Consider the following 558704-nt stretch of genomic DNA (forward strand, 5'->3'; position numbering starts at 1 on the left):
GAACACAGCGTCCACTTCCCAACAGCCCGGTGGCACCAGGAAAAGGCATGAGGTAGCAAGCAGCTGGAATAAATGCTCGGTGGCCCATGGGCATTTCTCTCCTGTTTGTCACAAAAAACAACCAAGAATCCTCCTTTCAGTGAGCTGCATGTCACTGCCTGCTTTTCTAAGCAATTCCCATTACCTCAGATATGCCAGATTAACCCAGTACCAAAGAAACCCTCCGTCAGTACTGCGGGGTCGCTGCCCACTGTCTGAAGCTATGAGCGGGCTAAAGAAAAACAACACTGGTCTTTAAAGAAGCCACTGCATAATCCTTTCCTGTCTCTGGAGAATTTTCAAGAATTTGGCAGATCTCCCAGTTTGAATGAGCTGAATAAATGAGATGACCTCACCTTTTTTTTCTTTTTTTTTTCAAAGGGCAGCACAAAAAAATGTTTGGAACTAAATCAGATTATTTCATACCGATCGTTTGAGTCAGCCCCAAAATAAATTAATTAATGAAATGATTTATTTATTTATTTATGTGAAGTTATCAAAAGGGGATATTTACCAAAAAACAAAAAACACACAAAAAAAAACCTGCCACAGTTTTCAAAGTGAAGCATTTATCATCATTTTTTGTCTCAGTGCATCAATTGTCATTTGATTTTAAAAAAAATAGGTTGACAGAAAAATTCTGTTGCATTTACAAGCCAGATCTTTTCATCCTTGCTCTCCCCCAGAGGTAGGAAATCTCTCTTGCACCTCCAGAATCAAAAGCAGATCCTTCCCTAAGCAGGAAATGTTGCCACTTCGTCAGAAAACTGCCCATGGCAATAGTGCCAATGGGGAACACCATAACAGTGGCTGTGCCAATCTCTGCTCTACTCAAAGGACTGGGGTCATTTACCTCTTCTGGATCTTATAGCACATTCTGTTTGATGAGCACTGGCAGCTGTCAGTCTGAGTAGGGCACAAGCCTGGGAACCAGCACCACTGTGGAAGGAATCACTGGTTCGTGTCTCTGTTTCCAGGTGCTGCCCATTCAGACTACCAGCTGTTGACAGTTTTGAGCTCTTCTTTCCGATCTCATCAGAAAAAGTCTGGAGTTTCTTTTCGGTAAATTAAAATTGAGAATCTGGTAGAACAATGCCAGCAAGATCTGGAGCCTTTGGCTTGCCCTTCCATCATGTGTGCTTCTATCAGTCAGCTCACACCGAGATTATAAAAAACCTGACCTTGGAGTTTACAGTCTGGAGCCCAAACTGAACAGACCAGTCAGCAGATAATGTATCCCACTGAACAATGAGGTCTTCAGTCCCTTTTTGAGCCACTGTTCTTTACATGAATTATATTTGTCCCATATTGCTGAGAATTACACAAAACCATTATTTTTTAAACAAGCAGACAACAATGTTACCAATAATGCATGTTGTTAGTAAAGCTTGCTTATTAATGACAGCATGAGAAGCATTTCAGTGTGCCTTTTGCATGTTCAATCCCACACCCATGTGCACAAAGCATTTCAGAAAATGTTCACTTTAATTAGTATATGATTTCCTTTGGAAAGGAAAATTCCATACATTTTTCACCCATGATGTGTAGAGCCCCTACTGAAAGGAGTTTCATATATAGTGTGAATAGAAAAGATGTCCAAAATAGAATTAAATTACAGCGCTGGCATTTCTACCATATCCTGTCTTCCCCTTCATAGTCTATGCCATGCTAAACAGCAACAGTAGAACTTTCTTCCTAATAAAGCTTTAGATCTACTTCCATGACTTTTCACCCGTGCTACAGAAATACTATCCGGATGACCAAAGATTTTGTAATCAAACAAGCTGCAACAAACATCCAGCTGAAACAGCAATTCATCAGGCACAGGACAAAAACAAACTATTTTCGTGGCATATAAAATTATGAAGAGCCTTTCCCAATATATACTGTGACTAATAATCATCAGCCCACAGAGCAATGACATTTTAGCCAGTCCTCCTATGGTCACCTTTCATTTGCAACACCATGTCTGCCCAAAAGAGAATGAGAAATAGCAGTTTTAGAGTGAGATATTATCAGCTTTCCCAGACAGAGCCGGGTTGGAAAAGATCAGAAAGAAAAAGAATTCCTCTCATAGTTTAAGGAATAAATGAGCAAGTAATAAACATTCTAATTGAATAAGTACATGCATCCTGCTACAAATTTTTTTTCTGAGTAATAAAACTGAAAGGTTGTTGTGGTGTCTTGTTTTTGTTTGTCTGTTTGTTTCTTTTCCAAAGAGTAAATCCCACAATTAACTTAGAACAGCAAAAATAAATAAATGAATGAGCAATATCCTCCCAAAGAGTTTGAGATGGGAATCACAACACAGATGAGAGGCCCTTCTTCCTGACTGCTCTCCTGAGCCATGACCACGACCATGACCCATGGGATGACTGCCTCTGCCCTGTGAGGTCTCAGAAAGAAAGCCAGGCTCGGGAGGTGCCACAGAACTCCATACAATTCCACGGAGTAGCTGGTTTATAAGTTTCAGCCTGATGTTTGCCACAGGACCACGGTCCATCAAAGCTTCCACCATCCTGCTGTTCTGGTTCTTCACTAGCCCCTAATTCCACCTAGCTGACACTTCTTATAGGTTTTGTGTTATCTCTGTTCTAGAAAAGGTTCCTGAGAGATCCAAATGACAAAAACTAGCCAGTTCTGAAGGTCTGGGAGACCATTACAGCACTTCTCACCGTGTTAGCAGATGTAGCATCCTCTAACTGTGGAGTCTTGGGCAAATTTCATCAGAATAGGAAACTTAATGTAAACAAATTGCTTCTTCTGGGTTCTTCCAGCCCAGCAGGCCAGAACAAGTAAATATCTACTACCTCAGCATTCCAGCAACTATTAGAAATACCCACAGAGGTTTCAATCATGCTTACTAATTAAAAATAGGGAAGGGAGTTTCAAGTATTTTGCTAATCAAGAGGTGGTAAAAGAATATGACCTTCCTCAGAGGCAAAGTCTGGCATGATAACCAACGTTTTCCATGACACACGCTAGAAAGCACACAAACTCAATCAGCAAAATGATTTCCTTGCTTTAAGATTCAATACTTCAACAAATAATGACTCACTGATATGTGCTTCAGATATTCCTACACTAAAACTCAAGTATAAGTCATATCTATAAAATTGTTGCCCCATAAGCTGTCCATGATAGCTTTTTCCCAAAACTGGAGAATGTCTGGTATGTTTGAACTGATGTAAGAAGTCTGGATTCTATATCCACAGTTCAGATTTGGTAGATAAACGTTATGTGAATGTGCTTGTCTCAGTGTTGATTGCAATAATTAAGGACGACTCAGTAATGAAAAGAACTTTGCTGGTTAATTAGCTGAAGAAGCCAAACCTCCATCTTGCTTCCATCACTTTAGTAAAGAGAATGGATGGTTTTGTCAGACAACATCTGAATACAATGATAACAAGTTTGTGTCAGAAATCATTATATATAAAAGAAAAGTCATTAGTATGTACAAGGAGAGAGCCGTATTGGGTGCTCTAATGCCTAAGACAAGGGTATGGAAGTCAGAAAACGGCTTGTAATTGCAGGTTTGGACACAGACTTTCCTTATGGCCTCGGGCTACCTGACATATATTGCCCAAGTTCTCTGGCTATGAAAGGGAGATAGGAATATTCAAAGTCCCTTATACTTTGGTTGGCACTCGTGGATTGTTACACAGAGACATAGACCAAGAGACAGATTTCTTTGACCATGAAGGAAGGAAAGGATATGGTAGGAGAACCCATTCAAAGATGAATGTGACCTGGTACAAGAAGCAAGCAAAACATGGGTTTCATAGAATCATATCACAGAATCATAGATAGGGTTGGAAGGGACTTTACAGGTCACCCAGTTTCAACCTGTCTGCCATGGGCAGGGACACCTCCCACCAGATCAGGCTGCCCAAACCCCTCCCAGCTTGTTCTTGGCCATCTCCAGGGATGGGGCATCCACAGCTTCTCTGGACATCCTGTTTCAGTGCTCCACCACCCTCACACTGAAGATATTCCCTATATCTAATCTAAGTCTACTCCCCTTTAGTTTAAAGCCTTAACATTTTATCTTATCACTACACTTGCTAACAGAATCCCTCTCCAGCTTTTCCTGCAGACGCCCGTTAGGCACTGGAAGGTCACAATGATGTCCCCCCAGAGCCATCTCTTCTCCAGTCTGAACAGCCCCAGTTCTCTCAGCCTGTCTTCCCAGTAGAGGTGCTCCAGTCCTCTGACTTGCTCCAATAGGTCCACGGAGGCCCCAGAGCTGAGCACAGTACTGCAGGTGAAGTCTGTCAAGGGCAGAACCCTGTCACTGCCCTCACTCTGCTGGTCACATTACTTTTCATGCAGCCCAGAACACTGCTGGCTTTCTGGGCTGCAAGCACACACTGCCAGCTCATGTTGAGCTTCTCATCATCAACACCTCCAAGACCTTCTTGTCAGGACTGCTCTCAATCCATTCTCCACCCATCCTGTATTTACCCTTGGGATTGCTGTGCCGAGGTGCAGGACCTTGCACTTGGCCTTGCTGAACTTGATGAGGTTCACATGGTCACACTCACAAGCCTGTCAAAGCCCCTCCGGATGGCAGCCCTTTCCCTTCCCTGCAGCATCATGCAGCTTGGTGTCATTGGCAATCTTCCTTACAGTGCACTCAATCCCCCCAATAAGCTTGGGAACTGAAGGAAGGGCTTCAGCCAGGCAGATGGGGTGGTGGTGAGCAGGGGGGACAGGGATATAAGCTCTGTTTGTGCTGTAAGGGTTTGCAAAAAGATACACTGGCAAAACCACTAAGGACATCACCAAAGCCAAAGTTGTTTTTTCTCACCTCAAATCAGCACTACATCGATTTGCACCCATGAAACAGCTGGCTCAGAAACCAAAATAGCTCATTAGTCAAGAGCATATCCCAAGGCTTGAATCATTTTTAGTAAAGGAAAGGGGCTCAGTGTCAGTGAGTTTGACAGGGGACACAGGAAAGGCTAACTGACCTTTACAGAGAATGCCAGCACAGGGAACCAAGGCTTAATCCTCAAAAAGCTCTGAGCTATCGCTCATGTCAGTGCCAGGAAACTTGTGTCCCTCTCAACAGGCAGACACTTACCAACAAAGCATGCAGGTTCAGATGCTCTGTGTGCCTTGGTTATTGCATAATGTTATCAAATAGGATTTTGCATTTTGCATTTTTTTACATGCCCTGGGGGAAAAAAAAAAAAAAGAAAAAAAAGCTTATATTTTTCTTAGGACAGCTCATTCCTTTGATGTAAATATTAACAAATGAACTAATGTTCAATCTGCTATCCCCCTGTATCACCTCTTTCTTGAAGAAAATAAAATGGCAGCTGGGTGCAGCTACTCTCCCTTTTGCCAAACTAGAACACCACCACTGGAGCACAAATTGGGTAAGCTGAGGAATTGCTAAGCATGGGCTACCTCAGGAAGTAACAATATAAAGCACAGCACTAACCTTTACCTTGTAAGGATGAGGAGCTCCTGACATTCACAAATCTCCAGGTTTCCTCTAAACCAACTTGATTCCTTGTAAACAATTTTAATTGTCTTGGCAAAACCACTAAGCCTTTATTGGAATGCCTTTGCCTCTTGGCCTATCAGTTCTGTTTCCCTCTTTCCTTTTCTTTTCCAAGAGTTCTTGGCTGCTCTGACACACTGCCAGCATCGCTGGACAGCCGGCCACTGAGGGGGAGCAGCTTCTGCTTTCTGCTCACTGCTACAAATGCCATTGCATTAAGAATTATGGCCATTACAGAGGGTACTATGGTTGTGTGAGTATAAATAGGCACAGCGCTGGTAAAAGACGCTCAAGGATAAATTTGCTGGATTTTGAAAGACCAAAATAACTCCATGCTGTGCACTGAGACTACTTTCTGCTGCTGTGTACCTGTTGTCACAGCCTTGCCTTCCCCTGAATGGCAAAAAAAACGAACAACTTCAAAGCCATGGAGCTCCTTTCTGTCCCTGTGAGGCTGACAAGGTGGGACCTGACAGTAAGTACACTGTGGGTAACAGGATACCAGCACCTGTATCGGTTCCTCTTCTCCATTCCCTGCAGCCACAGAGGCTCAGCACCTCTCACCCTCAGGAGTTTCAGCTGGGTGCTGTGCTCCAGAGGAGATACGAGCTTCAGAGGAAGTTCAGGTTGGATATTTGGAAAAATTTCTTCTCAGAAAGAGTGGCAAAGCATCAGAACTAGGGAGGAGGTGGAGACCCCGTCCCTGGAGGTGTTGAAAAACCATGGAGATGTGGCACTGAGGGACGTGGTAAGTGGGCACGGTGGGATGGGTTGATAGTTGGAGAAGATGATTTTAGAAGTCTTTTCCAATCTTAATGACTCTATGATGTTATGGTTGGTGCAAATGAACTAAAACCTACAAAAGGGTGATCTGACTGAGTAGCAGGAGCATAGCAGAAAGATACAGGCTGAAGCGAGTCGGGTATTTTGCCTGAATGTACCTCAGTGAAGTCCATGGTGCCTGGGAAGCGAGGGGACAGAAGGATGAGACAGGTCCAAAACACCCACGTTTTGTTGCAGCAAGTGCACCCAGAGCCAGGAGTTTGTTCTGCAGACTAGGCCAGTTAAATGCCAATTTAATCCTGGACTAATGGGTACTAAAGAGTCACAATCCTGCCATGTGACTCCATTGATATTAATTCATCAGGGACAGGGTTGGCTTGGATGATACCTTGGACCAGAATGTGTGATCACAGAAGAATATTCTATCAAAACGTAATATTCACATGTTTCTGGTCTTCAGTGAAACTGATGCAGGCTCCCATCTAGAATTCATTTCAAAGATAAAGCAATGTTTTTGTATTAATAATGGAGTTTGTAAATGCCCTTAACACTTGAATGTTCTTATACACTACAAAGTTACTATTTCCCTGCTTTGTTGTTTTCTTTGCTTGTTCTGTTTTAAATTAGAATATCATGTAGAAATCTAAAATTCAGAACAAATCTGGCTGTTTGTTCTCATGCAGTACCTCTTACTCTCCTGAGTACAATGTTGTTTACTTCGAAAGGAATATGTCAGTGATCTTTGCTAAATATATATATATCTATATCAAGAGACAATTCTTATCCTGTGATAAGAGGTAATATTTAAGATCATTTAAGCAATAGGAGATTCTTGATATTTACACTGAGTTCCTGGATGTTTTACCCAGCTTCCCTGCTTTGCTAGCAAACTTCTGCATGGTGCTGTGTATCAGTTGTCCTATCCCTAAAAAAACCATCTCCTCTGGAGTGGTACTTGAGTCGCAGCAGTTCTGACCATGGAGAGAAGGACTACAATTGAAAAAAGAGTCACAGAATCATTAAGGTTGAAGAAGACCACTAAGATCATCCAGTCCAACCAAATACAGTCCCAGTCACAGCAAGCACAAATTAACACAGGAATCAAACCCTGTTGGGAAATCAACTCTCAGAATTGCACCAAAGCCTATTACTTTAACACAGATATGCTCTCAGCAAGTTTTCTCAGATTTCCATGGTCACACAACTGCTGCTGAAAGACTGAAGTTGGGACTTCCTTCAGCCAATAATTCAGATGCAACATCAAGGACTGTTGAAAGAAATGACAGAAAATGTCAATTTAATTACTAATAAGCACAAACAACTCACCCTGTTTAAAGCATAGTTCTTACTGCAGAGTTAAGCTTTGTTCTTTTAGGACTTTACTCCCCAAGATTTCACCATCCACGGAGAGAGGCTCCAGGACATTGTGGCTCCTCCTGGCCAGGCACCAATGGTCGGCGTGTCTCACTTGTAGAGATGCAGGCCAGGAAAAACTGCTTCCAACCAGTAGTCTGCAGAGGATTCAGTGGCCCAAAAGGCAGCCCTTCTGAAATAGTGTCAAAATAAAGAATGACAAAAGGTCCAAAACACTGATTAAACCTAAATTACTCTAAATTAAACCTGAACTACTTACAGTAGCTTTCCTGCGGGAGTGAACTTGCTGAACCAGCAGCTGTGTAACACCACCTGAAGCAGGAGCTGCTCGGGGACAAAGCAAAAGCATTGCAAGAAACTGAGGCCTTCGTAGGGTTTCAGAGTGCACTGGAGGTGTGCCCAGAGCTCCCAGGTCTGGTAGCAAGAGCTGTGAAGATGCAGCAGTGTGTGTGCCAGCCCACCCCAGCAACAGAGTGTTTGCCCAGGGAGCTTATAGACAGCATGTCTGCTGGTGACTAACCCCCTGGCAAGAGCTTCCCTGCACTCTGTGCTGCTATTGTAAGTGCTGCCAGCTGGGTAACACAAGAACACATCGGCTCCCAGCTGCCACAGTTGCTCAAACGGACGTCAGCACTAAGTCAGAGCTCAGGCTACCCAGGGCTCTTGGACAGAGAGCTGTTAGGGGCTCGTGAGGACTTCAAAGAGTGTGACACCAGTATCTTGAGCACTGGGAGGATCTGGACCACCTATTGCAATACATACAGCACACCTACAGGGTGACAGATCAGAATGGAGCAGCAGAGAGCACTGTTTAAGTGCTACTAATCCTCCTGGCCCATGGTCAGAGACCTTCCCATTGGCTGCATTCCCCGTGCCACCACTATTACCTTCTACTCTATACTTCCATGGCCTATGGGCCCATTCAAAGGCTGGCTGGCATTTAGGCCATGCTACATTCAGTGTTGCACATTTTAAGGCATATGCATCTTATTTCCAGGGGACTTTTCAGATTATATTCAGACATCTACTAAGAATCACAGAAAAAAAATAGGTTGGAAATGACTTCTGCTAGGCTCTCATGCAATCTCCTGCTCAACGAATAAGCAGGTTTCTCAAGGCCCGATTTAGCTGAGTTTTGAGTTCATCTAAGGGTAGAAATTGAACACATTTTCTAGGCAACTTGCTCCACTGCTTGAGAACCCTCACTACAAAGAATTTTCTTCCTTATGTCAATCTGAACTGCCTCCCATTCGGTCCCATGGATCTGTATATGTCCATTTTATGTAAGACACCCCAGCATGACCATCTGCAGGTAGTATCTTTATCTTCCAAGCTCTGCCTCCTGACACAGGTAGCCAGGAACAGACTATAACAGTAAATACTGAGGCAAACAAAATGCTGAGAACCTCTGAATTTTCCATGTTGTTCATCCAGCTCACCTGCCTTGTTCAGCAGTGGATCCACATCTTGGTTTCCCTATCACTGCTAACACACCCGTAGAAACTCTTCCTGTTGTTTTTCATATCGTTACCAGCAGCACCATGTCAAGACATTGTCCTGACCCACTCAGGAAATGTGAATTGCTTATGCCCTACTGTTTCCTGCCCAGCAGATGTCATGTTGGTTAATATCTCCTGTAAAAGTCAAGACTTGAAACACTGACACTTATTTCATGTTTCTGGAGGCTTCATCTGTTTTGTCTTTTTGACCAGGTGATCTGCAGCAAATGCCTACCACAATGTGTTTGGCTTTCCTCTGATCCTGTCCCATAAGCTTCTGACCAGCCCATCACACAGTGCACAGAACTCCATGCATCAGAGCTGCTCCTCTTTGTACAGAGCACAACCACCTCTTACATCTCGCCCTCCTCTTTCCTAAAATGCATAAATCACAGCACTTCAGGGATGAGAGCTCTTACAGCTTCTGAGTACAAAGGACAAAGGGTAGGTCAATCCCTTGCCTATCCAGGTCTGCAACACCACGTCTCCAAGTCCAATCAATATAGAGATCTGGGCACTGTCTTAAGACGACCTGCTACAAACACCTAAATTAGATGTTGCACCTCCTTCTCTTGATGATTACATTGAAAAAATGCTAATGGCAGCCTTTGGGCAAGTCTTAATCCACAATACCTATACAGCACAGTAAAAACATGTCATGCATACTATGCCAGGTTCAGTAGAAGGAATAACTATCCTTTATAACATAGTAAAGACAGATGAACAATGGAAGCCCTCTCCAGAGATCTAGTTTCCACAGCAGGACTGCAAATTCAGGAACTGCTGTACTTGCCGAGACACCATCATAGCTGCAGTGCTTGTGTTGGCTTGGTACAGAGGGGGAAAAGTAAGGAGCATCACAGAGGGAACTCTTTGGAAGTCAGACCTTGTTGGGACCAGCAGTCTCAGGAATGTGTGTACAGAAACAATTTGTGATTGTTTCTACTTTATTCAAAGAAAAGGAAAAAAGACTATTTATTGTTTTGTAAATAATGACACCAAGAAATACACTGCATTAATATTATTATATCTCTTCCAAATGGAAGGGCTGTAACAGATGACAGGATAATTACAGCCTGTTCTTTCAAGCTTTCTCACATGAAGATGAGCCAGAGTAAGAATATCTCCACATTCTGTGAATTGCAGTTTGTTTTATTTTTGTTGCAAACTGTAAAAATCTCACCACAAACATTCTGATATAGCCTGAGCCACAAGAACCATAACCGGTGCATGATAATTCCAGTGTGGTTTGCTTGCAAGGTGAAGGTTTTAGTCCCATCCAGTTCAGGAACACATGCCACCACCATTTGGAAGCTTTGCTTAAGAAAATCCAGACTGACAGCTTCCTCTCATAGTGCAAATCATTGCCTGGTCTCCAGTCTCACCGCCGCTCTCTTTCCCCCAGCATACCTGGAGGTAAAAAGGCATCACAAGCATCACGCCCATCCCCTGGTGAGGAGCAGCCAAGGTGATGGTGTCAGCAACCTGTACAAAGGAGCTGCTATTTCTCCTGGGCTGGCTGGTTGGTTGGTAGGTGCAGCTTGGCTTTCAGAGGGAGATGAGCAGCAGAACAAACAGGAGCGATGAGAAGCATCTTCAGAGCTCTGTCAAGGATTCCTGAATCTTTTGTTTAACTGAGAGGGCAAAGGAGATGGAGTAAAATGGTGGACCCCAGGCAGAGGAGGGACACTGGCAGGATCATGAAACAAGATGGTGCCTTTCACCACTGCAGCATCTGTTAGGTCCCTACTTGGCTGGAAGCAACAAAAAGCCATATTACCAAAGGCATATGGAAGCGTTATTCTCCTATGCAGCAAATGTAACTGCATGAATACATGTCTGAATCCACATAAAAATGGACAAAACCTGTTATTAGCTGATAAAGTGCTGCTTTTGACCTATCTTTCTTGCAGAGGAAAACGAGAAGGCTCAGACTGCTTTTCCCTGTATATCAGACACCAGCCTCTAACAGAACAAGATGAACCAACAGGACCACAAAGAACTTGCAAGAGCCCCAGGCCCTGCCATGTGGGCTCAGATTGCTAAGCCCTGCAGCACTGCTGCTGTGAGTGCTGCCTTCATGGGTTACTGCCCTGAACCCCTCCAGAATACAGATAGAATGGATGAAGTCTATACTGCTTCTTTCCATACCACAACTACACACAGTGGTCATTCCACGTCTCGGTGGATCTCCCTGCTGCAATGCCACCTCTCTCCCAAGTGCAAAGCCTGAAACCTCTCCGGGCAGGGTTTCCTTCATTAATCATCAGGCAGACGTTTCTTTTTTTTTTTCCTCTGTTTCTTTTTCCATCTCCGAGCTGCAAAGTTTCCTGCCAACTTTCTTCTTGGTGTGAATTTCTACAACAGAGCAAAATAACTTCTGAAAATAGACACGTACACTCGAAAGCCTGACACACCCTATATGGAGCCTGTGAGTGGCACAACCATAATCCAAGACATTATCAAGACACAAGGGTATGCTAGCAGCATTTGATTAAAGTTCTGAGCAAGTCAGCCCTAAGAGAAGAAAGTAAATGGGAACTCAGTAAATGCTGCTGCACAGAACCCCTGGCTCTTTTCATCACTCGGAGGCATTTGAATTTGTATTGCTTATGGCAACCCTAGGTTGGGCAGGTTGTTCTGATGCAGCTGGCATGCTCTGAGTCCCTGTGAAAAAAGAAATGCATGGAAATGGCCAATCTGCCGTGACTTCCTGATAATGACACTGCATGCAAAGCCTATGGGAATAAAAGCCAGTAGTCTCATGATACACTTCTGAGCTCTGCCTGTCATTAACAAGGGTGGGTTTTTCAGAGTGATATTCTCCCGGGCCAAATAACAGGAGACCGATAAATAAAGCTTGTCAACTGCCCTTTCTGACTCACTCTCTCCTGCTGGAAGGATGACTCACTGTCATGTGTGCAAGGCTGCCAGGTCTTGCTTACATGCTTAAACAGGTATGGGGTGTCTGTGTTAGACATCCATTGCCTCAGAAAAAGCAGAGCTCAGCCCTGAGAAGGTAACCCTGGAAAGGACTCTGCTGACTAAAGGACCTGAACTTCAAAGTATTTCTCAATCCTTTCTAGAAAGTTCAAGGCTGTTGTTAGATGGCCCAAAGCCATCACTGAGGACTTGGCTTACTATCACAGTGTCTTAAAAACAGAACTCGCTAGGACCATCGGGTTTTACTCAGAGTGTGCCATACAGCATGATGCAGATGCAGACAAAGATAACTGAGACCAAGCCAAGGCCTCCTAAAGCAGAAACTGAAAGACTTCTCCCAACACCATGAGAAGGAAGCTATGAAGTAGACTCCCTTAGCTCCAGGTATTGGCCAACATCTTGCTGCATCATTCAGTAGAGAAACCATGTTGCTGCAGGGCAGTGATAGCACAATTGCCTCTTGCATGTCCAGCCAGCTATGCACCGTCCAGGAGTAGTTCGTGCCGCTGGGAGAGAGAGTTGCACATGCTGTTGCCCAACCAGACTCCCAGGAAACCTGCAACCAAAGCACCATTTGAAGGTCTTGCCACCAATTTTATGATCATAAGAGCACTAACCTGTCTGCCCAATGTGAACGCAAATGTAAAACTTGGAAAGTTAATTCTGAGTAAACTTCACATGAAGATTCCTCTTTGCTAACTATTTTCACAGTGAGTCATAAATTAGGCTACAAAATATTAGAACTAAATGAGAGGTGATGGAAATTAAAAAAGGAGTAAACAATATATCAAAGATTCAAGAGTAAGTTCCTTTAAAAGGACAGTTTAAGGAACTTCAGGCCATAGTAAGTCATGTCTCCTGGTTACTTTGCTAATCCTTTAAAAAAATGAAGTCTGTCATTAAAATCAATGATCATATTCATCTGCAGGTGTCAAAGCCCTTCCCCAAATAAGTCAGTAAAATAACTTCTCAGAAACGGAGAGAAGGCGGCATTCAGATGAAAGAGGAATAGTGACAGACCAGGAATTACAGTCCAGGTCTTCAGTCTCCCATGCAGATGCTTGTGTATTCAACTACCCCACCTCTGATAAATGATTTTGGCTTTTTAAGATGCAATTTCAAAATTATTTACTTAGCAACGTGAAACCATGCCACTCAACTTCAGCTAGTTGTTCTGGTTACGATCACCTTCTGCTGTTTGCTCTTGAGAATACAGCACTCTCTCTACTAAGCCTTTCTGAGGGCTTCACAGAGCTGATAAACTCAGATCTTTTGTCAGGACAAAGGAATGAGTCCTCGGTTTTTCTTGTTCTTCTCTTTGTTCTCGGTCTTGTTCTTGTTCTTCCTCTTCCATTGTCCCATCAGACTGGAGCAAAAAGGAATTTAACTCACTACAGTGAGCTCCAATGATGCCCACCCTGTTAGAAAACATGGTGTTAATAAGTTTGACATGACAAAGCAGAGGAAAACAGGAGAAAGGGAGAACAACTTGCAGTGTTTCCCAATAAAAACCAGCAAAGAAAGTTGCCTCATTTAGCTGGCCTGTGAATAACACAGTCTGCAGAGATTATCTTCTCTGCTCCAGGGACAAAGAACCACATACACACACAGCACCTCACACATTATGTCACGTTTCTGCCTGGAGTGTGCATGCACACAATACAAAATGTGTATGTCCAAGCGAAACTGAGCACTGCCTCAGAAGGTTGGCCCTATTGCACATCAGTTACTGTGCAGAAGTTATAAAAACTCAGCAGGCACCCAGTTTTGAAAGTGCTCACAAAACAATTACACGTGCATCTGTAGCAAGCTTCATTTTTTGGGAAATATTGGATTCACCAGCCTTATGTTGTAGATAGGTCTGAAGATTTTGTGTGTATGGTGCATTTTCTAGGTTGCCAGAAGTCTGAAAGATCCCGAAAATGAAGGCAACAAATGGATGGAGGGAAAAGTAGCATTCCTCCTATATGGCACAATCAGGCTTGAAATTTTTTGTTTTTATCCTAATCATTGGAAAAGGTTCTATTTCTATTGGCTTTCCCAGTAGCACTTCCCAGTTAACAAAGCAGTAGGATGGACAGTAGTTGCCTGTTCCCATAGGCAAATTCCCAGTCACAGAATCACAGAGTTGTCCAACGGTCCCTCTCTCAACGAGGAAGACTTAGCTGTCTGGCAGACTCTCTAATAGCACTGCCAAATCTATTTATGCCAAGAAATATCGCTTACTTATCGCTTACTTGGTAGTGAGCAACTGTGAGAAGTCTGGTAGGATGTCACACGAGCAGGGCTGTGGGTCTCTGCCCCGACAGTAGTGGCTCTGGGAGCGGTACTGAGCGCTCTCCTTTGGTAAGGGCAGCAGTGTGCTGAGCACAGGTGAGTGCTGGTAAACCATGCTGTTTATGGATGGATGCTTGGCACTGACTTGTCTTGAAAGAAAACAGAGATGTTATCTTAGTGTATTCGGACTGGACAGGTTACCTAAGGGCTCATCAGTATGTCAAATGTGTACCTCTGACGTGGTAATCTCACTGCATTTGCATCAGCAGTCTGCAAAGAAACATGGTTCCTGTCTCTTAAGGCAAGATTGAACATGTCAGAGCAAAGGAGCCTGCCGATTTCTTCCCGAATCACTTGGAAGTGCTTCCGCCTGAACACAAGCCAAGTCACGTAGCTGCAGAAGTTGTAGAAGCCCTAAATTGAAAACATGGATCCCATTTTCACTGGGAAAAGTTTCAGAACCCCACCGTGTCCTACAGAGCAGGTTGGCATGACTACAGTAAAAGCCAGCAACAAGTCTGACATCAAACCTCACCAGTGAAGATCTGAAAGCACCATTTTCTTTAAAGGTGCAGAGAGAGATGAGGCTAGAAACACAGCTCAGAGGGATCTCACCTTGCGGAATCTGGTCAATTGAGTTTAGCTTCACTGCTAGGAACTATGAAATGAACTGAGGATCACCACCCAGTTTCCTTCTATAATCAATGGAAAGAGACTGGTGTGATGAGTCATTCTGCAGAGGTTCTTATCACACTCATTTGTCCCAATAGGCAACAGTTCATCCCTGGCCGAGCTTCTCCTTGTCTGCATGACTGTCAGAGTGGCCTGAGGGCTTAGGATGATGGGACAGCTATTGTTTGGGCAACTGGAGTTAGACAAGATGATTCCCACCCTAAATGACAGCATTTTGATCACAGAAAATATTACTAACAAATACGAACTCATTGCATCTTACCTTCATGTATCTGCTTGCTGATTAAATAGGATTGTCTAGGTTATCACACCATGTTAACACTCATGATTCCTGGCACCAGCTGAATCAACACCCAGAAAATCAAACCTCTACTGAGGTTCCTGAAAAGATGGTATCACTGGAACTACGGTGTACCCTTGAAATTCAATCCACAGTCCTCCTGTTTGAAGGAAAGTCTGTACATTTTGAGTAGTATAAAATATGATTTTGGCCCTAGTGTTTTATATTAATTTATCAAAGCCCTGCTACACAGAAAGGCTCAAATTCCTCATTGGGCTGGATGTAGCAGGCCAGAAGAGCTTACTGCCATCTAAAAATGTTGCCAAGTACAATGGAAATGAAAGAAGGCTGTGAAAGAAAAAATCATGAGGTCATTGGCAAGAAACCAACAGACCAGGCCTCCCAGGGGGATCTCAGTCTGTGATAGGAACTGCCTTGGCTCTGAGAGTCACAGTAGGAGTGAAAACCTGCTCTGCAGGGCACAGGGGTGATATTTAGGCACTGCAATCTAAGCCCAAGAAGTTAAATTTTACTGAAGGTGCTCTGCCGTGCAAGCAAACCACTGGGAAGACCAGAAGGAAAGCAGAAGGCTGTCTGCACCATTTGAACGTGCAAGGGAGAGACATGGTCTGGGCTGACACTCAGTCAAAATCTCCATTTTTCTCTCTATCTTTCTTACCTCAAAGAAGTTCCGATCTTTCTGCAAAGACGTTTTTCTCCTAAAGCAGTGAAAAAGAGCACAAAATTAATAGCAGCCACCATCCTTTCAGTCCTCCTAACACAGCACTGAACACGATTCACGAGGCTACTGCCAAGCTGGCATTTCACCACAGCAGTAAGTTGCTGCTGGTGAATCCTCATTACGAGTGTGCAGAGACCCACTGTCTAAGAGAACAACAGGACTTCTGCATTGCGTCAGAAGTAGAAAATGCAAAATACTGTATGGCTCATTTAATTAAATCCAACAAACAAAGCTGGATGTGAACAGCAGGCGAGGCTCCCCACTATGCTATGTAAACTGAACCCTCTGCTTGGGCCTCTCAAAAATGGCCAGGACTGATCTAACCCAGTTCCCATTGAAGCAAACAGAAAACTCTTCCTGACATCGCTGGTAGCAGAGCTACCAAGAGTACAAAGCCAGGCCAACATTGAGACAATATACTTCGAAAAACAGAAGGGAAAACCCTGATGCATTTCCAAGAGGAAATGTATAACATGTACAAAAATGACAAAGTGCACTTTGTTAAAGTGCAGTTTGCCCAGTGGAAGCCTAAGAGATATTCACACCACCCACTTGTGCCTGGGGATTCTCATGGAAAGACAAATGACTGTCCATCATGGAAACAGCCATCAAAGCGGGGGGTGATGCACACATCCCAAAAGCCACTCCATTCTCCTGAAGCTAGCACAGCTCATCCCTGTGTAAGGGAAAGCAAGTTTGCCAGCTTTCAGATCTCCACAGATCTGGCTCCACTCCGCCAGATACAAGTGAAATCCTGCCTCTGTGCCAACTCACCAACTCCTGAAATGTCCCTTACCTTCCTGATGGCATCAACTGTTCCACACCCCTAGAGCACACCCAGCTGCCATCACCCCAGAAACACTGCAGACCATGAAGGTAACACCTTTCAGTCCAGTATCTCTATTTACAATTTCCTAACTTTCACTGATAGGTATATTGAGCAGGAGGACCATGCATCTCCCTGCCTAGCTCTCACCAGTCATACCTCTCCTGATGCTTCAGGTGACAACCCAAACTCCCTTGTTGCGCAAGGGAAAAGAAACCTGAATCTTCAAGCATGGCATGGCCATTGGTTCAAGCAGATCTCCCAGATAACTTCAGTGCTTTTGATTCCTTATGAATTCTGGAAAAGCACAATATTTTGTCTTCAGAATACCCGAGCAGAGGAACACCATGCAACCCCAGCTTCTTAAACCTTAATGTAAAACTCTGCTTTGCCTTTCAGCATTAGATAGCTCATGCGGTGTCTTAGAATCACTTCCCAGTTTAGCAGAGGAACCTATACAGAGGCCAGAAACAGAAACTAACACCAATAATTAAAATCAAATAGGGGGTCTCCACCCTTCTTTCCCCCAATGCTTTATTCCCTCAGACAAGGTATTAGGCTAAGAGACCTGCTTGAAATAAAGCTTCCTAAGATAAGCATTGAACTAGAAGGTATCTCCCATTTCTAGGGCACAGTTGCTAATTACCTAGGGAAATACAGAAAGGGTTAGGAAAACATCAAACTTGCATTGAGATTCAGGACAGGATTTGCAAGAAACACGTGAAGGAGTGAGCAAAGAACATCATGACTTCTAGAAATACAGGAACAGTGCTTTTCTTGGAGCTACCAGGGTGACAGAAGGAGCTCATGCATGGAAGACGACATTAGCACAGCTGAGGTGAGCATGGGGTTTGGATCTAAGAAGATAATGGCTTCAGATATCTACAGGAACTACTGTTCTGTGCTCATGGGGTAACGCTTCGTGTGCTTTAGCAGCTCCCTCAACTACAGCTGTGACTCTAGGTTCACGGATCAAGTCAGCTTCAGGGTTTGTAAGGGCTGACTCTGTTTGTGCCATTGATGCCTGCTGCTTTGGGAACGCTTTGTATTTTTCCCATTATGACAAATGCCCATAAGGAAGCTGGCACCACAAAAAGGTTGCGCAACCCCCATCAACTTAAAAGGAGAAAGCCAGACACACCTATTCCTTCCTCAGCGTTGGAGGCACAAAAGAACTAATGCTAACACACAAATAACAGGTCTGGAGGGACTCCCTCAAATTCCAGTCTGGGAGGATATCAAACTAAGGTTCTAATGCTGCAGTTTACAATTCATACAGATGGTTACAATGAGGATGTCCTCCATCTAATCTTCTTTTTTTAAATATTCAGAGAAAGACTTCACATGGAAGATCAATAATTGCATATGAATACATGGACATTTGGCATATCTGGAAGGGAAAACAGTTTCCCAACATAGCATAACATTTCTGTAATATGTTGCTATGGTGAATTACCAGAAGAAGCAAAAGCTTCAACACCATGGATGGGTTATAACAAAATATCATGAAACTAGGAGTTATAAATTACCAATAGTTTCTCAGCTTTTAAATCAAACATTTTTCAAGTTAAAAAAAAAAATTATCAAAAGTAACCCTTGCCACAGTTTCCATTTTGACAAAGGACATTTTCTATCCCAAAGTATGTGCACTGAGAAAATTCCTAATCTGCTTTTACAATTGAGAGTCTTAATCAGTTCTGTCCCTTAGCTCCTGTTTTTGGCAGTTCATGTAATGATGATCTGGGAGGCTCCAGATAACATTTAAGGCTAAACTGAGTCAGCTTGGAAGGGTTTATATTTATGTAATTGCTGCATGGTATGAGAAGTGCTGTGTGTTGTGACATGCTCAGCATTAGCCTAACTCTGAAGTCCGCTGGAGTCAGCTACCACCACCCTGCTATGAGTAACTCTGGTCTCTCTTCATGCAACACCTTACATTGCAAATGTGTTAAGACACAGCCCTTTTCTGGCTCTCTGTGTTTTTACAGCCCAGACATCAGCGTCCCAAGCCACTGCCAGTTTCTAACCCCGACTGTGATGGAAATACTAAAGAAGACAGTTTCCTATTTCAGCTCTCTGCTCTCATTCCCATGCCATTGGGTTTGGTTCTCTCTCTTTGTGTGTGTTTGCCACTAGACCTCTTTTCTCAATCCTGCATATTGCTGTCCACCAGACAATACAATGAGTAAACAGGCAGCAGAGCTAACCAGCTGGGTATGCAGCACAGGCTGCTCTATCCAGCTGCATCCAGTCCTTGGATTCAAGCTGCTTTTCTGCACTCATACTGGGTCTCATAAGTGCAGGCATTAGGGCCACCCAATAGAAACAGTGAATGCTGTCGTGATGTTCCCTGTCCAGCCAACAGGAAGGTTAATGGGATGCTCTACTCAGCAGAAATCTAGAAGCAGGAATTTGGTACACAACACCACTGCCAGGAATACCCTGTGAAATACCAATGTGCCAGGATACAGAAAGAATGTGCTGTACAATTTCAGGATCCACTGATTTGTGACATGGGAGCACACTAAAATGAAAGCCCTACTGGAACAGCAGTCTCCAGTTCCCCTTTACTTCCACCCTGTACCTTCCCCTCTTGACTAGGAGGAAATCCAGGTTCCTCCAATTGCAGACAACAGTAAGGCTGCCAGAAGCCATGCTGCAGAAAGGCAGGAGAAGGATTGTGACTCCTATGGAGGACTGGCAGCAGTTTCACAGCAACTGATATTGGAAAAACGTGCCTGAAACTGCTCTGAGAAGATCTCAACCAGTCTAATCTCAAGAAGATCTCTACCAGTCTAATCTATCTTCCCTGCTTCCCTACTCTTCTAACAGCCATAGTTCCCAAGCACAACCTTTTCTTGTCTCTAGTCCCTTCATTTGCCACTCTTCAGGAGCACGTTCTCCTGCACTCACTAACAGTCTTAGGCTCTCTGACTTGGTATAAACAGAAACTTACGCAGGTATCAATGGCAACCAGCAAGCACACAACTATTTTCTTTCAAGGTTTAGTCAAAATGGCAGGGGTGAGATGTGTGGTTGGCCTTGCTTTTTGCCCTGCTGACTTTCACGCTGAACCCAACAAAGTTTCCTGCTCTGTATATCTAGCAAGGCTTCCACATACCAGGGCTAGAATTTCACCATCTGGTATCCAGAACGCTGCCTACAACTTGTTGTGTCAAATCAGTTGGCAACAGCTCATCAGAAACTCTTCTGGAGCTAGTTACTGGCTAGAACCGCAGGGAGATCAGCGCACATCTGTATCTCATAGAATCATAAAGGTTGGAAAGACTACTGAGATCATCCAGTCCAACCATCAGCCCATGCCTGTGACCACTCCAGGCCAAGTCACTCAGTGCAACATTTATCCTTTCCTTGAAAACTTTGAGGAACAGCAACTCCCTTCCTTCCCAGGCAGCCTGTTCCAATACCTCACCAGACCTCATCGTCCTCTTGTAACCCTTAGACTGACAAGAAGCACGGCCTTGAGCCTTCACTGGTATCACTCAAAAGAGGCCTTGGGCTGCTGCGGCCCTTGACTTGTCAAGGAAAATCATTTCTTGGCTTACTTTCCACGAGATGTGCGACTCTTCTCTGCTGTGCCTCTCTCAAGAACAAAGTTACTGTAAACTTTGGCAAGGTAAATCTTGGCCACCGCTAACTTTGCCAACACATCATCCATTGCTTTATTTTCCAGAAAAATCACAGACCTGTTTAAAAGAAAAACAAAAAAGAAAAACAAAAATAAAATTAGGGAAGGGATGCTAGAAAGAATGACAGTTCCTGAGAAGTAATCATGTCTTTCGGGAACACAAGCCAACACACCACATGACAACACCTTCATGTTGCATCAAGGCCAAGCTCAGGAGCTCCCAGCACAGCTCCACAGTGCTGCAGGGACCGCCAGGCCTGGTGCTTGGACTCAGACAGCCTCTTTTGCCCTACAGAACTTGCAGGCTCCACGCCTGCAGCTTTTTAGGTTGCTGTCTTTGATCTCACATAGCTTATGAACCCTTTTCACAGCCTACATGAAAGCCCTAGAGGTGCACAGGGATGTCTCCAGGCACAGACTCTGCAATTGAGCAGCCTGGAGCAGAGGGGTTGGCTCATTCAGAGACACCACTTACTCCTCTTCAGAAAGGCACACAAAGCACTTTTGGGATGGCCTCTAAATAGGAACGGCTGACCCCACAAGCCTGTATTTTAAACCACTTCAGATCAAACGCTAAGGAAATGCCAAGCCAAAGAGCTTTCTATTTCCCCTGTAATCCACCCAGCTGTCTCCCAGTCCTGGGAGCGCTGCAGGCCTAAAAGTTGCCAGCCTCCTTCCACTCTGGGGAAAGCTGTTTTATCTGTCCCTGATGGCCTCCAGCTGTAAAGCTTCCCACACAACCCACCTTTAATAATTAGGACAATTACTCCAGGCTTCTCAAGGATAATTGCTGATAAAATTCAGCAGATTCTCCTTAAAAGACATGAAAGAAAGTAAGGGGGAAAAAAATGCAGGACAGATATAATAGTCTGTGTTCCATTCATGTTTCATTCACCACTGTTTAGCTTTTGTTCTTAGTTGCATATTTCAGAGGTGAATACTCTTAGGCTGTCTCCAGCAGGGCAATGCTTCACGCCTGCTGCTTTGGAAAACTGGTTGGTTGCTTTTGAAGTTGGTTACAAGATCTTCCTGAACCTAAAATAAGCCAGGCAAACCTCAAGCTTAGATTTACGAAGAATCGGCGTAGCATCAAGAGAAGATAAGGTCACAAGGAGTTTCAGACATCCAGATTCATACTGGTTTACTCCTACAGGAACTCCTTCTGACGTAAGAAAATACAATGTGCAAAAGCAATGCCTTCTTAAGGATGGTCTTAGATAAGGATGGTCTTAGACAAGGATGGTCTTCTGCTTCAGGAGGTTAGCACACACAAGGTCTGTAAGAGCAGCTCAAGAACTACACAGACATTGGATGTGTCTGCTGTGTGGGAACATCAGGCTGCTAAAGGAGTAGGCAGGTCATCAAGCCCAGTCTTCAAGTAACCTGTCTGTCAGTTTAACTCTGAGCAAATTATAGGTGTCACAAACCAGACGCATGGAGGGGTACCAGCATGTCCTGCCTCCAGTCTGTCTCTGCCTGTGGCATATAGCCAGTACTACACAGGAAAGCAAAAAGGCTCTGAAATTAAATTACATCAAGAAGGAAGGGGAGGGGTTTTTCTTCATGAACAGACAAATTGGAACAGCCCTGAGCATGGGATTTATGTGGGATGGGTACAGGAAAGCAAATGGCTGTGCAGTTTTCCTTCACATCCTCTCAAGTACATAAGCATATCACATACCAAAGGATTCTTATCAGAAGTGTAATTTTCTGTTATTATGATTCTATTATATGGTTATAAAACCCCTTTCATGAGCTCACAGAGATCCATCTTCAGAAAAAAAAGTAGTTTTCTCCCTTGTCCCCACTACTTCCTACTAGAAGACTACTCCAGAACTTTACTGCACAGAAGGAAGAAGGCAGTGCTTCTTACTTTTGATTTGAAATACAGCATATACTAAGTTCAGAATTAGACCAGGTAGATAAGGGAGGAAATAGGAAGTCTTGGACACAGCGAAGCTGCAGTGTCAGAAAGTTCTTCATGCCTGCTCCTCCATGTCAGCTTAGGTGCAAGAACAATTAAGGATAAACTTCAACATTAAGTAAGATCTAAATATGCCTTTTGTAATTTTATTTTTCTTCTTTGTATTTATGCTTTGATAGATCAATATCCTGACTTTTGCATGGTAAATGTCTCTTCTTTGACCTTCTCTGATGTTACACTACATGCAAGCAATCCTGGCAAGGAAGCCACTTCCCTTCAGGGGAGGAAATGAATCTCAACATAGCAGTATTGCAAATATCCCTTTGGGAAGCTCAGAGCTCCTACATGCTTCCCACAGAAAGACAGCAGTCACTCTGGGAGCACTGCACGCCACAACACAGCAACAAGTGTCTTCTGGCAGAGATTACCCAGTGCTTATAGCTGGTAGCTACTAGTCACAGTCCCCCTGACCCAAGAAATAGAAACCCATGCTCCAATAGGTCCAAACTCCTCTTTGTTTGAGTCTGCTTCTGTATTTTCCATACCAGCTGATGACATGAGCCATGCTGAGATGTCATGGCCAAGGCAGGGTCTTCTTCATCCTCATGGACCTAAGACTTTTGTGTATGAAATTATGTTGATGATTTTCTTTATGTATGAATTATTCTTTGCACAATGAGAGAAACACCTGGCAATCTATGGAAATGGAATGAATTGCTCAAGACCAGCAATCCTCCAACCATCTCCAGATAAATCAGCCCCTCTTTATATAAGCCTTCATTACTTGTGAAGTAAACAATTTTGAGTGTTTTAATGAATTAATCAATTCTCCAAGATTATCAAAGAGTCCAGCAAATCATTAAAGTTTATTATAATTATGGTTTGTAGCTCTGTAACACTCCCACCCAAGGCACATAACCCTATAACATAGCAGCTCCTCAACTGTTCCTCTGGCATCCCCACTTCCAACTTTGCAAGGCAGCAAGTGTGGTCACACACCCTTACTTGGGAACTGCTTGCCTAGCAGATATTTCTCATGTTGTAACATGTTTGTAGCACTGAAGAGGCATCTGAACCTGGTTTGCATAGTTAGAAATGAATTCAATGTGACCCACGGCACAAATTAACACCCAGCAAACTCAGCTGTGCTTTGTGGGTGCTTCTGCAAGCAGAAAGGACTGGATGCTAATGCTGCTACTGGGAAATGTGATTTGGGGGATGGTGATTCGATCCAGGGCACACAAAGGTTTGGGTCATAGTAATGACTAGTTCAGATGTCCTGGGAAAGCACAGAAGCCAAAGGCGTAAGAGGTGTAACTGAGAGGTTTTTCTCCTTATATTTCCATATAGCAACCAGGCCAACATGCAGCTTGTGCTCAAGCAATAGTCCTTGCTCACATGCAGAATCCCACTGAGCCCACTGTAAAAACTTTCCTACGAGTTTGGATTTATTAGGGCAAATTCTGGGTACTTACACCCCTGACGTCCTATACTCACAAAATCAAGGATTGGGTTTTCTTTTCCAAGGCAATTTTTTCCAGGTAAAAAGACATGTAGAAAAGCAGGGCCATGAGGAACTCATCCAGTTTCTTATTCCTAAATAAAAGGTAGAAATGTCACTGGTAAGTCTGCAGCACCAGATTATTACAAAAAACAGCAAAGTCTCTGCTCAAGGGCCTGCACTATATTGAGCAACCCCCATGAGGTTGAGAGCCATTCAGAGCGAGCACTCCATCCCACAGTAAGACTTCGGAGGCCAAGAAGCACACTGAGCCACGGACTGAATTAGATATTACCACATTTGCATCCTCTAAGTATGTTTTGTGCACGAAGCATGCTGAAAGAGCAGCATTCTCCTTCAAAGAAAACAGGGGTTACTAAGATTCCCCTTCCCAAAGGACAGTATGGCTGAGACTCAAAATATACAGGTACATTCTTCAAACAAAGGCAGTGCAGGCACTGCCTAGCCCTGGTGATCTCAGGGGTACACCCTTAAGACGGTGCTCTGCCAACTGCCTCCTTGCTTTTAGCATACAGGGAAGTAATGCTGATAAATACAGCAGCAACCAATGAGCTCTGCATTCTGGCTGGAACAGCAGCAGCACAAGCAGGCAGCCTGGATGCCCTGTTGTGTGAGGCCCTCCTGGTGCAGGCAGCGTGACGGATGCTTTGCCAAACACTGAATTTAACTTAGGCTAAGATGAATAACGGTGTTCGGATTTTTAGGCCCAAGGCCTTGGCTTCCTTTAGCTAATGGAGTAGAATGCTTTCAAGCAAATGGTAGGATTATTTTTCTGCACATCAAGGAGAAAATGTATTTGCTTCCCATTAACCACCAGAGAAGCGATTTGAAACTTCTCACAGGATAGTGCCTCTGTTTCCTGATACACACACGATTCTCAAAACAGATTCTAAATGACATACCCCATAACTGCTGCAAATGGTAGCATGCGATGTGACTCATTTTCTTCTCTCAAAAGGAAAGCAAGATCTGAAAACAGAGCAAAAAAAAAATAATAGCTTCTCCAAGAATTGCTCAACAGCAGTAGAAATACTTCTATGGGCAATGCCTTGCTGATGCAGCAGACCAACAATTACTCACATTTGACATCATCCAGTGTGACATATTCATGTTTTATCCACTTTGACAGCTTATGAATTTTTTCCTCGTTGTCAGCAAGCCTTTTTTCAGGGACTGTAGCACTGCATTCATCTTGGAAAATGCTAGCAGTTGACCAATATGTAGTATTTAAAGACATTGTTAATTCCAGTCACAGAACAGTCACGTTATCTACCTGGTATGTACAGCCCTTATTGCATGCAGTTTCACAAAGCTGGGCAGTTAAGTGTGTTTGGCAGATACCCCAAAATAACTTTCAACTATTATAACCACAAAGCAGGCCGGGAATGTTGGGAGAAATAGGACATGTCACCTCCAAGGTTGCTTCTGAGTTTGCCCTTTTAGTTGCTAATATAATAAATTGCGACTATATTATTTAGATCAAAGATGTTTTAAGTAATGGATGAAAGTCAGCCACACCACGTTGTGAATTTATAAAATTAATAATAATACTTTAATCTTTGAAGTGCCTCACAAAGGTGAATTAATTACCTCACAATACTCTTTAGAGTAGATGAGAATTCTTACCTCATTCTGAGAGACCTGAACGCCTTTACCAAACTCACAGCAGGCTACTGCCTGAGCTGGCATTCAGCACGGGGCATGTCTGGCCCTGCTTCTCTGCTCAGACCACTTATCCGCCCTGCTGAAATGACAGGTGGCTCCTGCTTCACCTGTTGTGTTCAGACACGATCCTCCTACAAGTGATGAAATATTCCCACCCTAATAATCGCGTTCCTTCTTGAGCTAGCTCAGTGGAGTTGAAATACCTCTTTAATGTCTTGACACATATTTCCTGAAAGTGAGCGTTTTCTCCTTCGTTAAGGCTTTCCTCAGCTGCTGGACTGGAGCTGGAGTGTGAGAATGCAGTAGTATGAATTTACACTTCTAACAGCAGTGCAAAGAGGTCAACTCGCCACGATACAAAAACACATGTATTTCATCTTCTAATTGACACAAAGAAAATAACTGGGTTGTAGTGAGGGCCACATGAGACACTGATTTCAAGAACGCAGAAGCACAGAACAAGCAAAGGTTCTTCTGCTGTCTCCTGCATCACAGAAACCCTTCAAATCATCTGTATCTCAAGTGGCTTTGCCATCTTGATCCTAACAACATCAATGAATAGGAACCTTCTTTTAATTTCCATCTTAACCATATTATGTTAATGTACATATATGCACCTGACCTTCAGGTCCACTAATACTTTGTGTAGGAAAATAGAAGAGGGTTTTGTCTCTGGAATGATGTATTTTAAATGCAAAATGTAAAGATTTTCTTTGGGACTACAAATGGCAGAGGCAGCAAACATGGCTGGGGAATTTATTCCTGCCCCAGAGAGCACCACACAGAGCCAGCTGCATTCTGAAAACCATGAGACAAGTTGGCTGGAGCTGCTGAGACTCAGACCATGAAAGGCACCTGCATCAGCCTGTGGTCAAGGAACAAGTGAGTAGCCCAGCTTTACTATGACCAAGGCATGGGAGCTGCCAGTATGGCAGCAGGAACCACCCTGCCTGCCCTGAGCTTGGGAAGGGAAGAGGGGAGGATGTAGCTTTTCCCCAGTCGTTAAATGTATGGAAATATTTCAGCCAGGTAAAGTCTTGTTCTTCAGCTGCCACAGAAATGCAAAGCGCAGGTACATGCAATTTCTCTCCTGCAGAACTCTGGTTTCCCAAAAGGTTTGCAGTCCTGCAGTGCTCACTGCCATGCATCAGCCTGTGGACCTCCATCCCTTGATGCCAGGGAAGCAACTTGGCCCTTGCTGTCAGCACTGCTGCTCCAGCACATGGTTTCAGGCACACGGCAGGACTTGCACACACTTTCAGCAATTGAAGTAGATTCATCTTGAGAGCAGTACAGAGTAAATGCCTATTTCTGTTTTTCTCCATTAATGGGATAAATGTAATAGAATCATAGAATCGTAGAGGTTGGCAAAGACCACTAAAATCGTCTCATCCAACCATCAACCCATCACCACCATGCCCACTACACCATGTCCTTCTGCTGCATCTCCCCTCTTCTTGAAAACCTCCAGGGATGGTGACTCAGTGTCACAGAGTAACAATTACAAGCTCCAGTCTCAAAGAAAAACATCTACAGAATCATAGGATCACCAGGATTGGAAAAGACCTCTAAGATCATTCAGTCAAACCATAATATATACATGTTTAAACATATAGATTTGTCCTGCAGTTCAGGCAAAACATTACATTCTGATTTTACCTTACATGGAGCTGCTGAACCTTAAGCCTGTGTAATTTGAAACTGAACATCATTCTTTTACCTTGCAAATTCAAGTGTGTTAGTGTCATCTTTCCAGTACCACACGCCTGAAGTTAGTTTTATCGTCTGCAAGAAAACAGCATGCAGGTTACGTGTCATGAGCATTGTGCCCTTTTTCTCAGCCCCAGCTCAGCAAAATATTTATAAGACAAGCACTGTGCATATTGTCCATTGTATATCTTTCTTAAGTCTGCTTTTTACTCAGATGTTGACTGTGAATTAGCTAAACAGAAGATCTCTCAGATTAAAGGTTGCCAGCAAAAGACAGAAAAAACAGGCATCTGTCTTCTTTTATGTCTTTCAGATTGTGAATAAATCACCGAAAGTTGGCTAAAGAACATCAGTTCTTTGGTTGCTAGTGAATTAATAAAGGCTGAGAGATCAAATGTAGTTATGGATTAAACAAAGCATCAGTTTTATTTGTTTTTGATATTATTTATGTAATTGCAATGACTAAGCAGCAGCAGAAAGGAAGCCTTTGTTTAAAAATGGGATGGGCTGTGCACTTTGCTGATCTTCTGAGAACTTTAAATAAACACCAGAGAGAATCTTCAGGGAACGCTGAAGCAAACTGCCAGAGACAGGATTTTACAGTATCCATACCAAACCAACCCCCCCCATGGATTAGTCCCCTTCTTAATTAACAAGAAAGGCTTGCAAATCCTTAGCTGGTACTCGCAGGTCGCCTTTCAAGTAAAATGCATCCTGTTGCTGAAGTCCTTCTGCCTACAGAAGGGTGAATCAGGTGAAACACGAAGGCTTTCAGTGACTTTTTGCCTGGTGCCATTCCGACAGCCACAAGAGTCCCCGATTCTTGCTCAATTTAATTTGGTAGTAGAACACCAAGGTAAGTTCATGTCAGCAGCCAACAGTGCAGTGGTTAGACTGTGGAGATGAATATTAGGAAACAGTGGCTCTAATCCTTTGACAAAGAGCAGTTACTTAAACTTGTTGGTCCTAGTCTTCAGCTCCAGCTTTCTAATACTGGCTTACAATTTTCAGATGAAAATGACCATGCAAATGCAATACCTTTGTGTTACACACAAGGGAATATGAACTCGTGGAGGAAAAATGGAAAGCAGGGTGGCTTGGCAGAGCAACACCTACCACAGCCACACAGGCAGGAGGGAACACCAGGCCTGTATCTTTACAACACAGCCCAGTGCTCACTGATTTGGCTGAAGGATGGTGCCATGGCTGCCCCACAACCCATGGAGTTCACTGCAGCTCCCAGACCTGCTACAGAGCCAGACACAGGCAGCAGCAACGTGGAGCCAGCAAAGGGACTCACCGAGGTCATGGAGCCTGTCTGCAGCATGGCTGGGCACTCAGGTGGCCCTGTTTACAGCAGTGTCCTGGAAACAGCCAGCTGTCCCCTAGGAGCTGCGGAACCCAGCACGCAAAGTCTCCTCCAGCTTGGGGACTTGTGGCCCATGCACTCTGCTCCTTCCCACCTCTGCCCAACAGCCTCCCTGGGAATCTTCTTTGCTGAAACAAGGAAAATAAGTGTTTTCTGCGCAGTAAATAACTCAGTGTCACTCATTTGGGCCTTGCTCTCATTTCCCTCTGAGGGTAGGGAGCTGCAGAGGTGCTCCTAGTCACTGACACAAGATGAGAAGCAGTTCACCCCCCATACGGACACTGTTGTCTGTACAACACTCTCTGTGTTAAACACATTTTAGCTTGAGATTTTTGAGATATCAGAGTATATCTACAAAGTCACAAGTCTCCTGTGACATGTCCCAAATCTCTGTGCAAACAGTCAGCTCATGGTTTGTGAGTTCCCCTGGAGATAATTCCCATAGGCTCAGGCAGGTGGGTTTGAGGAAGGATTTATGATGTTTGGGATGCTTCGAAGCATTGCTGTGTAAGCAGAAAATCTCTCATATAGGCAATTCACAGTGGAACAGCATTACTGTGTACACCTGGTACTGCTTGGATTGCACCCCAAACCAGTACAGCTTTTGTTGAACAAAAGCACTCCCTGCCAGTAGAAGTCAAGTCAAGAGAAGGATGAGATTTGGTGTTACATCTAAGCCAGCCTAATAGCTAATTGTTGATGGAAGAGGCATTCTTCCTCTCATCCAGCTTTTACCACCATTTCTCTCTGTTGATTCTTTATCTTCTCCGTCCCCATAGCAAGGCAGTTCCTTAAACTGTCAAAACAGCAACCCAGCAAAAATAAATGCGATGCCTTCTGCTGAGTTAGCGCTCCATATCAGTTCAGTGGTGGGTCAGAGAGGGGCCAAAAGCAATACAGATAAAGATGAAGCAATGGGGAGAGGATCACACGTTTCAGCAGATCCCTTCAGCTAAAAGGTGAAGAACAGCCACAGTTTAGAAAAATGCACTTTGAAGCTATGAAAATACCTCATCTAAGACTTTTAGACAAGTCAGCTCAGAAAGGCAGAAAGAATATTGCCTGCTTTCAGCTCTTATAGATGTCCTCATTCATTTTTGCAGTATATCCTAATGATGGAAAATACTCCTGAAAGCAGCACTGCAATGTTTATGAGCACACGGAAGAGTACAGGGACAATCCAATGTAGGGAAATAAAATGTCCATGAAACAATCTGCTTGCTGTCCTTAACTTCCCCCCTATTTCCATAGCTGTCCAGATAATGCATCTGTTCTCCAGTAGGTATTCTTTAAAGGTTTATCCATGTTAATGAACTTAATCCAAGATAAACAAGAACCTCATATCACCCTGAAAATTCAGCTTTGACTTTGCTCTCTGCAGCTTCCTGCTATTGGTTGTTTTTTTTTTAACACACAATTGTGTATGTTTTGTTTCCAGTTGCTATTGCAGGCTGCCAAGTACATACCTACGACTTGGCAGCCAAGTTATACATCTAAGAGGATGAGAGAAGCAGGTCTGAGAGTGACCTCAGATCTCACCCCTGGCAGCCAGGCAGCACTACAGGAAGAGGGGACAGTGGGAGGTATAGAACTAATGGCTCACCAGTTGCCTGCTTGGTAGAGCAGGGCTGTCATCAGCCTCAGGAGACCATCAGCCCATCCTGGAGCCAGTAGGAGCCATGCCAAAAGAGATGCCACAAGTAAAGGACATGCTGGAGATTCCTGGGGTCTCCCGTGTTAGCATTCAAAGTGCAGGGGGGACAAACCTTCAGCTGTGCTGGGGGCGGAAGCAAATCAACACAAAAACCTCGGAGGAAAGATGGGAAAAACTACCTACAGGGAGAACAAGTGGGCCTGATTCAGGCACCAGGCTGTACTCTCCTTAATGAGCACTTGCTGGAGATCAGTTTGCCATGGCTATATAATGAGCTAAGGATGCAGAGCTGAGCACCAAACATCCCACCCAGGCTGACCATCCAACTGGATATCAGTCTGAGAGAAAAAGAAGAAGCCTGGCTTTGAGTTACAACGGAGTGCCTGCTGGATTCCTGCTCCTACTGCTGTAGAACTTGGGAGCTACAAAATGAGCGAGCCAGAAGATTACAGGAAGAGAAATTATGGTGTGATGGTTGAAGCCATTGAAGTTGATATAGGAAACTCATTTCCATATGGGCTTCAGTCACAAAATTCCAGGCAAATCACTTCAGCCCGCATTTAAGCCTAATGACCATTATTTGCATGATCTTTCCTTTCAGAACGAAGGGCCTTGGCTTCATGGAAGTATGAAATGCAGGACTAAGTACATACAGCTGTGGTCAAAGTCAATGGGAACTATACCTGAATGCATAATACCAAGCAGTCTGATAAAACAGTTGCTTGGCATTAACAGTGGAAGACCTCATAACAGGCAGATGGTGTTTGGCTTTTGCTGTTTTATCACCTGTGTCACATCTCAGAGGTGAAAGCTAAATGGGTGATGTTGGGAAACATTCACATGTGGTGGTGATGAGCTGCACAGGGTGCTCCTTCAGAGCTGGAGCAGGACTGCACATAGTAAAAAAGGCAAGGCAAGCATTGGATTGGCACATATTACTCTCTTAGAGAGCACATCCTACGCACTGACCAAGCCTGGTGCCCTATAGGAAAAAATAAATAAATCTGTTACCATGTAATTAAAAACTAGGTTACGATGCATAAGCACAAAGAAAGCAAGAAATAGGATTGCTCACTCGGTCATAATTTCAGCACTTGCTACTTTCCAGTCTGACTTTGCAGCCTCAATGGGCTTTTTTAATATTGTTTCTTGTGATGTTTGTGTCCTTGTGTCTCAGTAGCTGAGAACATTCACATATATATCCAGCCCTTGGGTCTGTCTAATGTTTAATTCAGATATCACACCTAGAAAATAAACACATGCATAAACTCAGCAAAAGATCACTGACTCACTAGTCAGTCATTCACTTTTCTGCCTCCTTTTTCTTCTTGCTGTGCCAAGCCTGTCTTCCATAGCTCCTGTACTGATTTCCCCCTCTATTCCCAGGGCAGGTTAATGTCAGCCCTGGTTTCCTGGTAATGTTAGACTCTGCCGTGTGTGCTTTAGACACAAAAATACAGAATTCAATTCCACAGTAGGTAATACTTATTCCATGACTATGCCATTTACCTGCCAACTACTTTTACCTGCTCATTAAAAGCATGATTCTGTGTATGAATGGAACGATGTCCTCAGGCATAACAGCATTAGCACTGGTGTGATTTTTCACGTCAGATTTGTGCAAAATTGAAGCTCCTGGTTTTTTTGTTTTCAGCAATTTGCATTGCTTTCCTCTATCAACCCTGCAGCCTTCACTCTCATTCGTCAGATATCCAAAGCAAAACATGGTGAGAGTGCTTGTGTCTGCCACATGTCCTACAACACCAACACCAGTCTTATCCCAGGCTCAGAGCCCTGTGGCCCAGCTGCCTGCCATGTCCAGCGACATCCATGGACACAACCCTGCCAAAGGAGCTTGAGAGTCGAAGGCAGAACCAGCTGCCAAAGCCAGCATGAAGTTCGAAGGGAAATCAGAGCACGATGACTGCCCAGCACAGCCTATGGGAATACAGTCTGCACTTGGAATGCCAGAAAAACCAGCTGCACATTCCTCTAATGAAATCCTCATGCAATTACTCCCTCCACACAGTTTATCAGATGAGATTACTGAACATTAGCACTTGTCAGCTGTTTTCACGCAACTAGACGTTTGCCTCGTGCTCCTAACAATCTACCTTTTGTTATTAACACGCCTCTTACAGAAAGGAAGAAGTCTATAAATGTGCCTCATATTCAAAAGGCATTTCCAAAAATTTCATTTTGACTCAGTATTCTGAGGTGCTCAGAAATCTATAAGAGTTTAACAAAGATGTCAGCAGCCCAGGTTCTACTTCTTATTCAGGGACTAATAACCATCTTCCTGTTACAGAATGAGGAAAACAGAATAGTGAAAATAATCAATATTCTATTCAATATTGCGAGCTTTGAAAATAATTATCATGGAGAACTTGATTTTCAGTTTTAGTTTATTGCTGAGAATTTTTATCTCATTTAGGATTTTTTAGCTTATCTACTATCTGTAGTGCCAGAGACAGGACTAAGGACTCACTAGCATCAGTTATCTTGAAACATGCTGTCTTAGAACATTTGCAAACATGTTGTGAATGGGGTCTGAAGGAAAACAAGAAGTCTGCCAAATGAGGAATAAACATGGTTTTGTAAGAAATGTATTTATGCCTTTAGATACAAAGATAGCAAAAAAAAAAAGTGACTTTCAGCTATGATTGCTAGACTGCCAGTTCTACTGTGCAACACTGCTTACAAGAATTGATATTTCATGATGGAAGGCAATCAAGACCACTAAATCCATGTGTATTTTTTTTTTAATAGATTCTAGCCTGTGATACATAGCATTAGCACTTCTGGAAGTGGCTTTGTTCCCTTAATTCTATTTAAAACAGATGTTTAACTACTGGCCTGCAATCATTTGGAGCAGTGGCATTTAGACCTGTTCCAACAAATATGGTACAGAGACAGTACTGCTGACTGCTGCCTTAGCACGAGCAAGAATGACTTCATGCCTTTTTGCCCAAGATGCCACAGAGATTTGTCAGCTTTTGTACAGGCCAGCACACAGAAAGTAATTCCTGAATGATGGGAGCAATATAAGAGGAACAAAAAAATTCTATACTGCTTCTGAATTTACTCAAGAAAAAAAAAAAGACAAGCAAAGAAACAGCAACAACAACAACAAAAGAAGACTTCAAAAGTGGACTGGCTGCCATCTCTAAAATGCCAGACTGGTGCTGTTATTGGGATGACAGGAGGAACCAGCCTTTCCATGTCTCCACCCTACTGATGCAGGAGAGAGTAAAGACAAATGGGTCATGCAAGGGCGGATCAGGAGTTTTAAATACTGCTGTTTCATATGTGGAAGTGAAGTATGTTGTTGCATCTGGAAATGCTGGCCTGCCCAACTATATAATCATTACTCTGCTGCAAGTAAAATTTACACCAGAGGCGGGCTGCATAAGTATGTGGATGAGAGTGGTGGAGAGATGTGATACCTGACCCACATACGTGTGCTGGAGAAGCTTTACGAGCATAACTTGTTTTACTGTGGAGTAGGGAGGGGTGGTAACTTTCCTGTGATGAGTAACTACAGAACATAATTTTGCTGCTGCAAGATCATCCACGTGGTTTACTGGTTTAATATCAGAGGTTTCCCTCGCACCAAAGTACAGTGTCCCAAATGGGGGCAGAGAACACACCACCATGTGTTTTAGGGGAAGCTCAAGCCAGGCACAGGGCTGGGTAAAGAAGAAGAAATTTGAAATACCTTGTAAATAATTAGAGCCTGAAATGCTATTACATTGCAATGCAAGACATAAAAAGACACTTTATAAATGAGTATGCAGACAGGGGTTGAGTGCGGGCCTTTTATGTAATGCTTCACACATACACTGAAAAAAAAAAGCTGGGACTGGAAATGTGAATTCCCTGGGCACATCTGCCTTCACCCCTCCCTCCTATGCATCCATGGCAGTGGCTGGCAATGAGGAGAACGAGATTCACAGTGCAACCCTGTGCTGCCACATCTCAGAGCTGTCATCCCTTGGGTGCAACCCACACCGCCACAGAGCTTGGAGGAGAGCCTCCTGAAGTGCCCCAGAGCTTCCAGGAGAGCCTCTCAAATAAAGAACAGGCATTTCCAGGAGACAAGCTGCCCGGCCCGCAGGGCTCTCTGCAGTGTCTCCCCAGAGATAAAAGCAGGCTGCTGGGGTTATACTGGTTCCTGCCTTTGAGATGGTATCACAAGGACGAGCAGGGCCGTGGCCTGTCTGCTAGGCCTCGCTGCAGGACTTCAAACAGACGCTGTGGAGGCAGCTGACTCACCAGGCCGGCTGGCCGCAGCCAGCTCCAGCACGTCCCAACTTCCCTGCTCCCCTCTCTCAGAAGCATTTTAGTAATTTGTTCATTAATTTTTTTTTTTTGCTTTGGCTTTTGGGGCTCTTTTTTCTCCACTACAAAGGTGGTGGTGAGCATGGGGAGCGCAGGACTCGCTGGCATTGCACTGCTACATGCCTGCTGCACAGGGAGCAAGGCGCTAAGGTGCTGACAGGGTTTAATCATTTATTTGGGTGATTAAATTCTCTGGGATTAATGCTAGGGGTGTTCCTCTATATAAAATAATGCTACTTATATAAACCTCAACGGCAAATACAAGAAGCCATCAAAAGTTAACTCCAAAGTGACACGAGTGCTGTAAGTTAAAGCCACTTTATAACCTTATGGGCTTGGCCGTTCGCACAGCCCCATCTGAGGATAAGCAACTTTTGGAAACGCAAGTCTGTGGCTCTGGCAAAAGGAGGTGACTTTCCCTGCGAGTCAGGGCAGCACAAAGGATGAGGCATGCTGAGTGTGGAAGCAATGAAACTGCAGATTTTAGACTAGATTGTTTTCCCGGCATTGCCAAATTCGTTTCAGACGTGCAACTACTGCACAGAGCTGTAAGCACACACCAAATGCTCTTACTTGCAAATGAGGAGCAGCATTTTCCCCTCTGACATCTACTTTAGTTATTTAAGAAACAAAGGGGAAAAACTTACAGACACTGGAGTGGGGAAGTCGCCACTAACTCCAGCAGGATCCCTTTCACACGGCAGTAAGCTCAGTGCACTGAAAACAACTCAGAGTTATTCTTTGTTTTATAAACTAAGGAGACCAACGCTAGGAACCCAGCTCTGAGCTCTTCGTTCTTTCTGCCTCTTGCATTTTGGGGGAGGGTGTTCACATATTTGAAAGGCTCCTTTGTGCCTTGAGGCTTCAAGTCTTTTTCCAGTCGTGCAAGAAGGCAGACGTTTCTCATCCTTTACACGTTGCACATAGTCTAGGTGTGTCCAGACTAAAAACTTTTTCAGTTAAATCACTTTTTCAAGGCAAAATATAAAAATAATCATAATAAAACAACAACCCGCAGTGACTCCAGCATTAGCCTGTTCACAACCTCAACCCCTGTGGTTCTTTAACCTCAGCATCTGTACAGAGCTTCATTCCTGGGGGCTCTGCCCCACTGCTGAAGTGCAGGCACAGACCGAGGTGAGGGAAAGGACAGGTGACAGAGCCCGCGTAGGACAAGCAGCCTGCTGCCTGCATTTAGCTAAATTAGTCCTGCAATGCATTTAAATAGACGCTTGGGAAAAACAGCAAGAAATTGTATTTAATAACTGGGAAGCGACACTGAAGAATGCACACCAAGACCTGAAGAGTAAAGGAAACTATGTGGCAAGGGCAATTGCAAGTCAGTCAATAGAAAAAGTCGTTAAGTCTAATTTACAACGACTACGGGGACTGCCCAGTCCTTACCGACGCCCCAAAGCAGTGGGGCTTTAGCCTAGGAAGAACACATCTGCTGCAGTATCACCGTTTGCAGCAACAACTGGTCAGTTACAGATGATGTATTGCTATCATTATTTATCCAGTAGCCCCTAGGAAAAAATAATCAAACAGCCACGGCGTCTCCTACATTCTCGGGGTCCCATATATGCTACTGTCTGGAAACCAAGAGGTGGATTGCCAGCAAAACGCCGCGTATATAAACGTCAAAAACACACGGGCTGATTATAACCTTTTGAGACTTCACTTAAGTACTCAGCAGGTGCTTAAGTTGCGGTAATTGACTGCTGGAGTGGTACTGTGATTGTCCTGCCATTTACATATGAACCGTTCAATAAACTTTAAGTGGTTTCGAGTAATTTGAGACAACAGCTGATCAAACAAGCTTTTAACAAGCTTCGCGTTCCAGTAGCGACTGCAACCCCTCACCGTAGCCACGCGAAACAGAAAGCCGCAGCCAGCGCTTGGCAAACCCACCCCATCAACCGGACTTTTACATCCAATAAACGCTGCACAAGCTTATTTTAGCCTGGCTCTTATAACAAAACGATCTATAGGGCTGCTTCCTGTATCACCAGCGTACCTCAGGGATCGAAGCACCCTGGCAAGCTCTCCCCTAACCAAGAGTCACCGGACCAAAACACACTCGTTTCCTGCAGCTGCTCCGCTCGCTCCTCCGAGCTGTTTTTTTTTTCCCTTAAAGGACAAGGCAGCTCAAAAAGTGCGTATCAGCGGGCTCTTCCAGCACAGCTCGTTAGTTCCAGGCTCCTCTGCCTTCAAACACTGCGGTTTTCCTTTCCATAACGCATCAAGAGCTCTGGAGACAGTTTGTAGGAAAACTAGACAGGCTGAACTACCGCTAAATTTGCCTATGCTACCGACATCGTCATCCGAGCTCGCTCCCTATTCAGCGTTAACAGCACAAGAAATCCTTGGCAGCTTTAGTTTCGATCATCTTCAGCAAGGGAAAAACGCTCAGGAGAGTAACAACAGCTCCGCTTGCGCGCGAGCAACCCGAAAATAACTCGGTAACGCACTGGACACGGCTGCACCGAGCCCCGCTGCCAGCGAGCAGGGATCCTTTCGCTGCCCTTGCTTTTGGAGGCACACACATCGCGAGCCGCCCTGGGCCCCACGTTGGCCTCCCTGCCAGCCCGGCTCTGAGGCAGCACAGGGAAACCTCCCCGCCAGCCCTTCCCGGAGCCTCCTATCCCCCCCCCCCCCCCATAACAAAACCCCACTGCCTCAACCCCGCTCGGGATCTCCCTCACCACCACCCCAACCCCAGCCCCGTTAGAGAAAGGAGAAAGATAGGTTTCTGCTTTAAATAGGTTTTATTTATTACCAAAATCTCCAGAAGCTGCACTTGGCATTTCTCATCTTTCATAAAGTTTTTTTTTTCCATGCATAACTTGAAACTTGTCAACTGCAACAGTCGAGTGGTTACTTTAGAAGAGACATTTAAAACAGAGACAAACATCCAGAATACAAATCAGCTGTATCTGAATTAACAAAACTTCTCTATTACTAACCTTATAAAGCAGGACGTGCCTTCCCTTTTATCAAAACCAAGCTGATAGATCTGCCTTTATACACACCCAACAGAATAAACTCTGTTATTGGCAATGACGTTTTTCTTAAACGTTAGAAAAAAAAAAATATAAAGCAAAGAATGCAGTGACTGTCCATAAACCAGTCTCTAGTGGAGTCCTTTTAATCTACTTCTTCAATGGTTGGGCCACCAGAGCCACCTGCCCCAGCTCCTCCAGCTCCCTGGTACAGTTTTGTGACAATCGGGTTGCAGAGTTTCTCCAGCTCTTTCTGCTTGTGCTCATACTCTTCTTTCTCTGCCATCTGGTTTCGGTCAAGCCAACTGATCACCTCCCGGCACTTGTCGAGCACTTTCTGCTTGTCCTGGTCGCTGATCTTTCCCTTCAGTTTATCATCCTCCACCGTCTGCTTCATGTTGTAAGTATACGACTCGAGGGAGTTCTTGGCTCCCACCCTATCTCTGTTGGCTTCATCCTCTGCTTTGTATTTCTCTGCCTCTTGCACCATACGGTCAATATCATCTTTGCTAAGGCGACCCTTGTCATTGGTGATGGTTATCTTGTTCTCTTTCCCTGTACTCTTGTCCACAGCACTGACATTCAGGATACCATTAGCATCTATGTCGAAAGTTACCTCGATCTGAGGGACTCCACGGGGTGCTGGGGGGATGCCCGTTAGGTCAAACTTGCCCAGCAAGTTGTTGTCCTTTGTCATAGCCCTCTCACCTTCATACACCTGGACTAAGACACTGCTCTGGTTGTCTGAGTAGGTGGTGAAGGTCTGCGTTTGTTTGGTGGGAATGGTGGTGTTACGCTTGATGAGAGCAGTCATCACTCCGCCAGCTGTCTCGATGCCCAGGGACAGGGGGGTGACATCCAACAGGAGCAGATCTTGCACATTTTCAGACTTGTCTCCCATGAGGATAGCTGCTTGCACAGCCGCACCATAAGCAACAGCTTCATCTGGATTGATGCTCTTGTTGAGCTCTTTGCCATTGAAGAAGTCCTGCAGCAACTTCTGGATCTTAGGAATACGAGTGGAGCCCCCCACGAGCACAATCTCCTGGATCTGGCCTTTATCAAGCTTGGCATCACGCAGGGCCTTCTCCACCGGCTCCAGGGTACCACGGAAAAGATCAGCATTGAGCTCCTCGAAGCGGGCACGAGTGATGGAGGTGTAGAAGTCAATGCCCTCGAAGAGGGAGTCAATCTCAATGCTGGCTTGCGTGGAAGAGCTCAGAGTACGCTTTGCCCTCTCACAAGCTGTACGCAGCCGCCTCACTGCTCGCTTATTGCCAGCGATGTCACGTTTGTGCTTACGCTTGAACTCTTCTACAAAATGGTTCACCATACGGTTGTCAAAGTCCTCCCCACCCAGATGGGTGTCCCCAGCTGTGGACTTCACCTCAAAGATGCCATCCTCAATGGTAAGGATGGACACATCGAAAGTGCCCCCTCCCAAGTCAAAGATGAGCACATTCTTCTCTCCAGCCCGGGTACCTTTCTTGTCCAAGCCGTAGGCAATAGCAGCTGCTGTGGGCTCGTTGATAATACGCATCACGTTGAGGCCAGTGATGGTGCCAGCATCTTTGGTGGCCTGGCGCTGGGAGTCATTGAAGTAAGCGGGCACTGTGATAACAGCATTCTGTACCTTTTTCCCCAGATAAGCCTCAGCAATCTCCTTCATCTTGGTGAGCACCATGGAGCTGATCTCCTCTGGGAAGAAGGTCTTCATCTCGCCCTTGTACTCCACTTGCACCTTGGGCTTGCCGCTCTCGTTCACCACACGGAAGGGCCAGTGCTTCATATCTGACTGCACCGTGGGGTCATCGTACTTGCGGCCGATGAGACGCTTGGCATCGAAGATGGTGTTGGTGGGGTTCATTGCCACTTGGTTCTTGGCAGCATCCCCGATGAGGCGCTCTGTATCGGTGAAGGCCACATAGCTGGGTGTGGTGCGGTTCCCCTGGTCGTTGGCGATGATCTCCACTTTGCCATGCTGGAAGACACCCACGCAGGAATATGTGGTGCCCAGATCGATGCCGATGGCCGGCCCTTTGCCAGACATGATGACGGATTCCTCTGGGATGTCACTTGCTCGCTCACTCGCAGTCACGTCTCCGCCCCCCGCTCCCGCTGCTGTCTGCGGCGCGATGTGCCGTGGTGGCGCCGCTCGCGCCCTCTTTATAGCCCGCTCAGCCTTCTTCTGGAACCTGCCAGAATGCTGAGGACCAATCCAGACTCCCGACTGCCGCAGTTGACCAATCACCTCCGGGACTAGCCGAAGAGCGCCCACCCCCTGCCTCTTGTCCAATCAGAAGCGTGGCGCCCACTCGCCAGCCCAACCCTCTCCCGCATATTGCAGCCAGATCGGACTTCTTCCTGTTTTTTCTCGATCCGTCTCTCTTTCTAGCGTGCGCCACTCCCCTCGGCCAATCACAACGCGCGCTCCTCATTCGCCCCGCCCCCGCCCCGTAATTCTGCTAGAAAGTTCTAGTGGACGTTAGACGTAATGCGAATGATTGACATGAGCGTTATCCAATGGAGGCCGGGCGACGCTGTGAGGGCTGTGGCGGGTGGGCTCTGCCTTTCGGGGGCTCGGCCCGGCCCGGCCCGCACTCGCTGCTCGTAGTGTTTGTAATTCCTGAAAGTTCACTCAAACGTGTCACGTCCCAGCCAGCCGCCAGCTGGTGGGGAATTTACCCATATTTGGTCGCGACTCACACAACTTCTCCCCCCTCCCGTCCGCGGACCGCGCTCTGCTGCTCGCCTGCCCCTTTCCTTCAGGGTGCGGGGTCGCGAGTCACCCCACCCCCCCGCCTTCCCCCGCGGCGACCCTTGTGAGGAAGCAAGAAGCTTCTGCTCCCTCTGGCAGAGGGCAGTGGGGTGACACTGCCGCAGCGGGTGGGGCTGAAGCGATGTTTAGCCTTATGTCGGCTTGACTTGGCAGGCTGACAGCTGCAGCCCCCACCGGCCCCTCAGCCCGTCGCCCTCGGCACCCCCCGAGTTTCCGTTCGTGGGCTCCCAGGTGGGAGAGAGGAAGGCACCTCGCTTTCCCCTCTGGAAGAAGCGGAGCCGTTGGGAGCCCTACTGCTGCCTGTGGCTGCGTGGTGACCATTCTTGAAATGTCTCCAAATTTTTGTCTGTTGTGCTAATGTAAGATGTCGTCACGCCTACATTTAGCAAAAGCGATGAGGATATTAACTTGGAGCTAGGCAAGGGCTTTGAAGAAAAACGTGAAAATCTGCCGTGGTTCCTCCATGTTATTCCTCCTAACTTGGAGACTAACACTTCAAAACGTTCCAGTTACAGCAAACAGCAAGACAGCATGCTGAGATCCCTCTTCCCCTCGTGGATAGCCACGTTAAAAGTGCAGCTACAAGTCTGCTAGCCACAGACTTTTTGTGTTATGTGAAAGGATTAAATGCACCATTCAAGTCATCTTTGGTTAATTTTGTCCCCGGCCTTTAGCATTTTGTTGTAGCAGCCCTCATAGAAAATGTCACAGTTCTTACCAGGATGATTTATGCCCTTGTAGTTATTACATACTTTCAAAAAGAGCCTTGCTTCAATTAGTGTGTTTTCCAAAGCTTTTTTATCTGACGTGAAGTTTCCACTTCTTTTACGTAGCATGTGTGTGTGTAGTTTGGGGACAGAAAGGCTTCAATTTCTGAAGCTAAATAATGAACGTACTTAGATAACTATTATTCTTCCATGGGTCCCAGTCCTTTTTAGTACAGAGGTTTTGACCTTGGAGAAATCCAGAAGAAATCGATGGAAAATGGAAGCTGTCAGTCTCCATACCTCCAGCAGGAGCTTCTCTGTACATCCCATATGCATATTTCTTGGATGGGAAGGGTGTCGATTTCTCTTGTAGTCAAACCAGTGACTGATTCATCACTAAAATATCTCTTCCTGTAATTCCCTACTACTTCATTCAGTTGATTGTATCTTAGGGAGCAGAGAAAAGTGCTGGAGCAATACAAAGAGAGTTGGCTGATCAACTCAGATTCAGGTGAAAAATAGATGTCATTTTTTATTGGTATCCTTCTGAGGGTTATCCTCAGGAGCATTGGTGATGCATGAGAATCCTGTTTTGGTAAATGCAGTACAACTCAGACACTCTAATTTCAGAGCAAAAAGAGGATTCTTGCCTCAAAAACGTATGTATAAAAAGAAATGGAGAGAACAAATGAACCAGGAAATAACGCAAAAATATTGATTCGCATAATTAGCAGGCTTTGTATTAAAATTAATTTGATATCTCATTTAAATATATTTGTAATCAAACAGATTCAGAAATGAGATTTCTCGAATTTGACCAAAAGCTTTTAATCATATTTTATCAGCCCAGGCACAACAGCTCCAGACAAAACCTGTTTGGGGTAATGGTTCCCTTTGTCCAATTACTAATATGTCCCAGGTGTAGTTGTGCAGATACCCAGATGCGCTGATAACCCACTGAAAAGCTGTTCATAGTCATTGAATTGCTGCTTACCTTATTATCACCTATGTATTTTAAGATTGTAATTGGAGTTTCACTGTAGTAAATGTCAGGGAAATGTCTTGGAGGAGTGCATTTTAATGTTAATAGTGCAAATCATGGGCAATCATGGACAATATCAGGAAAAATCAAAAGATCTGTGGACTCAGGCTACCAAATACTTAATTTAGCCCCCTGCAGAAGCATTTCTTTTTCAGCTGAGCACACGGCTGCTGTTTTCTTCTTGTGTAACAACACCTACAGGTCTAAGCTGCCTTTTAAACTTTTGTTTCCAACCAAAAATTGATGTGATTTTGTCATCATTGCTCATCTCTTACAGATGTCCTTAGAGAAAGTCCAGTCTTAACTAGAGAGAACAGCCTCCAGAACCTCATTAGACTTATTCTCTCTTCTCAGCAGAGCTATTACAAGCCTGCTTTTTGTCAGCACTTCTCTTAAGACTTGCAGCACAATTTGTGCACCAGCTCATCTCTACAGTCATCTTCTCATATGGGAAGAGCCAGAGGATTTTCTTTTATGTTGCTTCATATGCAGTCATGTTACAGGTGAGCCAAACAGACTGGTTCAGAAATTAGAGAGTGAGTTTTATGCTGAGGACACAAGTCTGATTTTCCTTTTAAAGAAACTTCTGCTGGATTCCCTGTCCTGAATCTGTAAGCTGCATTTCCCAGAACATCCAGACAGTACTCTGGAAGTATGCAGGCCCCTTTCTGATGCACTTATTTGTGTTCAGGATTGACCATACGCCTGTGTCTCCTGCTTGGCAGTTATGCAATATGCTGTAGGCTATTCTCCATTGCATCACCCAGACGGAGCTGGAGATGATATTTAGGCTTCTGTGAAGCAAGAGCTCAGTATCTGGAACGGAACTGAGCACTCAGCCCATATCCTTATCTTGATAACAGGAAGATTTTTTTCCCATATATTTCATAAGGCAATATAGTACAAAAATAGGATTGAACACAAGTTACTGTTTAATCAGACATCAGCTTCTTGGTCCATAAAGATAATAAAGTTAAAATTTGATGGCCTGCCATATACAGGAGCTAAGGTCTGATGATCAGAACATCTTAGAACTTAAATTCTGGAGGTTATTACCATTTGCAAAACTGTTCAGAAAATAGCATAAATCAGATTGTACTGGCGAGCAGAAGTGAAGTATTTTACAATATATCACCCAGCACAGAAAAATCTAAGCAACAACTGTTTTTTTCCAAGAACAAGTAATACTTGATCACACTGCCCTTTCATCACTGCAACTTTTTCATCTTGTTTCTATTTTTGAATCTACGGAGGTAATTGGAATGCAGACAAGAACCACCAGTGTTTGAAATGACAACAGATTTTTCTGATGAGGTGCTATTGTGTTAAAAACAGTACTCTATGTGGGGGGAGCCATGTAACTTTGTGAGTTATTTTGCATTTGGATACTTTCACTTTTTGCATGTAGATGCTCTTTTCTTTGAAAGACAACATTTCATTTTTCTCTTAAAAACATTTTTTTCCCATGAAAAATAAAATCTGCAAGTCGGTATAACATGTTTTCTGCAAATTATACAAATGTGGGAGCAGTCATTTGGAAATATTTAGAACAGCAGTATATAGGGCACAGTAATGCAGTACTGCCAAACCAGAAGTTCCAAAATCCCAAGTCCAAAGTTAGAAATCAGGTTTAAAATTATGAGCTTAAAAAACACGTGACTTTATTCACCTTTGGGCTTTTTAATCTTTGGCACGTTTTCAGATGCCACTTCTAGGATTGTCCGTGTAACTTTTAGAGGTTTGCTTTTTTTCTTTTTTCCCCCAATTTAAGAACTAAAGAAGCTGATCGCACCATGTCACAGCTGGAACAGGGCTGATCAGATGGATGAGACTCAACAAAACCAAGAAAGTTTGTAACACTGATTAAACCAGCCCTTGGTGTTTCAAGGAATAATTATTTTATAATTAAGTGGTTTCAAGGCACTCCCACATTTCCTTCTGAAAGTTTGCTGAGGAATGATGACAAGCTGAGGGTGGTATCACTAATGCTAACTACATCAACTGGTGCGTTGTGCAATTTAGGCATTCCGTTCCATGCTACTTTTTATATGCAGCCACCTTTTCTAACAGACAGCGCTCCCTAACTGGCAATAATAAAGGACTGTAAAGCAGCTAGCGTGCGAGTAATCGTAGGATCAGATCAGAAAAGGACTCAACAGGTTACTGAGTCAGCCTTTCTGTGTCTGAAGTCTCTTTTCTCGCAATTTAAACCAATCATTTCTATTCCTATTGATTGTGGATATGAGAGAGAACACTATTTTTTCTTTGCCCACTGCTTTTACAGATATGAAAATTATTTTGCTTCCCCTTCAACATCTCTTCTGTAAGATGGCCTAAAATCGTTCAACCTACCCTCAAAGGCACTGTTTTCTTGACATTCCCATTGCTTTCTCCTGGGTTCCCTGCATGCAACTTGTATCTTCATTTTCAAGGGCCGTAATCAAAAGAGGAGACATCACTCACTCATGCCTTAGCAGTTCTGCAGGAGCACATTGTACTCCTGTTTTGACATCATAATTTGCATCTTTATTTGTAACAGTACGATCTTGCAGTTGTTTTCAGAACTTGATCCAAAATAAGACATATATTCTTTCCAGTGGAAATCAAGCAGCTGTTCCTTTACTTACTGGTAGTTCCAAATTCCACTTGCTCCTACTAAATAGCATCATATGTTTTCACACGTATTTGCACCTTGCTAAGCTTATTCCAATTTCTAATATCTTCTAGTATACTTAAAGACCAACTCCACTTTGTCTTGTTTGAATATATAAAAAGGACATGGGTATGGTATGGTGCTTGGTGAATGAAAACAAAGAATTTTGGCTGGAAGAGCTGTGAAAGGCATTTATCAGACTGTAACTATTGGCAGTAGCTGTAAAGCTGGGAAATGATGTGAAGTCTTATGCAAGGAAACCGGCATAACGAAAGCACAGTAGTTCACACTCACAGGTCGACATAATTTGATACATCTTTCTGATTCAGTTAGAAGCTTAGTGTGAAGATTTTTGAAGATAACTGATACAGCAGTGCTGTGAATTTCTCTTGTGTTATGTGATTTTTACTCATCTCAGTTTTCGACACTGTCATTCTTATTAGCTGAATGGGAAAAATGCAGGAGCACATAAGCTGATGGTAACTGGAACTTCACCCTGTTGCTGGAACTGTTATTAATTCAGCTGTAAGATGGAATTAAATAAAAATAATAAGCAGACTCATAATAACATTTTATTAAAGATACTGTATCGAGGCATAGGTTAAGCTTTAAAGATGATGAAAATTAACCTGGCATGTCTTCACTAATACTCTACACAGACTACAAATAATTGCTAAGTTACAGAACGGTCAGGGCCTGTTCTAGACGTCCTCTGCTTAAAAAGTAAAAAGAAGTTAAATAGTTCAAGGCCTATCTTTAGGTGATACTAGAAACGTATTTCCCTTCTCTGCTTTGCAGTAGTCCTACTGTGAGGGTGCTTCCTGGTCTCTGTGGAAAGGACATCACATTTTCTATTACATTTCCCACCTATAACGAGCCTTCTCCCTCAGGATTCCCCAGTGGTATCTTGCATTTTCTGGACATTCTCTGTGCTCCCCATTGCTCTAGCACTGCCACTGGGGCAGCAGAGTCAGCATTCCACTCCTGTACTGTAGACTTTTCAAATCCTGTATTTATTTTTGAGATGTTTTGTGTTAATACCGCTGACTCCTTAAATACCTGAAGGCTGAAAGGTCTCGGGCTCTGCAATCAGATTAAGGAACAACATTCAAAGATACCTGAACATCTTTTCTTCCATTTGTATAGCAACTTTATAGACTCAAAAAGAGTAAAGCAAGCACAGACACATGTCCTGTTCAAGCTGCGATACAGACAATGTTTTACATACTTCGTAACAACAGTAATGATAATAATGCCAATTATAAATAAAAATGCAGACAGATTCTTACTGAGATAACAGTTATACTAAACAATAAAACATCCTCTTATAGTCATAAGTAGAATTAGTAAGATGCATAACTACAGCAGAATATAGATCAGCATGTTTAGTCTGCTTACATGAATCAATCTGCTCCAGTTGTCTGGAGAAGCAAAAGAAATCACTATTTTTTAAGCCATGTTGGCCCTATTTTTGAACATTTACTGCATCGTTTTGTTTTGTTTGCTTGTTTGCTTCCCATGAATTTAGGTGGAAAATTTTGGGTTGCTAAATTACTCAAATCTGAACATGAACACCTGATTCTCTTCTTCAAACCACCTTTTCAAGGTACCGATCCAGAACATGGTGCACACTGTGCCCTGTGAAGATTATTGCATGTTTACTCATCTCCTTGGTGGTCACAATTTTTCACATCCACAGCACCATTTCTTTACTCTCCACACATAAGCACTGAGCTCCAGGGAAGGTCCTCTTCAGCTTGCATATGATGATCATGGCAGCAAAGGGAGTCAGGTCAGCTGGATCTTTCTCACCATCCTTTCCTTCCTCAGAGACCCTTTGGGCTCAGTTTTAAAGGTTTTTTTTTTCACTTTGTACTCCAGACTAAAACATTTTTCCCCTCTTCTAACGCTCATTAGCTTAGCATTGTAACTGTCTGAAAGAAGCGTGAATTTTAGTTCATAAGTACATACTTTTTACGTTAAAGCTAAAAAGTCTAAACAGTTTTTGACAGAAACTCTAATAAGCCTCGTTTCATAAAAGCAGCACGGCAGCATATGAACAGCAGATCCTGCAAGCTCATTTCAGCGCAGCCCTTAACGCCTGGCATCTGCCTCTTTTGGCTGTCTGCTCCATGAAAGAGACTTCAAATTTGTTTTTGACAGGTGTAAATAATAGTCACAAGGAAGTAAGTTTTGTAACACAGAGAAGAGTCCAAAACAATTACTGAGTGTTCTAATATGACTGCTTTGGTGTCTTTTGCGACTGCTGCAGTATGTCAAAAAAGCAAAGGTGGTGCCAATTCAGATCTGGCACACGTGGTTCTGAGTTTTTATGAAATCTTTTGCCGACAGTTCTTCCTCATGTCTTCTTCAAACCTGGTTCTCTCAGTTGTTCAGAAGCTTAGAAGTCCCTATTTCACTACTGCCATGCAGAAAAGAAATGCAAGAAAAATATTAAAAGTCAGAAGCCCACACTCTAGTACTATATTTGCTAGCATGATGTGGTCCCTCCCACCTCACCGTGGTGTGGTTTCGCTCTAAATGCTATCCCCTCCAGTTATATTGAGAACACCCACCACAGAAGAGAACTGTTTAAAAGCTCTATGGTTCCTGTCCTTCAACCCAGCAAAACACAACCTTAAACAATGTTCTGGTCTTGTTTCAGAAACTTTTCATTTGTTTCTTCCTCCTTTACCTTTCATTTTCAAAGCAGCTAAACTCTTGTTGAAGAAAACCTTCAGTTCTGTAGCCTCCGAGGTTATTTTTGCTACTGTATGTGTAACTTTCCAGCAGTGGTTTACGGCTTGGCTTAGCGGATGTTCAAGAATTACCTAAGTATTATTTCCCTTCAGCCCGAACTTCTCCTAGCTTGGAACACCCACCACTCTGGAATACTTCTCACTGCTTCGTATTTGCCCCTTCACTCGTTTCTGTTGATTTTACTTGCCAAATTCAGAGGTGATTATTATATATTTACTCTACCTCCCCCAGAATTATTGTTTTGGGTATAATGCAGCTAAATGATATAAACGTTTACGATTCACGTCTCTTTGGACCACACTAACATGACAAATATGAGCAGCTTTGTATCCGTTAGGAACAGTTAAGACATTGGAAACACATGGATGCAACTTCTAAAGACAATCCTCTGAGACTTTTTTTCATGGTACACTGCCTTCTTTCTCTGGCTGTGGAAATCACATTGCACAAATATACGACTGCCCCACTTTCACATAACTGCTGGCTAATTTACACTTGATATTTCTACATGCACTGTAGCAGCATTGGACCAAATGGTTGCATCTGCACTGCAGAGCAGGAAGGGCTTTCAGGCTGCAAGTGAAGCCAGGTTTATCAGCCCCATACACGTGCTGGAGCATCCTGAAGGCCAGCGCAGGGCTGAACTTCCTAGCACACCTTTGGGCAAACTGCTAGCGTCAAAGAACTGTCAGTGCAGTCACCTAATACACTCTCTGAATCCTGGAGGGGAATATAGTGGACTGATGCTGTTACCTCAAAGTAGCTCTTACCTGACTAGCTCTAAGGTCACAAAACGCATCTTTTTGGTTATAAATTAATAAAGGATTTTCCCCCAGGCAATATCAATCTTTAATTAATATCAATGTTTAATATCAGTATTTATTTAGATGCTACCCTGCATTTTACAGTCACATATTTCTGCTACTTGTAGATCATACACAGCTCACGTGGCACGACTGAGATTCTTCACACTGCTTCCCTCAAATGCAGCAACTATGCTGTGTGGTACCACCTCTAAGCATGGAAAGGTAAGCTGCCCATGAATATTAAGTCACATTTTTTTGTGATGGAAACTGCAAAAATACAGTAAATTAGTGCCAACTGTGGTCGTGTGGTTTACATACAGAGCTGTGAATACCAAAGTGCTGTTGGCACTGGTAACAGCTTGCAGCCCACAGCGAGCTAGATTAGAGGTAAAATGGTGTGCCCTCCTTCCAGACTCTAAAAAATTCTGGCTACCCTAAAATTAGAAGCAGTTTTAGGAATGCACAGACGATCTGCTTCTATGCTCTTCACACAATAAACTCAGCTGAACTGCAGAAATGATCCATCTTCAATAGAAATGTGCATGTTTTAAGTTAGCCGCAAGATGGAGCTCATCCCTCCCATCCACGAACATCTGCAAAGCTGAAACACTTCATAGATGTTACAAAGGAGGCCGTTTCTTCCACTTCATAAAAGTCAGAGGAAGTCTGTGATTAGCTAGATGTTTACAAATAAAGGGGAATCTGGAGACACATCAAAGGTAACTCTCCAGATTTGGCACGATACCAAGTTCCTGTACTGCTCGCATCTGCATGGGTTTGACTGTCAGATTAAGTGGTTGGACTTGGCCTATCTCATCATGAACTAGCAGTGCTTCTTTGATGCTTAGCATACATATTAGAAATCTGAAGATTCAGCCAGCTAAGGACATGGAAGAAAAAAAAACAAGAAAAGAGAAGCATTCACAGCATTCTTCCTCACCCTACTTTCTCGAATCTAGAAGGAAAGTCAAGCTTTACTGTAAAATCCAAAGCATGCAGCACTGTAGGTTTAGTAAATAGGAGCAGTAGCTCTCAAAGTCTGTTCTCTAATAGTCTAAGCTGGATGGTCCATTTGTACCATATTTGCTTTTTGCTGAGTAGTCTGTAATTCATCCAGGATCTCAGGGATTTTGGCACAGCTCTAACAGCTAGGGAGAAAAGCAGATCTGAGATAAAAGCTTGTGGTGTATGAAAGACACTGAGTTAATGTGTATGTGTTTTAAGGGACATCTTTGTTTTGACTCTGTGTAACAAACCAACATAGTTTGTGAGGTCTAGAAGGCCACAGACTATTTCTACTTTTATAGTAGTGCTCTGTTTGAAATTAGTATTTTTATTTGGAGTCTAAGCCACACTGAACTCAATCAAATAAACATTCTCCAAAGAAAACTGCCTTTGAACTATTTAACTATTCGTTTGCACGGCAAAAGAAAGCAGAAAGAACAGTAATGATTACTGAGATATTTATTATGTCTTAATTGACATCTTTTTCAGTTTTTAAGTTACAGTTCACCAGGAGCTCTGTCTCTGTAGCAAAATTGACCATGTTTAAGTGAAACACAACCCTGCCTGAAAGCAGGTTAGGCGGGGCTTATCCTCATACTGCCAGGCACTCAGACTGCGGCTGCTGCTTGTGCTTCACAACAGCATAGATACATGTACAAAAATGAGGTTTAATCTGCCTGGTAGCAGTGCATCTCAGAGATCTGAGCTCCCTCCTGGGCTGTGGGAGGATACTAAGACAACTTCTTCATCAGTTCCCAGGGATCCTATCCTGTATTCCCTCCTACAGTGCCACTGTATCTTTCCTTCTCCCAGAGGAGAGATCTTCTAGATTTCATCTCTAAATGCTTCTACTTTGTATAAACAGAAAATCCAAAAGGATGACTTTTTAAAATAGCAACCCTGTGATGGGGGGAAAAGGGGACAGCAATGAAGAAAGACTGATTCTAGCATTTTTCATGTTGGCAATAGTTCTGCTGCCTCACAGACAGGCTAGGAAAACACAGATTTGCACAGCCCTGGATTCCCCAGTATAGTTCCTACTGTCCACACAACTTGCAGGACTTTGAGGCCTTTGAGGCCTTCTCATTCCCTGTCAGGATTCTTGGGATGTCAGGAGATCCACAAGGCATACTTATCCTTGGGTGTCTCATTTCCAAAAAATATACACCTCCCCAAAATCTCACTGATACAAATCACAGAATGAGTGAACATGATACCAGCATCAGCAGTTAGTCGTTGAGAGGAAAATTCTTGAACAGCTCTAGAAGGGCTAAATATTTTCTCCCACAGGAAATGCTAGAAGCAGCATTGTTTCTGTGGTTATAGCTGAGGAAAATTTACAACAGTTTTAGCAGGCCAGAAGGCGCAGGAAAAGATTAAATCTGTTTGTTTTCTCTGAATGGTGGAAGTTAAACTTGTATCCATCGTGAGACAGATACATATTTTAGAACAAGATCATTAACATGGGGCACTGCACAACAGAGCTGTCTTCTGACTTGCAAGAGAATCAAAGACACTGAGCCCTTCTGAAATTCGAGGTTCTGGAAATGAGGGGCAGCATGCCAGCTACACAAAACAGGAAGAAAAAAGAGCAGTCAAAACCTGGCCTCTGACTGTTTGCTCATCATAGAATTTCAGTATGTTCCTCTGCCTACATTAAGAAACTTCAAGTATACATACTCAACTATGTATAGGGAAAGCAACTAGAAACAGTGTCTATAAAACTATGAAGCACAATATTGTTTTCCAATGACATGAATTTAAAAAAAAAAAAAGATATTTGAGGGCAAAAATGGCCCAAGAATGATCTGACAGCATCTCTCCTGTAAAGCTAGCAGTGGTCATTTTAGTGTACAAAAAGGAACATGGGCTCTGTTTGTCTCGAGGCTGAACATTTATAGTCATGGCAAGCTGACTCCTGAGTCATGTGCTCTGCTGCCCTGTTGTTACAAATTAGGATTTGTCTTCATGAAAAAATAAAATGACAATGAATTCCAGAATCCTAGAAGCAACTCTGTAAAATAGTGGTAGAAAGCACAATTAAGATGTCCTGTTTTTTTGGCATCTTGCCCTTCAAAACCTCAACCTACAAACATTTCTTAAGAACGCAAAGCAAGAATAGTTCAGGAGTTTTTTCCAAATTGGACAAAAATGCAGAAAACTGGTTTATAGCTACTGAGAACTACACAAATGTCCACTTTTAAAAACATGTCCCCAACTTCTAGCTTTCAGGAGACTTCTATAAAGTCACATCAGTCATGCTTCACTAGGTCTGTGACAAGCTTCAAACCAATAGAGAATTAGGGAGGTCAGAATACTCAATTTTTAACACTTTCAAATTAGGAAGAATCTGTAACTCAGACTGCCACTATCCCCTCAACTTTACTTTGCTCCTGAGCTTTCAGCGTTACCACAAAATACAAGAGTGCACAGTGGGAGAAGGGAGAGCAAGAGGGCAGTGTGAGCTGTGCCCAGCTGCGGGCAGCACATCTGGAACTGCAGGGCACAGGGACACAGGGAGGTGGGAGCAGGTCCCGGCGCTCGGCCGGCCGAGGGGCCCAGCTCATTGCTGGCCTTGGGCCAACCGCAGGAACCCAGCACAGAGCACTGCGGCGTCTATTTCAAGAGAGACCAAGAAAGCTCCAGAGCATATTTGCGGGGTGAGTTGAACGCAGGAAGGTTTCCAATTCTCATAAAGAGGGCAGATAGCATAGATGTGTCTCATCTGTATGCGAGAGGCTGGGTTGCCTTTTTTCCTTATCGGGAAATAGGGGAGGAATTGGGAATACAGCTTTCACAAAGATGCTGGAGGGAGACAGAGACTTAGTTAAGCAGCTCAGAATCAGAGAATGACTTGGAAGAGACCTCAAGGACCATCAAGCTGCAGGCCATGCTTTGAGTTCGGACATAGCTCATGTAGGCAAATGAGCTCCCCCCCTCTCCCCCCCCCAGACACTCATTTCCCCCCTCGTGCCACCAGTTCTATTGAGATAGAGAGGGAACTGCAATGGGGAACCGATCCAGACAAAAAAACAACCCCCCAGGGAAACAAAAAGTTTGTCGTTTGACCCTGTACATTGTTAACCCACTCGTGCCTTTTGACAAGGGAGAAGGCACACACAAAGAGCTGCAACAACGTGGCAGGGAGAAAGGAACCCACAGAGCTCAAGGTGACACCATCAGGAACAAACTTACATCCCCAGCAATAGCTGAGATACACCTGATGTTTTGGTACTAGTGTGTTCAAATACAGTAGTATAGGCAAAGTAGTCACTTTTATAATCATATCTTTTTAATATATTCTCCAGGACAGTAGACTTTCAATCTTCAGGCTTTCAATTAAAAAATATATGCTGAATTCTATTTTCTCCATGAACTGAATATATTAAATAGCATAGTCCCCCAGTAAAAGTACAAATTCATAGAATTCTGTGATATTCTATTCAAATCAAGATTCCTTCATGGACCTGGTAGCAACAAATACACAAATGTAAATATTCTTTGAATTAGCAAGTTGCCAATAAGTATTTACAAGTATACACACACACACTTAAACACTTGGATATCTCTTTGAGTATCTTTGATACTGAAGAAGCTTGACAGCTTTTGTTATATCTTAAAGCTCATTTCAGGTCTTTGTGAAGTCTCTCTTTTCAAATTGCAATAATCCTGAAAGCTAATATCTAGGTTAGCTACTAACAACTCTCAGGGCTGCCACTGACACCACTGCCACAATGAGGAAAAAAGCAGAACAGAGAGAGATCCTCTAAAAATAAAAATAGCAAAACACTTCTAAAATAGTGTCACTGTTTCTTTCTGGCTATGCTTTGTCCAATGCAATGCATATGCACATCCAACCATAAAGATCCTTAAGTTTTTCAAGGGTCTTATATGCTAAATCTCCAAACAGTGCAGGAAAGGAATAGAAAGGAACTACGTTAACATGACCAAGAAGTACAAATTTCTTAAAGGAAACAGAATTCTGACTTAAGTGTTTTTGCTTCCCCTTCGTTATCTTTCAAGTAACAGTAAGACTTCTAGGATATCATAACTGCAATTGTTTTTTTGTCAGATGTGCTTTTGTTCTGTTTCCACAGAGAACACTTTTTCTCACAGTAGGAGGGCTGAACCACCACCACTTCACATCCCCACTGACACTGTCCTGTTCTGTCCTCAAGAGCTTGGCACCCACCCCTTCTTCTCTGCATACTTTCACATTACCATAAACATTCTCTACTGCATCTATTTGCAAGCAAGGCATCTTGTTTTTGCTTTTGTAACTTCGATTTGTTCTCCTGCACTCCTCAATCACCTGTTGGGCTATTTAAGTCATTCTGTTTTTCTCTGATTAAATACAAGTAGATCCACTCTAAGCTTTCCTGCAGTGCAGTCCATGCACTTTCTGAGCCTTATTCTAGATATGCAAACCTGCGAACAACAAGGCACTGCTTTTGTTCTGTAAGAATGGGAAAAAGAATTCATTTAAGTTCAGTAGGAACAACAAGCTTTCCTTGAACGGATACTACAATACAGCCTATAATTGAAAAACAAAGGGATTACAGAGTGTTTGTAAAGTTAGATAGTTCACATAAATACCACCATTCACAGTTCCTAAATTTAACTTTTGTAGTTGACAGGTCTACTCATGCTAGGAAGTTATTTTGGTTGTTCTTTTGATGAATCACTTTTGGGTCAAGTTCACACCAAGACACCTTAGAGAATGGCTCTTGACCAGAAGCATTTCTAAATTACTGTTAGACTTTCCCCGTATTCCAGAATGCTCTTTTACTTTGCACAAGTCACCTCCTCCTTTTCAACAAGATCTTTAACTATTCAATGCTGTGCCATGCTCTCCTAGTGCAAGAACACCATCTGCACTATTAACTTGTGGCACTGTGAGCTAATCACATGGGTTGAGAGCTCTCCCAGCCAAGCTAAGTCACTCTGGTCTCACAGGCATCTACAGGACTTGATCCACTCCAGGCTTCCCCTCTGTGCTACCTTTAGGATGTTTTCCCCTCTGCTTCCCTTTGCACAGCTCTGATTCTGTCTCTCCACCAGACCCTTCCAGCCTTTGCCCTCCCCCCTCTGCCACCAAGCCTTTCCACTCCTCCAGCTCACCCTGTACCATCAGGCTCTTCAGTCAACTCCCCAGCACCCTCTAGCTCTCCCTCACTTCTCTTGGCTGCTTTTCCCAGTTCAGTCATAGCTGATATCTTAAGTGAGAACCTGAAAGTCAGAGAAATTGTGTGCAGTGTATTAGCCCCCAGTCCTTCTACCACAGCAAGTGCTTAACTACTTCACTGCTGCAGGTGGTCAAATACTTTATGGATCCTTCTAATCCCCTTCTACCACTGAATCCAGCACTGAGAGTGCTACAGAAGCCATCCTGGTTATTCTTTGAACTCTTACACAGTGAGCTTCAGTCCAGCTTGGGATAGGAAGTATGTAACAAAATTCTAGTAATAGAGAAGCTTGGAATAAACTCAAGAGCTGGAGTGCATCAACATCAGCAGTACTTTTAATTCCAGTGCTGTTAGGGACCCAGCTGACTTCAGCACCTTCAAGAAAACTTAAGACTGAGCAGTTCCAGCAAAATGCTGCAGGCCCACGCTGCAACTGAAGCAGCATCTGAGAGCCAGCAGCGAGCTCAGGCCTGCAGCCCTGTGGCTGGGGCCTTCCCCACTCCCTTGTCTTAGAGGAAATGCATGCTGAACTGACAAGAGAAATTCTGATTCACATTTAAAACTGAATCAAAACAAGACTACTGGTACTCAGTTTGATATAGATAGATATAAAGGAGATTCTGAACTGTTTTAATTTATCTAAACAGTCTTTTGAAGATCAACACTCTGTTAATTCCTGAGAAACAAGGGATCAGCTCCTGGCTCCTGCTCTCAGCCCCACCACTGACACACAAGCTGGTTGAAATCACTTCCTTCTCCATGGCTCGGTAGAAGGCCGCATCACTACCGTGGTTGGTAAAGTGAGATCTGCTGGGAGAAAGTACAACTAGCCTTTATTTTGTAATAGTTCCTCCTACCATTTCATATTAGGATCCTACTGCCCCCCATTAAAAACCATACACTTAACATTTAGACAGCTGGTGCCTATGAGTCAAAGCCAGTTGTTGTCTCCAAGGCCAAACTGCCCCACTGAATTGATGTCAGGTGGTACTTAGCAGTATTTTTAAATAGAGTTAAATTAAGAGACAAGCTACACAGATTAGGGCTATACTAGAATCAGAAAGAAATCGTTAAAGGCATTAAATGTCTTTACATTTATTAAACAAACTCTGCAGTCTTTTCTTGTTATATTCTTGTTGAAAAACAGAACATTCAGAAAGTATCATGAAAACAAGAAACAAAAAATCTAAGGTTGACATGAGCCACACTCCCCTTCCCCTCCCACCCAAGCAATGGGACTATCTACACACCCATCCCACTTTTGACTTCCCAACAAAAGCAACAAGGCACCCATTTACAGCTAAGCTGAGAAATGAAGTCTTCAACGCACACTGTCATTCTGCGCCCCTAGCAGTCCACCACAGCACGTCCTTCCTTGTGTATTACGATAAGCAGGTTATACAGACCCACGTGGATAAGGACTGCCAGCAAAAGGCCAATGTCAGTCACAGGGCAGAAGCACCCATTACAGTTCTGCTAAAATTTCAAGTCTGGACAACGACCGCTCTGCTGGAAACTCCCCAGTCACCACGACAGTCAGTAACTCCCTTTCCCTTTGTGCACACCAGTCCAATTCTGCAAGGTTTCACTGAGCCTATGTGCTCTGACCACTGGGATGCGAATTTCAACACAGCCAAGAAGCTGAGCATCGGGACAGCCGGTTCTGCCCTTACAGCAGTCAGACAGCAAAGGATTATTTCTTGGCATTGTTTTTTTTCCTTTTGAAAATTAATTTTGGGATTATGAACAATTATGCTCTTGCGTATTAATTGCTGTGATCTAAAATTTTCACATGAAGAAACAACACGTGGAAATATTAAAGCACTCATCTTACGGACGTGGATCCGAGAACTGTTTAATAGCAGTCAGTGAAGGGGTAACATTGTGCTTTTAATCTACAGTTTAAAAATAATGATTTGTATATCTACTTAGTAAAACAATAAAATTAAGAACAGAAACTGATATTAGGAAACAGTGAAAATGTAATAATTAAACACATGAAGCTTTTCAAAGCTATATACTTAATGAGCCTAGACACCTATGATTAAGAGGGTCTTAAAAAAAAATAATAAAAAAGACTTGTTTTCAATTTTTTTTTTTTTTTAATTTTTGTCTACTATACTGTATGCCTTGCTTTGGTGTTCTCTCTGCTGCCAACTTAATGCTTTAACAGTATGATTATGCTTATGTTCTTTTCAAATGCTTGGCATTATAGTGAGATCTCATATCTTTTCTCAAATTAAATTTTGCTCCACATACTCCACATGTATACAGATGAACATCCATGTGCTGCTCCAGTTGCTCATTATTTGGGAATATCTGAAAGCAGACCTGGCATATAGTCTCTCCAGCTGATAAGTGAGATATCATATGCCGTACATGGTCATGTTTTCTGAAGTTTCCTTGATCACAAATGGAACAGACATACCTGGCCATTCCTTTGTGCATATCATTGTGGAGCCGCAACTGGCGCTCTCTTAAGAACTGCTTCCCACATGTCTGACAAACAAACTGTTTTTCCTTGGTATGAACAGTATAGTGTTCCCTCAAGTGACAACGCTGATAAAATCCTTTCCCACAAAGATTGCAGAAATGCTTACGTCTGTGATCTCTTTCATTCTCTTCCATCATGGAATTCTTGAACAGATCTTGCTCCAGGCAGTTGGACATATGTTCAACCACTAGGTTTTCAGTTTCAAAACGCTGCCCGCAATTAGGACATCGGAAAGGACAGGCAGAATGCTTATATAACTGCTTTTTTTGAAGGCTGTTCATTTGGAAATGACTGTCCCTGAAGTCTTCCAGCATGTCTGCAAACATCATGTCCCTTATTTCCGACTGCTCCTCGGGGTTTTCTTCCAAGTCCATTTTTTCCTCGGAATTTCTGATACCATTCATGGTCAGGTCCTGGGGTTCTCCACAGGTCTGTGCATGATCCTGTAACTGCTTGCCCTTGACCAGTATTTGACCACACTTGCCACAGGCACATATATTTTCTATGTGTTTGGATAAATAATGAGAGGACAAATCCTCCTCGGTGATTGTTAGCCCACAAAGTTCACAGGGAGCGTTCTCCACATCTTCCTGGACGGAGGGAGCTTTCCTGTTAAGGTGCCGCGGACTCTTTAAACACCTCCTTTCATCCTCATCCATGGATAAACGGGGTTTTAAAGTCTTCCGAGCATTTCTCTTCTCTCTCATCTCTTCCTCAACGTAGTACCTGTAAAGTGGCTCTTCCTGCTCGTCATCTAGGTCATCGTTATCAGAAGACTCGTTGCAGTCCTTATCTGTCACCTTGATAATATTATAATCTTTCAGCTCGTCTGCAGGACTGTCCTCCGGTTCCATCTTGATGACAATCCTCTTCCTCTCAGAGGCTCGACTTCCTTCTTCACCTGATGTTTCGGATGCCACCGTGCTGCTTTTCCTGCTTGTAATGTTGGACACGGGAGAGGACGACTCATCGACAACTTGGCTGGAATCCCCTTTGTATTTTTCTGTTTGCGTAGAGATTATTTTAGAAGCAGAGTCCTTTTCATTAAAGTCTATTTTTTCGGCACCGTAGTATCTGGCACTTTGGTACGAATGCCTGTTGGTGCACGATAACACGTGCTCATCCAGTAACTTTTCACAGCTAAAACTGAACCCGCAGCTGTCGCAGGTGAAGCTTCTTCCGAAGCGGCGTGAGTGAGACACACGCTCTTTTGTGTGAGAGTATTTGGACGTGGTGCTTTTTTTGCAGACATCAAACAGTTGTTCGGGGAAACTGCTGAGCTGCAAAGCTTCTTCATCGGGCTCTTTGTTATGGGATGTATTGACTGTCGAACTTGGCGGCTCCATGCCCCACCTGTTTGTTTCGCTGCCATTTCGAGCAAGCGTGTCTTCGTACATTCGCACACCAAATATCATTTTACTGTTCTGGGTGCTGGAAGCAGAAGAAGAGCATTTTAAACTAGATGAGTCTGTATCCTGTATATCTTCCAGACACTCAGGTACGTTATAGAGCTGTAAATAGTTCATGGCCACTTTAAATTGCTCAAAATTGGCAGGGGCGGTCATAATTTTTCCTAAATACATGAACTGTAAAATAAGATCAAAGCATTCAGCGCTAATCTTCATGTTGCTTAGATTCAGCTGGGCTGTAGTGTGTTGATGGTTCATAAAAAACATTCTAAAATAGGAGCTGCATGCAGCAAGGACTGCTTTATGTGCTTGGAAATAAATATCATCGATAGCAATGCAGCAGTCACACAAAAAGCCCCACTCTCTTTGGTTGTTTAGCTGCTGAAGGACGTAGTTGCTGTGGCTGGTTCTTGCCATCTTGTACTTCAATTACAGCCCTGCAAAAAGCAGATGACATCTGTTAGAACTGTAAGCACAGAAAGTGGAATACATTTAAGTGTAGAGAGGAACCGCCGTCTTTTTCCTCTCTAGATCTCTTCCTATTCTCACACTGTTTGTGGTACGATTTCCCGTCTGGACATCTTTGCTGGCAACTACTGTTGATGCCAGTGAAAACATCCATAATCCCATGTTCTCACCACTAGACTTACAAGACCAGTAAACTAATAAACATAGCAACCACAACATCAGTTACAGCAACACTGCTCGAATATAAATTAGCAAATATATCTCAAAGTCCTACAGCCAAGATTTTTCAGATAGGAATTCTGGATGCAGAACTTCAAAAGCTTCACAGGGCAAACTTCTGCAAGACAGCCCCGGGACAGCAGCTCTACAAGGTGAGCTGACTGTAAGAAACCACCACTGAGTTTCAGCTTGCCTTTTTCACCTGCCAGACCAAAGGACCTATGATGCAACAAATTACTGGCAACAAGGCTGGGCTCAAACTGGTCTTTCCCTCCCCACTAAAGGAAATTCAGAAGAGACATCGGTGAAGTATCCACACAGGCTACATCTACACGCTGTTTGCTCTTTATGGCACCTGGGGAATCTTCTCAAGCTTATCTGCAAGACACCTGGCAAACCAGGAGCTGTGGAACTCAGGTGCATTCTCAGAAGCACGGGGCACAGCGTGTCCCACACAAGCCTGCTGCAGATGGTCACCAAGCTCGCTATGCAACACGGGCAGCACAGAAGCAGGAAGTGTTGCACACCATGCCTCCAGCTCCTCTTAAAACCACTCTTTCATTTAATAAAAGCAAAACACTTAGATTGGAGACTGGACCAAAAAAGAAAAACTAATGAAGAACTAAAGGCCAGCACGTCAAAGATGGCAGCATTGACAGAAGAAGCCTCAGTGAGGAACTGCAAACACCTGAAGCAAAGTGCTGGAAGGTGTTACACATGAAAGGACTAACTTGTGCTGAACAGGAAGGAGGAAGAAAATGTGCTACTTTATGTTAAGAAAAACATCCAGAAAAAATACACTGTATACAGGAGGCGTCCATTCAATTTACAGAAGATAAATTGCAACCAAGTAAAGCTATTCTGCTCGCTTTGGAAAACCTTTATTGACACACAATGTGTGCTAAATAAACAGGAAGCAGGACAGAGTGGTTTGAGAAAACAAACAACAAAAAAAAAGGGTAAAGAATGCCCAAACTGAAAAGAAAGACCTAAAGCAGTAAGGAGCATTCTTCACACTTTGAAAGGTTACTGCAAGCAATAGGAACAACAGTAAGAGATTTGTACACATAAGATACAGGCTAGCAAACAGCACGTATAAACTGCATTTTATGTCTCCAGGAAATGCACAGGTTGATTTGTCACTTTCTTTCAACTGGCCAAAATTTAAACAAAATATACACAAAAATGCTTCACCTCCCTGCCAGCTCACACCTAGCTCCTAGAGACTGGAAAATGAGAAATCGTATTCCACAATAAGCACTGAATTCACAAATCAGAGGTGTTGTCTGGGCTGTTAAGTCGCAGACCTAACATTAGTCACTGTTCTCCTTCATTCCACAAATGACTGTCATGGAAAAACATGCATTCAAGCCCTTTAGATGAGGAAATGCTCATCATCGCCCAGCAGTATTCCCTACTGCCAACACTACAGCCATTCATAAGGACCACTATCAACAGAAGACCTTATGTGGCAGTGTGGATCTTGAGATTTGGATTTATATTGATGGTTACCACCTGGGTGACAGCTGTACAGCTGTTCCTCTCCACCCAACTTTTTTCTACAGCCCCAGAACTCCAGGTAAGCACATCACAATTCTCTGTCCAGTTTTGCTCAGGGATGTCCATTGCAGAAATGCAGCTTGTTACATAAAATCTACTCAATGGCTTTCTGATTAACTTACAAAAGGGTGACTACAAAAACAGAAGAATCTCTGAAACAGCTTTGTGTGTTTTCTACAGAAATTTGACAACTATCTTAATTTCTGGGTAACTTCAGATGTTTCTTAGAAAAATAACAAGCTTTTCAACATCAAGTAATACCTAAAGGGCACTTCATATTCTTCCAAGTGCTAAGGTGCTTTGTATTTCAGGTAATTAATCAGATACTTGAATGCAATTCAGTATAGTTCATCAAGAATTAAGACCAGCAACTGCATAATTACAAAAAACTGATTTCAACCTCCACACTCAAAGACTGAAAATCAACAAGAAACTGGAGAAGACTCAGTCTAAGATGCCATTGGCTTCTCAGTGTGAACTTCCATCAGGACAAGAAAAGTCTTAGGACTGCTAGAGGAAGAAATCAGGACAGCTTATGTTAACCTTCTTGTCCTCACAAAGCAACAAGCTTACACTTTCATTTTTATTTTCTGCATACTGAAAGTATTCTATCATGCCTTCCAATGCAAAACAGCAATGCAAGGTCACAAATATCTGCACACACCTGCAAAGGGGCATTCCAAAATTGTGGGAAAGATCTGGCAGTCACTGCAGTGAGGTGCACAAACACACTTTCTCCAAGTTTCCTTCTTCTTTGAAAGAAGTGAAACTTATTTCCTCTTATGACAGAAAAACTCTTTCAGCACTTGAGCCCTGATATGCAAAAATAACCCACCTTTCTCCTACTGCTCTTTGTAAAGAACCAGCCCGAGCATGAGTGAGCTTGGTCAGGCCAGCAAGGTGTTCAGATGTGTACACAGCCTCCATCACAGTAGTACTACAAGCAGGTATTAAAATAGAGAGCGTTTGAAGTTATCTATGTTAATGAAAGTTCTGGCAGCCTTCCTCTGTATGCTGTATTAACCTGCCATGTGTAACCATATATTTACAGCTGCCAACACTTCCCACTACAAGCGCCTGCGTTGGTCTATTTAAAACACTGACAAACTTCAACCAGCAAAGGCAAAAGTTTCCTTGTGAATTACGTGCTTCAGACTTGCTTTTTTTTTTCCAGAAAAAAAGATCAGTTAAAGCAGTTTCAAAAATGAGGTCAAGAAAAAGCTTTTGTACATCTAAATTACTGTTCTTTCTTTAAAATTCAAAGAACTTTCTCTTGCAAAATCTTTGGAGAGACACATCACAGAATCACAGGGATTGGAAGAAAGCTCAAGAGATCAATGAGTCCAACCCTGCTGCTAAAGCAGGTACCCTACAATAAGTCACACAGGTAGGTGTCCAGCCACATCTTGAATATCTCCATAGGAGACTCCACAACCTCTCTGGGCAACCTATTCCAGTACTCTGTCACCCTTACTGTAAAGCTCTCCCACACATTAGAACAGAACTTTCTACATTCAAGTTTGGGGAAATTACTCCTTGCCCTGCCCTCGCACCACCAAGAAGAGCCTGGCCTCACCCACTTGCCTCCCACCTCCCTTGATGTATAAACATTAATCAGATATAAATGTTAATCAGACTTCATATGGGAGAAAGAGGCATGTGTTAGAGATGTTCTTGGTCACCACACAAAAAGCTGCCTGAATTTGACCAAGCTTAAACAGAAGGAGGGGAAGAAGGTAGAAATTATAGATGTGTTTACACTTCAGACTGCTGTGTGTTACTAAAGTCTCAGATCATAGCCTTGCTGAGAATAAATTCACCCTCATGCGGCTCCTTTGTGTACAGGGGCCTGTCCAAGCCATCCCATCCAGCATGAAAACCCTTCTGGCTGCTGCGTGCCATCTCCACTCACAGACAGGGCTCACTGCAACAGGATGTGCTGCTGCGTTCCAGCATCCCTGGCGGCCAGAAAGGAGCAACACTTGGCTCTGACTGACTCCCAGCAAGGAGTGGGCTTAGTGAAACTGAGTGCAGATTAGAAAGCGTAAGAGGGAGGTGAGAGAAGAGTTCAGGGAGTGCAAGGAGGGACAGGGTGAGCTGAGAGGAAGGGTCTGGGATCAGGAACAGCTGTGGGCAGACAAGATGGTGCAGTTAGGATCTACATGGGGGAGGGAAACCACCTGAGCAAGGGACTGGGAAGAACCAAAGTGCTAGGGCAGAAGGGAAGAATATTTTATACACACACACGAATAAGCATAGATACACACATATGCTTTTGCTGAGCAACAGGTAGAACACTATCACAGCATGCACCCACTCAGAGCTGGAACTGAACTTTGAATTCTGCTGTTCTTTGCTATTAGCAAATATCACAGATTTGTTGAAAAATGTCCTCCCATCAGGAGCAAGCTCTCAGAAAATGTTCCTTTACCATTATTTTGTTATTTTTAATTGCTAAAATGTCAGAGATTTACATTTGTCACCCATGTGGGTGGTTCAACATTGCAAACTATTTTTGAGATCTTCTTTGGAAAGAAAACAGTCATTAGAACAAAAATGCCCTTTTTAAAAGAAACCAAAGGTTTCAAAGTTAAGCACATACACAAGACATTAATTAAGCTAAATTCCAGTGCAGCAGTCATTCAACAGCTTTTCATGTACACACTGTAACCTTCCAGCCCTCCTCTTACCAAAGGCTCCTTTCTTTACTGGGCTCACCTTGTGGATCTGTCCAGGGGATGGATCCACGCAGCAGTGCTCTTCATGCACAACGTGAGATCTCTGCTCATTTGGCACAGGGTTTGGAGGAGGTGAGGTGGATAAGGCAAGGAGAAGAGGAGGAAAATCTCACAAGAAAGAGCACTGCTTGGAAAACAGCACCCCACCACTGTCAGTACTAGGACAAGTCATGTTAACCTTTGGGTTTTTTGGCTTGTACTTTTTCACATGTCCAGCATCTTCATGCAGGGAAGCCATCAGCAGTACCTCATACAAACGGGTGCTACTCACTGTGTGTATTAAGCATTGGTCTTCTTGGAAAATTCAAGCTCTACACATGAATTTGTCCACCCAAATGTGTATTTGATTCTCTCTAACTCAGCTTCCTATTTCAGAAAGAGAAGAAATGTGACCACTTGCCTGACTAGCACACTGCATTTATGAAGCACGCAGTCATCACAAGGAGGTCCACCAGGCACCTACATCACCCCGTCCTCAGCAGCAATCAATTAGTGCAGTGAGCACAGCAATGGGCCATGCTGTGAACAGCACTGAATGATGCAGAGGTGGTCTGAAAAAGAAAGCACTAGAAAAGCATCTGATACGAAACTGAGGAGCGTAGATGCTTTAGTCAGGTAATTTCAGTCTGTTCCTCAAACTCTAAGCAGCACAGAATGTACGTGGAGGCTACGTGTTTATTTTTACGTGGCAAAGCTTGGATTCAAGCTGCCTACACGCCACTGTGTTTTTCTTTTGAATCAGCACTCAGGTACAATTACTACTCAGATATTATCACCAAGCTAAGCTACGCTACTACACAAACCAAGCGTGTTGTTTAGAAGCCAAGGACCAGAAAGAAAAGGCTCTTACTATAACTCAATACTTTTCTTTTTTCCCTTCAGATTTCCAGTTTTCAAACATTTCAGAAAATTTTAGAAGTCTTCAAGCTTTCCCCTGTTAAACCTTTAAGAGACTGCTGAAATTCTTTTACTAACTTCTCTGTCTTTAAAAAAGAAGTACCACAAGGTTCAAGATTCAGGAGCCTCTCGGCTCCTAAAATTAGTAGGTGGTTTTCAAAACCCAGCATTTCCACTGCTGAGCAGGCAAAAACACACTGCTTACATGCTTAGTTGCTGGCTGCTTTTCTTCAGAAACCAAGAGCAAGCTGGACAAAAGTATTATAAATGAGTGGAGAATTTGGTGTTAATAGAAAATGAGACGGAAAAACCTCAAGGAACCAACGCCCAGTTATCCAAAGAAATGGGCTGCTTGGGCAGCAGAAAGCAAATTCCCCATCCTATTCTCACACCACATCTCAGGCTGATGCAGGCTCCCAAGAGCTCTCCTCCCTAAAGAATTACTTCGCCTTCATAGGGCCAGATTCTACACCAGATAATCTGGATTCCTAAATGACAGCATAAAGATGCTCATGAAAAAAATCCCACATCACACATCCAAGCTCTGCATGCTGCCTGAGAAATCTGGGCGTTCAGCTGGTATGCTGACTACAGAGCTGCTGACAGGCAACAAGTTTTATCTAGACATTAACAGGAAGAAGCCACTGAGATTGCCATAGTACTGCACAGTCCAAGAAGGCACTCAATTTACACAAACTTTGCAAAAAAAGGCAAAGAAATGAGGACAGGTGACCACCATTCATTGCAACAGCAGGTATGGGTAAGATGCAGCTTGCATTGCAAGTGCAAGATCCACAATCGTGAATTAAAAGTGAGGAGAATTCCATGTACTGCCAGGGAAAGTCTAATTAGGCTCCATTACTTGGATGAGGAAGGACCGGCTATAATTTATCCTCCTCCCAGAGTCCTTCCATTAGCTGCCTTCAGGCACACGAGCTGTGAATCTGCCTGCCATGATGCAGATATTCATCAGCATACACATTCTGATAGCTGAATCAACTGATGTTAAATGCCTTCTTGCCAATGTACGAAAACAAGCTTCAGCTGCTACCTGGGCTAGGTCTGAACCAGGGAAAGGCAAGGAGCAATTCACTCCCACATCAGTTCACAGAGCTCCCCACGGACACAGCACCTGAGTTCACAAATAAGAAACAGCCTTCACACTTCAACAGGTTTCCACTGTCAGACACTGATAATTAGTTAAAAGGCATCACACAGTCTTAGTAAGCACTCACCTCAAAAGATGAGTAAGAAGACAGGAAAGCATGAGCAGCTAAGTTAGGAAAATAGTTTGAACTGAAGCCCTAGAAGTTATCATCTCAACCAACTTCACCTACTCCATAGGTAATGCCCATGGAGTACCAAGTATTGCAGAGAGCTGTATGCAGTGTTTTAAGTAACTTGCTATCCACCAGGGACTGCTCTATAAAGTCACAGACACTGTTTATCTGACACTTTACAGCTGTAAAAGGTGGTGAAACAACACGGTAATGATGATACGTCTGAAAGACTGGTAGAAGAACATTCTGACACCAGATTTAAGCCTCACAGCTGGCTGATGAGCCTTCACCTGGACTCTGACTTGCCCAGTTAGCTTCAGGAGGCATCTTGGTGTTCGCCCTCTCCCAAGACCCTCAGATAACCATAAGTGCCTTCCAGACAAGCACTCCTGGCTGATTCAGGCTGCGTGCCGGCACAACCAGGCATTGGAGGCACACGAATGAAATGCCTTGTGACACACGGGTCAGACTACATGTTGACACTTTCTGGTCCCAAAGGCTTTGAAATTCACTTGTGGCACATAAAAAAGCCCAAACTGCTAAGGTCTTCTTCAAATGAAGTGGGTTTCATATAGAAAATGCAACTGCTGGTTAACTCTACAGAGCTTTGCTATGACCCAAGGCAAACAAAAACAGAATTACCAGACCAGTTTGAAGCTATAAATGGTCTTCATGCAAATCGTGTCAGCCGTGTCTGCAGCAGAACTCGGTGCGTGGTGCTCACTGTGCCCAGACAGCAGCAGGGCAGAGAAAGCAACTGTGGGGCAACCACAGGGCAAAGTTTCTTGAGAAACACGCAGCGGGTTCTGCAGTGAAGGTCTGGGAGAGGTGCAGAGAGGGCCACCTGCAGCCTCTGCAGGAATGGGGCACTATGGTTTCTACCAGGAAACTTTCATCATCTCAGATTCGAGCAGCTTTTTTCCCCACGCAGCAGATAAGTACCTTCAAAGGATCCTGGACTTTCAGTGCTTCTGCTAGCAATGGACATATGCGAATAAAGCACTTAACCTCATGCACTCAAGTAAGAAAGCGCCTAAAAGCCCAGAGGAAGCTGTGGAGAGTATGCCATGCTATGCATGCGCTATGAGTACGCTATGCATACTCTCATCTAATTACTGCCAACTCCTGTGCCCATGACAAAACTGAGCACGTGTGCCAGCAGAGCTAAAACATCTGCTCAGCTCACAGTCCTGCCCCACACAGCCCAATCCTGGGAAAAGGGGCTTTCCAGCACCCTGCCAAGCTTCCCATGCAGCACCAAACCACAGCTCCACTCCCCAACCCCTGCTGCAGCCCCATCCATACAAACACCAAGCAAGTCACCAGCAGTGTGCAACCAAGGCGACGTGCTGCTCAGGCCCCACGTGTGCCACGGCCACAGCTCACTGCTCTGCACCCATACGGCCTTGGCTTTGCTCTGGGAGAGCTTCGGTTTCTAATTTGGAGAAATCAGCCCAGCTCGCGAGGGCCGTGCGGGTTTTTCCAAGAGCTGCAGTGAGGAATGTTAAACAAACACCTTTAATTAAAGGAATGTTTGTTTAATGTAATTAAATGCCTACGGAACACGGCGCTGCTCCAGCCCCGGGTGGCTCTGCAGTCTGCGCCGTGCCGCGCGATGCCGTAGCGCGGGGAAATCACGCAGCGGCAGAAGCCGGCATTCAGCCCAGGGCCGTGCCGCCACCGCCGACGTGTCGAGGATCGGAGTTACACCAACTCCCACAGCACAGCGGCACAGGAACGCGGCCCCAACCCCGCAGCACCGCTTCCTCTCCTCTGTTCGCCTCCTCTCCGTGCGGGGCGCGCTGAGGAAGGAGCCCTTCGGCACCGCTGCCTTTCGCGCTCTGCCGACCCCCGAACGCATCGCGGGCCGCTACCGGCGAGGTGGGATGGGGTGGGATGGGGCGGCGCGTTCCCAGCGGACTGCGGCTCCGCTCTGCGTGAAACTGCCGCAACTCAACTTTTCACTTAAAAAAAAAAAAAAAGAAAAAAAAAGGAACAAAAAAATCCCAGCAGAACACGGAGCGCCGGAGAGAGCTGCGAGCACGGCGCTTTAACGTAACGCCAAGCGCAGAAGTACGGCCGCCGTGCCCTTCTCGCCCCCGCACCCCCCGCCCCGCGCAGCATCCGCCGCCCTGCGCCGCTTCCGCAGGGCCCCTCCGCGCTGCGCCGCGCTGCCCCACAGGTGGAGCACGGCGCCTCGCGGCTCGGCTCGGCCCGATTCGGCTTGGCTCGGCTCGCCTCGCCTCGGCCCGTCCCCTCCTGCCGGGCGCAAGGTCACGGCGGCGGCCGAGGGCCGGCCGGGAGCCCCTACCTGGCAGCGCCACTATGGCGGGCCGGGCCGGGTCGGGCCACGCCGCGGCCGGAGCCGCTCGGCACTTCCCACCTCCCGCCGGCGGCGGAGCTGCCGCCCGCTCCCCCCGCGCCGCGCCGGACCCCTCCGACGGAGGGCCGCACGGCCCCACTTACCGCGGAGCGAGGCGAGGCGAGGGGGAGAGCTGCCCGCGCCGCTCCCGCCGCTGCGCCGCTGCCGCTGCAACAAAGGACTTCCGCCCCGCCGCGCCTGCTGCTGCCGCAGCGCCGGCTCCGCCGCGACCGCACGGAGCCGGACCCCTCCCCTCGGCGGCCGGCGGCTCCCGGCCCCGCCGCTGCCAGCGCTGCTGCGCCGCGCCAATGCCGGGCCCGGCGGGCGGCTCCCTGCCGCGCTCCCCTCTCCTCCCATCGCGCCGCGGAGGCGGCGGCGCCGGGGCAGGGGCGGCCCGCGCCCCCTCCCTACGCGCCTCGGGCCCGGCCCTCCGTCCCCCCCCTCGCTCCCTCGGGAAACCCCCGGCGCGGAGCGGAGCCTCCTGCGGAGGTGGGGGCTGCAGCCGGGGCTGCCCGTGCGCGGCTTCGCGGCCCCCCGCTGTGACGGCTGCCTTGCGCGCCGCGAGGGACCGTAAATAACGAACCCCCTGCCGCGTCGCGTGATACGCTATTTCTTTTTAGTCGAAATTCCACTCGCTGACGCCTTTCCTCCTTGCAGCTTCACGCTGATGCAGGGAACATCGCGCGTCCACCACCACTTTTAATCACAAAGCATAGAACACTTACGAACACTAATTGTAGAACACTAACGCTTAGGGTTTGGTTTTGTTTTCGTGGGTTTTTTTTCCCTCTCAGAGTTTTCCCAGGCCCTTTCCCCACCCTCCCCGAGCCTCTCCAAGTCCTCTTGAGCTGAGCAATGGCATTTCCTGGAGCTTCTGCTACCTGCAGGGCTACTGGACACATTCACAGGGCTCTGCATTTGGCTTTTCCACCCAAAGGGCCATCTGCCGCTCTTGCGGGAGCCTCAACCCACAGAGTGCCATCAATTGGAGGCCATTTCCAAAGGTGCCATCACTTCTGTGTTCACCCAAGGAATCATCAAATCATTACAGTTGGAACAAACCATGAAGATCATCTTGTCCAAGGAGCTCAGCTCCGGATGGGCAACGGCAGCAAAAGACTTGATTACAGATTTGAAAATGCCACAAGCTACAAATGTAGCAATCAAATGTACGTATGCATATAAATAACCCTCCCTAACATCCACTTTATTGACATTCACCCCTGTTCTGATAGCCATGATGATGCCATCATAACAGTTATGACATCACAATAGCCATGGTGACATCACAATAGCCATGGTGACATCACAATAGCCATGATGACATCACAATAGCCATGGTGACATCACAATAGCTGCAATGACATCACAATAGCCATGATGACATACAATAGCTATGATGACATCCTGGTGTGGGCCATGGCACTTTGTACCCCTGGAGCCCCATTGACTGTTTTTATAGTAAAATCTCATTCCTCATCATTGCGCCCATGGTTTTGGCTCTGGTTTCTCTGGAGCTCCTCAAAGCCATCTTTGGGCCAGGGTCAACCTAGATAACATGTAAATAATTAATCATTTAAATAAATAACCTGCTGTCTGCAAACAGCCCCTCACTCGGTACACAGGTTAATAAATATGTCACATAACACAGGAGCGGAGCACAGAACCTTGAGCTCCCACTGCTAATCTGAGGGAAGAAAAGCAGCGAGTGGTACTGACAGGGGCAGTGGGATTGGAGCACCATTAAACTGCAGTCTGGCTACAGATGTGGGAAGATGGCCCCGAGCCCAGTGAGCTTTGTGTGTAAATAAGAGAAATAAGGCATGGAATGCTGGAAAAAGGAATATTTGTGGGCACAGTTGGACAAGCAGAGAGCACTGCATGGAGCACTCGCCATCCCACAGGCACCTCTGGAAGCAATCCTGTATCTGCTGCTACTGGGGCAGTATTTGCCCTAAAGGCTTCAGATTTGGCCCAATTAAAAATCACCATTCCAACGAGCAGCAAAATATCAAGGGGAAACCAGATATGATCTCAAAAACGTGACACCACGGAGGGAAGTGCAACAAATGTGTGAAGCTGCACAAAACCCCCACGAAGAAAGCACAGCAGCGGTGATTCCCACTGCCATTTTCAGTAATAAATATATGAAGCCCAATCCCTCAGGCACCAAATCAACCCGGGGCAGCGGCCCCTCCATCACATGCGACGAGGGGGAGAAGCTTTGCGCGGTATTTGCGCCATCGCCGCGTGGACGGAGGCTCAGCGCCGCGCCGCACCGCGACCGCGCAACCTCCGCGCAGCCGCCTCCCTCAGTTTTTCCACGCGTGGGCTGCCCGGCACGGCTCGGCACGGCACGGCTCGGCCCAGCCCAGCGGCAGGAAGCGCGGGGGGAGCTGCGCCCACCCCATCCGCCGCGCAGGGAGCGGGCGGAGCCGCGCAGGGTCGGGGCAGCGCTTCCGCGGGGGTAAGCGGTGCGGAGCGGCTGCGCGGGGGGTGCGGCGAGCGGCTCCTCCCGGCCCTCGTGCCCGACTGCGATATTCGGGGGGGGGGGGGGGAACAATAGCGCGTATCGGCGTGTATTTGCAGAAGGGGCCGGCGGGCGCGGGGCGGCTGGGCGCAGCACAGTGAGGGCTTTGTGGGGCGGCACAGGCTGCCCTCTGTGCGCTTCCCCGCGCCGGGTGCGGTCTGCGCTGAGCGACGGCGCTTTGACGCGTTGTTAAAGTTGGCACCTGCGCGGCTCTCGGTGCTGTGGTCTTCGCTGTGCGTAAGAGAGGGAGGGGGTGGTGGGGAAATTACTGAAGCTGGGCGCAGCGGGAGGAGGCTCTGGGGCTGTGCTGTGCGCTTGACGGGACTTGGTGCTGGGACAAACCTCCTGCCCTCCTCACAGACGCGCCATGGACATGGCCGGCCACAGTCTGCTCCTGCTCCAGCAGCTGAACATGCAGCGGGAGTTCGGCTTCCTGTGCGACTGCACAGTTGCCATTGGAGATGTTTATTTCAAAGCCCACAGAGCGGTGCTCGCTGCTTTCTCAAACTATTTTAAGATGATATTTATCCATCAGACAAGGTAAGGATGCGCAGATCTCTTCCTATCTCCTTACTGCTCCCCTCGGCTTTCTGCTTTTTCCTCTTTCTAAAGGAGTTGCAATCTAAAAGAGCGCAAGTGGGGATGTTATGTGGCCTGAGATTGTTTCCTAACCTGGCCCGCATCTCAGTTCCTGCACAGCCTTCCCAGCATCAGCGCTGCCATGGCCTCAGGAATTGCCCCAGCCAAGGAGAAAGCTGATCCTGTGGGGCTCAGGCAGTTTTCTGGCTCAGCTGGATTCCTCCTGACAGGATCTGTGGGCTCAAGGCAGTCAAGGAGCCATGGCCTTATCTCTTTGCTGCACTTCAGAAGTCAGCAGATAAGGGCCAGCACTGTGAGCATCCACTTATTCCAATCTCCTGTCTGGATGTTTCACTCGACTGAGCCCAGGGCGGTTCTGCAGGTATAGGGATGTTGGCTCTGAGCCCTAACCTCTGAACTGCAGCGATGGATTAATCCTCTCTCTGTTCTCCCTTCTGCCCATGGCAGTGAGCTCCTAGCCTCCAGCACCTGCCCAGGAAAATCATCAGAGAATCACCGGGGTTGGAAGGGATCTCTGGATATCCCCCAGCCCAGCCCCCTGCTAAAGCAGTTCCTGATTGTAGGTTGCACAAGAAAGCATCCAGGTGGTTTTGAATACCTGCAGAGAAGGTGACTGCACCACCTCCCTGGGCAGCCTGTTCCAGCGCTCTGCCACCCTCACAGTAAATAAATTTTTCCTCATGTTCAAATGGAACTTCCAGTTCGTGCCCATTGCCCTTGTCCTGTCACTGGGCACCACCAAAAAAAGCCTGGCCCCATCCACTTGACTCCTGCCCTTTAGGTATTTATAAGCCTTGATAAGATCCCCTCTCAGTCTCCTCTCCTGCAGGCTGAACAGCCCCAGGGCTCTCAGCTTTTCCCATAGGGGCAATGCTGCAGGCCCTGATCCTTGGCCATCCACACACAGTCATTGCTTGGAAGTGGGACGACAAGCGAACTTCTGTAGCAATAGGTGTTGTTTGCTGACACTTAGGTGCAAAGCTCGTAAAGATTACATGGCAGTGGCGGCTGGATTTATTACCTGAGCACACAAACACTCTGTGCCTCCTTAGGGTGGCACACATGGCTAGGAGCCGTCGTAGGTGGGGCAGACAGAGGCCAGCTGTGCTCACAGTTCTTCACCGCGGCTCTGTGTGCTGTCGTTGCAATCACCCAGATACACAGAATCATAGAATCCTTTGAGTTGAAAGAGACCCTTAAAAGCCAGCTGGTCCAACTCCCCTGCAACAAACAGGACACCTACAGCACCATCAGGTGCTCAGAGCCCCGTCCGTACACAAACACGTGTGAGCACTGCTGTGCATAGAAGGCAGCCACGCTCCTTCAGGCCTTGTTGGCAAGGAGCACTGGCCGTCATGGACCTGCAGCCAGGCAGCAGCGCTGGCATTCTGCAAGCCAATGACGGTGCAGATGAATGGGCAGATAATGGGTCAGGGCTGTAATTTGGAGTCAACGATGTGCTTAATCACCTGTCTTGTTTCAGTGAGTGCATAAAGATTCAGCCTGCAGACATCCAGCCAGACATTTTCAGCTACCTCCTGCACATCATGTACACCGGGAAGGGGCCAAAGCAGGCGGTCAGCCAGAGCCGGCTGGAGGAGGGCATCCGCTTCCTGCACGCCGACCACCTTTCCCACCTCGCTGTCGAGATGAACCAGGCCTTCCCCTCAGAGGCCGTGCAGTCCTCAAACCTCTACGGAATCCAGATCTCCACTGCACACAAAGCAGCAAAGGAGCGGCCAGGCGCCAAGGAGACGCTGGGCAGCGTGGGGGGCCGGCCTTCTGCCCCAGCTGAGCACCCGCAGCTGCAGCTCTCCCTCGCCATCGGCCTGGACGACAGCAGCCGTGAGCAGCCAGGCCCGCATCCCACAGCCCAGCCCGCAGCGCTGGCCAGGCCAGCAGAGGAGGTGCCCAAGCTTTCTGTCTCCATCAAGCAGGAGAAATGTGAGACTGAGCCCGTGGTGTCCCAGAGCTGCAGCCCTCCTTCCCCGGACAGAGCAAACCCCATCCTTGCCAAGGCCAGCCTCAGGGTGCACCTGTGTCACTACTGCGGGGAGCGCTTTGACTCGCGGGCCGGGCTGCGGGAGCACCTGCACACCCATGTTTCAGGCTCGCTGCCGTTCGGTGTGCCAGCCTCCATCCTGGAGAGCGGTGGGCTCGGCGAGGTGCAGCCCCTGATGGAGGGCAGGGAGAGCGGGCAGCGCCTCGGAGCCTTCCTCCTCAGGGAGGATGAGAACCCGCTGGAACATGCGGGCTGTGGTGAGCTTGAGCCCCTGCAGATCGGGCAGCTCTCCCTCATCTCCAAGGACCACGAGCCGGTGGAGCTGAACTGTAACTTTTCCTTCTCAAGAAAGAGAAAATTGGGCTGCACTGTCTGCGGCCGCACGTTTTTCCGCAAGAGCCAGCTGCTGGAGCACATGTACGCACACCGGGGGAAGCAGCTCAAGCACGGCCGCAGCCCACGGCTGGAGAGTCCCCTCACCCCAAGGTTCCGGCCCTACAGTGACAGTGATGGCGTGGGGAAGAGTTCCAGCTTGTCCCAAGATCACTTGGATGAGTGTTTACTGGAGTCTGATCTCATCCAGGAAAGCGTGGATACGATCCTGGTAGAGTAGTTCTCCCTGTGCAGCCTTTGGACACTGATTAGGGGCATTTTCTGTGCACTGAGCTGCCAGATCTGACTGTTGTCCTCAGCCAGAGTTGCCCTCTCACTGAGCTAGCTGTGAAGAATGGTGTGTTTGGTTTGTGTGTTTACTTTTTTACCTCTCTAACTTTTAAACTCAAGCTAATTCAACTCTTAAGTCCTTGAAGCCTCCATGTGACTCGGTTACATTTTCATAGATGTGAACTTGTTCTTGCCCTGCTTTACTGGAGTTCGTGTCGTGTCGCTGGGTGTGAGGTTTACACATCCCCTAATACACGGAGTGGCGTCAAGGGCTGTTTGTGGCCCATAAAGTTGTTCTTCTGGTTCTAGATTGAGGGGAATGTAGAGGGAAATATATACATTGTTCTTCCCCAATAGTTTGGTTTTAATTAAAATAAATGAGGAGATAGGTCCCAAAGTTTGTGTTTATAACTGCAGTTAATAAATCTCTGCATAAATGCACGTGGGAGCCATAAGGCTCATCTTTTCAAGGGAATTGGTGGCAACCTTGACTTCAACAGGCCCTAGAGTCCTCATCAAATGAATTGCTAACATTTATTTGCATATTGCTTGCATAACTAGGAGTTGGACTTGACGATCCTTTTGGGTCCCTTCTGACTTGGGATATTCTATGATTCTACTCTGAGATGTGCTTAAGGGCTTCACATGGGTTTTTTCCTGTTCCTCCCTCCTCAGCTGCTGCTGCATGAACAAGACATGCATTGATGCCTCTTTGTGGTCAGCTCCCATTACTGGGCCTTCTGAGCTCTGAGGGATGGGAGCTGTGAGGGAACGTCCACTCACGGAGCTTCTGAGTAACACGTCCTGACCAAAGTCTTTACAGGCCTAACCAGCTCACAAGGCTTTGCTAGGAGATAGTCATAGAATCATTCAGGTTGGAAAAGACCACTAAAATCATCTAGTCCAACCATCAACCCGTATCAACCCACCCATACCATGCCCATGAACCACATCCCTCAGTGCTACATGTCTATGGTCCTTAAACAAATACATACCATGCTATTCTCTGCTTGTGGAGCCCTTACCTAATTCCTTACCTAAGATGGTAAGATGTAGACTTTGCCTTTCATTACTCAATTTCTGAAGCCCAAGAGGGGGTTTAAAATTGTACACATTCCTCTGGTGTTTTATCCCTCTGTAGTTTTCCACCAGAGGTACCCGTGCTTCCCACCAGCTGGGCTCCAATCCATCCCATCTCAACATTGCTGTACTTATGGCACTGAGATTCCTCCTGCAGCGAGAAGCTGGGGCCTGGTGAGCTGCTCCAGTAACCCCAAACCCCATTACTCATTACACATCCCCCAGCCCCTGCGGAATTGAGTCATTGTATAGGAAAGGAGGTTTTGAACAATGGTGAGAACTGTTTGCTGTCAACGTGCCCGGTCCACATCTCTTTGTAGCCAGGACCCTCGAGCTGTCATCTCATTCTGGAGTAGGATCTGGAATGAAACCACTGCTGCATTTAGAGCCCGTGGAGGCCGTTGTGAGGGTGGCTGCTGGGCAGGGGAGCTGAGCTCTGCAGGGGATGGAGCGGCCGCCAAGTGGTGTTTTAAGACAAAGGAGGAAAACAAGCAGGCCCTGAGCTTGCGTGGATGCTGAGTTGCTCTGCCCACTGTGTGCCTGTCGGGTGTTCGTCTTGCTCTGGTGGGGCTGCAGCTGGGCTGGGTGGAAAAAGAGGTTTTGTTGAGCAAACAACGAAACCCTCCCAACAGGCAGACTCTCAGGGCCAGCTGCTTGCATACTGTGTCCCTGAAGTTCAGTGGGATGGCTAAAAAATGGAGTGCTGTGACAATTCCCTATTCAGGTTCATGTGTTTGCTTCCAGGAGCACAAAGGGGAATCTGCTGGGTAGAGAGAGAGCTGTGGGAGGGAAGTTGAAGCTGCAGAAGTGAGCTGAAAGTGACAGTTTATAGACAGTTGAGCAGTCCATGGGCACTTGGTGACCTCAACGAGATCTCTAACTCATCTGAACTCATCTGTGTTGAGAGTCAGTGGCCCTTGATGTATTTGCAAGTCCTGCCGAGATCAGCAGGACAGATAAACCCATGGTGGGGATGCTTTGAACACAGTGTAGTCAACAAAGGGCTCAGTATTGGGGACAACAGGAAATGTTGGTTTGGTTTTGGCCATTAAAGGCAGCTTCAATGAAGGTGGTGAGCTGGGCCAGAAGCGATGTCCATCCGTGCGTCAGCTGTGGTTTGTGCACACCTATTGCAGGAGCACCTCTGTGTAACACTACAGCTCCATCTCAGACAGCACTGTGCTCAGCACATCTCTGATACTCCTTACCATTCCTCCCCCTTTTAGAGTGTGCTTTGGTTCATCTTTGTGGCACTGAACATCTGTGACATCAAACGTTGGTGAAAGGCATTTTCTCATCATTTGCAATAGAAGAAGAAATGTATTTTCAGCATTTTTCTTCTGAGTGTTAAAGCGCTGTTACAATTAAAGCAGCAGAAGAAGCTGGAGAGACAGAACTGCACGCTGCAACCTCCCCTTGCAGGCATCGCTTGCTCTCAGCCTTAGAAAATCATAGAAAATCATTTTGGAAGGCAGCTCCATCTTGTAAGCAAGAACAGTAGCTGCTCCTGGGCACATAGGAAGAGGTTTTACCCTTGTATGTAGAACACACTTGGGCTATTGTATACTCAACTCTGAGGCAGAGCATGCTGGAAAAATCTGCCTGATATGTACAGCCAGGAGAAATGAAAGCTTTGTCCCTGTGTGCAGGATAATGATCCTGGTAATTCCTTTCAGTTGCCTGTGATTGATCGATCAGTGCACATGGGCTTAGGTGAACAAAGGCTGAACATGTTCCCAGAGAAGTGGTGGGTGCTCTGTCCCTGCAGACACCCAAGGTCAGGCTGGATGGGGCTCTGAGCACCTAATGGAGCTGTGGAGCTCTGTTCTTTGCAGGGGAGGTTGGACCAGATGGCCTTTAAGAGCTCCTTCCAACTTGAACGGTTATATCATTCTGTGACTCTAAAGACCTGGAGTGATGCTTGGAGGCTTGTAAAAGCTCTGTGGATGCCAAAGATTTGATGAAGCAGGAGCATGAGAGGTCCTCAGCTATGGCCAATGAAAGGGCATTGTCTATGGCCTCATGCACTGCAGGTGAGTGCTCAGCCCAGTCCCAAAGCATTAGTGCAGAGTGCTCCTCCAGTGCCCATTAGCCCTGGGGATGCCATCAAGTGCTGCAGCGAGACATCATTTCCGTAGGTAATTGAATGCTGTTGACCAGCGTGTGCTGCACAACTTCCACATCATGGAATCATTTGAGTTGGAAGGGACCCTTAGAGGTCATCTGGTCTGACCCCCCTTCAATGAACACCTAGAGTCGGGGGGGGATGCTGGCTGCCAGGAGGTGACACAGGCTCTCTCTGCTCCTTTATTCCAGGCAGAACAACAACAATAACCTCCAGCCTTCAGCTCGGTGGGCTGCCCACACAGTGCCTTGCAGCAGGGCCACAGGGCACTGGGACACAGCCCCCACACTGACAGCAGGAAGCACATTGTAAACTCGGAGCACTGAACGTGAGAATGGAAATAAACCGTGAAACGCCGCTCTCATGAGCTTGCTGGAAAGAGCATTAATGCTGGTAATGAATAGTTCTTAAATATGATGGAGGTGGAAGGCGTAAACTGAGTGCAGGCAAAGCTTTCAGAACTGTAGTGAAAACCATCAGCACATGCAATTCAATCTTATTTCCCATTTCATTTCCATGTTCCATAAGCAGGCGCAAGCTTCGGGCCATTGGCTCCCAGTGGCCCAGGAGGAGGTTCATCCTCAGCTCATCACATCCCTCCCACAGGCAGCAGCCAGCAGCACGATATGACACACCACCGAGCTCAGCTCCAGCTTTGCTGCTGGGTAAGGAGCTGACAGGCTTCTCTTCTCTGCTCCTGCCAAAAAGAAGCTCTCTGTGTGGGCGTCCTGGCGGTCCAGCACTAGGAGAAGCTATTCTGAGCAAAGAAAACTGGGGAGGAAAAGACGAATGAAGCCCTAAATGGCACGCCAGTTAGGTATTTACAGTTGGAGCAATGTCAGGACTGAATTCCTTGAAATGCAATCACAGCACATGTGGGATTTGCATGTTTCATTAAGAAACAGTAATGACGCAGCTTCAAAGGCAGCCTAATAGCGGAAACTCTTCCATGAAATATTCTGACCCAGACACCTCCGCCCTCAAAACAAAGGTACAGCACAGCACAGCACCTCGGTGCCTCAGTTCCAGCCGAGCTAAATCGTCCTGGTGAAGCCATGCAGCTGCTGCCGAGGTCAAACTTATGGGGTGATGGGGGCTGTACCCAGCTCTAGTGGGGGATGGCGCCTTCATCTCACTCATTTGAGTTACAAAAGGGTTTTTCTTGGTGTCTCTCCCTTTTGTATCCAGCGTGTTTGTCAATTTGTATGTTATAACAGCAGTTTGTAAATGGTGGTTGGGGGGTGTTTTTCACTGAGATCCACTTCCAAGCTGAATGGACTTTGAGTTTGTTGCAGAACAGCCACACTGTTAGCAAAGAACTGTGTTTTCCACAGCGAGCTGCAAAAAGAAATGTGACAATGGTGCCTCCCAAAAATGCTGATCTATACTGTTCCTTAAATAACCATACAAGCAATAACATCCTCTGATTAGTTAAACAAAAACACATTTAATGTAAAGATTTTATCTGGCTGCAAATTAAATACTTCATTATTGTAATACCACCCAACAAGAGCTAACAAGAACCGTTTCTCTGGGAAACGAAACTGCAGATGTAAAAGAACATTAAAGAAATTATTTAAATCAATCTGTTCCCTTGGAGCGTTTCATTATTTTGAGTTACAGATGTGGAAGTCCTCTATGTGGAGGATGAGCGATAGGAGGGCTTTGCTGGTCCACCAGCAGGGTCCCACTTCCACCCATCACTTCCAAGCACAGAATTCCCATGTACTACACGAGCTTGCCCAGTTTATTTTGGGCACCTATGACAAAACTCTTGAATTTTCCTGTGATGTAAGCACACGTATGAAAACATCCATCATTTGTGCAGGGAAAGCATCAATTCCAGTGCTGGGTGCCCACTTGCTGTAGTCCCTCCAGCAGCAGATTGGGCCTCACTGCACACTGCAGTGCCCCCTGGGCAAAGCAGAGGCAGGGGACTTGTTGAACAGCAAGCTGAGCAATAGCTGCCAAAAGGAGTGCAGGAAACAGCTGGGAAAGAAAGCAGCAGTGCAGACTGTGGGGTGAGCAGGAGAGCAAATTAATTAACTGCGATGCAGCTACAAAGCAACACTTCCATATCCGAGCGGGGCAGCAGAGCGACCAGGAGGCAGATGGCCCAGAGGCAATCCCAACCAGCCAGAGCAGGCCCAGACTATGCACTGTGCCCATTTCTTACAGTCGTGAGGAGGAAACAGTCCTGAACCCTCTCTGGTGCTCTTGTGCAGCCAAGCAGCCTCGTGCTTCTCAGAATGGTTCTGCTCCAAAAGTGTACGGGGTCCTGTGATTCATTAACGTCCAATTCTCTCATTGTAATGGGGGAGCAGAGAAACTTAATGAAATCATTAACAGGCATTAGAAGTCTGTGTTTTGTTCTGCAAACCTGAAAGAATATCAGTATTAATGCTATTTAAAATGTACTTTTTTTTCAACTTTTTAATATGCTGTAAAGTGCCTCAAGTCTTTAGGAGCCTCATACACTGGGAGCTTGGGCTCTGCAGTCTGTTCCACTGGCAAAGCAGCTCATCCAATGGGGGGATTCAATTGCTGGGCTGCTCTTCTGAGCCAGATGAGATCTGCAGTCCTTCACAAATACCTGCTGGAGTCTGTGGGCTTTCAGGAATCTGTGAGTGGAAAAGACAGGGCAGCAACCAGAAGGAAACCTTATTTAAGAGAAAAACACGCAGGAAGAATGAGTCTTAAAACATTTCAGGTCTATTAACGTGAAGGCTTCTACTCACCAGATGGCCATCTGGAAATGCTGCACATTACTGGATGGCACAGTGGGTTATCAGCTCAGGTACAAAATCTCTATGCCCAGTTAATCACAAGTCAAGAAAACAAGAGGTACACTCAACTTTAATGAACTAATTGCAAGTTACATGTATGAGTGGAACAGAGGGAAAACAGCTATGAAAAGGATGCAAACACAGCCCTGGGTACAGAGCAGCTGTCAGTCCTGCAGGCTCTGGGCTGGACCCACACAATGCTGCTCTTCTCTCCCCATTGCAAGGAGTGCCTCCTCCTGCAATGTACTGTTTTGTTTTGATGTAGCATTAAATCCTCCCCAAACTGCTCAGCACATGGAGACAAGAGCCTGGCCATGCCCGGGGGTTTTGGCATCTCCTGCTGAGAACCCAGAGGTACCCCTGCAGCCAAGGCATGGAGATGCTGCAGCCATTCCATCGGCACCAACCCATCCCAGTGCCCACACAGCCCAGGGCACAGCTCCAGCACAAGCACAGCTCTTCCCAGGTGCTGCAGCAGCTCCAAAGCCATACACGGTCCTGAAAAAGCCCCTTTCAAAATGATGGCAAAATGCCTGAAAGGAACAATAGGAAGTGCAGAGCCACTAATATACACGCTGAATTATTGATCACGTTAAATAAATTCACAGGAAAAAAAAAATGTCCGTCTGATTTTTTCCAAATTTAACGTGCACAGAAAGACACCATGGCACTCACTGCTGGTGCTTCTCTCGCAGCAGCACAGATCCTTTCTCAAAGTTCAAAACACGGCTGTGCACTGGGTTCTTGGAGTACTGTCAGCCCCGGTGTTCTTACAGCGCCGAGCAGAAAACCTCTGTGTCGCCACTGTGGTCACTGAGCAGTTGCCAGGGGAGGCGGCTATTTCTGTACAGGCTGAGAATGGGGCAGGAGAACTTTCTCAGCAGAAAAGGCAGACTTTCACGCAGCAGTGTGTAAATCCCAACCGCGCAGCTGCAATCCTAAATTATCAAAAGGCCCCTTTCTTCCAGAGGGCTGGCAGTGAGAGGCGATGTGGACCCGCATGCACCACGTGTGCACACGCTGCATGCACACCTCCTTAACAGAGCAGTTTGTATTTTTCTGACAGCAGTTGGCCTGTCTGGGTGTTTTGTGGCAGTGTCCCCAGCCCTCATGTCTGGGTTTTCCCTGAGGACTTTGGTGAGATGGCTCCGGTGTTCAGGGTGCATTTTGGACTGGCCACCACGGAGCCAGCTGGGATTTCTGCAGGGGGTCTCTGCGAAGTGAAGGGATGGATGGACACATGGACACACCCAGCGCCCAAATCCCCTCCCTACATGGAGCAATTCCATGGCCTGCAGCACATCCTTGCTACCACGCTATTTCAACACCGAGGCAAGAGTTGACTGCATGCAGCACACTGCTATTTATATGACATGCCATACATTAATAACAAAAGAAAACAAAAACATCATATCCAAGGGAAGTTTCACTGTGGCAGACAAAAGAAGGCAAGGCCAGGGGCTCCCTGTGGCCAGCATGCTCCAGCCTGGCCCTCATCACTACACCAGGGGGAGGCCTGTGCTTAGCAGTGCAATGGGCCCCAGCAGACAAAGCGAGGGCATGCTCTTGGTGTTTGTGCAGCCTGAAGTCAGCAAGGAGAGCTGATGCTGCAGTGCAGTGGGATGGATGATACACAGGCTGCTTCTGACAAGGGAATAGGCTGGAGGAGTAAGCTGGGGCCTTAGGCTGGCCAAACTGTGCTGCTCACTGCATTCACTCAGTTCTACCTAATGGGACTTCAGACCACGGTTTCCTATACCTCCGAATGCAGTGCTAACTACTTGGCATCGATGCCACTGACTGCACATCTCAGCCCCTTCTCCCTCCCTTGTACCCACTGAGCAAACCTCCAGCTGTGCTCAACGCTCACTGAACCGAACCCAGTGGCAGGAGGTTTCTCACTGCCTGTGGAGCCTCTTCCTAAAAGCACATTAACGTTTAAACCACTAACAGCAGGGAAGTCTGGAACGGAAGACAGCAGAAACACGGCCTCAACATAAAGATGCTAGTAAATGAAAACACCACAACACTTGCACTTTCCTGCAGCCAGGCCTAGTGCACTCGCTGTGCTCAGCACGGCCCGTCCCATGCCCCAGCACCAGCTTCATACACGTGAACACACACACAACTTCACAGGCATGCAGAGTTAACTAAGCAGTGGCCTCCAGAGTCCTCTTGCTTCCCTCCTCAGGCCAAAATAGCTTGGAATCACCCTAATCTGGGGGCATCATCACCCTCACAGAAAACTGTTGTGTTTATTCTGTTCCAAAGCCATCTCGTTGACAAGCTGCTCTATGGATGACTGGATGGCCGCCTTCACAAGGGAAGACGCCGTTTCTATGAGGAGCAACTCATACTGATCTGAAGTCCTGTGCTCCTGCTCGCCCAGACCTTTCTCTTCCACCACAGCATCACTGCCAGCCCCAGGGCCTTCTTTTTGACCAAAATCAAAGCTCCCACTGGATTTTTTATTCCCTTTTTGCTTCTTGTGGTGTAAAACCGGGGATGGCTCATAGGCCTGGTCAGAATCGGTGTCGTCAGAGTCCACGGCTTCAGTGATGGTGATGACGATACCAACGCCGGTGCCCATGTTGACTTCAGGTTTCTCCTGATGGCTGGAGCTGCTCTGCACACTCATTGCATCATCCTTAGACACCGATGGACTGAAATCCATCGTGGTCTCCTCAGATTTGCACTCTTTGGGGAGATCAGTGTTCCTCTCCGACTCATCCCTTTCAGGAAGCTCCTTGCAGATCGTGGCTATTTCCTGCACCTCGGTGATTTCAGGGGTGCCATTGGGTTGATCTGTGGAAACCGGTGCTTCAGGAGTGACTTCCCTCTCTTCCACTTGGGCTGCAGATTGACTCCCCTCAGGCAGCTTTTCTTGCACAGGTTCATTGACAGGCTCCAAACTGGTTATTTCTGACTGAGTGATGCACTCTGCGTGTTCATCCACTTCTGGTCTGGCCTCTCCCGAGGACTCACTCCTCCCATTGGCATTGGCACCTTCTGCTGATATGCCCTGGTCCTCTGCAGGCAGCGGGCTTAGGGCTTCAGCCTTGTCACAGGGCTCTGCTGCGGCCATGTCCTCTGCAGGCTGCAGGCTTAGGGCTACAGCACTGCCACAGGGCTCTGCTGGGGCCACATCTTCTGCAGAGAGTGGGCTGAGGGACTCAGCCTTGTCACAGGGCTCTGCTGTGGCCGAGTTTTGTGCAGGGAGCAGGCTAAGGGATTTGGCCTTGTCACAGGGCTCTGCTGGGGCCATGTCCTCTGCAGAGAGTGGGCTGAGGGACTCAGCCTTGTCACAGGGCTCTGATGGGGCCGAATTTTGTGCAGGGAGCAGGCTATGGGATTTGGCCTTGTCACAGGGCTCTGCTGGGGCCATGTCCTCTGCAGGGAGTGGACTGAAGGACTCAGCCTTGTCGCAGGGCTCTGCTGGGGCCATGTCCTCTGCAGGGAGGGGGATGAGGGACTCAGCCTTGTCGCAGGGCTCTGCTGGGGCCATGTCCTCCAGCTCTTCAATGGCTTTATTCAAAATGCCCATCACTTCGTTTGCTTGAATGCTGTCCTCTGACTCCTCCACCACTTCTGAGGGGCTGGGCTTTTTCTTGCCTCTCAAGAAGCGCACACAGGGCATCTTCACCCCTGTGCTGGCCTTTTTCCTTGGAAGACCTTGTGCACAGCTGTCCTCCACATCCATCTCTAGCTGCACCTGGGAATCGGAAGACGCCTTCTTCCGTGAAGAGGATTTCTGCCCTCTCCGAGGTTTTGTGAGACTTCTGAGAGCTGCCCAGGCTCCTCTGGAGGGTTGCAATCGAGCAGAAGCTTTTGCCTCCCCTGGGTCTGTGCTGATGCATTGATTTTTCTCCTCCGAGGCTCCAGAAGCTCCCTCACATGCATCCTTAGCTGTCAGCCCCTTCTTACAGGACTTCTTCCGCTTCTTAAAACAGAGCATGGAGGGTTTTTCTGCCTGTTCTTCCAATGGGGGACATGGTGTCCCCACGCTAGGAGTCTCCAGCTCGCTCGGGTTCTCCATTTGTATCTCCTTAGCAGCCTTTGCCATATTTGCACCTCTCCTTCGTCTGTGTATTGACTTTCTTGATTAATGCATAAAAGCTGCAGAAACGCTCAAATGGCTTTTTCCCCAAATTGTCCTCAAAACAACAGTAGTTGCTTCTTAACAAGCAGGCATGGCAATGTGCAGAGCTGTTCCAATGAAGCTATTGCATTCACTTTATAATTCCCATTGCATCTTCTTACTCTCCTTATTGCCTCTCCAAGGAGTCCTAGGCAGACTTGAAGAACCAGTCACTCTCACCTCTGAGATACCCCACTTCAGGTCGTGCTCCTCTAACAGTACACCATTGAATGGACAGTCTGACCTCAGTTTTACTCCCCCAAAGGATGACAAGTCAAGCCAAGAGTTAACAACTTTTATTCAGCCCATGGACAGTTCGACGGGAGCAAGGAACTTGCTTGAAGCAACGTGGAGGCAGTGAGTGGAGGTGTTCTGCCCCCCAGTGCCAATCAGCTGCTGCTGTGCCTTGGATTCTGATCAGCTCCTGACACGGGTTGAGTGAAGTTTGCCTCTGATCGTGCTTGATTCTCCCAGCTCTGACCTGCAACACAGTGAACAAGTGGTAAGAAGCGCAGAGCAAAAATCAAAGGATTGAGAAGTAATTCTGAGCAGAGTATTTCAGCCTGGGATGCAGACAAGGGACAGAAAAGCAATTCTACCTCCGGATACCAATATCCAAAGGCAAAATACAGCCACTATTATGCCAACTTAGTGCTGTTCCAACACAGAAAACACTACTTTGCATGGCAGAAGTGGCTGTATTTTTTTCTAATTGCTCATATTATGACAAATCTATATTACTCACACAAGCATATATTTCCTGCTCCTACACTTGGCTCCATCTTCCCCCACCACTTTCTTCTCACACTTTGCAGCCCGGGAAATCACACCCCGAGACCGCCGATATTTTTATTTTTTAATGCACCAGCTGACAATATGCAAAACGCCGAATACAAGAGGAGGAATACAAAAGCGAAATCACACGGCAAGAAAGAAGCACATCTACGCTACATGCACGCCTCCCATGGCAACCTCAATTAACAGCACACGCGTCCATCAGCGCTGTCACCCTTGCAAAAATCAAAGGCACAAAGGGAAGGTTTGGGAAAGGAAGGAGCGCGCTGCAGCCCAACTTCTCGCGGCCGTCCGGCGCTTCCCGGAGCTCTCCGGGCGAAGCAGAGCCGCGTGGCGGCGCCGTCCGGCTCGGGGCTGCAGCTGCCGCTCCCGGGGGCGCTGGAGGCTCCGAGGCTCCGCGCTACCGGAGGGGCTGCAGCCCGCAGCGCACGTTGCGTTCCGTTCGCTGCTTCCGAAGCGGAAAATGCGCTCGGCAGCCACGTGGGAAAGACGAAGCCCGGCGCCCCGAGCGCACCCCAGCTCTGGAGCCCGCGTCCCGACGAGTCTGGGGGCGCTTCGTGGGCATCGGCACGGAGACCGCGAGCCGCCGAGCGCCGCCGCTTCTCCCGCCCGCAGCCCCCCAGAAGAGACGCGCGGGCTCCCGAACTCGGGGTGCCGCCCCCTTCCAACCCTCCCCTCTTCTGTGTCCCCGCTCCCCATCCCCGCGGGTCCCCTCGGCACCTCACCTGCGGCGCGGCCCGAACGCGGCTCTGCGCGGCCCCTGCGCGGCTGCGCTGCCGCCGCCTCCCGCCGCAGCCGCGCCCCCCGGGCCGGCGGGGAGGGCGCTGCCGGCAGCCCCCCGCCTCCCGCCCCCCGGCCGCGCAGCCCCTCCGCTCACGCAGCATCCCCGCGGCGGAGCGGCGGCCCTCCCCACCCCGGCTCGGCATCCTGCCCCGTTCGCGGAGCACCGTCCCTCGCCACCATCCTTCCCCGCGCAGGGCGCGCGGCAGCAGCAGCAGATGCACAGCGGGCGAAGTCAAGAGGATCCTCCCGAAGGCTGAGCCGCGGTTCGCGGCTTGAATGCCGGCTGCGAGCGGAAACGCAGCCGGGAGGAAGAGACGGCGGGGATCCGCGGATCAGGTACAGCGTGCGATGGGAGTTCTGCTCCTGGCAGCGGTTTTTCTGCCGCCTGAAACCTGTCACTGTAGGTCACTGCAGGAGCCGCAGCTTTACTGCGGGGTTAAGGGCAGCCGGGGCCTGGATTTAAGCATAACCTCAGCCGAAACACCTGACAAGGTGCCTCAGTCATAGGGGTCTTTCTTTCCTTCACATTTGTCAAAATCTGTCTTTAAAACTGCATCCATAGCTGTTATGATTGATGGGAGAGCCTCCAGGAAATGATTACAGGTGCTGCTGAAGAACCACATGAAGCCATGGTTGGAGCTGCCTCGACGTCCCCATTCATACCAACGGGGAGCTCAGCGATGCCCACTCATGTCGTAAGGATATTAATTGCTTCGCAGCGTGTTGGCACATTGCAATGCAGGCCATGGAGCATACGTCGAGCCTGCAAGTGGCTTCCAGTGGAGGCCATCCTTAAAAAGAATACACGCGGCCTCCTCCCTCCCTAAAAAGGGGAGAAATTGTGTTCTTTTGGCTGAAATCTCAGCCTAGAGACAGAAGCACACATCAGGCAACCACAAGGAACCGTCATGTTAGAAGCTCCCTAACGAGACGTGTTCGCTGCCATTCATTCGTTACAGTAACTTGCATTTGGAAACTGCTCCTCTCTGGAGGGTAGGCAGTGGGTTCTAATTAGGGTACAGTTCTCCATGAGAGCTAAGCACAGGCCATCAGCACGAGGCCATTTCCCCTCATTTCAGGTGGAGAGGGGATGCAGGCAGCAGTAACGTGTGCTACCTCCAGCATCAGCTCCAATCCGTCCCTCTGAAATCACCTTGCACAGAACTCAATTATTCCGTTGCTCCATGGGAGGACAGTAACAGCAAGGAGTATGGCACACAGGAGATAGATAACGGGGCAGAAGGTGGATAAGATTGAAAAAACCTGTATTGTTTCCTAGCAATGTGATGTGTGGATCTCATTACGGCACAGCTCAGGGAATGGCCATCGCAGCAGCCAAGGATCTGGGCTCACATGTCACCCACAGAGAACGTACCTGCACTTAATTGATTTTTTGCTCCAGGCAACAGGAAGGGAAGACAACCTTCCAGTTGTCATCTAGAAGAGATTAAGCATTCTTTGTGTCCTAGGTGATGGGTCAAGTACGGGAGTGCCAAATGAGCTAAGAAACCAACAACCCACCAAACCTATTGATGAATCAGCGCTGCAAGTAGGGACAGTGGGAATACACTTCCCACAACACTTGAAGCACATTGTAGAAAAGCATTTGCCACTCATCTCTGAGGATGCTTGGGGCTATTTTTTCACTATTTGCTGCCGGCCCTTAGGCTCTGCTGTCAGCAGCCCCCCACTGTTCAGCAAATTCACATCTGGTTTCTGTGGCTGTGCCATGGTGTTGCCTCACTGCATGCTGTGGACTAGTGACCTCCTGAACCATCTTCTCTCAACCGCATGTCTACAATCTCATGCTTAACTAAAAGGAGGCTAATCTTAGCATAAATTAACACTTATCCCATCTTTCATAAGCATAAAATGAAGATGGAACACAGAGCGCTTGCAGGAAAGCAGCGCAACAGGGAAGCCTCTGCAAGATGAGAGAATGAGGATTAAATGTAGGAACCGACAGCAGCCTTGGCAGCATCAGCTGTAGCAATCTGCTGCAAGGAAAGGCTCCACCAAGGTGCTGCAGGTGGACTTCGAGCCAGGCCTTCATGGTGGTGCAGCAACAGGGGACGCTCTTCCTGACCCCATGCAGGTGGCCTTTTTGTGCTCTGTGAAAGCTGTCTCCAGCAACTTCTCAGCCAAATACCATCGAGAAGAAAATCTGAGGAGGCTGTGAGCATATCTCAAGTGTGCTTACGACAATTTAAATTATTCTGTCTTTGCTTCTGTGACAACTAGGTAATTTTTATGTAATTATTCTCCCCTACTGAATAACTTGCTCTCTCTATACTTAGTATCTGTATACTACAGATGCATCCTTACATTGGTGCACACCTACACCACAACTCTCCCAGTTCTCACCAAAATCAGAATGTTTTCAGATTCAGTTTGGATGCAAGCAGATGGGCCTTGCAAGCCTATGAAGAAAGGAGAAGCCAAAAATATTCAGCTGTGAGCAGGGCAGTCAAACTTAATAAAGCTAGCATCTTAATTCAGATCTTCTGCAGTCAACTGCAAGTAAACTCAATCCACTGAATAATTCAGGCAGTTTATTTCCTATAGATGACACACGCCATCCAGGAAAGGAAACAAGACAGAACACACACACGGTGGTGCATTGCAGGCAACTTATTCCTGCAATGATCACTTATAGTTGTCAATACTGGGACTGCTGCCTTACTCAGTTAATCACAGAAATAAGTTCTACTTCATTAATCTCAGCACGTGCATTAAAACCCAAAAAGCATTTGAAGTTTTTACTCTTTATTTGTATTAGTTAAAAATCTGGCAGGAACTCTATTTCTGTTACAAAATGATTTCTGGCCTGTTGACAAAGCCTACTACAAATGACTCAATCACTGCTCACGTGGCTTCTGTTCACCCAAAAGGTACCATAGAAAACAAGGCTTCTCAATGGCCTAACTGTACTTATTGCTGAGCAAAACATGGTTCAAAGGACACTTTTGGCAGAAGCCATGGCTGCAGCCCAGAGAGGTCTCAACAGACCCGACACTCAGAAGTTCTGTTTCCAGTGGTAAGAATTACAGCAGTCACAGCTGGGCTTTCTAAAAGAGAAATCTGGCATGGCTCAGGTGTCTGCAGAGGTAATTCACAGCAGAAGCCAGGGTGAGCACTCCTGCTAAGAAATGACAAAAGGATTCTTCCTTGTTCCCTCTTTTAAAAGAAACTGGTGTGATTTCAAAGCACAGCAAATCCTCCCATAGTGTGAGAAATGGGATACAGAATTCAGGATGACAAGTAGGAATATTATAATAGCGTGTGAGACCTCCCAAGATAATCTATGCCTACTGTTAAGACAGCCAGGTCGCAAGACTGCTTCAAACAGCTCCAGCTTTAGGGTTTTTAATTACTAAAATCTCACCGAATCAAGGTGAGATCGTATAAAGGTATCTTTCCTCCTTTGTGTGCTCACTGTCTTAGTTAAAGTTTGTCCTTTAGCTGGCTGGACTTGATGATCCTGAAAGTCTTTTCCAACTGAAATGATTCTGTGGTTCTAAGAGATCACTAAACCCAAGCTTCTGTATTTTGCTCGAGCTACAGTTATGAAGCAGGAAGGTTGTACAGGAAATATACTTTATATACTTAGTTTCAACTAGCTTGGAAAACAGTACTTTAAGAATTATTACTGATTAAAAATAAGTCTTCTATCCTTTAGCACTCTTCTTTTCACTTCTTGCACTGTATTCTCAGTCATATCTTGTTTTGACTTCAGAAAAGATCAGTGAATAGTTTCATTTACATGACTCATCAGGTGTTCTTCTGGGAGCTAAAAAGAAAAATAAATTTAATTACTATTAAACAGCACTGAAGGCAACTTTCAGGCTGAAATATATAATCATGTTATTTGGAAACACATGGCATAATATGAAATTGGCTTAGTTCCATTATCTCAAATTGAGAAATCAAGCCCAAATATTGAAAGCATTCTAACCTGAAGGTGACACCTAGCTTTGGTCACAAATTCTTTTCAGAAGAGCCCATTCACTTCTCCTGTCACTGTGTCCAAGTCGATATCATAAAAGCTGGGTCTTGTAGGAAGTCCTGGCATAGTGCTCATCTGGGTAACAAAAAAGATAAACCATTAGGATGGAAGCAGCATAAGTGAACAGAAGATATAACACTTATTCTGTGCTGGGAACCGTGTTAGCAACAGCCCATGCAGCACCTCAGTTATGAACACACTAGCTGGGTGGTGGTCAGACACCATTCTGAAGTGTATCACAAGAACCAGGAACTCCTAATTTAGCAGACTGTCCAGTTCTGCCCAAGCTGTAACGAGCACTCAAGCACCAAGCTGATGGATCAACTGTTACATGAGAGCTGCTGCAGGGAGACACAAACTGCTTGTGGCAGCTTCCTGGCTCCCGAAACGAGGACGCACGTTTAAATACAGCTTTGCTGATTGCAAAGTCCCAGCTGATTAAAACTCTCTAAAATTTTTGAACTGTTATAATTAGCAATAATTATTGTTGACATGAGAGGTTTTAAAACAAACAGACAACCCCTCCCCCCCCAAAAAAAACCCTATTATGTATGAATATTTTGCTTTCATGAGCAGTATAGAAACAGAAATGGTGAGGCCTGTTTTCCTGACTGGGCCATTCTGTGGCACACAAGTCAGAATGGCTGTGCAGCAGGAGGACTGAAGGTAGCAGAACAGCTGCCTACTCTGCACCCGCCTCAGGCCAGGCCTTTCAAGTCATCCCCACTGCTGAAACCCACTTTCAGAGCTGCAAAAAGCAAAGCCAACAGGGACTACACTTGGCCTGATTTACTAATGCAGATGACAACTTGGTTCCATAACTCAGTGTTTAGCCCAGCAGCACACGTAGATTAGCATGGATGCTTTATGAAGGTGGACAACTTGTGACCAGGCTTGACAGCTTGTGTCAGTGGTCATTTACCCCATAAACAAAAATTCAGCGTTTCACTTCACATCTACATCACCCAGCCTTGTCTTTCACAACCAGTAATTCTTATGCCTGTCTCCACTAGATTAAAGACCTCCTTAGAAACCTGGTATTTTCTCCCTGCATACGTATTTTGCACACTAATCAAATCTGGGTAATAAGCTCAGCAGCAAGGTTAAGCATTTGCTGCAGTTCTCAAAACTGTTCTGGGAGCTTTTGGAATCCCACCTCATTTTCTTAAGCTATTACAAGTGCTAACTGCAGTCCCACATGTACCATACCACTGCAAGAAGTACGTGCTTTGTAAGAGGTAAAAGTCACTTCAATCATACCCTTTGTAATGACTGCTACGTCTGCACCAGCTTTTTGTCATAGCTGCTGCTTTCCAGGACAGGGAAGAGCGGACCTCAGATATGGCTCTCATTCCTTTTGTCTTTATGTATGAATATTTTTTGCTTTCATGAGCAAAGTATTACAAGATCTGAAGCATCTGGAAGCGTTTTTCAGTTCTCACCACAGTCCCTGCCGCTGTTGTGCAGCACAAGAAAGCACCTCTTTATGTATGTATCTCTGGAGAATTGCAGAGCTTTGTGGGTCTCCACCTACATGTCCAGAGGGCCACAGCAAGAGCTGAGAGCAACAGTCACTACAACAGGAGTTGCTGTGCTGATGAATACAGGCCTGATGCAACCCTTCTTGCCATTGGTGTTTTGAAAGGATTGGTCAGTTTTCCTGCTCTCCTTCCCATAGGGCAGCCCACAGAGGCTACTCTGTTATCTATTACCAAAAAGCAAATTATGTGCTGAATTTTTATGTGCTACAGGGTTGATTTCCTTTCAGGCTATGAATTTTCTGCACAAATGTCCATGATGCTTAATGCACTCGATTATTTTCAGAGCTAGGGAAATGAAGCTCCTTCTCCTCTCTTTCATTCACATGCTGGAAAAGAATGCAGGGCAATTCTCACTGTTTGCATGAAAAAATTAGACCACTCAGATTATCTGTTCCCCTACGAAGTTTAAATAAAACCAATACCAACTAGAACATATTATTTATAGCATTTGCACAACTTCCAGAAGAAATGCCATGTAAGACATCGAAAAGAGATGAATCAATAATTTGTTTTCAGTTCTCCAGTGGCACAATATAAGAAGGAAATCCAACCAGTTTGAGTTCAAACTGTCTGCTTCATTTTCATTACCATTTCATGCTCAAAGTTAAATCTAGACGATCCTTGTATTTCCTTTTATATCTCAAAGTATTTCATTCAAGTACAACAGCTTCAACTCCGAGCCAAAAGGAAGAAACCCAAAACTCAGAGGCTGAGAAAACTGAAGTGTGACATACCTTCTCAATTAACTTCAGATAACAAGATGAACACACTGGTGATTAGTTTCACCTCAAATGTCACACAACTTTTGCAGAGAGCTCCATGTTTGCTGTGTTTTCAGCTCACAGTTCAATGGCTGCCCAAAAATTACTCTGAGGCTAGCACATACCCTGTTGAATGGGTTGAAAATGATGGTCTGATTCAAAATGAGCTGCTTCTTAAAAGGACATCCCTTTCCTGGCCTAGTAGGCACCACAGAAGAGAGATCATGTCCCCACTTGGAGGGCTTACTGTTAATTCCAGCAAGGTTAACATCATGATTAACTGCATGCCCAAGTCAACGTTACAGATCTGTGAAAGGAGCAGGAAGGAAACTCCAGCTTCATAGAAAGTGAAGACATTAAAAAAGGAGAGAAAACTTCAGCTTTAATGTCTGTAATCATCTTTTGTCTGTCTCATTACTTCTGTGTACTCTTTCCTTCTGCAGTACTTAAAAAAATATATATATTAAAAATGATCACTGTTTGGATTAAATCTTAGCTTGCAAAAAAAGTCACTACCAGGAACAAGCACGCTGTCTTTCACTGCATCCCAGAACACACAGCACTCTTTGAAAAGAAGGATGCGCCAGACTTCAATCAGGATGCGGTTATTTTATTTTTGTTGGGGTAATCTGGAAACCCTTACCTGGCTCTCTGAGGGCTGGCGTTTGAAGGAGGAAAGGAAACAACTCTAAATCAACAAATTTCAGCATCTCAACCATATGACACTAACAGTTTTGAAAGACAGATTATTAAGACAAACATTGCCATGAAGGCTTCAGTAATTTTTTAGGTGGAGACCCAAAAATAGTGAGAAAGACAGAACTGCTTGCTCCAACTGCTCCATCTCCTGCAATAACCTAAGAAGTTACTTAACATTTTCCCAGAATAGATTCCTCAGATAAGATTTCCAGTGGAGCCTTTCATCCTAACATTCTTTCTTTAGAGACAAAGCTGAACATTAGTTCATTTTGCAGGTAGCTCCTCTTTCTGCCAGCCCATTCATATCAAAGCTATGCCAGAATCCTGCTTCCACTGTAGCTACTCTGTTAGTTCTCAGCTGACGTGACAATCATCTCAACAGAAAATAACAACTCAAGGGCACAGTGAAATAAACTGCTGGAATTGATGCAGTCCAAACAGCAAACAGATGATCAGCAAAACAATGAGAAAATAATGGAAGGGGAGACTGACAAACAATAAACAGTACAGATCAGCTTTGCTTTGGAGCTGTCTCATCAAAAGTTATTTGCTTTGAAAGCTGTGGAAAAGTTTAGTTCTACGCTATCTGCTGGTGCGCAGAGATTTCAGCTGCAATACTGCAAAGTGCATCAGGAATTCCAAGTCCCAGGGGCATCAGGCAGGCCCCTCTGTCAGCCTGCTGTTCCCACAATTCATTATGTGCAGAGTTCCCCCTTTTCCTGCATTCCAAGAAGACTGAGATGTGGCACATGGAGAGGGGGCTTGCTAAATGTTCAAATGCTCACATGGTTTATTTTAGCTCCCCTCTTCCACCTGAAAAAAAACTTACAAAGGGCATCTGGACAACTAAAACGTCATTTACAGATGATAAGAGCTCTTCTCATTGGAGACACCTTTCATAACTGGCTGTACATGGAGTGTTATTCTCACCCCACAGCTGAGGGTTTCACTCACTCACTCACTCACCGTTCCAACCAGTGGGTACAGGAACCCAGCACCAACACTGGCCCGAATGTCTCGGATTGGCAGAATAAAGCCTGTAGGTGCTCCTTTCTGTTCAGGGTCGTGAGACAATGATAAGTGAGTTTTAGCCATGCAGATTGGCAGGTTTCCAAAGCCCTGGGTATGACAATGAAAAAGAAAAGAGGACAGAAGTAAGTGAAAAAACAGTAACCATTCCTGTATGCAAAAATTATTGCTCTATTTTACCTCAATGCATTATCCTCAGTGTTACCAGGTAATTTTAATGCAATTTCTTCGCCCTATCTGATCCATTGACCGTTCTGCATCCTCGTTCTTTCTCTCTTCCTACTATTACAGGAAGAATAACTATGGATCCCAGCACGTCCAACTGAGGAAAAGGTTAATGGTATGGAAGCATTATGGAAGTGCTGGATATCTAGATAGCTAGCTTACTTTCTACTCTCTTCCCAAAATGTTAATTCAAACAGCTCAGAACTAAGGTGCTCATAGAGCTGAAGTGGGTTAATGAGAAGTATTTGATCAATATAATTGCATGTTGTGAGGAAGAAGCAATTACACAGCTATGGTATTTTAATAGAACTGTAAAGGAATTTACAAGAAATACAAAAAACAAGAAATGACATATGCCAGCAGTACATGAAATCCAGAAGTAAAACTGTTCAAGCACACTAAACAAAGTATGGACAATTCTCACCTTGCTTTCCTCTACACAACCCATTACAAACCTTCATTAATGCAGAAGGTATCTGAAAAGCAGGTAAATTTACAAGAATGTCATGTTCAAGAAGAAAAAAATGTGGCTGTGACTGCCCAAAATCTATATGGGTTTAAAAACTGATTGGACAACTCAGTGGGACATGACAAAAAATAAACCAAACAGCAATAACAATTACTGAGTATTACTGAGACAGATCAGTTCTGTTGTCTGCATTAAAAGCCAGGGCCACTTTCTCCTTTCCCACAATACCTTCTCATCCTCCTCTGCCATGGCAGCATCCAGTGAGCCCTGGACACACGTTGGGTGATGATCCCCTATTATATGCAGTTTGAACATCACTTCAATATGATTATTTTAAAATGAAAACACCACTGGGTGTCAGGTGACAGGGAAGAACTAACCTGCTTAGTGTACACGGCAACTTTCTCCTGTGCTTCTGGAAGTAGCTCAATGTCACTTGCCCCATAGATCTGCTGTGCAATAATTCTGATTTTATCTATAACAGGGAGCTAGAAAAAAAGACAGGCAGGTGAGCACAGCCTAGGCATTTTCAGGCCACAACGTGGTAACTAACAGTGACTTTGTTACCTCTGAGTCACCATCAAATTTGTCTAAATACAAAGTCACTAGAAATACACACACACACTCTTCCACCTGACCTGTACTGTAAAACTGTAAGACTTATTTCCAGAGAAAGAAACGTTAGAAATGGACATTTCATTTGCTGTTCCACAGCCTATTATATTCTGATAGGGAGCACCATGCACACCCAGAAATCCTTGAGTAAGGTAACAAGTTTGATGACAGCTGTACCAGTCTTGTCATTCTGACAAGAATGCACGTCACAGGCCAAAGAATAAACTTCTCCCTGCCCTGGAACATGTCTGTCTGTCACAGCAGTAACCTGTTTGCCATTTCATGTTGTGTCAGAGCAGCATCTTCCACTATCGAAAGTAAACTATATTTCATTTAGTAGTCAAAACAACAGGAAGTAACAAACTACATATTTGAGACCCGTGGAGTAAACGTTATATTCTAGAAGCCATTTCTTCTCAGGTTCTCTGAGCAGACTTTTAGGCAACTTTCAGTCAACTAAGCCATGCCAACTGATCTCCAACTTATTTAAAAAAAAAAAAAGTACCTCTGTAATCATGCAAGCTCTTACCTCTACATTATAGAGGAACCTGAAGTTGCTGGGTGCCTGTGATGCTCTCTGAACAGCCTGAGCCAATGCAACAGCTCCTTTACCACCCTCTGCCCAGTGAGTGCACTCCACAGCATCAAATGCTCCTGCTTCTTTTGCCAGTTGTACTAGAAGAGCCAGTTCAGCCTTTGTATCTGTTCTGTAAAGAAAAAGTTTGTGTATTTGTATCAGAACGTACGCACAGTAAATGAATGGCTTGTTCTACCCTTCTCTCATTCTTGTCAACAGAAGTTAAATGCTGGAATCACAGGATCCAGCCATCAGGAAGCCATATCTATTGAGGAGTTATCTGCCACAAGGCTGCTCCACCTTGGTGAAGGATGCCACACAAAGACAAACAGCGAGCAAGATCTTGGCCTGGAACTGTATGCACAAACCCAAGACTGCCAGCAACAGTTCTCCAGACTTTGTGCTTGTATCAACAACACAACTCTTGTTTTCAGATGAGAACTCAAAAAGGCATTAGTACTTGCTGATTTGATGCTAAGATGTTCTATATCATATGCACACTATGCTAAAAACCATACTTTCTCTAAAACAGCTAATACACATTCACTTCAGATGAACAACCCTCAGCTGGCTACTCTGCTTCAACTGGCATCAGCTTTAACACAGCAGTTCAAAGCCCTTCAGCCTGTATAAAGAAAGACCACACACAGAATCTGTTTCCTCTGTAGTACAACATGCAGAGCCTTAAATGCTTCTTGGTTTGGCATGATTCCATACTGCAGACCACTGAAAGCGATGTGGTCTCCAGCACAGGCACCTCACCATCTGTTATGAGCTTAGATTCCATATTGTCACAGGCACCTTTTGTCTACAGAACTTAGCCAGTTAGGCTGTAAGCAGTGGCACATCAGTCATCGATCACAAGATCCTAAGCTAAACTAAACTAGAGGATGCATTTGAAATGACTGAGCAGAGCTCCACTATTTATTCAGTATCTTCAAGCACTGCAGAATGCTGCTTTCTGCACACAACACATTGACAGTGCTGAAAACAAGACAGCGTGTTAAATGTAGCATTAAAAGTGCCACCATTTTATTCTCATGCATCAGTTCCACAGCCCAGCTCACTTACTTGAAAGCATTGACAGCCACTACTACTGGGACACCGAACAGCCGAGCGTTCTGGATTTGTTTGTTCAGGTTACTGCAACCTTTTGCCAACAGCTGAAGATTCTGTAAAAAAAAAAAAAAAAAAAAAAAAAGAGCATAGATTTTATGAGAGACAGTGAAACCTTTGCTCCAAATCCACTGCATCCATAGCTCATTATTTAAGTGCCAAAACAGGAACGGAAACCACAAAGGCAAAATTGCAGAGCTGCTTTCTGAACACTTAGGACCAGTGCATGGTCTTGCATGGAAAACAGGAAAAGGAATGAATGTTTCTAATAACTTTGTAGCTGAAGATGAAAATCAAGGTAGGAGAAACCACGATCATTTTTTGTTATTAAGTCAATACTATGCTCATTATCTCCTCACAGTAAAACCTCACTTTCCTCTATGACACATCCGTCTTCATGTATTGAATATCATTAGCAGTGAATTTCGTGACATTTGTTTGAAGTTTGTGATAACAGCTTTCACTTTATATATATTTACATTTTACAGCATCAGAGATTATTCATGGAAGACATTTCATCCCTTCTTGTCAAAAGAGTAATCCATAGAGAAGCGTTAGAAGTGAAAAAGCTGAACCAGATCAATTACCCAAGTGTACATAACTATTTGAGGCAGAAGGGCAGAAGGAGATTTAGTTCACTTTCCTCCCTGCTTGCAAAAAGAAGGGCAGGGGGAAAACAAAACTGCCGCTGCTAAGAAGGGAGTAATTAGACAGGCACTCCAAATATTTTCAGACACAATATTTCAGCAGGGCAATCACTCTATACTGAGAGGGTCAAGGGACACTGAGCAGACATCACTATGAAAAATTGAGCGCAGAGACAATTATGCAAGCTCAGGAGAAAAGGAAGGCTCTGAGTGCTGGCTAGGTCAAGTACAATAAATGCTTGAAAGAGCAGAGCCAAAGTAACAGCATTAGAACAAAACAGAAAAAAGAACATTAAAGCTTGTACAAGGAAGCATTTCCCTGCTAGCTACAGAAATGACACACACTAGCTATCCACACGTGCACTGAACGATAATGTCGTGTAACGACTACAGTTAATTGGTCAACTGACACAATAGCTAATGAAGATAAGATTACCTCTTCCGTGTACTCTTTTGGCAAGGGCATCCCAGCAGTGACCTGGAGAGTGAATTTAAAAAATAATAATAAAATAAATGGGGGAGGGGGGGTACCCGCCAAGATTTTTATTCTGACAATTTGCACTTGATTCTTATTAAACTGCATCAAGATACACTGTTCTACTCCAGCCTGATCCTTTTTTTTTTTCTAAGAGAAAAAAAAAAGACTGCCAAGATGTTCTCACAGTACAACAAACTAAGATTATGATGACAGCAAATACAAATGTGCCCCAGCATACTTCTTTGGGAACATAAGATGAGCCAGTATGTATATGTAACATACTACAGCGAAGCAGCTTGTAAGGGACATATGGATTACTGTAAATCTCAAGACAATTATAAGCAAATCAAACCCTACAGAGCTTTAGGTGGCTGGACTGGAACAAAAGCCCCTCAGCCCTAAATAAAACCTTGTTTACTACTTACTGCAGGCCCTCCTCCATGCATTTTCAGAGCTCGGACAGTTGCAACCAACACCACCACATTAGGCCGGAGATGAGAATAACGACACTTAATGTTAAAGAATTTCTCCATGCCTATGTCTGCACCAAATCCTGCTTCTGTAACTGGAATAGGAAAAAAAACCAACAACATAGAAGTTTGTGAGAGGATGTTGGGCAGAGAAATCAGTGCTCTGATTACGGAAATCAGAGGTTTCTTCTGGGACAGAAAAAAAAACAAAAAACAGCAAAGGTAGTCATGATTAAAAAAAAAAGAGGAAATTTTTTCCTGAAAAACAAACAAATATCACACACTTACCAACAAAACCCTCTCTACCCACAAGCTTCAGTGCTATTTTGTCTGCCAACACTGAAGAATTCCCATGTGCAATATTGGCAAAAGGTCCTGCATGAACAAACACAGGGGTTCCCTAGGAAATGGAGGAGGGTGAGGGAGGCAAAGAGAAATAAAGAAAATCAGAGGGTAACATTTTGCACATCTGCATCATTTCAGGAGCTAAGCACTACAGTACCTGAAGCTTAAAAAAAGAAGTTCTTAGAAAACAGATCTTAAAGCCTTCTGATTAAATATTCGTTATCAGTACTAAGGGCTGCATCACCAACTGGATTATCATAATCTGCAGAAGTGGAGATCTTAACCCACTTAGGAAATGGATGGCTAAATCTTAGCAACTCTGCCAATCTCTTGCACCCATACCATCGAGATTTTCAAAACATTTCCTGACATTGCTCAACAAAACAGGCACAGCAAGGTACTGCTCTTCCCCAGGGCCATCCACATGCTGATGGCAGACCTGAATCTTAGGTAGGAAACCACAATAAGCTTCTAAGTCTAAACAGAGTAAGTCCACACTGACTGTGATGAATGAGCTTGACCAGATGCTCCTTGCTTCTGAGAACACAGAGTGAAATCATCCGTGCTCACCTCTAGCGTCTGCATGAGGTTTGGCTTAACAGCATCTTTCATCAAGACAGCCAGAGCACCAGTCACTCCCTAAAAGAAAAAGCAAAGACAGCTATCAGTTTCCAGATGTGCTGAGACAGTTTCTATGCTGTGTCGAGACCTTCTGGTGAGCTTGCAGGAACACAACCAGCAGTTGCTGCACAATATGCAGCAATTGCTGATTTCTGCTGAATGCAGCCTCTTCCATTATGACCTTGCTTAGCAGTAAAGACAAACTGCTCTTTCAGTGCTATAATGAGGTGAGAAAGGAAGAGCAGTGAGAAAGTAACCCTTAGGTACACATGCTTTCCTGCACCCCATTCAATAGCAAAAAGCAGGGAAAGTTTTTCAAGACAATTTCTTTTTCCCCTTTTAATGTCAATTGAATTGCAGCACTCAATTATATATCTATATTTTTTTAAAGACATTCACTGCTATGTTTCATTAGTCTCAATCTTGCTACATGAAAGCTTAGTTAACATTTAATGGATAAGCTTTAAACTTCAGTCATCTCTAGAATAATGAAAGATACAGAGCAAGATTTCCATGATGACATTTCAGGCCTGTCAATCAATAGCACCTCAATACACCTTCTTCTCTGAAAACCCAGAGTCAGTTTTTGATTCCTCATTTCTCCCCAGATCCTTTGAGCCTCCTGGTAGTGCCCTTGTGATACTGGTTATATCACAGCAGAAGGATCTGGGTATCTGATTGTGTCAGTCTGGTCTCTACAATCACCATGTTCCGGACAGTATGAGAGGTATGAAACACAGTCCTAACCAAGCAAGCCAATGCCCACCACCTGCAAAAATGTGCAAAACCTGAGGACCTGTTGGACAGCCCTGCTATCATCCTCCACTCCACAGTTACAGCACACAAAAATTTAAAAAAAGAGGAAAAAAAGCCTTGAAAACTACAAGCCTTAGATCCCATGTGAAACTCATAAAGCAACTCCCTACACAAGTTCCCATCGTTGATGGGCAGCAGGAGTGACTTCTGTTTTCCAGAATGGGGAGTTAACTCTGGTACTTAAGGTTAAAGCATGACAGCACATTAGCATCAGGAATTAAAATCTCAAAGCTACCTACAGAACTTTGGTTCGTGCTCCTTCTCACGCCCAACAAATGTCTCACATCAAGACACTTTACAGATAAGTGCTTCCCAGCCTAGTTCTTTTGCTGAAGGTCCACAGTCAGGCCATACTGCCCATCAACTGCTTCTCAGTTACTGTGGGATGAACATAAAACAAAAACATACAACAGAAGACCAGTAGTGCTCCTCTGTTGACTAGTGGAACAGTCCTGAGCCCGTGTTCTGCCTTGAAGCCAAGTGACAGGGCACAGTTCACATATAGAGCTCAGTTTCCTTCACCTTCTCCACAAAGGGTTGTTTTCTACAGAATATTGGAAAAAGCACGTGGAGCACAAGCTACCCCCTGAACAATGCTGAGGCACTGCATGGGAGAGTTCTAACTGACCTGACACACTCCACAGATGTTTCAAGAACTGCACGTGGACAGTTGCAAGACAGTACTGCAGCTGGCACTGTTGCTTATAACTACATACTGGTAACAGACATCACTAGTTCTGTTAAATTAAACATTTCATTCAGTGCAAATAGATTTGTGCCTCTCACAAAGGCTGCCTTATGGAAACCTTCCACAAGTTTGACTTTTATAGTATTCACAGTCTCTCAGCATAAGATGCCTCATCATCTGTAATTAAATTTGCACCAGGCTTTGTCCCTGCTTTATGTTTTCCTTTCTCCAGGAAGCTTAAAAAAAAAAAAAATCAGGTGGCCAGCAGGATGCATTCTGAATTCTTCTCATTTGTAAATAGGCTTTTTTTTTTATTTAAAAGCCACCATGTACTCCTCCTTAGTTCCTACAGTGCTAGTTTTGATTTGATACATTGCACAGAACCCTTTGTCCCTGCCCAAAACACATGTATGCACAGTCTCTGTGTAAGGTGCTAGCCATGCTGAAGAAGAAATCCTTTATTAACTCCAGAGACTAACATTTAATCTCTAATATTCTATGTAGTAACCATACAGAACCATCTCAATATTTTTCAATCCTAGGACTTTCAGAAGTAATAGAAGAAAGTTAGCATTCAAGAATGGAATAGCTCTCTTACAAGGTCATCTGTTGTAACCGGTTCTCCTCTCTTGCTGGAAGCTACTACCATTCTGCCCAGCCGCTTTTTCATGTCATCCAGGCCGTCAGAGAGTGCTAAAACTGACATGATTTCACTGCTCACTGTGATGTCAAACTGAGCCTTCAAGAGACGAATAAAGATGTGAATTCATCAAGATTCCTCAGCAGAAATCTTTACCTTACTCAAATTCTTGGGGTGGAGAAAAGAAGCCAGTTATCACCATTATAATAAGAAATAAATACAGACATACATCCATGAGAACAAATCTAAAATGTTACTCTCAAAATATACGCAATTTAAGTTCAAAGTTTCAAATCAGATTATTTTCTGCAAATTAAAGTAAGATACACTCACTTCATTGCTGTTACATGACTCCATCCTGGCACAAAACTGGTGATTCATGTAAGAACATTAACACCAACAATACGTTTTTGAAGACTGAGCTTACTAACTCACATTTAACCATTGCTAAACGGTACAGTATAAGCCAAAGGAAAAAAAAAAAAAACAACATGAAAACCAGCAACTGGTTCTATAGCAAATGAAGGGTAGAATGCATCTGATATAACACAATGCCTCCATTGAAGTTAGGCACCCTAGAGACCTTTCCTGATGAATAAAAAGAGGCTTCTGTGGGCACAACTCATCTGAACTACTAATTTGACAGTTACTTAAAGGATGAAAGAAATCATGGTCCTGATTGCCTATCTTTCTACATATGCAATGTATCTAGATAACAAGCTCAGATATGGATTAGGGCCAGATGCATCCCACCCAAAGCATGTGCACTGCATAAGATTAGCAATTGCCAGGCACCATATTTGTAGAGAGCATTCATATGTCACTGTTACTACACCATAGCCATCCCAATTCAGGAATCCAACAATCAAGAAAGGTATGAAAAGAACAGATATTAAAACTATACACTGCACTGATAGCAAGTTTAACTGCTTGGTCAAAGAGACTTTCTGCTGTCTCTTTTACAAGGTACCAGTAAGACAAACATCTGGAATTGAAGAAGTTTACTTCAGGATCATGCTTTTCAAAGTGCTTTTTTAAAAGATGCAAGAAAGAATAATTACCGTTCGTGAAAAGCCTTTTTCTGTTGGAGACTGTCCAATAGTGATTCCCCTAAGGAACCTGTCATTTGTATCCAGTACTGTGAGGATGAAGAAAGAAAGATGTAAGAAGTCACACTGCATGACCTAAATCACATCTATACACCACCACAAACTCTTGGCTAGATAGGCCATGAACAGAGGATGGCAGCGTGGGACACCGTGCTCTCCAGCTGAACTGCAACGATGTTAAAATGCTCACAGTCAGTGCAGACTGCACTGCACCCAGAAGTCTACCTCCCTGTGTGCTCAATAACCACAAATCCAAAACCTCTCTGAGAAAAGGAGCTGCTGGTTTCCAATTTCTTTTTCACCATTATTAGTCAAAATGAAATCAGGAAATTACTATGGAAAAAAGAAATGAAATTATCATTTTGTAAATGAAAGGATAAAACGGTCAGATTCTACTATTTAATGATGTTCCCTATAACTCCAAATTACCCTTGAATTTATATTTAATATAACTTCAAATTACCCTTGAAGCCACAAATGATCATGGCTTAAATTTGCTGGGTTTTTTTTGTTTTGTTTTATTTTTTTGTAATGAGCTTCTCGAAAAATTCTAAATACTTCCCATGAGGCAGACTAATTTAGCTCCATTATAAGTTATGAAGCAAGTTTTGGAGAGTAATTTCAGATTGTATTTTCATAAAAAGAAGGAAAAGCAATACTCTCGGGGTCTAAATCACCTTTGCCCCCCCCCCCATCTGAAATTCCTTTCATGAGTGAAATATTAATTCAGTAAGACCAGAGATTGATCTTACTTCAGGTATTTTTAAACATGTTTTAAAAAAACACTGAGCCTTTTTCTGCTGTCAGTCCCCAAGAGAACCATTGGGCAGACTGAAACTCAGTTTAATTCCAGAGCAGTAGCCTCTCCTTGCTCACAGCGCCTTCTCAAGTGTGCAGGCAGAAAGACTGTTTGCTACAGTTGCCAAACTGAAAACTCTCTCAGTGACCATCAAAACCACAAGCAGAAACTTGCACCAATTAGTGAGGCCCAGTCTGAACTCTCAAAGATTAAGGTTCAAGTCCTGGTGTCAAACCCTTTAGAAACAGGATCCCATCTGCAGGCACCCATCCCACCAAACACATAGACCAGAACTGCTTTGCTTCCCTTTATCCCAGAAAACTTTGTTCTTTCTGTACTTGCAACTTCATTTGAAAAGTTCTGGTGCTGTTTTTTTTTTTAGCAATACTGTAATTCAATGGTTCTTGTACCTCTTTGCCACGTTATGGTGGCTGGATCGATGTCCAATCTCACAAATAAGTTTACTTCCTCCCCTGTCAAGGCTGCAGGATCAGTTTTGCTAATGCCCAATTTCTGTGGGAGGAAAGAATAATAATAATAATTATAAAGTATCATGAAAAGATTTAGAGAAATGAACCTTTCACTACAACAATTGGCCTTTGGCAGCAGCACCTGAATATTCAGAAATAAGGAGGAAATGCCCTACCAGCGTCCTTTCAAGCCCACAACAACATAAATTGATCCATATCAGTGTAAATCTGGAAGCAGAGCTTGCTGCTTGCCAACTAGCAAATGGCAGTGCAGATAACAGAGCTTGTCAGGGCAGTCTGTCACCTAATTTTGTGCAAGGCATCTACAGAAAACATAAGAAAGAAAGAAAGCTCTGCAGTTTCTTACATGCCTTGTTCTAATCATTAGTTTCACATGCTTACATCCATTTCTCATTAGTTTGCCTAGGGTCACTGCACACAGCCATACATATTTGAAGACACGGCTCTCAGCACGCTGGTTAAGCAGCACAAAGGAGGAATTAAACAATTCGATCACAAGGCTGTCAGCATCCCAGAAAGCTGATCCTGAACATACTGAGAGGATGGGCAGTTTGCCAAGTTGCTTAATTGAGAGAAGAATTATCTCAAGACTGATACAAGTGCAAGCTTAGAAATGAGGAAAACGATTGAGTTGATTTATGAATGAACAAGCCTTTTTTAATTAACTAGACAGCTAAGCCCTACTTTCTCCAGAAGAACAGCAGGGAAGAAAGAGGTCTGTTCTCTTCCTCTTCAAGTACATCATTAAAAACAAACAAACAAATCCCCACCATACCATGAAAAAGATCCTCTTTCTCGAGTATTAGCATCCTTGCAGTCTACCAAGCCACGTGACAGAGCTACTTTGCTCAGCAGTGAAGCAAGCCATGTATTTTCTAATGGTAGAAAAATTATAGCTAATTAATAAATCAGAGTTTTATCTTCCTAAGTATTCTACTGGTCCTGGCCTCCAAGAGGGCAACTGACAGAGCACGAATACCGTTCAAACAGGCTTGTTCCTGGAATAAGCTTAGCAGGTCCTATTTTCTCATTCTAGCCAGAAGGTTAAGCCCAATGCAAAACTATTCTTGTTCCTCATTTTTTAAGAGGTCAGGGACACACAGGTTCACATTCATTACTGAGAACTGAGGAACTGTGACCTGCTCAGGGTCCAACGTTCAATGGTAGGTGTACTCATTTAACTGAGATTCTCTTTCCTGAGCCAAGAAGTAAGGGATGTAGGGGACACACATTTTTTCTTCTGTTTCCTGCTTGCTCAATCTGGATAAGACAAGAAAATCTTTACCTTCTCTTTTTGCTGAATTTTGTAAACTGTCTTTTTGGTGCTGCATTATCTATAAGGCTGTCACATGAACAAGAATTATTCATCTTTATCTGTAGCTGACTGTAACGGACAAAGACTAATGCTGGTCTTCTCTAAAACTACATTAAGAACACTAAATTGTCACTATTACAAAGGGCACTAATCCCTCTGCTTCTTCCCACTGTGTTACTCACACAGCATATAACAAGTCAAATCAACGATTCTTCCCCTTGAAGCTTCATCTCATTGTTACCCGTGCTGTAACATGGGCTACCAGACTTTTGCACGCTTGATGCAGAAAATAAATGCTATCGGAATGACAATCCAGTTGTTGGTTGGTCTAGTGAGTTTCTTACGTCAGATGATAAGTGATAGGGTGCATGGAAACAGTCTCAAACCGAGCTAGGGGAGGTTTAAAATGGCTTTTAGGAAGAATTTCTTTGTGGAAAGGGTGGTTAGGCACTGGAACAGGCTGCCTAGGGAAATGGTGGAATATGCATCCCTGGAGGTATTTAAGAGGTATGCAGACATGGCACTAAGGGACATAGTTTAGTGACAGGGCTACTCCATAAGTCAGGCTATGATCCTGAAGGTCTTTTTCAGCCTAGGTGATTCTGTGACCTACAGAGCAACACAAATGTTTTTGTAACCAAACTCAGAATAAATAAAGGCAGAGTAAGTGGAACTGAATCAGAAACCAGTGTGAAACTAGAGAACTTACTTGTAGTCTTCGGATTTGAATCTCTGAGAACTTCCTGACTCCGTTGACAGAAGGCACCAAACGGTTATAGAGGGCCTGGCAGAACAAAATATACAGTTAGTACTGCTGGCACACCCCAAACATCTTGACCAGAATGAGATGGGTTGAAATAGACAAGAAAGGATCCTACCTGGTCGCTCTGAGTTAGCTCATGGAATATACGTGTGTCCACAGCAGCAGCAACCAGGTTGTTCGCTGCAGTGATAGCATGGATGTCACCAGTGAGGTGAAGGTTAAACTGAAGGACATAGAACACATCACTTATCTCATCTTGCTGCAATTTTCATATATTTCAATACATCGTAGACAGGTGGAGAGAGACATATTAATAGCAACACTAAAGCGAGTGAGGGTGGAGGGGGAAGAGATTGCTCAGTGCAGCGTGTGGAAGTGAGGAAAGAATTTCTGTAAAACAGAAAAATGCCTCCCCCACATTTATGTCATTTTACAAACTTCCAGAACAGAGCTTCCAAATACGATTTTTTTTTTACACAAGAACCATTCCTTAATATCTGAGAACAACATGGCACGGCATATCTGCATTGCTCCTCCTTCCCCCTCCTTCTGACCCACTCACATCACTTGCACAACAGGCTTCACACATACCTTAGCTAAAGCTCCTGCTGCTCCCACAAACACATCTGAGCTAAATTCAAGCCAGCAACCTTGGGTGGTGCTAGCAATAAAACTGTGGTTGCAAAGAGCTCTGCATAAGCTAACCACTCACACACAGTACTGTAGGCAGGCCTTGCAGACCACATACTACACAGTGACAACGCTAGTAATTTTCTAGGTTCTATCTCGTTAAAAAACGGTTTGAGTGGGTTTGTCTACGTGAGTTTTCTTCCTGCACTGTAGCTATACTGAAAAAAGATTTTGGATATAGAGTTTATTTGACAAACCTGTATTAGGGCAGAGAAGGAAAGGTTGCTGTTAAGATGATTCTTTTTATCTGTAGCAGTGCAGCACAGGAGGAAGATGAAAAATTGACAATAATAAAGTGGTATGACAGAAGACTATGATACCACTGTGTCAGAGCTCTGCTACTGTGGTCTTATAAACCAAACAGCAAAAAAAAAACAAAACAGAGTGGAACTAGTCACACAGAAATTATAAATCCTAACCAGGAAACACCAGTTTTTCTTATTCTACATATATACAATAAGAAGCAATTATTACTACCTCAGCTCTACAGTCATCACTGAAAAATGTCTCACTTGCTAATAGTTTTCTGGGATGAAAGCTGCATGCAGAAACATCTGATATCAAGGTCATTATTGCATCTACCCTATCATAAAACGTTAGTACTTGGAGTCATGCACAATTAAAATACTCCCACAAGACCACAACGTATTTTTCTACCATATGGTAGAAAGGACTTCTACTTGAAGTCCTTCCTGTGTATCACAGAATCACAGAATGGCCTGGGTTGAAAAGGACCACAATGATCATTTAGTTTCAACCCCCTGCTATGTGCAGGGTCACCAACCACCAGACCAGGCTGCCCAGAGCCACATCCAGCCTGGCCTTGAATGCCTCCAGGGATGGGGCATCCACAACCTCTTTGGGCAGCTTTCAGCCAGTTTATTTCAAGTGTGGGTCTGTCTCCCACTGCTGCACATGCCTCAGTCTTATATCTTGTCTTACTAACACTCTCAAACAGGAGGAGATTATTGTTACTGTCACATTTATCATTCACACATGCTTTTGGCACATGACTAAATCAATCATCTGCCTCCTTAACATTTTTTCATTTCCCCCATCCCCCATCAAATCTTCTCTGGACTTGCTGCACCAATAGGAACAAACAGCCCTTTTGATCATTTTTGCTTTTCCTCCAAAAACTGTCCTCTGTCAACCAATGGTGCACAAGACAAAGGTAAGATTCTACAGGTAATTACAAGAGAGTTGGGGGATGCACAAGAGCAGGAGCTACATGTGCCTGTCAGTTCCCTGCCCCCAGAGAGGATTTCACTTGTTGCCAAGTCACATGAAAAAAAAGCACTGCAGTGCCAGTCACCCACAGGCTCAGGTCTTGGCATTATTGATTTGCATTTTCCCTTTTCCCGTTCCACGTCAGTAATCTAAAACACAAGCAGACCAAAATAGCTCACAGAAGGAGTCAACGACCACTCTTGCTGACAGAACTATTTAATATGCTTCCAAAACATATTAAGTCATTATAATCTTAATTTCAGCGCTGGGAAAAAGAGGTACAGGATGTACTCTGCTCAAGGGTATGCAGTAATTTGGGGCAGAAGAGGGGAGGGAACAGAGGGACAGGGAATTCTCAGTTCTGTTAAATTCCCTGACCATGCAGACACTTTTCTGAAACAAGGAAGTGCATTTTCTAAAAAAGCTTTGCTGAAATCAAGCAATCATTCTTGCAATGCTACTCCAGGAAGTATAAAAAAATATTAAGTTATCTGACTGCAATATTTCTTCAAGGTCTGCAAACTAACTGTGCAATGAGACTTTGTATAAACAATTACCTCTTCCATGGGAACAACTTGAGAATAGCCACCTCCAGCAGCTCCTCCTATGGAAAGACAACAGTCAAATCATGCAAATAAAGGTCTCTCTAGCTCAGGGTGGTAATATATGTATTCCATTATGACTTTAAGAAGGCAGCTTAGTTAATGTCCCAGCATAGCACTTGAGAAAACACTGAAGAACTTACCAAGGTTCTTCTTTCTTAAAGAAATGCCATCCTAACTGGGAATTATGTAAAACTACAGTGCAGCATTCAAAGATTTTCATCCTGCTATCTTCCCTTCATTTAGTCAGCTCATACCTTTTATACCAAAAGTTGGCCCCTGAGATGGCTGCCGAACACAAGCAAAGACATTCTGGTGCAGGTGTGCTCCTAAGGCTTGAACAAGACCTATGGTGGTGGTGCTTTTCCCCTCTCCCAGAGGTGTGGGAGTAATCCTGCAGTGAGAAAGTACACCAGATACAATGAAGCTCCTATAGTAGGTAAGCCTCAAAACAGTTACAGGCATAATACAAGTACCTACTGACTGCAATTAATGCCAGTACTTCATACAGTCTGCTTACCACAAGACAAGCAACACTATCAAAATTTCTCTTCATCCTGACACCATGTAAGCGATGTCTCCTTAGTTAACATAGTACCTACCCAGTAACAACGACATATTTGCCATCAGGCTGGTTCTTCAGACGTTTCAGAGCTGACAGATGAACCTTGGCTTTAGTTTGGCCATACAGCTCTACCTCGTCAGGGAGAAGGCCAATTTCTTTTGCAACTTGATTAATGGGCTTGGGTATGCATGACTGTGATATTTTGATATCACTGAAAGAAAGAGAGCAAGGGCAATTAGTAAATATTACTGACTTCTCACAAACGTCCCGCTTTTGGCATCATGAGTCAAAAGCACTTGATCTATGTTCTGAAAGGGAAGCTTCACCCTTTCCTAATAACAAAAAAGTCAATTCCACCAATATTGGCTACAGCAGAATACAAGTAACTTCAGAGGACAACAACAACAAAATTAAACAAGCAAAATTATACAAAAGAATGACTTTCTGTAGATACCACCTAAGGCTCTGCTATCATATTCTCCATATTTTCAAATCCTTGTGGATTCTACCAACTCCCACTTTAAGGCGCCAGGCTTTTGCCATGTCAGATAGAAAAGTTGCTACATGCTGAGTCAGCAAGTCTCTAGCTCATACAAAACATCTGTGGAAAACCATATTTATAGCTGAATGTTCTAAGGATTCCCCAAGCCTATGTTCAGCATGTGCCACAGTACCACTGATGGTTAGCTCTGCTCTCCTGGGAGACCTCAACCAGCTTTCTCTCTACGTCTCTCCAAACTTCAACCCCAGTTACACTCTACATACTTGTTTGCCTTATATTATACAAAACTTGCCAACAGAAGTGAGCATTACAACGCATGAATATCGTCAGTAGCTTCACTGAAAGCATTACCTTGGAACAGGCACCTTTAGGGTAAGTTGGTTGTATTGGATGTTCCATTTTCCAGGCTGGAATTTCTCCAGAAAACGCTGCGCGCTCTCCACTGTACTCTAAATCAAGCATGAAAAGGCATTACAGCAACAACTGCTGTAGGAACCTTGTTGGTTAACAGAGCTTTATATGAGTCTTCCCCTCCTCGTTATCTCAGTTTGGACTAATATAAAGTGCTTTAATTTAGAACTATTGCTAACAATGCAGAATGAGGTTTTGCTTTGAATTTCCTTGAGAGGAATACAGACAGATTTGCATAGATCTGTAGAGATACTGATAGATAAAAATCCAGTCCTGCAAAATATTTTATTTATATATAAATATTAATACATATATGTAGCAACTTTCACTGTGCTTTTTTTTTAGTGCTGTTTGTCAGTACCATCTCTTAAGCAAAATAAACAGAGGAAGCAGCTTTCCTCTGCTAACCTCTGCCTCCTTATCCCCATTACCTTATGGAGAGTTTTAGAATTACATCCAGAGCTTTGTCAAACAAACCAGTTCTCACAGTTTTGAGAATGTACAGTTTAAAAAGAAAAAACAAATAACACACATGCACACACAAAAATCCACAAGGCAGCTGTTCTTCCTAACATTTTCTTCATGTTCACCTTCTTCATTGGTCTGCAAACACTAACTAGGCTTCTAGGCAAGAGCAAGGAGGAAGCATCAACTTCTCTTCCTAGTGTGCTGACGACCAGCAGCAATATACCCCAAAAGCAAACATAGAGGAGAAGACTTGTGATGGCTCACATTCTGTTCACATACCTGCATTAACATGGCCACAGTCATTGGTCCAACACCACCAGGAACTGGAGTAATGTAAGAAGCTTTCTCTTTTGCTGTTGCGTATGCCACATCTCCTACAACTCTTTTTCCACTGGCCTTTGTGCTATCTGGGGATTGAAGGAAAGAATAAGTTACACAGAGAGAACAGCAGTGACTGAAGCTGAAGTCCTTTCCTCTGTTGGAATAACCAAATCAGCAGCTAAGTATACAGGAAGCTGCAAAACAAAACGACACCCTAAGATGAAGCTGTTATCACCATGCTTCACCCACAACGTCAGGGTTCATACACTACATCTTCCCATTAAGTGCCATTTATTATCAGCCAGACATCAGAGGGTCTCCCTTTTCACCAGATCAAATATTTTCTCAAAGGAATTGAGATTGCCACAAGGCAATCTGAAGACTCCAAAACAGCTGGGGGAAGCAAAGCATACACCAGATCTTACATCTGTGCATACAGAGCACACAAAAAGGACATACAGAGATGTCACATTAGCCACCCTCTCACAAATCTTGCAGTACTGCTCTGAAGACAAAAGTAAACTTTCAGTATTAAGGAGATATGAATCAGTGATCTAGAAGACACTAAAGGAACGTAGCTGTTCCAAAAACCAAGATTTACAGTTACTCTGTTCCGTTTTGGAGGAAATCTAGAACTTACTATTGAATAAAATTATCTACCTTTACAGAAACTGAAGACAGAAAGTCTTACTTACTGCCATTTTAATGATGGACTGGTAAATACTACAGTCACAGAGAACAGTCTCATCAAAACCAACCTCACAGGTGACTTAAAAGCGCTCCAGCAGAACAATCTCCTTGCTGGCAGAAACAAATTCTACCACCTGCTGTACTACATGAAATTTAAGGTCACCCATAGGAGACAAAAAGACAAAATGCACTTGTAAACTATGAGAATCATCTAAGGAACTCACCAGTTATGGACACAGTATAACAAAAAAAGCAAGTAAGTTTCTCCTGGAGTAGCAGATCCTTATTTTAGGTATCAAGCCTTGAGAAAATGTTAAGCAGTGTGAAAAAACGCATGACAGATTTTAATACTGTTTAATTGAAATTATCTTGCATACCACAAATGTATGCTCAAGTTATTGATTATGTTCTATTCATGCATACATTTGATGAGGAGGAAGAATGTAAGAGAAAGCAAACTCATTAACAGCTTACTGTGGTAAAATGCAAGAGGGAACAAAAGCAGCTCCTATCCACAGGGATGTTCAGCTGCACTGTTACTGACAATCAGTTGTTTGGGTGTTCTACTGAAGGTGTGTTTTAAGCAACGCTTACTTTCCCTGAAGTTCAAGCTTTGAACTAAGTCACAGCTGTTAACATTGTTTCTACAGCAACTGTCAAGTTTTACTTCCCAAACTGCAGACCAGCCTGGCCTTCCGGCTCAGACAGCAGGATTAATTAAGTTTGCAAAAGGCAAACAGTATGATTATATTTTCTTCCTTGGATTCCAAGCAAGCTTACCAACCACCCCAGTCAGAAAGGCTCCAGACCTCAAAATGAAGAAATCAAGTGATGAAACACATGACTTCAAATACAAACAGCCTGATCTGCTACACAAGACAGACACCGTGATGAGCGCAAGCCAAATAAACCCCAAGTCCGTGCCCCTGCATTCCCACTTTATGCCAAGTGCTGCTGAGAACAACTTAGAGGTTATCCAGTGACTTTTAAAAAATCTTTTTGAAGGAAAACTCACATGCAATGCTTTCTGCTTCATCCCATTAATTTTATCTTCTTAATATTCATCATTCTGGCCTTAAATTACAGAGTTACAGAAAGCATCGGTGACACTGATAACTGTTCCCTGTGCCTGTGCCTTCTTTGGTACAGTAGGTTACCCAGCTAGCTAGAACATATGACTGTTGTCCAAGGACTTTGAGATCTGAGAAATGAAGGACACACGTACACGTATGTAACAAACAGCCACAATGACCTCTGTCTCTGGGGTGCTGCAGGTCCAATTGCAGAACTAATTTACAGTCCTACTTTGGTAAGATCAGAGCTGGGAATATTCACACTGTAAACTTGTACATTATACCAATGTACATGGTATGTGGATAGGATGTCTGACAGCAGATTCAATACAATCTGGTTTTATTGGCGTGTGGTGCCAACTCAGTTCCCAGAACTCTGAAACATCATGAGGTCAAGATTCCTCCAGCATCTTTCTGGCTCCTCTTGTGTTTGAAGAGCATGGCACAGAAATGAAAAGAAGCAGGTCCTCTTCCCCTGCTCTCACATTCTGCTGTTTAAAGTTCTTTATTGGCTAGGGCTGCAAAATCCCATATCAGAGGAATCCTCTGAATAGGAACACTTTCTCCAACAGGAGTCACAGAGGGACACTTCAAACACCGTGCCGTCTCTGGGAAACTTCTCTGCCTGCAATGCTCTTCATTCCAGTGGCAAAGCAACTCCTACAGGCCTGGAATAAGGCATTCAGAACACCTGCTGAACTAGCAATCACCTGCATCAGTAAGGAGAGAAATACAAATACGATGATGTTTAGAAAAGACACACTTCTCTGTAAAGGTTTCAGGAAGTCTTCTCTCACTCTCTCTCTACCGAGAGACCTGGAAGAAATTCTGTTCAACTGTAACACGTAAAATGCAAGGCCCGATGCATCCCACAGCTGCACATCCAGAGATTTCCCTTTTCTTCAGCTGCAATCACACGTACACCCAGCAGGCACCTAGCTGGGTGCACTTAAAGCTATGGTAAGACATATGTCAACTGTGCTATTTATCTCCCCATTGTTCAAAGCATCATCATGGCTAGCACTGATAACTCTATGCTGTCAAGCCTTGACCAGTGAGCTTCACACAGTGTCATAAACAAACTGGCATATAACACTGAGTAGGCTGGCAGTATAAGAAACCCAGGCCTCAGTGCAGTGCCAAAGCAAACTGCAAGGAAACAGGGATGTGACCACAGAGATACAGTTCAGATCAAGCCTGAAAAAAAAGTCATCATGTCAGAAATGCGAAGGTACACATGAGCAGGGTAGTGCCCAGATGTCGCTGCTTCACCAATAACAACAGTGACTCTGCTTCTTGGCAAACTGCCTAACTTTGGGAAGCTTGGCACGAAATATTTCAACAAACAAATAGCAACAGCCGATAGTTGGTTTTTTTTTAAGCTTTAATTACACAGAGGATTAATGGCTTTTAACGCAAATCAACGTCATCTTTGAGGAATAAGACTGTTGAGCAGAAATTTCTTTACATTCCATTAAATGGCAACAAGATGAGTGATTAATTATGAAAACTACCTTCTAAAAACCCTGTGGGTGTAGCAGAGAGATAGCTGGATGGTGACTAATTTTCCATATCATTGAATATCTGCAATTTGGATTTAAAATGAGGTGAAAACAGAAATTGCCAGACTGCCTGTTCCTCAGCTAAATGAAACCCTACCCCCAATCCATTATGTTCAAGCACTTTGTTCTGTGCCAGAGCCACTGTCACCAATTTTCTTGCAGCACCTGCTTTGTTTCAAGACAACAGTCATTCAAACCTAAGAAGTTAATGTTATGATTCAACAAATGCACAGCTACTTTAAGAGGCTGCTTGCCATTTACGTGTTTCAAACAGAACAGCTTAATGAGATCTAACTGTGCAAATTAACGACAGCAAAGCTGCACGCTCACAAGTGACAACAGCAGCAGGATTTAGCTATATGGATGTGGCAAATTACATACATACTATGTTGTAATACTACATAGGCCTCCTCTTTTCTCTACAGATAATCAGTCTCATTGATGGCAGAAACAAAACTATCACTGATCTGCTTCACAACAGTACTTCAAAACCATCTTTGTTTTATTCTTGAATCTTCAGAGGGGTTGCCATCATTACTTAAGACAGACTTAGATGAGAAATAAATCCATATGGACTAGAAATACCAAGGAAACTGTATCCATGTACTTACATAGCAACTGCATTTATACACAAATAAATCCCCACTCTTTATACATTACCCACGCACCTGGCACATGGTTAATTCCGCAGTCTATTACAATTGCACCAGGTTTGATCCATTCACCTTTCACCATTTCAGCTTTGCCAGCTGCAACCACCAGGATATCAGCTTTAGCAACCTAAAAATAAAAACATATATCCATACAAACAACTCTATATCACAAACAATAGAAAAAGGCAGAGCTGCTTCAAGAGCAATTTAAATCAGTTTCAGTTGTAGTGAAATTGTGTGCTCACCCACTTCATCTAGAGGACTGGAAGGGCATCATCAGCAATGAAAAGTAGCTAACAGTTCTTGGCAAGGACAAATTCCCACAGCCAGAAATTGCAGCCTATTTTCAGGCTCCTACCCTGAACTGTTGCTAGTCTACACTTCACAACCTCCTTTGAACTCTTCCACGATTCCCAAATGCATGATACACAGTACTTTTAGATGAAAGCCTTCTGCATACTCTGATCTTCTTTCCTTCCAATATCCCTGCATATTAAGCTGCATATTATCTACTTCTCACTACTGGAAATACACCCAGAACTCATCAGACAGCTGACAAGAACAACCCCTACACAGAACAGGAAGCTGCGCTTCATTTGTGGCAGCATTGTTGTGGTTTTCATATCCAGGACTGTGTAACATGCAAGACCTGGGGAAGCTGATTGTAATTCAGCACCAGTTTTTGTTCAGACGGTAATCAGCAAATATGACAGATCTGGTCACAAAGTTCCTACCACAACCTCGGACAAAAGCCCCTTGCTACTTCCCCTGCTGCTTCATTTGTATCAATAGGAAGCTGCTATCCCCTGGATTTTTTTATTTGTATCTTAGACAGTGTTTCTGATCTTGCATTTGAGTTATAGTCAAGTACACCTACCCCCTTTCCAGCTTTGATACTTGCCTACAAAGCCTGGCAGTGTTGATTGCTCAACAAAATTCAAGTAGGTGGCAGCACAGCAACACACTATTTCTGTCACTCTTACTGCTAAAGAAGAAAATGGTACAAACTCCCAGTCATAGAAAACAGAGTAGAAAAAAAAACATGGAGAAGGAATTTGGTCTAGCATTTCCTAGCCATGAAAGTAGAAGATCACTTGGATTTTTTAGGGAAAAAACAAACAAACAAAAACATACACTGTCTTGCAGGCCACTACTTGGAGATTAGGAAGGAATGACTGAATTCCCAGTGCTTGCCCAAATTAAAAAAAAAAAAATAGTAATTTTACTGTTATAGTTGCAACCCCCTAAGGAAGGGCCTTCAACAGCAGTAGATTCATGCAACCATTCAATGAACAACACTGGAAAATTATTTCAGATGAAAAACAATCCAGACCCACTGACTTAGACAACATCAGGCAAAAACATGCAGCTGGCAGCATTGGCTTGCAGTACATAACTACAGCCTTATAAGTCCATCCCTTCCCTTACCTCCTCAGCCAGAGTTGAGGTCTTTGAATGGCAAGTGGTTACTGTTGCATGATTCCAGAGCAGCAGGTCATGCATAGGAGCACCAACGATCTTACTGCGACCAACCACTACAGCTCTTTTCCCTGTAACCTGGATGCCTGGACCACACGAAGGTAGGAAAAAATAAAATGTCATTATGCATTCCATTCCATTCCAGTAGCTCTAGAATATATTGGTAAGTATGTGTCTCAATCTTTCAGGATGCTACTTATCTTTTGGGTTTTGCATTGCTTTAAACTAGCTGTTTTCCTATTTGAAAAGGCAGAGATGAAACATGGCAATTCAACAAAAGTTTCTGCATGAGAGACAGCCTTGCAGCATAATTTCTCCTCTCATCGAAGACTATTGCATTCATGAATAATGAAAAAATCCTTACCTGTCTGTCTGATAAGTTCCATGCATCCTTTTGGAGTACAGGGAATAAAGCAGTCTCCAAGGTCTCCTCTAGACAGTTTCCCAGCATTGATGCTACTTAAGCTGTATTTTGAAAGAATAAAAAGGCCAAGTAAGTTCCCAGTCTCATCTCAAAATTACCTGTTAATAGGGAAGGGAAGAAAAAAAAGGAAAAAAAAAGGTCTAATTCTGGAGTAGCTGTGATGTTCTCTAGGGCTGATGTCAGCTTACCCATCTACATCCTTCTCAGGTGCAACAGCATTGGTTATTTTTTCAGTATTGATAGGTTTATCAGAGTCAAGGGGCAGCTGCACTATAAAGCCATGAACAGCAGGGTCTCCATTCAAAGACGAGATGCACTTGAGGACCTACAAGCAAAGTCCAAAAACCTAGTGGCTGATAAACTGAAGCAAGATTAATAGAAGGTAAAAACAACACAACACAACCCTATGTGGATTAAAAGACACAGAACACGCTTTTTTTTTCCCACCCGAAACATATGAATGACTCACATTTTTTATTCTGAAAAACACATCTGCTAAAGTTTCTAAATTTTATGTAGTTGTGCTTTAGCTTTCTTAAAAAAAAAAAAAAAAACCACAAAAAACAACAAAACAAATAACCATCAGTTCCTGTTCTTCTTTCATGAGTCAGTATCTGCAGACAAGCAGTCTTTCCCTCCCTTTTTACAAAAAAAAGATAACTTTACCCCCTTAGCTTGAAATTGAAATTACATGATTTTTCTTTATCAACTGCATTACTTACCTCAGCTTCTGTTGCTGTGTTTGGCAGTTTTATGTGATTGGCACTGATCCCAATCTGCAAATGAGAATACCCAGAAATTACCCCATTTCTGAAATGATACCAGAGACTGATCTGCCTTTTCTTTCAGTCAAGCTCACCCTCATCTACATTTTGTCACATTTTCTAGTTCTCTCCCCTATTTCTGTTTCTACAGTCCTTTTATTTGGAAACGCCATCAGTGAAGACAATGAAAGATTAGTAGTTTGCCTACTTATATTGGCCCATCTTTCAACTGTCCCATTCACCTTTTGGCATGAACAACTGCATCTTGGCTTGACAGCATATTGCTCTAAGATGCCAGCACAGATGCCAGCTGTCACCTAGGACAACAGGGATTCGTTAGACTCCCACCCCTGCTGTAGCATGCAATGGACCTCTTGGTGACAGATGTAAGGCAACTGCAGCTATGTATCAACAAGAAACAGAGAAAGTCAGCACATGGCCACAGGTCAGTAAAGACAGAACATCAGCACTTTGGACACATGTCATTTAGGTACCTTTGTGTAATCAGCTCCAACCCACAGAGTATCCCACTCCACATCAGATTACACATTTGTATTATTCCTTCATAACAAGGAATTCAGGCTAGCACTGGTTTCTCCAATACACACAAAGCTTAAACAAAGCTATCTGATTCACATCTGTAATTTCATGTTCTGATTGGACCTATTTTAGGGAGGTAAAAAAAATTATCAGTTTGGGCATTACCTCAGCAGCAGCCTTCAGCTTCATATTAATGTAGAGGTTCGAATCATCCCGATTTCCAACCTAAGGTTGAAAAGACAGTTGAGTCCCCCTGCAGAGTAGAGACCCAACCACAGCCTGAGAATGTCTTAACCCTCAGCTTCCTCAAAGCTACACCAAGGAGAAAAAGGTATTCTTGAATAACCATACCACACTGACACAGACTAAAGGCATCTGGAGCAAACAAGAATGCGTTCTTTCAAGTAAGAGGCAGCTAAAGAGAGGTTGTCTGATCTCCTGCATAAATACCATTAACATCTGTTAGAAAACCCTTAAAAACACAGTGAAGCAGAAAAGCAGAAAATATTGCTTGCCATCTCATCTGAAAAAGTTAATTAACATGATCAGTAGGTGCCGATAACATCCAATTATCTGAATGAGGCTTTTAAAAACTTGTTCCCCTTTGATACCCAGGAATCTCAATTTTATACACATTTGCCTTTATGGAGAAGCTTCTGCTATGCTGCTTTGTACCTTGAGAATCTTCTCATCAAACAAGTAAAACCAAGAATGTAAAATAGTGCAATGCACAAAGAGAAAACAGCAAATAGCAGAAGTAAGTGTCTGTAGCTTTGGCAGAATTGGGTGATTACAGTACGAGTGTTTGCATCATCCAGTATGTTTTGGCTAAAGGTAGTTCCCTTGTAACTGTTAGAAAACAAAGGGCAAGCAGGAAAAACATATTAAGAAAACTCCTGAAATCTAGTTCTCTGATACTAGGGAGCCATCCCTATTTCTCACACAGATCACAAGCTGCAAGGATGACTGTATTAGCCAGTCAACCAGCATGCACTTCTTCCCCAGGCTTATACAAAGAGGCATCCTCCCTTGTAGAGTCTGCTGAGGTAGGAAAAATGATGCATCATATAGGCAGAAGAGACATGTTAACAAAAAGATGATATGCAGTGTGTAAAGGAGGATATTCTTGACTACAGAACAAAAATAAAAGACAACTGACTCATTCTTCCAGCTTGGAGGACACCAGAAACCTCCCAAGAATAGAGCTGGTGAGGTGTTGTATATCAGAAATATCTGATTGTCCCAACATAACTGAAAAATGGACAGTTGAGAACATCTGTATTTGAGCTTCTCCTACCTGAGGCGGTTTGATAGCTTACAAGTGTTGGAGAGCAAACAGACTGTAAAGGATTTATGACCGAGACAACAGATCAACCAAGAAAAGATTGCAGTAACACTACTGTCCCTTCCTGAATTTTAAATCAAGGAACTTCCCTCTTCCTACTGAATACCTGAAGACAAGTCTTCTGTAGAGCTGATCTTAAAGCTAATGAAAAATAACAACAACAAAAAAAAAACCCACACAGATTTGTTCCTAGCATTGAAGAGGAGCATGTTCTTCATGTATTAAAGTGGTCTTAGTGACTGAAACCAGAGATTGCTGTGCAGGTGCCCTAAACAAAAAAATAAAGATAGAAGCCCATGCGCTGGACAGTCATTTTCAATCTCTTTGTGGCCATGCAGTTCCATCCATACGTGACAGCTGTTACTACTACTCACCTTCAGATCTAAGCATACCAAAAAGTTTCCATTTTTTATAGCTATAATGGAAAAAAAAAAACCACCCCACCACTTAATTCTGCCAAATACAGGCCCCAAACCTGAACTGATAAGAGCATTTTTTCCATTCACAAGCATTTACACATAGATTCTAGCACCTACTCAAGCTTCTGACAAACATCAATTTCAGCAATGAGATTTTACTCAATCCTCTGCACTCCAGGTCTTCTTGGCTGAGGCGATTTGCTCACTTCTCTCTCTCCGTGCTCTCATATAACAGCTGATCAAATTCCTCATTAACCTCAGCAATACCTGGTGCAATCACATCTGTTAGAGCTGATGGACTTTAGGACTCATAAAAATGTAAAGGAGAAACATCACAGAACAGCATCAACACCCCACATGGTGCTCTGCACTCCAGTTCCTTACAAAATGCTACTATTTTGCAAAGCAGTTTTGCAGAAGCTCATCAGTTGCCCACTTAACACAGCAAAGCAACAAAGATTTTCTGTAGCTGTCATTAAAGAAAACAATACCTGCAAAATCGCAAGTCCTGGTGTGAAACCTGGAAACTTCTCCTTCATCTCAGCAACTTGCTTCTTTAATCTCTCTCTCACTTGCCTGAGTGTAAAAAAAACCAACAAATAATACAGAAGTTAACCACAGGTTTGAATTCTCATACAATGGTAAGACAAGAGATTGAAAAGCTGACAGGTGGCATGATCAGTGTGGGAATCAAGTGTTGTTTCTGCATTAGAATTGTATAATATTATTTTTATTTTATGATCTCCGCTATCATAGTTCCCAGGAACACACTGTATATATGTGTATATATGTACATTTTGTCATACACACTGCAAGAATATCCTGCACGAGAGCAAACCAGAGGACAAGCCATGGCATGCTGGAGGAAGCGCCTGACATTGGGAAGGCCTGACATCATCCCCCAGTGCTCTTTGTTTAACGATGATGACTTTAAAGAAAATCACCATATCAATAGGACCAGGAGAGCACCGAGACATCTTGGAGACAACAGGATGACTACTGACTGGCACCAGATAACAAGTAAATAACAAATGTAAACCTTCTGATAAGATTGTGAACCTGGAGTACCCAGCCATTGGGGAAACAGGGGAGGGGGAAGGCAAGGGGGAGAAAACAGGGTATAAAGGCTGTCATGTTGTGTCCATAGGCGCGCTCCTACTTGTGGGACGCCCGCCATTGCAATCGCGAATAAAACCTGCTTTTATCAGAGATACCGTCCTGACAAAATTACTTGGTTTATTTCCAACAATTTGGGGGCTCGTCCGGGATTATTATCGCCTCTTTGAGAGTTTCCCTACTGCCCTGCACAGGATAGGTGCACCCCGCTGATTTCAGCGGTCCTGTCTGGGTGGTGAGGTGACTCCTTGGTACGGCCGATAAAAAACCGAGACTGTTTCATAAAGGACGGACTCTGTAAAAGCCAAGGGGCAGGTAGGCACGGGTGTTGGCCATTGCGACCCGGTAACTTCGTGCACGGACCAAGGTAAGGGGATTTAACTCTTTCCTTGGGGGTCGGTTGAGACTCTTTGAGTGTGTGTGACTGAGACGCGCTGTCAGTGCGAAGCGAGTGCTGAGTCCCGACCTGCGGTTCCGCTGTCCCGCGAGGGGCACGGCCAGGGACGGACGAAGCGGCTGTGTTGGTGAAAGGAAGAGTCTCGGGAGGGAACTGTTGGTGTGCGGTACCCTGTGCACTTGACGAAGTGCCAGCAGTACACCCCTATTAATCCGAGATAGGAGTATAGTACTCCTGAGGGATTGGGCCCAAAATCCGAGAATCAGAGTGTGGTAACCTGTGAGCTGGGGAGTTCACAGTAGCATTCTGGAGGGATGGGTAATAGGAGTTCCCGAGAGCAGGGGAAAAAGGTCCCCGGAATGGTGCCTAGAGAGAGCCAGCCCCTTGGGAGAAGTGTTTCAAAATTGGAAAATAATCCCAAAACTAGGAAAAGAACAGGGAAAAGATGTTTAAATACTGTACAGTAGAGAACCACTACAGGGAAAATCATTTTTTTTTGACCAAAATAGGAGTCTGACGAAAATTGGGCCTATCAGACTTTGTATTTATATGTCAACAGTAAGACTCCTTTTTCTGAAACAGAATTGGCTTAGGTCGCTTAATGAGTGCAAGGAGTAAAGAAATGTTCCTCGCGAGGAGTCCAAGTTCAAAGGAAATGGGAAAGAGAAGCAGAAAGATCATAAATGGGATCCCTTAGGTAACTTCCCCCCCCTTTAATTTCTAAAGCAGTGCAATTTTTAAAGCAGCGGTGACCTCTCCAGAGGAGGAGAGTGGGTGCTGCTGATCTGTGCAGGGTCCTGGAGAGAGGATGCGCTCTCAATTACTGAGGGAGTTGGAGTAATGCGAATGGGACCTGGATAGTTTTCCTTTCTCTAACACTAACCTTACTAATACTTCACTTTGTCCTCTTAAGGCAGTCTTAGGTCAAAGGGAAAAAAGGTGCGGTAATGCCTGCTGTTTTTACTAGAAGAGAAGTTAGGAGTTGCAAGAAAAATTCCTTAACTGAGGATCCTATAAGTGTAGCAGAACAATTAGATCAATTTCTAGGGCCTAATTTGTACTCATGGATGGAAATGATGTTTATCATTGATATGTTGTTTATTGGAGAAGGAGGTTGGCAGCTACGCAAGTGTGAGAAATGAATACAGAGGGAAGGTTGAGCTCTGGAGGAAGGCAGAGAGAGAGGAAGGATCCTGAGGATAAATTGTACTGATTATTGTCACTGTCTTTATGATTGTTAAATGTTTATGTCCTGAAGGTGTTGTGTTATGTTATGTTGTGTACGAGGCTGTTATGGAACAAGGGGTGTCTAAAGTGATATGAGAAGACCCCCTGGGTTGTATTTTGGCTCACTGGAGAAACATTGTTGGTGAGCCAGGGGGAATATTGAATAAGAAACCAGGAACGTAAATGGAGTAATGGGACCAGTTGTATAATTGAGTGCCCGAATCATGAGACCAAGTGCTGGGTGTTTGTGGAAGTTGAGGAATTGTGTTGTTTGATTTGTGGATTTTGAAGGCACTGGGAGAAACTGTCTTAATGGTATGTGGAAATGCAATTGTTAATGGTATGTGGAATTGCAGTTTCAATGGTATGTGGAAATTATGTGGAAATGCAGTTTTTAATGGTATGCGGAAATGCAACTTTTAATAGCATGTGGAAATTGTGTGGAAATGCAGTTTTTAACGGGATGTGGAAATTATGTGGAAATGCAATTTTAATGGTATGTAGAAATGCAGTTGTTAACGGTATATGGAAATTATGTGGAAATGCAGCTTTTAGTGGTATGTGAAAATGCAGTTTTAATGGTATATGAAAATGCAGAAATGCAGTTTTTAATGGGATGTGGAAATTGTGTGGAAATGCAACTTTTAATGGTATGTGGAAATTGTGTGGAAACGCAACTTTTAATGGTATGTGGAAATTATGTGGAAATGCAGTTTTAATGGTATGTGGAAACGCAGTTTTAATGGTATATGGAAATGCAGAAATGCAACTTTTAATGGTATGAGGAAATTATGTGGAAATGCAGTTTTTAATGGTATGCGGAATTGCAATTGTTAATGGTATGTGGAATTGCAGTTGAGGGTACAAATAGTGGAATTGTGGAAAAACAAACAAACAAACAAAGAATGGCAAAAAGGTTAAGGAAAACAGTGAGTTTGGGATATTAGAGTTGGGCCGGCACGAGAACACATCCCCGCACACCCCCCCCCTGCGGCTTGTAAGAACAACTTGGAGTGGGAGAAAGAGCTGGGGGCCGGAGCCTCCCGCTGTGATGTGAAGGGTGCAGTGCTTGTGAATGGGGATGGGACGGGACATTGGAAGTGAGAATAGCCGGCATCTGCAGAGCTGGGGAAACCCAGTATCAGTGTGAGCACTGGAAGCCTGGGGAGAGAAGGGAGTGAAACTGAAATACAATGTTAGTAATGGCTGTGATGATGAGAGTTTGGGAAGTGAAAAGGGCTTGGGAAAACAAACTGAGGAATGCAAAGTTGAGCAAGGTTAACAGGGATGTCCTTACCTAGAGGAAGAGGTAAGGGGAGCCTGGAAGGACTCAGGGAGAGTTCCACCCTGCCAGGACTGAAAGTAGCAGGGGAAGCAGGCTGAAGAGGTTTATTTTCTGGTACCTCTGGGTGCGTCTTACTGTTACCCGTAGATTATTTTTGTAATAGTTGTAGCAGCTACTGGCAAGAGAAGTTTACTTTTTTTTTGGACCAATTAAATACAGGCTAGGAGAACAAGTAGGAATATATAAATTCTTGTACATGCCAGGTTCTCCAAAACGATTATTTGGGCATGACATGTTAGAATAGTTGAATGTAGAGATTAAATTCAGTAGAGACGATTGGACCTACTTGTCAAGCAAGAGCAATGGACTGAAAATTTTAAGTCTGGCTTTAACACAAACTGGGAAAAGCAATGTTGTACTGCCAGAAGTTACGTAAATCCTACATTGGGTATACACAGGATTGCGGGCATCAGGGATGCCTGGCAGAGCCAAAAATGCAGCCCAATGAAAGTTAAGTTAAAGATGGGAGCCAGCCCAACCAGGGTAAAGCAATGCCCTCTGAGGATACAAGATTGTAGGAGGATAAAAGAAATAAAAATAACTTTTTGGATTTTGGATTACTAATTGGATAGAAATCCAAATACAACACCCAATCTTGCAAATGAAAAATTGGATGGCAAGAGCCATAGTTTGGTACAAGGTTTGAGGGCAATTAATAGAAAAGTTGAATATATACAACTCATGGTGTATATCTTTATTAACCAAGCTAAGGAATAAGCAGGTGGGGTTTACCGTTCTGGACTTGAAGTACACCTTTTTCTGCCTGGTTTTGCCAAACAAAGTCTAAAATTATTTGCCTTTGAATAGGAAAACTCAAATATGGAGAAAAAAAAAAAAAATAAATTAAAAGTAATAATAATAATAATTCAGTTAACCTGCACAGTGATACCCAGGGTTGTGAGAACAGCCCAGTGATTTTTGAGAACTGGTCAACTCGTGAGCCTGAGATTTGGGTTCACCATCTCACAGTGGAACTTTACTGCAGTTCGTGGATGCTACAGTAACAAAGGACTGTGTGCAATAGACTGTGAGCTTGCTGAATTTCTTGATTTAAATGGCTATCAAGTTTCTCAACAGAAAGAACAACTGATCAAAGAGAAGGAAGCAACTTGCTGAACACCCAGAACACCAACGCAGAGCTGCCTCCAAGCCAGCAGTGTGTGACTGCATGGAGACTGTCTGTGCAAGTTGGTCAGAGCTACAGGAGGAACCGTTGGACGATGCTGAGGAGTCCTGGATTCATCGACGGAAGCAGTTTTGTGAAGACAAGGAAACCGTAAGGCAGGACATGCAGTAACTGCTACTGACAAGGTAATTGAAGCAAAATCATTACCTGTGGGGACTTCCACTCAGAAGGCTGAAATAATTGCCTTGACAAGAACCTTAAATATATGGATGGATGCTAAATATGCTTTTGGGGTGGTACCCACTCGTGGTACCATCTGGAAAGAGCAAGGATTGTTTACACACAAGGAAAACAAATTCAGCATGATGTAAATCTACCAAAGAACATCATGGCTGTTATACATTGTAAAGGACATCAGAAGAGTGACACTGTACAGGAAACTGGAAATATGATGATGGATCAGGTGGCAAAACAGGCAGCTGAAGGAAAAGAAATTGGTGAACGGCTTTAATTCCAGACGGTAAACTTGAAATATCTGAACCTTAGTCAGAACCTATAAGGTACTCTAGAAAGGATAGGAATCTAATTAATGAACGGAAGAGAGCAAGCTGACAGATGGGTGCATACCCAGATGGACACACTGTTGTGCCCGTTAGTATTGTATAGAATTTGGTTCTAAGGGAACATAATAAAACATGGGGGGTACAGACACCAGAAAGTAACTGTACAATCCTAGTACCAGGAACAGGGTACAAGTGGGGCATGTTGGAAAGGGAACCTTCCAGGACAACAATTGGAAATTGATTTTTTTTTAACTGCCAGGAAAAATGAGGGTTTTGATATATGCTAGTTCTAACCAATACCCTTTCAGGGTGACCAGAAGCATTCCCTTGCAGGACCAATAGAGCCAAGAAAGTAACCAAGGTACTTTTGCAGGAGATTATTCCAAGGTTTGGGTGTCCTGCAACAATACCCTTCAACCAGGGAACTCATTTTATTGCAGAGATTGTCCAAGAGGTCAGCAAGCATTGGGAATAAATTGGCAATTGCACACAGCACACAGACCACAGGCGAGTGGTCAGGGGGAAAAGATGAACTGTCTAATTAAATCACAGGTTGTAAAACTGGGACAGGAAGCTGGACTATCCTGATCACAGTTGTTGCCTCTGGCTCTCCTTAGTACCAGAACAAAACCTAGAGCCAAAGAGGGGTTAAGTCCTTTCAAAATACTGTACAGAAGGCCTTATGTTGTACAAAAGGGAATTTCTACCCAAGTAGGGAGCGAAATACTAACTGAGCATGTGATAAGTCTGCAGGAATAGCTTTGAGAAAAGGAGAAACTGGTTCTAGGAACTAGAGCCCAAGGCCTTGATGTGGCTCGATAATATGTATGTAACAAATCTCTTTTAAGATTCGCCCCTGGAACCAAGGTGGGTAGGTCTGTTCCAGGCGCTGCTAACATCCCACACAACAGTGAAAGCATTGTGGATACATCATACTAGAGTTAAGAAGGTCCCTCGAACACAATGAGAACTGAAATCAGCTGGACCCTTAAAATTGTGAATCTAAGGACAGAAATGTGGGCTCTTGTAACTGTTAGAAATGTTGATTTGATGAGTGCAGCATTTGATGTAAATACTTATGTATCTCTTGTGGCAAACACTATTACATATCAATATTGTTTGGTATGTGGGTAAGCTAAGGATTTAAACTTTTTTTCTTCTTGTTGTTCCTGATGATTTTAAGGCAAGAAATCAAACTGTTGCAGGGTTTGAGTCACTGTCCTGGTGGGTGATGATCAACAAAAATGTAGATTGGGTTAACTACATCTGTTATAATCAATGGAGATTTACAAATTATACAAGGAGTGCAATAAAGAGAATTGCAGGACAGTTATATGCCACAAGTAGGGTGGCCTGAGAAAATAGGATCTCCTAAGATATGATAAAGGAATGTATATGTAACACTGGGTACCCGTTGTTGCACCTTCATCCCAATAACACAGCTCTGGATGACATAATAATGAAGGCATTGCAAGGGCTTGGTGCCACCCTTGGCAATGAAGTGGTAGAAAAAAAATCAGGAATAGATACTTCTGTCACTGGATGGTTGGAGTTCTGGTTTGGTAAATGGAAAGGGGTGACTGTATCCACATTTACTTCGTTGATAGTAGCAGCAGGAGCCTTGATGGCCACTGGTCGCTGTGTTATCCCCTTTGTGAGGGGACTAGTAGAGTGATTGATAGAGAGAGCACTACTGAAGCAAGCACTAATGGAGCTATTACATTTGGATAAAATTATGGTATTAGAGGAGATGGGAGATAAAGAAAGTGAAGACGAGGGCGATGTCTATAAAAGTGAACCTTAAAAAAGAATTGCAGAAATCAACAATGTATAAAAAAGAAAAAGGGGGGAATTGTGGGAATCAAGTGTTGTTTCTGCATTAGAATTGTATAATATTATTTTTATTTTATGATCTCCGCTATCATAGTTCCCAGGAACACACTGTATATATGTGTATATATGTACATTTTGTCATACACACTGCAAGAATATCCTGCACGAGAGCAAACCAGAGGACAAGCCATGGCATGCTGGAGGAAGCGCCTGACATTGGGAAGGCCTGACATCATCCCCCAGTGCTCTTTGTTTAACGATGATGACTTTAAAGAAAATCACCATATCAATAGGACCAGGAGAGCACCGAGACATCTTGGAGACAACAGGATGACTACTGACTGGCACCAGATAACAAGTAAATAACAAATGTAAACCTTCTGATAAGATTGTGAACCTGGAGTACCCAGCCATTGGGGAAACAGGGGAGGGGGAAGGCAAGGGGGAGAAAACAGGGTATAAAGGCTGTCATGTTGTGTCCATAGGCGCGCTCCTACTTGTGGGACGCCCGCCATTGCAATCGCGAATAAAACCTGCTTTTATCAGAGATACCGTCCTGACAAAATTACTTGGTTTATTTCCAACATCAGCAAACACATACCCACACCTTAAGTACACAAGTCCAAGCAATCTCCAAATAAAACCCATAAGATGCCCATAAGTCACTAAGACACTTTAGAAGTTTCATTCAAACTTTTTCCCCCCAAAATTTTCAAGTCCACTGTGTATTTCTTCACTCTCCTCTTTACACAGCAGTCCCATAGGATACAGGGCAATAATAGACAATGAGACATGGAAACTCCATTTTAAACTCCCTGCTAAAAAGCAAACCTCCTTTCCACATACAGTCTTCCACAGATGCTTGGCAAAGGATGACAAATTTACAGTGGTAAAACTCTGTATAAGAGCTGAATAGGTTGTCCCCAAACCTATAGCTCTGCTACAGTGGCCAAAACTCTTTGTTTCTCCTTCCTGTCTGCTTGGCTTAACCCAGGGCTGGATAACTCACAGTCCTACACTCACCTTCCCACTTCCCAACATGGATGCAGAAAATTACTCCAGTCTGAGCATCCAAAGTAAAAAATCTTCCAAGTGAGCAGGAAGAAGAATGAGAAAGAGAAATGAAGCAGCAAGGAAAACTAAACCCTGGTACACAGCTCAGGTTAACTCTACAGCAAAAGACAAGCTGAAGGATACAATTATTAAAACACAACTTTGAGATGAGTAGATGAAAGGATTTACTGATTGCATCAATCTAGCAGCTTCGCATGCAAGTCCCAGGTGTGTGCTCCTTCACCAGTGAAGACTTGATAGTGGGGAAGAAGTCCTGGTGCTAGGCTCAATGTGCTCTGTCAGCTGGGATTTTGGCAAAAAGGGCCTGACTGCAGCTCTGTCTCCTCACTGGAGGCTGCTTGGACTCAGCGAGAACAGACCAGCAGTGCCTACCTTGGGTACATCTACCCTTAAATCAGTGCCCCAAAAGGTTTGATACTTTCTAAGCGGAACCAGACCTCTCAGACTGGAAGAGCAGCTGTTGGTGCCAGTTTGTTAAATAATGCAAACAGCAAAAGTGCTGGGACAGATTAAGTACCCAGAGGCTGCAACTCTTGCCATACAGCTGCAAAACTCCAGGATGACTGATAGCAAGTGAAACCAACTCTATCTTACAATGATATAAGCTCCAGATCAGAAATGCCAGAGGCAAGAAGAAAGAGAAATGGAAGCAGATGCAACTCAACAGCACTGTTCCCAGGGGATGGCCGCAGCTGGCCCAGCCAGAAGCAGCCCCGGGGCTGATGAGCCCCATCTCAGGGGAATCACACAGCCTCCTGCCAATCCTAAATCAAGCCTCTCTCCCGCCACATTGCAAACCACGTGGCCAGAGCTCTACTGCTACCAAGAAGCAGGTTCAAGGTATTTATAAGCAATTGCATCTGGCCAATCTATTCCAAGTCTCTTAATAAGCTTTGGTAAAAAAGGTTGTTTTCAATCTTATCTCAGAAATAGAGCTTTCTAGGCACGATTTAGCTACTGTCTCCAGTTGACATTGACTTGCCTCTGACACTCTTTTGAGCTCACAGCCTCATCCTAGAAATTCTTCATGCTGAAGCAACAAAAATGCATCTGCTGGGTGGCAGCACCTCACCTGTGCTGCACATCCTGTAGGGAAGGCAGTACCACTACAGCTACTAACACAGTCAGGCCTGAACTCATGAGAAGTCCATAAAAGCAGTGCAGGGCAAGGAGTGTCAGAAACCCAATGCTAGAGTGGGTGCTGTGGGGCACCTGTCTGAGGGAGCTACTTCTGAGATGAGGCTCTGAAATAGTCTAGATGAAGCTGAGTCAGTAAGAAAGATGCAGCAGTGGTTTATGGCCTACAAACAAGAGGAAATGCAAACAAATGTGAAATGTATTGTAGTTTACAACGCAGTACAGTTCTCATAAGGGACAGTCAGCTGAAAGGGTCTCAGATCTGGCATTTATTTTTAATCCAGCCTTCTCAGTGCAGGAGAAGCAATCCCATCAGGATCTATTTCTCTCTATCCACTTCGAAGCAGGGCTATGGCATGCTTTTACACCAAGCAGCCACAACTGCTCACACATTATATTGCTGCCATTTTCTGTAATTAGGCACTAGCTCATTTCCCCTTCAGCTACACATGAAAGGTAACATGCACGAACACACAAGTGGTGTTGCCAGTGCTGAATTGTCTTGTCAAGAAACCACTTGCTAGACAGCCACCTAGTGTTCACTATCGCTGAATGACAGTTAAGAAGAAAGCCAGAGATGCGAAGGTCAGAGAGAAAATTAAGTAAAAAAAAAACAAATAAAAAGCAGTCTCTGTATTTTGGCAGATACATTACAGAATAATTCGGGTCTTCATGAAGATAAAAAAAAAAAACAATCATATTGACAAATTAACAACTTTTTTGTTAGTAGCATGAACATTTATTCAAGCTTTCAAACATAAATTGGCAATTGGATGTGGCTGCTCCTCAAAGAGCCTTTCCTCCCAAGACCCCTCCCGTGCTGCTGGCTCTTACACAAACAAACTCCCACTGCAAACACAAGTCCAGGGTCCACACAGGTTAAGGACAGCATGTGACTTTAAGCATACAATGAAAAAGCCAGTTCCAAAGATTAAAGAAGCGGTGAGCCTTTCTTTCACGAGACTGCAGAACTGAGCCGAATTTAAATTTATGCAGTGAATTTCCCAGAATAGCAAAGACAGACCACCTTCCTCCAGTTCTGCTCGAAGCACAGAGAGAGAAGCAGAGCTCTCATGCCAGGATCTCCCCAGGCAGACTCCACCACACCTGCTGCATTCTTTACATGTCACAGCTTGGGTGGCTGCGGTGTGAGCATATGTGGCACCAAATTTAGGATAAAAAAATCAGGCTGTACTTCCATTCCTTCTGTGGACTGTAGGTGATACTGCTGAACACATGACCAAGCCAATACCTCCCTCAGAGACAATGATGAGACAAGAGAAGCCTGACACCAAGAGAGAAAGGTTTGGCTTCACTGCCCAGATTATAGATTCCCCAAAGGTTTCAGAAGTGTGAATCACAAGTGCTCTTGCTGCAGCCCTCCAGAATTGGCTGCAGAAGGCTAACAAGCCTCCCCAGATCCTAAGCCACTTTGGCCAGAGCTATAGCCATTTTTCATTGCAGCCTACAGTGCTGCCACTGCTCAACTTTGCCCCCATGATAAAACAAATGGCTTTGTTTGAGGGAAGATGCAATTTAGACAACAGAGCTGCACTCAATTCACACATCTCCTGCCCTCACCTCACACTCAAGTTCAGTGTAATACATCCAATATCCTCCACAGACTGTCCAAATAGAAGAGTTTGTTTCTACTGGAAGAAGCTGCCTTACACAAAGTATTAACTTGAGCACCAAAGTCCTACACAAATCACAATGCCTGCTGTTCTGTATGCTCTTCCTTCTGTGCATGATAAAAATCACACCTGCTATCATCACATATATTGACTAATTTCCTTTGTGTCTCTTCTGAACCTTCCAACACTTTCTAGACATTAACTAGCTTGATCTCCTACGTAAGTTATCTTTAATCACAGGGATAAGGAAGCTCCATCTCTGTTTTTTTCCCCTCTTCAACTGATTCACAAAAATAAGAGTGTCACTATTTACCTGTTTGCTTTTTTTTTTTTTTGCTTTTGTTATTATTTTTGTTTAAATAAATGACATAACTCTGAATTAGTTATTTTCTTCACCTTTCTTTGGGGAAGAGGTGGCTGATAGCAGGAGAAGAAAGTTCATAGTACTTAGGAGTTTCTGACTTAAAACACATACATAAACTCAGAATTAACTAGCTGGAACACTGCTTCATTGATTCACCTTATTTGTTAATATTTGACTGAATTACAAGCAAAGTTTTCTCAATTAAAGCCCAGAATAATAGAAAAACCCTACAGGATTGTAACTGAAAAGACTTTGCAGATGACGTACTGAGAAACATACCCTTACTATGGCAGACAAATTCAGTTGGATATTCCTAGAAAGAGCACACGCCTATCACTTGCTTATTTCTTTTACTGATAGATTCATGGCCTGACAGTGGGCTCTGGATGTTGAGAATCCTTTGGCTCAGCACTTCTCCAGAGGGCCTGGAAAAAGAGACATAACTGCAGGTGGACAGTCCATTTCCTCACATCTTCATCAAACACTCCACTAGAGAAAAAACAAAATACGTGAGACCTGCAGACTATGCTATGGTCTAGCTATGTTGGGCATAAATAGAGGAGATGTAAAGGAAATGAAGAACACTGGTACAGATGCAATAATTTTTTTTCCTATTTTGTGCTGTTTTCAGGTCAAGAGTCAATGCATGCTGAAAGCCAGGCTTCAACCATGAACCTCAGAGCTGTACTGGAAACAAAAGTAATCCTTTCTCCCATATGTATCTACTAAAATCTTGCTCTCTTTTAGGCATTTGAACATCATTCATTTATTAAAACAACTGCTAACGTAATACTGAAAGCAAACAGAAATAAAAGAGTCACCACTATAAATAAAAAATAAAAAATAATTTTTAAAAAAGCAAGAAAATTAGAACCAAGAATATTAGAAGATGAAAGCTCAGAATACCACCTTTTCCTCAAACTATCACCTTTCCAGAATTCCATTCAGTCTAAATTTTCATTAATGTGTAGCTTGAAGGAACCTATGTCAGCTTCCATGCCAGATAAAGGAAGTCTGAAGCGGGCAGATAACTAGGTACTATGAGCACCACACACAGGGCATGCAGAGCACAATGCTCTAAAGACTGACAAAAGTGTAAGTCTAACAACGTGCACAGGACTGACAGACTGAAAGCCCCAAGTAATCATCCTGACAAGTGGCCCAAAAATTACTGGGTAAAACATATTCCAGCAGGCTTTCGTTGTGGACGTTTAGATTCAAGACACGTGAAGACACATACTTTTGAGAAGTGCAGCACTACCAGCTGGAAGTAGATGTTCCATACACAGCAACACCTAAGATGAGCCCCAGCAAGTTCCCAGAGATTACTTTAGATCATTTCAGATTTACATTTTCTGTCCAAATACTGGACAAATACTGGAACAGGTCACCCACTAGAACAGGCTGCCCAAAGAGGTTGTGGATGCCCCATTCCTGGAAGCATTCAAGGCAGGCTCTGGGCAGCCTGGTCTGGTGGTTGGAAACTGCCGACAGCAATGGGGTTGAAACAAGATGATCTTCAAGGTTCTTTTCAACGCAGGCCATTCTATGATTCCATGAAATTCCCTGGTTACGGAGAGGTTCGTAGAATCATTAAGGTTGGAAAAGACCTCTCAGATCATCTAGCCCAACCCCAAACCATCCCCATTTACCATGTTCTCTCATCTCCGTAGTTCTTGAACACCTCCAGAGACAGCAACTCCATCTCCCTGGCAGCTTGTTCCAGTGCATCACCACTCTGTGTGAACAAATTTTTCCTAAAATCCAAGCTGTGCACACCAAACCTACCTCACCACACACCACTAGCACTGAGTATCGCACAAGTGTCACCCGAAGCCAAACACTGCATTTTTCTTCTGTACATACAGCAGTGCACTCACACATATAGAGTGTGTACGTATAGCAGTGTACTGCAGAGTAGCAACTGGAAAAGTAAGCAAGGCTACACAGCACAAGGCTCAGTTGAGTGAAAGCTGAAAGCAGAAGGAAGTCTGACAAATCTTTCCAACAGTTTTGACAAGATACACGCCAACACTCATCCCCATGTTATCCGATGCATAGATTAACTTCAATAGCTTTAAAAAGAAGCAATCGATCTCTCAAAACGGAGACCACCCCTAAGCTGCCAACTCGGGCCCAGAAACCATTCTGAGAGCACAGACAAGAGGCAGCGGTTCCACCTTATCGCATCAGCCTGGGCGCTTAGCACAGAGATGCCGAACAACCACGAGCAGTGTTCCAGGGCTGATGCTGGACGGGGCCAACAAGAAGCAGACCCCCAGGCTGAGCTCTTGCGACAACGCTTTCAGTTTTTCTGAAAGGTAAACCTCCCCATCCCCCCGCCGGCAGCGAGGAGGGTACATACGCGGAGACGACTTTGCCGCTAAGGACCTCTGCGGGGGCCATGGCGAGGGCGGGAGCAGGCAGCCAAACGCGGCGGTTCTCCGGGGCGCTCTGCAGGACACGCCGTCCCCTCCACAACCCAATCCTACAGCCCACGTGGGCCCTAAACTTTCAGTAGCAGCCACCACCGCGCAAGCGCTGCCCCACCCCGGCGGGCTGCTGCGCTGTGCGTGTCCCTCCCCTGCGTTTTTCGGCGCCCTAAGGCTGAGGGGAGCGGGTTGAGGCGTTGTGAGATGGCCGCCCTTACTGCAGCGCGTTCCCTGGCTCTGCACACAGGGGGTCTGGGCGTAGGGAAGGGAAAGCCGCCGCTGTGGCGGGCTTTGTGCGCTGCTGGGGGAGCACGCAGATTGCTAGTCACGTATTTAATAGAATTGCAAGTCAGCATACGGATAACTTCAGTATGTTATGGCCTGGGGTTGCAGGTAGCTACTATGGGACTCTTCAGGCTTTGCTAAGAGTAGAGGGTTTTTACTCAGCAGTCTTTATCTCTCGGAGAGATATCCTTTAAGCAAGCAACGGTGCTGAGGCTGAGGAAGGCATTTCCTTGTGCACTGATCTGCGCAGTTCTCCATTTTATATAACCAGTGTTTTTTGTTAATCCACGGGTGAATGTAAGCTGAGAGAATCAGCTTTCAGTGCTCTTCTCATGGGGACAGGAAGATCAGTTGGATGCCATACCGTGAGACTGCCTTGCTTGTAATGCCAGGGCCCTGAGGAGCTGCACAAGGTTTGTCCTATTGGCGTGTAGCACATGGGACATGATTCAAGAAAATGGAGCTCCATCAAAAGAGGGGTGGCCAGCAGGGACAGGGAGGTGATTGTCCCCCTCTACTCTGCTCTTGTGAGACCCCATCTGGAGTACTGTGTCCAAGTGTGGAGCCCCCAGCACCAAAAAGACAGGGAGCTGTTGGAGAGGGTCCAGAGGAGAGCCACAAAGGTGGTCAGGGGACTGGAGCACCTCCCCTATGAAGACAGGCTGAAGGGTGACCTCACTGCAGCATTTCAATACCTAAAGGGAGTCTACAGAGGGGAGGGGAATCAACTCTTTGAAAGGGTAGATAACTGCAGGACAAGGGGAAATGGTTTCAAGTTGAGGGAGGGAAGATTCAGGTAGGATGATGTCAGGGGGAAGTTCTTTATAGAGAGAGTAGTGAGGTGCTGGAGCAGCTGCCCAGAGAGGTTGTGGATGCCCTGTCCCTGGAGGTGTTCAAGGCCAGGTTGGATGGGGCCCTGGGCAGCCTGGTCTGGTATTAAATGGGGAGGTTGGTGGCCCTGCATGTGGCAGGGGGTTGGAGATTCATGATCATTGAGGTCCCTTCCAACCCTGGCCATTCTGTGAAAACAGCAATCAGGGCCAGGGAACTGACAAATCATAGTTGGTGATGGGATGGAGCAGTAGTATGTTCCCATCCTACTGTAAGGCTTTATTCCTGTTACTGTTTTGGGACACATCTGCCACATGTGGTGCCAGTGCAGCAAAGAAACGGCATGGCCACTGCAGGTTCACAGAGTGTGGAAAACAGGGATTTGATGCTAGTGCAGCAACAGTCCCAGTGAGAATTTAGGACTAAAAAAACCTGTTTGAAGTGCATTTTTGAAAATAAAGCTGCTGTTCTAAGGGGTTTGCTGAGAAAGCATTCAGTCCTGCTACACCATTGCATCATGCTTCTCAATGCTATAATCAGATCAAGAATGGATTTGGGGACCTGTCTGATTTTGAGAAAAGTGGAATACAGACGTGGCAGCTTCTGTCTAGCACACCAAACTATGAGGATGGAAGGATGGAATATACAGATCCTTTTGCTTTAGAAGCTTCAGAACCTCCCGGTTTGCTTCTCTGGAGTTCTGGGATGGTAATATATACCATATATTGCTAAAACTTCTCTGAGGATAAGTCTTTCGCATGTGTTTTCTTTTGTAGAGTATGGTGGGGTAATGACTTCTGCTTTTTTTTTTCTGCTTATTTATTTATTTATTATTGAGGGGAAAGCTGGTTACTTCAAGGGGTGAAACCAGCTGAAGTTAAAAACTTTTCAGTTGTAGGAATAGAGGTCAGAAATTCCTCTTTAAAACTGACTTGGAAAAAAGGGAAAACTGTATTTGGGGGTTTTTATTATGCTAAATAATAAAAAAAAACCAACTAGAAATAACTTTTGTTGTTGTTGTTGTCTTTCTGTAGCTATTCCTTGTATTTCCTGGAATGTTCCAATAGACAGTTGCAGTATTATATGATCAAAACTGAGATAATACAATTAACTGAAGGAAGGGATTTTTCTCAGCTGCTTAAAATTCTGTGCCCTGTTTGTTTCTTCTGTTGCTTTTATCTGAAGCCTGAATGAACTCTTGGGGAAGAAAAAAAAACTGTTCAGAAAAATGTGCAAAAGACTCTTTCAGTTAAGGATAGCACAGGCTCGTAAAAACAGCTTTTGCTAAAAAAGATCTGACACTGAAGATGATAGTGTATAAATATCAGCAGGAAAAGAAAGCCCACTGATGTAAAAATATTCCAGTGACCTTGTTTGCAGAGTGAGCAAAAAAGCTCGTGCCGTCAGAAGCTGTAGATTCCAGCCCAGAATTGCAAACTTGCATGGTTTGCATGTGTCTTTACTTCCTCTACTTTTCCTAATGGCCCTGCTCCTGAAAAAAGACGTCTCACAATGACACGTAAAACTTTGAAAATGACCTGGAGAGTAAAAGTAATACCAAACAAACAACTCTTTATCGTCTCATTTTGTTTGAGCCAGATTCTGTTTTCATGGGAAGGAACAGACTCGTGAATTTTAAGTATTTATGACAGAAAATCAGACTAGCTAATCTCCTTTTATCATAGCAGAAAAATCTTTTTTATTTCTAACTTGTTCCATGCAGCAGTCAAGTACCAAAACTGAGATTGTCACTCAGAAGCTGTGTGTCATACATTTATGTAAGAACTTGTTCTTTAACATTTAATCTTAATTGTCATCTTGAAGTTGAAATACTGAAAATGGGATGGGAAAGGAACAGAAAAGGGGTTATATGATGAGAAATGGCTAAACAAACCTTTTCAGTTCTTGTTAGAGCTATATCCAGCCCTGAAATGAAGGAGAAAATGTAGAGCTGCTGTTGTAAAGGAAATCTTGGAGAAATACAGTGGCAAAGGAGACAAATGTGAAAATAGGTAGAGTTGAGAGCAACAATCAGTGTTTTATGCTTTCAATACAATTATTTTGACCATGCTTATGCAAAGCAATAAGGAAAAAAAATTAATGCTGTGATAAGGACAGCTCTGAGAATGATAAGCACAGTCTTTTAGCGAAGAAGGCTTATTTTCTGTTACTGTTTGGATGAAGGTAAAAACAGTTACTTGAAGCCACAGAGAGATCTCTGCTCTTGAATGCAACTCCAGAGGAGTTGTTCTTCCTCACTCACTTCCTTGCCAAATGTTCCTGAGTTTGATTTGGTAATTGGCACATTTGGACTGTTTACTCTTGTATCCACCCCCTCTTACCTAACATGTCAAAAGTCATAGAGGTTGCTCTTTAAAAAAAGCCACGAAGGCTGCAAAATGTGTGCCAGAAAGACTTTCAGTGTTACTGGTGGGTTAAGAGCATGCTTCTGCTTGCTTCTGCTTGCACAGGGACCCAGAAGTTGGAATTTGTTAGCGAAACTGACCCTACATCAGCAAACTAAGGAATAATGTTAGTCATTGCTTCACCCACTGGTTAAGATAGGATATCACCTTCAGAAAAGGGAGAAATGAAGGCATAGATGAACTTAACGCATTTTCCTTTCCTGAGCAAAGCAGGGTTGGACAAATAATTGATGTTCCTGTAGAATGTAACTTCTTTCCTGTGATGGAAAACACAATTTAGTAATGGGGGAGTGGTGGCATTTAAATATATGCTATTAGTCAACTCTACCTTTGATCAGATGACAGAACTTTGACATAGGAGGCTTCTGATTGACCTCAGCATACGTGAGGTCCCTCATAGCTAAGCTGTGTTAATGTAATGCTAGAAATAATGATCTACTATTTGTTTCATCATGAAGTGTTTCCTAAGCGTAGTTAGCCCCTTATCTATTTAGCTATCTCATGTGCTCCATCCATCTTAGGTACATCACAGAAATTGCAGCTTGGTGAAGCAGCCAGCTGTTGAACTGTCACTGCAGAAATGTCTGCCCTGGGTTGAAATGTTATTTGCTGTCTGGTGTTCAGGGTTTCTTGTTCAGTGCCTGAACTAGCACAACACAGTTTAGAGCCCTCCTCGTCAGCTTCAGTACGAAGGTAGCCAAGTTAATTAAATTGCTTCCAAGGGTAATTTTAGCAACAATTAACTGATTTTTTATTAAGCAGTCAAAGGGTTCTTTCACTGTTGATTTTTTTCTGGTAGGTTGGTCAAGCTGGTTGAGTTTAACAGAGTGGTAATGACAAACAGATCTCTGCTGTGCTCTTCTAACCCATCTCAAGCTTGCCAGCTACTTGCCTCCCATGCAGGAGTTTTGTATCAGCCAAAACTAGTTTGTCACTCTAAAGACAGCAACAACCAGGTCAAACTACCTCTAAACTTCCACTTGCATTCCTGTGCCACTGACTCATGTACACGACTGATACACAGTTGAGTGCATTTGTCACAGGCTCCTTTCTGTTGGCTTCTTCTCTTGTTGCTCCTTTAGCTGATTTTCTTTAGATGCGTCACTTTACCTTCAAACAGAAATCTTCCAACACTTCCAGTTGACCTCTTAGGAATCCTGCAGAAGAAAAATGCTTCATTAGCAGCTTGAAGAATTTTGTGTCATATCTGATTCCACTGAGAACAATGTTGGAGTGCTTGATAACGTGGGCCCTGGGTTGGCCTGACTGATGTTAAGAGACAATTCAGAGCAAAGAAACCATTTCCTAAGTAGTCCTCTCACATAATAACCATTCCTAATACTTCTGCAGCAATGCAATAAACAGCAACCTAATTCACTATCCCAGCCTGTTTGTGAATAATGCAATATCACATTTTCCAGACAAGACAGATGAGAAAGAAGGATTGTCTAAAGCAAAATATGAACACAAGCAGTGGAGCTGTGATTAACTAGATTGAAATTTCTAACTCTACCTTATTGTCTTTGGCTAATAATTTATAGTTAATGGCTTGTGGCAACATGGGATCTTCCCTCCTTTATGTCAACTCTTAAATTTCACTAGGCACCTCTAAAAATATACTTGCATTATTTTCTATGGAAATTATTGCTATACTGGCTCTGCCTTTCTGATGGTGTAAGGATTTGTGGCTGCCACAATGATACTTGTAGAGGTAGGCAGGGGGTGAGAGGTAATTTTCAGGACTGCAAGTGGGGGGACATCCAAAAGACAATCTTTCCATTGCAGTTTAATCCACACAGTGTCCCAGATAATTCTTCCAGCCCAAGCAAGGGCATCCCTGGTAGAGCAAGGCAGCATAGCTAGTTTTATGTCATCTCTTCATGAACCGTCACAGGGTGCTCTCTCAACCAAGCGATTTCTCCTTTTGCAGTGTCCTACAGAGACAGGAGGGGGCTGAATGTATCCTGAAAGATCTATAGCAGAGGAAGTCCCAAGGTGGCATGAAACCAGATTTCCCATAGATCATAGTTTCAATAGACGGGGTATTCAGAGGTAAACACAGAGAAATTAAGAATGCTTTGAACTTGAGTAACACAGTCATTGTGTGTTTCTGAATAATCACTTTGAAAAATTGAACTGTATTTGATGTTGATGTATGCCCATACCTCATAATATGATAAACAGGCACAAGAAGTTGTACTTTCAATATGCTGATTTTACTACAAGCCCTTCTTTCTATGGAATTGCCTCTAGACTGCAAGACTATACTAGGTCAGACAAAAGGTTGTCCTGGCTTGGGGTCTGATGGTGGACAAGTGCAAATTTGTAATGAAGATTATAGGAACAGGGCAAACAGATGATATTCATGGTCTCCAGCCATTTACAGCTGAAAGAATTTCTGAGACAAGCAGGGTAATGGAAATAGGGGAGAAATAGGGTGAAGTTAGAGACAAACAGTGGTTTGACCAATGCCTTCAATTCTGAGAAGTTCATGACAGGCATAAATAATTTCCTTATATACAATATATAGAAAGTCTCAATTTTTTCCTCTTAACACAAAGATCTTTGTGTGCTACCTCTTTTGCATAAGTACCTCTCAGCCTGGTGAGTCTTGGTTAGATTTTATGGAAACGGGATAGATAAGGTACTTGTCTACACGCGCTGTGTTTGGTAATATTTCTTGTACCTCTGGCACAGTGATGTATTTATGCACTGTGCTGTTTGTTATCTCCCTGTTGGGGTTGTTCGTAACTAAACTTTATTTCTTAGCATCAAATTAAAAGTATTTGATTTCTCTCCCACTGCCCGTGTTTAATTGTGCTACTGAAATTGGAAAGAGCAGAAAATTGAAGAGGGAGTGAGTCTAACAACTGCTCTGGGACAGCAGGCTATAGATACTGTTAGTATGATTACAGGCACACGTCAATGAAGCAAAAAGATTTTCCTTTACATAATGGTCACCTAAGATGTGTATTTGGGTATGAACTTTAACTTCTTGTGAACAGAACCTGAAAGAAGTTAAAAGGTGATGAGTGCACAGAATATTCAAGTATCTCATTCTTTTCCACTTTGAAATGTATCAAAGTAGGAGAGCTCACTATTAGCTTGTTCCATGCTCATTTACAATATTAAGAGCAGTAGAAAAACCCTCTTCTGGAATTGTCTCAACATAAGCCTGTATATATATGTGAGCATGTATCTCCCAGTTTATTTGCCTTATACTTCAAACCTTTATATAGAAAAACTTTGACAGCTTCCCGTGGGATTGATCCCATTTTTGCCCTTTGATTTGCCTATGAGCTGTGTGATTTGTATTTTAAAAGAAGAATTGCTCAGTTTATAAACAAGGCAGATCCTGGCAGAGGTTTGAGAGACACATCGCTTATATTTGCCCTGAAGCTATGGAGTCTGTCCATTCTTGCATGCTCAAGTCTATTGCTCTGTACTTTCTCTGAGCTTTCCAATTTACAAACCAGCTTGAAATCTCGTTAGAAAGTCTGTGCTATGAAATGAGCCTTCCTTTCCTGCTATATCTAAGAGCCTGAAATAATCCAGCAGGACAGTCCAGTGCTATGTCCTGTGGCCTGTGTCAGCTGTAACAGGCAAAAAGCACATTAAGGACTCGTCTAGTCCCCTTCAGCCACTGTCTTGGAGCTAACCATTTTGACATCTCTAGCCTGTGCACCCCACTGCAGCTGCTGAGGTTGCACATGGAATAGTTTTGCTTTGGAGCCCTGCTGCTTTTCAGAGCTAACCATGAGCCTGTGGCTAGACTCTGGGCCTAGGACAGAGTCAGTGGCTGATGCTTGCATGGGCTATGGGAAAATTGATGGCATGTAGACTTGGTGTAGAGCAAGAATATGATGAGCTCAATAGGGGAAAGCCTGCTGTGATACCTCCTTATGGCCTTCATGCCTGAAGAAGAAAATTAATTATACTTCTAAGAGGAAACGTGTTGAGCTGTAATGTTACTGGTATCTTTTATGCCTACTGTGGAAGTGTAGGACCAGCAAGTGTATTCTGAAGGAGACTGTTCACATTAGTTGTACAGGATCAGCGAAGAAAATATTACAACAGTGACTCAGTAAGACAGTCAACAGATTTGGCCTCAAGGCCATTTCTATATTGCAACGTTGACACTAGTATAGGCATTGACTTTGTGGGCCTACGTGGTGAGGTGTCAGCACAGTTAAGCAGTTTGGTCTGAGCAGCTGCCTCAGTAATACCGTTGAGGAATGGGTCTTAGTGCCCTTTTCCTTTAAGGATTCAGTGGCGTTCTTGGAGCTTTGTGAAAAGATTTGATGATGACAACAAAGCATTTTTCCCTTTGTGAACAATTTTTGATTTCCAGTTCCTCATATTTCCTATGATTTTCATAAGTTATAGGGTGATGGAACTTCTATGACACAGGAAGTCTATGTGTCTTCCAGAGGAATGCTGAGGAGCTGCTTTCCTGTCTGTCCTGGGATCTGTAGAGGGGTGCCTTGACATTTTAAATAGGAACATTTTCACACAGAACTGCCTAGCAATTTGAATTTTCTTTGAAACGTCTGATTTTGAGACAGCACATGTGGTGTCCTTCACTCAGGAAGGTGCCCTCCACTCAGGCACAGCTATCATGAGTGCTCATGACAGAGAAGCATTACGGCTTCACATGAAAGATGATTTCTAAAGCCTGAAGAGTTGTCTTAAATTGTGCTCACTAGCAGGGAAATAGAGCTGACAGACAGACAAATAACTGAATTTCTTTTTCAAAAAGACTATGATAGTTCTGTAGAATTCATATAGTCCATATTCAAGTGTCAGCTATTCCAAAGAGGAGAGGGATTCAGATATTACTAGCTTGGCAGAGAGGAGGAACAATTGTTTGTGTAGGTTCACTGCCTCACTTTATGCTTTAAATTTGGATGCTGGCTGCAGCTGTTATCTAGTGTTGGTGATCAAAAGCCTCAGCTCTGTACACCACACATAGATGACAATGACAGCATGAATGCATGCAGACTTCCTCCAGGAACTGGGAGAATACTGAAGGAAACAGTCTATGAAAACTCAGCAAGTGGCAATTCTTGGTATACTTTCAGGTGACAGTGACACTGTGCCTTCCTAAGCAGATACAAAACTAAACTCTTGATGATATATAAAAATGAACCTGTCCCCAAATATGCTCCTTATCATGTTTTTCTTTAAATGAGAGGACATTTCATGTTTGAAATACTCAGATTAATGACAGGTTTACAGCAATTTGATTTGAAATGTGCTTTCTAGGTAATGTCAGGTATAGTGGAGATGCACAAAGCATGCTGAAATTTAGGACTCTAAAGAGAAGAGAATTGCATTAGCACAGCCTTATTCTAAGGGAAAAAGCTACCGTACCAGAGAGCTATATTCAGACTCAATTGACAATGACTAGATAGCCCTAAAATGACTTTGAATTCAAAGGCTCAGACCTTGAGGATGGAGAGTTGCTCCACCCATTGCTCTGCCTGTGTCCTCAGGGCAGTTCTTTTCCCCATCTCAACCAGCTTCCCAGTTGTCACTGCAGTATTGTCCAGTGTGCTACTTTCTGTGGAGGTATACAGGTCTGCAGAAGGAGGAAGAGTATCCCAAAATGAGTCAGATGGGATGGAGATAGTTATGGTTTTGTTTGTGTAGGAATACATTTTTTGGTTTGGAAAAGTACATTTTAGTATATTTTTGGCTAAGCAATACTTGGCTGGATCCAAATGCTCTTGAAATCAGTGAGTTTTATTCTGTTGGTCCAGGAACATTTATTAGAAAATGTGGGTGTAATTCAGGTGTCCATGCCTACTTGATACTTTCTAAGAAACACAGGGTGTCCTTAACACTATGTATGAAGGGATGGCTGTTATTAGGAATTTGATTGCACTGTAGTTCCTTCAGAAAAAAATCTATTTCCTGAAGCTTCAGTTGAGAACATCTGAAACATTTATGTCATAATGTAACAATGTTTCCTGATCTTATTTTAGCAGGCTTTGCTAATACCTTCTTCTGAGCCCTGGACTCTGGGTCGAGTTGTTCTCTATGCTGATGTGACAATAGTTGAGACTGAAAGGGACTTCTTGAGAATCAGAGCAGTAGAATAATTTAGGTTGGAAAAGACATGAACTGTACAGCAAGGAGGGAGGGTAACACCAACCCCACCTGATTACTTTTTGGTTTAGAATTTACTGAAGACTTTGTATACATGCTAAGTAGCCAGTGAGAGCTAACATTTACAATGGAAGGAAGAAATATTTTCCTGAACATACAAGCAAAAATACCCCTCATTACAGGGCTGAAGTCACAAAATTAGTAGATTTCAAATGTTTCTTTACAGCAGAATTAAGAATCATAGAATCATAGAGTCACCAAGGTTGGAAAAGACCTAAAAGATCATCCAGTCCAACCGTTCATCTATTCCCAATAGCTCCCACTAAACCATGTCCCTCAACGCAACATCCAGTCTTTCCTTGAACACCCCCAGGCTCGGTGACTCCACCACCTCCCTGGGCAGTCCATTCCAGTGCCTGACCACCCTTTCTGAAAAGTAATACTTCCTCATGTCCAGCCTGAATCTCCCCTGCCGTAGCTTGAAACCATTCCCCCTGGTCCTATCACTAATGACACGAGAGAAGAGGCCGACCCCCAGCTCACTACAACCTCCCTTCAGGAAGTTATAGAGAGCAATGAGGTCTCCCCTGAGCCTCCTTTACTCCAGGCTTAACATTCCCAGCTCCTTCAGCCTCTCCTCATATGGCCTGTGTTCCAGACCCCTCACCAGCTTTGTTGCCCTCCTCTGAACACGTTCCAGGGCCTCAATATCTTTCTTGCAGTGAGGGGCCCAGCGGCCTCACTAGTGCTGAATATAGGGGAACAATCACCTCTCTGCTCCTGCTTGCAACACTGTTTCTGATGCAAGCCAGGATGCCATTGGCCTTCTTGGCCACCTGGGCACACTGTCGGCTCATGTTCAGCCGAGCATCAATCAATACCCCCAGGTCCATTTCCTCTACGCAGTCCTCCAGCCACACCACCCCAAGCCTGTAGAGTCGCCTGGGGTTGTTGTAGCTGAAGTGAAGAACACAGCAAACAGAAGGTTGCATGATACCAAGGGTCCATACTGAAACCCATACTGCCATTCAGACTGGATCTGAACAAGATAATGTTTTTTTCTTTTGGTGTCACAGTGCAAGTGGCATCCCACATAGAGTCCTGGTGTAGAGCTGATCCTGCTGTGGTACTGCGATGGCATGCACTGTGAAATCTCAGCCCACCAAAGACAGTGGGATTCTTGCCATTTGTTCTACAACTGCGTCAATGACTTCTGTTATCACAGGTGATGCAATACCTCTGCCACAGTGATACAAACGTCACAATGTAGGTGCTTGACCCTGTGACATAAAAGCAAACAAACAGTAACAGAAGAAGCCAGCCAAGGCAAATAAAGAGCTATAGAAAAATAAATTACTGAGGGTTTTTTTGAGAGAAGAGAATGTCAGTTCTTCTTAATTAGCTTTGAAGAAGTATTTTAAACTTTTCTTAAGTAGTGAGAAGTATTTTGACTATAGCAGAAGTCCAAAAGAAATGCTTCTCAACCTTCAAGGGTAGAGATCAGTGCTTCTTTCCCCAGTGGTGTAGAAATATGAATTATACAAAGAACTGTTAAAACATTATTCTGAAGTATAGATTGGGTTATCAGTCAGCTATGTCCACAGGCATGCTGTTCCTTATGAGCTGAGCCCACTGAAAGGCCAGTCAAAATCAATCATTTCTGACCTGTTTTTAGACTTAATGAATGTGTCCCACTCTGTAGACCAGATACAGTAGACAATCCATCCAGTAATGGTGAAGAAGAGAGCAAGATGAAAATCTGCACAGAATAGAAGGGATGTTTTAAGCTGCATGTAATGCATGTCATAAGCTCATTCTCTCAGTGTTTTTCTACGAAGTCCTCACCCTCTCATGACAAACAGCAGCAAAAGCACGCACTGAACCTGCTCACATAGTAGCAGAGTTCCCAGTGAAGCACGTGCTTCTCTGAACTTCAGGCACAGAGCTACCTAAGCCAGACAGCATTTTGCCTGAGGCCTTCACAGCAGCACAAATCTTCTCATGCTCCCTGTTCTAGATGGAAGGAGTCCATCTAGAAAAGGAAAGCAGTGTGAATTCTCCTGTATCATCTTCTTCCCTGACTTTTCAAGATTTTATTGACAGTGTCATGCCCTGCAAGGGGCAGTTTAGGAAAAAAGTCTATCTTGTAAAAATCTAGATATCCCGTGGATTTGTTGGACAGTCCTCTGTACCAGCCAAAGAAAAGGGGAAACTTATTAGGTGTAAATCAATGGGCCTATAAGTTAAATACAGACACAACCCTCAAGTTTGTTTTATTAGTATTTATGGTTTCATTAACCATCTGTGTATTCTGCTATTTGTACTAGTATCAAAAGCATTCCTGGAATAAATCTAGTAAAATCCTATATTATAAGGCAAAGCTGCTTCTTGCACCTGGTGCAAGATGAGAAGACTCAGAAGAGTGATTTTCTGGCTCTGTGACCTGCCTTTGGTTTTGGAACAGAGTACATGCATTTCCATCTGTATATCTGAGCGATGCATTTTCACTACAGCATGTAGTAAATATACTCCTGTATACTCTGTATGCTTTTAGCTCGTGCGTCCCGCATCTGAAACACAGAATACAAACCGTGCAGTTAAAGCTGTTGCCTTCACATTTGACGCTAAGGGGAGCTCTTGTAACAGAAGATAATGACCTGTGTCTTCTCCGGCTGCTGCACAATGTAAAGCAGGTATTAACATGAGGCTCTCCTTCTGGCCTTATTTTGCAAAAGCTAAGTGTGTTTGTCTCATTTAGTAAAAAGAAAACCTTTTCTAGGCAGGCAGCTAAAGTACACACAGCTAGTGAAATAATTGAATGTAAGTGCATGCTATTGAGTTCCTGCTTATCCACTGAAGACAAAAGCTTCATTTTTGTCTTTCTAATCTTTAGGTTTCAGCCTACAAATTAGTCTAGTCCCTTTTACCCTTTGCTTTGTACAAAGTCTAAAATGCAGAGTGTATACTTCATCTGAAAGTAAGAATCTCTGTTATAAAACAAACAGTATCTTACGTATTCCCAGTTATTTTTAACAAAAGAAACAAGATGCTAATATTTTATTCATTCTCTTCTATTTTCTTACAAGAAAGGATAAAGAAAAAAGGAAAGTTAAGACTAGCATAGATATTTTTTGGTTACATAGTTGTGGCCAGCATGCAGCAAAGTCTTTTTTGCTCCCTAAAGGAGGGTGAGCCAGGAGCCAAGGGTGACCACAGTCAGGGCAGTGCCTTCACTGATAGGTGACCATGTCCCATCCCATCTGATTATAGTGAGCAGAGCTGGATGCTGTTACACATTCTGTTGTTACCACATGCTGTTACCACAGTCCCAGACCATGCAAGTGATGAACAAGATCCACAGCTCAAATAGGGATTCCAGCCAGGAGTAAGTGGAGACAGGGCCATAGACTACATCAGTCCAAAATACATTTAGGGGACAGGCAGATACAGTTGGGAGGCAAATCTACAATTTACATTCATGAGGTAATGCAGGAAACCTGTGGCATAGCTCCAAGATCCATCCAAGAGGCAGAGCTGGAGATAGAACTGGTGATAGATTTGCATATAACATAGCCCGGGCAATATCCTTGCTCAAGATTGTTCTGGTCAGGACCTAGTGCTCTGACAGCCTCCCTGCCCAGCAAGTGTATCCTCACACCTCACAAACAGGGGCTCAGAAGGGATTTACTGCAAAGTGAGCTAATTGCTGGGGTTTTCATAGGGCTGTTTCAGTGGCCACAGATCCAGGACATGGAGAGGGAACTGCAGAAGGGACATGGCATGGGTGACTTGCAGATTGGTCAGGTTTGAGACAGGGACATGGCACAGCCTACTTGGAAATTCACCTTGAGTATGGTGTTCAGTTTTGGGCCCCTCACCGCAAGAAAGACATTGAGGCCCTGGAGCACGTTCAAAGATGACCAACAAAGCTGGTGAGGGGTTTGGAGCACAGGCCTTATGAGAAGCGGCTGAAGGAGCTGGGATTGTTCAATCTGGGGAAGAGGAGGCTCAGGTGAGATCTTATTGCTCTCTAGAACTACCTGAAGGGAGGTTGTAGTGAACTGGGGTTGGCCTCTTTTCTTGTGTACAGTGATAGGACTGCAGGGAATGGTTTCAAGCTACGGCAGGGGAGATTTAGGCTGGACGTTAGGAAATACTACTTCCTAAAAGAGTGGTCAGGCACTGGAATGGACTGCCCAAGGAGGTGGTGGAGTCACTGATCCTGGGGGTGTTCAAAGAGCGTTTGGATGTTGTATTAAGGGATATGGTTTAGTGAGTACTATTGGTAATGGGTGGATGATTGGACTGGATGATGCTGTAGGTCTTTTCCAACCTTGGTGATTCTGTGATTCTGTCATTCTGTGATTCTGTGAAATGGGAGATGGGTGCTAAAGGCCACCCCTGATGAGACCACACAGGGCTGAGGGAACAGATACAGGCTGTTCTTGAGGTGCTTTGGAGGCCACACAGGCTTGGGGAGCATTTACTCAGCTATGCTGGGAGCTCAGAGTCCAGGACCAAACCTGAACCTCAGGGGATGGAGGCCTGCATTCACTATAGAAAACCCACCAATAAGGTACGCAATTCATGAGAAATAAATGTGTGTGATTACTGAAAGAGAGGCACTTAGTTCTTTTACTGAGGGCAGTTCATTGTAATTATGATACCTTTGCACCTTTCTTTAAATTTGACTGCAAATTTTCATGGACTCTATTATCTTTTATACTGTAGTAAACCAATTAGCCCAGTAATACTTTTCTCCTCTGACCATTCAGGTTGTTTTGGAAAGTGCTGGTCAGTGTAAGTAAGGGTATTACCATCTGGGACAGATACTTATATTTGTGAAAGACAGGTCTAGAGCCTGCAATTAACAAGATGTAATGGTTCCTTGTTTAGTCAGTACTGCCATCATCATACCTATGTCTCTGCCATTTTCACGCGGGTCTTACACTTCTTATATCTTGTCAGGCACAATTGTGTGATCTGACAGGTTTTGTGGGAAAAGATAGGTGGATAATGGTGTCTGCGTGCAATCCTGGTTTGTTCTTTTGGCAGAGGAGAATACCACCTTCAAGAGAAGTTGATTATGTCCTCCCCTGCAGATTTAGTTTTGAAACAGAGAGCTTTGAGCTTTTCTAAACTGAGAGACCTGTATGGCTTTTCAGACCAAAAACACACTGATCAACTTTATCTGAGAAAGCAGACAGGAAATAACTGGGAGTAAATGATTGAATTTTGAATTTTTGCATGGGCTAAAATAGATTGAAACTTCAAAATAATTACAGTAGCGTTAGCAGATTCCTACTTATCAGTTATAAAACAGCTATGATAAGAATTGACACTTTGTTACCTGGAAACTACCAAGCATGCAAACAAGCGCACAGATTGGAACTTGTTAGCATTCACTCTTGTGATTGCTCCAACAGAATAGCAAATAATTGATGGCAGTGAAAACATCTACTGAAGATCATATGAGAAAAAAAAAGAGGGAGCTCATGCCTATACCTAATCATGAAACCATGGACACTTTAAATGAAGCTGTGATTAGTTTTAAGTACCTACTTCTGACACCTGTTTCCATGAGAACAGGAGCAGCAGCTAGAAATGACGTAACCAGAGATCTTGTTCATTGTACAGACACAGAAACTGCAGATATCACACATAAAAGCATTAGGACCAGTCAGCAGAGTGTTTTCAGGAGAAGAAAAAGGTTTATCGATGTTTCAAAGATCCTTAGAACACTTCCAGCAGAACTCCTTAGAACTAACTTCACTGTTACTTCTTAACAAAAACAACAACAAAGGTTTTTAAATGCAATTTTTGATTTAAAGGTAAAATGATTAGCAAGGAGTAATTTCGTTTTGGAAACCTGCACCTCTCAAGCAGCTAACACCATGAGGACTGAAAGAGAAACTGAGTGTAACCACAATAATGTATTACTCTACTCCTGCAAAACTGCCTGATAAGCATTCATTTGCCTTATATTACATCCTTTTCCTAGTGATATTGCATTGCACATAGTTTTGATTTGATAATAAAACATTATGTGTTGCTGAATCCTATTTACTGTGAGCAATTTAAAAAGAACAATCTTAGTTTTATAGTCTAAGTATTTTCTTTGACCAGAAGTGTTTTGGAACAAAAAATCAGGCATATTTTCTAATTAATTGGGCAGTATTGTAAAATATCTTTTCATGAAATACGATGCTATGGCTTTCTCTTGATCAACATGAATGATGAAGGAAAAGGAGCAGAAGTCAGTGGTGTTCTCCCAAGGAACATACCTTTTATACATGACTGAGTATTACACTTTAGGGTAAGCTGTCTTTCAGATGTCTTTAGAAGTATGGCTGTTTGTGCAGTCTATCAAACAGTAACTTTTTTTTTTTCCCCTTAAAGGAAAAACCTGTGATAAAACAATGAACTCAGCCTGGAGGCTGCAGGTAACTTGTGTGCTTGTTACTTTTGCGGAGAGAGATTGGAAAGATTGTAATTGATGCAATTTCTCGCAATAACAAAATGTTCCTGACCTTTTGTTGATCACAAAGCAAATGTACTTTTAGTATATCAAGTAAAATCAAATTTTGCTCCTTTTTCCCTCCTGCTAGCTCTCAAGGATGATGTTATACACCAGGTTGCTTAATAAAAATGTCAACTAAGTAGAATAGGACAGAATGTTGTAGTTGAAGACCCTTCTAGCCACCAAACAGCTACCTCAATTTTCCTATTTCAGCATTTTCCATATTTAAAAAAATGTGTGTATGTGTGTGAGAGCAAGGAAGCTGTCAGCATGACACTGAAGAGCATAACATTTTAACGCAGGGAGATTTTTCAATGTAAGGATATAGGAAATGGTTCATAGACAATTACTTATTTTAACTGCCAGGCAGATTCTGCAGGAAACACAAAAAGCCCTGTCAAGAAGTGTTACTGCAGGAATAAAGTAGTTATTCTGCTTGTTGATATACAGGGGTTCTACTTCAGCAAGCTTTGTATGATATAAACCCAGGGACAAAATCCTCAGTTTCAGTAAAAGAGGACTGGAGTGCAAAGCAAAAAGAACACAGTACTTTCTAATCATTTCTAATCTGTCCTCCCTTCCCACCTGGGAGATCAACGCAATCAAGTTTTATCAGCTGTTCCTGCTTTTCTGCTTCATCTCTAATGTGACTTCTCACACCAAAAGACAAGATAGCTGTGAGCAGGCTTAAAAAGTTTATTCCAAACATTAATTCTTTACATTGACATAGAACTTGGGTAATGATTATGCAGAGAACTTAACAACTAATTAGGTTACATTTAAGTGTGGTCTAAAAATTTGCTACTTATGTTTGGAAATTTGAGGAGTACTGGACTTCAATAGTACTGTAATATTGAAGGGGGAATTTTGTAGCTGCCACCTATAATTGGGGTGTGATTTTGCTGCAGATATGGTGCCAAATTGACCATAAAATGGTAGGGTGCTACATCCTAAGAGAAGGAACACCTCCACTCTTTGGAAGAGGAGATTTTAGCCCGTTGCAGGAATCTGCTTGGCAGACTTTCATAGGATAAAGCCTTGGCTATAGGAATGGCTCAGGAGAGCTGTCTGAGTTTCAAAGATCATGAAAAATAGTCCATCCACTTGTGCAGGAAATCAAGCAAAGGCGGCAGGAGGCCAGCACGTATGAACAAGGATCTCCTGAGGAAAAACAAAAATAGAAAGGGAGCATGAGGAGGTAGAAGCGTGGTCCAGCCTCAACTATTTTGTGATTCTATCTCTGGCAGGTGCTTCTCCTTTTCTATCATTTTGTTTCTGTTGCCTGGCTTCTCCAAAACCAGCTGGTTAACCAAAGAAATGCCTTAACAAGGAACAAAGTCAGAGTTAGGAACAGACCATAAAAAGATCACTGTTGACAGTCCTCTCACATGCAGTCCTCGAAAGCTCATGTCAAGTAGCTGAAATAAATTGCTGCCTCTGTAACCACTGTTGAGTCACAGTCAAATATCAGTATTTATACGCTCAGTAGGGAGAACTAAGGGAAAGAGTCAGAATTGAAAAACTGTCTGAAGTAGAATTGCACGTTTTTTCCATAAGTGTCAGTTCTACAGCTGTTACGGTTGTTAGCAGTTTGACTGCAACTGAATAACACACAATGCTCTAAATGAAAGGGAACCATGATAACCTGTCTGGATCCAGCACACCCATTAAGTATCTCAGGCTGGATTTAGGAGAGAGTTAATGCATCATTCAGCATATATTATGGAAGTGCACAGAGCAGCTAAGGGATGTGCAAGTGTACAGGAACTGCTGAATCAAGGCCTGAACCTCATTGACCACCTGAGGCAAGCAATGAATCATGGGAAGCACAGGTGAAGGTAATTCACCTGTGCTACTGGAAGGGGTGGAGCCTGGCTGCACCTCTCTTGGACCCCATTTAAGTGCTGACTGCCACTCACTTCTTGTGGAGATTGTTGTGAGCCTATAAAGTCTCTTTAAGTGGGAGTCTGAAGTTCTTCCTAGAGACTTTATTCTGGGCAGGAGGTTAACCAGTGGTAGGACTGGCGGCACTTGAGGCATTATCCTTATGGTACAGAACTCTACCCGATCACAGCCTGTCTTGCCACCTTCCCCTCATTGGGAGTGATGTATAATCAGAATTAATAATGATATCTCTGACTAGGAGGACAGTTGAAAAGACAGTATGACTGGGCAGTAATGAATAGAGTCCAGCTAAGTCATGGAAGGCAGCATGGGTGATATACAAGCATGCTCTCTCATACACCATTGGAGTATGGCTACTTCAAAATTTTTTATATTGATTGCTATCACGTGTGTTTAAGTAGTATGATCTATCAAATAGCAGTGGATTGCCTCTCATTAGTAGTAATGGTTGTGGAAGCAGTATTTGAACCATGTAACTGGCTATTTCCTCTGAGGAGGACGAATTTTAACAACATTGAAATCTTGATGCTACGTTGAAGCTGTGTCTTAATGACCATTTTCAATTATTTCAATGAAAAAATAACTATTATGGACTGTCATATGTAGTCTTGTGTCTAATATATAGGACTTTTTATTGTCCTTGTTAAAATCTATCTGAAAAGATATTTGCACTCCCAGTCACAAGTAGAATATGTTGGAGCTTCTTAAAAAGAGAAGTAACTACTCCTTGAAAAGTTTTCCTAAGTTAAACCAGCTTTTCTTCCTCTCAGAAGTCAAGAAATGTCCAAGAGATGCGTGCAATTGTAACCTTCTTGATATTTGCTTATCCCTAGATTCCACTTGCAGCCAGTCTTGCTCTGAAGAGTTCTTACTTATGTTTTATTCTGGATGACTCAATGGAGAAGGAGAAAGAAAAGTGGAAACAGCCTAGAGAAGAAGCTGAGAAGATAGAGACAGGTTATCCTCCTATGCGATTTTAATGGTAAGAGGCTAGGATTTCAGCTAAGAAAGGTAAGAGTATTCAACTCCCTCTTTATTTGCAGAGAGGGAAATCATCACAGTGACTTCCATTGCTGTATTTTTCATTGCTGCATTCCTCTGCGCTGCCAAGGGAAATAACCTTTTGTCCCCTCTTTCTTGGGGGACACTTGTTTTTATTGTTGTCTCTGGTCAAATCCACCAGCACTGATTTAATAGGAGATGAAGGAGCTTTTGTGCCCTTCTCAGCAGTTTCAGCATGTGTGGAGCATGTTTCTGGGTCATTGGATGCAATTGGCGTTCAGATGAAATAATACTCCTTAGGAGTGGTAAAGACACTGTGTGCAACTTACCTGCTGTGTGGTTATGAACTCTAGTGACTTAGCAAATAATGAGGTAAGTGGTGATACTCAGTTGTAAGTTATGTTCAGGTAAAATAATGGATAAACTTAAAATCTTCTGCTTCAGCTTTGTACTTATGCAGAATAAACATATCCATAGCGGTATGGAAATGTAAAAGGTGTTAATAATTATTGAGAGATGATTATGAACAACTCCTACCTGAGGCTGGTTTTTAGAGTGCATGAGTGGGCTCAGCTATGGGCTACCATGGCAGGTCTTTTTGTCCATGTAACAGATAGCCAAACACGCTGACTCTGAGACTGAAATCTTAGTGGATGTGATTAGAATCAACAGCTCCTCTCAGAAAAACCAGTAGGATCTCCTTTATAAATCTGAAGCAATATTTCTCTCCCCACTGCTGCCAGAGAAGGTAAACTCTAGCTAAAATAGTGATAGAGCAGTGCTGGCAGAGCAACCATGGTTGTTATTGTTTGTTTATATATTTGTTGGAAAAAAGAGGTTCTAGGGAGACATAATACTCTCTTTGAAGCATTGTGCACCTGGGCTCCTACTGTAACTAGTATGTTCTTGTGCAGCAATTTCCAGCTGGTGAAATGTCTGTCCTTAGAGGAAACATCCTCCCCAGCTACTCCAGGTCAGTGTAATCAATGGCTTCTCAGAAGGAAAATAACTCCTTTGTTGACTTGCTGTTCACTTAGTATATCCACAAGTACACTAAAGGTTTGTGTAAATAACAAAAGGTGTTTGCTGTTGAATAAGACTAGAATTCCCTTATTGCACTATATATACTTCAATATTTCTTTCATTCCCCAACTTGAGCCATAAGTAGGAGAGCAAACTGTAGCACTATCATCAGGTACCTATCTTTTTTAACTACATGATTCGCAACATTGGTTGGAGAAGATAGGCATAGTACTCTTGAAAAAGCAGGATGGGAAATTTAAAATTAGTAGGTGAGATAAAGTGACTTTACCTAAAGAAATATGATAAAGGGAAGATTTAGCAGCAACTGGCTTCATCAAACAACCGGTAACTCCAAGTAAAGGTAGAGAATTCTTCTTATTTGCTTCTTCTGACAACTATCGTTTGGCTAGCGTCACTGTAAAGACCTATGTTATTTAGCAGGGAAGGAAAGCAAGATGTTCTCTTTACGCTGATGTAAGAAAAATAGCATTAATTTATGATACCTCAAACTGCTACTGTGCTAAGGGACAGTACTTGCTGTTCTCAAGTTCAGCAGCAGGTTACTTTCTCTTGTTGCTGAGCTTTAGCACCCAGGTATTTTCTGACTACTAAGTTATGGGAATATTGGATGATGCTGGAGGGACCTGAAGCTAATTCTGCCATAAAGAACACAAAGTACAGATGCTCTCCTTGCCTCAGGCATGAGTTAAAACATTCTTTTTTTCTTACCTTGTGAAACAAAAAGTTGAAAGGTAAAGAAATATAAAAGGATTTTTATATTAGAAAATAAAAATAATCTACACAGTGTAATAAGCAGGAAAAGTGATTGCAGTTTTTTTTAAAGTGAACTTGGTATTACTCTATGGTTACCATTTTCACAGCCCAAGAAATAATGCCTTGATGTGATTTTAGTACTGTTGAGAGAGATGAAGCTATACTGACCATGCAGAATACTGAAAATAACAATAATATTTTCCTAGAGACATGCAAAATATTTCCCAAGGTCTAATTCTACAAACTTCCTCAAAAGAAGGGGGGGAAAAAAGCATGGAACTCAAACTCCATTTCCTCCAAGGACAAGACTGAAGCTAGTCAAGCCTGCTTTGGTTGGCTGCACTCCTGAGCAACAGCTGCATGACTGACTGATACAACACCAGCCAAAAAAATGACGCAGTAAATCTGTGCAATGAAGATTCCAGAAATGTGCAAGCATAGGATCATAGAATAGTTTGGCATGGATCTCTCTAATTTAAACTGCCATTTCCTTTAAGACTTATAGGGAGTCTTCAAATGTAGAATGTTTCATCTTCCGTTTTAACACTGGATGCAGTGCTTTTCATTTAATTCTGCAGTATAAATTTCATCCAACAAGAGGATTTCAAGTGCTTCAGTGAAATATGGTGTACAGATCTGTATGTGTTTTTCAGATGTCTGTTTCTGATATCTATTTCATGTTAGCATTTGGGCAGATTTGAACTGTCCCTTTGCCCTGTGCTGTTGAGAGAAACAAAAGGGGAAAGTTGTGTAGAATATGTGAATCTTTAGTGAAGCTTCCTTCAGAGAAGATTCCCAAGTATTTTTGGAAGGCTTGTAGAGGTCTAAAGAAGTAGTATCTGGAAAGGTGGCCAGTTCAAGAACAGAACAAATACCTGCAGACTATGAAATAGAGAAGGACAATGTCTGTTGGAAGCAGTGACTAATGAGCTGCACACAGCTAAAAGAACACTTGAAGAAATAGCAAGACAAGGTTTAAAAAAAAAAAAAAAAGAGCCAGGTACTTTTTGTCTGCCTATTGCCACTAAAGTAAATCATTAAGGTCTCTTAAGAGACTTAAAAGGCTTATTAAACCGTTTTTGGAAGCTCTAGCTCATAGAAGTTGACTCTTTGCTCATATAAAGAGCTTAAGGAGTTTCTGAGAGGCTTCAGCAATCTGAAAGAATGATATTTTTGGCACAAAGATGGATACACAATACATTTCAGAAGAAAATTACTGTTTGTTAGAGAGGAATCACGGTAAGTATATTGTTCCTTTAAAAGGAACAATTAGGAGTTGGTTTATCCAGAGTTTTAAAAAGTGGACAAAGAACATTTTTGAGGTTTAACTGAAAACAATCTTGAGTTGGGTATGATTTAATTCTAAAAATCGGTCTGGTTACTTCACACCAATTCTGCTATGAGCACGTTGCTGAGAATATATCTACATTCACTGGTCCACTGCAGCTTGTAGGCCTCACAGAATGTTATGAATATATTAGTACATCAACTCAATGATTGCACCAGCTATAAAAATTGAAATTACTTAAAGAATGGATTAGAATGTCCATGTAGCATTCAAAGCCTCTTTTTTTTTCCTTCTGAATGTCAGAGCTTTCCTAAATGTCTTGCTAAAACAAGAAGTGGAACGGTATGGCCACTACTTTCAAGCTGGGTTCTGTATCTGGCTTTGTTCTTAATTGCAATAAAAGAGTAGCTCTCTTTCCTATGTTTAATTTCTTTAGATCAAATTTGCAGGTGTTTAAAATATCATGGCAATTGTAATGTAAAGACATGTTCATTTCCTGAGGAGCCTACACACACACAGACTGACCAACTGTTGAAGAAATATGTAAGTAGGATTATTAAAATGTCTCTTTTTCTCATTGTTCTGCCCGTGTTCAATGTTAGGGTTTTTCTGTAGTAATACTAAGTTATTTGTTGTATGCCATCTTTCTAGCCTTACCCTTTTTGCTGCATATAGGAGTGTTAGAGAAAGATCCTAAGAATAACCAAGAAAGTAAATCTGGAGAAAAAACATAGTAGGAATATGTGTAGTTGTGAATCATATCTGAGGAAATGTTTAAGGGAACTCAGAACCCAGTAAATCAGGAAGTTGTGCCACCTTTTTTTTTTTTTTCCTAAACTTTTCCTTATGTCTGCCTGCCCAGATCTATTATTTAAAAGATTTCTCAAACTGCAGGTAATCACCTGTAATGATGTTACTGTCCACATCAGTCTGTCCTGAAACTCTGTGAGCTTTCTCTAGGATTGTTAGATAGTCAATGAGATTGAGTCCTCGAGATGTTGAATCTGAGCACCTCACAGTGGAAGAAAAAAAACTATTCCGAAAGAGGAGTAGGTAAGCTGGAAAAAGAATCTCTTAAAATCACTCATGGAAGCTAACTTTACCTCTCAGGTTCTCACTGTTTATAGCTGGTGAGGAATGAGTAAGCAATGAAGAGAGGGATTTATCTCAGGAACTTGAAATTCTAATTGCATTCCATTAACTTGCTGGCACTGTCCATCATTTAGCAGTTTCTTGCAAAAATTCCCCAATTCTTCCCCTCTGTCATCTTAAAGACGTATTTTTAAGTAGACTCCAGGCTACCTTCTGTTATGTGATCTCTGTTTCAAACATTTGGACCAAATCGGCCATTTCCTATGCCTCAAATATCTGCAATGCTGGATAATAAAAGTCACAGTAGAGGAAGTATTTGTTAGTTCTCCTTGTGTAACATGATTTGATTATTTTGATCCAGGGCTGTACAGTCAGTACTAATCATAGTGAGAGCTACATATGCTTGTAGGCTTTCTGAAACTGGTGAAGAACTACTTCTATTTTTTCATGTTTTTGACTTACAAATGTATAGCCTTCAGACTCTTACTTGGTAGGCTTTACTCCAGTAACCTAGCTTAATGTAATGCATTCATTAATAATTGTGTTCTTTCCATGTATGACAAATTTTAAAGTATTGAATTGAAAGCGTATTATGAACATGGAATATTTCCTTTAATCCACTTAAAGTACAAAGTGTGAAAAGGTTGTTTGAGGAATTGTTAATACAATGCTAATCTCGTAGCTGTGTAGATTCATAGATTTATTTGGAAGTACGCTCTTTTTACTCCCTTGCTTATTGCATAGAGTCCTGAAACTGGGTTCATCTGGTGCTGTAATCTTTCATTTTGGAGGCTGGGTGATAAAAGGCAAACAGTATTTGGAAAATAACACACCTCCCTTTCCTGCCTGTTTATCTGCACAATTTCAAGACTCCCACTCCATTATATTTGGACAATAGTAGAAGATGAAATGATGACAAGAGACCAGTTGCCATCCAAAAAAAAGCTTTGGCGAACGTCTAGGTGAATGTTTTTTCCATTGTCCTTCTTTCTCATCTATCTCATCTCTCTGCAGGTTAATGATGAATGCAGGAGATGAAAAGTTGTTCCCAAGAGTTTGGGAGCAAAATTTTATTTCTCATAATAAGAAATAAAATGTTTAGTATTTCTGTATTGCTGTTCTTCATAATACTTCTGAGCACATGGCATGTTGGATGAAAAATAGTAGTTGAAATGTACCAAAGAACTTCAAGTTTATTACTAGGAGAAGAAATAAAAGCCAGGAAGTGCTAGACTTTGTGCAAGTTCTCACTTATTATTCGTGACTATTATCATCTTCTCCATTGGAATTTTATTACAGAATATGCCTTAGGCTTTGCTTCAGAGAAATCTAGGGGCTACAAACTATAAGGAATAATTTATGATCACTTATAGGCAGCAAGCAAACTCTCATGGTTTAGAAAGTCATTAAAAAAAAACAACACATATTTGTGCAGATTAATCGTCTCATTCTAGAACAAGGAAAGTATTTACATTGTGTTGTAAATACTTTCCAGTTATGAGAGTCTAAATAGTCCTAGTAGCCTAAACTGGTACAAAAATTGAAGGAACAAAATCAAAAGAAATACAAGTAGCAGTCAGGAGAGAATTCAGTCTGTTAGCCGAGTATACGTCTTTTTTCCTCCCCAAAAATATAACTTGGGAAATAATAGGCAATTCCAGAATTACTGCACACTGTGTCTTGGTAAAAGAGTTTGTTTCCCCAAATCTAGGAATTGTGACTTCTGTGAGGAAATGCCTTGTTTAAGCTGACGTGTTTCTATGTAGGTTGCTCCAGAAGTAATGCCTCCTACCTATTTCAATGGAAACTACTGCAGACACAATGCAATAACACTATTGAATAGAGTCAATCCTCAGCTAGAAAATGCTCTTTTTCAGCATAGCCATTACCATTAGCTGTGTGTTTTTGCCAGCAATGAACAAAAGGCTGCAGTAATAACAATCTGCCCCAGTGGAGATGATCCACTGTCTCTGTCACCACTGCTGAAACACATTGCCCACTGCCTCGCTGTATTCACATTCACTGTTTAGTCTCCATAAACAATCAGCAAGTGTCAATGAATTTCAGTGGATGGAATGTTTTCTGTGTGGAGGAATTCAGTGATGCACCTTTGCTTCATATCCCCTTCCATATCAGGTGCTATTTTGTTAGAATGGCCCTCTGTTGCCTTCTGTTACACAGCAACAAAATGTGATGGAATATTGGTAAGAAGGTTCGATCTCTACTGCCATACAATCAACATCCACCCCTGATGTCACTGGTTGACATAATAAAATAGGGGGCATTACTTTTGGAGCAGCCCTGGTAAACGTCAGTAGTCTATTCCACATTTAATCAAGGTTGTTTTACTAATGAGAGTGGAGTTTGGCACTGTGCTGCTCCACACCTGAGATCCTCCCCATGTGACATGAGTGGACCTTGGCAAGTGGGTGCAGCTAAGACAAAGGTAGTTGGCAATGCTGAGACTTCTCCTAGCACACCTTTAGCAGTGCAGAGGTTATTTTAGTTTCCATGAGGTACAGAATTTGTCAGCAAGAAGCCTTCAAACTTAAACTTCTTATGGTGATATAAAACCTTAGCGAGCTCTGCTAACAAGCTTCAGGACATTTAGATGACTGTATCCTGGCTGTGCTCTTTGTATTCACTCTGCTTTGGTTATTTTTGACACTCACCACAAGCAAAGTCTCATCAATGAAGCCTTGTGATGATTCTTGGTGTCAAATAATAATCTTCCTGTAGTTAATCCTATACAGCAGAAGAGTCACTGGCCCCGTTGAATTTAATGGCAGGACATTCAGCAAGGGCAGAACTTCTCACTGAGACCAAGTCCTTCTATCCTGATACAGCTACGAATTTGGAGACAGGGCATAAAAAAATCTAGAAAAGAGGTTCCTTTCCCAGAAAAAAAAACCAACAAAAAACAGATAAATAATTTTGAAAATGGTTTTCTAATACTAATAAGGAAAATGTAATAGACCATTTTATGCTCCTGTCCTTAGGCTGTACCTTGTACCATGATCAGTATAAAAGAAAATGATATTTCCTTGATTACTCATTCAAGAAGAAAATGAGTTCTGTTACCTGAAAATTTGGAAGTTTCCTGAGTAATTGGATAGCCTTTGTACACCTTCAATTTTTGATGTTATTGGGTAGTTTATGGTATTTACTAAGATGTTTCAGCGTAATCATTTTCTTGACAGGATAAAATATCACTATTACAGTGAGAACATTCTCCTGACAGCAGAAACCATTTAATAAATTAGATTCTGAATGCAATTTGCTGGTCAGTGAGGCAGAATATATAGTGCATGTGCAAGAAAGAGTTTAAATATCAACCAGAAACTAACAGTGTAAATTACACAAAAGCATCCTTCATTGTGCTGGCCTTTTCTTTCTTCTAAGACTGCAAAAGGCATTGGCAGGAATAATTTGAATGTCACAAATATGTCGTATAGAAATCTACCTGCTTCAAAATTACAGGCACTTATTTCAGTGCTGAACACACTAAAAAAACCTAGTTTAACATTTGGAGGAGAGTGGATTAACCAGCAGTATTCAGTTAATTCCTACTATAGTCATCAGCCTTGAGGTGTGGATACCAAGATAGGTTCAAATCTTCCAAAGCATTCAGTGGGAAGGGCTGCTGCCTCAGCCTGCTAGAGTCTCCGAGAAGCATGGTAGCTCTGGTGTGGACTCTTGTATGGATTGATGACTGGTATATTATCCAGTAACAATTGCATTTCAGCAAGTGCCTAATAACAGACTCCTCCTTGTACCTGCTGAAGTTTTGGAAGTGAACATAGAGATGAAGCAGAGGTGGAATAAGGTGATCCTGTATTTGCATCTCTGAGACTGGCTAAATGCTATGATCTCCTGACAAATACTTGTTTTCTTCAAGTAGGAATCAGAATTGTACAGCAGGACTCATCCCACTTTCATATCTAGATTTTATTTGAACTCGAAGGAAATGGGTGACTTCCACTCATCCAGATAGCTGCAGCTGCTCTTCTGTTCTGTAACATGAAATGTAGTCCCCTTCCAGCTTCTCCCTTCTCTACAAGTCTTCTTCAGTTGTCCTAAATGCTGTCACTGCTAGAACTTCACAGCTCCTAGTAACTGTTTTTAGCCATTTTGAGCCTAGGCACTTCTAATAGTTCCAGGAATAATGCACTCAAGTTTAAATTCTAAATATCAATCTTACTACAGCTTTTTTCAATGGTGTCCCTTTAGTGTCATCCTTTCAGAGATATGGTGAAAAACTGAGATACAAGATCATGAAATGCAGATCCCTGTTTGCCTTTGCTCCCTGCAAGGAAGTTTTTTTCCTTTGGTTTCATCTCACATGAACAACCCATGTGAGGAAGGGAAGGGAAGAGGCACCCAATTAATTATTGCCTTTTATCCTTGTATTTTTCCCCTTAACCAGTTCCTGACGTTTTTCTTTCTCTTGCAGGTCTTCCTGAAAAGTTTTGTTAGCCTTAGTTTGTATGTATTTATATATATATCTATCTATAGCTATGTGTATATACTTGTATATATGTGTATAAATTTAATTGTCTTTCTGTAGACACGCTACTGACGTTTTTCTATAAATCTCTGAAAAGAGATAAGCCAACCAGATGCCTTTATTCTGCATGCTGCAAAGTTTTTGTCTGCATGGAATACTTGAATAGAATAATTATTTTATGTTAAATTTGTTCAGGAATGGACCTCTGTTCTTTCCCTTCTTAATTCCTACCATCACTATCATTACTTTTCCTCATAATGCTACCCAGGCAGAAACTGACAAAATTGAAAATTAATTTGTGAAATGTCTCCAATGTGTATGATGAAATAGCTCTGGGAGAGAAGTAGCAATGCTGTTTGTACTCAGCTAGAGCCAATGTTGCTGTTCTCCAACATTCTTTTTATTGCTTTCAGATCCAGTGCATCAGAAGTAAATGCTGTCTCTGCTGTTCCCAGCATTCACAGTCGTGTGGATTTTGTGAGCGTCCTTTCTTATCTTTCTTTCTGCCTCCTTGTTTCATGTAAGGATCTCTCAGAGCTCCATCCTTTATCTTCTAGATGAGGAAACTGACAGAATAAGATTAAGGTTAAAATGTCAAAACTTTCTCTCAATTTTGGGTGCTGATTTTACACGTCCAGGCCCTGATCCTTTCAAGTGCACTCTGCGTTATTGGACTTTTAGATGGAAGTTGCCCTTTGAAAACTTACCATTGTTGGTTATTGCTTTTCACATCCTTAAAGACTAGGTAAAAATCTCCTTGAGACTGATTGGTATGCCAGTTGCTTTTCATTCTGGTTGAAAGTGGGAACAGTAATATGCCCTTTTGTTTAACGATAATTGAAACATGGGAAGATACTTCTGAGACCACTTGGAGTGCAAGTACGAACTGGCAGGTTTTGATCTGCTTGTGGTTGGGTGTGTTTTAAAGTAAGGAAGGAAAGAGGCAAATGAAAAGAGAAGTGCCTCTAGCATGAGCTTGAGAGAAAAAACAAAAATTGCTTGGAGCTTTTTGTGGAGAATCTTTCAGGAGGAGTGAAAAAGAACTGTTTTGATTAATTGCTACTCTGATCAGAGTTTTATGTGTATCCTGTAAGTCAGCAGTATGTTTCTGTTAAAGAGAAAGGACTGCAGACCCCAGATAGTATAAAAGCATGGGCTTAGAGCAGAGATTGACCTTAAATTCGTAGAACAAATTTGTTTAATGAGCACTTAAAAACATCAAGTGTGGGATAGTTAGAAATTCCTTGAACTGAGCTTGCCAGTACAGAATTCACTTAGGTGCTGCTCATATTCTGTATTTAACTTCCTAATGCTGTACTGAGCCGCATAGTCCTCTTTTTGAACTGTGATTGGGAATGAATGAAGGAGTATTGAAAGAGGTACTTGGGCTGACTGTCTGGCCTTATCAAGTTAACATGCTAAGCAGCAGAGGAAACAGACGTCTTCTGGAAAAAAGGATAATAAAGTTAAGACAAATGATTTCAAAGACTGGATTTTATTCTTCTAGTGTATTATGTGGCACTAGGCGAAGTTTTTAAGATGGAATGGTCTAGTGGATTCTTTGCTGCTATTCTTTTTCCCCATTGTTATTGCCCATTCAGTAGGAAATCTAAGTTCAATCCATTCAGCCTTGAGCAACCAGGCAACAGATAGGCCACAGCTTAGTAGAGTAAGCGTGAATCTGCAGCCAGTCATCCAGATGACTATCCTTTCTGATTCCCTTAACTGAATAGCCAGACCTTCTTTGAGATTATGGCTTTTTTTCTTTTTTTTTTTTCCTTGAAGGTTTGTTTTTTCAACACTTCAAACAAATCAGGCTCCACTCCTCTCCTTTCCCATATTACCTTTTGTTTACACAGAATCACAGAATGGCCAGGGTTGGAAGGGACCTCAAGGATCATGAATCTCCAAACCCCTGCCACATGCAGGGCCACCAACCTCCCCATTTAATACCAGCCCAGGCTGCCCAGGGCCCCATCCAACCTGGCCTTGAGCACCTGCAGGGATGGGGCATCCACAACCTCTCTGGGCAGCTGTTCCAGCAACTCACCATTCTCTGTAAAGAACTTATTTAGCAAGGTAACAAGTGAAAAGAACATCTGTGCCAATATATTTTTGCAGAGGATTTTCCCTAAACCAATGTACTCAAAGCCTACTTGTATTTAAGATGGTGCCTAAATTCTTAGTGATTTTGGATTACAGAGCAAACCTGTTTTGTCTGCATTAGCTCCACCATCCTTCAGGTGTGATCCTTGTTGAAAATCTTGAGCTCCTTTCTTGAGAAAATACAGAAGTCTTGCAGTCACTGTCAGAATTTAATGCCTTCCAAAATGTTCTCTTTATGTACTACAGCACACCAGTACTAAAGCTTCACTGTCAGACTGCAATGTGCATTTCATTCAGACTTTCTTCCTACTCTTGTTCAAAGGCTTAAGTTGTTGTTATTGTTTTTTTTTTAGGAAAATTACTTGTGAAACACATTATTTTGCAAACTTCAACCTGCACAACTAAAATTTAGCAAACTTCATTAGCAAACCTTGATGTCAGTTGCTCTTTGGAGTGTCAGGGAAAGTCTAGCAGAAGGTATCAATACTAGCACTGCTGGTGCTATCTCTGAATCTTTTTCTTAATAGTTTTGCACTAATACAATTGAAAGAAAAAATTAATCTATAGCTTTTGCTCATATTTGTTTAAGAGCAGATATGAGCAAGATATTTTTTCAAGGAATCTTGAGGATTTACAAGAATTAGTTTCATTCTCAGTTGTACTTGGAAGAATGCATTGCTACCTGTAGGATTTACTTAGTCTTGTAGAGCAATTCTTGAATTATAAATAGAAAGTGAAGAGAAAGTCTACGTCTGTAAAAATTCTGATAAACTAGACTTGGATCATTTTTCCTTCTTGTGCTTGATTCTGTTTTGTAAACCTTGCCAAACTCTGCTAGGTTGGGTAGGTTTTCTGAGAAATACAGATTGATAAATTTTACATGTCAAAAAATGGATTTTTGATCTCAGAGGTTGCAGGTTATTGGGCTGAGGTGAGCCTGAGCCGTAGGCTCTCAGTCATTAGTGCAGTAGGCCAGGTCGAGGATGTGTTCAGCACTACTAAGTACAGAACAAATCGGCTCTAGCATCTCTTAGCAGCACCCTCCTGTCTTTCCCAAGGGCTTGACATTGAATCTATTGCACTGCAAGTCATATAAGGATATGTCCTACTGCTATGTCTCTGCATGTCACTGATGCTGCTCTGTAACCTTTCTTTCTCTTTGCGTGTCCTTCATGAAACAAGGAAGAAAGGAGTATTGTTTTAGTTTTTATTTCTGTTGTTAAAAGAGTTCTGAGCCTACAGCTTTCTCAGTCTTAAAAGAAATTAGAAAGAACTCCAACCTGGGAGGTGAAGAGAACTTGCAAGACAGACTTTTGCAATAATTTTAGTTCAGCCTATTCAATTACTATCTCTATAGTGATCATTAGCAGCATCATAGCTAGGCTGTAGCACAACCTACTTCTCACATGGGTTGGTTCTATTTCAGGTAGCTCCATTCTGTTGCTTGCAGTGTGATTTGGTTTACAAGACCCTGCTGGAGGAAAAAGCATTTGTGGCTCACAGCTAGTCATAAACTCATCAAAAGGCAGCCTTGCATAAGATGCTGTTGTTTCACTACTCTGCTGAATACATTTTCACATTTTATTATTGCATTTATTGTTTAGAAGTATGTGAGTTTAGAAATTTTCTATTCTTAGGTTTCTTTGAGAAAGTGGTAACTTTTTCAGTTTGTTTGTTTGTTTCGATTTTTTTCTGATCATCTGACTTTAACCTGTATTCCTAATCTGTGATATGGGGCAATAGTAAGAGAAGGAGAAGGGTGTTTCCTTTAGGAGGGTGAATGTAGGAAGGTGGGAAAAGGATGTGGTTTGAGAAGTCACAATCATAGAATGATAGAATATCCTGAATTGGTAGTGTTCTACAAGGATAACTGTTCCAACTCCTGGCTCCACATAGGACCATCCAAAAATCAAACCATGTTTCTGAGAGCATTCTCTAAATGCATTTTGAGCTCCAGCAGGCTTGATGTCAGGAAGTGGAAGAAGGCGAGTGTCAAGTGAAACGTCACTGCAGTAGGAGTGCAATGTGGGAGAAAAACATGTTAGCACAAAGTAACAAAAGGGTCTTCCAAGCTTTAGAACATACCCTGATGTTTTTCTGACACCTCATGCTGATTTCTGTTTCCTATTGTGCTGCTCTCTTGCTAGATTGGATGTGGCAAGGAAGAGTTTGCTTGGAGACCTAGGGAAATAGGGACACATGATGGTTCTTAATGTGTTTGGGCTGCTTGGCAGCTTGGGATGATGGGGCTCATATAGGAACTGTGGCTTGGCTTGAATCTAATTTTATCCAGCTGGTGCTAGAGCTGTAGCTAGAAGTTCTTGTAGAAAGAAAGGAATGGATCTAGTTGAGCAATTTGTAGTCATCCAAAGGAGCAGTCTTTCCTCCTCCACTCTTGCTTGTGCTGGTTAACTATTCTATTGCTTTCCCTGACCTCTCCGGAGCAGATTTATATTACTAGCCTAGCAGTAAGACTGAAAAAAAGAGAAACTCTCCCTCCCTTTGTTCCTCTCCTTTTGCTGGGATAGGTTTCTGTGAAGTTCCCAAGCTCAAGTAACTTTTGTTGGGTTGGATGAGCTTCAGCATAAGGAACAGGGAGGAATTAGGAGGTTCTGAGAAGGCAAGGAAGAAAGACTGCTTCTGGTGATGGCAGCAAACTGACAGACAAGTGGAGATGAGCCAATCTGACCTCTGTCAGTAGCTGCTGCTCTTGAAGACTGATTAATTCTAAAGGGGAAGTTGAGCTAAAACTTGCTGCAAAATGAAGTCTGATACTGGAAACAATGAATAAAAAGATTATGTGGGAAGAGTCACTACCTTTTGTATCTGCTTCTTTGTGGTAACGTACTGAAAGCTCTTGTTTTTCTTTGCAAACTGTGGTGTTATTGTGTTTTTATTTCTTTTTAAGCAGACTCCTTAAAGGGCAAGTTGTTTTTAAGTGTCTGTATTGATCAAAGAATAAAGCTCAGTTGCTTCAATTGCTGTAAATACTTTGGGAATCTTCCAGCCACTTCAGCTGGCTTTGTAACTCTCTCTCTTCTCTTGTTCTCCCACTGGCAGAATCTTCTGCATCTTGAACTTTGCTTTTCTAGTTAGATTCAGGTTATCTACTGAGAAGAGAAAGTGTATTTCTGTTTGCTTGAGTATATTAGTTGCATTGTAAAAAAGACATTGAATTAAGGACATCTGTTCTTGATGTTTGTTGAAAAACTATGGAAGGCTATTAGCTGCAACCAGTTACTTTTTACCTCCGTATTGAAGCAACTTCATTAGTTACTGGTTTGAGCTAGCAGGCCTTTTCTATCTTGCCCAACTATTCTTTACCTCCCTATTGCCTGTTTTCTCAACAAAAAAGGAGGAAATAATCATTAATAATACTGAGTAGATAAATAATTGTATGACATCAGTCACATCCTTCAAGGAAATTATAATTTTCTGTAATTGCATGGTTCACATTCATCATAGAATCGCTTGAGTTGGAGGGGACCCTTAAAAGTCATCTGACCCCCCTGCAAAGATCAGGGACATCCACAACGCCATCAGGTGCTCAGAGTCCCATCCAGCCTTACCTTGTGTGTCTCCAGGGACGGGGCATCCACCACTTTTCTGGCCAACCTGTACCAATCTTACCATCTTAGCCTTAACATCCTTATTGTAAAAAACTTCTTCCTTATATCCTACCTAAATCTCCCCTCCCTTAGTTTGAAACTGTTTCCGCTTGGCCTATCACAACAGATTCTGCTAAAGAGTCTGTCCCTTCTTTCTTACAGCCCTCCTTCAGATACTGAAAGGCCACTCTCAGGTCTCCCCAGAACTTTCTCTTCTCCATGCTGAACAGCATCAGCTCTCTCAGCCTGTCCTTGTAGAAGAGGTGTTCCATCCCTTGAAGCATTTTTTGTGGCATTTCAACAGGTCTGTATCTCTACTGTACTAGAGACTCTACATCTGTACATAGTACTCCAGGTGAGGTCCCACCAGCACAGAGGGGCAGGATAACCTTCCTCATCCTGCTGACCGTGCTGGTTTGGATGCAGCCCAGGATACAGTTGGCTTTCTGGGCTGTGAAGGCACATTCTGCTGGCTCGTATCTAGCTGCCTTCCACCAGTGCTCCTAAGTTTTTTTCAGTAATGCTGTGCTCTGTCCTTACACTCCCCATCTTGTATTGATATCAAGGATTGCTACAACCCAGGTGCAAGATCTTGCACTTGGATATATTGAACCTCATGAGGTTCACCTGGGACCACTGCTCAAGCCTGGCTGGGTCTCTCTGAATGGCATCACATCTAATTTCATCTATTTATTACATGTAAGTAACTAACTCTTTTTGCTAGTTCTTTGTGGCTTTATAGAAACAAACCTCCAAGTGCTTTTACATTATAAGACTATATATGTTGTTTTTTTTCTTGAACTTATCCAGGAGACTCTATGTAGTTAGGTTAAATGAATAAACATCTCTATTAATAAAGGGTGAAAAGGAAAAGCGAGAAATGAATGTTTGTCTCCATGACATCAAGAAGCAAATACCTTATACATGTCATCTCCGTTGTTGTGTACAGACAAGAAAGCACTCATGCCATAGGAAGGATTTTGTATCTGGCATCTCTTAAAACAGCTCTGGTTAGGGAAAATATGTCCTTGGTCTTTATGGAGCATGGTTGCCTTTTCCACATCTTCTGCAAGGAAGCTGAGATTTCAGAAGAAAATTAGTGTTCATTTAGAATAACTTAATTCCTGCTTTAGGAGATATGAGTCCTAACAGACATGTTTTACTATAACAGAATAGTCAAGGCCAAATCTTTAAGGGAAGGTACAGTAGAATGATATAAGACCTTAAGCTGTGACTGGGCACTGTATGTGGAAAGACTTAAATGAAGGCAGAAAGTAGATTGAGTTGCAGTAGGAGAGAGCCTTTGAACCCTGCCTCTTGGTATCTAGGTATGTCCCCATTCAGCTGGAAACTGGTTGCCTCATGGAGAACGTCTGACACTGTGACTAAAAGCTTCATTGGCTTCTAAAGGTAGTGAGAGTGTTATTCTTCAGGGCAGGTTTTTTTGTGTGTGTGGAGTGGAAATAAACCTTCCCATGTAAAAGTGATTTTCCCTTTTATACAGGAATTGTTATGAAATTAAGTGTATGGTACTGGGGTGAAAGCCATGGTAACAGAGTATAAGGTATTGACCCACAAGATACTCACAGGTGATGAGAAATATAGCCTTTTGCCTTTTTGATGTTTCCTTCAAGTTCTTCTAGGTATAATTATGACAATTATTTCTGCAGATCTTAATGCTGCGTCCTTCTTGCTACAGCAATTTAGTAATAGGCATGGAAGAAAATGTAATTGTTAATGAACGTTGCTCAAAAAAAGATTCTTTCTGCAGTCCTGTTCTGGCCATTTTTCTTCACTCCTCCTTCAGTGTTATCCTTTTATTGTAACAGCTTCAAAACTTGTGGGAGGTGGTGAAAAGGTTCTTTGTTAGGTGAATCCTGAAGTCAAACCACTCTTTAAATTGCTCATATCGTGTGAATTTGCTGGAAAGCCAAGTTGTGGCTGGAGTGCTAAATACAGTAGGAACGCTAAGAAGAAAACTCAGTAGTTACTTGGGAAGTTCACAGACAAGAGGCAGGTTGCATTCTTGTAAAATCCCCAATGGTCCCAGAATTGCTCACCATGAATAAGTTAATAATGGTGTAATAAAGGTGTCCCTCCTTGCAGCTGGGACAATACAGAATTTATGCACTCATCAGTAATGGGTCTGGCTGTTAATCAGTAAGCTTACCCGTTTTATTCATGAGAACATCTTTCTTTAAGGGAACTGTATTTGAATTTATTGGTGTTAGTGTATTCTCCTTGCGCACTTGTAAACAAAGGGGAGCTACCATCTCGAGCTCTTATCTGGATTAGTTTTGTGTCTATGTCTCAAGGCTCCTTATAGTTCCACATGTCTGGTAGATGGGTGCTCCAGTTACAAACTGCTGTAACTCGGTGTCTGATCATCTCTTTCAATGCAGAGAAACTCCTGTCCTGACACCGTCTCTCTTATCATCTCTCTGCCTCCAAACCAACCAGGAATTTGTAATAGTTAAAGACCTTCTCCTTTTATATTGTTTTAGGAAATATTAGTGTACTTCATATGTATATGAAAGAGAGAAAGAAGCTTGACTTTTTTTCTTTGCCTGCTGCCTAATGCCACCCCATTCCTGATTGTTTATCTAGTGAATCTTTATTCCATCTGGCTATTTAACACACAGATTTCTTAATAAAATCTTAATTTGCTTTGATCGAAGGTTTTTGCTTTTATTATCCATAATAGATGTGGCTCCCAACTGACAGAAGATCTGAATGGAGAATAGAAATACAATTTGTAGGTAACTACTTAAAGCTGTTTCTAATGCTTTGTATATGTAGTCCTTGTTCCCCTTCTGGGGCTGCATTTTATGGACACTGCTACAGACCCTGTAATATTTTAATCTTTGTCAGGACTCTCTGCCAAGCAGAACCTGTATATTCTATTGTAAATATTCCTGTGGTAACACATCTTGGAGTCACTGATGGCAGTCCAAATACAGAACAATTATCTTCTGCAGAATCCTGCTGTGCTGTGAGGTGCCTGACAATAGGGACTGTTGTAGTTTCTGGCAGGTTTGCCCAAAGAAAGTCAGTTTTAGTTTACCTGTTTTAGTAGTCGAATTCCTGGGCAAAAGGTGCCCATATGGATCTCTTGACTGTACTGATGTCCTTTAGAGTCTAACTTCAGTCTAATGGCTGCCTGAAACCCTCAGGTGCAATGAGTTATTGTCCTCCTTGTGCTCTCATATTTTTTAAGTTTTTGCTATTTGTTTGTAAGAGAGAAAGGGGCTTTTCACAGTCTCTGTTGCTGTCCTGTGAAAGAGGCAAAAAGGTATTTGCTTAAAAATAGATAAATAAAAGGAGGAGGGGAGCTTTAGCAAGGACCAGTATTTAGGAGCTTGCAGGACCAGGGAGCTGTGCTGGGGCCTGAAGGAGAAAGCCTTTTTAGGAACAAATAATTAAATTGCCATTCTGTAGAATGTATCCATAAACCTTTACATTCCTACACATTTGTATTTAGATGGTCAGGAGCATGACTTTACCCTTAAACAGAGTTTAAGAGCTACCACAGGCACAAATAGGATTGGATAGACAGGTCAGAGGCTGTAAAAAGAACTCAGTGATCAAGAAGTGCTGGATTTGAATCCCCCATAGCTTGCAAAAGTCTTCATCTGTTACAGCCAAAGCAAATCTCAGATTAAAAATATCAGTGTTTGGACCTGCAAATACATGGAGATGGGAAGCTCAAGGAAAAAAAATGTAGAAACAAGGTAAAAATGCAGATCTAATGCTAATTTCTCTAATGAGAAAAACGGCATTAGTGTGAAGTAATTATGGGAACAGCAGACTGAGTGGACAGTAATACTGCTTTGACTTGGTGTTGGCTGTCCTTGCAGGGAAGCTGTTGATAGCAAAGGTGGCAGGGCTATTGCAGCTACATGGGTGGCAACAGTCAAACCTCCAAATTCAGATGAAATATTTGGAAGGTTATGTAGACTTGAAGGTATGTTTGCATCTAAAATGCAAGGATGAATAACATGATGCTTTATCCAAACGAATTTATGAGCATGTCAGCTTCCCTAGAGTAAATGAGGTTAATGTGCTGTGCAACTAATCAAACACTTTGAAAGCAATCCCAGTGTATAACTGAGAGTTGGACCTTGATGCATGTCTTCAGTTTTCTTTAAATAAATGTTAACTTGGTAAAATAGAGATAACACCTTAAACAGCTTCTCATTAATTTGGTTTGCTTGAAAAAGAATGTAATTACATTACAAGCAAAAAACAAAAATAAAAAAAAAAAAAAAAAAAGAAAAGAAAAACCCCATTAAAAACAGCTCTCTCTTTTCCCTTGGTATTATTGTAGTGGGTGTTAAAAAACATTGTCAAAGTTGTTTATTAAGAATGTCTGAAATATCTAAGATGATTAAGTTGCTGGTTCAGAGTGAATGTTGTTATATTTCAGGTTTTCCTGTGACAAAGATTGAAATAATAATAATTAAAAAAAAGTTTGACCTGGCTTTTTTAAATGTCAGTGTTTTCTTCCAGAATTGCTGGTTAGTTAATCATTCACATTCCTGTGCTAAATATGAGAGTGACTGGCTTATGAAATGGTTCAGTAATGTAAGAGCTTTAACTGCAGTGAACGACAAATTCAGAAGCTTGTTATGTCAGAAAGGAGGAGGAGGAACTTCTGTTTAGGTCTTGCCTTCACAGGGAAAGGAAACACTGATAGTATCTGTGTAATCTTGCACTGATGAGCTGGCATCACATTGCTTTGAAAAGATTCATATTTGAGATCTGATGACTAAGTGTTGGTGAGCACAGCTGCTTTAGAATCTGAGATAAAGGAAAGAAGGAAAACAAATCCAGAATTGCTATGTGAAAACCTTGCTGACATGTAATGCTGTCAGAACATTCATAAAGAACAGAAACCCCATTCAATGTCAATCAGGTACGTGCTATATTGAATGCAATATTTATTATTTTCAATGTTGCCAAAGCTCTGCAATTGATAGGTGCTGGATTTATGAACAGTAAACTCTGTAAGTGAAATGGGGTAGTTAAAATATTGAGAGAGTTTGTTTTAGTTCCAGTGCACATTTGTTCTTAAAGTCAAACAGTTTATGCAGATTTTCAACAGGTTTGTGCTTTTAAAATTCTTTGAGGGTTCAAGGAAAATTGTAGAAGTTTGCTGTATCTTAGTACTTTGACTTAAAAAGCTGATTGGAATGTGATTGCTGCACTAAAAGCAGAAGGAATGCTTTTGATGAACGCAGATAAGTAATTTTTATTATTATTATTATTATTGCCAATGTGCAAAAATGAATATGCTAATAGAAGGTTAAAGCCACTTAGCATCATAATATTTGTAGGGCCTGATCCAAAGCAAATTGGAGTTATTAGAAGTTTCCCTATTGATTTATCTGAACTTTTGAATCAGATTCTTCAGATTGCAGGTATCACATTGCTTAATATCTCAGTTTTGTTTTTACAGCTGTTGTGTCTGTCCTGTTAGTTTTCTCATATTCAAGTCAGTGATGTAGGTTTCCACTCTTGTACAAGTAAATTGAGTTTTGAAAAGCATCTTTTGAAGTAAACAGGCAGTTACAAACCTGCTTCGTCAGTTTGCTTTTGGAAATGCTAGAGGGTATATTTAACAATAATGAAAGGTGGGTGCACATGCACACCTGTTTACCAAATCCTTTGGAATTACTGCCTGAATGCTAATAAAGGTTTTTGCCTAGCAAAGACAGGAATTATCTCATCATTTTATCTCGGGTGTTTTAAAAGTGGAGTTCTATTGGAGAAAACAAACTCCAGTCTGAAGGGAAAAATGGGATAAAGAGCAGATTATGTAATCCAGAACAAATGGCTAGTGAATGTGCAATGTCTTTTTGGGAAATGTTTCTATCTTGTCATATGGAGAAGCACCGTACCTTATATGCAGTGAAAGTCTCGATATGTTTGAGTAGCATGAGAAGCCCCTACTGAACATAGTCATTTAGCACTTGATTTTGATATGCTGAGTTTTAGCAGCTCATTGTTTCCTCAGCCATATCCTTGAAATTCCTTGTTCATCTTTTCTCCCCCTAAGAAGGGAACAGATCGAAGACTGAAGTACAGTGCCTTCACTGAAGCAGCATTTCTGACTTGTAATGTAAATCTTTAGAACTTCTATTTGCAGTTTCAGAACTTCAGCAAAATTCCTTTACAAGTCCGTGAACATAATTTAAACAGAATCATCCCCCTGTTCTTTTTCCTCCTTTTTTTTGCTTTCCTTTTGTAATTTTCCTATGTCTTTTTAAATAAGACGCGATGTGCTTTGCAGGCACAGTGGTAGTGACCCAGTGTCAGTGTAAGACAGTGGTAGATCCTCTGTTCTCAAACTTGTAACCATGTGTGTAAGTGAACAGTTCAGCTTCCTTGGACTTTTAAAGAAGAAATAACCATAAAAATCTTAGACTAAATCTGATACTTCTTTACAGCTGATCTCTGAAATGCTGTAACTCACGAGAACCAGTTAATTTATTTGACCTCCAAGTATTTGCTGGAGAAAGTGAAATTAGAAAGATTATTTTTCATCCCAGTGAACATGTTTGTTGGCAACCTGATAACCTGGAATGTCACAGGAAAAACACTCCGTAGTTATAGAGACTGTCTGAAAATGCTACAATTGCAGAACTGCCTTCAGTGAGAGTCAGACAGTGAGTTTCTGTGATAACATTCTGGTAAAGAATGGATTGAAGTGTATTAATTAAAACCCTTTTGAAGCCATGTTTACTATGTGCTCTTTTCAAATACTCTGTGCTCTGGTTCTAGAATATTGACTTGAAGGGGCAAGTAGAAAAAAATGTGCGGTGGAAAGGGGTGGGGAGATCCAGGAGCTCAATAGGATGTATAACCACTCTGTTATCCTGCTTTTCTTCAGTTTTCTGCAGCACACTTTTGCTAGCTGCAGGAAATATTCACGTGGAAGTGCTTGCTGGTCCATTCCTCTAGGGACAGGAAATAGGAAGCTCAGAGAGCAGAAATCCCAGGATGAATTTTTTTTAGCTTTATTGAGATGGAATTAAGAGAACATTCAAGTTTTGTCTTGATTAATATATTGGACAGGTTCCCCTCCTGTGTTAATAAACAACAGGATTCTGACTAACTCAGCTGAGTCAGGCTTTTACCCGCAGATCAGTAAAAGGCAGTTTCTCATGTCCAGTTTAATAAGAAAAGTCTGGAACAGGTTTTTTGTCTTTAACAGACTAAGACATGCCCGAAGCCTTTTGTCACCTGTGGATGACATTAAAGATATCTGATTTGGGACTCCATGCTGCATTAGAACAGTGTGTCATAGCTTGCAAAGTCAAGAATATTCAATACCTTGATTTCTGTGTTATTTCTTTGAGTTTGTGAAGAAAGGTTACAGCATAATTACTGATTTCTCAGACAGTTTTAGGTCTTTTAAATCAGTAAAATTGGATATTAGGTAACTAAATAGTAATAAGATTTTAAAAAGAGAAATTAGAGTGAAATTGCAGGGACAAAAGTGTTTTAAAAGTGTTCTATTTTCCTCCAGTGGGAAGGTGTGTAGCAGACTGAATACAAGTGAACCAGTGTTATACATAAATTCTAACAAGGAAATCAGAAAAACAGCTGAAACTGTATTGTATTTCATACGTGCCCATACATAGATTTGTTTTCCATCCAGTTATAGCAATAGTCATTTATTCATGTTTATGTCTACAGAAAAAAGACTGTTTGGTGCAGTAAAGTCTAAAGCAACTGAACGCTTATTTATAAATGGTGTTTGCATGCTGAGCAGAGCAAACTGCAAATTGGGCACTCCTGGAGCACTTGCAGAACTGAAGCAAGTCACAAAGCTTGGAGCTTTTGTGGCTGCCTGAATGGAAAAAGAGCACTGTATGTGGCATGTTCTTCTTGGAAGGACAGTTGTGAAACAGACTCTTCTATTAAGGCAATTAGATTTACAGCTTAAATAATTTGTGTAGTAATGAGACTGTGTGGAAAAATCAGAGTAAGAAATGCTTTTATTTAGAGGAGGAGAGCGTAGAGTAAGGGCTGTTCACCATTGGTGTGAGAGGGAAAAACTCTGCTGCTTTTTTCCTTCTTCAGGTCACCCAGCTCTGACAAATGGCTCCCCAGCAGCAGGTTAACAAACAGGGTTTTCTGCAGCCTCAGACAGCTTGCAAAGGAAAGGTTATTTGAGGAGCCTGAGGCATGGCATGCTCAAGGGAACAGTCGGTGCATCGAGTCCACTTAGCCAGGAGAAATTAAATCCTGCATTTACTGCCTTACATGCCAAGCAGAAACCCCCATCCCATGTTTTCTAGCTATGGGAAGTGAGATCCTCAGGTGGCACAGTGTGCTCTGCTGAACTAAACTAGTTCATGTTGTCTGGGGAGATGAATAAGTCATATTCCCAAATAGCTGATTTTGTTGCCTGTAGATTGCTGGGGGCCTGGGCTTTGGGTGCAGCTATGACCTTACTCTTTCTGTTTGCTGGCCAGGAGGCTCTTAGTCTCATCAGTGGTTTTTATGCCTGGTTTTGGACAGCTGCTGCCAGGGAATCTCTTGTATATACTTTCCTCAGAAGGTGAGATGGACAGTCTTGCTGCCTGAGAGAATAGGAAGTGCCAATTCCTGCTGTATTCCTACTGCCTGATTTTCTGTTTTCTTTCTTTTTGTTGTTGTTGTTTTGTCTTTTCCAAATATTGACTTTTCTCCTTTTCCTCTCCTAAATTTCTGTCTGACATGAGTGCGTTGCTGCTGGCATTGTTCTCTATCTGCCTTCTGTATCTCCTTGCAGACTTGCACGGGGGAACTGCTGTGGGAAAAGGGAATAAACAGCAGTGTTTTTTGTTTCTGATTTATTTATTTATTTGAGCATCAGGAGAGACTGATGCTGGGAGATGTGGAATTGTTGTAAGAGTAAACAAAAAGAACTTGAGTCAAGTCAGAGCCCCTGCACCAGCTCATGTCTCTGCCATGCCAATAACTAAGGCACAGTTAGTCAGTAACCCACTGAATTGTGTAAAAGCCCTACTGGGCAAAATGTGGCTTTTTCTCCATATGTAGCCTCCCTTTCTGATGGCAGATGATTGAGCTCGACTCTCTGCTTCTCAGCAGTCATACAAATTAAAGATGTCCCTCAAAACAAGATTTTGTAATGACTGGAAAGCCATGATAGTTATATGGCATTCTCATTAAGGGAGACATGGTGGTTGAAGGAAGTGATCTTCCTGGACACAAGGAACTGGTATGTTCCCTGCTGTTGGCACAGAGCTACAATCTGATAATCAAACCAAGAATTAACTGCTCAGAATTAACCCTGTAAGAATAAACTAAATTAATTATTTTGTGCTGAGATCCCCCACCAAAGTGTGCTTCAGGGTTACTGGATGCAGACACACATCCTTGTTCAATGAAAGCACAAGTCCCAGCTATAGGCCAGCCTGTCCTGCTCTCTCCTGCCCTTCCTTGCATCAGAAGATGCTTTCTTTAAGTAATAATGTTTTTGTCAGACAAGCGTGATGTTCTTTGTACTAGCTTTTGCCATGACACTGCTGTAGGTTGAAGTGTGATTTCAAAATCCTTGGGCTGATGATTATAATTGCTACTTGTTTAATAGCTCTAATGGATTCTTCTTTTGTAAGGTAGCATGTTAGAATTTTCCCACTGAAATCCAAATATTCTTTTTGATGGAACACGTACTTGAGTGCCTGCTTTGAAGTAAAGGCATGTGAAGTAGAGGAGCTGAGATCTCTGAGATCTCAGTATTCATTTATATTCTTGAACAGGACAGTGGCTTTTAATTTCTGGTCTATAGGTCTCTAAGTTTAAGAAATATACTTAAGAAATGCAAGTCATAGAAATCTTAAGTCTGTTCTGAGGTCTGATAGCATTGTAAGGGTTTATAAATTGAAAGGCTAAAAACTGCTGTCGTGAATATTAACCCGGGTTTGAATCAAGCATACCTGCTAGTGATCTAATCCCACTGCTGTAAATCTTACGGCTCTCTTCATGTATCATAAAGTGTCATCTTTGCACAGGACCCACAATTCTTCACTTGAACGAAGTTGATGAGGTGGCCAGTGTCCTGGGTAATTATCGTTTGTCATTCTTCTCTTTTTCCAGCACAAGTAAAATGGAACTTCCTCAGCTACGAATGCCTCCAGTAGGGAAAGAACATAGTCGTAAAAAAATTTAGGTGAGAAGGAATATCTGGAGAGCAATGAATCCAATATCTTGCTTCAAGTGAGGTCAGGGTGCTCAGGGTCATTTTCAGCCTCTTTTCAGTCTTCCTTTTTTTTTTCTTCTTTTTTTAATGTTCCCGAAAATGAAGATTTCACAGCCTTCCTGAATATCCTGTTCCTTTACTTAATTGTTTTCATTGTGGAGAACATTTTCATATGTCCAACCAGATTTTCTCTTGCTCGGACTTGTGACTAATCTCTTGTTCTCATTTGTGCACTGTTTAATGATCTTGCTTAGTCTTTGTAACTCCACTTCAGGTAGTAGAAGACTGTAATTCAGCCCTCCTTCAGTTTTGTGTTTCTCTCAGGACCAAACCTGGTTCCTTTGGTCCCTGTCTGTGTCATGCACCAGATCCCTGAAATATTTATGAATGTTTAGTATAACCTGAAAGTTGTCAGTGTTCTCAGTAACACAAAGGCTAAAACAGGGCAAAGGGTGCTGAGTTCTTTTAATGTTTCAAAGCATTCCTGCCCCTATGGTTTTGATCTTCAGTATTTTCTTGATCTCTTTGGAAACAGGCTGCTGTTTTGCAGGCGTGGATCTGAAAAGAGCTTTATTTTGTTTTTGCTTTCCTTTCTACCCCCTACTTGTTGCTTATAGTGTAACTCAGGTAATAAATAATAAACCTGTTTGCTCACATGCCTTCTGTTGGCAGTATCTTGCACTGCTGTGTTTAATGAGTAATAAGTTATCCACAAAACTCGAAGCATAAGAGCTATTTTATGCATCAGCAGTGACTTTGCTTTAATGATCCGTTCTTGCGAAGATGCTTTGGTTTGTTTTTGCAATGAGATGCACAAAGTTTAACTTAGCAGAATATTAATACAAAGCTTTCCAAGAAGATGAGAGGCTCATGCTGTGGGGCAGTGGAATGCATGTTTGCTGAATCACATGTACTCAAATGGAAGGAAGAACGATTATGCCTTAACTGAAACCTAGCAGAGAAAGAAATCATCTTTGTGACAAGAAAAAAAATTGCTCAAAATATGTGTCTTGCCTGGAAAATTCTAAGCACATTGTTATTTATTATGATGAAATAGTGCCTGAGAATATCCAAGTTTATTTGCAGACTGTTGTGTTTTTCTAGGAAAAGCTATTGTATTTTTTCCAATCAAGCTCTAAAGCATGGCAGCCTCCTCTCTCTTCCCTTTATTTACCCCTTTCTAATGCTATTTTGTGGAAGGCTTTCAAAAAGGTATTTGGTGTATATAATGTGCAGTTACCAACATTTGGATGTAGATACCCCTTCGAGATTGTTCCAGTAGGTCAGATGGCTTAATTATTTACCCGTGTGTCTGTTTGACTATGACATCCAAACCAGCATTCTTGTGCTTGATCTGGTGTTCACTGCATGGTGACTGTCAAGATACACTGAATTCAATATGTAGAGCTATTTCAAGAGCAGAAGCCTCACTTTTTTGTGGATGACATTGACAACATCACATTTTTGCTCCTGCATACTCATGGAAAATGGTCCGTTTGCATACTGGAGCCCATGGAGCTTTGTCTTACGTCAGATTTGGATGCTGCTCTTTATGTACTATATTAGTGAATGGTAAGTGCTGCTGGAGGAACCAGACTGGTTATTTTCTTTGTGGCATTTCAGTTGTTTCATACCTTTCTAAGCTAAACTGACTTGATTGAAACACTTGCTGTCAAGTAGGCTGTACTCTATAAATAATGGATACCTGTTTTGTTTCTAGGCCTGGTACAGATCTAGCGCAGTGCTGACAGATTAGATCTAAATAATGTACTTAGGGTTGAATTTTGATTTTTTTTTTTTAAAACCTTTCTTCAGAGAAGGAAGAGAAGTTGGGACAGGAGTTTGGTTCATAGAGTAGTTAATTTTAGTTTAATGAATAGTGTTTAAGATAAGAAAGCATCATACTGAAATGGGACAAAGTTATCCTGTTGCGACTTCTTATTGTGATCCTCAGCTTAAATGTGTTAGTGATTCCTTCTGAGGTACTGATGTTAGTGGAGTTTGTTTTCTGTAGACTTGAATCTTAAGCTCTGGTTACCTGAATCTGCAGTTCCTTCTCAAGAAGTACAGCTCTGCAGTCCAGCAGTTATTTTGGGCAGTTTTCTGTGCAGTTCTGAATGGTTTCTGCAACTTTGCTTTATTTGTGAGGCTCTGGGCTTCCTGTTCTGAATCTTCTGAGTATAAGGGTGTATGAACAATATGATCTCATGTACATCCATGGCTAAACAATTTCTGCTAATCAAGTTAATTATCTTAAGCCATTACTGTAGTTTATTTGTTATATTGAAGTCTGATGAAGACTATTTTCTTTAGCCTTCTGGAACCCAAAGTCCCTTCTCTGGTAAAATAAAGAAAAAAAAGTCACAAGCTGTGTGTTTTGGAGGAAGGCTGTATGAACTCCTCATGTTTGCATTGTCTCCTTCCTCTGAAACTTGACTTGTGCTGCTTCTAAGTCCTCTGTATATTTCTAAGTACTGCCTGCTGTTCTTTGGAGAGAATAAAGCCTCCTGCTAAGTAGGCAGCTATCCTCCCTGTCACTGTAGTGGATTGCCTCTGATTTGGATTCGTGGCATTATTTAGTACCAACTCTATGTTCCCTCTGCTTATACATACGTGCATGCATTTTCTACATTCCTGAGGGAAACTGTACAGCCAGTTCCTGCTGCCAAAGCTATTGCAGTATCTTAGCAGAACATCTTTAGGTGATCGTAACAGAGATGTCATTGTAATGCCTCCCAGGTCCTTCTCTCAGAAGGATTTGGGGTAACGCTGAAGGATGCTCCTGTGGAGTATCACTAAGATCCCAGGTGGTACTCTGCTTTACCTACATGGAAGCTTTAAATACATTTTGAATTCTATGCACTCACTGGACAAATTCGTAGTATTCACTATGGAAATAACCACTGCTGAAAATAATCTGATTTTTCAGTTCCATCATTTTCTGCTCAAAAATTATTTAGGCTGTCCATAAAATGCAAGCAAAAGAACATGTGAGATTTTCAGTGCTTTTTGAGCTCTTAAGGGAAACAGGAGTGTCTGGCAAGGGCACATAAGGCATGTAGATTGTATGAAAAATGGGGTCACATTCTCCTGCTTTGGCTGCATCGGAGTTCCAGTGCAACAAAGGCTGGATATGAACCACTGCTGAGATAATTCATTTTCCTGTTTCCCACAAAGGAATAAACAGCAGCTGGGTCTGAAGTGCCTAAGATGATTCGAATGAGTTCCTCGTTACTTTGCTGTGTATCTTCAGTTTCATCAATGGAATGTGAAGTGAGAAGAGCCCTAAACTGTCAGTTTTATTCAGGAAGACTTTCTCATGTTTTTTGGTGATGCTTCTACCATCAGTCCTGTCTCTAGGTGAGGAAATATATCAGTACACCAAGATGGCATACTAGAAATGCCATTTAATAGAGAATTTCTGGGACAGCGAGGTAGCTGCTGCTTCAGGAAACATATGTTTGAATCTTTATCCTTTTATTTTATGGTTGTGTGAGATGAAAAAAGGTAAGAATATTTAGCAGCCATACTTCGGTCACTTCTGGAATAGCAAAAGTGTGGGTGGCTTCTTATTTACTCCAGGATTTCTCATGTTAATCTCTTATTGCCATCTGTAAAAGTGTGCTGGAGTATCACTTCTGGGAACTGGAACTTGAATGAATTGCACATGAAGCCCACAACAAAGAATGAAATTTAAATATTCTTAAATGCTGCTGTTAAACTGATGGTTCCAGGATGGGGTTTATATCTGAGAAGGTGTTTTGGTGGCTTATTTCTTTTTTCCATTTTTTTCCTTCTTTTTTTTTTTTTTTCATTTACCTTAAATAATTTGGGTATACCTAAATATGGCAGATAGTGTTTCTGCGGGTGTATTAGGGTCCCTTGGTTGCCGGTTCAGATGGAAGGAAGAATGAAGAGTGGCAGTAAAGGCATAGAATCATAGAATCATAGAATCACCAAGGTTGGAAAAGACCTAAAAGATCATCCAGTCCAACCGTTCACCTATTTCCAAGGCAGTGCAGGATGCCAGGAAACTATAAAACTTCCTGGCCTGATGGATTTGCTTGAATTCCTCTTTGTCAGCTCAGAAATTCCTGCACTTTGTGACATCTGCATTTCATGACAGCTGCTTTTATAATGGCTCTGTTCAGTGGTGCTGTATCCAAGTACCTTTCAGTGACAGAGTTGCTTATTGATGTCCATCCCATCTTTCTCCCTCTCTGGAGAGGGATGTGCAGCAAAGTTATGATTTTGAAAGGTAAAGTCTGTCTATCCGTGTTCCAAAACACCTCTTACACACTCGTGTTGCTACAGGAAGGCTGATACTTCAGTAGTGCACTTGCGGTGGGAGAAGAGGGAGGTGGTGAATTTCTTTGAAGGTAATTGGTTTCTTAGGACACTTATTCCACAATTACTCACCACGGGGTAATTCTGCCACTGACATGGAGCAGCTTTACCCTGGTTGCAGTGAATTGCTTTGCTTAGGATCCCAGCTGTCACATGCATTTTTGTTTCAGGCTTCAATTTATACATTTTTGTGTTATTACTTTTAAATGATGTTTGAACTCAACAAGTGTTGTCGCCTCTATTTTAAGGAAGTTCTAGAAAACTTTCTGCTTCATAAAGGTAGCAAACTTGAACGTTCTCTGTTTAAGTACATTTGGTATGTAATCTGTTTTTGCAGAATGTTTTCAGTGCTTTCTGTTTTGTGAATTCCTCTTTATCTTCTACAGAGAAGACTTAAGACAGAGCTTTCTTAGTTTTTAATTCACGGTTGTTGTTTTTTCCACCTTAACCTCTTAGGATGAATATTTAAACAACCTTTGGTCTCGAATCAAAATGTCCCTCTGTGCGTCTTCTCACAAGGACTTTTCTCAGTTGCTGCCACTTCAGGATGTTGGATGCAATAAGACAGAAATTAAAAACTCACCTGCTGGTATTGGCTCTCCAGTTCCCTACAGCTGTAATCAGTCTGCATTGACAACAGAACACAGTCCAATCTACATCCCTTCGTCTTATGTGGAAAACAGGCATGAATATTCTGCAGTGGCGTTCTGCAGTCCTGCTGTGATGAATTACAACATAGCCAGCAATTTTGGTGATTCTGAGAGTGCATCTGTGAGGCAAACATCGAGCCCAAACATGTTATGGTCTGCTCCTGGCCACCTCTCCCCTCTGACACTGCACTGTCAGTCATCACTTCTGTACGCAGAGCAGCCTAAGAGCCCGTGGTGCGAAGTGAGACCTCTTGAACAAGTGCTGCCCGTCACCAGGTGAGTGCCACTCACTTCTTCAGAACTTTCCTAACAGTTAATTACAGCTTCTTTAGTACCTTTATGTCTTTTTGTTATTACTTTTAAAAGCGTTGTATTTCTGTGTATCTGGAAAACAAAGAAAAAACCCCACCAAGCACCAATTTGCTCCGGTGACTTTGCCATTGCTTTTTTAATATAACTTAGAATTTATTTTGAAGTCCTTTCAGGTGAAAGTAGTAAAGGCTCTTATTACTTTTTTCTTCCTACAGTGTTGTTTGAATTCCTGTGGGTTTGTTTTTTTTCTGCATCAGATAGTTATAAAGACTTTTAGAAAAGCAAAAGGGAAGTTTACCTTTTTAAATTTGTTTTGAGAATTAACAGCCACACAGCAACACGCCTCGTGGTTAGAAAAAGTCTGACACTTCTTGTTGCTGTTCCGAACTGGCTTTTCATTAAGGCAGTGTGAGCAGCAGATTCACAGGCTGAATTTCTCAGAACTGAATTTGCAAAAACGTTGCTTCATGCTGCGCAGACCCCGATGTTACATGCCGTGAGAAGTGCGTGCATCATCAGCTGACAAAATAATTCCATTCATGTTCACAACAGCTTTTTATGCATAAAAGCAGAGGGTGTTGCAGGGGCAATTCCTGTTTTACTCACTGTGTGTTTGTTCATAGGGCTCCTTATTTAACTTCAGTCATTGACGATATGAAAAATAGCATGTCCTGGCTGTAGTTCAATTGTCAGTAATTCTGTTACTACCCACATCCCTTCTACAATGGATGGATTTTATATTGTTTGCCCAGCAGTAAGGTGTAAAATGTAAGCCTAATTCAGACTTGTGGACTGCAGGAATCTTCAGGATGGCCACTTGAATAGTCTGCCTTTGGAGTAGAAGAGTAAGAGGCAGTTCTGGAGTGCATATCTGCTTCAGGTGTTAGGTGTGTGAGTTGGGACAGGCTATTTTAAATAGCACCAGCATACAAAGGGATTCCTTGAGCAGGTGAGTGAGGTTATCATCCAAACTCTTCCCACTTTGGTTAACGTTTCAAAACAGGTCTGAGAAAGTGGGAAAACAGATCCAGGTTAGTGTTCTGGACTGTCCAGATAGTGGACCAAGCCAAGTGGAAGAACCCAATGGCAAGAGCAGACCTTCTGACGCTCTGCATTGTGGCTTCCTATTTAAAAGTAAACCTGTACCTCTGGTGTTCAAGTCTTCTGCTGTTTGTTTGGGTTCCTATGAACTGTTGTGCCTGTATTTATGACTGTATTAAAGCAGAGAAATCAATGTAATTGGATATCAGAATTTGTGGATGATTTTTCTCTCTCAGGAGCAAGCAATCATTTGGTAGCTGGACCTTTCCAATGGTTCATTTGTCCTAGTATGATGCATTGTAACCCCTCCTTTGTCTTTAGAAATTGTAAAAAATGATGTATAATTCAACATGCAAACACATAAAGGAGGAATTGGAATTCCCTGTTGTGGCTACATGGCCTGAGATAAAATGTACTTTTCCTCATCTTTTGGCGAGATCTTCAATGTTGTGAACATCTTATTTATTGCCATGGGAACAATGACTGTGACACTACATCTTTGTAGATTATACCTTGAAGGAAGAATTCTTGGGATTGAAACAGGAATAGCTCTGGGGGAAGGGAGAGACTAACATTGCAAGGTATAAATAATTTTAAACATTGTAGTTGAAGAAAAGAGAGTTGGTTGAATGATGAGTAAGAAAAAACATCAGTATAAACAGGAGGGGGAATAACTGTTTACAAGGATGGATAATGATAGGACAAGGGGGAATGGTTTTAAACTGAAACAGGGGAGGTTTAGGTGAGATATTAGGAGGAAGTTTTTCACACAGAGGGTGGTGAGGCACTGGCACAGGTTGCCCAAGGAGGCTGTGGATGCCCCATCCCTGGAGGCATTCAAGGCCAGGCTGGATGTGGCTCTGGGCAGCCTGGTCTGCTGGTTGGTGACCCTGCATATAACAGGGGGTCGAAACTAGATGATCACTGTGGTCCTTTTCAACCCAGGCCATCCTATGATCAGTGCATAATTAGGGCTATTATACAGTTCATTTTAATCTTTAGGAATAAAGAGAGTCTCAGTATGAGGGGGCTTTATTTTCCCTGGGTGTAAACTTCAGTTAATATTTGCTGTACTAATGAGGGCTGCTTTGCTGTGACTGATCTTGTGTAATTTGGAACTTGTAGATCAGCTTAAAATAAGAAACCTGAATTCTACACATTTCCCATCCTTGCAAATAAGTTCTTTATATGAAGAAATTTATTTAACCTGCACTGCGTAACGTTTTGATTTAGCAGTGTTAATCTGTAGCAGTAGCTCAACAAAAATTTTTTTTTGCAGTATTCCAAGGAAAAATAAACAGCTTTTTCTAGAGCCTTTGTAGAGCTGATATATATATATATGTATATATATATGTATATGTATATATGTTGTTTTATTTTTTGCATAAAATGGTAATAATTTGGTGATGCAAGCTCCAGACCTTGCTATGTGTATCTGTATTATATGTCCTGCAGGTAGTGAAAATAACAAAAACAGCCTCATTGTTGGTCCAGTGTTTCCATACAATCCATCTATAGTAAAATGACATGAAGAGAAAAGAAATGTGAGAATGTAATTATATAACATTTAAGAATAATCTGGCATGGCATCTGAAATTGATTTCTGCCTTCATCTCCTAAATTGTTTTTAATTAAAGAAACAAAAGGTTTATTTTTAAAATGGATAGATATGTCCTTTTCACAAGTACTGGAAAACATTAAGAAGGTTGCCAGAGATGTTTCTGGAATTTAATTTCCTCCTTTTAACATCTTCTGTTCCATTGTTTTCCTTCTGCTTCTGATCGTACATCAATGGTTTGTGCAGGCCAGCAATGCTTGCTTGAGTTATATACAAATAAGTCAGTTTCTTGCCCACTGTGCCCCAATACTGTATTCATACATTGTCCAAGCTCTGCTCTGAAGCCGTAATTATTTCTGTTATCCTCCTATGCTGTTTCTTTTAATTATTTTAAATCATGCCCATCTGTAGGGCACTTGGAAATATCTTGAGGTTCCTTTGAGGTGATGGGCTGGCATTTCAATTTTATGATGCAGTTACAAGTTTAGAGCATAAATGTCCCTTAATACCTGTGGCATCATTTTTGGTATGTTAATCAGTGTTGGGGACCTGTGCTTTGGAGATAGAAATATTCACAGTTATGTGGTATCAGTGCTTCCAGAAGTTGTGGTGGAGATTGTCCCTAGAAGCTGAGGAAAGTAAAAGTTGAAAATGACTCTTCAGCTGACTTTTGCACAGCATTTTGCTCATGGTCAGGGGAGAAAGGAAGAGATTCAAATAATGACTGCCTTTTGCTCCAATTGCTAACACTCTTCTTAGACTTATGGTGCACTAACCAGAGCAAGAGCTTGAGCACAGGAAGTGATGAACCCTCAGCCTTTGTCACTGTACGGTTTACATTCGTGTAAGATTGAATCATCTTCTGGGAATGAAGGAGCCAGTGGCTTGTGGGAGGGAATCCTATTAAGAAGTGATAAAATCTGGACTGTTAATTTTTTGCTTCATCATTTTTTTGCTTTTTTGTTTTCTTAGTTTTATTTTTGTTCTCTCTTTAAAGCACAATAGTTTAGGTTTAAAAAACAAACAAACAAACACCAACAAACAAAGAACAAAAAAATCATGGTTCATAATGACTGCCAGGAGCAAATCTTGCTAACTGACAGGCCAGATCTTTGCCACTGTTATTCATTTTTAATAAAAAGTTGAATCCCGGCTCAGGTTTTCCAAGTGTGACATCTGCATCAAACACTTCCAACTTGGGATATTCTATGAAATCTACAACAAGTTAAGAGAGATGATAGATATTGAATAGCCTGAATAGTCTTGCTGATTCCTTCTCCTTCAGGTTAATCATCTTGTCACCATTGATCATAGAACCATAGAATGGCTTGGGTTGGAAGGGACTTCAAAAAGTCATTTAGTTCCACCTCCCTGTCATAGGCAACCACTACATCAGGCACCAGGCCAAGTTGCCCAGGGCCCCATCCTGCCTGGCCTGAACATCTACAGGGGTGGGGCAAATGAGGATCATTAGAAAATCATGGAGTTGTGACATTAAAAAAAAAAAATAAAATCTTAATTCTCTTTATGGAAAAATACTGTATTTCTCTCTCTGACCCTGAAGACTTTCAATTAGATATTGAATAAGGCCTTGGGCAACCTGATCGAGCTGTCGTGTTCCTGTTCACTCGACTAGATGGCCTTCAGACTTCCCTTCCAACTCAAATGATCCTATGATTCTATATGGATCAAAAATAGAGAGGACCTCCTGCAGATATAAAGCAATAAACCTCCATCCAAGCAGCTCCTCAATTGCAGCCGGGGTACATACCCCTTTTTCCTGCATGGTTTGGTGCAGGAGCACTGTGGCCACACAGCCACCTACCAGTTTTTCTGGAGGACCTGGCAGATCACTTTTCTGTTGAGTGTGCTTGAGTACATCAGTCCTGTGTACATTGGGAAGTGACCTCTAACCGTGCATGAGGCTGTTTGTCTGGGTAAGCTGCCTGATTGCTGTGTCCTTGGGGAAATGTGCATATATGTCATAAGTTAAAACTCTCTATTTCCTAGCTCTCTTGTCCATAAAGACACCAGTAACAAAATAATTGCTTTCGAACCTCCCGCTGTGCTGCCACAGCTATTGCTGATGAGCAGATTTGATGCCCGATGAGCCTGTGGGAGGGATGCATTCCAGATTGTTGCTCTTCCTGCAAGCTGTTCACTGCAGTAGGCAGAAGTCACGTAGTTTGCATGTGTGCAGAGTGGCTGCAGCTAAACTTTTAAGCAGATAAAGAAGCACTTGTGATGACTGGCAGGTAAAAAGCAGCACTCTTTTGTGTGATGTTGCAGTTTGTACTGTTTCTTTATTGTCATCTGGAGCAGCTTTGTGTCTTAACGAGGGCAATAAACATAGTTTGCTAAGGATTATCAGTCAGTCACTGAGATGCTCTCTAACTGATCTGGATTCTCTTCTGATTCTAACAACTGGATCTTGATTCTTAAGTAGAGCAACCTCTGATACTGATGTGAAAGCCAAACTGCTTTTCTCCCAAACACAGGGAACTAGAAAAGAGTAGCGATGTATTTTCCTTCTTGCTTTAGCAACTTGTTAGGGATGTGTGCATGATACAGTACCTTTATTCTAAAGGAGCTTTTCCCCACATTGATCATCCCAGTGTAGCAGAGGGGGAAATTTGTCAGTGATTCAGAAATCCTTTAGCTTATGTGTGTCATCGACCAGACTCATTGAATATCTAAACACCTTTATTCCCTGTAACAGCTGGATAAATGAACTTTTAAAAAAATCTTGCTGTAACTTCATTCCATGATAAGTACTGTAACTTTTCTCTTTTGGAATTTGCTCAGAGAGGCACTTTTTTTCTTTTTTTTCCCCCAAATCATTTATTAGAAAACTGGAGAACATTGTCCTCAAATTCTTGTGACCTGGGAGTTTTTTCATTGGCATGTAGGTGTTTTTGTCCTTACCTCCCGTCACGAACCCAGCACAAAGTCTACTTTTAATGTGTTGATTAAAGTCTCTATTACAGCAATTTCAACGTATTTCCACCATTCTGTTTAAATTTGCTCTTGTTGGTGAGCAGATTTCTACTCTGGAGGTGTACCCTTGCTCTTCACAAGTCTCACAAACTGTGCAACCTGCTGTCTCATTCCAGCTGATGTTTCTTCTCTTTAATACTGCTGGAAGGGAGCATGAGGGGAACTCTGCATGAGAAGCCTCTGTGTTTAAATATATACCTTTAAGTTCACTGCACAGCTTTCCTTTTGTCAAGCTGATAATGAGAGTATGCATGTGACAATATTTTTTCTCTAGCTCAAGTACTGTACTGACATGAAGGTAACATATGCTAAAACTACCAAGAAAATGGTGTCCAGAGAAGTATACAATGGATGTCCTTCCTATGCCTAAAACTTGCTTTACTGATGATCCGAGTTCCTTTTCTCTTTCTGTTTGTTTACTGGATCTTAGTGTCAAAAGTTGGTTGTCCTTCCATGTTTTTATTCTGTTCTAATGTTAATTGAATTCCGAAGAATAATTCCAATAAGTTGGAACAACTTGGTGCACTTCAGAAATGCATCTTATTAATTTATGCAGAGCAATACGTATTTTTCTGATATATGAAAGCATTTAATTGATGATGTTTCTCCATTATCCTTGTATTCTTACCTCCTTTTATTCCTCATTTCCACTGTTATGGGAATCAGCACTAGTGGTCACCTTGAACAGACATCTAACGTTTTGAGCTGCTCATTTACATTGCATGTGAAAAATAATAAAATCCTTTGCTAGATTTACATAGCTATAATGGGATTGGATTCATTTTTTCCTTTTATAACATCTTTCTTCTCTATCAGAGAGACATTAAAAAGAAGAACTAATGGTGATGACTGTACAAGCCCAATTGCAAGTAATCCTGGCTCAAAAAGAGACGCCCACTTCTGCGCAGTCTGCAGTGACTATGCTTCAGGATATCACTATGGAGTCTGGTCATGTGAAGGCTGTAAAGCATTCTTTAAAAGAAGTATTCAAGGTAGGAAAATCAGCTTTTGATGATTTAACTTAAGTAAGTTTTTCATGTGATCAGAGACTGCAGCACTTGCTCTGGTAGTGTGTTGATCTAAAATTCTGGTGTGCAGTGCTGCATGTGTAAGTAGAACAATTTATGATTTGATTGCTTTGTCTTTTGGTTCTTCTGTCATAGACATCTGGAAACATTACAAAGCAAGCAATTCATTTCTTTAGCACGTAGGGGGACTCATGGGAGAGTCCTGCAGCAATAGCCTCAATGGCATGGCACTGCACACCTATGAATCTGATTTCATTTTGTGTTGCAAAGTAGATGCAGTAATTGTGAATTTGTTATAGCAGTTGCAGAGGAGGTACTTCTCACAAGCAATGTTTTTGGACGAGTTATTCCTAACAAGAGTATATTGTTTGGAACTGTTGAGTCATAGCATATAATATCTACATCCATGGTTGCTATCACAGGCTACAGGCAGTGACTTATGCACTGTATTCCAGCTTAGTATCACATCTGCTTCTTATCCTTGGCTCTGGTCATCATGTCCGGAGGCCTCGTGGAACTTAATGCAATTGACATTGAATGCTAACTACAGATACCAACACAGAAACTTCTATTGTTCTTTGTTCTGTAATGTTCTCTTTGCTGCATGAGGCCTTCAGCAGTCTTGAGGTATTTTCTTTTGGCTCAATGTGGCAGAGTTGGTGTCACCATTAGAATCAAACTTAAAGCTAGTTTGCCCTTCCGATTTATTGTGCAAATTCGGTGCAGGTGAATAACAATTTCTACAAATTGGTGAAAGTTCTTTTGACTTTTTAAAATAATTGAAGATAACTTTGTCTCCAGTTATCACAAATGGAGACTGAATTTAGTCTCAAAGTGTTTTCTGTCAGGAAAATTATTTGCCTGCTCTGTGCTGATCACACGTGCTGTGGTCATGAACAAGCTGCCTACTGTGTTCTTTTGTACACCTTAATGTACCCTGTCAGGTAATATTTGTTTGTGATTCAAATAAGTGAAAGTTCTTGGCATAAAACGCTATTGAGTGTTCAGTTGCAACCACTGTTATGAAGGATGCTGCTTATAAAAATCAAAAACTTATGGGCCACCTGGAGCCAAGCATTTAGCTTTTGGCCTATGGGAGGCCCAGAATTGAAATTAAACGTTATGACTGGGCAATGTGTGTGGCCTCCTGCTTGTCTACGTTGGTCGTATATCAGTTCCATATCTGTGAACATCTGCCTGCAAAATAAACGATCTCAAGGACATGGGAGTTTTAAATCACTTTATGCTCCTTTGGGCTTAGCTTATAGAGCAGCAGAGAGCTGCTTCTTCCTTTCCCCCTGTGTTGTGTGAAGAGTGATAAACAGTAATTTGTTTTTCAGTTGTATCCCAGAAGGAAATGGGACAAACTGTAACCTGATCTCTTCTTTCTAAAACTCTGTTGGTTCAAAAATTCAAGGTTAAAATTATTTTAATTTTGCAAGGAAATGGTCACAATGGTTCAGTTAAATAATTACTCTTGGGGACATGAGCTCTTGGACTTGCTCATGAATCAAGGCAGAAGACAAAACCAAACAAACAGCCACCCTACTTGTAGTCTGCTTTATCTTTGTCTGATCCATTCTTACTGTTTAAAAAAAATAACTTAGAGAAACAACCTGAGAGAAAGGAAATTAAGAAATGTAAATTATTAAATATTTTTGTATTCTTTGGTGATGACTGTAAGAGAGATCTACAGTTTTTGGCAACAGGTAGTTTGGTTGCATTTAGATCAACTTGATAGTCAGGTCTAGCTGATAGGAATAAACTTTTGAACCAGTTTGTTGGTTAATTAGATACAATAGCGTAAAGAGATTCTGAGGAGAAGTGGGGTGAGACCTGAAGTAGATAAGACAGCTAGTGCAAATCAAATAAAAACTTGTTGATAATATATGAAAGTTATACCTTGTGCTTCTGATTTTCTTTGTTTTGTACACTATGCATTAATTCATGCCAGTCTTCTTTCTCAGGCTTTTAATTTCAAAATAACAACCATAACAATAACTTCAATCAGGGTCAGTTCTCCAAAGGCTTCTTCGTTCCTGGGAGTCACCAAGCCAGAGATTTCAGTAAATAGTGGTGTAGTTTACTTAAATCTTTGCAGACTGAGGTTGTGTGCACTGCTGTTTCCAAATGTGCTGAGGAAAAATTCTGCTCTCTGCCACCTGTAGAAACCAAATATAGAGTAAGATGTTTTAGACTGGGAGCAAATTTCCACAAGAGTGTATGTCTCGTTTTCAACAATGTGTTGGTATTATAAGATGCTTGGTTGTCTAACAGTCAACAGTAAAAGCTGACCTTTCTAGTTGCATTTTAAAGCCATAGATCGATGTTTTCAGTACAGGACAAATATGTGATTTTGCATTGTTTAAATTAATGGAGCTTAGATAAGAAATAGATGAGATGCTTAAAATCCCTGCTTTGGGAAATAGCCAAGAGAGATTGGTGGGATGTTAAATTTTTCTCCTTTACTGTGCTGCAGGACATAATGATTACATCTGCCCAGCTACCAATCAATGCACGATAGACAAAAACAGGCGCAAAAGCTGCCAGGCGTGCCGGCTACGGAAATGCTATGAAGTGGGAATGATGAAATGTGGTGAGTTCTCTGTGCCAGTGTTGCTTACTTGGAATTTGTTACCTTCAGTCAGTTCTGTACAGCTTCCCCCCTAACTGATCCCCAGAATTCTAAAAAGCCACGACAAGGCAAGGTTTAAGCAAGTTTTGTACGTAGGAATGCACCAATTCTTAAAGCAGGAAGAGAGTGAATTTTTCTGAATTTAACCTGTGGGAAGGAGCAGGGAGTAAATTAAATGCAGGAAAACCATTGTTCCTCTGCTGAGCTCTGTAAATGAAGCTTATTTGCATGCTGTATTCTGCAGAATGGGAAGCAAGAATGCTTCTGCCTGAGCCTCAAGTGAAACTGAAATCCTTTCTAATGTGGGGATAAATGAGCCTGTACTATGCCCTGTGGCTGAATGCAATGCAACAGCAGCAATGCTGTATCTGAGCAGTAGTAAATTAGCCTGGTATCCTGCTTCCAGTGATGACAAAGAATGAAGTGGGAGAAATAGGAGCGAGACTAATATCTATATGAAGCTACTGCAGAAAACTCTGAGCTTCCAAAACCTGTCAGTTTGGGAGTTAGTGATCTAGAAGTTTTTTTATTAGGTCTCAGTGGGTTAATCAAATGATGACTTGAGAAGTGTCCCCATTTTTAATGCTGTAAAGTCTTGGCGTCTAGTACACCCCATAGCAAGAAATTCTTCAGCTTGACTGCATGTCTTGTAAAGAACAAGTCATCAATTTTCCAGGCTCTTTCTGTGGGCTTTATCTGCTTAAAGAGAGTTAGGGGGTACTTCTCTTTTTTTTTTGTTTTGTTGCTTCTCATGGGCTTCTTTCATATGATAGCTTTCTGTTCTTTCATCAAAAGAAGCAGTGAACTATCCCTGTTTATCATTGCACTATCCAGCCTTTTGTTTTACTCCCCTCTACTTACTTCTGTTTCTTCACTATTAGAGTTTTAAAGGTTACTTTTAAGAAGAAAATCCCTTAAAAGTTGTTTCAATATCTAAAGTACTTTCATAGTCGAGGTTTATTGTTCTTATAGTTTTCCCAGTGTTCATGATAGAAGTAGGCTGGAAAAACATTACTTACGAGCACTAGCATGGAAGGGAGAAGGTCATTGCACCTGGTCCTTGGTGATCAGCAGGCATGCATGTCATTTCATCTCATTTAATGCAGATACCTATTTCTATTTCAAAGCTTGCCTCTGTTTTTACCCTCCCACCGCTTTGATCTGAAGGCTCTTTGCAGAATATGATTCCTTTCATTAAGAACATTCTTCTGAATTCCATCCAGCATTTACTGCCGAATATTTAATGCCCGTTCATTCTTGTGGCAGCACTGTCTTGTGGCTTAGAGGCTCTTTTCTTTATTGTGAACGCTCTGGTTGTGTTTATGGACTACAGTCATATCCCCTCACAGCTTTTGTTTTATTAGACTATATAAACCAAGCAATCTCCTTGTAAAACAGTCTACTGAAAGATTTGGGAAATTAGGGTAGCTTGTCCCATAATAATCTGCAGGATGGAGTAATGCATTTTGCACTTTGATGACAAGAATTGTAGAAGGTATTCCTGTGAGCTCTCTTCACTGTAGTAGCATTAAAACGTGGCTTTGTCTGCAGGAGGTATTCTCTGCATGCAGCCCAGGATGCTGTTCGCCTTTTCCATGGCTGTATCACACTCACACTTTGTAATCTTTCAGTGAGCTGTTATGATTGTAGCCTCCTTGTTCAATTCTAGCTGATAACTCCCACCTTAGAGCCACCATTTCAACTGTTCCTTGTGTTGTGTTTGTACTCCTGAGGTACATATAATGTCTATTACTCAAGGCAGCTAGTTCTTTCGTATTTTCTTCTGCGCTGATGTACCTCACCTTTATTGGTGTTTTTTGTTCATGTGGTCTTAGCTACTTGTGCTGACTGGTATCCAGAAAGGAAAACCTTGGTGCGAAAAGGGTACTTTTTGAAACTTTGCTTTCTGAATAGCCCTGCTGTCTCCTATTCAACTGTATGACTGAGAATTTTACTGTGTCTCTCTGAGAGTGTTTGCTATCAAGCTTCAGCTTTGGAGGGCTTCTGAAAAAGTTGATTCTACTGTGGCATAAGGTGAAACTCCACAATACGTCCTTCAAATGAATCCTTTTATCCTAATTGTCCAGGAAGTCCTGACTTGTGATTAGACCTCGCAGACACTAAGGTGTTACAAGTAACATAATGGATGTTTGTGCAACATTAATGACACTTCAAAACTCATTTGTGTACAGATAAATTAGACATATCTATTATATCTGATATGTTAAATATAATATGTAATGGGAGTCATATTTTTAAAATAATTGGTTTTTTAAATTAGTTTCAGTAGCATTGAAACTTGAGAATTTTTAGAATTTAATTTGAGAACCTTAAGAGGTTAATTAAAAAAGAAAAAAAAATCTAAAAATTGCATGCCCAATAATTGAAGCTGAATTGTCTGAGTTCCCTGATGAGTTAAGAGACACCTATGTGTAAAGCTGATGCACAGGGACATGGTCCCATTATTTGACAGATGTTTAAACCAGACAGATTTAAAAAGTGTATTTCTTGCATGAAATACAAATGACATTTCCTGCAGATCAGAGTGATTATCTTTCTTTTTTTATTCTTCTTAAAGCAATGCTTTATTACCACTTTTATGCCATAGAAAGCCATAAAAGTGTATGCTTTCTTTTTAATGAAGACTTTTCCCCAGTCTCTGTGCTTTTCCCAGGTCACTTAGTGAATGCATTGGTTCACTTCTGCTAAAACATTGGGTAGGGTGGAATGGTTTGTCAGTGCATATTTGCTTGGGGAGACTTGTTATCCAGCAGAAGTGGCAGAAGAGCCTCAATTACCTCCTTGCTGGTTCATGAAAGCTCATCATAAACTCTACACTGTTTGCATCAAACATTTCAATCCTAATTTTGTGTAGTATAAATAGCCACCTTGAGGAAAATGTGTTTGTGTGCATATTATATATGTTCCTGTGCGTAAATGTACTTGGATAGTATATGTCATTTCCAATACAGTAGGAGAAAGTAGGAAAGTTTTCCTTTGGAATTTCCTGGCTTGAAGACTCTTGAATGTCATTGCATTTGTAAATGTAGAGAAGTCAACCTGACAATCCACAGGCATTTCAGTGGAGCCTGGCTTGGAGGTACTAAGGTGATAATGGATTTTCTAACAGAATATTTATCATATTGCTGGATGCACAGAGTCTTAGACACTGTGTCTGTAAATTTCTCTGTAGGAAGCCTGTGTTGCCTACTGTTCTAATCAAGTCAACTACCGCTAAATTTTGGCATTAGGAGTGATAGTAGAAAACTAATTGCAAAGAAAGCACTGTCATCAGGAACAAGGAAAACAATTATTACAAATATATTAAAAGTAGATTCTGCCCTGAAGACTTGAATAAAATAGATCATGATAAAAGAGATCTGCTCTTAGAACTTTCTGATGTTTACCTAGGGATCCTGAAATGGTCTGAGCTGTTTGTCCAAGGTAAAGAAAGAAGCGGGGAGTTGCTTTATCATTTCCTTATAGCTACCTTCTGTGCAAATATGCTTGTGCTTCTTCTTTTTTTGCTTCCCGAGGCTAAAATAAACATTCTTTGGTAAGAAGTCTTCAGTATCCTGTTGTTCCTGTTAGAATAGACTTAATTCTTCCAAAGACAGAGCTCTGTTTTGCCCCTGCCTGACGAAATGAGAACACTGATGATTCATATTAAAAGGTAATGGCTAGATACTGCCTCTGAGGACTGGTACTACTCCTTCAGTTTGCAGAAAGAAGATTTCTGTGTGATATGAATTTTGAAGTTCAGAACTTAGCTCTCTTTTTCTCCTCTATTTGCCTGCTGCTTGAAGATTCTGGATAGCTCTACATAGCACAGATATTGTGAACTATTTTTCGCATAGAAAGTACACAGAGAAAAATGTTTCATGGCATTCTCTGGACATGAAATGTACTAATTGTAGTTCAGCTGTTTTGGAAATTACAGTAATTTTATCCCTTGTTCTCGTATGTTCTTGGTTGATTGCAGCATCTTTGTCAGGCCTGCTCTATGAACACAGACATACTCACCAGAACGTTTGCATTTGCTTTCAAAGGTTACTTGAGTGGTAATGATTTACTAATAAAAACTTGCTCTCAAACATTACTGAACTGACTAGTTACATAAGCAGTTGTCAAGGACCAAAATCGACGTTAAGAGCAACGTGCAGTCATATACTGCCAGTAATTCCTGTTTGCAGTTTGCCCATAGGTGAGTGAAAAAATTCTAAGGATTTAACATAGAATATCCCAAGTCAGAGGGGATCTATAAGGATCATGAAGTTCAACCTCTGACTGCACACAGGACCACTCAAAATTCAAACCCTACGTCTGAGAGCATTGTACAAACTCTCCTTGAGCTCCTGCAGCTTGGGGCCTCCCTCTGCCCTAGAGAGCCAATGCTGTGACCACTGCTCTCTGGTGAAGAACCTTTTTCCATTATCCAGCCTGACCCTCCACTACCTATGAGGAGCTGTAGGCCACCGTGAGATCTCCCCTTGGCTACCTCTGCTCTGAGCTGAGCAAAACCAGTGACTTCTTTCAGTGTGTTTTATTTTTTACATTCTTGCAATCATTCACCCATGTGGCTTATAGTGCTGTAACTCGAGGTCTTGCCCTTAGTCTAGTGTTCTCAGCTGAATACAGCTATTTTCTTGTGCAAATAATTGCTCTAAATAAGAGGAGTGCAGTAGGAAGAATGAGAGATTTGATCATCTTATGCACTTTTCCAATTTCTTGAATTACCTTTGTTTGAATGAATATTGGCTATTAAGTGTATTTAGGGAATTTGTGGCAATTTCAGTAATAGTCTCTAATCTTGGAAACTGTAAGTGTTTTAATGCTGTGCCTTTACACGGGTTGATTCATATCTCTATATACTGAAGCTAAACATTAAGGTTGTCTATAATTATTTCTTACCTACAGATTTATCAGCACACATGCCTTTTGGATGCTAATGAATGTACAGGCAAAACTTTTCAGTCCTGTCTAAGCCTCACATTTAAATAGGAAGCGCAGAAATTCCTTTAGATTGCTTAAATGTTGGATTAATAGGAAAATCTGCTGCTACTTAATGTGTCCTTTGACTGGCAAGCTTAAATGTTGCTTTCTTAGCTGTGTAATCTTACAGCTCTCTTTTTTTTCCCACATATCAGCTGAGTAAATTTAAATGTGGACATAAATAATTTTTCCTTTAGTTATGGATGAGTTGTGTTTTATGCACACTACTCAGCAAATCAGACTTGGTCTGCTTTGAAAATATGCGGCCATTAAAATTACACACCAAAAATTAAGTATTCTGTTCCCCTCTCATTTTGTCTTCTACTTCACACATCCCATTTATTTATCTATTTTCTTAATTTCCCTTTTCAAAAGATCTGAGGACAGCTGATCAGAGCATATTGAGTCCCATAGCACTGGGTTCACTTCAGTACCAGGAACTGAACTAGATCGATCAGTAGGTTGCAAGTTCTTGCCTGAGCTCATGTTGCTTGTGGCAGGTGTCCAATTTGCTGGAATTTCTTGCTCATTGTATCACCAGACGTCTCCTTATCTCACTGACTCCCCCTTCAGCCAGTAGCTTTTCTGGTCCCTTCAGCCAACTGCACTACTCTTCCATACTCTTCCATACATTTAATTCAAAGGCTGCTCTTCTTCATGCATTTTCTATTTGGAGGATTCACATTTCCAGCAAGTATTGAAGGATGCATGTCATGGAGCAGCTGTTATTTTCTAATAGCCCAAGAAAATGCATTCTCCACAGTGTGTCTCCCTATGGCTTTTAGTCTGCTCTGTTTTTCTTGTTCTGTCCTTCAAGGTGCCCATTTTCAAAACACTTCAGCAAGGCACTGCTTCCTGCTTTTGTTCAGCTCTCTCCTGGTGATTAAGCTCTCTACCATGCACATTTGTATGGAAGTCAGAGCCACGGATTTCTCTAAACAGAGCACTCCAATACTTTAGTGCTTCTCTGTTCTGCCTCCAGTTGTACTTTTGTTTCAGTTTTCAACACTGCTGACCTTTCCTCTTTGTCCTTTCTGAAGGAAAATATTCACATACTTTCTGTGCATGGTGTGACTTCAGAACAGTCTGCAGGCCTGTGCTATTGGATTGTTTTTCTGCAGCTGATGAAGTGCATTCAGACTTTCCTCTTGACTTTTGTGTCAGCCCAAAAATGAGGCCTAGCAAAGCTCACTTCATCTTCCATGCACGTGTGTAGAAATTAGTCTCTACCTTGCTGTCCTTTGACTTTCTCGGGAAAAAAAGATTTTTGTCCAGAAAGATGAAGAAACTGATTGTGACTTCTGTGGTTTTACAGGCAAAACTTCTTTTTTTTCGAGTGTCATAATCAAGGTTGATTTTGTAAATGTACCATGAGAGAATGCCTTCAGCTCTCTCTGCTGGTATGTTGTCCTTCCCTGCTCAGCTTCTCGGGCAGCGTCTAACTAGATTTCATTCAGCTGAACTAGGACTGTGTAGTTCTGCAAATCCCTGATTATTTTCCATCAATACAGTGGTTGTGTAAATGTCCTGCCAGTACTCAAGCCATTTCATCCCATTCCTTCTCAGGATACAAAACCATCCTTTCCTACAGTGAATTTAGAATTCAGACCAGTACTTCCAACTGGTTCCAAACACTGCTCCAAATGCTTCATTCCACTTGGATTCCTCCATGCCAGAGAACTGTTCAATGAACCTGCTTTCCCTGTTCCTCTTCTCCAACCTCATCTGCTTCCAGGCAGTGGGCATTCTCTAATATTCAGACCTTCTTTACAATTCCTTTTTACATCTGATGCGGTTTACTGAATAGGCAGCAAGTGAGGATTGTGACAATGTGTAGTTGAAAGAGTTGAAAGTTCCGCACCTGTAAAGTCAAGGCAGAGTTGTTAGTCCTTAGCCAGTCCTTTTGATGCCTTCAGGTTATACCTGACTGGCTTCTACATCTCGTCCTTCTCACAGGTTGACTCAAATGGTGCTTGACAGCTGCTGAAGACAAGACAGGATTGTGATCTGACAAGCTACATCATCTGGGAACATCCACCACTGAGAGTCTGCATTCACCCAACAGCTAATTTAGCAATAGCATCTGAGATTGGGTTTTTGCGTGTGTGTGCCTTTACCTCTTTTTGTTTTTAATTTGGCTAATGTATGAACTCTTACTTTGCTAAATGAAACTCAGAGCCAGAATTGCATTGCCTCATTAGAATTCAGACAACTCACGTTCTATGTAACTGATAGATGTGGATGAGGAATAATAAGAATTGCTGAGTCCAGTAGCTTGATAGGAGGGAAACTGCAACATAATTGCATCTGCTAACAGCAAACATGAGCAGCTGTTGCCATTAACAAAAACTCAATACCTATATCCACAGCCAGCCGTGCTAATTGGCAGACACCACATCTAGCACTTATGCAAATACAAGTAGTGGCACATGTATGGTTTTATACAATATGTATCCCTCCAGTATCTGGGTTTAAACACTCTGTCAGGCAGCTGGCCCCTACTTCCCTCGGCCACAGGAACCGGAGTCTGGTACTCAGACCTTCTCTCATCCATTAGTGTTATCAGAACCTGACCTTTGGTTTCTGTGTTCTTCTTTCACAAATTCTCTTGCTGATATGCATGCGTGCAAATGGGTCTCTGGCAACTGGTCCAAACCCATGGCCCTACTGGTAGGTGACAAACAGATCCTCTGGTATGGCTAGAGGTTGGGTTGGAACTTCTGGTTACTACAAGGGAACTGAAAAGCTTTTCCTGTTAACTTATCTGGTGGGTGTCATTTCCAGACCACAGGCTGGTCATTGTTCTTTGATAGCCATGATAGTCAGGGTGCTGGTTGGAACTTTTGGGGTTTTTCCACCTTCGTTATTCATCTACTCCTTTTTCTTTGTGTACTTTATGAAGTATATCAAGAATAATAAAGAAGAACCACGTTTGTGGCTATGATGTTGCTTTGGACAGCACACCAAAAAGACTTAATTAGCTGTAGTATTGTCAAGATAGCAGCGCTACATGAAAGGATGCTTTTGTGTATTTTATGGGACTGAAACAAAATGAGGCAACCTATTACTGTGCTTTTAGACTCCACGGTTTCTGCTAATAGAATAATAAATGTTGGTCTGATATAGATTTATGCTACCACTGGCATCTATGTATATATGAAAATTCAGTGTTTGAATATCGTGTCAGTAAAAGCGTTGGCTAGCACAAAAAAAATTGCCTTTTGAAAGATTTAGAGGAAAATTTCTCACTGACGTTGAAAATATTGACTGCTGGAGGATTCAAGCCTATGAATCTGTTTAGTAATTTAATATTTTTAAATAACTTGTGTTTTTTTTTTTTAATGTGATGAAAACCTGCATGTTAGTTACTGCCAAAGTTTATTTACATATTATTATTATTATATATTTATTTATAATTTTATTTGTAAATAAATAAAAAAGATGTGAGGGAAACAGACATCATGGCTGAGCACTGCATCAAATGCCCACTGTTTTTAAACCCCTTAGCCTCCTTCCATGGCTGCTCTTCGAGAATAGGTTACAGTGATCCCATCAATAATACTGATAGGCAGAGAATGTTTGATGTTGTCTTAGCGAACAGTAACAAATCATTCTGATAATTTAAGGCCTTTGTAAGAGGACTGTTCTGTGAAAGAGAAATAGTAATCTGCACGTGTAACTCCAAAGTGAGGGCTTGCTCTGTCTAGTTGTGGATACCCTAATTCATTTGGGGAAACTCCTGCTGGCTTAAGTGGACGTATGGAGAAGACAGGGTACCTTTCAGTAGGTCCCTAGCTGAGCACCCAGCTGGCAGTGAGCCCCAGCTGTGCTTCTGGCTGAGATATTTATTCATGGCTCATACTTTAGAATATTTTTCCCAATTAACATTTAAAAGCAAATTTATTAGCAGAATTAAACAGCTTTCATTACTTGCATTTAAAGACTTATCTCTTTTTGATGTCAATGGAATTTTCCCAGGGACTTGTAAAGTAGACTCAAAAGTAAACATAGTTTTCAGTTATTTTTTCTTCAGGAGGCTCCTCTGAAGCAAAGTTGGGTCAATGCCGAAGCTCTAGAAAGTCTGAAACTTGATGTTTAATGTTAGAACATCCACTATTGAGGGGCTTTTCCCCTCCTCCCCAAACGTGGTTTTGTGCAATGCAACAGCGAGAGCAACGTATTTCAATGCAATTGTGTACCTCTTGTGTCAGGCTCAAGAAGAGAACGCTGTGGGTATCGAATCCTGCGCCGCCATCGTAATTCGGAGGATTGCATGGGCAAAACCAGGAAGTACAATGAGGCTGCAACCCGTGTAAAAGAGATCCTCCTCAGCACAGTCAGTCCAGAACAGTTTGTTCTAACTCTGCTTGAAGCTGAGCCTCCCAATGTGTTGGTGAGTCGTCCCAGCAAGCCATTCACTGAGGCCTCCATGATGATGTCCCTGACAAAACTGGCAGACAAAGAGCTGGTTCACATGATTGGCTGGGCCAAAAAAATTCCTGGTAAGAATTTCAACCTCTTTTTTATCTATTTCATTTGATGCCTTAGTGGCATAGCGCTGTAAATGTGTAGTGTCTTGTAGAAAGTCCTGTAGCAGTAATGGACAAATTGTTGGTCTCAGAACGTCACTTGGGAGCATTTTGAATCAGAAGACAACCTTGCCCATAATTTGATATCTGTTCTTAGCCAAGTACTTGTTCAGGTTGCTAAAAAGCATAGTTGATATTACGTGTTATTTTTATCTCACCAGCTTTAAATGCCAGGTTAATCTGATTAAGTTCATTAAAATGTGTAGACTGCTATTGGAAAAAACAAAACAAAACAAAACAAAACAACACAAATGGTTTCCTTGAAATCTAATAAATGCTTTGTATTGAAGTTGATGAAAATTGCTTTGTAGCCAAGAACTGAGTCTCCACAACTGCTTCAGCTGACATAATTGGTACATGAGAGAATCAGATTAAGAGGTACATTGTATTGATCTCAGAATTATTGTGTTTCCCTTCAAACCAAAAATTAACATGGTTTGGGCTGTTGGTCATGCAAAGAGCATTCACTGACTTACAATTACATGTGTTGCCTTGAATGTAACTGCATCCACGGATGTGGATTATTCTCTAACTTGATATACGATGCTCTGCTGGAAGTGAGCCCTGCAGCTGCATGTACCTTGCACACCTGATGTGTTCTGCATTGCACCTAGCAGTCCTAAGCCTTGTCCATTGACACTGGTTACTTTTAGCTTGTCTTCAATGCATGTCAGTAGTAAAACCTTTTTCTTGGCAGTAAGAGAATTGTATGAAGAAAGCCTGTTGATCAAAGTCCTTCAGAACAGCTCCTGGGAATGTTTACACTTTATCACGTGTGTTTGTTTTTTGTGATCACCCATGTTACACAGAGCAGAAATAAATGCTATTTTAGAAAATTGCCCAAAATAGATGTGAAATGCAGTATGTTCCCAGTTACAAATAACATCACAGTATAACGTGGCTTTTACAACATCTTCTTGAATGTGGATTTATTTCTTCCTTTAAAGTAAATAAGGTGATAAAGCTCAGCCCATAGGATTTCAGTTGGCAAATTCTTCCCTGAAGAATCCATGCAAAAAAAAAAAAAAAAGTTCTTGACTAATGGTCCAATGAGCACTAACTTTACAATACTTTTAATATGTTTCTCTTCTAAATTAGTAGATGGATGTTACTTTGATGGCCATCTTTAAGTAAAAGTAAATCTTTTTATTCTTTTCTTCATATCTTAGTGCTAAATGTGCTATATTCTGATAGAGGTTTGTCTGAAGAGGAAATCTAAATCTGTTTTTTTCCTTTACTTAATTTTTAATTTTTAATGACCTTCTTTTATTACGAGTCTCACTCTGTGAGTATATTTTTGGTATAGAGTCAGCTTGTTGGATTGAATCTTTTGGTTGCTCATAAAAGTAGAAGACAACACCTGGATTGTTATTTTCTTTTCTCATGACTTCCAATGATTTTAATTCAATGTTATCAGTGGGTATAACATAGCTTCTATAATTGCCTTTGACTCGGTTGTCCTAGTTTAACAGAGCTGAAGGGAGCTCGTGGCTGTACTCACATGGCTGAAAGATGGAACGTTGTCATGATATTGAAGTTTGGATTCATTATGCGACATAGTTGCTGGCCAGAGTGATATCTTTGGGTAGCTATTGCATACCCAGAAGAAGATGAGGGCAGTATATCCTAGTAATTTATATTGAAGGATGAGCTATAGAGCACAGAATTTAAAGGACAGTTTCTACAGCCACAGAAAAATGAGCAATTTAATGTACTCTGCAGCAAATGAGAAGGGACTTCAGATTCTGCAATAGAAGCTGTCATGCTAATGTGCCATCCTCAACCTTTAAACACGATTGCTAGAAAGAGGAAAGAAATAGTCCTTACAGCAGCGCTCGATGTTCATAAATCATACTGTTGGTAATGCGTATTTAGCAGGTGCCATCTGGGATACATCTGAATCTCTAATTACCTTTGCACTGAAAACTGTGGCTTGGTCTGACAGCTCTACTGGGGTTTGTTTTTCAACCCCATAACTTGTTGTTTATGGTGTAGAAATCAGTGCATGCCTCTGTAACTGTTGATTTAAATAAACCCCTGAAATGTCTTTGAGCTGTTGTTTCCCAGGAAACCATCCCTGTTGGTTGATCCTATTCACACTTCCATGGGTATTTTTCTAAAAGCACTTTTTAAATTATGAGGGTTTGGGTCTGGCAGATAATCTGCCATTGGCTGTGAGTTCTGTAGTAAATTCTTTGACATTGAAATCCATGAGGGAAAGCACAGCTCATGGGCTCCTGTTTGCTCCTCTTGGAGTAAAGGAGTAAGGCCCTCAGTGTGAAGGCAGCACTTTCAGTGATGCAACGAGGGAGTTTGCATTACCCAGCTTATGTTAACCTGGGGATGTCACCGACTGTCTTTCAGGGCAGCACTTTAATGAGCTGAAAATGTATGAAGCGTTTATATAAATTACTGGGAGCAGATTTAATGACAGCGCAAATGTGTGGCACACATTTGAGATGTCAGAGAACTGTCCAAAAAGATCTGCAGGAAACCCATCTCCCATGGCCGAGCCCTGTGATGATTTTTTCACCATTTGGAGCAACAGTTACCAGCACATCTAAAGCTTCAGCATCTTTGTTAGCGGTCTTATCTGAAGTGTCTCTGCTTTGAAAACTTTGACCTGATCTTGATTTAGAACAGAGGTGCAGACTGAGTGCAGAACTGATAGTCATTGTCTCTGCTTTTCTTGGGCTTGCCTTTTGGTGGTGGACACTTCTCCATTTTCTGTGTGGTTGTTGTTGTTAATTCTCTATTTTCCTTATGTGTGCATTTCTTATTTTTCTTTGTTTATAGAACCTTGAGTATCCCAAGTTGGAAGGGACCCCTGAGAACCATGGAGTTCAACACCTTCTCTAAGGCTTTGTATGTTATTGCAGAGGAAGGGGCAAGCAACAACAACTTCTTTCTTCTGGCTGTGTTGCCATATTATCTGGCGCTTGCTGGAAGTTCTAGAGATAACTAAATGCCAGAAAAGGGCTTATGCCCTATTGCATCAATTCTGTTCTTGCTTCTGGGGTGCCACGTATGAAGGCAATGCAGACATCACTACCATCATCAACTACCCTTGTCTTCCTTTTTTATTTTTTTTTATTGATCAATACATGGTATTTACCAATAAGGTGATAACACAGAGCAACTGAGATGTAGCTTCTTTCATAGGTACCAAACAAACCCACAAACGTGGCTGCCTCCTGAGGTCCAAACAAAACACCAAGAGACCTGCAAACAGCAACCTTATATGTTATGGGAAAAGAATGGTCTGTTTTTGTAGGCATCCTCCACAGTATAATGCAATACATCTTTAATAGATGTGAGTTTCCATAGTGGGTCCTTGGTACCTTCAAGAAGTCTCTGAGGCTGTCATCTAAGGAGGTGCCCGCATGTAAGGCAGGTCTACGTTCACCTACGTGCCAATTGTGCTTCAGCACTGCTCTGATTTATTCATTTTCCCTGAAGACTTTCTAAGCAAGACTGGATAAGGCCCTGGGCAACCTGATTGAGCTGTCGTGTCACTGTTTGTCGCAGGAGGGTTGGACTATATGGCCCTCAGAGGTCCCTTCCAACTCTAAGGATTCTATGGTTCTATCATTTTAAATGTTTTCTGGAAGATGTGTCAAAGATAATCACAACTATTTATGTTCCCATTTGAGATGGCAGCAGTACATTTCTGATACACCTCTTTTTCTGTCTTTCTTCACAACCCATGTTTCTTCTTTTTTCTTTTTCTTTTTTTTTTTTTTTTTTTTTTTTTTTTTTTTTTTTTTGTATATTAAAGATATTTTTTTGTGAACAAGTTGATTTATTTGATGCTGTTTTCATCATTTTAGGCTTTATTGATCTCAGCCTCTATGACCAAGTCAGGCTCTTGGAGAGCTGCTGGATGGAAGTTTTAATGATTGGTTTAATGTGGAGATCAATCGACCATCCTGGGAAATTAATTTTTGCTCCGGACCTTGTACTAGACAGGTAAGAGAAATCAACTTCTTGAGAGCCCTTCAGTTAGTGTGTTTGGAGGGAGATGAATGGAGAAAGGAAGTGGGTGAAATATTGGAGAGGATGTGAACATTTAATTTAACAATGCCATTCACTTGTATTTTAACAATTATATCTTGAGAGTTCACCTGTTGAGTGTTCAGGGCTCCAAATGTTAAATTGTAGACATCAACACGATGTGCTCCTTTATCAAACAGCTTCCATCGGCCAATAGATTTTCTCCCCATTTATTTTAAGTAGTTTATCTCAGATTTTTTTTCCTGTTCCTAGTGCAGATTTCATAGCTACATTGATGGGCTTTGTAGCACTAGCCAGAAGGGATTTTAAAAAGTAACTTGCTGTTTAATATTGAAAGTTTCCTTCAAGCTTAAGTGGAGTGTTGCAAGCTTAAAACTTACTTATCCATAGCTATGTACCAGCGGGGAAGAATATGGATTAGTAGGGATGTTTTTCCATGTTAGCATGTTAGAACAATTTGATTTGGGCTTCACATTGGTAAAAAGAGAGAATCTGCTTTCTTGGCAAGGAGTAAAATCTCTCTTAACCTTTTCAACCTAGGGAAATTCATATCTGCACCAATTTGGGCTCGAGCTAAATAATCATCGCCATCATAGATTCAGAAAGGAAAATGGGTTACTAAGAGAAATAAATTTGAATTACAGAAGATTTGAAGTAAATTGTGGTTTTCTCATATAAAATTCAATGCAAGGACACACTGAATTGTTCATTGCAATGATAAGAAATTGCTGAAAATGTACTATATGTTCAGTTCCTCGAGAGCTAATATGAGCCAAAAAGAGCTGGCTTCCTTCATCTCCACAGGACTTAATGGAGTGGGAGCTAGCAAGCGTCTGGGCATCCTGTATTACTTTCAAGATATACTCATGTGAACTTTAGCTACATTACCCACACAATCTACCCTTTGTAGATGTACATCTCTGATGCTCATGCCTTTGTCTTGACGCTGGCAGCTGCCAGTCCTCCTCCAAAGCTTGAATTTCTCCTTTGCCAAGAGGCACGTGAGAAGCCAGGCAGTATTGAGGCAACTGCCTTTCTGCAGGCTGTATTTCAGCTCCTGGGTAGTGTTACCTGCCTCAGCCTGGGCACTCAGCACCTCCCTTTGGGAGCCAGGAGTGATCCTGCACCACTGTCCTTAAGTGTGCCTCATGTTAACAGCACTGCAGGCAAAACTCGTGGCTTACAGGTGGTGCAGGGGCATCCCTTTGAATAGAGCATCATAGAGCTTTACTGCTTTATAATTCCAGTACGTTTAAAAAAAAATCTGAAGCACTAATTTAAGTGGTTTCAAATTACTTCTGATTCATTTTAAGCCAATTGAAATGGCTTAAGGTATATGTATTTTTTCAGTTCATCCTCAGAACTGGAAACAGTACTGTTTTTAATATCCAAACTGGAGGTTACAGTCACCGTTCACTTGCAACCATAAACAAACAAATGAAACCAGCCAGACAAAATCAAAAGCTATTCAAACGTGAACACCTTCAACAAGCAAAAGATGGTTTGGAGGGTCGTAGGAGTTCTTTTACTGCTCCAAGAAACTTACTTTAGTGGGGCTTAATTATTAATTCTTTAGATGTTTGTCAGGTACAAACAGGGATGTCATAGGTTGTGGCATCAATTCCTCGTGAACCAAATCTGGAAAATGACTCAAGGTGATGGTGAGCTCTGCCCTGTAGTACGTAGTTTAAAGCTGATTATCACAAATTTTGTTGGTTGTGAAGTTAAAGCCTCTTTACAGAAATGTGGTTGCACTTACCTGTGGTCAACGCTGTAAGCACTTTAAGCACCTTACAGAGAAAATTAGTTTCTTAGAGGTGGTGACCTTTTATGCCATTGTAATTTTCCATTCATATTTCTTGATAGAACCTTCTGAATGCTCCCACAAACGAGACAGATAGGCTTCTTGCAGCATTCTTTGCACTGTGGCTTTTATCTGGCTGAGTCAGAGTTCCTTAACTCTACTTTTTTGGTAACATTTTAAATGTTTCCATAGGGACGAGGGGAAATGCGTAGAGGGAATTTTGGAAATCTTTGATATGCTCCTGGCCATGACCTCGAGGTTCCGAGAGCTGAAACTGCAGCACAAGGAGTATCTGTGTGTCAAGGCAATGATCCTCCTCAATTCCAGTGAGTACACAACTGCCTCTGCCTCACCAAATTATACTTATTTCGACTGCAGCTGGGAAATTAGTGTCTAAAAAGGACAGAAATATCAAATGAGATGAAGCGTAATTCAAAGGGAGCGCTGGAAAGGGACCTCATCAAATCATAAGGGTTTTTGCTCGAGAAACTTCTAAGCCATGTTGTTTGCTGGGTTTAGGGTCTCTATCCTGCTCCAGATAGCTGAATGAGCTTAGAGCTCCATGGATCCTGGTCACGGGTTATACTTCTTTATGCCTATACAAGCCTGTTCTTCGTACTAGTAAAATTATTTACTCAACTGAGTGGTGATCAACTGTGCTGAAATATTTCTATTTAATGATAATTAGTACAAATGTTAGAAAGAGTTCAACAGTTCTGCAAGATGAATGTGAGGACAGAAAGTTTGCTTTGCAGCCTTCTACAGCCTGCGGTAAAATCCTCTTATTCCCCAGAACATTTTGTAAGGTCAAAAGGAAAACAACAACAGCAACAAAGAAACCAACTGAAAGCCATCTGTATATAGAATGATGATACTATCTACATCTTCTGTTTTCAGCATGAAGCTTTTGTGTAACTCTCAGCACTGTTTCCGAAGGGGAATAGTCCAGCTGTTTTCTGACTTGTTTGTAGAACAGATTCCATTACTTCAACTGACAACAGAGATCTTCCATTTATTTTTATTTAGCCAAAGGGAGAAAAAAGTGCTCATTAGCCGTGGCTTTTTTTTAAAAGCTTCACCTCTCAAAAAAAAAACCCACTTCCCTCTTGGCTCTCCTTCCTTAGCAAGGTTAATCTGTTACTTCTGGTGTTCAGAGTGTTCAGGAGCTCTCTCCATCCGTAGGCATCTTTGGGATTCTCTATCAAGAAATACCAGTGAGTGTTTCCAGACTTTCCTCGTGGCAATTTATTCTTTCTCCACCCCACTCCCCTTTCTTCTGCTTTTGCTGACTTCTGAGGTGTCTCACGGTAGGCAGGCGCTGTCCTGTGGCACCATGGTGAGCTGCTGGGAGCCTACAGCAGTCAGTAAGAACAGCCACTCTCCTCCTCTCTTGGATTTACTTGGAGAAGAAAGGTGTTTTTTTTGTTTTTCCGGCATGATAGAAGCTAAACGGCGTGGTGCAATGTGATTCAAAGGAAAAAACCGTGGAGAATGGAAAGCACGTCTGCTTCCCCACAGACTGAGAGCTCAGTCTGACTGAAGAGCCTGTGTTCATTGTGTTGTCTTGGGAGGATTTGGGAGAGTTAATCACTATGCAATCGATGTAGAAATCCCATTTGGATGAAGAAATACAAGCTGAAGCTTGGCATATTACATGCAGCACTGTTTGTATTGTGTTGGGGTGTGTGAATGTGTGTCAGGAAATACATCTTTTCTTATCCTGTGAATTATTGCATTGGAAGACAATCCAAAGTCATAGTTTTTTGTGCCTCACAAGCAGGATTTCTTTGTCTCCTCTGGTAGGCATGTTTCCCTTGTCAGCAGAAGAACCCGAAAGCAACAGGAAACTGCACCACTTGCTCAATGTGGTCACAGATGCTCTGGTGTGGGTTATTGCAAAGAGCGGAATCCCCTCCCAGCAGCAGACAACTCGCCTGGCCAATCTGCTGATGCTGCTCTCCCACGTCAGACATGCAAGGTAAATCTTACAAAATGTGAGGGATATGCCAGCTGTTGTGTTTGCTTCTTACAGTGACAGTCAGTCTAGAACTCCACAGTGTCCCTGAAGGACCCTCTTCATCTCTCTTTTTGTAAGACTGTCCTTCCTAGCATGGCTAACTAGGCAATGTGATCAGGTATTGACTGGCACTCAACATGTTGTGTTAATATTAAAATGCTCTCTGAACTGTACTGCATTAAAGCATTCCTACATACTCTCCTGAAACGTTTAGCAACAATAACACAAATTCAGCCCTTTGACAAAATAAAAATAAATAGTAATAATAAAAGAAACATGACACCCAGCCATCAAAACTCTTCTGTTCAGAAGTCCCTTTCAGAGCTGATCTGCAGCGTGGATTTTGGAGGAATGAGGTATGGTTTGAACTCTGTGCTTGTCAGGCCAAATATTTTGTGCATCCTGGGAGCCACAACTGGTCCTTTTACTCAGAACCCTAGCATTTTGCCATGCACTGCAATGATGGCTTTCCTCATGTGAAGCAGCTCTTCTGCTCCCTGCCAGCTCCCAGACCACCTTAGGTTTCTCATCTCTGCTTGCAGTACAGTGGTCTCAAATGCAAGGTGCTGCAAATAGATGCTTTAATTTTCGGTCTCTGTCATCTTGAATTATTACCCAGAGATCAACTGTTCACCTGTCTTGCATGGTTATGCAAGACCTTCAAGTGCTGAAGGAGGACAGGAGGGGTAGGAGGGGGTCTTTTCTTTGCTCTTGGCCTTTGTTAGGCTTTTAGCTCTTGAGCTGCAGCAGAACATCATTTTTTGGGATGCACTGCCTCCTTCCCAGACCAATCCAGTAGTTCAGCTGTGTGCTGGCTGGTTGCGGCTGTTTCCACTGTGATTAATTTGGTGTTGAGAAAGTGCACTTGGTTTTCAGCCCTAAAACTCTCTGAGTGTACCTCGATGCGTGTTTGTGTGTGTGTGTGTGTGTGTGTGTGTGTGTGTGTACAACTGCTGTACTTCAGCAATAGCCTTCCCTGTCAATCCAAATAGCGATACAGCTGCAGAGATTTCAACTCAGCAAAATGTCACCGTACCTTGCTGTGTGACCAAAAAAGGAGGATTCTTAAAGCCAAGATCTAACATTGGACAAGCAGAGAGGAAGCAAACTGCTTGAAGTTGGCCAATATCATATGGTATTTCTGCTCAGCCAGCTGGGAGAAGTAGGTGGTTCGTAGAGCTGCATGATGTGAATTCCCCTTTTGTTTACAGCTGCAGCACATGGGTCTCCCACGTTTATGGCACCAAAGAAGCTTTCTCTTTCATCTCAATGGGAATGATACATCTGAATCATTTTCTGAAGACAGTTTGTGTTGGAAAGCACGAATCTTTGTTCTCTAGATGGTGGATTGTAGCCTTAGAGCATTAGGATGTTGTTGTTGCTGCTAGCAGTATGTGATCCCACAGTCTGCAGCAGTTACATCTCTTAACTCATAAAAAAGGAACTCTTGAAGCCGTGATTGTGTTTTCCTTCTCTGTGCTGGTCATATGTATCACTGACTTTGTCGTCTGTTTTTCTTCACAGTAACAAGGGCATGGAGCATCTGCTGAGCATGAAGTGCAAAAATGTGGTCCCAGTGTATGACTTGCTGCTGGAGATGTTGAACGCTCACACACTCCGAGGGCAAAGGAAGTCCCCAGTCACACATCCTGAGTTTGAATAAGTTTCACATTTCCAGGTCTGAACAGAAGTACGGGGCTGCCCCAATATGCAGGCAAATATACTGCAAATATGCAGGCTGTCCCTAGCCTCGGTTTGCTGAAAGTTATGGGAGAAAACTAAGCTGCTGTGATGGGACTGCTGGAGCGTGACCTAGTGCCAGTCCTCATCTCTTGTCGATTCACAATGGGATATCTTGGGAAAAGATTGCGAGGCGCACACCTCTGTCTGTTTCTGACATTATAATGGCTGCACTTTTATAGTGCCTTCTGTGAGACTCTTAAAAGCACCTTACGAAATTAAGCCTCAGAACAGTCCTGCGAGACGGGGAATTATTGCCTCTCCTTTTTAAAAGCAACTGAGACAAAAAGATGACCGGGTTGAGATGACAGAGGTCTGTGTGGGGGCCAGGGGTCAGGGCCTCACTCTCTGTGTCCCAGCCCAATCCTTTTAAGCACTAACTGATCTTTTTCGGTGTGAGGTGGTATGAAATATACAGTAGCAGTATTTGGCACAAATCTACTTACCTGTGTGTGCTGGGCACTGGGCAACGCTGCTTTGCAGGTGATGTGCACAGTGGAAAGGAGTTTCCTTTGTTCTTAAATATGCAATGGCTGCATGGGCCCTCATTTGAGGGCCATTCTGAATAACATCTTGGGCTAGTTCGGAGCCTCTTCAGAAATGTGAAACCAAGCTTACATTTGCATTCTGTGAGCAAGTTCTTAACACCCGTGTTATTACCTGTGTACAATTCTTCAGCGCTTTAATGCAGCACAAAACTGCCCCCTTCTTTCAGTCAGTGCTGACTTTTGAAATGTGTTCTGTCTGTGACATGACGATGTTGTTTTATATATTTATTAACGATGTTAAATCTATTATAACATTTAGGTACAAAAGGTTGATATGTGAACATTGTGTGCGTTCATATGTGCTCTGCCAACCGGGGCTTGTGAGATCAGTGGGGAAACGCCTGCATTCCCTCCCCTTTTTTGGCCGCCTGTGCATCTGAGTTCTGCCGGCCCCAACCGTAGGGGTGGGGAATGGGAGGCTGAGCTGGGCTGCTGCCCTCAGGTTTGCTGCTTGCTGGTTCTCCAAGCGCGTGAGACCTGAAGCTGTTCCATATTTTGTGCAGGATCCTTCAGAAGTTTGTTTGACAGGTGCGATGGCTTGTTTGAATTGAATGTCACTTGGGATGCAGGCTGAGGCCTCCCTGTGTGCTGCCTTCTGCATGTGTTTAAGACCTGCTAAGGAAAATAAAGAAGGGAAATAGCTCATCTGACCACCTCAGCAAAGAGCAGAATGGCACCATTCATTCCAGTCACTGCCAGTATTGCATTTTGATGTGAGCTACGATTGCAGTTGCTATCAGTGGAAGTGTTTTACTATAATACATGCATGGTTTTAGCATTGCGGGTGTGGTGACATTAAACTGGGACTACCCCAAAAGTCCATTTGGAGCCTAAGTCTTTTGGATGAGGGACTTTGCGCCGTTCCCCCTTTGCATGCTTTGAGTATCTTGCAGACCCTTGATCCTGGTGTTTTTTGAAGCCCGGGACAGTATTTTTTATAGGAGGGGCATCAAGCATTGTCAGTGAGTTGCACAGATCTCTTGTCCTGTTTTTGATCTTGTACTATACCAGATGCTGCTGCTGTCTCAATTTTTACTGGCTACCTTTCTATTGTTTATAAGAAATGTAATATAGCAGTGCTCTGCTAAAATATTTAATGTTTACTACAAAAAAAAAAAAAGGAAAAAAGAAAAAAATGTGAGTACAGTCTTGAATTCGTTGGCTCCTTGTTCATTTTGAGGGAAGTTTTGCTGTGAGAAGATATCTTTGGCTGCCATCACCTCCCAGCCTTCCCGCTTTGTAGTGTTCTTTCTCTGATTTTCCTTTTCCTGTATATTTGTTTTGTTTAATACAATTTTTCAAAGAAACATTGAAGTGCTATTTTTTGTTTCGCTATAAAAGCGCCGAGTTTATGTGCACTCCTGAAGCAAATGTCTGGGAAACTGGGAAAGAGTGGGTATCAGTCATACAACAAATGTCTAAATGCCAATTTACTCTGGATTGATGCAGAAGGGTGGTGCTGCAGATTTGTGCCACGCTGTGATTCACACGTTTCTACTCACAGTCTAAAAGGGAACAGGATGTGATTTCAACAGATTTTGTTTCGTTAAGCATTGTTTTATTAAAAGCTACTACCAGTGTTTTAAAATGGGCAAAACCTGATAGCTGTCACATCTGTGGATTGATGTTCATGTGTGTGTGGGTAAAGAGGGAGGTGCACGGCACAGCTGATAAACAAGGACCTTGTGATAAGGCAATGAATGCTGACTCCTGAGTAAGATGCTGTGTTAACCGTGGGCCTGTATCCCACAGATCTTCTCATGTACTGCAGCCCAGGTGAGGAGAACATCCGTGTCCAACCCAGGCCTGAGCAGAGCTGTTGGTGCATTTCAGCTCCTGTACAGGGAGCATCTCCATGTCCAGCAGGAAAGAACAGAGCTGAGGAGCTACAGAGGCCCATCAGGAGGTGAGAATGCGGCTGCTCTGCAGCATCCCTTCCATGCTGCACATCAGCATCTGCCACAGAGCGGGACTGGGCCAGAGGTGGTTGTTTCTGCCTGAATTGTGCTGCAGTTCTGGGAGCTGCGATGAGGGTGTCATGTATGATTCATCTCCAGGAATGCTACACCTTTTCCAGAGCTCTGTTTTTGCAAATTACATTTGGTGCTGCCAGAGGGGAGAAGATGAGTGGGAAAATCCTCCCCTGAGACAGTGCCTGATAGAGTGGGTGCTCCTATGAAACATACAGGAAAGCAAGACAGATAGCACATACTGTCTGTATGAATATGGCTAGGGCCATAATATCTAGGGAACCTGCTTGAGCTGGGGGTTGGACGAGATGCTCCAGAGGTCCCTTCCAACCCCTACAGTTCTGTGATTTTTTCAGTTAACTCCTTACTGATTGAATGCTATACAGGGAACACTGTGATGAGCAGAGAGCATCCTTCTAACTGCCGGAAGTTTTTGCTTTCCCCTTGATGGCATGTTGAGAATCAAAGACATTTACTGTGTTTCCATCATTAGAGTGGTTTAAAGAGCTCCTAGAAATGCAGTGAGTCTTTGGAAAGTTGCCTCTTTATCCTTTTGAACTGATACCAGTGGTCAGCTTTATTCAAGGTAAGAATTATTGTTTTGTTTAGACATCACTGGAGAATATATAGTTTAGATTTGCTGACAGAGGATGCCAAATATATGTGTACAAATAGGCACAAAAGATTCAGAGGGCAGCTCAGCCTGAATACACTGATACTGCTGAAGGCCCATGGGTGTGATGGGGTTCTTTAGAGGCACAGCACTGCTCTGCTGCAGGATATTCCTGGCACCTTTGGATTCCAACTACACAGAAAGCAAGCCTGAGCTTTTCACTTCGGGCTAGACACAAATGGCTTCTAAAAGCAGGGCCAGAGCCTGCTTTTGTGTCCAAGGTTGTTCTTTCTTGTCTGACTGATAGAAAATAGCTGTGCACTGATGAAATAGTGTTCTTTCTTAGGCTGTGCTTTATCCCTCATATATTAAAAATGTGGTTGTTATTAAGGAGCCTATTTTAATCTTAGCACTGAGAAATCGTGGCAGAAAAAGAGGCAACTCTCTCCCCTCCCTGTCCTTTCCCACGAAGATAAAAAAACTGCCCATGGCAAACACGTTGCTTGTACCTTGACAGCTGATGATTAAAGCAAGGTATGGATGTGCACGGCTTCATTTGAGATGCCTTAAACTGAGTACAGTCTGATGTCCTGTCACAGGAATTACTGGTTTTTAAGGTTGAATTTTGATCTTCTGGCCAGTTCTCTGGATGGCAGAATAGCTGAGCTTGGCTGCTGTAAGCCAGCACAGCCAGGGACAGGAGTCATGGACATGCCTTGGCTGTTGTCACCATTCTTCTAAGAAGAAAGTGTTGGACATTATTATGTCCTGCAAGATTATAACTTGGCAAAGTTAAGGATGCAGTCGTATATTGTGCTGACCCAGTGCCTAAACTAACACTAAGGATAGCTTTGTAAATGGGAGTATGGAAAGCAAGTGGATTGCTAAAATGTATTGTAAATCATTATTGTTGGCGTTTTACTACTGAACTGAAATGGTGAGTTAAAAGGCCTAGTATGTTTCATAGCCAAAGCTTCATTTTATTGATGATATGGATATTTTATAACTATTGTTCCCTTCTTTTAGCACAGAGGTCACCTACACTAACGCTTTGTTGAGTGTCAGTGATTTCTATGTAAGTGCATTAAAAGCAGACTGCAGTGGTATAAAATGCCAGCTTCTGCTGCTGCTGCCTGAACAGATCTTTCTTTACTCGTCACAGTGCTGTGTAGTGAAGAGATACCGTATCCATGAACAGTTGTTTCTGCACATTTCTTATGTCTACTGCCGTAGAATTTTCTGAGTCCTGCTTCCTACATGGTATCAGTTTCAGTAGTTTGTCCTCACTACAAGTCTGGAGTGGAAACAGTGTTAGGAGTGAAGTTGGCACCTTTTGTTTTATGTCTGTAATATGGATGGGAAAAACAAACAAATCAGCCTTTGTCCTGTCTCTCAGCTATTTAGTTCTGTGAATTTAAGGTATTTTGCCAGTGATGCACGCATTGTTAAGTTGTGGACTGTTGTGGCTGAATAAACCGGTATCACGAAACCTAAATATGTGGGGTTTTGCTCATTTCTTTCTTGTAGCTGATCTCAGTCTGCTTTCTGGAGCCTATGATGTGTGGAATCAGTGTCTGTGTAAGTGTCTCATCCTGACCTTCACACTTCTTTGTATGCTGTAGGTGGATTTGTCAGGTATGGGACTTCTTAGGAAGTTTCACAGCTCCAAGTGGCTCCGTAGGTTTCAGGCATTTAAATTTGAATTTAACTGTAAGGGTGCCAATTTGTAACAGTTCTGAAAGCAGAAAGTGGAGGACTGTTTGTTCACTGACTACTTATGGGGAGTTGGGCTAGATACCTCAGGGTCCCTTCCAACTCAGACGATTCTGTGATTTAAGAAGGAGGTACAGCTGAGATCAGATGGATCTCATCTCCCTCACAAAGATGACTTCAACCCAAAGCCAGGTGGAGGCGTTTCACTCCTTTGTACAATGCCTGTGCACGTGTGCACTTGCTCTCCCTATTGCTCCTGCCCTCTTTCTTTTTTTTCCCCTCTTCATTGAGCAACTCCAGCCTGAGTGCCTGAGTGAGGATGACAGTAGGAGCTGAGTGGATATATATATATATATAATGACTTGTGTGAAGCAGACATTAGAGTCAGCCTAGATATGGCAGTTATAATCAACCGAGGTAAAACTATTGAAAATAGGACTGGGGGAAAAACATTTAATTTCCCAGAATTTATTTTTTTGCTACATTTTGAGATAATTTCATAAAAGCTCCTCATATTATACATTACCTCAGCTTGACAATTTGATGTAACTGTATATAATAAGGAAATTGCAGGCTATGAAATTCTCCTTTGACCTTTTAGCATTGTTCCAATTTTTATCCCTGCTTAAGTTGCTTAATGGCAGCAGAACTGAATATCATGTCAGCAAGTGACTATTAGTCCTCGGCAGAAAGGTTTGCATGGGCATTTGTGACAACCCGGCAATGAAATAATGGCTAGAGTTGGCTGACTTCTGCAGAGCCAGAAACTGAAATGAGCTCCATCTGAAAGTAATTGCTTTCAAAACATAAAATGATGAGAGTGGAGGAAGTGAAGGAAGGAGAGGTGGGGGGAAGAGGGCCCATTCCTACCTCCTGGTACTATAGAGCTGTGAAACTCAAATAGATTCCAGTTTGGAGTTTTTCTTCTCTTGCCCTGACGAGCAAGAGAGCGGTAACGCAGCTTTTGACACAGCTGCATGAGCATGCAAATATGTGGACTATTAGGGTGTGGAAGGGTCAGCACTGCTGGAACACACCGCTGCTTGCCCCGCGCCACACACACCGCTACTCCCTGCAGACAGTGGCACAATTTTAATGAGTACTCAAACTGTACAACCGAGAAGCAATGGTGAAGCTGACTGTACACAATGTTTCTCAAGCCATTGCCTACACTGTCAATTTCACGTTTAAGGTGGAGAATCTTACAGCGAGTTTATATATAAAAAGAAAATGCACAATTCTCTCCCCAGATCCTGTACACTATTCAGCAGGTTAAAATCTGAAAAAAAACAAACTTTCATTAAAAAAGTCATTACAGTATTTGCATACATCAGGGATAGTCTACATAATTGTGTTCATCTAGAAAATCTGTGCATTTATAAAGCATTTCCATGCACTGTAACAATTCTGTATTTCAAAAGTGGTACAAAAAGACAACACAGCAGTCCTAACCACTAGAAAATTACATGTAAAACAAAACAAATGTGCATCCTTTTATTGAATGTGTCAGATGAATAAAACACAGTAACAAAGATTCGGAAAGATGCAGATTTCTATTTCCACCCAGTGATCACAGTACCAAAAGATACAGTCATGTGAAGTGTGTGCAGTAATCGGTTTAGGCAAAGTGCCTCTTCAACTGCTTGTTCATCGCGCCAACCCGAGACCAACTGCTGCGTTTGAGATTACTGTGAAGTAGTTTCTGCATCTAATAACTCAGTATTCGATCACCTTGCAAGCTTAAGTGCACTGCAGCTACAAAATAGTGTTCTATTGCATCGAAGTATAAAGTGTGTTGCTTAAGGTTTAAAAATCTATAGAAAAAGTTCATTTTCCATACAAAAATGCTGAAACTTTCTCAAGATATACACTTTGAGATGTGAAATTTAACACATTCCCATCCACCGGAGAATGCTAAAATGTGAGGCTTTATTGAGCTGCAGCACAGGCTTGGGCAGCGGCGTGTAGGATGGGAGGGGGCTGTAGTGGCCTGTTTAGGGAACTAACACAGCATACAGGTTTCTGTATTTAACTACGTGATATCACCGTTTCACTGATGCCAGCAGCATAAAAATAAGCACCGCAAAGAGTGTGTTTTGGTATAATGGAGATCCCTGGGCTTCTTCCTATGTCGGTGGAGGCCCGTTGGTGTATCGCAGCATTGGATAGAAAGAACGGGCAAAGTTGTTTGCCTGGGTGCAGCTGTAGTCCTCCTCAGAAGATGGAATCATGCATGCCAGGAGAAGAAGCAGTAGAAAGAACAACTGGAGGGGTAAAGCTGCTCGTAACACACGGTAAAAGAAGGAGGGGGACCGAGGGACCACGTGAGTCGGTTGTGCGTGGCTTTCAGCTCTGAAAAGAAGATGCACACACACACAGAAACAGCACTTCAGAGTTTGAATTAAGAAGTTATTTTAACTGCCTCTCGGGGGCTCATACCCTGTACCTTCCAGGGTACAGGGCTGCGCTGCACAAGAATGCTTTAAGTGTAACTTCAAAGCATGCAAGACTGCTCTGGAGGAAGCCAGCCACTAGATTAGCCTTATATTTCTTTTTTATACTTCTGGAAAAGAAATGTTTATTTTAAATAGCTCAGATCAGTGGGTTTTAAATGTATTTTTTGGGTTGCAAATGCATGTTTTCCCTGCAGTCAAACAAGCCACTCCAAGTACTTGGAAATGGACCATGGAAAGTCACTGCTCCAGCCTGAGAAGACTCTATTTTGCCTGTGTCACCACAATCAATCTTTTTTAACAGACCCTACCACAATGGAGGTGATATTTCTTCCTTCATGGTCTGTTTTCACTAAATGCCTCTAAGGTGCAAGTTGCTTTGTACAAGGTTGTTGGTGACTTACTTAAAAAGCAAATATTCCCCCATTTGGCTTAAAAAGATCTTCTCAAGAGGGAAGACAGGCTCAGATTGCACAGCAGTGCAGAAGCTGAGAAGCTCCATCTTCTTCTGTGTTAGCTTACTTAAGAGGAACAGCTGCCTTACCACTCGGGTTAATACAAATTCATACCTTGTGTTGCTGTTTTTTCTGCCATCTGAAGTTCTCCTTATTGTGATCTGTTGAGAGAAGTAGTATCTATTAACCAGAATTCATAAACTATAGCAAGGAATTTCTTTCTTAAAAGAAGGCAGTTGTAGGCTTTCTGTCCTGCTGTAAGTTCTGTGATAAGGTATACACTTCTAAAAGGTAAAATGGCTTCATCTGAGGAACCTTCAAGCTAATCACACACACACATATGCTGACAGTGAAGTATTTTAAATAAACAAATACATAAAAAAATACTAGCCTTCTTCACAGGAGGGCTGGATTTCACTGCAACTGGATGATAGACTTCGGAGTCCAAGTCATCTGGAACTGGCAGGAATACTCTGCTATCCTAAAAGGTAACCACATGGCCCTCTTTAAAATGCATCATCAAAATTCAAAACAGAGGAAGTTCAGAATCATCTTCCATTGTTTCTCTACAGTTGTGCAGCTTCTTTAGCACAACCAGCAGTAAAGAGATGCTCTGGTTCTCTAGCATAACAAAATGTTACCTGCTATGCTCAACCAGAAAGCACTGCTAAGGAACAAACACATGCAGGTATTAACTTGAAAACTTCTCTATCTGATAGTTCTCACTGATAAGCAGCATATTTCTGCTGAGTACTAACTTCTGTGAGTTCATTACACACTCCTAGTCTGATACTTGGTGAAGCTCAGGATAAATTAGGTTAGAAGGGACCTCAGGAAGTTTATCTAGTTGAATCTCTTGTTCAGAGCAGGGTCAGCCATGAGGTCAGGCTGGGTTATTAAAGGCTTTCTCCTGTTTGCTTTGAAACCCATCAGGGATAGAAACTGCACAACCTCACAGGGCCATCTATTTCAATAACCAACTAGTCTTGTGCTAAAATTTTTACTTACATCAAGACTGCTCTTAGCTTCTGAAGGTAGAATTACTGAAAAGTATTTATAAAAAACTGAATTGAAACGAACGTTATCATTCATAAATAAAAAAGACTGCTGAACAAGTATTTAAACTGACTCACCAGACATCCTTGTACTGATTTCAAGTCATGTGAAACTTGCTCAAGAAGCTGTTTCAGTTTCTTTCCAATCACATGGACCTTCTCATCAGCTTCAATGTAATCTTCGCCATCAGATTTAAGCAGCAGGTAAGCAGAGAGTTCTTGCAGACAGTTTACTTTAAGCTGCTGTTCCAGCAGCTCTTTCTCCAGTTGCTTAGAAGAAACAAACAAAAAACAGTGCAACAAGCTGTTACTTTCATCTTGATGGATGCTCCCATAAGCGGATGAGCTTTAGGAAGCTTTGAAGAACAACTCAACCTGCCTGTCCAAGCGCAGTACACAGGAACTGCTGTTACAGCTGCTTATGAAATGAGCATAATGCTACTCCTTTTGTGGTGAGTGCTACTGACTCACTGGAAGAAGTGCTATAGTCTCTACTTACCAATAACTCTTTCTGGCTTTCCAGTACTGTATGCGGGTCAGCATTTGGATCTGTGATTTGTGCCTCATTCCTTCGGCCTTCGGCACTTGCTAACCACAGGATTAGTTTTTGGCTCTGATCATGGAAGTCCTAGAGGAAGAAGTGAGAAAAGAAGAAGAAAGAAGAGAAAAAAAATATATTTTTGCAGCATTTTCAAAACAGGAGACCCAGCCCAGATGAGAAAGAGCTGACAAGTAATTAATAATCAAGGAGGCTTTAGTTAAATGAGTACATTCATAGGGTAAGGAAAGTATTTTCCAGTTCAAAGATATTTTTGCGAAACCCTTCAAACCCAACCAAGTCAAGTTTATCATGGAAAGAAATAGGTGTTCCACTGTGAGCAGCCATTCTGCAAACACATAGAAGTTTGTCCCTGTGTTCTCTCCCCATATCTATCCCACAGTAACATCCTCCAGAAGACTTCCCCACATAAGCTGTATGTTGTATGCACCTGGCAGTGCAGCAGGGCTTGCCGTAAACCTTTCCTCCAGTTGTCCAATGAGTGAGTGGCTTTCTCCCAACGCAAGTTCACCTTCCGAAGCCTGTTCTGAAGCTCTTTGAACTCTGTGCTATCCGCTTTCTGGAACTGTTTGCTGCTCAGGTTAATTGAAAGCACCACTGCCTTGTAGTTATCAAACGCTTTCAGTGTGTCCTGGTAGGAAAAGAGGATTAGGAGCTTCTAAGAACAATGGAAAACTTGTTTGTTATTTGCCATAACATAGCCTCACCAGAAAAAAAGAGAGACAGGTATTGGGGAAAGCTGTTTAACATGTTCCTTAACAGTGTCTGAAACGGTACCAGATTCAAAGTAGGTGCTCTTTTTTATTTTCTTCACTTCAAAGAAAACAAAGGTGTTTGGGCCTGTTCCATCAGTCACAAGCATTATGTCCTAATCCCCTTCTGCCCTTCCTTCCTCAGTGCTTAGCATTTCTGTCTCTTGTTGACATTTGTACAAATATTCTCATAGGTCATCGTGTGATATTTCTTTTGATTTACAGAGGTTTAGCTACCCTCAGAATCCTTAAAATAATGCTGAAAAGGACAGTAGGGCAACATCAATCTCAGAGCGTGCTGCTCAGGGCCTCATCCACTCCAATTCCGAGTATCTCACAGGATGGAGAATTTGAATGTGGGTCCCTGGTCCTACATCAGTACATCTCTGTTGTGAAGAGTTCTCTCTTTTCTCTAGTCAGAGTCTAGTTTCTCTAGTCAGCCCCTTTCTGACTTGTCAAGGTCTTGCTGAATGGCCACCCTACCTGACTTCTTCCTCTCCCTTAAAATTGTAGGGGGAAATAAAGGCAGATGTTTGATACAACCACGACTTGGCAAATTCCACATAATGTTAATGTAGATTTCACTTTTTTTTTTTCTTTAAGAGTGACAAACAATGTCTTGGTTCCTCAAAAAGTTTACAGTGTGCCTCAAGGGCAATCAGTCTTTTTGAAGTTGTGGGCTCTTGCAGTATAAAAGTAAGAGCTGCAGGATGAGTTCTGCACTCAACACAGCTCTGACTGAGAATCTGTTACAAAGACCAGTCAGAAAAGCAATCTATATATTCTCAAGATCTGTAGCCCAGTTGTTGAAAACCACTGTCAGCCACATTTTGCCCAAAGAAGAATCCTGTATCCCTCCAAGCAGCAACGTTTTGATATCAGACAATGCAAATGGTCCCACAGAGAAATCTAAATACCAGTAAGCAGTCAGACTGGTTTTATCCTTATCCAGGGCAACTGGGATGTCCTGATACCTCATAAACTTCACAGTCTTATACCTATGCATGCTGGCTCTTCTAGGGACTCAAGAGAGACCCAAGCTGTCTACGAAGGGGATTTACAACCATCTGGACTCCTCTTCAGCAAATGCACAGGAGAAAAGCAGAACTTAAACTGTGCACCCAACTCCAGCCTGATGAGAGGCACCTGCTGCCACAAGCAAGGCATCACTTAAACCTTCCCTTGCACTTGGTGCCTGAGCCAGGCTGGCACAGAGAAGCAGGGCTCAACCTGAGGCATTTTGTTACCTAAGTCTGCTGAGCCTCACACTCAAATGCACCCTGCCAGTTCAACCTGCAGACCTTATTTAGTCCTACTTAATTTATGGAAGCTGAGAGTCACAGCAGGCAACACAACAAGACTTCAGAGGTTGACAAACATTCACAGTAATGTGTCTTTAACTGTTCTATTAATTACTCAGCTAAAAATTAGCAGAGACTGACTAATGAGCTTACCTTGTTTCTTGGTTTTAACTAATACATACTATTCAAATGAGAAATCTACATTTGCTGACTGAAAAATACAACCACACATTTTGAAATTTTGTATCTTTCAACCCGATTCTTGCTAAGGCAAAAATGCTATTTAAGAGCTAAGATTTTCTGCAAATACCATGCTGCTAAAAAAGAGAGCTCTAGGGCAGATCTTGCACAGTCTGTTGGAGCTACAAAGAAACAAAACAAGACCGAAACATGAGCTATGGCTACCGGCTACAAACTCTTGGCTGATTTTTTTTTTAAATTTAATTAATTTATAATCCCTTTCTGGTTTGCACAGAGGGGACAGGCACAGAACAGAGAACTGTGCCAGTACCACACTTCAGAATACCCAACCACCGCAGGACAGGGCCAGACGCTTGCCAGCTGGAGAGTCTAAACCTTCAGTTTTTAGGCTTTCTCTGTATTTTTTTTCTAACAGGAAAAGGCCTAAAGAGAGATGTTTGGGGTTGAATGTTCTTGTTCAGAGAGAATAAATTGTCTTGGTAAGAAAACAGAAAAGGAGAAGCTTTTTTTTTAAGCCTGCCTGCCTGCAAATCTCTACAGATGAAGGCGGCACCTTGCTTAAGTAGCCTCATCAGTCCTAGCCAACACAGCTTAGCTCCTCTGTGCCATATACACACAGCTATTGGTGCTGCTAACATACCCTAGGAGCACAAGAGGTAACAATAAAGTGCATCAGCATTTCAAAATCCCACTTCTCAGCGTGCCATAACTTACTTTCAATTTCTTCACCCTTTGTTCCATCGCCTGCATGCTAGTTGGAGGTTTTGCTTTTTGCAGTTCTTCCAGCTCCTCCTCAGTTTTATCAAGCCAAGCAGAGACATCGCTGAGATCAGAGTTCACCTGCTGCCATTGCTGCAAGTGCTGCTTTATCCTAAGTTTATTTCTGAGGTCTTGAGCTTGGATGAGCTCCCACCTATCAATAATGCCTACAAGTGACAGAACAACAAACGCTTACATGAACATTCCATAAAACAGATGCAAGGGTTTTCAAAGACAAATTACTCTCCAATCTACGTAGGGCCAAATAAGTGCTGCCATTTACTACTTCATTTTTTATTTCTTGAGATAAAACAGTGTAACTTTGCATGCTACCAGGCAAGTTACCCATAGTAATGCCATAGAATTGTTATCACATTACTTCAGGACTGTTTTGATTCAGCTGGAAGCTTAGGACGAGTACAAGAAGATGGAATTCAGTGAAGCCCGTTGTAATCTGATAGATATGACAATGGGACAAAGTATGATGCAGCAGTTTGGACTTGGGTTTATGTTTCACCAGTTCATGGCTAAAGGAGATGCAGACAGCACTTGTGCAGTCACTAGCACTGCTTCTGCGAGCCTTTGTCAGAGGGTCTCCTATTCACCCCACCTATGGAACGCGGTCCATTTCTGATATCAGAAGTGTAAGTTCAGCAAGCTGCAGCATATAGCTGCATTCTTCTTTTTGCCCTTAACTTGCTTTTACAATTGCAGTACAGACATGATCTTATTACAGTCTCAAGAACCTGAAACCAGGAACAGGGTCCAGAAAGGTCAAGAGAACCATCTTGTTGGCCTATTTTGAATTAAGGACCGCAGCGAATACAGTGAACAAAGTACATTCCCAACTTTGACAAAACATTTCTGTGTATGGGAGCTGTAGTGTCTTGCTGTACAGACTTCCAATAGCTAAGAGAATGAAGTCTGGCAACCTTGTTTTAGACAAAGAAACAGACTTCTTCTGAAATCTGAATAAAAGTCTCTGAGGTACTCAGTATCCACACAAAAGTGAAATTCTTTCACTTCACTCCAACCAGTCAAGAGACACGAGTAAGAAAAATCTCAATTCTGGCAGAAAATGTAAAAGCTTTGAACAGAAAACTCAGGCTGGAAATATGAAGTGAAAACGCAGCCCAATGATTCTTAGCAAAATGCATTCATTTGGACTAGAGCAATTTAATTGTATTTTACTCCCAAGGCAAATGTGCTGCCTTTGGCCCAATTCTGCTTTGTATCCCCAAGAGCCTCAGGGCAAAAACTACAACACACTGCCTGAATGCTCTGTACCTGACTGATTCTCTGCAGCTGCCATAGTCACAAGCTCTTGGTCATCCTGGGGTTCCTCATCACTCATGTTAGTAGATGTGCTGTTCTCCTTGTTGACACTGCTGCTGCTTGCAGAGCTGAGCTGCTTCACCTGGAATGACATTTTGATGGGTGAGCCCAGGGTGTTAACAAGTCATCAAAGTCAAGCTTCATTTGTGTTTGGATTGCTGCTGAGCTCTCACGAGTCAGATTTAGCACTGGGCTTCTGTTTCTTGGGCTGGCTCTCTATGTTTCTTGGGAAACAAACACCATGTTGACACTATTACAAGAGTGGACATGCAAGTGGCCCTACATGTACCAGGCAGCTTACATCTGCTGATGCTCCTTGTTAGATTCCAGTTCTCAGTAATATGTAACACCATTAATGGTGACAAAAGCAGCCATGTAGCAGAACCACCTTGTGTATGAAAGAGGGCTGACAGTTGATCCAGATCCACTGAGCCTGGGAGCTGCTGGTGAAGCCCCATCTGGAAACCAGCCACCAGCAGACAACAAGGCCTTCCCTCACTGCTAATCCCACTGAGTCATTTTTTTTTTTATTGCCCTGAAGCAGATTAGATAGTGGGTTGCAAGCTAGAAAAGGACTCTCCAAATTAGTCTGCTTAGTAAAGGGAGATATTTTAAGGGAGATATTTTAATTAAACACCAAGGGAAGATGTTCACACACCCTCTTTGGGAAGGTAAGCTCTCCCAGAGTTATACTATGACCAGAGGATGGTCCTCTGTCATGGTTTTATGATTTTTTTGACTGATTGATTCTGATCAGGATCCTAACACATTGTTCTGAATTGCTTTGGAGAAACTTCTCTAGTGAGTGCATAGATGGAGACCCTCAACGGTTCCCTGAGTCACCAGAAAGAATGTCTGTTTCCATACAGCAAACATCCCTGCCACCAACTAATCTTTTCCCTGATGCTGGAGAAGGGAAGAAGATGGAGCTACACATAGCATAGGTTCAGTGCCCAAAGAACCTCCAACTCACATAGCCTGGCTTATAGGGGGTGCTCGTCTCTGGACCAGACAGCACATCACCAACAATCTCTGCCTGGTTGTATCGGTGTTTCCTGCAGACAGGGCTCTCTGGAGAATGCCAGGGATGAGCTTCTGAAACAGCCTTTCCTGAAACAAATAAAATGAAGGCCAAATGCCATGAGTGCAAATTCCCTCCTCCGTTAGGAAACCGTTGCTTTGTATTAAGTTAGAAAGCGCTCTAAATAAAATGGCATCGTTATGGCATAAAAACGACAGTTTTGCAGCTTTCCTTGCAAAGCATGCACATTTGCAAAACATCAACAGTGTTTCAAAGGTAATGAGATGACAGCCATGCAGTTATGGGACATTCTGTTCTCTTCTGGAAAATGCTTGAATACAGGGATGAGTTCAAAATAAATAAATACACAAAAATGAAAAAGGCTGCACTGCGGATTTGGAAAGCTTGCATCCTAACGATACTAGCACATATCTGCAACACATTTCAGCAGAGATGAGTCTAGATAAATCCTAACCACTTGTTCTGCATCTAACAGACAGGACACGCACGGTTCTGTCACACACGATGCAAAACGCAAAAAAATACTTTCAGAATTGGAACTACTACTCTCAGTAATTACAGAATTAAAATTGGAGACAACCAAAAAAGTGACACTACCCAGAGCACACCACCAAGAAAGTACCAGAAGACTTTGGATCGATACAATGAAATGCACGTTAACCACCTTGGCAAAATCTAAATGGCATGTTTTCGACCGCTTTGTAATGCACATGTGAATACTGCAGCGTAAGAACACCATGGCAGGATGAGGCATGGTGTCCACACAAGGCAGGAGGTCAGACATTACGTATGAGAGAGGTTGAGGAATATAGCGTGCAGCACAGGGAGATCGCCATGTTCAGACACATGCATTAGCAGGTGCCTACCAGAAGATGCTTTCAAAGTTTTTGTGGTCATTTTAAGATATGCCTCAGGATTTTCAGTGATTTCTACATCTGAAAAAAGAATAATGTCATTTTCCTCACTATGCAGTATTTTCCAGCTATGAAAAACAACTGAAACAATAAGGGACAACAAAGGCAATAAAATAAAAAGTTATCGGCACTATTTCCATCAGACATTTTTAAAAACTAAGGGTTCTTAAAACCTTGTTTCTTACAATTAAACTAGGGCTGGACAGCAGGATTCCCTCCATGAAAACACTTAAGAGATGAGACTGCTCACATCTATTAACAGTACCTGAAAACCAACCAACAGTGTAGAAACAAGACCTCAATCCCCCTCCCTTCCCACACACAGGGACATCCTGCAACTGTCTCCAAAGAAGCAGGCAGCAACAGGTTCTCACCTGACAAAGCACTGTAGTACGTCGCTTCTTCTTCATCCTCGTGAGACGAAGAGCCCCCCACATCACCTGTGTGATCCCACTCAAGTGGGATGGAGTCAACACTGACAGGAGTCTCACAGCCTGATCTTTCATGACCTTGAGTAGGTGGCATAAGGTGGCAAAGGGACTGTGGGGAAGAGGGCCCCTCACTGATGGCCTTCTTATGCCAGGGATCATTCTGGATTTCCCTGGAGTCTTCTGGATCCGTTTCATTTTCAGAGGTCTCTTTTTCATCATCTAATCCCTAAAAAGGTAAAATATTGTTGTATATTAGCTATTACTAACAAGCAATAGTTGTCAAAGATCTGCACTGCTAACTCAGTGACACAATACCACTGGGGACAGTTTGTGGTGACTTGCAGTAACCCAAGACACATGTCCAAAGAGAAGCATCATTTCTGCACCCTTCCTCTTTTGCCAAAACAATCCTTACATCAGCAGCTACTTCTCTTCCAAGACACTCAACTGCTACCACAGCATCTCCCTCCAGTTTGCAGAGAGGGGTCTCCAGTTCCAAACAGTTTGCATGGGTCAGCAATGAAGCGATGCTCTGGTACAGGTGAAAAGCTACTCTTAGATGTTCATGTTACCAATCCCACTTGCCTTTCAAATAAATGTTCTTTCTTTTTGAGCCAAAGCAAACCAGGTGTCAACTAAAAGTTCCCAGCAGAAAGTAAAGAGCCTGCTGCTCCCCCAGCTCAGAGTTGCCCTAAGAAAGGGGACTGATGGACATCCCAAACAAATCCATAACGAGGTACTGTAAGCACGTTATTGGAATTAAAGAAAACAAAGTGATATGAAAAACAAGATAAAGCTTTTGAAGCTCTCAAATCATTGCTATGCCAATATTAACTATGTGAGTTACTTCCATGCCATCATCCACTCTGTGCATATGGACACCCAACAGGAGGGAAGTAAGGAGACAGCAAAAATTTAGCAAACTTGGTACAGCTGCTGAGGGATTTCCTGCTCCTGTGAGCTCAGTATGCTTGGTCAAGCTGCTGGGGATAAGCACTAAGCACTGCCTTTCAAACACCAGAATCTTGCCAAAGTATCAAAACAACTGTTGCTTCTTACAGGATGTCTTGAAGTCAGCCTTTGATGGAAGCGGGCAACTCGCCCAAACACCTCCTGGCAGTATCTGTGAAGTTCTTCCAATTCATCTTCGATCAGGATAGCATCCAAAGGCTCGCTCTTCTGAATTAACTGTTCCCCAAAAACGATTAGCTGATCAATCTTATTGGTGTGCAGTGTTATTTCTTGCTGAAAACCCTGTTTGAAACATACAAAACAATTAGATCGCATCCGTAGCTTCCCTTCATAGCCTAAACTTTGTCCATTTCTTACTACAGTAAAGGGAAAAGCAGCAATTGGCATTGCTGGCTAATTTCATTTGGCAAATATCTTTTAACTGAAGAGGTGCAGAGGTTTATTTTACTAGCAGGATTATAGTTCCAAATGAAGTGGCATTTTCCACGTGTGTACATCAGTATGACTGCTCTGTCCCGAGCCTGCAGGGGATTGCAACGTGAGAGTTCAGATCATCAGTTTATTTTTCCATTGGGTACACAAAATCTTTTTCTCAGTAGTAGAGAAGTTTGTCTGGTTAAGCTTACAGCCTACAAAACTGCAAATCTGCATCCCAACGCAATTAATAGTGTAGGAGAAAAGGGGAAAAACAGCATATAAGAAGGTATCAAAGAGCCAATGTGTATTTTAGGCCTTACAAAAACCTGTTGCTTGTTGTGAAGCTCCAGAAAAACAGATGATTCTGTCAAGAGAGGGCAGCCCTATAAGATGAGCTTGGTTCTACTAAACAGCTTTCTAAGGATACGTACGTTTAACTGGCGCATTTTGTCATCAAAGTTACTTTTTGAGAAGTGCTCCACATTTGTCAGCTGGAGGTCCATTTCTGTGAGCCAAACAAGGATGTTTTCCCTCGTTGCCTCAAACTCATCTCTGCGATTGGTGAAGTGCTGAACAGAAAGAAAGAAGCCACCATTACAAGAATTTACTAACTGAAAAAAAACATCACGGGAGCTCCCTGAAACAAGTTTTTTCACTACTGCTGTTCACCTTAATGGCCTTCAGGACAAAAATGGCAGTATGTCATGTATACCAACTATACCCTTCCCGTAGTGATGCTGGCATGAAGTGTTGTATGCCATCACACTGTTTGTATGGGAGAGGGAATAAAACTTCAGCAGGGCAAGGTGCTTTTATAAAAATAATTCTTGCTTCCACGTAGCGTAACAAAAATACCTTCTCCCACAACAGTGCAAGTCATTTGGACTAAGGGTCAATCATTTCATTTGTTCTAAATTTAGAGGAAAATTAGACAAAGGAAGCCATTCTCATCTCTAATTAAACTCAAGTAATTAAAACTATGGTAATTAAAAATCAGTAAAACAATGGAGAGGCAAGATTGTGGATGTTGATGCAGATGCAGTGCGTGCACCACTAGCCATGGAAGGCAGGAGGAGCCCTCTGCCACTATCTCCCACGGAAGCTGCTTACGGCCTTGCAGCTTGCAGTGCCCCAGTTCTCAGTGGATTTTCTTCTCAGAAAGGGAATTATGTAACTTCCCAAACATGACACCTCCTAACTGCACTGATCAAATCCCTCCAGATATCTCACAGCCTCATCCATTGGCCATTGGGAATGAATAGCTATCCCTGTCAATTGCTTGCAGTGTTGCTGTATTTAAAAATCAGGCAGTGACAAGATTTCTGAGGGAACATCAGGGAAAATCTGCCCAGAAATCAGTTTAACTTGACTTCAGAAAAATCATCCTCAACTACAGGGCGGTTTTTTTTGTTTAAAAGTCACACGTACACTTCAACATTCTTCCGTTAAGCAGAGAGCATAACATGAGGCAGTGACAGCACATACCCCTCCACCACACCTCCATGCTTCAAGCCCACTGGGTGAATCATAACTTGGAAGGAAGCAGAGCTGCATTGTGAACTCCAGAATGTTTGTATACTGGGACCTTCTGTCTCTCTGCCTTTTATTTTTGGAAAGATGCAAGTGTATGAATGGATCTAGCCACGACAGAGATGACTCAAAGGAGAGCATGATAGGAGTGCTAAGGCCCACAGCACATTTTCCCAAATTTGGGCCAATTCCTCACCTACGCTTCTTCACTTATCAAGAACCCATCTGCCAAGGACACGTTTGCACCATGTACTTGGTGACCTTTCCAGAGGTGCTCTCCCACACTGGTAACTCTAGACACAACTCAACACAACACAGCTGCTCTTGAATACGTGTTTTGCCCTTCTGCATCTCCTACAGGAAACTGAAAGTGCTCCTTAACTCCCTCACCTCACCACTCACTTACCTTGAGCCTCCTCAGAATGGCAGCCACTCTTTTCTGCAGGTTGTCCCAGCGCTGGTTGCCTTCATGTACCATCTGCTTCAGCTTGCTGGCGGAGTCAGTGCGGTTCTCACGGGCAAGGCGCCTGTACTGCTTATTGATCAGCTCCAACTGAGTGAGCCGCTCATGGATTTGCCGTTGGAATGCCTGCAGAGCAAATGGAGAAACTCAGCCCCCTTGCTGACAAGAGAAAGAACTGGGATAACACTATCCATCGAGAGAGATGAAGATGCCTCCTCTCCTTAGAAGAAAAAAACAACAAAAACAACGGTCTTTCCAACTACAAAATTAAGCCCAGAGAAGGACCCATATTTAAAATCATCTGCTTAGCTTTAGTTCATTAGGAAGGAAAAAACAACAATAAAAAATAAAAATAAATCTTTAACTTGTAAGGGGGATTGTGTTGGATCAGAGTCTTACATTCTCCCCATAAAAAAAATAAATGAGACAAACAGACCAGCCAGATATGTGGTAGCCATAATACTGCTATATAATGTATGGTTGCTGTATGTTAACTTCAAATTACAGAACGTATTTTTCAGCAATCTGAGCATTTTGTAGAGGCAGTAAGCATTCAGCAGTCTGACTGCCCAGCCAGATACAAACATGTTAAAAATTCACCTCAAACTTCTTCAGCTCCTCTTTTGCATGTGTATACAAAACCTCTGAAGAGTTGGGGCTAGCTGCTGTCCTTTCAGCTGATTTTAGCCAATCTTCAAAGCGAGAATAGTCATCCAAAAACCTCTGCCATAGGCGCCAGGTTTCTTCAATTCTGACAGGGAGAAGCAAAAACGGAAGAGTTTTATCACAAGCTTATCATTCTTTATTTCTTTTCAAAATTCAATTTGTGGCACAAGCATTTCTTCAGAATGCTGACCCAAACTGCTTTAGGAGCTGTTGGGCACAGACTTACTTCATTCGCCTCTCCATCGACATGGCACAAATGTTTCTCCACCGTCTGTCCAAGCTCCTGCTAGTCTGCTGGATGGAGTCGCACTCTGTCTCATTAGCACACGCATCAGAATCGTGCAGCAGGACTTCACAAATATTAAAGACAGACTCCACTCCAGCTGTGTGCTGTTCTATGTCCCGCTGCAGATCCTGCATCGACAAAAGAAGGGTTTTAGTGGAAGGCAATACATGTGGCTAGATGTCAGAGATCCGTTTTCAAAATGCTGCAGAAGATGGGGAAAGAGCAGTTTGTATGTCAGTAAAAGGTTACTTGGCTTTAGCACGAAGGCTTACGGGATGGGCCGCATAGGAGACAGACAGATCAGGACAGACCTACCATAGAAAAAAAGGAATTGTCCAGACGGATTTCTCAGTGAAAGCATAGACTTTTCATGAACAGCACGGACAATTTTAACATGCATTCAAAATCCAAACCTTACACACACTGTAAATGCACACTTATTAATTTTGACTGCACCAGATGACAGTATGTCCTGTCAGCTTACCACAGTGTGAGACTTGATAGAGAACTCACTGTACACTTCCTGTACTTCAGTAACTGCATGTTCACAGACTGATATCACAAACTGCAGAAGCGCAGCAAAAGAGCAGCCAGTGTCACACTGCTTTTCTTACTGCCCTTATTATCACAGATTCTATGATTCCATTTTTTTGCCCTTCCAGAGCTCCTGTTTCAACAGATTATTTTAAAGGATCTGGCAAAGACCCTTTGCCTTACCTACACTACATGTTTCTTTTCACTTCTCCATCCTATTCTGGTGGCTCCTTCTGTACACGCAACTATTCAGAAAGTCAAAGTAAGTGAAGAACACAAAAAGAAAGCCCTACCAAAGTATTTCATCTTGAAAAAGTAACTCTGCACAACATTACCAAGTGTGAATATTACTGAAATGACAATGCCCACTCTCTTTCAATTTTTCAACCCATTCCTGGCTTTCCTGAAGAAGTGAATGGAGCCTCTAACCGAAATAGAACAGAGAGCAACAGCAAACACTAACAAATATTTTTCTGACAGCAGCAAGAACTCTTGTTAAAAGGTTGATTGCAGAGAACAGATGAAGCAGACCTGGTTTAGCTATTGACTGAAATCAAATCAACACAACACCAAAAAAGCCCACCCAGACATTGCTTGTAGGGGATACAAGAAGAATTGAAGGAAGGTCTTCCCTGAAACTAACAAGGAGCTGAGTATCACCTTGTGGAAGACTTCACTGTTATATGAGTACTTGAAAGAAGGGCTAAGCCAGAAATGGCAATAATTTGGCTTGTGGGATTTGTGATAACATACCAAAATCTTTAAACAGAAAGAGACTGCCAGAAGAAAACCCTGCATCAATTTTGATAATTTACTAACGATTCAAAGCTGTTCTCTGAGCACAAGGCAGAAGTGTTCTTGTAGTACAGTTTCTACTTCTCAAGGCAGCTCTACCCCACTGCTATTACAAAGAGAGATTCTTCTGTATCTGTTAAAATACTCTGGATTTACAACCATATTTCTAAAAATGAGAATCTGGAACACAGATTACAAAACCATCTTACTTACATTACGACATGGTGCTGAGACAGTTTCATTACTTTTGCTCATGCTTGGGTTCATATGCAATAACCCCAGGCAGAATCCTTGCTGTTTTCACAGCTGTTATTCCAAATGACCTGACTGCATTACGGTGAGACAAACACAACCAAACCATGAGGCCAAGAACGTATCTTGAGCCCAAAAAGGTACTTTTCCATCAGCTTAAGCAGTCTACATCCTGCTAGACTTCTGCACTGGTGAAATCAACTTGAAATCTAAAAACGAGTATTATTCATGTTTCAAACTTCATCTTTCTGAACAAACACGCCCTAAAACATCTTTCTGGATGCACAATGCTATTAAATGTCATTAGTCAAGACTGAACAAGTAAAGCTTTTCCAGCTGAGGATGTCAAACAAAGCCTGCAGGGCATATTTCTCACCAACACTTTGCACTTGCTGAAATATTCCTTCAGACAAAACCAGGAGGGATCTCTTTACTTGTTGCATTTAGATAAAGGTTTTGCTAGTATGTTTTTCCTACAGTCTTTTTAGTCAGCACAAGCTTCTCATGCACAACCTGCTAAAAGTTTACAGTAGGAGCAGTCTGGAGGTGCCCACAGGTCTGCACTGACAGAAACCAAACAATAAGGCAGTAGATAGCTCTGAGCAGCAAATGATGGCTCTTGCCGCAATGGCTTTAGTTTGGAAAAGAATTCCTATGCATCCATCTTTCTTCTCTGCATGGCAATTTATCACAGCCTTTGAGAAATGCAAAAGGTTTGGATGGGGAATACTATATATATATAGTATTCTATATATATATATAGAATACTATACATACTATTCCCAGTGCAGATGGAGCCATGAGACCACAGAACCAAAGGTTCTGGTGTTTGACCAGCTGCTGGCATTGGTGGGAGCCATCCCTACTGCTGTCACAGAGGCACAGGCCCTTCCCATGATCTCTGGGACATGAGGCAACTGAGAGCAGCCAGCAGAGCACACAGCCCTCAGGTCTGGGTCAGTAAGGGATCTTTTACTAGAAAAATAAGCAGCAGCCAGAGAGACAGAAGTTGGAAAGGATGGGAAGAACACTCTTAGAAGGCAGATGCCATAAAGTTCCATGTTTCACAGCTTTATTCTTGATCTTCAGTTTCAGGGCTAATACTCCTGTTAGAGTCAGAAGACAGACGTGATTCCCAGCCTTCCTAAGGAGGCACTGAGAACCTGGGCAGACTTATAGCACAGAGGAAAGGTTGACACAGCTTATGCTGCTCTACCAGCAAGTCTGTGCTTTGGAGAAGCTCTTTTTCCTTCCCCAGCTGCTAGAGAAAGAAGTTTTACTACAGGACATCTCAACCAACTTCCTTTTCGCTGGAAAAGCTTGCACATTCAGTTGTAACCAGTCCTTGCCATCTTCAGCACTTAAAAACTAGCACAGATCTTTAAAAGCTCCTTGATAAGTCACTGTCTTGGAGAAAAGCCTACATGCACTACACCAATGGCCAGTACTGCTAGGCTGGTTCATACTTATGCCTCAGCAGGATTCATGCACCTTCCCACAGTATCCTGTGGCAATACTGTCTGCAAGTAGGGAAGGAAGGGGAGAGAGCTAGAGAGTGCAATATCTCATATCACAGCACTTACATGTGTCACAGCCAGCTTGCTTCTGTGATTCAGGCTTTGCAATGCTGAGCCTAGGTCATCTATCTTCCTGGCTGAGGGAGCTGGGCTTGTTCAGCCCAGTGAAGAGAAGGCTGTGGGGAGATCTCACTGTGGCTTTTCACTCCTTTAAAGGAGCTTATTATCAGGAGAGAGGACAACTTTTTACATGGTCCGATAGGAACAGGACAAAGGGGAATGGTTTTAAACAAAAAGCGCCTTGTCCAGCCCTTATAAGGTTGAACTTAACTGGGCAAAAACTCTGATGTGAAAAAGCTGTTCCTTGTACTTTGTGGGTATTTTTCAATGGAGGGGAGAAGAGGGAGCAGACCAACACTTACAATACTGAAATAACAACAAGCAAATAAAAATCCTCATAATGCATCTTGGCAGGAACATGCAGTGAAAGTTAGAAGGCCTGGCTAAAGAAAAGAGAAACGTGATTTTAAACTAGGACCAATTGTCAGCAAATTTTCAGCTCGTTCGCTTTGGCTGCTCCTATTTCCCACCTGCTGTTCCGCCAGTCTCTTCTGGATTTCTTGGTCATCACAGATGTCATAAACAACAGGCTTAGAAAGTTCTGACTCAATCCGGGCCAACCAGGTGCGAAGGTTACTCATGTTTTTGTCCAAAAGTTGTATAAAAGCAAATGTTTCCTTCAGTTTCTTCACCCTAAGCAAATCAGGAAGAACATTTTGTTACAAAGATCTGTGATCAGTGGAAGTTATGTTAGCAGAAGGTGACAACAGGCACGGCTTTCAGAAGGATGTACTATCACACCAACCTGTTGTCTTAAACCAGAGCCATATTTTAGTTAAAAGCTACCTAAATTGGCTCAGTAAGCCTCTGCTCTACAAATGCAGGGAGGTCTTGTATGAATTACTTACTGAAGCTAAACGAGAAGTGTCAAATTTGTAGCCTCACTCATCTGTTGCTCAGGTCTTCAGCTCATTCTTGGGCATTAGTCTATACTGTAAGATGCCTCAGTTAAACTGAAATGGATATCTATGCCCCAATGTACCTGCTGTGAATGATGTTCAAGGCTTTCTTCATCAACCACCAGGCCTACCCTAAGCAGAAGGACTGCCAGCAAGGTATTGCTTGCCAGTGGAAACAGAATTGTGCCCACACCAAATGTCCAACATCCTGAGTAAACGAATGCTGACTCCTGAGAAGGCCTGAGCTATAACAGCTTCAGACCTCACAGTGCTATGCTGAAAGTTCTTCTAAGCAACAAACTGAAATGTGTGGAGTGATGCCAGACTCTCCTAGTGGGTGAAAATGAAAAAAAAAAACAAAACAACAAACACTGAAAAAGGGAAATATCCAACAGTTGGAGAGTCATACACCACACAAGCAAATAAACTGTATATAGCAGTTAGTTTTCTTACAGCTGTTCATAGCACAGCTCTCAAAGCACAGACAAACGTTTTACAGCCTTTACAAAATATTCCCATGTCAAAATCCTTTACAAACCTCTCAAACTGCCCAAGTAGCCCGGTTACAGATTTTTGTATATTTATCTTCATGTATTGGAGGAGTATCTGCTAAACCACCTCACCACTCTCACGTGTCTTCTTATAATTCTCATTTATTGCCATTCCCAATAACAATTACTAAAAAGCCCAATACTGGATGAAATACTTCTCTTCTGACTTCAGTTTGGTATCAGAGCTTGCCAACCACATTTTGATAGTTAATCTAAGAAGAAAAAATAATAAATTCTACATCCTGATTTTAATCAGACCTGTTTTAAACATCTAGATTATAAGACAGGATGAACTGTACCAAAAAGCACTTACTTCTCTCCATGAACATCACTGGTTTATAATGCAGTACTATAAACACCAACTGGAGTCAGGTGAAATGATTTCTCCCCTGCCCTAGAGAGAGCCCACAACCAGCTGGCATCATTTCCCTACACTATCCCTCCTGGCCTCTTTCATCCCTCTGTTGTCTCATTCTGACCCTACACCTGGGGATGGATTTTTGGACCTCATATGAGATTTTAAAAACACCAATTTCTGCATTAAGCTTTAAGTGACTGCCTAGTCTAAATCAAGTTCAGTGCTAAAAGTTTGGTACGAAGTGTGAAAAGGTCAAAACATTTCCCATTTATCAGCTACTGTGACCTACTTGTCAAATGTTGGAGCAGGGAACTGTCACCAGCTAAACAATACAAGCAGCTGGGACATCCAAGATGAACCCTAACTCACTTGTTTGCACAGCAGCATTGTGCAAAGCTAGGAATGGGGCTGGGAGGGAGACAGACAGTAATCTCACCTAGTGAGAGGCAGGGATGGATTACATGAAGGCAGAAGTGCCTTCACAGCGTTCCCGGCTGCAGGCTTCATGCAAAGGACCTGCCCCTCCTTGCAGGAAAAAAATGAGTTTTCTTGCCCACTGTCCTGCCTGGCTGCCAAGTTGTTCTAGCCAGTGTTAGAGAAGTCCAAACTGCCTGAAATTGAGTGGGTTTTGCACTTGCCCATTGTAGCATATGATACAACAAGAGATATGCAGGATAGCTAATCCACGATGAATATATCACTCTGCGAGCAACGACTGATCTTATTAGCAATCTTAAGGCAACCAAACAGGACACAGACGTCAGCTGGACACTTGATTTAAGGTTAAATACTTAGGGAGATGTGGGAATGATTGTACTGGATTTGTTCAGTTCTGCTGAGTGTTGCCACGGTATCAAGTAAGGCAAGCAAATTTGGGGTCTCATAGGGACTATCAGCGTAGGAAGCAGTTTCCCCTACCTCTTGTTTCTAAAGGGTCAGGCAGAATTTTCAGGAGAATTTTCAGGCAGTTTTACAATGTGGCCAAGAAGAGAATAATCCTACAAGTAGGACTCCTGGAGACAGTATTTAGCAATTGTGCACTCTCCAGAACGTAAAATTAGTCTAGTCTGGTTGATTCAACCCTGTAAGCCAACCTGAAGGATCTGGCCCAAGTCCGTGGTTCACCTGCAAAGCCACTGATACTGGTGAAAAGCACAAAGCAGTCTGCTTGTTGGTGTAAACCAACAGTGTTTTCCACTGCTGCAGCTGTCAGAAGAAGCCAGGGGGTGACAGAAGCATTCAGCAGCTCTTGCTTTCATTAACAAGCTCTTTTCAGAATTCTGCTCTCAAGTTCAGCCCTTTATGCAGAAGGCATCTGGTTTCTAACCAAACAGCTGCTACATAAATCTTCCCATTACTGGTCCTGCTCCCATTAAGTGGTTTTCAATGAAGATGTCACACTCCAGTAACCATACAGCTTTTTCTTGTGCTGTCACAGGCTGGCAATAAATTGCCCAAGAAGACCTAATTCTCCCTCCACTCTCTTCCCTGCTCCTGTCCCACCAGCCAATCTTGATCCACTTGATTATAACACTCAGCAGGCCTGTGGCTCACCAAAGGCAGGTGACTGACCTGGCAGCCCTTCTTACTGGAAAGATGGGACAGTATGGGCTCTGTGTTGAATACAGAAAGAAGGAACCAACAGAAGAGCTGCAAAAAGTTCAAGCCAAACATCTGCACAATTGCAACTGCTAATTCTGCAGGACTTCGTGACTAATGAAACAAGGCTTAACTGCTGCCCTAAATGGCAGATGAAGCAAAGAGCATCATTCAAAACAGAGAACTCTAAATATGTCAGTACACTGGCATAAATGTGGTTGTTATAAGACTTTTGACCAACAACTACTGTCATTCTGCAAAGGTAACTGCTGCTCTCCTGTACAGAGGCTTTCTGTTTTGAGAATGTCTTGCAAGAGATGCACGTGTTGGAATCATCTGATGCCACTGCCTATGTGCTGAGTCCATAGTTCAGGACACAGTATTGTTCCTCTGCTTCTTTTACTCCATTCTCAATCTGTATCCACCTATTTTCTGTCTTAAAGTTGCATTACAGAAAAATTCATAGGTTATAAGCCATGGGTTACTTTATTTAACCTGCACACTGGGTAACAGGTAGGTGGATATGGACAAGGTGGTCCAAAGCTAAAGTAAGGCATATTCAATTATAATTAAACATTTATGCCTTGATGATTGACTGCATATCCAACAAATAAGACAAACAACAGCTTCAAGGAGAGTGGTAGCATGAACTTGTATTTATTTTCTAGCAGTTGCCTTCACAGATGCACTGCTGTAAATATCTAATTTAATTTGTTGCATATTCTGGGCAGAATATGGCATTTGTCAGTCATTGAACCACCATTAATGACCTAAGTCATCAATCTCAAACTTCATCCAAGCAGCCAGAAGAGAACAAAAACCCTAACAGAAGCTCACATTAGTGCATTTTGTAAACAGGAAGGCAGTCCTCTCCAGATGTTCACGTTGGCCAATCTGTTCTTGTTACAACCCACAGACACTGAGCCCAAGGCAAAGGGTAGGGCCCTACACTGAAAGCAACAGGTAAAATGATGAGAAAGCAGAGCATCCTCATCAAACCTACACAGAAGTCAGAGAACTGCCATTTCCCTGGCTAGAGATCAAAAAAAGAGCATAAAAAATACCTACTTAGATCCATAAAAGCCCTACACCTTTGCAACAATCACACTCATCTGCACTGTAAATTACTTGCTATTTGCATGCAAGAAATCTCACAGACTCTTGAGATGCATCCAGAGAGAACAAATGGTGCAGAAAGATGGGCCTGGGCGCTGGGGGGGGGAGATGTGCAGCCCCCAAACCTGGGGCAAAAGCTCCCCCTTGTCCAGGTGACAATCACTCAACACACAGTGGAACTTCAAGTGCTCCTGCTTGTCACCTAAAGCATGCCACCATTACTGTTAATGGAACTGCTGAAGGATAAATTCTCAAGTTATTCAAACAGGAAAAACTTACTGTTTCCCAGATGAAGGCCTGGCGATACACAGTTTGCTTCCTAACGGGAATTAAGTTGCTACCTTTCACCACTTCAGCATACTCCCAGAAACAAAGTAAAATAATACTGAATAATATCACAATCTCAAAAAACAAACAAACAAACAAAAAACCAACGACAACCACCACCAACAAAAAAAACCCAACTCAAATATCTCGTTCTTTGCCAAGGGCTCAACTCTAAAGGCATCCTGATTCAAAAAAGTACTTAGAAAAACACATTAGATGCATGGGATAAGTCAAACAAAGCCTCATTGCTACTCGTCTTCATCTTTCCACCAAAATACTGGTGGCAGAAAAAGAACAAAAGCAGGAGATTATAACAAAAAGCTGGCTGCAAAAGTGAGCAGAAGGACTAACTGACCTGACTCGATATTGGATTTGGCCCTTAACAGCCCAGTGAAGCTGCCAGCATTGGGTTGCGGGAGAACTGGATTAGGGACTCTTCAGTTTGGGACTGAATTGCTGCACAGCCCCACAAAGCAGCAGAATATTTTGTAGTAACTACTCAGGAATTATCTACCACTATGAGGCACTTCCAGGTTGAGTGAAGTGTGTTCACACAACACAAAAGATGACAAAATGCCTGCCAGCTGCGTTCCATTAGCTGTCAAAGTGCAGCAGGGAAAGGCACTTTCCCTGAGCTGAAAGGGTAACAAATAACGTTTGCATTTAGGGTCTAATGAGATGAAAAACATCCTGATGTATATTCCAAGCCGTCATTCTACAACACAAACGTCATGCAAGCCAGGCAGAAAAAGACACCGCCTCCATTTATTTCTAACAGCGGAGGGGCTGCCATGGCCCTGCCAGCTGCCAGGATTGTTTACTGCGGTAAATGAGATGCACGAGACCCGGAACCTTTGTTCAGCGAGGTGCAGGGCGTGTGAAGGACAAAAGACCCGATTCTGAGTGGTGATGCCAATGGTGAATTTCAGGTCTTTGTGTACAGGGTGAGGACATTTCAGCAGTGCTGCTAACATGACAGGAAGCCCTGTGTGCGTGGGCTGTGAGCTCAGCACACATGGGCACGCAGGAGGACGGCTCGTCTCACATCCCCCTGCAGCCAGCCAAAGGCTGCTGCTCTCCATCTCCTCAGCCTTGGCTGCAAAATGCCAAAACGTCTGATTTGAAGGCGGAGGCCCTGAGGGCCGTTTCTCCTCCTAAGCCCCGCACACAGCCCGCTGGCTCGGCCACTTGTCCAAGGGGAACTGCGCTGAGGCGCCGGTGCACCCATGCTGCAGAGCCATCGCCCCCAGCCCCACGACCCACCACCACCGAGCCCGAATCAGCACTTACGGTTTGCAAGAAGCAACCATTCCTCAGCCTGCAAATCCCAAGCTGCCAGGGGACCGAGCGAGCGCCTGTGCGACCACAGCACACACGGATGAGGAAACCCCTCCTCCACAGATGCCCTATTTATTCGCTGCTTTAGCATCCCGCGCTGGGGGGGGCTTGCCCGTCCTCCTCCCCGACCCCTGAGCAGGGGAGCCCGCGGCAGCAATGAGTCCCACTGCATTTCGGCATTTTACCTGGCAAACGGCCGCATCCCTCCTCAAAGCAAACCCACGAGAGCTCTATTCTGACACAACAGAAGGAACACACGAAGGAACGCAGGCAGCACAGCCGCGCACGGCCGGCGACAGCACGGTGGCAGGCTGGAGGCTTCGGCACTGACAGAGCAGCTCTCAGCACTCATTTCGTCTCTCTGTGCAGAGCCTCACACACAGGCGATGTGCAGCAGAGTCAAATTGAAGCAAACCCAAAATCAAGCGAAGGTCCATCCGCACACAGACCACGCACACGGTGTATCCTTACTTCCTCTGCGCTCTTCTTCTTCACCTGTACCATTCTATCCCAGGTCTTTAAGTACTAATTAAATCTCCCACACACTGCCCTGTCCTCTCTGTAACCTCCCAGTGCAGGCGGAAGGCCTCTTGAGCAAGGAGCCTGGAGGACAAAACAGCCCCATGTCTTTTACGGTATCACTCATCTGTGGAAAAACACAGTCATAATTTATGTGTTATGACTACCAGCGATCGTGGGGCAGGGAAATAAGGCGGAAGTCATGGAACCTTGGGTTAAAAGTCATTCCCCACCCAGCAAACATCAGACAAAAAATAAAAGTTGTAGTAATCCCCCCAGAAATGCAAGGAATGGGCTGGAAATCAAAGGCTGCTCAGCATTCAGGTAATCTGCAGACCTGCGTGAGCTTGTCAATCGCTCACATTCAACACACGGCAGAAGAGAAAGCACCAGGCAGACACCTCTCCCTGCACAGATAAATCACACTCAGGCTCCATTCCACCTGACTATGGCTCAGGGACGGTCAGGTGCATTCAGCACGACTGGTCTGGACAACAAATTGTAAGAACCCTCCCTGAAGGACCAGCAGGGAGACATGGCCATGCCCAGCCCAGCCAGCTCCCCCCGCTCCCAGCACACCTCGGCATGCATTGCATAACCCAATAAGCCCAACCATCCTGCCTGAGACGATAATGAATCCTGTCACAGCTCCAAACAGAACCGTAATCCCTGAAGGACGGGGAACCTGGAGAGCAAGGAAAGAAAGCAGGCGCTTTGCAAATGATATTTCAGCTACAAAGATCATCATTATTATTATTTTTTGCACCAAAATGATTACAAAGAATGAGATTTTACAGTGGTGCTGCCACAAACCAGTAAAATTCTTCTGAACATGGCTGTACGGTGTAACCACGGCAGCACGCTTTGCTTCACTTGCTGTGCAGGGCTCATCTGCAGCAGTTAGGAAGACCTTTGAGCTCAGAGCACAGCTGCACTGCAGTGGGGTGGGACGGTACACTGCCACGTGGTGCTCACTGTGCCACCCTGCCAAAGGGCAAGCAACGTGGCTGAAAATGCACCCAGAGAGCAGCTGAGGGCGGTGTGAACCTGAAAGGTGATTGCAGCAGAGCGGGGCTGGTCTCTCCTCACTGGTGAACAGGTGAACAGGATGAGGGGAAATGGCCTCAAGTTGCAGCACGGGAGGTTTAGGTTGGATATCACGAAACACTTCTTTGCAGAAAGGGCTGTGAAGCACTGCCATGGGCTGCCCAGGGAGGTGGTTGAGTCACCATCCCTGGATGTGCTTAAAAGCCGTTTGGATGTGGTGCTCAGGGCCGTGATGTAGGGGTGGGCTGTTAGAGTTGGGGTAGGATGGTTGGGCTGGGGTTGGACTCGATGATCCTTAAGGTCTTTTCCAACCTGAGCAATTCTGTGATTCTGTGAACTCATCCGATCCCTGCATCTACAAGGTGCGGCCTGCTGCCATCCGGGCAGTTATCCGGGCAGACCCACTGCAGTGCAAGGATCAAGAGAAAGCACAGAGTGGAGCAGAATTTCGCTGGAGCTCCCCAGTAAATCCAGCAGCATTCCCACGTTGCAAGCACAAGGCATTGATGATGGAGAGCTTCAGCTAACTCCTCTTTTACTGCAACCTGAGCTGCTTCTGACTGTTTGGGAATTTATCAGGGAATCGTAGAATGGTTTTGGTTGAAAGAGACCTTACAGACCAACTAGTCCAACTCAGCCGGTGAGGCACCATCCAGCCTGACCTTGAGCACCTCCAGGGGTGGGGTATCCACAGCTTCTTTGTGCTAGGGACATATCACCCTCTGAGTAAAGAACTTTATATAATTTCTTTCTGGTATACAGTGAAAACAACCCTGTATCTCCTCAGCTCGATGCGAGAAGCAAGGGGCTGACCAGTCATTGCAGTTTAGGATTCTTGGACCCTATGATGAGGGCTGTTGGCTGTTACAAAGAAAAGCTCTAACTGCCAAGGATTTATTAAAATGGTAAAGAGGCACACGTGGCATTGCTACTTTCCCCACATTTTCATGCTTGCATTAAGTCAGTCATTTTAACCCATTCCTGCTACAGACCCAACCAATGTGCCTTCCTCCATGAAACATCAAGAAACACACCACAGTGTGCTCACAGCCAGAGCAGCTTAGAAATGGCATCCATCTTTCACAGCTTCATGAAAGTGCCAAGAGCTGCAGGATGCTGGGAGGTACAGAAAACACATAACTATAGAATGACTTGGATTGGAAGGAATCATCTAGTTCCAATCCCCCCCCAAATGCATATTTCTTACTGTCCAGACAGCCCAAACCACCAGAAGCAGCCGCAGAGGAAGGTGGAGATTTTCCTGAAGGCTCAAGATGCCCACCCGCAACCAATGGGTGCTGCTCCTGTCTGACTGCAAGCTCTGTGCACACAGCAGCACGGGCAGCAAACCCTTCCCTCTGAACTAGGAAGCAAAGCCTAGAGTTTGTGTTGGTGGCAAACAGGCCAGGGAAGGACAATAAGGGATACACCTCTGACTGTGTACACAGTGCAGGTTCCTGCCAATGCTCTCTGGTTAAAGCAGGCACAGCTTGGGAGTGCCACTCCAGAGTACATCAGGGATATAAATGCCATTCCGTGGGTTTTTGGCTGTCTGCCCACATGCATGCAGCCAGTGCACTGCTTCTTCTGTTGTTTTCGCCTTTGCTTGGGTGGGAGTGCAAGCATGCTATGTTTTTTCTCACAGAGTGCTGCCACAAGGTCAGTGACCAAAGAAAAGCGAGATATTTGATGCCCATCTTCATGGTCAGCACAAGGCTGTCTTTCTGCCTCTTGGTACACTCACATTCCCCCTTTATCAGCAGAGACTTCAGCACAATAACCTGTACTGTTAAGAGTATCTTCTGAGCTGCACAGAATTCATTTGTTCTCTTTCCCAAGCACTTCTCTGCCTTCATGCATTTTACCCCATGAAAATGAACATTTTGAGACCATTCCAAGTTTGCACCATGCCACTCTCCAGCTGCAACGTATGCGGCACAGCTCTGTCATTACACAAACTGAGCACAGGCATACAATGCAAGTGCTAAGTCCTGCAAACGTTGCCATATGGCAAATCTGAGCTTGTCACCATGAACTAAGAGAATCACTTCAAAGACTAAATGGGGAGCTCACCTAATTTGCCCATCTGTCCCAGGATGTTTATTGGTTTTAAGAGGTGAAATAAGCTACCAGGTGGAACATTCTGTATTGACAGATTGGCTTGAGACTGTTTGCTTTCATTTCAGTATCATAAAGACATACATATACACTGCAATATAGGGAAGGTAGATGTTACCCAAGTTGCTGGGTCAGCCATGGAGACATTAAAGACCACAGAACTCATATCACCTACAAATCTCAACTAGACTCCCTTGTGGATATGGGTTATTTTACACCCTCTAGCCACAGGGTCATCAGTGCTTCTCTACTAGAAAGATTCAGCGTCCAGGATAAAGAGCTACCCTTTAACACACAGATCTTCAACAGATACTTTCTCCTCCAATTCATAGCACAGCTCTGTACATTACTGACTGCCCGCACTTAGGCCTGTTACAAGAACAGCATGAGATTCAGTGCTGTCATGCTGGCAGCTACGCAGCACTGTGGTCCCTTCTCCATTATGCAGCAGTGAATAAACAATCCCTGTACCGTGCCTCCAACCATCACAGAATCATAGAATGGCCAGGGTTGGAAGGGACCTCAAGGATCATGAATCTCCAAACCCCTGCCACAGGCAGGGCCACCAACCTCCCCACTTAATACCAGACCAGGCTGCCCAGGGCCCCATCCAATCTGGCCTTGAATGCCCCCAGGGATGGGGCATCCACAACCTCTCTGGCAGCCTGTTTCAGCACCTCACACTGTCATAGTAAAGAACTTCTCTTTGATATTCAATCTAAATTTTCCCTCCTTCAATTTAAAACCCCTTATTTGTAACCTTCCTCCTGACAACTCATTCTACGCATTGGATGGAATCAGCAATGGTTGATGGCTGAGATCCTGTAAAGACATGTGGATTGCAGTGTCTTCATGCAACAAGGCTGATGCAGGTTTTGCCACCACACTGTTTCCATACGCTCCTTTAGCACAACTTAATTTTTTTGTTGTTTATTTTTAAAGGATTTTGCAAAAGAAAACTGACAAGGAAGGTGATGGTGCGTGGAGCATCACAGCCCACACTCACAGGTCATCCCACCTCCAAGGTTACTCGCTCTGCTCTGCTCCCTCAAAGGGCCCAGCCTTTGTCACACCTGGGAGGAGTAGAACTACCGTCTCATCCATATCACCTGAGCTTAGAATCATAGAATTGTTCAAGCTGGGGAAGACCACGAAGATCATCTGGTTTAACCGTCAACCCATCGCCACCATGCCCTTCAGTGCCACATCTACCCTCTTCTTGAAAATCTCCAAGGGATGGTGATCTCCCCACCTCCTTGGGAAGCCTGTTCCAGTGCCTGAACTCTTTTTGAGGATAAATTTTTCCTAATATCCAACCTGAACTTAAGTTCATTACCTTTCATGCTACTAGGAGATGCTACCCAGAAGTGCCTCCTCCTTAGTGTCCTATAATACACCACGATATTGAAAGTAGAGCAAAATAAACTCTCCTAGAGTCTGGAGGATATTTATAACTGAGCAACTAACAACAGCCCAAATGCCAGCCCTGCCCCACACAGCAAGGTGAGGGAGGAGATGTGCTGCATTCACGCTGCAGAATTGCTCCAAGCTCTGAACCACCTTCATTAGGCATTAAATCCACGAGGATCAGCAAAGCCCACTGGGCTGCCTGATAACCTTGGACTTGCTGCTTAAAGTAACCTTTCCTCATCTCCTTACAGTTCATTATCCTGGTCCTGAATGCAAAATTGATAGATATCACAGGTAGCAGCTGGTACACTCCAGACATTTAAAGGTGAGAAAATAGGAACTGTCAGAAGTCATCACACCAGCCACTCAATAGCTGAAATATCCTCTTGAATATTCAATACTGGGAGCCACATTGATGCTTTAGGCAAATGCACACAAAGGTACCTCAAAGTACTACCATACATTTGCTTGAAGGTACAGCTTGAAGACATCCCATGTAAAAAGACAAATGCTCTGTTGGCAGAGACTTCCTGAATAACAGTACCAGATCTCCCTCCATCCCAAAAGTTCTTCAGCATACTTTCCTAAATATTAGTAGAAACGTGCCATATTTACTTCAGTTTAAAAAAAAACACGTATTTTGATCTGCATTTAAAAAATGCTATGATGCAAAACTAACACAAGACATAAAAGATCATAAAGGTGTTTGAAAAGTGACATGTTACCATAAGATGAGAACAGAAAAAGTTCTGTTATAAGAGCAAAATGTTCTTTCCTACATAGTATCAGATAGAAGTGTATCTGGAGACAGATGAGCTGTTGCAAGACTTTATCTGCAACCTGTTACATCTTAAGAAGGCAGCTTCTGCTTAATCATTCATGGCTCATGTGTCACCATTAATTCAGATCGCATTCCTGATTATGATCCAGCACACTTAAGCACAATGCTCTCAACACAGCCACCCACTTCACCAGACTCGAGGCCCAGGGAAGCAGGCTACAGGCAAAACAAAAGCTTAGGAGATAAATTGAGGCCAATGCTAATTTTTGTGTTAGCCTTATTATTTCTGCATTACTAATAAACTCAGGCAGGAAGTGAGACCAGCTCAGTGACCTCCTCCTGATCTGTGGTGGAACCTCATAGGTGCTAGTTAATGTGATGGATCTGAAGAGCCCAGATGGACTCCTATCATTATGCATTTGACAGATGTGATATCACCCAGACTCTTTATATAGAGCCCACGATTAAAATTGCGTTTTATATGACTTCTCACATCCTGTCCTTTAGCATTAGATGAACTGTTTGGTGTCATAATACAGGAATAAGTCATAGAAATAAAAAAATAAGAGGTTAATTACAGTTTAACTTGACTCTTAACAGTCAACTTTAACAGAATTGAAAAGTCTCTGATGGTTGAGCTACTGACTTTTGTTTCACATAAAGCTTGAAAGCACATCTTCTTACCGTGCTCCAATGACATCAAAGAGATGCTGCCAGCGATCATTGATTTTGTTGAGTTTATCATCTATTTCTGCAACTCGGTTCTTGTTGCTGGCCTTGATTAGTTGGTCACCCATTTGTTTCAAGTGAAGCTTATTTTCACTGAACAGGTTTATTTCTTCCATGCAATCCTGAGAAATATAAACAAACATTGCTTAATTTCCGGGCAAAGCAAAACGAAACTCTCTTTCCCCATGTCTGAGGACTGGTTTGGCTTGGGATTGCAAGGTTTTTATATTAGTATATAAAATCGGTTCACTTAAAAACAAAACAAAACAAAGAGAAAAACAAAAAAAATTCAATGGAAAAGTATTCTCACAATGAAGCCACTATGAAAAAATAAGCAGCTAAAGACTTGCAAATGCCAGGAGTTAATTCTAAAAACAGCACTTCAAGTGTTCTAAACTTGCCTCTGCTTTCCTGATTTAGCTTTTTGCTTTTTTTTTTAAAATCAAACTAACCCTAATTCAAGTCTGGGGTGGCTTTATTTTGCCAGTATTCATACCTACAGGAGATCTGAGATTAGACATTGAGAGCTTTAAGCCATGGGGAAGAACAGCAGTCAGAAATAATAATTAAACAACAAAAATGTCCTGTTTAAAATCAAACCAATATGGAAGGATTAGACATCACTAACTGCACTGAGTACTGAGAAGGGGAAGTATTAGATTTCATTTTTGGTTGTGATAATCTCTCATTTGCCTCCTATAACACCTCCCATCATTCAGTGTTTTCTTCGTCCTCTCCCTGCCAGCTGTGTAACAGTGAGAGGGGAGGAAGTGGTGAGGTGCTCCCAGAACATCAGTGATCCCTAGCAAGGAAGCTCTGGGCCGTGCTACGCATGCCTCAGTCCAGCCCCTCACCAGCACAACTCACATCATGCCCAAATGCAGTTAGGTGGCATTTCTGTCTTGCGTTTTGTCTCAGGTCTGAACGCCAAGAAGATAAGAGCTTTGGACAGAGTAGCTCATCTTCTAACAAAGGCCTGTACATGCTGCTTTTATAGCATCTGTTGCTTCTGGGAGGCAAGGAAGAGATGAAGAATGGCTGCTCTACAACCAACTATCAGGCTGCAATTGTAGAAAAGCAGCAATGCTACTTACCTTCTGCAATTTGTCTATCATGTCCTCAATGCTAACGTCTGCCGTCTGCAGCACTTTGCTTTCCATCTGTACCAACCAGGAGCAGAGCTCCTTGTTCTTCTCATTGAACACAGTCCAGGCATTGAGTCTGTCCTCAATCTCCTGCTTACGGAGCGACACCTATGGATAAGCACACAAGTGAAATGCTGGCAACGTCTCTCTCAGGAAGGAAAACAGTTGATTATGAACCCTCTAATTTCCACTCTGCATTCCATTATGTTTCATTTTGCAGGAGCACTTATTAAGTATCTCTAGCTTTCTACTCAAAGCCATCAAGCAGATCGTCATTACAAGCTATTTTGGATAGCAAGGCCAAAAGTTGACTAGCAAACACCAGATTCTCTCCTTCAGAAGAACTGCATTGACTGACAGCATTATAAATAATGACACTGTGTAACAGTTTAAATATTGCTCAGCGGAAATCTGAAGATGCCAAACAAGGTAATACAAAATATATAATTACCACATAGTACTTATTAGGACCCCAACTACAGCAAGAAAAAAGAAACATGCAGGTAAGACAAATTTTGAGACTACAGCTACAGGTTTGGTGATGTTTTTTCTTAATTTCTAGAAATACCTGTTTTCTTCCCATTTGCTCATCAGCTTTTGGAGAAATTGTAAAAAAACTTCATTGAGAATCTAAACTTTTATTGAAAACTGTGTTTTTTTCCTCAAAGTTACACATGTCAGAATGGATGAACAAATTGTTTAGATGGAAAAATTAAGGTGTGATGCTACCTGAAGCAGCAAATTCAGTGTCACTGCTCCAGCATCGCAGAATGGAGCAGGCTCACTCTTCTACTAGCTAACAGCACATATTTCTTGTCTTGGGGATTTAAATACATACTTGTATTCATTTATCTACTCCGTTAGATTCCTGTACTAAGATATTATGAGAAACAAAAAGTGAAAAGCAGTGTAAGTTCTACTGAAAGAAAACTAACAGGAAATCCCTTGTTCACAACCATAACTTCGTGCAAAGAAGATGGAACATAACCCTGCTTGCCTCAGTTGCAAATAGCCACTCCAAAAACCACACCATGGCAAGGAAAGTATTTCCTCCTCACACCCAATGTGCGCCTTAAGCACCAGCTGATATTCTCTCACTATATTGCTTTTGTCTTTTATTGATTTATTTATTTACTTTAAAGAAGGGAATAGGGAGATGAAATGCACGTCTAAATCTTTCTTGCTAATCTCAGTTAGGAGATCATAGAATGACAAAATCATTAAGGTTGGAAGAGACCAGTGAGATCACCAAGTCTACCAGTCAACCCATTCCCCACCATGCCCACTCAGCCATGTCCCTCAGTGCCGTATCTCCACATCTCTTCAGCACCTCTAGGGACAGCCACTCCACCATCTCGCTGGGCAGACTGTTCCAATATCTCACCACTCTTTCTGAGAAATGTTTCCTAGCATCCAACCTGAACCTCCCTTGGTACAACCTAAGGCCTTACCCTCTGAAATAAGGAGCATCCTAGATGAGGCCTGTGCTATTTTGGGACACAGGGAAACCATCTTCAAATTTCACCTTGGGAGTAAGTCTCCTAGAAACTCCAGGGAGCTAGGAAAGTCTCCCTACATCCTAAGAGTGACTCTGTTTCTGGGATGCTCCCTTACACTCTGAGAGGTATGAAGGGAAATCTCTTGTCCCTCCTCCATCACTTCTTCCTGTGAAGGGGACACTCCTCCACAGCATCTCTTTTGTTAGGAGGTGGGATGACTTGATTACAGAAGATGCTATGCACGTTGGCAATACTGTTATTACATCTTGAGATGATCTTGACTCCATTTTTATCTTCTAAGCATGGGGCAACACAGCATTTAGGAGGAACTTTTTAGTCAACTAACCAATACAGATCAGGAGTAAAGCAGGAAGGAGGCAAAAGATCCCAGAGAAGCTTCTAAGAACGCAAGCCCTTTGAGTCATGCTTTGCTTTGAGCACTTTCTTCCCAAACCAGCTGCCCCCAGTACCAGTTCCAGCTTTGTACCCGTCTAATGCAGAAGTCTCTGGCCTCACAGCAGGCTGCAGGTGTACCAAGCATCCCTCTTGAACACTAGCATTTGGTAGGACAGGACTCACTGATAGAAACAGTTAAATCTTTAACCTACACAGACCTCACAAGGGCAGCTATGTAAACACTAATCCCTTGAGTGCATCTGCTCACTAACTGTGTTTGTGTCCCTGCCCAGTGCAGCACAGACATCTGGCTGTTCTGCTCCTGTGGCCGTGACAGCTGCAGTCATGCCTCACATGTAAAGGCTTTCCCATCTCACCATTTACACTGCAGTAAAAAATACTGATGTATTTTTACATAATACGTCTTGATTTCTTTAATTTGATAGCCAAAACAAAGCAGTTGTGCTAGCAGCAGAACCAGTGAAGTCTCTGTCCGGCTCTGAGCATCCATGCAGGCTCTCTGGGAGCTCATTAGGGCCGTGCAAACATTTCAGCACATCCCTCTGCTGCAGCATGGAATCGATTTCCTCCCACTAAGGATTTTTCTTAGTCTAAAACTTCTGTAATATTTATTTCACACCATATCTCCAAGGTAGACAGGACAAAATACTGCTCCTTCCAGAAATCCAAGTGGGAATCTTGAATCTGAACTGAAATTATTGTACAACCTGGATAGGCTGTAGTTGGGTAGATACATAACACAGATCAGTTTTCAGAGCTGTTCACCAAAGTTCATCAGCAGTTCACAAAAAAAGAAAGAAAAAAAAAGAAAAAACCATCAAACTACTCTCTTTATAGGTTTAACTGCAGATTTCCATTAGGTAAATGGCTCAGGCATTCTAATTTACATCTAATGGCCTTGGGAGAGGGGAGGGTGTCTGGCATTATCTTCAGGGCTCAGAAACAGTAGCAGACAACACTGGTTGTAGATTAACTGTCGAAGATACTAAATCCTTTTTTGCTGCAAGGCCAAAAAGAAACCCAAATAACTATTTCATCACATCAGAGTTTGTGGAATAAACAGAGCTGTTCATTCCTTGCTCTGGCAGTGTTCCCACAGACATTGCTTCACCTTGGCCTAAGTAAGGGTTGGATGTGAGGCAATAACTTCCTTCAGGACTTCTTTTTTTGCAAACTGTGGAATAAAAGCTTGTGAGTAAAGAGAGGCAACAGTTTGGCTGCTGACATGTAGAGTCATCCCAACAACTTAAAACCTGAAGTATTTTGCTTCTTCCAATCCTGTTGACAGGGCAAAGTAAACACCCATTCAAAGTGCATAATAACCCGATGAATCAAGATCATATGACTTTGCTGGTAATTTTTCCCTGGTCATTTTACAGGCAGAACTAAATTAAGCGTAATAACAACAAGGCACAAAGTACGCAAACGTTTTGCAGCATGTTGCTGCAACAGGACAACCCAGTTCAGAATGTGTTTAAAAGCCAGTGTCTGCACTTAAACACATTTAAGTTTTCTTTTTCAACCCGCCTGGCATTCTTTGACACCAGATCGCTAGGGCATCCCCCTTTCTTTCCCAGTTTCAACCCCTCAGGCAGTTCCTGTGTTTATCTCCTCTCCCTCTCCCTCCCCCTCTCCCTTTGGCGGCCCAGAACAAAGCCACCTATGGCAGCACACAGCTGCATTTGGGCTCCGTGCAATGCAGGCACTTACTACTTTCAAAGGGTTTGCAATAAAATAAATAAATAAATAAATCACAGCACAGTCACCAGGAAACAAAGAAAACTCAGAAAATTCAGCCCTACTCAGCTGCCCCAGGAAAAGCCCCATTCCCTCCCAGTGCTGTGAAAATAACCCAACCCCAAAAGAAACCCCATCTGCTGGCTGCTTCCCCTTGCCCTATGAACACCTCGCTATAAAAAAAGGCTATGCAGAAAACTTACTCGCAAGCAGAGCTCTTCCCACTGCCTGTGCAAATGTTCCACTTGCTCCTGGAGCACCATCATGTCCTCGGTGAGGATGCAGTGTGCCAGCTCCGCCTTCATGGCCTGCAGCTCCTTCATGTTGTGGGCCCAGTCTGCCAGCGACTGCTCCAGCTCCTGCATGGAAACACCCAGCACAAGCCTTGGCACTAAGCTCCTCTGCTTTCCAAACCTGCTCTCTAATCCTCTGCCTGGCCTGTGGGGGAGGAGAATGTGCAGTGCTTGTGCAGCACTCTGCAGCCAGACTGGATGGGGACCCCATGGGTTTGGCTCAGGGCTTGACCCAGAGCCCAGGGCAGCACTGCTGCTCATTCACTGGTGCAGCAGCAGCCTCTGCTGTGGCCAAACTTGTCCAAACGCTGCTGGAGCCCAGCAGTTCCCCATGCTTCAGGACAGAATTTTGCAGCCAGGAAGATGTGACCACTTTTTTGGATTTTCAATTTTTTCTTTTGGCCAATTTGTTCCTGCCTGCACTTGTTCCAATTTCAGGTAGGTTACTTACATGCTTAGGAAATAAACCTGGTTCCCTTTGCTAATGCATGGCTTCACAGCCATTTCATTAGATTTCTCAGAAATCTGGAGCTTTAAACTGCTCGCTCACATAAACATTTCTTCTTTGGCTTCCCTCCTCCCACTCCCCTTCCCTTTGCAACATGGTTATGCACTTTCCTGATCGGTGTTAAAGAAGCACTGCATGCAACTTGGAAAACAGGAGACTCTAAACATTAGGTCCTCTTTTGCCAGGTGGTCACTGGCTCCTCTGATATAAAAAAACTCTTACACAGAAGTCAGTTGGTCTCATCTTACAGGAAAAAACAATAGCAAGTGTCAGGAGATGCGTGCTGGGTCTGAGCCCCGTGAGTATTTTCACAGGTCTTCAGATCCAGTCCTTTATCTAAATCCTAAAAGCAATTTCTGGTCTGCTTCAACATGGGAGGAAAAAAATAAAATAAAATAAAATAAAATAAAATAAAATAAAATAAAATAAAATAAAATAAAATAAAATAAAAAAGTGAGGCTGAAACATTTACTCAAGTTAAAAAAAAATTGCTGCTTATAGATGCACAGACATGCATTTGTTTATCTTGATAAAGGCTGAATCCCTGCAATAATGAAGTCAATTTCTTATCATTACACTCCTGGCATTTTATTCTGCTGTGATATCCCAGAGCAGCAGCTGCAGAGGTCCTGTCTAACTCTGGTATCTCTGTAGCCAAATTTCTCTGCTTGGAGTTAGAGGCAGGAGCAGTCTGTTGCCATTTCACAAACAGTTCAGCACTGCAGCCAGCACTGCTGCTGTGGCAAAGGCAGCCAGTGCTCACAAAGAAGATTTCAGACAGCTGATAATGAGTACAAAGCCTTGGCTCATTAAAACACTTATTTATTCCCACCACAAAGGTCAACAATTCACTTCATAAAAGAATGATGAAAGACTGACCAGTCCAGAAATAACGTCTCCCATCCCTTGAAAATGCTTTGCCATTTAATTTTCATTAAGTACTTTGGGCTGCAAGGGCTTACACCACTCCCTTAGTCTAATTTTCTTTCTCTTTAATTATTTGTGGATCCCACAGGTGAGAACAGTGCTTTGCGTGCTTGCAAGGTCTCTTGCCTGAGAAGCTCTCCATCCCAAACAGATTGGAAAACAAAAAAAAATACACAGGCATTAGGATGGCAGCCAACCTGAGCTGAGAGCAGGGAGTTTTAACATCTTGTTCAAGAACCACCTTAGTTTATAAGTTCAGATGGTGGGAAGTGAGAAGGAGGAAAAAAATATTACAACAGTAACTTTTTTGCAGGAAGAATCTCTCTCCTGCATGCAGATTGGTCAGCTGCACTTTGCAGATTGGCAGCAATCGGGATGGTATAAAGGAGAAAAATTCAGGGGCACAGAAAGATGTGAAACTGACTTAAAAGGGATTGAGTGATGTGCAAAGACTACATCCATACAAACACAATATGCTCGTTCAGTACCTTAATGTGTTCCTTGGATTTGTAGAGTTCTTCATGCTCGACTGGAAGCGGATCTTTGACTTCATCCTTCAGCTCTCGCAGCCTGCTCTCTAACTCCTTGGTATGCTTTTCACAGCTATCCCAGCTCTGCTCAAGGAGACCCAAGAAGTTATAAAAGGTTAAGATACAGCACACGCTGGACACAGATGTGACATAATGCACTATATGGATAGGTTCCAAAACAGCATCTTCAACCCACTGAAGTAAATAATCATAGGCTCTAGTGTTTGGATTTTCTTTTTCATACACAGTGATACACCCACAGGAATTTGGCACATGGTTTTACAGACAATATTGCACCCTCTGTTGTCATGAAAGGTATGTTTAAGGAGCATTTCTGCTTATCTTGTTATGTGTTCTGAGAGGCTTTTAGCATAAATTTGGGGATAGGGATCATATCACTGATGAATTCAATTATAAGGTATACCTATGTGCGGTCTGGCCATGCAAGCAGATCTGTTGTTCCAAGGAAATAAATATGATCTGCCCTTCTGTTTACAGGTGCAGCATCAGGTGGAGCAGTAATGTTAAATCTCACTACGTTAAATTTTAGCTCGGGCTTCATACCTCAAAGCAGAGCTTGGGGCCATGGATGCATGAGAACAATGAGAGTGGGAACGTACATTATGGTAACAAATGGACATGAACCTCATTTTCCTTTGGAGAGCTAAAGGACTATGCTTTTAGCTTCCCACAAGCCCTGATGGCAAATGCTGCTCCTCATTTGGAGTGCACTGTCTACCTGCAGGATGCTGCTGAGCTGTGTCTTCATCTTCTCCAGCTGGACCTGAGTGTCTCCCCAGCTTTGCTGCAGCTGGCTGAGCTCCTCCTGCAGAACAGCGCTGGTCTCAGGATCAGAGTCAGTGCGCAACTTCTCACCAACGTCAATGATTGAGGAGTACATTCCTTGCCACCTCTGAAGAATCACTGCCTTACTCTTTAAAAGAAAAACAGTTTCTAAGCTGTTAATCATGACATACTCCAAGTAAGCCATCAATAATTAATTTGCTTTTGACTCAAATTAGTCAGTAACACAAGCAATAGGATCAGCATTTCTTTCCTTAAAGCAACAGCAGGAAAGAAGGGCAATCTGGAGTGGGAGGGAAAAGATATTCTAGCTTTTCTCACTAATGAAAAGCATGAGCATTAACTTGTAAAATCTTCTTTAAACAGTAGGTAAAAATAAAGATGAAATGAAACAAGGCTAGCACCAAATGGAATACTGGTAATGTGTTAATTCAACATTAGGTGCGTGGGAACATGATAAACTCTGGAAGCACAAATAAAGGACTTGAATACATTTTGAAATGTTTTAGATTTCTTTAAGCAACCACCAAGTTCACTGATTCTTCTTGCTTTCCTGTAAAACAAGGAGGTTAATTCAGTGAAAAGCCAAGACAGCCAGCATGAACAAAAGGAAATGTGATTTCCATTGCATGTAAAATGCAGAATGCGCTGCTCTGAAAAAGTGCTGCCTGGTTTCAATGCATTCTAGAGTGGTAGCCCCAGGGACAGATGCCCTTGCAAGTTCTCTGCCTTCTGCTCCTGGCACCTCCTGTCCACTCCTGCACACACACGACACACATCATCACACATTCAGGTTATTTTAAAGCTCTTTCTTCTTACTGGAGAGAAGTTTCAATCTGAGGGAAATCACAGGTTTTAGATTCACCAGAAAGAGATACAATACCTTGAAATCATGAATTAGATTTCTAAGGTGGTACAGGCTGTAGCAGTCCTGGCTCTTGACGGCTGTGAGGAAGCTGTTTGTATCAGCAAGGAATCTGCTGAGGCTCTGCAGAGAACCCCTGAAGAGCTGCCACTGGCTCACGAGTCCATCGATATCTTTCTTCCGCTGCTGAACCAACCAGATAACATTCTGCCACTGCTCCTTCAGCAACGTGAGCTTGGGAATAAACTCTGTCCTGCAGACAACAGGTGTTGAGCGGTAAAATATTTTGACTCAAGGCTGTATTTTCCAATAATTATGTTGGGTTTACATTTGGAATATTGTAAAATTCCTATTACAGTGCCCAACTAAGCAAAAAACTCTATACATCCACAAGCTTAGCTCTGCTCTACATATTCCATTTCCAGAGCAAAATAACTTTTACACGATACAAAAATAGATAATGCAAGTCATTCTTGCTATTGAGTTATAGCAACATATGAAGTACAGCAATCACAGAAACAATATGCACTAAATATTTGTCTGAAGAACACGGAAGATAACGCAGGTGACACAAGATGTCTCATTGTGCAGCAAAATTGACTTGTGCCTTTACCAGCCTATAATGGCAAGTTCAACCATCACTGAATCCTATAGCATGTAGGATGTAACTACAAAGTGAAAAGGGTCAGTGTTGCTATTGACCCACCTGAACAGTTTCACTTCTCTTGCAACGTGTTTAGATGATCCATCACATCTAGATGGAATGATTAAATAGAGCCCCTGGCTATTCCTTTTGTTTCTCTGCAGGAGATCACGATGCCCACATTAGCTGTTATACAGATGTGTTTGTGGGGTTAGCTTCAACAAAAAATCTAGTAGCTTCACTTAATTGAGCCCTATTTTCCCTGGCATCTTTAAGCCAAGCTATGGACTTTCCACTGAAGTTTTGTCCTGCCAACTCTGTGGAAGCAAGCTCTAGCAGAGAGGAGTGCTATCTTCACAGCAGAAATGCCTGAGGCAGTTGAATCTTTGCTCACAAACATTTTGTGCCTCTTCTTCCTCTACACCGATTAAGAGAAAAGCATAACATCATAATAAAAAACAGGTTTAGCTGTTGTGTTCTGGATCGTGTGGGGTCAATGACTTAATGCACCATCATTTGAGCTTGGGGCAGTGTAAACATTCTCACAGCTCTGTACTTTAATTTGAAGTGAGGAGGTCTGGGAAGAGAGAAAGGGACCTTTACATGCAGCATTCTCATTACCTTCTGCAAGAAGTAGGCCTCTCAACTACACTGTTCAAACAACTGCAGGAAAGCAGCAGCAGACAAGGAAGCTTCATGTATAGGACCAATTAACTAATCTTATTTGGCAGAACATCCAGTTACTATCAAAAGTGGAGCCTGAGCACATGTGTTTCTGTTTGCAGCTCCTTCACACTTTTGCAAAACGCGCCAGGAGATTATTTAAAGAGAAAATCTGGTCAGCAATTTGACTTTGTGTCCAATCCTGAATGCAAAGAGGAACCTATTTGTTGAATTAGCAAGATCTTCAGGAGAAAAACAAATGCATTACCTTTTTTCTGCTTCTCCAGATTCCAGGAACAGTAGAACTTTTGCTATGATAGAATTAAATGTCTGCTGATTTATGGAAATCTCAGTTTGCAGCATCTGAAAATACCATAAGAACAACAGTTTTAACTATTCGTTGCACAATCCTTGCTGTGAAAGCTGGTTCTGCTCCTCTGCATTGACAGCACATAAAATTTTAAATTTTAAAATACTTTCAAAAGTATTTTCCAGTGCTATCATCGTATGCACCCTAAAAGATTCCACACTTTCATAATACCAGGAAGAATTTGCACCTATGTGGTAACACAAAAGGAGCTGATGTTTGCTGGATTCACTCATGAGAAATGCAATCTAGACTGAAAACCGTAAGAAAGGTATGAAAAAAAGACACAAGGCTGAATCCACCCTTTGCTGTACTTGTTTTATTACGTTTTATTGCAACAAGTGATTTGGAGAAGCATAAGAGGGAGCAAAGAATTCCTACTTGATCCCAGTGAATATCATTAACACGCAGAGACTTTATACCACATGGAATTAACATCAGTTCCCTGGGATACTGTGAAGCTCTTGCCCACTGCAGTAGCACAAAGCTCACTGTAGGAGTTTCTGACACTAAACTTTTACCACATGACTTTCTACCAGTATTTTGTTTATTTCTCCATTTTCCCATACAGGTATTCAGGGAATCCCTCTCTCTAACAACAGCAAATGTTTGAAAACAGATTTCTACCAAAACCTTCAAGCTGGTCAGAAAAGAAAACTGCCACGAAGATATTTGCTTTAAAATGCAGTTCTCCCAGGACCTGGTGAGGTTCCTGCCAAACCCTCAGCAAACTGCCTAGCAAGTTGCCATGAACCATGGGCTCCAGGACTGTGGGACAGGCAGAGAGGCAACCAAGCTCAGGGCTGGCAAAAGCTAGGGCTTCTGCAATGCACCACAGGGATACACTCTTAAAGCTTTGACCCGTGCAGAAAGCAATCCATTCATTTTAAAATTTTCACATTTCAGAGCTTTTCTCAGGATAAGTACAAAGTCACATTTCAAAAGAATGAAATGCTCTGTAAAACTACACAGATGTAAATTTGAAAGGAACATTATTTTCCAAGGATGTCCTATCACCTTCATCATTCAAGATATTTTGATTTTCAGAGTTAGCTTTACCTCATAGACTCTCTGTTGCTCTTGCAGTTCTTCAAATCGTCCTGGAACATTTGTCTTCAGGGCCTCTTTCATTTTTTCTAGGAATTTCATCCAGTTTTCACATTTCTGAAGGAATTTCTTTTCATCAGTTTGAGTTCCCTCAAGCACACTGTAAAACAAAAGAAATCTTCAAGAACTATTTTGCGGGTGGTTAGTTTCCTGCATATGTTTGCATATGCATTAACGTGGCTGTTACTAATGCTAACACAGTAGGGTTTTGCTTGGCACTTTTCTACCTTTCTTCACTTAAAGCCCTTTACGCTTTTGCTTCAAGTGACTTGGAACAGAACTAGCCACTATGTCACAGAACTGTAAAACCACAGAAATACTCTGGAGTAAGTTAGAAGGGTAGAAATGCAATGTAGAAACTCCCTGAGAAAGCTGTGAACAGCTAGAAATATTTCCCATGCTTTCATTTCATTTTCCTCAAAGAAAAGAAAACAGTAATGACATTTTTTGTTTGCCTTTCACACCTGCAATGTTCCAAAGCAGTTGCTGTCTTCTGACTCCATTGCCGAGTCAGGCTCTGCATCTTCTTCAGGATGAAGTCACTGAGGGGCAGCTTAATGCTTGCTTCATTCAAACTCTCTATGCTTGGAGAAAGGGCAGCAAGCTCTAGAGTGTGATTCTGGAAGTAAAAGGGAATTTGATTGCAATCAAAATGCTAACCCAAGAAACCACATTTTTATGTTAACCTTAGAGTTTATAGGAAACAAACAGGTCAGTTTCCTTACAGGAGGCCCACTTTCTTGATAGTACTGAGCAGATACACATGTGCTGGCACTTGCAGATTAACTCTGTACCCTGTGTGTATGGTACAAAGACTAGGTCACTGCAGAATTAAGCTGGGAAAAAGGATCTCCCATCAACTCCAAATCCATGTGAATTTCCTTCTCACAATCCATTTTTCTTGTGACACAGAGCTAATTTTTATGTATTTTAACAATTTTTTGGGAAGAGATCACAGTTACTCTGTTGGAAGTGACAAAGCTATGATAGTTAGAACATATAATTCCTTAATTTGGGCTCTTAAATCCTGATTCTTCATCTTTTTGTACTCGGGAAATCAAACATACCATGAGCAATTCTGAGTTGTCTGTTTCTCCGTCTAGATGGAGACTATCAAAGGCATCTGTGCAATTCTTCACATGACCCTCCAGAGTTTCAAGACAGTTCTTAAAATCCTCCAGTTGTAAAAGATTGAACTAGAATGAACATTGCAGATTTACATTAATTATGAGCTGGTTTAATAATATATATTTGCTATACAAAAAGAGGCAATGAGCAATACTATCAGGAAGACAAACAGATGTTCAATCCAACTTGCAATGTATTTATAACTCACTGAGGGAAATTCACTGTTTGCACTGGGTAAGTGCAAAATTTAAGCCAAAGCAAATGTCAAGAAACAGAATCTCTAATTCTTGAGAGATTCTTAAATATCTGGAAGAAATGTGGGCATCTGGAATACGTTCTTGTAGATCTGGATTGGTTTTAGGTACACTGTTTTCATTCTTTTTGAGGCAAACTGGAGCCCTTGCAATTGTTCCAAGCAGAGCTGAGAATGTTTACAGCTTAGTTTAAAGTTCATAATAAAAAGAGTTTGCTGACTTGTAATCATCTGAGAGTCTACTTACAAAGGCTTGTTATAGCAACGCAAGCAGACAAGAGGCTGAAACCCTTCTTTCATCTGTCCTTTTGGCTTCAAGTGTTATTTCCTTCCCTAGTTGACCATACCACCGAGTTTTATTTTTATAAAAAACCTGAGTTTTAATTTATTATTTTAGTTTCATTTTCATTCACGGAATACAGGACTCCAGTGAAGAAGTTAACACACTCTGACAACTGATTTTCTCTTCATAGAAGTACCTCCAATTCATCTAACTTCCTCTGCAACATCTTTTCCAAATAGGATGCTCTCTGGAACGGTTGCAGCTTCTCCAACAGAACGGCGTGTGCAGCTGTCCCAGCCTGCTGTTTTATCTGCTCAGCCAACTCAGAAATTTGGGAACGGCATCCCACTATGTTCTGAAGACCATTCTGTAAATTCTGATGAGAGAAGAGGAAATTAAAAAAGAAAAGGTCAGCAAACAAATCAGATCTTCATTCATGTGCCATTTTCATTCAGTATCTTTTGTTGCTGTAACTAAGCTCTTTTGGTTGATCTCCTCTGTGAGCCAAATTCAGACTTTCACTCAGAGGATAACAGGAGTTGCACCCCCTGTCTCTAGTGCTGGGAAAGGCTCAGGTCAAAGTTCAATGGAAGATCAGTGCAGGCAGTGGGCTTTGCTGTTTTTACAGAACAGATCAGGGAGAGAGATTAGCACATCCATCTCTACAGACCAGATTTACACTAGCAGATGGAGAAACTGGCTCATACTGAAATTGAGAAATATCACTGTTACAAACTTGACAGCTGGACAAGGAATAGCAAGAAGTCATTGTGAAACACCACTGACTGTAAGCGTCATTTACTTTTAACCATGTCTCTCCCTGGAATTTGCCACTGTATCTTGTCTTTAATGTATCAAACAAAGGCTTTTGATTGATGGTAAAGAACAGACATGCTTCCCATAAAAGGAAAATGGCTCTTAGATCCTTACCTCTGTCTTTGGAATGGATCACATTGTAAGCTACTGCTTTAGCAAGTCAATGATTTGAAATTATAGAACCATTTAGGTCAGAAAAGACCCACATGATCATCAAGTCCATCTACTGCTTAACACTACCATGTCCACCATTAAAATGTCTGTAAGTGCTATAGCCACACACCTTTTAAATACCTCCAGGCATGGCAACTCCATCATTTCCCTATTCCAATGACCAACCTCCTTTTCCACAAATAAATTCTTCCTGACATCATTCCTGTACCCCTACTGTGCAACTTGAGGTCATTTCCTTGTGTCCTATCCCTTGTCACACGAGAAAAACCGTTCTGATTTCTTACACTGTGTACTGGACTTTATCTGTATTTATTGTGGTAATATCTACTACAGGATAAAATTAGATAGATTAAAATACAACTTAAAATGCACATGTAATTTCACATACATGTAACACGATGTCACTGTTCCCCACTCTTCCAATTCATCATTCATTTTGCAAAATACAATAAATTATATATACCCTACTCATGCAAACTAGAACAGGACCTACAGATTTACTGGCATGCTACTGGTTATGCCATGCTTAGTAGGTGCAAAAATCTTTCCAAAAATTTCCAGAAAACGTGATGCCTCTTTGCTAACTTGTTTACATCTCACAGCTATTAACAGACCAGAAAGAAGTTAAAATGCTTTGTCCTAAGTTTTGCCACTCTTAGTTATTTCTGACATGGTAAGAAACACATGAGCTCTCTTTCCCTTAACAGAAAATTTCTCAGTTGGCTACATGCAAAATAGGAGACTTTGAACTTCTTCCAGTATGTGGATAAAGTTGCATAAGGTGTGACAAATCTCTGCTCTGTTCTGAAATAAGGATTACTGTATTTCTTTATTGCATTTTAAAGAAACCAAAAATGTCAGAGCCTAATGACAGTTTGCCTCCTGAAAGAGTCAAATGTACTCTGTGGTCTCAGTATGAAATCCAATTTATCTAAAGTCAGCAGTGTCTGGAATAATATAATGAGCTCAGAAATCTGTGAACTTATCAGACCAGGCCAAAAAAAGGACCAAAATCAAATAAAACCAAGTTAAAGACAACCATAAGAGACCTCAAGGTGGTCCTGTATTCTGGAAAACTGGTCTTTTTTTTTTGACAGCTACTGATCTAGTAGATATTATCTCTCCTCCCAAGCTGTGCTGCTTAAAGTAAATCATCTTTGGTTTAATGATCCTTTCCAGCATAGGCATGACTTTTTGTATAGAGCAGAAAGGGACAGAGACTAAATATTATTGCTCTTCTTTGGTCCCTATGCTAACTGTAGTTTGATTTGGCCTCAGGACCTGGTCAAAGTATTTGAAGGAAAGAAAAGTTTCTGTTAATAGGAAAAAACAGATTTCATGTTTTCCACTGACTGGATTATTTTTTTGGTGCAAGGGTGGAGGGGAAAAAGAAGGCGTTCATTAGATTTGATGGTTTGTTGGGCTTTTTTTGTAAATAAACCCTGGTTTGTATAAGGCAGCAGAAACTTATTCATGTACCTTTACATCCTGTATCCTCTGTTTCAGGGTTTCTATCATATTATCTTCAGGCATGCGGGCATCCAAAAGCTGAGTGCACTGCTCTTCATGCTGCTGTAGCTTGGCTGCTGCCTCAGTACATAAACTATCACAGGGCTCCCAGAGCTGAAGCGTTGCTTGTGCTGTCCGCAGCTGATCAGTGATGTCTTCATTTACTGAGCTCCACCTGCCAACATATCAAATTATGATAAGAGCATTTTGCTTGGAGATGCACTTCATGAATCAGAATATGATTTGGTGTAGGAGTCCTAAGGGAGTTTCTTTGCATTCACAGTCGGGTTCCTGAAAGCCACTTGACACAGCACCGTTTTGTGCTGTGTGATCCATCACAAAACAGGTAGCATCAGCCACTCTTCACAAGGGTACCCCAAGACAGCTAAGCATTGCTAACAGATTTAAAAACATGACATACATTGAAATCCTACCTCAGCAATTTTATTTAATACTAACAAATGTGGCTCTTTTTTGTAAGCATACCTGGTATGTGCCTCTGTGCACTTCTGGTCGATAATCTCTGCAAAGGAGGGGGAGCAGTTCTTCTTCAGATTATTGGCAGCTGCCTGGAGCTTGGCCCAACTTTCTTCACTGTTCTCCAACTCATCCTGAAGAGACTGCAAAACGGATTATTTAAATGAATTGTGAAGATCAGTGACACATGCATAGCTTCCACCATAGATCAGAAGGGATACAGTAGCACTAATGCTACACACCTGCAGCACAGATCAGAAAGTTTGCAAAGAATGTAATGTGTGATCCTAAAAATTAAGAAATTAAAAGAGAAGGGGTCAAAGTGAAAAAATTCTTCAGTCAGCTTATTTTAAACTGAAGTGAAAACCCACTGCTTTGAAGTTACAAAATTAATGCACTAGGAATCAGAATGTCTTGTTTTTGGCTGCTGTTCCATGGAAATTTCTATTAGTGGTAAAGTTGGCTCAGTAACTCATGTCTCCATCTCCACTGTATTCCTCTCCTCCTGACACAGGAGATTGCAGAACCCTGCCATGGATCACATTAGGAAATAGTCCAGATTAAAAATGAATAAGGTGATGTAAGGAATGAGGTAAGAAGGTCCCCAGTTCCTCTTATTTATTATTTGTTCCTAGGTGAGAGTGGAAATGTTTAAGCAAACTTTATTGCTGAGATGTGCCCACGATTTACCATCTCGGTCTGACCTGTACCACTGCTGATGTAACTTGAAGATGAGCCAAAAGAGGTACTCTGACACAAGTGTAAAGACAGGTAAGAAGATTTTAGCCATATCTTTTTAAAGCAGTCAGACCCAAGGCCAGTCAGAATGCCCACTGTAAGAACTCAGCCTCTATAACAGCAGCAGGACAACCCACAAATCTAGAGACATGGTTCCTTGCCCAACTTTCTCTCACACCCCTGGTGCACTGTATCTCCTCTAGCTGAAGCCTGGAAGCAGGTCATCTCCCTAGGAAATGCAAGTGAAAGGGTAAATTCCATTTCAGCCAATGAGCCAAGAGCCAACATCTTTCATTTCCTTAGTGAATGCAAAGTTTAAAGTGAGAAATCTAGAAACAAGAATCAGTGTCTCTGGTGAGAAAAGAATAAATGAGTAAAAAAAAAAATCCAGTGACTTCTGAGGCACTACAGTAAAAAGGAAGCTGCTTGAGAGAAAAATGTGTGGTTCTTTCTCAGTGAAGTTTGTTTGAAGGCACAGAAGTAAGCACAGAATTAAGGCAACTTCAGCAGATTTACCTGGAGAGTTTTGACCTGTTTTTTCAAAGCTTCCAGTGATGGCACAGAGGGCTTGCACTGGTCTATGCAGTACAAATATCTTGTCATCAGCAGGCTGACTTCTGCATAAATGTCATCATATACTTTCCATTGCTCCAGTATTGACTGCATTGAGGTTTTCAGCTGTGCAACCTACAAACAAACCACTTGTGTTACAATCTCTTAACAATACAGCCTGCCAAAACAACTGTCTAGGAACTATGGGATTCTCTTGCACAGTCAAATGAGGGATTTCCTTCTCATTTTCTCTTTGCTTCTTTCATTATTGCAATCTTGTTGCCCTGGGGCAAGTAAGTTTCCACACTCCTTCAGTGTGACTTACCATTTTTATCCTTCAGTATCAGGTAAGAACACAGTGTATGTCCTGGGTTAGATGAAACATTAATCTAGTTCAGTATCTGCTTTCACTCATGCCAGTATCAGATGCTTTGGCAAACTGGGCAAGGCAAAAAGCATGTTTCCATGGAACCTGTTCAGGTGACAGATTTCAGTTCCAGCTATGCATCCACTTAATGGAAGATGAAAGCTTTTCCAAACCACAGTGAGTACTAAATAGACTGCGTGAATCACCACAGCACAGTATCACAGTTCCAGGCGCACAGGAGTAAATGGATTAATCAACATTATTCTCATTTGAATCATGGTGTAGGTGGGAAGAATCTCTAATTGCTTTTTGTAGCCTGCAGCAAATCACCACCCACACGAAGACAGAAAGACATTATACTCATGAAATGTCTCTGGGCCACAGATTCACAGTCTCAAGATCAAACTATGGATAGTACAAGCAAGGCACTACATCTCCTTAGCCATGTATTTGAAGTCACAGCCAGGCTCCTGCTGAGGCCAGTCGTACACAGGAAGAAGACTGTGCTTTGAGTTTCATTGCTCGTGCAAACAACTAGGATGTAACAAGCTGCAGTTTCTAAGTTCCACACTTAAGTCATAAAATACTAAAATTAACATGACCTACAGATTCTAATTAGAATCACTAATCACTATGCTGCTAATCCTGCCAAATTCAAACCTCAGCTCCACACCAAAATGAAGAACTTTCCTTTTTCATCATGCACATACCCACAAATCTGTTTTCTAGATGAGAAACAACCACATAACCTCAGTTGAGACATTAAGCAAGAAGGTGCAACCTCATCCTGGACTGAAATCTCATATGGAAGAGTTCAAGTAAAAGGATTCAAGTTTCACAAAGTTTTGAGGAATGAGATCAGAGCATTTGTAATAAAAAGTATAAAGGAATCTTATCTATAAACAGAATTGCTGGATCACACATAATCCTCAGCAATATATGGCTACTTATTATCAGAAATTAAAACCCTTAGCTGTAGCCATTATTAGATCTTTTGTATCTATCAATTACACCTAGGTAAGAAAGATCAGTTTCAAGTCTAAAGCTAATATAACTACGTATGCAGATTGTGCTGGAGTCAGTTTGTATGGAAAACCAATCTGCCTGTTTTTCCTTGAAGCAACTGAGGACTGTGTAGGGTTTGAAGACAATGGAAGCCACCCAGTCATGAAGAGGAAAGGGCAGCTGGGAGGCGAAAAAGCTCCAGTGCAAATGGAGCATATTCCAGACAAAGAAGACCAGAGTACAAACTAGAGAAGCAGATCAATTAAGAAAGCATAAGATAACAGAAAAATATCCATGCCATTTCTTTATTTTCTTAAACTGCAGATGGGTCTCTGTACCTCCTCCCCCTGTATTCAAACTGTTTTGACATCAGACTTTTTTTCTTTCTTCATTTTGGAAACAGGTTAATTTCTGGTATGGGACAGATTGAAATGGAAGTTCTTAAAAGGTTAAGATTAAAAACACTCTGTGGGTTTTTTGGTTTTGTTGTTTTTTGTACCAGCTCCTGATACTTGATAAAGAAAATTAATAACAACAGTGGAAAGTATATGTGCTGGAGGAATTCTGAAATGCAATCAAATCATTTACCTGGCCGACAACACTGTCCTTCATTTCACACAGGTCAGCTATTTTGAAAGACAACACCTCTGGGGTTTGTTCTGTACTACCATTCAAAGACATACTCTGCTTCAGCTCATCAAGCATTTTGGACTTAATTGCAAGCTGATTTTCTAGGTCCTAAGTGAGAAACGAGAGAGAGAGAAGGAAGTAAAAGCTGTAACAATAATGATAAATAAGATCTATTAATGACAACATAGAAAAATATTTCTGTGTAAAGAGCTTAGATAAACTCTACTTTTTAAAACCAGTCTTCTTCGGCCATGCAGCACCACCACCATTTTAGCCCCAATACTGAACAGTTGTTTGTAGGAATTCAAAATGACAGCAGTTGCTTAGGCAGTCTTCTGCAGGTAGAACCAGAACCCTTAGTGTCAGTATGGACATCATGTCTGGGAAGAGATCATCAAGAGCTAACTCCTCAGCCACCATGTGGGCCTCTTTGTAGCTCTCCAGATGCAGAAAGACTTCATCTTAATACAATGTTCATTACACAACAATTATAAATATTTACACACACAGAGGGCCACAACAATTCCCTATAAAGCTACACTTAAAGTCATGACCTTTCTTTCCCCAGCCTTCTGTCCCTAAAACTTTATCAAATTTTGATCTCGTTTTTATTGAGCAAATAATTTAAATGAAACATTTTAGCCACCTGCACCCAAGCACTGTATCTTGCTGTGAATAGGGCAATATTTTAGCCAAAGGTACCCTGTCTTTCTCTCATTCTGACCCTCCAATATATTTTATATTTTAAGTGAAGTGTTACGTACATTTTGTACAATAATATCCCACTTACACAATATTTTACCTTGCAATCATCTAATGTGTTCTGCGCAGAGATTAGACTTGCTGGGGTTTGTAAAGACCTCATTCGATCGCTCTGTGCTTCCAGCCAGTTGCATAAAGTCTGTGCTTTGTTCTCGTTTTCGGTAGCATCTTCCAGAAGGTGTTCTAGGTCTTGTATCTGAAAGTTACAGAACATTCTAATTTACACAAACCTAGGGGTGGGCAGAAACAGGGCTGCCCCTCCATGACAAAATTTGAGACTACAGTATTTTATTTTTTTTCTAAATTGAACTTTGAATGTAAATATAAAAATCTGCGTTCAGAAGTGTTTTTGGAGAAAAAGTGTTTGCAAAATACAGAGCACTGGTATTGCTAAGATCAGAGTTGTGAGACAGAAAGCAATTAAATGCAATCAAACCTTTCTGTTCAGGGATGCCTGCAGCCTGTGCCACCGCAAGTTCACCTCGCCAAGACACTCAGCAAATTCTGTCCTTTCATACCGCTTGCTTTCCACGTCACAAGTGCTCATTTGCAAGAGCGACTGGTTCACAAAATCTACCATCCACTGCTTAAAGTTCATCTCCATCACATATTCCTGGAGGAATTAAAACAAACAACCAAAAAGGAACAAAAGCATAAAACAATTAGCTCAGCAGTTTTAATCTGATCAGTTCCAGTGACATAGTGGGCAGTATCAAAGCACCTGAGAACAGCAGCCACCAGAGGCTAGGAAACATTGTCCTGCCTGAGCCCAGAGCACCCCTTGGTAGCCCTGCAAGGCCAGAGAAAAAATAGATCTATGTAGGGATTTGTGCCTTGAGGTTGGGCTCCCTGGTGTCTGCAGACGTACAAGAATGGTGTGAACCCTTCCTGAGACTGGAGCAATAAACCTCTGTTATTGGAGCTTTAGCATCTAAACAGTCATTAGTCTGCTGCAGCCTCTCCGCAGGGTCATAGACCTGCTCCTTCTTTCTTAGCAGGTCCTCTCTCTTGATAAAATATTATATTCAAAATCCAATTTCTCCAGTTAAATGGGTTCTTGCAACAGTGCTCCAAAATTACGAGGTACTCCTTGGTGAAAAGGTGGACTAAAGCACAGCACAAACAGAGAGACAAGCTCTGTAAGGAAGCAAAGCTTTCCTGCTTAACACATCCTGTAATGTAAATGCCAGAGAAAGAGAATGAGTGAGACAGACTGGACTGCATAAGAAGAAGGAGATTACAGGACAGCTGGCTGCAGCTGTATGCAGGGCAGGCAGTGTTTTGTATGGCAGAGAAGCAAAAAGGTTTCATAACAGAAGGCACCTTTGAGGCTGTTTGGGGAACCCTCCTGAGAGCAAGGGTGAGGATATAACAGTGTCTTTAGGCTGTTTCCATGCTTATGACAGCAAAACAGTCACAGGCTAAGCCTGGACTTTCAGTTTTCCATTTACCTTGTACTTCTGAAGGAGACTTCTGACTTGAGCTACACTACTTTGTGCACTTATTGGTTCTTCATGTCCTTGCTGTTGTTCCACATGGTCCAGCCAAGTCATTAGTTCAGCAATAGCTTCCCGCGAAGAAAGTTTCTCCATTTGAAGCTGGGGGTAAAAAATATAATTAATCCTCCACACTCCACATGTGGAAATATCAAGGAAGATGACATCTTGCATTTTTAGAAGGGCTCAGACATTATAATTGCAATTATGGGGCTATGAATTTTACAGTGAGCTCTGAGATTCAGAGAAGATATGACTTAAATTGAAAAAAAACACGCTAGAGAACTCAGAAATTTGAAATAAAATTATTTCTAATTGTAACCGACTGTCATATAAAAGCACAAAGATGATGATATGTGCAAAACACTGTAATAATTAAACAGCAGTATAATGTTGGAGATATTCTGAAAGCAAGACAGACAGCTAATTAAGAGAGAGTTGCTTTGCAGGCCTTATACCGCAGCCAGCTGAATCCCAGTAGCATTTAAAAATAATTATTTAGTTCGAACTGAGAGATAGCAGGAGAGTTTCTCCTTACCTGGTGCAACTTTTCTTGGATAGCTGGGAGCTGTGTAATCAGTTCTCCCCATTTTTGCTCAAACTTTGCCAAAGATGACCTAAGTCCTGCAGTATCAGCCTGCTTCACATGAAAGAGCTGGTTGGCAGTGCTCACCACAGAAGACTTCAGGGAAGATTTGTCATCAACTTCCTTAGAGAATGTCTGAGGTGCATGACAGAATTTTAAAATAAGGTAATTATATGTTTAATTAGATAAAGAGGACAAACCAGGTTTTCAGTTACTGGATGAACTGTCTTAAATGGATTCTAGCAAGTCTGTAAAGTTCAGAAAATCTAAATTCAATACGTTCTGGCAATATGTAAGGCCTTCTTGTGCCCATCCTGGTATAATGCTGGATACTACCTCTTGCTCCATGGGGATTAGAAATATCCCCATCTCCAAATCACACAGAGGTCAAGGGAGCAACCCTAGCTCTCAAATCTCTGTCCAGCTCACACCTACCTATCCAACCTCCACAATGCAATGCTCTGTCAGATTTCACATCAAGGCAGAAAATCCTGGCTGGTTGTACAGCACCAGGGAGCATGCAAGGACATGAAATTTAGAATATGCTTTTCTACAGGTTTTCTCTTTCCTGATTTTGGCTGACCAACCCCACAGTCTCAGTGATTTCATTCCTGCTCCATGAGTTCTCTTCAGTTGGTAAGAGGCCTATCAGCTGAGCTAAACTGCTGTGTCTGGCATTTGGCATCAGGAGCAAGACAGAAGCCATGCTTTTATTATTCTATAAATGCATAACAGATCTTGGCTGGATTGTGATAGATTGTAACTGGGAGCTATCTATGAGAGGATCCCATTCTGATTTTACACAGGCAGGCCTAGCAATCTAAAGGAAGTTTCTCTGTGGCCTCCCAGCCTCAATGTTCTCCATTCAGGTAATGGAGTAGCTCTGGGGCATGCTGTCATTCAGTATCATATTTTGCTGGCAGCTTCTGGGTTATGGTAAATACAAAAAACACTCAAAAGGATCACTTGCATTAGAAGTCATAATGTATCACCTCAATCTGGTAGGAGATCAGACTTACAAACAAGCTGTCGATGTTATTCCTGATGGTGGGAAGATCTTGTGACACGTTGAGAGACTGCTCCTTCCAAAATTTCATTCTCTGCTCAGCAGAATCCAGCCATTTCCTTAACTCCTCTGAGTCTCTGTTGTAGCTAAAAGAAGGAAACAAAACACAGACATATGTCTCCTATCTAAATCTAGGATGTATTTCTCACCTTCCAAATTGCCCATACTGTAAGGAGGCATGTGCTATTCTGACACCTCTCACACACACTGACACTTGGTTAGAGCCATGTGAAAGCACAGAGCATGCTTGAGTCTTTCCCCTTCAGAGGTTCGAAATCCAGCTTGAGGCAGCATTTCAACCAGGTCTTGAGTGTCTGTAAGGGGGATCATTTACATGTGGAGTTGTGCACTATGCCTTTGGGAATAAAGGCTAGCTTGCATTCATGTGAGTCAAAGTACTTTAGTCACCATGATTGCAGCACCTGTTAGCACTTCAAATATATGATCAGCAGCACAATGCAACTTTCACCTTTGTACTCTGACTTAACAATGACAGCAATCAAAACCGTTCCCACAAAAGTAAATGGGAAACAAAGCAAGTGCAAGAAGATCTGCTATGTAATAAAGGGTCAGTTTTCTGATTACCACTGCTTTATTTTTTTCTGGTTTGAAGTACAAGGCACTACATCATTTCATAATTGCCTATCAGTTATTTCAAGCTGGTATCTCCAATTGCCTTCTGAGTTATAACCCACCTGACCAAGAGTTTGAGTAATGTTTGAAGTTTGTGTAGTTCATTGCCAACTTTTTTGGTTAAGGACAACCATTGCTCTTCCAGCTTCCTGATCTGACTTGTTATTTCTGGACAGCTCACAGCAGTCAGCAATTTCTTCCCTTCTTTCACCATCTGGTACAGCCTGGCATGCTTCTCATCAACAGTGCTCTTGATTTGCTATTAGAATATGGCAAGTTTGTAAAACAATTAACATTTTAAAACTCAAAAACATGACTATTAAAACATGTATCATTTGTTCTAACATCTTAATCTTACATTCAATCTGTCATGTATTTTGTTTTCCATTCTGAAACAATCTGTACTTCACTGTGTGTAAACTTCAGGCTATGAATTGAAGCTGTAAGACCTGACTGCCTCATCTGAACATATGACCATCGCCAGCAGAAAATTACTGCCTTCCTGTTTTTAGTAGGGCCTCTATGTCTATCTTATTAGAAAAATGTTACTGGACATTTGAATGAAGCTGTTGGGATAAGTACTGAGTGATGGTGGCCAGGAGGAATGAGAGTGAACAGAAGATAATAAATCAAAGACACAGGATCAGTTGGGCTTGCCTAGACAGCTGAATAAAAACAAAGCATGACTGTGCCATAATGACACTTCATTGGAAGGTCAAAGTGATTAAAGGGAAAAGAAGAAATTCCGGGAAGGAGATTGGTCCTGGTGAGAAGGCAGAAAAGAGCAATTATATGATATATAAGTTTCTCACTTCTCTCCAGACAGACTATTTAATATTAATAGGGATATTTGTCTAACAGGAATTATGTTCCAGAGAATTTTATTTTGCTTTGTCCTTGAAACTGTGAAGCTCCAGTGCTTGAACCTCTCCTAGAAACATCTTACAAAATTTTATTACTTCGTTTCTGATGTCATTAAAGAAAATGAAGATTTAAGTTTTTAACTAGCCCTTCACTCTTAAGAAATAAATGAAACCAAACAACTTCACAATGACTGGCTATGCAAATATATCGCATCTCCGATATCACTGTGATGGGCATCAAAAGCACCAGAGGGCCACTGTGATTGTCAGTATCTACTGTGGATTTATCTCAAAAGATAGCTCAGAATTTTCAGAGAACATCCCATTGTCTCTTTTATACAATCAGGTACACTGAATCACAGTAACTCTTTTCTGACTTTATAGTCTATGGGTCTAAATATAAAATTGAACTCTCTACAGACCCAACTCCCAAACTTCTAATAGAGTAGGTCCTCTGAAGACGTAGGAAGGTCAAGCCTGTGAGGAATGCAGATCTCTCTCGGAGGACATATCACTGAGCTTATGGAACTCTACTTGTCATTTTTATAAAGCAACCACAAAGGCTGCTTTTATATCCTTATATTTGTATGTTTCAAACAGTTTAGATGTTTTAAGCTGGACTTGATGTTCTAAATAAAGGTGTAGCTCTGCCATCAGGCATGCAGTTGGGAACAAGCCAGCAGACTACTTGCCATTTTCTACAAAAGGAATTTTATTTTCATTGGTCAGACAGGAATCAGGATGGGAGATAAAAGGTAACACAGAAGTTTCCAGTGTACATAACCACACAGACTAAAACAACAACAAATAGTGCCCTGCAAACTGGCTTCTCCTCATACTCTAATTTTTTTTTTCTTTTGACAGCCTTACAGATTCAAGAACAAAACTAGTTAGAGAGACATCAATACCTGGAGAAGTGCAATCCTTTCCATTAATCTTTCTTCTGTTTCTTCAACCAAATTCACAGATGGCAACATAGAAGTAAGTGCCTCTAACTCCTTATTGAATGCTAGACATTCATCATCAAATTCAGTCCATTCCTAAAAAACAAATTACATCATTAATATAACACACATGGGCATTTTCACTACATCAGACTTAATGCTTAATCTAGCATAAGCAGCCCTTGTGTTAATGAAACAGAACACACAAGCAGTTAAGCAAAATGAAAATACTAAAGCGAGACATGATTGTAACACAGATAAAATAACTCAATGAATATCTTCAAGATATTTAGTTTGAAAGAGGTATGCTTCAGTTTTTACTTCCTTAGGGGGGTTTTAAGAGCAACCTTTGTATTTAATTTTAAAATAGTACCAGTATTTTATGACTACAATGGCTCTACTGTCAGTCCAGGCATTACAAAATTACTGCAACGAAGTCATGCAGTCCCACCCACATCACAATAACAGACTGAAATGCCCACTTCCAAAGGTGCTTCAAGGAAAAAAAACAGCTTACTGCCACACAGAGAACAAGTTGCTATTCAACAGAGATATGAAAGGACAACTACTAGAGAAAAAATCACTGTTGTGGTATAGTTGCTTCTAGAGGAACCCTTTCCTTCTCCCTTCAGCTTTTACCGTGGGTTTCTCTTGGCTCATTACCTTTAACAACTTCTCTAAGTGTATACCGTACTGGCTGGCCTTCTGCTCCAGCAATCTGACTTCATTCACCAGCCCTCTCCAGAATTTCTCTCTCTTTTGCAGGACAGAGGGATTCACTTTCTTGGAAAATGCTTGCATGAAAGCCATGTGAGTCATGAGGTTGTGGAAAAAGTCCTGAGAAAAAACAAATTAAATCTTGCCATGTAAGAGAAACCATGCACCTGGGGCAAGAGTATGCAGAAGAGAGAGAAGGCTCACTGAGAAAAGCAGCAGACGATTTCAGAGTCTATCAAAGCTAGATCAGCAGCCTTCTACCCAAATGCTGCATCAGCCCAAGATGGGTTACTGATAATTCTGCAGTCAGACTAGGAACCAGTGATGAGTTGCATATACTGTTTTCATTTATGCATTTATAAAGAAAAATCATCTACATTTACACCTTCAGTTCATATGAAATACAAAGATACTGGAGGACAAAAATGGAAGAGTTTTAACAATACTTGAGTTCAGTGTGAGGGGAGGATCTGGCTGTCACCAGACAGCCATTACTCAGTTTCTCTAACCTCGATGGGAGATAACTCCAATCATCAGGCACGATCAGATCTAAGGGCTAAGAAGTGGGAAGGACACAAAGAGCTTGATTTAGTTACAGCTCAGCCAAGCCCTTGGGAAACAGCTGAATCTCAACAAAATACTTTCCGCCGTGAAAATGTTTTAAGGACTTAACATCATACTTCCATCAAGATCTTCTTCACTAAGAACTAATCTTAGTGCAAGGATTTCACTTTAGGACTGTATCCTAGACTGTGTGAGCATTCTGATAAGTCTCGATAGCCAGGGCAGGAACAATTAGTTTTGCAGTTCCTTCTTCTTTTGTAAATCAACGTGTGTAAGTTTGGAACGTAACTCTATTCTATATTTGTTTTCCTTTGTAAATACATTCCAAACATTTTACTTTGCTAAGTGTAATTTGTGAGTAAGTGACAAACATCATTCTTACGGCTCTAAAGTAGTGATCTGCAGTGCTTGGCATCCTGAAGCAATTCTATAGGGAGGTTTGAGCTATGTGGAGCAGTTAAATCAAGGCATTAACATGGCAGAGATATTTTGCAGTGACTAGCGTTGGTCATGGCTTCTTATCAAGCAGCAGGACAATCAATGGGGATGCACGTGTATTCTCAGGATCTTCCATCAGACACACTGCACTGGGAACAGGGAACGGTGGACTGACAAGAGGAGGATCTAAAGTACCCTCCCTTCAGAAAAAAAGCTGTTGACTAAGTTTCCTCCATCGGATCACGAGGACATAGAATGCTGGAAGCAAAGCCTCAGCTCTCAATTGTTAGACAGCAACTTCAGGAATCTACTTATAAAAAATTAGGACATGTTTTCTTCACACATCATTATGTTCTGAGGTAAGTCACAGCACATTATATACTGGCAAAAATGAAATCCTGATCTTAATATACAACCAAAACTGCAGTTGTAATAACATCTCTTTCTTGTTGTAGTGAGTCCTATTTTGGATTTATTAAAAGCTTTGCATTATTTTCTGCATGAACTTTAGTCCCTCTTGTATGCTATCAGATAATTTCTCTATGATACTCAAAGAAAACTCGTTAAACAGTGTTCTGGCTGTGCTCATCTGACCAGAGCTGGGCTGTGAAGAGAATCCCATACCTTGTGATTTTCCAGGTGAGATTGAAGAGCTGCTCTGCTTTTTGTCAGCTGCTTTGCATCTTGTGCAATCTTCTCTTGTCCAATAGCAACTAGCTCTGCAAACCCACAAAGTAAGTCCTCATATTGGCTCTCACTGATGGAAGGAGAATTCAGCTCCACATATTTTGCTTTCAGAATCCCCCACATGTCATCCAACACATCCTGCAGTGTGAACAAAGTTTAGTGATTCATGAAATACATAAACGAATCCTACAAATCCAAGTGCACATTCCCAGGCTGCAAAATAACTATCAGCCTTTTGATGCTTAAAAAACATTGCAGAGAAAAATCAAACCTTGCTGTATAAGTAGAAACTGTACTGTGTTCTCACCTCTAATTTATAAGCTTCCTGGATTAAGGTGGCAGGTAACTGGAATCTTTCCCCATAGCCTCTCAGTTTTGCCACTTGGTTTTCAAAGTTTTGCAGTTCCAAAGCACAGGCATCAGTTTTCTGAAATTAAAGACAAAATATAAGTTTATGAGATGAACAGACAAGACTGTTCATGCACACCTTACTGGATTTGCGTGGCACAGCCAGGAAGGAAATACAGGCTTGTGTCTCAGTATGACATTCAACATGTTTCAGTTTACTAACTCAACAGCCATTATTAGAAGGAATCTGGCCTGAGAAAATACCATTTTCTCATGAATTGGAAAGGCTCAAGCAGGGATGGATTGAGAGAAGTTCTTTCTGAACAAAGGGAAGTTATGTACTGCTGATGTTCTTTTTCTAAGAGTGATTGCTTCACAGAATATGTTCAAGGCAGCAGCCCCTGCTTGGGATCTGAAATGGCTTTCAGCCTGGCAGAAAATGAGTCTGTAAACAAGGCTATGAGCCCGTAACAAAAATGTCTGTGGAACCCCTTTTTGCTCCAGCAGCAAGTAGATGAGCATTCTGGGGAGGATATGCAGTCTGTCCATTTCTAATTCTCTGCTAATCCCTACAGAGGTTGAAGAAAACTTTAACGGGTCAAATGCCACACTATGATGAAGTGCTTATACCTCCTGAATGAGCAGATACAAATACTGCAGTCCTATTTCCATGAAGAAAAAGCGGAGCTTTGAATATCAGGAAGGCATAATGTGCGGAGTGCTGCACTTTGTGTAGCTTTTTCTCTTCTCTGCCATAGTTTGGGGTGTATTTGTTCTAAGAGGTTGTGGGGAGACTGGTTCCTCCCCATCAGTTAGTAAAAGGACTGGAATTAAGTCCAACTATGGGCTGGGATGAGTAGGTAAAAAGGGGTGATAAATACTGAACTCTCTCCTCTCATTCTTAAAACGTGAGACTCAAACTCCTGAAAATATAAAACAGTAAATCACAGAAAACTGGCTACACTAGCTTTTCTTTTCCCACAAATGAAATTACCTGAAGCTGCTCAGAAACATTATGTCCACGAATTGAGTTCAAACATTGTTGCAAAGTAGCTTTTTTCTCAGTTAATTGATCATAAAGCAGCCTGGTTTCATTCTGAAAAAGTAACAATCGTCAGAAGTATATAACATACAAGAGTATAGTAACAAGCAGACAAAAATACAGTAAACAAGACAACTCTCTCTTACAGAAAAAGCACTTTTTCACTTCAACACACAAAAAAGCATACACATTCTGGGCTCAAAGGAATAATTTAGAGAGGGAAATTCCCTGTCAGTGTATAAAAAAAAATGAGATTTCTCTGTCACAATGATCTTCTGTGACTGTAAAGATCTGTGAAACTTACAGAGAAACAAATTCTCCTCTTCTGAAAATGACAAAATAAGTCTATTACTGACAACTGATGGAGCTCAATGGATTCTGCAGGAGTAAACATAGCAGTATCAGCCCTGTTATTGTTTGCTGAACACATCACTGTGTTCTTCAAAGGAACCATTTTATTATTCAGCAGCACAGAGGTAAGCTGACTTGATGATGAGCCACTGCAGCTCTGCTGAACATCAGAAAACGCATTTTAAAGACCAAGTTCTTCTTTCTTTCAGAAAGGAAAACATAACTTTGCAAGACTGCGGCACACTTTCTGTTACTGTGGCACAAAATCTCAAGGAACAGTAAATACCAAGGGCTAAACCAATCTCCAACCAACCAATCTCTCCAGACAGCTGTAGAGCAGATGCTGCACCCAAAAAGCAGCGTCTCATAACATATATTCTGAGAACAACAGAGCTTTTGGCACTGCACTAACTTTGATCACTCCTGAACACACGAGGCGGAGGAAAGGATGCACAAAGCCTTCCCTGGCCTAATCCTTCCCCACAGACACTTGGTTTAGCCTGTAGATCAGCATACATGGGATTCCGAGTTACTTCTATACTTTGCATGCAAATTTTCTACTGTGATCAAGGCTTCTAAGGCAGTCAGCTCTGTAAACAGCGCTGCAAAAGCAAAATAAATTTGCTTCTTGAGAGACCAAGACAAGTTTGTTCAGTACCAAAAAAAAGACCATTATAGATGCCTCATTTGTAACCTGAATGCATTAACACTGAGAAGTCTAACAGATGCTGTGAAAAAAGATGTGCATTTGGCAGTGCAGTACCTGATAACTGGTATTATGATCCAGCCCAGCTTTCATTGAATTGCTCCTTGAAGCAGTGGCAGCTTGAGTCTGTTCCAACCATGCCTGTAAGTTGTTAAAGCACTCACAGAACACATCTGTGCTCCTACCAGCACAGGTAATAGACTTTAAAAGATCATCCTTTTTATCACTCAGATCAGCGTGAAGTTTTTGCAGCTCAACAGAAAGAGTCTAAAGAGTTGGAAAAAAGATAACATGAGTGAAAATGGTCTCTGTCAAAGGAGACCTGCCTGTAAAACGCAGTGGCACATGAGCTGGTAGTTTGTTAATGGGCAAAAGGCCCAGATCTGTGCGCCACCAAATAACTTGATTGTGCTACTCCCATCTAATACTAGCAAAAATGAGAGGAAATGTCAGGCCATATACATTTTTGTTGCAAAAGAAATCCACCATGGTTCCTCCTTCCCCTGGATGTTCTAGGAAAGTTACCTCATAAAGAACCTGCTGCACGGCTGCCTCTTCGGTGGAGAGGACTGAGGTGTTTAACATCTCCTCCATATTATCCAAGCACCGGCTGATTGCCAGAAGTAGCTCAAACAGTTTTTTGTCCAAATTGGAAGAAACTTCCTCTGCCACATTCTCCTGTGTAAAGGCAAGTCAAAATTTTTCAGTACTTTAACCCAAGGCACACCTAAGATTTGTTTGCTTGCATAAAGTTAGAAGTTTAGTCAGCTAATAATAATAAAATGCAGTTCATGAAATACTGAAGGACAGTCTTGGATGGGACAGCTATATACATGCAATACTCAGAGCTGTCCAGGCCAAAATTGAGAGTGACCTTCAGTGTATTAGGAGCAGATGTAGTTTCACAGGTTTCTAAATTCAGAAACAGGCACAACAGAACTTGCTTCGTCAGCTCATATATTGCATATTTACTAAAGTCATTTACAGGGTCCTCATTTAACAGAGCCTGAGGAACAATCTGGAACAATCTTTATCCATACTAGCATGTCTTTGGATTCAGGTAGCAGAAGTGTCATGGTTGAAACTTGCAATCTTTCTCCTCAAAATCCTAAGCTGAATGTACATTATACCCCCCAGCTGTTGCAGAAGGTACACTACAATGAGCCCCGTTTGCAATAATGAAATTATTGTCTATGTTTCTCAATGCCCAAACAGTGCATTGTGTCTTGATTTCCTGGTGTTTTTGGCAATGCTAAAACATGCCATTTTTACCTGTGCATGCACCACGTTTGCTTCTTGGCTTAGGTCTCCCAGCTGCACAGTGTATGTTTTCAGCTCTTCCACGGTTGAGGCTCCTGCATTTGGGAACGCGCCCCGGGGCAGCATGTTCAGTTTTGTTGTAATCTGACGTTGAGAAAGAGAATACTGCAGTTATGTGAACAGCTCAAATGATGTTTGGGCTATGGGTAACTACATAACATCCCTTTTAAAAAACATTAAAATAGAAGTGTCAACTTATTCATATAAAACACTAGGATAGCAGGGTTCCCTTTTTGCTGTCAAGAATAAATTGGTTAGGCTGTGGCCTGATCAGAGCATGACTGAAAAAAAAGAGCCTCTGATTCCCTCTTTTAGGGGCTACAGGCTGTAGCCTGTATTAAAGCAGGCTTGCTGCCCACTGCAGTACGTGAGTATGAGCAGTCATTCATCCTTTTACTTGACCGATTTTCTTCCATTTAATGCAGTACTCTTCTTCTTTCAGAGAACAAATCTAGTCATTCTAATTGAATGTGAACAAACCTGCTAGCAAAAGAAAACACTTTTTTCAAGCAGTAAAATTCTGCAGTCTGCTCTGAATAAATGCATAGCACTTTCTTATGGCAGTGTAAAACCACTTTTGATACGTCAGAGAGAATGCAAGAACGCTATGGTGAATCATAGAAGAAAATTCAAGCTAGAGTTTCTTCTGACCAAAATGTTCTCACTTGCAAGAACTGAGACTTAATCCACATCCATAAAAATCAGCTGGGAGCTGGCTGGATAACTCACCTAATTTCCTTAAAAGAATTAAGCAGATAACATCAGCTCTGAATGCTAACTGCCAGAATTCACCTACGTGTTCCCACACTACTTCATAGTCATAGCTCCAGAGTCATCTACCTCAAAGTAAAATTAAAAGACAATCATAAAAGCAGTATGCAGTAACAATTTCTTCTAGAGAGCACTTGCAAAGATTTCAGTTATCTGATGAAGAAGAGACATGATATAATGACTCAGAAGGTACCCTAATAGTTATCTTCACCCAAACCAACAGGCTGCACAAAGAGTGCTTTACTGAATTGAAACGGACCTGAGGTTCCACAAGCTGGCAGAGAGGAGACTTCATCTTTGAGGAAAGCTCTTGTTGTAAATATTGCCATTTATTACCCGTTTGGTCCTTTGGAGCTAAGGTGGGATCAGCCTGCTTGCTTTTTGGATCAGATTCCCCATTGCTGTATTAAGAAAAAATTATTAGAATGTCAAATACTAAAGTAGAATAAACAAAACTAGATTTGTAAAACTGCTGGTGTAAGACTATTTTCTATTATACCTGTCCCCAAAACAGAGTGCAACCAAATGCATGGCTGGGAACTGATACCCAATTGCCCTCTGCTTTCCTGCTTCAGCTTATGGAAGGCATCAGTCCTGCCTGACATCAAGACTGACTGTGGGCATTCCAGTCAGCCCAGTATCATGGAAGCTGTCACATAAGCAACACTCAATTTCCCCAGACTGCTGATAGTAGAAATCCCCCAGCTCCTGCAATTTTTCTTCTACAAGCACACATCACTCCAAACAGTGCTCCTGCAAAGTTTCTGTGGGTTTGGGAAGTTGTACATAACTGAATGTGGGGAGTGATTTTATTGCTTTGTACCTGGGTTCTGATTTCACACCATCCTCAAACTGTGGCTGCATTTTTTCCACACATGACTCAATGAAGTCAATGAGGTTCTTCTGCTCTGCTGCTTTTACTTTCAGATCCTGTGAACAGAGAACAGAATGAACAATAAAAATCAATTGTGTTTGCAGTATTGCTCTGAAATTATTATTGTGCTTTTCCAATCGCATTTCACACGAATCCATTTAGCAAGCAAAATTAAGAATACCTCTATCAGGAAAAAAAGCAAGTAATGTCTAAATATGATGTTACCAAACAATTTTCTATAAATATGTATTTTTACAGAATATCCAGTTAGCAAAACAGAAGTAGTTTACAGAGCACAGAGTTTCATAGAATATCTTACAATGTTAACAATGACCTTGGAGTCATTCCGAGTTGGTTCATGGGAGAATGTTCACAAAGCCTTTGAGTCAAAACCATCTTCAAAAGAATCACAGAATGGCCAGGGTTGGGAGGGACCTCAAGGATCCTGAATTTCCAAACCCCCTGCCACAGGGCCACCAACCTCCCCATTTAATGCTAGACCAGGCTGCCCAGGGCCCCATCCAACCTGGCCTTGAACATCTCTAGGGATGGGGCATCCACAGCCTCTCTGAGCAGCTGTTCCAGCACCTCACCACTCTCTCTATAAAGAACTTCCCCCTGACATCCAACCTACACCTTCCCTCCCTCAACTTAAAACCATCTCCCCTTGTCCTGCAGTTGTCTACCCTTTCAAAGAGTTGATTCCTCTCCTGTTTGTAGGCTCCTTTTAGGTACTGAAAGGCTGCAATGAGGTCACCCCGCAGCCTTCTTTTCTCCGGGCTGAACAAGCCCACCTCCCTCAGCCTGTCTTCGTAGGGGAGGTGCTTCAGTTCCCTGATCATCTTTGTGGCTCTCCTCTGGACCCTCTCCAACAGCTCCCTGTCTTTCTTGTACTGGGGGCTCCAGACCTGGACTCTGTACTCCAGATGGGGCCTCACAAGAGCAGAGCAGAGAAGGACACCACCTCCCTGTTCCTGCTGGCCACCCCTCTTCTGATGGAGCCAGGATACCATTTGAATTTTGAGCTGCAAGAGCACACTGCTGGCTCATGTTAAGCTTTTCATCCATCAAGACCCCCCAGGTCCTTCTCCACAGGGTTGCTCTCAAGGACTCTCCTTCCAGTCTGTATGGATGACTGGTATTCCTCTGGCCCAAATGCAAAACTGCAAAAGCAGTTTCAGATTTAAAAATACATCAGCACTTTAAACACAGGAAATTGGGTGGGTGACGCCATCTGAATCATTGTGATAAAAGACAAGGGTACCATCCAATTTTGTAAGGATCATAAGCCTTTCGGACAAAAAAGAGTTTCCAGGGCTTGGAGGCCTTTCTCCATCCTCTCTAACTCCACAAATCCTCTAGGAGAGGCGTATAAGGTACCTGCCCTTGGCAGACTTGATCCCACAGTGAAAACTGCAGCAGCTAATATACACAGCAGCCCCCTACATGTGCTGTGAATATAGAACAGGCAGAAGAATTACCTGTGGGTGCTGGAAACCATTTTGCTGGAGGAAGGGCTGTTCAGTGAGGCCAAGCTGGGGCATGCTGGAGCCATTGGAGTGCAACATCTTGAGGGACTCTGGGTCACTCCTCTCCCTGCTGGGAATCTGTAAAGAGAGACCCATTGTGGGAAGGCTTCCAGACTTGACAAGAGGCCAGAATCTCCATGTGCAGTTTGGGGAAATAGCAAAAGCAAAGCTGTTTTGGAACACTCGTAAACAAAATCAGCAGTGCAAAAGCAGCTGGTACTCATGCAAACACTTCTGTCCAGTTTCTGTCCAGGTCTAGCTGGGGGGCTGTGGTACTGGAAAGCTGAGTCACTGCTCATGCCACTTAGGTGTTCTTTGAAGAAAGTTACTGCTTTAAGGCCTGTCTGCTGTGATACTATCACAAACATGATGGTATTTTGAAAGAAAGCAAACAAAAAACATCACCAAACTTTTTTATACTTTTCCTGCATTCCTCACAAAATTTCAGCTACTGCCACTGAGCACTTCAAGCTGAAAAGATGTAGCTCAAAGACTCATTGGAAGTCCCACTACTTACTGCAAATGAAAAATAATCATACTGCAGTGCAAACTGGAAAAATAACAAGTTTGACATTTCTGATTGACTCTTCTCCTTTCCTTGTTTCACATGGTAAGCTCTAACTGTTCTTGTGCTACTACAGAACTCTGACTTTTCCTCAGCACAGAATTCATATGCTTTACCTGCTCTTCACTGTATTTATCCTGAAGCATCATCTGGACTTTTTCCAAATTACACTTCGCTTCCTTCAGCTTCAAGGAAAGCTCCTCTGCCTCCTGTTGGTGGCCTGCACTGTTTCCACCATCTTCCAGTAAACTAAGAACCTTTTGTTCAATCTCTGATAACATCACCTAGAAGTGACAGGAGTCAATTATTCATTCTTAGAAGTACAATATTCCTTTCCTGATAACATTCTTAAGACAGTGCTTACACTTAACCCTATCTAAAATGAACAGAAAGAAGAAAAATTAGCAATAGCTTCACGCTCCCTGGATTTTCTCTATAATAGCCTCTTTTTGCTATGAACAATAAAGTGCATTTAATACAGTGCTAAAGACAAAACTGTTTCAGAACACGTTCTGTGTGGGAAGTTGTATAACTCAGACATTAAGTAACGAGAAAGAGAAGCAGAAATTACCAATAGACTTCATTTGGAATAACTAAGAAGACAACACACCACATCAGAGAAGAAGGCAGAGCACAGACTGACTATATCACTCTTGGGAAGGGTCAAGTTCCATGGATGTATGAGCTAAACAGACCTCACCGTGAGGCCGAGGCACTACTAAAACTGCAAAACTGTGATTAGTGAGGAAGAAATCCTTGACCTGATGCTCACTGTAAGGCCAGTTTTCACTCCTTCTAATCTCATCAACCAGAAGCATGGCAGAATTTCTGCTCATGTTACAATACAATGTCACCAGTGTATGGAGGGCAGCCTTTAAAAGGAGGTCATCAGTTCTAAAATCAGTTTTGGGCACCAAATAGAGACAGATCATTGGTGTTGACTGGTAAACCTCACACAAATCTTGCTGTGATGAGTTAAGGAGTTATATCTAACTCTCCACCCACTGCAAGGAGCTACTGGCTTCACAACAGAATCAGCAAAAGGTGAAGCCTGTCTCAGCCGAATAAATTTACAACCTTATAGCTTAGTTTAAGGTGACAACTACCTCTGAAACTATTTTATCTGAAATGCCCCTGGGCTTTCAATAGTGATAAAGTAGAGGGACATGTGTATCCTAAGGCCAAGTGGAGCTGAGGACAGCAGTCCACCTCCCTGAGCAGCCCCTCCCATCTGCAAAGAATCCTTCCCAACATACAATCATCCAACCTAAATTACCAAAACACAGTACTGGTACCACGCGTTAGCCAGGCCACTGGAAACTGTTGGGATTTGGTTGCTGATTCACATTGTTCTGAATCGAATTACATCTCTGCATTACTTCTAACTCATGTTTATAAAGTTAAATGTGGAGACAGAAACTACAGCTCAACTGCAATAAATTAATTGTTCTACATCATATCTATCTATCCAGAGACCACTCCTGTTTTGTGCTTTGGATATTTTTTCTGCATAGATCTTGATTAGGATAGAAAAATATTTTTCTGCTCCTCTGTCCTGTCAAGTTCATGTATTAACATTGAGCCAGACTGCTAAAAGCTGGCAGGAACTCAACAGGGCCGAGCGTTGCCTGAAGTCTGCTTGATTTTATTGCTTGTGACTGCCCTATCAAAGCCGACACTGACACAAAGCCTGAATGGGATTGAGATACAGCCAGCTACATAAATGTATTCAGGATCTTAATTCCCAGAGTTCAGCAGTCAAGCAGATGAGGATATCGGCCTGGCACCGTGGGGAACTCCAAAGCTGCATGCCTGCACATTTTCTTTTAATCTGTGTGCCAGAGAAAGGAAGCTGTGCCAGGACTACCACCCAGCCCAGTACTTTACGTCAGCTCTGTTGTCTTCCATCCATTTCCAAATGGAAGATCCTAGACCTACAGCAGTACAACCAAATACAGGCTACTCAAGTGGATGAATATCTGTCTTTCCCCCTTCACTGGCAGCTGTGGGGTCCTGAAGTGCAAAAGAGCTTACAGCTTAGGAGCAAATTTTACACTGGTCTTTTAAGTCACTCTAAAAAAAAAAAGTGAAAATATCCAAACAAAACAAAAAAATTCTTTATTCTTGCTGAATTATCATGACGGAGACCAACAGAAAGCTGCCCTTAAAGAGAGGATGCCCTTAAAGAGAGGTTTATTTTCAAAAATAAACTAAAGAAAAAAAAAAAGCTGTAGAAACATTCAGACCTCAAACTAAATCCTCCACCTGTATAACAGCCCCACTGTGTACCACCCTAAAAACAGCTATTAACTGAGCCCTAGGAAAGCTGCACCTGAAACCGAAGCCGAGCTACCGGCTGTCTGCCAGGGCAATGAAGCTGAATAAGCAGGGAGAGGAGAAGCAGTAACTGTAGCTTTCCTGTGTTCACAAACCCCCGGGAAGGGTCGCTCATGGATGGCCAGCAGCACACAGGCTGCTCCCTCTTACCTGGAAATCACCAAGCTGCAGTTCCACCATCTGCTGCATTTTGGGGGTGTGGGGGTCTGAGCCCAGGGACACCTTAGTTTTGTCTAGCCATTGTTCCAGCTCAGCAACCTGGGCCTTGCACGCCTGGAGGATTGTTTCCGGCTCGGGCCTACCACCATCCACTGCTTCCTCTGCGTCTCCCTCTTTCCCTCGAGAGCCCTGGGTGGCGTTGGGGACAGGAGGCGGCGTGACACTCTGAAGCAAAGCACATGAAAAAAAAACCCCACAGTTATCTTCCTATTGCTTTCTTTTTCCTTTCTTTCTCTCTTCTCCTTTCTTTCCCCACTCCTTACCAGTGAGAAATGTTTAACTTTCACATTCACAGGGCTCCAAAACAACTCTGTCACCGACTTCAGAGTTTTTAAAAAATATATAATAATTAAAGATAAAAGAAAAAGGAAGGGAAATTCTGCAGGCAGGCGATCTAGGATCTGGTGCAACAGGTTTCCAGACACAATTTGCATCTGCACAGGTATACCTGAGCCACAGGAAGCACGATGACTCACCATTAACCAGTTCTCCCCTGAGGAGAGATGTTTTGCTGTGGGAGTTGGATGGAAGAGCCATGCAGTTTAAAACTGTAAAGCAAGCTGTTGTGCATCATTTAGAAGCTCCTTCTAAGCATTTGGTTCCAACAGCCAAATGAGTTTTATTCAGGCTCTACATCACACAGAAGAATAATGTGTATTTTTAAGTCTATCTTGTGTAATTCTTTTCTCTCGTTTGCTTTGCTTTAAGAAGCAGTACTGCATACTTCCGTAATAAGGAGAAGTCTAAAGTGCTTGGAGATACCAGCAGTTGCTTAGAAGCCTGCACAGCTCTGTGTATATCCACGCACATGCAAATAAAGGAAGTTAATAAGTAAATGAAGCACAACGCCTCTGCTGAAAACCACCTGTACTGCTCCCATGGCTCCAGAGCATTCACACACACTGAGATGGCCAGTCACAGTGCATTAGCCTTGTGCTAAAATGAGGGTGCCAAAATGCATTGGTTCAGGTATCAGCGTCTTACTTTGATCATTACTCTTCTGATTTCCCTCTCAGATACCTTGCAGCAGTGTCATTAAACATAGGAAATAGTCTGAATGTACATATTCTGAAACAGGAAAGTATGCTGATGTACATGCAATTGAAGATATGAAAGTACCAGTTTACTTCAACTTCCACTTGAAATTTTTGGCTTTAGTTCTCAGCCAGTTTGTCCTTGTTCATCATTTAATTATATTTTGCCAGTTTGAGAAAAAAAAATACATATTTACATATATATATATATATATATTATTTTTTTTTTAATCCAATGGGACTGCAAAACATTTTGGTTCACTAAAGTAAACGTATTTTGACAATGCCAAAAAAATAACCAAGTATTAAACAGAACACACGCATACAGAAGCATTTATCTATGGCATGCTCTGCCCTTCCCCAGGTAAATAACACTGCTTCAGGAAACTTCATTCCCTTTCTTTACAGAAACAGAAATTCAGATATGCAGCCAAATCAGTTGAATAAAACAAACCAGTTTTGTGTGCAGGTGTAACATCGTTCAGCTCCATACACACATCATGAGTGTGTTCTAAGAGTTCGTGTTCTAAGACTGAGATCATAAAGGACATGGAGTGGACAGTTACCAAAGCTTACCTGACAAGTAATAGTTCAAACAAGTTTTTGAATTCTGTGTTACATTGTAGGCTGCTAGAACTGAGTTTGGAAGGAAAATATGCCAGGAGCAATGAGATTGTATCATTTAACAACTACCAAGATAGTGGGAATAAATTAATGTTAGTGTATACGTAAGTTCTGAATGGAGAACATGAATATAATCAGTGCCACAGATCTCTAGACTTCAACACACCTCTGAGGGAAAAAATGAATATAGCATTTTTAAAAATAAATGCCTTCCTGTCTCCAAATAGCAACTGATCTTTCAAGTAAATCACCTAGCAGAAGAAAAAAGTTCCTAATAGGAGTTATATAGCACGTGGAAATGGACAGAGCAGTAAAATTCTGAAATGGAAAAGATTTTGCAATATTGCAGGCTTTTTTGGTGTCTGGCATGAATTGAGGAAGGACAGCCTTCTCTGCACGAGCAGAGGAGGACTGTGGCTTATAGCCTTACCACATTCTGTGCAAACAACACAGAGCAGCTGTGTCCACCTCTGAACACTGCTCTGCTGAGCTTTTCTGTAACTGGGTTCAACAGGTTGTGGGTGCCCCTGAGGACAGGAGGCTGACAAACACAGTGGTGGCACACAGAAGTACCAGTATATGTTATCTTGTTAGGTGCCTGACCTGGAGATGAAGTCTCTCTTATACAAGGGTCTAAATGTCAATTACTCTCAACTGAGATTTACTCAGTGCAGCAAGTATCTCAGCTCAGTACAACACAGAGAATCAGTGAGAGCTCAGCTGAACAACTTTCTGTGCTTGGGGACTGGAGTGACTTCATCTCCTTTGCTTGCAAAAGGAGCTCACAAACATCCTGTACGAGCAGAAGCCAACAGTGTTGCAGAGTAGCAAAGAAAAAGGACACAGAGATCACGCGTACAGACAGGCCATATATGATACACTCACTCATACAAGGCAGAATGCTATTGTTTATAATATTAGTATGCAATTAAAAGCTGCTGGCTATGTTCTAACATTTAGCTATGTATTATTTTCCTGCACAGGAATAAGAAACTAAAAAAGGGCACATCAAATTCTCCCGACGCTTTTTTTTTCATTATTGAACTATATATACTGAAAGTCATGCATGATATAAGGAGTCAAGGAGCACTGAGAGACAAAGTGACTTGAGAGTGTGCTCCTGCCTCAGGCAATGATGGATTCTAGCTTCTTCCATGCTGCTAGAATTTAAGAGCTAGAGCTGAGGCTGCTCTGCTACCAGTCTTTTGCTCCTGGCCTTGGTGGACTGTTCAAGACTATTCCATACACTCTTCTGCATGTAACCTATAGGCTGCTGCCCATTCCTCTATAAGCTAGCACACGTTTTCCACAAAGCAGCAAAATATGGGAGGGTTATTCTTATTCATTTCTCCTTTAACTGCCACTTCAAAATCCAATAACTGATGCAGATTTTATCACCTTAATCCTCCCATTCACACCTTTATGAATGCCAGCATCTCTTTTCCTGACAATACTCCATCTTGTTTCCTAGAAAACTTAATTTTCAAGGAGATCAGAACATAACCTTTTTCACTCAAAGGAGTAATCTGAAGAAGCCCATTAAGGGTTGTAGGTATCCTACCATATCATTAATCTTTCCACAAGCTCCAGTACCATTATCATTACCAGTAGCTGGGTTATACAGAAGGTCACCTCGTTCAGCCTACTTCAGATTTGCAAACTCACCACGGTCTGACTTTCATGACCTGTGCCAGGGCTTTCTGTCCTCTGTGGAGTTTGCAAAGATGATTCCTCATTGTCTTTACTGCATGATTGTACTATCTCAGCAGCATCCTGTAGAGAACGAGAAAACAGTGGAAATATTTAGATCATTATTGCCTTGCTGTACTTGAGAGACCTCAAAAGTAGCAGCTCTCCAATGCACAGCAGTCCTGGACCAAGCACATTCATGGAGATAAGTTCTCTTATGCTTTTAACATAGATACATGGAAGCAGCAACTGTAGCTAACACATCAGATAATGTCAAGACACTGTGAAGAACATAGCAAAACACCACCAAAACTGTAGCTGGTCAGGAATATCAGATGTTGATCTTCTTGTTGACAAAGTGAATCTCTTCCACAGATAATCTCCTAACAAACTGTACATTTTATTGCCTCCCCAGGAGTTAATGAAATGAATCACTCCAAACAAATGCACCTTTCTGTCTTCGGGCTTGTAGAACAGGAAACACTTAAAATGAAAAAATTCAGAGTGATGTGGAAGACAGAGCAACTTAATAATGCTACTGCCCTGCATTTCTACAGTTCTCTTACTTCAAAGCCTTCAGCATTACCTACGACTTCTGCAAACACTTTCCACAGACAGATGAGTTCCTGCCCTGTTGAAATAAATCTGAGTTCATTACCTGTGCACCACCATCTGACAAGGTTCCAGAAGACCAAGAGGTTGCACTGTCTTCCTTACACTTTTCCTTGTATTTTAATGAGGGCCAGAAGCTCACATCTATCTCCGTGACTGTACTTCCCTTTGAAAGTAATAGCAACTCAGCATTAGCTTGTGAACACGAAGCTCAAGCATCCCTTCAGGCAATGTAAATTACTGCAAACCTTTACTAACACTTAGCTCTTTCTGCCTTGTTTATCTACCTCATGTTTCCCAAATCTCACCTCCTCCCTTGCTTAATGGCTCTGCCAGATGAACAATAGCTGGATGACACTCCAGAGACCTCAAGAGTATCCTTTGCTTTTTCATGCTATCCCCGAACAAATAAACAACAAAAAACCACAAAACTTACACCAAATCACTCTCTCTCTTTTCCTGTCCCCTAAAAACAAAATAACCCCCAACTCCAGTATGTAAAGAAAACTGCACCAAAAAAGAGTGGGTAGCCAGGCTACCATCTAACCTGCATTTCTCCAGAGGCTGTCTGATTTTGTCTGAAAGAAAATCCACTTTTAAACCTTGTTTTTTAGGCTCATGTTTGCTACTAACACATGCATAAAGGTGTTACTGTATAAGTAATTCCATCAAAAGCAGGATCACACATCACAGAATGTTACTGTGTAATACTGACATTGATTCAAGCTCAGTTTCTTCGTACTTTTTCTTGGTGTAACAAACTTGGCTTCATTTTACTCTAAATTATTTCATATCTACACTTTTTTGTAATCTGTAACAAACCAGTTTATCTCACATACATATCTGTATATGTAAGACATATACTGAACTTACCTTGCTGTGAAAAGCATCTTCTGACTCTTCATCTAAACAGGGCAGAAGGGACATCAGTCCTCTCTTCTTCAGCTACAAAATACACAAAAGAGACAGTTCAATTACTCACGTTAAACAGTAAAAGCCTCTGCCCTCTTGTCTGTACACTAAAAGAAAATTACCACGTGGGGACCACTTTTGGACAAGCACCAAGCATTTGACACCAGACATTAAAGTAATTTATAAGCAATTAAGTAAAGCAATAAGTTATTAATTAATAACAGCTACAGCTCCAAAACACCTCTAAAAACTGGGAGTTTTCAATATTTTGTAGTGTTTCAACATCACAGATGTAATTGGGACAAATTTTATTTTGCTGAATTTACTGAAAAATCCTCAACGACTGATCATTATCAGTAAATACGTGCATTTAACATTTTGCTGCTGATCACTTAGTGTAAACTCCATGTTAAAACAGCTCATGCAAAAAAATAACCTGAGGCACACCTCCTTCCTGCCTTCTCCTAGCCAGGTATCATACCCAGTCTTCCTCGGACCATTTAAAAGGAGAGAAGTAACTTTGCTTCACAGCTGCAGGGATGCTCCTCTCTCAAAAGCCACTCCTTCTGGATAAAGAAGGGCTTTACACTTTCCTTCTTCACCTCCTGGGCAAGTGATCACAAAACGGTGCTCCACTCACCTGCACATCGGAAACATCAGTCCCTATGGAGTCAGTTTGTGCAAATACAGAGGCTGTGGGCTCATCTCCTGGTTCAGGCACTTCTTCCTGTAAGCGCTGGTGAAGCTCAGACATTGAATTCTTCATCCCGGTAAGGATGTCTTCCTTTCTTTGGCACAGCTTGATGATTTCTTCTTTTATAGCTTCCATTTCTCCCTAAGGAGCAACAACATCTGTAAGTATGCGTTTTTCTTAGTTAAACAAGAGGTAAAGTAACAAATGACACCTTGCATCTTACTGAGAATGGGTCTATTTGCCCTCTTCCCTTTTTCATAGCTTTGGGACAGTTCCCCATTGTCAGTGCAGGAAATGTCCTGAAACATGCAAAACAATAGCAGCAGACTCTGTTCAGGACGGCGCTTGCCACCTGTACGGCTGCAGTTGGTAGTCTGGAAGGAAATGTGGAAGGCTGGATAAATGAATCAAACTAGGTCTTGCATAGCCAGGGGAATATGAGTTTCCCTCAGGACAGAGGGAATGTAGCTGAGTTACATTACTCTGTGAGTCAAAGCAGATGATATTACTTTCAACCACCTTTTCTGGAAACCTGACACAGAACAACTGGGGTAGCCTAGATGAAGGCAAATACAGCTAGGGGTAATTCAGGGCTGAGTCTTCCTTGCATAAATTGAGTTAACAGAAGCAAACAAAAAAAATAAAAATACAAAATGGAGGGTTTCAGTAACACAACTAGGGACAAGAATTATCCCACGTCTTAGAATATGACACTGGGAGATATGGTCCTTCAGACCGTACAAGGAACATGTTTAATGTTCTTTGGGTCTAAACCAGATAACCCTGCGTTAACAAAAGGGAAACAAATCTGTCTGGCTTTCCTCCTTGTTCATAACTGTTACTCTAGTCAGCATTCTGCCTTCAAAGCCCTTTTCTAGGGGTCTTTCCTCACCACTTGTTTTCCAGGTGAGCAAAGAGAGCAGAAGCAGTAACAGACCAAGATGGGTAAGCAATAAAATACCTCACTCCCTTCATTACTGGTAGTGCTAAAGCTCTTTGAAGTACTATGGCTTGATTAGAAAACTAAAAATCAGCTAAATACCCCACTGCAGAATGGGATTTGTCCATCAGAGGAAGCTTTGATGCTAGGCTTAAAATAATAAAGACACTGATTCCAGAGGCTGCTCTATCATGGTCTGAATAACGCTATGCAAGTAATAATCTGTGATAGAGAAAAGCAGTAAGACTGCTGGTTTTTGTCTCAACTACAGCTTCCTCCATAAACAATGCTACTGTGGCCGCATGAATAGGAGGGTGAAGGCAGGAAAAGAAGAATTTGCCAATTTCCCATATATTTATAAATGTTTGCTAGGAATAATATTCGTGTTTGTTTTACAGCAGGAGCAGACTTTATAGCACAAATGTCAGCTACTGCTTTGCCAACTTAACTAGGCAAGAAACCAAATCTTTACTGACACAACTTCCTCATTTGAAGCCCATCAATAAGATGGGCAATTCCAGTGCCACATCTATCAATGAAATGTTACAACTGTGAAACATATCTTCTAAAACAAGAAATATTAAACAGAAAGTCTTATGCTCAAAGACAAAAACAAGAGCCAGGAAACGAGTCATGCTTAGTACTAGCATCCAACATCCAATCACCTGAAAGCAGAGCAACTATGTATTTAGGAAACAACTGAGAGATTATAGTTATTAAGTATGATGTATGTTTATTAACTGTATTGCTGCTGACTGCAAAAAGCTGAGCTTCTTAGAGGCACTTTATAAAAATACTCATTAAACTTAATTAGTCATTTCCCGACTTCTGCAGTGCTGTCTTTAAAACACTTCTTACTTTTGCATCAAATAAGCAATTCATCCATTACAGAGAGGACCCAACTGCTGGCAAAAAACAGCACCTGTCACCAGCTGATGAACACACAGCATGTCAGCAAGGACGAGGAAAGGGACCTAGAAGATCAAACCCTAACCAGAATCACCAAAAGTAACATTGCAATGATCAGAAAGGGACACAGTGCTCTCTATGCACTATCCCAAGGTGCTACCCCAGTTAACATTTAGCAGGATGATGAGCGCAGGCAAGCAATCAGTGCTGCATACTGTTTCACCACAACAGCTGAAAACAGCACTTAATTTTCACTGGAAGTTGATTCAGGTACAAATAGCACATCAAAACCAGTGACATTAAACATATGCCCAACTTGAAACTAGTACTGATTATAATATCTCTTGGTATACAGCAACTTATGTACCTACAGTCACACCACAGCGTTCAATTGCCTGCTTGACTGGAGCAGGGAGCAAAAGCACACTACTATTCATCAGTGCTACATGTTATCATAAATTTAGGGCATGACATGAAACCCACCTCTGGACAAGAAGCTTTCTGAGTGCGTGGCTGATATTCATCTGATTTTTCAGCCAAGTGATTCTTTAGGAATTGTTTCAGCTTTTCAATCTCTTGCTCACATTCTTCTGTTTTCTTCACAGCTTCCTGTGAAACAGTAACTCTTGAAATAATTTTGTATTAACTAGGACATAAACAAACTGGTCAGTAATGCAAACTGCACCAAAGAGTGCTCAAACCTCTTTTCCTTCTTTAGTTAGATGTAAAAGAAACTGTGCTTGCTCTGCTAACCCTGCAGAACTCCATCTTCACCACGTTCAGAGATCTGCCTGGAAGCATATCATTGCCTACTCTAGAGAAGGACTATGAATTTTAAAATGCAAAGTGGAACATATTTAACCACATTTACCACAATTTATGAGAAGCTGAAAATAAAGAGAAATTACAGGGTTGGCTGGTTTCATATCAAGTTAGAAAGCCTACCTGTTTTAATTAGTGTTCAGGTTGTTATTGCCAGCTAGCTCTGCACCGGCCAGAAATGAACTGTGCTGTCCAGGCAGAAACTGCAGCTCAGAAGATAAGCCAACCACAGTTTCTAACAATTTGAATAGTTTCTATCAGATAAATATTTCCACCTTGTGTGAGCTTCCTCTTCTTGCATGACTTATGGAGAAAGCCTATTATATGTCATCAACAGCCAAATTCACTTTTATTCATTTGATAGTAACAGCAAAATCTCATCAATCAGCACTCCATGCAGAAGTCTGCAGTCGCCCCACATTCATTGCTAATGTTGCCTGCCACAGCTTATCACAATGTCTCAGGTAACTAAGAAACTGTTACATATACAAATAATAATATCTTGCGAAAACATTTACTTTGCAAAACATTTTGTAGCTTTGTTCCTCAGCATGTGGGCTGAGAATCAGAGAGTATCAATAGACTCTTCCTCAGGCGGCTGCAAAAGATAGCGAAGAAAATGCAACTCTGTAGACAGCAGGTTACTTTGTTCATTCACTTCTTTGCAATAGCAATCACTCCCACATGTTAGTAAAGTTTTGCATTATGAGTTTTTAACTTACAACTTTCAAAAGGCAGAAAGTGTTTTTCCCACTGAAAAAAAAAAAAAAAGCCAATTTGGAAAGAAAGATATCTAACTGCAGTCTGTAATCTTAATGACATACATTAAGACAAGGGGAAGAAAAGTAGTTATTCTGCTGCTCAGCTTAAATAAGAAACTAAAAGTACTTCTAAAAGAGAGAGTCTTTATACCTACACTCTCAAATTCTCATAACTGTTCAGTAGTATCTCAATTTTACTTGACTAACTAAAGAATACTCTGTATTTAGACTCCAATTTCCACTCTCAGACCAATACATGAATGCAGTCACTTTCCTGCAGATCACTCATCCATCTCCCATCAAGGAGCAGAAAATCTTATTTTATCCTTTTCTCAAAAGAACACACATTACGTCCTATTTGTGGTACTGAATCTGTACCAAGAAGTAATGCTTCTCTACTTCATTCTTAAATTTTGCTTTTCTTAGCAACTAGAAGACCTATTTGTGGAATAGGCCCTGCTGCCAGGAGTGTGAAGGCAGATACTAAAAAAATGTCAACAGTACATCATCAAATATGCAAACACTGCCACTCCTTTGCACAGAGAGCTGGTAAAACACTGTGGCTTCCAGCTCCTCTTCCTGATGACACTGTTTAGGTAGCGATAGGTGTGGCTCTTAACGGGCTATAAGAGAAGCACAAAGGGCAACACACATTAAGTCTCCTAAAACCCTACCCTGAAGCATCTGCAGTATCTACTAAGGTTTTGTTTCTGTCAGACTTTTTCAGGTGTTAAACTGAAACTTAATTATACAGAAGTTCCTAGTATTACAGTATAGATAGCAAATATGTGCAACCACATCCAAGCACTAAAATGTCAAACTAATTCACAAAGCAGGGAAAAAAATAAAGCATGTATCCGCAAAGGCAGCCTGTCTCCAGTGTGGCCTTCTGTCTATTAGAATACCTTCTATTCTTCTATGCAGCACTGAAAAATGCCATCCTTTAATAGCTGTATCCTTTGTAATCTCTTAGGTGGCGACAGAATTATACTTTCAACCCACTCAATAGAATGGGAAAGCCTTTTTTGCACAGCTGGATATCACTGCAGCAAAGAACTCATTTTTCCAACCTGTTTTCTCACAAAGAAATTTTACTCAGCTACAAATTTTTGGAAGTCCATAAAATAAAGGCAAATGCTGAGCAAAAAAAAAGATTACAGCTGCTTCAAAAAGGTAAAAAATCTAAACTTTGACCTATAGACCAATGTTCTTCATAAAGGAGTTAGAAGTTTCATGGTAACACTCAGTAATGGCAATGCACCAGGATTCCAAGGGATAAAAGTATTCTAAAAATTACTGAATACTTAATCTGGTAACTTTTTATCTGAAATATGTGTGCTTTACCGTAACAATTATTCAGACCTAAGAAGGTAGAAAGACTAAAACCCCAAGACATTAGGGATCATACAGATCTCTGTCTCTTTTCAACTCCAGGCATGCACATCTGTAGCATGCTTGGGTTTGTCCCTTGGTGCTTTTAAAACTGAAAAGAACAGGAGGAAGGGGCCTACTGAGACAATATAGTCCAACTGGCTGGCCACTCTGCAGTCAAACAAAAGTTAAAGCGTACTATCAAGAACATTATCCAAATATCTCTAACACTGACAGGAATGGAGCATCAATCGCCTTTCAAAGAAGCCCGTTCCAATGTTGGACCACTCTTGTGATAAAGGTACTTCTCCCAGCATCCCCTGGCACAGCTTTGTGGCACTTCCACTCGTCCTGTCACTGGAGACCAGGGAGTAGAGCACAGCATCTCATTTTGCACTTCCCCTCTTCAGGAAGCAGCAGAGAACAATGAGGTCTTCACTTGGCACCCTCACAGCCCCTGGTTGGATGTGCCTTTCAAAACTTCTACCAGCTTTGTTGCCCTCCTCCGGATACCTTCAAATGTCTTAACATTGCTTTTATACTGGAGACCCAGAACTACAAGCAATATTGAGGGTGAGGCCACACCAATGCAAAGTATAATGGGAGAATCACCTCTTTTACTATGCTGTTGCAAAACGTTCAATGCTCCAAACTATCCAGATTGCTTTGCAAATCCTCTTAAATCTCCATGAAGTCAACAGCACCTCCCTATTTACTATCATCAAACCTGCTAAGGATGCATTCAACTCCTCCACCCAGATCACTGATAAAAACGTTAAAGATGACTGGTCCTAGGATTAAGCCCTGGGGAAGACCACTAATGACTGGCCACCAGAAGCCCCAGTCACAACAATTATTTGAGCTCTGCAGTTCTGCCAGTTTGTCACCCAGTGTAGCATGAACCTGTTACCTCACAACTGGACAATTTGTCCAGATGGATTCTGTGAGGAATAGTAACAAAGGCCTTACTAAAACCTGGAAAGATTACATCCGCTGCCTTTCCTTTGTCCACTAAGTGGTTGACCTTATTGTAAATGCAGATCAAATTACTGAGATGGGACTTTCCCTTCAAGAATCTGTGCTGATTCAGCCTGACAAAAGTGATGTTCTTTGCATGCCTTAATTTCTCAATCTGAAAACAAAAGGTAGAGATTCACATTTTAGCTGTTCTGTGTACATCTGGGCTCTGAAATGTTTAGTAGAAACTACGTGGTCTAAATCACTCTGCTTTACTACAGTAGGCTTGGGAAACCAAATAGGCAAAGATAATGCACCAACTGAAACTCATTTCAGTTTTCTATCTACAATGTCATGTTGTAATGTGCAATTACACACACACAAAAAGTTAGAACATCCCCCAAAACATTACACAGAGAACATGGTAGGTGCACTACATGCCTGTAAAATAAAGGTATTTGAGGTGGTATCTTATGAAATTAAATAACATCAATGAATGCAAATCAATTACCTCCAGCAGTTCATTTTGTTCCTTAGTAATTTTTTCTATTTTTTTCAATTCTCTCAAAAGTTGTCTTGCTCTTAGGAAGACTGAGACAGGTTGTTTTTTCACGCCTGGCAGCTGAAGGTCTTCTTCATAGGACTGTATGTGAACAATGGTCTTCTGCATAGGACCAATATGGTCAAGTATAACCTGTTAGGACACAGGATAGATGATGAATGATTTAGTGAATTGTGAAAAAAAATCAAATTTACACCCATGATGTGCAAGAGTAGGTTTTTTTGAGTTTTCTATTTAATGCAGGCAGTGGGTGAATATCATTTTCTAGAAGAAATATCACTTTAGGCTTTCTGCATAATGTAGCCATTACAGAACTGTTTCCTGGATAACAAAGCTGTGAGCGGTATGACAACATTTTTATGCCTCCCCCAAAACAAAACCCACAATTTTTGCATGTCAGTCAGCTGACAATGTGGACTGCAGTTGATAGAAAAGATACCATAAAGCTTTGTTTTATTTCAGGTTTTATAGAAAAGAAAGCTGTCTGGCCAAGAGACCTCATCTCAGCAAGAATTCTCTGCATGCATGAAACAGGTGTGCGATGAGTCCCTTCAGCCTGTATTTCTAAAAGTATCTGTTGTATTTTTCCTCTATTTCTGGGAAAATAGGGCCTGATTTGCAGACTCTCATATTAGTTACTGTTTGATGATAAGTGGAATAATATTTATTGAATGTACCAGGTCCTAACACTCCCAAAAATGGAAGAGTCAAATATAGCAGGAATACTTTTATACTATAGTTACACACTTGGCTGTCTACTGGTATGCTGTTATCAACTGTGCTTTAGTTTCAAATGTTCTAGGTTAGCCCAGGACTGTGCTTCTTGAAGGGATATCCCAACAGCCTCATTTTAGAGTTCATTTTGCACACTTGTCTAGGTATATGTAAATTCTATTCCCTTCAGATGAAACTAAAGCTGAAGACTTTCCAGAAGAATATCTAAAGACCTTTGACAACTAATAGATGTCCAGCATCCTGGACAAGCACGAGTCTGGTCCTGAGTTATCTCCTAAAAGACACATACAGCACAGACCTCAGGTCCCCTGAAGTATTCTGCCCAACCAATGTGCTCCTTTTGGATTTCACTACTTGTAACTGTAAATGTGTAGCTGAAATAATGTTTGTAGTAACTATCATTGACCTGAGAGTTGGAGTATGTGTAATACTGACATTTCAAAGTCATACACTAAAAATTTATTCATTGCAGTATGTATCCACTAAACAGGCTTTTGCTGGAAAAAGCGTACATAGGAGCTTTCACAGACCTGTCCATGTTTAAGTTGGTCTTTAGGAGAAAGTTCCAACAGATCTTCTGATGATAAGATTGTCTTCATTTTCATAATATCCTTCTCAAACATTTTTACATGAGATTCAATGGCATCCAATTCCTAGATTTTGGGAACAAAGAATGTTTGTAGATAGTATAGTTTTGAAACTCCCTTCAAAAAACAAAATCAATATGAATTTCTGCATTCACTCAAAACTTAAAAAGAAACACTGAAAAACAAATGCAGCATATGCAGAATGTGTTAACAGGACGTGTTAACAGCTGCTGCTGACCAAAAGGCTAGCTACCACAAACTATGCGTTGTCATAACATCTAAAAGAAGTAATAATCTACGGTCACCTAGTCTATTTTAAACCCCAAGTATGGAACTGAAATACCCTTGAAAAATCACATTATAAATCACTACTGGTGACAATGAAATTTTCATTGTTGATATTTACCATTAAGAAAGAGGTCTAATTATGCATTCAAAATGAAGACTTATTTCAGATGGAAAATGGGTCTGCATTACAGTACGGCTTCCAGACAACTCTCATGAAGACAGAGTCAAAGAACAAACTGTGTGGGAAGGGATCTTAGAAGGTCTCCATGGACTGTTTGGGACCTGATCCTGCTGAGATGTGGGAGCCTCCTGCCATGGGGATCTCACCCTTACTCTGAGTCCCTGAGGCAGTGTTTGACCAACCTCCCTAAGGAGTATGGCGCTATCTTGTTTATAGTCATCAGTTATATAGCAGCAGGCAACAGTAGCCTCTCCCCTTCTCTGGTCTGAACTGACCCAGCACTCTCAGCCTTTATTCCCATGTACTGTGCTAAAGATCCTGACCACTCTTCCTGAACTGCTCTTCCTGAACTTGCTGCAGAATGTCTATATCTCTCTTGCACCGAGAAAGCCAAAAATGGGCACATCACCCAGATGTGACCTCACAGAGCCTTGGCTCTATAAAACACTGCTTAGCAGGAGCTATATGTATCAGTGTGTTATCAACATAGTCTTTTTCCTAGAACCAAAGTATCACACAGACATTCCGAAGAAACCAATTCTGTTCCAGCTGAAACTAAGACACATGCAGACAATGTAAGCTGTATTTAATAACATTTGGTGATGCTCCGATAAAAAGAACTTACAGATCAACCAAACTTACATCGGCCACATGCTGGATCTGTGGAAGAATCTCTGCTATCTCTTGCTGTAACGTTGCTACTTCCTCCTCTGCTTCATTCAGCTGCTGCATTATACTGTCTGTTTCGAAGACAGGCGTTAGCTCCTCTAGCTCCAAGTAAACACTGTGCAGGAGATTTTGCTTTTGTTCTGAGTCTTCCAAAGCCATCTACAGACAAAATAAGAAATTAGTTTGCCTCCATCACTGGTGACATCAAAGCTCTGAGGCGATTTGGATCAGAATGAATCAGTTTAATTTCCTGTACATCACTGACCAGTGTATGTACTTTCAAAAGCTTAGTTCAGATTAAAACACTTCGTGCTTAATGAAACCAAACTGTTGCATCCTGCAGGCAGAAATCTGAGGGGCTTCTGCTGTGACTACTAGGGAATCAATTAGGTAAAATAAATCTACATGATCATGGGTCATGTAGAGGAAGGTTTTAAACTCTGAGATCTCACCCCCAAAACAGAAAAGAATGAGATGCCAAAGAAGGTTCCTCCCAGATTTCTTTGCAGTCATCAGGCTGACCCCAAGTACATACATGTCAGCCAGAGACATGAAAAGGGTTTCCTGCACACCAGTTAGCAAATAAACTGAAGCTCTGCAGAAAATATCTGGCCAGTTGTGCATGATGTGAACATTCTTCCAATCTTCCGCAGGTATCTGCATGATTTTTTTTATTAATTACAGCAAATGTCTTCATACAGAATAGTGAAGGGGTTGTAAGCAATATCTGTGATTCACTCAGCTTTCTGCCACCTGAAGAAAAGGACTGAACATATCTCTGAACTTTATTATAAGCCTCCGGCACGTTTCTAAACCCACAAGCTTTCCAGCCTAGACCACATAAAAAACATAAATGCAAAAGAAAATAAGCTTTTGTTGGGAAAACTACACAAATTTTGTTAACTGCCATCTCCTCGTTGTTACTGTGTGACCTGCAACACGTTGATCCAGAAATGTCAATCTCTTCTTGTAATACAGGAAAGAAATTCTGGTTAGTTTTAATAGATCAATCCATGTTCAGATCACCAACTTTTTCTTCTGGTGTAAGCCAAAGAGTGGACATACAGAAAACTTCTATTTTAAATATGATACTGTTAGAAATCATCTTGGCATTTGCCTGGCCCTGTAACATTACAAACATGTGATTCTTGAAGTCAGAATTACCTTCAAGACACACTGAGAACTGCCTTGCACATCGATTCACTTCGAAGTTTCTGGTAAGCACACAGACCTCAAAATACCACTCTATTTGGGATCATGTGCACAACACAGAACAGGTACAAAACTGTACCTATTCGAAAAGTAATAACTGATTTTAGCCATGCAGCACACTGTCGTATATTTTTGGTAGATGCATGCTCTCCATTTCAGCACACAAGATAATTAAGTCCAACACCGAAAAGTACCTATCTTTATTTCATGCCCTTAAACTGTAACCATTTTTCACTTAAAGTACTTCTGGAAAATTATTTATATCAGTAAGGCTGAAGAATGCAAAACTGTGTCTTTATACAGCAACTAGTTATAATGAGAACAGACATCTGCACTAACACTTACCTGAAGGCCATCAGTGTACTTGTGTAGTCTTTTTGCGGAGTCATTCTGAACACCTGCTCTTAGCAAGCTGTTGGTGTTTTCTATCCAAACTTTCATGTCCTTCAAGAGTTCATCATATTCTTCCATCTTGTTGGCAGCCTAGTAAATGGGAAGTTTTTATAAAAGGGCACAAATACATTTCTATTCACTGCCTAGGATAAACACACTTATGGGCAAGACTTGAAGCAAACTGGATGCATTTTATCATGGACAGATTAGCATGGTAAAATAGAGAAGTACAATTGAAATTTTTCTGGAACAGTTTCATCTTCTAAACAAGAGTAATTTTGGTGTCCATGGGCATACATTTCATGGGGACATTGTTATGATTTATGTGGCAATGTTATTTAAATAGGTAACACGTTGGTATCATAAATCATAACACTGCTGATCCAGGGGCAGGGATTGCCCATGCTAACGCATACCAACCACAATGCAGAGTTGGTCCTTTGGATTGGAAGCTGGAGGCAATGTTTGTCACTCCAGAAATTCTTAGCTATGTTAAGTCAACGTATCTACTCTGGGCTTTTCATCTGTTTGAGAACCTTTGATGATATTTTGTGTGAAGCCTTTGTTCGTTTATTTGTTTTGTTTGTTTGTTGTAAAGCTATTGCTTTGGCTTCTTTGTTAAAACAACACAAAGTTTTCAAATTTGAGAAAATCTGAAGTTCACATTTGCCTCTACCTTGTTTAAAATGGCTGTTCTGCGCTCGGCAAGTTGGGAGACTTGTTGGTAATGCTGAAGGGGGGTCATTAAGATATCCATCAACTCCTGTGCGTGGCAGGAATCCTGCTCTACTATGTCATGCACTTCTGCATCCAGCTCATTGAGTTTGTAATGCCAAAGATCCAGCATATCCCAGATTTGCTGCATGTACAGAAAGGAAAAATGAAATATATGGTTGGGCAGAAAGAGTTATTTTTTCTTCATGTTGAGCATGTGGAATTGCAAAGCTTTTTCAACTGATACAACAAGAACAGAACACTGCATCTGCCAGCATGATTCACAGCTATAAAAGCATTTTCCTGTGAGAAAGAGAAGGTAAATGTTCAACACATAAATGCTTGCTTGTACCTCTTCTATTAAAGACACAGAATGAATGGAGACAGCTTTATACTCCTGATAAACCGGGTTCTGTAAAAGCAACCAAAAATCTTTCAATGCCCACCAAAAAAAAAAAAAAAAAAAAAAGGCAAAATTACCTTCTGAACTTCTTTGGCTTTTGCAACACTTTCAGTCTTCTGTTCCAGCATCTTTTCAATAGCTTGAAGGCCATTGTTAATAGTTTCTGCTTTTCCTTTCAGCACATACTGAGGAGAACTCTGCAAGTTTTCAAAGCTAATCTGTCACAGTAAAGAGAAAATGATAGTGGAGATTACAAAGATCCACTTGTTTCTGTGTACCTCCTCACTAAAAATACTGGAAGTCTTTTTATGTTCCTTTTGATGAGTCACTTAAAAACATCAGAATGGAATTACATTTCCTGGGAGAAGCATCAACGTGACCAGACTGAATGTTCCCATCTTGTTCAACATTTTCTCCTTCCTTAAAATGACTGGCAATCATGAACCAAAAACTAGTAAGGTGCTGCAACTCCCTGAATTCAGCTGACTCCTTTCTCATCTGCAGCAGTGCCTCAATTATTTCTTCCATTTAAGAAATAAGGATGCTGAGAAGTATCAATGTGTAAGGAATTTCTGAACAAAAAAAAACCCTGGATTTTTTGTTCAAATCAAAACACCAAAGGGCCTAATTTCCAATTGAAAGAGAGAAGTCCTCGGGTATGCTGAAGTTGAGTCAGTGCTGAAGCAGAGAACTGAGAGACACAAGGAGGTACCAGGTTACCATGAACTAGAAGAACTGCAGGGGGTGAGAAAGTCCTTGCTTGCCCAAGGTGATGTCTCTTCTCACTAAAACCTGCTAGCTGTTAGGGTCAGCTATCAGTACTGTTAAATCATGGTAAATTCCCTGTGCTGCAGGCCTGGGATTTATGGAGCTCAACAGCACGTCACATTGCACAGCTTTATGCCGCGTGGTTACATGAGATTTCTAGTTTACCACTTAGTGACAGGTTTGTCACTACTTATTCTGAAATACTTATCCTTCTGTGGGAAGAGAAATAAGGAACGTTACTCATTTAGTAAATTATTTGCTTTTATTTCTTTCTACTTGTTAGTTCATTAAGATTCTGACAGGTATTGTCAGAACAATATAATACCCATACTAAGGTACTGTGTTGATAAAACTACAGTAATCAAAATAAATGTATAGGAAAAAAGACCTACAGTCCTTCTCTTGGGTACTCGTGCTTATACAAAACAAATTATGAAGTCTAGTCCATACTTCGTGCCTACAACTCTGTGGAAAAAGGAACTCAGACTGTAATCACCAAACATTTCATCATTATTACTACCCTGAAGTATATTCAGCATGAAAAATTACTGATGTGTGCAGTGGTAATTTCTTTCTACAAAACAAAGCAAAAACATGGAACAGAATCACATATGAGCAATGTGACACAGCTGGAAATACGAAAGTAGGCTGTTCACAGACTTCTGTCATTCCTCAGACAATTTGCTGTATCTGTCAATGTTCTGCTCATCCAGGATTTTTTTTCAGTAGCTCTTAGTGGTCTGAATCTATAGTACTTGTCACATAAAATGCATGGCATTTATAACAGAAATACATTTTATGTTCATTCTTACGTTAGCTTACTTAGAAGAAAGTAGAATGCCATTAAAACAAGACAAGTTAATTCATTGTAGCACAGACTGGTACCTCCTGCTATGTGCCTACACTGATCTCCAGTTCCCATAGAATTCATCTGGCTTCCTTCAGGCATTTAAAAAAATTCCAATGCATTCTGTACTGTTTTCCTCTACTCAAAACCGAAATGTTTCCAGGGCAATTCTTGCACTTCAACATGTAACATATGCACTGGGATAATCTTTCATCTCAGAAATTGAAACAGCAAACCAAAACCAAAAATCAACCCAAAGCATAAACACTGTTTAATTCCTCCTTCTCCTTCTCTCTCCTATCTAGTTGTCAGTTCTGAAAAGACTTGTTCCAAATTGAAATGAAAGCTGTAAAAATAAACCTAATTAAAGCTAAGAAACTGTAACGAATAGGTCTCTAAATATTCAATACAACATAAAACAAATGAATAATCTGACAGACAAAAAGAGTCATTGGATTTAAATATTGTTTCATTAAACTTTCAGGTTCTATCAAATTAACTACAATTTAGTCTTCAAAATTGGCATAATTATTTCTGCAAGAAGTTAACTGAGCTTTTTTTTTTTTCATTTTTAGAAGAAATGAATAAAAACAATAACTATAGCACAAGAGAATTTCATCCCAAACTTTGAATATTACATTACTTTCCTTTAATTTTGCTTTCAGTTAACTGCTTACATTCCCTTTATACAGAAAACATTGCAAAAAAAGCATCTCATTGTAATTTAGTTACCCAAATACTCTGCCTGCTTTTAAAGGAATGCTGTCATGTCCCAAGAAGTGGTACAAAGAGCCACGCTGTGATCCTTTACCATACATGCAAGTTTATTTTTTTTTAAAGTGGTTTCAAAGGAGTCTTTTGACTCAACTGTAAAAACTCTTCTCAGTTAAGTTTAACTAATATTCCAACCAACTCTGACTACTAGCTCAGTGTGAGAACCAGACTGGACAGAAAATCACATCCATATCCAAGACCTTGCTGCTAGCGGTTCTATCATGCTCTCTTTCAATACCACCAGCATTTTATATTCAGCTGCTTACTGGAAGTTTATTCTAAAAGAAGACAGTTAACATTAGGAATTTTTTCTTCCGCACACCCTTTCATCTGAAGTAAAAAGGTGAATTAAAAAATAATCAATGCTTTAATTTTGAATTTGAAGTTACAAAATTCATCCAATCTTGCTGGATGAATACAAAGAAGTATGTATGAAAATCACATAAGCAATTACCTTGTCTTCCAAGTCTTGTAAAGTTTTCTTGCAGTCCTCCAGCTGTGCTTCAGTTTCTGCAGGAACTATTGTGTACATTTCAGAATATCTGATCCGGAGTTTCTCCATGATATCCTTAAGATTTTGACTTTCTTTATCAATCACACTCTGAACTTCCTATGAAATAGAGATTTTTTTACCCATTTTTTTCTTGAGCACACGTGCATGTGTGTAGACATATACAGATATCTTGTGGTTTAGATTTCTTGCCACGAGTGTGAGTCAGAAGAGCTGTTTTTGAGACACAAATCCTATTCTGACTACCTCTGCAAGCAGATTAACCTCAAGAAATACTCCCTCATTTAATCAAATGATGCTTTTCAATCTATAAGAATTAATTAAACTTGATACTATTCCATGTCGGGCAACTGATGTATTGGTATTTATTGACAGGCATACCAATGTAATCATAGAAAGTGCACCAACCATTAAATGCTAACCTTTGTGCCGCCCCTTCTGCCAAAAGTGTATTTTCTCTTTTAAAGATGTTTAATAGCCAGTGTTCATTCCCTCATTATTATTAACAACACAAAAGCCACAAAAAGCAACAGATTTCAAGCTGAAGTGTCTGCTTTCAGGCAATTATGCAGAGCAGCACAGCGGGCTCCTTTCAAAGCAGTAGTTTCCAGTCCAGCACGAAGAATGCTGGTTTTATGAGATAAAAGAAACTTGAACAACTGTCTAGAGCCTGTGGCCTAGAAATAAAATCTGACCCAAGTCCTCTTGCAGAAGGAATGAAGAAACTCATTTGTTTTGAAGGTTTTCTAGAGTTTCAAGTTGGAAAGTTCTGTTTTATGGTTCCTTTTCCCAGTATTCAGCTATTTGAGAAACTCAAACGTTAACGATGCTGATGGGCAAAAAGCTCCCACCGGGCATTAAAATTAAACATCTTTTTTTCCATTAACTCCCAGTTTTTGCATGGGAATCTTTTCTCTCATACAAATACAGTTCACATAAGATATACGTGAGAGTCTGAAATTGATTTATTTCCTGTCATCTCAAGACAACTGGCTCTGATAGAAATAAATAAATAAATGAAATGAAACCATGAAACATCTGTGTGCCTAATTCTACAGCAAAGTAAGCCCTTGTACCAATTAACACTATGCCAGTATTTACAGGACTTCACAGATTCCCCGACTTGAATTTGCAAGAATCAGTTACAATACCAGCTACAACACCAGTGTCCAATGGAAAACGTCCAAAGCAGGTCTCTGCAAACTGGTTTCTGTATACAAATGCACGCCCACATTTTACAGGTTGGTTAGTTGGAAAGCATTTGGCTGTTAAAACTGTCACCTTTTTTTTCCAGGGGGTTAGTCTGACAGAGCTCAAATTCTCTACAGATCTTAGTCGGCTAGAATAAATGCTATTAGGAATAGCACTTTGTAAAGTCCAGTATTCAAAGAAGGCTAACAAAAATATACTGAAATGACAGAAATGTATTTTAAAATGTACTGGAATTGTGCAGAGTTAAAGCTGGTGGGATCAGTGGTCCTGATCACAATTTGAAAGCAGTTACCAGATTAATTGACTTATGTGGAATCAGATCCAGAGCATTCAAAGCTGCCCTAGTTAGGTATGCAGAGGAGGAAAATGCACAAGGTATACACTGAGCAGTCCTTCCTAAAAGGCACGCTGGTTGTGAATCTCTTAGCAATCTATGAAGGCTTCTGCTAACTGAGCTAGTAGAGGAAGAAGAGTGCAAATCAATTCCAGGGCAGGCCAATCGTTTCCCGTTGAGCCAGACTCATTCTCTTTAACTCAGTGTGCATATGGATATACATACTTTGCAACTAATTTTATTTGGAGCAATTTCAAGCCCCAACATAAAAGAGAATATATTCCAAAGATTCCCACAGAGTCACAGGGCAACTGCTAACCTTTAGCTGTGCTGCCTTTCCAACAGCATCTTGGGAGAGCACAGATAGAGCATTCTGTAATGCATTTTTCACAGCATTTATTTCTTCAGTGATCTTGTTCCTCTCTTGAATCTCAGACTGTATCAAATTCTTATGGTCTTGAGTCTTTTCATGCAACCTATGACAGATTTCCAGCAAGAATACACTGTGTTAGATTCTATGGAGTAGAAGTTATCAGACCACACCTAATGTAGAATTTTTTGTAAATATCCAGAACATTTGCTTGTATTTTCATATCATTTTATGTAACTAAATCTCTGAGTGTCTGCCATTTCTGCTTCAATTTCTTAGAAAGTGAGTCTTCAGATATTGCTAAACAGACAGCATGGCTATTTAACCAGGAATGATGCTCCAGAAAACAGCTCATAATCTCAGAGTCTGAAAGCCATGGCAGAGAAAAAAGACATTAACAAAGATTTCCATGTAAAAAATAAAGCATGCAAAAGGGTGACTGTAGTCTCAGATTTGCAAAAAACATTTGAGGTAAATCTTAAACAGTCATTAAGGCACTAATTAAGGTAAAAATAGTGTAAAACGTGCAAGGTCTGACTTTCAGAAGAGTAGAAGACTTGTACATCTCATTCAAGTTCACTAGAGCCTGGAGCTTCCAAAATCAATCATGAACACTAATATTTTCCTGTACATTTGAACAGCAGCCCCACATGACATGATCAGGCTTGAGTCTTCCCCCAACAACTAGCGTCTCTCGTTGCCCATTCTGAAGACAGCAGATGGGTTAGATGGAGCACTAGTGTGACTCAGCACACTATCTTCTTTAAGTCAATACATCTTTCATATATTCTTCAATATCTAATAAAATGCTGCTCTTACAAGTAATCCCATGTTATAACTCCCACCAACCTTTTGCACCACTTACTTTTTACAGCGGTCTTGCATTGCCTTTATCTCACATAAGGCAGGAAGGGCAGTCTCTGCCTCCATGTTTTCAGATGTGTTCAGGATGTTCCTTATTCGGTGAAGAATTAAGAGCAAGAGGAGCTGCTGCCTGCTGATGTTCTCCTCAAATGCATACACAGAATCCAGTAATTCTACCAGTTCCTCTCTGGTGGCTTTTTCCTTTTCTTTAAGACTTTCTGGCTGCTCTTCCTGGAGCTTATCAAGAATTATTGCTTCTCGTTCCAGCTAAGTAAACAGCATGCCAAAGAATGAGCTCAAGTGCTTTTTTAATTCATCAGCATAAGTTATATTATTTATTTACTCATATGCATAACTAAATAGTAGGAACTGCATATCCAGAAAGCTTGAATCTCTGATGGGAGGCAAAACATTTGAGTTTGTTTTAACAAAGAACAATGCCACACACAGAGTCATGCCGGGTTCAGACAACGTATGCTGTAAACATCCCCATCATTTCTGACTCCAGGTTCAAGAAAGTCTGGAGGTAATTGGCTGATTGATCTCAGTCCTGCACAGGTAGATTTACTATCTAAGGGTCTCAGCTCAATCACATTCCTCAAAACTTACTGTTTGTTAGGCAACTCACCTCCTCGTTGATGAACTTCCATTCTTGTTTTAGTTCTTCACAGTTGATTTCCAGCTCTTTTGCTGCCTCGAGCAAACCCAGCCAATTTTCCCACAGTGCTGTTACAATCCTGCCCAGGGCCCTGTCACTTCCCTTGCATAATCTCATCAGCTCTCCTGAGACCTGCCTTAGCTTCACAAGATCATCTTCAGCCGAGTCAATGTTGGAGACTAAAATCTTATGCAAAAACAAACAAGCAAATAAATAAATACAGCCTATCAGAAGTGTTAATGAAGCAGTAAGTAACACAATTAGAATCCTCTATTAAAATAGCAATCACTTCACTGAACTGGCTAAATACAGTTTCACTGAGGGAATTCTGTATTGGCTGAGACTATGGAGAAAAGGGAAATAAAACAAGCAAAACCATCAGAAGAACAGCACGCACAAGAAATTAGGTTGCTTTTACTTTATGGTTATTTGGAAGGGAAATGAATGAGCTCTAGTTACAGACACACAAAATGAAGAGTCTGCAATACGGTGAGTACTACAAGACAGCAGAAAGGTGCATTGTAGCAGAGGTATGGTGAGGAGAAAGCAAGAGAGTCCTGGATGGGGAAGTAGAAGTACTCTGACTTTCCCATCTAGGCAAATAACAGCGATTTGAGAAATCTGATCAGTCCAGGTCCTGCAAAGCAGCAATGAGGAATTCGAACAGAAATGCAACACCGACTAAAGCACAGGTAATGTTTGATTTTTCCAGAATAATATGTACTTTTACATGGCACATTGTAATCCAGTCCACTTACAGATACCTAAATACATGTTGTGGTTTAGTATATACATAAATACAAGATAACTGCACTGCTTACTACTCTGATATCATATGCCCTGCATAACTACATCACAGTTTTGCATGAGTCTTTCAAGTTCTTCAGATCCTCTCTTACCTTGCATTCCTGTAAGTTCTCCAAAGCTTCCTTATAAGACACTGGCGTTTGGGATAAAGACTTCCCAAGCATCTTTCCCAGATTGTTGAGATCATCACACACTTTATCTTTGCATTTGGAATAGCTTTTGTATTTTTCCAAATATCTGTAGGAAACAATTACAAGACCAATTATAATTTGTTATGTTTGATTGTTTCTCCAAACATAACACCCACTAGAACAGTAAGTAAAAATAACTTCTAAACTAGCATTACTTACTAATTAATTGGCAAATTGTCTTCAATTAGTGTTTTTTTATATACTTCAGCTCCAGCATCTGAGATACTAAAGAGATACAGGTACAAATATCTCAGAGATAAAGAAATGTAGGTAAGAATATGAAACATATCAGCCAGAGCTGCTTGAAAGAATTGTCTGTCTTCCCTTAAGTCTCCATTCTTTTCAAACATTTTTTTAGAAATACAATTATTATCTGTTAATTTTCCTTCCATTAAAGTCACACCTAGGCACAACAAATAACAGTTCTTTCTGCTGAATTACAGAACTCCATTTTTTGTCATAGGTAGGAATACGATCTAGGAACATGAACCTACCTCTGTTTGTCGGCCTCGTTTCTCTGAATCTTCTCTTTTAATGCCAAACTTTTATTGACTAGTTCTCTTAAAGTATTTTCCAGACATATTTTGTCTTCTGGTTTCACCAGGTTTTTCAGCTTGGAGTACAACTGCTCTATGTCAGCCTTTGCAGAGTCGAACTCTTCTTGTTTCCACTGTGGGGTTTGATAGGCGTCCTCTGAACTGCTAAGCTCTGCTGCAGCAGAACGAACTTCAGCTTCACAGTCCTCAAGGAACTTGGCAGCCCTCTCAACAGCCTTGGTGTAAAGCTCACCAGCCTTACATGCCTCCTCCAGAGCAGACTGAAAGTGTTTGAAAGACAAAGGAACAATCAAGAAAGATTGCTGTGCTCCTCTGGATGGCCAAATGGCCTTCTCAGAATTTCACGTGGTTGTCTTCAAGACCCAAACTCATACAGCAAATGCCCTCTATTACCCGTGTAGCCATAGAGAGGTGCTGATTGCCTTCAAACATAGGGACAGGGGGTATAAAGGAGCTACCAATACTGGAAAATTCCAAAGCAAAGGATGGCAGGACATAAGAATCATAAGTTTCATTACAGACATGGACATAGACTTTCATTAAATATACTTACAACACGGGCAGCAATGTCTGTCTTCAGTTGTATTTCATGATCTGCCAGCGCTCTTAATTTTGTTTCTACATCAGCAGCAAGAGATTTTTCTTCTTGACTTTCCCTCTCTTTTTCCATTATACATTTAAAAGCAGAAAACTCTGCTGACATCATATTCTGAATTGATTCCCATCGCATCTTTTCATACTGCATCATTTTCAAGTCTACTACTATTGGCTGCTGGAGCTCTAACTGAACATGCCTTATGGCATGGGATAGATGCTCTGCCACATTCTGGATATCTTCCTTGTTTACATACTGGAGACTAGAGACCAAGTTTTGAAGAAACAGACTCAATTCCTCAACATCTGTCTCCAGGCTCTTTATTTCTTGCCTCTTTGATTCTTTGAATAGCGTGTGTAAAACCTCATTTTTGTTTATTTGATTTTCTACCTCCTGGATTAAGCACAAAATCTGTTGAATTGTCTGAAGCAGAATCTGTGCAGATATAAGATTCTCAGCAGGAGAAGAATTAGATCTATCATTTAATATATTTGCTTCTTTTCTTGCAGCAGATGTCATAGTCTGGATTTCATTTAGCAGTGCATGAAACTTCTCACATTCCCTAATAACATTACCAAAATGTGTTATCTTCCCTTTAATTTTATTTCTAATTTTAAAAAATTGAGTTTGCAATTCATGCAATTCATCCAGCTGTAATGAATCCCAATTTAGACCTATGCATTCAAAAATTTCTTTGAACTTCATTATTTGTGACAAATTAGACTGTAAGGATAATACTTTTTCTTCAAGCGCTTTGCATTTATTCTTTACTTCTTGCGTGGCCCCTGTCAGTTCTTCTTCCAGTTTCAATTCACTACACTGCAGATCACTAAGCTCTTGTTTCAATGAAGTTATTCCTTCTGCAAACTCTCTGTAGACTGCTATCTTTTTTCCCACTTCATGACATTTACTCTGAATTTGCCTCTGTGTCTTCCTTGCTCTATTTTTCAGACTTCTTAATTGGTCAATCAAAAATAATTGTTCGGATAGACTCAGTTCCCCAGCTGTGACCTGACTCTCTTCACAGTGGGATGAGATAAGCCCTTCAATTTCTTGTATGTCCTTTAAAATCTCCTTTAAAATGTCCTGTTGACTGATTAATTCTGAGCAAGTGCTGGTTTGGTTCATATCAGGCTTGCCAAGTGTCTCTGCATTTCGAAGCTGACAGTGAACTTTCTCTACTTCTGCAATAAGTCTTTGCCTCTCTTCCAGCTGAAGCTCCAGGTGCTGTAATCTTTCAACAGATTTTAAAACAAGAGCCTTGTATGAATTCTGTAATGCTTGTAGGAGGAAAGTCATATCAGAGATCTCCTCTGGCTTCAAGTTGGGAAGGATGTGCTGGAGCTCATTACCCAGTGTTTCAATCACAGGCTCTCTATCTAGAACTTCATTCCTCATAAGCTCACAATTTCTGATCTGGGATTTAACATCGCAGGGGAAAAGTGCTGCTTTCTGATCAAGAGAGGACAGTGAATCTTTGACCCATGAAATATTTTCTTTCAGCTTCTTCATTATGTCTTGTTTCTTCACAACAGGACCAGTGATCCGAACATCATCTTGAGGAGTGTGTTGCTCTGATAAAGCTTCCAGTTTGCTCTGTAAATCCTGTATACAGCTCTCCAGAGCTATCTTTTCTTCATCACTCCAAATTCTTTGCATCTGCAGTTCTATCTTCCTTTTTAACAGGGAAAGACCATGTTTAATATTCTGTAACTCTGCAGTCCAAATTATGGGGCATTTGGCTTTTTCTCCAGCTGAGGAACACAACTCTGTTTGTAAATACTGTTCTTGTATCAATCTCTGAATATCCTGTGCTTTATCCATAAGCGTGTTAAACTCATTGATTTCTGCCAACACCTGATCATGCTTCTTCTGCACTGCCTGTTCCATGTGCTGCCACCACTGCTCCAGTTGCCTCATTTGGCTTGCAGTTAACACTTTGTCCATGCACGTTAAATGCTGAGACAAAAGTTGTTGTTGAGTTTTCAGCTGGTTTAAAACATCTCTTTCTTTGTGTAATGACTGCACACACGCCTTAATTTTCTCCAGTAGAACTGCGTTATTCATAGGACCCCTGTCAAAAATATGAACAGGTTTATAAAGAAAAAAAAACATGAACTACACATATTCTAAGAGAGCTTCATCACACAGATGATTCATTCACTTCCATTCACATATATATCTTTCTTAATGCTCTCTCACAAGTGTCCTAACAACCATAACAGTAGGACTTTCTTGCTTATCCACACAGTGTTAGCTATTTCTTGGTATCTCTGCAGTTAAAGATACATTCCAACATGCATTCTTTAAAACAGCAGCATATACTAATACAACAGAATGTGCCACTTTGTAAAATAAAAGCTGTCTCTCTTTTTAAAAATAAACAATACTGTTAAGTTATGTCTAAGTGAATTAACAACAATTTATATTGCTATTCAATTAAAACTTGGCTAAAAGAAAAACTTCCAAAATTCTCACTCCTTCAGAATTAATCTGGGGGAAGGCATCTGCTTGTCTTTTATTTCCAACAGCATTTTGAAATTCACTTCTAAAATACATCCAGCAGATACAATTTCATTCAGTTCTTTCCAATCTGCAAATCAACAATTTTATAAATTGTTTTAAGTTTTCTAATTCATGTGTTACCTTACTGTGACTGATGGACAAGTTCCATGTTTTGAAGGTTAACTCATAAAAAGTACTAAATGTTTTGCATGCATTGGTTACCTTTGGATTGGTACTACAGTTATTTATTGTTGTGTCCTTTCTATCAATTAAGTTAATTTTTCAGAGTTATGAGTTACTAAATTTGGCAAAAGAATTAGAATTAACGAGTCCTTGAAAAAGAAATATTGCTCCAATTTCCTAGCTAATTCATTTTAAAGAAAAAACAATATTTCATATCTGACATATTTTGCAAAAATATTTTAATATGGCATCCATACAGATATTTAGCAAAGCAACCAATTTCTTTGTTTTGCCTAAAAACAAAAGTGAGTAGATGTTGCTAAAAGGTTACAGTAGAGAATCACCAGTAATAATTCAGTTTAAAGACTCCAGGTACAGTTGCAACATCACTTTACAAACCTGTGAGAGCTCTCTTTCTGTCGAACATTAATGAGATGTATAAAACATGAGTCTCAGCATTATTGAAGATTGGCATGAAATTCAGCCCACATCAGTTGTATCAGAAGCATTAAGGACCATATTTGTTTGCAATCTATTAACAGAAACCCACAATTATACTTACATTTTTATGTTATCTTTTTCTGTTGCCAAATTTTTCATTGAGGACTGAGCAGCAGAAAGATTTTTCTGGTACTCATTAACCAAACAGGACTGTTGTTGCTTTACTGCCTTAACAGCATCCAGTTCTTGAAGCAGCCTGTCCCAGCAAGGCACCACAGGCTCTGGGGTTTGCAGCTCTGCTCCGTTTGATCGTGTTGCATCAGGAAACGTTTCCTGACTCAGACACAAAGATTTTGCTTTCCACGTTTCCAGCTCAGTTTGTAAATTCTACAATCAAGCCCACCACAGGGAGGATTAGAAGAAGATCTTAACTACTTTCAGCTTCAGCACTGAATACTGATACATTCATATACATACACTTCCTTGGTTACATGTAATGAGCACACATCACAGAAGCACACATGCAATCACAGGTGTACCCACTGGCACACTTCAGAAGATCAGTACAAAAGATGGCATTCATGTGGACATATTTGCAATTAAGGCACAGTGTTTGTAGATTACCTGTTATGCAACTGTCTAAACCACAGAGTCAAACCTCAGTCAAGATAATATGCAACAATTTTGTTCTGCCCAACTGAATCATACTTCTGTAAGTGTATTGCTACATTAACAGTGAGGAATGGGCTTTGCAATTTCCATACCTCCAGCTCTTTCAGTTGCTCATTTATAAGCACAATATCCAGCTCAGCCACTTCATTTTTCAGCTCATTGACCTTTTGTTCCTCCTCAAAATACTCAGTGTTTACTTGCACTCCAGGAAATAGTTCCTTCTCATCAACCCCTGCTGCACCTTCCTTCTGCAATGCAAAACAGTACATTTATTTCTGAAGAACTCCTAAAATGGTAAGTTTTCTGCTTGCAATGCTTGGCTTCATATGTTTAAGCCATGACTAAATCCTGCTCTTGCTTCCTCCTAGGAAGCCCTCCCATCACTACCACCCACCTCTGCAGTCATTCTGGCCTGTAAGCACTGTTCAATTAGCTAAGAAATCTCCATGAAAGTTTGAAACTCTGACATCTCCTCCCTCAAGTAACATCTTCCTTGCACCCTCTTCAGCCTACTGATAACTCAAATTCATAGGTCTATCTACCCTGTCTTCCCCTTCCCTGCTGTACACACACATGGGTCTTTTTAGCCTCTCACACTCATCTGGACATACAGATACACAGATGGTGTCAGTCTCCCTGCACATTGCTTTTAATGTTTTCCATAGTTTTTCAGCTCATCAGGTGGTGAGAGACAGAGGAAAAATTGAGAATGCAGAGGAATGAAGGTTGCTACATGGGCTATTCTTCAGGAATAAACTCAGGGCTCTGCTACTCACTGTTCACAGTGCAGGCCTGTGGGAAACTGTCAATAATGGGGATACATGCCAAATATGATTCTGGCTTCTGTCCACGGTGTAGTCCAAAATCTATATCCTGTTTTCTTATCCGGACATGCAGATTTCTTCAGGAAGCCAGCATAACCTACTGCCCTTTCCCTATGCAAAGTCCCAAATACGACTTGCCAATGGAAAGGCAGACTTGCCTATAGATTTAACAACAAAGACTGGAACTGGTTTCATCTTGAACTTTAAGGACAGGGTGAACAAGAAACAATAATCTCAGGGAATTCTCAGTAAGGCTATTTGTGCTGAAACACCATTATTCTTAAACAAGAATACACTTAGTGATGCCATTTATTAAAGTACCTTATTATTCATTCAACTTCTTAATTAATTCTTCTTTCTCTATTTTCTTTTGGATTTCAGCTTTCTGATCTCCCTTCCTTATGATGGCAAAGACTATCACAGCTGACTACAGTAACACAGAACCTTGTAGCAAACATCAACTTAAAGAGAAGGCCTATGTATAAAATACTGATTGTGATGGTTAGGAAAACCAACACTGCTCTTTTGAACAGATCCACTGGAAAAAAAAATAAAAGAAGTGTTGCTAGTATTTCAGATAAAGTTCAAAATACTGTGGACATGAAGTTGAATTACACACAATGAGCTTGATTTCTCTGTGACAGTAATTACTTCTTTAGTTATAACACAACTTCAGCTGGAGCCCTCTGTAACAAAAATCCAATAACTCTGACAAGTGCAACTTGAAATACCAGAATCTGTTTTACCTCATGGGTAGAGACTGGGGGGTCAGATTCCAGACCATTTGTCTCAGCTGTTACAGGTGTCAGGACTCGACTCTTCAAGCACACGCTCTGTTGAACCTGCTCCTCATCTTCTGTGTAGGATGGATTCTTGACATCAGCAGGTTTCTCCTTTTGCTGTAAAAATGGTACTAATAAAGAAGCAAGTAACAAAAAAGCCCTAATCAAATGTACTGAGTAGTAATTACAATACTTGAGAAGCATATTTATGAAGCCCACACTTATAGGTGAATTAGAAAAGCCACAATTACATCTCTTAAATTTTTGTGTACAAGGTTATGGCAAAGAAAACCACTTAGAAGAAGCAGTGCTGAATTTTTATTATAACTTTTGGGAAAAATTATAGATTGCAAGTGGTCTACCTGTGATCTACGCTGTTCATGTTTCTAAGCAAGACCTTAAACTGTGTACCCCTGGATGCTGTCTCAAATGCATTTTTTAAAGGCTTAGGCTTTTCCAATCTTGCACTGCACTGTAGACAGTCTGTGGTTAGGCACATAACCAGCTACCAGGCAGGATATTCACAGCCACGTATACACAAAATAAGGAATGGAAAATACTTACAGCACATCACGATGGAGAGCACATAATTGGCAATTTATTTGTGCTGCAGGGATACCTAGGCTATTGGCTACAGGTCAGATAGGATATGTACTGAAAGCAGTCCATCCACAACCCAGAACGAGCTAATTTATCCCAATTCTCAGCAAGTTCATGAATGCACACTGTGCTCCATTTTGTCATGGCTACACTGCCTTGAGCATCTCGTGCTGTTTGCTAAAACAAAAAGCCTGAAAAACACCTTGCTCCATCAGCTATATAACAACTCTTCAGGGAGGTAATGATGGCAACAAGACCCCTGGATTAGCTCTTTATCTCCAACGAGAACACAGTTCTTCCCACACATCATAGCTCCAGCTCTATTTTGTCAAAATTCCTCCTTTATCGTGGTGCACAAAAGAGAACACAGCATTTCAAATGCAACCTCATACATGCAAAGTAAAGAAGAAATCTAAATAAATGAAAGAGGCTCAAGCAAAATAACAGTATTCAAACAAAATGGTTTAAAGGCATCACAATACAGACAAGTGATTTGGAATATCATGTCTTCAGAAAGCCACTTTGTGGCAGCTCACAGTAACAAAACAATCCCTCCATGCAAATTTTAATCTTACAAGAAAGGATTCTGAAATTTAATGCATATTTAATCTGCGTATTCCATACATCAGGTAAGAATATCAGGTTTTTACTATTTATTAGTAGTATCATCCCCTTTGCAACGAGACTGTATACATACACCCTCAAATTCAATCACCTTCTTTAATTTCATGTCTGATTACCTTCACTGGACTTGTTTCCCTTCTTATTTCATCACTTCCAATACCAGTGTCATCCTGATGCCTTTCCAGATCTGCTCTGTCCAGAAGGTTCTCTTGGACTCCATCACATCTATCCATAGCTGGGCTCTCTTTATCAGCTTCCTCCTGGTTTGAAAAACACAACATGTTTACAACCAGTAGAAGTTGCAGTCCAAAATTCAAGCTTACCAAAGAACACTGCGCTCCATAATCTTCCTACCTGCTCTTCAGTTTAGCTTAATGAATGGAGGTAACCTGAACACAGTTTCTTGGGGAAACTTGCTCAGATCAGTCTGCCAGGATCTTATGAAACAGTTTCTATTTCTACTGCTCCAGAAATTTCTCTATGGGCAGTTATTTCAATGGTCACCTCTCTGCCTGCAGCTGCTACTGATGGATGGTCAGAGCAATGAGGGAGTTCGCCAGACTCCTCCTTCAGCTTTCCACAGATGAAGTTATTTATGGTGTAATTATTCTGAGGTGATCTAGAGACCAGCAGTTCCAGATTAGTGACCTCTCACAATATACTTTGTGCCTGTATCCTTCATATCTCTGTATGACCATAAATTTTAAGGAATTAAGGCACTGCCACTGAACAGACACACATATATTCACACTGACATCTATTAAAACATATTAGACAGGTACCTGAGCAGTTTGGCTGTATCTGTCCTTTCCTTCATGGATAGTTTGTAATGGGCTGTCTGACAACACCCTGCTTTCTTCCAAAAGAGAACCATTTTGCTTCTCCTTCTCCAATACACTCCCAACTACAACTTGACCCTGAGAGAAACAATATAACACAAAAGCTGTTTTACTGCAAATATACTTTAATATTTAAAAAGTGAATCTATTTTTAAAATGTAAACAAACAGGAAAAAATATTGTATTGCAGCTGTTAGCAATTCTTAACTGTATATGAGAAACTCTTTAAGTTCTGAAATTACTGCAAAAGAAAGGACTAAGATTTTTTGGCAGAGGCACATCTGTAATTTTCCTGTCTACACACTTTTCCCCCACAAAGGAAGCTTTATCTAATTGCACGCAGATTGTGCTTGAATTGAAAGTTGCAGTTTTGAATAGATAGTAGGATGCAATGGGGGGATAGAACGTAGGATGCAATATACAAAAGGCAAATACAAATATAATAAGTATACAAATATAACCAAGATACAAAAGGCAACATACAAAAGGCATTTGAGACCCATGCCTCTTTTGAACCAGTTCTCCACTGCCATTATTGTCAGGAAAAATACTCACAGTAGGCATTTCCAAACACTCCCTTAACTCTGCTGTTGTGGTGCCCTCTTCTGCAGCAATAGGAGTATCTGAAATGATCTGCATCTCCCTCTTCAGCTTATTCTCCATCTGTACTCCATCCGTGAGATCATCTTTTAACTCAAGGGCTTCACTGAAAATATTTTCTTTCTTTTGCTTGACATTTTCAAGTTTTTCTTCAAGACTCCTATGTTCACTCTGAAGTGCTTCAATTTCATCCTCAATAAACTTCTGTCCTGGTGAAGAAGTGTTTTGTTTAACAGTTTCTGCTAAAATCAAAATCTTCTTCAACGTGTCTTCAAATTGACAAAGAGGTGCTTGTTGTTCCTTTGAACAGGAAGAAAACATGCTGTTGAAACATATATTCACTCAATACACTTAACGCTAAGATCAAAAGTCAGTCACAAAAATCATAAATATTTACTGTGAACAACAAACTAAGCTGAGAAGTACAGGAAGTCCTACTTGCTGCAGAAAATCAAATACTAAAATTTAGTAAGCCATATCTTTTTACAAGCAGTGATCATCTGAAGCAATATGCATTAAGACAACGATAAAACAATCAGGCAGAATTCCGTGAGGTGCACAGTGACCCAGTCAAGTTTTAAGAACATAATTCCTACCTCTCTTACTGCTCAATTTTGAATTTGTTAGAGGTATGGCAATTTCTGGAGGTAGAGGAATAGCAGTGATCAATATCTGAGCTACAGTTTCAGCTTTTTGTACCTATGCTCACAGCTACAAGACTGTTTTCAGGCCCACCAAACTGCAGGAGAATGTCTACCTGCCTGTGAAAGATGCTTCTTACAACTGAACTTAGCTCACTGACACTCACATAAACCTTCTCTTGCTAATTTGAAGACACATACTAACACCAAATTTGACAATCTCTTTCTTCATCATGCCCCCATAAATCTACAACCAACCAAATTAAGTCTACGTGCTTGACATGAGGACAATTCTACCTTCTGTTTAATTGACAGTAAAAGCCCATTAAGAGTGGACCTTCATTAAGGGCAATTTCAGGTCTATATTTACCTTGATGAAAGGAATACAACACCTACTTAATGGTTTCAAAGTGTTTCTTGGTTCTTCAGTTTGATCCTCTCTTATCTTTTATAAATCAGAAGATCTCTACAAACACCCAGGGGATGGACTTACTTTCTCCATGATGCAAAACCTGTAACATACCTGTGATTTCAATTCTTTTTGCTCAGTGGATGGTTGTTCCACTGTTGGACTCACACCATCAGCAAGCTTTTCGGAAACAGTTTTTAGCTCTGTGTTCAAGCCTGTCACCATATCCTGAAACTGCTGGTGCTCTTGAACGTGTCTTTCCAAGGTCTCCACTGCAGCCTAAAAATCAAGGAGTTTCTAGGATTAGACCAACATTAACTGACACACGAGGACCCAAACTGGGTGAAAACAGTAACAAACAGCATCCAGAAAGTCATTTGTTCTTCTAAAAGGAGAAAACAATTTTGCGACCTTGAGACTTCTAGGAATGGATACTTCATATCAAAGCTATCAGAATCTGCTGGCAAAGCTATAAACTATTATCTTCACACTTGTCTTGCTCTCATTTGATTAAATGTTTTTTCTTCTGCAAATGGAAGTGAAAACTATGAACTCGTGCTCTTTTTCCAATGGTAAGAGAGAGAAAGGAGTCCCCTGCCCCTTTACAAAGCAATTTTCACCACATCTAGTCTTACTCATCAAATTGTCAGTTGAATGAGACCTATAGGCAAACAGTAAGATAGACTTCTTACACCAACATTCTCATAAGAACACAGAGTAGGGTTCCAACCTGTAGCTGGCTGAGCAGATTTTCATGCTGGTGTTTTAATTCCAACCACGATTCCTCTGTGAAGCAGGGATTCTCAGCAAAGCTCTGTACGTGATCGTGGCTTTCTAACTCATTAAACTGAGAAGTTAGATCTTCTGCTTTCTGCAAGAGTTTGGTGTAACTTGCCAACTGAGCTTGCTTCTCCAGCAAACCAGGCTGAAGGGCAAAATCCATCTCCTGTTCCTGTTTCTTCAGTTCAATTAGAGCCAGTCTCAGATCTTCTTTGCTTTGCTCATACTGTTCCCTGTTGAACAGAAGTTGCTCTTGAGGGCTAAGAAAAATATACTGGTTTTAATATTAAAATATTTTGCATTTATTACTTAAAAAATGAAAAATTACAGTCAAGTCAATCATTAGAATGAACACCAGCATACCGAATACTTTTCTTCAGATTTTAAATTAATGATCAACTTTAGGCTGGAATTTTCAAAGGTATGAAAATGAAAGACACTGAAGTTAGTGCAGTTGAAGTGGACCTAAATAGAAGACAAGTGACTAACCCTCTTACATGTGCCTTAAATTGTAACCCACAAACCCATAGTTTCTACTGTCTGAGGTAAGATGCTCATGCTCTGTATTTTCAGCTCTTTATTCCACCACAAGTCCTGTTTCAAAACTACAGTAAGACTATACATATTTTTCCTTTAAAAACATCTTCAGACAGCCTCCTGAAAGGGAATGTTCTGTAGAAGTGAAACATTGCTTTGGTCAAGGTGGAGGTGGTGGGGGAGAGTTTCAGATCTACAGACCATAAGAACAGCATACACAGTAAGGACTGTGCTGTCACAATCCAGTCACCTTGACATTAGATTTTGATTTGTTTGCTCTCCAAATACCCACTATGATCAACCAAAGGTGAACGGGTTATACTTGTCCACAGAAAATACTCAACTAAAATCAGTGGGGCAAAAGGCCATTAATCAACAGTTATACTCTCACATTTAGTGATGAAGCTACAATATTTTCCAGATGGAACTTAAATGCCAACATTTGAAAATATGATCCCACACAAAAAAAAAATCCAAACAAATAAAATCTGGTTACTATTCTACAAAGTACAGCAGGGAAAATGACAATAAAAGTAAAGCTTCAGTGCTTGGGTTTTTTTTTTGTCTCAAGATTCATAGTTTTGGGTCAATCAGAAATAGAGCATAGCCTCCCAGACATCACTGTCTTAAATTCGGTGTTCCCATTTCATGCTGCTGGATGTATCACATCTGCTATCCACAGGCCTAATCCTGCAAGGTCCTGAACATCTCTTCAGATCTGCTGAGCACCTCAACTCCAGTCTTTAATGCACTGTGAAGAGGGTGTCTGCATTTTGTTAAGTTGGATCTAATACAGCCACTGATCTTTCTGAATGCCACTTGTACTGCTTGTACTGAGTGTTTAATAACAGAAGGCAACTGAATACTCTGAAGAGTACTTGTTTCTAATAGTTCATTCCCTGGTAATTTTTAAAAGTATACAGTAGGCCTGCACTAGCTCCGTTTATCTCAACAGCAAATTTCCCAGTGATTTTACTGAACTGCTCTAACATTCAAGGACGTTACAGCAGACAAACACCTTGAAATTGCCTTCAACTGCAAAATCACAACTTCAGTTTGTTTTCACCACGCACTTGGAACCATGTGACATGTTTAAAGGATCTATTTGGTTATCAGGCACACTCAGCTCCCTTTGCTGACTTCCTATGAACAGACTTTGGCAGAAAATAACTTGCAGCAAGAACAGCTGCCACAGCCAAGAAAGTGTCTCAGCCAACCAGAATAATCCAGACTTTAAAACTCTACTTTAAAAATTCCAGCCTGCTGGATCTACATCAAACTCTGCCTTTGAATCAGGTATGCACAAAAGTAGATCACAGCTCTGCTGAGGAGGATGCCTGGGGCACTAAGCCAAGCTCACAACATAGGGAAGGGCCACCACAGGTCTAAATCAGTGCACCCTCCTCACTATAAGAACAAGATCCATATTACACTTGGCAAATTACCTTCTGTATGCAGTGGCTAACTGACAGATCCTTTCCCACTGGTTCTGGAGGTCAGAAAGAGTCTGCTGAATCTCTGGCTCCTTAATTTTGTCATTTCTCATTAACATTTCTCCTACAGGTACTATGTTCTGTATTTTGGCATCTCCGGCATCTTTGAGAGCCATGATTTCCTGTATTAAACAAGAAGCAGTACAAATACAACAATCTTGGGTTACAGAATAAAAGGTATTACCAACAAAGTCTTTTACTCTTGATTTCAAGAAAAAAGAATTCGCCTTCTAATATATCACATAACAAATACATTAACAGACAGATGATCTAATTTAGAAAGTTTGGGATATGATAGCTCAGATTTATTAGTTATTCTCTACATGACAAAATTTAACCACTACTGGTCTGACACAGTAAAAGAACCCAAATCTCAGGGAGATACATTTATCACAATACTATCCCTTCCACAGTAAGAAAAATGTAAATACAAACAGCCTCTTTTCTGGCTATTCTGTTAGGAGCCTCTTAGGTTCTCAGAAAGAAGACAACAGAGAGGACACGGGGGCCTAAGAGAATCACTCAGTGAAAAAACAGAGCAGCCCAATCCAACAACACTGTAGCACACCCAAGAATCTACACATTTTGCAGAGGCTCTCTGGATGCCTCAGCCACATTACTGACCTCCCTCTCCATCTCTGGAGTAGTTTATGATGGAAAGGTGGATGGCCACCAGCACACCTCCCTAGCTATGAATTCAGTCTTACTCCATCTAGAGGTGTAGCAGCAAATCTCCTCTAACGTGCTTTATGAACTATTCAAAAAAAAAACTGAAAAAGGGCAAAACAAGAAGAAAACACTCCCACAAACTCACACACCAAGCAAGTCACAAAACACAAGCAATCAGCAGTGGTAGCATATTTTATAATGTATTGACTCATCAAGCATTTGCTTTATAGTAAGTGCAAGCTGTGTAGTGCAATGGGAATAACACGATACCTTTATCTGATTAATCCTTCTGTCTGGTGGCAACTCACTTTCCTGTGAGCTCAGATTATTAATAGCCTTCTCAAGTTTTTTGATCCAACTAGACATATCCTGGGCAAGTTCTTTGAAATGTTCATCCACTGCAAGTCCCTGAGTATTTCCTGCCATCTCACTTACATTTGTCGTTAGTGCTTGATATCTACTAACGAGATCACTGGTTTCTGAAATGATTTCATCTTCTGTCAGCCCAGTCTCCCTCAAGGAATTTGCTAGCTGAGCCAAGGAATCAAATGGTTCTCTGAAAGTACAAGAAATGAATAAACATCTATTTCTCATAACAACACAGGGCAATCTTCTTTAGGTAGAGCTCAAAGACAACAATACCTCTGCATTAATAATGTCTTATACAGGTTTTCAAGTTTCGTCTCATCTTTTTTGATCTCATGCAGTTTTTCTTCTTGAGTGGTGAGCCATTTTTCTAAGACAGTGCTGCTTTCTTGAAGGCTAAAGAGAGAAGAAATATGAGTGCAGGTCAAAATAAGAGGCGTTACACAAGTAAAACCTGCTGACAATGCTGTCTTCCTGAGAAGCACAAACACCAAGCACCTGATCAAGCTTAAATCTTAGCTTATGGATAGTTTTAAGTACCCTGGTTCATGTCACTGAAACATGCAAGCACGTGCTCCCATGAAATACATCACTGTATGCTCCTATGTGACACTGATTCTACTATGCAGAGAAACATCACAAGAGGAATATAACAAAGCACTCAGTAAAATTTCATTAAATCGTCACTCACTATGGCTGTTTAATAATTAATCCTTTTCTATCACTTGCGATTACAATGTCAGAATTGACACTAATTCCATACCTATTGAGCTGCTGGAGAGAAGTACCAAGTTCCTTTTCCCGTTTCTGACACTTGGATATCAGCCTTTGTAGCTCTGCTTCTTGATCTCTCACACGGCTGCTAAGTTGGTTAATGCTTGCTTTGGGCAAATAATGCTTCACTTTATTCAGCAGAGTCTTAACCTCTTGGATATCTCCATCTTTCCCTTCAGAAGTGAAGTGCTGAATGAAAGCACAAACGTGTTGGTGAAAGTTGCTATTGCACAACAGCTCTCACAGTCAGGATGGCCGAGCGGTCTAAGGCGCTGCGTTCAGGTCGCAGTCTCCCCTGGAGGCGTGGGTTCGAATCCCACTTCTGACAAGTTGCTACTTTTTTTTTCATGATGGTGAGGTGAGGCACTGTTACGGGTTACCCAGATAAGTTGTTGATGCCCCATCCCACCCCAAGGTGCTCAAAACACAGGTTGGACAGGGCTCCAGGCAACCTGACCTAGTGAAAGATACCCCTGCCCATGGTGGGAGCCTTGACCTGACCTAGATGGTCTTCAACAGTGCCTTTCTGACCCAAACCATTCAGTGGTTCTAGGATATTTAAGCTTCAAGAGTACTTTGACCCCAGTTATCACCAACATGTCCTACATTCCTCTTTCTGACAATGACTCTCTGTTATTCATACAGTTTTCTGATTATTTTACTTTCAATTGGAGGAAATAAAGCCAACAACTTGGATTTCATTCACTGTGGCAAAACAAGTCAGAAATAGGCAAAAGTAACATTCAAATCTAGCACTGACATCACTACGTCTTCTTTTGTTAAGCTGTGATTGCTTCTTGCCCATGGTGCATTTTTGTCTCTTTTCTATTGTTACTGTCTGATCCAGAGTAAAAATTCATAACAAAGTGAATTCAAGTTTCCCACATTATAACCCAGTATAGGTCAGAATTTCATTTTAACCTCTACAGAATCATAGCTTCATCAAGGTTGGAAAAGACCTCTAAGATCATCTAGTTGAACTGTCAGCCAATCCCTGACCATGCCCACTAAGCCATTCCCTGTCATATCCCATGACACATTTGACTTTCTGCATCTTTGCACACTGAACTGTGCACTTAGGGTCCACTGACTTACATTAAGTAATGTCCTGTCTCTTACATGACCAACTCTGAGTTGAATTTGAACTATATTATTCAATTTTAACTCAGATTTACTTTCCACTTATTGTCCCAATATTTCATGTTGCATTAAATGCTCTTCGGGCCTGAAGTTACAAATCACATTATGTGAATTCACTTCCCAGAATAATCTCCTGTGTAAGAAAGTAAAAGTTCAAGGTGAACCAGCAATAGAAATTAAGAGTATTTTAATACTTTACCTTTAGTTTCTGCAGTTTTTCTTCCAGCATCTGTTTTGTTTCTGAGGGGTCAAAGCAGTCCTTCAAAGACAGCTGAGTGCTGCTGAACCAATCATTAAAATTCTTGCACTGACCTGAAAAAGACATTCCAATTTCCTTCATTAATTGTACTCTGAAAAAAAAACAATCCAAATCCCTATTTAACATGAACATTTCAAGACAATTAATAATAGCGTTTATCAGTGCTGCTGTCAGAGGCTGTTTTTCACTACACACAATGTGAAAGAAAATGCTTTAATTAATACTTCTTTTTACTCAACATTTATTGACAATAAACATAGCTATATAATGGGGAAAGGATGGTCCACCAGTCACAGCAGTTTCAGTAAATAAGACCTGGAATAGCACATTATGAATTGTTCTCCTTTCCACACAAACAAATATTACTCATCTGACAATGAGATTACTTTTGTATCTAAATTAAAAATAATTGGAAAAAGTGAATATGTTTTATTTTTTTAATACATTTTAAATGAAATGTTTTGACATTCGTTCCTGAATTTTGTTGGAAACAGAAGCCATTTTTGTCCAAATCCTTATCTTGGTACTTTGGCAATAAATTTGTTTTTGACAATGAACCAAACTCAAATAATTTTGCAACAAAACTGATCCAGTGGATACCTACAAACTGAGAAAGCTACCTAAATGTGAAACGTGTTCACTTACGATTCAAAACACCAATAAAGTGGTCCTGAAACACGTGTTTTTTCTTGTTAAACAAATCGGTGACACATTTAAGCTGCTTATTCAATTCATCCACATCGGGACAATCCGTCTCTTCTTGGAGTAACGTCACATGATGTTTTTGTTGCAGAATTTTCTGATGTATCTCCTAATGTTAAAAAAGAGCAGATGTTTGCTGTACAGCTGCCTTATTACCAATCACAGATTTTTACAACATGGTTTGTTCCTGCTTGTACGTCAAAATAGTTTCTTAATGTGCACTGACAGTAAGAAAGCATTCAGTAGGTAGAAATAAGCACTGAACTCTACTTGAGTCGTGTGTTTACATCTCTATGCATAGATAATCACACTGCTGTGTGTATTTTTCATCACACAGACATGTGAGAGGCATCATAAGACAGTATGTTCCAGAGCACATAATACCTAGAACCAATAATGCCTTAGCTGCCATATGCACTATTCCATTCCTAAACGTTTTAGGCTGCCTGTAAAGTCCCTGCGGACAGAAAGATGACTTCAGGATAACCAGGAGATGAACTATTGGAATAAAGAATTAAATAATTAATTTCCTTATTCCAATAGCTGTGAAGACACAACCCAGTACCACCACATCTGCTTCAACATACCTTTGCAATACACTGCTGGAATTTTTACCACTAACCATTTTCAGTAGCTGCAAGGGTTAACTAACTACATCTGATAACATCCAGTGAAAATGGGTTTTTATGTCATGTTTCCATCATCTTTAGGAAGTATTCCAGTGAAGTTCTTCTCTTGAGTTACTTTACCAACTTACCACAGGTACATAGAAACAATTAACAAAATTGTAGAAGATGTGTAAAAGATTAATTGGTGGCACACTACCTCCAATTTAGTAAAGATCTCTAAGGTGTCAGAAGGAGATAAAGCTTTTAAAAGCGATTCAGTCATTCCAATCTGTGTCTTGGCCAGATCAAGATCTCCTTTCAGCTCTGCTGTATTCACACTGAGTTCACTGGTACGCCGCTTCGTTGTCAAAAGGTCTTTTATTAACTCCATTTTTTGCACAATAGATGATCTGATAACCTTCACATTAGAAATAAAAAAAAATAATGTCAGAAGTTAGAGTAGACTGATTTCCTATCATGCTGCAGAACTGCACAATAGACATAGAAAGCAATTACATGAGCTGCAGTCCAGACACTTTAACCACAGTTTGTTCCCTCCCACCCCACAAATGGAACAATAATACAGTAAGGAGGAATGATCTCTGTTTATCTTCATTAGTGATGCATGTACTGATTTGCCACCAAATTTATTTGTTGGTGTACTCCAGCGTTGACCCTCAGCTGAATAAAAGCCTTACATGCCTTTCAGCTGCCAGGGTAAAGAGAACCCCAGATCCCTTGTGCGACTCGTCTTCCTGCAGAAATCCCAGTGGGGATTTCCCACGCTGACTCTAAAAACAGGCAAGGAGAGCAGAGGTGGGGAAGTCTGGCCCAAGGCTAACAACTAAGGGGAACAACCCTTCCCTTAAAGCTTCTGCAGATTGGCATGAGACACCAACTGAATGGAATCACAGCTACATCATAGCCCCCATCCCAGGGGGCTGAGCATGTCTGGTGCTCTTGAGGAATATACTGCATGCAGTTGCTACTCCAGTCCTAAGCATTTCTGATCACTTTACTCAATGAAACTCCTCTGACTTCACTGTCTGTTGAGGATAAATGCACAAATAGCCAAACTAAGTCAAGCTCAACACACATCTGACAGGGAGCAGAAGCCTAAGGAATCTTGGTCTCAAACAGTGGAGAAGGACTTATTCTTTGATGCGTGATGTTAACACAAAAAGACAAATGTTTCCTTGTGAAATCCCAAAGGAAAAAATAACATAACAAACACCCTTAGTAAAAACCTACACACACACATAAAGGTACAGTTTAAAATAGACCAGCAACATGCTGTGTTGATGGGATCCACAGAGGGATAACAAAGTCCCTCTGTGCCATGCTCTTTGCCAATAGGAAAAAACGACATGCTGGCATTTTTAGGCAGGACTGCAGAACAGTTGGAGCAGGTCTGAGCCCATAAAAGGCACACGACAGAAGCTTTTGTGTTTACAATGGCAGGTTTGGTTCTGACAGCTTGAGAAAGACAACAAATGAAGTGCTAGTGCTAACAGTCAACAAAACATCCACAGTTTTCTTTGGGCAAGTCAAACTGAGAAATCACTGCAGCAAAAGTGATGCTAGAAGCAGGTCTTGTAATCATGAATACCAGCACATCAGCTGTAAAACCATTTTCCTACCTGGAGCTCCAGTGGAGGTTCATTACTATTTAGAAGTTCTTCTATCTCAGCCACTGTGTTGTCAAATTTCTGGAGTTTCTGCTCCTGGACACATAAGCATGCCTAATGGTGGAAAAAACACTTCTATAACTCCCTTTCATTCAAATTTAGTTTTCACGTTTCTGTTAGAATAATATACTTCTCATTTTCTGATTCCTTGTTTTGGCATATACAGCTCCACTGGTCCAACAGCTGCTTACTCAGAGATTTTCATTTTAGAAATTTAGGTTGACACTTTTTGGTTCTGGGGTCAGAGATATTCCGGGTTTCTCAGACAAAAGTAGCTGTCAGTGCAAATCTAGCATAAATTTAACAATCTTAACTATTTTACTTCTATTTTAACCAAGCAGAGTTGTGGGAAAATAATTTTTGTGGGTTTGTTTTGTATGTTTGTTCTAAGCATTTCTTAATGCTTTTCTTAATGCTTACCAAAAGGGTAATACATCTTGAAATCTTCTCATAGACTTAAGTCAAGAACTGATCCCCTGATTATGCATTTTGGTAGGGATGAGATAAAATAAAACATATCCTGCATACGCTTTTTTATTATAAATCTCCATGTATACAAAAAGATCTCTGCTTGTTAGAATGGATTCTGGAACCATCCAATAATGTGGAAGTAAAATATCAGCTTCAAATTATGAAACATTACATGTCAAAAGTAGTCACACTGCGCCTGATTCCAGGATCCCAAATTCCCTCAAGACAAAATTTTCTATTGCAATTTCTATACAAGGAAACCTCAAGACCCATCCAGTCCCTGCAGCCCTTAGAAGCACTTCCATTTCCATCATGCCTACAGGGGAAAGGACTTCTCTGACATTACACATACTGAAACTATTTTTAAATAGTCCAAAAATTCATTACTCAGTACTTTTGGATAGGTTTCAGGAAAGCACATACACCTGTGCTCTGCTGAGTGGTCACAAAGGACCCTGGGTTTCAATCCTGTGTAACACTGCAGCATTGGGCTTCTAATTCCAATTAATATGTTTCAAAATGTATATACATACATATATATAAATAAATAAACGAACCTGGCTCCTTTTGGAAACTTTAGAATTCACAAAACTACAAATGCACGGAATTTGCCTTTCTCTCCTGCTATTCCACTCGTACAGCAGTTCATGGGGAAAGAGTTTCTCTCTCCCCTCCCCTTTCCCTCCTTTTCTTTTGAGAACTATCTTCTTGTGCAGGAGCAGTGGAGGAACCTCAGCCACCTCCAGTACAGCCAGCCCTTCCTGTGCACCAGCAGAAAGGCACGCCGGAGGCACGGTCACATCACTGTGGGCTTCAACAGTTTCCAGGTAACAAAATAGCCTTTAAGATGCAGTTACCAGATGGTGTATTTTTAGTGTAGCCCTTAGGGACCTGAACTGCCCCAGGTTAACTCTAACAACATGGTGGAAAAACAATAACAGAACATCCACCTGTGCACAGCAAGCACACTACTGTTTCACTGGGAAGATGCACATAACAAGAACACCTTGGCTTTTTATTGCTCTGCAAGTTAAAACAAATGAGCAGCACTAAGAATGATAGCAACAGTTCTGCAGTAAGCACAATGAAAAACAGGGCATTTGTAGCATATAAACACCGAGAATCAGCTGCCTGCATATTTTCAAACTAGCAAATATGGGACTTAGTTATGTTTCAAGCCCACTCAAGCAGGAAGTTACTCCTGTATAGTAGAGAATGGCTGTAGCTACAAAAGAGCAGCACAGTTGGTCAATTATGACTGTAAGGTCAGAAGTTAAAAAACTCATCCCCCATATATGAGGCTCTTCAATGACACAGAGCTGGCACATGTGTTTCTAAATCCAACTGCACCCCTATTCCTAGAGGTAATGCTGGAACCTGTGTGAAAGGGGCAAGAGCAGGCCTTGCCCAGGCTCTACTGATGAATGCCTGCCCATGGAGATTCTTAGTAACCACACACACTCTTTTCTCTCTTCTCTAGGTGCAAGGAAGTTTGTGCACCATTGTACTTAGTCCATAAAATTCCAGACTTCACTGTTATGTTCACACAGTACAAAGGGATGAGGGGACTTCTGTAGTATAATAAAGCATTTATAGTGCTGCATTAATTCTAATGATTTAACATATCCACTAAGCTTGTACAGACATCTACACATACATATTAGTTTCCAAGACCTGCATCTCCTATATATTATGCACTGTCTTCGATGAAAGTGTACAGGGAGATAAAACTGCAAATATCAGGACTTCCACTACTTTTGCAGAGCTCATACCTCTTTGAGATCTGCATTTTTATAGTCAGAAGTCCACATCACTACAACATGAATTCAAAGAATTTCATTCAAATTACCTTCAGCTGTGTAAGGTCCTCATCGGTCAGACAGCGGCCTTCCGTGTTCTTAAGTTCTGCATTTGCCCATGCATCGATTGTGCCAGATAAACCAAGAAGTTTGTCCCACAAAGCCTGAGCTCTTCCCAAATTATCACAATAGTTTTCAGTTTTTTCATTGATCTACCAGGAGATTTATACACAAAAAACACACACAGATACACAAAACATTGAGTTATAATCCAAAAACAAAGGCAGCGTAATAAAATCTGAGCAAAATAATCTGAGCACCTACATAAACAATATGTGCAGCAAGGGAAAAAAATCTCATGTGTCTTCACAGCAAACCAGTCATGGAGAAGATATTTAAATCCCTGCTACACATGTCGCTAAACACACCAATCAAAACGGCAGCTTGCCAGTTTTAAGGCAGGTTTAGGAAGGAGCCTTGCTCATTAATGTTTATCTACTCTCAGTAAATGCCATCTAATCTCAGTATTGATGCACTGCTTAGACCGACTGTGGCAAACATTTCTCCCCAACAGCACCAGCTTTGTAATTCTCCCGACTGACTCCAAAGTCTAAATGCACTGAAGTTGTTATGGAAGCTTACAGATTCGTGCTGAAAGCACAAATGTTGCCTTCCTGCACTTCCCACAACCATTTGCTGTTAAGACTGCCATGATATAAACTATCAAAATCATTACACCAATGGACACTCTGTAAACTTTGCTCTGGATTTCCCTCTTAAGAATCTTTGCCATATTGCACTTAATTTATTCCAAATATTACACATGAGTCAGAATCAATTACTGTAATGCACAGCGGATAAGACCACCCCGATAATTTACTTTTTACATACATCCAGCCATCTGTCCACAATGATGTTAGCCTCATTCTCAAACGGAGGCTCCTCAAAGCTTCTCATTTTATTGAGCTGGAATTGAAGGTTTTTGCAGATCTGATTTATTTTGTCTACATCTTCAGCGCGATCATTAAATTCCTCTTTTGCCTCTTCAATCTGTGAAAGAGACCAAGAGCATATTTGCAAGCAATGTTTGCTTAAAACAGTTTATTCAGCAAAACATTTTAAGTGATGTGCTGATACTTTCAGGTTAGAGAAATAACAGCATTACATGAAATAACCTATTTTACAGAATATAATGAGACTAGCAATGTATTCTCTGCCACTGCATCCCTGCCACGCTGATAAGAACATTTTCCTCTTCATTCTGCCACTGCTGGCAGAACAGCTGAGTGAGAACTATGGATAGTATACTTCTTACTGTGAGACCTAAAAGCACAGCTTGATTTAAAAGTAACAGTCACAAGATCCAAGCAGACTGTATATCCAAATACAGCATCTCCGTTACAAAAACAAGCAAGTACAATGTAATAATTATCTTACATCCTCATAACCTGGCACTGGGATCCCCAGGTTCTGAACTATTTTTATAAAAGCTTAGATTCCACTTCAGAATGGTCAAATATACCACTGCCAGAAATAAAATCGTCCATTTTTTCTATTTTCTACTTAAACACGAGACAGCTTCTTTGTGCTTGATTGTAACGTCGGTGTTTACAAACAACATGGAAACCTATTGGAAAAGAAACACTGACCTCTAGCGTTAGGCTACTGCAAACTGTAATTCGCAGAGATGAGAAGCATCTCATCAGACAGAGCCTGCCAACCAGAGACCAGGGGAGGGATGGCAGAGCAGCACAACTCTCAGCAAGGCAGATGATCTCCTCTGTTACCGTTATACTTAATTACAAATAAACGATGAATACTCAAGGACATGTCAGTACTATGCAGCAGCTCTTGCAAACTTGCATTCTGAGAGTGGCAGCTGCAAAACAGGCAGAGGAGTATGAGCTGTAATCTAAGCAAAGGGGCTCCAGAAGATTAGGGGCTGGGGCATGCAAGCAAGCTCCCCTGCAGTGGAAGCTCAAGCAACATGAGGTGCCAGAGGTCCTGCTGGTGAAATCAGAAAAGATCCTGCTCGAGCTGAAGGGCAGATGATGCACACAAGCACCCACCATGAGGGAAGAAAATGTTTGTGTTCCTTCTTAAATTTAATCATCCCAGGCACTGGCTGAGAGCAAATGTTCCTGAACTATGGTTGGTGTCTCAACACAAAGCCAAAAATGGCATCTAAACAGCTTGTCATGTAACCCAGCCAGGAAAGGTGAAACCTGTTCACCAAAATGGTCACAATGGAAATGCTGCTTGCTGTTCCACAATCCATTAGCTATGGATGCCTATATCCAGTACTTGCATTCATTTACACAAAAATAATGTAGCTAGAAGTCAAGCTTTTATCTGAACCACAACACAGTTTGGTCAGCAAAGTCAGTATGACATCAGAGATTAATGTTGAAAACACAGCTCAATAAAATACTGAATTGTCAGGCCAGCCAAAACTGGTCTGGTTCCCAGAAGTCGGAATCCCAGTGCAGTTTCATGTTGGCAACCCCAAGCAGGCTCTGTGCAAGTTGATAATGATTACAGCAAGGCACACGAGTACCAGTCTTGGAAGCAGAATAAATCTGTCATGGTCCAGTCCTTCAGTGGTTGTGTCACACTGACACAGCCTTACAGCTCCTGTTCTTCAGCTTCTTTCTCAGGGTTAGCTGAAAATCTCCATATAGCACTGTGCAGTGCAGACAAACCCTGCAGCCCTGTCTATGACCTGAGCAGGGAGAGGATGCAGATCCTCATTCTTGGTTATACGTTACTACAGCAGATAAACAAGCAGCCCACAAGGAGTTACATTAGATATTATTTTTGCTTGAGGCGTTTACAATGCTTTAAACCATCTCTTCAGCAGTGAATAGATTTTGTTGCTTCTGTATATTTGCAAACTACCTACTAGAAGGTTTTTAACTTGATAGAAAATATAGAAATGTTCTGAAGAGTACAGGTGAAATAAGTCTTGCTGCTTTCGAGATGTGGGTTTTGTTGTTTTTTTTTTTTTGGCAGAACAAGATTTCATCTTGTTTTGGTGTTGGATCAAAACTGTTCTTTCCATTTTAGATCAAAATCCCCTTTAACAAGAACATGACTTACTAAGTAAAGCCGGTCATCAATTTAAATCAGAGTACAGTCCTTAAAAGTACTTTGGAAGCCAAAGTGAAAGCAAGGACTTAACACTTACCCTGAAGTCCAGGTATACAACCCTATACAATGGAATGCTCCCACACTCCCAGGAAAGTTTATTTATGTGACTTTTCATTAAGTTCCTTTCACTCACCTTTGCTATCAGTCTGTTCAAATTGTCCTTCCCCATGTACGAATTTTGCTGTGAAAGCACAATCTCCTGTTTATGGATGATGCTGGTTAGACTGCTTTTGCAGCTTTGATACTGCTTCAGGAGCTCCAGAGCCCTCGCACACTGCTCCTGGCTATTGAAAAAAGAGATCAACTGTTTACTGACTATACATAAAAGGAGCAGCCTAAGCCTCCTACCTGCTTCTTTCTCCTACATAGTATGTATAGGGAGTCCAGACTCTCCTCTGCTTATCAAACAAATTTCCTTAGTTCCTTAGTTTTTTTCTGACTCTAAGACAGGTGTTCTCTTGATTTGGTTCAGACTGACTTCTTTTTGAATGCACTGGCATGAAAACCACATAGAAGACACCAACAGGCAGACTTTTCTTTTCGATACCTATGAAGTTCAACATATCACTACATAACGCTTACATGACAGGATTGTGATTCCTTAAAAATAAATAATATTAATGAGCTTTGGCTGCAAATTTATATGTATCATTCTTGGCATTACGACATTCTACAGCATTGTAGTAGTAACATTTCCTACTGCATCAGAATTTCACTTACTTTGAAGCATGTTTTTAAGACTTTTTTGCTGATGCATTCCATAAGCAAACTTCTCACTTGTAAAACACTATTTAAAACACAACTTTTTTCCTTACCATTCAGCAAGCAAGAGTTTTGTATCCTCCCACGATCTCTCTGTAACTCTACATTGCTCATTTGATTCTTCTGCTTTTTCCTCTTTCATCTGCAGGAGCTTATTAGCAATTTCTCGCATAGATTTCATTTCAACAGCAGAACAATCTAATTCCTTTTCCAATTCCACTAATGACTTTATCCTTTATTAGGGAAAAAAAAATAATGAAATACAGGCTTATATGAAAGCAAGTCTTGATTTTTTTTCCATAAATGTAATTACCAAAGCCCTCTAGAATTTCATCCTGAGCTGAGCACAGTTACTATATTAAATGACATCATAAAAAGTGTGATTTCATTTTCAGATCATGAAATTCGACAGTCTGCCAGAGGAGTTATACTGATCTAGGAGCCGTTTGAGAAAGCAACCCCAAATTTTTTAGGGCCAGTGAGTTTTGTATGAACACAGTCAATTATTTTGTATGAAATGTGAAGTGCACTCCGGCTGCCTTTAAATAAGGTCTAAGAAAGGAAGTTATGGCATAGTGTGGGATTTCACAACCATAAACTCCCCTCCCTATTTCCCCACACTAAGACTGTAGTGAACTATTTACTCATCATTTGGAAGGCTGCAGAGAACTCCTCTGAAACACCATCTGAGATGCAGGAAACGTGACTTACTCAAGGCATGGTAAAATAACACTATTACTCAGAGGTTTAGATCACATGTTGGTGCTCAGGGAGAAGAGCTATCTCCCTGTTTGAGTTATGTTATTGAAAACCATGACTGTAACAATCAGCCTCCTCCTAATTTCCTCTTCATCAATAGTACTTCAAAGAAGCACATACATGGTGTTTAAAACAAAATAAATGGAAAAAGCTTCCCTTTTTTAGATTCTAAATCAGAGAATAAACCACAATTCACGATCTTTCAGTGCTATGAAGAGGCTTTAAGACACAGTCAGATTTCAGTGTTCTACTGCAAGGAGTCCATAGAACCCCTGAGTCCATTGAAATTACTTAATTACAAGAGCTTCGAAAAACAATTCACCTCTGTTGAATAGCTGGAACTGTTGGATCTTTCAAACCTATTTTGTTAATTCTATCACGTAGATCCTGAATGTTTTTAAGGAGCTCCTCATTTCTGGTGGAAAAAACCTTGTATAAATCATTTCCCTCCATAGGCATCTGTTCACTTGAGTGATCACCAGTCACATTTAGCTCTTCAGATAAAGTTTGAACAAGCTTTTCACAGCTAGTATTTCTCCCACACTCAGCATCTTCCAAGCAGATATCAACTGTTTTCAAGCGTTCATCCAAACACTGAGCCTCTTTTGCCATATGAGAAAGTTCTTGTGCAGCCTCTCTCCATGTTTTTCCTTGTGTTTCAGGTTGGCCTAAGGGATCTATGAGATGTTTGACAGAAGACTTAATTTTCCTCAACGAGGCCATAAAAGCTTCCAGATCTTTAAGGACTGTCTCTCGGATTTGCATTTTACGGCTCATTTCCTCAAGCTGGTTTTGATAATAAAACATAATTTTACTTGCAGCTTGCAGATCTATTGGATTAAATTCATCTCTTGCTGAGCTATCTAGGTGTTCCAATTGTTTGCACACTTCAATCTGATTTAATATGGATCTCTGTAGCTCCTGCAGTAGAGAAAGACATCAACAGTGTTAGTAAGTGAAAGAAAGTCTGTATCCTGTATTCAAGCTGAACCAGTGAAAAACAAATTCTACTGATCCAAATATAATATATGTAATAAATATTGTTAAAAGTGTGAAGGAGAACAGCTTTTGGATTTTGGTGTTTGGAATTTCCATTACAATTTATTACTGTGGAAGATCTAGCTACAGAAATAATATCAAATTTGACTGATTTGATAAATCTGTATCACTGTGCCTGTATGTTCAGTTCACCGTTTGCTAAGAGATAACATCATGTTAGAAATATAAACCTAAGTCTGTATAAAGCAATCTGAAGTCATTAATGCAGAAAGACTTTGTCACAGCAACACAGTAGATATGCTAAATAAAGTGGTTAAGAAAGAAAAGTTGTTACTCTGGATTTTGGTGAAGGATGGGTTAAAAGAGAAAAATCAAATAAAATGGTATTCCACAGACAGAATTTGTTCAGCATTATGAGAAAAGCCCAATCACCTTGCCAGCAACCAGATGAATAAGACAGAAAGCTGATGAGAATCCTGGGACTTCGGAGTACAGGCGAGCACACAGATGACTGCTATTGCTGCCACCTTTTATGCTTGCTTTTTCTGTGTTTTCAGAGGAGATTCACATACATCTAAAATCTCCTTGTGAAGCCTGCTCATTACCTAGTTAAAGGATTATGCAGCCCTCAGATGAACAGCAGTACAGCAGTGTTGTGAAACCCCAAAAGCGCAAAGCTAGGAAAAAATGCAGGATCCTTCCAACCAGGAGTCATCTCAGACAAAGAGTGCACATGAACTCTGTCCTAGAACCTGAGAGACTGAAACTATACTCAGCTTGAGAGCCAAGGGCAGACAAACGCAAACTTTCAGTACTGCGTAGCAGCCTATGTGTTCAGAAGGAACAACATATCATGAACAAAACAACATCCAGCTCACCTAGCAGACAGAGCAGAGTCTAGGAACAAGATACTGAAAGCAGCTAAAAAGCCCAACCCTGCAGCACACTCAGATCCCTCAGCAGATGTGATCGAGGCAGCTTACTTTAGCATTAATTAACACCACATTACTTACATCACTCCACAAAGTGACATACAGCCAAGTGGGGATAGCGTAAAACTGTAGCAAAGGGAAGTCCTGACCAAGCATTAAATATTCATTTAATGCTATGCCTTTTACAGCAGAGTCTATCAAGGGTGCCTGTCTGGCTCTCCAGGAGCAATAGCATTTGAAGTAAATGAATTAAAATGTGTTCAGACACAAACCAGATCAAAAGTTTTGGGAAGTATTATGAATGGTGCAAAAGTTCTAAGTGAGAAACCCTATGCAGTCCTCTAGTTCCTAGAGATATTAAGAATTGTCCTGGTTGGGATGCTGTCTCTGCATATCAGCCTTTTCCCTTACCTTTAGTTCTCTGTAAGCAAGATCACTGTTCACCAAATTAAACTGCTGGATTCCCTTTTTGTTCAGCCGTTGATCTAACTCACATAGAAGAATGGACTCATTTTCTATTGGTAAAACAATTTCCAAGGCAGTCCTTAAAGAATTAGTTCTGTAAGAAAGGTAAAAAAAACACAAATTGGGAAAGTAGCAAGACAAGACACCTGACGTTTTACAGCATAAAAAGCGACAGAGATATTGTGATTGACTGCATGACTGATCCAATTCTCTTTTTCTTCCTGAGGTCAAACAAGTTTTTCCATTGATAAATATGAGAAGCAGAGTGAACCACAGCTCATTTAACCTGAAGGTAGCAGGAAATAAAAATGAGGTCAAGGATACTGCAGAACTGTTACAGTCTGAGCTTCCTGAAGAGATTCACGCTATCTACCATGCATAACTAAGAAAAAGATACGTGTAATGCAGTTAAAACAAAAGGCAGTTAACACTGTTCAATACACAAACACTTCCTATAACACACAGCTATTCACTTTGAAACACACATTTTACTTACAGTGAACAATTCCTTTGCTAATATCATGAAACATTATTTTATACCTGGTACTTATAATATCCTGAAGTTCTTTCCATTCTCCTTCTAGTTTGCCTCTTGTCTCAGAAATAGCAGCTTGCTTCACTTCGTCCACAAGGTTTTCTAAGCTAGATGAGATGTTTCCCAATTGTGCCCAACCAGAATTGATATCATTCTCTACCATCTACAAGACATGCAGGGTTAATTGATTTAATATCATTCTGTGCAACAGAGTGGCCAGTTCATTAAATGACAGTCACAAGAGTTCCTATGGAAAAAGCTGAAAACATCATCTTTAAGGGTTTTTTTTTTTTTCAAAAACTCAATTTTCAGCTGCATGTGAATCTCTGTCAGCTTTTTAGAATGAAATTTTCTGTGTCAGATACATGCCTGCACTACGTTTTAGAAATGTTTGATAAGTCTGGTTCAACCATTTGTAACAAGAATGAATAGAAAATATCTCATTTTAACTGTTATTGAAAGAACAAAATTCAAACTTCGAACTGAACCAAGTTCTAACACACTAGAAAGCTTCTGTGTTCATTCCAATGGAAGAGCTGAAAAATTACAATAATAAAATCTCTAACACCAATAATGTGCCCTGTAACACCACCTTAAGTTTCTCACAAACATACTGAAGTTCTAAGTCCTGGAAGAGCTTCATTCTTCATGTCTACCACTGACATTTGATGGTTTACCTTTGAAGACTCCTCCAGCCTGGCCATGCTCCATCACTTACCATTCCTGCTATCTATCTAGCTATCTGTTTTTTGCAGTTGTTCTTTCCATTAGATCTTGCAAATTACAAACTGATAGCCACCAATTTCTTCTTTTAGCAATACTGGCAAAATTCCACTGCTAAATAGGAATTTGGCTGTGCTAAATGTTAAACCCTCCATTTCTCTCTGTTTTCAATAAACCTGCTTGTAAGGATGCTCTGTATCCCTTGACAGCACCTATAATGCATAGAAGGTAAGGGCTCTACATGTATGGCATCAAGTATGTTTTTAAAAGATGAAGTCTGTCTTACCTGTAATTCAAGCAATTTATTTTGAAGGCATGAAGTGCCTTTTATTTCATCAGTAAAGCCAGATGCTACTTTATCTCTGCTCACTTGTAAAAGTTCCTCCAGGTTCCTTCTTTGTGTGTTATAGCTAAAGAAAGATACAATCACTTTCAGTGTGAGTATTACTTCTAGCTTAATGGAACACAGCAGAAGTTGGATGTTGTCAACCAAGACTGCCATATAAAATAAACAGTTTGTTGCAAATGCACATTTTTACCTAAGTTGCAAATGAATGGGCATAAATGAACAATATGTACAGTGGCTGGGACATTGTTTGCATGGATAATTTTCATGTGCACATGCCTTCTGGCATTCTTTGAATTCAGTTTTATAAACGTAACAATGTGAAGTATTTTAAAAACTTGTCTCTTTTCCTTAATGTTGTTGTATTTGGTGTTACTGGTAAGGTGGATGCAGATTTCTCTGTTCCAAGGAAAGAGCAGAAGAAAAATTGTAATAGCTTTAAGTGTTCTTCCTATAATATGCTGATATTTGTGTCACTTAGATACTACAGCACTTCCTTATCCAATGCAAGGAAATGTTAAGTAAGCAGAAGTAGAGCAAGAACAGAGTTCTTCATATCAAAAGTGCATCCAATGTTTCATAAAGTCTATTAACTTATGAATATCTAGCACTGTATCATCTCTTAATATACATGCATTTTAACTTATAAATATTACCTCTCTAATAAAGCTGGTGTGGGCGAATCACTGCCTTCCTCAAACATCTTCTCACAGCTTTCTCCATTGTGATGCTTCATATCTGTTTCCAAAGCTGTATTTTCAGAGGGTCTTGATGTCTAAGTCAAAAACAAAAAAGATAACAATGACTTCTGCATCATACTGTGCCAAAACAGAGAGAGGATCAGCAGATGTCTGTAATCTCCTGAAAGAAGCAATGCTTCATGTGTGCCAAAAGAGATGAGAGATACCATTCATGAACACAAGGTGTGCTTCATCTCAACAATGAGCCAAAAAAGCAGATTTTAGCAGACTTGCAGCCAGATCATACATTCCTTCCACACTAATGCTGACCCTCTGCATGTGCAACCGCCCCAACATAACTCTGGCAATCACCATTTGTGTGAATTTTTGCTGCAGAAACCAAAAGGCACTGCCTTCTGCACCTTTTTTTTAGGCTGCTTATACCACATCACTGTGCACATCTCTTGATCTTTATTCCAGAATATGCTCTCCTGAGTTTAATGTCAGCTGACACCTGTTACACACTTCATACTTCAAATATCCACGATGGAGCAGAATTCATCGTTGTTATCAGGAACAATATAAATAGTTTTGCAAGAGATCTTCCTTGATAACAGACACTTCCTCTGCATCTGCCAACTTAATGTAAATGCAATGGAACCCTTCCAACAGTCTGGATGCTGTCTGATGAGCTATCTACAGCCTCACTGCCATGAATGCTTATCCTAAATGAGACATCTTCTGTGATGTCCGCATCATAAACAGTAATATCTTCTCTCTGAATTTTTTTTTCTAAGAAATTACATGGATTCTGTTTTTCCCCCTATTTTTCTAAAGAAAATGCCTCCAACTCTTCACTAATTTTCCTCTCTGTGTCCTTAGAAATTTGTTCAAATTACTGGGCCACTGTGTGGGATTTACGCTTCAACACAGCTTCACATATGGCTCCTTCAGCTGAAAAGCACTCTTTAGCAAAATATAACACAAGATTGAAGGTTCACAAATTTTCAGGATGCTTAGGGCTGTTCCCTGTATGTTCCTTTTGAACATGTACTCTTCCTAGGTTCCCAAGTAAAACGGGTTTTTATTCTGCCACAAGAGTCCTGAAATCTGCCACAATAAGAATAGCAACAGAAGCAGTCAGTTTTTCTTTTTGTCAGTGATCTCCTCTAGACTGAGCACTGTATCTTAACAGTATGTATTGACTTCTTACCTCCTGTACTGAAAGGAAATCAATTTGTTGGGTAGAACTGGGCTTTTCTCCATTCTCAGAAGCAACAATGGAGCTCCTATGGTTTAAAAGAAATTTCAGCTTAAGAACAAAATATGAAATACAGAGGTGAAAAAAGAAATCCAGGCTCATGATTAAAACCTAACAGTGCAGCTGTGTGGAAAGGTAATCAAATGCTGCTAGACTATGAAATTCAGTATTAAATGTTTAAAAAGTGAAGCTGCCCTTAGTAATGTACTTGGGAGTACATTCACAATATCACAACATCTGCCCACATGTCTGATTTTTACAAGGCCACAACACATCATGCATTCAGTCACCCACTCTTTTTTGGATGGCTGTCTTCTTCCAGCATGAGACAGCAAGGCTGTGTAAGTATCTGCCACGGTTTGTTGAAGCTTTTCTAGCTTTTGTTCAGAGTCTGCAGCAAATGTTTGTAGGTCTGGGACAGTTTCTTCTGCTAGTTTTCCCAATATTTTAAGATCCTCTAGTGACTTGCTAAGTTCTTTCAGGCTGCCTTCATGTGAAAAAAAGGCCTAAACAATGGAAAATAATACATTAATCTCCTATTAAATCATAAGGATAGGCAACTCTAATTATTCTTACACATTTTTCTGTTTCCATTGTCTTCTCGGATGAATGGATTTAAAGTATAAGCTGTCAAACCACGAGAGAAACATTTATCTTCCTTGATATTTTTCTCAAATAAAGCCAGGAAAGAAACTGGGATTTCTGAGAATGTGTTCCCCAGCTGCATTTCCAAGTCCGTACTCACACTTGATTTTGAAATTACTTCTGTAACTACAACTTTAGCTACTTTTGATCCCAAGTCATCTGCACACTGACATTTCAAATACTGACTACAGAAAAAAAAAAGAATTGGAAAACGTATTTTAAATACTCCCAATCAATGACTTTACTTTTGATGCTGAAATTAAGATACATTAAAATCTAACAAAAATATGAGCAGAAGGAATGCACCTAAGAATGTATCTTTCTCTTTTCAATTGGGTATTTACTATTGGGTCAGAATAAACTCATTAAAAGCAAACACAAAAACTGTGCTTACTTCAGCAAAGGCCAGAATTTCAACACAGAGCATTTTATTACCTTTCTAAGTGGTAAACTGGCCATATCAAAGCATATCAAAGAGGATGAACAAAAATGCTAGCAGCAATGAAGCGTAACAGCCATTGCCTACGGAGTATGCAAGATTCACGATGCCCCAGCAAATGAAAAATTAAAGCCTTACATCTAACTCTGATTAATTTATATGCTCCACAAAGTGGGTCTACTGCACTGTGAGAAAATACTCTCAGTTGAAGAAGCATCAATCTTATTCAACAAAACAACTGTAACAAATCACAAACACAAAATCACTTCTTATTTTCACACTTCGCTCAAATAAATTTGTTTTATGCCTCAAGACTGTCCTAAAAAAAAAAAAAAGAATAAAAGAAAAAAAAAAAGATAGCATCTATGCAAAAAGGAGGCAAATAAAGAGGCTATTGTCTGCAGTCAGAAAGTCAATGAAATAATTTGACATAATTTTGGAGGCCTCTGTTCTCTGTTTACATAACACAAGGGCTCTATTTCACAAACACAAGCTACTACATCCACAAAAGGAAGCAGGAGCAGGAAGGACAATGCATTCAGAAAGAGAAATAACTGAGCAGAAAAGGAAAGGGTCACGTACCTCATGTTCCTTGATGAGCCCTTTGGTTTTATTCATATTCAGGAGTTTCTTTTCTTTCCCTAATTGCTTATTGATTTTTTTAAAAGTTGTGTTAAATTTCTTTTTTTCCCTTTCTAATAGGAGCTGGATGCAGGATATAATTTCATTATGAACGGCCTGCAAAATTCAGAACACGTTATCTCTGTGAGATGGAGACACAGCATTACAAAGCAAATTAAAGTCTCAGAAAACAATGTGACAAAAAAAATGGTTTCCAAGATGCCAAGCATAATGACAACAGACAGTGGAGTCTCCTTCGAATATTATCTCACCTCCCATCTTTTACGAATATCTTCACTCTTTTCTTCTACTTCCAGCTTTTCCTGATCGGATGAAATATTTTTCAGTTGTTCAACTGCTTTAAAAAAATTGTCAAGAACTTTATTGTCCAGAGCATTAAAAGCTTCCTGCAAAACAAAGCAGCATTACAAAAGATAAACAGAACTGAATGTAGCTTATCAACCTAATAAAATGTCATCAGTAGCCTATAAAGGATACATATAAAATACACATACATGGCGAGTACGGGCTGGGATGGCCCTTGCATGACTGAAAACAAGGGCATTATCCACTCTTGCATATTTGCAGAAAAGCTGCAAATGCTGTCAAAATATGTTTTATAGACAAAAGCAAATATTGTTCCTTTAATACCCATTCTAGGGGAAAATGTGGTACCAAAGAGAAAAAAAGACTAAAGTTCCTCAACTCTGTTTATTACTAGAGAACACACACAGCCATGTCCCACATCTCCCAGAAAGCATGTGAAAGGTCTGCACTGATGCAAGGGGACCCCGTGAGCTCTGTGCAGCTCCCAGCATAGGGCAGCTCAGAACTCACTGTGCAACATGAGGCAACACAGATATTGGGTGTGTTTCCATGTTTCATACCTCACTAAGGACCCCTTTCACAGATCTGAATTTTGACATCTGACACTTTCTATACCATTTAGCCACTGGAAAAAGAAGTGGAGATTCTGCATTTATAATCATACTTTAATAACTTGTCCAAGAGCTCGGGCATACGTTTCAAGGTGGAAATCTTAATTATTAATCAGGAAAAAAATTGTGATAGCTCAGAACAGGGATTTGAGAATGATGGAATAATTTAAGACAGGGCACTAAATAAACTGGTATTCAGATTCGTATTTCCTCATTCAAATTGTCTGCCTGTCAACATATACTAACAAAACTAAACTAAAAATTTAGTTTATAGTCAGCAGGAAAAAAAAAAGATTAAAGGCTACTCCAAAAATTCTCATATTTTTCTCAGCTTTTTAGACATTAAATGACACTAAGAAATAATCCACCCAGCTGGCTCAGAAAACGAACCTACCTCATATCTTGAAATATGCACTTCAGGACTTAATTTTTGACTAACAAGTTCCACAGCTTTTGAAATGGAAACCTCAATATCCTTCTGAGATTCTTCAAAATTAAGTAAAGCTTCCTTTTGTGAGGGTTTCTTCTCAGATTTGGGCAGGATGTTGTTCATGTCACTCATGACAGCCTTGAAAGAAAGAGACCTTTCAGAACATGTGCAAGTTGCATTAATTATGTAATGTGATTGCTTCATAACATCACTCAAGTTTTTCAAGTTGAGATACTGATCTTAGAAATGTTCTAATTTCTGTCCTTGGCAAGAGTCTAGGACATAGATTCCAACAGTATAACCTTTTTTTGCTTTACATGAATGAAAAGGAATCTTCCTAATCACATAATGCTAAAAATTGTGGGTATAAAGTATAATAACAATAAAAAAGGAGTACCTCTATTCTGTCTCTGGCTTCTTTAATTCGTGCTGGCAACCCAGCGGTGTGACAATGTTGTTGGGACACCTCACTTGAAGCATTCTTCATCAGAGATTGCAGTATCTCTTCTACTGCCATAACTTGCTCTTGGCACGAAATTCCCCTTGCAGCCAAGCTCTGGTTGAATGAAAAGCATTAGAAGTCTTCACAGTATTTACGCCTTTTTGTTTAAAGAAACTGAATGAAAAAGCCAGCATTAATCATGCATGGCCAATATTTGCTCAAGAACAAAATCATACATCCCAACAATAGCCAGTGTATTTTGCTACAAAGTCTCTGTAGAGAGAGTCTGCTGCCATCCACAGGGGATTCTGTTTGCTGACACATTCTTTCAAGTCAATGTGGTATCATCAGTACTTTGCCTCAGACTCAATCAGAAGTAATTTTTTAAACACAGTCTCTCATCTGAACAGCCTACCAAAAGCACAAACCACACATTTGGATATGCATAACCTGATCGTGAAGTCATCCAAAAGTAAGCACATAATCAAGACTCAGACTTTCTTGTGGTAATGAGTGCCAGAAGGCAGGAAGCAGTTGGCTATTTTGCATGCAAAAAGTAGTGTGCCATATTTGAATATTTATCATGAAATGTTCATATCAGAATTGTTTTGATCTATGAATATTCAACACATTTTCCTTTTTGAAGTTGTCAATTAGCATTCTTTTAATGATAATCAGTGCTTTACTGGGTTCCTGACCTACTGTGCTGAGGGCAATTAGTGACCAGATCTCTCCTTCTCATAGACATAAAGGCACAATACCATTCGTGTTTTTGGAAGCTGTCAGGTTGCCTTTACTTAATTCATCATTTTTAACAAACTGGTGCCATACTGCAAAATGAGGATTAGTTTATAAATATATGCCCAAAAAGATGAATATATTCATTTCATAGCCTCACACTTCCTAATTCCATAAACTAACAAGAAGGCACAAACTCAAAGTAAACTACAGCAGTTACTGTACATGGATTTAATTACTGAAGAACATCTGTATTTAATCTTAGCACTTGGACAGAAGAAATTCAATGAACCCTGTGGCCACCTTCCTACCGCTAGACTATACACAATTCTGTGTTGCAGAAAAAGGGAAAAAGGAATAAATGACAGTGCTTCAGCTTCTCTAGTGCAAAGCCCAGTGTCTTTGTTCAGTCTCATCTTCACTGGCAGAACAAGAAAGTAAATAAGACATTGCAGTGAAGCTGCAGAGTTGGATATACATATTTCCAACCTACCCTTTGCTAGGGAGAAACAGTAATCTCTGGCTGAGAAACAGTGGATGCAACAGACACAAATGGAAGTAACAAAAAATTCAGCAGTGCTCACTGTGGATGTTTAGAACAACTGCCTGTAAACTGAGATACACAGATTACCCAAGATGCTGCTGCAAATACCTCAGGTATTCCAGTTTTTGACAGGAATGCATTGAATACAGCCAAACTGTCCCAAGCAAGGATGCATGATAGAAACCACTGTAAATTCAAATCTCAGCACCTTCCAAAGTTTTGATCTGCTGCAAATGCTGTGCTGCACATGACTAATTAATATCACTAGAGAGCAAGCTACCAATCAGTAGCAACAACAGCACTTCCTTGTCAATTATCACCTGAACACGCGTATACCAGAAGACTCATTTGTAGCTAGCTCATCTAGGACTGATTCTGGGAAATAATACCAAAATACTACCATTGGTTGACTTTCTACCACCTCGTGTGACAGCATAAAATCTGCATTTTTTCTCCATTGATGAAGGTGCTTTTTACCCAAGTCATAAATCCACTCTGAAAGATGAAAATCTGATGAACAAGTATTTTAAGCTGTATGTACGTATGAATGTATTCCCATTTTCACCTGCAAATATTCCTCCATCTGAGGTTCCACAGGTGTCTTGTGACCAATCTCACTGAGCAGGCATTCAGTCTCTGTGGCCCAGCTCTCTACACCTCCAAGGAGCTCTTCAATTTTTTCCATGCCTCCTGGAAGCTCCTTGGCCTTTTCAGCAGCATCTGTGTTCTCTTCACCAAGCTATGAACAAAGAGTAGGGTAAGACATTCACACTCATCATCAGTCCACAGGGATCTATCCACTACTCCCCTGTAACATACAGTCATCAAATTTACTTTCCTCCTTTTGCACTCAACAAGCAATGAAGGACAAATAAACACCAAACTTACACTGGTAAATAAATCACCCAAGGCTTGTTTTTTCAACCCTGGGAGCAGGTAGGGCAACACAACCTGTGCCCACATGGATTTCCCCTACCCTATAAGAAAGCAGCCCCAACCACATTACAATGGAGAAGAACTCCTGTGATACAGCATTTCCCAAGTTATGCCAAGGAATTATCAAAGGGAATGACAGCTGGTGTTGGCCAAATGGTGGCAATGGTTGAATGGTACTGATAGGCCACATTTCAAGCATTTGCCCGTGTACTATGTTGACCTACACATGTTTACATAATGTCCAGTGCAATACCAGAAAAATAATCCCTTCTGTTCTTAAGCACTTACAAGACTGTCTATTTCTGCTTCCTGAATTACTTCCTAAAAACATCTCTTGAAATGTTAATAATGGCTTTTACATGCAACTCCAGATTTCCTCACTCTTGCAAATATGCCTCTTATTAACATTCTCATTAAGCTCATCTCCCACAGAAATACTGTATTTCTTTGCCATCATTTAACATCAGAGTATTTTAATAAATGTCATTGAAAGGCTCAACTTAGAAAATTAAGAGCTCTAACAGTCCCAGATGGAGTGATAATGCTGCTACTGTGAAATTATTCTAGAAAAAGTAATATACATAACATCAAGCAGACTGTATAGGAATTTACTGCCACCTAAAAACCTGTCAAGTGAGCTGGTATAAAGTTGAATAACCTAGAAATATCCATGCAGCTATAATTACCTTTTTCTAGATGAAGAAGGGATTACACAATTTAGCAAAGGTTCACAAGCTCTTAATAAATGAAATACCTCTATCTCTATAACTAAACGAAAAGCTTTAACCTGCAATAAGTTATCCCCTTTAAAGTGGTTTTAAAATTTTGATTTTAAAAATTGGTATTATCTGGATTGTTACAAAGAGCATTTAACTGTGTTGCAAAGACTTATGAATGGGACACCTCTGTGTATTCTCTGTTCCTCTTGTTTTAAAACTGGAAATACTCAGCTGACTGAAAAATTTATTAGGCTCTTACTAACAAGCTGATAAGTTTAGAAAAGATGATTTTGAAGGCTGCTTGTCAAAAGGGAATTATGAAACTGTTATCTTACAAAGCGTGTCTTCTTGATGAATTTAGCCCATTTCCTATTCAGTTTTTTCAGCTCTTTGGCAATATTCGACCCAACTTGCTCTTTGCTGACTTCAATGAGATAGTTTCCAGCTTCATTTAATGAACCATGCACTGAATTCCAGTTTGCCAGCACTTCCACAGGGACCTAGAGAGAAGCATTGAAATAATTTCAAGCAGAGCCCTGCCACAAGTTGATTTCCAAAATGAGGAACAGAAAAGCAAGTACAACCACTGTCATGTAAAATGTTTTCCTTCCAGGAGTCTCTGTCCATCGTGAGTAAAACAAATCCAACAACATACCTCTACTGGATACTCATTTTGTTTTTCTTCCAGCCACGTCTTTAGTAAGCAGAGGTTTTCTGTGTAACTACTCCAGGAAGACAGGACTTTCTGTAGTGTAGTATTTACATTGGAAATATAGTCTTTGCACATAGAAATCTTTGACTCCACTGTCTTAAAAAGTTTGCTAATTTCTTGAGGATCTCCAGCTAGGATATCAAAAAGAAAGTAATGTTACACATTTGGAAACAGAGAGATTTATTCAATAGAATTAGTACTTAACAGAAAAACCTAAGTGGGGATTAAAACTAGAGACAGCATATCAGTTCAAAACAGAGGTTTTCATTATGAGTTTATGTACAGGAACTTACCTAAGTCAAGGTTGCTTAAGTTTTTGTTTTTCAAGTCTTCACAGATGTCAGCAGCAGTTTCCAGCTGTGTGTTAAGTCTCTTTTCTTCAATGAAATTCTACCCAAAGTGAAAAAGAATTGGCACAGGTAAAAGTAACCCACATAAAACTTAACGTTAGCAAATACAGGTTGGGACACATTTTTTTTCAATGAGGCTGCAACCTCGGAGTCGAATGTAAATTAAACAAAGCCTATCCAGCAACTCATCTAAACTCTTTAGCCTGAATTTGACCTTTTTTGTTTTCTGCTCACGCAGAGAGTAGCTTAATGGGAAATATAAACTCTGGAATGCCACTGACTGAGTCACAGCCACGTATGAGTCAGAACTACTTACTTCAAAAAGATTCAATATGATATAAACTGAGGATGAATAGGGAAGAAATGGGAGTAGAGAAAGAGACTTATGGTTTGAATATTTACTTAGGGAATGAGTGGGTTGGTCCTCAGGCTCTTAGGTACTCTAAGGTGCACCTTACTCCATGAACCACAACCACAGAAAAAACGTAGTAATAAGTATTTATGAAATCAACTACATCAAGAAACTCAGCACAGATTAATGCTGTATTCCCACCTCATTTATGGGTAATGTTAGTATTGGAAAGAAAAAACTTAAATAAAAAAAAAAAAAAAAGAGAGGAACATTTTGTATAACTTCTTGTTGCCTTCTACTAGGGTTCTGATGAAATTTACACTAATTTAAGTAGGGATTTTCCAGCATGAAAAGTTTCAGAGAAACTCTTCAGAAACTTCACATTTTGAAAGGATAATAAGATACTTGTTATTCAGCACCCAGAAAAGCCAACAAAGCTGGCACATGGGCTGAAAAGCATACTCTATGAGGAGAGGCTGAGTACATTTGGGTATTTGGGTTGTCTAGATTAAAGAAGAGGCTAAGGGGTGACCACATTGCTATCTGTGGTTTCCTGAGGAGTGAAAGAGGAAAGGGAAGTGCCTCTCTCTTTTCACTGATGAGGAAGAACTCAATTTTGAATCAACGAGAGTGGAGAGAAGAGGAATTATTGTTACAGTGTGATTATGAAAAACAATTATTTTAAACTTACATTCCAATTTTCTAGCAGTGATTCCACAGATTCTTTTGTCCCATATTTCACATCCCAAATATTTAGCTTCAGTGTCACCTCATTGGCAAATGCTGAGCACAGTCCATAGTGGTATTCAAGAAGGGAGTTGGAGTTCGTGAAACGAATATCATTGAATCTGCAAACAGTGAAATGTTCCAAAAGTTGACTCAAATCATTGGATGCAGAAGGCATTAATGTATAGAGATTTTAGCCTAAAAATCCTGAATAAGATATATGTCCCACGTCACATTCTCTAAGTTGGAAAGATATAGAAGGGTGGACTATTCAGCAGATAAGATCTTATGAATGGGAGGGAGTCTAACTTTTTACATAGTCTAATAGTGATAGGACAACTGGGAATAAATGGCTTTAAACAAAAAGAGAGGATATTAAGGTTGGATGGGGCCTGAGACAGCCCAATCTAGTGGTTGGGACCCTTGTCCATGGGAGGGGCTTGGAACTAGATGAATTTTAAGGCCTCTTTCAACCTAAGCCATTCTACTATTCCACATGTAAAGATCTTTGTGGTACAAAATTTTAAGATAACAGGGTTTTTTTTCTTCTTTTTAAAATAGTAGCTCAATTTATGGATAGCCTTAAATAGTTAGAGAACAACACCTGTTATCTGTATGTCAAAAAAGCTCATGCTACGTGAATAGATTCACTGGTCATTTTTTAAAATATCCTTCAAAAGCTATATAGGGTTGCACAGTCTGTAAATTTCAAATTCCAAAAAGGTAAAAAAAAAAATTGGACGCAGAATCCCCACATCCAGAAAAATCTTTATTTTCAAGGAATTTGCTTTCTATCCCAAGTGGGTACTTCCTATCCACACTAGCCCAGAGCATTTGAAAAGCTCCTGTTAATGTGCTTCATTTTGTACAAATAATTAGACTTTCATGGACCTACAAATTAACTGTGTGCTCAACATACCAGTCAACATGTGCTTCTCATGTAACTGGTGACAGAACTAGAGGGAATGGCTTCAAGCTGCACCACAGGAGATGTAGGCTGGATGTTAGGAAATACTACTTGTCTGAAAGAGTGGTCAGGCACTGGAATGGGCTGCCCAGGGAGGTGTTGAAGTCAGCGACCCTGGAGGTGTTCAAGGAGCGCATGGGTGTTGTGTTGAGGGATATGGTTTAGTGAGAACTATTGGTGATGGGTGGATGGTTGGACTGCATGATCTTGTAGGTCTTTCCAACCTTTGTGTTCTTGTGATTCTGTGCTTAAATGGAAAATGTTCTTCTTCTGCAAGGCATGGACAACTTATGTGCAAGTCAACAGAAGAACTAGAATACAACACAATCATAGTAGAAGGAATTTGAGTATCACAACCTTCTTTTCATTTCCTCTAGCTTTTCAGGCACTACTAGTGGCATATTCTTCTCATCTTTATTCTCAAATGATTGAAGAGTGTCCAAGTGAGAATCAAAACAATTCATCAAGCCCTGGGAAAAAAAGGAAACAGTAAGCTATTCATATCAATACTAGAATCAACTAGTATTAAACCACGCTAGAATCTGCAAGTCATCTGCTACTACAGTGAGAGTAAACAAGACAGACAAGACAGTCTTTCAGTGTCTTTACTGATTAACATGTAATGAAAGTCTTCATAATGGGTTCGGGATATTAAGTTTTTCCTCGTTATATGTTAGCAAAACCTAAAAGCAAAGCCTGCTGAATAAATTTATTGTATCATACTTGCCTAATGCTTTATTTGAATGCTCAACTAATTCATGCTGATAGCATATGACATTAACCAGTTGTGAGCACCGTTGAGTAATTTCCCAGTTCTTGAGAGAAAGCAGAATTTCTATCAAGAGGCACCACTTTGGCAACAAGATCTCTATTTGAACCATACTAAAACGATTGGATTAAAGGAGGAAGAAAAAGAAATTTCAGCAGAATGCCTTCCTATCCCACCAAAGCAGCTTATTTTTCTTAAGAAACTTAATGATGGTATCCACATGTCAACAGAAAAAAAATATGAAAGCCTTCAATCAACCATGTCTCCCTCTGTCTCATTCTTAAAAACGTTACTAACACTTATCCTGAGCAGCCAAAATCATAGAAGAAATGGCCAATGTTTGGTAAAGCCATTATTAGTGAAAAAAAGCCATTTCTCCTAACAGGAATTGACTAGCAACAGTTCAAAGAAGTGGTGGTATCAAGCCACTCACAACAACCTCCTGTTCCTATTCTTTCAAACCAACAGCAAAGATACTTACAAAAATATTCAACTTCACCTTGTTCACAAAAAAAACCCACAAGTAAAGTACCACGATGATCCAACCAAGCTCCAATACACTTATGCTTTTTAAAGTTTTCTAACTCAAAGTATTAAAATGTTATCAGTGTAAAGACCTCAAGATCACAGTAAATAACTTGCATGATACTGAGGTATCAGAATACTTTCCATTGCTTTGAAGGGAGTAACAGAGTGATTCAGCAAATACTTAAGTTTAAACACATAGCTGCTTGAACATAATGGAATGTAACCCCAAGTGCAAGTGCTTTTCTGAACAGGTATGTATCAAGCCTAGATTTAAAGATAAGGATGCAATTACTCTGCATTATTACTTAACAAGCAAGTTGCAGGAGCCACATAAAATAGCATAATTTTCTCATTCACTTCACATTTAAATTTAATCTCACTCCAATGAAGTCAGAAACCTTCCTCACAGACCTGTGCAGTTACTTGAATAAACCCACAAAAATCAAGGGTATCTTCCGGAGGGCTTCTCATCTTCAGAAGATAAACATATCCATACTACTTTCCAAAACAGTAAACAGCAATTCCATGATAAGTACTTTACTAGGTGAGACTAAAGGAGAACATTCCTCTGTGATCAGCTTACCTTAAACACTGAAATGATTTCACTGAAGAGAGACATGGCTTTAAATGGGTCCTGCAAATCAGGCAAATCTTCTGCCTGCAGATGTTCTACCTTCTGAAGCCAGGCCTCAATGCCATCCAGAGGTGGGGGCAACATCTGGTCCAGCTCTGCTTTCCATTCATTAATCTTAAAAATAAAAACAAGCAATTAAATTTGTCACCATTATTCCTTTCTCCATCCCTAAGATACAGTTGTATGTTCTGTAAGCTGATGCTCCACACACCCCAGAAAAAAAAAGTAGGGAACAAGGGATGCTCTGGACTAGCTGTTTGTTATAAGAAGTGCCCCGTCCCTGAAGGTGTTCAAAGCCAGGCTGGATGGGGCCCTGGGCACCTGGTCTAGTATTAAATGTGGAGGTTGGTGGCCCTGCATGTAGCAGGGGGGTTGGAGATTCATGATCCTTGAGGTCCCTTCCAACCCTGGCCATTTTGTGATTCTGTGATTCTGTGATTCTGTGAAGTGACAAGTGGACATTTCTTCTATAAAGAGCAATTATCAACAAATGCAACAGAGGGAGACAACACAGCCAAACTCACTGTAAAGCACTGATCAATCTGATCTAACTGCATCACAATTTGTACCGTAGGAAAAAAAATATGATCATATTTCTCCTAGCTGCAAAGTTATGAGCCATAACTTTGTCTTCAAATAACCTTGTAAGCATTAATAAACCAAAACCTTTGATCTGAAGGCTGCTCAAAAATAATCAGATGCAAAGGCAGGAATGTAATTCACAGCCCCTTTCAGACTCCTCTTGGGCACTGTACACCAGCTTGTCTGAACTTCAGGTTCAGGATCAATACTGCTTTCATTGATGCAGAAAGGTATCACCCCCCCTGCTTTTCCATGTGCATATTCTTGGGCTAAGTTCAGGCTTTCACATCAATCACAATCACACATGCAACAAGGTAAGTCAGAATTGCCTCTGACCTGAGAGACGAGTTTACTCCATTCTTCCCTCATCTGCTGCTGGCCTTCGCTCAGCTCAGCTCCACTTCTTTTTGATGATAACAGGGGCAGAAATGCTTTTTTTTCTTGGTTAAATGCTTCCATAAATGACATCATTTCCTATTGATAAGAAGGAAGAGTAATTCATAGAAGATAACTTGGATGGAACCCGTGCAACTGAATACTGCCTTTGAACATATTGGTAGGAACTCCATTAAATTCAGAGGATGTGATGCACGGAAAGGCAAGGGATTACATCTGAAAGTGCCATTCTCTTACTAAAATCTGTACTTAGCATATTGTCAGTGCTGTCAGGACATGGTTCTTCTAACCAAGAGGGAGGGAAAACTCATTTCTCTATGGCCATACAGGCCATTTTATTACCAACTCTGACTACAATACAAATCAAAGGAAATTTTACTTCAGACACAATCTATAGTCAACATTTCAAGTATTCCTCTATGTCATTAGCTGAATCTAACATAATTATTATCACAGAAATTGAGAAGCTGACCTTATGAAGGGCCTATGGAATCTTGTCCACATTCTCAATTATGTCAATTAATTAAAAGACATCACATTGCTCTCTCCAAAAAGCCTTGCTCTGCTCAGAAATGAAACAACATATATCTGTTTTCAAAGAGAAATAATTTTACCCTATTCTTCCCTCAATCATTTGAGAGCATTTACTGAATTCAAGGTTTCCATCTCCTGTTTCATTTAGCATTTTGGCCTAGGCAATGAAGATGAAAGTCTCTTTCTCAGAACATTCTTAATATTTACTTTTGAAAAAGCAGTTAAATACAAAACACAACTTACTTTGTACTTCTGGTAATAAGTTTCATTCTCTGTGTCCATCAGCAAATTTGCTAACTTTTTTCTCTGCACAGCCAACCAGCTCAAGGTCTCTGTTACTTTATCCTAGTAATTAGAGCAGAAAATTTCATGTTTCTGTTTTGAAAGCCTTGTTTCTAATTCACATTGTGCCACAAAGCAACATATACTGAGCATATGATAACCCCATTCAAAGCCAGTGAAAAACAAACAATGTTTCCTGGGGACTTTAATGAGCTTTGGGCCAGCTGCTACTATAAAGCAAGGCCAAAGTTTTAAACTTGTCTCCTGGATATACAAAGCCATCTTAAAAGAAGAGCTTGATTGCAGCCCTAGTGGAAGGACATTATCGATATGGAGATATGTGAATTAATGCAATTAATTGAGGCAATTAATGTATAAACTCTAATAGGAATCATAGAATGGTTTGGGTTGGAAGGGATCTTTAAGATTATCTAGTTCCAACCCCCTTGCTACTGGAGAATATAGATTACAGACAACTTGGTTTTCCAAACACCATAGTATAGGAGAATATAGACAACAGACAACTTGGTTTTCTAACCAGCGTAGCAAACAACAACTGCTGCTCACTCTACATGCAAGCTATTAAAATTAAAGCTAATTGTTCTGCATGTTGGCAAATTTATCTGTATTCACACACAGACTTGAGAGTGCACATGAAAACAATCAAGCTTAAAAACATCCTCGGTAAAAAAACAAAAAAACAAAAAAAAAAAACCCCAAGAACTAAAAACAAGACCACCTGCAGAGTAATTTCAACAGTACCATCAAAATCTATCACACTGAGTCTTGGCTAACCAGAAGGTTCAAGCCAATTCAATGCTGTCAGCGGCTGAATCAGAGGATCAAACTACGGAGGATAACTGTTAGTGCATCATGCTATAAGCTGGGAAAAGGAAGTACTGAGAATCTTGGCAGTGACAATGCACGTTTGTTACAGAATGTCTGTGATAAACCAGATTACATACCTGCATGTCTTCAGTCTCGGGCATATTCCTGGAGTATTGTAAAAACTGAGCCACATAAGTCATGATTGATTTTTCATCTGGATTCATAACATCAACATCTACAAGAGCCAATACACCAATTATTCAGCCCTCTAGACTTGATCCCATGATTACACACTGTAGTGCAGTTATTAAAACACATTTCCATAAATATGTTTATTTTGCAGTAGCTCACATAATATACCACTGACAGAAATGAGTATGTAATGAAATTCTTTCCCTGGGAACACCTTGATATAACATGAGAAACTAATGAACAAGTTTCTCCCATGAAAGGAAAAGTTTCATTCTCTGCCATCTTCATATTGTTCCTGCACATGCTGCAAATTCAAAAATCCTAAAAATCCCAAGTATCCTCTGAGTTACACAAAAAAGAACTGCAGATTAGAGCATCACAGTAAAGATCAATGTTTCATTTCAAACTTCAACACAGCCTTACTTTTTGCCTGTATTACAAATCAACACGTGTAGGATTATATTAATCTCGCTCATTACAGGAAAGCAGATTGCTTACCTTCTGGTTCAAGAAGCCGTGGAATATTGAGCTCCAATTCTGCAATTCTGAAAGCCTCATCTAGGTTTTCCTTATTGCTTCTAGCCTTTGCCTTCTCCAAATCAATTAGACCTGGTCTTAAGGCATTGATGATAGCTAAAAAAGGCAGTCCACTTCTCCAGCTTGACTTGAAATCATTCACACTGATAGAACCATATCTATCCCAAAAATGATTAGAAACAAAACACAACAGCACATTTACTCAAATGTCATGAGTGAGAATTCAGAAATACAATATAAATTTGGCAACATGATATATAAAATAAATCAAAGTAGTTACAGAGAACTTTGTCACTACATTTCTGAAAAAGTTGGGTCAGAAAACCATAGAGACAATAAAGCTCATCACTGCAATGACATTTTTTAAACTTGGTTTTGCAAAATGCTACAGTGTTTTCTTCTTATATTGCATTCTGAAGCTAAGTATAACTGATTCAGTATTCCTTCTGAACGCAATGTTCACTCTCACAGTCAATACGTTCTACGGGTTGGAGAAATAACAAGCAACGCACTGAAGTTGTTGCAATAAAATAAAGGTATTTGTCCATCAGACCACCAAGATTTGAAATCCTTTTTACAGCATTACAGTCATTACAGAAAATCCAGACCTTAAAACTATCAGCACAGAAGGGATATTCTTCTCTCACTTGGTGTCTTTCAAACATCTTCCATTAAGTAGTGCCTGGACAATGCTGTGCAAGACCAGAAAGCTCTGAGCCACAGTGCAATCTGGGACTACTTTCCAGAAGCAGTTCATATATTACGAGTATGCTACTGTGTGGAAAATATGTAGGGCTTCAGGTGTTAAAACTTAGCTACAAAACAATGGGCCAGGATTTTAAAAAGACTTGTTCCATTAACAAAGACTATAGGATTAACTGATACAAAGTTATTAAATGTGATCACCATTCAGAAAGGATGCTACAGAACAGAGAGCAATATTGCTGAAAACAGTAATACTGCTGAAAATAAAAAACAATCAAAAAAGGATGATTAAATGGACAGAGGGCTCTCTTTTACATGCTGGTCAATCTTGCTTTGATAAAACACAATGAAAATGTAAAATACAGTGACTAAAAATTTCACTCAGAAAGTAAACTGTGCTGATGAAGGCCTTTTTCTGCCACTAATCAACTTCAAATACTAGTAGAATGTTATTAGAACATAAAGCTATCAAAAAGCTGGGGGAAAATGGTTGACATTATTCTAAGAGATATTTGAAATGTCTTTGAGTGTTGCAGTAGCCCTTGAAGAAAATGTAAAACGTGTATCTTGTCCCTTGCAACAAATATATGTTTAATTTTGGCTGTGTGCTGTGAATGCTCCCACTGAAGTCAACAAAGCTATGTGAACATTGGGAATAAAAACACATACAAAGACTTTAGGGACTGAGACCTATTCCGTTTTCTAGGATCCTCCTTGGGGATCATGCAGCGTTTTGAGAGAATACTTGTCATTCTGTCTGTCTCAAGTCCCACGAGTGATGTTTGAATCCTAGAAACCCCAAATTTTCCTTTTAAAAAATAAGTAACTGCTGCAACTTTGTTAACCGGTGCCAACCACGAGGATTAAAACTAGCAAATCATGTAAGCATTCCACTAGACTTATCACACAGGAAACTGTAAGCTCCTAAAAGAGAAAAGCCAAACAAACTAATTTACGTTGTGGTGTTTTATTAGTAGGATTAGCCTCACTTCATTATATTTAAAGGGCTCATTTCATAATGCTTAGGGCTTGATTGCTTGATGCTAAAAGTGCTGATAACATCATTTGAATTCTGAAGCATTTTCTGCTAAGCCATCACTAAGGCTAAAGGAAAAATATCACATTTAGGGAAAAGCTGTAAATACAAAATGTAAAATACTATTTATATGTATTGGATGAAACTTACAGTGAACACTGTTCTTTTGCCCAAAACAGAAGAGCCTTTGTAGCAGATATCTTCCACCGCTCCTTAATTTTAGCACTCTTTTTAGCTGATCGCCTTGCCTTTGGGGAGGAGTCAACAGTACTTGGACAATCAAGAGAAGGCTGATTGTAAGTGCAAGCAAGTGTCCTGGCAAGTTCTTCAATCTGTCAGAGATGATGGGAAAATTTAACCAGCTTACAGTGGAAACTTCCAAGACTTTAACGGCAAAAAGCACAGAGAATTAGAAAGGACTCAATTAAGCTGTAAAAGCAGTCCTCTGCCCCCAAAGTTTGGATAAAGTTTATCAACCATTACCAAACGTTATCTGTTCAACATGAACAGTCGATATTTTTGGCAGGAAATATTCACCCAAGGCATTTATGTGATACTATGGGTACCAGCAATGTCATGAAGGGATTTTCTCACTCAGTGTTCTTTCCTATTCTTTGTACCAGAGAAGGAAGCCAATAGCAGCTGTGTTTTGTGCTGTCTTGTGTTCTATCAGGCACGTTCATAGTTCGCTTGCTTGCTTGCTCAGGGTGCAGGAAAACCTACTCAATTGGCCTCAGAAATCTACACTTGGTTAGAGAGGCTTGGTTTAGGTAAAAGATAATGCACACCCCTAGGCACAGCACAAATACTCCAGCACCAAAATACCCTTACCAAGAAAAAATATGGGCTACAACTAATAGTTACAGAACATTACTTATAGATTCCTTCCTGAGCCCCTATCACCAGTAGATCCCAAAAGCAAAAGGGCTCTTGCTAGACAACTGTTTGGTTCCACCATTCTCTGCAGTCAACAGGATTCTAGCAATGCAATGTGCTTTCAGACTTCTCTTTCTCCCCATAATGTCCTGTCACACAGGATGCGCACACAGTACCTTGTGTAGGAAACATCACAACATCCTGCATGTCATTTCTGACACTTGGTTTTAGAAAAACAAAGAGTAGCAATTACACAAAGACTCACAAAACAACTTCAGCACAGCCAAGACTGAAGAGGGGTCTGCCCCTGGGGGAGATGGATGTGAGCCACTCTACGCTAATTGCTCCACTTGGTGCTCCATTAAGAACTTAATCATCACGGGCCTTAGCAAGACTAAGTTTAGCTGATTTTTAACTAGTTATTTTTAAAAATCTCATATCTGCACTTCCTACCATTTTCAGTTAAATGATGTCCAAGTTTTAATGCTACCATCACATTGGAGAAGCAGCTCAGAGACAGGCAGGATGCACTGGTGCATCTCTTTTCTGACTCATCACTTTAAGATGTCAGAAAACAATCTTCTGCTTTGTACTAATTTGTTTCTTTGTGCAGCCATGTAAGCCAACATATTTTTGTGCTTTTTCTCCTTTGCTGAAAGACTCCTTTGCATTACTGAAATACTTACATGAAAATGAAATATAATTGTCCAAATTAGGCCAAGCACAATGGAAGGTTTTCCTTCAATAATGTCAGCAACATGAATATTTATAAGCTTGAGCTAGGAAGGGAAAAAAGGATCATTGTTAACAAAGAAAACGCTCCACCAGCTAAACTGGCTTTACTTGTGAATTTTGAAGCTAATACTCACTGATTTGCTCCTTAAAAATGTCAAAGCATTTTCTATGTTGCTTCTGCACTGAAAGGTATTAAATCCTTTTTCCCGTGGCTGCAAAGCAAAAAGAACATGTTACATTCTTAGTTGTAAAAATTAATTTTATTTCCATTTTGATAAGGAGAGTCTTGCAAAGACTCATGAATGACTTTGGATCAAATTATTTCAGTATGATTCAGTGTCAGTGATACAAGCTTAAGTTACTTGCAAATAGCTCTGTGACTTCAGGGGGATTGTTAATGTCCTTACAATCAAGAATATCCTGCAATTTCTTCTGGATTTGACAAAGCATTGAGGTAATATTTGTATTGTTCTGTCTTACCAGATGTTGACCTGAAAGAACTTCCAACAGATCCAAAAGCATATGTCCTTGCTGAATGTCTGTATATAGGTCTGAGATAACAGAAGGAGGTGTATGCTGCAAAATAAATTTCAGTGTTATGTGACACCATCTTCAGTTACTTTAAATTCAACACGTTATAGAACATGAAAGATCATTACACTTCATTGTTAAGGAACTGTTCAGTATCTTCTATTTTTCAATAAGTTGAAATATAAATCCTGCATCTAATCAGCCATATCCAGCTCCTTCCAACACATTATTGTATTTGTTTCTTATTCCCACTCTCCTCATCTCAGAGTTTTATTTATAAGAGTTACTTTAGGACACATTTTCAAGCATTTATGATATTTTTCAAGGAGACATGTAGCAAAAAGAAGTAACTTTGAACAAAAGGAAAGTTAATATTAGCAGTTAATTCATATTTTTACTTCCTTTTCACAGAATCACAGAATCACAGAATTGTAGGGGTTGGAAGGGACCTCCAGAGATCATCGAGTCCAACCCCCCTGACAAAGCAGGTTCCCTACAGCAGGTCGTACAGGTAGGCAACCAGGCAGGTCTTGAACATCTCCAGAGAAGGAGACTCCACCACCTCCCTGGGCAGCCTGTTCCAGTGCTCCTCACCTCACTGTAAAGAAGTTCTTGCGCATGTTTGTGCAGAACTTCCTATGCTGCAGTTTCCAGCCGTTTCCCCTTGTCCTGTTCAACATATACGGAATACAAATACGACTACAGAGCTGAATAACTAAGCTGTCACTCTTTCACTCATACATGGACAACACAAATCTATCATCAGCTCAATGGCTTCTCCTCAAGAAGAAGCCAAAACTGGATTTTTATCTGAGCAATTCAGAGCCACAGCACACGCTGTATAAACTGCTCTGTGATCATCTCATTAAATTCATGTTTGTGGTTTGCATAAGTGAGTAATACTTCCGTAAATACAGTAATAATAATCAGAAATTTAGAAACTCTTAAAACCCTGATATTCATGCCACAACTCAGCAAAAAGTTTGTTTTACAAAATCAGCAAGAAAGATACTGTCAATTTCTTACAAAGCACCTCTTGCAAGTCTCCTTGGACTATCACCAATACAGTGTTGTTACATGCAATAAACAAATGCTTTCTATGGGCTACTTTACCCAGACAGTGCTTAAAATCTTGTATTCATTTTGTTTATTTAAAAAAAAAAAATCTCCTAAGAACACAACCAAACCAAAAAAGGCAAAAAGCATTCTTCTCCTAAAGAATACCCTTCTTACCTTTGCCAATATTGAATTTATCCAGGTTGTAAATGTTTTCTTCTGAGTACACTCTCGCTGCACTGGGGAAAAAAAAGAAAAGCAAAATGGGTAATGAAAAAATATAATCATCTGGTTTTACTTTTCTTTCTCAAAAAGCTAAGGTCTGCTCTTCCAGATATGAGAGTAGATACAGGTTAATATTAGTTTTCTCAATTCTTAGTGGTTTTTTTTTTGTTTGTTTGTTTTTTTTAACTTGCACAGATGATAATGTAAGGAGCTCTGCAATTATCAACCATACTTCTCTACTGGATACAGCAAAGAGCAACCAAGGCTTTCTTGAAGGCTCAGGAAATGCAAGCAGCAGTGTGCACACAACATCCTAGACAACAATCCATGTAGAATAACTCCATCCATCACCCAGAGACTCAGCCAGGTCCTGTAGGCTGTCACTAAGTGAAAAACCACCAGCAGCTGCAAGGGGACTATTTAAACTATTTTAGGCCCTGCATTAAAAAACAGAATATTTAAGCAATTTCTCACATCAGCCTAAATTTCGAAAGTAGAGAAAGCCTTTCTCTGTGACAGAAAAGAAGAAAAGGGAATCATTCTATAGTTCTTTCAGAAAGTAAAGAATATCTGGGAGCAGAGAGCAAGGTATGCACCTTGTCAAAATAAATACCAAGGCTCTGCACTTGGCATGAGGCAGTCCATACAGAAGCAACTATTCAATTGAACAGCAGAGGATCAGGGCCTAATTTTACTTTACTACAGACATTAAATTGCTCTTCCCTTTCCTCAGTGTGTGAAAGCTGAGCAACGCAGGCAGATCAGTCTAGCTCTCCTGTCCCCTCCAGGATAGATGCCAAGACAGGGCTGTGAAAAGCATACATCCCTGCTGTGTGCCTGAGATAACAGCAGGTGTTGGCTGCTGAGATGACAGCCTTTCCATCTCGCTGCTAACCCAGATGCTGCACAGGCACTGCCACACACAAAACCCACAGCCCACCTCTGCCTGCCATCCCAGAACCTCCTGGGAGCACACATGAACACAACCTCCTTTTTCTCTCCCTTTCCACATCAGCTTTGACTGGAAGCAGACAGGCTGGCTTCTCAAAGAACAAGCCAAAAAGCAGTGCCTGCCTCTGGGACCTGCCTGGAGCTGCGGAAGGGTGGTTGCCTCCTCTTCTTCCCTTCCTCCCTTTGAATCAATACCCATAGGGCTGCACTGGTTGCACACAGACACTACAAACACATCATGTGGACTGTTGAGGGAACGTAAGCTTACACTGATGAGCAGATGTTCCAGTCACTTAAACCACCACCTTTAGCCTGTGCCAGCCTCACAGCCTATTCAGCCACCCCCTGCCAGAGGCTGAGGCAGACCATTCTGTACATACCTAGCGCAGCTCCTCAGGCAAAGCTCAGCCCCTCCTGTCTGCCTGCCTCCAGCCTTCCCCTCAGGCACCAGGGAGGTGAGGCGAGATGGGTAGAAGAGATGCAAAGCAGAGAAAAAGCACAAGGCCTCCTCCTGCTGCGATGGTGGCCAGGAGCAGAGGCTATGGAAGCCGCGGTCAAGGTAATAAGTGACCTCCTGGGTCACGGGGTGGGTGAACAGCTAGAAAAATATTCATGCATTGCATGCACTGAGGGCCGTTGTGCATCCTGGAGCTGACTGGTCTTCCATCAGTTCTTTAGTTGGGTTAGATATTTCGAAACAAAACAAAACAAAACCTCAGAAGGAACAGTGAGGTATTGGCATGCTGCCCTGGGGGGTGTGGGAGTCACCACCCCTGGAGGTGTCCAAGAGCTGTGGAAATGTGGCACCGAGGGACAGTCAGTGAGCATGGTGAGGGTTGATGGTTGGACTAGATGATCTTAGTGGTCTTTCCAACCTTAACGATTCTGTGATCAATCTGTAATACTACAATCCTGACAGAGCAGTTCATTTCTTCTGCTCGATCAACTGTTTTGTGCTTTTCTTTAAATAACACAGAGGTGGTGATGAACAATAAAGATGAAGGCATTCTTAAAGACGTGGACAAAAATGTTTGGAAAACAGAAAGTAAGCACACATGTGCTACACACCAATCATATTCACTACACACACTCGGAGGACATAAACAGCATGGAGTTATTGGCTTCATGTTAGCACAGGACCCAACCACACCCTTTGGTTTAATACCTGTATGGGTGCTATTCCAATTACCTAATGAGTGATTACCGAGTAGTTGCACTCTTTTATCAGGCTGGAATTTCTGGCACTTGAAAAGAAGCAGAAAGCAAATATTAAATGCTTTGCCAGTCTGCAACTCTTCCAGGTGTAGCTCTTGTCAAAGGCTGCTACCAATTTAGAGGACTTGCTTTCAGAGTTGGTAACTGAAAGACCATTAGGATGAAGACACTTGGTCTTGTTCTGGTTTAATCTCTCCTTATTGACGTATAGAAGCATTACACAACACGGGCCAGGTACTACAAGTGTTGATTCACATGGGCGGCTCACAGGCAAACATCTCACAAGCAAATGGAGAAAGTAGTAACTTTGCTGCACGTGTGTAAGAACAAGTTCTGTTCCCACAACCTACAACCATAGCCTAATGCAACTCACCAGCCTGCCTTTCAGGTAGCTGCAGCCTCATCTACAGTCTGGCTTATTTTCCAATTGAAATAAATAAAAAAAAAACTTCACGAATCAATAAGAAAACTCAATGGCTACCAGTACAACACAGCTTGTTACAGATGTGCTGCTGGCACGCTGGCAGGCAGTCATATTTCAATTTTCAGGCTGAATGCGTTTCCCCTGACTCCACTGCTTGGAGGCTCTAACGATTTAATCAAGGTCTCAAATTCTTATCTCTGCCACGTGGTTAATTAATACGGATTTTTATTTTTATGAGGATGAATGGATTCTTTGTCAGGCCTTTTTATCGGAGTCTAAGTGACCTTGGTTTTATCTTGTCCTAGTTTTCAAAGTGCCATTGACCCAGAATAAAAACAGCTATCAAAAAATTCTGATCATTTCTTTCACTTTGGGATGCAACTAACCAAGGCAGAAGGTAAATCTGAGAGAACAAAATGAGAACCTGCTAATCTGAAAACATCCAAAATCTATCACATTTCACCTTCCATTTTAAAGCTAATCTTCAGAACAACTCTTTAGAAAGGAATAGCACAGAAGAAGCGTGCCACATAGACTTGCTGTAAATCAATATACACTGGACAGGACAATAGCTGTTTTATCCAGCAATGAGCTATCAGCAAGTGCTATAAAATAGGCCAATCATTAAGGGCTGGAGCACAGGACATGATAGATTGCAGCAGGGGCCATGGCAGCGCTGAGCTCTCCTGGGAGGAAGAAGAGAGAAGGGCAGGAATGTCAGCCTTCCTCTGATGGTGACACAGAAAAGCCAGAGTTAAAACTCATCTCCTCTCCGCGGCTGCCCTTTGTTCCTTCTTTCCTGAGGTGGGAGATGGCTCCAAGGAAATAACTCCCTCCCTTGTCAGGGAGCGGGGGAAGCAACCCCCAGCTCAGCACTGCAGATGCAGCCTGCTCCACTCTGCCTGCAAAAAAGAAGTCACCAAACACCCAAGAGATTTTATTCTACTGCGAGGACTGGTGCCTCACTGTCAGTGAATCCTTTACAACCACGTGGCATTTTTTTTTTGTTTTAAACTCAAGCAATTCTTTGAAATTAATGAACACAACTCTATCATCTTCCCACCTATGATTTGACTGACATAATTACCATTTGTGTGTGTGCTATTTCTGCATCTTCCTTCCACCACACAGGTCACCTGAGGATAGATCTACAAGAGGAAGTCGTGCAGGAACAGATCAGGAGCTCGATGAGCTGAGGTCGGAAGTCAGTGTACCCACCACATGTGTCAGGGGAAAAAAGCACGTACCCAAGAAGCTCTAGATTGAATGGCTACAATCACTGGGGTATCTTTTTGGAACACATATTCCAGTTGCGTCCAAAATATGCACTTCCATACTCTACGACAGCATGGCCAGCATGGTTAACTTGGAGAGCTCCTTCAAAAGAGCATTCCTGCACAAACTAAAGCACCAAGCAGGTAAATAAGTAAACGGCAGGAACTACCAGAAAGATTGTTATGCCTTTGTCTGCTCAGGGAGTGGTGAGGAATTCTCCCCCCTGCCCATTACGTCGTCCCTTCCCTTCCACACAGTAACACGGCCTCACTTACAGCAGACAGGAAAGCAGGGGAACAGAGTTATTTCCAGCATTTATGTTCAGTAACATGGTGTTAAGCAATTAAAAACAAACAATATTTTCTGTCAAGATTAAGTTTTTCCAGAGGCCAACGAACATGATGAAAATATTTCTACAGAAATGGGTCTTTTCAAATCCAAACAGCATTCAAGTATTAACTAATTAACTACTGCCACGTTCTTGCAGCAAGTGGGAACTTTCAATACTATCTCCTCTCAGTCTCCTTTTCCTTTTGAAATCAAATGATCCAGTTTACCCAAAGCGTTGCTAACTCAGGAAGCCTGTTCAAACTGAGTTTGCACTCCTGGCCTTCTTAAATACTTTCACTGGTCTCATTGCCAGGATCCTGGAGCAGCTCTGAGTCATCACAGTATTTACTAACAGAACAGCCCTTGGAGTGAGGCATTGCAGTATTTGGAGGCACAGACAGAGGTTGCAGGTTAAATTCTTTAAGGTACTAAATCACATCATTTAGAAATCAACGTACCTTTAATGATAAGGGCTTACGTGGCTTTTCTAACATTTTTTTTTGCAAACCCAGACTGGAGCAGGGACTTAAACATAAGCAGATCTCTGTGCCACTGGCTCAGAAGCAACCCACTCCCCTCAGTCACTGTAATGCCAGTTTTTAACAAGTTCTGGCTCAACAATGCCTTCAGCAAACTGAAATTTATCTAGCAAGGAACACATTTACACAACTACACAGTCTATTTTTTTTCATTGGGCACTATAAACAGGCCAAAATATCCAGGAGGGATTTTTTTCAAGCCAATCTCATGTGTCTCCCAATTCAGTCAGCCCCATCACATGGCATGAAGCCATTCAGATCCAGAAGCTGCAGACCAGCTCCTCACCCAGGCAGTGTAAACAGGGCGTAAATTTCAGTGCAGCTCCTCTGGGAGCTTTTCCATTTGCAAAAGTCACCCTTGAAAAATCATTAGCATTTAATGGACTTTTTTGGATCACTTTGTTTTAAAAAAAATAATCAACAAATGAACGTGTAGCTGTAATAACATGCCAGCCTCAACAGATGAAGCATAAAGCTGGAGCAAAATAAACGTTGGGTAAGAATTATAAGTCTCCCTGACCTCTGGAAGATTAAGCATGTGTCAGAGCAATATCCTCCTTTAAGTCAATTACTCAGATATGAGTGCAATCTACTACAAGTTGCACAATAAAATCCATCCATACATATCAAAGCATTTAATTTTGGTCAGAGAGAAATAGGTTTTTGATTATTCATAAAGGATCAGGTTTAACTGCATGAAAATAACATAATTCACTTATCTCATTAAGCACTCTTCTGAAACAGTTGTAGTACCCATGTTCTTATGTTATCCCCCTAGTTACAGCAATAAACAGCAGCATGAACATAGGTCAATGAGAACAGCCAAAAATTAAGACCCGTACAGTTAATTAAATTGTGAAGTAAATACATGCTTCAAACTCTGTGAGCTAAAACACACTCTCTTGTGTCTGAACTAGCACAGAAAGTGTGGAGAAAAAATGGAAAGCAATGCTCTGTAGAGACTTGGTGGGAAAAGCCACACTTACACTATGTTTGCTGACCTGGGCTGGAAAGGGAAAGTATTTGCTCCTGGGAGGAAGATGGAAGTTGCACCCTCCTATAGGATTTCAAGATTTACATCCTGAAAGCTCCAAAGAGTAACAAAACTGGTCAGTGTCTGCTGGAGCCACCCACACCCTGGTGGCTGCAGTCCCACACTCAGCCTTGTCACCACAGAGCAGACAGATCTCCAGCAGCTCTCCAGACACCAGAAGACCTTCTCTTACCAAAGGAGAGGAGCCTCATGACTTTGTGACTAGCATCATCAACTGAAAATGTCTGGACTTTGCGTTAGAGACCACACAGTTTCATTTTACCTATTTTATTCATGTTTTTAAAGCTTCAGTGTACCTCTTTAGAATACTGAGCTGCTCAGAAAGATGCAAACAAGATGATTTTTACCCATATCTCAGCAACTTTCTTTACTGCATTTTTTTTAGACTGATCTCTACAAAGAAAAGTGAATGTTCATCCTTGAACGTTCTTTTACCTGAGAACACACTTACAGAAAGTCCACTAAAGCTGACTTGTACAGTATTAAGTCCCTGGCATTAATTTAATAGGCTTTGTATAATGATAATGGCTGCTAATAAGTAACCTCTTTATTACTTATTTTAAGGTTCTTCTTGTGAGGGGACAGGTTGAACTCAATGATCCTCATGGGTCCCTTCCAACTCTATGGTTGTCCCCCCTTCCTTTCCTTTTCTTCCAGAAGGTATGCAGGCGTCCTACAGAAGATTTTGACTTAAATCACAATCAAATCTTACCTAAACAAAGTGCCTGGTTCTATATGCAGTTAAAAAAAAAACTAACAATTTTATTACATATTTAGGCATATAACTTCACAATGACCAAACTGACTGGTTAATTAGGACAAGACCCACTAAATGTGTCAGACAAGTGCTGTAACATCACTGCCATTCAGAAATAACAGAAGACTGAATCACAAAAAATTAAATGTAGAACAAAGTAGAAGCAATCCAGACAAAACCTCATGCCTACTTTTCTTTTCCTATGCCATCTGGTTACACCTAACTCCTGTTACATTGTGCTTTTTACAGTACTGGACATATTCTCAATTTATAATCTAAAAATTTGGGAAGCAGATCACAATCAGCACTACAACCACCTTCAGCCACACAAAAATTAAGCTGTTTTTCTAAAAGTTAAGAGCAGTCACTTCTTAAATCTGACATTTCTCCAGTATTTCTCCAGGTGAATCTGCAGATTTAAAGTAACCAAAGCCTCTGGCTGCTTTAAAAATCCCACCTCAAGATCCCCTATAATTAAAACAGCCCCTTTTCCTTGAGTGACCCTAACATTCTTATCTGATCCTTTCCACTACAGATCTGTAGTAGATTTATTAATAGTTTCTGTATGTCACATTACAGGATGTGTTTCTAGTGATTCACTGCAGCTGTATCACCTTTTGTCTATTTGACCCAGATCAGATGCTGCAGCATCAGTGCTCAATACATTAGACATGTCTACAAAATTTGTTGCATCTTCAGACATTACAAAAATTGCTTCCATCACTTTCTAAGGACCTCTCAAAGTGTTTAGAAAAGCACACACAGCTTGGCTCCAATTTGCACCACATCCAGGAGCTCAAATTACTACAGCACAGAAAAATTATTTAGTTATTTCATTTTTAATAAGCAAGATTCTTTCATTTAGATACTGATCAAACACCACCACTCTCACTGGACATATTTCACTTTCCAGAAAGTAGTGGTATTATTTCAAAATAAAACCCTGGTCTAAAATCCCACATATCTCACTTCCATGCCTTAAAGCTAGACAGTGTTGCCCAAACCTATTTCATGTACAGTCAATTCAGTCTCTGTACTAATGGCTGAGTGTGACAGGCACAGCAAATGTGTGTCTCACTAACTGTGCTTGGTGCTACAGCCAGGCTAGCACTCATCTGCTATGGCTTTTTGCTCTCTGTCCTGAAAACTTCATACTGAAACAAAACAGAAGAAAGTTCACCATTAAAGACATTTGGTTTCAGACCACTGTTAACACTCACTCATCAAAACATGTGGCTTCAATGGCAACATTAGTGCAAAGATGGACTGTAAAAGTAATTTGGCAGGATAGTCTCTCACACCATCTGTTTTTAACATATTTACTCTCAACTAAACTAAAAGCAAATAGGTCTGTGGAAACATGACTTAACTTCATCTGTTCTAGAATACTCAAGCATTAAACACACTGAAGATCAGCCTTCCTGCCATGCTCATCTTGCTGCTTGACTCCCTGACCAATGAATGTTTTCACGAATACGCTTGGAGCAAAATCAGTCTTTCCAGGAAATCCTTAAAGGAAAATCCATAAAGCCTACATGATAGGCCATCTCTGATGTGCTGATGACCATTTAAATGTCACTTAATTTTTCTACTTGTTCTGTCCATGAGCTTTCTTTATACACGTGCTTGGGATAAAGCAATAAGGACTGAAAAGTAAATAAAAGAAAAAGAAAGGAAATGAAATAGCACTGCAGTTAACTCATTAAGACAGCTCGGTGCAACCAACTAATTGTCAGCCAATTGAAAACAAGGAAACTAATGAAATACCACAACTGCTTTCACATTGGCAATCCCCTTGAAAACAGTTTACTGTAACATGTATTCTGAGTAACAAAAAGTGTAAGAACCCACAATGACACATGCACCAAAAAAGGCAAGGGCTCTGAAAATAACCATGAGAAAGTACTATCAGAGCTGTAACCTTTCAGTTCATTGCAAAAAAATTAGTTAGAAAAATTAGCGAAGGAACACAGGCATGAACAGACTACACTGTAACATCAGGTTTACATTCTAACAGGTATCTCTGAATTCCCTTCAACTTGCCCAGGGTCACAAATTCACCATAAATCCACATCAAGAAAGCAAAGAAAACTATAGCAACCCACCTTGCAGTGATAGAAAAAGGTCATCTATTTCGGAGGAAGCCTGCTCCTCTGTTGAGGGAGATGACTGATTTGATGCCATGTTAAATCCAATGGAGAGTCTTTAATCAATTTCCAAACTGAAATTACAAAGAGAAAAGATAATCAGTAGAGCTTTGTGTTAACAAATTGTGATTGTGAAGGAATGCACAGGTTAGGTGTCACTTGGGGGTTTCTTTACTTCGTTTCTGGAGCTCACACGGAATGAAGTGAATGTTCCTATTGCATGAATCAATTCTTTTTGCTGCTTAGCTCTGCTCACTTGATGTCTGACAGAGGCCAGCAGTGCTCCACAGCACAACCATGGATGCAAGTATGTCTTGCCATGAAAACAAAAGCTATGATTAGGGAAAGACAAACACAGACGCTTCCTTTTAGGAAGCCAGGTTGGCAAAGGCTCACAGAGCCTTCTGCAGATCTGCTGCTGCCAAACCTCCCAGGCTTTCTTTACATCTTTGTATTTTCCTTCATGCACAGATGATTGTCGCAGAATGGAAACAATTAATGCAGAATCTGCAAAGATTAAGGTGAAATGCAAAAGCAGCAGTTAACACAAATGGATAATCACAGCTGCTGGTTCTACTTAACAGTGTTGTTACTTCTTAATCCCCATGATGAAGTACATTTTTTCTCCAGCTCCTCCATTCTCCTGTCCCTGGATACCTCCCCTTATCTCTAATTCAGTTTCAGGGAGTTATATGCTATGCCTTTCATAGAAGTATAACAATGTTTCTGTTACTGCTGTAGCAATATTGTTCAATTTGACCCTGCAGGAAGCTCATTTTTATCAAGAACTTAAACAAGTTCAAAAATAAAGCTGAAGATGAAATAAAGGCTCGCTTTAGGCAGGCTTTGTTTCTTAAAAGAAATATGCCCTTTTCATAAGAAGTGCTAGGATTTACACACATTAGCAACCCATCCACCAGGTATATGTCAAAATGACAGGTCAAAACTGATGAGTAAGGGAATACAACATTAAAAGAAGCCAGTGACACTTTCATTCTGCTCCTTGTGCACATGAATGATGATGAAGTCTGTTCACTCCACCACAAACAGATTTCCCTCACTCCCTGCACACATCGAAGGAGCTTTCAATACTTGGTCTTCCTCACACCCTGAGCAACGCGTCCTTGTGCTTTATTCAAGAGCTGCTCTGCTGACAGGATTATTAAGCTCCTCACAACATCTTCCACAGCACTCATCACTGCTATTTGAACACTTCATAGATACCACTCAATTCCCATTTGCAGCACCTCCTGAATCTGGCCTGTGTTCTACCAATGGCAAGCAAAGGTGCAGAAAGCACAAAGGTGAAAAAGATTGCTAAGTTGACTCTGTTTTCACAGTGCAATAGATTGCATGTCCAAAGCACTGATTCCAGCTGGCAGGGAGCACACAATCTTTCTGCAGGTGATCAATAATACAGGAGTAAAATTTAAGGCACCGGATACCAGAAAAGGTATTTCCAGCTGGGACACAAGCTATCTGGATTATCTGAGAAAAGGTAGCAATATTTTGTAAGGGCTTAGTTTGCTTAGCTTACCCAGAAGTGAAGGAAAAGACTACTTAATCTCTGACAGGCACACAAACAAGACAATATGAATAAACTCTGCCTTCAAGTTAGAATGAAAATCAGATTACTAAATATTGGGTTTTAACAAAGCCTCTCAACACATCCAGCTGCCACAAAGGCCTTCTATCATTTTAAGACTGGAACTGTTCAGAAATGGACAACAGAAAGAGATTGTGCCTTTACTGAAGGACACTGGAGCTTGCAGCCATGGAAATCTCTGCTGGGTCCTCTGCCACAGAGTTCATGGCTGTTGATCCAGCCATGGGGCCCTCTGCTCCCAAGCTCTGAATCTCAAGCCAGACAACCAGAAAATAAGCACACAATTAGCTATCACTGATAAAAAAAATTAGAGATAAGTGCCAGGGCAAGTGTCTTGCAGGAAATCTGAGTAGGTGTTAAACTAGAATCCAGTTCTCCCAGCAGCACTGCCTCTGCCCAAGGCTATACAATCTTTCCTGGGAAACTCTTTCCTTCTCCTCTCAAAATCAAGCAACACAACCAAATCCTAAAAACGTAACATGTCAGGAAACCTTAACATCTTGTGGTTATTACTGTTATATATATATGTATATATATTACTGTATAATGTTAGATATGTGTTATTATATAACATTGTTATGATTATGTGATTGCTACTCAGAAAGCAGCAAGAACCAAACAGGGGGTACAAACCACACCATCAGATCTCCAGCTTTATGCTCACAGGATACAGGCAGAGTTTGCTGCACTCCCTGCACCTTCACTTTTCCAGTTGCCAAGCGTAGGCCTTCAGAGCTGTTTAAGTGCTGTGGCTCAACGCTCTGGGCAGCTCAGCACTCTTGCCCATCCAGTGGGATGGAAGACAGGACTGGAAAAAAGGTAGAATGGAAGGGTAAAAAAATGAAATGAGAAAACAAAACAAAAAACAAAGTGATGTGCAATACCACTGCTCACTGCCTGCTGACTGCCCAGCCAGTCTCTAAGCAGGGGCAGCCCCAACCAATCTCCCCAGTGTTGTAGTGCTCAGCGTGTTGTCATGGTATGGAGTATCTCTTCGGGCAGTTTGGGTCAGCGGTCCTGGCTGGTCCCCCTTCCCAGCTCCCTGCACCTTGCTGGTAGGGCAGTAGGAGAAGCTAAGACCTTGACTTAGTATAAGCACAGCTCAGCAACATCAGTGTGTTATCATTCTCATGATAACATCGTTCTTATTCTCATCATATTATTCTCATCCTAAATCCACAACATAAAAGCATACCAGCTACTATGAAGAAAACTAACCCTACCTGGCTAAAACTAGGACACGAAGAAATAGAAAATACTGGCAACAGTGAATCCACAGGTGAAAGCAATAAGACTGCCTCAATTTCCTAATGTTATAGCCATGTGAAAAAAGAGGGATAGGAGAAGAAGCACGCAAGCAAGACCCCCACCACTGCCACATGAGTATTAACCACAAGCAAGAGGTCTCAAAACCACATATCTTCCCCTGCAGCTCTGGGACACACTCAACTTCAGTAGAAATGCATGCTTTTACCCTTTATCACAGGTTTATTCCTAGTTTTAACCTTATTTTCAACTAAACAGGCACATGATGCAGCACCAAATCACCAGCAGTGAAAACACACATATCTGTCTGACTTCTTCACATCCAACTTTGATATGGTGACACAGATAGAGCTAAGTCACGTCCACCTGGCTTGCATAATGCTGAAATCATTGGAGCATATAGTCTAGAGAAAGAGAACAGGATCTGGCATTAAAATACCTCTGTGATAATAGGATAAGAGATGCAAGAGCTATGAAACAAAGCCCAGTGCAATTTTAACCTTTCTGCGAGCGTTTCTCCTCTGTCCACATCCCTTCTCAACTACAGCAACAACACAGCAGGCAGTGCCTCCTTCTATGTGCCTGTATCTGTTTCACAAGGTGGGAATCAGCTCAGATCTCTGGGCATGCAATTGATAAAATGTAATAAAGCTTACAGGTTGTAAAGCAGCAAAATTTAAAGCATTAATGCTTTGAGCAAGGAGCGTAGGATGAGACAACTTCCAGAGATCCCTCCCAACAAAATTATGGCACATGATCACAGAACATATATAAATGAAAAAAAGCATATGCTTCTATTTTCTATTAAGGACAATCTAAGGCCTCTTTATCCAGAGGATGAATTTTCTTTTTTCTTCTTTTTTTAATTTTTTTTTTCAAACAAAAAGCCACTCCATAAATCCTCAGCATAGGTTATAAAACTGCAGAGCTAATACATGAGAAGTTTATGCCAAAGCTTCCACGGCCCTGAAGCCTTCCTCTCACCATCTAACACAGCACATGCATTTTTCCATGCTTCTGGTTCCCGTCCTGCCCCAGCAGAAGACCCCACATATGCTTTTAAGAGAGACACACACACTCCTGGAGGACATATCTGCAAGGATTAGTATTCTTTAGAAGGTTCAAGGTACAGATTGTCTGAGACAAGATTACCCAGGGACAAGAGGCTCATCCTTTTGCCCTTACTCCCAGAATTTCATTCAAATATAGCATGTTAAGGGTAACTGCACTGCGTCAACCTTTGAAGGGTATAAATCTGTGGAGGTGTTGGTAAAATTGCTTAGCAATGCATTTCATAGGCTTTAGGAACTATATCATCTTTTCAACTCTGCATTTGATTATTTCATTTTAAGACAACTCAAAGCACCCACAGAGCTAAACCAAATCCTTCAGTTCCACAAAAGGCTGAATAACTGTGAAATAGACATCCAGGGCATTGAAAACAAACTGCAAAGAAAAGCATGCCTTTGCAGTGGAGATAAACCAAAGGTGAGAAGAATGCTTTGTGTTTCCACCCTTCTGTAGTCTGGTATTAATGCAACTCAAATGGTTCAACGCCAACCAAAGTTTTCCCCATGACAATGACACTTCTAAATCCCAAACCCAGGCTATCTGCTAGTGGGTATTAGTACAGAACTCCCTCCCTTACCTCTCCTGCAGTTCTCACAATGGTGGGAATTACATCAGTACGCTCATAATACATAATTTCAACCCAACTTTCTTGAAATCTCTCTCACAAATTGAGCTGAAACATCAGTTGGTTAAAAGAATATTTACAGAGAAACAAGGGCACACTGAGAGACCAAGAAATCTAAGAGCAAGTAACACACTGGAAATCTCAGAAACTAACCTAAAAATACACCCCAGCTTTAAATTCTGGAGAGATCATCATGAGAACAGACAACACTGACTTAAATTCCACATCTCCAGTGAGACTTAAGTCCCAGTGGGACTTTAAGAGACACTTTTCTTCACCTGTGTCTTTATAAAAACATGCTTGTCTCAAAGAAAAGGGGGAAAAGTTTGGCATGGATGTTGGCAGATTCACTAGCAAGTATTTTGTAGCCTTAACAGAACAAGTTGGATCATTATAGATTGCAGATTTCATCCTTCAATTAGTCCAAATATAGAGAGCAGTAGGGTTTCACTGTGTGAACAAAACAGCAATCATGCAGCATGTTCCTCTGTGGCAGAAGTGCTGCTGTTCTCAAAGAACGTGTGCAACTACAATTAAAATACAAAATGCACATCTCATTAACGATGAAAATTACTACAAGAAATAATGATAATGCACGCTTTTAAGACAGCAAGGTAAACTAGCTGGCATGACTTCCATGCTGCCTCACAATCCCAGTGAGTACCAGCCAACTCCTGGGCGTCCCTGCACTGTGCTGCAGCCTGCTGGGCAGATGTGCCCTCAGAGCCCTCTTTGGGAGCTAATCCCAAAAAAATCACATGGCATGAAATTAGCTCACAAATGCACTCCTTCCAGTTAAAACAGAGATCTTGCAAACAAGCCTGTCTAGAGGTTTATATGGTGAATGTTATAATCTGCAGTCAGTAAGTCTCCGCTTCATTGTTTCTGTATTTACAGACACATGCCTCATATTTTCCCAATTATGTTGGCTACATGCTTTCAGTTGGTGTTGCAATAGGTATTACAGACATCTTTGTTTGACATCTCCAACCACTCGGTTTTACTTTTCCTTCTTTGAAGTGCTGCTGATTGTTTACGGCTCACCCGGGGACTTAGACCTTCCCTCCATGGAGGCCTCTGCCTGTAAACTGAAGGCTGTTCCTAGCAACAGATTATTATTACTCATGCGTTAGCTGAGCTGATGTCATGACAAGAAACGGCTGATTTTTATCTCTGGCAAATTTGTCTGAAGGAAGTAGAACTTCACAATGCAGGCGGACTGAAGATCCTTTGCCTTCTTAACAGAGTGCTGCTGAACCTTCATTTGGCAAGCAGTTCTTCTGTAAGTCTGACGTAGTCTCCTTAGAGGCAAATTGCTGGGATTCAAATCACAATAACATGTCTTGAAGAACTACCAAAGAGAAACCCTTCTGATCAAGTTGGGATTTGAGGTTTTGGTTTTGTTTGGTTGATTTTCACCCAGCGGGTGGTGAGGCACTGGAACAGGTTGCCCAAGGAGGTTGTGGATGCCCCATCCCTGGAGGCATTCAAGGCCAGGCTGGACACTGATGGTTGGCGATCCTGCACATAGCAGGGGGTTGAAACTGGATGATCATTGTGGTCCTTTTCAACCCAGGCCATTCTGTGATTCTATGTATGGGTTGCCTGTTTTGTTTTAACAATGTTTGCTCTTTTCCACTCACTTCAAGTGTGCTCACACTCCTCTTAAGTCACTTCCCATAGCACTAAAGTTTGATGTCATCCTTCCTCCTCAACTATTTCACCACTTTTAAATGCCAGTTTCGGGGCTTTCCGTGCCTGCATTTTCCAATACCTTTCCATTAAGGCACCCTTTCTGCTGGAAGTCCTACTCCAAAGTGATACTCATTCTTCTCACATTTAGAATGCCAGACAATTTTGCTCTTTGAGGTGGCCTCATACAGTATACAATTTCACAGCTGGAATGAGATCACAAAGCAGATGTACAGATCCCCTTCTTTTCAAAGCCAGAACCTCAGGTAACAAAACTCAGAAGAACACCATTGACAGATCTGCCCTGATTTCCACTGCTTGATGAACTGACTACTTTCTCACAGAAAAAAAAAAAAAAGTATTTGCCACCATCCAGTAAGTGAAATGGCACATTCTTCTTGCTTTTAGGAAGAAATAAAAGTCTCCCATTACGTTTCCATCACTTTGAAGGTGATGGGGAAAAGAGAGTAGAGCCTTCTGATCCCAGGCTGGATGTGGCTCTGGGAAGCCTGGTCTACTGGATGACGACCCTGCCCATGGCAGGGGGGTCGAAATGAGATGATCATTGTGGTCCTTTTCAACCCAGGCCAATCTATGATTCTACGATGATTCTACATAAAAACCCACTGCTTTTAGATGGGTACCTGCCCTGTAAGAAACTCCATTAGAGACACAGGTCTGGCCTTGGGTCTTGTTAAGATCTAAGCAGCAGGAGGTGAAGGAATTCAAAACGCAAAAGCTTGGAAAAGGCCAAACAACTGCTCAGAAAGAACCAATCCCAGAGAATGTTGAATCTGCAAGAAATAAAGATGGACACAAAACTACACCTCATTGCCACAGAAATAGTCTTCACTCACGTGAACTGACACACTGAAATTAAACGCACAAGCAAGGACTCCTCCAAAGAATAAGAGCTGCAAGACCAAGACACGTCATGTTAGTTTATTTATGACAACCAGCAACAGGACATTTTTCTCATCCAGGGACTTCCCACTAATCTATTTATAATCTTGAAAACATGCCAGGACAAGCGTCTGAGTATACAAAAGCTACGCCACTTTTTAAGGCCAGCAAATGTTGCTGGTTTGTCTTTGATTTACACATCAGTAATACTTCCTGTTACAGAGGTACAATGGATCTTCCCACTGCATTAATTAATTTGAAAACATGGTTAGAAAAATGTCTTTCCTGACCTTTTCTTTCTTTGGGGGGTGGTAATATATCAGCCATCCTGGTACAAGTACACAGTTTGAAAACAGCATTAATTCCATGCTGTTGTTAACACACAGAAATGCTTTTATTAACATGAGCTAAGCCTCATTCAAGATTTGACCCACGGAGATGCATGATGCATTTGCTTGCTCTGTGCACTCAGAACAAGAGCCTATCCAACATTTATCTGTTCCCAAGAGGAATTGCACTGCTGAAGCATAATTAAGCTGGAGAAAACATGATTTTCCAACTGGTTTCCACGTTTTCCTTCATCGTTAATAAAAACAAGCGTTCAAAACCCGTAGTCACAACTGTTAGTGTAAAAAGGCAGAGCAATGGGTGCCTGGAGGCTCAGAAGGCCAACGCCGCATCCAGCACACCGCTACACACAAAGCCAAAAACACTGTGGTGGTTTGGCCATGGGCCAGAACGACAATTCAATCTCCACATCACAACCAATAAGTACAACGTGCCAAAATCTCCAGCTAGGTGCCACGACAGGTATATGGTGCTCTGCTGCCACAAGGCCAGATGGGAACAGCTTCCACAAAGTGGGCTACAGGCACGCGCTTCCCTGTGACTCCACAAGCCACGCCATAGCCACATTGACAGGGGCTGCGGGGAAGGGTTTTTTAAACACAACGCAAGAAACTCAACTATCCCAGGATCTAGGCCATTCCCAGGTGACCAAGACCCAACTGTGTGGGCACAGGCAGGCCTCAGCCTGCTGCTCCCATCCTGCAGCACTGCGCAAACAGCTCATTGCAGCCCTTCCTCTGTGCTTCCTGAACTGGGTCTCTCCTTACAATTGGAAGGGAAGAGGCAGGGCATGGGCTGCAGGCAGAGCCACTTCAGCTGTCACACAGGGGACTCTGGTTGGAATGGGTTGGAAAACACTAATTTTTTTCTTTTGTTTCTTTTACTCATCTTTATTTCCCCTCAAAAAAATAAAACCTTTGCTTAATGTTTTCTGAGAGACTCACCGTAGCCTGCCACCAATACTGAAATCACTTTATACACTGTAAAAAGTATTTAAAATAGTGCTAAGTAATAATTATACCCATTTGGTATGAATGACATTACACTAACAAGAATCAGGCTGCTAGTGACACTCTGCCTTTGAAGGAATAAAATTGCTTCCTTCCCACTGCCTTACTAATTCCCTTTTTCCCTGAATAAAGGAAACAGTCAGATGGTTAACAAGCAGATTATTCTGCTGAGTGAACCTCGCTTAAGCAATGATGGCTTGGAGTTTCCCAATTAAATCATAAGGCCATTCTCAGATCTTTCTGAAAAGGGGTAATCTGCTTTTTCAGGAAATTTAGAGAAGGGAAAGGTAGGGATAACAGAGATATAAATGCAGGGGTCTTTGCTGGACTGAGGACTTCCTCTTACAGATCAAAACAACTGGAGACAGCAGCACACAACATCTGCACACAGACCTCAGGAGGCAGAGCCCTCGGGAACGTCAAGAGAGGGGAGGGAAGCTAAATGCAATATGTATTTGGGAGCCAAGAGAGAAAGGGCACGTCTCATGCAACTCCTATCTGCTTTGGCAGTATTCCTGTAAAGATCACGGGCTTGTTTTGATCACTAAATATAGCAGAGAAGAGGAATCCTGCTGCAAGTAGCGCTCCACCAGCGCTTGCTGCTTCAGAGGCAGAAGGAGAACACAAAAGAGAGATTTGTCCAACAAACAGTAACAAAAGCTTGCCAAAATTTGAAGGGCAAATTATAATTTAAATGATAGAACCCAGACTGGCAGCTGTGAATTCATCAGTTTCTCTCTCCAGCAATGCTAACTGCTACTTGTCCTGCTCTGACCTGGAGGGGCTGCCCCTCCAAACAGCGAGCCTCTCATTTCCCAGTTAAGTTTTCAGCTAAAATCTCCCCAAAAAATTGCTACTTAGGATCTCCTTTGGACACCTGCCTGTGAAAACCTGAACACTGACATGCCTGTGTGGGTTTTGCACATGCAGAAAGAGCCCTTGGACCATGATAACCCCTGTTATGCCTGTGTGGGACCCTCTGCAGTGATAGAAAACTGGTGCTCCACTCCACAAACTCAGCAGTTTCCAAGGAGCTCTCTCCTTCTCTCTCTGAGAGTCTTCTACTCTCAACAAAGTGTCTTTTGCTTTGCTTTCAAAGAATTACTTGCTTTATGAAATACAAAAATCCCCATGCAAGTGTAAATCTCTAATTTATAGCATAGTTTCAAGCCTGAAGAATAACTTTTTGTGTGCTGCAAAAACCAGGCCAACATTCTGATTCCTACCAGTACTGCTGTCAGAGAGGAACAAACTGCCAAGCTGATCATAGAAAGCCCAAGAAAAAAACTTGTTGGTATATGCTAACCTGCTACAACAAATCACTCCTGCTATACAAATATATATATATATATATATATTTATATATATATATATGAATATAACTGAATAACTATATATATATATATATATATATATATATATATATATATAACTGAATATATATATATATTCAGTTGCAATTTCAAAACCATTGACTCCAAATAGAATCACAGAATCACCAAGGTTGGAAAAGACCTACAAGATCATGCAGTCCAGTCATCCACCCATCACCAATAGTTCTCAATAAACCATATCCCTCAACACAACACCCATGCGCTCCTTGAACACCTCCAGGGTCAGTGACTTCAACACCTCCCTGGGCAGCCCATTCCAGTGCCTGACCACTCTTTCAGACAAGTAGTATTTCCTAACGTCTAGCCTACATCTCCTGTGGTGCAGCTTGAAGCCATTCCCTCTAGTTCTATCACCAGTTACACGAGAGAAGAGGCCGACCGCCAGCTCACTGCAACCTCCTTTCAGGTAGTTCTAGAGAGCAATAAGGTCTGCCCTGAGCCTCCTCTTCTCCAGACTGAACAATCCCAGCTCCTTCAGCTGCTCCTCATAAGGCCTGTGCTCCTGACCCCTCACCAGTTTTGTTGCCCTTCTATGAACCCACTCCAGGGCCTCAATGTCTTTCTTGCAGTGATTTCCTATTTTTCTTAAATAGGAAATAGCTCAGAAAGTAGGATGCCTAACTTATCTCATGCTTTCCCCACCTGAGGATGCTAAGTCCTCTTGCTAGTGCCCAAACCACAGACCAGCCCAGGTTGTTGTTCTCCTTCAGAATCTGGATTTCTTACCATGGAGACAAAGCAGGACAAATGCCCACAAGCCCTGAGCATTTCCCTCACTGAAAGGCAGCAGAATTACTAACATCCAGTTACTTATGGACAAGTCCAATCAAGCAACAGTAAATGTGCATTGCGTAAGCACCACCACTGCACCATGCTCTCCCCAGCCAGCCAGGCAGCCTTGGCAGCATCACAGCCAACAGGAGCCTGGCATTCTGGCCAACTGCACACGCCAATGTGTGCTTCTGCATCACTTTCTCTTGGAGCTGCTGCCCTTGGTGAAACTCCAGCAAGGAGCTGGCGTGCAGGATACAAGGAACAGGATATGCTTTGGTTTCCTTACAATCCATGCACCTGCTTTGAGTACAGTAAAACATAGGACCAGCTCTTCTGAGATCCTCTGCAAGAAGAGACACGGTAAGAGTTGCTTCCAAGCTTTCCAAACAGGAAGCATTCACTTGTAGAAGGTAAAGCCTGCCCGCACCAGAAAGGCACTGCCACTCTGCAGGAACACCTTCATTGCACAACTTTGTTTCCTTCTTTTTGGGAACCCCAGGCACATAATTAGGAAGAAAATTCAAATTTTTCTCTATCCCCAAATGAAGCCAGCTCTGCTCTTACTCTCCTCTTGCAATAACAAGTTCTGCCTTCTCCATCCCAGGAGGATTTCGTCACCAACATCCCACCCAAATCTGCGTAAGAAACAACTTTGCAAACAATCTATCAGACAGGGTTTCTTTCTTTTTTTTTTTTTAATAAAAAGTATTGTTTTGGATTGTTGTTGTTGACGCTTTTATACAAAAGCAACTGTAAAGCTGTCAGCCTGCTAACTTCACAACCACTTGTTGCAGTCAAAGTGGTTGATGAAGCAGAATGACAATACCAGGAAGTACCTGGAATTGATCTTCAATGTTTATTTTTGGAGGCTGGCTTTCCTCCCAGCTCTTATTTAATAGTTTGCTCTTTCCTCCTCCTCTCATTTCTCCTCCCTGGGATCAAATTGCAATTTGTTTCACCTCACACAGCTCAACCACAGATCCCGAGAGCACAACTTCAGGAATCAAAGCCAGCCTCACATAACAAGTTCTTTCTCTTTCACTGTTAACATGTTCTTCTCTCCCTTACCAAAAAAAAGACAGGAGAATGCTCCAGTGTTTGTCTGAAACTGGAGGTGCAGGAGGTCCATCCAGTGCTCAGTATGCACCTGTACTTTGTATCTGTTAGTCAAGCAAATTCCTTCAGCAAACTCTCCCCTTAGATACTCAGTTCATTTGGAAAAGGAAGTTCTGTTGCTGCAAACTAGTTTTCTACACAGGAGAAATTTTAGGGAAATTTTATCTTCCATGGTTTACCTGCACAGGTAAGTCAGGCTTTTCCCAGAAAACCCATGCTTTCTCTTCCATGCTGCTAAGTAAGACTGCAGCAGTAGCCACGCTTCAGGGCAGACCAGGTCAGAGCTGCCCATGCGACTGCAATGGCTTGGCTCACTGCAAGTTTCAGGTGAGCTTAAAAAATTTCCATGCATCATTAATTAACCATACACGCTGTCTTCAACTACTGTAAGCCTAAAGTGCAGCACATTTATTCCTTCAAGGTTTAACCATTTCTGAGCATGCATGCAATTATCCCCACTAGCCCAACGGCTACGCAGTAATTCAGTGATGTGCCTGAAGCATGGGTTTTACAGAAATGTAATAATATACCTAACATTTTGCATTAAGTTTTCATGAAAAGGTGATGATTACCTACCAGGTGCCGTCCATCACCACTCACTGTGTCACTCTGGGAGCACGGATGCTTGCAAGGCTGCAGCAGGGAGCACAGAGAAGGAGCACACCCCTGGGAGTCTGCTGTCATCGTCACTGCCACTAACCTGAGGGGTGACCTTGAAAAAGCCACTCTCCAAATCCCCTTTGGCCTCTTATTTATAGCAGAAGATTGTCTGGCGCTGCAGGTGCAGCTTGAAGCCTTCCCAAATCCAGAGAATGACTAGGGGAGGAGGAAGGCTTTGAACAGGACATTGCTGTCTGCCCTCTGCTTCCAGGTCAGGCCTTCAAGGCTCCACTGCCTCATGCAGCACAACCTATATGACAGAAACAAGGACACGCACAGCCCTCCTAGAACCTGTGCTGTGCTATTAGACATTTTGGCTGAGGCTCAGCTCTCCTGACATTAAACATCTCCAACAGAGATGCCTCCATGTGCCTCCATTGTTTGGACACTGTAGAAACAATGGAGAGGAACAGGCACTTTTAGGGCAGTTCATCCAGGGTATTTTTAGATGTCAGTGTGGATGAATCATGGCCCAGAAGCACTTGCTCCTCTCTGGTGACTATGAAAGGAGTCTAGACAACTGTCTCGCATGCAGACAGCTTTGCTGTAGTTTGGCAAGATGAATCTCACAATTTAAGTTGAGAGAAAGGACATAAACAAAGAAGTACCTCTGTGTTTCCAGTTAGGTGAGAAGGTTTGCCTCCCCAAAGGCACCAGGTGCAAGTGCCCTGCACATCCCTTCCTCCCCAACATCCTGCAGTTGGATGACACACAGCTACCTTCACTGAGAGGGCTTAGTTCTGCTAGAAGAGTTTCATTTCCCTGGAACAGGATCCCCAGGGCAGTGGGTACAGCTCCGAGGTTACTGGAATTCAAGAAGCATCTGGACAGTGCTCTCATACATATGGACTGATTTTTGGGTGGTCCTGTATGGAAAAGGACTTGGATTCAGTGTTCGTTATGGGTCCCTTGTAACTTGAGATTTTCTATGACTCTATGGTTTAATCACTGAACTTCAAGCTTTCGTGAAATATACCTGCAACCAAAGCTTGCTTCATGAGAGTTCCCAATAAGTAAGACATGCTGCTTGTGGGGCAGCTGTCATTTTCCTCCCTGCATCACCCAGGTGGATGTTAACAACCCAAACCAACCCAACACAAAGCAGAGTTCTCTCTGATGCCAACAAACACACAAAAAAATTCCTAAAGCTGTCCACTTCCAACATTTTTACAAGCACACTGTGGCCAGCTGTACACCATCCCTTAGCCACAGACACACAGGGCACAGGCAGCAGTGTGTTCCCCTCTCCACCCTCAACTCTTCATTTCATTTCAACTTCTTGTGATTCTCCTGGCAATCAATAAGTCAAAAGACCCAAAAAGTAAAACCTCTTCCTGTAAAATCCACATTTCTGCCTCCTCCCCACACTACCATGAAAGTAATTGTAAGTGCTTTGTTTTCCATCTTAATTGTCATTTCCTTTGATAGAACTTGCAGCCTGAATCTTAAAGCTCAAATACCTAATATTATTCTCTTCCCCTTCCCCCTATCCCTTGCTGCAAAGAGTACCTCTTGTATCAGGGTCAGCAAAATGTCTCAAGCTTGTTTGCTTGGCTGCATTGTGTGGGGAGTTATCAGCAGGCTGCAGGATGGTGAGAAAGCAAACATGCCTCTTTGAGACAGACCAGGGGCTGTGGTTTAGACCAGAGTCAAAGTTCTGCCCCATTTCCCCTCCTGTGGGCAGATAACAGCCCTTTCCCCAGCACAGCTTTTTTCTTCTCCCTCTCCATGCGCTCAGCTAAGTGAAATGCAAGATTTTTCTCCACTCCCTCTATGCTGGCCCTTAGCACTTCCAGAGAAGCAGCTTTTTTTACCTGCTGTTATGAAAACTGTGATCTAGGTGATGTACAGAGACTGCTTTCTTCATATGCTCACTAGTACCAGGATTCATGTCCTGTGATCCATGAAGATCATGCAAAGTTGGCCAGTATTAGCAGAACCTCTTCAGTCTTCCCATTTCCACTCTACAATCCCTTCACAAACAAATGCAGTGGTCTTCACGCTCTCAGCATTGTCCCAAGCCAAAATAAGTTCACCCTTCACAGCAGCTACTTGCTGCCAACACCCTTCATGCTTCATGGGACACAAGTCAGGAAGGGCAACCAGTAAAATCTATGTCCTATGACGTAACATACACTACCAGGTTTTGATCTACGGTCCTGGACAAGCTTTTGGTACTCCCATAACACATTTGTGGTCCAGATCAATTCAGCTTCAGCTGAATAATCTGCCCCAAACCTCTTCAGAGCAAAGTTGACAGAACTCAGATAAACTTGATGTCCTGGTGGCTGCATGGCCACCTGTATCTCGATTACAGCAGTATTCCTTCTACCCACACCAGTCACAGATGAAACTCAGGCAAAGGAAGATTAGGTGAGAGGTGTACGAAATGTCACCTTCCCCTTAATCACAGCTTATGGATCCAGTCCCAAAGTGTTACTCATACAGCACTCCGCACTTGTAATCCCACCAACTAATCCAGCTGCATGTTCCAACAGGCAGGTCGCTAGGAGTGTTCTCTCGCAATCACTGCCTCTGTTTCAAATGCTTCTCCGACTCTGCAAGAAGAGACTACATCCTCTCCCACATCTAAAAGCCCTGTGACAGCTCAAAACAAACTGAGGGGAAGCTGGGGAAAGTGTGGTACAAGCGGCTCACCTCCTTCAACATGAGCAACTGCACAGCCAGCTGGCTGGTCCTCCACCGCTGCCAGGTAATGCTGGGGAAACACTTCAGTTGTGGTAAGCAACAGATAAGCATCTCTTTGCACACATACACATATAAGCATCCCAGCTGCTAGAATTTAAAACCAGTATTCACTGTGCTCCAGGGAAGAAAACAAATGGGTTGAACTGGCTCAAAGGCACAGCTTCAGTAGTGAGAGTCTGGATCGTCTCTTCACATCTCCCTGTACAAACCCGGCCATTGAGAATCCAGATCTAACAGAGCCGCAGTTGCTAAGAAAACAGAGCTGCAAACAGATGTTAGGAGATGATTCATGGGGTAAGGGCATATCCCTGTACTACAGATAAACTCAGATGAATGGGCCTCTTTATACCTGATCTATCAAGCTGTGCTTCTTCTTGCACTCTTTGGGATTTCTTCTTTCATTCATTTCTATACTCAGATGGTGAGGAAAACAAACGGAACTGATCTCGCTGTTTATGGAATTAATTACCGGTAAAGGGATGTTACAGTGCTTACAATGAACTCAGTAAAAGGGCTAAACTATGGTCCATTTTCCCCTCAAATGCAGACTTGTCAACACAAGAAACAGCTTTACCCAAAACCTACCAAAAGTAGCAACATAAAATCGAGAGTAAAAAACTGCTTTAACTACTTTCATTGATGACGTAAAACTAGCAGCCTGGGAGATAAAGCATTTTAAGCCTATTAGATCATTAAGGCACGCCACTTCTTGAATTACTTCATTGTGTCTGTGCTTATAATCTGTCTGACAGATAACTAAAACACAGCACACTCCAGGACTAGACAAGCGCTGCTCACACCAACACAGTTCCCACTTACTTCAGTGAATTTTTGATCAGTTTTACTTGGAGAAAAAGTTTTTTTGCCCCTCTTAAGCTGCATAGTTCTCAGTTGACATCCACGGTACCTAAGATATATTTGCTTCCTGAAGTTATCTGTAAGTATCTGTTTAAATAAAGGAACTCTGATGTACATTGCTATAGATAGCTGTAGTAAAAAGGCAGCTATCATTCATTATCCTTCACTCTGACGATGAGAACAACCACCTGCACTTCTGAATACATATTTGTACAGCATCTAGCACAAAGGGAACCACACACTACTGCAATATCAATCACTGCAGCACTGGCTGCAATTACCACCAGTGTTTTCATCACCCCTGCAATCACCCCTTTGCCAGCGCCCCTCACTCCCAGCACTTTGTAGCTCATCCCCATCCTTCCCAGCAGGTTCCAGGTAATCTGCTCCCACCCCACACAGCCCTTCCCATCCCACCTGCTCCATCCTGGAAATCAGTTCTTTGGGCTGCCCCGGTTGTGAGGTGAGGTAGCTGTAAGCGTGGCATGGTGGGGACCATCACTGTGGGCAGCACTAATAGCTGCCCCTGCTCTGCCGAACAGCCGCAGGGGTGGTGAAAGGCCATGACAGCTCACCAGGTGCCAGAGGTTTGCACACATTTTCAAATATCACGTTTCAAACAGAGGTGTGAGTGGAGGTTTTGTCACTTCAGTCAAGCCACAAATGAGCCAAGATTCTGCACGGGGCACTTCTGAGTTCCATGATGGGAGAGCACCCTGAGAGCTGTGATGGACAAAAACGATTGGAAAAAGGGGGGAGAGGACAGGTGGGACATATTGCATCCTGAAAGGTGCACCAGTCCAAGAAAGGATCAAGAGGCTGTGAGAGCTCTCAAACAAACCCACTGACGGTTTTTGCCTGAGCACTTGGACGGACTCGAGGAATGTGCACCTGCTCTACCGCTCAATTCATGCAGCAGCTCATGTGCAAAAAGGGAAGAAAGACTTAACTTTGAAGGTAACAGAGCACTGGAATAGGCCGCCCGTGGAGGTGCTGAAGTCTCCTTCTCTGGAGGTATTCAAGACCTTCCCCAGTCAACTTTCCCATGCAACCTACTGAACAGAACCTGTGCTAGCAGGGGGTTGGGCTTCAGCGGTCCCTCCGAATCTGTACGATTCTGTGATTCTCATCATTTAGGTGGGACCGAGGAATCCTTCCCTCCAAGCCCTGCACCTGACCCACGCTCCTTGCCAAGCAACAGCCCGAGGTCCCCACGTGCCGCAGAGCACGCCGGCACCGCTCAGCACCAACCGCTGCAGGAGCCAACGGCTCCCGGGGCAGGAAAAGAGAAAGAAGCGGGAAGCGCGGGGAGCCCTCAGCTGTTAGCAGGGCGGGAACGGCTCCGTAACTGCTAACGGAAAAGTCACTGCTGCTTTTCGCTCCGACGGGAACTTCTCCCGAACAAGTAACCACGCTGAGTTCTGAACGCGACACCGAAGAGATGAGGACTTCACAACGCTCCGTGCCCCCCACGCGAAGCGGAGCTGCGGGGGAACAAGCGCTGCCCGCCCGCCCGCCGACCGCGCTCCGTTCCCTCTCCCTGAGCCCCGCCGCCTCCCGCCGAGCGCAGGGTTCAGGCCCGGAGCTGCCCCAGGCGGAGATCCCACGCCCGGTTCCGGCCGCGTCCCGCAGCGAACTCCGCCGGGCGGCCCGCTCGGCCCCAGGGCTTCTCGTCCGTTCCTCCCGGCTACAAGGCGGCGGAAGGTGGGAAGGGAGCGGGGTAGGGGTGAAAGCAGGCGGCGCCGAAGGTGCAGCCGGCACCGAGGGAACAAAGGCGGCGGGAACAAAGAGCGGCAGGTAGCGCGGCGGAGCGCGGCGGGGCAGGGGGCCGCTCCGCGCACAAAGGCGAGGCCGGGCCGCGCCGAACTTCTGGCCGGGCGGGATCCGGCGGGGCGCACTCACCGCGGGAGCGGTCCGGACATCGGCGGCGGCGCGGTAACGAGCGCGGGCGGCGGCGGTACTGAGCGCGGGCGGGAGGAGGGACCGGCGCCGGCCGCTCCCCGCCCCGGCCGCTGCGAGCGCGCCCCCCCGCCCGCGGGCGGTGAGGCGGAGCGGCCGCAGCCCTCACGGCACGGCACGGCCCGGCCCGCGCCCCGCCTCCTCCGCCTCCCGCCGCGGGGCTGCCCACGGCGCCGCCTGGGAGCCGCTCCCGGCCGGAGCACCGCGGTTTTCCTTTCGGCGCCGCTCACACATCCGCGCACGGCCACCTTTGCTCCGCGGGTCCCAAGCAATGGCGGCAGCAGCTGGCATTGCCTAGGCTGCGTGCAGGGGGTGAATGGGGACCGACTGTGTTGGCACAGCAACTTAAAGGGTTTTCAGAACTTCGGAGGAGGGTGGGCTTCTTTTTGCTTCTTTTTTTCTCTCTTTCTCTCCTTTTTTTGTAAGGATAGGAAGAAATACCTTCTATTTGTTTCATTTGGTACTGGGTAGCTTTTGGCTGTGGACTTCACAAAGTTAGAGGGTACAGGTAATAAGAGTGAGATTTCAGAGTTCAGCGAGCTACCCGTAGGAAAAGGTAGCTTCCCAAAAACTACTTATTTCTTCTCAGGAGGAGTGGTGATGCGGTGGCACAGCTGCACAGGGACTGGGGGGTCACCGTACCTGGAGGTGTTCAAGAACTGTGGAGATGTGCCACTGGGGGACGTGGGCAGTGGGCATGGTGGAGTTGGACTTGGGGATATTAGTGGTCTTTTCCAGCCTTAATGGTTCCGTGGTTTGATGAATCTGTGCTGATAAAACGTCAGCCAACCTAAGTGGAAACAAATAAGGTCATAGAATTACAGAGTCACAGAATGGTTTGGGTTGGAAGGGACCTTCAAGGTCATCCAGTTCCAACCCTTTGCTATAGATAGGGACACCTCCCTCTAGAGCAGGTTGCTCAAAGCCCCATCCAGGCTGGCCTTGAATGCATCCACAGAGGGGGCATCCATAACCTTTGTGCAACCTGTCCCAGTGTCTTACCACCTTCACAGTGAAGAATTTCTTCCTAATATCCAGTCAAAATCCACTCTCTTCCAGTTTAAAGCTACTGAGGCTAGAAAACCAAATGTTTCACTCTTTCATGACTACTTAGGCAAGTGTTTTATGCCCATAGATATGTCTAAAGCTCTGCCAAATTTGGGCACTTGATTTTCTGTAAAGACTTTTTTTTTCTTTTCCAGTCAATAGTGAGCCCTGTACCTTCCTGCCTGCTTTGTAGCTGGAGTCAAGAATGCAGTTTGTTGCAGAAGTGCCAGCCAAAGCTGGTTATAACCTGACTGCTCTGCCTTGGCAAACACCTGCTCTGATTCATGCTGCTGTTGTGCTAAATCAACTAGGGAGTTGTGCTAAACGAGCACTGGGGTTCCCATCGAGTTTGTACAGTGACAGTGTTGTCTGATACTCCACAGACACAGAAGAAGGCAGAGGGCTGCATTGGATGTGGCAGTGGGTGCCCCATCTCTGGAATCATTCAAGGCCAGGCTGGATGTGGCTCTGGTCAGCCTGGTCTGCTGGTTGGCTGTGGTCCTTTTCAACCCTGGCCATTCTATGATCCAATGATTCAGGCCCTCTGCTGTAGTTTCCTAACTTCTGTGTTATGCTTACCACTGTGCATATGCTTGAAGTGAAACAAGCATCCTCAACTTGTTTACTAGCTTTGACTGATGTATTTCAATCTTGAGTTTAAGTACGGGACAGAAAAAGTTGTAACATCAAATATAAGCTTTGTTACTTCAATAATTATTCCAAAGCTCTTGCCCTCTGGGACTGCAGAAAAAGTCTCATGGAGCCTTTTGTGCAGTGGAGCATTACCACTCCATGCTTTTCCCTCTGACATAAACTGTAGAGCTCCTCGTTCAGCTTACACAGTGCTGCAGCTCTCTGACATGCTTTGTCAAATACAAACACACAGTGTCTATTTACACTTGAATTATTCATTTCATAATTAGCTTATAAAGTACTTTGAAGGCACAACAGAAAGTATTACATTAAGTGATGCTATTGGGCAGACATAATGCAGACAATTAAATAGTAACACCATTAAAAAGACATTGTGAGACTCAGAGGTAAAATTGAGTCATAAGCACCTACTTTATATCCAAATGTTATATCTGTTGATTACACAGTACAACCTAAAACTCTGAAAATAAGCTTTAATCTCTTTTCAGGCACAGTCCTCCAGCTAGGAGCTGCTGCAGACCTGACAGGTGTATGGGAGGCCAGCAAGCAGCTGCTGTGGGTCAGTCTTCATGGAAGATTACAGCTGGAAGCTGGGCAACCAAAGCTCGACCAGCAGTAGTGAAGGTGAACACAGTGGGAATGAGAAGTTTTTGTAAGAGTTGTGGGTGTGTCCTGCCTTTCCCACACCACTCCATCCAGCAAACGCAGAGCTGGGTGCTGCAAGGTGTGTCCCATACAAGGCATCCAGGTATCTCAAGCTGTCAGGTCCCACATGAGATAAGGACATGAATTCCATGGTAGGACATCCCTCCTACAATGGAGAATTTGCACAACTGGAATCCAGCATTGGAGAGAGAGCAAATTCCTCACATCTGCTGGATAAAATGTTGACTCTGAAGGATAGTGATGTCTGTGTAAACTGTGTTTGTTTGGATACTCCAAGCCACGTTTACACTCTGGTGTGCCAGAATGAACCTTTGGCCTACTGACCTTCCTCTTTCTCCTGCATGCAACCCTTTGTGTTGTGCCAGCACACTGTATGCTGGAGCTGGGAGTTAGATGACAACTAGCTCAGAGGAACAGTATTTTGTTTTCAGATGGATTGCTTTCAGGATTTGGTGGCAGCAAGGATACACAAACAGGTACAGTTGAGGGGCAGCAGAATCCAGCAGAGAAATGGACACAAACAGTATGAGCTGGACCTGGTATCAGGATGGTACAGCAAGAGAATAAGGGACCAGCACCATACCAGAAACTTCCATGACCACACCTGGCTGCACTCCTCTCACCCCAACCCATGCAGGATAGAGAAGCAGGAAAGGGGAAAGGTGAGAGCAGAAACTCATTTTTGGATTCTCCTTCCCTCCTCCCTGCTGCCACAGCAACACAGAGGAAGCAAGGTGGTTCTGCATGCATCACTTTGGTTGCCTTACATGCCGTCCATTATGCTGGTGCAGCTCTTTGTGCAGTTGTGTAGTCAATCAGATCCAGAAATGGCTTAAAAAAAAAACAGCACCTTCCTCATCCCCATTATTTTCACTCTGGCTCAGTGCCCAGGTATGATTTTACCCCATCTCTGCAGAGGTGCAGCTGGAGCAAGAGCATTGGAGGGGGAAAGAAGCAAGGGGCATGGGGATCTGCTTAAATACACAGTGCCCCCTCCCCCACATGGCCCATGGTACAGTCCCTGGAGGAGAGATTCTTGCTCAACAACCACAGGCAATGTATTTGTCAGAATTAGGGAGATCAAGAAAGAGGAAATAAAGGTTGAATCCATGCAGGCACGTGCAGTATTTGCATACTGTTTTCCTCTGCAAAACATAAAAGGAAGCCTGAATGTAATCATGTTAGGAATGCTCCCTTTCCCCTCCCATTTAATCTAAGCATTATGTATGACATTCTCCTCAGAGTATAAGACAGCAACCCTGCAGACCGCTTAGGCAGGGACGTTGCCTTTAACACCTAACTGTTTCTGCTGAGGTCAGTGGTAGCACTTGCATGTTTAAAGTTACACATGCTTAAATACTTTGTTAGGTCACCAGCTAATTTAAGAACAGAGAAGCACAGCTTCAGAAGAGAAAAATAGGTTAATAATGCTAAAGTTGCAGCAAATTGTAGGAAAACTGGAATAGGTTCATCATTAGTGAATCTATGCTATTCAAAGTAAATTTTTCACCTTTTCGGGTCCTGCTCACTGCCTTGCATTCCTGATGATCTGTGTGGGTGCAGCAGTTTTAGAAGCTTGTTAGATTGATCATCAGACCTTGACCTGATCTTATCAGTGAACTCAGGCAAGGTTTTAGACTTGAATTCCCTTTATCTTAAACCCTGAAGTTTTATTCACTTTTTCATGAAGTTAGTCTAATGAAAAAAACCTGTATCTTTTATCTTTAGCCTGTCACAGCTGCAGCACAGTGTATTTGTAAGAGGGCTATAAGCAGCCTGCCATCAAGGCTATGCTGATCCTGTCAGCTTTACGCTCACGCCCCAGGGCTGGCTGGTGTCTTGGAGCACCTTGCACCCCAGCAACAGCATGGTATCTCAGTTTTTGCAGAGAAGTTGGGTAAGAGAAACTTGCCAAGAAACCCTCTATTCAGCTGACCAAATCAGAAGCTGCAATACTACAGTGCAACACTTGGATACTAGGTTTGAATTCAGGGACATAGAAGAAATGGGTAAGCACTTTCTTTGCAAAATAGCTCCAACAGGAGGTCTGCAAGCCCCAGGGGCTTGTAAAGCAGAGCTGGACAGCAGAAGGCACCCAAGGACCAACACATTTTTTTGTTTGATGGCCTCCTGTCATTCCTGAAACCCTTTCTCTGGGACTCAGGGAAGACATGCAATAGTTTTGCTTTGGCCAACAACTATATTACAATGTTCAGGGCACCTACCTTCCTAATGGAGGGAATTAGATGCTAGTATCTCAGTGATTGTAGCATGGCCCTGTTCAGCAACTCCCGGGTAGTTGCTTTCCAATATGATTCAATGGAGAACAAAAAACCCTCAGTAGAAAGATGTGGGGTTAAGACTTCTCTGGCAACAAAACTGAGTAATCTCAATCACTACCTTCAAAAATGTGTGCCCTTGGGCCCTGGCCAGCCATCCACTCTGTCAACATCTTTACTGCCAACTTTACTCACAGGGGCACCAATGTAAATCTAGTGTGAGAAAAGGATTAAGCCCATTCTGATTTTTATGGCCTATGAAATGTGTGCTGCTTTGCTGTTGCTACACAGTGGTAAACAATACAGAAAAAGGGGATTCAGGCTGGTATTGCATTTTTAAAATTTCTAAGGAAAAACATGTAATTCTAGATACTACCAACCAGTGCAGTGTATACAAGGTTTCTTCTAAGTCAGAAGCTAAAAGCCTGTACCTTGCCAGATGCTGGTTGAGGTATGCTCCTTTTCTCCTGCAAAATAAGATTAGCAACACCAATTTTCCATACATTCAAGTTTGGAATTTTCTCTGCAAGGAGATTAAAGCCCAGGCAAACACAAATCTGCCTGGATGCTGCCCTGCTCTGTGTGTAGCTCTCACTTGGGATGAGTCCTGTGCTGTTTAGGAATCCCACTAAAATGAGTATTTCTTCACTGATGATTCAGTTGGCTGAGATTTGCAAGAAGAATGGAGGGAATTAGACGCTATCTTCTTAAATTTCAGTAGGAAATGTGTTCCTGACTCCTTTAGGTTGATGTTTTCATACGTATACAAAGACTAAAGAAGGTGCTTTTACTATGGTATCTATGATTGGATTTGAGGCAATATCTTTTGATTCCAGGTTTCATAGCAGAACCTCAATGCAAACACTAGTAAGCAATGGTCAGGACTATTACTAGTGTAACTCCACAGAGTTGTCAGCAGAAAAGCATCTGAGCTAAGTACTTGTTCAATTAAAGGTGCAGAACAATGAGTATATATGCACATGTCTGAAAAGCAGACAATATTTATAATGAATCCCGGGGCAGAAGATATAAATAACTTATTACTTTTAATTCATTACCCTTATTATTTTCTGATTTATACTGTTTTCTAGATGAAAAGTCTAATTGAGTAGCACAGGTAGTGTGAAGTTCCCGTTGTGTATAGTGTAACATTTTCTGTACAACTGTGTCTTTTTCTGAGTCCTCTCAGCTCCAATTTTGTGCGGAGCAGACTGAAAATCAGCACGTGGAGCAGTGATCCCCTGTTTTGGTACTTAGTGCTGTTTGTGTTGGCATCCTGGATATATTTAGTGAACTGTCATCTGTTATAGATGATATGGGACAGCTCTGATGTTTTGATAAGCGTTGACTGGGAGCATCGCACGGAGTCTTTGAATTGTTCCTTCATTTACACACCCATCTATTTTGAAAGCTGCTTTATAGGCTGTGTCCTCTCCCTTAAGCCCATTGCGAGGTTCCCAAGCTACTGAACCTTCTGCAGCAGTGCAGGAAGCCTCCAGCTCCTGAGTAAATGGCTTTGTATTGACTGGCAAATAGTTTTCCTGAAACCAAATGAAATGTGTGCTAAATAAGAGGCTATTGCATTTTCTGACTGTGTCAGGCTCTCCCTGCAGCATGGCCCAGTCCACCTGGCAGTGTCATCCTCCCCATGACAAACCCAGCTATTTTTGTCTGCTGAGGCCCTATTACCAGGCACGGGGGAATTACTGCACCACCAAAGCTCTGCTTCACAGAGGGCACTGGTCAGTGCTGTGCCAACACTCACCACGTGCCTGTTTTTTCCATCTATTTTTCCATACAGCTTTGGGATCCTTGTGAAGGACCACACAGCCCTGCTCCCCACAGTTCTCCTCCCACCCCCCAGGTGCAGATCATGTCCCAGCTTTGGTCACCATCTCCCCAGTCTCTGTCCCTTGTTCTGCAGAAATAAGTATTTTTTCTGGATTTCAATTTCTGCAGAATATCTACTGACATACAGGCCAGCACAGTGCTTTGTTATTTATCACATGTACTGCTGCTGTTGGAAAAAGCAATCTCAAAAAAGCACACCTTGCAGGCACTATGATCAACTATGATGATCATAGTTCTGGAATGCATTATTATGAGGGTTTGTAATGTTGAGTGTGTCATTTGAGGTGCCTGTGCCCATTGCTGCTGGAGGTGGGCAGAGGTGAGACAAGCCCCAGCTTCTGATGGTTGAAGCCATGCCTGAGCTTTGCTGGGGTTTGGTGGCTGGGGTCAAAATGGTCCCAATGGATGGCCAGAGCAAGAGGGCAGAGGAGCTCCCAGCAGAGAAGAAGCTCATACAGATGAGAAGGAGCAGATGAAACATAGGCATGAAGAACAAAGAAATCCTGGCAGAGGATGTGGCGCTGGTAGAGAGGATGGTTAACACAAGACCTCGCTGCTGCTTCTTCCCTACCATCTCCAGCCAGCTGGTCTTCACCTCTTCACCACTGGACTGGCACTTCTGGAATTCATATATCTCAGCCTAAATGAGCCAATGCATCTGAAAAATGGCCCTGAGGAAGGCATGTGGGTGGTTTTCTGTTGAGTGACCAGATTCAATGCATGGGACCATGGCTGACAGCTCAGAAAAGGAGGAGCAGGGCTGCAGCTCATGGCAGCTCTACCCATGCAAGTAAGTGTGAGCCACCTCTGTATCTAACCCAGGCAGCCACAGAGATGGGATCCCATGCTGAACCATCACAGCTGTGCCACATAGGGTCATACAATAGCTCGGGTTGGAAAAGACCTTAAAGGTCATCAAATCCAACCCTCCTACATCAGATGATGGGAGGCCCCAAAATGGGTCATGTCAACCAGCAGACACAACAGGAAACTGCTGTCTGTGGAGGTACTTTTTGGGATGCTTTCTGATTAACCTGATCTGCTTTAATGAACAAATTAATCACATGGTCATGTCATCACAAGGTGTAATATGCATTGTTTTATACTATGTCTAAGAATGTCTGCTTGCTTGCAGCTCCCTTTTTCCTCCCCATGGCATGTGTGGCTGTGCAGAACTCATTGACCACATTCAGGTAGATAAAGCAACCAACAGAGAATAACATCAGCATCTGGCTTGGCTGGTTTAGCTCCCTGACTCAAAGTGGAAATCTTAACTGGATTCACCAGTTCAATGAGCTGAGCTGTACCCTAAAGCCATCCCTCCAGTGTGGCCAGGCTCAGGTGGAAGAGAGTGGGACCACAGCAAGACCTGCAATGCCAGCCAGTGGGAGGATACCAAAGATGATGACAAGATGTGCAATGAACTGCATGTGTCGCCTGCCTGGGATGAGAAGCCAGGTCAAGGTTTCACCGGTAATACAAGAAAGGCTGCAGGCAGACATGCATAAGCACATTGTATTTCTATAAATATTACTTGATATAAGGAGACATCTCATTATGAGGCTTGACTCTTGCTTGTCTAAGCAAAGGAATGCTGGATGTGGGACAGCATGTGCTCGTTGAAGCAATGAGATTGCTCATCTGTCCCTGAGAAAGCCCTGGGTCACACAGAGATTCTTTTATTCCTCTGCTACCACGGACCAAAACAAATGTAAATATCTCTCCAGTTCAAAGTATTACTTCATGCTGTTTTAATAACAAAGTTCACTGCATAATTTGGCTCTGTGCTCCTTATTCACTATCAGTGAGTCCAAAAGGGAAGTGGGAAAGGGGTGAAAAGCTAGAAGTGCAAAGAGAGGTTGCTTACAGCTGATGTTTATTTCATGTCATTAAACCTTCATTTTCAGTGCCACTAATCCTTCATTTTGATGACAACTTCAAAGTTCGCTTGTAATTATATTTCAATGAAAAAGCTGAATCCAGAGACGTAGATGCAAAAGGGCAATTGCCTACTGTGCACTGTGTTTAGAAGGGACAATTAACTGTACATTCCAGGGATGGATTGAAAGGATGAATTTTAATGGTGACAGAGTTTAACAATCAGAAAAACCTTGGTTAAAAAAAACAAAACTGGCTGCTATTTTAATTTCCATTTTACAGTGGGTCCTTACAGTTATTTCAGTTGTTAAAGGATTGATCTCAGTGACAGCCGGAATTAATGAGGTGTGACTAACCAGGAGGGCACCTGTCACCTTTACTTGTTCAGAGGAGTCTGTATCTAACATGCATTTATTCAGACTCCTAATTATCTCCTTAATAAAACTATTAGAAGTGATGAATGATTTTTTTTCTTAATGTATAAAAAAGGGATTATTTTTCATCTAGGTCAGACTAGATGGAGGTTGGCTTACAATTAAAAATGAGTGATCATTTGCTTTAAAATGTGCTTTTACTGTATCTTAAATGTCCTGAATACATATCGGGAAAGAGCTTATGCTTTTAAAATATTAAAACTAACTGATTTTTTAAATAAAAGAACATTTTCTGCGATTGGATTTTTACCTTTTATGGGTTCCAAGATTTCAGAAATGAAAGCTCTTAACTTCATCTTCTTCCTTCCTTCATTAGGTAAGAGGAAGAAAATGGATTTTTTTTTCTTTTTCAATTTCCAATCAGTTTCTTGTGCTGTCCTTGGCCAGGCATTGAACAAACACTGACTGATGGAAATATTCTTTCCATTCCTGCCCAGCACTCTCCTACGGAAGGCAAGATCCCCATCCTCCAGGATGCTCCCGGAGCTTCAAACGCTGCCAGGACACAGGCACTGAAGACATCAGGAATATTACGGCTGTGTTAAAGGTGGGGCTGCCGTGGCTCGTATAGAAACGAGTGCCTCATTTCCAAAAAAGCAAATGCAATTGAACAAGCATAAGAATCCTGGTGTCTGCCGCAGCTCCTGCGGTTTGCAGAAGCAACACTGACATCTAGTGGGGCAAGCTGAAATGCTCATCAGAATGGTTGGGTTGGAAGGGACCTTGCAGGACATCCAGCCCCACTCCCTACTGTGGGCTGATTGCCTCCCACCAGCTCAGGCTGCCCAGGGCCCATCCATGGCCTTGGGCACCTGCAGGGATGGGGCACCCACAGCTCTGTGCAGCAGTGCCAGGGCCTCACCACTCTGAGTAAAAAAATTCTTTCTAACATCTAATCTGAATTTCCCCTCTTATTTTGAAGCCCTTCCACTTTTATCCTATCACTATTAGGCTGTGTGAATCACAGTGATCACTCTAGGCCAGCAAGTGATGAGCATTCAGGAGCAATTTATTGAAGCAGGAATTGCTACCACTTGAACTAGCTGTTGGAAATGCCTCTACAAAATGTTTTGAAGGTGTATCCCAATATTTGTAAATGGCATGTGACCCCAAGTTTCTCCATTCAGGAAGGGAGGACAGACTGAAGACCAGCCTTGCTGTGTTTGAAACATCATGGAATCAAAGTTTCTTGCTCTAGCCTTAAAGCTGACAGGTGAAAGCAACAGAAGAAAGTGATTTTTGGCTGGTTTGATCCATTGCATGCTTGCCTAAGTGCAGAATAACAGCATGCAGTATGCACCATCCCCATGCAATCATGAAAACATGAGAGACAGGGATTTTTATCTATGCTGCCTTATGTGCTTTAAAAGAATGATTTGACGTGAAGCTGGAGCAAATGAGAAGTTACAGGGAGGGGTGTTTCCCTGGAAATCTTAAAAAGCAGTAGCTAGTTTTATAGTCCTGATAAGAACCATGTGGAAGTGAATGATGAGCTTAGAAACATGTGTGAGACTATGCTGGGAAAGTCCACTGTGATGGCACCAGGAGAGCTCACTTGGCTCATGCCATCACGTGTGTAGCCTTTCAGCTACATTAACTCCCTACTGGTTTAATTTGTCTCCAAGATCTGAATTCCCTACCAGAAAAATGGAGAGAGAAGAAGCTTCCAGGGGCAGCACCAGAGGTTTCCCAAGGAAAGGTGACCATGGGGCAGCAATGATGGGGATGCCAGTCTCCCACAGGCTGTGCAAAGAACACGGCCCAGCAATACATGAAAACTCTGCCTTGTTTTTGCTTTGAATTTGGTGATATGCAGAAAAGAATGCCTAGTTTTCATTTATTTCAGGAAATTTTTTAAAGATTTCTATGGCTGCAAAGAATATTTATAAAATATGAAGATTTTGAACAAAAAATACTTCCTATATTCAATCAAGACCTTCAGTAATGACTTCTGTTACACAATAAGCTAAAGCATTCTGCAGTTCAACTTTGCTCATTAAAACCCAACACAAATAGAAGACACAGATTGATCAGGATTACTTTGGTGTCCAGGTTAAATCTCAAGGTAAATACTGGACTCATTTTTTCTACTCAGGGAGTGTATTAGATAGGCAATAAAACCTCGTGTCCTCTTCCATTACTGCAGCAAGATCTCAGACCGTATAAGGTCCCATGAGGGGGCAGAGGGGCGGGATGTCAGTGCAAGGAAGGATGCTGCACCCTCCTCATCATACACCTTCTTTTGTTTGCCTTTGCAGTTGGATGCTTTGTTAAGGCTTTATAGGGATACTGAAACTCAGCATCATCTCTAAGGGCAGACTGATATTTCACACTTAACCATATATGCTTTTGTATGCATTTTCTGTGGTCAGAAACCCAGCAGACATGCACACACTGGCACCATTCTCTGCCCAGCACAAACGTGAAAGCTGGAAGCCCTTCTGCCCTCCTGTGTGTGCCAGCTTGTGCCTTGCAGGTCACAGCAGCCTGCAGGCAGCCTTGAGTGTTCAGTCCCACCCCTTTTTTCCACTAATGCTATTGTTCAGCTCACAAATACAGGGCTCCTGATCCTTCCACGCAGAACAAAGTGCCTGTGCCAATAACTGAGTTCCCTGTCAAGAGTCAGGAGATCTCTCCTCTTCCCTGCTTGAGGTGACCAAGCAGCAGTGCTCTTTTTTGTTTATTTACCATCAATGCCTTATTTTCAACCCCACCATGTGCCCATAGAACACAGTAAGTAGGGAATCCTCACGTCAGTCAGGAGTTTTGAGGATGAGAACAACACTTAGCGTGACACTTGTGGGCTATCTACATCCTAGGTGCTGTCCTTCATGACTCTGGTGCCCCATGTGGGTGAAACTTGCTTGTAAATGCCACATTTTGGGGAAGGACATGAAGCTGTTGTGCATCCAGTGCCTGAAGTGTTGTGACAGGCACAGGAAAACATGAGGGCTTTGCCCTACGCTCCTTCCTGCGCTGACATTTTGCAGGTGGGTGGTGGCAAGGTTTGCTGAATCCCCACAGCTGGATGCACATCATACAGCTGGCCTTCAGGGAGGTGTATTTGCTTGCATGAGTTCATGATTTAGCAGATGTCCAACCCAGTTTGCAGCTCAGCATGGTGTTCCCCTTCTCCCTGTTTCCAGGCTGGATGTGGCTCTGGGCAGCCTGGTCTGGTGGTTGGTGACCCCGCTCATAGCAGGGGGGTTGAAACTGGGTGATCATTGTGGTCCTTTTCAACCCAGGCCATTCTGTGATTCAATGATTCTATGATTCTGTGATTCTATGATTCTATGATTCTATGATTCTGTGATTCTATGATTCTATGATTCTACCTCTGCCCCACTGAATTCAAACTCTTTGATCTGTGTGTTCACCCACAATTTATAAGTAAATGTAAATGAGTAAATGCAAATGAGAACACAATACAATTTGTGCACATGGCTACAAAGACCTTGACATTGTGAAAAGCAAGCCTCTGGCATATGGGTTATAACTTCACATTGCAAAGATTACGTGCCATTTAGATAAGAACATGCCACCTATTCTATTACTCTGTATAATGGCTTGAGTTTAATCACTGATATGCTGAGAGGAGCTATGCCTTCACTCCAGCCCTTGAAGTAAACCTGCTGCTTGCAAAGATGTGAATGGTCCCAAAGAAGTGGAACCATGTGCTGTCCCCTCTCAGCCTTTCTAAAGACACAGACTTTCTTACATTTTTATGACCTGCCTCACTCCACTGCCATTGGCTTGTTTCCCCAGTCCAATGGATTTCCTCATTGTTTTTAGAAGATGCAGAAGTTATCCTCAAAAAAGTGACTGATGATATCCAGAGCTGGGTTACAGCTTTGAGCCAGCACTCTTCCTGAGCTCTGCCAAGGCACTGATTTATTGTGCTTCAGAGCCATGGCGTGATGAGGATTAAAATCAATCGTACAGATGACGCATGGGCTTTGCTCCCCAGGCTCTGGACAGCTGGGTCTACAGTAACTTCTGCATTTATTTAAACAGGTGGCAAGCAAAGTAAGACAAACTCATTCCATGCTCTTTTAATTCTCTGAAATAGATCTAAACAATTTTACTGTTTACACAGCATATATATAGCAGTCAGTGAAGGAAAACAAAATTTTGTTCTTCGGACAAATTATTTAACAAGTTTGTAAGTTTCCTATTTGTAGGAAATAGTATGCATTCCTAAGTCCTGTAAATAATAGCGAATGGCCCTTATTGCAATCTACAACACAGTTGCCCTGTGTGAGACCCAACTGGGGCCTGCAGCTCAGATGCACACCCTCCTGCTTGGCACCACATTCCCATGTCATCAGATTGGGATTTCCTGCCTGGGATTGTACATCACCTTCTTTAAAGTCACTGCATGCATACTGTATCTACTCTCATGTGTGAGCAGCAAAGTGCAGGAAAGTAGAGAAGGAAACTGAGACATCATTCAGCGCATGGACTCTTCAAGTCTCCATTGCCATTTCAATTGTCTTACTGTGCTGTAGACACATTTTTAACTACAGAATTTGACTCATGTACAAACACTGAAAATATCTGGCCACTGAGAGAACCTTTTTCAGCTGTATCTTTTTCCACTCAATGTCTTTTCTAAAAGAAAAGCGTGGAGGAGCTCATTGGTGAGGGTAAATGAGTTCATAACAATACTGGGGGAAGGTTAAGATCACAAATACATACTTGTATGAAAAAGACAAAGCAAAAAAAAAAAGATCCATATATTTTCTGTAAGTTTGCTCATGTCAAATAGTAAGTATTTTAATGACAGCACAACACAGATGAGTTATCCAGAGAGAGAGACTGAGAGACATCAAAATCTGGGGGGATGAATTCAGCATTTGCATTGTTCTTTCACTTCAGTCATCTCTTTCCTTTCACATCTTGGACTCAATTTTTGTTATGAGAATGGCCTTGTATTCACAGAAGAGAAACATGGATCTCTCTCCTGACAAGTACATTTCAGTGGCATGAAAACCTGCATCAATAACTCTGTGGGACAAAACACAGCAACACATCAGATTCACATGCAGACTTCTGCTAAGCCTGCACCCAGTTTTACACACACCAGGTACAGCTTCAAAGAGGAAAGACAGCTAGAAAGGCTGCAACACTTCTGCTTTAGAAAGTGGCAAAGAGCAGAGCTTGGACCTGATTACTTATCTGCTAGATGGTTCTCAACTCCAGAGAATCAGCAGAGATCATCTCAGCCTAGTATGAGACCAAGGAAATCAATCTCAGACCTTTCTCTGCCTGGCAGCACTGCTTGCTCTGAGTTGCCACATACTCATTTGCATCGCTTGGATCCAAGGCTCTGCCCTGAGCCATCTTTTTACACCATATGGTTTTAGATATGCAGAGGCCCTGGACCAGCAGCAGATTTCTCAGGGAAGAAGAGGGTAAAGGAAAATTAAACACAAAATATAAGTTAAGCATAAACATAAGCATAAACATCACAAAAAAAACCCCAAGCATAAACAACAACAACAACAACAACACACCTAACCAGAAGACCTCAGCAGTTCTAATTCACTGTTTTTGGGTACTTTCTCCACCCATGTGTCCTTTCTCTGCTCCCTGTAACTACAGCACTTGCCCAGAGTGGAGGTAAAGCCTGCCTGCGTTGTGCTGGCAGCATTGGCTCTGGAGGGAGCTGCACTGTGTGCCTTCATGGGTGAGAGGTACAGGCTGGTTGGTGAGACTTACGGCAACCTCTGATCTCTTGGCTGTTCCTCAATTTGTATTATCTCTGCAAACATGCCCTTCCCTTAATCTCTGTATAATCTTTTTCCAGACAGAGTAATTAAAAAGCCGTTCCATATCTTTTCACTGGCTTCTTTTAGATAACATTTTGCAGCTGCCCACCCTTTAGCCCTCAGTCTGCAAATTCTGTCCTGTGGTTTTTGTTTCTTAAAGCAAACTTCGCACTCCTCTGCCAGCCAGGTTCTTTATACCAACCTTTTCTCAGGTGAAATACCATGGAGCTCTATTCAGATGTTTGAAGCCTCCTTTGGAAGCAAGCTGTGATCCAGCCCTGCTTGTTCCTTAAACAGTTTCCTTCATGAATTTCTGCCATCTTTACTGGGCTGGTCATACGCACAACTCAGAACTGACAGCACAGGGAAGCAAGAATTGAAGTCTCCACACCAGGTCCTGCTCCTGCCCTGCAGCAAGCCTGGGTGTGCAGAGGGGTTGGTACAAGGACAGCTCTCTCTCACAAGGACACCTCTTCCACATGGGTACCTGTCCCATATGGACACCTCTCCCAGCCCAGCCAGGGCCACCTCCTAACCCCAGGGCTGCCCTAGGAGGTGACAACTACAGATGCTGGCCATGTGGCCCTTGGCCATGTGAAGTTTGGATTTGCTATCAGTGGGTCAGTATCTGTTAGCACGGATTTCTCCTGAAACCTTCCCTGCTGTCTTCACGATGATCCTCTGCTTTGTTTTTGTACTTCTTTGAAGCAGTCAGATGCCAAATACACGATGCACGCACACTCTGGTGCAGTGGCTTTTACTGTTTTGGCATAGCTAGAAGACATGAATATGAGTTTGACATCAGTTTTCCAGCACAATGGGAGGAGATGTTGTAATAATCTTGTGCTTCCTACACTTTTCTTTTGAGCACTGTTTAGTTATATGAGGAAGAGCTTGAGAACAGCTCTTACAAAGCATCAGTTTTATTTTATCAAGTTAATACTTTAGATTTTAATTGTCAGCAAGGATACATCAATGGTTTCAACAAAATGTTTTTGTAGAGGGGTGAGAAACTTTCTGGGTCTGAAATGCAACATGAAAATTATTCAGAAGTGCACCTGAGGTGTTGATGGAACATAGCTCTTCTGGCACTTCTCATCAGTTGATCTACAAAGGATCAACTTCTATGTGTTATTCATATAGAAGCTCAGAGAGAACAAATACCTTTATAAGGTTTTCACCTCCTGGTAACAGCATAATGCCTTTCAGAGGTGTTGAGAGGTGTTCAGAGCTCCTCTGAGCTTTATTTGGAACTAGGAGAGCCCTGGAGGCCCATTAAGCAATTCTAAACCTGGACCTAAATAATTTCTCTTACATCTCAATCTGTTTATTGTTCTTACCTTCACCATCTCTGCAGAAAGTATTTCAACGCTAAGAAATCAAGTGTTCATTCTTTTTTTCCCAAGGGCCACCCACACACAAGCTTCCTCCATCTCTGCATGAAAAGAGCATTTATATTAGTAACTGTCTGTGGCCAAAAATGCAGCTGAAACCAGAAGGCAATAAGTAATTATTTGTACAAGCATTTTAAATTTATGCTTTTAAACCATTTAAGTCAAAAGCTGTGTCATATCAGATTTGTTGAAGACATGGCCCAGGTTCAGGGATACAACTAATAAAACTTGGCCAGGCTTACAGAGAACATGATCTGAGGTTTGGATTTGAGATTTATTTCAATTTCCCGTGTTTCTGCAAGTGTTTGGAATGCTCTGACAAAAATAACTGCATTTTAGTTCAGGGACTGATCTACTTGTGTTCTTGGAGTGCTGTGGACTGCACCTCAGCAGACACTGAGCTCATGGTAAGAGAGTCTGACATCCTGCAGTGTGGTTTTTCCAAGCACTGTTAAAAAATTGAAGTAGCTTGTTAAGTAATAGAAAAAATACAGCATTTTCATTAAAAATCTCTCAGGGCAGTTGTTACTTAGCTAAACACTACTGTCAGCCACTTGAGCAAAGCACAGTGTGCCAAGATTTTGCTTTACATGGTGTGCAACAGCAGCATGATGAACAGCCCCTTGCACCATTCACAGTCCATTTCTTTCTCAAAATAAAAGTCCTGGTTCTGCTCTACTGAGTGTTTTGAGGAAGGGCAGAGATCTTGCTGAGCTAAGAAGGTGTTCTTATTAAATCTGCACTTGAAAGAGGGCTGTTAGCTTTACTTTGAGTTTGTCTTGCTCTCTCTGTTTTTCTTTGGATACGACACAGAGCAAGCTGGCATTACCATGGAACTCAAAGCCTGTGGACTCAGAGACTGCAAAGTTCTCTAGGACAGAAGGGTCAGCTCTATTTTCATATGAATAATGTGCAGAAATCTGTGATTCTATCTACAGACTTAATCATTTTAGCTAGGATTTGTTTATGATTTGATTGTGTAAATGACATTGGATAATTATTCTCATGCTCATCCAAAGACATAGGGTATGTTCACAGGCAGCTGGGTCAGTGTGCATCTCCAGTGTCTTAACAAAGTCCAGGTTTACCAGAAAAAATCAGAGTTCTGTCCTAGGTGAGACCTAGGTAGGTTCCCAGCAAACAAAAGCAGGTGAGAAAGCAGAAAGAGCTAATGGTAAGAAAGCATACTAAAAGAGGTGTGCATGCATACACATGCATCTATACATAGATAGACGTGGACAGCAGGACAGCCACATATGGCAAAGCTACATTACATATAGTAAGCACTCAATCTACAAAACATAAGGAGGAAAACATGAGATTAGGCAGAAAAAAAGCAAAATTTAAGATGGGGGAGCATGACAACTTCAATCCTTTCATGAACACTGTTTAGCCTTCCTTAGACCAGCCTGGCTAAGCTGGTTTTAAAAGCTCCTTCATCAGCAGGATGTAGTTTCTAACACAATAAAGGGGCAAAACAAAACAATCCTGAGAACATGGCTTCTCAGCAGTTGAACCTACATTGCAAGTTCCTCCAGCCAAGTTTGGTTAATGACTTTTTTCTTTCCAGAAACACGGTGATCAAACACATAAGCAGTCTCCCATTCCCTCCATAATGAATGCTTCTCTTTCTGTACATCCCATTTCATTGCTTGCTGTGCAGCAACCATAGCAGATCACGAGGGTGGTATTAGGAGGTGTGCAGGCAAATTAACGCAGAACTCCTGCTTCTTCTCTGTGCTTTAAGCACAGCTGCACCACAGCTCTGTGAATCAGCAATCTCGCGTCCTTGGCCGGCTCCAACCACTTACACACCCTGAGTCTAAACCTTCAGCTGCTTAACTTTCATTCCATCCAAAGGCAGGATTCAGGGGGCTCCAACGCAAGAACTGGAACTCCCAATACCTCTCAATTCAGATCACCTAGCACAGCTATAACTGAATTTAGATTTCTCACCCCCTAGGTGAATATTTGAATATTTCTGTTAACAGAGACAAACTTGGTGCCATGAGGCACTGAGCATACCTAGCCAAATGAGCTCCCAAAGGTTTCAGGTGGAATGAGGTCGTGTGTTTGCTGTGTGTCTGAACCACAGGAGGATTCAGCTGAGATCCTGGCCTTACCTGTCACTGCTGCCTGGGCATCCTTCAGCATTTCTGCTCAGTGCCCTGTGCCACTGCCAGGACAAACGAGAAGGTGGCAGGAATTTTCAGACAACCATGGGGTCAGGCAGTTGCCACAGTAGGAGATTTACCGTTAGTTTCCTTGAATGGAGCCCAGTGGATCCCTCTGAGTCCCATTTCTGTCAAGCCAAGTAAATATTCTAGAACTGATCCATCGTGACAATGCACTTGACTTAAGGACTCGGATGTCTGAGGGCAAGACACTAAATCCTCCTACATATTTTAAATCATCCGCCACTAAAATTTTAATTGCTCACTTCACGATGATATTTTTAAAGCTTAATTTACATTTGAGGGAATATCGCATACACCCACATAATCCTGAGCACTTTCTTCACAATTAAGAAAAACAGCAGTGATCACACAACCCTCAGAGCGAGAGTCTGCAGTACTGCTTCCATTCAAAATACTGGTTATACTGGTTCTGATTTGCCCTGGGATACATGGGCTGCATTATCTGCAAAATGGTGCAGTTGGTAATGCAAGCTGTTGTGAGAATCACTGAGAGCACCTGGCCTTTTCCTGAGACCCAGCCCCAAGACACAGAGCACATAGCATCCCAAAGATGGAAGACTGAAGGACATGTCTCACTGGTACTTTCAGCAGAATGAAAGGAGAAGGTTCTCTGTGATACTGTGGATGTTCTCCACTTACCTGCAGTGAAGAGAACTATAATGACAGTGAATTAATACCAGTGATCATATTTTAAAAAAGGCTTAGAAAGTCCCTTTCCAGGCAGGAGCTCTATGTGGTAGACAGTTACAATGACAGTGGGCAGATGCCCTGTAAAAAGGTGAACTCTTCCCAATTATTTGTAATCCCAACTATCATTGGGATTTCGGCTAGATTCTGTATGGCACATAACTCAAAGTACATCATTTGTAGCCCTGCCTGAAGTGTGGGATGGGTTTTCAGAGTCATTCTCATACTTGATTTGCTATTAGCTAACTCCCAACAGCTCCCTCAACATCCTGTAAATGTCCTGGACTCTGTCAAAGCTTCTGCCTTTCCCATTGCATTGCAGAGGAAGCCTATGGATTTAATTTTGGCCTCTGGGCGATGACTTCATTTGTAGTAGTTACCAACAGCTCTTCTGAAACTGAAGAGAATTCATAATTAATATAAACTATGAACATTTGTGGCTTGTGGCTTCTTCTCCACCTCTGAACAGAAAATGAAAATATGTTGTCAGAAAGGATCCTTAGGCAGATTTCAGTGCTCCTACTCCAATGATGAGTAACTCGACGCACCCTTGAACATGAATCGGCTCCATTTCATGATCTTGACAATTTTGGATTTTCCATGAAAAAATGTCTGGAACTGATTAAAACATGTAAGTGCACATGCTAAGGCAAATTCCCATCTCTTTTGTATCTTATGCTCCACATACCGTTTCCCATAACATATCAAATCTCTGCCTTGCCTTTCTCCCCCTGCTTCAACTGAGGGCAGGAAGTGAACAACCTCCATCTCTCCTCCTGTTCATGTTCCTGGATTGTAAACTCTCCTGCACTTCCTTTGCAGATTGATCCCCAATATTTCCTTTCCATTTGTGAAGTGTGGGACATGACCCTTTGATGAGCCTGAGGAATCAGAACACATCTAGCCTCTTTTTGCGATGTGCTTACTTTTGGTGTAGCTCCTAGGATCAGAGAGATGTTCTCATGGGCTGTATGTTCTCATGGGCTGTGCCAGTGGGGATCCTGGAGCTGGGATCCCTGCTTCTCCCTGCATGCTCCAACAAGAATCTGCTTCCTGCTGTCCCAGGCGCCCAGCCCTCATTTCACCTGCAGCACAGCTGGTTTGCAGGTACTGATGTAACTCCTGCTCTTGCACCCAAAAATCCACTCAATATGCAATAACTCCAGTTGATGCAAATATGTATGAAAGGACTCATTCCTGCCTTAATGAGGACAAATATCTTTAAGGGATCTGCAGATATCGTGGTGATAAAAAGGCTGCAGGTGTTGTATAAGCAGAAACGCTCAGATGATATGTGGAAGAAGCCTTCTAATTCAGGGCCCTGAGTTCATTAAGAGCTGTGCACGAGTGTATTTTTCATTCCATCCCTTCTCTGATGCCTTGTTAGTAATAAAATATAGCTATAAAAGAACTTACAGGTAGGAGTGCATGCCCTGGGTTAGCAATCAATTTGTCTTTTCAATGTGTAAATGTTGTGGCTAATAAAGTAGAGCATGGGATTGAAGGCAGTCAGCTGTTCCAAGTGAAAACCAACTGTTCTATTTAATCCCTGGTAGGCAGAGTGAAGAAACACCTTCTAGAAATGAGTTTCACTCCTACAGCTAAATATTATTAACCTGAACACTTGAAAAAGCCAGAATCAAACCTCCCTCCTCAGAGTTTGATTCCTTGTTCCTGATAAAAAGAGAAAACAAACTCTACCCACCCACGAAGCAACAAACTTCTTCCATCTTCCCAGATTTAACTATTTTGAGTTCCAAATCTTGGGCCTAAGAGGCAAAACACCCAGGGGCTTTCATTGCTCGTTAGTCTCTTCGGAGAAAGATTTCCAATTTCTCATCATGAAGACAACATGTGAAACAATTATAATAATTAAAATTGAGGGAACTTGGGAAAATGGAACAAATTTAAGCTTAATGAAATTTTCAAAAGCCTGTATCTCTTCCTAGTCGTAAATCAGAGTGGAGGGGAATTATGCATACCAGTCCCCCATGAAACAGTGCTATGGATTGAACAAGTAATGACTGCAAGGCACTGTCATAATGCTATTGAGGACATAAAATAATTGAAGACGATGTGAAAGAAAAAAAAAAAAAAAAAAAAAAGAGAATAATCTCATTTTTAACATAACAGAAACATGCCTTAAATAAGGTCACCTTATCTGAATTATGCTTGAAGTGGCCAGTGATATGGCTGAACACTTGGAATCAAGTTCACAGAAGAACTTATAACAATATAACTGTTCAGCAAAGTGCCACAAAGATGATGAAGGACCTGGAGGAAAGCCTGAGAAACATGGGTCTGTTCAGCCTGGGGAAAAAGAAAACTGAAGGGGGAATTAATTGATGTTTACAAATACCTAAAGGGAGGTGGGAGGCAAATGGATGAGGCCAGGCTCCTGTCTGTGGTGCATAGCGATGAGACAAGTAATGGCCTAAAAACTTGAACCAAGGAAGTTCTGTACTAACATGTGGAAGAAAAGCTTTGCAGAAAGGGTGACGGAGCATTGGAACAGGTCGCCCAGAGAGGTTATGGGGTCTCCTTCTATGGAGATATTCAAGACCTGACTGGACACCTACCTGTGAGATCCATTGCAAGGAACCTGCTCTGGCAGAGGAGTTGGACTCGATGATCTCTTGAGGTTCCTTCCAACCCCTCAACCGCGATTCTGTAATCCTATATGTGATTCTGTGATACCAACTGCATTCCCAGAATGACTCTGCAGGGGAGATCATATCACTACAGCCTCTTTTACTACTTAAATCTTTTATTCCTGTTTGCTGTAGCAAATCATAAAATTGTACTCTCTGCATCTGCATGCAGTCACCTAATCACTGCATTTCCAAGACAATGTGCCAATACAGACATGTGGATTAAAAACAAAGAGCTGGGGAGATTGAGTGACCATGGGCACACTCAGCCTTCACCCACTGAGGCAGCAGTGTGATATAAAGTACATCTTGTGCCACAGAAGTTTGTGCTCCGCCACCCCAAGGTAAACTAAAGTCACTTTAGTCCATTCCCTGGAAAATCTAGGCTCTAAAGTGAAACATTCACCACTTAAACACAGCTTGGACTTTCTGCTTCTGTTGCTGATGTTCCTGCCACTAGTTGGGCCGTTGTGACTCAATGTATCTCCTCTGCCAACAGCTGAGATTCCTGAGGCACACAGCAACCTTCCCCTACCACACTAAAATACTGCAACAACTTAATAGTGTGTGAACAGTGATACTTGCCTAAAGAATTTAACAGATCTACAAAAGCCAATAACAGGTGGAAAGCATTGTGAAAGCAAACGAAGAATAACAAGGCACTCTTACACACTTAACTTTTAGCTTTATCCAGCAGGCATAAATGCACAACCAGGCCAAACTGGCTTTAGGGGATTGCAGCAAGTCATTGAACTCCTTTTTTATTGCAGCTGGTAAACTTTATAGCAGAGCAATGAATAACAACAAGAAACAGAAGAACCAAGCCTTATTCTTCCCAATCTACCCAACATTTTTATAGCCATGGGGAATAACGTAGCCAATAGACAAGCACATATTTATTTGTTTGTATCCCAAATTATCTAAAAGAAGCCTGCCTCTAACTCTAGGTACGTTAAAATTATTAGCAATACAACAAACTCCAAGAAGCCTTGGAATAATAATTTTAACAGGCATCCAGACCTCTCCAGCCTCTCCTTTCTGTCCTTCATCTTGCTAGGAAATTATTTTCATTTTCTTCAAAAGAAAGCTAACAAACAGATGCTTTGTGCACAAGAAATTACCAAATTCAAGCTATTTCAGATGATGACAGAAAACAAGCCCTGCAGCTCTGGAGAACGCCCTGCCACCTGCTCCTTCAATTACACTACGAGAGAAAAACAGCTGGCTGCCAATGACACAGATAAATGGTTCTCCAATGTTTTAGGGCTTTGTAAGGCAGAACCAGTGCCTTAAATACACCCAGAAACCAGAGGCCATCTGCAGGGACAGCAAGTGAGATGTTCTGCCTCATAAATGACTGCTGACTCTGTTTCTGTCATGTTACAGGATGGTCACAGCAGCAGCTGTGAGTGTGATGTATTCTGTACCTCCTAGGCCACCAGTCCTACAGCTGTCCCATTGGATCTTATGGTCTTTGGGAATGTGGCCACGAGTATGCTAGTTTGCCACTTGTGGAAATGCATGTGGTACAACGTCACGCTTGCACTATCAGCTGAAAGGTATGCACAACAGCTTTGGGTCCATCTATTGCAGACAGCGAAAAGAAACACATTTCAGTGGTAGGGTGCACTGCACTGCTCCTTATGGAGTGCCCATGGCAGCAGTTATTCACTTTAAAAACACAAAAGAAACTTAAAACCTTCCTCAGTTTCAGTGCCATCCAATTTTCACGCTAATAGTTCAAAGTCGAAGTAAAAAGTTTCAACCACACACACATAAAGACTTTGAGCTTTTTATGTTACCGAGAGCATACCATAAAGACAAGTTTCACTACATCCTTTATAACCACAGTGACTGTTTTGCCGGTACAGTTATTCAGATCACACTCCAGAATTCATCATCAAGTTAATTACCAGATTTCAGTTTGTTCTGTATTTAAGAGGAGATTGTGTCTTGGCTGTGGGAAAAAGAAAACACAAAAGAAGGCGGCAGCTTGTTTTTCAGCTTCTGCTTTTGCATTTTCTGCTCGGGATCCAGGAAAAAGGGAAGCATTTAAATTAGGAAGCATGTATGTCTTGCAGGATTAACATTGCACATTTCTCAGAAGGCAGAGAAATGGCAGCACACCTTCCATCTCAAGATAGCAAAATTTACCACGTACCATTTCAGGGGTGGGTTTTTGTATGTCTTTCTCCAACAAGCTGCTAATCTGAAACACTGTTCATCTTCCATTTATCCCTCTTTCAATAATAACAGCCCTTCCACTGGCAATATCATTGCTTATGCCATGATAATGCCTCAAGTGAGGTTAAGACTCTAGAATGCAAACACGCAACATATAAATACATAAAATGTACAATACAGATGATCTATCAGGATTCATTTGGTGCTCTCTGAACCTCTTAGCCTTGAGGCAATTTTACATAATTGATGTGCTCGATGTGAAATATTTCTGGGAGGATCGTTATCCAGGTTTTATATGAAATTTCTGTGTAAGGATCTATTCCTTCAGAAATCTAACTGGAAATGCAGTGATTTTTTTTTCTAAGTAACCCCAAGAGGGGCACATTTGGGAAGTAAAATGGCCAGAACCCCCAGACCTTGTCTCAGTATGTATGTTCTGCAGTCAAGCATTAAATTCTGACCAGTTTTTTATTGAGCGGAAGTATTTTGAGGCAAGGACAAATAATAATAAAAAAAAGATTCTAATGCTCTTGGTTATTAATGAAATGTGTGCTTCAGGCCTTTAAAATTTAAAACATGAAGGTCCCACTAGATTAACCTGACACGATGTGTATCACAGACCATCAGATTTCAACCTGTATTCATCCAATAAACTGAAGTGTATCTTCTGCTTGGGTAAAAAATAATTTCCGGAAATGCTCTAATGTTCAACAGAAGACATAAAATGATGAAGAATCCTCAGCTTCTCTTGGGAATGGTTTCTGGTGGTTAACCATATAAAAATGTGTGTCTCATTTCATTTGAATGCCTGCCTCCAGCCGCTGCTTCTTGTTACGCCTTTCTTCATAGATTAAAGAAGCCTTTAATATCCTGTACTTTCCCCCAGGAATGTTCTTATACACTGCAATCTCAATTCCTTTAGATTACTTCTAACAGCTTTAGCTCTTAAAACCTCCAGCATAAGGCCTTTTTTCCTAAACACCAGAGCCTATTGGCTGAGCGCTTGTTCTCTTACTTCCCAATATGCTTCTTCAGAAATGAAAACCAGAACTGTATGAACTGTCCTGTGGAAGGCACTGCTGAGGCCAAACACGAGAAGTACAATGAGCACTGTTTTATTCCATTGTTTATACCCTGATTGATCCTTTTTTCTCTCTTCTGTCATAGCATTGTATGGCAGAGCCCTTATGAAAATGCTTATTTATTCTAACCCTAAGTCCCTCTCTGTGCCAGTATCTTCCCAGGGCTTAGCCTTATATCTGATAGTTACAGCCTCCACACTTGGCTCTTTGATAGAGTGTGATCCCAGCTCATTGTTTGGACGTGATGTTTCTACCAACATTCCAGCCATTTTTCCTTCAAGCCTCCATTAATCTTTGAGATGACTTTTTGCAGTTGCTTCCAGGTCACTGCTGTAAGTACTGCACAAGGCTGGGCCTTCTCCTCAGATACGTCCTCCTTCAGCCCAGCTTTCCTACAGTCCTTGTAATGGTCAGTGCCAGTTGGCCCAGCTTTCCTACAGTCCTTGTAATGGTCAGTGCCAGTTGGATCGCGCTGCTCACAAAAGCAGCAAGGAGAGGCACATTTAACACTTGTTTAGCCTCCTGATTTTAAGGCGAGGTACAAACATACTAGGGCATAATTGAGTCCAGAAACACAACTGCTGGGACAGCCAGGAGCATCAAGGAGCCCTGCGGCAGAGGGAAGGACAGCCAGCTCGACAGGACTGCTGCCGAGGCTGACGCACCGCCAACCCCGCGCTCCTCAGGGCCGGCACGGACCGCCGACACCCCGCCCGCGGCCGCCTCCACGCCTCACGCTCGAGGCCGTGGCACGCCGCCCAGGCAGCGCCAAGCCTTGATTGGTTCCCTTTCCCCTGAGGGCGGGACCTAGAGGGGATCACGGCCAATCCGCGCCGCAAGGACTCCCCTCAGGGGGGACTCCGCCCGTATGGGCGGGAGCAGCGCGCAGGCGCCGTTGTGCGGGGGCGGCGGCAGCGGCGGGCGCGCGGGGCGCTGCGTCTCGTCCTCCGGCCAGCGACGATTCGGAGATCTGTTCCCGAGCCGTCGTCCCTCCGGGCGTTAAGCCGCCCCGCTTCTCCTCGACCCATCTCAGCTCCTCGCCTCCGGAGCCGTCCTCGACCCGCCGCCGCGGCGGCCTCGTCCATCCCGCCATGGCCGTGTGCCGCCGCCTGGCCCGGCTGGCCGCCAACCTGCAAGACCCGCGCGGGGTGGCCGCCTTCCAGCGGCTGTGCGGGGTGGAGGGGCCCGCGGGCTGGGCCGGGAGCCGGGGGCCGGTGGCGAACGGCGGGTCTCCCCCGGGAGGGCGGCGGCATCCCGCGGGGAACGGGGCCGTGCCCGGAGGGGCCGCGGCCGCCCCACGGCGCTGGCGGAGGCCGCGCCGCAACTCCCTGACGGAGGAGGATGGCTGCCAGGAGTTCAACGCCCGCAGCCGCTTCCTCTACTACCTCTTCAGCTTAGGCACCGAGCTGGGCAACGAGCTCTTCTACATCCTCTTCTTTCCCTTCTGCATCTGGAACTTGGACGCCTGGCTGGGCCGCAGGCTGATCATCATCTGGGTGTGGGTGATGTACCTGGGGCAGTGCACCAAGGATGTCATCCGCTGGCCGCGGCCCGCCTCCCCGCCCGTGGTGAAGCTGGAGGTCTTCTACAACTCCGAGTACAGCATGCCTTCCACCCACGCCATGTCGGGCACCGCCATCCCGCTGGCTCTGCTGCTGCTCAGCTACGGCCGCTGGCAGGTAACGCTCAGCTCCCCGTCCTGTGAGGCTGTGGCGTGCCGTGTTTCCTTCCTTCTTGCCCCTTTTCTGCAGTGAGCGGTCAGCTCTGCGTGCGTTGCAAGTCTGCGTTAAAAACGGGCGCATTGTTCCCGTGAGGTTTTTCAGCTTTTCTCTTGTAGGGTTTGTGCACGCAGCTGCGATAGGCATCCGATGTTTGTATAGGCTTCTGGTTCTACTGACTGAGAATTTGGTGGGGAGCCAGGAGCTGAAGGGCTTTTTGCTGAGCCTGCTTTGCCTCGAGTCACCTTATAGCTTGAATCAGTTTGCCTTTTCTTTAACTCATTATTTTTAGTTGAACAGCCTGTAAACTGGTGATGCTCATTTATTGCTTTGAGGCTTATGCTTAATTTCGAATGGCTTTATAGCTGTTAACGTGCCAATAATTAGCAGGAATCAATATCCAAACCTTTGGTGACCCTGCACATCGAAGGGGGATTGAAACTAGGTGATCATTGTGGCCCTTTTTAGCCCAGGCTGTTCTATGATTCTAAGCACTCGGGGGTCTTTTGCACTGTGAGGTAGTGCACGAAGCTGAAGGAATGCTGCTGGCCGTCTGTGCACGCTGCGGCACGGGCTGCATTGTGGCACGCTGTTAGCTGTGTGGCCGACAGCAGGGGTTCCAAAGGAAGCCCGACGTGCACTCAGTCCTCTAAATCACTGTGCCAGGTCCTGCAGTAAGTGAGGCAGAACGCTTTTCCAGGCGACAAACACTCAGTGTGAGGTTTTGAGGGCTCTATGTATAAAGTTGAAGTAATAGTTCTACTTTTAAGCAGTTAATATTTACAAACTCTGTTATGAAACTTGATTGTTTTAAGCCATGTGTGCCGCCTTGGTAAAGAGAGTTCTTTTCTTAAGCTTTGTGCAGAAGCTGAACTGTTGTCTTCCAGTGATGGTTTGCAATCTCCGCTCGGTGGCTTTATCTCAGTGTACTAAATGGGTGCCCAAGAGGAAAGAAGGAGATGAAGGTTGGAGTCTGTGACGTGTTTGTCTTCTCTTTAACCAGAGCTTACATATCTACTTCTGTGAGGTGGTGCAGCATTCCTAGAAGAAAGCTGTTGGGGATTCATATTCTTTGCTAGGAAGATGTGATGGCCTACTCTGCTACAGCCTGGCAGGCTTTTGTTTCACACGTTGTGCATATTCATGAAATACATTTATTTCTGTCTCTGAGGTGCTTCGTCATGAAATTGGTTTTTAGGGCTGTCTACATATCTGAATATTATTGGTTTTCTTAGATGTGAGAGGGATGTCTATAAAAGATGAATGGGATTTTTTTTCTGTGTGTGTAGGAAAGCTCATTTAGTAGTATCAGTAGATTATTTTTGCACAGATTTTGATGACATATGTACTAAGCAGAACCTGCCTTGATTGCTCTTAAAAACCAGCAAATTGACAATGTGTAAAATAGCTCTTTTGGCAGTGAACTGGATTGAATCTCCTCTTTGCTGGTTCTGCAACTGCAGTCCGTGAAATACTGTGCTAATTGGCTAGATACAGTTTTAATGAATGTGTATTAAGAAGTTATATGCAGACAGCCTTGTTCTTCTTCACTTAGAACACACTTAAGAAATGAGGGAGCAAAGCAAGATGATTTCATTCCTCCTATGAAATGAGTTTGAAAAACAGATCTTTCTGAAACCAGATTCTACCATTTAAAATCTTTCTGACTTTAAAAATTATTTCTAGATGTTAAAAGTTAACCTATAAGATGTACTGAAAGATATTCAACATTTCTAATAGAAATTAAGCTTTCATCTAACACTCCTGCTGTTTTCCATGTTTTACTGACTTTGAAAAAGGGGTAGAATCTATGTGAGAACTTTTTGTTGTGCTATTCTGTAAATAGAAGAGTTTTAAATAACCAAAAAGAATAAGAGCAAAAACTATTAACAAAAAGATGCCTCAAACCAAAACCACCACCAACAAAAGCAGTTGGAACTGACATCTAACTTACTTGGCAAGCTGTTAATGGCAAGCTATTAAGTTGCAGATGTGTATTGGCAGGTACAGGTGGTTAGATTTTAAACTTGCTGCAGATGTTGAGGTACAGCCTTTCTCTGTGCTCAGTATAAGCAAGCATTACACAGACCTTATCGTGGTAACTACGAGTCCAAATCTTAGCAGTGTTTGTTCAGAACAATCGTAGTGGGATGGGGCTGAGTTTTAGGAGGTAGAGCTGTAACTCTTGGCAGGCTTTCCTGGAGTAAAAGTAACTGAGTTGGACACTTCAGGGGCTTTCTTACACCAAAGAGATCTGCTCTTGCCCCAGGACTCAAGTGAAAGGGGAATCGCTTTCCTGTATAACTTACTTGGAGTTTGCTTTCGTTGGGTTATGACTTCCTAGTATTGTGTAATACTCTTCTATCAAACGATCTGTTAGTCTTTCCCTTAAACAATATAGAGTACAAGGAAAATCTGTTCTTTATTTTTCCTAGGTACAGCCCAAATCGCCCATTTGGAAGCACAACATTTCATTTCCAATTGATTTTCTTTTAAATTGTTAAATTTAAGATTCCCTATTATTCAGTGTCTATCATTAATCCTCTCACAACGACTTGCATTTCATGTTGTATTCAGAAGGAGTTTAGGTTACATATAGTGAAAGTAAAATATTTGCTAATAAATGCGGTTACTGAAGTAAAATATTTGGAGAGATGGTGTATTTTAAATGTGATTGCAGTGAACATTCCCTGTGAAAGTGCACAAGTGTTTTCTTCTAGATGAAAGTCAGATGTTAGGTTGAATGATAGCTAGCTGTTCTTTCTAGTGCGGAATGTAGTTTCTCACTTTGTCCTTTTGTTATGAGAGCCTGCCTGAAACTTTTGATTCTTGCATTCTTTTATTAAATATTAGATATATTTTTAAATCTCAGTTGGATGCACTACCTGTTCCAAAGACATTTAGGTAAGCTTGAATTACAAAGATGAAATCACCAATTAAGGAGTATTACAAATGGTATCTTTCTTCCCATCTTGAATGTTCTGATACCCTGAAAGAGGAGGACAGATGCTTAAGGACAGACAGAGAGGCTGTAGATCCCCATGCAACGTAAGGAATGCAGTTCCTCCGTCACACTGGAGGAAGCCTGCTTTCCCTGAGATGCAGGTTGGCTCAAAACAGTGTTGTGAGTGGGGTGGAAGAGATGGTGTGAACTGCTGGTTGTCATCTGCCAGATCTCCAAAAGCCTTAATGTGAGACTGTGGGAAAAAGTTTTATTTAAACTTTAATTGATGGCTTTGAGCTTCTGATTTCAATTAGATATTGTGCTTGAGTTAGGGCTGATTAGTTAGTTAGTACACTCTGACTTTGGCCACAGTTTCTGGCTTACGGGCTTTGCCTTCCTGTGTTTCTTGGTTAAACTGATGTTCAGTGGGAGCATGGAGCCTTGATCAATGAGCAGTTTGCATTTAATTGTGTTAACTAACATTGTTGGGTAGGGCTTATCTTGCAAAGCAGTTTAGATCATTGAGCATGACAGAATTATCCTCCCTGTCTGCCTGTGCTGTACATACAAATCCCTCTAACAATGACTCCACTGATGAGAATGGTGGCCTATTAAGCCCTACAACTGGACTCCCAGTAGAGCCCAAGCGTTTTGTAACTGTTGCTTTGACTGACACATCTCAAAGCATTTTGTAGTTTTCATTTACTTAATGCCATGCTGATTCTCCATAGTACAAATTGTGTGTGCAATGTGGTACCAACACAAGCACCCTTCCAGAAGTCTTTCATTTGCACCGTCACTTCTGTCATGCAACACTGTTGAATCTGATAAAATGAGGTGGGTTGGACAGGCTCTGTATTGGGATTTCAGAGAGTTCTGCATCACTCAGTTGAACCACTACTGTGTTTTAGCGTTAGAATTGTCTGCCTCTTCTGTTTCAAGAGACTGACTTGTTAGATACCCCTGGGAATGATTAACTGTTGGTGCTGGGTGAATGGTCTCATCGTAAGGCTGCTATCGTGGGGATTGCACAGGGAGCGACATGCGTGCTTCTCTGAGTTACATTTTTGTTAAGCAATCAACACAAAACCCTTCTGATGTGGGAAGCCTGGCTGAAGAGGTGATCTGAAAGCCCCAAATACTTGCATGGTAAAGAGATCTTGAGACAGAATTGTGAATTTGGAAGAATTTGCCCTGTGCTGCGTGTTTGAGTTGGCGTATTTTGTAGCCCATGTGAATGTAGCTTCTTTGTGCAGAAAGCTAGGCAAGAGTGGTGAGGCCTATCTGATGCATGTATTCTTAACGAGTTTGTGTTAGCTGAGCATAGCAGCCTGCTACAGATCCATTGGGGGGGTCTGTGCTAAGGCTGTGAAGCAGCCTGTCCTATGGAATTGTGTTGATCAGCATTAAATATGTTTCAGTTCCACGTAAGCAAATTTTTAAGTAGTGTAGAACATCAGTTTGCAGAAAAAAATATTTTTCAGGTTTTGAGGGTATAAACAGAAGAAGTCCCAGGTGATTCTTGTGGGATGTGGGGAGGGAGGTTATTTCTGATGCTTGCAAGGAGAAAGGACAGGCTCATGTTCCTATTTAACTCCTGATTTCTTTTCAGATACCTAGTGGAGAATTAAGCCTGTAGCTCTCTATGAGGTTGGCACTGAAATCTTTATCTTGGAACTTAAAGAGAAGATTCTAATAATGTCATACAGCATTCAGATTTTTATGCCTTTTGCTGTCAAGATTCATCAGTGGAAGAAAGAAAATAATGTTGTGTTTTGTACTCATGTGGCCAAAGAGCATCTCAGTAGTTTTTGTCAAAATTGTTTATAGCTTTTCAGATGACTGTCACCAATATGTAGCCCAGACCTCCTGGTGAAAGCATGGTGCTGCAATTGCTGCTCCTATTCTTTCTTCTAAGTGGCCCAAATTCAAACTCAACCTGAGATTTGGACTTCTTATTCAGTGATCTTTTAAAATCATACTGTAGAAGATTCAATATACTTGAAAATTAATTTGGAGCCCTTTGTGGGTACTGGAAACTTAGTACAGAATGTGCTTTTAAACTGTGAAGAAATGAGCATCTAGAGTATGTTTAACAAATGTTCCATTCTAAAAGAAAGACTTTTCTGACCGAGGTCAAAGCTTTTCAGACAGATTGTTTCCTTATGAGCATTTTAAAACAATGGTTATGTTATTGAGGCTCTTGGCATGAAGTCAGCTAAGGGGTGGGAGGACATGTGCTGTGTGATGCAGTTAGAGGCTCACAAGTTCTCTTTGGAGGATGTGGTCAAAGAAAATGGGAATTTTCCATTGAAAGCACAAGGCATACAATGCTAAAGAACTTAACTGGGAGTGGATTCACTGCTGTTTTCCAAACAGTACTGATTTGGTTCTGTGTACTCGATTGGAACAAGATTCTGGATGTGGGAACAAAACTGAGGCCTGTGGGAAGGTCAGCATTCTGGTAGTCAGCTTTATTGCCAGACCTTTAACTGAAGGTGTGAATTCAGTACATCAGTTCGTTTGTACTTTGTCCAATTTTGTTTTTTAAAAACACTCTTCCTGATCTGTCCCTGGTTTACAAATAAAAGGATGGAGACGCTTTGCCTTCACACAACGCATTGCATCAATGCCAACATTTAAAAACCAAATGCCAATGGCTGCAGCTTGACTATCTGTTGCATTTCTTTTTATCTGTGCTGTCAATTCCATCTGCCTCTACTTCTCCTTGGAGTGCTTGGTGTGCTACATGTTTATGCATGTTACCCAAGTCTTGTTCTGGATTTTGGAGAAAGATTTGTGTGAGGTGGAGGTCGGTGATTTGATCTAATGTGAAAAGTGGGTGCTTTCCTCAAGGAGAAATGTTGCCTTGGAGTCAATGTGTGATTTTAAAGTTCAGCTTTAGTACTAGGTGAGCTTTTTAATATAAGGCTAAGAATTTCAAGTTACAAGGTTTTTTACTTTAGAAAAACAACTGCCTTACACAGTTCTGTCAGTATTCAACATATTCTAAACTGTTGGCATAGAAGCAATTGAGATATCTAATAAGTTTTACAGAGCATAGGCATGTATTCTGTGAACACTTGATTTGTTTCTATTAACATTTTCAATTGAATATTCCATAACATGTGCCTGTTTTAAGGCAAAAGCATCTTAGAAGCTGTTTCTTTGAAGATTCATTTGTGATTGAGAGAGGAGCTGTGAGAAACACGGTTTGTTGTAAAGCAGGCCTGATAACACATGGTAATACCCTCGAGGCATTATGCCAGTAAGTGATAAATGATATTTGGGGGATTTCATATGCCTACACAGTGGGAGGTTATGAATGGTGTTACCTCACTGTGTGCACGTAAACATACTGAAATGGCACATTGTTCTCCAGATGAAACATCATCTGGAAAGTGCTTGCTAATGCTTCATTCTTTTCACTTTTTAAGGATCACAGTGATGTCCCCAGGTGGTGTTACAGCTTGGCATGGTGCTGAGCAGTGTTCTGACTGAGCTGCAAAGCGTGTGAGAGTGTTAATATTCTCCTTTAGTCACCTGGTACATGTATTCCTTGTGTGAGAACAAAATATGCCATTGCCGTATCACCTCGAGGCAGATCTTAGAACACCAAACTGGTAGGACCAGCTTAAGAATTCTTGATCTTAGTGGTTGCTTTTAAAAGGCAGGAGTGAAAACAGGCCCTGGAGAAGCAGGATATCATGCTTTATTTTTGTTCTAACAGGGGAGGTGGTTCTGCTGAGCTCCCTAGCAGAAATCCAGCAAACTCTGGAGTCCCAGCACATACTTACAGCTTCGTGATGCTCCACAGGGGGGTTTGGGGGTTTGGGAAAATCATATCAGTTGTGTGTGTGCTGTGCAGGGAGTACAGAAATAATATTGGAGTAAGGCAGGACAGATGAAGGCTAAAACCTTTCTTAGGTCAAATTTTATTCTTTCATCTTATACGTATTTATGTCTATCTGAAGCTTCTTTTTATATCAGTAAAGTAACTTATCAGTTTTCATAACCCAACAGTTGCCCACATGTGCCTGTTGGGAGCAGGGAAGGGAATGGTTTGTGTGGGAGCTAATCATGGGAATCTACTTAACTACTTCATTGTGGAATATTATTCCAATGGAAATTAGAATAATTGTTGTTTTGGTAGTCTGCTGCTTTCTGGTGGGCTGGAGACTGTTCTGTGTGATATACACTGTGGTGAGTAAGCTCATCTGGGTGCAAAGAAACTGGCTGGGTTTAGAACTTCTACAAATATCAGCATCATGCACTGGAAGGAACAACAGTCAAAATGTGCTTCATACTGTGGACACGTTTGTTGGCAGGTCATACTAAAACTATTTCAGTAAGAGTAATTTGCTTGGGGTTCGGTTAAAAATTCTGCTGTGCTTAAGAATATGTGAACCACTGTACAATATATAATTGGCTTTTTATTGGGGGCATGATAGGAAAGTCTTTGTATCCAAGAGCTCAGATGCTTTGGTGCAGATGAACCAGGCTGTCCAGTGTTTTTAGGTGTATTAATGGAGAGCTGTTCTCAACAGCATAAAAAAATTATACATATATAGCAGTGTGAGAGCCAGGTGTTCTTTCCAAAACTTTCTTCAAAGTGGGAGTTAGTGACACAGCTTGCTTCTTCCCCTAATGCCTCTCTTGAGAAGGACTGTTTCTCTGGGAGAGTGGTCAGGCACTGGAATGGGCTGCCCAGGGAGGTGGTGGGGTCACCGACCATGGAGGTGTTCAAGGAGCGTATGGATGTTGTGTTGAGGGATATGGTTTAGTGAGAACTGTTGGTGATGGGTGGATGGTTGGACTGCATGATCTTGTAGGTCTTTTCCAGCCTTGGTGATTCTGTGAGGAAACCCTGAGAGCAATCGCTTCATTTCCAGACTTTCTCCTGTCCCTCTGCTGTAATAATGACTTGCTGAGAGCTCTTAAAGCACGGCTCCTCACATACACCTTTCTTTGTGTTCTTTCTTCTGAGGTTCTTGCTGTTAGATGCTCTAACATCATCCCCTGCGCCATCCAAACTTATCATAGCAGTGTCATTAGCTGCTGTACCCTGCTGGTCCTGTCACTTCATTAGTCTTCCTGTCAAACCTCCAGCTTCTGAGCTTCTTCCCTCCTTTCCAGTAGAAATAAGTTATTAGGGATGTAACTTTGTTTGGGTACAGTTTGTAGAAATTGCAGTAGAAAAAGGGCTGCTTGCTTCATTAATCAGTTTAAACTGGATGCAGCACAGCTGGGAGCTGGGCACATAGGTTTCACCTTAAAATCATTTCTGTTTTTGTGTGAAATGTAGAATTCCTGATTTTCTGATAGTTTGGGAATTTTTTTCTCTGAGGTTTGTCTCATTAAGATCAATCTGAAGCTGAGAATTCAAGGAGTGATGTGATAATATGGAAAGCCAATAATACTTAAGGCTTTCATTGAAATACTGATTTAAAAGTCTGTAGATGTGTTAAATGGCCTTTACAAAGAATGTACAACTTCAGGTGAATTAAAGACCTGATTAAAGGGGTTAAAGAGGTGGGTATTCTGCCCTTCAAACTACTTATATTGAAAATAATGAAAAAGTTGATGTTGATATCATTGCTTTCATATAGGAAGTGAAGCAATTTAAGAAATGCTTTGTCTTGTGACTGCTTCTTGTTTGTAACTACTGAGCATTTTGAAAGCTGAAAAGGGAAGTTGTATCTTGCTTTACACCACATCTCACAATGCAGTGGTGAGGAAAGAGTTTCTTACTGCGGTGTCAGATGTGGAGGTGGTGCTCTGTCAATCATCCCAAACCTATAAAAGTTAATATGCTGGTTCCACACTCTGCTACATGCTAATTAGTACCAAGTAAATTGTTCTTTCCTAATGAGGAGTCTTTATAACAATGAAAACATCTTTTTTTTTTTTTTTTTTTTTTTTTTTTTTTTTTTCCAGAAGGTCTTGGTGATAATTTGATGGATTTTGATTAAGTCTTGTAAGAGAAACTTACATGATTTCCTAGAGATCAAAGATTACTATGCTAGGAGTTTAGTACCTTGACTTGGAGATCACATCGTGGATTGCAGAACCTCTAAAACAGTCTGCAGGGTATTGAATTCAGCAGTAAATGATGGAGTTCTGCTCTATCATGAGAAAGGTAAAGCTGCTAGATTCTGCCTGGATGGCTGCTGACAATGCCAGCATATCATAGCTGTGTTACCCAGGGTGAAACTGTTCCCCAGCTTATAGCACAAAGATTGACTTTGTGGTTCAAATCTGGAGCACCGCAGCTCGGCAAGGCGAACTGTTATAAAGATCTGGTAACTTGTTCTTGCTTGGTCTGGGAAAAACAAACAAACCCACAATGAAACAACCCAAACCCAGGAGTCCTAATGCTCTGAAATTCACGTGGCCTCAGTGCAGAGGAACAGGACAAGGAAAAAATTGAAGAAGTTTGATTTTTATAGTGTTTTGACTTAATTAAAAGCAGACTTAGTGGAGGTAGCCAGGTGGGCTTGGGTAGACTCAGGCAAGAAAAAGATGAGCATGAGATGCATGGATCAGGTGTTGAAAGTTACATTTATGTAGTTAATCATAGATTTCTTAGTGATTTTTTTTGTTTCCCCAAACACTAATACAATCTTTCAATTCTTTTCCTACCAGTATCCCCTTATGTTTGGACTGATCCTTGCGTTCTGCTGGTGTTCTTTGGTTTGCTGCAGTAGAATTTATATGGGAATGCATTCCATTTTGGTAAGAAATAATCATACTGAATTTTCATTTTAACAACTTCTGTTAATTTCTGACTTCATAAACTTCATTGCAGGAGCATCTACAGTGCAGTCATTGTATCTAATGTTATTTTGGAGTATCTTCTACATGGTACAGGGCAGGGTATACAGGACTTGTAGGATACCTATAGGAACAGAATACTTGCATTTCCTCAGTGGAGAAAACATGTAGCAATATGATCTGCCATATGTGCTCAGTTTTTCTAGGCTGTCCTTAGCATGCAGCAAGCGTGTATAGAAAGGAACAAGGCACCCAGACACGTGTTAACTGAATTATTAGGCTGTCCTGTAGTAAGTGGATGCTCCAGTAAAGGACAGTAGAAGTGAGCAGTTTGGAGCAGCTTTCTATCAGGTTATTGTTATTACTTCTATGTTGTTATTTCTGTGACTTGATGTTTATTAAATTTGAGATCAATACAAATAGTGATGTTAATACCTGGCTGCTGTGTTTGGGTAGCAGTTCTGCTAGTTTCTGCACAAAGCCCCTTACAAGATGATCTCAGAGGGTGTTAGAAGCAGAATGAAAGTAAGCAGAATGTAAAGCAATACATTATCAAGACTTACAGTACCCCTGTGTACCCCTCATTCAGTTTTTTTTAGTATACTAGTGGTGTATGATTACAATATTTAAGATTGCATTTGCTCTTGTTGCATGACCTAAAGGTTAATTGCTGAGCTGTGTTGAAGCAGTCTGCATTAATATTCTGTACAAAAGCTTGTGTCACTGAATTGTCATTCACATTTTCCAGTTCTCAGTTTCAGTGCAGGAAAAAAAAGCTTATAGTCAGCCTTCATTCAGTAGAGTTCAGATTGCATTACATCATCTTTCCCAGCACTGTTCAAGCATGAATTTGTTTATACTGAATGGAGAGAACTAGGAAAGTCCTGCAAGTAACAAAAGTGGAGTGAGAACAACATCTGGAAGTCAGTTGTTTGTTTGTTTGTTTTTTGGCAAAGTAATTCATGCTTGGATTTTTTTCCCCATCATTTTTAGACTTGCATGCACTGATTTCTAAATTGTGATCTGGTGTGACAGCAATGTAGGCTGAACTGATTATATTAGGTGTATAAGCAAAACTGAATTACAGACCACTCAAAAGAGGCACGTTGCGTGAATCACAGTTGGAACAACTTTGAAATGCCTCCTGCAGTTGGCTGCTGCATGTACTGAAGTACCAGTGGAATGTTGGGGATGTGTTTGTTGTTCTGCAGAGTTTGTGTATAAAAGGTTTTTGTATCTGCCCTTGAGGTACCCTGTATCTCTCTCAGAAGGTATTATTCCTTTAGGCCGATCCTACAGAGATCTTTCTGCACACCTGCTTGAGATAAATTGTATGTGGAGGTTTAGCAGAATACTTACAGAACTGACACAGTAGCTAAAAATACACATCAAGCTTCTGTTAATTTATACTCCAGCAGATTTAGTGCAAAATTAGGTGATAGAGGTAGTAAAGCATAGACTGACTTTCTCCTACAGAGCAGAAGTAGTTTTGTTGGATAATAGAGTGGCTGTCAGTGTGTGCTCAGGTTTCAGAGCATATGCTGGGGTTTTACATATCAAAGTTTCAAAAGAAATGAGTAACAAAGTTCTCATCCTCGAGAAATAGAATTTTTAATAAAAAAAATTAGGAAAAAACCCACCCAAACTAGATATGGACACAGGTAATATATAAAAATATATAAACTAAACAACACTACAAAATGGCAATCTGAATCTAAGATAGCTAAGGAGGTTTAAGTGCTGTAAGGAGAAAAGCTGACGAAGTGGTGAAGTTGGTAGTGAGTAAATAAGCTGGTGGATGGGGGAAGTATAAAAGGAGCATGTGAAAATAAGGCAGCTGAGGGAAGAGCTCAATGAGTGATTTGCATTAGCAATTGGAGGCTTACCAAGTCAGATCCGTTTGTATGGAGAACAATTGGGATGCACTGCTATTTCAGCTAAAGACAGATAATGCCCTAGAACCAAGTCATGCAAGAAATAGCAATGCATCATGTAGACTGGGCTACTCAGAGCTCTTGTATCTCTGTAGTGTTGAGTGAATCCTGTTAATTTTGTTACCTGTAATGTAGATGAACTTTGCTGCATGATGTTGGGGGTAGGGTGGCAAATGGTAGGAAGCTTCTGAAATGAGCAGGTCTGATTTTGTATCAGTCAAATTGCATTAGAGCTTTTATTAAGCATTTAGTGGAAGTGAATACAAATGATTGATTGAAGACTGCAGCACAAATACTGCAGATGGGAATCATACCTCTTGACTTGTGTGGGAAATCTGGTAAGCATGTGATAAAAGTGATTTGGCCTCAGTGCTTTCATGTCTACAAAGACTTCAACAGGCTTATTAACAAATAAAGGTGACAAAATTCGTAGGTAATTCTGTGTAACAGAGTAATTAATCAACAGTAGCTGAAAATTAGTGATAAGCTGAAAAATAAGTAGAGGAACATTTTCATGAAGATGCTTTTAAAAAATGACAAAACTGAACTTCAGGTATTAAGAAATTCCTCCCCCTTCTCTTCAGCAGTATTTGCACAATAGGAAGCATTCATTGGTTTTGCTGTTGCTTATTCTGAATCTGGAGTTGTTTGGAATCCCTGCTGCTCTAATGTCTGGCTGCTGTAGTCTTCTGCTGCCTTACCATTACTCATTGCCACCCTTGTAGCCAGCAGATAGGCAGTTCTACAATATCATTTGATCAAATACAGTTCCTTTATCCTTAACAAAAAAGACATGTCCTGTAAATATGAAAAGATGGGAATTTGCAATTAGAGTTTAGCAACGGAGCAGCTGGGTTTGTCTTCATGCTGATGTAACTTAAACTATGTTTTTAAAATAGTTTCTACACTGAAAACATCTTTTTCTCTCCTCAACAGGATGTTATTGCTGGATTTCTGTATGCAATTCTCATCTTAATTGTCTTCCATCCAGCTGTGGACCTGATTGATGACTTCAACTTAACTTACAAGTATGCGCCCCTAATTATCATCAGTCTGCATTTAGCCCTGGGCATCTTCTCTTTTACTCTGGACACGTGGAGCACATCGCGTGGAGACACAGCTCAGATACTGGGCTGTGGTGCTGGAGTAGCCTGTGGTTCTCATGTGAACTACATGATGGGTGTGAAACTAGATCCCCCTCTTGATACACTGCCTTTATCTCTTTCCTCTCTCACGGTGACTGTGTTTGGAAAAGCCATATTACGGTTGTTGATTGGCGTAATAATTCTCTTACTAACAAAAATAGCAATGAAGAAAGCCACTATTCCACTGGCATGCAAAATATTTCGCATCCCACACGATGACGTACGGAAAGCGAGACAACGCATGGAAGTTGAGCTGCCCTATCGCTATATCACGTATGGAATGGTTGGCTTCTCCCTCATGTCTGTTGTTCCTTGCGTCTTCCACTTCATCGGTCTTTCCTGATGTAAATTGATCACTTCAAGTAGGAAAACAGAGCTAGTTGCTTTTGGAAGAGGTGCACTAGTTTGCTAAGGGAAGGCCGGTGAGCTTGGCTTTTAGCAGGGTCTTCACTTCCACAGCAGTACATAGCAGACAAAGCATTTAGAAGACATTGCACATCTCTGGTGTGCTGTGGGGCCAGAAGGTGGGTACCTTGAAGTGCTGATGTCTATAAATGCTATGTCTAGACTTACTGCTGTCACAAAGTCTGTGTGTGATGCAGTGAATGTACCTGGAATGTCTGTCATACTGTATCTGTGTATGTTGATGCTTTAACATGTATGTCTGACAGCTAATCAGAAAGCTGCATTCACCTTTTTTTTTTTGCCATTTCATAGTAACTTATTCAAGTTGTTGGGTCATACAATGCTAAGTTGGTTTTCCTCAGTTATCTCCTAAATGTGGGAGTGAGATGTTTTGGCTAATAGGCATATTTAACGGACCAAACTTTTAATTTGATTGAGGTTTTCTAAAAGAAAGTCACTCCAAATAGAAGCTTTTTTTTTTTTTTTTTTAGCATCCCCTGCAGGGTAAGTAGTCTGGATTTGCACTGGTGGTAGGTAACACTAGAGCATGTATGATTCAGGTACTGTATCTTACAGTTTAATAACTGTGCCTTTCTGTTGCTAAATTAAGAAGCGCCACGTATACTGTGATGTAAAAAGACTAATTGTGTTTAAAATGGTTTATAATTAGGCAGGTATTTTTAAATGGTGACTGTCCATGTTGCTGAGGAGGTTCAAGTGAACTGTTGAAATAGCATATGTAAAATGACATGAGAATTGTTCTTGACCTCAAGAGATTGTAAATGGGCAATAACCTATTTGTAGGTATTTTTAACATGTATTGTAAGCTCCTTGAAGAGGATATATTTTTCTGGAGATGGTTTTTACAAAGGAAAGATGTTCAAAATTGTATGAAAATAAAAATAATAAAAATACTGCATTCTATTAAGAAAGGGACCTCACGTAGTATTCCAAACTGATTGAGAAGTACTGTGCTTGTTAGATGTACACTTAGAAAATATCCCTGCTCTTGAAAAAAGTGAATATTTTAATTCATTAATGCACTGTGTTAAAAGGTAATAATCACTTTTACCCAGCTCAGCTGTAAGATAATTATCAATGTAAATTCATCAGGCCTTCTGGCAGGTAGGTGTGAGCAGAACACAGTATGGTCACTTCATGAACGGTTTGTGCATATCTGGGTTTTACTGTTACGCGCTTTTGGGCTTTTCATGATTCATTTTGCAGTGGCGAGCAGGATGTGACCCTTTAATTGTGATTTCATTTGCTTCTTTTTTGAGTTTCATTTTGTCTGTTACTGTTACCCAATTCGTTGTTTCCATGTTAGGAACTGGTGTGCTGCAGCCAGAGCTGTCTTCCTGTTTGATCAGACATGAGTTAACTTTGTTTTGTACCGTTGTTTCTTTCAGGAAAACCATAATTTGGTTAGGGAGTCATCTGGCTAAAATACAAAGCTCACATTTTCTTACAGAATATTTGCAATCAGGAGGTTCTTTTAACTGGAGGAATGAGCTCAGAACTTTGCATCTCTTTCCTCAGAGCAGTCCAAGATTCCATATGTTGGCAATAGAGGACATGAAATTGGACTTCTCTGATGTGTGTTCAGAATGCACAGCTATGAATGTATTCAAAAGAATTGATGGTGTGTTGAACTTCTTTTACAGCTGAAAAGATCTTACCTTGTGAAAGATGGTTAGTTTAATTCAGTCATATTTCTAATTTTTGTTTGCCTTTTCCTTTATTGCAGTTGTATGCTGAATGTATATGAAAGATAAATTTGTTCCCAAGGTTTTGAGGGTTTTGATTTCCTCTGGCTTGGCTTTGAGCACTAAAGCAGTCACTGATTAAATAGCTGGGAGGAATGTACACAAAATGCCTTATGTTTAAAAGCCCTCAACAAGTTGTTTGTAGTCCCAATTACTTTAAGAGTCTGAGGACAATAATGGGATGACTTTTCCTAAAACATAGGACATTTTCATTAAATGTCTTAACTTTGTATTTTATAGTAAAGCATATTTAAACTGTAGCATAGAAAGAATGTGTGCACAAAACCTGATTTTTAAGGTACGTATTTGACTTCTAGGAACTTGAAGTTTACAAAATAGGAATGTTCTTACAGCGTCTTCTGTAGCTGTGCTTGCTCTGCTGTACTATTAATGGAACCTGTTGTGGAAGATCTGGAATGCTGGGTGGGGAAAATGCAGGTAGGATTTTCACTGGGCTAAGGAAAATTGCACTGTAGCTTATTCTGCTGTTACACAAAGTATACATTTTATATTTTCATACATACTTCAGAGTGCCAGGTTCCATGTAGCACATGGTTTGGTCTGTAGGAAACGTGCTGGGATGTTGCTTTGTACAGCATTGCTGCCCTGTCGCTAAGGCTGCAGCTGCTTTTGTGGAGTTTACATGAATGGACTTTTACTCCTCTGTTTTCACGTTTAGCACAAAACATCATCTAGTATGGATTAGTATTAGAAGGCAGAAGAAAAAAAAAAGCCAACTGAAATATTTTCATTTTAATTCATTGTTAACCACAAATAATTAAGATTCCTCCAATTAGTCATAATAAAACAGGTAAAACCAGAGCGCTTTCTTTTCCCTAAACTACTGCTGGAGTTGGATGTGGGAAAAAATGATTCTAGTGTGAGCAGCAGCTGGTACCAAATTATTTATAAATGCATTTAACAAAGCTTTTAAAAGGTAGTGAAGTGTCTGTTCAGAAGGGCAATGTACTTCATACATCTCCTGGAGTGAAGCAAAAGCATTACTCACATGTCGATTCCTGTTCACTTCAATTCTGATTTATGAAGTCCTTAGGAAAGAACACTACATTATTGAAGCAGGTACAGATACACGTTTTTTACTAAAAGATATAAGCTAAATTGGGATTATTTGGTTGCCATTTGAATTGCAAAGCTGAAGCTAAAAGTAATGTAGAGTGTAATTTGGAACTCAGTTCTTTTTTTCCATGAGACAGAAGAGACAGCAGTCTGTCCCAGTCTGCTTATGCATAAGAAATTTGTTTTCCTGACCTGTTCCACAGTGCAAGGCAGATGCAAGTTCTAGAACCTTTCCTTATGAGAAAAGTTTCTTGTTTACAATAAAGCTCTTACTTTTGCTTCCTGTTCTGTGAACCACAGTTAAAGCATCTTTCTTCTATGGAATCACCCACGGGGCTCTTCAGCATCTGGTCACATTGCCTTATTACTTGCCTTGCAAATTTAAATAAAAATGAAAAATCAAGGTAAATTGGCAAAGCAAAGGGAGTTGTTACTTTGCTTAGAAACTTTTCTCAAGCTTAGGTGCAGCTTTTCTTCTGGAGGAAAAATTGAAAACAAAGTAACCAACGTGACATTGGTTAGAAGATGTGCTTCATTATGAACAGTGTCTTTGAACGTGGTGTGTAGTTTTGTTTGCTTCTTACCAGAACAGTGTTAAATAGTCCTGATTTTAAAAGCTGACAGGTTTTCCTCTGCTATTAGATCTTATTATTGCTTTCATTGGTGTTTTTTTACACATTTCTTGTTTATTTCCTAATGAGTGTCCTAAACTTCCTGTAATCCTCCTTATGTGAGGATTCTTTTGAACTTGTAAATACTTAAGGGCTGTTAGTGGCTGTTGTAGCTGCTCAAATACATAAAACAGGCCTTGCATGCTGTATGTAAATACATCTGTTGTGTTAAAAGTTGTCTCTATTTCAGTATTTGCTTTTTCAATACAAAAAGGAGATTCACATGCAATATAAGATGTTTTAACAATTCAGTTGTATGAGGGGCCATTGCTGTCAAGCTCCTATTAATGTTGTTGGGATTTCTGCATCAAGTTCCATATATATTTCATTGAGAATGAACCCTGAATGCATCCAATGATTAGTGTGTGTTAGGTGACTTGCCTGCTAAGGTGTACGTGTCATATCCTTGCCTTTGAGATTTGGGAGATTGTTCTTAAGATCTCTTATCCCAGTTCTTACATGACTTTTAAAGAGCTGAACTTGGAAGTTGTTTCACAGCAGCTGGATCTGGTTGTACACTGGCAGCAGTTAATTGACATTTTTTCCTCTATACTGTAGCAGTGCTGAGTAACAAGATCCAGAATGCTGTCAGTAGCTGACATAATGGCAGGAGAACTGATTTTTGCTTACTGAGACTCAAGTTTCTGTAATAACCTTTGTTTTAAGATATGACTCAGAAGCACTCTCCTGCTATATGCTATAAATGGCTTTGAGGAGCTTTGGATGACTTTGTGTCAGGAAGTTACATTGAATCATTTAATGCCACGTCTGACAGTTTCACGGAGTTGTAGGGATTGGGAGGGACCTCTGGAGGTCATGTAGTCCAACCCTGCTAATGCAGGTTCCTGACAGTTGGCTGCACAGGAGAGCATCCAGGCAGGTCCTAAGTATGTCCAGAGAAGGAGATGCCACATCTCTGTGGGCAGCCTGGTCCAATGCTGTTACCTTCAAAGTGAAGAAAAATTTCCCCTCTACTCCAATAGAAAGCTTAAGTGTGTTTTTTGTTCCAGGTGATATATGAACATACTGAAAATATACTGTGAATACTTTGAGTCAGATTGATTGATAACTGGGTCACTAATGTTGTTCCTCCTATGTTACTTTGTGAAACAAAGGCAAACAAAACTTCATTTGGAACCAAAATGAGGTATCACATGGCAGAGAGAGTATTACTGTTTAGGTGTTCTCTAAAATGCTTGTATCAGATGCTGAGTTTTTAAGCAAGTTAATTATGCATTAGAAAATGGTTTTTGCACTTAGTTCTGTACCTGAAGTAAATTGCATATTGGTAAGAGTCCATTTAACAAAATGAAGCAGTAAGTAGTAAGTGCTTGCAGGATGTAATCAAGGTCAAAGAGCGTAAAGGGTGCAGAGGAGAATGTTACCTTGAAAATATTAATCAGAAGTGTAAATAAGAAGCCCTCACAGTTTAGACTAAACTATGTGACTAAACCAGTCACTGAGGTGTTTTATTTTTTGAGAACTTTATTTTATTAGAAAGTCTAGTGGAAGTCAAGGCTGATAGGCCTGAAATGAAAGTAAGATTTTACAACAGGGGTGTTTATAATACCAGTACTGAAAGAGATAATTTGATAGCTAATAGCTTGAAATGTCAGAGCAGAGGCTGAAGGGGATTTTATAATAATGCACTTAAAATTGGGCCAAAATTTGGCCTATTCTTGATCTGTATGAAATCTGTAGTACTATATATAAATATATATTAAAAATATTGTGCATATTGGACTTCAGCTTTTAAAATTCTATGCATATATTTTTCTTGTTATTGTATTCCCCAATAAAAGCAGGTATCCATAAAATATAACCCAGGTTTCTCCATATTAGGCAAGGATATATGTTGACAGTAATCTGGGAAATGATGTGGCTGTACCCCCAGTCTCTCCACCTTTTGGAGAGCTTTTATTTTAAACAGAACGCAAAGTGCTTTCAAGTGCAAGCCCTGATTTAGGTTGAGGATCACGTAGTGGTTGCTGTATAATAGGGTACAACTGTTCAGAAGTTAATGTCAGAACCTTTGGTTATTGTTAATGATATTTTTGTACTTGTACACTTTCTGCAGTCGTCAACTAATATTTAAATTCACGGTAACTGAAGTGTCTAACTTCATCTGCCAAGAGTGTGTAATAAACTACTGTTGGATTCAGCTGTGTTCTCTTGTCTTTCTTCCTTCTAGTTGGATGCAGATACAAATGTAGAACACTATCTCAGAAATCCCAAACAGCTGGCATCAGGCTGCCATGTAGAAGGACTGTTAGGGCAGCGTTGCCTTCCGAGGTGTTGTTTAAGGTGCAAACGTCCAGGAAAAAAGAGTGAAGAAAGATTCAGATGTCTTAACATTAGTGCTGTTGAGTTTCATATATTAAATAATAAAGTTACTGTTCAAATTGCATGCAGAGGCTGAAGTTACATCCTTCCTTAATGTTCTTCTAGTTGCACACTGAAAGAATTTGGTAAGAAGCTCTTATTGTGGTGGCTGAACTTGCTTTGCCCATAAGCAGTGCCTGCTGTGGGCAGGAAGGAACAGCTTCACAAATCTTGGAAGTGCTCAAGTTTGGGTTTCTGGTGGCTATTTGACGGGTGCTTGCACTGCAGTTTTGGCTTAATGAGGCGGATGACTTTATTTGAAATGAGAATCCTTCAAGAACTCACTGCCATGAGTTTGTATCCTGTTGGGCCGCCCACCTTTCAGTAACTCATCTCTCAAACATGCTTTGAAAATCAGCTGACTGTGGCTGTTCTTAATAGACTGTTTGAATATCTGCAGCTTGTCATAGAGGGCGTGTAGGCAACATGTTTGCATGAGCACTGCTTCCTTAGTAAACGAGTCCAATTGCAGGGTGCTAATTTCAAACGCTTCAGATTGTATTGCAGTAACTCCTGTGTAACAAACAAACCACCAAGAAGCATTGGTTTAATTTAGGATCTGCATAACCATCTCTAGCTTTAAGTTTTTTTTTGAGAAGTGCAGCAAAAGAAGTGAGTTGTTGTAAGTCTTGCTTCTCTTTCTGCAGTTGTGCAGTTAATACTAAGTGAGGAAGTTTGAGCAGTGAAGTGATGTTTGAGAAGCAGTGCTGCACACACTGGAATGGAGAGAATTGTGCTTGAAAGGAAGTAGAAATGCTATTTCAAGCCCATTTGTTGAGCATCATGCAGTTTTTCTCCTTGCAGTGCTAATTGCAAGGATTTTCGTGGTGCTGGTGTGCAGGATTCTACTTCTTACATAAGGTAAGAACTTTATGACATGCAATTCTCCTGCTACTTGAAGAGGTTGTGGTTTTTGTCCTGTCAAGGCCTCCTTGGCCTCTGTTAGTCCTGACAAAGGAACTTCTAAGGATAAACCCAAAATAGGATAAAGGAACTATGCTGTGAAAACCTCGACCAATGCAGCTAAACCTCACCTCTCTGGCAATTTGAATTAATTGTTCTTAATCGTTCTACTGATATTTGTAACTGGTTGTGGTTTCTGGGGATGGGGAGGTGGGAAGAAGGTCTATTAAAAGCGCTTGTTATCAAAGCAGAGCTTGAGTCCCTTGGTTCCATTAAAATAACTTCTAAGGTGTTGGTCTTTCTCATCTTCCTGAATAAAATAATTTTGAAAAGGACTTAAAGTAGCTCAAACATCTGATAGAGCTTAACTGATAGGATCATGACAGCTGTAGTTTGTGCTATAAACTGCAATACAAAGATGTGGTTGGAGCTCTTCTGACCAGCCCATCTTGGACAAATACTGAACCAACAGCTGTATCTTTGCAGGCCTGGAGATGCCTGAAAGCCGTCTGCATCTGGCAGTGCTGCCACAGGTGGCCCTCTGTGAGCTTGGGTTGGACCAGGCAGCCACCAGAGGCCTCTTCCAATCCCTACCATTCTGACAGACCCATTTTTCTATTGTGTTCCTTTTCTGTTCTATGAGACTGTTAGATCACGAGTGGACCAGATGAGGAGAAATGCATAAACTACGCAGGTACAAATTATCTTTAATAGTTCTTTGACGTAGTTTAACCATGGTTTGCAAATAGGTTGACTAGTTTGATTGAACTTGTTGCTTGCCTATTAGTTTGTGCAAGGTCTCCACTTTAGTTAAAAGCTGAATTCCTCCCTAAGAACGGGGAACTGTTTTGGCTTAGAGGTTATCTAGAAGTGACATCTATTATATAGTTCATCACCTGTACTAACTCTCATGTTGTTTGATGCCAGGTAGTCTCAGATGTGTCTGTAGACAGATTGCTAGAATCTTTAAAAAAAAAAAGAAAAAAGGGAAAAAAATAAAGCATGAAAGAAAGCATGTTCTACTTCCCAATCAGTTAGAGACACAACCTTGCTGTATTATTTAATTCATCATGTTTATCTCCTTTGGTATTCCAGTAGCTGAATTTGGATAATTCCTGCTGTAGAAAATTCAGTCCTAGTGGCTAATCAAGTCCACAGCTGCCTTGGGAATGCTGCCAACAAAAATGCCTATATGAAGTGCTACTTTGCAATTGCTGATCTCCTGCTGTTAAGCAAAGTGATGTAATCATACTTGCCTTGCAAAGAATGATTAAATTTCAGAACAGAATGACCCAGATTTCTACTAACCTGCACAAACTTCTGAACTGAGATTTACAAAGCCAGTTACTTATGCTTTCCCTTTAGTTAGAATGGACTTTGATCATTCACTTTTGGTGATTTACTGATTACAGCGTTTTTCATGCTGTAATACTTACTGACTGCTTAATGATTACTGCTGTGGACTGCAGTGGATCAGATACAGATGTTGGAGCTGTAAATTAAATACAGCTATTTTTGGTCAAGTGGTCCCATGCTGCTTTAAGAATTAAAATATTTTCTTTGGACTAGTGTCCATGGGATGTAATGCAGTTGGGTAAGTGGTATGAAAGTTGTGGAGGGATGAAAGTTATCCCTGTCTTTAAGCCAGTGATAAAAGAACAAACCAGTTTAACATTTGGGCTGATCTCGTACCAGTGTGAAGTAGCACACTGCATCATGCTCGCCTTGCTTGGGGGTTCTTTTCTGGTTCCTTAGTATTGGTAATGTCCCTGTATTTTGTACTGAATTTGCTAATGGAGGGTTGGAAGAAAAATGAAAAGTTGTTGTGCTCAGGTTTAGCTCTTGCCACTTAGAGGCATGTCCAGGCATCTTCATTTGGTTGCTGAGATTTTTCTTGTCAATGCAAATCAATGCCTATTTCTCTTCTACATACGAGACATTTTAGTAGTTATATAAAGCAGTATTGATGATACAGCAGTTTTCTTTTTTAACTGTGTAACTCCTTTGAAGTCCTTGTTTCTCTCTTTCCAGGGAGAGTAGACTTGAGCATTTTGGGATCAAATCTTATGTAATTCATCTTGTAGTCAATCGGTTTCAGCTAATTAGCAGACCGGATCTTGAAGCAAAGATAGCAGTGGTAACTCCCAACAGCAACAAAACTTAAAGCACATGTAATCCAACAAATATATCCATTCTCATAAGAAATTGCCAAAAATAAGTCAATGGGTGCCATATTTGAGCTCATGACAACATCTGGCATTGCTGCATTCAGGAGCTTTGCACGCTTGATAGCTTGACAAGGAAGAAGCCAGGAAGAAAGGAAATGGCTGAGTGGTGAGCCTTCCTTTTTAGTCTCTGTACAAATGGGGGAAAAAAAACCCACCAATCTGAGAATGCTATCAGGTGAGCCCTCTGGGCGGTCTCTGGTTACTAATTAGATGGAAGATTCTAGTGTTGCTTCCACTTTGATCTTTTTGCTTCAGGGAAAATATATTTTGCCAATAACAGAACACAACAACAGCCAATTCAAAACAAATCTCCACACATGCACCCAAAGTGGGTTTCCTGTTAAAAGGCAGGAAGACAAATACCTATGTGCAGTCTATTTCCCATACTTGAGCTGTGGTAGGAATACCTGCTAGACTTTTAGAGAGGGTTAGAAAATAGCTGAGGATGAGCCCACATTGTGTGGCCTAATTCTGGGTTCAGTAGGGTCATCTATGAAATCTTAAACAGACAACCTGTGCAGATCATGAGAAATGTTACTAACAAAGAATTCATGCTGGAAAAGATGAGGGATGCAGCTTTTACTGTAGGCTGCTGAAATTAGTGTTGTTTCTCTGAGGTCAAAAGCTGGTAGCACGGAGCTGAACTCTAGAGAATAGTGTCTTCATCAAGCAGTCTGACTTTGCAATCAAACCATCCTCTATTGTTGTATATAATTAGAGTTTCAGTAGTTCAGGACCTTGATAATCACAGTGACAATAAATTTGCCTCATTTTACATCTTCTTTCAAGTTCTGTAGGTCTAACTAAAAAATGGTATAGAGAAGTGACCCACACACCCTCGTATCAAACAGGCAAAAACTGCAAACTGAAACAATCCAGTAAGATGTAATTTTTGAAGACGTTTTAGATCAACCCTAGAGAATCCCATTGCCTTCTGGTACATCAGCTGTAGGAAGTCTGTGGATGGAGCTATATTCATTGATCCCAGGTATGTAACACTTCATGCATATGCAGATTTACTGCAGATTTGCTTTACAAGTTGGCATAGGTGGCTAAAATACACTACCAGATAAATCTTTGCATGGTGGAGTGATGTGCCATGGAAGAAGAATCTGTATGAGGCAAAAAACTGTGAAGAAGCCTGTAAGTTGAAAGCTCTCCCTGTACATCAGATTAATTAAATAGTGAAGTACTTTGCATGCCGCTGCCTGATTTGATAGATCTGGACTGAGTAGTGCGAGTTAAAACTGCAGCAAGTGATGTTCAGATTGTTATCAAGCCCTACCAATGTTATTTATGAAATAAGTTATTTTACCTGCATATTTTTCTACTTTGAATGTTAGACATAAAATGACTCTAAAAACAACGGCGCTTTTATTCTCTCTCCCTCTTTTAAATTTAACTTTGCTGTGAGAGGAAGGAGCAGTTCTTGCTGACTTGCATTTGGCACAACGCAACCTGAGAGCAGGCTGAAAAGCCAGATACCAGAAATATTTATGGTGTATTAGGGCAGCACCTAGAAGCTGCTGGCCATAGTTGGGGATGGTCGTGTTGCAACGTATGTGATGGCACTGTGTGGGCACACAGCAAGGAGTTACTGTTGCAGAGCACCTGCTGTGTGAGTACTTGACCTTAGTCCCAGAGCGCACAACACAAACTCAGAGTTGTCTATGTAGCTACTCTGTCTTTTAAGGTGGGATTCATAGAGTTTCCTTTCTAAAAACTTATTCAAGTTCTGTCTGTGAACTGACTGTCCAGAGTTAAGAGATCTCCAGAGGCAGTCGTGCAATTTTTGTGATGAATTTTACAGATGTTTCCAGCAAACACACGCTGTGACTCAGCAGCATTGGTGTACCATCATGAAATTTGTACTTAGTTAATAGGGCTGGATTCATCTGGCAGTACTGAATGCCAAATCTGTGGCTGTAGAACTATGTCATTCCAGTTGATCTTGCAGCTGTTTTCACTATGTGGACTATGAACAGAAGGTATTTGTTGAGCTTGTGACAATACTGATCACCCTGGGAAACTCAGATATGAAACTGTCAGCTAAAAATATCTTTCATTGTATTGTCAAAACTTACGATACAGCCTTACTGTATTAAATTCAGTATTTAATGTAAACATATTTCAGTTTGAAACCTTAAGAAAAACTTGCTAATCTGAGCAGTGCTTGTAGTGCTGGGTGACAGACTTATGGAAGGCATTTAACTGCAAAAACACTGGAAGGTAATTCGGCTCTTTGTGCTTTTATTGTCACATGTGCTTTTTTTTCAGGGAAAAAAAAAAATTATAAAGGGAAAAAGAAAACCAAGGGTGTTTCTTCATGGCAGCTGGTGAACAGGTCGGTCCTCTGGGATACCTGCTTGGCAGGTAGCTTTCTGGGAACTGTGTGCCTGCGGCTCCTCACAAATGCAAATAACTGTTAAATTTAGTTCTAATCAATAATTTAGCAAGCTGTCATTAAGCTGCAGTCTAGGTGAATCAGCAGCGTGTCTGTGAAATACGAGTTGATCGTTCTGCAGCACTGAGGTGATCACAGAGATGGGCTTTCTCTGCTCATTGGGATACTGCAGTGTTGCTAGGTGCTCAGCTAGCTGTGGTGATAGCGACACTACTTGGAGCATGTAGAATTAAGGTTTCCCACACAAGTGGGCAGCAGCTGAGATGTCAGTGCTTTGAATTAGCTTCTGGCTGAAGTTCTGCTCGCTTTACCTGTCAGCTTTAAGTCTGTTAAACTGCAGGAGTGTTTTATGTGGTTTGCATGGGTTTCAATGATGTTCTGTGCTAATTACCTACATGATGCGGTCATGTTTTTCTGGTTTAGATAAAGCTGCTTTACCTTGACAGAAAAACATGAGAGCAGTGCAAATGTTTAGGTTTTGGCTTTAAAAGTGATTGTGGGAACAAATGTAGTTCCAGGCTGGTGATGGAGGGGAAGAAAAAAAAAAAAAAAGTATTTAGTAAAAACTAAGCTTTAACCTGTGGGGTTGGGAATATCATTACTTAAAACTTACAGGGTTTGGGGGGGGGGGGGGGGGGGGGGGGGGGGGAATGGGCGCTGGGGTGAAGACCGCCAATCTAACTTCAACTGGTAGAAAGGCAGCGGTGCCATGGCAACGGGACTAGGCCGCTGCGGTGCGCCCCTTCCGGTTCGTCACTTCCTCCCTTGCCGCCGAGGAGGTAAAATGGTGGCTGGCAAGGCGGTGGGAGCAGCCAATGGGACGGCAGGGGATTACTTTTGGGGCGGGGTTTATGGCGGGCGGGACGGGAGGAGCAGCCAATGGGGCGGCAGGGGAGGGCTCTGAGGGCGGGATTTGTAGCGGGCGGGGCGCACGTGGCGCCGGGCTGAGGTGAGCGGCGTGCGGCCTCTGGGTAGGGGGTGCGTGAGGGAAAACGCCGGGTTACGATAAGGAATGGAATCGGTTGTAACGGTGTGATTCCGAGTTCGTTGTCTCCTAGGGGTGTGCATTTGCTGGGCCCCAAGTCTGCTGTGAAGTTCCGGTGCTTCTGGGGGGGAGCTGGGCTGTGTCATCTGTGGCTGCTGTGCGATGGCAGCAGCTCTGTCACTGCTGTCGCAGGGGCTGCTGGGCCAGACACGGACGTGCCCGCGTTTGGACATGGGTGCGTTTTGGGATGTGCAGGATGGACAGCGGAAGGCAGGCGAGAGCCGTCAGAGCCTGCGCTGGCATCTTTACAGCAGCGTGGGCTTCCGTGTGAGAGCACTACCATTGCCTGAGCTGTTTGAGGTTAGGAAGTTCAGCTTCCGGCATGCCTTTGCCCTCTTTAAAGTTCACCCTGACACACTACAGACTTCTTCATTACCTCCTTCCCCTTCTCTTGTTGCTGTGGTCTTTTCCTTTAACAGAAGGGTTACATAAATTCTCGGTGTGTCCTCCTTGCTTATTTCCTTCTATTGCCTCCTTTTCATTCCCTTTTCCCCTCCTCTCAGCCGTTACCACCTTCCCACTTGCCCGTGGCAGAATCTGCAGCAGGGAGGAGCTTTATCAATAGCTTGAAAGGGTTGATAACTGCAGGACAAGGGGAAATGGTTTCAAGTTGAGGGAGGGAAGATTCAGGTTGGATGATGTCAGGGGGAAGTTCTTTACAGAGAGAGTGGTGAGGTGCTGGAACAGCTGCCCAGAGACGTTGTGGACACCCCGTCCCTGGAGGTGTTCAAGGCCAGGTTGGATGGGGCCCTGGGCAGCCTGGGCTGGTATGAAATGGGGAGGTTGGTGGCCCTGCATGTGGCAGGGGGTTGGAGCTTCATGATCCTTGAGGTCCCTCCCAACCCTGGCCATTCTGTGAGCTCTGCTTTGCTGACTCGCAGTCAGTGTGCAGAGATGGGATGCATTCAGTGCGATCTGTAAAGAAGCTCAGAGCACCCCCTGTAGGGTTGGTTAAATAGCTAAGGTAAGTGCATGAATGTGACCAACCGCAGAGCATTGTTAGCCTGGAAACAAACGGGAGAAAGGAGAATTATGAAACAGTATATTCAAAGTTGTTTATTTGGTAGATGAAGCTTTAGACTGGGAGATGTCTGATGCTGAAGTCTTACCTTCAGCTTAAATTTCAGTAGTTTGGATTAAATGTTTCTATGAAGTATTTCTTTCTTAGCTGATATTTTAGTGGGAGTTCTGACAAAGTATTTCAGAAGCAAACAAGTAATAGGGGCAGATAGCTCACCAGAAAAACAAAGCTAGTCAATCTGTAGTGCTAAGAAAAGTGGTTTGAATTGCTGGACAAATACTGAGTGGTTTGGTTAAGCTGTTTTAAAAGTTCCAGCTTAGAATGCATTTTCTGTCCTGCTTTTAGGGATGTTCAAGCATTTTCAACGATCAGAATATTTTGTAAGTGGTGGAAGGAAACAAATACCAGCTACGCAATGCTCATTTTAACAGTTTCACATTAATGTTTCCTTTAAAAATCTGCTAATCTGTAACGATTTCTTGTTCTTTGAATCTTCCCGTTGTGTCAGACGTCAGCGCTGAGCAGATTGGTTCAGCTGTCTGACTGCTGGTCATTAGTGACATCAAGTGGGCTGAGTGTGAAATGACACGTTCTGTCCCTTGCACGCTGGTGCCGTCAGCTCACTGAGTTCCTTGTGCGTGTGATCGATCTGAGCGGCGCTGCTGGCTATTTGTGGTGCTGAGAGCTGCAGTCATTGCAGGACGAGCCCACAGCTCTCCTGGCAGCGTCAATTAAACGCTCTGATGTGAGAGGGACACATTGTGTTTTCCACTCGGCCTCTATAAGATGTGGCCATGCAGTAGGAGCACACTCAAGCTGTTAGGTTTTTATCCCTGTGATTTCAAGCGCGTGGGGAGAGGAAACCACCACAGGCTGGAAGCGGGCTTAGTTCTGCTTGTGAGAGCTGCTGTGCTGTGTGCTGTCTGGCTGCCAGGTTGGTGTCTTCCAGAAAGAAGCGTTGAGCCTGCTTATCTCACAGTGGCTTGGTTTTCAGTCAGCTTTCCTGTCTGTTCTTGGCTGTGCAGGGACAGCTGTGGGTGCCAGGCCGACGGGGTTGCAGAAACAGATAAAGTAAATCAGAGCTTTTGCCCCTGCTGTTCCAACCGGGAACTGTTTTAACAGTTAAACTTGATTGTGATTTCTGCTCCAATCTTTTTTATGGTCAGTTTATAGTCTTAAACTGTGCCAGTATTGTTCTTGAGTAGCCCCCTCCTTCCCCTGCATTTATTCCTTTGATGTATCTGTAGATAGTAATCATATGCCCTCTTGGTCTCCGTCTCTGCCAAGCTATACAAGGCAAAGCATCCCAGCTACGTCTTGTAAAATAAACAGTCAATTCCCTGGATCATCTAACCGGTCCTCTGGGCAACGTTATGGTTTAGTTATCAAGAGATTGGCTTCAGCAACGAGTCCCTCTGGCAGCCTGCCGTGATCCTGTGAAATTTGGATTGACTGAAGCACTGAGAACAAATAGGGCTGGAGAGCAGGGGTATTAAGATGCATGAAACTTTTGCCTTACTTCAACTTGTCTTGTTTTGAAGCAGTGCTGTCTGCTGAAGATACTGGAGAAGTCTTTGTGGATCCACTGCAGATCCTTGAGGTTTTGTGGGTGCTAACAAAAGCACACAGCTCTGGTTAGGATTTGCCAGCAGGGCTTGGCTGTGTTGCCACATACAATAGGTCTCTTGCTCAGAAAGTGAAGGAGTATTAATGTGTAAATACTTCTTTTGTCCTTCCCTTCCTCGTTTCTGCTTCTAACAACTGAGACCGAAGTCTCTCTCATAGAGTTAGAGAATGTGAACTTTCAGTGCAGTATGCTGCAAAATCAACGTGTATTTGAGTGTTAAAAAATCACTTTTCCCTTTTTATGTCTGTGTAGTGCATTGGTGATACCAGTACAGGAGTGTTGTGTCTGGGTCAAGTGTGAGCACTGCTGAAAGGCCCTTGAAAACAAAGAGCTGAAGAGAATGCCTCACGTGTCTACAGTGTGTGCAGACTTGGTGCCTCACTATCTTGTATGGAAGCTGAAAGGTAAATTCCCTTCAACAGGATTGAGTGGACATAGCTCTAAAAACTTTTATTTCAGCCTTTTCATCCTACTGCTGTCGCTTAGATGGCTGCTTTTTCCTTTTGTCTGCTGTGAAGCACTGAAAAGCGAGCTTAGGGCATGGTAATGGTTCACCAGGGCCTGCCAGCTGTCGTGCACAAAGAGCGTGTTTTGGAAACCGATCGTCTGTGAGCTGTCACGGGCACACAGGGATCTCCAGTTTCCACTGTTGCTTTGATACTGGAGAGGCTCTGACAAATCATGTTGATGTGGTGATGTTCTGCATTAGCTAGATATCAAACAGGGATGTTGCAGGGTGTGATTGGTGGGGATACCTTCGGAACTTGCACATTCCTGGGAAGCAAATGAGGGGAAGACAGCAATGCTCTTTCCTCCACTTGGGTTTTGCAGTTGTTTTCCTTGCGTAACACGTCTGGAACTGGGGATGTTGGTGCAGTTAGAAGTGGTCAGGCACAGGAATGTTCTTTGGAAAGTAGAGCTGCCACGTCTGGGCTCAGCTGAGAACGTCTTATCAGCTTCCCAGCAGCACTCCTAGTGGAGATGTGAACTGCAGTACTGAGTTAGGCTTGGGTTTTTAAGAAAAGCGTCCTGAAAACATAATAGCCTTGTTTTGAAGAATGAGGGTGCTTAAGTGAAATTACTGTTGTGAAAGAACTTCTGAAATCTCCTGGTAAATAAAACATTTCATCTCATTATAGGTAATTTGGCACCAGTGTGTGATGGCAGGAGCTATTTTTCCTGCTGTAGCTAAGTGTCTTTGTATCCTTTTATTCTGATTGCTGCTAAGTTTAGGCTGAAGTTTCCCAGGCTTCCTCTGTGATGTAGAAATAAATTCCTTGGAAGAATTTCAGCAAAATTTACCAGTCTGTGGGAAGAGTCTCCACATTTCCATTTTTTTTTTTTTATATGAGGATGTTGATACCGAGTAGCAGTGTGTAATTCAAAGGAAATAAATACTCTTATTTCAGAGCCACTGAATTATTCATGCAGCTGCATAAGTAATTCTTCCTCTTTGCCTTCCTCTGTAGGCTGGATCCTGGGGTTGCCTGCCTGTGTGGTGCTTTCTTTTGATTTAAAATGGCACTGCAGGTCACTGCTGTTACGAGTCTTGCATTGTGATCCCAGGCTTGAAGGGACCTTGAAGCACTTTGTGGTCACGGATTGCAGTGTTCCTGTGCCTTTTGCATTTGGTCCAGTAGCACACACATTCAGAAACTAAAGAGTAAATGTTGCAGCTTCCTGGCTGCTTGGCCATCATCAGGCTAGACAGTGTTTGTAGGCCAACATCTGGTTCAAGTCCAGCCTCCCATTCGGATAAATAGCTTCAATTCTGTCTTCCTTATCAGTGTGCAGGCCATCTCAGCCCTAGTGCCAAGCTGAACACCTTGCTGATTCTCCTAACAAAAGAAAATGCTGTTAGTGAGGAGGCAGGTTCAGAGAGAGCTTTGATATCAGCTTGTAGCTGATAACGACTGTATTGTGGAAGTGTGAATGGAGGCAGAGTTAATACTGCACCCAGTAGTATATCGTACCCTACACATCTGATTTCCAGCTGCTGCTGGTCCTGTGTAATTGAGAGACTAATTAGTTCTTTCTCTCCTGTTCTACGTTTGTGGCTACAAAAATCGAGGCCAATGTGATGTCTGCAATGGGAAGTGCCCATAAGAGAAAGGAAACGATTCTTCTGTGGTGTGAGATGAGCACAAATGCAGAAGGCTGAGACTTGGATTCCCATGGTTTGAGGCAGGCTGGCTGGCTGTGGTGGCTTTGCAGGCAGACTCTTGGAAGTTGAGGGCCTTGCTAGGACGGGTTTCCCAGCAGCCATTCTCCAATCTAATTTATCTCTGTCTCTAATTTGACTTTTCCTGCGCAATCTCCTGTCTTTATGAGGTAGGAATGTGTCTGCTGTAGGTTCTCTCATCTTCATTTAGGAGCAGCCCTAAGAGCAAAGCCCCGTATCCTTGTCTTTTATGCTGGACCACCCCAGCACGTGGGTGTCATTACAGCGTCAACCTGGTGAGGTCACTGCTGGGAAACCTCCTTCGGCAATCAGTGCTCAGTCACACCCTGCTTTCATGTCTGAGTTGGATTTAGGTGGCAGAGGACTTAGTGGCTGCCCCTCAATTTGTAGGTCTGTCGTGTGTGTGGCAGCGGATGAGCAGAGATTAGAAACAAGAAAGCCCTCGGATCCGTTTGAAAGAAGGTTTGAAACTTGTTCTGGAGAAGGAAGCTCAGCTATCTGAGCATTGTATTTTAATAATTTTGATTTAGATTTGAAGCTAAGAGCCAGCAGTGTGTGCCTGCAGCCCGGAAGGCCAACTGTGTTCTGGGCTGTGTTAAAAAGGGGTGGCCAGCAGGGAGAGGGAGCAGATTGTCCACCTCTACTTGGCTCTTGTGAGGCCCCATCTGCAGCGCTGCGTCCAAGCCTGGGGCCCCCAGTCCAAGGATGTGGAGCTCCTGGAGCGGGTCCAGAGGAGGGCACTGAGATGAGCAGAGGGCTGGAGCAGCTCTCCTGTGATGAAGGGTTGAGGAAACTGGGCTTGTTTAGCTTGGAGAAGAGAAGGCTCTGGGGGGAACCTCATTGTGGCCTTCCAGTACTTGAAGGGAGCGTACAAACAGGAGGGGAACCCTGTTTGCAGGGATAGATAGTGATAGGACAAGGGAAATGATTTTAAATTGGGACAGGGGAGGTTTAGGTTTGATGTTAGGAGGAAGTTTTTCACGCAGAGGGTGGTGAGGCACTGGAACAGGTTGCCCAAGGAGGCTGTGGATGCACCATCCCTGCAGGCATTCAAGGCCAGGCTGGATGTGGCTCTGGGCAGCCTGGGCTGCTGGTTGGTGACCTGCACACAGCAGGGGTTTGGAACTGGATGAGCACTGTGGGCCTTTTCAGCCCAGGCCATTCTGTGATTCTGTGATTCTAAAATTAATAATGTGAGCATTATCACAATTACGTACAACCTCCTGTGACTGCTTCCCTTTGTTCTCCCCTTGATTCGTACTTTTTCCTCTAATCAGTGCTGCTAAGGCCATTTCCGTGCTGGTAGGATTAAATTCATTTAGTGGAATGCAGAGAGTTTATTATCTCTGTTTGCTTGGTTTTGTTCTCTTTGCAGAATTTGTTGTGGCAGTGCTGTTATCTTTTTTTTTCCTCCCGTCTGCTTTCTCAATGTATTTTTCTCGGTGCTACAGATGCCAAATTGAGGAGACGAGGAGCTTTATTCTTGCTGTGCTTTGTTTGGAAACAAGACGTAGCGATTTAAAAGCATGAAATAATTCTCTTGGCAGTTTACATCTCATCTCTGCACTTCAGCTTAGCCTCTGGTGCACAATATTCCCTTCCTGTGTGCTTGGTGAGATGCTGTCCTCTTTGCCCTAAAAATGCCTTTATGGGAATGCTGGAAAAACACCTCATCTTACTGCTTCGGTACAATAACAAAACCAAGTGCAGCAGTGCATATCCTGTAGGAATTCTGCGTGCCTGATGGGATTGCTGTGCTTCACCTCCGTTCTTAGATCATTTGGCTGATCCATCTTCTGTTGTGAAGTGGTGCCAATGAGGAGAGGTCTCCAAAGGCGTTTCGCATTAGTGAGGTGCAGCACTGATGTGCTCTCCTCAACCAACACTGCTCTTTGTTTTTGTTTTAAAATGCTGAGCACACGATGTTGCATGCGTGGATTGCTTTCCACTATCCAGAGCTTCAGGTTTATTCTTAACTTGTTCTTGAACTGCTGATAGTCGTGAAAATAAAGGGAGGGTCTGTTCGCATTGTTTGTAGTAGAACAGCGCAAGATTTCATCTACTGCTGTTCAGATCCCTTGCTATTTCTGGTATTTGACCTTTGCAGAGAAGATTGCCAAATCTGCAGGTCGTTTTCTTTTTTTATTACTCGTTTCTCTTCTCTTACAAGTTCCTCTCAGGCACTGACTGAGTCTTTGAGGCAAAGATCCATTTCTGCCACATTTTCTGTGGTATTTTTTCACAGGTGATTTTACTTTGCTGTATGTTGCAGAGCTAATGTTCCCTTTTGGAATTGAGAACTACGTGATTTGGCAAATGTGCACAATGAGAAGGAATAACTTAGGAATTGCTGCTTCTTTTTTTTGAGAAGCTTTCTGCAATGGAGAGGACTCACGAGCCTGCTGGCTTGAGTTTAGGCTGTGAGGTTTGGAGTAATACACAAAGAGCACAGCAGTATATGCTCAGGCAAAAATGAAACGTTTAGTTTGTGCTCGTAGGTGCTTACCTTTCCTTTCTCTGCCAATGGAAGGCTGCTTTGGGCACCTGTGGCTGCTTGCGTCTTGTCTTGCTGTATGTTTGTGTCCATGCTCCACTAGGGAGAAATGCATAACCACAGCATCTGCGAACTTCTTCCTCTTTGGCATTCCTGCCCCTTTGTGCCTTCTGTTCTAAAAACCAAGCTTATTTCTTTTTAACAGAACTTTGTAGGGCATCCTGGAGGTCAAAATATTATAGGCTGTTTCAGTTGACTGTATTTATTTTGAGTTCTCAAGATGCAGAGAAGCTTACCATTAATGGTGTGCTGCGATATCAAAGAGATGCTCCGAGGTTACAGAGAACTGTAAATGCAGAGCAGAGATCAAGCAGCTGTAGGTTGGAGGATCACGTAAAGTAGGGCTGATTTGTAACAGGTGGCTTCACCTTGATGAGGATGGTGGTGGGAGATGCAGCTCCATGCAAAGAGTGGCAGTCGCTGAAGATGAAAATGAGTGGCGTTAGGCAGACACTTGGGCCAGATACTTCTGTGTAATCCAGGCCATGGTGTTTCCTATCATGCTGACATCACCTGCTTTTTGTCTGTCTTCATAGAGTGAATCAGAGAATGGCTCGGGTTGGAAGGGACCTCAAGGATCATCAAGCTCCAACCTCACTGCCACAGGTAGGGCCAACCTCCACATTCAATACTAGACCAGTGTTGAGACTGCATTCGCAGATCCAAACCTTGGGCTACCGTGAGCTGGAACAGAGGAAGATCCTGAGTTCTACTAACAACTGCATATTCTAAAGAAAAGAGGTAGCAGCAGCCAGGCCCTCTTCTCTTCCCAAGGGATCTCTGTCACTTCTTCAGAGGCAGTTCTAGAGCAAGCTCCCTTCCCCCTGCCGGGTTGGTGTCAGGTTCTCACAGGCAGGTCTCTGCACTGATTGCTGTGAGTGGCTCCTGTGCCATGACCAAAGCATTCCAAGCAGCTTACTTGGCACTGGGTGCCTGGTGGCCGTAACGAAGTGGATACCTGGGTTGTCAAAGTTGAGGAGTGCCCAACCAAGAGCGCTTCACTTGTGCAGTGCAGAGCGACATGTGCTTTCGAGGTGGCAGCGTTCCAATGCTTAGTGATCTTCTATTGTGTTTGGAAGACCATTGTTTCCTATTTGTCCCATAAATTTAACACAGATCCTATTCCTGCCATTTAAACTTTCCCATCAAAGTACAACAGTGACTTCCCCTCCTGAAAAGGAAGGGCTGGCAGCTACACCCTGACGCTGGAGCACAAATTGTTTATATAACCTTCAATCCCAATTTCATAATAGCCTGAAGACAGTCTTACTGGGACAGACATTTTACTGAGTTTTTAGCAAAAAACCCTGCTGCTATCAAATGTGGTATTGCAGCTCCTTAACTGCTGCTGGGAAGTAGAAGGGAAGGCTGCACCTTCCTGATGATGTATGTTACACATCTATCTGGAAAATATGCGGTGTTTTCTGCTAGTGTAAAACAGCTCCACCTGTATCATTTGGGAGTGAAAGCTGAGGCACTACCTTGGGCTCCTTTTACTTCCCTGAGAGTATTATTAAATCTGAATGAAGTGTGGTTTTTGCAGTCTCTACCTTTTCACAGCTGGTGATTTTTCAGAAATAAAGTTCAACAAACCTGGTTACAATTGGGCCTTAGCCTTGCGCACAGTTGAGCAAGCAGTGTTCAACAGCTGTCTGCTTTTATATTGGTTCTACTGAAGTCTTGTCCCGTTTGAGTATGTAAGAAGCAGGCTCTGTGGGTAGGGTAGGGCTGTACACAGTGCCAGAAAACATGTTGAAATTCTTCTTTTTGGAGGGGAAAGGAGTTTCCACAGGATGTCTGCATTTGATGGCAAAAATGACTTGTAGATGTGTTCTGAAAGGTTGCTTTGATGTAAATGATTAACCTGGGACCTTTTGTCAGGATATTACCAGGTCGGATGGCTTAGATTATTTGTGATTTGAGAATTAAGCTTGTGTGAGTGGGTCTGCTTAAGCTGTTTGTTAAGAATTTGCTCGTTTATCACATGGTGTGTTGTGCATCTGTATGTACCAAACAGAGCAGGGAAGGCAAGGCCTTGAAACTACCAACGACACCATGTTAAAAACAAGCAGAATGCAGTTTTGTCATAGCAACTTTTCTTTTGTTGCTGGCCTCCTGTGGAACATTAAAATAATGAGCCAAAGCCAATGAGTACACAGCACTTTGCTCATTTCATCCCCTTCCCAAAATCCAGCCTGAGGAATTAGGAGAAAAAAAATTGATGGGACAGCTGGGAAGACATGATGGTATTTTCCTGCATTTTGGGCCTGCCTGATTTCTCTTTGGTTTCTATTTGGATTTTTCCAGAAAGAATCCTTCCATGTGTGTGACCACTGGCATTGGGCGCTGGCCTACTTTGTAAGGAAATAAGTCCATTTTTGGAGTATTGCTTTACCCTTCTCTGCCTTAACTGAAACATCCATAATAGAATCACAAGGTTGGAAGGGACCTACAAGATCGTCGAGTGCAACTGTCCTCCCACTGCCCTTGCAACCACAAGCCACTAAACCATATCTTGTAGCTAAAGTCTCATTGGAGTGAGGAGAGCTGACCCCCATGGGAACTGCTGTGATTCCCCCAAAATTCGTATTATAACACAGAAGTCTAATTGAGCCTGTAAGTGAGAGAGAAATCGTCCGTGTGGATGATTATGCTTCCTTTCTATATCCTATCTACCTTTTATTTGTTGAAAAGTGATCCAAGTTCATGGACTGACCAAAACCACCTGTTGATTTTGATGGTAAACATCTCCTTTAAATTTAAATATCCACGTGTATCACTGAAATACTGTTTTTCTAGAATAATTCAATAATGCCAGAGAAAAATTGCCTTGGAAGGAAAGGCTTTTTTTTCCCAGTTGCAATAAGAGCCAGGGCTATGTTTTTATTTAAGAGCCTTGGGAAAGGCCTTGGTTCTTGGGAGAACTGTTGAAAATGCTTAGTTCTCCCAAATTGTGGTGCTGTCCTCATGCCTGTTTAGGTAGCATGTGGTGTGCTGAATGGGTGCTTGCATGTGTCAGTGAGCACCTGAATAGCTGCAAAAGGTATCTCATTTGTCTCTTTCAGGCTGTAGTTCTACTCCATTTTTTGCCTTGTTCTCTGCCTATGCAGAAGTTGGGCTAAGAAGTCTCCTGCAGCTGCAGTGATACAACTGTTTGTGGGCTGTGAGTGCAAGCAGCCTTTTAGAGCAGAAGTTACTCCTCAGGTAGGAACCATGCCTTCTGTGCACTTCCACTTGCAGAGGATGTTGCTTTAATATTTACTTACAAGAGAGACAAAACCAGCAACAACAAAACAACAAAGCAAATGTAGCTAAACGACTTTCACAGCATTCACAAGCAGCCTATTTAATCCTCTGAGGGGATTATGTGATGCAGTGCTTACGATCAGAGGAGATTGAACTCCTTTGCTGGGGGAAGCTCTGGGTGGTTCTCTGTTTCTGTAAATAAAATGGTAGGCAGGACTTCAGGATGACTGACCTTTGATTTCATGCATAAGCTCTGTGCAGGAAACCTTTTCATACCTATGTATGTAAAGCTAATGTTGTTTCAGACTTTTATCATTAAACCTCATATTTTATTTACTGCAGACTCCCGATAGCTTCAAGAGCAGCGTTTGAGATGTCTGCAGTTGAGAAGATTGAGGAGCAGTTTGCCTGCCTGCGCATAGCAAAGCGCTCTGTGCTAAGTGAGGAGCCTGCTTACCTGCTGGATATAGACATCTCCGGATCTGCTCAGTCTGAAAGCAGTCGCTTTGTGGCAGTTTCATGTTCCAATAAATCCATTAGGGTCTATAACAGAGAAACACTGAACTTCCTGCGGGAGTACAGTAGCTGTCCTGGGACACTTAACGGCGTCAGATTTGCACATGCGTGTGACAGCTTGGTGTTCTCTGCGTGCAGTGATGGTACAGTAAAATGTTGGGATATTCGTTTAGCAACTCAGAAAGCTGCGCAGGTATTCAGTGGCTATCCTTCCAACGTGTTTATCAGTTTTGATCTCAATTGCAGTGATCTCATGATTTGTGCTGGAACAGAAAAAGTAGAAACGGATACATTCCTGGTGTTTTGGGATGCGAGAGGCAGCACGGACTGTGCCAGCACAATGAGGGAACCTTTGGGAGTGTACTCTGAAAGTCACAATGATGATGTCACTAAGATTTGTTTTCATCCTGTCAAACCCAGTTTGGTTGTTTCTGGGTCGACTGACGGCTTGGTGAATGTGTTTGACATTAACAAGGACAACGAAGATGATGCTTTGATATCAACCTGTAATTCAGATTCATCAGTAAGTTTTATTGGCTGGTCTGGGAAAGATTATGAACAGATCTACTGCACGACCCACGATGAGGGATTTTGTTGGTGGGACCTTGCTCAGTTAGATACTGAAGAACCAATAATGCTGTTGCGTGTTCTGGACGCCAGAGACTCAGTCTGCATTGAAAATGGCGGCTTAAATTACCTGGTAGGAGGGATGTACCATGAAAAGGCAGACAGACTCTTTCTGATCGGAGGAACGGCAACAGGAGACGTTCACCTGATAAGCTGCAGTGCTGCTGGGCTGAGCCTGGTGGGTACCCTTCCAGGGGGGCACTCTGCCACCGTTCGCTCTTTCTGCTGGAACCTGGCAGAGGAGTCGCTGTTGACAGGAGGAGAGGATGCCCAGCTGTTGTTGTGGAGGCCCGGAGCCGTGGAACGCTCCCTGGCAAAGAAGGTGTCCATGAAGATTGCTTCTTCTGTGCAGAAGAGAGTGAGAGTTCACAACAGTTCCCTCAAAAGCAGGAAAAAATAAAATTCTGGGAATGGGAGCCTGCTTTGCAGAAGTTTTTGTTTGTTTCATCCTTCCAGGCAGTGCTTGGCTGCTGCTGTACTTGGAGGTGTTCTGTGGAAAGAACTGCAATACATGAATTCTGTTTGGGAACTTACATCAGTCATCAGAGGAATGCTTTTTTTTTTTTTTTTTTTTGAAGTTGCTAATATTAATCTGAGAAGAGTAAATGTTTGCTCACTGGTTCATGAAGAATACATCTTCAATCAGTTCTTACAGAAATACTTTTTATGGTTGTTTAGTGTCTCAGCCAACATTTTAATGCATAATATAGGCTTGTGACTTGCATAATTTGTTACTTTCCCAGTGAAATTCCCTGTCATGTTTTAAAAGCTTTTGTATTTCAAGCTGTGTTTTTCTTTCTTTACAGAGAACTTAATGAAATTGCTCAATATATTAAAAGATTTTACGTTGCTTCCTAACGCTTGAGGGAATTACTTCTTAATGAAACAGAAAATAAGTACTTTTTGCATTGTCATATTGCTGGTTTATAACAAGCTTGTAAAGCAGCATTTGATTGAATCATATTTTTATAGTGAAGATATGAATGTATTCAACCAGATGGGAATGCACTACTCAGCACAGCTGATTTTTTGACTGGATGAGAAGTGTTGGAACTGGTGTTACTTAGGGTGTGTTTGCTTTGTGAAAACACCCAGGAATCTTCCAGGCAGCTTCGTTCTTTGCTGGTAGCAGCATCTCAGTGGGTGCACCTGGAAGCTGGGAGATGGTCAGGGAGTTAAAGAAATTAATAGATGTGATGACAGCAGTTGTGCTTGGAGTCCTCCAGTCCTGCATTTGAAATAAGCTGCTATCAGACGCTCAAGGGGGGGATGTTAAAAAACAAAACCAGTCTTCTGAAAATGTGGTTACTGAATAACAGGCCAACGTGAGAAGGCTTTAGGAAACCTCTTAGAAGTTAGTGTGTGTCTTTTAAGGAATGACTCTTCACAGAGAAGCCACTTATGTGCAGGCATCTCTCGATGATTGCATTGTTTTAGTGTTCCATCAAACAGCAATTAAGTGCTGCAAAAATTGCTTTGTTCTGAAACACTTGAGTTTTTATGCTTATTCTGCTCCACTGGCAGACTCCAATCTGTGCATCTGGCTCTGCACACACAATTACCTCCAGCCCTTGGAGTACCATTGCAGTCAAATATTGGTTGGTAATTACACTGTACTTAACATATGTGAGCTACAACTGGAAGCAGCAAAAGTGTATTTAAGGATTGTGATGTTATAGAACAGCTGGCAGAAGAATTCAGAGGTTTTCCACATCAGCACAGATTGGTAATTCTTTCAAAACAAGAATGTCAGGTTTAGAGGTTCAGCTCAGAGTTTAAGAACTGTTTCTGGACTACAGAGGGTACCTGAAGTTGTGGTTATGGCTGTGCCATAGATGCCCTCATCATCTCTGGAACTAATCCCATTCAAACAAGTACCAGAGTTCCACGTGGTGTGTTTTACAAACTGATGTCTTTCTGCCACAGCTGTGCATCTGCAGTAGTGCTGGGTCTGCCTGTTGGTCACTTCATTGTGATTCACTTGTTTCTGTCCCTGCTGGCTTTTTTTTATGCTGCAGCTTCGATTTAAAAGTCACTTTAAACTTCTTTTAAAAATGGTGTTAAATTCAAATTGCACCCAAAATCCTTATAAACGGAAGATCAAAAAAGGCATCTGTTGCTTTTTAAATGACTTCATGCAATTTTGAGACAGCTCAGACAGTGGTTGGGACACATCTGCACCTCGTGCCCTTTCAGCTCTTTTGTCCTCCCAGGTCACAGAGTCATCGCTTGGGACAGTGGAACTGAATTTTGTGACTGAGTGGGGCCAAAAGATTCAGAGCCCTTTGACCAGGTCAGGCCATTGGGCTGAGTTCCTTACTCTTCTTGTACCTCAGCATGCTCAGTGGAATGAACTCGTTGGCCAGCACTTCATTTCTTGAATAAATGGTGGGTGTGCTTTATGGAAATGCACAGTGAGGGAGCTTTTGGTTGCCTCCTCTTTCTTTAAAGTGTCTTTTGGGAGAGACCCTATGTGTGTTTTGCCAAGCAAAGCAGCAGAGGTGGGAGTTCTGGTAGCAGTGTTTGAAATGTGCAGCCTGTCTCTGTTGTTTCTGCAATAAACTGATCCATAACAAATTACCAGCTCCAGCCATGCCTTTCCCAACCTTGGTTTTTGCACACAACTTTTTCCCAGTCCCACGGCTGTTTGCATTTTCCTCAGCTGTCAGGAGACTCAGGCTTGTGTTGCCCCTGAAAATGCTGCATGCTTTTTAGTTTCATGTTGACTTAATTTCAGATTAATATCCATAAAATAAACATGGGTGGAAACCACATGTTAACAACTAATTAATGCTGTGTGCTTTTGTAAACTGAAATTTTCATAGACCACAGAGAACGGATATAATATGGAACTAAAGAAATAACAGACCTGAAGTGAGGCAGGTTGACGTGGCTGACTGTATTCCACCTGTTAGCTTAGTTTGGAAGTCTGTGAGTTGCCCTCGGTGTTGTTAAGAAACATATCTGACCTGTATGGTACTCATATAATTGCAACTGCAGGTTGCAGGCAGTCACAAATCTTCATTGTGTTAACTGCTTCACCCCAAGGGAAGCTCTAATTCAGTATCAGATTTTTTTTCCAGTAAATGAAAATTAAACATCCAGATAGATTACCTGAGCACAGAAAAGCGTCCATCTTTATTCAGAGATGAGAATAAACCTAGAGCATCATATTTCGGAGCAGCAGGAGAATATTAGTGAACATATGAAAGAAAACGGATTTACTCACTGTCAGAGCTTTCCTAATCTTCCCCTTTGTTTCTTTTCCTTTCTCTGCAGGTTAAATCCAGCAGTGCATGCTGCCCTCTGTGCCTGGGGCTGCTCCCTCTGCCTACCTTCAGAGATGGATCCCATTCCAAGTGGGGCATTTCACGGAGTCACTGAATGGCCGGGGTTGGAAGGGACCTCGAGGATCATGAATCTCCAACCTATTTCAGTTGGGTGTAGGATTTCCCCCTGCTTTGGGGGAGCAGCAGGAGTTATTTGACCAATGTAAATAAAGTTGGTAATGGTGAGGGCAGGTGAGCAGAGGTAGGAGTGCTTTGATATCTGTTTCTGGAGTGGGGCGAATCCTGTCCCTTTCCTCTCTTAGCATGGTGTAGGCTGAGGGGCTCCTACTTACTACACTGATGAATGGATGAAGACAGGCAGGCAGACCCCCGTGCCCTTTGGTCAGGGCTGTCTGTGAGGCTCCTTGGCTCCCTCTGGCACAAGTGTAACAGCTTGCTTTTGCTTTTGAGCTTGATGGAAGCAGGATAGGGCCTTCACTAAATTATGCAAAATATAAACACCCTTCAAGCATAAAAGCCAGTTCCTGTTTGTCTGTGGGATGAACAATTCAGCAGTGAAGCGTGCAGGAGAGGCAGAAGCTGTCTGCTCACAAGGGTTGGGTTTTCTTCCTTAACTTGTGCCAGTGAGGAGAGCCACAGGTCGAGCCAGTACTGCGGCCTCTACCATGCAGGCACCACTGGGTTTCCTGGGAGATGGAAAAAGGAGAAAGTGAGCGTGGTGATACCAGTCGTCTTATGGGAATGCATTAAGTTTTCAGTTCAATATCAATCTTACCCTCTCATGTTTGGAATAAAGATTTGATGCTGCTAAAAATCCTATAAGGGTGATTTTGGAACAGCCTTTTGCCATAGGAAGTCAGAACTGGTGGTAAGAAATGCTAGGAGGAGTTCGAGACAGTTCTGTGTGCTAATTTAAATCATTTGAGGAGGTTAAATATTTAATAAATGTTACAACAAACAAACAAAAACCAGCCCCAATTTCAGTAGATCACCAAAGGATTGTTACATTCTAAGTAGTAACAATCTGGCACGATTAATGCTGGGAAGTACACCAGACTAAAGCTGAAGTACAAATGCAGAAACACAGTTGACTTTTCTTGATGTTTTTAATACAGGAATTGTTAATTATCAGTGGAGTTGAACTCCTAGGAGTGCAATGCATGCCACTGTTTGCTGCTTCAGATTCAAACCCACTGAACACACATGTAACAGGTAAGATACCTGGAAGTGTCTGCACCTTAACCAGTGTTCTCTAACAGCAATTTGTGGGATGGACTTGAGGAAGGAAGCCTCAGGGCTTCGCTGTAACAACGAACTTGGACTTGACTTAGGACTGGTAAACTGAGGGATCAGGAGAAACAGTGGGAAGTTCTTTGCAGTGTTTATTCCCAGATGTTTGTGTAGCTGTAGATTTGCAGCAAGAAGATGTAGAGCTGCATTTGCAATGCTAAACTTGTTTTAAGATACTGTCGGAGGAATCTGTCTGGATACAAAACAATTAACACAGCACTCACAGGGATCTCGGGTCGTTCTGTGTAGGCATTTGTCATTACAGCAACAGGATAATTACATGATTATTGGAATTAATTCTTATAGTCAGATCAAACTTGCTGCCCTAACCTTTGCAAAGAGTATAAAGTGTTGAGGCGATTAAGAAACGCAGTAGGAGCACACAGGCATCCCATCCCCATGCCAAGGAATGAATGGTGATGTTGTGTTAGAACATCTAGGCTAAAATAAGCTGGAATCCATACTTATTTTTATTAGTGTTATTATTTTAACATTTGTGTTGTGGTCTATTGCCAGGATGGCCAGACAGTGAGCGGAGGAGCCCTGGGTTGTTAGGAGCAAGCTCAGTGGCACACGCAATGAGTGTCTGCTCCTTTCTGCATTCGCTGCCATCCAGGACGTTTGTGTTTGTTTTCACCTCACTGTTGTTCCCTACGTTCTAAAGCAAACCTTCATCATGCTTCAGTTATGAATTTGTGCCCATTTATTTTCTAAACTGTTGGAATGTCCCATGACTGCATTCAGGTGAGATACAGTGTGAGTACTTGTGGTTTCTTGCAGGTGTGTGCAATATACCAAGCTCACTTGCTGATCACTGGATTTATTTACATGGCAGTCAGCATGTGGACAGTTAACTACTGCTGCAATAAGAAGGCAGTTTTGACTGTTCTGTCAATACTCTTCAAATATATGGGGAAAAAAAAAACCCCAAACTCAAAAAACCCAAACAAAAGATTTGATTATAGCTCACAATTTCTGTTGGTCTGTGTGTTTTTTATTAACAGCCTTCTTGATGAAACGGTTCAGAAAAGCTCTGTAGTATTTTGTAAAGGAAAAATCAAATGTTTTTCAGATGGCTCTATGAAGAATTTTGGTAGATTCAGACATAAGGTCTTTCACGAGCTCCAGGCGTGTTTTTGCACCTAATGCTCTGGTGAGCTAACAGAGGAAATGAACTTTCCTTTTGTTTGCAAAATAACCCCCCCCTCCCCCGAGTTCTTAACGCCTTTTCCATGCTGCTTGGATAGCTGAGCCACCACACAGGTGTTTCTTGTCCTCTGTGTGTTCCTGAGACCTCCACAAAACCTCAGAGAAGAAAGATGACAGTGTTACCTAACGTGGGTGCAAACCAGAATGTTCAGTTGGTCTGCCCAAAGTGTAGGGGAATAAAGTACGTTCATGTAGGTGACCTACAGCAGAAAACAGGGAGAATCGTTATTCATGTTTGGTTTCTAACTCGTGGCACAAGAGCTGCTCAGCACCAAAGGAACAGGAAACACAGAGTTTTAAAAGTCCATTTTTAATCACCAGGCTGCTGCAGGGACACTGCCGAGTGCTCTAAAAGCAGGGTGTGCTTTTTTGTTTCGCTGACGTTTCGGGCCACGTGTTCTTCATGCAGTGTCTGTGAGCCTGAGAAACGTGCCGAGGCTCCACGTGTGTGTGCACACATGGGAAGGATGCTGTGAGCACTCGGTGTAATGGAACAGGTGTGGGAGCTTGGGATTTGCTTATGGAGGCGGTCAATCAGCTATCAGAAATGTTTTAATGTGGTTGATATTAAAGCAACTATGAAAGTGGAATATTCTAAATATACACTTGGAATAATAAACCATTGGTAATCTTCTGGAAGGAAATGGTGTTCTGACATTCATAGCTTATTTTTTCCCAGATTTTAGACAGGATTTGAGGTTTTTTCCATTATCTCCAGTATGACTAAAAATAAACCCCCTCACTTTTAAAGGTATGTTACATAGTTGTTCTCAAGGAGCAAAATTAAAACTTCAGGCCCTTAGAACCCAAGTGCAGTTTAGGTGTGTGAAAAATGCAGCATTTAGTATATACAGTATGCCTTCTCTTTTTGTCAAGATGGTTTTGTTATTGTGCATTTCATGAGCAGGAGGTTCTTGAGAACCATTATGAATAGAATGCCAGCTTATAACGAGTGATATACAGTGGCATTTATCTTTACTTTCCCCAAGAAAATCTTCCCAGTGTCAGTGAGTGTCAATGACTGACTGCTGAGCCATGTTGCTATGTGCTCACCTTGCACTGTGGCTGGAGGTGCAGCCACTGCACCAGAGGGAGTAAAGCACACGAGAACAGAAATAGATGAGTGAAGAGATAATGCCAGGCAGGCAGGCTGCGGGCTGAGAAATCCCCAATCTGTCACAACAGAGCGAAAGTCATCATAAAGTCTTCTGGCACAGATCGGTAACTCCGTTTGGGAACTATGAGGTGGTCCCTGCATGGTCTGGCCTCAGTATGTCTGGGCAGTGCCTGTGTGACTGCTGCACACTGTGAGCAGGCTGCAATAAATCTGACTTGGAAGCAGTGGGTTGGGCTGAATGCAAGAGGGAGAAACCTCTTCAGAGACAGGGGCTCCAGGCTGTGACCCAAGTGGCCCCAAGGAAAAGTTACATGAAGGCTCTTTGCTGGAGGTGAGGGTAAAGCAATACTGATGAGTTTTTATTTGCGGTCTGTTGCTGAAGAGCCAAAGGGTGGAATGCAAACAGCAAGTCCCTGTTCATCTTCACTGGGTGGGAGCTGGACTAGATGACTTTTAAAGGTCCTTTCCAACTCAAACTGTTCTGTGGAGCCTGAGCAATGGAATGGATGCGAAAGAGGTGGCTGAAGTGAGAGCTGGTAGGGCACGTGAAGGCTGTTGCCTTCTGACCACTGCTGAAGACTCGATTTGCTTGCTGTGTTCCTGAGTGCGTTTTATAAACAGCAGAGGCTCTTACTGCTGTGCACAGTTGGGATAACAGCATGAGATGTGTGAAGGCTGCACAGTAATTTGTAAAGAACAGAGATGACAGAACAAGTGTTTAATTTCACTGAAGTTTGACAAACCCGTGGTGCTTTCCTGCCAGGTCTGTTTGGTTACTGGCAGATTACTGTTGTTGTATTTAATGCACTAATGCCACTGACAGTGCCCTTAAAGAAACCAAGGCAGGTCTTAAGTAGCTGCAGTCACTCACGGCCTTTATTATGGGAAGGTTGAAGATGTTTCTCAGTACACATTTAGGCTTTCCCAAGTCATGGAAAACCCCTGCAGAACATAAAACACGTCCTAAACTATTCTGAAAAATCGTACCTTGGCTAAAGTCACATATTGCCTCTGTCTCCCTTTTACTGTTAAATAATGTAAGGGAGAAAAGCTGTGTTCACTCAGCTGCAGACCTCAACTCTTCAGCTGCACTCAGGTGGAGCACGGGCAGCTGCTGCCCTTTCAGAAAACTATGAATCCTCTGGTGTAACCAATGCTGCCTCTGAAGGCTTTGTAATACAGAGCAGAAAAAGCTGTCAGTGCAACCGCAAGGGTGTGGGGCACCATCAGCTGTACCAGTGCTGCACAGGGCGGCTGCGCTGCTGGAAGAATCACTGCAAAGGAAATGGTGCTGGTGCTGTTAACTGCTTCCCCTGCACCACGAACCTGCTTTTAAGTGTGCTTTGTGAAGGGGACACTTATGAAGTAGCTACGTAAAAGAAAACCACCTAATGCACTTTTCATCTAGGACTGACAATTTCTGAATTTCTTCCTGTCTCTGGTTAGCTTAGCCTGATACACATCTAGATTTAGCACTGTGTAAATGTTTGGAGTACAAATTTGTATTCTGATGTTTACCCCAATGTTTGTTTTTGTCATTGTTTCATTTCTATTGAAGTTCGCTTGCATTTGTTGCTTTCTCCATAAGGAAACATGCAGTAAGTGCCAATACCACTACTTAACCCATGCAAGTTGTAAATCCTGAGCTGGCCTGAATCCTATGTATTTCAAATTCTAGGAAGCTCATGGCCTCTCTGAAGTGCATGTGAGTGAAGGTCCTCTAAAGATGGGGTGCCTTGTGCTGTACTGAGGGCATGTGCTGCTTTGGGACCTGTGCTCTAACTCTGATAGTGGACAGTATGAGCCCCAGCACCACAAACTCATCCCCTGCCAGACCCTGTACTGCATCTCTGTGCTGGAGAAAACCGCAGAATGAAGACAGAAGGATGTAAAGAGGAATATCCCACCTTCCACAGCTTGTGAGTGCTGCAGGCTTTGTTCTTCAGCTAATGACTTTATGCAGAGATAAAATTTGGTAATAAAAGGCTCTTATCACAATAGTCAGAGTCTGACAGGATGAATGCCTGTGAGCTGAAATGGGACGCCGTTCAAAACATCAGTCAAAGGGGAAATAAGGTACTTTATAAAGGGGATAGGGGCACAATTAACCATTCCAGCTACTTGCCTATACCTACGTGGCACCGTGGCACTGGACTAAGACTGGACTTCATTTTTTTTGAGAAATGAGTTGTATCTCTTACCAGACTAAATGATCACGACAGTTTTCTGGCCTTTTTCCTCTACCATTTGAGCTGCACCCCATCCCAAATAAAATACTACCTAGAATAAATCCAAGTGTTAGTTGTCTTGCAACACAATTAGTTTGGTATGCATGTAGACTCAGCATCATGCATTAATCTAGTCCAAATCTGACTTCAGCCCACAAAAACTTCTCTAGCGGCCGCTTTCAGAGGGGACCAGTGGGATATGAAAGGATGTTAAAGGAGCTTTCTCAAAGTGACAAAGGACTTTTTGTAGAATTGGGAACGGAAATGCTTCATGCTGTTTTGGGCTGTGCTGCACAGTCATGGGATCGCTCCTCTTCACTGCTGGCCAACTGGATGTGGGCAAAATCACTGCTGTTCTCCTGTGTGTTCCTGGTGTTTCTGAATTTGGCTGCTCCTGATGACATGATGAAATCTCAATTAGTTCGTCTGTCTCCATTCCAGAGGCAAAAAGGTAAAATGACTCTGACTGGAAGGCAAGTTCAGAATCAAGAACTGCTGCTTTTATTTCCTCAGTCTCAGTTTCCAGGTAGGATCTGCTATGGCTGTTAAATGGGCTGTTAATGTATTGTAATCTGTAGCCTGAATTACCAAAACCTAATCTAGAAAGCCATTTGAAGATAACTTCAGCTAAGATGAAGTGTAGCTGGTTTGGGGTACTGACAGAAAGCTCTGAAATCAACCTGGAATGACTAAACTGTGATTAACAGATAACAGCTTTCACAATAGCCACTGATCACGTTACTGAGCTTGATTACTATTTATGTACTAATACTCTTGAACAGCTTTGGGGCATTTATTTTATTTTGTTCTATCTTTTGTTAGCCAAAATAAGTAAAATATCTGCTGAAGTGAGCATTCTTGAGCTTCTAAGCTGTGGACAAGTTTGGGTCCTACTGGTCCAACCCCTGCTCCAGCAGAGACCCAGAGGAGGCAGGCCAGGCCCACGTCTGGGAGGAGACTCCAGAACCTCTCTGGGCAGCACGTGTCAGTGCTGCAACACCTGCACAGAGAAAATGTTCTTCTTTTGTTGTGATGGAAGCTCTACTTTCAGAGCTGAGATTTTGAAGCAGGCAAATGGAAAGTTCTAGCACCTACCAAATGGTACACCTGATAGCATTTGGCATGTTTGATGGTTCCTGTCAATGTGTGGAGGCTTCAGGAAGATAAGCGCATAAAGTGTGGAAGGACTGCAACCATCTCTGGTCCATCAGAGCCCTATCTGTCTGTAAGGCAGTAAATTTGAATATACGCTGATAGACTCAGGATGGCAGACTGCTGAGAGCTGCTCATTTACTACAGCATCACTGATAAATTCTGTTTTCTTAGAATTTTCTTAGAATTAATTAACTGAAAACAATCAGAAGAACTGATTTTTTAATTCTTTGGATACGAATACTAACTTTCATGGCCCCTTTCTACTCCCTTTTCTTTCTCCCTATTGAAAAACGTAGTCATTAATTCAGTTTAATAATTCTATTAAAGGCATCATGCCCTCTGTATTGCCATACATTATCAGCTTTCCTTAATTTGAGATACTAACTTTGAACTTCAAATTCAAACACTTAAAAGGTGAAACCAGCTCCTTTAAAATGCAACTGCTAGCCTGAGCTTTCCAAGTTTGGCTCTGAAATGAAACATGAGCTGTGAGCAGCACTGGATTGTTTCAGAACTGTGTGGATGTGGTCCATGCTCCAGGTGCAGTCCTGTGAGTGGAAAGTCACACTGGATTAAGGTCTTTATCTTAATTCTTGAGTATTTTTTGTAGTAAAAGTTCAGACGAGCTCCTCTGAACAAAGGAGGGAACCCAGGGAGCAAGCAGCTTTTGCAGCTAGTTCCCTGCTCACTTGGTTCCCTGATAAATAGAGTGTCAAGAAAGTGTTATGAACTGTAGATGGACATTGGAAGGGTTTGGCAAGTACCAAATGAGCACCTTGTGTAAAAAGAGTGGAGCAATTACCAAAGCAATTCCTGAGGATATGCCAAGCAAAGATGCCATAAGATTCCCAGTAAAGAATCCCCACATGTACAACAGTGTTGTCCCTAAGCAAGAAACCTCTTGGTTTCACCTTCCAGAGCAGAACCAGGTGCTCCATCCTGCTGCAGGAGGGGAAAGAAGACACACCATTACTATGGCAGTTACTGTTAAGACATCATTACTGCCTCCTGCTGAAGTTCACTGCCATCCTGGGAGAGAGTCAGCACTCACTGGGTTAGATAAAGAACCAAAGGAAAGGCAGTGTCCTAAGTTTGGCTTTCAGAAAATGTCTGGCTGTACTCTCAGTGTATTTTCCATTTGTTTAACATGGATGTTTCATTTTCTTATGCATTTTCAGGCAAAGCCTGCAAAGCTGCAGCAGGCCTGACACATGGAAATGAAGGAAAACTTGTAAAGGAAGGCATACAGGAAAGTTTTTTCCTTCTCAGAAGCTTGATGAATGGTGCATAAATATGAGTAAGGTTTTTAAATTGCGTTTATAACCAGGATGAGAGCAGCAGGAACTGAGATGTATTTAAATACATGCTTATGTATTTCATACTATAATTAAAAGGTGTTAAAGAACAACAAAGTTACGAGAGAAAATGATACAGAGAAAGAAAGGAAATAAGCAATTCATGGGAACAAAAGAACTAGAGGATGAGAGAAACTCGCCCGCTAAATTATGGATCATGCACTGCAGACATTGAGCGGTTTGCTTTTTCAGCCTGAAACGTGTTTGAGTATGGCATTTTTCCCATTTCCTCCTAAGTTCCAAGGATATAATACTAGTTAAGCTAAAAAAAAAAGCCCAACAGAGAAATGGGTGATAGTTATAGAGGGGAGGTATCATTCACTTACTGGGAAGGGCTGAGAATTCTGCTTGCAGCTCTTCAACTATTGGCCCTAGTTCCTCTCTGTTTATATTTTGAATTAGCAAGTCACATACTGAACTATGCCAAGTGACAGAAGGGGAAATTTCTGTGTGTGGAGCACAGTCATGCTCCCACAGGGAATTGGCTTCCTTGGCATATCAGTGTTTTCAGGCACTGGTGACCCTGAGTGAGAAACAGAAAGAAGAACGATGAGCCAGATTTTGAGACAGGCACGCACGATTAAACACATTTAAATCTGCCTTATTTACACTCGTAAGGAGCTGTTTGTATGTCTCTCCTGACAACTCTGAGCCTACTGTAACCTTCTTTAATAGCCACATGGGTTGCTATCCTCTTGGGCTTGATTAGCTTGACCTTGCTTTCATCCTTTGTAGCAGCAGCGTAGCCTGACCGGCTGGAACAGATTTCAGCATAGTGTAAAGCATGCACAGCACTTAGAAATTAAGTGGGGAAAGAAAAGAGCCAGATGTAGGTGATATATAGGTTGTAGGATCTGTGTATGAACAAGGAGTAAAAGGCTGAGAGGTTGTGTGTGTTTATTATGGGTTTCTCACAGCATGTGTTTGAAGCTCTGGTTACGATGAGCACATTCATACAAAGTTTCTCACCCACTTAAAATTTGTAAGGCTGCACTATATGGCCTTTCCTCCTCAATGTAACAAATATCTGTAGAAATCATATCTATTGGCTTGGGTCACAACTGAATACAAGTTTCTGTGTAAGGAACAACAGGTTTTGGTGCCTCATGTGACCACTGATAACATTCATGATGTATTCACCCAAGCACACTTGTGCATAAACCACAATTTTTTGAAAAAGCAGAAGAGTTGATCAACCTTTATAGTCCTTATGATTGTTCTGCTGTCCAGATGCCCAGGTGGCAAGGGATGTCTACAAACGTAAGGATGTGTCTTAGTATTGCAGACAAGATGGTTCAGGGATGATTGGAAAAACTCAACAAAATTGAAATATGACTGTTTTATAAAAAAAAAAAGTGAAGACTGACAGAAAAAAGTAGATAAAACTTTGTGGTTCTTAGTTTATTAAAAAGCACCTGCATGAAGATCAGTACCAGCAGTCCTAAAATATTTCTTTTAGATTTTTAATCTAAAAGAACTGGAATCATAGAATCACAGAATCATAGAATGGCCCGGGTTGCAAAGGACCACGATGACCATCTAGTCCCAACCCCCTGCTGTATGCAGGTCACCAACCAGCAGCCCAGGCTGCCCAGCACCACATCCAGGCTGGCCTTGAATGCCTGCAGGGATGGGGCATCCACAGCCTCCTTGGGCAACCTGTGCCAGTGCCTCACAACCGTCTGTGTGAAAAACTTCCTCATATCCAACCTAAACCTCCCCTGCCTCAGTTTAAGACCATTCCCCCTTGTCCTATCACTGTCCACCCTCGTAAACAACCGTTCCCCCTCCTGTGCATATGCTCCCTTCAAGTACTGGCATATTGCAGTTAACAAAATATATGAAATTCCTGGCAGAGTTCAATGAATGCAAGTAGTTCATCTGATCTTAGTACACATTTTTCATGTGTGTTAGGTAAAGCAAATGGAATCTCTGCTATATGTACTGGAAAATGTTGATAGGTTGCTTTTTTTCGGTTATATTGATTTTTCTGAGCAGAACTTTTTATAAAAGAAAGCAAAGCAAAAAGCCAACAGATCCTCTCTAGAAACTCTTTGGCTGTGTACACCAGTCAATGACACTTAGCCCTATTAATGTGAATATGGATATAACCACCCAGGGAACCTCTCTTTAAGGAAGCATTGCAAGACTGGCTGAAGACTGTCTCAGCTTAAACCAGTTAGATCTTGTGATCAACAGAAAAACTGCTCCAAGAGGATGTTACCATTACTGGGAGTTAAAGCAGAATGCCATCACCATGACCAGACCTCTGGTGAGAAACCTTTCAAATCTCTGGTTTCACAGTTCTCCAGGGTGACTCAGAAGTGATCCAGTGTTGAGTTGAAGGTCAAGCTGGCTAAGCATGAAGTGATACAATGCAAATAATATGGTACACACACACAAAAAAACCCAAAACATTTAAAACACAATGAAAATAGTCTGTTTAAAAAGAAACCCACCAAAAAAAAATACCACATGAATGGTAAAGGAAATTGGAAGTGCAAATAACTGATTTAGGAAATAAAGAAGACTTGATGGGTTTTGGGTTGTGGCCAGTCTCCTGTTCTGTTTCTGTGTTGGTATGATGAAAAAATATCCTGCAAATGCCATGAATCAGACAGGGTCTTGGTGATGTAAGTCTACAAGGGTAGCTAGTACATTAGCTTGCACTCAACTATTTTGGTAGACAGTATATTTGGAGGAGAAGTATAAGGACTTCCTTAATTCTCCAGAGTTAAGCCTGATATAAACATACCTAAACAAATGGCATAATTTTAGGGCCTCTGGACACTACATAACAGCTGTGTAGCTCACTGAAAATCTTCCATGCAAAAAAATAATTAGTTCGTAAGGTCCAAAAGAATGCAAAAAAATAATTAGTTTGTAAGGTCTTCCTGAAGCTTTTTTTTTTTCTTTTTTCATTAGATCCTTAATTCAGTCACTGGATATTGGGAACAAGTAGCTGACTGCAAGCCTGCCATTCAGTGGAGAAGAATTTTCAGCAGGCAAAGATGAAGACCATTCCTAAACTGCCCTGTGACTGCTGTAAAACTTATACAGCAACTGGTTGCCTTGAATTGCAGCCGACGTAGCTCCAGAGATGATTTTTTGAGGAAAAAAATGAGACAGGAATGAGCTCCTGAACTCATCACCTTCATGCATGCAGAGTAAAGTCTCAAGCTGGCATTGCTGCTAATTCACCCAGGCACCAGAGCACCCTTGATTCCTGGATGGGGGTAAGAACAGATAACATCAGTGTAGCACTGCTGCTGCAAAATCAGGCTAAGCCGTACGCCTGTGGCATCTGTCTGCTGAGCGTTAGGTAAGGGAGTGAAAATGTACAATATTTCCCACAGATTCTGACAGTACCCTGAACAGGGACTGGCTCCGAGCATTAAGGTGAAATCCAGTCATTCTAAGAATATCCTATATCTCCAAAAAACACTTTTCTCTGGGGGAAAAAAAAAAAAGAGAACATTAAAGGTTCTGACAGATGTATAGCACAAAGGACCTTTAGGTTTGATGATCAAGGACATACATGTGGAAGCCATTATAGTCATCCTGCAGCTTTGGATGGTTCAGAAATACCAAGTATGTTCCCCTGTACATCCATTCTGAAAAGCAAGCGGATCTGAGCTGCAAAGAGTCAGCATGTGGGACTGATGCGGGCTCCACAGATCTGTGCCTAGATCCGTGTTCCAAACTGCAAGAATTATACTGGGTTTGGATTCCAGAAATAAGACTCTTGCAAGGGAAACGTGAGCCATTCTATTCAGCACAGTTTGTAAAAGTAGCAGCCATCTGTTGGGCTTTAGAGAAGGCTGAGAAACACAGGATGTTTACTTTTATTGAGATGTGCAGTGGATGTGCCTCATATGAGCAGACGTGTCACAATACTAATAGGACAACTGGGACATGAAGCTCCAGAGAAAAATGCGTTAAATGTAGCATTTGTGTAAATTGGACTGAAAGCCTTAAAAATATACCTGTGTGCACCTAAACACATAATCACTTAAGTAAACAGTCGCAGAAAACAGCTCGGACAAAAACTTGAAACAAATGCAGTGCTGACTTGGAGACAAAATTGACTGTTTTCCTGGGTGCTTTATGGAAATCATTCCAAAAGAAAGGATTAAGGAAAGGTAAGATAAGGAAGGGTCCAGTTTCTACATGGTAAAATTTTGAGGTTCATTTAGTTGAACACCCTGAAATGGAACCTGGTGTTACTAACAGTACTGAAATGTTGGCACATGCAGGGTGAGCCTGGGACCTCGTAGATGAGAGAGAGGTGTTCCGTTCCACTCATAGAGCACTGTGTAGGACATCTGAGAGGGGACCAGGCCAAGGCCTTGAGCTACAGGAAAATGTGATTCACAGTCCAAATAACTTCATGCTACTATACATTTTAACCACCAAAGGGGAAAAATTCCCATGAGAATTCAGAGATGCAATCAGACTTCTGTAAAGGGAGGAAGTTTTTCACCCAGAGGGTGGTGAGGCACTGGCACAGGTTGCCCAAGGAGGCTGTGGATGCCCCATCCCTGCAGGCATTCAAGGCCAGGCTGAGATGTGGCTCTGGGCAGCCTGGTCTGCTGGTTGGTGACCTGCACACAGCAGGGGGTTGGAACTGGATGAGCACTGTGGTCCTTTTCAACCCAGGCCGTTCTGTGATTATGATTAAATGCTAACAGCAAGAAGGCAACAAGGAACCAAAGATGCAGATGGAGATGCTGGCAAACAGCATTAGCAACAGCTACTGTTGGTTTTGGCAAGAAAGAAAAAAGTGAAGTATTGCAAATCAAATAAAATTATACATGTATCAGCAATAGATGTTTTATATACAAGATGGAGTAAAGTTTTTTTTTTCTTCTGTATTTTCCAGGATCTGGCTTCGGTAGACAGTGTTTGAGGTCTTGAATGAAGTTGCAGTGAGTTTTCACAAAAGGAACCTAAGATGATAATATGAATTTGATCTAGGTATGAATCAGTATAAGGAAAAAAAACCACACTGTAGAACTTCAGTGGGACAGACATTGCTGTCCTTGCAGCGTCTGTCTAACAGTCGTGCTATGAGATGAGGATAAATTTTCAAGAACCAGGCTTACGGAGCTATCAGAGCTAAACAAAGTGAGAACTGGAATTATTGTAGAAAAAAAATTGCAGGGAAGAGTGTACTGAAGGGCTCTTTGTACTGAAGAGCTATTTGTGTACTAAAAGCTCTCAGCATTAGTTTCATTGTCTCGACATACTTTTGATATTGAATGGACTAAAATAAATGAAGTACAGATGTCCACCTACAGAAATTGCAGTTATGAGGGGTAAGACTGCTTAGAGGCAGGAACTCACCTGAAAAGATGCATACAAAAACCAAACATGACTCAGAAGTGCACAACTGCATTAAATATTTAGTTATTCAAGACAAGTCTATGTAATCTGACTATTGTTTATCTGTATTGGAGCTGATATAGCTCAAGTGGGAGCCACCATTTCTTCAAATGTACTAAATATAGCTGAAAATGAATTTTCCAGAGGTGTTTTGTGGTGCCTTTGCAAATGATGTTTTTAATTCCTCCTTGCATTCTCTTAAAATAAACCTCAATGCTATTTTTGATCTATTCTCATTCAAGTCTTGGTGATACCTTCTTGCTATAAATCCTTTTGGAAAACCCGACACTGAAGAATGTTGAAAACTGTAAGAAAGGGGTTGAATAACATATTGATGTAACCACTTAATAATTTTAAATGCCAAATCTTATCCTAACACGTCACAGATTTTACATTGGTTCCAATTCCTCTGTATTTACCGAGTTACCTTATTCTGCATCTGGTGTCTGGAATTCTCTACGTCAGAGATCTGTAAAGCTAATAGTGCTGCATTTTTATCTAGTGGCAAATAAGCCTGCAAACTCATTACTGTGTTGTATATGTAATGTATGTTGCAATTATGCTGTCCTGTCCATGCACAAGGACAGTCTAATCTCCTTGGTGTCCTTCAGCACATTTTAATTTTTGAACTTGCTTATACCTTTTGCCTCTGTAACAGGATATGGAAGTTTGTAGTATTTCACCTTGCCAGATAATTTGAGATCAAATAATACAAAAGTGTTCTGAAAAATAAATCACTCATTCTTCATCAACGATACCGACAGACCTCTGCCGAATTATACCAGCATTTCTTACAAGTTCAAGATTCCCAGTATATTAATCCCCTCCTTGTATGGCAATTGCAGCAGGCCATTTCTTTTCTTTGCCTTCTCTGTATTCTTTTTGCTGAATACAATCTCTACCACATTACACGCAGTTGAGAATAAGGATGTATGATGGATTGTACAATGATGTTCCCCATTTTCTTTCCCAGCCTTAACACTCCAGCCTCTTTTTGTCATCACATACAGCAGACGCTTGAATACAAATCCTTTTCAGTGTTTTCAAAGAAATGAGTTATACCAATGTGTTCATTTAAAGTGAGAAATTCTCATTTTTCAACTAAGTCTTTAAACTTCCAGCAGTTGCTGCAACACCATTTTTGTTCTTGTTCCAATTATCTATTTTTGTACTGTCTGCTTAGTCAGGATATTAAGCTGCTATTTGCTATTTTCTATTTAAATCTGATCAATTCCTGCATTTTTCTAGGATTCATTGCTTTATGATTTCAGGTCTTGTTCCCATTCCCACCTGAAGACAATTCCTTTCTTTCTTGTCATTTATATGGCATCTGTAATTCCGGTGCAGATCTCTCCCTATTCACATAATTTTCTCAGTGGTAAAATTGCCCTATTTGCTTAACCTTGACAGTGGATTTGGACTATAGAAAATGTGCTTAAAAATTTCCTTTTTCCATCCTTCCTATTTCAGTATTCATAGATTCCTCTCCAGGTAATGCTTCTACTGCAGTATCTCCCAGCCAGGGAGTGGACATCAACACTGACTGGTTTGTGTCTGTACTGTAGTGCTTATGGCTCTCCCTTGCTTACAGTGGATGCAGAGGGGGACTACTTCCAGGGCAGGAAACAGATGAAGAATAATTCTTTCTTGTATGGAAAAAAAGGATTTTGCTTACCTGCCTGTTTTCTTCTCTTCTTCAGGCCAAGGGCCCTTTTTGAAGTAAGACCCTTTCACAGAATCACAGAATGGCCAGGGTTGGAAGGGACCTCAAGGCTCATGTGTCTCCAACCCCCCTGCCACATGCAGGGCCACCAACCTCCACATTTCATACCAGCCCAGGCTGCCCAGGGCCCCCATCCAACCTGGCCTTGAACACCTCCAGGGTCAGGGCATCCACAACCTCTCTGGGCAGCTGTTCCAGCACCTCACCACTCTCATAGTAAAGAACTTACTTCCTTCACTGTAATCTCCAGCCTAAAATGTTGTTCCAGGTTGCTCCAGATCTTTATGGCCTATACTAACTGCAGTCTCTTAAGCTGTCTTTACCACATCCATCGCTCAGTGAACTAAGTTTATCCTCTGCCTCTGCTGCAGTTTATTTGTATCCTTCCTCCTGCCATGCCTTTGTCTATTATTTTTCTCAGAATTTAAGACTGGGAAACACACAGCTCCTTCCCAACCTCTTTACTTTGTTCTGCTCAGCATGAGGGCAGTCCTGCTGATGCAGCAGACTCCCAGGAGGATTTGTCTTTATATCTGTAACTAGCACTTAGCCATTTCTGTCGAAGTATCTTTGCTCCTAACATCTGCAAGAGTTCAAAAGCTCTGTGGAGAAGCCCTTGGCACCTATGCAGTTCTTTCCTCTCTCTAGCTTTGTATTGCAAGCTTTGGAACCCATTAGGACTTATATTTTAAATGTGTTTAAGTGGCGTAAGATCCCCCTCTGATGTTAAACATTCCCTAAAAATGCTGAGTTGAGCTACAGAATATAAATGAACATCTTTTTTTTTTTTTTTTTTTTCAAGTTTAGAGCGAGATGATCTTTCAGGTCCCTTCCATTTCTTGCCAATATATGATTGATTTGCAATTATTTAAAAACTTTACAAGTATCTAATAGGTTAAAGCTGTGCTACAGCACAAAGAAGGCACAGTTGAGAAAGATATAACAGGAATACTTTCTTGCTCTCTTTTATAACAATTATTCTGTCTTGGCCTAGTCAGTCTTCAGTGCCTCTGTACTTTCTGAAAATCTCAAATGTATTATCAACTGTTTTTAGAACCATGGAGAAGCACACAGCTTGAGAGTGAAACCGGTAGGAATCTTGCTGGAGACTTGGGAAGCACTATGAAAGCAGTTCACACACTCGAAATACTGTTGCACACCTTAACCACATATTTCTGTGTATCCATTTTGTTTCTCTTGGAGCCTGGTGATGTAGGAAGCTGGGCCAGACCAGAGGGTGCTAGTCTTAATGGATGGATGGATGGCTTTAAACTAGGAAACAACTGAAATGAGAAGGATTGATCAAAAATCAAAGAAGCAGAATTAGAAATGGAAGGAGAGCTGTTTAAATTGTGATTCAGGCATACCCCAGCAGTACAAGGGACAACGAAGCACATGGGCTGTGCCCTATTTCCACGTGTGCTTTCAGCCCCCAGAGGCAGCCCCACAGGCAGTGCCCTCAGAACGCAGGGATTTCTGGAACCTCAAACCTCCAGAGGTTAGGGAGTGACAGCTGGAGACATCAGCGAGGAAGACACTGCGCTGCCAGAAGCAAGCAGAGTGAAACTGGCAGAGAAGGGAAGTTAACAAAAAGCTCGGAAAACTAAGCCTAAAGGAGTGCCTGGGGCTAGAAGGCAAGTAAAGAAGCTGGGGGAGGGGAAGGATTCAACAACAAGAAAAAAAAAGAACAAAAAAGGTAATTGGGAACTAAGTGAAAGCAGCTAGGCTTGTTATGCTAGGAGGAGGCAGCTAGCCAGCTGCAGAGGCGAGTGAGATCCCACTTATCTTACCATGTTGACTACAGAAACAGACTTCAAGTGACGCAGTGTCTATAAACAGAGAAGAAGACTTAGTTCTCATTTGGGTAGTTGTGTCTGTGACCCTAAAATCCTTATCCCAAATCTGCTTATCAGGATTCCAGTTCCTGAGGGTATATTCTTATTATTGAGATATGACCCTGATTATAAACATTGCCCAAAAATTGGTCGTACCATTTCCCCCCAAAATATGAAGCATAAGAAGCAGAAATCAACTGCAGCATAAACAGCTGAAATAATTTTTTTTTTGATCCAGACAAATTTGATTCAAAAGTGAAAAACTGTCAGATCGTACTGTTTCAATCAAATTGATGGAGCAGGACAGTTACTTTGATGCAGGATTCCACCTTGTTCACTTTTGTTAAAAGATGCATCAGAAAAGCCTTGTTCACACACTGATTTGCCTCTTCAAACAGCACTGCTGCTTCCTCCGTAACATTTTCTCTTTCTGCTCTTTCTTCCTGCTGGCCTGAATAATTAGTTCTCTGGGGAGATCACATCTTTTCTTGCTTACTAGGATTGGTACTGGGAATATCTGAACTAATCCCATAGGCCCACTGATAATGCTCCTTTTGACTTACAGGAGATCTTTATGGACTATTATATGACCCTTACTGTAGACAAATACATGCTGGGTGTGTTTCCTGAAACATTTACAAGCTCCAGTTAAATCCATTTATGTTTATTGCTCAGTAGAGCAGGTCTTCCACACTGATATCTGTTTAGCAGTTCTGTTTGATAAGTTTCTATGTAAAGAGCAGACAGAACACCAACGTGGATGTGAGCTTGTATTCCTGCCCGAGTGGCCGTAACAGATGGTCTATAGTGGAACTTCAGTCACAAAAAATGTGAAGCGGAACAAATCTGAGTCACTGGTGCAAAATGTCTGTTTCGGAGGGCTCCTGACTGCTGTTCTGACTGCTTGGGTGCCAAAAAGGACTGGTGAAGAGGTGGCCATGGAAATTCCTTCCTACGTGGTTTCAAAAACTGTAAGGCAGTTTTTAAAGAATGAGCTTATCTTGTGCCTTTGACAGCAAGAGAAATACAGTGATTAAAAACTTTATTTCTTGTAGATCTTCAGAAAGGGGTGCAGATTTTGCATGCATGACTATTTTCAGACCCACACGCATGTATAACTCCATTCCCTGTGAAACTTATCCGATGACATTTAATTTTTACTCCTGCAAATTGATATTTTATATATTTTATATATACATATACAATATATACAAAATATCCGTATGTGTGAAATATTTTAAGTTGTTAAAACTTATTTTCCTCCATCACTGCCCGGGGTTTGTGCAATCATTTTGAAGCTATACAAAACCTATACCAAAAAGAAAATAGGAGAAAGCCAAGTAACAGCTCTTCCTAAATATTAGCAGTTTTACATTTGTATCTTATGCTGTGATGCTAAATCTCTTTACAGATGGAAATCTTCCAGACCGAAACAGAAAAAAGATGACAACCTGGGAGAAGATGGGAAAGCAACTCTGTAAACTCTGCTGGCCATGTGTTAAAGAAGAGGAAAGATCCTTCTTGTTCACCAAAAACCTTGCATTTTTCTTTAATTATTACAATACAAGTATCACTTGATGTAAAACACACGATTAAAGTGCTTTACACAGTCAGAATGGATGAACAGATGAACCAGTTTTCAGAGAAACCAAACTATCCGAATGCATTCTTTACCCCATCGTGCAGTTATAGTGAAGAACTGATTCTACAGCTATTTCACAATGACAGAATGAAAAGTAAAAACCTGCAGGCAAGACAGCAAACTGGGATAGCGGCCTTCAGTTTTATCCCTTCTACAGCAGAGACTTCAATAAATAACCATCTCAGGCACTCCAGTTTTAGATTTTTAACATTGATGGATTTAATTTAGTAATGGGAAGACTTAAGCACAACCATTTAAAATGACATACTCAACTTCATCTAAGAAGCCTGTCCAGCCATCACTCTCTGCAGAACTTCCCTTTTATAGTTTGCCATCAGTAACCTTATGAGCTGCCCAATGCACTGTTTAGTCCAGAAGGAAACAAGTGCAGGGGGCAGTGAATAAATCAGAGTACTTCAGAATTAGGCTGATAAACAAAAGTAACAGAATTAAGTACAAGTAAGAAAGCAAACTATGTGCATCTGCAGGTTTGGTTCTTCATTTATCAGAGCAATGGGAAGTTACCATTTTTGCAAAAATTTATCTAACACTGATGTAGACAACAAACTGACTTAAATTATTTGTTACAGAGTACGTTTTGCATTTAGATTATGTTAGCTAAGTTGCTGTAAGTGAACTTAAAGTTTAATTGTGTATAAATAATTCTGTAACCATAACACAGTTCTAACCCAGGAATGCAGTTGACTTACAAAAATGACAGGTTTTCCTGTTTTCTAATTCTGTGGAATTTTGTTTTAAAAGATGTCTTGACTGCTTGATTGTCCATCTATCCAGCAATAAAAGAGAAGGGAAAGGATTAGGACAGTTGCAATAAATCATTCTTGAGTAGCATTACTGTCTACTTGAAGGAGAAATAACTGGTAGGTCAGGAGAAATGGATGATGGGGTAAAACAGGTCAGCAATACTGTGAATAGATCACTGTCTGAAAAGTCTTTGCATTGGTGTGTGTAAACTGGAATACAGTGTGTGATGGGCATGACATAGCAGATGCTGGTGGACTTGACTGTAGCACTGTGTCCAGTCTTGGGTGCTGTGGATCAGAAATTGTGGATGGTTCTAAGAGAAAATGGGGGGAAATATGCATGCTCAGAGGACTGAAACTAGGGCTCACGAGGAAAGAAGAAGTGAAATCATTTAGTCTGTAGATAGCAAAAATTAGGGGAGACATGGAATAGGCACACTGAGAGATGCGAGGCAGAACCGCGTTTATTACAGCTATACCTCCATAACAGAAAGCTTTTATTTATTGAGTTCCTGCTTCTCCTTGGGGCCGCAGTGAGGGCTGGAACAGAGAACTCACCAGGCTGAAAGTCAGCGAGTCTGAAAGTGCTCTCCCAACAGCTCCAATCACTCTCAGTTTCATCCACCCGAGTCCTAACTCCTCTGTTACACCAACACTGCTGCCCACCTCTGGGGAGTGGGCAAGAAGTGGGAATCCTTTGCAGGATTGGTCATTTTCAAGGTTTGGGCACTCAGTACCCGAACAGGCAGGGGATGTAACTGCCTCAAACTGCCCTTCATGTGCATCAGAGGCCTTTGGCTACACCAACCCAGCACCGCAGCCTCTAGATTCCTTTTTCTTTTCCTACCAGAAATACAAACACCATAGAGAACAGCATTTTTAAACACAGCAGCCACATGAACACCACTGCTTGCGTTCTGATAGAAATCAGGCTTCCCAAGTAAACGAATTTAAACAGCACTCCGACAGTTCTTGATGCTACCTGCACCCAGCCATCCTGCTGGCTGCCACATCTATAAATACACTTTAGGAAAGGTGACAAAAAAGGGAGCCGGGGTGGCTGGAGAGCCCTGAGGGCGGGAATCTGTGTGGAGCGCTCAGAGCACGGCGGGCGCTGAGGGAGCGCCCCTGGGAGCGTCCTTCCGAGCGTCCCTCTGGACACCGCGGTGGAACCGTCCCGCCCGCAGCCCCGAGAAGGGTCTCCAAGCCCCGCACAGGGCCCAGTGCGGCGTTTTACCTCAGGATTAGAGGGTTTTACCTCGGGAATATTAGCTTTAACCTCGGGAATACGGGGGTTTCCCTCACGGATTTCAAGGTTTTTACCTCAGCCGATGTGCCTCGCTCCCGCCCGGCCCGCGGATGGGCGAGAAGGGCCGCCGGCCACAGCGCCGCGAGCCGCCGCCGCCCTCTCCTCCTCCGGCCGCGCTCCCCTTCCTTTCCCGGCTGTCCCGGCGGCAGCGGCGGGCGCCAATGAGGCGGCGCGTCCCGGCGGCGGCGCTCGGGTGGGCGGGAACGGAGGGCGGGGGGCGGTGGCAGCACGCTTGGTTGTGAGCGAGGGAGGGAGCGTGTGTGCGTGCGTGTGTGCGAGCGAGTGCCATGGCCGGAGCCCGCTGAGAGCGACAATAGGAGCGAGCCGGAGCGCGACCCCGACGCCCGCCGGGACCCCGTCGCTCACCTGAGGCAGCCGCCGGCGGAAGAGGCCTGCCCTCCCTTCGCGGGGCCGCCCGCACCGCGCCCGCCGCTCCCCCTCGCCTCGGCTCGGCTCCCCCCGCGTTTCTCCCCCCCCCTTTGCCCCCCCTTCCCCTCCGCCGCCTCCTCGGGGCCCCTCCGCAGGGCTCCGCCGGGAATGTGAGTGAGGCAGCGGGCGTCGCAGGCAGGGGGCCGCGCCGAGTGCATGGGACTGAGCGCAGCCCGAGCAGCCGCCCGCTCCTGAAGCCGCCGCCAACGCCGCCCTGCGCCGGGGAGGCCGCCGACGCCGCCGAGGCCTACAGGCTGCTGCGCCGCCGCGGCGGGGACCGAGCCCGGCGCGTACCGCACTCCAGGCATCGGCCGCGCTCCGCCGAGCCCGGCTCAGGCCGCCGCCGCCGCCTCCCCCCCGTCTCCGGCTTCTCAACCGGGAGGGTCAAGGTAACTCCATCGCGGCACGGGGAGGAGGAGGCCCGGGGGAAGAGGAGGGTGGCGGTGAGGGGGCTGCGGGAGGACGTGTTCCAGCTGCGGGGCTCCCGCCGGGAAATGACAGCCGATGGCAGCGGGCGGGAGGCAGCGGATGGCGGCGTGGCGGCCCGGGCCTCCCGGTGCGTTCCGTCGCTATTTTCACGTCCCCTCGCCTCGCCCCCCCCCCCCCCCCCGATCTGGGGTGCGTGGCTTCTCCTTCCTCCCGGCACTCCATCCTGCGAGAATACGGCCCCTCCTTGGGAGAGACGGCGCTTAAGCTCCACAGCTTTCCTATACGCATTAAATAATCTCAGGTTGTTGGGGATTTTTTTTTTTTTTTTTTTTTCCTCCCCCCACCCCGCTGGAATCGCGTGTTTTGCCCTTACAGCGCGTTCATCATCGAAAGGATGAAAAAAAAAAAAGGGATCGGTGTTTACCACGGGGTTGTCAGGCTGGATGCAGCCTTGTGGAATTAGAATGAGGCTTTAATAATTTATAACGCAGGTGAGGGAAACTGTTACTAAATTTACAGTGGAGAAATGCTGGTGAGGCTCAGCGCTGACACCATGATCCTGCAGCTGGGCCATCCGCTCCGCTCGCTGCTCGTTGTTATTAGCATTGTTATTATTTTGGTGATTTCATCTCGAGAGAGAGAGTGCAGGGATGGTTACACTTCAGCCACACACGTGACAGGCAGTGGAATCTTTTCGATGAGATGAAACAAGGCCATCGGCTCTGGCTTTTAGCTGTGTGTTTCTGCTGCTATTTTCCATAATTTGGGTTTATGTAACAGGTAACTTTGTGCTTAGATATATTTTTGGCGGAGCTTTGGAACCTTAGAAGCGGGTGTCGGAGCGCAGGCCGTTCTATTTCAGTTTATCAGACTTCTTTATTTGTTAATCTCTGCTGGGGCCTGGATGCCCCGCTGATGGGGGCATTTCTTCCCCCCTGGATGGCTAACAAACCTTGTGTAAGGGATGGGATCGCATTGCTGACACTATATTATATTTGGAAAGTATAAGCTGGTGGTGGGGAGGACCTTAGGAAAAATGAAAAAGATGGTGTGAGGCTTTCTCGTGACAGCAGTGCCAGCTGCACAGCTCAGCATCTGGTGCTGCACATGCTGCCTTGGAGAAGCTGTGGAGTTTGTACTTCCATTTTTGAGAGATTTAGTGCACATATATATAATTTTGGATTAAACAGTTCTTATCTTTCTGAACTTGCTTACAGTTGCCTTAAATTGTACTTTCTATTTCTTGTAAAAGACGGATCTGAATAATAATGTCTGTTTCAATGGCTTTAATAATTTATGCAGCGTATGAGTAACCAAATATTTTAATAAAATAAGTACTTGAAAGCGTTCTCGATCGTGTGGAATCAACTTCTTTTAGCCTGCGAGTCACTGTGGTAATTGAAGTCAACAGACATTGAGGATGAGTAATGCTTTCCAAGGACATGTTCTAAGACCCTGATCCTGCAAGTGCTTATGCCGATGCTTAACTTTGCATGAGTGTGTGGCCCTACTGAAACTGGCAGAGTGCTCTGCCTAATAATGGCATTGCTAATACGAATAATAGAGGTGCACACGCTGGTGAAGTTAACTGTATGCAGAGCTGCTTGAAATACGTAGGCCGAAATTCCTCCTGTCTTGTTTTCCTGAAGTATTACTCATGTATTGCACCAAGATGCAATGTGTCTTTTTAACAGGCCAGACAGGCTGCTAAATACAATAGCTAGTTGGAGGAATTTACTCTTTAAAAGCTTTTGGTATTTCTCAGTAGTATGGAATTAGCTACAGCAGCATTACTAGGGCATGTTTTATAGGAAGAAGCAATGCTTATTTCTCAGACCAGCTGATAGAGTTGGGAAACAAACAAACTTCTGCTCACAGAAGCCTTTTTTGGCTCTCTGCCTCTCGGCAAACCTTGTCTGGCTTGTGCCCTTAGAACTATTATGGCTACCATACTGCTATTATTGCTGAAATGCCAGAGCATGGAATAACTGTGTGCTAAGAGACTCAGTACAAAAACAGAAAGTCTGAAATGGAGAGTAAAGAGCAGTATGTGAAGTTTTGTCAGTTTTGCTGAAATTGTGAAGTGTGGCACTACTTCTTGTGGTACTTTTTAGTGTTGCTATAAAGTCTTATATGTAAGTATGGTAAATAAGGTGATTTTTTTCTTTTGTGCACTTTGATGACTCTAAAGTCAAAGACAAAGTAAAGACAAAGATATTTATACCTTCTTGAGTTACCATATATATATACCATATACGTTCTTGAGATCATTTAGCTTGCATCATGCTTTCCAGCATGAGTTCTAAGCTTCAATCCTTTGTCGAGTCTACAGGTGTATGAAGTTCTGTTGACATAATGATGTCATCATTAGGTCAGAATTTTTCCTGTTGTAGGGTTTTTGGTAAAAATGAGGCAGATGAAACAAGGGAGAGAGAAGAACAATTGCACCATTCCTATAATTTATTCCATAAGACCTGCATGTGTATTGGTGGGTTATCTCCCAGACAGTCTGTCTGGATAAGTTGTCAGGAGAACAGCGAAGGCAGAGCAAGGGGGTTGGAAAATGTCAGTTAATCTTTATCCATTTCATCAATTTTGGAACGTTTTTGTAATACTTGTTTTCCTTCAGTAGGGATATGTCCTCAGCACCAACTACTCCTCCATCAGTGGATAAAGTAGACGGATTTTCTCGGAAGTCCGTCAGAAAAGCCAGACAGAAGAGGTCACAAAGCTCCTCCCAGTTTAGGTCTCAGGGCAAGCCTATTGAGTTAACTCCTCTGCCTCTGCTGAAAGGTAAGCTCAACAATGATTTTTAATTAAAATATCCAAAAAACCTAACAACCATAAGTCTAAATGGTTTTAATCTATGGTTGACTTCTAAACTCAAAGTGTTCTGTTGCCAGAAATTGCATGGAAATTTTGCCAGTAATGAGGAATGTTTCATGCCAGAAATGTATGTATTTAAGCTGTACAGAACATTTTATCTGTGACTTGAGGGTGTGGTAATTGTTTGCAATACTTTTGGAAGTTTTAAATGCTAATGTTAACCCGTATGATGACTTGAATTTTCAAGGCACCCATGCTGTATTTTAGTTTGTGAATGCTCAACAGATAAACTGAGCAATAGTTATGGTGAGGCCAAGCTGCCCTGTGAGCATGGGGGAACTTGCATGCAGCTCTTGGCTTCTGCTGGGTTTTGGAATTGAGAGGTGCCATGCACTGCAGCATCTCAAGAGGAAGATCAGGTCTTAGGCAAGACACAACTGTGAGGACAGGCTGCGTATGCCTGCTCCACTTGGGTTGCTGCGGGAAAATTTTAACTTCTAATTTGGGAAAGGAAATGATGATCCAGCTTACAGATCTTAAAAGGCTGACAGTATCTCTCTAATATCTCAAATGTTTGCTCTAAATCCTGTTTGGCACTGAATTTCAGTACAAATCCAGGGGCCAGCAGCTCCTCTCAGAATTATGTTTGGTATGGTGGAAGGAATCGCCTTCTAGAAACGTTTCCTTTCACTGAATTCTTACTCAGTTTGGGGAATCTTTTTCATTGCCATTCTTCTTTTCTGTTACATGGAATGGAGCTAAGCACAATTTGTGCTGATTATTCTGGAAAATAGAAAGATGAATAGGTTTAATATTCGGCCTGTTCATTTTTGCTTTGTGGGCATGTAGATTTCCCAGATCTCTTCCTTTACCCATTTGATAAATTTGGTAATCAGTACTGAAATATGTAATGAATGTGTAATTGCACTTTGGTTTGGTTTGTAACCTTGGTTCTTCATAAGAACAGACAAGTTGCAAAAAAAAATAATCAGATAGTTTATGTGTATCTCTTAAATTAAATTAAACTTGGATTGTAGGATTTGTTCTGCTGGAGTTGTCATTAAAATAGTTGAGACTTCTTTCTGTGGTGTGTGTGTGAGAATGTACAAATAAGAAACTTGCTCAAAAGAAAGGTGCAAAAGACCATCTAACCCCGCTGTGTTAAGCTGGCAAGGGCTGATTTGGAAGTAGAGGAGACTGGGAGAGCAGGGTGGGCCTGGAGTGCTTCCTCTACTCACCATTTTTCAGCCTCTCTGCTAGTGCTGTTGGATTTGGTGTTCTGGTTTGTAGTGAATTTTCTTCTATGAACTTTTCCAGTTGTTTGGTGAAAATAAGATAAAGAAGCAAATGTTCATTTAAAGTCATTTAAAACCCCATTTTTTTTGCAGTTCATTTTTGAGATGCAGGTAATTTCCCTTAAAAATACAACTTATTATATTTCAGTAAACAGAATTTGTCCTTTGGCTTAAGTGGCTACATTACTGAAAACAGATTTAGATTTGTATTTGAATAAATGCTTAAATTATTTGGTTATATTGTATAGTCCTGTTCAGGGAACACTGTGTGTGTGTGCACAGACATAAGAAAAGGTTGGCTTTGGCTGAGGACATGGTCTTGTAGAAACAGAGGTGTGTGCAGGTGCTTATTTTGATTGCTGTAGCTAGTCCTGTGGATTGAGATATAAAGCTGTAATAAGATAAAACAGATGGGGCACAGAGAGAGTTACTGAGATATTTATGATTAGTGTCATAATGAGTTACAGTGGTCCAGCTTCAAATTAAGAATCTGATCCTGTGAGTTGGTTTTCCCCCTTTGACTTAATGCAGAGTCCTGTAGGCACAGGGCTCTGTACAGATCGTTTTGCAGGGTTTGGGCCTAAGGATGCATCTGAAACAGCAGTGGTATTGGTCCCTGCTGAAGGGACACCAACAGTTAAAAACTGTGCTACTATTTAGAGTTATTCTTGATCTACTTTGATTACTGTAACATTTAGGATTATTTAACCTGAAAGAAGTCATTTCGTCTGCATTTTTCATGCTTTTCCTGGACAATTGTCTGAAGGTCCTGATCTTTAAACTTTTGGGCTTGCACTTACCCTCCAACAAGGAACTAGTCCTATTACTTTATTCAGTAACCACATGATTTCCTACTTTATTCTTATTATTTTGATCTTTAAAGTAAAAAAAAAAAAAGAAGATTTTTTTTTTTTTTTTTTTTTTTTTTGCAAAATAGCTTTTCTTAAGACTGAATAATGAGATCAGCTTGGAGATCTCCAGTTGCTAAGTATACTCCTTGTTTTGGGTAAGTTTCAAGTTCCATTAAACCTGTTTAAAAATATTTCGGTACAGGAAATTTTTAGAGGACAGACCTTGAATTTGACCTTAAACATTTTATATTTGTGGTGGAAGAGTTTTGCAGACTAAGCCACACGTGCTGTGCTCTTCTCTCCTGTTCCCCTCTTCTCTCCTGCTCCCCTCGAACTATATCTCATACTGATAGTTACAGCCTATATTTTCTCTCAGAGAAGCACCTGCGTGGACTTCAGTATCTTCTTTCATTACAAGAACAAAGTATGCAGCAAACTAGATGAATGCTTTGTCCATTCTTTGCAAGTTTTTATACCGTGCCTGTCACCATAATGATTTGAGCACCTTCCAGTTGTGTATTAAGTGACGTGACTGCGCATCTGTCACATCTTATCTGCTCTCATTCCTTTCCCCAGGGGCAGAGTCATATACAGCGAAATGGCTTGTTTGGTAGTGTTTTAATGCAGTCTGTTCCTTTCTGTGGACGTATGTGCCTGTACTGCAAGAACAGATAAGTTGGAGCTGTTGTTTATTTGATAATAATAATGTCTCAGGAAACAGAAATAGACAGAATGTGTTTCAGTGTTATGTACAAGGCTGAATGATAACTTGCCATTTAGGAAATGTAGTGAGAAAGACTGGAGTTTTCAGTGGTGCTTATTCTACTTAAAGCATAGGGGAGTGAGGTTGTTACTGTGTGTTTTATTATTATTATTTTTTTAATTAACATAAGTGTGTGCATTGTTTAGCTCTTTGTGAACAAACGTTTAATGTATTTATGAGATGCAGGAGCCTTTTGAGGCCCTGTTGGGCTGAATTAAGACTCTCATATGCCCCAAGCCAAAAAAAACTCCTCATGCAGTCAAGACTTTTGTGTCCTCTGTTCTTTTACAGTCAAGACTTTTTTTCTGATAATTTAACTGTTGTTATTTACTGCGCTCTGACTAAACAGGAGGTTTAGGTTGGATGTTAGGAGGAAGTTTTTCATACAGAGGGTGGTGAAGCACTGGAACAGGTTGCCCAAGGAGGCTGTGGATGCCCCATCTCTAGAGCCATTCAAGGCCAGGCTGGATGTGGCTCTGGGCAGCCTGGTCTGCTGGTTGGCAACCTGCATATAGCAGGGGGTTGAAACTGGATGAGCACTGTGGTCCTTTGCAACCCAGGCTGTTCTGTGATAATTTGGAGTTGTTTTATGACTAATGTTGAATCTAATGTTTCAAAAGCAGTCTGTCCTCCTTTGTTTCAAGTGGAATGGTACAAGAATCACAAACAGGAGCTGTGGTACAGTTGGCCTGTTGTTTATATATATATATAATGTACTCGTAAAAAGGTTTAAATCTCACATGCACTGAGGTTCCTGCATGCTCTTGTCTGATGTGTCCTGCCCTGTGTTACAGGGCTTTTCATTTCGTCTTAACTTTTAAAGAGGCTCTTCACAGAATCGCAGAATGGCCAGGGTTGGAAGGGACCTCAAGGATGATGAATCTCCAACCCTCTGCCACAGGCAGGGCTACCAACTTCCACAGCCCAAGCTGCCCAGGGCCCCATCCAACCTGGCCTTGAACACCTCCAGGGACGGGGCATCCACAACGCCTCTGGGCAGCTGTTCCAGCACCTCACCACTCTCTCTATAAAGAACTTCCCCCTGACATCCAACCTCAATCTTCCCTCCCTCAACTTGAAACCATTTCCCCTTGTCCTGCAGTTATCAACCCTTTCAAAGAGTTGATTGCTCTCTTGTCTGTAGGCTCCCTTTATGTATTGAAAGACTGCAATGAGGAAATGAGGCTGTTGGTATCAGCAGGGTTGGCAGGTCCCTGAAGTAACTGGTTTGTGGCAGGCCTGGTGAGGGGCCCTTATCTTGAAATGACAACATCCACCTGTGTGCCTTAGGCACACCCACACAGAGTTTGTTAGCTGAGTTTGTGGCATGCCTCAAAGCAGGCTTCCGCAGCGGAAGTGGTGGTGTGTGTTGTGTGTGCATTGGAAAGGGGTGGTACTTACCAAAGCTTCTTTCACTTTCATTTTCTGTAGATGCTCTTAACTTACAAGTCTTTGGAGGAAGGCAGGTAGGAATACAACAGTATTACACGTTGTAATACAGAGCACGTGAAAACAGACCAATCTCATTATTACCTGTAAAAGCAGAGCAAGTCCATTCCTGTTTCTGGCAGTATCTGTCATGTTAGGGGGGTGTCCAGAGTATGAAGACATGCATGCAGGAGACTGCAAAGATCATATGGCTTACAAATAAACGTTGAACAGAATTGGGCAGAAAACTAGCATGTGATTCACAGTATTCTTCTCATCCTCCTATTCTCATTAAAAATGCATAATAAGGTAAAGCAAACCATATCAAAGAAAGGCAGTTAAATATTAAAGTGATGTATCCCATTTTTATCATTTCAAGAGGCACCTCTTGTTTCCTGCCATTCTCCCACATTTTCCAGTATTCCAATGCAGTGTAGTTACTTCCAGGTTTATTTTTATTGAAAACAGGCCTCAGCTCAAACTATAATTTTTATTTTAGGCAATTTTTCCTTCTTAAAAGAGGTGCTCAGAACAGAAGTTCTCTGTCAACAATACCAATTGCTTTGCTACCTCAATATTATGAAATTTATTGAGCTTCTTATGCATTTATCAGATAGTTTCCATGGCATTAAAGAATTGCTGTAGTGGCAACAAAAGAGCGCTGCATAGTCAGTAAGGGAAAATCTTTCACTTGCTGTTTGCTTTTGATCATTATATTATTTCCCTATAGGTGTGATTTTATTATAAGCTTTTCTTATGAATCCTATCTGTAGGCCAAATGCTGAAGTTCCTAAATAGTCAAAGATCCTTTCAACTCTGGAGGACTTTTGCCTAAGTGAGAATTGCAAGATGTGTCCCTTCTCAAATACATTTGATTAGAAAAAAAATCCTCTTTATCATGCATTAAGAATATTTCAGTCTGAAGAAATGTACGTATGGGAAATGGTAGTTATTATCTGAGTTGTAGAGGAAGAAAGCTTGTATTTTCTGTTGAATTGCATGAGAGTTGGCTGCTTGTCATTTCTATGCTAGTGCCCATTTATGAAATTTGGAGTGCTTTACAAATATCAATTAACTATTAAGAAAATATCTAAAGTTAATACTTTCTCCTAATTTACAAACAAGAATAGAGGATCATAATGGCTGTGACTTGCAAAATCAAATTTTGCTTTATTTCCATAAGTGGAAATAAATCCTCATTTGTTGTCTGAAAGAGACTTTGGAACATGGTCTATTCTGCACATAATGATGAATCAAACATCAGTCTTGGAGCTTCTGTGCAGAATTTTGTACTTGTTCTGGCTGAAATAAGAGCAGACATAGCAGGCTCTGTCCCTGTAAGATTTGGGAAAAGGGCCACAGTTCCAAAAGGAAGTAGGGTTTATCCCTGCTTTTGGCCTTATGGTGTGTGGAGTTCCTGTCGTGCACGGTTAAACTCTTCACCTCTCCTTGTGCTCTTGGCAGTTCTTTTTTGGTGATGTATTTAATGTCCTCTTCAATTCTGTAAACATCTGGTGGTTGTAGTGTAGAATAGTTTCTTCCAGTGATCTGAAACGTTTCTGGTTGTTCTAAAATCAATTTGGCAATTACATTCTGCTCTGTGGAAGTTTCTCTGTATGCTCTTGTCTCTCGTGTCCAGAATGCAGTTCTGTTCAACTACATTTACAGAAAATGTGTATCTGTGGAAACATTGCCTTGCAAGTCAGTGTCTTAGTAAAACACAACCTTTGTACACTGACAGTGTAGTAGTGAGAGTGCAGTTGGTGAGAAATCCTGTTGGCTTAGCCTTCATATTCTAACAATCTCTGTTTCCATTCAGTTGTCTTTATGTATTTGTTCCTTGGTCTATTTAGATCAGAGAACTCTTCCTTTGGCCCATGTTTCCCTTGCCCAGACCTTCAGTGTAGTTCTCTTCCTTCCTGAATTTCTCACTCTGCTTGCAGAAACGTTAAGGAATGATTGTTCCCACTTCTTACTTTTTAGTTATCTTTAAAACCAAAGTGACTTGCAATTACTATGTAGGAAATATTTCTGTACTCTTCACAACATTGAGTCTAAAATCTTGATGATGACTTTCAGGAATATCTGGACTTCACCATCATCAGAAGCAATTGTTTTCGATCTGTGTTTGTGTGGCATGTTTCTATGATATGCTTCTCAGTGTTAATTATTCCTCTAATAATATTGAAGTGCTCTGTGTCCAAATGAATCTCTAGGATGAGTCTGTAATGAAACCTCCTGTTTCTGTAATAAGTACCTCCTATGTTCCTTTTTCCTAAAGTATTTTTAACAAATACAGATTCTGTTTTAGCCACACAATTATTTCTATGCTTGCTGAAGTACAGTGCTGCCTTTATTACAGATAACCATTTGGAGCTTTATATTCTAAATGCTCAAGAGGAGATTGAGTTTGGATCTTAGGAAATACTTCTCAGGTAGAGTGGTCAGGTGCTGGAATGGACTGCCCAGGAAGGTGGTGGTGTCACTGACCCTGCAGGTTCAGATGTTGTACTGAGGAATGTGATTTAGTAGGAAATACTGGTGATGGATGGATGGTTGCACTGGATGATCTTGGAGGTCTTTTCCAACCTTGGTGATTCTGTGACTCTGTGCATGTTTTCCAAAGCTCTGGAGTCACGAGTGTGATTTATTGCTTGTGCTTATGCGTATCAAATGTGTATAATACACATCTGTGTATACAAGCAACTTATTTAATATAATAGAAAAAGTCCACATATGAAACTTATTCTATTTGTCTGTTTTGTTTTTAAGTTTCAGTACCTGGATGCTACTTTTGTCCATCAATGCAGTTTTATAGCAGGGAGGCAGTGCCTTCGTGTTCATCCATTGTAAGCACGCGTCTTCCTGAAAAATGGGCACTTTCATTTGCACTTTCTGGGGAGTGGGAGGACAATAAACTCTATTTAGGCTCAGGGTGACTTCCCTTCACCCACAGTTTGCTCATTCAAGTGATTGCTGTTTCTTTGGCTCAGTTGTGCAATATTTTTTTTTATTGCACACGCAGGAGAACTCACTGAGTTCAGTGAATTTTGGTAGGGTTGGGCTTCTATGGGTTTGGGAAACTGCATGATCTTGGTAATCAATTAAAAATATCAGCAAAGGACATGTGTTATTTCTTAAAAGCTTAAGGAAAATCTTTTACAAGAATGCTAGTGCCTTGTGTCAGAAGTCTGTGGCAGGGTTTGTCTGTGGCTGTGTTGCTGGTTGTTGTAGATGCACTTGTGTGATTTTTGTACTGGAGGCAAAGCTCATGGGAGAGGTTCCCAATCATACACCACACTGTCTCACGTATTCAGGGGGAAGTGTTTTGGGGATCAGATTGTTTAACAACGTTTTTCCTCCTGTTTCTTTATTTTAAGCCTTCATAATTGTAGTCATTTGCTTCAGTATCCTGTGCCCTTTCGGTTGAATCAGCAGAACTGGTACGGTGATGCACCTCTATGTAGAGTTGGTAACTTCTGAGCTTGGTTTTCTGCTGAGAAATGAAATAAAATGCTGCTGCAGCTACATACGTCTGAGAGTCTGAAAGATGTTTTGGAAAGCTGTGGTAGCTGTCCAAGGAATGAGAGCAAAATACCCAGTGCCCCTGGGTTGCTGCACTTGATGGAAGAATTGTTTTGAGTAAAGCCTTGAAGTTGAGCTACAGGGGAACTGGTTTTGATCAGAAGTATTAATGATTTATAATAATAGCTTGCTGTAGGGTTTTTCAATGGCAGTGATGTGTATAATTTTGATTTTTTTTAATGTTCTTAGATGTTTTTAATCAAAGAATGTATTTTCAACCTCCTGTAGAAGTTTATTTTTCAAGTCACAGCGTGTCTCATGCTAATTAACTGCTATATTAAATAGTGTCGCTTGTGAACAAAGTATATAATAATTTCATTTTAAAACACTTCAACAGCTTTTGATGTTTGTATTAGTACATTTGAATAAAACAGAATCATTACCTTGCATTTAAACCATTTATTGTTCGTCACTGTTCTGTCTTTTCTGATCTGTATGTCGGGTGCTCAGCTGCAATAGTTCTCCCTGAAGGTGATGTGCCTGACACCTTCCCTGGTGTCTGCTGGAGTTTATGGCAGAGAAGGACCACAGTGAAAAGGACTCGTTGTACAAGCTGAAATGGTCAGAAAATGGAGAATGAGGCTTTTCCGGGTAGCTTTCTGAAAGGAAAAGCAGAATAGCAATTTGCTGTGAGCTGTGATGAACATCATGGGTCGTGTTGCCAGCTCATCTGTAACAGTGGCTTCATGTATCCTCTGACCTGGAGAGTTTGTTTTAGCAATTTAGTGTGATACTTTGTTGCTGTACAAGTGACAAGAGAAGTGGAGGCAAGCAGTTTGTTATTCACATAATAAAAGTTTGTGCATTATTTGGTGAGTTTGAACCATAAAATTTGAAGGTTTAAGAAGCAGGTGCATTTACTGCAAAGCATCATTCACAGATATCGCCTTCCTTAGTTGGTGGCATTTTGGGGAAGCTAAAGGAAATCATCAGCAATACCTCAGGGATGATGAGTAAGTGCAGAGAACTGTGTGTAGCTGGCAGTGAAGTGCTCATTCTTAGGGTTTGACTGCTCCATTGGAGGTGATGGTTAAGCACTCACAGGCTGTAATTTTATTCAGAAAAATCCCATATCTTTGTGAAGCGTTAAGACAATGAAATAAATGTTGTTGCATAGTTACCCATTTTGTGCTGTTCGCTGTGAATGGTGTGTGGATATGAAAGTAGTTCATTGTGTAACGTGGGGGAAAAGTGCTTCTGCAGTTTTTGCTATGATTAAGAAGATCAGAGATTGATAATTAAGAATGGGTTTGGAACTTGTTGAGGTGCATGAAGGAAAAGACAGGTGTTAGTAAGAAGAAACAACTGTGTTTTGTGTTGGACATGGTCTGTGGTTTTCTGTGGGGAGGTTTTCAGGAAGCTGCAGAGAGATGTGTGAGATGTTCCCTTATTTTCACCATGCCTGTGGTATTGTTCTCATCTGAGCTGCCTTTTTCTTTTTTTTTTTCTTTTCTTTTTTTCTTCTTGGGATGTCTTTTTGTCTCTGCAGTGTTATTTGTCTCATTTTAGTATCAACTTTTAATTTTCTTCTCCCTTGTGTGCTTGTACCAACCCAGCTTACGTTTTTCAAGTTTTTAAATGCAGGTTGCAATGAATTTGTTGCTTTCAAAATTCTGGATGTCAATTCAAGTTGATAGTGGGGATAGTCAGGAAATGAAGGAAGGATTTTAGGGCAATTAAATATTCTTATTTCTGTTCTGTTTTGTTAACCAGTAGGAGGTAATGTCTAAACTTCCATTAGTTGGCAAGTTTCTCCTGTCCTCTCCACTTCCAAATTACAGCAGGGCACAAATTTTACATGCAGAATGTTTTTAAAGCAGAAAATGTATGTAGGAAGTGTTTTCTGAGTTCAGTTTAGAGCATCTATCTTTTCCATCGGTGGGAACAAAGGTGTGGAAGATGATGGTTACAGTTGAGGCAACCCTTGAAACCAACATAGGGAACATAATCTGCTTGATGAACACAGTGAATGTTACCAAGGGGAGGAAATTTAGCAGCTGGTTGTTATCTTCTGGTGTTTCAAAGAACCTTTTGCAGGTGGGTTTTGCTGACAGGAGCTGATGTGGCACTGTATCACTGGTTACTGTTGTTTCCTGCATTTCCCTTCTATTCCACCTAGCAAGTATTTTCCCTTTCTTTTCCCTTCTTTGTGACCGTTTTCTGCACTCTGCTTTCCACTTCTGACCTCTGACAGATACAGTTCACTTGTTTTTCCACAAGAGGGTGATAAAACTCACCCGTGCATGTGTAAAAACAGGCATTCCAGGTAGAATGGCTTGCAGAGGTTATTGAAAATCTCAATATAGAAAATCAGATGTATTTAGAAAGAGGAAAAATTACATCTTTTCATCACTTGAAACTCCTTCAGTGTGTTGTAAATGTTGTTTGTCTGCACTTCTGAAAGCAAGATGAGACCTGTCGGGTTGGAGATCCGCCCTGTGAAGTGTGCCAGTGCCATCCTGCCTCTGCTGCTGTCATCACACCTCACTGCAGGACAGGCCTCCTTTCCCTCTGTTATTCAGGCACGAGTCCTCCTCATCCCTTCTGCACCATGTATTTTCTTGATTTATTTATTTATTTATTTTTATTTCCTATTATTAGAAGAAACATCATCTCCACTGCCCCACTGCTAAGAAACTGCAGTGGTTGAAATTTATTCTCATCTTTAAAAAGCACAATAAGAGTGGAAAGGCAAGACGGGAAAAAATAGCTGCTACTCTGATGTACTTCTAGTGGGGAATCGGTAGAAATCTCTATCTGCTTTTGACAAAACCTAAACCTTAGCAGGTGTTTTATTCAAGATCAAATTCCATTCTAGCATCTAGGTAAAGAAAGGGCCCCTATTGGTTATGGATCTGATGGAGAGAAGTGGTTGTTAGTCTTTCTGGGAACAGACATGAAGATGGTGCCTAAAGCTCTGACATAGCACTTCTCCAAGAGTCAAATCCTCAATTTGTCTCTAAGTGTGCTTGATGGCAAAGCGTGGCAGCAGACCTTTGTAGGTGTGTGTGGGAAGGTTGAGATGGAGCGCTTTCAGTGTGCTTTGAGGAAGAGGTAGTGTATCACAGTTGCTGTTAGGTGATATTTTGGATGCCATAAACTCAGAAAGTTTCATTGCTGTAAACTGTCTGAGAATATCATCTGAGCTGCCAGATTAAATCTTGTTGGCCAGAAATAAAAAGAACTGCAGCAAGTCCCTCTATATTAGAGAACTGAGCAAGTGGGATCCGTACTGTGGGTTAGGCATAAGCTGAGCAGTGAAAAGATACAATTTTCCTACTTGCCCCAGTTTCCTAGGGCAAGTTCGTTTTTCTGTGTCCCATTGTCCCTTGGCTACCACATCTTTAATGAGCACAGTTGCACTCAACAAACAGTGTGTGGATGGAGCACTTTGCTGCTTGGGCAGACGGGGCCAAGTTTAAGGCTTGTTCAGGTGTTTCAATCTCAAGTGTGACAGATCTTTCCCCTGAACACAGAGGGGGACAACCCCATCCCAAAGCAACTCCTCTGAAAGGGAATGAGACTCAGCGAAACCCGAATCTTTCTTCCTGTGTTCTTTCAGAGCTGATTTTGAGAAAGTGGAATTTGAATTTACATTAGCAATGGAGAAGTCTTAAGTTTTGAGGTTATTACACTGATGAAGGAATGTCGTAGCATCTAGAAACTGAAGTGAGTGGCTAGGAACAGATTTTGAAGTGTCTATCTTTTATTTCTGAGTTACTTTTATTTTCTACTTGGTAAGGAACAGTCAATCCTGCTGCAGAAACTTTGTTAATTGAGGATTTTGCAGAGAGCAGGACTGACTGACTGCTCTTCAGACTAAATTCAGAGGTGGCCTCATTTGACATGAATACAAGGTTGGTCTCCCCTCATTATGCACAATTGATCCAGGCATGAACAGGCATCATACCAGAGCAAATATTAATCTGATAGCCAGCATCTTCAAAGTTGGTTCCCTTGTAGTGAAACGTGCCAAAGCTTCATGGTCAATAAAAAGTAAATAGCTTGGAATTGAACATATTCTTATGTTTATTTAGTTTTGGATATGTATTACACTTCTGGATTAAACCCCTGATATTTCAGATAAAGTTAATAGAAAAGCTCTGTGGTGATGTGCAATATAGAATAACAAAACCTAAGGTATTTTTTCATTACCATTGGGCTCTTTGAGTAGAGCATTCAATGCTTAATAACATTTTTGCTTATATAGTTTTCAATGTCTCGAGCAACAGGACCAATTTCATATCCGGGGTTGCAGCAGAGATAGTGAGGTAGAGTGCCCCGCTGTGTGTGCTTTGGTTTGGGAAAGGAGGCAAGTGGGTGAAAGGGAAAAGTAATTTGGCCTTCCCCCTTACTCCTAGATTCAGTGGGATGGCTGCAGTGCCTCCCCCTCTTTAGAACTCTTGTGGTCAGTGCTATTTCTCTGCACTGTTATTTCCCAGGTTTCTTGCACATGCTGAATATCTGTATTTGGGATTATTTTTTCCCAGTTGTATTAGTTGGTGTTTTTCTAAACTGAATTTCACTTTGTTTTTTGGCAACGTAAGGAATTTGCTTAAGTTTTCTTGTATTATTTCTGAATTTACTGCTATTCAAAGTTCTATGTTTAATATCCCCAGAAGTTGTCTATATGCTATTTTAATGATATAGATCATTAAGTTATTAATATCTGGACTAAATTGATTCTTGCATTTCTCTGGCATTTCTTTCCAGTTGGATACTTAGTAAAGTACTCCTTATAAAAGATTCCTAAAGATTCCTATCCTTTTATTTCTAGGCATTTTGGCAGTACTGAGTTTTTGGGCCTTTCCTGTCGCCTCAGAGCTGGAATCAGTTTTAAATGTAGGGCTTTGGGATCAAGGGAAGTGTGACTTTTGTTCCCCATGCTGGAACAGAGCAAAATTTATAAATCTAACCACAGTCAAAATTGAAGTTGTAATATAATGGTTGGAAATGTATCTTCACATGCATTTCAACGTGCTGTCTTTGTACTTTAATTTGTAGAGTAAAGGTTCTTAAATGATAAATTATTAAGTAAATATTTTCCTAGTGGAATGTGCTTTCTATTTTTGTATATCATCTTGAGAACAGAATGTGATTCCTTTCTGTAGGGTCAGCTATTTGAAATACTTGCCTCTGTTTGTTCTAACTGCATAATCTATAATCCTCAATATGTCTTTAATCCACTTTATCTCTTGCAGTTCTACATCTTCGGGATAAGGGAGAATGTAGTATGAGAGACAGAATTCAGGGTGTAATGTTTGGAAAGATTAGTTCAACTTCTGAACTCAGTATTGATAGACTTTGATGAATGCCCTACAAAAGAAATGAAGAGTTAAGGAAGTTACGTACTCATGTTTTCATTTCTATGGAATGAGCAAATAATAAACAACAAAGAAGTTTTATAGTATTTCCTATCTAGAGCTCTGATAAAATGAAAGATGAAATTTACCACCAGGCTAATCTGAAAAATCTACAGCCTTCAGGGAATGGAATTGATTTATTTTAGTTTGACTTGCTGTCATTATTGTGTGAAGTCAGATTGAACTTAAGGGTGTTTACCTTCTATGCGTGACTAAGGTAGAAAACTGCTATATATATATATTTTTTTTTTTTAAGGATTGTCTACATGGAATTGAGTGGCTCTGTTACCTGGAATAAATACAGTTGTGTATAGGTGAAAAACTTCTTAAAAAAAATTGCTGGTAATCTCCATGTATTAATAGACAAAATGTGACCTTTAAACAAAATTGCTGGTTTTGTTAGGGGTGTAGTTTGATAGACTTGATAAATGGTGCCTTTTTCAAGGAGCAGAGGAGGGGAAGGCCAGGCATGAACTATCAGCTGTCAACATTTCAGAAGGTTCTTTTTAATTTTAATTTAAACTCTAAATAAAGTTTCAGACCACTGTTTCTGTCTGAAAATCTCAAGCAGAGCACTGTGCTACATGAACACTGGTTTCCAGAATTGTTAAATGCAAATGTAGTTGACTTTCTTTTCCCAGTGTTGCTTTTGCGTGTTTCAGTAATTGACAGCAATTGAGAACTGTTAAATAAAATCAGTTGTCAAAGGTCAGGTTTCTATGTTTGTCTAATCCTATGGCATTAGGTACCATTTGTCAGGGGATGATGGATTTCTCATTTTGCTTAGTGACAAATAATCTGATGTTACAAGGCCTTTCAGTCGTGGAGGGGGCAGGCAGCGATCCCGCTGAAAGGCAACCTGTGCAGCACAGATAGTTGTTAATGAGGGCGTGCTGCTTAGCAGGCCTGGCTTCCAGGATTTTGCCTTACTTTGTTAAATGTAGTTACGATAAACATGAATGTTTCTGGTTTTGGACTGTAGAAGAAGATGGAGATCAGAGACGTTAAGGAAACCTGGCACAACAATCCTAATGTTTGTTGTTCTTAGCAGAGGCCGGGAACATGCGTAACACTGAAAATCCACATTCTTATAATACTGAGCAGAAGGAAAACGTTAGTGGGGAATGTCAGGATTACACATCTATAAAACTTCTGAGAATCCTGTGAGGAGACTTAAATTGCACTGTAGCTTGTTTTCATGAGTAGAGATTTCCTTTATAGGAAAAAAAGACGTATGTAAAGCAGCATGGGCCCTGTTTGCTGCTTGCCCTTAAAAATGGTTCCATCTCACCCTTTCCTTAGGAGGACGGCAGCCAGCTGAGGGAGCGTGTGAATCTCAACACCGAAACCTCTGTTACTGCTGCTGTAATGCCAGCCCTGTTGCATCGCGTGGGTGCAGGCAGGGAGGGCCTGCAGATCTGACTTCTGCTGCTAACAGAATTTCCAGAGAGGAATTAAGTGGAAATTTGCATTTTTCCATTTAGACAACTAGAAATTGTCGAGCGGGGCATCAGCTTTGCTGCTTAAATTCGTATTGTGCTCTCTGTACTGCCTTACCATTTTCAGTAAAAGAGCAGTTGCATGGAGACAAAGAGACTGCTGATTTAAGTCTTAATAGAGGAGTCTGTTATGCTTCAGCTGTGGGAGGATTCTAAATGTAGCCAGGAGGTTGGCAGATGATACCTGGACCGCAACTACTTCAAAATATTAAGCGGCTGTTAAGGTTTGCTTAAAAAACATTTGATGGCTGAAAGAATTCCTGGGAAAAAATACGACAGGTACAGGAATTTTTGTTTAAAAAATGCACTTATTGTCTGGGTTCTATTTGCTGTTCATTTTGAATAGCAAAAGCAATAAAGTAGAGTTAAGCTGCCAACTCCAGCAAAATATTGATGGGGGAACCAACCTGATCCTTCTTTCTCTTCCCACCTGTGCTGCAAGTTTTTGGTAAATTTTGTTGGCTCATGTAACACCTTGACTTTCATTTTCGAAGTGAGTAAAGACTGGTTTTGATTATGTCAGTTAAGCTCAAAGCTGCACGGTGTTGTCTTCCGAAGTTCTCAGGAAGCTCAGTGTGTCTTGCTGATCTTAAGGTTTTCCTAAGCTATGACACTAAAAATTTACCCTAGGGGTTTGTTTTGAGCTGCCATGTTTGAGAGCAGTGGAGCAGGATGGTGGGACTGCTCAATTCCTCCTGGCTACAAGCTGCACATTTGAGAAGCCTTGTCTTTGCCATCCTCATTGCTGCAGTGGCCTCTGCTGGACCCTGGAGCTGTCTGGTTCCTCACCTTGCTGTGTGCCCTCTTAGCTGTGTCATTTCTGACCCATGAGGTGCTGTGTGGGACGCATGAAATGTGCTACCCCAGCAGTTTGGGTTTGTTTTGCCTCTTGGTGGGTGGGGAGGGCAAAGAAAGAAGTGGTGTGATGCTGTTGTGCTGCATGCCTAAATGTAGAGAGAAGACCTAAGGAAGCCATTGCGTAGGACCACAGTAGTTAATTTAAGCTAAGAGTGTGAACTTCTAATTAATTTCTGAGTGTAATTCCCTTTATGACCTGTTTCACAGGTAGGGTTGATGACAGGGTTGCTGTGCTGGGTCATTAAATATTTAACATTAATGGAGATATTTGTGCTTCAGAAGGCTGGCTTTGCACGCGTGTGGGTATAAGCATTTTCAGTAGAAGGCATTTGGTGCTTAACTTGGGAAAAAGTCAAAAGAGGTGATTGATGTTTTGTACCTTTAGAATACAGCTGATTTTGTATGCCTGAAGCTTCAAGGAGGTGCTGCAAAACTGGGAAAAATCTCATCTGTGTGTCTCAGCCATAGCTCACGAAGAGCCACAAAGTAATACTCTCTTGAGCCAAAATCTCATTGAATCTGAATGGAAAATGCTGTTTTCTCTGGCCTAACAATTGCTGAGGTGATCATTTCCTGGTGTGCAAATTTCACTGAACACTTGGAGAATTCTGCAGCGTTATCTGGAAGAAGAAATACTTTTCTCCTCCGGCGTGCAGCAAAGGCAGAGCAAAGGCTTTATCACAGAACCTGTGTGGGGCTGTTAAGGCCGTGTGTTCTGCTTCCGACAGAAGGACTTTTCACTTCTCATGAATGTTCTTTTCAGTTTGCTTCATACGCTGACAGTTGTGGTTGAAAGTTCTGAATGCAGTTGGATTTTTTTTTTATTTTTTACTTTTTATTTATTTTTTTTTAAGTTTTCTTGCAGAATTTTTAAAGATATTCTTCCTGAAAGAGTAGGTAGGAAAAAAATGCACTTTTGCCCATGTTAAAAGAACTTATGAGATGGCTCCTTGCCATCTGCCAGAGGTGCTTCTTGTGCCCCCCATAAGACTTCTGCTTGGTCCATAAATGCCAGCCCAAATCTGGCAGTGTTCTGAGATGGTGGAAACTATTGTACGTGTAACAGCCAGATAGATAGATGTCATAATTACAAACAATTGAGGATTTAGCATCTGTTATTAACGTGTGTGTGTGTGTCATGCTTGCAGAGATAGATGAGCATGATTTGTTTCCTTGTAGGTGTGACAGAGGTGTCAGCGTGACTTGTGTGTGTGGCATGGTGAGATTTGTGCTGGGAGGTAGCAGAGGGCTGGGAGGTGGGCTATGGGGAGGAGCTATAGGAGAAGGGCAGTGGTAAAGACACATTAAGTGATGGAAGAAACAGGGAAAATGCATTCATTGGTACATTTGGGGAAAAAGAAAACTTCGAATTTTTTGTCAAAAGGTTCAGAGGGGGTACAGTCGTGACGTGCTATGGGGAGAAAGTACTGGTCAACTGGTACGTCAGCCGTTGGCTAATGGCAGAAATTAGACATGCACTTTTAAGAATGACAAATATGTGCTTTCAGAACTGCATAAAGTGTGGTTAGATTCTGTGCTGTGTGCTTCTGTACTGTGAGTCATGGCTTGCCTGAAAGCTGTGTTGTAGTTGAGAGCAGTTAAGGGGTGCCTCCATGTTGGTCTGACCGACGGTTTCATTTGCGTTAGGTGATGTGTTCTGGTAGTTCCTTCCAGCTCTCATAAACTTGCCCAGCAGTGAGTCATAGAATGGCCTGGGTTGAAAAGGACCTCAAAATTTCAACCCCCCTGCCATGGGCAGGGTCACCAACCACTAAACCAGGCTGCCCAGACCCACATCCAACTGGTGAAAATTTGTCAGAAAGGTTGTCAGGGGTTAAAGAAGCAAAGTGAGACTTTCCAGGGTGGAATAGCTGGGTATTTCCTTGGAGGAATTCTATGTTGCTGTTTCCTCAGCTCTGTGCACTCGTGTGATGCTCTGGCAGCTGCTGGTTGCTTTTGCCGCTCAGTCTGAGACACCAAGCCATGATGTACAGAGCACATGATGACTCAAAATGCAATTGAGCTTGGTGGGAGCCAGGCCTGAGTACTGTGTGGTGCTGTGTAGCCATTCAGAAAATCCAGGGTGTCTCAAATTGAGCATTGAAAATTAATGGATGCTGAATCCTATCATTTCTTGCGTACTTCTAAATCAGTATCTTGTGAGTAATGCAACATAAAAATGATATCCTTGCAAGTGTTATTTTTGTTTGGTTTGAGAAAAAATAGGCATCACCCTATGCAAACTCTTTAAGATTAGCTGCTTTTATTACAGCTAAGTTTGCTCTAATCTTAATTTAATAGAAGCAAATCTGATGGAATTCTTCTCTTTTTCATTCCAAGAAGCACAGACTGCCATCGGTATTTCTGAGAACTGTTGGATGCAGGTGATGATGTAGTTCACTGAAGTTGAGGCGCGGTCCTGGATGGATCACTGTGCTGCTTCACTTTGAACATGAAGTCCTTCCTTCTCAATCCCATTATTTTTTTTAAAGCAATAAAATGTTAAAATTAATTATTCTGCTTTTAATTTGTTAATTTTATTATTTCATTATGCAGTTTGTTTTCCTCTCTAAGTGTAGCGTGCCATGTTACTGGTTTTACTGAAAGCTGTAGTTCATTTTGTTGTTTCATCAGGTCCATTTATTCTCATTAAACAATTCTTAGCAAGCACTGCAGGGTTAAAGTAGGGGTGTTGCTGTAGACTGAAAATAGTTTGAAACTGTAATCCTGCTGAAGGTCTTCTATTTTCTCACTTCCTTCTGCCCGCCCTGAGTACAAGTCACTTGCATGCCCTCCCTCCTGCCTTTCTGAACTGTTAATGAGAATCCTGGTACCACACACATCTATCATATCCACTTTCAACTTATCTCCTTCCTTGGTTCTGCAGCTTAGGTGATACTGATCAATTTCTACCAAAACTTCAGAGTGTTATTTTGCAGAGCCCTGAAGTTTGTCTTGTGGACGTGCTCTCAGTGCCTTTCGGTGTCGTAGTTTTACCACTCACTCTGCAGTGTAACATGTAGTAACTTACTGTGCTATCTTACATGTCCTTACACTGCTTTTGCCCTTCTTGGCTATTTGCCTTCCCATTTCCTAACAACTTTCTTGAAGTTAGTCAGGCAGATCATTCAAGGTGAAAGGGAATGGCTGGGCTCCCCCTACAGAAATGAGAGTGAAACCTCAGAGGTGCTGGCAAGGTGAGTTTAAAAAACCAAGCAACAAAGAAAATCAACAAGTCTCCTGGCTGTTCTTACAAGAACTCCTTAAGTCTAGCCTCATGATTTAGTCTTTCAGTGAATCTGAGGAAATGAAACAGCATGTGCTGCGGAGTCCTGAATCTGTGCATGTTCAAAACGTGCTTAACTACAAACAGCAAATTGCTGAAAGGAAAGCTGCTTAGTGTACCTTGTTGAAAAATGATTATGCTCTTGTTCTCTGAAAATAAAGGATTGTAATTTAAGGCTGCCTTTATACCAGGAGGGTTTTCTCCTGAGTTGTTTCAAGGTAAAGTTGGAAAAAGGAAGTTGTGAAATGTTGAAATACAGTTCACTGTCAAAGCAACCAAAGAATAGAATTACTCAAAATAAATAGTTGCTCTTATTTTGAAAGCGTGTCAAAGTGTAGGAGCTTTATTTATGCATAGTTGCTATTGGCTGCACAAAGCCCTCACTTCTGTGGCTAATGATAGATAGGAGTACTAATAATATAATTCATGCCTTGTCATATTTTGCTGCTTAATCATCTTGTTTGGCACTTCCCCGGCCGTGTTCTGTGCGGCCGTAATTCAGGAATGAAAGCTCACTTGGGTGCTAGCATTACCGTATGGCAGCCACATAGGCTGGGATTATGCAGATAATGAAAGGACTCTGACTAGCCCATGTTTACCTCCTAAAACTTGGGTGAACTTAGGGACAGTAAACAGGCAACGTGCTGGGAGCAGCCTCCTTGGCAGGATGATGGCCTGGATCTCCTTGCGTCACGACTGCTTTCAAGAGCCAGGGTGGGTAAGCAGAAACTGAGAGCTCTGGCAGGCACAGCAACCTGTGTCAGCAGTGCTGCTTGAAATTTCTGCCACGCAGAAGTTCTCTCTGTGCGTCTTTGGGAAAGTTGTCCGTGCTTTTACACCCTTTACAACTTTCAGAAGCTGTATATCGAGATGATGTTTTTTGTTGTTATTCTGTTACTATTTTGTTAGAAGATATTTGAAAGTAGTGTTTTGGTTTTCCTTAATTTAATGTTAACAGCCACAAGTTTAAAATCTAAGAAAATCTATTTTCTTAGATGCTAACAGTGAACACCGAATTCTAAGCAATTCACAAAGTGTTGCTGTCTGAATGTTTCTTTTCTAGTAGAAAGCAAGTTCTTGGTTTAAAGCAGAAGATGGATGTAGTTGAGGGGCTCCATAACTGAGAAAGCAATGAGAGGATATAAAGGAAATATCTTAAAACAAATGAGAAATAAGCTTTATTTACTCAAAACCACTCTTCCTTCTCTTGGTTTATAAATAGCATTTCATCTTTAAGCAGTACAGGTACTTTTAAGATAGCTGTGATTTTTCGTGGAGTGGTTTCCATGCTCATGTCAATGCATGAATAACAAATAATAGAATGGGTGGGGAGGAAGTTGATTCTAATGTGACTTAAAGCATGCATGCTTCAACCTCGGTGATTGGCTGCTTGAAAAGAACGATTTGCTGTGCTGTTTGTTTGAGCCTTGGGTTGTTTGGTGTTAATCACCTTCCAGTTATGAACGTAATTCTTTGCTTAGGCTAGTGAATTAGACTGTAGGTTAGTGCTGGGTTTTAAACATACCTTCACTGAGAGCTGGAGTTAAAAGGGGAGGGATGGGATTGTTCTTTGCAGTGATACATTAATGGCACGGAGCACTATTCCACCTGTAGGTGTGGTGAAGGTAAGGTTCTTAGTTTTTCAGTCCTTTTCAACATAAGAAATTGTAATTATTGTTATGGTTTATTGTATAATTAAAAATGAATTTCCTGATGTACTGTTTGCAGTGACTGTTCACTGTGCAGTGTCACACGTAATCAATGGGCACATTCTTTTTACCACTTGCTTTTTCGGTATTGTTTATGGCATTGGATCTACTAAATTTGCAGTAGGAAGCATTTTTGGTTTGCTTATAGCTTGTGATGGTTTTCCTTCTCAGACTTTTACTGGCAGTTATCACTTAAAATACTCTGTGTGTGAATAGTGTAGCAAAGCAGTGGCAGCAGAGGGTATTGCTGAATAGGGTCCAGAATTTGTAACTTAAGCATGTAAAAGGGAGATGTTTGTCAGTGTCTGTTGTCTGGTAACATAAGGTGAGGGCTGATCTCTGTGTTCGGGGATGTTAAAAGAGACTGTATTTGTGCTGTAACTGTTACCAAACTTTTTTGCTGAACTTAAGAGTACTTTTGAAGTCGGCACTGAACACATTGGCTCAGGTTGATTCTCCTCCAGTCAGAGGCACAGTTATGTGCAGAATAAGACAGGGTAGGATTCCAGTTTTCCAAGCTCTTACGTAAAATTTAGAAACACAGAAGCTTTCTTACCAGTCATGCATTCTGAAATATTTCCATTGGGAATCAACACTGCATTTGTGTTCAGCGTAAGAAAGGATGTTGGCACCGTTGATCATGAATAATAAGAGAACCCTCCGTGTGAGAAGCTTAATTTTAAAATTCCAGTCCAGCAAGAGGTTTGTACACCTCCTGTAGCCTGCATGTTGTACCACTTTGGCATTCAGAGAACATTAGGATTTTAAATTATTGTAATTCAGACATTTATTCCAGTCATCTCTTTTGGTGTGGCTGGTTTCCTTTTGTTTGTTTATTTGCTTGTAATCATTCTCAAAGAGTTCTAAAATTCTTCTTCCTACAGATTTCAGTTATTTTTCCTGCATATGTTCAGGGGAAAAATATCTGTTCATTTGTTTTAAGCCTCTAGAGGAAGTCGGGAAGCATAGCATGAGCCACGGTCATTATCTTAGACCTACCCAAAGTAAAGGGTTAATGGCAGCTTATCAGGTAGTCGCAAGAAGAGGTGGGCTGATCACTGAAAGGGGAAGACCAGGCAGAAGTTGTTGCTCACTCAGAACCAGGAAGCAAAGAGGAACTGGAAAGACCTGTTGTTTAAAGGCCCTGGGTTATATCTGGTGCAAGTGGAGGTATTAGAGCTGCCTAATGCCGGAAGCTGAGCGCAGAGGGCGAGGAGCTCTGCCTGAGCTCATCTGTTCTGCAAGAGCAGGAAAGTGCTGCTGCGGGCACACTGCTCCCATCCCTGACCTCACTCTGGTACCTAACTGCCCTCCCCTTTAGCTCCTTCCTAATGTTGAGAGGAATAAAAAAGGAAAACAAATGAAGAAGTATTACATAGCCTGCTTTGAAATAGTAGTAGCGAGGATGTGGAGAAATGATGATAAAATGTTACACTTGAACAGGTGGAGTGTGTTATTTTCAATAATCTGATTTTGTTTGCCTTACAACTACTTCAGTCAAAAGTACTGATCCAGTACTTGCATCCATGTAGAAGCTAGTATAATTCTCAAGTTCATTTGGTATTTTTCAGGTGATCTGAGACACTGAAGGGAGGGCCGTGGGTAAATACTTGAACTGTGAGTGCCCTAAGGTGGTGCTGGTGCCTCAAGGGAGGATTATCTCATGGTTGGAAGACTGGGGCCCAAAGCAGAAGAACCTGCTGTTTTCCTCCTCATTACAAAAGCAGCTTTTTTCATGTCTTCTGCCTTGGTGTATCTTTATCTCACTGTAAAGCAAGGAAACCTGTATGTCCAGCCATTCTCCAGGTAGGGTGGTGTGCAGAAAGAGACAAATAAATTGGGATTTCTTTGCCACTTAACCAGGTGAGCACAACAGTTCTGCAGAGATGATCCACCTCTGCTAGGCAGGTCCTGCTGAGTGCAGGAAGTGACCCTGAAATGACAGAAAGGCCCCATGTGCACAGGGGAGAAGCCAGCAGGGCAGTGTGCTGTGTGGATCCATGCCATGTGGAGGCAGTGGTATCCTTTCCAGGGCAGAGCATTCTTGGGCAGATTGGAGCTGGGTACCCTGAACCTCTAGGTTAATGGTGGCAGAATGCAGGGGAAGGACTGCAGTCTGCTGCACGTGTTAGTTCTTTTTGGCTGCGTCAAATTCAGAAGCACATCCCTTTCACCTTCTTTTCAAGTAGAAGGAAGTTCCTTTCTCACAGATATAGCAAAACAAACCATCATAGAAACATGCAGTTTCTCATTTGCAAAATAAATGATTTCAAGTTCTCTTGGGTCCACATGGAAAAAGCACTCCACTGTTTTACCGGATGCTGTGTTCTCTAAAACATCCCATTTTTAAATGGCTTTTTCTTAATGATCCACAGCTGAAGGCCCTTCCCTGTACTCTTGGCAGCCTGTGCAGTCTTTATGGGGTGGAACAGGATCTTTCCTTCGTCCTCAGAAAGAATATTAATCCTGCCCGTATTTAAGTGGATCCAGGATTCCTAACCTGTTGAAAAGCTCTGCTTTCAGTTTTAACAGATGAGGTTCAGAACATCTGATAGTTGCATTCATGTTATCAGAAATATGCTATATGTTTGTCTGTGGTATTCTCAGAGTTTCCAGAAGAGATTCATTGCAGCAGTATTAAATTATTGCGGTCCTCATTAGTTAAAATGAATCAAATTCTCTTAATAAAATGCTAATTTTCTCTTACATTCCCTATTTCTGAAGTGATGACTTTTAAATACTCAGCATTTGAATTTTCCTTTCTAGTGGAATAATGAAGTGTCATAATGACTGTAAAGTAGTGTATAATGAATTTAGAGCATTTAGCTATTTACTTTTCCCACTGTTTTCCTAGTAAAAGCTGCCTAACCAGTCTGTCTGATAATCTTTTTTTCCTCTTCAAGCCATACTGGTTGATAACTGTTCAGAAGCAGAATTCTTGGTAGGAGATTCCAGCATGTTTTAAGTTAACTTTTCATTAGCAGTATAATTGAGAAGCATACGGGACTCCCTGAGTGTTCTGAAATGTGCTGGGTAGCTGGGAAGCCAGCTGTATGGAAATGCACCTATTTCAGAACTTACTGTTTGTATGTGTGTGTTTTCATCATGTATTTCACTCTTTAAAAATCTAGCTTTGCATAGGTTTTCTGTCATTTCTTTTGGGGAGAGCTTTGCATGTTTACATGTTTATCTAGGTAGTACAGTGGTAAAAATAAGAGACTGCTGAATAAGCAGAGTGCAGTGATAAATGCTGCAGCTATCACCTGTTTTGTGTGGTGCTTTCTTACTGGAGTTGGAGCTTTAAATACAAAACATTCTTGTGCAAGAATGTCATGCTTTAAAAAGTGTGTGAGAAAAGTTGCTGTAGCACCTTACAGCCTAAAATCTAGTTAATTTGTATTAAACTCTGGGCTTACTCTTGCATGGGAACAAATTTACTGGAAGTTTCCTCATTTGAATACAATTAGTATGAGGCATAGGATTCCTCAGTGCAGTAGCTGAGAAAGAGTTACTCAGCTAGGTTACTTTTCCAGTTGTGACTAAGGGGCCGATTAGCAGCGTCCGGAATGAGACGGCAGCACCTAGGTAAAAATAGATGGCATTTGGAGAAGCTGGGGGCTGTTTTGGAGATCTTCAGCTGCGTACTGAGAGACTGAGGCAAAGAGGAGAGCTTCAGGAAGGGGTATTACAGATATGAGTGTGGAAGAACTCCATCAGTGTGCAGAGGTAAGGCAGGGAACTGAACAGGATGGGATCCCCAGACTAAAAGGGTTCTGCTGTGGGAGGAATGTCTGAGCTGGGTTCTTCACTCCCCTCTGATAGGAGGGATAATGCTAGCATTGATATTAATGTGAAACAAGCAGTAATGACCTCTCCGTGACAAGAACCAGCAGAGTGGGTGTAAAGCTTGCTAGATTTTTAGGCCCTCTGTTAAGAATTGATACTGTAGTGCTCTGTCTGAGGAAGGAATAATACACATGAAAGTGCTGCTTCAGTAAGTTCACTTGAAGGTGATTAGCTGCTACGAAGAGACCAAGTAATTGAGTGGGGTGGTGAGCCTAATAGCATGAGATTATATTTTGCTTTCCAGCTTTTACAGTTATAACTTTGTCATATGACTGTAGCAGGTTCAGTGGTCGTTCCTGTAGGATGCTGAAGCTTCTATTAGTATACTTTACAGCTCTGTTGTTCTTCACTGACCTGTGCTGACTTACCTACTGGGTTGGGAAAGAGCCATCTGCATGTGCTCTGATACAGTCTGAATGTAATGTAGAGAATGTAGAATGCTGTCTGCCTTATTAGATAAACTTCAGCCCAATGGAATTAATCAGATACTCAATTTTATTGTAAATTGCATGCTCTCCTTGTCATTTAATAATGCGTTAGTGAATTAGATATTTCTTGACAAATTTATTGGCAAGAAAGGATGTACCTGAAATCTTGTTTTGTAACATCTAGCTAAAAAGTACTTCATAAAAAACAGGCAAACAATGTGTGTAAGTTGAAAGTTCTGGATAGTAATGAACCTGCTAATCCAAAAGTGTATGGGCAAGGTGGAAAACATACTATGTCTGTATTCGTGTAGTCAGAAAAAAGGCATGTTTGCTGTACTACATTTGCTTTCTTGATCAGACGCAAAGACTCTGTAGCAATGTATTGATGAATTCAAAAGTGGGTAACTTCACTTACAAAGAGGTACTTTTAGATTTCCCTCAGTATACACTGGCAGAATGCATGCTTTTCCTGTTGAGCTTTTCTCCATTATTTTTTAATAGAATATGTGACGGATGAGATTGCTTACTAATCAAGTAAAAGAAGAGCAGTGAACTTTCTGCCAATTAGAGCAGAGGTGTAATGGCAGTTCTGGTGAACTGATGTACCACTGACATTGGCATCCTGTCCAAACTGAAGACAAAAGGAGATCAAGTTTGCAATCACAGTATGTCTAAGGAAGAATATTGTCGATAAGCTAATTTCCAGTTTATCATCTTCAGTGTAGGAGGACTTTAATTAATGAGTAGTTTGGGAAGAGTTAGAGAGAAAGTAGCAGTTGACAATGGAGAACAGTGTTTGGTAACCATGGAGGAGAGATTTTAGTTAATTTAATGCCTAAACAGTTATGTCTTGTTAGTATTTATATTGGTCTGAACTGAAAGAGTTCTGCAGAATGACTTGATGTTCAGCAGAGTGATTCCCTTAGCTGTATTAGTTACATGGTATAGCCTTGTCCATGTTCTTTTCACTTTACTCAAGCTTGTTTATGTATCTTAATAACTTAATACAAAACTCAGTATTTGATCTACTGCAGATACTTCTGTGGCTAATGCACTGTTGTAGATTGATGGGCATATTGCAGAGGTGCTGAATAATTTCTAGTGGAATTCACTTCAGGTGCCAAGGCCCAGTGATTGTCAGAAATAATTGTCTGCGCTGTAACTGATGACATTTCTGAGGGAAGAAAAATACCATGACTGATACACATGCAAGCAAGTAAATATCTTCTGCCCAAAGAAAAAAGCATTTGTTTATCTAGCATTTTCAGAAGGGGTCAGAGGTAGAGATGATAAGGAGAAAACTTCCATGAATGTGTGATGGTAATGCACAGCTCTGATAAGGGCTGTTCCTTAGGTGACTACAAATATTCAGAAATGAAGTATTTGCTTTCTAGAGCTTTGAGATAAGGAGATAACACGTGTATTCCTTTTGTTATTCAAGGAACAAAAATGTTACCATTTAAAAGACAGTAAAGTGTCCTAATGTTCTTTTCAAATTCCTAAGTTTTAGCAAAAACACACCATTTTGGTCTAACAGAGCACTTACAAGTAATTACAATTTCCATTTTAAATGAATCTCTCACATGTGGTAAGATTGTAGTTTTTGAAGGTATAGCTGATATTACAAACAGAAATACGTAATGGTAATACCAATGATGTAAAATATCTAGCACAGCATGGTCTGGCTCAGTAGATTATTGGGGAATATAATTTACTTGTCATTCATTCTCCCTCTGTTATTTAATTGTTCCAGATCTGGAATAATCTGAAGAGGGTGCTGTAGGAAAGTTGAGTATGGGGATATATTTCTGAACACTGGAATATGTGGGACAGCACTACAGGAATTACAGAAGCAAAATAAAATAAATCAGATTTCTTTCTTTGTTTTGTTATCGAAACTGATCTGCTAGACTTGGCAATATGAGAAGGGACGTTCCCTTAACATTCAGCATCTTGACTGATTTGAGTTACTGTCATAGATATTCACAGAATCACAGAATGGTCAGGGTTGGAAGGGACCTCAAGGATCATGAAGCTCCAACCCCCTGCCACATGCAGGGCCACCAACCTCCACATTTCATAGCAGCCCAGGCTGCCCAGGGCCCCATCCAACCTGGCCTTGAGCACCTCCAGGGATGGGGCATCCACCTCCAGACCTGGACACAGTACTCCAGATGGGGGCCTCACAAGAGCAGAGTAGAGGGGGACAATCACCTCCCTGCTGGCCACCCCTCTTCTGATGGAGTCCAGCATACCATTTGCTTTCTGAGCTGCAAGAGCACACTGGCTTCTCAGCCTTTTGGCTAAAATCAAGTGTAGAATTTGTTCTTATCAGTTTGATATTCAGTAAAACATTCTGAGCCTTCCAGATGTCTGAGTTTGAAGGGTAGCTGGTGTAGTCTTAACAAGATTATGCAAGAAAAATATCTTGAAAAGGAATGATGTGGTAACCTCCTTTCTTGACAAGTAGACTGTATGGATTGCTTATGTATGAAAAGCCTTCAGGTAGCGTTTTGAAGTGTAATGCTTTCTGTTTTCATGGTTGGCAGAGAGATCAGGACAAGCCTTCAGGTTTTCCTGTGCTTTGTTGCAGCTCAGATGGGATGTAATGAGGCTGTGTTCTCAGTGCTGAGGAAGTGCAGACAAGCAGAGGGCTCTGTGGCTGGCCTTCCTGCAGGGATTTGCTGCCACAGGCTCATCTCTGCAGCTTTCATGTGCTTTTGGCACTGCATTGGATACAGTTGGTGGTATAGGCTCTGATCTCAAAGAACCTAAAACTTATGCCTGTAGAGGCTGAAACTGGTGTTTAAAAGATAACAAATGAATAATTAAGGCTTAACATGATGATTTTGCTCTTCTGTTGTGCTGGAGCTTCAGCAAGAAAGAGGGAACCTGTGTGAGAAGTTGGGCTTTCAGAAGGGCCGTTTTGAATACTACAGAATAAATTCTTAGTTTGTTTCTGCATCTTCCATCATGGCTTTGAAGGCTGCTTATTGAATCTGATCATTTTCTTACACAAACATGCACAACATCTTACACACGTGCGGTTCAATAAAGTTCCTCTTCCATTACACACATTGCTCCCTCTATGGAGAGAATGAGAGCCCAAGCACATGATGGGCAGTCTGATGGCTGGAAAAAATACTGTGAGACTAAATTAGTGCTAAATTAGTGCTGATTAGAATATGCTCTTGGCTAAATTGATGCTACCAAATGAGAAGAGAATGGAGGTTACATTTTCAGGCTACAATTAAACTCTTCTAAATGTGTAAGTAGAGTAATATAATATGATATTTTTACATGTATGTTTATTATTTAACATTTCATAAACATTTAATAAATGTGGATGCTTTAAAATACAAGCCTGAGCTCTTGTGCAGCAGAATGAATGTAGAGGATAGCTCTCACTTAATCATATTTTTCACTGGAGAATGTACTCCTGTGACTTCAGGCGTAATGCATTAGCTCAGTATAAAGCAGCTCATTTGGGTGTAAGTTATATTTTGAGTTTCCTCTTCTCTTGGTTCAATGTTTTGTTTGTTTTTAAAGCATCTACATGCCATAGAGAAACTCTACAGCTTGAGTCAAGTGAGTATTGCATTTTTTTATTTGAACCCAGAGCAGTTTCAGGGCAATTAGTAAACCAGGTACAATTTTTGCACTCTTAAAAGACACATAAAATGGAATAGCATGTACAGCTGTGTAGCTTTATTGTGATTACAATATGCACTTAATGTACCAAATGAATTCCCATGCAAACCCCAGGTTGTCTTGTGGCTACAGTTAGAGTGGAAGTTAAGATGGCTGTGACTTGTTTTATATTCAGTAATCATTATAGAACAAAAGCTTCTCATGTCATATAGGAAAAAAAAATGGTGATCTGATAAGAATCTTAACAAAGGAAGACAATAATCCTCTTAAGGATTCCTCTGTCTTAGGTCAGCAGCAGGCAATCATTGGTTTTTTGCACAGGTGTTCCTAAATAGCCTGGAACTTATACAGTTTTGTGTGGCTTCTTTTCTTATTCTTTTGCTGTCCGAGGATCCTAGAGATCTTGAGCTGTTGGTTAGAAGAGTCTAATCCTACCGTTTTCTGATATTTGTCATTAATAAAACGTGCAAAAAAACCCCCCAAAACTTAGAAAGTTGCAGCTGCAGCATTGACCATCACTTTTCCTAAAATTAACAAAGTACTGGGTGAGACATTTATAGCATGGCAAAAGGGAAACAATTGGCAAAGACCTAATTCTGGATTGTCTGGATTGCCCTTTGGAGCACCAGTGCTGTGCTAAAAGCTCTAGGAAAGGGGTGGAGAGTGGTGGTCCTAAGAACAAGTTGGGCAATTAAAAAGAGAACAGCCTGAAGGACCCTTTCCTGATCTTGAAGGAAAAGAATACAGCGGGAGCAGGGTGACCCAGTGGAGCATACAGTTACTGTTGTGCAGCTTTGCTCTACCTCTGTCATCTGAGAAAATGAGTTTCATGTTTGTTTATACTGTGCTCCTGTCTCAGGTATTTGTTATACCATTGAGGGTAGAGGAGCTGAGTAATTAGAAAGCATTTTGTTGCTCAGTTCAGCTTATTTTGTACTTGCTATACCTTTTGCTGTTTAAACATATTGATTTTAAGCTCTATATATTTGAACAGAGGTGTGCTGCTCTACTTAATTTAAACTGCAGCTCTCTGAGAAGCAGCTGGAAGAACAAAATAGCTGCATGAACCAACAGGCTGGTGCCCTGGTGCCTAAAATGAAAAAAAAAATACATCTTGGAGGTGGACATACGTTCATTTTTACATAAATGTAGAAAACAGAAGTTGAAGAGTGTATAGTTTTTGTTTTTAAGAATACTTTAAAATTCATCCTATGGGTTTTTTTTCATTTCTTTTGGCGAAGAATTCAAAGTGAAGCAGCAATGTCCTCCTTATCTAGTCGTGGAAGGCTGGGCAGGTGTGTGGCAAACTCCTGACAATTTCTTTAATACCTCCATTTGATGTTGTCACATGGCAGGACAGCCATGGAGAGCTGCTCTCTCTGGTAATAGTTCAGCAGAGCCAGCAACTTTGACTTTTCTAGATGAAGGTTTGCTTCTACTTGGAAAGTGCAGTTTGGTTATAATCTACTTAACACAACTAGCATGAACTTTCTGAGCCAGCGTAAAAGAAACTTGAAGCAGCTCAGGAAAATTGGCCTCAGTGATTCTTGGTGTTTCAGCAAAATATTTTTGTCTTATTTGGGGATTTTATGCCACGTATTCAATGTAGGAAATTGAAAGAACATGTGTTTTTTGCCAGCCCTTTTCACCCCTGTTAAAAATAAATAAATAAAACCGTTGGTTTTGAAATTCCATTAAAAATGGGGAGAGACAGAAAGCAGCCCACAAAACCTGTGATCAGCTTGGGGCTTAATAACCGTTAATTTAATGTGGAGATGAACTTAATGCAAGTAGTGCAGTGAGGTTGTTAAAGATGTCACAGTGGCAGGAACGTGGAGATATGTGGTTGCTTAATCACATCCAGCCCCTAACCGTTAATTTATTCATTGTGTTTTGCTTTAACACTTAGAGCTCCTGCTTTTCTTTTGGAATATTCTGCTCCATTAATTGCATTACCTATTCCCTACACAACCTCTTCTGTCTTTTCCAATGCTATAGCTCATATGCTACCTCATTTCTTTTCTCTCTTGGCCTTTTAGTACTTTGTTCTTGCTCTGCCACCTTTGGCTTCTTGCTCACTTCCTTTCTCTTAATACTTACAAGTTGCTTTGCCATTCCTCTATCTCTTTTGAAATTTTTTGATAGAATTCCTCTTGTACCATCAATTTTTTCTCTAGAACTTGTGTCACTTGAATCCTTTTCTGTACTTTGTCTGCTGTCTTCTTTGACCAGGATTGGTTTTGGCTCAAATGTAGTTGTAGGCATACCCTGACTGTCTTGGATTACTTTGCTAGTCCAAACTTCCCATTCATTGCCGAACTAATGAGAAGGTGTTGAAACATGTTGTCAGCTTACTACAGGAAGAAGGCATTGCTACATGATTATGAAGAGGCATGGTTCCTGCTGCATGGTGATTATTAGTAACAGTGTGAGGGTTATTACATACTGAGTATCTTGTGAGTCACTGAGTTTCTGTGGGACCTAGAACAGCAATTTGGTGTACCTGAATATCCTGATAAGATCGTTTTCCATTAGGTGCTCATGTGTTCTGAATTCTGTCCACCAAATATTTCCTCGATTACATATTATTATCTGAAATGTTTCATGCAACACTGCTTCATAATGGTTTCATCATGTTAATTTAGTGATGCATAAGAGTACACAGACTTGTAGTACCTAGAGCACTTTGAAAGGTCTCTGCTTACTTTAGAGTGGCACATCTTCAGTGCGTGTGTCCACCAATGCTGTCCTTTTGCAACAAGTGCAGATGTAGTAGTATTTGGCTCTGCTTTGTCAATAGCTTTGACAACTGAGCTTATAGTTGTGATCTGCTTCCAAGTTGAAGGGTGGCCACAGCACAGCCATCATTGGCATAATGAGTGGTGGGAAGAGCATGTGCTGATCACAGATAGACAAGGTGTAGCCTAGAGACATCTTTTCATCCAGTCCTACCATAGCTCTGCACTGAGCTGCATTGGTGGATGTGGAGATGCTTGAATAGCAGCATGTACCATGCTTGTTGTGGAAGTAAGCAAAACATTTAATGGAAGTTCCATAAATACCTTTTATTGCTATTCTTCTTATTGTCAGCTTGATTTTAGTCCACAGTCCTGTAACGAAAGAAACAGCAACCATTAATCTGTGTAGCCTACTAAGCCTACATATTTAAATGCATGAGGCTGACTATTGATTAATATGTTAAAAAGCGTATATAAAATTTTGGCAGTGTATATGGCATCTGTAAGAATTATCTCCCAGAGCTCGTAATGCTGTCCCATGCACATTCAAGGCACTTCAAATACTACCTGTAGATTGACGCTGCTTTCAGACTGCTTCTCTCAGTAAATGCTGAAAGCCTCAGTAAGACCATCAGTGCCTATCAGTGTTGTGCATGTGCTGCAAACAGTATGTTAGTGTTGTGCTTTTCTTCTTCTGTGTCTTCACTCATGAAAGTCATCTTGAGCTTGTGGCACTGCATTTATTGCAGTGTACACAGTGTTACAATTGGTTAGACTTTCTGTATATGGAACACAGTGCCCAGCTGCTGCCTTGCCTCTGTAATTATTAAGCATAAAGAACGGACTGGGGAAACAGCTTTGGAAAAAAAGCCCCTATTATAAATGAATTATTACTGACTTCACGAAGCATTCATAATATTGACAGCCAGCCATGAAAATTAAATGAATGTAATCAGCAGAGTGATTACTTTTCTGAAGAAATGTGTGTAAGAAAAAAAACATTTGTACTGCTTGGCATCTGCAGGACCAGAATTCCATGGTGAAAAGTAGCGTATAGAAATGTGGCCAATGTATGCCAGGTGTATATATGACAGGATCTTTGGTTAGCTGGAGGTTTGGGCTTGATTTTGGTAGACCTTATCTTAAAGTGATCTCTTCAGAGAAGACAGGAGGTCTTCTAAATTCAGCTTTCCAAGTTTTATTTGAATGAAAAAGAGAAAGTTTACTTGTTACAGAATGAAAGCTTCATAGTGACCAGAGGTATGTGCTACCAAAAGTAATCTACTGGGAGTGAGAGTACACCTAGAACATTTTGATATTGAATATCATAAATCATAGGATGGCCTGGGTTGAAAAGGACCACAACAGTCATCGAGTTTCAACCCCCTGCTATGTACATGGCAGCCAACCAGCAGACCAGGCTGCCCAGAGCTACATCCAGCCTGGCCTTGAATGCCTGCAGGGATGGGGCATCCACAGCCTCCTTGGGCAGTCTGTTCCAGTGTGTCACCACTCTCTGTGTATATATGTATATTTTTAAAATGAATACATTTTCTGATAATACATACGTGGGTGCAGGGTAGCATTTGTGGACGTGCTGTGTTTTTACTTAACATCTTACATGTAATCTTCAGCATTTATCTTGTTTAATTCTACGCCCTCATCTGTCTTTGGTCTGACTTTCCCTTGCAGCTGCAGTACTTGCTTATTAATTCCCCACCTTGTTGTCTTCACTTCTTTTATTTGCAGCAATAATTTATTGCAAAAGTACAGCCTGAAGTGGAACAGGGAGATGCTCCAGGTGTTCAGTACCTCTCCTTCATTTTTCACCACCATTGTGATGAGTATGTTCAGTACCATAGCTCAGTTCTTTGGATGCAGCTTTGCTAGACAGATGCATCATCTTCTCTATGATTTTTTAATCAGTTACTTGTAAATAATATTTTATTAAAATATGAATGTAATATGAACTTTTTTTTTAACATATGTGTACATTAGAAGATTGCAGTCAAAGGATGCTTCCAGACATTTCTTTCTTCATTTGGTAAAGAAATCAGAAGGCAGAGACTGCAGAGGTGATTGAGGAGAAGGGATGGGCTGGTTGGATTAGGATTATTTTGGAAAAAGGATATTAAGAGGGAAACTAAACTGCACTGTCACTTAGATCTTGTATTGGAGTTGTTGTAGTAACAAGGTTCATGTCTGAAAAATGTATGGTTCTTTTTGTCAGTTTTTCAGATCACTTTGTAAAAGACTTCATTTTGTTAAAGGCTCCGATTTTATTTTTTTTTAATTGTTCAGATTTCTTATTAGTCACTGTCATTTGAGCCAGTTTCCTTTGAATCTGTGAACGTTCGATGTACTTCACAAGCTCTGTTCTATGTAGAAGTGTCTAGAAAGAAAACTGAGAAGCTTTTCAGCATGAAAATTAAGTTGCAGGAAAGAGCTTTTTCTGAAAATGAGGTCAATTTATCTGTCTTTAAGTTTTGCTTTTTGATAAATGTATGTTCTCCCGTGCATTGGGTTTAAATCGTATGTACAACTCCTTGGTACCATTTTGATTTTATTCTATACATAAAGGTATTTTTACAAAGAAATTTACTGAACTTACTCAACTTTCTGTTCCTTCAGGTAAAAGTGGTTACAGTGGTAAGCTTGAAGTCTAGTATATTTCAGTATGTTAGTGTTGCATGCTAGCACAAGAGTAAGTAAGTGCAAAATGCACTGGAACCTCACAGTATCTGTCTGCTGAGAACTAAGAAAGAGGTTTGAAAGAGCTTTGCTGTTTTACATGGGCTGGTTGTGAGCATTTGTAATGAGCTGCACCTGAAATCGTTACGTTAAGTCGATACGTTGAGCTCTGCTGTGGGGCTGGGTAGCTTCTGTACCAGAGTACAGTAATGGGCATGTGAGGCTGGCAGCTGTCTTTCAGTAAGATCTGTACATCTGTCAGAGAGGCATTAGGAGATTAGGGAAAACACCAAAAAAACCCCTTCTAAAACAAAAAGAACCCAGACCAACTGGTGATGTAGTCGCAGAGGGAGGCTTGTGAACATAGAATACCAATGTTATTATGTTATGTGTCATTTCTGCTTAGAGATTTCCTGGTTCCAAGTAGAAAAACATAGGCATTGGATGTTACCTGTTATCAAAGCACAATACTTCTTGCAATTTTACTTTGCACTGTGATTACCAGTTTGTATCATAAAGAAAAGCAGACGTGACCAGAACAAGTTTGGGGCTTTTCTCTGTTTTGTTTTGACAAGCTTGCCCATACAGTTTGCCTCGTTGCTGACACAGTTAAGGCTGGCATGAAATTCATGTAGCATTCTACAGTAACTTTTCTTAAGATGAACTTAATTATATTTTTCCTTTCTTTCCCACACCTCCAGATACTTTGTTGAAAATAAAAGTAAGCCTTTATTAGATGTTTTAATACTTCAATATGTATTTTTTTAAATTTAATGCTGACACTGCATTAAAATTAATGTAGTTCTGAGTCACTGGAGTCTGGTTATAATGACATTGGATTGAAATTCGTAATGGATTCTGGTTTGTTTTCAGCCTGTGTTTGCCATTGACTGGGATATACTTGTCAGCCAAAGTAAATGCAGGCAAGCCATGTAGGACAATGCAAACAAAAACCCATTATGTTTATGTAACATCATAGATTTTATTGATACCATTTACATGTTGTAAAGTTATGTACTGGATTTGTGTAGAGAAGAGTGCAAGTTAGAATAGGACATAAGTGCAATTGGTTACTTCTCAAGAGCATTATTTCTTTTTTTTTATTTTTTTAGTTTGTGTTTACAGACTGTCTCCAGGAAGAAATTGCTTATCAGTTAATTGTCAATTGATTGCTGGTAACAGTGAATTCTGAAGTCCATTTTCCTCTTTTGTATCGTTTGAGAGCAATCAAGAAAGCAGTAACATGTTTGATCTCAAAAAGGCTTAGATTTCTCAGGCCCTTTGTCTCCTCATAGACTTCAGACTGGCTCCTGCCTTAGGAAGAGCACTAACAGAAGTGGTCTCCTTTGTGACGACCAAGGGCTGATGGCTTTCTGTGACACAGATTTCAGTCCAGTCTGCTGTGAGGCATTTGAATGTATGTGACACCTGGCCAGTGCAATGACTTCAGAGTGGCCTGGTTTTGTTACCTCTAGACTTCAAGAAACATTTGGGTTTTCTTTTCCTGCATTGCTCTCCCTGTTGAAGTTCTGCAGGGCCACGTTTCTTCCATCTTCTGTTCCATAGATGAGTGAAACCTGTAGGATTGTGGGATGAACAATTGAAAGGATGATATGAAGTGCAGTGTTAAAACTATACCACTTTTTCCCACTTAATTTGCCTTGGATGCAGCTGTTGCAGAGGTTGCCCAGATCTTAGAAGTAGGAGATTGGTACATACAACGTGGTTTTGTCAATTAAACTTTGCAGGCATCTCAGTTGATCTGTGGGGTACGGTTTGATAGTTGTTGAATCCTGCCATAATGACGTTGCCGACCATTGAAGAAGGTTGAGTAAATGTACTGTGCTATTTGATGTCAGGTCATAAAGTGTGTAGCGTATTTATTTGTATCACCATCCAAATGTATTCTTTATGCTTTTCAGTAATTAAGCAGCACAAGGAGTTGGTGTGAAGTGCCTTGTAATACTCATAGGTCTTTTGAGCTGATTCTACTTCTGTTATGCATGTGGTTTAAATTTGAACAGATTTGTTAAAGCTACTCTCCTTAAAACTGCAGTAAAACTGTTAACAGCATCCAGTGTTTACCAAGTATTCCTTGGCAAGACATACTCAGTCATGTATTAAGGATAAGAATTTCCATCTTAGGTTAGCTTTTATACTGGTATGTCCAAGTTTTAAGAAATAAACATCAATTCTCTGCTATTTAAGTTTTTCTAGTTGAAATTAGCAAAGTTTTCCATTTGCATATTGGATTATTGCTTAGAAGGCCATTTCCCAACGGATCGTTTGTGCCTGAAAAACAAACAAAAAAAAAAAAAGAAAAGAAAAGAGGGAGATCAAAGGAAGTGAAGCGTTCTCTTGTTTGAAGGCATCTTTCAGAATAAAAATAGGCATGTCGTTCATGCATCTTTTCTCCTTTTCTTAGCCTCATGTACATGAGCACTGGATAAACTAGGCTGTCTGTGCATTCTTTTGATGCACTTGGTAAATGAACCAAGCCACTAAGAAGTTGACAAAGGAAAAATAATAAGTAGTACATTCTACTTTCTGTACTGGGCAAGTACTTGTTACTATTTTGTGTATTAATGCATATTATGTGTTTGTAATCCAGCAATGTATCCTTACTGTTTTAATAGAATTATAGTTGATTTTGCTATGGAAAGAGTTCATGTGGAAGTAATAATTCTGAAATTTTGTTTGCACAAATTCAGTCTTACTGTATATCATATCTATTCTTATAAAGTTGTAAGTGACAGTGTTTTTGGAAGTAGGAATTAATCAAGCTTGATCAATCTAACAGTTCTTTCATCCTTTTTTGGTGTGCAAGTTAACAATGGCATATCTCAAATGCAGTAAAAGTAGTGGTATACTGTAAAATTAAGTCTTGAGTGCTTTTGCATTTGTGTTTTCCACTTATGTCTGTACTTTTGTGAACTGTATTTTCTTAACAGTGAATAACTTACTACTACAACAAATTGTTCAGGACCTCAAACACAAAGTAGTAACAGTTCCTATAAGGGGTCCATTTGTTAATCTGAACTCTGTTTTATGACAAGTATTTGAATGATGCTTTTCTTTGGAATTGGTGTTCAAAAATAAATCCTGTTTCGTATAAAGAGATGCCAGACTCACAAAGATTTCCTTTCTTGTTTCATAGACGTTCCATCTTCAGAGCAGCCTGAACTGTTCCTAAAGAAACTTCAACAGTGCTGTGTCATTTTTGACTTCATGGACACGCTTTCAGACCTTAAAATGAAAGAATACAAGCGCTCCACTCTTAATGAACTGGTCGACTACATTACAATAAGCAGAGGCTGTTTGACAGAGCAGACTTACCCTGAAGTAGTTAGAATGGTGAGTTTCTTCTTTCTTGTGGTCTCTTTAAATCTGCTTGCAATTCCAGTTACACACTGTGGGTGAAATTGAACCCTGGAGTAGGTGGATTAAATGAAGCCTTTGGTTTTTATTTTCTACTTGACATCACTTGGGGATAATTCTCCAAAGACAAAATTATTAATTTTTATATGTGCTTAATTAAAGTCAAGATGATGCTTATTATAGTGTCAGAAATGTATGAAAGTTTCCTGATCGAAAAACCCAGCAGATGTATTATCAGAGTCCATCTCTTTCCCCCCATACCCTTCCCCATTATAAATCATGGATTAATTTTAGAAGTTTTTTTCCTTCCTTTGAACTTTATCCAAGCATTTGAGTTTGTAATTGAAGCTCTGAGATAATTACTCGTGCACACTTCAGCCTACTTTTAGACAATAAATGGTAAAGGTGCTGTATAGAAACAGTGTGAAAATGTTATGGTTGTGTTATGTAGAGTCATAGCAGTTGCTGTTTGTAAGCAAGATTACTCAACAGTGAAGCCATACCTTATATATACATATAAATTGTCCAATAATAGTATTTTCAATCTAAAAATGGTAACAGTATCAGATGCTGTATGGTGAAGAACATCCTTTGTAATAGGCAAAATCAATCAATGCATTGAAACATTTATTCTGTTCTACCATATGGAACTCTTATAGCCTGTTATCTAAATGAAAAGACAGTTAAGTTATGAATTTGGTGATGCTGAAACATGAATAGATTTTGTAAAGTGTTGTATGTGTTCCTTACTGCTTTCCTGGAGCACAGTTACATGCTGTATTGCTTGTCTGTAACACTTAATGGTAGCTGAAAATTGTGACAGGCTCTTCATGCACTTAATAGTGAATTTTTAAAAAAGCAAAAACAGAATGAAGATGTATGGAAAAATCTTTATGTGGCTCCTTAGTCTGACAGCATTTTTAGATGTCTGTTATAACATGATCAGATTCTCCTCTTTTTCCCTTGCCCTCCCTTTTGTTCTCCTCTACAGGAGAAGTCTTCTCAATGAGCCGCTCATCACTCTGCTGTGTTACATGTTCAGCATGTGGTCTAATGCAAATTCAAGTCTGAATACAGAATTACTAGTTCTTTGCTGAGTTCTTCTGCTTATACTAAATTTGCAGCATCTAAGTGGCTTGCAAACATTACTTTTTTCCTTCTAGTACCTCTTGAAATGAACTGATGTTGTCATATGATTTGTGTAGACAGGACACTGATGCACAGATAGCTTCAGTAACATTGGGTACCTTTTCTGTTTGCAGAAGACACCCCCAGTCTCACTTTCCGTGACAATTTAGGATTTGTTTTAGTGTTCCTGTTATTGAGGTTGTATTTTCTCATTGACTTCATGTACAGCTTTTTACTGTAGCAAGAAGTTAGATGTATTTATCTGTAACTGCTCATAAAGTTCAGTTTTGAACAATAAATCATAACCTATGAAGCAATCTGTACATGAGCTGTAATGAGACACAGAACCCTTTTGCTTGCATTTTCTACAATCCCTGCAGTCATTTATGTTGATTCACTAAACTGTTTTTATCTTAAGGAAATGATGCATTGCCTAAATAGTTTGAAAAGCACAGTTTTAAATAATTGACTTAAGTATAGCCTGTAAGTGTGATACAGAGCAGTCACTGGAAGTGAAGATAAAGTGTGAACTTTTTCCAGTAGACTTCACAGATGTTTACTAATGGAGCTCCAGGAATTTCATCCCATCTCATTTTTGATGGAAAGCCGTTTTCTTTTCTCTCGTATTCCTTTCATTTCATTGTACCCTTTCCCATCTTTCTTTCTTCTGCCTTGTATCTGGGGGCTAATGCTGAACTCAAGCTACGTTTTAACCTCAGTACTGAGAAGTTTAAGGAAGGGGAAAGACTGAGAGTACTCTCTAGTCCCTTAGCTGGCTGGTCAGTGGTTCAAGATTCTTACAAATAAAAAAGGTTATTATTATTTTTTTTCTAAATAATTTCTGGAGAAAATCAAACTCATAGGATATGCTGAGCTGGAAGGGACCCACAAGAATCGAGTCCAGCTCCTAAGTCCACATGGAGCCACCCAACCCTAACCTGATGTCTGAGAGCAGCGTCTCAGTGCTCCCTGAGCTCTGGCGCTCAGGGCTGTTCCCGCTGTTCCATGCCCACTGCCCTCTGGGACACAGCCTTTCCCTGACCCCCAGCTGACCTGACAGCTCCATGCCATTCCCTCAGGCCCTGGGTGAGCAGAGGGCATTAGTCCATATTAGGGGCAGCAAGTGACTTGAGCTGTGGTGTGACATTTGGTGTAACTTGCTCTTTGCAATAAATGCATGTTCTTGTTTCAAGCATGAAGTGTTTTTATCTGTTGTGCTGAGGCAGGCTGGACTGTACACAGTTGACTTCATGAGCTCACTGTGCAACAGCTGCTATTATCTGTACCTGAGAATTTTCATTGAGGTCTCCAACTGTGTTTGCAAATGACCTGTCAAGTTGACAAGCTCCGACCTGTCACGATGGTGAAGAGAAGAGCAGTTTTGTGTCCTTTCCAAATTGACTGCCTGCCACAGTTGTCATCGGGAGTGTTTTGACTGAAAGGCCGACAGCTCAAAACACAGCAAAATGGAGCACAAATGGTTTTTTTTTTTTCCCTCTGGAAGGTTTAGTCCCTGTTGTGCTTTGCACTTGGTTCCCACACAGTGACATATGAATGCAGGGAGTAATATTTCATGCTTGGTTCCTTGGACTACTGAAATTTGGAGTTAGGAAGTATTCTAGAGGAATCTCTAGAGAAATCTTGAATCTACAGGAATTTCTAGGGGAAAAAGCAAGAAGCTTGTGTGCAAGTTGTGCTGTCATTTATGAGCAGCAAAAAAGATGTGGAAGTCTGAAGCTGATATTTAAACTGTTACTAATATTTATGAAGAAGGATTAATGACTAAACTGCTTTCTTTAATTAACTGAAGTGCCAGAAGAATTGATGTCAATGTGGCAGCCTTTTCTTAAAGTTTTAATAACTACACGTGGATCAGTGTTCTCTGTTCTGTGTCCCAAAAGAAGTTCCAAGATTCTTTATTACTTTGATTTCTAAAATGATCATTTGGGGTAGCCAGCGTAAGAGCACTTGGGTATTTTTAAATAGTCATCCTAAATTCATTAAAACATTAAGGCCTTATCATGGTGTATAACCAAGATGTTATAATTGCAATATAATCAAAAGAGTGAGGCAAAGCAAACAAGGATCACAAAAGAGAATAAGTAGAAGAGCTTACCCTTGGGTTGAGCTCACTAGAAGATATCAAAGAGGAGGATCTCCAGAAGAGATCCTTCCCCTCTGGTAGCCAGCTCTTAAATAGGTCCAGGAGGGGTGGAGCCTGGCTCCACCCCTTCCAGCAGCACAGGTGAATTGCCTTCAGCTGTGCTCCTCTGGCTGACTCATGGCTCACCTCAGGTGATCAATCAGAGGTTCAGGCCGTGACTCAGCAGTTCCCATACACATGGTATCCCATGATTTCACATCAAGGTATATACAATATCACAAGAGCACTTAGCTATTTGACAGTCTTTGTGTTTGTTTCTTTAAACCACTCACTGTGGCTTCACGTATACAGAAGTGCTGAATTTGTTATTTTGATAAAAACAAAATTGACTAATGGCCACCAAACAAGCTTACAGTGGCCTTGTCATCAATATCACTTAATGGGAAGAGTGGTTGAGATTTGTGTTAATGATATAAGCAGGACAGATTTATTCCCACGGATGCTGCTGGGTGCCTTCCCTTGTTTTGATGCTTTATGCAGAAGGGCACATGACATTCTTCAGTCCCTGTAAGAAAGGTTCTTGCCAGCTGAAACTCACACTGCTAAGAAGGAAATGCCAGGAATATGACTTTATGAGCCAATCATTGGACAGTTAATCTAAAATTTGAGCCTGTTTGAGCAAAATAGGAGACTTAAACTAATGCAGCTGATTTTTCTGGCAGAATATGCAATGATAGATAAATGAAATAAGTGTTTATTGTCTATGTGGTGTCCTGTAGGCTGTTATGTAGTACAGGGTTTTTTTGTGCTTTCTGGGAATTAAGACTTAGATTTAAGATACTTGAAAAATCAAATGAATGGGGAATTTGACAAGCTCTTAAACTGAGAAACCTGGATAAATCTCCTAGTAGATGAGCAACACTTAAACTCTCCTTCTTGCTTCTCCAACAATTGTAAACTCAATCCCAGACGTTTACTGTGATGTTTATACAACATCCATGGATGCTTGCCAGCCCAGAAGAGGTGGATAATGAAACTTTTTTGAGATGTATCTTGTGGAATTCCTAATAGAACATTGTTTTGGATTTCTTTCTTTTATGTGCAGAGATGACTCTAGTATCCTATTCTCTACATTTTTTTGTGTGTGTAAAACTCTCTGTATTCAGTCTTACCTTTTTGATCCTGCAAAACCACATTTTTTTCCTGTTGGTTTAGATACTAGGTTTAAAATAGTACTGAATGTCATTTTGAGTTGTAAGAGCAATAAACACAATTACTCTTCTAGAAATTGACAGATAATGCCTCTTTTCAAAAATGATTTTTATATAACTTCAGGAACTGAGTAAAATAGTAGGAGTTAATCTTGAGTTCAGCTTGCATCAGGAGATGCTGGTTTGAATGCATCTCAAATACTGAAAGAAAGATGCAGTGTTTTCAACTCCCCCAAAATGAACTTGGAGTGAGATCTGGCACATGGATGCAGCTGTGATGGAACAAGCATGCTATTGAAGTGAACAGAAATAGAAAAAGAATCATTTCATATTTTAAGTTCTCTGCTCTCCAATGTGAGACTTATCAATTAGGTAGGAGCAAGAAATGAATCTAACTGGTTTCTTTTATGCCTTGTTCTCACATTCCTCTGTTAGATGCTACTTAATATTCATATTCTTCATACATCTTGTTTGTACAAAACCCACAATACTTAGTGAAAGAAGAGACTCCAGTGTTCTGTACTCTTAAAAAAAATATCAGTTGGAGGCAGCTCCTCTTGCACAGCTGTCCCTGATAATTTTTCTTGACAGTATGTAATTACATTTAACTTTATCCATTATTCTTCCTGTTGGTTACATAGGCTTCTCTTTCGTCAGATGCTGTCTGCATAATGGTACAGTGACTAAGTCTAAAGCAAAAAAATAAACTGTTTTGAGAAGCGCTTGTGTCAACTGCAGCTTTTTTTGTTTGTTTGTTTTGTTTAAGAGGAGCATACACTCTCACTCCCACATTTCGGCTCTGTCAGCTTCCTAGCACTGTGCCTGCAGATCGACTCAGCATGAATCTTCTCGGAGATTGTTTCCCTGGATTTTGAATATCTTGTTTTGCTCTTCAGATAGGAGTCTAAGACAGTAAGAGTTTTGTAATACTGTCTAGAGTTCATGCATTGGTAGGCTTCTGCTTCATCTGATGCCTGCTGTAGAGATGAGGAGGCTCTTTGTGCTTTAATTTGTCAAAGGTAATTGAATTATTGCTATTGTATTGTGATGGTATAGAATAACGTGGCCATGCATTAAACAAAAACTTGTTTTACTGGATCGTATAAAAATGTTTTTACAAGGAGATACTGATGAATGAGGTTGTTGGTAGCAGGGTACCTCATGTGGTTTGCATCTAGTGTGACATTTCAGAGCTCTGATTTCCAGCAGGGAGAAGGTGTGCCTGTGAGCGTTCCCCGGGGCCATGACTGTGTCTGCACTTGCAGCTGGGATTCTGAGTGTGCTTATGATGTGCATCTCCCATTTGTTCTCACTGGGCTTTGATGCTTGTCATAGAGAAGCTTGAGAGTTTGTGAATTTGATTCATTTGGGATCAAACGTGTATTCCAAAGGTGTGCCTAATGATCTCAACCTGCTAGTGGGCGTCAGTACAAGAGATGTCTAGAAAGTAAGCACTCCTTCCAAACATATGTAGCATGTGTATTCAGCACTTGTGCTCCAGGTATTTTGTTCTACCAGCCTACTCCAATTGTACTTCCCTGGTGGGTAACGTAGGCATAGGTTAAAGAATCTCAGTTTTACCCCTTGCACATCTGTGTGGGTGGAAGCTGCCACCACTGAAGTGAATGATACTAACAAGTTTAGGAGCCTTGACCTAGAGCTAAATTCTTGCATTACTGATTGAATTTTTAGAAGAAAAGAGGAGTAGGACTGTTCCCACACTCTTGCTATGTGGCCTGGATAGATGACTGTGTTCACAATCTGATACAGTTCATTTTTATGTAGCCCAGTCAAAAGTAATGCTGCTGGGCAAAAAGAAGACGTATAGTATTCAACTTTGAATGACTGTATTCTGGCAAATGGTGGTGCAGAAGGGACTTGACCATTGTGGGTGAGTATCTTGAGTACTTTCAGATAAGTTTCTGATACAGTGCACTATTCAAAAAAGGGAAATAACAGGGAAATGGCCAGATTTTTTATGCACGTTTGCTGTACGTGTTTGAAGACGTTAAGAAAATAAAGGTGGGAGTTTAAAGGCAGGTAGGAAAAACAGGATTCAAAGCAAACCAACATCTGCCTGGGTTCAGAAGATTTCTCTTTCCATTTAGCAGCAAAGATGTTGAGAGCTGCCGTATAGTTTTATATATATATATTAACATATACCCATAGATGTGTTCTGCGTGTGCAAATTGTATTTAGAGGGAGATGCTGAGAAGATCTGATGGTTTAACAAGATCCAATGGGAACCAGGCTGTTTCAGCCTTGAAGCCAGGAGCAGCACTACCCTAGTCAGTTCAGCAGTTAAAAGTCCGGGTTGTAAGAGCTGGTGGAGTCATTAATATTTTAAAATAAAACTGGGGTTTTCTTTCTGTAAGGTGCACTTCAAACTTCTGGGAACAGTTAAGTGGTATATATAGGAAGATTGCAGTTGAATGGCTGTAAATCCATGAGCAATACAAAAAAAACCCCACATATGCAGATATATCTGAGGATAAGTGTCATTCCTAGTCACTCCTAGTTCAAATAGCTGCCTATATGGCCTGATTACATTTTGTTGTTACCATGCATTGTTTGTATGCACAACTGGTTTAAGCATGGTGGGTGCAGATAGCCAGTTTCGATATCTTGTATACATGAGGTTTATGTGGACAGTTTCACTTACTGCAATAGAAGCACAGATAAATTAATTCTCTGGTCCTGTTTTTATACAGCTAATATATTACACTTCCCTGCATGTACATTTGTTTTCATTTAGGGCTCCATTCAGAAAAAATACTACTGATCAAATCTTTGTTTCAAACAGCATGGCAAATGAGCACTGAGCTGAAATAGAATTTATGATGCGTTTCTGTAACATCAGTGTGCTTTATGGTGCTCTAGTGAGGGATGGAGAGAGGACTTCTCAAACATTTTCTCCTGACTTCAGGCTTAATCAGCTTAGTGCTTGATTTTCTTAAAGTTATTTCAAGCATAAACACAGGGATAAAATCAGAACTTCTTGAAGCTTGTTACTTCAAATTAATTGTGTTCATAGTTTCTCTGTTCTGGATTGCTGCTTACCACTCTCAGATGTGTTCAGAACTTACAGTTCATTCCTTGTGGTGGCACCAGAACAGCCTTGTCTATCTTCCCATTTGTTGTTAATGAACTTGCATTTAACCATAAATACCTGGAGAAGATTTTGTCAGGGTTATGCATCAACACTCAGCTTACGGGTTTCTGGGCATCTGCAACTGAAAAAAGATCTTTCCTTGTGGCATTTCCAACACGATCTTGGGAATTTTAGATTAGTTGCTGATGGGTGGATGTCACTGGTTTGTTGAATTGATTTCTGGCACTTGGTTATCTTGAAGCATGGCATGCAGGCAACTTGGAACACATAATAGAGAAGATTTGTCACAGTAGAACTTTCCAGAATATTAGAGTTCAGGTTCGCTGTACAAAAATATCCTCAGGGCTTGGAGGCATTCCTAATTGATGGAAGATGGCAGTTAGTATTGATCGGCAGTCATCTGCATTGGCAGTGGGAGAGGAGCCATTGAGGGCTGTGCAGAGGCTGGCAGGGATGTCCTATGGCTGGATGAGCCAGCAGAGGTCAGAAGGGAAGTGATTCATCGATCGAGCCGGAGGAATTTTGGCACTCTACTTGGGCCCAGGGACAAACGCTGAATAGCTACCTTATGCCTTTGTGAGAAAAATGATTCTTCCCAGACCTGGTGCATCATTTCCCCATCGTTGTGTGATGGCTGTCAGTCTCTTGCACAGCTGGGCAGTTCATGCATGGAAGAACTTGTTGCCTTCAGTTCTCCCTTAGAGGTTTGTGAACATTAGCCACCCAGAGGCTACTGATCTAGATAAGCATGCTGTAAATTGACACTGCATGTAAATGAGCTCTCATGCTGTGTTGTGGTGATTAATATAACTGTAATGGCACGCATTATCTTTTAAAATTATGATTACCCTGGGAATCATTTGAAGGTAACCTGTTCTGTCTGTTCTCCTAAGGAGAATGTCTGCATTTGGGCTCCGTATGACTTATCTTTGCTCCCAATGCAAAAAAATAAATAAAAATTACAGAGAGCAAACTATATGAGAACTCTCTTCTACCTTGCATTGCATTTCCTGCTGTATGTTCTTATGCAAAAAGCCTGCTTTTGACTTGCCATGAGACTGACTTTTAATTTTAATTTTTATTTTTAAATACACGCTCCCGAAGTCTCTCTGGTTTTGTTAGAAGCTTAAGATTCGAATGTCAGTCCTGGCACTTAACTAAATATTGCTGAAACTTTCATTCTTCCATGGTGCTGCTAGGGCAACTGTGTGAAACTTGGATCAACTTAATTGAAATCTTACAGCAATTTGAGTTCAATTAGCTTGTCATTCTGGTAGCATGTATTTTTCCTTGCTGGTGCCATACTTTGGCATTTGTTCTCATTTTAAAACTTAACATCTGATAAATGCTTACATTTCCTCAGATTTTTTTGGTACAAATTTCATTAATTGGAATTTGCAGAAGAATTTCATTTTCTTCTTTCAAATGAAGTTTAAGGCAGAATAAAAGCTGTGGACTGCTTTCGATTTTGCTAGTTCCCTGTTTTTGGGGCCAAATGCTGAGAAACTGGGGACTTTCAAACGTGAAGCATTAACCAAAAATACTTTGGTAAGTACTGCAGAATCCCAGGTGTTCAGATGGAAGGCACCAATAGGTGCATTTTTCCCTTTTTACTTGGGAATCCTTTGGGCGTCCTTCTACTGCTTTGTGCTCTGATAAATCACAGAATCATGGAATGGCCTGGGTTGAAAAGGGCCACAACGATCATCTAGTTTCAACCCCCTGCTATGTGCAGGGTAGACCAGTCTGCCCAGAGCCGCATCCAGCCTGGCCCTGAATGCTTCCAGGGATGGGGCATCCACAATCTCCTTGTTTCACTGCCTCACCATCCTCTGTGTGAAAAACTTCCTCCTAAACCTTCCCTGTCTCAATTTAACACCATTCTCCCTGGTCCTATCATACCCACCTTCATAAACAGCTGTTAAATAAAGACCTCTGATCCGTTAGTTCTGATCACTTTCCTCTTCTGCCTGCTCTTCCATCTCAGGGACGATAGAAGGATAGGGTCAGGAATCCCTGGGGAAGAACAAACTGTAACATTTGTATATTCCTGAGTACATGCTTGACTTAGAGAAGTCTTTGTATGTGGGGGCTTTGGAGAGAAGTGGAGGACTCAGGAAAAGAAGTGGAAAGGAGAACATCTGCTGAGCATTAGGTATCATTTGGGAGGTGTGCATATAGGACAGAGTTCAGTGCATCTAAGGGCAGGTTGATAGGTGCTGTATTATTAGGGTTGAGAGCCCTGCGAGTTGACATCCGCTGAAAGATTCTGTCAGAGCGTTCTGCTGTATCTGTAGCGAAATGCTCCCTCTTGTGGCAAATGAAAAAAGTCCAACTACAAAACCACTTTTTTCTGTGCTCGCTGTTTTGCTATATTTGCTCTTCAGTTAGACAGTACTTTTGTTTTCCACTTGTATTCACTGAATATTCCTTGCTAGTATGTACTGTATGTGCTTTCCTACGGTTTTCTGTTGTTCCATCTTATTTGTGCAGCACCCAAATCTCTTTGGTTTACCTTGCAGCTTCTAAAATTTCACTCTGGCTCAATCTGTTTTCATTGCTATCTGGATTTTATTTAAATTCCTGGCTTTAATGTGCTTTCTCATGTTAAATTGCCAGTGTACTGAAGACTTGCCTTACAGACTAACTATAAAATATTTCCAGCTCTAAAAGGCATTGGGATGTTGAAGAGTGTACTAGTTTTGTTGCTTAAATAGATTAATTTGTCTGGACTACCATGCAAGGGTCACATATAGACAGGATTAGGAGATAATATGCTGCCTTTCCCAACTGTTTGATTAACCAGCTTAGAGACAGGTCAAACACAGTAGCAGAGTGCAAGGAAGGCACTACACCACCTTCAAAGTGCAGAAGAGGCCCTGCAGCATGTTTACAGGTTATAAGATGTGCGCTGCATAATTATCAGTAGCCTCCATTCAGCACTGTAATTAACCCAGAAAAATACTCTACTTCAGTTTTTGCTGATAGCATGAGCCTCACAAGGCCAAGCACTCTGAGCAAAGTACCTGTAAATAAGATTAAGCAGAGTGAAGTAGCAATGAAATAAAATATGGGCAAAGTGACAAGCAAGTTGTATTTCTTGCCTGCATTTAGTACCAAGTTGTGCATGTGATACAAAATGTCTGTGCATATACTGTGTGAAGAACACTGATAACTAAAGCAACTGTTGACAGATGAGAACTTTAGCAGATGTTAATGTATTTCCTGGGGCAAAGGAAAATAAAGTATATGAAAACCCTTGTCAATGCATACTGATGGCCATGCCTGTGACCTAGCAGACCTTGATGGCCAGTGGAACAGGGAATAAAGTGGTGGGCTCATGTGGAGCATTGGGAAGTCAGCAGTGATGGCTCACTGGGTAATGCTGGGATGTCCCTAGAAAGAAGCAAAACATTTAAAGAAGGTTAAGAGCCAAAGTTGGTAGTAGATTTGTGAAGTGATAGGTTCCTTTGACCTGTGCTGTTGCTAAGAAGCTTTGTCAGACATTGAGCAATAGAAATACTGCTTCCATGATGAGGATGTCTATAGTAGGCATAGAATCTAGTACCTGTTTGAAAAACAGATCTCACTATTCTTTCTTTCACTTTTCAGGTATCTTGCAATATCTTCAGAACTCTCCCACCTAGTGACAGCAATGAATTTGATCCAGAAGAAGATGAACCCACCTTGGAGGCATCATGGCCACATCTACAGGTTTTTGAGCATTTATTTAAAAATAAATGCTTACCATTGCTTAATATATCTAATTTTCAATAACTTTTTTTTAGCCTGTGGATGAGAACCAGTGTATGAGATATTACAAAATTATGAGAAAATTCTGTTTCTACTTCACTGATGGTGTTGTATCTACATGGTATCTACAAAGTATCTACAAAGACAGTAGAGTACTTCATGAATTTGGAAAGTGTTAGAACTTTCAAAACTATATTGAACTGGATAGAACTTTCAAAACTGGTGTCTCTTGTAGTCCTGTTACCCTTTGTTGATCAATTTTTTTCCCTCACGTTTGTGTGATACACAAGTAATAACAATACTTCCAGCAGTTTTGCTTTACTGATTATAGTTAACATTCATACAAAAGCACACAGGGGTAGGCTGCTGATCAGAAAAACAAATGGGAATCTGTACCTCTGTCTATATCTCCCTTCCTCTCCCTGAGTTGATGATTACTTTCAGGTGTTTGTAGTGATGTGAGTGCTCAGTGCTGTCTGTCATTGCTTCCTCTGTATCTCAAGTGTCAATGGAAGGTATTTTGAACAAAAGACATAAAACATGTCTTGGAGCAAGAGAGCACAACTGATGCTATTGCAGTAAATTCCTTTATAGAAAGAATCTATTTGGAAGGAATTGCAGACCCTGTCTTTGTTAGTCAGGACTATGACTTACACCACAGATAAATTTAGAAGAAGATTAGCAGAGAAGCAGTTTGTGGAGTCTAGGATCTGTGAGCAAAGGAGCACAGTTGATCTCAGATTGAAATGAGTATTTTATTTAACAGTTGGATGTACAGCTTCGCCTGTGAGCAGCTTCACTCTCTGGTTCTCTTAGATTTGGACTGTCTTGATATGCAGGGTTCATTCCTTACTTATAATAAATTTCACAAAATAAGAATCCTAAAATCTTCAGGAAACCTATGGGCAGCAGAGGCCCATGTCTGCTATCTTACTTTCACTGACACTAGCATTGTTTTTTTAAAAGTCATTACTTAAAAAAAAAAAGGGATATAATTTCTTAGCCAGTTGGATGACTTACCATTGTGAGGAAGAAGTGTACCAAAGTATTTGTCAGAAGTTGATAGATTTCCTGCTGAATTGATGTTAGTGACGTAAACTGACATTTTTTCCACGTCATATTTCTCAGCCTCTCTCTACCTTTCTGATTTTTGATTGTTTCCTTTTGGAGGAACTCAAAGAGTGCTGACATAAAGCAGCAGCAGCTGTTGCAGTGTTGCAACATAACGGTGTTTGCAGGGAAAAGTTTAAGGTTGCTTTAAAATATGATTTGTAGCTTCCTTTCTTCTTCAGTGTCAGTATTCATACTTGCTGATACCAGAAAGGAAAAAATTTCCAATGCCTGCTCTTCTTAAAAAGGTGCAGTAAAAAGAAGTGTGTGCTCAAAGCTCAGGTGATCAGTGACAGGTCAGAGTTGGTGTTACATGAGGCTGTCAGAGTGCCTCTTCTGCTTCTTTTTGGCTTATTAAATGAAAGATCTATTGCTGTCCTGCTGAATAGTTCAGGCAGAGAAGGATTTGAATAGAAGCAAGCAGCTTTTCTCCATCCTCGAGGCTTATCTTTTCAGTAAGTCAGAAAGTCCTGATTAAATTCTATTTTCTATTTTTTTTCTGTGTTTCAAGTTGTCATAGAAAACTACACTGAGTAGTTTTTAATTTAAAATTAATATTTCTGTCTGTTTCACCAGTTCTTTCATAACTGTAATTTTTCTATTTGATATGACTTAAGCAGTACAGAGGGCAGTTTAAATGAGCTTTCCAATTACCCTTGTTAGCTTTACAAGATGATAACAAGCATTACAAGATGGCAGTGTCTGTATTTAGTGATTAGATATCTCTGAATGGAGTTAAATAAGCAAAACTGACTTATAAAGCTCATACATTTAATTGAAACACTTAAGGTAGCAATTTGCTAAAGGAGGAAAATATTTTTCATCTTCTCATCCTCCTGCTTGGTGGAAAAATAAGTATTTTGTTTTATATGGAAAGAATCTAGTGAAACACTTAGAAATAATAAACAATAATGAAGTCATAAACTAAACTATTTTTTTTTTTTTTCACTTTGCAGCTTGTATATGAGTTTTTCATACGATTTTTGGAAAGCCAAGAATTTCAGCCCAGCATTGCCAAAAAATACATAGATCAGAAATTTGTATTGCAGGTAAGCCAGTATGGTTTCTTTAAGGTTTCACTTTGCTTTTGAAAAAAAAAAAAAATTGCTTTGAAAATGTTTTGTTTGGGATTTGAAAGTATAACTTTATTACAACAGAAAATGCTCAGCAAGCATTTACTTGAAAGTTGTCAAACTACAGAAATGGGAAGTATGTTGATCTCTGTTTCTATAGACATATACAGTGCTTGATTTGAGTCCAGTTTCAATACGTTAAATATGTAGGTTGCTCCAAAAATAGTGCCTTCTGTCTGCTTCCAAGGAAACTACAACAACAAAAAAGAGCACAGTAATGCTATTTGAGAGAGAAATTCCCAGCTACAGAACACTTTTTCAACATAGTCACCATCAGAAGCCATGCATTTTCACCAACAATGGATGAAAGCCTCATGGTGTGCATTCAAAAATCTGTGCCAGTGGAGGTCACCCACTGTTTTGCAGTTGATATTATCATCATTACTAGGAAAATGTTGCCCATGCAGTCAGTCTTTCATCAGAGCAAACAGATGGAAGTCAGAAGATGCAAAATTTGTCTGTATGGTGAGTGTGGTAAGACAGTCCAGTGAAAACTGATACTGCGCCCCACAGTCTTCAAACTGGTATGGAGCCTGGCATTACTGTGTTGCAAAAGAAAGGTTGTCTCCTCTAGCCTGACTCTGGAAGCTTGAGCCTTCAGTGTAGTCAGCATCAAGGTGTACTGGTCAAGGAGATTTCATGGTTTGTCTGAGTTCCAGAAAATCCAGACAGATCACTCCCCTCTTCTCTATACTTGCTGAAGGCTGCATCTTGAACAACTTCTTCAATGCGAAATACACATCTTGCCACTTCTTAGGCTGTTTTGACTCAGTCTTGCAGTGGTGACATTGCATCTCATCACTGGTAATGATGCAATTCCTGAAAACAGTCACCTTCAGGCTCCTACTGTTTCAGTAGGTCCTGACAAACTTGCACATGGTATTCTTTCTGTTCCTTTGTGAGGACTTGTGGGACCCACCTCATACTTTGCAATATTCCAACATTGCCATCACCACTTTCACCACATTGAAACTGATATTCAGTCCCACACACAGTTTCCTGGTAGTAATCAGCTAATTTGTGTTGGTGAGCTGATGAAGATGCTCTTCACTGTGTTGTGTGGCAGCTGTGCGTGACTATCTGGAATGTGGCTTGTCCTTCACATTGCTGTCCTCACTGCTGAAGTGCACCACCCGCTGCCTCACTGTACTCACATCCACTGTTTGATCTCTGTAAACCTTCAGCAGGCATTGTTGAGTGCAACTGGGTGCCATTTTTCCACGTGGACAAATTCAGTGACACACCTTTGCTTGAAGAAAAGGCATTTGTGTGCCCTTTTGTGTCAGACTCCATTCTGTCAGACTGCCCCTCTGCTGTCATCTGTCAAGTGGCAACAAAATGTAATGGGTTGTTGGTGGAAAGGTTTGACCTCTACTGCCATACCACCAACATCTGCCTCTGAAGTTGTGGGTCAACATAATAAAATAGGAGGCATTACTTTGGATCAGCACTTGTATTTGACTTGCTTAAGGTAAGCTGAAACAGTAACTGTTGAAAAATGAAAGGCACGTGTTCTGAAAATGCTGCCATCTAGAGACACCACAATTTAAATGTATCATATTATTGATAAAATATTTCTGTTGGAAGGGGAAATTTGTTTTTCTCTGCTGGAGAGCTGGCAACAAGGGCAGATATTCATTAACAAGCCTATTCCCAAAGCTATATCAAAAACAGTAATGCTATAGAGCTTGGGGGGGAAAGTAAATCAAAAAGCCATATAAAGTTCAAGCTCTATTAAAAGCATGATGGAAGAAGTATCTGTAATAAACAAACTGGCAAAGAATGGGAAGTTCTGTTTGAAATTTGCTTGCCATTCTGGCTAAATGGATGAGGTGGCCACAGTCTGTCAGTGAGCTGGCAGCCAGATGGTTTACACATTTCATCTTCTTCCTCCTTCACTTCAAACTGTAGTAGTCAGTCTTCTGCTGAGGAAGTTTCTTCTAGGCCAGAACGGAGGCCAGAACAGAGATGGCTGAAGGGTGATATTTTCTGGGATAAGGCAGAAAACTTCACATATATGCTCCCTTTGCTTTTTGTCTTTAGCTTCCAACACTAGGCCTGTTTGTGTTTTGTGTTCCCACTGTGAATTCTTGTAGAACCACAAAATCAGACTCAGCTCCATGTTTAACACAGTCCATAACTTGCTTTTGAAATCGTGGAGATTTGCAAATTTCCATACTTAACTGGAAAAGGGAATTTCCTGGGGTTTCAATATAATAAAAGCCCAACTAGAAATGGCTGGGGAAGCCCAGAATTGCTGATGACCTTACTCTCAACTCTGGAGTTTTGGTTTTTTTCCTTCCTGTGATGCTTAGGCAATAAAGCAGTAATTTGCTGTTTTTGTACAGTATTCACATAAAGAATACCTGAAGAATTTAGCTTAGGGAGCAATCGTTATCCTTAAATTGTAAGATTCAGGGATGTCCTAATCACTTAAAGCTTTTCAAGGCATTCAGCCCTATTAAGATTTGGCAGTGGAGAATGGGTCTAAAACAAGGATTCTTAAGATCCCATCGGTCTTTATCTACTGAAAGGGAGAAGTGAGATATTTTGAAACCTACTTATCTGAAAACGTCTGATAAAATTGGAGTTTGGAAGAATTTGAAGAATTTGGAAGCTCTTGTCAGATGATGCATTGTTATATATTGCTTTGCACAGTTAAACACTCGTGTTTTTCTATCAGAAGTTCTGCAGAGCCTTATGTACACATGCAAAGAGGTATATTTCCCTGTTCACAAGTGTTCTCATTTGATTTTCAGGAACTTGGGTGTCTGTGCATTTTGTTCTGTATTTTTTTGTGTGACATGAGTTAACAATCAGTTATTACTGATCACTTACACTGGAAACCAGCTTGAGACTTTTGAAACACCAGGCATGCTTATGTTTTGTGACACTAGCAGTACAAGTGTGACAGTTTTTATCATCAGTTTTCTCTCTAACACAATTCGTTTTTTAATGCTAAGTGGACTTGAGTGAAGTGTTTCTTAGCAAGAACTGTGCTAATATGGGAAGAATGAGACAGATGTGGGTTGTTGTTTTTTTTAAAATATAGATGTGTAATTGGCTTTCAGCTGTAAGTTTTGATGAAATGTTGTACAGTCACAGTGTGACTTCATTTCTGAAGCTTCATTGTATATAGTCTGCAGTGGTTGCTAAGAGGCACTATCGAAATATCTCCTCATGGATCTGTGTTACTGAAGGTTGCTATTTTGGAGGTTTTATTTCCCCTTTCTGTATATGTTTGGTGTCAGAGTAGTTACGTAAATCATAGAAGTCTTACAGCTTGTTAGTAAAAATAAGACTTTATTGTTGAAACCTGATAATGAATTGGACAAATCCAAATAAGCATCTTTTCTTTTTAAATGAGAGACCGAGTCTGACTTCAGCAATGTTTCCACAGAGGATCTGTATAAAAGAACTGGAAATATTTATATTTTGCTCCTAAAAACAATCCAATAAGAATATTAAAAATAAAAGTGTTTCCAGCTGTTTGCTGTCTTTGGGTGAAATTTGCTATTTGGGGAAGGATGAAGTAACTGTTTATTTCTTCAACTGTGGAACTAATTGAACAATGTGTTGATAACCTCTAGAGGGCAGCTGACAAGCCCCATTTCCTTCTGAAATTCCCATCAGAAATTCTTACTGCAGGGTTAAGGTAGGGGAAAAAATGTCCAGTGTGATGAAGAAGAACACATACATCAATTATAAACCTGAGTATTAGAAAGCAAAATCCCAGAACGCTTAAAAAAATCTTTAAATCTTTGTCTGATTTTCTTTTCTCTTCACCTTCTCAAAATTGTGCCCCAGTTACACAGAAATTAGGCAGTGTACATGCACTTACATATCTCCTTATAATAGATAATTATAATTTATCTATCTGTGAATTGAGAATAATTTTGTTCTCTGCTGTTCCTGTCATGTTTTTCTGCCACCATCATAAACATTTTAAGGCCTGTTTGGCAAGCTGCCTTCATTTATTTTTCAAGATATGTACTGCTTGAATGTTACCTTATCTTGCTGATCTTCATTCTTTCTTTTCTTTCTTGCTACTTAAATTGCATTACATTCTGTGCAGTTCTACCTTTTTTTGAATAAGTTTTTTCTAATTCATTTGAGATGTCTGCAAAAATAGTAGATGTTGTGGTGTCAAAAAAGATGGAACTGAAAAGATAAGGTGAAACTCATACATTTGTGGTAGGGAAACAGATTGAAGAAGTGAGACTGGTGTTTTTGCTGCTTGTTTCATACCGTGGTTTTTAGAGGAAGCTTTAGAGAGCATATTTTGGGATAGATTTTGTACAGAACAACACACTGGCTAGTCTTCTCTTTTGACTGAGAACCACGTAATTATTTTGCTGTTTTAGAATCTCATCTACCAGTTCCTAAGTAATCTTTTTTTTTTTTTCCTTTTCTTTCCTTCTTTTTCTTTCTTTTATTTTTTTCTTTAAAAACTGGATATTGCAGTTTACATTTTGCTCAATCCTGACTGATTCTTTGATTTGCATTAATTGGTAGATATCCTGGGACAGCAGATCCAGTGCTGCCACAGACTGCACTGTTGAGTCCACAATCTGAAAGCCATGCAATCTCTAGAAAGGCTTAGGACCTTATATTATAAATGAAAATCATCTAGAATATGTCACCTTGATGCAAACTTATGCAATTAAAATGAAGGTCTGTTAATTCAGTGAGAAAATGAAAGTGGTAAGAAATAGTGTGTTATTTTCTAGATGTGACAGCATTTTTATTTTTTGGGGGGAGAGGGAGGAGGAAGAAGGCAGCGTTTGGGATCCAGTTAATAAAAGTGTCTTAATTCTTTAAAGATTTCTAAATGTTTATGCTGGAAGTTAAGGTCAATAAGCAGTGTTTTGTGGTGATGTACAGGGGGTTGCAATTATTATTTTTAATAACTGTATTTCTGTACCTTGGGCAGTACAGATACTGAGTTCTTACATGCACCTACTGCAATTTAACTGCCATACGGAATTCTGTGTGCCACACTAGTCAAATGTAAAGCCTGTCTACAGTTTAACTTCTTTTTTTTTTTCTTTAAACACAGTTGTTGGAGCTGTTTGATAGCGAAGACCCTCGAGAACGGGACTACCTAAAAACAGTCTTGCACAGAATTTATGGCAAGTTTCTGGGTCTTAGAGCATTTATCCGAAAACAGATTAATAATATTTTTCTACGGTAAGCTGTGGGAGGAGACATTTTTCTCACATAAATATTGTAGTATGCTGATATGTTACTTACATTTAACTTTTTCTTTTTTTTTTTTTTTTTTAGATTTGTTTATGAAACTGAACACTTCAATGGCGTAGCTGAGCTGTTGGAAATTTTAGGAAGGTAAATGAGCATTCATTACCAATATCAGGCTTCCCTTTTGGATGTGTCAGAGTAATTCAGACTTAGAAAAAGTATTGCTATAAACCCTGATTTTGAGAGATGTGTGCACATGCTCATCTTTGAGCCCATCTCTAAGCAAATCTCTCTCCTGTCTTTGCCAGGAGTTCATATATGGATGCAAGTTACAGGCAGGAGGATTGGATTGGTTTTGTGTGTGTGTTACGCTTCATCCTTATGCACTGCATATTTTTTTAAAGTACATTAGCAGTGTACTGTTCACTACTAGAGTGAATATCTCATACACCTAATTATAATAACTTAATTACCAAAGAACGTGTGAATTTGCAGATTAAGCAGACACGTTCTTATCTGTTTAGTAGAAGGTTTGTGCAGTTGTTCATGATTTTTTAGTTAGAGCTGAATTGTTTGTACTGTATAGATATGTGCTGAATTGCTGATATAAAGGAGGGCAAATTTCAGCATCTGTTTACAAATAACTTGAGCCCAATACAGGTGCTGACTCCTAAATGATTTTAATGTAGAAAGTTTTTGTTCAGATCTCAAGAATGTTTTCTGATAACACTAACAAATACTTCTCTTCTAATTTCTAGTATTATCAATGGTTTTGCTTTACCTCTTAAGGCAGAGCATAAACAGTTTCTGGTGAAGGTGCTGATTCCTTTACATACTGTCAGAAGTTTATCACTCTTCCATGCACAGGTAGAAGTTATAAAAATATTTTCTGCTCAGTTAGAATTCTATAATTTTTTAGTAACTTTGGAAATTTAATTGCTGAGTACATTAAAGGTGGGGGAAAAGTTTTGTAAAATGGGAAAATGCAGTAGATTTTCATATTCATTTACTGCATTTTTTTAAGACAAATACTTTTTAGTCTGATTAGATAATTAAAAATGTAACCGACGTCTGTAATACTTTAAACTTTTGTAGTTAAGCTCTCTTTAGGCTTTCCTTTCTGTTCTTTCCTCATTCTCACAAGGCTGCCTTTCCCATTCTGCAATTCCTTTTCTCTGTCCCAAGAGGATGTTCAATTTTCCTTAGTCTTGTGCTCTCTAGGCTCTTCTTCACTCTGGCAACTTTCTGAATACTAATGCCTTCGCTCCTGCATGATCTTCAATGTGTTCCTTCACTGACTTGATGGCACGTTTTTGCTCTCTTATGTCCTGTCATACATTCAGCTGTCATGATGACATTTTTCCTCTGATAAGTGATACCTGCTCCATTTCTATCTCATTTTCTGATAGATTTCTGATAAGATAATCTTTCTTATACTTTCAAAGCCACACATGCTAAATATGTTACTCAGGGTTTTAGCTGTGCCAGCTCATCTTGTGAGTTTTCACAATTTTACCAATATACAAAACATGTAAAAAGAAGCAATTTCAGAGATTAACAAAATCTTATAAACATTGTGTCACTACATTTTGAACTCCAAGTTGCTCTGAATTTTAATTGTATGTGATAATTTGTCATGTGAAGATTTTTGTAATGTTTTTCTTTCTTTATTATTCCCTAGTAACTTGAATTTAAATGGATTTATGGATGCATTTAATGGATCAAATGCAACCTAGGCATCTCAGTTTAAATATTTGGCTGATTTTGAGAAAGCTGTGTAGCATCTTGCCTACAGTCTTTTTTTTTTTTTTTTTTAAATGTTTGTCTGCAATTTCATTATAATGTTCTAACTTTGTTTTCTTAAATCTTTACCTCTTCACAGCTGGCATATTGCATAGTACAGTTTCTGGAGAAAGACCCCTCACTCACAGAACCAGTAAATATTTTTCATATTTTTTTCCATGATGAACAGCTTATCCTGTTGTGAAGAATGTTTAAAAAAAAAATAATCTAACTTCTTTTTCTTCTAATTTAGGTCATCAGAGGCTTAATGAAATTCTGGCCGAAAACCTGCAGTCAGAAAGAGGTAAATGAATTACTACAGTTAACCAAAAATGTAAGAGTTAGTTTGCTGTACAGTATGATATGCAGTGAACATTTGTATTTGCAGACAGATTGTACACGCTGTACTGGATCTTGATATTAATCCTTGCAGTTGATGTGTTTGTTTTTTTTTCTGGACAGTTCTGACTATAAAGAGAAAAGCTTCTGATAGCTGTAGTTCCTACTCACAAAATAAACTCTAGCTTTTACACAGATTTTGATTTAGAAAGGAGAGAATAAATAAATTGAGGACTAATTTAAAAAACTCTGATTTGGAATTTTTTATACTTGAAAATGCTGTGCTACCTACCAAACTTGTACAAGATGCTGTTAAACATTTGCATATTTGTTTAAAATTCTAAATGCAAACCTGAGATTTCCTGAGATTTTGTGACTTAGAGAAACTGTTATTTTGAGTATTACTTTAAAAACGGAGATAAAATTCTGTTATGTGACTCTCCTTACTTACCAGGTGTGAAGACTTTCTAGTCAAAGCACGCATATCCTGGTGCAATTCTGATGTTTGTTTTAAGTGATTACTTTACATACAGCATTTGCACTTTGGTATCTTTTTCTGACACTAGAGTCAGAAGTTGTCATGTTTTTTTGAACGAGATTCTTGATGAGCTTACATTTTTCCCTAGAGGAGAAGTTGAAGGTATGCAGCATTTTACTGAGCAAGATAATTTAGAGATTTTTTTAATTCAATTTTTCCTTCCTTGTCTGTAGGTCATGTTCCTAGGAGAGCTGGAGGAAATCTTGGATGTAATTGAACCATCACAATTTGTCAAAATCCAGGAACCCTTGTTTAAACAAATTGCCAAGTGTGTCTCTAGCCCTCATTTTCAGGTTAGTGGTGAAGACAATTGTTTGTTTAGGAATGTGTAGTCTCAATTTCTAGCATAACACCTCTTCAAATGTAGATACCATTTTATGTTCTGTTATTTTAAATACTTGTCTCCTGGATTCCTATGTGGAAACTTATGTTGCAGTAGAAGTTCAATTCTGAGCTCCATGATGAAGTACGTTTGTGGGTTACAGCACAGAACTTGCAGTTTGGAGCTACATGAGGCTTTAAACTGTGTCCCAACTGACTTTGAGTCCTTACAGCTGTAGGTGATAGACACTGATTGTATGGCCTTCAGATTTGTAGGCCCAGTGGGATTTATTTGCTCCCATTTTTAAGTGCAGCACTGTGCAGCATTTTTGTTCTCCTTCCTCCTTCGTTCTCTAAGGAGATCTCTGGTTAGAGGTGATAGGTCCCATAGACCACTTTCTTTCTTGCATGATAGAAAGAAGGGGGATGAATAGGAATTAAATTTAATCATGAAGAGGAGTTAGGATTCATGGCCTGTATCATCTACATATTAAGCTATGTGATCTATCCTTACATAAAAGAAGATAGATTATTTGCTTCATTCTGTAGTGCTAAGACTGACTCTCAGGAATCCCAGACCTTAGAGATAAAAAAAAAAAAAAAGAGCATGGACAAAGGAAGACTTCCACTTTGTTGATGAGGATCTGATTAGAGACAAAATAAGCTTACACAATTCTCTGGGCCTTAATGGGATGCACCTACCAAATACTGAGGGAGCTGGCAGAAGTGATTGCTAAACCACTTCGCTATCATCTATGCAAGGTCATTGAGAACTGGAGAGCTGCTAGCAGACTGCAGGAAAGCCAATGTCACTCCAGTCTTCAGAAAACACAGTAAGGAGAAGGAGGGCCTGGGAAACTACAGGCCAGTCAGCCTCTCCTCATCCATGGAAAGGCGATGGAACAACTTATTTTAAATGTTATCTCCAAGCAAGAAGGTTATCAGGAGTAGCCAGAATGGGATCACCAAAGGAGAAATCATGCTTGACCAACATGGTAGCCTTCTGTGATGTCATGACTGGCTGAGTAGATGAGAGAGCAGTGGATGTGTAACTTCAGCAAGCCTTTTGACACTGCCCCCCATGACATCCTAATAGGTAAGCTTAGGAAGTGTGGGCTGGACGAGTGGACAGTGAAGTGGATAGGGAAAGAAGAAATAGCTGATCCTATCCAGCAAGTTTGCTGATGAAGCAAAACTGGGAGGAGTGACTGGCACACATCAGTAAGATTAGAGGCTTACCTGCTGGTAAGGATCCCTTTCTTTCTCTGTCCTGGTTGGCCATGAGCTAGCAGTGTGCCCTTGCAACCAAGAAGACCAGTGGTGTCCTGGGGTATATTAAAAAGCATGTGGTCAGCAGGTCGAGGGAGGTTGTTCTCCCCCCCCTTTATTCTGCCCTAGTGAAGCCTCATCTGGAGTACAGTGTCCAGTTGTGGGCTCCTGAGTTCAGGAAAGGGCACTGCTGGAAAGAGTCCAGCAGTGGAGAATTACGAGGATGATTAGGGACCTGGAACAGATGTATCCCCTTATGTGAGGATAGGCGGTGAGACTCAGGGCTGTTCAGCCTGGAAGAGACTGAGAAGGGGATCTTATCAAGGCTTATGAAAGGATGGGTGTCAACAGTATGGGGCCAGGTGCTTTTCAGTCCTGCCTGGTGACAGGACAAGAGGCAGTGAAGGCAAACTGGAAAACAGAAAGTTCCATATGAACATGGAGAAGAACTTCTTTACTAAGAGGCTGACAGAGCTTTGGAACAAACTTCTCAGAGAGACAGTAGAGTCCTCCTTTTCTGAATATATCCAAAACCTGCCTGGATGCTTTCCTGTGCAACTGTTATGGGAACCTGCTTTAGCAGTGGGTTGGAGTGGAATCACAGAATCACTGTGATTTTGTGATACAACTGCTATAGGCTCTTTCCTGGATGACATCTGTTTTTAGTATAGTGTAGATAAGTGTTTTCTCTTCTAGTTCCCAACTGGCCCCTCATAATGATTATTGTGATTAGTACCTTGCCCGTGTTTAAGATCTCATCTCCCATATTTAGCCCAGCTACTGGACATAACGCAGTTTCCTTTGTCTTGTATGCTAATGCTGGTCTGATCCTTCCATCTGGGAAATCAAAGGTGGAGGGGAAGAGGAGATGGAAAAGTTGTTCCACTGTCCTTTCACTTCCAAAGCTGCAGTATTGTATTATCTGCACTTGGTCTGTATTGATTCTCAATATATTGTTCAGGAGTAAGAGAGGGTAGATACTGTGGGATCTGAATTACAGTACAAAAATTTGATTTCATTAATATAGATTATATTACTGATAAAAATAGAGTCTTAATTCCAGAGCTAATTCATTTGAATGAAATTTCTGTGGTTTGTTTTTGCTTCAGATTATTAGAAATACAAGTACATGAATTCCTGTTAATATTTTATTCCTTTGACTCAAAGGTGGCTGAAAGAGCACTGTACTATTGGAATAATGAATACATCATGAGTTTGATAGAGGAGAATTCAAATGTCATACTTCCCATCATGTTTTCCAGCCTTTATAGGATTTCTAAAGAGCACTGGAATCCGTAAGTTCTTGCAATTAAATTTAAAATTACCTCTTGTCAAACTACTGATCAATTTAGGAAGTATGTGCTGAAGAATGTCAGAATAGGAGATACCCAGATTCAAAGCTGACATGAGCAGGTGCAGCTCTGTTAATGCCAATATAAATTAGAGCATGCTTGAGCTTGGCTCAAAATGATATTAATTATCTGGTACGTGTATGAAAATCAGTACCTCGGGGGATAAAAATAAACCTTCTCCGTAAGTTAAAAGAAAGAAAAATTAGGTGTTGTATTGTTATTGAAGAAAAAGTGTTGCTCATCAAGCGTTTCTCATAAACAGCTGGTAAATGTGTTGTCTAGAATAATGATGCTTGGCATTAATAAAGCTTTGTAGCTGTATCGTGGATGGTACTGTTCCCTCTGGTACCAGCATTTTTCTGAATGTTTATGAAGCATATAAACATCCTTTTTTTTTTTAGGTAGTGTTTTTTTTCCTTCTAAATTTACTTAAATACATCTGTTCTCCATTGGGCACAGATTAGTGGCTTCCTATTGATATTTTGCTTTCTTGTTTTTGAACAAAATTTTCTAGTAGTGTAATGAAAAACACTGTTACAGTTAGATATCATGTATTCTATGCTTGGGTTGAAATGTTTGTTAAGCCAAACGGATTGCTGTTTAGTAAACCTGGTATTTTTAATGAGCTGTACTGTGCTCAGATCCCAGTTACTTTGCTAAGATCTTCCTGTAAAGTATTTGTAAGCTATTTCATCTTCTGCTCTGTGTTCTACACCTTTCAAACCCTCAAGTTCGTGTGCTTTCATCACAAATCTAATGCTACTGGAAACCTTCCATGGTAAAGGCTGGTTACAGAAAGACATTTTAAGTGGCTTGCTGCTGCACTGAGGGTCTGAAACCTTCCAGCACTCTGTCCAGCCTTTTGTACTACATTCTGGGGTGCTTCAAGTCATGAGGACATGCTAGTCTTCCACTTTTCAGAGTGTTCATACCTACAGGAATGTTGTACCATTAGCAGGCAAACCAGATTAAGAAACTTGTTGAATCAAGAAGATATTTTAGGAATCTTTATGTGTATTAAAACATTAATAAATGAGGACAGCAAAAGTGATAGTTTATTGGAAATATGTGAATGGTAGACAGGAGAATGTGGAAATGTCACATTTGCTATGTAGTTTAGCTCCAAATGTTGCTAGCACTTGCATTCATGCCTGCTGAAGAGCTGTTTCATAAGCAGCCATGTGTCTGAATATGACACCTGTAGCATTGGATCAGGAATCAGGATTTCTTGATTAATAATCTGTTCAAATTTTTAAATGTTTTTGAGCTTTGTTTCCTTCCCTTCTCTGTTGCTATGTTGTTTTTTTTATGTTGAACTCTGCTGGAGAGGAATTTTGAACTCTAGATAAATCAGACTAATAACAAACCCTTGTTACTTTGGAAATACTGTTATATTTTAGGCTATCTTTGTGTGACAGACTGTCTTTGCAGCCTTTTTGAAATTACTAGCATTGTACATCATTTCTCCCTGTAGGAACAGGTCCTGTTTTATTCAGATAAGCAACTGGAATCAAAATGAGCAGTGGTGTATTGACTTCTGTGTTACAGCAATAAGAAAGGCAGCAGAGGTTTATTCATACACTATATACTGCTTTGCGTAGATGTGGCAACATTGCATCCATAGCACTTGTAGTGGTGTTTTTTTTTTTAATTAATAATTTTTTTAACGTGCCAAAGTGAAAGTGAACATGAAATGTAATGATACAAGGACAGCACTTTTGAAATAAAGCCTTGTATTTTGCATGGAGGCATGGATTATTCAGCTTGATGGAAGAATTGTAAGGAAATATGAATCATACCCTTTTTTGTTGCAATTCTGGTACTTCTGCAAGCAATGATTTTAATCCCTGGAGTTGCACTGAGAATTGCTCAACATCATGAGGGAGGAGTCTATCGTTATTTCTAACAGCTTTCTGTTGTTACCTTTTACCCTAGATGTTTGCTTTGCCTCAAGTAAGTAGTTATTAGCGTTATCAAGAACCGATTCATACCTTTAAAGGTGTTAATCAAGTAGTTTCACTGAAATAAAAATTCACATATTTGCAAGAGCAGAGTTGGTCACAGAACTGCTGGTAAGAGAAGATAGTTTTCTTGTTTGATTTCACCTGAAACTAATCAATTCCTTTCTTCTATTTTAATGTTTCACAGGGCTATTGTGGCTTTAGTCTACAATGTGTTGAAGGCATTTATGGAAATGAACAGCACCATGTTTGATGAGCTGACAGCCACTTACAAGTCAGATCGTCAGCGGTAACTTTTTAAAGCTTTTTTTGTCAGCTGTGCATAAGGACTGCTGTTTAGATTTTCCTTTGCACTCAGCTGCAATTGCAAAATCTCATACATAATTTACACAATGCCTGTATTTTTCCCTATGTTCTCTTTAGCTAACTGTTTGCAAGTTGTGAGAGAATGTAATGTATAAGTTGATCTTTACCCCTTATAACATGTGGTAATTATTACATAGCTTGGGAAGTTTCAGGAAACTCCTTTTGACATTATATTCCAAAAGAATTAGATGTATTAAGGTATTTCCATCTAAACATTGGGGAGCACTTCTTAACTGTGGTCAGTGGAACACGTTGCTCGGAATGGTTATGGAGTCTCCATGCTTGGAGATGTTCAGAAGCTGCCTGGTGGTGATCCTGGGCAACTTGCTGTGGGTGGCCCTACTTGAGGGGATACATCAATGGTCTCCAGAGGCCCCATTTGACCTCTGCCATTCTTTCTTTGTGTGAAGCTTTTCAATGATAAAAGAAAACAAGTGTTTTAAGATACCACTGTGCTTCAAGACTTTAAAACAAACACTGAGATTTGGAAAGAGACATGAGGAAAATCCGCATGTTTTGATTTTCCAAATCAGTGCTTATAGACTAGATGTTGTCTTAAAGCACAAAGGCATCTTTCAACTTTTTTGATTCTTAATCTGCTTGATCTGAATCTTTGAGCTTGTGCAATCCATTAGGTACACCACTCATTTGTTCCAACCCAGTTGTATGCAATTTGTCTGTTTTCCTATGTTCCTTCATATTCCAGTTATTGTGCAGAGATTTAGCCCATCCAAAGTAGCAGGTTAAAAAAAAAAAAAAATAGAATTCAGGAACTCTGAACTTTTGTGTGACTTGGAGTTCCCACAAGCAAAGCAAAGGATTCTGAAAGTCATAAAAACTTGCTATGTTAGTAGTCTCTAAAGTCTCTTGCAGTCTATCGCTTTAGAATTGCGTGTCTGGATTCATGCTGTTGTCTGTTATGCTTCATTGCTGTATAATAAGAAGTTTTATACATGAAAAATCCACAGGTGAACTAATAAAGCTTTTTAAACTTAAAACCTCAGGTCTGTGAGCTAGGACACATGAATTCTAAGTAGCTGGTGATAAGTAAGGTTCAATCTGCTAGAACAGCTGAGGCAATACCATGTGGCTTTCTAGCACACAAAAGAGGCTGAGAATCTCAGGACTGGTCATTTAATCCAGACATTTTCAAGTCACCTCAGTGACTTAAGTCAGTGTCATTTGCACTTTGCACCTTAAGATGAGGAGCTCAGCTCTTAACAGAATGGAGCACCAGTGTAGTATGTTCCATGTTTGGACAACTAATTATCATCTTAAAGCATGTAAATAACTGCATGTGTAAACAGGGGCAATTAATAAATGGATGTTTAAAGAAAAAAATAATGTTTACAGAAAAACTTAATTGTATTAATAAAGCAACATTTTAAAATGTATCTTTAATACTACTTAAAGCTTGAGGAGAAAAATGTTCAGTATTAATGACTATGCTAGGTCAGATGGGTAAGTTGGATGAGGTTATCATCATTTCAGAGCCTTTCACTAAGCAGGCATCTATTTTATAATGATAAGATAATAACTATCTGGTAAACAGCCTGAAAATGTCAGGCTATTTCATTTATTCTTGTGATACTATGTTTCAGAGACAGTGGGCTCTATTTTGCTTTAACTGATCTTCAGGGACTTAGATAAAAGTTGCTTTTCTTTTTTTGTGTGCTGAAAATACTTTAACCAGATGTTGACATGGCAGCTGAGTTGAGATATGTAGGAATAGTATTTCTAATCCACTGAAATATTTTTAGGAATTCTGTAATTTGATGATAGAGAATCTGTATCTATTATTGTTAGCTTTTCATTTCATCTGAACATGCAGGGTGGTGCCATAGAAATGGGATGCATTTTGCATCTTGAAATGCAGGGAAATTTATTCAAAAGAAGCTACAGCAGAAACTGGAAATTTAGAAAGCAAATAATGCAGGTAAAGCAAATATTAGCTCAGCTGTTTGATTTTAACAAAATAGCCATGAAAGCCTGTTGTTAAAGAAAATACTACATAGAACTTGGTAGGGGGGAAAAAAAAAAGTAAAGCACTGGCTAAAAGATGCACCTTGTGTCTGGACTTTCCCTTTGCTGAGGTATATGAAAGCCCTGAGTAAAGAAACTTGAAAATAACAAAATGCAGATTAGCAATAATAATGATATTTGGTCCATAATAGAAGTCCATGTGTGTTTTTTTTTAATTTATTTCTTATTGCAGAATAGCGTAAGCACTATTTTATTTTATCCTAATACTTTTTTAGTAGTACTTACATAAGCAATGAAAAGCAAAAGAAAAAAAAAAAAACCTTAAAGAAAAAAAAGTAAGTATAGGAATTACAAAATGTTAAATAAAATTAGTACTGCTAGTTAATGTCATTTTTACATAAATATTTATTTTTGTCTGCTAACTCTTTGTTTTGTTTCATCTGTCAGTGAGAAGAAGAAAGAAAAAGAGCGTGAAGAACTGTGGAAAAAACTGGAGGATTTGGAATTAAAGAGAGGTCTTAGACGTGATGGAATAATTCCAACTTAACAAAAAAACAAAACAGCATTATTAACCTGTGGAGTCACACATTTATGTAGTAGAAGATGGAGCAACAGTTTTCTGTATTGTGCAACTTTACAGTAGATTTCACATTTGTTTCATTATTACAACAGCACTGTATATACCTGTCTCTAAGTAAAGGAAAAAAATAAGGACTTTAATCCAAAGTTTGGACAGCAGATGGACTTCTCAGAACTTTGCAAACATAATCATTGTTTTAACCCTTCTTTAAAACCAGTCTTCAAAGATCTGTTGATGAAAATTGCAATGTCAGATTTCATTGTCAGGACCTGTTCCTTATTTATCGTAAGCAGAGAGTATAATACAACTTTCAAATGTGAACAATCTTAAAATTTAGCTTGTCTTTCTGCTAAACTGTTAAGTGTATTTATAGTAAAAGAGAAAAAAGACTGTCATTTCCTTATGAGTTTGTGTAACATCCTCCTTCTCTGGATAACTTTACTGTAATTTGACTTTTTTTTTTTTCTTTCCTTTTGCACATCTTCATAAGTTGAATGTCCATTCAGATCAGGGCCATGAAAAAAAAAAAAAGCATAGGTCCTGAATAAAAGTTTTGTTTACTGGTGTGAGCATTTTTTAGTACCAGTCTGTCTCTGGTGCTTCTTTAATTTGAACATTAGGAGCTAAAAAAACAAGTAGGTGATAAACATAGTAGGAAAGGGAGCTTTGGATTCGTGCACCTATTTATTGCAAATCCAAATCAGTGTCCACAATCCTTGAAAAATGGACAGTGGTAACAGCTTAGATTTCAGTACCTAACCAGTATTAGTGTTACAGCATTGGACACACGTACCAGAGCTGTTTTAGAAATACTAATTCCTAAATTACTACAGTATGTTTTTATTGGACCATTTTGAAAGAATAAAGACAAACGCTAAACAGTGCAAGCATGAAATTGATCTCCAGTGGTCATGGATCTAACTGGGAAATGAGTTGAGATAGCAGTTTGGACTGTTTGGAGTTGTTGCCTTACTTTTTAATATGTATTTATAAAGTGTTCCAGCAAAAGAGGATGTAGCCTCTAAGAAACATACTATAGTGTTTTTGTGGTTCTAGTACTATTATTACTCATCACAGTACCAGCCCTATGGTCTTAGCTGGAAAGGATTCTGGATAATATACTTCTGCATTCTCATCTGGATGCTCATTCCTAACTACTGTATTTGTTACCAAAAGTGGTTCTACAAATGCTACTGAAAAAAAATTCTGGAAATCCTAATGTTCTGAGTATTAATAATAAAGCTTTTATATCAAAGGTGCATTGTGACCAAATTGTTTAAAACAAAAGAAAAAAAAAAGAAGAAAAAAAAAAAAAAAGAAGAGGGCTGTATTATAAGTATACATTATTGGCTATCTGCTTTGTATTTGAAAGTGGAATTTACATCTTTGGTAGGTAAAATGCTGATAAAACTTATGTACAGTAAATATTTAGCTAATGCAGTTGCATTATTATATACCGAAAGGTATGTGTTTCAGGATTTTACTCCAGGATGCTTTTGAACTGTTACGGTCATATGACAACAGTGAATTGATAATCCTAAACCATCAATCCAGCAGTATTTACAGTATAAAACTGAATTGGTGTTCCTGAGTCTTTGTGATAGTTGCAAACATGAATTTATGACCTGTTGCCATTGATAGAAATACAATATAAATACATGCTTGTATATTTTTCTTCCTACCATTTAAGTATACAGTAGGATTTGAAGTTTTCTTGTTTCCAGGCACGGAAAAGAAGAGAGGAAAAAAAGCAAAAAAGCATTCCCTCCTTGACTACTGACTGTTTCGGGACTATCAGGTCACAGTTTGTACTCCTGGGTCTGCACACACAGATATGTTGTAAACTCAACAGTTCTGTAAAAACTTGGCACTGTTAATTCCGGGACAGGGAGAAAAAAGAAATAAGGTGGATCTAGTCATATGCAACACCCAACACAACATGGTTTAATGGGATAAACGAGCTTCTAAGAACGCTGGCTGGGACGCAGTGTAAATTAGACAGTTACTGTCATAGTTGAAACATTTTATTTTGAAGTGCTGAAGCAAAGGTGCAAGCTGAGATACTGAAGATTAAATAAATTTATAATGAATCACGTCCCTTAGCCCATTGATTTTGACAGTCTTTTATTTCTGTTACAAAAGAAATACTAACTAGTGCGATTTCTGTGTGAAATTATCACGATTTACAAGAGGATGGATTGAATCATGCTTAAAGACTGATTGTGAAAAATTGAGATATAATGGAAATTTAAAAAAGAAATTTTCCACCTGGTGGAGTTAAAGCAGAAGGATGTGAAATTAGAAAAAGCACCTTGTCCTGTACTTAGAGTTTAGGTGAGTGTTGTTTGTTCACGACTTTATGGTTTTGACATGACGTTCTGGTGTTGATCATACACAACTGATGAGAACCTGATGGGTTGCAATATTTTATTACCTCTGATGTGGGGATAGCGGGGAGCGTCTAAAGCTTGTAGATGATTTATCACTTCCAAGAAGGAATGTTTCTCTGAACGGAATGGGACAATGTGCTCTTAGTCACGAGACTCTAAAAGGCTGATGAGACCCTAGGTTGCACTTTGTGGTGCCCTCTGTGGTGTATGTGAAGAAGCACTTGCCACAATGACCTGACTGTACCCCCAGGGTCCGCTGTTTGCCACAACCCCAATGCGATGTTCTGCCACTGTACAGAGCTCCCTTTGGGATCAGTTGGAGCTTTAGGCAAAGAAGAAGGCAGCAAATGGGCCCAAGTGTGATCAGTGTGTCTATTTATAATTGTGCTTTCGTTTGCTTGTTGAGTTCCAGAAACTACCTTTATTTGTGTAAATGTTGTTGTTAACTGCTCTTAGAGCAGTGGTTGGGTGATGGCTGGTGTCCTGTGCCATATTGGTTTCAGGAGAAAGGATTGAATGCTGTCTGCTAAAAGGAAAGAACTGCATTTTCAATACAAGGGCATTGCATCAGGTCATGGGGATACGACGACTGTAAAAGTAAAGTTCCTCTCATATACTTTAAATTGAGCACATATTGCTTTTTTCATCTTGCAAGTCTCCCTTATAGTTTTCCTTTCATTGATTTTGAGTGTTTTTTGTCTCTCTTCCAAAGGTTGGAATGCTTTAAATAAAAGTATTCTAATGCCATTGGATCTTTCATTAGTACATTTAATCTTGGTTTTCTTAGCATAAATAAAAGGGTTTAATTTATTTTTTATCTCCTCCTATATATGGAAAAAAAAGCAAGGCTGTTGGAGCCAAGAATTGCTTGAGCAAGAAAAGCAGCAGCTGTGTGTACGTTATACATGTGTAAGTACAGCCTCAGGCTCTCCTACTCTAAGGAAAGGAAAATATATTAGGAGCTATAAAAACCTCTATTATTTTGTAAGGAGAGGGGAAAAAACTGAGCAGATTTTTCTCCCCCCCAAATAAAACCAAAATGAATTGGCTTTAGTTCTGTCTTTAAAAACAAAGATGGCATTTTCTCTTGATCGTGTGACTGTCCTCACAATGCAGTCCCCTAAAGACGATAAAGCTGATGAAGAGCAAGATTGCAGAGTGTTCTTATTTATGTGTGACTTTACTTAGGCTCATCTGCTTCCCTTACCAGCTGTATCGCGTGGCACAAATTAGTTTTCCTAGTCGATAGGTGCAGCAGATTTTGCATTGCCCAGTTTTTCATTTAAAGTCTACGACATCTTGAAGTGGGATGGAACTAATTTTTCATTGAAAACTTTAATCCCAGTGTCGCTTCCCATCCACAGAAGCACGCGCTTCTTATCATGACCTCTGAATACATGTTTTTGTTATTTGGATCACTTACTGTAAATACGTTGTATTCATAACCTCATGTAAAATGAGGAATTTTCAAATATAAATAGTACCAATACAATTCTTGTTGTTGGCCTATTTTTGACTGTAGTATAGCGAATGAGCTGTCATGCTTTTTGTTTAAAAGTTAGCATTAGATTCATAGATCTGAATATTTTAGCATTTCATTGTTTAAGCAGGAGAGGGCAGCAGAAGTTCATTTTTCCCCATAGGAATGCTCTGGTCCATTACTGTTTTTAAATTTAGATGCATTTAACTATTTGTAGGTGGGAGGGGGAGGGGGGAGGAAATGAAACATTTTTTATATTATATTAAAAGGTGCATATGAAAATATAAAGACTGGTCCAACCAGACCGTGAACACGTCTTCTACTTACATCAAAGTAATAATAACAATGCCTTCCACCTCTGGATAAAGTACAAGCAGGTCTTAAGCTCTTGGATTCAAATGTCATTCTTTGGAAATAGTTTACTTTCTTAAAAATGGTATCAAACAAACTCGAACTCAATGGTGCTCCCAGCTATACATGTGTAATCTTCCTCTTATGCACATGCTCAAGAGGCTCTGTACTGTGGGTGCATCTAAATAAAGAAGCAATGAAGTGTTTATCAGGTGCTTGGCTTTTTTTTCCTACCTCCTCCCATCTAAACTTCATCTACCTTTTCAACAGAGAACTTCCAGCTACCAGCTGTCCATTCTTATGTGCTGAACGTAAGGACAGTACTCTAAGAAAAAGAACACCCAAAAAGGAGGTAACTTGTGTTTCTGGCAGAATTACCAGCACAGACTAGTTTTTGTTACATATTTTTCTTTAAAGGTCCTCTCATGATGTTGAGCATCCTTGTGCTGCATGCAATCAAGCCTGTAAAGAAGGTGAAGAGCAGTGGAGGCAGAGGGCAGACGTTAGATTCACACTGTGTCCTTTGTAAGCCATCTGACCCTTACACTTTGCAGCTGGTGAAGGAACAAGACTTAACGTTTGTAGCATCATTCTGCTGTTTCAGTCTTTGTGCTGCTCTGCGTTGCGTTATGGAAGCGAGGAGAAAAGTTTAAGATGGTTAATTATAAAGGAAGCAGCCTCTGGAGGGAACTGAAGGTATTGCCAGGTGAGGGGTAGTGCTGATGAGCTGCTTTAGCAATAAAGCTTAGATCCATATTTATTAAACTGATTCTGAAATATTATTTTTCCTAGGTGAGTAATTTTTCCACTATCGTAATTCTTTACATTTCTTTCCATTTTGACTTTTTTTCCAAATTCCATTTTCAGCAGTTGGATCTTGCGTGCCTTTGTTAGCAGAGCTCTTTATCAGAAATCTCTTTGGTACTTGTAAGACTGTATTCAGATCACTTTTCCTCCTTCTGTCTCTCTGGTTCCTTACTGCAAGGCAAGTATTTTCAAAGAAGCACAACAAAATCAGAACACGCAGTAAGTTGGCCTTCAGGGTAGGATTTATCTCCTGTAAATGTAAATTATAAAGCAATCTTAAAAGGACTGGAATTAAAAACTTAGTTTCCCGATTCTTGTAACGATAATTGCTTTGCTAATTTTTCACCTTTTGTCTTTCCTTCTCAGGAGTGTTTTCATTTCTCATGTAATATCTGAGCTCCTAGTTTATCTTGCATTAAGTTTGGATCCTAGATCACAAGCCCGTGGCCTACAAAAGTGCTTGCAGGTAAAGGCTGTTCCCAAGTCTCTGTTCAATTGTTGCTTCCATGTACAGTAAAGCTGGGTTTTAAACTGGGAACTGAGATACACTCTTGCAGTGTGAATTCAGAGCTATATGTATTTAAAGATTAAGTGCTGAAACCAGAGTGAGTATCCTGAATTTGTTAGTAATACATTGATAGGAACTGTACGAACCCACAGTGAGTCACGACATCACATGAAAAATGGTGGAGAGAAACTTTATTATTTTTCCCGAGTGTTTTTTAGTTTGTTTTGTCTAGTTAATGCTTTTCTTCACTGGAATCTCAGAAGATTCAGGAGGCTAGAAATAAGATGTATGGAAATCGTGGTGTATTTTTAAAAAAATATTTTATATTGCTGGGCAGTGGCCTGTACCTTTGATACGCACACGAAATGTGGAAATGTGTTTTGCATTGACCATGAAGCTGTGAAGGTCCTGAAAAATAGAGCGTGGGGAAGGGAAAGACAGTTAAGATACCCTATGTGAATTCTGAAACTTGTTTTTGAAGTTTTCACTGTGACACCAGCTGTGACAAGTTTGTGATATTGCATGAGGACTGCAGTTCACCACAGAGCAAGCAGCAGCCCAGGAGGCAGCATTTGCAGAGCAGTTGTCTTGTAGGGTGCTGTGCTGAGGTTATGCATGCCAGCCTACTGGCCAAAGCACCGTGAAGCTCAAGAACTGGTCTGAATAAGGAAGGAATGTAGTGAATTGGACTATGGATTTGCTCATGTGTTGCCTCTCTGATTTTGTGATGGCTCCCATGAATGTCCACAGACTTCATCAATTCTGCAGCTAAAATACATCAGTGGAAAATAGCTGTGCACGTGAATATCTGAAACAAAAATGGGCATCTCTGTTATGCAGTCCTCATGTCAGGCATCTTGGAAGCTGTAAGCTGAAGCCTGCTGTTGGTACATCTCAGAGTAAACTGAAATTTGGCAAAATGCAGCCTTGATTTCTGAAGCAAGGACACGTGGAATTCAGACAGTAGTAATTAGTCTATTAGTCCACAGACTATTTCACAGACACAAAGGGATATTATCGCTATTTGCCATGCATGACACTCATCAGACAGTAATTGTTCACATGGTTAGTGATTATTTCAAGCGTCAGTTCTGGCGAGACTGGAATTACCCCAAGGAATACAAAGGAGAGAGCGCTTCCTGCTGCCTCTACTCACATCATCATCACCTCAAATGATGCCAGCCTCCTGCTCAAGGCTCCTCCAGCGCAGCCAGGAGTGCTTGCAATGGGCCAGAGCTTAAAACCTGTTCTGTTCAGAATTGTCCTATAGGGGAGAGGTTGATGGCCAGACCAGTGGGTATTTTGGCCTTACTCAATGACATGTCTTTCTGTGTGGTGAGCTAAATGTGGGGTTTTTTGAGTGGTCTTCAGGTACCTTGTTCTAAAAGGACCTTGTGATGTAGCTCTGCTTTAGCAGAAACTGTTGAAACATTTATTTTCAAATTAAATTCTATTTCTGTAATGGCTGTGCCAATGGATTAACTCTCCAAAATTTCCATCCTGAGCCATTAAATGACTTCTCGCCTACTTTGCATCCCACTGCTATCTCTTTGGTTATTCAGAGCTTGTTGGTAAAGTATTTGCAAACGTCTATCAATTTGCTCCACTACTACTGCAATAAATACAACAGAACAGGAATTTCTGTTTGATTTGATGCCCTGGTATAACATCACACAGGGAATTACTTTTCCTTTCCTTTTTTTTCTCCCACTCAATCTATTTCTGTTTTCTCTTGCTCTAGAGATAATTCTGATGATGGGAAATTCGAATTTGTGCAGTGGAGAACAAAAGGAGAGAAAAAAAGGAGCTGCTTTCAGGATCTGTACTTCCAGAAAAGGTTTGTGTATGTTTCCTGTAGAGCACAATCTCAGCACTCCTGCCTCATGCCCTCCACTGCGTAGAAACTGACGTCCCTGTTGTCCCCAAAAGCTCCTGGAAACATCATGCCTTATTTAAAGTTACCTGTGGTCAGGGTGTCCAAAAATCAGATCCTTACAGGTCGTGTGAAGTCTTTCAGATTCTCAGCTAAAGCAGTTCAGTCAGGCCAAGCATGTCTTGTGGCTTTGTATGTATTTTCAGAATATGGGAGCATTCAAATATGGCATTGGATTCCATCAGGTTTTCAATCTTTATTTTCCCTCCGGATTATTAATTATATTAAAAATAAGAATAAAAAATCCAGGAGCAGCAGAAGCAGTCATGCTGTGCCCTTCTGTGTTATTCAGAAGGAGCTACACCTGAGGCACAGACTCCTCTGGCAACATGACTGAATTTAACTGTGACAGAGCTATGGACAGAAGAGAACAGCCAGCAGTCAGGTGCAGATGGAAGGTAACAGAGCTTATTTCCATAGGCAACTTCACCATGATGAGTTATGAGGCTCCTTAACTGAACTGAGAGAAGCTCTGTTCCAACAGCAGCCCTTGGTTTCTAACAAATAATTCAGGCTTGCTTGACCAAACCAAGAAGGCCTCTACATTCAATTGCAGGATCACGCTGTTCTGCCGGAGTCACCACTTATGTACAGTTTGCTGTTTATTAATTCAGTGCCTAGAGAAAGAGATTAATTAAGTCAGTTAGACTGTGAAGAAACTCCCTTCTCTTTTTTCCCCCCTTTTAATCAAGCGTGATTTATATCCCTGCTAAATCCACCATCATTAAACTTCTTTCTCTTTTCCTATTCTAAGTTACCAAACCAGTTTAAAATGCTTGCCAATGAAACGTGTGCTGCATGTAGTTTAATGGAACAAAAATCAACCAATTAATGGGATTTGAAATACAATTATTAAATGTAATGCTTGGATTTATTGTCTAGGCAAACAAAACCTATAAATAAGGCATTTAGTGTCATAATGGTATTTTCCTTTGATCGAGCTTCAATTAGTTAATGATGTAGGATATCCTGTTTTGATTGCATCATTGTTGCAGCAAGGAGTATTAGCACGAAATCCAGATCCTGCACTCATAATTAACAACTCAATTTCCAAAACTTAACTTGCCTTTTCTGCAGAAGCTTAATTTCATGGGGTGACAGTTTGCCCAGCATTCATACGTTATGATAGGGTGGTCCTGGGGCCAAACTGGGAAAAGTAGCATAGTGCTTTACTGAACAGACTGACAGCAACAACAAATTAGATAAAAGGGGAAGCATTTCCCTTGCAGCAGTCTTTTCCAGTACCCACAATGTACAAATACAGGTGATGCTTAGGTTCATCCATACCAAGCTTGCTATGGAAATGCTGTCTGTCAGTTAAAAACGTGTGACCTTCCTCCCATACTGGCTTTTCTTCCTCCTGTGCTGCTGGACTTGGCAGCAGTTGAGGCTTTGAAATGTATTTTCCTTTACTGTAACCTTGAATTGTTTTCCGTGTGTTCACATTCTGTCAGTTGCATCCATTATCCTCCTCAGTGTTTTCATGCTAATGCATTCTCTGTAACATCTGGAAATATCTCTTTGGCAGCTTGCAGGGCTGGGGGATTTCTCTTTTTGCCTGCAGACAGAGGACTGGGCAGGTAGACAAGGAGAAGGGTTGAATATCTTGAATATCTGTTCCACTGTGCCCGCAGGTCCTGCAGTCAGAGGGGTGACCCTCATTGCTCTCCTGGGCTTCCCAGCCCTCCGGTTTCCCATTTCTTCTTATTGCCTAAATTTCTACAGCCCCAAAATACATGCCTGTGGCTTGCAGGCTCTGCTTCTTTTGCCTGAAGTTGCCCCTCCTGCCTTCCAGAGTTCACACTCCTATCAGTAATGTTTCATGATTTTTCCTTGGGTGTGCTCATGCTTTCCTGAATGAGGGAGATCTTCCCTCTTCTAAGCTCAGAAGTGTGATAAGGGCAGGCGAGGACTGCCTCTGTGAACTGCAAAACTTCATTCTGTTCCTTTTGGAGTCATTGATAGAAGTCCCATTGCTGTCAACAAAAGTGAAATAAAGGTCTGTGAGGCTATTGGGCAAATCTACTGTGTCTGTATGGGAAACTGGACAGTAGTAATAGGAATGATGTACACTCAGTTTCCTTTTCCTGCAATGAATTTATCCTATTAATGTTGCCTACTGTTTAGTGCATATTAGCTGCATGATTCTCTAAAAAGCTTTTATGCACGTAAGCCTTGGAACAAAGTGCAGTCCCACTTTGCTTCCTGCCTGCCTTAGAAGGATGCTCCCATTGCCTCTAGAGAAAACTTTAATACATTTATTAGTGGATGGTGTGTGAGCCTGCAGTCACACACTTAAGAACATACAATAAAACCCAACCCCTTGATGTTAAGTAGAGACTGTCTTTGCTAAGACTGTCTAGACACGATGTCTGTGTATAAAATAATTTGGTTATGAACAGGGTGCCATTGTTAACAAGATGGTATTGTGCTACTGTGGAAATTGAAAGGGAATTCTTGCTTTCAGGGGCAGAGAAATACTCTTTTCTACTGAGTTGTTGCTGACATGAAATGCGCTGCTCTGAGCCACGAGAAATGAAAATGAAGACCAGGCAAATCTGTTGCAACATTTATCTTCCTTCAGGGATGATGAGATTTTTTAGAAATCAGGGCAAAAGATAATTTCTGAATGATGAACACAATCTGACCATATCTAGAAAGAATGCTTACTCCAGTGTTTCAGGGCAGGGTTATTAGAGCCATACCAGCAAAAGGCCGGTCTGGATCTCCTGCTCTGGCTGCTCGTGCCATTCTGGTGGTTGAGCATTTTAGTTTTGTCTTTGAGGCTAACAGTTTGTTGGATATAGACAAGCACTTGGCTGATGGAAGTTTAGTGCACCTGATATTTCTACAGCAATAAGCACCCCAAATGAAATTTCTTGCCATCTGATAGGAATTTAGGGAGAAGGGCACCCTAGGAAGTTACCCATCATTTCCCAGTCTCTATAGGTGTGTGACTCCTTTAAACTGGCCTCTGCGTAGGTTTAGAGAAGTTGGGATCCCTCTGTTCTGAGGACAGTGCAGCAGAAGGAGCAGGGAGGTGTATGGAGTGCCTAAAGCAGTGCTCTTTGGAGGGTGACATTCCCACACATCTCTCTGATACAAAGGTTCCTTCTTGTTCTTTAGTTGCCCTTGCGTTGGAATGGAGAACACATTGCTGCTTGGCCTGGAGTCACTGCCTGCTCCTAAGTATGAGAAGAAAGTTTGTCAGGCTTTTACCTCAACCCAAAACCCTGCGTGGACACAGTCCTGCACATGTAATCAAGCAAACCAAATGGGAGAAAATAACAAGTTAACCAATTTTCATCATTCTGTCAACACTGTAGCTCCTTGGATTAAAAATAAATGAAGTACTATCTCGGTTGAAAAAGGCTGTGAAACTCAATGTACAGGAGCTGTCATTGTCACCGATCTCTTCAGAGACATGTTGCTAGTTCCA

The 558704-nt window shown here is 41.7% G+C and overlaps 11 protein-coding genes, 1 non-coding gene and 1 pseudogene across 40 annotated transcripts; 7 read left to right on the plus strand and 6 right to left on the minus strand.

The window, feature by feature from the left end:
- Positions 1 to 10021: 10021 nt before the first annotated feature.
- PPP1R36 (protein phosphatase 1 regulatory subunit 36) lies at positions 10022 to 27497 on the minus strand. Its single transcript, XM_048948302.1, has 10 exons — positions 27449 to 27497; positions 25932 to 26012; positions 25144 to 25265; positions 24966 to 25032; positions 24039 to 24137; positions 20535 to 20675; positions 16080 to 16119; positions 14660 to 14841; positions 14388 to 14576; positions 10022 to 13568 (listed from the first exon to the last, which is right to left on the minus strand). The coding sequence occupies exons 4-10, from the start codon at positions 24989 to 24991 to the stop codon at positions 13397 to 13399; spliced, it is 849 nt and encodes a 282-aa protein (XP_048804259.1). The 5' UTR covers positions 24992 to 25032; positions 25144 to 25265; positions 25932 to 26012; positions 27449 to 27497; the 3' UTR covers positions 10022 to 13396.
- A 10387-nt stretch (positions 27498 to 37884) lies between these two features.
- On the minus strand, positions 37885 to 39959 carry HSPA2 (heat shock protein family A (Hsp70) member 2). Its single transcript, XM_048949288.1, has one exon. The coding sequence runs from the start codon at positions 39852 to 39854 to the stop codon at positions 37950 to 37952; it is 1905 nt and encodes a 634-aa protein (XP_048805245.1). The 5' UTR covers positions 39855 to 39959; the 3' UTR covers positions 37885 to 37949.
- Positions 39960 to 45544: 5585 nt separating this feature from the next.
- ZBTB1 (zinc finger and BTB domain containing 1) lies at positions 45545 to 68451 on the minus strand. 6 transcript variants are annotated; one of them, XM_048948152.1, is made up of 3 exons: positions 68274 to 68451; positions 57343 to 59082; positions 45545 to 47407 (listed from the first exon to the last, which is right to left on the minus strand). In XM_048948152.1, the coding sequence occupies exons 2-3, from the start codon at positions 59060 to 59062 to the stop codon at positions 47397 to 47399; spliced, it is 1731 nt and encodes a 576-aa protein (XP_048804109.1). In that variant the 5' UTR covers positions 59063 to 59082; positions 68274 to 68451; the 3' UTR covers positions 45545 to 47396. The 6 variants fall into 6 exon arrangements, with proteins under 6 accessions (XP_048804109.1, XP_048804108.1, XP_048804104.1 ...); XM_048948151.1 differs by having other exon boundaries at positions 57171 to 59082; XM_048948147.1 differs by lacking the exon at positions 45545 to 47407 and having other exon boundaries at positions 56578 to 59082.
- A 2112-nt stretch (positions 68452 to 70563) lies between these two features.
- Positions 70564 to 79893, plus strand: ZBTB25 (zinc finger and BTB domain containing 25). 4 transcript variants are annotated; one of them, XM_048948688.1, is made up of 3 exons: positions 70564 to 70636; positions 71060 to 71239; positions 72783 to 79893. In XM_048948688.1, exons 2-3 carry the CDS (start codon positions 71067 to 71069, stop codon positions 73912 to 73914), a joined length of 1305 nt encoding a protein of 434 aa, XP_048804645.1. In that variant the 5' UTR covers positions 70564 to 70636; positions 71060 to 71066; the 3' UTR covers positions 73915 to 79893. The 4 variants fall into 4 exon arrangements, 3 of the variants coding, with proteins under 3 accessions (XP_048804645.1, XP_048804646.1, XP_048804644.1); XM_048948689.1 differs by lacking the exon at positions 70564 to 70636 and adding an exon at positions 70733 to 70932; XR_007377742.1 differs by lacking the exon at positions 70564 to 70636 and having other exon boundaries at positions 70943 to 71239; positions 72783 to 77562; positions 77698 to 79893.
- A 114-nt stretch (positions 79894 to 80007) lies between these two features.
- Positions 80008 to 88095, minus strand: AKAP5 (A-kinase anchoring protein 5). Of its 3 annotated transcripts, XM_048948681.1 has the most exons (3): positions 85802 to 88095; positions 83434 to 84574; positions 80008 to 83373 (listed from the first exon to the last, which is right to left on the minus strand). In XM_048948681.1, the coding sequence occupies exons 2-3, from the start codon at positions 84016 to 84018 to the stop codon at positions 82192 to 82194; spliced, it is 1767 nt and encodes a 588-aa protein (XP_048804638.1). In that variant the 5' UTR covers positions 84019 to 84574; positions 85802 to 88095; the 3' UTR covers positions 80008 to 82191. The 3 variants fall into 3 exon arrangements, with proteins under 3 accessions (XP_048804638.1, XP_048804635.1, XP_048804637.1); XM_048948678.1 differs by having other exon boundaries at positions 80008 to 84574; XM_048948680.1 differs by lacking the exon at positions 85802 to 88095 and adding an exon at positions 85614 to 85678 and having other exon boundaries at positions 80008 to 84574.
- Positions 88096 to 88206: 111 nt separating this feature from the next.
- MTHFD1 (methylenetetrahydrofolate dehydrogenase, cyclohydrolase and formyltetrahydrofolate synthetase 1) lies at positions 88207 to 133979 on the minus strand. Its single transcript, XM_048948677.1, has 28 exons — positions 133811 to 133979; positions 120121 to 120205; positions 118031 to 118090; positions 117284 to 117337; positions 116750 to 116886; positions 116502 to 116602; positions 116087 to 116223; positions 114674 to 114785; positions 110639 to 110766; positions 109832 to 109929; positions 109016 to 109189; positions 108671 to 108807; positions 108369 to 108415; positions 106007 to 106114; positions 105838 to 105912; positions 103733 to 103835; positions 102476 to 102552; positions 101373 to 101513; positions 99220 to 99288; positions 98593 to 98704; positions 98260 to 98399; positions 97793 to 97834; positions 96665 to 96765; positions 95546 to 95723; positions 94782 to 94889; positions 93645 to 93797; positions 89627 to 89752; positions 88207 to 89461 (listed from the first exon to the last, which is right to left on the minus strand). Exons 1-27 carry the CDS (start codon positions 133849 to 133851, stop codon positions 89663 to 89665), a joined length of 2808 nt encoding a protein of 935 aa, XP_048804634.1. The 5' UTR covers positions 133852 to 133979; the 3' UTR covers positions 88207 to 89461; positions 89627 to 89662.
- A 1131-nt stretch (positions 133980 to 135110) lies between these two features.
- Positions 135111 to 455904, plus strand: WDR89 (WD repeat domain 89). Of its 9 annotated transcripts, XM_048948697.1 has the most exons (7): positions 135111 to 135159; positions 442259 to 443382; positions 444328 to 444479; positions 449348 to 449417; positions 451119 to 451169; positions 451877 to 452015; positions 452400 to 455681. In XM_048948697.1, exon 7 carries the CDS (start codon positions 452431 to 452433, stop codon positions 453598 to 453600), a length of 1170 nt encoding a protein of 389 aa, XP_048804654.1. In that variant the 5' UTR covers positions 135111 to 135159; positions 442259 to 443382; positions 444328 to 444479; positions 449348 to 449417; positions 451119 to 451169; positions 451877 to 452015; positions 452400 to 452430; the 3' UTR covers positions 453601 to 455681. The 9 variants fall into 9 exon arrangements, with proteins under 9 accessions (XP_048804654.1, XP_048804653.1, XP_048804655.1 ...); XM_048948696.1 differs by lacking the exon at positions 451119 to 451169; XM_048948699.1 differs by lacking the exons at positions 135111 to 135159; positions 442259 to 443382; positions 444328 to 444479; positions 451119 to 451169 and adding an exon at positions 441314 to 441331.
- ESR2 (estrogen receptor 2) lies at positions 171890 to 216384 on the plus strand. 5 transcript variants are annotated; one of them, XM_048948685.1, is made up of 10 exons: positions 171890 to 172270; positions 180746 to 180928; positions 182372 to 182841; positions 189290 to 189465; positions 191981 to 192097; positions 201340 to 201630; positions 205548 to 205686; positions 207728 to 207861; positions 209339 to 209513; positions 211077 to 216384. In XM_048948685.1, the coding sequence occupies exons 3-10, from the start codon at positions 182408 to 182410 to the stop codon at positions 211213 to 211215; spliced, it is 1605 nt and encodes a 534-aa protein (XP_048804642.1). In that variant the 5' UTR covers positions 171890 to 172270; positions 180746 to 180928; positions 182372 to 182407; the 3' UTR covers positions 211216 to 216384. The 5 variants fall into 5 exon arrangements, with proteins under 5 accessions (XP_048804642.1, XP_048804643.1, XP_048804639.1 ...); XM_048948684.1 differs by lacking the exon at positions 171890 to 172270 and adding an exon at positions 178907 to 179140; XM_048948686.1 differs by lacking the exon at positions 180746 to 180928.
- On the minus strand, positions 217214 to 389321 carry SYNE2 (spectrin repeat containing nuclear envelope protein 2). Of its 4 annotated transcripts, XM_048948676.1 has the most exons (118): positions 389199 to 389321; positions 371223 to 371338; positions 362525 to 362586; positions 361241 to 361336; positions 360895 to 360972; positions 360712 to 360804; positions 359300 to 359481; positions 357370 to 357566; positions 356817 to 356914; positions 355813 to 355914; positions 354976 to 355113; positions 354007 to 354171; positions 352484 to 352596; positions 351125 to 351281; positions 350025 to 350121; positions 349675 to 349862; positions 349355 to 349519; positions 347930 to 348103; positions 346038 to 346196; positions 345605 to 345778; positions 344545 to 344679; positions 344234 to 344389; positions 342862 to 343073; positions 342520 to 342595; positions 341283 to 341401; positions 340567 to 340690; positions 339563 to 339720; positions 338969 to 339116; positions 336949 to 337547; positions 335921 to 336100; positions 335239 to 335389; positions 332847 to 333005; positions 332006 to 332167; positions 329638 to 329739; positions 328215 to 328415; positions 327333 to 327498; positions 326628 to 326740; positions 325278 to 325477; positions 324791 to 324910; positions 324419 to 324704; positions 323432 to 323601; positions 321400 to 321709; positions 320784 to 320948; positions 319575 to 319919; positions 318963 to 319097; positions 318297 to 318440; positions 316921 to 317073; positions 315443 to 315598; positions 314800 to 315065; positions 311508 to 313623; positions 310892 to 311214; positions 310299 to 310443; positions 309370 to 309585; positions 308743 to 309008; positions 307827 to 307983; positions 305905 to 306060; positions 303139 to 303279; positions 302621 to 302803; positions 301897 to 302034; positions 300313 to 300498; positions 299145 to 299267; positions 297829 to 298011; positions 293890 to 294015; positions 291504 to 291698; positions 290825 to 290896; positions 289998 to 290117; positions 289316 to 289423; positions 285924 to 286157; positions 283553 to 283720; positions 282824 to 282949; positions 281292 to 281398; positions 280728 to 280869; positions 279650 to 279781; positions 278903 to 279055; positions 278435 to 278644; positions 277273 to 277374; positions 276238 to 276357; positions 275868 to 276068; positions 274188 to 274361; positions 273489 to 273620; positions 271780 to 271976; positions 271038 to 271170; positions 269971 to 270153; positions 269388 to 269534; positions 268373 to 268549; positions 267977 to 268132; positions 267133 to 267282; positions 265137 to 265307; positions 263892 to 264025; positions 263376 to 263580; positions 261103 to 261282; positions 260310 to 260438; positions 259707 to 259861; positions 259195 to 259342; positions 258037 to 258131; positions 256481 to 256715; positions 255533 to 255727; positions 254752 to 254877; positions 252739 to 252894; positions 248832 to 248990; positions 247693 to 247859; positions 235416 to 235578; positions 231668 to 231855; positions 231376 to 231526; positions 230719 to 230901; positions 229214 to 229351; positions 228453 to 228647; positions 227337 to 227619; positions 226915 to 226983; positions 225980 to 226116; positions 224959 to 225088; positions 223627 to 223838; positions 221089 to 221289; positions 220599 to 220727; positions 220178 to 220369; positions 219436 to 219525; positions 219159 to 219205; positions 217214 to 218488 (listed from the first exon to the last, which is right to left on the minus strand). In XM_048948676.1, the coding sequence occupies exons 2-118, from the start codon at positions 371299 to 371301 to the stop codon at positions 218263 to 218265; spliced, it is 21015 nt and encodes a 7004-aa protein (XP_048804633.1). In that variant the 5' UTR covers positions 371302 to 371338; positions 389199 to 389321; the 3' UTR covers positions 217214 to 218262. The 4 variants fall into 4 exon arrangements, with proteins under 4 accessions (XP_048804633.1, XP_048804632.1, XP_048804630.1 ...); XM_048948675.1 differs by lacking the exons at positions 342520 to 342595; positions 342862 to 343073; positions 344234 to 344389; ... (19 more) ...; positions 371223 to 371338; positions 389199 to 389321 and having other exon boundaries at positions 324584 to 324704; positions 341283 to 341413; XM_048948673.1 differs by lacking the exons at positions 342520 to 342595; positions 342862 to 343073; positions 344234 to 344389; ... (19 more) ...; positions 371223 to 371338; positions 389199 to 389321 and having other exon boundaries at positions 321400 to 321682; positions 341283 to 341413.
- TRNAL-CAG (transfer RNA leucine (anticodon CAG)) lies at positions 325534 to 325616 on the plus strand. Its single transcript has one exon. It is a non-coding gene; the product is annotated as a tRNA-Leu (tRNA).
- Positions 414930 to 434626, plus strand: SGPP1 (sphingosine-1-phosphate phosphatase 1). Its single transcript, XM_048948690.1, has 3 exons — positions 414930 to 415710; positions 425339 to 425428; positions 428338 to 434626. The coding sequence occupies exons 1-3, from the start codon at positions 415123 to 415125 to the stop codon at positions 428887 to 428889; spliced, it is 1230 nt and encodes a 409-aa protein (XP_048804647.1). The 5' UTR covers positions 414930 to 415122; the 3' UTR covers positions 428890 to 434626.
- Positions 455905 to 477729: 21825 nt separating the features above from the next.
- On the plus strand, positions 477730 to 548271 carry PPP2R5E (protein phosphatase 2 regulatory subunit B'epsilon). 4 transcript variants are annotated; one of them, XM_048947753.1, is made up of 14 exons: positions 477730 to 478320; positions 480990 to 481153; positions 518335 to 518531; positions 529723 to 529824; positions 531930 to 532022; positions 537166 to 537296; positions 537393 to 537452; positions 538064 to 538172; positions 539188 to 539241; positions 539341 to 539391; positions 540138 to 540257; positions 542722 to 542849; positions 545055 to 545141; positions 547664 to 548271. In XM_048947753.1, exons 2-14 carry the CDS (start codon positions 480997 to 480999, stop codon positions 547761 to 547763), a joined length of 1389 nt encoding a protein of 462 aa, XP_048803710.1. In that variant the 5' UTR covers positions 477730 to 478320; positions 480990 to 480996; the 3' UTR covers positions 547764 to 548271. The 4 variants fall into 4 exon arrangements, with proteins under 4 accessions (XP_048803710.1, XP_048803708.1, XP_048803709.1 ...); XM_048947751.1 differs by having other exon boundaries at positions 477732 to 478320; positions 545055 to 545156; XM_048947752.1 differs by having other exon boundaries at positions 477732 to 478320; positions 480993 to 481153; positions 545055 to 545156.
- Positions 508381 to 508553, plus strand: LOC125695614 (U2 spliceosomal RNA; annotated as a pseudogene).
- Positions 548272 to 558704: the final 10433 nt, after the last annotated feature.

This window comes from Lagopus muta, chromosome 6 (assembly GCF_023343835.1).
Source record: "Lagopus muta isolate bLagMut1 chromosome 6, bLagMut1 primary, whole genome shotgun sequence".
Taxonomy (NCBI): domain Eukaryota; kingdom Metazoa; phylum Chordata; class Aves; order Galliformes; family Phasianidae; genus Lagopus; species Lagopus muta.

Coding starts and splice junctions, on each gene's coding strand:
- ZBTB1 (XM_048948147.1), bottom strand. CDS start 59,062: ATGGCAAGAACCAGCCACAGCAACTACGTCCTTCAGCAGCTAAACAAC.
- PPP2R5E (XM_048947751.1), top strand. CDS start 480,997: ATGTCCTCAGCACCAACTACTCCTCCATCAGTGGATAAAGTAGACGGA. Junction 538,173..539,187: donor TATCACTCTTCCATGCACAG/GTAGAAGTTATA, acceptor ACCTCTTCACAG/CTGGCATATTGCATAGTACA. Junction 542,850..545,054: donor TCTAAAGAGCACTGGAATCC/GTAAGTTCTTGC, acceptor AATGTTTCACAG/GGCTATTGTGGCTTTAGTCT.
- ZBTB25 (XM_048948688.1), top strand. CDS start 71,067: ATGGACATGGCCGGCCACAGTCTGCTCCTGCTCCAGCAGCTGAACATG. Junction 71,240..72,782: donor ATATTTATCCATCAGACAAG/GTAAGGATGCGC, acceptor GTCTTGTTTCAG/TGAGTGCATAAAGATTCAGC.
- ESR2 (XM_048948682.1), top strand. CDS start 177,411: ATGAGGTGGCCAGTGTCCTGG. Junction 182,842..189,289: donor CAAGTGCTGCCCGTCACCAG/GTGAGTGCCACT, acceptor CTTCTCTATCAG/AGAGACATTAAAAAGAAGAA. Junction 207,862..209,338: donor AATGATCCTCCTCAATTCCA/GTGAGTACACAA, acceptor CTCCTCTGGTAG/GCATGTTTCCCTTGTCAGCA.
- SGPP1 (XM_048948690.1), top strand. CDS start 415,123: ATGGCCGTGTGCCGCCGCCTGGCCCGGCTGGCCGCCAACCTGCAAGAC. Junction 415,711..425,338: donor TCAGCTACGGCCGCTGGCAG/GTAACGCTCAGC, acceptor TTTTCCTACCAG/TATCCCCTTATGTTTGGACT. Junction 425,429..428,337: donor TGGGAATGCATTCCATTTTG/GTAAGAAATAAT, acceptor TCTCCTCAACAG/GATGTTATTGCTGGATTTCT.
- AKAP5 (XM_048948678.1), bottom strand. CDS start 84,018: ATGGCAAAGGCTGCTAAGGAGATACAAATGGAGAACCCGAGCGAGCTG.
- SYNE2 (XM_048948676.1), bottom strand. CDS start 371,301: ATGGCATCAAATCAGTCATCTCCCTCAACAGAGGAGCAGGCTTCCTCC. Junction 277,375..278,434: donor ATCATAATACCAGTTATCAG/GTACTGCACTGC, acceptor TTACTTTTTCAG/AATGAAACCAGGCTGCTTTA. Junction 263,581..263,891: donor TGCACAGAGGCACATACCAG/GTATGCTTACAA, acceptor ATATGTTGGCAG/GTGGAGCTCAGTAAATGAAG.
- PPP1R36 (XM_048948302.1), bottom strand. CDS start 24,991: ATGCTACCATTTGCAGCAGTTATGGG. Junction 16,120..20,534: donor AGTCGCACATCTCGTGGAAA/GTAAGCCAAGAA, acceptor TCACTGCTTTAG/GAGAAAAACGTCTTTGCAGA. Junction 13,569..14,387: donor TCACAGTTGCTCACTACCAA/GTAAGCGATAAG, acceptor GTTTTCTAACAG/GGTGGGCATCATTGGAGCTC.
- MTHFD1 (XM_048948677.1), bottom strand. CDS start 133,851: ATGGCCCCCGCAGAGGTCCTTAGCGGCAAAGTCGTCTCCGC. Junction 116,224..116,501: donor GGAACTTATCAGACAGACAG/GTAAGGATTTTT, acceptor CGTGTGGTCCAG/GCATCCAGGTTACAGGGAAA. Junction 96,766..97,792: donor CAAAAGAGTACACGGAAGAG/GTAATCTTATCT, acceptor TTTTTTTTACAG/AATCTTCAGCTGTTGGCAAA.
- HSPA2 (XM_048949288.1), bottom strand. CDS start 39,854: ATGTCTGGCAAAGGGCCGGCCATCGGCATCGATCTGGGCACCACATAT.